Genomic DNA, 576,716 nt, shown 5'->3' on the forward strand with positions numbered 1-576,716 from the left:
GTTGGTATCTCTCGCAAATGACCAACCCCAGTTATATCTCAAAACCCGTCCACATCTCTGTTATATTATTTTGTCTTCCTTACTTCCACCACAATCTCCTTTCTCACTCTTTATGGTAAAAAGGAGTAACTTCACACATTCATTTGACATTAAACATTCTCCTGACTCACAGGTAAACCATCAGCTGCATGGTTGGCTGAGCACCAACTCTTATTTGTCAGTGGTGATCAAAAATCCTTAAAGGGCCCAGCGTTATATCAACATATTCATTTAATTATTGTCAAAATAGACTGTCAGTGGACCTTCTGCAAGGCTTTGAGAGCTAACATGGAACAAGTGACCTTCAAACAAACGTTTTTAGGGAGAAACCAGGTTTAGTTGTACATTGTGCATGTGTTGATAAAATGTTCACAACAAATCACTTGTCAAATATCGGCATTATTGTAATTTGGGGAATGTTGTTGTTTTTTGAGTTCTGGATCATTATTTCGGTCTATATCTTGTTTTTCTAGTTGGTTACTTAACACGGTGGCTCCACACCCAAACTCCTTATAATTAAGATTCACAGTCTAAATAGACAGATTACGCAAAAAAACCCAACATTTTTGAATTTAAGGTTTGTTATTGCTTTATGAATACACATTGCATATCTGGAATGTTTACCTTTCACAAAACTTTATCTTTTATACATACAACGATCAGTAACAGAATAGTCAGCTGAACGTTGTGTTATGGTCTTTGGGTGGTATAGGGCTTGCTCCAAGTTTTGGCACCACACAAATCCCTGCTTGATGTGGTGTTTTGTTTAGATGTTAGTATTACTCTCTCTCTAGCGTGTGGATCAAAGCTGGCTGCCATAGTTCTCCACATTGTAATGGACCTTGTTCTTTGCATAAGTTTCATACCTCGCTGGAAACTTTCAGCAGCTACACTGCTTGTATTATAGAGACATATTGCCTTGTGTGGTCTTACTTCTTGGAATAATAGCTCGGGAGGGGGCATGTTTCCTAGACAATGTGTATTGGAGAAGACAAGGTCCTACCAAGATAATGGCAAAACTTCCTTTTCTTACAAAACACACATTTTAATAACACATCTGATGTCACGCGTGTTCCCCAAAGGCCACCATACTTGAAGAGTATAAACAATTGTGTAATTAAATGAGCATACAACAATGGATGACACTAATGTTTTAAGTATTATGCAGAAAACCTGGTGTTTCTCTGGATTTCAGGCTGAAATTCTACACCCAGTTTTTAAATGGACACCTTATTACCCAGGTAAAGGACATTTTATGCTCCTTTGGATCAGTCTGGCCCATTTGGGATTGCATTATCATCAATTCATGAATATATAATGGCTGCCAAATGCCAGCCAGATGACTCATTTGGCCTCTGTAAAATGTGGTATCCATTTTTACCAGATTAGCATGATTTAAAATATATCAAAAAATAATAATGTTTAATTATACATTACATGGGACCAAGTATAATAAGTTTGAAAACCCTAACAACCAATCTACATGTATACTGGTTTAGTTGATATAGTGATAAGGTAACGTTTTGACTTCCTACCAGAATTGCTTTTTAAATATCAAAATCTTTAAATATTGTTTTTTCTTTTTTGTAAAATCTTTTCCAAAAATAACAAGAACTTACCAGATGTTTAGGTTCATCCTTCCCTAGAGGTTCCTGAAACGCAATATAGAATTTTAAAGTGAATATATTTCTGAAATATGGAGCGCCTCAAAATATACATTTTAAGCTAAAGCATGAATAAAATATAAAGGAATTACTATGGCTACTGAAAATGACTAGTTTATTTTTATTGAACGGGTTCTGTATAATAGTAAATATAAAACAATACAAGGAAGCATTGGACTTTATTTTACAGGGAAATTATTAAAACTACAAACGCCATTCTTATGAATGCAGCTCTGAGAACCCTGCACACTAGTAAATTAATAAGAATTGCTTAGGAAGAAGCTCTGTAGAAAAGTATAAAAAGTTTGAAAACCATAACAACTATAATATTTAATCTTTATTTTCATTTACAAGACGAAACATAACATTTCAAGAAAGAAAATTGCTAATTGGTACTCCAAGAGTTTTACAGGGCTTTTGTCCCAATGAAAACCCAGTGAATCAAAAACTCACCAGCAAGACAGGCCTTATAGACATGATGGTATTGGTGCGTCCTCCCCAGTCTACACAGCTTTTGTACCTGCCTTTTTCCAGGATATGCTGTTCTCCACAGAAGTGCTTATGCTGGTAGGCAACCCAACTGCAAACCACAAAGTGAGATATCCCAAAATCTGGTTAATTTACACTCCCAGCAGAAGCATAACTAGTAGGTATTCTATGGCTATATATTGCTTAGTCTATCACTACATCAAAGTACCCCAATTTTGGTGAGTCCTATGTAACTTTGACTTTTACCACACTTTACTGTTTCAGATCATCCAATTTACTTTACTATTAAACAAAGATAATCCAAGAAATCACTAAATGCAGTTTTTAAATGATGATTTCATGTATAGAAGGAAAAATGCTATATAACCCTACCTGGCCCTATGTGAAAAACTAACGGCCTCTTAGTTACTAAATCAACCAATAAAACAATTTTTATAATTGGGTTCAGTTTCAGTAGACATATCCAGGCATGATTACTACCAATCCTGCTGAATCTAAACATCTATTAAATAGTCTGCAAAAAAGTCTGAAGTAGGCTAGAAAGTCTCAAAAAGAAAAAAGGACTGTTAAGAAACAAAGTCATTGACATCTATCAGTCTTGAAAGTGTTGCAAAGCCATTTGTAAGGCTCTGAGATTTTAGCAAACCCCCGTTAGAGCCATTGGCTACAAATGGAGAAAACTGGGAGCAGTCGGCCTACCAAAATTCCTCCAAGAGAGCATCGACAAATCATCCAGGAGGTCACAAATGAACCCACAGCAAGAAAGACAGCTAAAATGGCATCCATGTGAGAGCTGCAAGGCGAAAACCACTGCTGACCAAAAAGAACACAAAAGCTCGTCTCACATTTGGCAAAAAAACAACTTGATGACCCTTAAGACTTTTGAGATAATATTTAGTGGACTTTTTGGAAGACATGGGTCATGTTAAATCTGATCTGTGAAGCTAAAACAGACGCAAAGAAACATAGAAAGTGACAGCAAATAAGAACCATTTAGCACATCTAGTCTGCCCAACAGCATTCCACAATAAGAACATTTAACCAACAGTCAAACAAGCTGGCGGTAGTGTGATGGTCTGGGGATGCTTTGCTGCTTCACAACCTGGGCAAATTGCCATAATTGATGGAACCACAATTTCTGCTTTCTACCAGGAAATCCTGAAGGAGAATGTCTGGCCATCAGTTTGTGACCAAAAGCGCAAGCACAGTTGGACAAGGATCCAAAGTACACACGTAAGTCCAGTTCTGAGTGGCTCAAATAAAACAGAATTAATGTTTTGGAGGCTGAGTCAAAGTCCTGACTTGAATCCGATTGAGATGCTGTTAAAAAAGCAGTTCATGCTCTTAAGCCCTGTGGCTGCATTAAAACCATTCTGCCAAGAAGAACGGCCAAAATTCCTCCACAGCAATGTAAAAAAGACTCATTGCCAGTTATCGCAAATGTTTTATTGCAGATGTTGCCACCAATGGGACAGATAAGAAACAATCACTGAAACATCCCATTGGTTTGAAGGATAGCTGCTACAAATTCAGAACTCTGCTCCAGACTGTTTCCATTTTTTTATGTATCTATGTCCCATATTTTTAGCTTAACGGAATATACAATTCTACTGCTGATCGCAGTATATAAGATACATTACCCTCTGCCATAAAGAGAAACAGCGACTGAAACAGTTTCAGATCTGATTAACTCCCATTTGTCTGATACAACGTCTCATCATGTTAAATCACGCAAACAAACTCTGCGAGCAACACTTCTAACAGAAGCGGATTTTCAGATAGTCTCTGTTTTTGGCTTTAGGGTTTAATTTATCAATGTTAAAATTTGAATCTACTTTCCCTTAAAAAAAGCAGGGATCAGGGGGGATCAGCAGGGCCAAAACAGTTGACATTCAAGTTACTGAGAACACCAGGCAGGGGCTGCAGTTGAAGGACATCACTGATTTTGCTAGCAGCCAGCTAAAGCGTTTTGTGTCGTCACGAGACCTCAGATATAAATGAGCCAGCCTCAGCCAACATGACATGGAGTGCCAGCCTAAAATCAGGTCAAATAATAGCTTTTGTTTAAGAAAATCAGTCATGTGTCTAGAACAAATGATGTTCCCACACAGCGTGTTTGTTAATTGCTAATTGTGTACGGCCTCATATATACAGAATGTCATTAAAAAACAACTTAGTATTACAAAATGCTGCAAAGAAGATCAGCCGTGTTAAACTTACACATAGATGATAAAAACAGAACTCAAAACAGCTAAAAGGCGCGGCACAAGCCCACGGATGAATAGCGAATAAGGTACACCTCGTACTTCTCTAGCACCCTAGCATTTATACGCACCACCGGTGATGCCCAGATGAGGCACTGGCTCCGCCCACATGTCACCCACTTTTTCCATGCCCCACCCACTAGCTATTCCCTGTCTTCATAGCCTTATATACTTATGCAGCAGGTGAGGCCCGTGGCTAGAGATGCATTAAATATACATCCTGACCGGCACAAAACTGTGACTAAAGCTCCGTCACTCTACTGAAATCAATGCAATCATAGTATATTTTTCTGCTTAGATCCTGTAATATCTGAATGATCTGAATGATCTGATAATATTTTAGATGGTCGGAGCATCTAATAGTCTTTTGTGCATCCCCCACATGTTAAATAATACTTCCCAACTACCTTTGTCCTACTTTTTTTGTAGGACAGTCATGATTTTCAGGCAATGTCCAACTGAGCTGTCCCTATGTCCCACTTTTGCAGGTAGGGGTGATCATGGGCCTGGTCTTCTGATCTCCCTTGAATAGCCCAGTAATATGTAAAATCCATAGATTAAAAGAATACACCTCTATGAGAACTCCTACACGGCCTCCTGCAACTGTTGAGCACCATGAGGTAAGGTAGGCAGGTGGTCGTGCCCTCATTCCAGTCATACCTCCTGTCCTGATTTGGACAGATGAAACGTCAGCTGCAGTGATGGGCGATTAGCTTTGTTACCTGCCTAATGCATTGGGGGTGAGCCACAATTTCCTATAAATTCTGTTGGGACCCTAGCAATGTCTTATTAACAAAATCTGGCCATTACTGTCCATTTAAGATATGTCTATCCAACAAGAAAAACAACATGTTTTGTTAGTAGGACATTCTATATACTTACATTCCTTTCTTGACGTGAATTGACTGTGTTTCTGTGGTGTATCCAGCCACTTCCAAATCAGGAACCGCCTGATTAAATAAATCTATCACTTTTCGATCTCCAGCTTCTGACTCAAACAAGGTGATGGACGTCTCCAAGAAGTCCTTAAAGAGAAAAAAACAAAGTTACTTTGTTCCCTGATATTTGTTCCCTGTGATATTTCACAAGCGAAGCTGATCCTGTGTTTATTGTGCAACAAGCATTTTCAGAGATGTTGTCCAAATAACTTCACCACATATACCATATTTGAGAATTGCTGAGAATAGCTCCAGACCACCAACGGCCTTTCTTGGGCTGTCCACGCTTCACGCTACAAGGATTAAATCATGTGAACTTTTCGGTAATTTTTCTTCCTTTTTGAGATATGTAATTTTGAATTGAGCAGCATCTCTAGTAACTGCATTACAAATGTGGATCCTGCAGCAAATAGCAACTTTCTGTACTCTTTTTGCCCATTCTGCCCATGTTTCCTGATGTTTGGGTGGAAAACAGATATGGTTGGTCTAGAAAGCTGGAGGATGAATGGGTACCCTGAGCAGCCCTGCACCGGCATTCAGACTTTATAATCAGCAAAAGCCTGGAACGGTTATTATGTATCACATACTGTAGAAGAGAATGTCCATGTTTAGAAAGCTTGAAAACGCATAATAACAATTTTGTATGCTTTAGCTTAAATTTTTTTTATAGCTGGTCTGACTGGTTGGACAGCATCTCCTTGATACAGAATCACCATTCTCTTCTAACCTGTGTTTGAAGGCTCAATGATAAGGATCAGAATAAACAACATTTGTTTTTGGCACACATCTATATATCTATATAACACAATAAGATACCACAATTATGTTTGAATTTTTTAACAACATGGGATATCAATCAAGGAAATTTTTTTTCCCCCCTAAAATACATCATCACTTGGATTGTATGTATTGAGGTGTCACGTATGTATGTATTGCGGTGTCACGTTATAAAACATATATAAGTGCACAACAGGCCTGGTGTTTGGGGCACTTATTCCCAGCTCCAAAATGTTAGTTTGAGTGTGAGTTTGATATCTCTTTATTGTATACTGAGCTGTTAACAGCCCCAGAATACTCCGCTGTTTTTAAGGTGTATGGCCTATCATGGGTCACATGAGTCACAAAAATCATTGATTTTCTCGTATTCAGGAAACAGAATATAATCTAGGTTATACACAGTATATGAGTACTAGTAACACACATACAAAAAATTAAGGAGATTAATAATATTGTTTAATCTTGCTTCCATCCATCGAACAATGTGTGTGCCCCTTTACGATATAATGACAGCACTCGGAATTTGAATGATTTTTTTTATATGCTGGAAACAAACAATTCTGACTATAAAACACTGATAAGTACACTCCGTATTGTTTTCTGCCTGATCTATTTGCTAAGCAGGTGGAGGTAGGAAATCAGTATATATGGCCAGGTCTACCTGGGATCTTAATTGGCGTTGCTGAAGCCTGAGTCAGCCCAGAGGGATGTATGCCGCTATTATTACATCAGTGTGTGCATCTCATTCACCTCCCTGCTTATCAGAGTGCTCAAAGTTAATCTTTAACACAATATGCTCCGGCATAACATGCGCCTTGTAACACCAAGGTCACATCGTTTGGATATTTGTTCTTGCCATACATTATCGACTTATTGCCACTGACCTCTGCAGAATTCGGATTCGTAACAAAATCATGGGTGGGTGCAAACTTTTGCCCATTTTCTAAGTGGAAACTTTTGGGCAAAAAAAGTTGTTTTCTCCTTGAGTACCCATAGTCAGTTACACCACGTAGGCCCTGATGCTTACGTAACTTGACATGACATTTAAGTGACAAAAAGTGGCGTAACAAAAATTGCCAGGGGCCACCTGCGGGATGTACAGTTGGGGCCCCCTGCGGGATGTACAGTTGGGGCCCCCTGCGGGATGTACAGTTGGGGCCCCCTGCGGGATGTACAGTTGGGGCCCCCAGGCTCATTCTACACATGTAGACACACACGTACTGTAGGATTGTTTGCAAATAAGGTGTATTTCAATTGACTGACTTCACTCAGAAAAGAGAGGCCTAGCCCCTAGTAAAGTCGACAAAGAACTCTGTTTTGTCAGTCGTAAATCTGACTGATTGGTAAAGATACACTTACAAACAGAAAATAATCTATACAACAAATTACTAAAATTGTCTTCTCCTGTAAAGTACCATAATTAGAAAAAAAACTATATTTATAAAAAAATATTATTTTATTATTTTTATTATTATTATTAACAACTCAAAAAATTGGAGTGGGCCTCGCATTAAGAAGTCCCTAGAATTGGTCTCATGAAAAATCCCAGAGATGGTTCTTCATACCATCATGCTAGAATTAAGACTGGGATCCCTCAACGCTTCCATAAGGGAAAAATAGGAACAATGCCTCACGTTAATGATTAGATTAGTGCACCGTCTCAACGCCAAATAGTGGAAAAAAATCACATTATCATTAAACGTAGAAAAGTGAATATACCAAAGCAGCCCAATGGAAATTTTCCCAAATATACTAACAAAGTAGAAAAGTGAAACGTTGGCATGAACCATTAACGTGTCAATAGAGTTTCTGGCTTGACCATTCATGAATATGTTCATTTGTAAAAATATAATTGTCAAACGCTATTTATTCCGTTAGTACCGAAGGCATTGATACGCTGCGTATGTACAGCAACCAGCTCAATGGTCCCCGGAGCAATCTGTTCATGGGATGGTATTTGTTAAAGTTCTTAGTACACAGCATGGCCTTTGTGGGCTGCTTCATTGCACCGCTTTGTGATTTCAGTAATTAAAGGTAATTATCCAATTAAACATGCCCATTAAGTTTTATCATCCAGTATTTTTTATGCATCTCCTATTTCCATGTCTCATTGGGATAAATGCCAAGTCTATGTTTAGCCAAATAATGAAACATTATCTTCTCCTATTAAACTTAACATGCCTTAGCTAATGGTAAGTTAGTATCGTTTGGTCTAGTTAATGAGTTGTGAACAATAAGGCCTGATAAAACATAATGCTAATACTGGAATTAAAGTAATGGAAAGGGTCAGCGATCTGACAAAATGTTCACTCTTTATTTACAAACACCAGGAGTATCACAGACTTACTTTACCTTAATAACCAAAACGAGCAAAACAATCCACACACACTGCTTATTTATTTCCACATCTCATATAAAAGAAATAATTTCGTCAAACTTATGGGATCAGCTCCCATCACTTCAGCCAGCCCTGCCAACAGCTGCTTTGTTGCTCAAATCTGCTAGAAAAGTACGTATTATTTTAAGCTAATAAGTAAAACATGTACTTACAGCATGTAGATAACGTATTGATTGCAAAGAACCATCAAATCCACCCCACGCCTTCCAATCTTCATAATCCCCCTCTTCTAAGAGATACTGCAGGCCTTTATATCGCTCCTTCTCATAACCGACCCAACTAAAGGTTCAAGTAAAGCGGTCCATAAAATGGGAAAGAAAGTAAAAAGTATTTTGACACCTGTATATCAGGGGCGTCCAACCTGCGGCCCTCCAGCTGCTGCAGGACTACATCTCCCATCCTCCTCAGCCAGCCCCTTAGCTGAAAGAGCATTATGGGAGATGTAGTCCTGCAGCAGCTGGAGGGCCGCAGGTTGGACGCCCCTGCTGTATATAGTTACACGAGACATGTAGTATGCTGACAAGTGATGCCCGTGATCAATACCCTCCCCGGAGCCAATACCCTTTAAACTATTCCGAAACTTAATGATGTGGGTATATAAAAAATAACTCTCTCTTACTTTTTACTCATTAGCATTAATGCATTAGCCTGTGCCTTAATACCCAGCAGCATATTTCTTTTATTAAAGAAAATCCTTTGCAACGTAAAATTTCATAGATATAACACTTGAGGATTGCAATAGTGCAAACATACATTAATAACATGCCTCTTGGCTTCATAAAGGGGAAACACCATTAAATAATTCTTACTTCATTTCAAAATCAACTTAACATTAAATAAATATTACTGATTAGTGCTTTGATATAGCTTCAGGCACTTAGGAGGTACGCTGATACTTTCCCTCACCCAAATTCTCAACTTTTCAATGTTCTAGAAAGCCCGGATTCCATTATTAAAAATTAATAAAAATCAGAAATTGAAATCACTTACATGCCACCAATAACCCTTATTGATCCAATCTCTTGATCCTCGCCCTCGTTAATGAGGGTTTTGATGCTGTAAACATGATCAGTAAGCTCTCTTGACCATCCTTCGAAATGGGGCTTCTCATAAAGAATTATCTGCGAAGAAGGTTCTTATTGAAATTTCTAATACTTATCAGGAATATGTATGAAACAGACCGTAAAACTAGAAGGCAATATGTGTTACTTCGGTGAGTTAATCACTTACCATTGGCTCGCTGGGCAGCTGCACTTGTAATCCTCCCTAAAATACAAGAAAAATAGAATTAATCGGACATGTGTTCCTTCCGCACAATTAGGCATCGCATGATGATGGCACGGTGTGTAAATCTTAGCAACCATCAATGGGGATGAATCTAGGAAAGGAGAGCTTTGCCCTGCGAATTATTTGGACAGCAACATTTTACTTAAGATATCACTTGCCGCTCAATACGATGGGAAGGGACTCATGTGGCGGAGCTTGTCTACACCTCTGTATATCATAGCAATCCTGCACAACATCTCAACACTATAACATTTCATCAAAATCGCTAAATCTGTAAACCAAATTATGAATGGGAAAATCAAATGGCATTATGTAGACACCCATTGTACAGCACTACAGAATTTGATGGCGCTATTTAAAACAATAAATAATAATAATAATGTAGACGTTAATTCAATGGTAACCACTTTATCCCTTTGTATTAGGATGACCATGTCGGTCACGACACATGCGTTTCACCTGTTGCTAACCAGTACCTTTTCTAAGCTATTGTTTTCTATGTGTGAAAAATGGCTGACGAACATAAATTTTACATAAAAATAAATGTCCAAAATTCACAGCTGAAAAGAGAGAAAAAACATTCTTGTGTTCTCACCATTTTCAGTGGTCTCAGAGACTGTACATCGCAGTCCTGTACCGGAGAGAGAACGCATCCTTCTTCTAGCACACTCACGCTGCCGGTGTATTGAGTTTCTGTGTATGCCAGCCAGCTGAGAAGACAGAGTGCGGCTAAATTATGAGAGGATTCAAGCAGATCCACTCCTAGCTTTTCTAGGTAATGACAAAAAGCAGAGGTCTGTGCTGCTCCTCTCTCCTTGTCCGAATGATAAATAGAGCCGCTTATTTATCCCGGTACCCCTAATGTTAGGTTGTTCGTAGGACTACGAGGCAGGGGTATTGTACAGACCCCTGAGGGCAGATGCACAGATCTCTGCTCACACGGACGTAATAGAAGAAAAAAGTCCAGTAAAATAGTACTATATACGGAGTAACCTCCTCAATGGTCTCTAATGAGAAATATGGCTCATGCCTGGCAAGAAACACATAACATCCTAAGAGATTACATATCCAGCAGAAAGGTTCCTTAATCTGTGGTCTGTATACGTCTTAGGCGATGTGCATTATCAATTTCAAACGCTTTCACAGAACAAAGTTTGGGTTGGAAGATGGATTGTGAAGATGGATAAGTTGCTCTATTTAAAGAGCTATTTTAATAGTCCTGCAAGATCGAGGTTAAAATGTAATATTTTAGATCAACAAAAAAATCAATGGATTGGTTAAAAAAAAATCAAAATGTTTGTACTCACACGCCTGACGTCACCGTTAAGGTATGGGGGATTCTGTGAACCAGCAAGTGTAACGAGGGAATCTCTGTTCTCATAGAAATGGAGTTGTCGTCTTCGCCAGCCGCTGGGTTTAATACTACTTCAGGAAGGTGATCCTACAGAAAGCAACGAGAAACTCACTTTTCTAAACATCCAAAGGAAGATCTCCTAATTGGAATCATCCGGAAATTTTAAACCCAAGAATACCTAGCTCTTAGCAATCTTTTTACTATCCAAGACAAGTGTGTTTATCATCTTGAAACTGTATATACATATAAATATATATATAACAACTTATACAAGTAGAAGTAATAATGTAAAGTAGACGTGGAGTATAAAGAATATAATAGAGTTCTGTGAAGTGGATTGGAAGATTATTATTTCATGTAATTCTACAATAAAAACGTAAGCTTAGGTGTCATGCAAAAAAGTCATAGCTTATTTTAAAACATATATTATTATTCAACAACACATGGATGCTTTCTTTCTCTGCCATTAAATAATTTAACCTTTTTGAGTGTAAAAATGGATTTTACATTGTTCTCTTTTCTGGGCAAATATCTGTTATGAAAAGGAAATTATTCTTTGTAAGTTTATACACACAATCATATTTCTGGTGAGTTAACATAAAAGCCGTTCTGCGTACAGGTATTCGCCATCTTTTTATTCTTTCTTTGTTATCATTTCAGATGTGCGGCTTTGATATTCCGAGAAGCAGTTTGATAACATAATATAACATTATGTGATGCCCTGAGTAATCTGCTTGCCGCAGAACACAGGACAATTCCTCTGCTTCAAACTCTTTAGTATTCAAAGTCTGGATATTAAAGTGTTTTCTGTGCTGTGCCTCTAAAAACATCTAGTGGCAGAAAAGATCCCTTTGTTCCCAAAAGCAGGAGTTTTCCCACCAAAGGCAGAAGCTGTCATCTGTTTAAGGGGATCATATTGTCTCCCTCCGCTTCCAATGTGTCAACAACAAGGCTGCACATCTCCAAGGGCCACAAACAGGCCAAGCGTTTTCTGCATCTTTGCCTGAAAACAAGTAGGTTAATAAACTATGACATGCTCAAGATGGGAGATCTAAAAATTGTCCACTGGATGTACATATATTTATATATCGTGATTTTTATTTAAAATTACGGGGATTTTTAGGGTGTTATATTAGTTTATTTGACGTTTAGGCAAAATATTCTTCTTTGTGTCGTTTATATATAATATATAATTTTGTAGTTATGGTTGTTATGGCCATCAGCCTCTTATTGAAGGCAGACGATTCAGCTTAGGAGAAGTCTCTAAGTCAGACTTGGTCAGAGCTGACTTTGCAGAAGTAAATCTGCGGCAGGCACCATCATATTGTCTTACAAAACGTCCATCTCAACTACCATCTACGTCTGGCAGAGCTAAATCTGGAAACACCATAAGGTTGATGTAAATTCACCTTAGAGCATAACAATGTTTATTTTTTAGCTGACTCACAACAGGGTGACAATCCAGTACTCTTTATGGGCCATCTGGCAAGGTTTTGCTGCTTTTGCTTCAGCACAGCTACAGGTTCGCACGTGATCATGCATCAGACCTTACTGTGCATGGGATGGCGTGAGCAAGAGAACCTATGACTACACAATGTTGAGTTTTGAACCAAAATCTGATGTCTTTGTCATTTTTGTTTTAGAACATCGGCACAGGAGCGTACGGCTTTGATTTTGACACATCAAAAAAGAAAAATGACACAACTGTTCCTGGTGTCACAGACATGTGTCACAGATAAACATGTACACTACAGTACATACGTTGGCTATTCTCTTCACGGATCCTATGATGATTTTATCTGGCTTGGAGGTGTTCACAGGACTGTCCCAGAGGTGCTGCAAAACAGCTTCCCCTTCTTCAAGTACATGCGCCTGACCTTGGAAATTTGGTTTCTCGTACAGAATCCAACTGGGATGAACAAATAAACATAAACATAATATTAAAACACAGACAGTCGTGTACAACAAAGCTGCAAAAATAGCACAGATATGGGAACAGTCACCTCATTTTGAGAGACTGAATACAGATTTTCTTTTCAGGAGGACAATGTCAGGATGTTGGAGTTATGAAAACATGTCAACATATAGCCGTGCGAAACCACAATATTATAAAACCGTATTTATCCTGTTTAATCTATTTGTAATCTATTACGTGACCTTTACAGCCAGTAAGCGTTTGCCCAAAACTGACCACACTGACCAATTCATCAACTACGAAAAGCCAAGGCCTGTCTCCTTCTGATATACTCTTATTTTTAGGTGTGTTATATCAAATCTAAACTTTCCTCCTCAAATTGTTTGTTAACTCCTGTCAGAGAAGAGTGAGGACAGACGATAAACTCGAAAGTATGGAATTCTCTGGGGGTGTTCATGAGATTATATCCGATCCCTCTTCCAGACTGACTCCAATAGATAGAGAACCATATTCTAGCCAACCTATACATTGCAGAAAAACTGTTTCCACTTGTTCGGGCCATTGCCATGAATGGGTTAAATGAAAGGACTAAGCGTATCCCATTTCATTGTGTAAGTGCTCTTTTCTCTGGGCTTGGAGTAACTGTAACAGTTGCAGGAATAAAGTAACATCCGGCATCTCATACAGGATCAATAGAAAATGTTTCACGTAATTTGTGCTGGTCCGGGCACCTTGATGGGGACACTATGTATGATGCCTCTAGATCACAATCTTTTGGTGAATCCTTAAGTGGGATGAATAATTAATTTAAGTATTCAGAATGATACATAGAAATAAATATTGCGAACAATGGGATGCATGTTTATAGTCAGACTTGGTCAGTTAGACTGAGAGGTTATAGGAACCTCTGTAACTCTGATTACAATTGGCCTCTGTTATATGTGTTTTACCCACTCGCTGTTTTAATCATTGTCTTTACAAAAGGAAAAATGCACACTACCATTCAAAAGTTTGGGGTAACCTTGAAATGTTCTTGTTGTTTGAAAGAAAAGCACATTTTGTCCATTGAAATAACATGAAATGCATCAGAAATACAGCACAGACGGGGTTAATGTTGTAAATTACTACTGTAGCTTAAAACGGCTGATTTTAATGGAATATCTTCATAGGCGTACAGAGGTCCTTTATCACTCCCAAATTTCCTTATTTTCCATGGAAACAGCTAACAGACCCAAAACTTGTACACTTGGAAGTGTACATATTTGAAGATACATATATTTAAAAAATGGAAAATAGTAAGTAGCGTCTCTAAAAACAAAGACGTACAAACTAACGCATTTTAACCTCATACTCAATGAGTTTCTCAAACCACCATGAGAAAGTAAGTGCTGCAGCTGCCCGGGTCCACATGCACATGACAGAAGTCTGGAGCTGCCCTCAACATTAAAGTACAACATTTACAGCATCCTGGGCTTCTCACAGGAGATCAGAGGATCTCAACATCCAGCCCTTGATCCTGACTGCCCACAAAAGTGGGGCAGCTATGCAGAACGGTTACTGAAGATCAGGACTGCTTTGCAGAAACCAGGACACTTGAAAGGTATGATAGAAAGAGAAATCAAAATGCCCTGGCCCCAAGGTCAAAGTTTTTGTTAATCCAAAAATGCTATAGGGAAGCCTTGCTTAATTCCCTAAGTAAAGGAACAGCATCTACTCCTACATATCTTCTAGGGTCGGTGATTTTGGTACGGACTCTCCTTAGAAGACATGATCCTTATGGTAACGTCCATTACCTTAATAACATTGTAATTAACCCTCTAAATATCCCTCTACAGACGTTATCGCTTCTTACTGCTGTGAAAACGGACAGAAATGATTCCATATTAAAATACCTATATAAAAGAATTAAGATTCTTACCATCCTCTAATGACTCGGATGTTCACTCCATTTGGAAAAATCACAGATGAGGCATCAAGGATGTCACTCTTTAGTTCAATCTTGTTGTCATGATCAATAATATCTGAAATGACCACCTGTATTCAAGAGAACAGAATGTGAGGGCTGGGTAAACGTTCATATAAATGTTACTGCCTGATCTGCACATAAATGCAAATTCACGACGTCCAAACCACTTCTAGAGGGATACCGATCTAGCAAAGTTTTGGGATGTCTGCAACATGTCATGAGTAAAAGAGAAATACTATTAAAGATGCTGCAGTATTAGGTTATTATATGACATCAGCAGAGTCTGCCGTGTGCGACAATGAGTTATACAGACTCAGTGAGGGCTCTGGTTGTAAGAGCTTACAATCTAAAGCAATAACCAAAGTTCTACCTATATAGATGGAGTTGCATATGATGGTGGAGGTGAGTATCCGCAGATGCACTGCTGGGCAAAAGATGTGTTTTGGCCAAATACATCACCTGGGGGCAGCGAAACAGAGCTGGAGCATGGAGAGGATTCTAATGAAACCCTCCATCCATTTGGTTACAAGAACACCCTAAATATAAGGTGACTCTCAGCCGCCATATTCATATTCATTAAAGTTTTATTCAGTTGGTGGACTGTACCTTTAAGGACTGCATTACTATATAAACTTGCCTTGTGGCAAATTTAACCCCTTAATGACAAAGCCCGTACATGTACAGGCTCAAAATGCATTGTTTTCAATTGTTTTGGGGACCACCCATTGTCCTTAAAGGGTTAATCTTATCTCACCTTCTGAAGCTACTAAAGGTTCTGAGATGAGTTGGGTGGAAAATCCAATTATTGACAAATATTCACCTATTCATCAATAATAACTAAGCTGATCCATCTGAATCATATTTGTCTAAATTAACCCATTAATGACAATGCATTGTGAGCTCGGACATGAACGGGCGTTGTCGTGAAGGGGGTTACTTTTTTTTACAAGCTCAAGCTCAAGCTAAAAAGAGATACCATTTTACAACGTTAGCCCAAACTTTACATATTTGACATGCTGTAAAAGCTGCCTACATGCTGTGCGAAAATATTTAAGGATATTTTTAAGAAGTCATTTTATCACTGCTGCTGTGGCGCTCATGTACGCACGTTCTTAAAACGCCTTCCTATTTCCCTTGGTGGCTTTGCAATATATTACAACGTCTTAAACGTATACAATATATTCAAGCTGCCAATTAGCCAGCAGGGGCATGCTGAGAAATACTCTACTGCTCCAATTTTCCAAATGTCCTTGTTTTTGAAACAAAAGAAAATGTTGTCCATTAAAATAAGATGAAATGGATCACATATACAGTGCAGCCCTTTATCAATCCCATCACTCCTGTGTTCAAATAGCACATTGTGTTCGCTAATCCACATTTAAGTTTAAATGGATAATTGATTGTTAGAAAACCCTTTTCAATTATGTTACAGCTACAAATTAATACATTTGGCAGGGGTTATGGCCAAAATTGGAAGGCATTATTCTGGGTTTAGTTTAAATGGGCATCGCTGTGGTAAGGCCTGTTAGATCACCCCCACACTTTACTTACATAGATGGAACATCAAGATTTTACTTAGAACATCATCCAGTAATGGGTTTTAAGGTGATGGAGATTTGAACTTGACATGCATGAGTTAAATTTCCATCATGACAAACTTCCATTGCAAGACAAACAGGTATGGAATCAATCAGCTTTGTCATTATGCAGTAAAACAATTATGTGATGTTAAAAAAATAGTTATTACTAATTATAGTTCTGAAATAGAAAGGTATTTTCAACAACGTTAAAGGGTTAACAATCCATTAGTGTAATGCATATGCAGTCTTAAAAATGAATGGAACTCTGTCCATCTTGTCATAGTTTGAACAGATACAGTATCACGGAGAAATACATTACGGTGTCTAAAATTATCCGTGGATATTACCTTCCCTGGCCTCGGGTTAGATTTTACGGAACCGGAGTCCGTCGGTCTCTGGAAAAAGCAAACAATGGAAAAAATCAATGGGACGCAGGGATAAAAAGGCACAATTTTTTATTGTATCAGAAGACTTATAGCATAATATAGGTTCCCAGAGGTCATCTGACCCAAACCTCTCCAGAAAGGTAATTCAGTATTAGGGCTGAAACAACTAATCGATAAAATCGATAATAATCGATAATGAAAATCGTTGTCAACGATTTTCATTATCGATTAATCGAATAGATTTTTATCGATTAAAAAAAGAGGTTTTTTTTCAGAGCAAATGCTCTGAAAAACTCCTCTCCTTATATAATCCGACCTCAAACAGAGATCTGATTATAACACTAGAATCCAGATCCCCCGCAACGCTGCAGGGGGCCTGGATTCTCCTCACTGTTGGCCGGTCTCTCACTTCCGTCTGAAGTATGGGAGGGGGAGGAGGCAGAGTGGTATATGGGAGGGGGAGGAGGCAAAGTCATGTATGGGAGGGGAGGAGCCAAAGTCATGTATGGGAGGGGGGAGGAGGCAGAGTGGAGTATGAGAGGGGGGAGGAGCCAGAGTGGTGTATGGGAGGGGGAGGAGGCAGTGGTGTATGGGAGGGGGAGGAGCCAGAGTGGTGTATGGGTGAGTTATAGTGGTGTATGGGGAGTATTATGAATTTCAGGGCATATAGGCATATCAGGGGGCATAAACATATCTGGGGGTAAAAGGTATCAGGGGGCTCAGTGGCATATAGGGGGTATAAGGCATATCGATATTAGGCATATCAGGGGGGCATAAAACAAATCTGGGGGTAAAAGGTATATCAGAGGGCTCAGTTGCATATCACTGGCATATAAGGAGTATAAGGCATATCAGGGGCACAGCGGAATCTGGCATATAAGAGGTATAAGGCATATATGGGGGCAGAGTGGCAAGCTGGGGGTCAGATGTGCATAACTGGGGGCAGTTTGGTAAATGAAAAAAATGTAAACAAGGCTTTTTTCTCAGTTTTTATTAAATATGAAAAATAGTTAACATATGAATTAATATTTACTAATAACTTTGTATTAAAACCTAGTTTGAGAAACACTGTGTTTGGGTTCTTGTAGCTTTTATTATTATGTCAGTAAAATAAGAAGGTGAATAGAGAGAGGCCATTGCAATAAAGAGATGAAAGTGTAAATTGTACGTTTTTTATTGCAATTTTTCTTCAATTTAAAATAATGTATTTTTTTATCCGATTAATCGATTAATAGACAAAATAATCGGCCAACTAATCGATTATTAAAATAATCGTTAGTTGCAGCCCTATTCAGTATTACAAACAATCTTAACAAGTAATTATCTGGTTAAACGTATTATAAATCAGATTCAACTTCAAGTAGACTGGTTACATTAAATAAAATGGCACCGATAAATTGCCCACCCACTTACCTAAAAAAAATTATATATATAACCCTTGATTCCTTAAGCCCCCAAAAACCCAGAGACGACCATTGCCACTGCTCAATGTTGAGGTGGTCACACTACCTCTAACTGGGTCTCTAACTTAATTACGTAGGAAGGAACCTTGGAACGCTTTTTAAATTCTGGTTCTAAAGGTGGTTTAGCAGTGAAAATTCTGTTCTATGTACTTGATTTTAAGGGGATTAACAAACTTCCCTCATGTAACTTTCTTTAAGTTAGAATTCCAAAGCACAATCACCTAAAACATACAAAGCGGAGAGAAACATTTGGATCTAAATGAAAGCAACTAGCCATGAAATGTAAAAGCTGTCACACTCACTGCATGCCAACTCATGCTTATATATAAGTCAACACTCTCCCATTGTACAGGGAATAAACTGATTTGCTAAATTGTACAGGTTCCAGGGCTCAAACTAAAACCTTTACCTTCCACGGTGATGGGTATAATTTTATGATCCATTGTTTATCTCATGACAAACAAGGTTTTTTTCAGAGCAAATGCTCCCCTCGTCTTATAATCGGGGTCGTCTTATAATCAGACCTCAAATAGGTATGAGACGACTAAGATCCAGATCCCCCGCAGCTGCAGGGGACCTGGATTCTCCTGTCTCCGCCCCCGCCGCCCCACTTACCGGTACTTCTGAGTCCCCGGTGTGTACCTGGGGCACTGGGGACTCTCATCTCTGATAGTCGGAGAAGGTCTGCGCGATGGAGGCAGACAACCCCCGCTGCTAGCCAAGTCTCCTTCCGGCTGCAGCGTAAGTGCGTGGGATCTACACGCTACCCCGGCTACGTGACAGGGAAGTCAAAAGCACCGGTAAGTTGGGGGGGGGCAGGGGGAGTGTTAAATGGGGGGCATAAAGCATTTTTGGAGGCAGAGTGCTCTGTGAAATGCCTTTTAACCCCCTAAATGCCACTCTGCCTCCAGAAATGCCTTTTTAACTCTCTATACAACACTCTGCCTCCTGAATGCCTTAAACCTCCCTATATGCCACTCTGCCCCATAATATGCCTTTTAACCCTCTAAATGCCAGAGTGGCATATAGGGGTATAAGGCATTTCTGGAGGCAGAGTGGCACATAGGGGGTCAAAAGGCATATCATGGGGCACAGTGGCATATAGGGTTAAAAGGCATATCATGGAGCACAGTGGCATTTAGAGGGTTAAAAGGCATATCATGGGGCACAGTGGCATATAGGGGGTATAAGGCATTTCTGGGGCAGATGTGCATAACTGGGGGGCAGGTTGGAAAATAGAAGGAAATAAAACCAAAACATTTTTCTCAATCATAGCTTTTATTAAAAAAAAATAGTTTAGATGAATTAACATTTAATGGTAAAACTTTTTTCCTATAGGGTCGTCTTATATTCAGGCGTTTTCTTTTTTTCCTAAATTAATATTCAGATTTGGGGGGTCGTCTTATAATCAGGGTCGTCTTATAATTGAGCAAATACGGTATATAAAATTCCAAACAAAAAAAATTAGATCAAAAGGTTTTAGAGCAAATAATTAGTTTTGTAAAAACTTTTAGTATAAACTAATTTTTTTGTAATGTTGTTAGAAATTTAACATTTTAATTGCAGGTAAAGGAACTGAAAAAAGAAAATTTCTACCCACAAGAGTAAAACAGAAAGTAAAATATAACCACAAATATTATTACACGTAATAATAAGTTCTGACGAGAGATGTGATCTTCCATCCTTAACTCCTCTCTCCAATTTATCAATATGAATGACTCCTAATGACTAGTATAACACCATGGTCATTACAATTGCGTCTTTAGAACATTGGATATTTTATTTCTTTCAAAATTATTAGAACTTATTAATGAAGCACCAGCATATCTTGCTGTGCAGGATGATAATTAGCCAAAAGAATAATATTTTCACCTCTAATATAATCTTGTGACAGATTAATAAATACATGACAGATAAAAAAATTTATAGTTTTGTAGTTTAATATATTTCGTATTTTTAAAAATATATTCTGCAACTCACTACAATTTATCAAGTCAACTAATTCAGTTTATTCAATTATTTCCTTAAAAATGGATATCGAGACAAAGATGACCAAATGTAAGAATTAGCCATGTTTTCATTAAAAAAAATAAAATACATGGCAAACCTCTTCTATTCTCGTGTTATTCCAAGAAACCCGTTTTTTCATCATTAAGTAAATCCTAATAGACTTCTTATGAAAATATTTTCACAAACTTTGGTTCAGAACATGGAACCAGCGTGAATACTTTAACTAAAATGCATCGAGACCCAACAGAAAATGTCTTACCGCTAGCGGAGCTTGAGAGTCCTTGCAATCATGTTCCGAAAAACTGGGCAGTTTTTCTTGAATTGGGTTTTCTTTGTTTTCTGTACTTGCTGCGTAGTTTTGAGTGTCGTGAAAGTACTGGTAGTATACACTTTGAGAAGTCAGCCGTGGCTTCAGTTCAGTGTCAGGTTTTTGAGTAGACAGATTTGGTTTTGATGTCACTTGTAATGTGGAAGGTGCCTTCACGGGTACCGAATGGGAAGCAGAGCTGGGGGTAGCATCCGAATCACACACCTTGGAATCTGTTCCCTCACTCGAAGAAGTCTTATTTCTGGAATCTTGAAGCAGTAAGGGTTCTTTGGCTGATTTTGAGGCATATATACCCTTTTGAGATGACATTTGTAAAAGAAAGGATTGGCGTCCTAAACTTGAGGAAGGCCAATTTGGAACAGCGGATTTGGTTATAAACAAACCAGAGCCTAATGATGCCTGAGAGGAGACTGCTGTAGTTTTTTCCTCATTCTCATTGAAGATGCCTGTTTGATGGTTAGATGGATTGGGGTGATTTTCTGTTGCTTCTACCGTAGATTGGTTTAATTGGCTATTGGTAGACGGACAGTCATTGTCAGGTGACAAATCACTTTCTTGTTTTAAACGATCTGAGACTGACTGGAGAAGAGATAGGATGGAAGAGTGATCATTGGCGTTACAGCCATCATCCTTCTTTCTTTCAATCTGCCCAGGTGAGCCATGTTTGGACAAGACATCCTCAGTGGCACTGTCATCCTCATATATGGGAGACAGGGACAATGGATAAATACGCACCCTCCTGCTCTGCACAGCCAAAAATGAACCCGAATTTGTATCTTCCTCGTCGTGATTTAAATAACTGCCTTCGTCCACCATTTCTTCATCACTTTCAGTGATTTCAATGTAATGACCATTATGAACAGAAAAATCAAAAGGAGCAGAAAATTCTTCATGTGTTTTTAAAGATGATTTGCTCTGTTCTCCAACATCAGTATTATGATCTGTAGTTTCCTCATTGAAGGTATTTTCCAGAGGGAGAGGTGGATATCCTCTTTGGTTATTGTAACTGTCATTAAAGATCTGACCGTCAGCTTCCAATTCCTTTATCCCATCAGATTCATTTGCTGTTGCCAAAGATGTCGCCATCGTTACAATCTCCGGGAAGATTTTATTGTCTAGGTCTTCATTTACATGTTCTGACCCAATCTTTCCTTGATCATTCAATACTCTGGTAGAACTCAACTCATTTAATTGGCCGTTTTTTTGTTTAGTGACTGAGTGATTCAAGTCTAATGGAAGCAATACGTTTGAATCTATTCTGCAAAAATGTGGACCATTCAAGTTATTCTCTTTACCTAAATCTGTCAATGCCATGTTTATGTTGCTTAGACTGTTACACAGAGTCAATCCATCCTGTTTAGAAGCTAGGTTTTGCTTAGCAGAGACAATAATTTCATTCACTATTTCTGTGGCCAAAGATTCAAAGGGATCATTATTCTCAGGATACTGAAGTTTCATGGTAGGCTTTATGGCGACCTCTGGGACATTAGGAACTCCATTTTCATTGCCTTCCGCTAATTTTACTTCTACAGCACTCAATGAAACTAAATTGTGATTACATTTGTAATTCTGATGCACATTATTATCATGTGTTTGCTGGACCTCTTTTATAGCTGTATGTAATACAGTATCAATGATCTCATCAGCTTTTTGAATGAATGTTTTATCAGATGACTGCAAATGATCTGCCAAATTCCACTCTTTTTTAGGTGTTGCAGAACGCCGTGTTGAAACTGGACAGTTGCCATTTGCTTCATTTGAGATGTCTTTATCACCTTGTAATGAAGGATAATCTAATACACCACTGGACTTTTCTGGCGCTGTGTGTATCACTCCTAGACTGTGAGGAACATCTGGATAGTCCCTTAATAAATCAAGGTTTTCATATTCCCCTTGCGAACCTATGAGTACTGGTACCCCATCAGCATTTTCATTGAAAGATTTATGTTGCCTGCTCGCAATATTTATGAAATTGTCCTTTAGTGATGTCACATGAGTATCAACATTATTGTTTTTTAAGTTTTCAACATCTGGGGAATTACTTGTGATTACAGGAAGTTCATTATTTAAAACTGGACCTGAATTATTACTGGTATTAGTGTATTCGTTAGGAAAAGTATTAGCAAGCTCTACTGGGATGTCTTTTATTTTGTTTTCCAAATGTGTTTCCCTAACCTCAAAATTCAAAGGTGATCTATCAAGTTTCTCATACATCTGAAATTCAGGTTGAAAACTAAAGTCCTCCGAGTGTATATTTTTACCATGAATAAGATCACATGCAACGCTTGGCTCATGATCAACTTCTGCTTTTTCAGTGCTCAGCACCTGATTTATATTTTCAGGGGTAAACTCGTGGAAAGTGTTGCTTTGATTATTGGCGTTGTTTCCCTCTGTTTTTGAGTCAGCTGAATGTTTCTGAAACGTGCCATGGCTTTCACTTTCAGGAATCTGAAAATCATTTTCATGTGTTGTAACTGCAGGTGGAGGGGATGGGTTCGGTAAACATACATACTCCGGCTCAAACCTAGGTGTTTCAAGCTTACTCACTGATATAACCTCTGACTGGAAACAAGTGGGTGCGAGTTTCACCTCTTCAATGTCTACAGATTTGACCAAGACCTTTGCAACACAAACATCTTTTGAAATAATGGAGCATGTTGGGTTATCGTCTCTATAATTTGTAGTGAATCCTTTGGCCATAGTTAGATCATTGCCTGATTCTTTATCTGCCGTACTCATATGCACATTTGTTAATAAACCTTTGGTAATTGGCATTCTTTCATTTATGCTTAAAACATCATTTTCTTCCAGTGATGGTAAGGTTTCCAGTTTACTTGTGCCACCGAACACAGACACTGCATTCTCCATTCCTTCTGGACCCTTTTTGGCTGCCTCGATAGAACCAGTTACGATGTTTTCTTGGCCCTTTTCACATTCAAGTAGGTCATACCTCGTATTATCATATAGATCAGATGGAGACATTTCCCCCATATTCTCTTCTGGTGTATATGCTTGAGATGAAACTACGCCTGAATCGATTTCATCAGAATGCGTTAAGGGGCTATCATTCCTTAAACCAATGCACGCAGATGGGGTTAGAGGAGAGTCTGACATGGTGGTCAGAGGAGGAGATGGAATATCAATGGAGTTATCAAATGAAAGTGCCAATGCAGTTCTTTTAACGTCACTGTTATTCTCAGATGACATTTGGCTGACAATTGAAAAAGATGAATCAGTGTTAATGTCTAACACTGATTTACTAGAATCCTGAGGGAATGTACCAACTGATGCAGAATCGTCATTACCCCTACCTGAGCATGACTCTACTGAAATATACTTGGTACCATCCTCCTTGACATAATCATCTGAAGAATTGTGCTTCATTTGAGAATAGTCAACAATTGTTTGTGGCAGAATGTGTGTTTTTATAGTAGAACTTTTCTTTTCCTCAAGTTGTTCCTCATCTGTGTTATTAGTTGAATTAACAAGAGTATTTGTGCTGACATTGTTATTTGGTAACAGTGGATTATTATTTAGTTCATTATTTGTCTCTTCCAAGTCTGGCTGAGGCTCCACTGAAATAAAATGTATACAGGTATTTTTTCCTTTGAGATCATCTTTATTCAAGGAATTGTCACTTACATGTGGCTCTACAACCTCAGAAATAGTTGAGCTCTTGCCCACATTTGGTTGAAGATGCTCTATGTTCTGTGGGATCTCATTTACATTTTTTTGTGTGTTATGTGAAATTGCTTCCAAATTTGAGATTTCTGATATAACCTTGGCACTTGACTGAGGTTCCCCAGTATTAATATTAACATTAGCCCCTGTATTGTCATCTACATATGGTTGCTGGTTTGTCACATACTTTAAACCCTCAGTTGCCTCTAGGATTAATCCATCAACAGCTTGTGTTGTAACCGGTTGCTTAGTCAATTCTTGTTGGTGATTATCATTCGTCCTCAAAGTCATCTCTGTATGTAGCTGACCTACCTCAGCAGCTTGTAAACTTCCTTCTTCCTTCAGATGCTTTTCTTTCTTAACCACATTCATTTGAACATCCGCTAATGGCATTTTTTTTTGGTCAGATTGAAAAGAAGACTTTGTTGGGTCTGGTTTCAATTCCTCCATAATTGTTGGGTTTGGAGGAAACTGTCTGTTCTCTGTATCCCTTAATTTTGTGTCTGTGCATGGTTGTTGATTCTCCTTAGTCTCTGAAAACGCCTTCAGATTTGGTTTATGTTCCTCTATAATATTTGAGTAATCCTCTGCATGAGATGGATCTGTTTTTGTGATTTTTGATATTTCCTCTGTACTTGGTTGGTGGTCCCTGTGGGTCTTTTCATGGAGATGGTGGTCCTCAGTATACTGTAAGTGGTCATCTTTGATTGGTTGACAATTCTCTGAAGTCTTTAATGTTTCCTCTGTGTGTGTCTGAAGCTGTCCAGCTAGTTTTATATGAGCATTATCTGAAGCAAACGTTACATTCTCAAATATGCTTGGCCCTGGTTCCTCCCCAAGCCTTGAGTATTGTATTGGAGGATGTTGGTAATGCTCTGTATTAGTTGATATTTCATTTTTATATGGCTGTTTTTCCCCATTAACACCACTGTGTTGGTAAACTATTGTGTTTTTTTCCTCAATTAGTTCTAGAACCTGAGAAGATCCTTGATTGTCCTCTGCACATGTTTTGACATAATCTGTACTTCTTGTGTTTAACACGTTCTCTGCTTCTTCATCTGCAAGTTGTTCGTGTTTCCCTGCATTCCTTGAGATATCCTTTGTTGTTAATTGTTGACTCTTTGTAATCATAGAAGTGTCCTTTTCACATGGTAGCATACTTTCTATGATCTCTGAGGTGCCTCCTTTATGTGGTTCTTGAAGATTTGTTATCTCTGAGCTTTGTTTTTTCTTTGACTGTAAAAGCTCTGTGGTTTTAAAGTCTCCCTCTTTGTTAGGCTCTTGATCCTCTGTGATCTTTACATTAAATTCTGGATTCTCGATAATTTCTACATTCTCTTTTGTTTGTGGTTGCATATCATCTGTTAAACTAGAGTTCTTATTTGTATCTTTATGAGGTGGCATGTCACCTTCAGCATTTTGTTGCAAATCGATGTATGGATCCAATACTAAGTCTGTTTCCCTATCATCTGGTGTTGTACTATTCTCTCTTTCACTGGTTTCTTCTCTCTCAGGTATTGGAGAATTTACATCTGGCCTTCTTTTGAGAAGCTTTCTTATTCTTCTGGATCCTCGATAAGTACCATATGTTATAGCCGGTCCATCTTGGATAATTGGATTTTGCCTGTGAAAATATTTATAGTGTTTGTTAAAAGTTTATATTGTGACAACCCTCGGACAAATAATTAATAATATTTAATTCTTCATTTTAAACATTGCATATTCACAGTCTGTGGTCTATATTTTGTATTTATTGTTGAGGTAATTTTTTGGGGGGTTTCATAAATATGGAGTAAAGCCTTTGTTTTTTCTCTTAGTAGTGAGAAATATATTAACACTTTAATTACTACTCATTACTCTTGCACTTAAAGTAATGCAGTGATTAAAAATAAAACACCTAATTATTACATTTATATTAATATTATAATAGTTTAAATATTACATTTATTTTTTTATATATAAAACTGTAGCCTTAGTGAAAGTGATTTAACCCCTTAACACACAATGACGGCCCAGGCACGGCAGACACAAACGGTCGGATAACAACCAATGACGTGCCTGGTACGTCATTTCATTGGGCGTTAAGGGGTTAAAGTGATTAATTCTTCCACAATGCATTGTGGGATTGCGAACTATGCATTGGTAGTGTTCACCAATCATCACGGTGTTTATTGCTGGATACAAATAGTGTACCGATGTAAAATAAAAACACAAGTTGAACTGCAGAGTTATTCGGCACAAAGTATAGCTCGAACATTTTACTCCATAAATGATTACCTCTATTCTATGATCACAGTTCCTTAAGATGTGTTTTTTTGGCATTTCTCAAATGATTTGTGTTATATTTTCCATTCCCAAATATAACAAATGAATTTATTAATTAAATGTGGTGAGAAATGTTATTAAAAAGGCCATGATATACAGATCTCATATCCATGAATTGTGATTTTGGAAAATGTACAATGTTTTTTCACTGCATGGATACTGAGTCAATAACAATACTCACTGTGCACCTTAGGAAATGCCCTTTTTACACGGTATTACGGAAAGCCTAAAGCATGTCTGTTTTTCAGCTCTATGCATGTTACAAAGGGCAGAAAGGGTCTTTTGAGCCATTTCATGACCTGGATAATAATTCTGCAATAATAAGAATATCCTGGAATTCAATTCAATATTTTCCATCATAAAAGCAGGCTTCCACCCAAGCTTGGAGGGAGACACTTGCTGGCCTATCATGGTTAACAGGGTGATAGTGGGTCCTGTAGACCCTCATTTTCTTATTTGTTTTTTTAATTTTAAGAGGGGGTTTTACAAATTGCAGTAGAAGGCATACAAATGGCAAACATTGAAGATGGAGGCATTGACATTAATATTCATTGATATGAAGTTTGTAAAAATGCATGCAACTTCAAGTTCGGCTTCTATAAAATCACCAATATTAATACACGATTAAAACACAAACATACATATATATATGAAAACTCAGATAAGTATGTTCAATTATTTAAGCGTATCTCACAAGTCAATCTATCACAGGTCAGCTGGTGTAATTTCTCATAGTGAGTGAATACTTTTCTGTAGTACTGGAAGGAAAGATTTATGGACACTGGTAACTATGAATGTTATCTTGGTTCACTTAATAGATTTCTTGCTTATCCATTGTTTGCTAAAAAAAAATAACTTGAGGTATATTTTATAATCCGCTGAATACCTGTGTAGTTAACCTACAACATCGCTAATCTGTGAACCATACAATGAATAAAATGGACAGCACTGTACAAGTGAAGCTACATGAGTCTGTGTATAAATATGATTCACATGGCAGATAGGAGTAAATGTTTACTTTCATAATTAAGTTAAAATTGAAAACATGATTAATATGCTGCAAGAAGGGGTAAGAATAAGTAAGTGCCAAATAATCTGGATTACTATTTTACAGTAAGGCTATGATCTTTGGCATAATGTGGAAGAAATATCATTAAAGCTATCTTCCTGCCCTGCCTTCTACTACCCCTGCTCCAGTCTTTACAAGGGCTGCCAGAATCAGAATCCACCTCTAACCACTGGCGGATCCAGGAGGGCAGGGGATCTCATCAAAGACGAGGTGAGTTGTGTGTTTGTGTCTATGTATGTATCTGTCTGGGTATGTTAGTGCATGTCTGTGTGGGTCAGGGTGTTAGTGTATCTGTCTGTGTATGTTAGTGTGTCAACATGTGTCTTTGGGTATGTTGTTTTGTGTGTCTGTATGTCAGTGTGTGTGCATATGTAAGTGTGTGTCTAGGTATGTAAATGTGTAAACATGGGTCTTTGTGCATGTCACAGCGTGAACGTGTTTTTTGGATATGTTACTGTGTGGTTGTGTTAGTTTGAGTATCTTGGTATGTTTGTGTGGGTGTCTGGGTGTGTTTGTTAGTGTGTGTGCATGTGTGTGTTAGTGTGAGTTTCTGGGTGTGTATATACACACATATACACTGCACTTTACTGCGAGGTCACCAGCATTACATATAAAGCATTAAAACAATGTGAGTTCCTTTTCCTTATGGATTTTTTTAAGTTATTGTCCAAAGGCCAAGACACCGCAAGAAGCTAAAGCAAAGCAGCTCTGTCTAGAAGACAATCAGCTTCTGAGAATCATTCATTTTTTCATGTAAGTTCAATAGCTTCTCTGAGTTGTAATTATCCGTAACAGCTCAATTACATCAGTAAATTACATTTTTGTCAATCATTTGTGAACAATTATTTTCCTATAAAATATCTTCCAATGGATTTGAGATATGCAGTAAGACTGTGTAAAATTCAACCTAATACAGATGATAAAATATTTTTTACCAGTTTTGGAAAATAGACTTCATGATTTGAACATGTTAACACATAAGCCATGAGTTCTCCAAACTAAAGAATTAAACTAGTGAGCAAATTGGTTAATAAGATTAGCTCTGCATCTTAAAAGTTCAGAAATAGAATAGGTAATGTTTTATCTTTAAAGGGGAGCTCCCACAATAAAAAAGTTTTCCAAAATATTTTGCTGCTTACTTTTTTAAGACATCCAGTTTGTGCATTATATAAAGTTTCCTGACAGCTGGATATTAACCACTTGTATGTACTCTAAATCCAATCTACAAGACAAAGGAATGGCTCGTTCTTAAGGTCCCCAACACTGACTAACAGTGGGGCAAGACAGTGGATTAAAATAATGACTGTCCTACAGAAGAGAGGATGCTTGAGATTAAAAACTGTCCTATACCTTAGAAAAGATTAAAAGGAATGGGGGAGAAACTCTGCCTGTTTCAGAATTACTACGCCAGGCCAGAATATTGCAGACAGATCTGCGAAGAAAACGAAGGGTTTCTACAGTTGCCTTTCTCTGCAGATCCATATGAATTATACTCGTCTGGCGTGGTAGTTCGCAGTCTCTCCTCCGATCAGAGGAGAGGGTTGTGCCGAGGCTCCAGCCCTTTTGGAGAAGTACGCAGAAATAGCCCGGATAATGCAGTGGAGAGCTGGGAACAGCGGAGAGAAAGGGAGTAGAAGAAGAACAAGAAGAAAACAAAGAAGAGCTGAAGCGAAGGAGACAGGGATGCGGTTGTCAGATAAGTTATGGAGATATTGAGAGACAGTGAATAAGAGTGAGTGACAACTAATAAGAAAAAACTCCGAATTTTGGGCGTCCAAAATAAATGGATAGAAAATAAAACAAAAAATAACACTATATGCTGAAATGATGTGCTGGAATTGATATTCGAGTGTTTTTACTTCCTTCCTGATATGCAACACTCAATGACTGGGCTTTTTATCAAGCCTTTAAGACAAAACATGCTTCAGCCCTGTGCATTTCATAAAGTGTATTTATAAACTGTATTTATAATGATCTTGATAACGATCTTGATACAATAACTGTAAAAGAACATCAACGTCATTTACAATGAAGACTTGTAATATTTCAAATCATATTTTGGCATTGTATAAGACAAATTATGTTTAATAACTAGCCTCTGTCACCGAAAGGAAGCAAAAACAATAGTTCTGCACACAATGGGGATGCATATTCACACACCCAAAGGAAGAAATTTAGCATCAAGTAACACATAGAAATGTTACATCATCTAAGCATGAATTATACTAAATACCTATATAATTGAAGACTACAGCCAATTTAGGATTCTTATATACCAATATGATAAAAATAAGTTCAGATGGAGAACTAGATCACCTAATACAGCAGTCGTCTCTTCGTAAAGTCTAATAATTAGTGAAGGAGGCTAGTGCCCCATCGGATCGCCACACGCAATAGGTTTTATATACCTTATATTCTATGGACAGATCAAAGTATCGTTATAGTTAGTATTCCACTTTCTGTGATACAAATCTATCAATAGTTTGCCAGATTATGTGGCCCATAAGGACTTGTCTTGTGCAGCTCTGCCTTATACTGTTGGCTAAATGCATGTTTTTAGCAGTAGAGGATTATCTTTATTTCATTTTATTGTTAAGAAAACCTAAAATGATGGCTAATGTTGAATAACAGTGTTTTCTACAAGTACAGAAGCATTTAACATGCTTTGGTTATTTATTATCATTATTATTATTAGTAGTAGTTACTATTATAACCATATAATCTCTCCAAACCATCTTTCTAGATGTAAAGTAAGGGAGTATTATTTTACTGACAGGGTGCTAGATAATTGGATTAGCCTTCCAGAGGAAATGGTATAGGTTAACACAGTAAAGGAATTTGAACATGCTTGGGACAGGCATATGGCTGTGCTGAATATTAGACAAGACCGAGGATCAAGTAAGGTTTGTACAGCAGGAAAAGAAATTTTAAACTACTATTTAAAAAAAAATCCTTTTTTTGAAATTACTTTTTTTTAAATAAAACAAGTTTTTAAACACATATATCTGTAGATTCATATCTGGTTGCTGTACCTGGACTTTGGTGATCCCCACTAAATCACTGTACCAACAGCTCCTTTATTAACCCATTCCAGCTGCTAGCACTTACTTGTATAAATCTGAAGATGGCTGTTCGTGTTCATGCTTTGAGATAGCAGGAGTTGATTCTGTAAAACTAGAAACATCGTCCTTGTCTTCATTAATTGGGACATCTTCCTGCTTTGTAATTTCAGAAGATGTTTCTGTAATACTAGAAACATGGATCGTGTTTTCATTCGTCGGAATGGCTTCTTGCTTTGGAGTTTCAGAAGATGTTTCTGTTATAGAAACATGGTTCTTGTCTTCATTAATTAGGATATCTTCTTGCTTTGCAATTACAGAAGATGTTTCTGTGATACACGAAACATGGTTCTTCTCTTCACTTGTTGTGGCATCTTCTGAAGCTTGTGTGTCAACATCTAATGTAGGTTCCCAATTTAAGGTTTCTGTATCCAAGTTCTGTTTAGTTTGTGCGTCTTCATTCTCTTTAGTAAGTTCTTGGATCCCAAAAGCCTGTGATGAATTTCCCTGTGATGATTTTGAAGACAAATTAAATAGGTTTCCAATAAAATGAAGGAAGTTCTCCTTGGACTGTTTCTCACTATCATGTCCTTTAACATCCTGGAACAAGCCAAACTCAACATCCACCTTGGTTCTTGTGGTATTCTGTGTGGTTGGCAACAAATATGGGTCACTGGTAATCTAAAGAAAAATAAAGAACAAAAAATATTTAGACATTCCCTGTAAATAATAAATCTAATCCATTTGTCACCTTTTTTTTAGTACCAGCTAAGTAGTTATTGGCTGATTATTTTATGTACAATTATCATCGTATTTTACAAAAAAACAGCTCTGATTTTCCCCAAATTAGTTTTTTTCTCAGAACAAGATTATTTGAAATATACAGAATTTATATTTAGAGAAGATATTTATGTGATAATATGAACATGGCTCTTGTCTTCATTCATTTGAGATTTATTTTTGTTTTGTTACAATTAACTCAACGGCTAACACATTCCCAAAATTTATTTTCACAGAAGCGTTCTTGTAATAAAAACATTAAGTATTTTAAAAAGTAGCTACTAAGTCGTTAAGGGGGGTTTGTGTCTGCATGGATCCTGTGCCTAGGGGTGCATGAGCTGTAAATACTGCCCAGTACGGAGCTACGAGTTGTGGACATCTGGAATTCCAGCCTTGAGGTAAAGAAAGAGATTGTGACCAGAAAACACAAAAATCATGTTTTAGGAAAAAACATCAAAACGAGTTCTAATGAGGGGTTACGTTATCCCTTTAAGCATAAATACTTACATATCAGTATGATATATGACTTAGTCGTTATGTAAAATGTATCCTTACTGCTCTATGAAAAGGAGATGTTTACTAATTGTCCAAAATAGATCACATTCACGAACAATTAGTCAACTTGCCTGAACTGTGGCGGTGTTTATTGTATTGTTAAAGTTAACATTTTTAGGCTTTATCCTGTATTAACTTGCAACAAATAGGATTTTCTCTCCTCTGATTCCAATCTCCTCCTATTTCAAAACCACTACTGGCTTGATCATTGAGCATCTACCAAAAGGCTGCCAAGATACACAAAGCACTGGGTGCGTGATCTGATTGCTGAGGGAATTAACACTTAAATTCTCATGTAACAATTTGAGTGTTCTTTTACTATTACATTGGTGCAGACTTACATGTTACATCAGCGCACACCTCAGGTACAAATCTCTCATCTACTTAAGAAATAGTGTTGGCCAAACTAGTTCCAAAAAGGGTTCAAATGGTCTTGTATATTTGGGGTTCCTCTAACTGACGGAACTTTAATGACACATGTCCAGCTCACTGGGGTTAGTTGGACCCTCAAAATACATATGGAAGTCAGGTACTAATCTGTAATCTGCTTTTATGAATTTACCGCTATGCCCTGTAACTCCTTCACAAGCACATTACATGGTACGAAATAAGGATGGTCAGAAAGGTTGGCATGCATCATTGAAAGGTTAAATGTCAAAGCTGTGCACTACTCAGGCATGTTTTGAGCTCACGGATAACAATCTGTGGAAAGCATTCCGGTTTAGGCTTATCCTCTACTGAAAATATTTTTACATTGACTGGCAAGTTACCATACAAAGCATGACATTCACTGCTCTCACTGTTTATGGATCCCAAGAAGTTACATTGTTTTACAATGATATGGCACGCGAATACTGAAGCCTCCTGAATTATTGTGCATAAGGGTAGCACTTTAATATTTAAAACGCTAGAGGTGGCAGAGTCCTATTAGAAGTGGTAGAGGCAAATACAGTGAGGGACCTTAACCATTCATGGGACAGGAATAAAGCTACCCTGAACCTAAGAAAAGACCAAGGACTTCGTAAGGTCTGAGTCTACACAAAAGGAAAAATTGGTAGACTAGATGTGTCAAATGTTCTTATCTGCCATCAGATTCAATCTTTTTCTGTGTTATTTCAAGTTGAATTTCACCGCCCATCTTGGTTCCAGCTCATGAAAAAGGGAGACCCAACCCAACACAAACCCTTCCTTTTGTGATGATTTTGGTCATCCATGCAGACGCTGTTAACATTTGTTTCCCTGTTTCAGGAACACCTCTCCTAGCGAAGCCTTGAGTCTCTTAGTATATAGCAATGGTCATCTCCACCACGTCTACTGGTCCACACAGCTCCAATATATTTCATGTTCATATAGAAAAACACATGTTGAAGTAAAGTATACTTTATCATATAAATGATTCTTTGCACAAAACAATGCGGTTATACCTCTCATAAATGCTGTTATAGGCCAGGTGGATGGTCAAGTCATCTAATATGAGCTTAAAGGACCTTTTAAGAATAATTCAAAACCAAGACCAAGTATTGTAAGTTTTAAAAAACAAGATGAAAAGTACTTCCTCAAAGAACCAGGCATGTTAGTTAAATCATAAAAATCTTGCTATTTCTGCCTGGGGCCTGCCATACCACCAGGCTGATGGGGACGGGGCTGCCTCCATGTTTGCAAGCAAGTGCATGCAGGAGGAGGGCTGCTTCTCTTTATGTCTCGCTTAACACAAGAAAAAAAATCTTGTAGAACCACATTGCATATTAGCACTGATTAGTAGACATGGGTCCTCATTTTAATTGGCATGATGGGTTTTACATGTCATGGAAGCAATGTAGCACACTGTTGACTTATATGTATATGTATATATATATGTAATTATATGAACACAACATTACACTAGCCCTAGGCGATGGTCCTTAAGATGCAGGAATCCCCTAAAAGTACATATACCGGTATTTAAATATATATCTTGCAATGAAATTTGTGGTAACCCAGCAGCCATTAGACGCTATGTTTTTTTGAAATACTATTTTCATTTCTTAAAATGCCACCCACCCCCTTTTCAGAGAAAATAAGATCAATGAAATCAAATCTGTATTAATATATTGCACTGCAATCGCAGCTAGCACTGCGCTCCTCAACAGAGTCTACTGGATTTTTAATTACTGTGATTAATTCATCAGAGGAAGGTAGTTACAGAATCTATATAAAGCTGAAAATCTGAAGTATCCAGCAGATCATTTAATTTGTTCCATTCGCAGTAAAAATACCAATAAATAGGAGAGTGTTCCCTGTTTCTTTAACCTTTACACTGTGTGTTAATATAAGATCAGCTATTGTACATTGGTAGGGACAAATCACCATGGTCACTGTTTTATATACTGTGCTAGTCATCCTCCCAGTCTTGTAACAGTTATTGTGATATATACATATAACCCACGAATGCCAGCGTTGTTCACTAATGAGGTAATAGTTATATGTGGGATACATCCGGTTAATCACATCACATCTCGAAACAATAACTCTGACCTGACTTAACACTGGATTGGAGAGACTCCAACAAGACTATATACTTATACCCCATGAAAAAGATCCAAGCCACGTGAATACTGCCGTCCCAGCTGGGTATAAGATTTCATCCACAGGGCAAGGAAAACCTCTCTATCACATCCAATGTTCAGGAAAATACGATATAAATATTTTTGTTAAAAAATGGCATGTTTAGCATTTCTATTTTCTTTATTTTGCCACACATTAAGTATACTCCTAGCTGAATATATCATGATTACTAATTAAAATGGTATGTACAGATCAGTGATGAATGACAAGTTCCAAGTTTATATAGCCTATTTTAGGCAATAAATGTATAGATGCTGAAGGGCAGGACTGGGACTAGAAATTGGCCAAGACGTAGTAAGCATCCCATTCATGTGTTCATTTCTGGGAGCTCTATGAGTGTTACCCGGAGTCTCTGGGGGAAGCGCTGCTTCCCCTGGGTCTCGGGGTCACTTTTCTCCTTCTCTGGGCAGGATAGCGGTGTTTAGCCACGCCTACTTACCCTCTTACTCCCCACCCACTCAAGGTTGTCTGGAGCTGGCCCCGCCCAACACAGGTTAACCATAGCAACAAGGGCATCCAGTCCCGCCCCACGCGAGGATAGCTCTGCCTACATGGCCAACAAGCCCCACCCCTTTCGAAGGCACTCTCCCAGATTAAATGTTCTCTGCAACTGATTAATAGGACTGCAGACCACTGAGCGTTTGCTATGTGTGCTCTATTGCCAGGCCTGTGTAACGATGCCACAGGCAGGTGTTCTTTCAAAGCATACCTACAACATACAAGAGGAGGGCAGTGGATACATGGAATAGCCTTCAAGCAAAAGTGGTAGAGAATAATACAGTGAAGGAGTTTAAGCAAGCATGGGATAGGCATAAGGCTAAGATAGATATAAAATAAGCCCAGGGACTAAGGAAAGTATCCAGAGGTTGGGCAATCTAGATGGGCTGAATGGTTTTTATCTGCCGTCACTTTCTATGTTTCTATGCAGGTAATATATAAATCACTATTTTGGTATTTAATACAAAATACCAATAAATATGTTCCCTTGGAAAATTAAAAAGCCAGCAAAAACAGTTGCAATATTATATATTACATTTTTTTCTTAATAAAATATTAATAAAAACACAGCACATTGTTTAAATATGATAGAACTCCATTATAAGATTATTCTAAGATGGTATATGACACCAGAGAAATTGGTGAAATTTAATCTTAACGCGGTATCTACGTGTTGGAGGTGTGAATGAGAAAAAGGTACATATATACATATCTGGTGGAAATGCAATGAGCTTCAGCAAATTTGGACTGAGTTATTTAAGATCATATCGGGAATATTAAATAGTCATATAATACCTACTCCAGACAAGGCCCTGCTACATTTGAATTTGATTAACCTCTCCTATAATCAGAAAGCATTGTTTATTCAATGTGTGTTGGCCATGAAAATAATAATAGCAAGACACTGGCTACAAAATAGACCAATAAGTACAGAGCATGTTATCAATCAAATCAACCATCAATGCTTAATGGAGCGTGGATATTATCAAGCGCAATATAAATTATACAAATTTTATAAAGTTTGGAGACCATGGTTGACAAAATACCCTAATTTATCTTCTTCTTAAGGATATGGAGTCTAAGAGACTATAAGCTATATAAGAATGAAAATGCCTGAGGAATGAGTGGTGTGAATGAAGAGTACGAATGTGAGTAAACCCCTTATTTATTTATTTTTTCTTTTTCTTCTCGTTCTTTATCTTTTCTCTTTTATTTTTAGTGTGTTTTTTTTCTTCTATTTGGATGATTTATGACTAGGAGATATCTTATGAATTACCTGGCTTATACATCATCTATTTATTTATTAACAGCTGATCACGAATTAGTAATAGAAAGATAGATCTATAATTTACTTAGGTAAAATGACCTACATAAACATTTGGGAAATGTAAAGCTTAATATTACTTATCAAGACTCAGTATTGTCATGCTAATGACCTATATAAATATCTGGGAAATGTAAAGCTTTATATTTTCAAAAAAAAAAAGAAAGGGGGAAGGGAAAAAAATAATAAAATAAATAAATAATAAAAACACAGCACACACAGTCGGTACTTTACCTGTTGAGGCGAAGATAGATTTTGATTGTTATCTGTCGTTAGGGGAGAGTTCTTTTCATCTGGTCTGAAAAACAAAACATATTGTGTATAAATGGGTGGAAATATCTTTCACTGTGGCCTATGGATACAGGAATTTCAACGAGCATATATTAACGAAGCCTGCACCGCAGGTATTTCATTATAGCAGAGCGCACTTGGCTAATGGGTTCATTTAGATTTTTGAACAGCTGTGTTACTGCAGCGGTTACAAAGTAATTGAGCTTTCAGATTAATATAGTTAGCTGCTTGCCTCTTCAAACAACCGAACTGGTGAGAAATGGCTGGAAAAGAATAGAAAAAAGACTCTTATTGGTATTCGGTTAACCATGTGTGCACAAGAGTGGTGTGCAATCGGTTGCGGATAGTTGGCGGGCCCCAGCTGATCAAATATTGTTTCAATCAAACACAATGTGATAAATAGAGGAATTGAACAATTCAGTTGATATATAAATATATATATATATATATATAAAACACTTTCAAAAAGATGGTCAGCACTCCAGGTCTTTAAATAGACAATTTCATTTTATTCAAAGTCAAGTCGACGTTTCAGTCATTACTGACTTTCATCAGGACATCACATGTCCTGATGAAAGTCAGTAATGACTGAAACGTCGACTTGACTTTGAATAAAATGAAATTGTCTATTTAAAGACCTGGAGTGCTGACCATCTTTTTGAAAGTGTTTTACATGGAAACTGCTGGTTACTAGCACCGGGCTTGGAATATTTGGAATGGTGTGCAATGGACTCTGTGAGTAAATATATATATGTTTATTTACGGATGGTTGCTAAACTACTTTGTTCTAAAATAATTAAGCTTAATTCAAATTACCTTAAAGTTAAAGCTTCAAATCCTTCAAGTTGACTGTATGTATGAGAACAAGAAGACTTATAACATGTTTTATGCTGAGCTACCAAGTTCCCTGCATGCTAGTAAGTGGTCAGATAATATTCCTGCTACAATGGCGCATGTTCATAGCTGGGAACACTATGGGTTTGTCCCAGAGACTCTGGGTGAATTGCTGCCTCCCATGGATCTCCGGGTGACTTCTCTCTTTCTCCTGGTGTTAAGTCATGCCCATTCCCTGCCCACTCCCCGCCCACTCGATACTGTTTGGGGCTGGCTCCACCCCTACGGACAGCTAGCCCAATCAATGCAGGGCTTAAGCTGCCTAACTGACTAGCTACCCATACCCCCTCGTGAACTCACTCTCCTAGAAAAGAAAGTGCTTTGAGTAGCCTGTCCCGGTTCCTAGGTGTGGGCATGTTGCCGATTAAAGCTCTGTTCCTGTTTGGAGAAGTCCTAGTGTCCTAAAAGTTATTCTACAGAAGACCAGCATCACAGCTAATGACTAACCAAACGTTCCACAAGTTTATAATAAGCTCCCATTACAAATATGGAAGTTCCTGGGCTAAGAGGTCAATAGCTACTGTGGCCCCTGGGCAGTCACTGGCTCATGTGATTTACAGTGTGCTTTGGTCAATGGACAACATTACCATTACTGTTACTGTGTATGGCAGAATGTGTCTTCGGCCAGGAGATCATATGTGTTATTGTTTAATTACTAGAGTTAAAAAATGAAACTTCTGTTTTATATAACACCACCCCAGAAGCATACTTAGGTATACCCCTGCTTTCAGTAACGGCAGCTGGGGGAGGAGTTAATTTTCAAACTCCAATAAATAAAGAATGCCTGCACATATTTACATGCAGTAAAATATACCGGGGTTCATGTAAAATGGAAAACATTATGAATTTAACCTGAATTTAGTCCTGGACTCTATAAAATGATTTAAAAAGGCAGATTACTTTTGTTTAGTTTAAATATTTATTATTAACATTGCAGAATAGGTAGTATGGCCAAGAGGCACGTAATCTGTTGATCCAGCCCAGTGATTAATGCGATACACAAATATAAAGTATGGAATCCCAGGTTATGTGCGATGAGTCACATTTTAAATGCTAAATCTTTTGCTTCAGGTATAAGCTTTTCAAGATGCAATGACCTACAATACTGCTCCGTCATTTATGCATTGCTGAATAAGAATAAGTACATCTTGGGAATTCAGGTTACTTGATGCGGCATTAAGTCATTAATGAATTTTGTCTTTAGCTGTATGAGAAAGCATAAAATATCGAAGACATAAGAGACAATAGCATGTGAGGGAGAAGATAAGCTAATAAGGGTAAGGGTGAAAAAGATTAGGGTGGTAAGATGGGCTCTCTATGTTTTAAGGGACTTTTAGGCATTGTCAACACATTTGATCTCATCTCAGATGTGATTTCTCCCTACAGAATGACCTGACAGTGGGAACCACTGATGTGGCCCATAGGCACGCACCCACGTTGAGTATTAGGATTTGCAGGTACCTTGTTGTAAACTGGACTGCCAAGAATCTGACCAATCTGGCCAAGAAAAAAAGGCAATCCTTTCAACTGGACAGATCAGACTTTGGACATGATGGCTTCTTATTATCCTTAGAGATGTCCTGAAACCTGTTATTGCCTGAGGTGTCGAAAATTGTAATGCATTGCAGAAAATATGTTATTTTATTTTTGTCTGTCTACAAAAATATATTTTGTTCACAATGTACCCCAGGGGCGTACCTAGAGTATTTGGCACCCGGGGCAGATCCTGTAAGTGGCACCCCCCACACCAAATGTAAAGACATCTACAAAATTATGTTAAGAATATTTATTGAACCAATTTGTAAACTGTATGTCAACTGTAAACAACAAGAAATCTGAAAAAATAAATTAATAACTTATAAGTAAAATAAATACGTTTAAATAACATTTACTGAACATATAATAGTGCTTTCTTTAATAACCCTCCAAAAAAAACAGCGTCCACATTGCCCACATAGAACCTGACCAGCACCCAAATTACACACATAGGACGTGCCATCTTTGCCCCCAAACAGCCCAGCATAAGTCAGCATTGTTCCCAAACAGCCGAGTGTACGCCATCTTTGTCCCATAAACACGCTACCTGTGCCATCTTTGTCCCATAAACAGCCTGCCTGTGCCATTTTTGTCCCATAAACACCCTGCTTATACCATCTTTGCCTTTTTGACAAATCAACTATACACCTATGATTAACACAAACACTTTTACAGTCACTCACTTTCATTCACACAATTCATTCACACAATCATTTATTCTTTCACACAAATTATTTACACATATTCATTGATGCACTCTCACAAATTCATTAATTCTCTCACTCATTCAAACAATTCATCCACACATTAATCCATTCATTTTCACTCTCTCATTCTGACTCTTTATTTCAATATTCTTGCTACCCTCCTTTCTCCCTATCTACCCATTCTCACCCCCTTCTGCCCTATCTATCCCTTGTCACTCCCTTCTCCCTATCTACCCCCTATCCTCCCGTCTCACTCCCTTCTCCCTATCTACCCTCTCCCCCCTTTCAAGTTCACTTACCTTTCAGGAGTCCTGCGGTGGGGGTGCAAGGCCTCTGTCTCCCAGCTCTGCCACTGTATGGAACAGTATAGAGTGATGGGAGTTATGATGTACTTTAGAGCATAATTATATAATGAAAAAGACACTGGAAATGGTACAGCATAACACCCATTACTCTCACACATTTACCAATCCACATTTACCAATCCACAGATTCCACACATACCAATCCACAGATTCCACACTTACCAATCCACACTTACCAATCCAGTTACCAATCCACAGATTCCACGCATACCAATCCACACATACCAATCCACAGATTCCACGTATACCAATCCACACATACCAATCCACAGATTCCACACATACCAATCCACAGATTCCACACATACCAATCCACAGATTCCACACTTACCAATCCACACTTACCAATCCAGTTACCAATCCACAGATTCCACGCATACCAATCCACACATACCAATCCACAGATTCCACGTATACCAATCCACACATACCAATCCACAGATTCCACACATACCAATCCACAGATTCCACACATACCAATCCACATTTACCAATCCACAGATTCCACACATACCCATCCACAGATTCCACACATACCAATCCACATTTACCAATCCACAGATTCCACACATACCAATCCACACATACCAATCCACAGATTCCACACATACCAATCCACAGATTCCACACATACCAATCCACAGATTCCACACTTACCAATCCACACTTACCAATCCACATTTACCAATCCAGTTACCAATCCACAGATTCCACGCATACCAATCCACACATACTAATCCACAGATTCCACGTATACCAATCCACACATACCAATCCACAGATTCCACACATACCAATCCACAGATTCCACACATACCAATCCACATTTACCAATCCACAGATTCCACACATACCCATCCACAGATTCCACACATACCAATCCACATTTACCAATCCACAGATTCCACACATACCAATCCACAGATTCCACACATACCAATCCACTCTCACTGAATGATTTCCTACCTTTCCTCTTTTCTTCTTACAGCAGTAAGCTCCTTTTCTTCCTCTTCTTCTGTCTTCTTCGCTCCTCTTCTGTCTTCTTCCGGTTCAGAGGGCACGGACGGCGGTGGGCGCGGCTTCAGTGTTGTGAGCCGGGATCTGACAACAAACCCCGGCACACAGCAGCAGTTACCGCATGGATCGCGAGGGAGCGGTATCGGAGGTCTTCAAGGGAACCGGCTTAAAATCACTCAAGGGAGCCGGAGGTCTGTTAACGACCTCCGATACCGCTCCCCTGCGAGCCTTCTCCTCCAGCGGCGGACATTACTGTCTGTCTCTGGAGGGGTGCCGGCAAGTTGGCACCCCCCTGATGAGCGGCACCCGGTGCGGACCGCCCCCCCCACCCCCCGCTAGGTACGCTACTGATGTACCCTACACTCCAGCCATTCTCTATTTTGAATATTCCCAAGGTTTTGAAATGATTTAAATACTCAAATTACTGAACAAATAGCTTTAATATTAAAAATGTACATTAATGGTCATTGTTTATGTATGAAATAAGTGAGAAAGTCAACCTACACCCAAAACATAATAATTTTAACCATAGTGCTTGCATTGACATAAAAAGAAAAATATCTGGATTTACTTTTTGTAGGGGAAGCCAAGTAGTGAAAACATATCCCCATGAGTCAGTTGGCTCTAGGCCATCTTTGTCTTGACCTGGGAAAGTGACTTCAGATAATTATTTAATTCATGTTTTTTCTGTACATGGAATGGGTTCCTCCCTGGCAAATTACATGATCAAACACAATTGCGAGGCAATGACTCATCGCAGAGGTTAATGAAAGAAGGTTTCCTCAAGGAAAAAAGTTAGGAAGGCAAAAAAAAAGGTGCTTACTTGGGTAATGATAACCATATGAGACTATACAGGTGTCCAAAATGGCTATTCCTACCAAAGGTTAAATTACTATCAGTGCTACATTGCTTTATTGAAATCAGTTGGTGCACTTTATGTACATATTAGACGTCTTGGCGCTCTCACACAAGGCAGCTGGCTGGTGGTGAGTATTGCTTGTAAGCTCAATGGCAAGCAGGAGACATGTTTGACCTAACGCTTCTCCAGCAAAGCCAAGAAGCCAGGGGACTGAGAAACAGGGCAAATGCATGGAGGTTCTGTAAAAGGGAAAAACATTAATGTGAAGGGGACACATCTATCAAATGCATCAAAGTGTGTATGATGATGGAGTGTCCCTTTTTAGTAGCCTACTTGACCAAATTGTTGCAGCTGTCCTTATGCAGTCTCAATGACCCCAAATTACATGTACTCAGTCTTTCTACTAACCCTTAAAGCCATCTCTGGCGTACATCACTTAACAACAACATTCCCATCCAGCCTTGGACTAGCTTCAGCTTCTAAGGTATCCTAGCTTAATATAGCCAGTGATATAAAAAAATACCACTACACCACATTACTAGAGATTGTACCGTTCAAGAAAAGAAACATCAAAAATCTAAAAAACCTAACCCCTGTTCCTGCAGTCTGTACAAAAATCTTCAGAATAGTTATTGTAATAACTCTTCAATGGAAACACTTTGGATATTTTTTTAAATTAAATCAACACAACAGGATATATTTATAAATGAGATTTGTTTCACATTCCGCAAAGCAAAGGGACTGCGACTTACCATTTTTAGACAGTGGTGCCACTAGTCGCCGAAAAATGTTTTTTAGAATAACAGACAGAAGTCAGATGAGCTTATCTCAAATATATAAAGGAAAGGGAACAGCTAAGAATGTGTGCTATTCTCACTGGCACACCTAACCTTCGAGGCATTAATCGGAATTTGTAACACTGGAGGCTCTAAAAAACAGAAATCATTTCCTGTTAGTCACAAACTGCAAAATAAACAGTCCAGCATGCAGCGGCAAGCACATTCACAAAAATCTGGAAAATTAATTCTGCATTATGTGGGTCTTTTTTCCCTTCTTGGTGTGTGTGTGTGTGACATCATCAATGCCCCTACGTACACTGCACATGAAAACACAGGGGTGTCTTAAACGGCTCTTCTTAAAAAGAAACTAGATCATCCCCAGGGAACTTCCCGGAGTCAGGTATCCAAAGCGCTCGCTCTTCTGGAGGAGAGGCTTTGCAACGTGGTGGGGCTAGCCCTAGACAACATTAAGCAGGCAGGCATGTGAGGGAGAAGATACATTCATAAGGGTGAGGGTGAAAAAGATTAGTCTGGGCTTTCTATATTTTTAAGGGACTTTTAGGCATTGTCAAACAATAGAATGGCTCAGTCTTAAACATCCAATCAGCCACTTTAAACAATAAAAGTCTATGGAGGAACAAACTTCATTAGCATTGCCATAAGGAATCAGCTCAATGTGTTGTTTAAGCAGGAAGGTCATCTTAAATATGACATGTCTGACAACAATGGCGGCCCCAAGGGAGTTTAAATCACGTAAACCAGGTTCTTGTCAATGCTATCCTACGTTACCGTATATATCACCAGATTTTATGCTGAAGAATGGGACTTCTCCTTTAATTAGCTAGCACAATCTATATATTATTAAGTTTAGCCGTTTAAGGGGACACCAAACAATAATTAAAAGGTGGCACAGCTATGATACGCATTAATGGGCATATATTGGCTGGAGTGTGTCTTTAAGGTGAAGTGAGGGCATTATATTCACAGAGGCATTTTAACATATAGAATAAAAGATAAGCTGAAAGGCAACAAACTTGAAGAAGGGAAATATGAGCATCACTCAATGTTCAGTTCCATAAAAAGAAAAGACAATAGGACGATAAAAATGTTTATTGATCCATGTACGCTCTAAAGAATAGCGAACCACAAGGGGCAAGAAAATATGCCTAATGTATTTTAAGCCTAGTGGAGCTAAACCTCCATGAGGGGGGAGACTACAAATGCACAAACAGCACTTCATCCTTCAACTTGTTTGTTAAGCAGGCAACTTTTTCATTCCTGACAGAAAAGTATGGTGACCAAAATGGACGAAGGTATCCATATTGAAAACATACGTGGACCTTATGAGCACCGCTTTAGAATATGTTGGAACTTTATAAATAAACGCAAATAATTTGAACAAAGTCTCTGTTTTAATATAATAAACCCTGAGGTCAGCTAGAGAGCAAAGCAGTGTAATTTCAATATCTGAACCTCAAAAACACAAAGGGAGAATAGATTTCAGGGTTAAAAACTAAAATTTTCATTTGCGGTCTACAGAAAATGAATAATGACATGAAAATCCTGCTATATTACAACATTCAAGCATTACCACTTCAACAGTTTCCTTGTCTTATTTATCACTTAGTACATCAATTGTCTGAGCACAAGCCCCAAAAATTTTGGACATAAAATAAAAATATTTCAACATTAAACTAACTCACATAAAGGCAGCAAACAGATCCAAGACGCATGAGATAATAAAACCACATCATAAAAACATTAATCTTGTTTATTCCATTCGTTCGCACTTACTGACATGGTGCAGAACCACCACGTTGTGAGAAGAACCAGTCATTTATCACAGCGTTTGCTATTTCTATACTACAAGACGCTTACAAGATAGAGAACCCTAAAACAAAGGCTGCCTTGGCTGAAACACAGATTAGTCTGTTTAGTTTGCTAAACGGCTGCAAGCAGTGATGTATTTATGGTGGGTCAGGTCCATAGCAGCATCTCCAGTACCCCTCTATCCGTGGGAAAAAATGAACCCTAAATTCTATTCATACCCTGCAGCTGTGGGGGGTCTCCATGTAAACGATGGAGCACGATGGAAAGTTCAGTTATGCATAAAGTAAGACGCACAATGACATCTGTCTGTTTTACACAAGTTTGTTTTAAAAATCTATATTATAGTGATATAACATACCCCATCCCTCAGCCTCTGATCAGCCCCCCTAGACCGGCAGTGTTCTAAGTAGCAAGTTCATTAAATTAAATCTCCAGGTGAAGCATCGCTCCTCTGGGTCACGACGGAGAAAATCCAGGACGCGGGAGCAATGTGGCGGCTCTCTGTCCACTCCAACAATGGTGTTTTTCTGTGTGTGGGGCTAGCCTTGCACACAAAGCCAATTGGACAAAGCACTACCCGAATAACCCCATTGTGCTTTATTATTATTATTACTTATTGTTTTCTATAGCACCATCAAATTCCGTAGCGCTGCTTTATGTCAGAACTTATGAAGCCTTATTATAGGAAAAATTTACCTTATTCAGGTAAGAACGAGGCCTTAAAGGGCATGTGCCACTTTAAAACAAGTCTACTTGTAAACAATCCAGTTGTCTTTTAATGCATATGATAGCCAAGAGGTCCCTTTAAACTTACACGCTGTCCCACTTGCAAATGCATGCGAGAATTCTGCAGAATGCCCTATATGCATTAACTCCATTTCCCCAACCTCACTTACTTTATATTGTGTTGAATTCCACGGCAGAAAGGTTAACAGAAAATACAGTATACTAATATCAAAAATGCACTATCCTTCCCGTCCATAAAAGAACAATATTCAAACACAAAAAAACTATATTTTTACAACAAATTGCCATTAGCAATAAAATGCAAATGCTAAAAGACATGTAGGCCTTAGAGCGAAAACAGAACTGGAAACAAAGAAAAGTAAAAAAAAAAAAAAAAAGACAATACACTACGCTCTTTGTATTGTAATTTTCCATCATCCACAAAAACAATTCAGCTACTATCTGCCTCAGCTCAAGTCTAAGAAATCACCCTTTTAACTGTACCACATACCGAGTACGTTTCTTCTCTAAAACTCCTTTTATACTATATTAGCACAAGAAATAATAATTATTATTATTATGTTATTATTATTGTTATTATGTTGAAAATGTATAGGAAAAGTGTTTAGCAGTAACCTCACATTGTTACGTGGGGGGAGTAGCTCACTTAAGCTTTCAAGACCAAACCTGGGTCATACCATTACAAAAGATCTGAGCCGTAATTATCAAAATCAATAATATCTGTTATTTGCTGTGGAACTCTGATTAATAGTATTAATTTTTATAGTTATTCTGCTCCCTTTTGTACGGAAGCTACTAAAGTACAAATTAGCTCATTAATTAACTCTTTGGAAGTTGCTGAACTTATATTAAAGATGCTGTTCCAACACTTTTGTGACTAGATGAAGAATGAAAGACATCAGTCTGAGAATCATTCTCAGAAATAATTACTTTATCAGAAAAAAAAAGTCCTGATGTAAAATGATTGCCGGGAGCACTTGTCATATTGACACAAAAGCAGGCAGTGATGCGTTGTTGCTATAGAAACTGAAAAAGCTTCTTAGCAATTTTTGTGTGATTTCATGTGTTTAAATCTTTACAGAAAATGATATAATTACAGAGGAAGATAGAAGTGAGGGACCTCATCAGAAAAATGAAATAGCAACCCGTGTAAACTCTTTCTTTACATGAAGTGTCTACTTCAATTCTCCAAAGTAAAAACAGATAAATCAATGGGACCTGATAGGATGTACTCAGATATAAAAAGAGCTTTAGAATGTTCTCATAAAATAGAAATATTTAACTTTGACAAAAGTATTTCCATTAGAATGGATGTTGCCAATTGTGGTCCTGCTTCACTAAAAGGGTAGCAGGGAAGACTCAGACAACTCCAGACCGGCAAGTCTTACATCGGTAGTTGGGAAAATAATGAAAATCTTGATAATTGTTTGGTAAATATCTGGATGTAAATGGTTTTCAAGATCAGAAACAGCATGGGTTTAATGTGGAGAGATCTTACCTAACTAACCTGACTTTTTTGGACTTTATAACAAAATAACAGACCAGAAAGGAGCACATATAGCCTTTGTGGATTTCAGTAAGGCATTTGACACCATCCCTCATAAATTGCAGGGTCTAGGCTTGGATGTTAATAGAGTCTTGTTACTAGAAGGGTACCTCTAGGATCAGTACTGGGAGCCATACTGGGAGCTAAATATTTTAATCAGTGATATTACATAAGGTCTCTTCTCACGATACACTAAGATCAGCAACAGGTCAGACATTCCTGGTGGTGACAAAAATAAGGTGGCGCATCTCTATATTTATATTTTATACTCAGCGAATCGCGTAGACATTTACACGCTGCCCCAGCTACACACCGGGGACTCAGAAGTACCGGTAGGTGGGGAGGCGGGGGGGGGAGACAGGAGCATCCAGGACCCTGATTATAAGACGAGGGGTATTTTTCAGAGCATTTGCTCTAAAAAAAACCTCGTCTTATAATCGAGTAAATACGGTACATGCCAAATTACTAATGGTTTAAGTAAACTAGAAGAATGGCTGATAGCGTGACTGCTGCAGTTCATTGCTAATAAATATAAAAAAATGCACTCTTAGCGTAAATCTCTGTTCCTGTGTTGTATAGCTAGAGGCACTAGTAGTGGATTAAGGGAGGTGGTTATGTCACTTTACAGACCTTTGGCCAGACCTCACTCATGTAGAGTATTGTGTACAGATCTGGAGACCCCTATCTCAAGAAGGATAGAGTCATTCTAGAAAGTGTTCATAGAATTGCTACTAAAATGGTGAATATTTTGCAGGCAGGGCCCAATTAACCAAGGAGCACGTGGAGGATTTGCTCCAAGTCCCTGGAGCGGCAGAGGTCCCTGAGTCACCATTCTGTAGCAGACATGATGAGCAGTAACCTGAGCTGCTCCACAGCTGCCATAACCTCAGCTGCCCGTGAGCTCTGGATTAATATGAGAGTCAGACACCGGCAGAGAGGAGCCGCTCTACAGCAGGTATTACCTGATTAGTCCAGTGCGGTGCAGCTCCTCTCCCCCAGTGTCCATCTGCACCCTGGCAGGAAGAGTGGGAGGGTTTTAGGGCACAGAGGACGCTCTAATTAGCTGTTCAGTCCACTTCTTCTTCGCTTTGTTAACTGCCCTCCTTTTCCTTTCCCTCCATGTTACGTATGCTTGCGTGGCCAGTCACAGGCTGCCCGTACCCTGCTGCTAAGGGAACTGCAGTCCCCAGGCAATGGCTGATGACAACTCTGGGTCAGTTGTTCACAGGAAAAGAGGGGCTCTTTTTCTATGAGTGCTCCAGTGACCTAAGTTCCTAAATCTGCATGCAATGCAAGGAGGTTTTATTTTACTGATATGGTATTAAATAAGTGGGGTGGCCTCCCAACATAGGTGGTATAGGGTAATACAGTGAGGAATTGTTAAACATGCATGGGACAGGCATACAGCTATCCTGAATATGAGAAATGATTAAGGACTGACTAAAGTTAAGCCTTTACACAAGAGATAATGGGTAGACTAGATGGCAGAATGGTTCTTAACTGCCATTAAATTCTAAGTTTCCATAAAATGGAAGCTCAAAGGTTTATCTGTTTAGCATATTTAAAAAGGTAATTCATGTTTACATGTTTTCATGATACAGCACATTTTTATTCTTTAAAGATTTAAAAAAAACTATTTTTTTTTATTCCAGTGACAAACTAAAGTGAAAGTTTGTGCAACGCACTCAGATTTGTGAAAGTTTAAATCTGTGTCGTTTTGGGAAAATGTGTTCTTGGAATTAATTTATTTTGCCTTTTCAACCTAATAAAAAATAATTAACAAATAATTAGTGATAGTTATAAATCCATTCACAATACAATTGTACTTGTTTTCATCATGCTTACTATTGTTACAATGGAAGAAATTTAACAGACCCCCTTTCAACAGAACTATTGGGGGGTCTGCTACATTAGCACAGTGAGTACCACTGGATTTGTAAGAAGGTCTGAGTTTAAAAGCACATGGAGAGCTATTGTAAGCGATTTTTTAAGTTCTTGCTATGATGTCACCCTGTAATATGTGTCATGTTTACATATCTTGGGACTGCAGTCACGATAGAGGATTGCTGGTACCATTTTAATCATCTTTGTGTAAGCAAGTGATCCTTAAACTAAGCCGATGCAAATAAGTCTGGCACACTATAGACATAGCATGGATTCCAGAGCATTTTTTTCTAGATCGCATCTAGAATTGAAAACTTAAAGTGTCTTTTTCATGCCAAAAGCCATACTATCATAGACACCATACAATTATTGCATTGCCAAGCTCTTATGAAATGAGGAGACGGTTGGACACTCAATGATAACTTACGAGCATTGAAATTATTTTAAAAACATCACTATTTAAGGTTCGGTATTCCACATCTTATATCCTACTATTGCTGTGCTCAATGTTAGACCCAACCTACACAACATTTAGCTTTGAGATCACCAATCCCTTATATTTGCTGTTCCACCTGTTGAATTTAACTAATTTAATGTAGCTTTAGGAACATGATTCCTGGTATTGTTGAATAGCCAAATTCTTTCCAGAAATAATAATTGAATCATTTTTTTTTTGTTGTGAACACACAATTGTGATATAATTGGTGTTGCCATATAAGCTGAAAAAAACTTCCTAAACATTTTCACAAACACAAGTGATTTTTTTCTCTGATTACACCTCCATAGGAGCGAATAAGGTAGATAGGCTTGTTTTCTCCCTTAACATACTGTAGAGTGAGGATTAATCTTTTATCTAAGCACATGCGATTGATGTGGTTTAATATCTTAGCCGCATGGTGTTTGCTGGTAAGCTTGTTGATAATGTTTGAAGGTTAAGGAACTGTGCATTCTAGGAAGGATCAATAAAGCATATGGTAGCTACTGAAACTGTAGTATCATTAAGCAGTTCTGGGCAACGGTATCAGGAAAAGGCAAGTGCTGATGTCATTTCTCAGTTCATTTCAAATGGTCTTGTTTCCTAGTGGAAGACAGCTGGGAAAGTAGCATTTATGGCAATCGTAGTTACAGGCACGATAAAACTAAGGTCTGAGTCTTATTTTGAAGTATGTTCCTAATTAAAGACAGAAGCATAGACAGACTGAAGATCGGTCCCGCGGGACGATAGAGTGTTCTTTCACTGCTCTTGTTAGGGTCTATATTAAGGTCTCAGATGATATCTAAAGGTAATTTTGATGTTCTGTGAAAAAGGTGGATAATTCAATCATATTGCTACCCAGCCAAGGTGGAGTTACATTACCAGCTGTGGGCAAGTGAAGGATTCTAGAAGACACTTCTTACTGACCCATTTGCAATGTTAAACGATACAGTCCTAAAATCAAAGATTTCCTCAAATAGAAGCCATTTCTATTGAAGCTGGTCATTAATCCTTAGACGGATTAGGATGCCACCTGGCCATAGGCACGGTAGTTAATTAGTGCCTCTCATTATTGCATTATTAGACTTAATTCTAATGTATCACCAGGGCCACAGCTTGCCTATTGTGGCCTCTGGCAAGACCTCCACTTGGCCAGGAGGCTAGGCAGTAGTCCATGTATCTTAACAGTCAGCTGAAAGCCTGTACATATGTTAACAATGTTTACCATCAGTATACTGCTTTCTGAATGCTATCACACGTTTTACAAGGCCAAAGAGATTGGAGCAGCTTTTACCATCTTCAGTCAGGCCCTTAATTGCAGTCTCTTCTTGCCAATGTTGTAAGTTGTTAAAATCGCACTTTTTTGTTGCTAAACAAGCATTTTTCATGTTCCAGTTAAGGGGTAGGGTGAAAATAATATAGAAAGATTGGCTATAAAGTAATTAATTTGTCTACAATGTGTTTGTGAATATCATTCAACAGTATTGTGAGCAAACAATGCAGAACATGTCCAAGTGTCTTTTTTTGCACCATACTTTCTACTTTCCAATTACTAAAGTAGCCAAATTTTAAATAGAAAAGAATGGTTTCTACAAAATGAAGACTTGTTTTATCTGAAAACATTAAAAAAATATAAAAGGAAAGAAGGATTAACGCTGTATGGAAAATGATCCTATATATAACCAGGTAGGAAGACAAATGCAGGCCAGTCATTGGGACAACTCTTGTTTCATAAATCTGCAATCTTATGATGGATCTAGAAGGTACTAATAAAGAAGAAATAGAACTTTGTGAGTGCTCAGGAAAAGCTATACAGCTAGTGGAGAGTATTTCTATCTTATGCAGAAATTGATGGCAAGTCTGGGGCAGCATGTAGACGACCACTTGGACGGTGAAGATTCTGGTGGATCTCAAATGTCCCGTTCAGCTACTCCTCTGCTTTCCTACCTGTGGCCTGTAAGGGTCAGGAGAGGCTGTGCTTAAGTATAATGAACATGTTCGGCTGGATCAACATGGAGAATCACCCTCTGCGGTATAAATGCAAGTAGGGGAGAGGGTGCTGGCCTAAGTCAGGCATATTAGAAGGTGAGGCTTTTTGAACCACATTAATACTAGAAGAAAGTGCTTTCATTCACTCCTGTTAATCAAGAACACAGCATATCACAAAGGTCTAAGGATAGTTGGGCCCACCCTTCCGAAAAAATTACTGCAGTTTTTCTGAAGTAATACTGCTGTTTTTTGGACATGAAAAAACTGCAATACTGCACTTTTACTGCACATTTACTGCAGTTGTACTGCACTTGTACTTCACTGTACTGCAGTTATTTTTGTACGGAAGTACAAATGCAATAAAGCTGCAGTACATTGAAGTACAACTGTAGGTTTGCAGTATAAAAAAAAAGTTCAGGAAATGTGCAGTAAAACTGCAGTACAGTGAAGTACAAATGCAGTAAATGTGCAGTAAAAGTGAAGTATTGCAGTTTTTTCATGTCCAAAAAACAGCAGTATTACTTCAGAAAAACTGCAGTAATTTTTCGTAAGGGCAGGGCAGTTACTCTCTTGTCCTGTGTTTAATATGGTCCTGGATTTAGTATTTAGGACTCTGCATTTATTTCTCGGACACCTTGTGTGACAATGTTTACTTTGTTCCTTTAACTCTTTGTGTGTAATTCATTAAAGCTGGAAATATAATCTTTCTGAAACATCTGTGTTGAGATGGCTGTGGTATGTGCGCTTATTGGCTGCCATGGCAGTGCATTGCTGACTACAGTCCAACAATCACCCACATCAGTCCTTATTGTTCAGATTCCCAGATTTGCGAGAACATGATTTAAGATGTTATTTTTTCCAGCGTAATTAATGAGCTGGACTGCAGTCAATGTTTCCAGGTTCTCACATGATTGCTTACAGCAATCTGGGTGCAGCCTGAAACAGAGAGGCATAATTTCTCATAGATCAGGTTCACACCACTTAGGTGGGCACCTCGATAGCCTTAACCATTTCAGTTACAAAGGGGGGGGGGGTTCAATACACTGCATACCTTTCAGAGCAAAGCTCTTATTTTATCTATGAATTGTATTTAGCAATAACAGCTGTCATAATAATGATTACAAGTCATGGCAGATCCAGTGGCCCTGCGTGGCATTGCCGACAGCACCACACATTCACTCGATCTGCCATGGCTGATCGGGTGCTGCCACATTCAGCCAGCCACTGGATATACCATAACATAGGTGACCACATGTGGCCGCACATATCCAGCCGTTGGCTGCACCTACATCAAGAGATGGTCGCTGGCCTTAAAATGCCAGCGCCGCTCCATCATCACCAGTCTAGCCCTGGTATAAAGTGTGGTGCAGACCATACCACATACATAGTGGTAGATATCCTTGCATTACAAACCCTTCCAAGGCTTCCATGTAGGTGCTGTGTCCCAGAGAAGGTTCCAATCCCAATGAAATTATTTGTGTAAACATTAATAAATTCATAATATGCATTTGGCCAAACACTTAGTAGCAGGTAAAGGTTTTGAATAATTCTTCCATGCTTTCGCAAGAAGGACCAGATGAAAATTTAAAGGCAGAACTCAGCTATCATATGCACTAAAGTGCATATGACGTCTGGAGTGTCCCTTAAATCACGAACACCAAGGTAGATGGGGATGAGGCACAAGTCCTAAGAGTTATGATCAGCCTATCATAGTAATTATAGCTTTTTGGGTGGCTGTTAGGACAAAACCTCAGTTTGGTGAGGTTGCTCCTTCATCTATACTTAACTATTATTAGGCAATGGAAGGCTACATTTAGCAGCAAACACACTGCAGTACGTTAACGGTATTTCTGAGATTTTGGACCACTTAAAGCTACAGCTGTTCTGTTATATTTGACAAGAAAATCTTTCTTGGCCACAATACATTATCGCTCTTTTTTTATGGAGATGAACAGTCATCGGCCAGCTGTTATCTCAATTACAGAATGGTTTGGTAACTGCCGCAAGGTAAGTGTCAGATAACAGTCCTGATACAAATGTGATGGAAGGAGTTTAGATTTAGAGTTTCTTTACTACCAGCGACAAAATACTCCCAAATATCCCAATGTTTTCATATCTTAACAAATTAAGTTACATGATAAATATGTGATGGTGTGAGCATTGAAGGCTCTTTTATAAGCTTGGATAAATCTATCAGATCTAACTCCTCTTTGCTCCACCTGAGCTTGTGAGATCCTATAAAGATACTTTTTGGGGCATTGCAGTTCAGCTTTCCCTGGGTAATCATATTAAATATCCCAGTATCCATTCATTTATTAAATTGTATTGATGTAAGGGATGATTTAGAGGTGGACACTTATGGACACTTTCATGTGGGTCATAACATAATCATAGGCCTTTGTTTACCTCCTATACCACCATACCTCCAAACAATACAGGACTTTTAAGGGACATCCCTGTTTGTCGGGCACTCTCACTTTTTGCGGGCAGTGGGAACCAAAGGCCAGTTGGGTAGATGATAGATCCTCTCATTATAAGAACAGGTGGTCATTAACAGGTATAGGCCTTTTAGATTGGGTCACCTGTGCTTATCTGATGAGATCATAAAAAATTAACTATTGGGATGTTTTGGGAATATGTGGGTATAAGTGTTGGTAAGGTGCACTGCCCCAGAGTGTAGAATCCCCCAGGCTACACCCCAGACCAGGCAAAATTATGGAGTTCTTTTCAAAAGAAAAACATTTCTAAGCAAGGTCTGGAAACCGAAAATGGGAAGTAATATCAGTAAATAAAATAATCACTAATTTCCTTGCCACTCAGAGATCTCTGGAGGCAATTTAGTTCCACAAGCCAGAAAAAGCCAGGCCAGCTTCATCCAGAATTAAATATGGGTGTCTGACCCGGGCTCAGGGTTCAACCCCTTGTTTTAGGAACTGGGCACTGAGCGGCTGTCTGAGGTCCGAGCCAAAAGGGTGTGATATACTTTAGTTTTTGGGGGTTCCAGTTAATAATTTCTTACTAACAACTACTTTGTGATCCATTTGTTATACCTAAGTATGTGTGTGGCCGCAGAAGGTGGGCTTCATCTTAAAGCAGCCATACCAAGACATATAAAGTTTATAAAGTTGCTGACCGCCTTCTTCAATGACATTTATATATTCCCCATGACGCAGGAAAGCACATTACAGGTAGTGGTCAGCAACAAAGATGTGTCTTGCAAAAAATTGCAAAACCACACAACAAAATGCACATGTAGGTAACTGACTGTAAATGTGTCCCAGGAAGATTTATTCTTTTTTTTTTTTACCTTGGTATCTTCTCCATAGTTTACATGGATGGCTCATTTTTGCAATATCTTACTTACTCCCCATTAAAATATACCACCCCTCATATAACCCAAAAGCTCAGGAAACAATAGCAAGTAGAAGAGAGGGTAGCTCTGGACATGTATGTGAACAAGTATTCACCGCTATTCATCAGTTAAAGCAACAAACATCCAAGAGCATGAGGCAGACTATTTTAAAAGATAAATAGCTAACTAGTAACAAGTTGTAAATAATATCTGACAAGATCTCTCCCGCAACTAGTCCCTCAGTCTGGGACATCAAGCCATCACCAAACCCTGATCCCTGCTCCTACCCTAAACATGTATGTAAGGTGTGAGAGGTATGGCTAATAATGGCCAGGTACTCGGAAGTGCTTTTTTCACGGGCCCTTGCTGTGTCTATTTGTACGTGCCATAATTTGAAGTATTGCAAATGACAATTAAAGGTAAAAATATCAAGTTTTTATAAGACACAGCTCTAGCTATTGAACTAAGTTAAGCATTTTTCACTATTACAAAATTCCTCTTCGGTGAGTCACTCATTTGAAACACCCAAACCCACATGTGGTCAGCTGCTTGCTACTTAACATGTCAAGGTATCAATATAGTCAATATAGTCCTAATCGCCACAAACTTTTTTGTTTTGTTGAGTAATAGTCCATAAACAGCTTAAACAAAATATATTCCCAAAGTAACACGTTCCATTCACTTGGACACAAAATCACAACAGAAGAATAGGAAACTACCATTGATGTTCTATCCTCCTAACACCTGTGAAGTATTGGGTGCCGGAAATTTTTTTCGATAAAAACAACAGATATTTTTAATACCTTAATTATGCTCAAATAATTTTAATAAACGTTACAATTTTGGGGGTTTCTTGGGTGCTGTCAGGTGGTCACATTTAGATTCACTATAGGCTATTTCTTTCTTTATTGGTCTTTCAGGGTTGGACAAGCCCTTGCACTGCAGTTGCTGAGACTGATAGGGTAGACATCCGTAAAGTAATACAAAGCGCTAATCTCAGATCTTATTGGGGAATAACATCCAACTTCCCACCACAGATTCAGTGACATTTCAAATAATCTATATTTCAGCTGGCAGCTACATTAATCGCCGCTGTACAAATGCGGTCACCAATTTCTTAGTCATCATTGCCCCTGTGTGAGAATAAAAGCGCGTTCCGGGAAGTGACACATCTGCTCAGTGGGCTCCAAACCCCCTAAAGCTGTAACGTCTGTTTAGAAAAGCTCTGATCTCAACCTGGCCTCTCGTTATTTGGTATGGTATAAAGTTAGGGAGGCTGACTTGCATTACATCCGACACAGACCTGCTCTCAGCTCTGTCTTCAGGGAGCGACAGCACTCACTTACTGGGGAACACTTAAAAGCTCATTTTACAGCCTGGCCTCAGAGTATTGCGTATTGAATCACTTGGTGTATTTTCTCTCCTTCAAAGAAGGTATTTTGGGCGGTTGAAGGATTCTAGCAGTGATTTGTGGAGGATATTCATCCAACATCCAATGTAAACTGCTATATAGAATGTCAGGCATTTAATTGTCCCTGATTTCATTCAGGAAAACATCTGGAAGAAAAGACCCTGAGCAATTAGTAAGTAAAGCAATCCAGTTCTTTCCTTCAGCCCTTTGTCAATATTCTGCTGGAAAGCATTGCACATTAGCCCTTCCTTTCCAAATCTTCAATAGTTTTTACTTTTCCACTAAAATCTCAGAATTTTGCTATGTTATAATAAACAAACAAACAAACAAAAAAAAAAATATATATATAGTGCTGACTATATATTTCATATACACATATCAGCTGAATAAAGGACATGGATAACATGGTGTTACCTGTCGGGGTCTTGGTTTGCCCCTTTGCTCTTAGACTTCTCCTGGTCCTCTTCTTTCTCCTGAGATGATGCTCTTGTAAACAGTCTAGAGAACACTCCACCTTTGTCTGGTTCATCTTTGGTGACCTGGTCACTCTCACCCTTGTTGTCCTGAGATATTTTCCTAAAGAAGAGCCTAGAGGCGCTCTGACCTTTGGCTTGGTCCTCTGCGGGTTCCTTGTCCGTAGATGACTTCTCATTCCCTTCTTTCTTTTCAGTGGACGAGGCTCTTAGGAAGAGTCTAGATATACCCTTCTCAGTTTTCTCTTGCTCATCACCAGAATCTTTACTACTTGTTGTTTTCTCACTTTCTTCCTCCTTTTCCTGCGACGATGCCCTGGAAAAAAACCTGGAGAAGCCCTTGGCTACCTCCTCCTGCCAAGTACCTGGCCTTCTGTGAATGGACATGTCCTGGAGATTGTCAAGGACTTCCCCTAATGAGGCTACCCCCTAAGTAAAGTGGCATGCAGGGTCCTGTAGTGGCAATAACAGATCTGTCATCTGCTGAGGTCCCAGCTGGAAACAAACTTTTCTTGTAAACCAGGAGGTGGCACAGGTTAGATCCAGCCCGAAAGTCATTTACTCCATAATTCTATTTCAGGAAGGGAACAAGTGAGCAGAGACAGCGATCTGACCTGCCAGAGAGGAAAGAGTAACTCACAAGGCACTAAACGCTGCCCCTCTCCCTTCAGGCTGCTCCTTGGCCCTGCCCCTGTGTGAGAGGGGAGGAGGTGCAGCCCGTACATGTGTGCTGGATAGTGTGACCATGGAGGAGGCTGTGCTTAGATCACTTCTAGTAAGCAATGCACCAGTGTCAATCTAAGGGGTTGCTTACAATGCAAGCAGCACTGACACTAGCAGGAGCGATACAACGAATTAGCAACAACAATGACCTTGTCACATTAAGAGGGGGAATAACTCTTGTGTTTAACATGGTTAGTTGTTGAAGGTGGCAAAAGAATCAGCAGTTACAATAACCATGTCTCATATTGTTTCACATTAACAGAATTCTCACGCTTCTACTCAGATCATCTCTTGCAGTTTAAACCCTATCCGGTGACACCTGCAGTTTAGTAAGCGGCTACCGCTGCAGTTTTACCCGTCCTCCATACATGATAAGACCTTATGGGGGCCACAAAGTTACATAATTTTAATTAAAAAAATTGGGGGTATGTTCCAAAGCCGTAACTTCCACGGGGCAAAAGGGGCAGCTTGATTCCAGGGGCTGATGTGACATCATTGCATAATGGGGCAATTATAATTATCATTACTATTATAATACTATATGCCTTGAACTTTTATTTATATGCTGTGTGTTACAGCCTGACACTCAAAGGGTTAAATTTTTAAGGAATTATTTTATTTGAAATTCTTAAGAAAAATAGATATTGACGATGGAAATGGAGCCCTTAGTCTATGTTGATGCCATTTATTGGCCCAGCCTAGAAAAATGTGTAAAGTTACACCGGCATCTGGCGCATGGGGCAAACAACACACACTGACCTGGCGCTCCAGTGGCAGATCGAGTGCCGCAGAGTGTGGCCAGGGTCTGGATATGCTCCGCCATATGCAATGTGAGAATACATACACAGTGAGCAGCCGCACATATCTAGCTGTCGGCCGTCATCAACATTCCGGCCAACGTTTAACTTTTTCAGGGTTCTCTTAAATCCTGATCACATGAAGGAGCACCCGTGGGAGTGCCACGTGTAGTGATAGGCAGCATGCAAATCTTTGGCATTCATACAAGACCCAGAGACGCCATCCACAATGCAGAGTGCTGGGGTATGACATCATATTGTGGTGTGCCGTTTCTTAAATACGTGTTCTGCCATTGAATGTTGACACAGTGCTTCATAGTGTAAATGGGCCGGTTGGGAGATCTTCTGTGGACTGTAACTCCCATAAGACTCTTAATTTTTTGCAGTTGGCTGAACAGGACATGGCCATAGCCCTCAGCGGCTGGACTACCATTTCAGACAGCCATAGATTATAAAATGAATAGTATCTAGAAATCAAGATTCTATACTTCTCTATCATTTGCTTTAATTCACTGAAAAATAAACAGGAGCACTGGGGAAGGTATCATTTCAGTGATACAGAATATGGACAAGAAAAAAACAAAAGCAAGAATATTCAAACATCTTCCTGTTTTAGTTTATGTTTACAGGAAATCAAAATCAAACATGCTGTTGAGACATAGCTATTGAGAAACAGGTTTGTTTTGTTCTATTAAAGTATTTAGTCACATAGAATCTGATGGCAGATAAGAACCATCTAGTCTGCCCATTTTTCCTGATGTGAAGACTCAGACCTTAATCAGTTCTTGATCTTGTCTTAGATTCAGGATAACTTTATGCCTATGTTTACATTTCTTCACTGTATTAGCCTTTACCACTTCTGATGGGAGGCTGTTGCATTTATCTACCACCCTTTCTGTAAAGCCTGACCGCAACTTCTATCATTCTGAGTCAAAAGAGGCCCTTTTTTGTGCACTCCACATATTAAACAAGAAAAATGTCTAACATATAGTGAGAACATGATGTTTTTAAAGTTATATTTCTGTTTTATTTTCCTGTTTTATTGTGTTCAGTAATATGCATTTGCTGTTATTGGACGTGGTGGCTTAGACATGGAATCAGCACACGCTCGGTAAGTGGGTACTTGGCATCTAAGTAGTTAACAATACTTTTGTGGATTTACACCCTGGCAGTTGTATTGCTTACTTGTGAGAATGATTTTAGCTCGTGATTTGCAGGAAAGGATGGATCAACGAATCAAGCCAGGTCCATACAGGTCAAAGCATTATGTTAATCAGGTATCTGTGTCTCATGTCCTGCCCAAGATAGGGTTTTTTCAAGGTATTGCTGAAAAACACAGCGCAAAATCACAGCACATAGGTGAGAGCCATTGAAGTTTATTTATGCCAACATATAAAAATAGAAATGACACGTGTGAACGTGTAGCCTCATTACATTCATACATTGTTAGCCGAGCACGTGAACGAGGACTGGAGAGAGAGCAGAAACAAACACACAAATAAATAAAGTCTTTCCAGAGAAACATCTGTTATCATATCAGTGCCATATAAAGTGACATTATCTTGGCTTTCCTGCCTCTGGTCTACTTGTTCTGCTGCCACGTTCTCTTTCTGAAAGTTTATTCTAGTACAAAGTTGAGGCTAGGGTAATAGAGGTAGAACTAGGTACTTAAAAATATCCAATATGATATTCTGATTATTTATTTTTTGGCCTCAAGCCGAATAGCTTTAAGGAAGCACATAAAGATTACAGGTGGAAGACAGATAGCATACCAGGTTATAGATGGAGAAAGCATTTGCTTACGTCCCTGTGTATTTTGTGTGCGATTTTAGCCCACAATATCATCTTAGAGGAGAGGAGGCACATTTCTGTACACGCCATACAACTTTTGGTCTCAGTGGTATATTCTGGCCTAAGTCTATCTGCTGGGCAGATCTCCCTACTGGGCGACCAGGTTCCCTGGTGCACCACTTACTCAGTAGGCCGATTAGGCATATCAGAGAACTCCCTTGTAAACAGCCCAGTTTCATTATGGAGGTTTGTATCTAGCCATCATATCCTCCATATCACGCTTTATCTGACATCCTAGGTCCTGGGATATCACCTCACTCAGCAGAGTAGCATGAGGGCGAGTGGAAGCTGATGCACTATACTCCTGGTTCAAACCTAAGACAGCTCCTCACCAAAACACACTCTGGTTTGGTATTTCATAGTCATTTGGTTTGCTGCGTACACACTTTTTCTATATGCTATTTTCCAACAGTAACAGTAAAACAGTAATATATATTTGCCCTACTTATTGGTGCCATGTTGTGGGTATATTTATCTGGAATGCCCTGTTTGATTCTGTCATTGACATTCATGTTAATTGTGCCCATTCCATAGTCATATAAAAACATGTTTACGCACCTGCCTAGCCTTAAACACGTAGATTTCCAGTTTTAGTAAAATAACTTGTCTAGGAATGAGTCGGATTGCGGTATGTAATATTAAATACTAAGGTGGTTTTACCAAATATATTCTAGAAGTTACTGTTGCAACATAATTAGAATGTTCTTCATGTAGAGAGAGACGTTGAACAAGTCGGGAGGGTTGTTGAGCATGTTCTGCAATTGGTTGTCAAACATTCCCCTACAAATTATTTTGTCTTCAGAAAGGCCGGATTGTGGTATAACTAGTGCTGCCATGAACTAGATACATGACTGCCGTACATATAGTGACACTTAAAATTCCTTTTCATCTACAGCTGCCTTAAGGCATATAAAGATCTAAGTACAAAGTGCTGGACTCTGGAAATCATCTGTTTTCTACCTTTGGGTGTTCTTGGATCCATCTTTAGGGAAGGCGATTATTCACAAGCCAATGCCTTTTTAGTAAACTAAAACATGACGGAACCCCAAATCTCATTTTGCTAGGACAGAACTTCGTTTAGGAACAAAACTCTGGAAAACACACGTAAAAGAGATTGGTGACAAGACTCCTCCAAGTTACTGAATTGGTGAATACTTCTAATGTTCTTTGCAGTGACCTCTCTGAGGTCAGCTGGGGTTAATGGCCCTGGGAATAGGTTTAGCTGGTTCTGAAATGCCTTTGGTGAGAAAAAAATTAACTCAGGGTTGTCTTAGGGGCCTGTTCACAAAGGTCATGTACACACAATTCAGAATATTAAAATGTAACATTGCAAAATAATGAGTATTCCCAAGAGACTTCACATTCATTGTGTACTTCAAATTACTTAAGAAATCTATTTGAGTGTTGTAAGAATAAAATAAGAAACATGTATTAAACCCATCATATGTGAATACGTGAGATCATCCTAACATCCTAATTCTGTATGCTTATTCCTCCAAGTTATGATTCCCCTTTTGTTAAATTACTGTCCCTTTTTGGAGTGAGGACCTGAGAGTGTTTGTAAGAGAGGGAAGTCTGTAGGACAGGGAAGTCATTATTATGCTGGTTTTGCCACCAAACATAAGGTCTACTTTCACAAATGAGTTTATGTCTTTGTGTAGGAGACAACCCATCTCCAACAATAGTGAGTGCCCATTCTTGTATTTTGCCCATTTATCCAATTTACGCTCTGTGGGTGCACCCACCTATTAGTGCTTCATATTCAACGATATTATCTATACCTGGGAAGAGTCCAGTAGTCTTCTACATGATGGACAAACAGCCCTGATATTATCCCCTACTGTATATGGATATCCACATAGATTACATAGATACTGGTGGATCAGGGGGACCTATGCTAAGATGTTTATGGAAGAATCTATAAGATCAGGGCCCTAGATCAGTGTAGAAAATCATCATTGGTAATCATTATGTTACATTTATAGGCACATTCTGCCTTGGAAAATGCAGTAATGTGATACCAGTAGTATTGTAGGAATATCTCTGGGAATGCCCAGGCTTGGTAATGTCTCCATGGGTCACACAGTTTGGAACGGACTCTTTCTTATTCTACACTGGTATAATCATATCTAGGAATCCCAGTGGGTGCTTTTGCTAGTAGTATGTTATGGTGGCTATCCCTTGTTGAATGCAGGTGAAAGTTTCCATGAGGATCAATTTTAGAGTCATTTGGTTAACACACTTATAATAATGCATAATAATAATAATACAAATAATAACATTTGGGGAGTCACTACATTGAATCCTCACAATGGGCTATTAAAGGGTTAATATTTTACTTTAAGAAAAAAAAAATCACTGAAATCGTATGGTTGGTAGTTGTTGGAATTCCTACATTGTCATAGTCGCAAATTCTCCTATCTTTTACTTTATTGTCCTTAGGACATGCTGCCACCGTGAGTAAACACACAGGTTCTGTACATTCCAAATAACAAGTTCTGCTGGTTAGGCCACTGATGAGTAATATTTACACGGCTGCCTAAAACTTCATACTGATTAATTGAGGAGTAAAGTTCAAGAAGAGGTAACTATCCGATAACTTGTTGATTAAATAAGTATTTCTTTTTCTAGAAGTCAAACAAGGTTTATTGGTAATAGAACAAAATGTATTTAGAAGGATCTCTTATTTACAGTTCTCTTATGGAATAGTTGGGATGTAACAGCTGATCACAGTAATGTAGTAACAATTATTCTCAGCTTGGTAAAATTAGCCTTTTTGGTATATATCATGCAGAGTATACTCGATTTTGGGCAAGAGAGACAAGTTTTACAGAAGAGAGAGACTGGTGGGTATATTGCTTCTGGATTCCATTTCTAGATCAGCTCTCCAATACCACCCAGTTTGATATTTTCATTGTCGGTAACTCAGTTTAAAACTAACCGCAATCTAATGTGTTCCACTGATCAAGCTTCCTGGGGAACAATATAACATCTTATTCTACTCCAATTTAGAAGGTTGCTGTTAACTAAACTGCCCTTAAAGTGTGACAGTAAAGCAGTTACATAAATGTCTGTATGTTTTAACAGTTTGTGTAATATATATATTAAGGCAAAAGGGTTTTGCAGTGCTCTCTGTTGTGACATCACAACTCACTAACACGTGTAAAATGAATCTCCATTGTAGTAATATTTTTCTATATGGATCAGGATACTGATTTTGCAATAGAATAACAGAAACGAAGAGACCAAACATTGGCAGATAGGGTATGTATGTCCAGAGCCGGCCTTAGGCGTTGTGGCGCCCTGTGCGGACTACTCCTCTGGCGCCCCCCCTCACTACCCCCCCTCTCTGCCCCTTCAAACTACCCGCCCTCTCTGCCCCTTCAAACTACCCCCCCATGCCCCTTCAAACTACCCCTCCCCTCTGCCCATTCAAACTACACCCCCCCTCTGCCCCTTCAAACTACACCCCCCCTCTGCCCCTTCAAACTACACCCCCCCTCTGCCCCTTCAAACTACACCCCCCCCTCTGCCCCTTCAAACTACACCCCCCCCTGCCCCTTCAAACTACACCCCCCCTCTGCCCCTTCAAACTACACCCCCCCTCTGCCCCTTCAAACTACCCCCCCCCTCTGCCCCTTCAAACTACACCCCCCCTCTGCCCCTTCAAACTACACCCCCCCTCTGCCCCTTCAAACTACACCCCCCCCTCTGCCCCTTCAAACTACCCCCCCCTGCCCCTTCAAACTACACCCCTCCCCCCCCACTTACCTTGTTGCCGGAGTCCTGCGGTGAGAGCGGGAGGCATCTGTCTTCTCTCTCTGCCGCGGTGCCGGCATTTCATGTTGAGAGCCGGAATAGTCCGGCGCTCAACATGAGATGCCGGCACAGCGACGGAGTCACGGAGAGTAAGGGGCGCCGAGCGGTTGCCGAGAACTTCAGGGACTTAGATTTAAGCATCGTTTTTTTTTTTTAAACTTTATTTAACATGAATGATGTTAAATAAAGTTTTAAAAAAAAACACAAAAAAAAAAACCAGGCGCCCCTGCAACCATGGCGCCCTGTGCGGTCGCACAGGTCGCACACCCCTAAGGCCGGCCCTGTGTATGTCATTTGGCGGCTACTGGCCTTAAAGTGCAAAACATTATGCAAAGAACTAAAACTGTTTTTATAAAAGATAAAATCCCCATATTTTTGAAAACCTTTTTTAATCTGATGCCAGTAATAAAAAATATTTTAGGAGTTGCCCTTTAAGCCCAAGCTGCCATGAAAAATAGTTGTATTTGTCAAAAACATGGTGTATTTTAAGAACCACTCTAACTATGAAGCTTTCAGAAATTAGCTATTTGTAAAAGGGAGGATTCTGCATTAGTGAAGATGTTGAAATCAATAATACTTGGTTTCCTTCCCCTTGGAGTAAATTCTCCTCCTGTAGACAGCTCATTGCTCAGTGATTATTATACACGTGTATGCCAGACAGACAATATTTCATGAGAAATCAATACATGCCCATGAATAAAAAAGCAATAATCTACTGTGGTATCTTCCATGCATTAAAAACAAATAGGCGCTCAAAACTGAGTTATAAAAATATAGTGAATATTACTGAACCCCATCTTATGGTCATAAGTACACTATATGGACAAAATAATTGGGACATCCAACCATGTCTTTATGGACCTTGCTTTGTGGACCACTATATGGAGAAAAGTATTGGGATACATCTCTTAATTACTGAAGTCAGGGTTTGGCCGAGGCCCAGTGATGGAAAATCTTAATGTTTTAGCTTACCAAGACATTCTGGACAATGCTGTGCTTCCAACTTTGTGTGAATAGTTTGAGGAAGGCCCTTTTCTATTCCAGCATGACTGTGTCCCAGGGCACAAAGCAAGGACCATAAAGACGTGGTTGGATGCGTGTACACTCACTGGCCACTTTATTAGGTACACCTGTTCAATTGCTTGTTAACACAAATAGATAATCAGCCAATCACATGGCAGCAACTCAATGGATTTAGGCATGTAGACGTGGTTGAGACAACTTGCTGAAGTTCAAACCGAGCAACAGAATGGTGAAGAAAGGGGATTTAAACGTGGCATGGTTGTTGGTGCCAGACAGGCTGTTCTGAGTATTTCAGAAACTGCTGATCTACTGGGATTTTCAGGCAAAACCATCTCTAGGTTTAACAGAGAATGGTCCGAAAAACAGAAAATATCCAGTGAGCGGCAGTTGTGTGGACGAAAATGCCTTGTTGATGTCAGAGGTCAGAGGAGAATGGGCAGACTGGTTCGAGATGACAGAAAGGCAACAGTAACTCAAATAACCACTCGTTACAACCAAGGTATGCAGAATACCATCTCTGAATGCACAATATGTCGAACCTCAAAGGCTACAGCAGCAGAAGACCACACCGGGTGCCACTCTTGTCAGCTAAGAACAGGAAACTGAGGCAAAATTGGACAACGGAAGACTGGAAGAAGGTTGCCTGGTCTGATGAGTCTTGATTCTAGCTGCGACATTCAGATGGCAGGGTCAGACTTTGGAGTGAAAGCATGGATCCATCCTGCCTTGTATCAATGGTTCAGGCTAGTGGTGGTGGTGTAATTGTTTGGGGGACATTTTCTTGGCACACTTTGGGCCCTTTAGTACCAATTGAGCATCGGTTAAATGCGACAGGCTACCTGAGTATTGTTGCTGACCATGTCTATCCCTACTACAGTGTACCCATCTTCTGATGGCTACTTTCAGCAGGATAATGCACCATGTCACAAAGCTCACATCATCTCAAACTGGTTTCTTGAACCTGACAATGAGTTCACTGAGTTCACTCCAATGGCCTCCACAGTCACCAGATCTCAATCCAATAGAGCAGGGGTGTCCAAGTTTTTTCTGCAGTGGGCCACTTAATCAGAATTGTATACGTGCGAGGGCCGCACTCATTTTTCACTGAGAGAAAATATGGCCTTTATTAAGATATGCAGATTAAAATAAAGTAAATGATACAAAACCTTTACTTTTCCTCTCACTGATTTCTGGGATTTCTGGGCCTACAAATTCAGGATTCTGGATAAGTAAAAAGAAAATAGTTCTATTTATTTTAGGGATGCACTAAAATGAAAATTCTGGACCAAAACCGAAAATTCAGGGTTCACTTACGCGAAACTGAAAGTGACCCCCCACACTTTTAATAAAAGTAAGTTACACAACAAAACTGTACAAAAAAATTATATATTATGATTGTTTACAGCAATTTCAGGCATACCCAGATTCTAGCATGTACTGGTTGGCTGGGCATTGTATTTTTTGTCCAATTTTAGTGTTACCACACTTTTAATAAAAAGTAACACACCACAATTGGACAAAAAAATCAACAATATGACTTGGCATGATAGGAGTGTGATTGCTAACAGCAAACACACTCTTTTTATACCCAGGCAACCAGTGAATGCTGGAACCTAGGCATGATGGGACTGTGATTGCTGTTAGCAGATTGCTGTTAGCTGTTAGCAATCACACTCCTATCATCCCAAGTCAGCCAATACATGCTGGTACAGGGTGGCTGTAAGTGCAGACCCCATACTGCTGGCAGCATCAATACATAAGGGGGGCAGCTAGCCAGGTTTCAGCATGTACTGGCTGACTTGGCATGATAGGAGTGTGATTGCTAACAGCAAACACACTCTTTTTATACCCAGGCAACCAGTGAATGCTGGAACCTAGGCATGATGGGACTGTGATTGCTGTTAGCAGATTGCTGTTAGCTGTTAGCAATCACACTCCTATCGCCCCAAGTCAGCCAATACATGCTGGTACAGGGTGACTGTAAGTGCAGACCCCATACTGCTGGCAGCATCAATACACAAGGGGGGCAGCTAGCCAGGTTTCAGCATGTACTGGCTGACTCGGCATGATAGGAGTGTGATGGCTAACAGCAATCACAGTCCCATCATGCCTAGGTTCCAGCACTTACACATCCATGCTATCACACACAAATTCATTCATTCACAGATTCATTCCCTCAATCAGACATACTCATTCACACAACCTCCCCCAGCCCCTTACCTGCTCTACAGCTCTCGATGCCGCTCACAGACTTCAGAAGGGAGCGCGGCCTCCCTCGTTCTCCCCACAGATGAAGAAGGACGGAAGCAGAGAATAGACCCTCCCTCAAGTAAGCAGCAGGGCTCTTGTGATCCTGGCTGCCGATCTCACGTGGGCCGCATGTTGGACGCCCCTCCAATAGAGCTTCAATTCCTTTGAAGCTCACACAGTCCGTCTTTTCTCTCCACTCTCTCTTCAAATTGCTGTTATATATCGCCCTCCAGGTCCTACCTCGCAGTTCTTTGACCACCTTTCTGCCTGGCTCCCTTTCTTCCTCTCTCCTAATATCCCCTGTCTTATTCTGGGTGACTTTAACATTCCTTTAGATATATCTAACAACTCTGCTAGCTCCAAACTCCTCTCCCGGACATCCTCCTCTGGTCTCTCTCAATGGACTAATTCCCCTACGCACACCGAGGGACAATCACTTGATCTGGTTTTCTCCAGATCATGCTCCCTTTCAGATTTCTCTGTCTACCCGTTCCCTCTGACCACCACCTTCTATCCTTTTCTCCAGTGCTAACCCCTAACAAGACAAACTTACAGCGCTCACCTCATACTTGTAGGCCATTACCAGACAATACCATTACCCAACTGTCAGCCTCACTTGAACCTCTCTTACCTTCCATGTTAACCCTTTCCTGTCCAGACACAGCAACCTCTTTTTATAACAACACACTTGCTTCATCCCTCGACACCATAGCTCCAATTACTACATGTTACCCCTGACAATTTAAACGCCAACCATGGCATACCAAAACCACACGGTTTCTTCAGAAGTGCTGCCGCACGGCTGAGCGTTACTTCGGAAAATCCAAATCCAGCGAAGACTTTACTCACTATAAATTCATGTTCCACACCTACAACTCTGTCCTCTCTCTCGCCAAACAGCTCTACTTCTCCACTCTCATATCCTCTCTTTCTTCCAACCCACGACGCCTTTTTTCTACTTTCAACTCCCTTCTCTGTCCCTCCACACCCACACCACACTCACTGCCCAAGATCTTGCTACCCACTTCAAAGAGAAGATCGAGACTATTAGAAAAGACCTCTCTTCCTTACAACTCCCTCCTACACCACTCAACACCACTCTCTCCACTCCTACTATACTAACTGCCTTTTCCCCTACAACCGAAGAAGAGATAGCCACTCTTCTTTCTTCCTCTCACCCAACAACCTGTCCCCTCGACCCCATCCCTTCACACCTCACAAAGTCTCTATGTCCATCCCTTGGTCCATCACTTACCCACCTATTTAATCTTTCTCTATCATCTGGAACTGTACCATCTGCCTTTAAGCATGCACTAATCACACCAATTCTAAAGAATCCTTCCTCAGATCCCGTCTGTTTGACTAACTACCGCCCTATCTCTCTGCTTCCTTTTACCTCTAAGCTGCTTGAACGGATTGTGTACAATCGCCTCACTAACTTCCTCTCCTCTAATTCCCTCCTTGACCCTCTACAGTCTGGTTTCAAACCCCTTCACTCTACTGAAACAGCTCTAACAAAAGTCTCCAATGACTTGCTCTCTGCCAAAGCAAAAGGTCACTACTCTATTCTAATTCTACTGGATCTCTCTGCTGCTTTCGATACTGTTGATCACCACCTTCTTCTAGACTCATTTGCTTCTATAGGCATTCGAGAAACAACTCTCTCCTGGATCTCCTCATATCTGTCTAACCGTTCCTTCTCTGTCAACTTCTCTGGCAAGACATCATCACCCCTTCCACTTTCGGTTGGTGTCCCCCAAGGTTCAGTCCTTGGCCCTCTGCTGTTCTCTCTTTATACTTCCTCTCTTGGCAAACTAATCAACTCATTTGGCCTCCAGTATCACCTATATGCAGATGATACCCAAATCTACCTGTCTTCTCCTGATCTCTCTCCATCTCTCATGTCCCATATTACCAATTGCTTGTCTGCTATTTCTTCATGGATGTCACAACGCTACCTGAAACTTAATCTTTCTAAAACTGAACTTATTATCTTCCCTCCCTCCATCTCCACTACCTGAATTCTCTATCACCATTAACAACACGACTATCTCTCCTACTAACCAGGCCTGATGCCTTGGGGTCATCCTTGACTCAAACCTCTCCTTCATCCATCACATTCAGTCCCTCGCCAGATCCTGCCGCTTGCACCTAAAAAACATCTCTCGTATCCGCCCATTCCTCACACAAGAATCCACAAAAACCTTGGTTCATTCGCTTATCATTTCCCGTCTTGACTACTGCAACACTCTTCTGGTTGGCACTCCACTGTCTCGACTCTCTCCTCTACACTCTGTCCTAAATGCTGCTGCTAGGCTCATCTTCCTTGCACGTCGCTCCTCTTCTGCTTCCCCCCTCTGTGAAACCCTCCACTGGCTCCCAATTACCTTTAGAATTAAATTTAAGATCCTGGTACTGACATATAAGGCCATCCACAATACTGCTCCTCCGTACATTTCTGACCTCATTAGCAAATACTCTCCTACTCGATCCCTACGTTCCTCCCATGGGCTAAGGCTCTCCTCCTCACTCATCACCTCTTCTCAATCTACAAGATTTCACTCGAGCTGCCCTATATCTCTGGAATCTACTCCCAACGAACCTTCCGCATTCACCCTCCCTCCCGACATTCAAGAAACATCTAAAAACCCACTTTTTCAGAGAAGCCGTACCATCTTAGCTGCTAGAACTTCCTTGTCATCGATACAACCACCACAATACCTCTCACCCTTTCTCTATGCCTTATGTTTGTCACCCCATTTCCCTCTAGATTGTAAGCTTGCGAGCAGGGCTCTCTCCATCAAATGTATCGGTTTGTCTTAGTCTGTCAATTCTCGTCTTGTCATATCCCTTGAATTTATGTATTGTATTAAGCGCTGCGTAAACTGTTAGCGCTATATAAATAAAGGATAATAATAATAAAAATAATAATAATAGAGCACCTTTGGGATGTGGTGGAACGGGAGATTTGTATCATGGATGTGCAGCCGACAAATCTGCAGCAACTGCGTGATGTCATCATGTCCATATGGGCCAAAATCTCTGAGAAATGTTTCCAGCACCTTGTAGAAAGTACGCCACAAAAAATGAAGGCAAAAAGGGGGTCCAACCCAGGTCTAGCAAGGTGTACCTAATAAAGCGTCGAGTTAGTGTATGTGTAAGGTGTTAGAGTGGGTGTGTGTATATACGTATATGGTGGCTGTGTGTATGTATGTTAAGTTAAAGTGAGCACTGGTGGCGTCACTAGGTGGGCTATTGAAGCCTTGAATCTCTGCTCCATAGCTCAAATGGAGACTCTTGGGCTAAAGTATAGTTATAGGTATCCCCTGTAAAATTAAATTTGCACACGCTATAGTAGAGAGACTTAACGGTCAAATAAGCATATGCAACGCTAACTATGTGTGGTACATTTAATGTGTTTATAGAAGGTTAAATAAAAATATGTATCATATAAATTACTTTAAATAGTGTTTGCAATCGTGCCAAGGCTGACTTATGGAAAAGGGTCATTGGACTTAAAAATATGTAATTCATCCATTACTGTCATAGAATGTCCCACCATATCTTTGATGATGGTACTTGCTAAAAACAAGAACATTTGTAGCATTCACTGACGGCTGCCTTTGTAGGCTTAAAACAATATAGAATATGTAATGTCAATGAAACTTACAAAACATAATTTTTCTTTCACTCTGTTGTCTGGTTTCTCAGTGTCATTTGCTACTTATTGATCTAAGCTTTGCCTTTGGAAAACTCCTAGTTGGGGTTGTGAGCTGTCTGTGGGTATCTAGAATGGGTATAGGTATAGAGTTTTAAGTTTTTTTGCCCCCTTAATTAGAATAATAAAACAATCAAGACTTTGTGTGGAAGGTTTAAAATAATTCTTACATCTGACATGAGCAGATAAATCTAAGATCCATTTCCAGCTGTCTCTGGATTGAATGTCAGTAGTTTTGTGTGTCCCCATGGGGAAGACTACTTCATGAAACTATTAACATCTACTGTACCGAGAGGAAATAGGTCCCACCACAGACACATTACCAGTTGCAGTCGAGAGTACCTGGAAATATTACAAAATAACGGTCAGCAGTCAGTGCTGTCAAACGTTTAAAAGCAGAAAAAACATCTTCTGTACAGAAGCATTGAATAATGATCTAGATTTTTAAATGAAAAACATATTTTTCCAGATGCTACCTCTGTCAAGTTCTAGTTATGGTAATCACAGTATCTAAATTCCATACATCACCTGATTTTTGTTCCAGAGGAGGACTGTTTTTAATAAACCTGCAGATTTTCTGATTTGGGATCTCACCCAATGCGTGCATTTTTGTATAGCTAACTAGGCTTCATTTTCCAGGTTTTTGCCTTAGGAGGCGATAATGATAACGACAAAAAGTCAAGAGCTAGATTAGAAAACAGGGAAATCACAGCTGCAAAGATTATGGTTCATGTTTTGTAGGATTTTTCTATTATTTTGAACCCTATGGTAATATCACATACAGGTCCCACAAAAAATGTAACCAGATTATAAAATTGGATTCCTACATCCCAAGACCTATATTTGTCCAACGCTGATACCCAAACTGGTGCCCTTGTGCTCTGTTTTTTCGGATGGCAATAAACAATGTTCTCTTTTAATTTTAAGTGTTTGCAAAAAAAAATAAATTCTAGACCAAACTAGGGTATATAGCCTCCTTCATATGGTGGGTATCTGAGAAACACATTACTAGGACGTTAATTTCAGGGCAGCAGAGACAGAAAGGAATCAAAAATATAAACATATGAGCAGCCAAATACAGACTAAATCAGTGTCTGTCTTCTATTAGTACCATTCAATGTTCTTTCTGGAATACAAATACTACAGACGGATTTTATGCAAAAGTTTTAATTGAATCCTGAAAGCATGCATTCTCCAGGAATAAAAAAAATAATAATTCTTAATTCTTTTTTAAGAAATTGTATTGATTTAACTATAGAATGCAACCCCAACTCAGGTATTCCTGCAGGAAAAGCTCATCAGGGTTAATTTTTCGTAATGAATAGTGGGTTGAATTATTCAGCTCATCTATAACTCATGGTTTAGTGAATATACACTCTTAATTATTGAGTTTAGTTGTTTCAGGTAAAATCAAACACATAGGCAGCCATCTCCTTAGACAAACATTGGCAGTAGAATGGGTCGTGCTGAAGATCTCAGTGACTTTGAATGTGGCAAAGTTTGTGAAATTTCTGCCCTGCTAGACCTGGCCTGGTCCTTTGTAACTGTAGCGGTAGACCATGCACACTCACAGAGAAGGGGTGCCAAGTGCCTTTCCTCTGCAGCTTTACTCACTACTGGGTTCACACTGCAATGGAAGTAACATCACCACAACCCCTGTGTGTCAGAAGCTTCATGAAATGGGTTTCCATAGCCAAACAGCTGTTCACAAGCCGAAGATCACTATGCACTATGCAAAGCGTTGGATGGAGTGGAGTAAAGCAGGTGTACTCTGGAGTGGTGAATCGCACTTCACTATCTGGAAGTCTGAGGGACGAATCTGGATTTGGTGAATGCTGGGAGAACGGTACCTACCCGAATGCATAGTGCCTACTGTAAAGGATATGAGAGACGGATAATGGTCTGGGGGTTGTTTTTCAGGGTTTGGGCCCCTTGTTTCCAGTGAAGGGTAACGTTAATGGTACAGCATACCAAAACACAGACAATTGTATGCTTCCAACTTCGTGCCACCGGTCTGGGGAAGGACCTTTCCTATTCCAGCAATAGATGGGTGTTTTCAAAGTCTCTTCACACATTGAATTATGCATTATATAATGTCATACAGACCTTCTAGGTGGAGAAACTGTGCAGTGCTTCATAATGAATAGTGAACAGGAACCACAACTCTCAAGCAAACTCTCCGTTTAGTGAGTAAACACCAAAGTAAACAAGGACAAGCTCACTGGGGCTTATGCTTCGATGATGCATATTGGTATCAACAGATGGTCTATTGAAATCTCCCGTAAACTCCTGGTTTGGTGCACACTGTGTTGTAATGCACATACAGCAAAAGGTCTCTTGAATATTTGTGTCCTAAATGGGGTATGTGCAGCTATTTTAATGGCACAGTCTGCTGCTCCAAACAGCCTCACCAACTATGACTGCATATAAATCTAAGTAATTTAATGTGTATTCTTTCCTTCAAGAAACATGTTTTCCTGCAGGTCTGTAGTGTACCCAACTCTTCGTGACTCATTTCATGAGATGCATCTGATATACTCAATTGCATGCACGGCTCAAGTATACCTTTAACCTTGTTCCTCAAGATCCTTTTATTGTTCAACCTAATGGACCTTCTTAAAATATCCCCAGATAAGTGCTGCATCAAATAGTGTGATGGTCTCCTTAATGCCCACTGTAACTTAAATAAAAACTTGTTTAAAAAAGTTTTTGAAATACTACTGTTGCCTAGATACAGTCCTATAATTCCTCCAAACTCCTTCCCTATGTATTACATCACAGGAGTCCGCCAACCTACCATTTCAAGGTCATGCAAACCCTAATACATAGTGATGGCAAGAAAGTTATGATGTGTAATAGATGTGAGGTGTTTTGCGCAATAGGTGTGAAGGAATGAGGCGTTTTGTGTGATAGGTGTGAAGGAATGATGTGTTTTATGTAATAGGTATGAGGTCCCATTAAGACCTTAAAGATTATCTTCTGTAATGTCAGACATGGACAGGCTGAGGAGAGCAGATATAGAATATATAGACATAGACATAGAATTAAGAGGCCCTGACAGACAGTTTTCAACAAGAAAATGCAGAAAATGGTAAGTTATTTATAAAAAGATATACATTTAAGATGTATGCCATAGTAGTGCATAATAATATAATGGAACAGACCTTTAAATAGGCAACAGTGAAATGTATTAAACTGTCCCAGGATATAAACAAAATGTGATGGCAAAATAATTAAAATGACACATAAAAACAAGTGGAAGCAATCAGGTTTTATCATCTTATTGACAGAAACACATGAAAGATGCTATAAAAATGAACTACTGTTTAAAATTAACACAATATTTCCTACTAATCAGCCATTCAGCACCCAGTTATTGAAGCTTTGCAGATCTAAAATATAAAATCTTTTTTATGGGCACATTTTGTAATAAAAATGAAAAGTGAATAATTTAATAAATTAAAATGCATATTTAATTATTTACACTTTTAAATTTAAATTTGCAGATCTAACAAAACACGGTAGATAGAGAAAATAAACACTTATAGATAGTTCATAGCCTTCTCTTTTTATAAATATATATGTACAAAATGGTACCTGAGGCTCTAAATAAATCTGAATGACACTCATTTAGCCTGGTAAACTATTGGGGGTTCTGACTGTAAACTAATTAGCACTTATTTTGGTCCTAGTTTTGGGATTATGGTGGTGTTCAATTTGTTACTATCTTGTTAGGTCTTCATTGCTTGGATTTGATCTGTTGGAGAAAATAAAACAGAATTAGTCAAGACATTTACTAAAAAAAAAAAAAGCATCTATACACACATATCTATGTATCATTCTAAATATATATATATATATAATTCAAAAAATAACATGCCTTGTAGACTTCTGTCTATTGTATGTATGGAAACATATATACTTTAAGTGTAGGCTTCAATAAAAGTCCAAAATATCTACTATCCACCCTCCTGGCAGGGGTATTAGGAGTACATGCCCCCCCCCCCCCGCGAGGCTTTTTAATTATTTTGAAATCACCTAAACCCAGTGGGTACTGGCACAGTATAGGGTCCATGCTTCCTACGGGACTATTTTACAAAACTTTAACCCCTATCACCTTGAACAGTTTCCACCCCCTCCAGGCTTATTTTTTATTATACTCCCCTCCCCATACTTGTTGGGGAAGGGTGGGAATTGTCTTCTCCCTCTTGGTTAATAAGTGTTTTTTTTTTATTTTAGATTTTGTTTGCTGCTTTTATTACTAAATTTTATGTGTTTCACATGAGGACATACACATTTGTATTCAACACAACTGTGCTTGCAGGATACCCACAAAAATGTATGTCACAGGTACTTGCAAATAACTTGTATGTGAATGTCAGAGTTGCTTGGCGTGCATTATCATGTGAGGGCCGGAGAGCTCAATGAATTCTTAACAGGACTAACATACCTGTGAGAACGGGACTCTGTTAATTAAAACTCAGTATTTAACGTTCAAGCTGCAGCAAAATGGTTTAAGGGGCTATTTGATTTTTAGGTTCTAGGAAAATCCATCTTTGATGCTGTACAATTTGTCAGGCATTAAACAGGTCCTGATCCAATTAAATTTTACTCCAAACCCTAAACTAGGGCATAAAAAGGCAACAAAAATATCCCGCCCGCATTGTCATTTTGGTAAATTCTCGATATTACCTAATGCAGATGGCTAACTCATAAACAGGACTGCCAAACAAATCAGCCATGTTGCACATTTCTGCTGAAACAGCTCATTTAGACACCCTAACCATGCCAATAGCATTAATTAGATTAAGCAGCTAAAATGTAATGGACATTGTATATCTGTTTACAAAAAAGAAAACCCAATTAAGCCTGTGCGATATGTCTGATACTCATATCATAGTGGACACTGAAGGGGCCGTAACATAAATAGCCTTTTATTAATGTATATTGGAAAGTATTCAGTTTAAGTATTTTGGATTTTCCATTTTATTTCATTTCTTTTTGCATTTGTAGGAAATGGCATTGCTTATACCTGGAAGGAGACTGGGGATTAAAGTGGGCTCAAAATGAAGGAATACTGCATTAACAGTCAAATAACATAAATAAATAGAGGAGGAAATTAAACGATTGAACTGATGGGAAATAAATGAAGAGGAGGAATTCAAAGTTGAAAAATGGAAATAGTAATTGCTTTAACGTTGGCTTCCTTCAATGGAAAAAATCCTGAGGATTCCAGTCAAAATATGGTAAATGTGCATTTTCAATAATGGATTATAATAATATTATGCTAGAAAAAAAGAGTGGAAAATCTAATACTGTATGATGTTAATGGTCTTAAGACCTGGTAATTAATATACACACAGCTGAAGAATAAATGCGTGTTTGATATTTTGCACATATTATCCATATTTATAAATTGCACGTTAATAGTGACATCTGGTGGTCGTTCTGTGTATTGCAGAAATGCAGATGTAAAACACTATTCTATTAGTACTAGCTTTTATATATAGTGCTAACAATTTACACAGCACTTCTCACGATACACATAATGAAAGTGTGTATATATATATTAGACAGACTACAACAAACCCATAGATTAGGTAAAGATGGCCCTGCTCGCAAGCTTACAATATAGAGGGGATGTGGTGTAGGAAGAAACAAGGTATAGAGAACATGAGAGAGACAGTGCCATAGACAAATGTGGGAGCTGTATTAGTGTATTAGGTTTTTCTAGAATTAAATTAAAACAATTAGTGTGATGTAGTTGCATGAAATTAAATTTCATTGGTTCATTGAGACTTACGCAATTACATTTAAAACACAAATATTGGCCTGCTTCCATAAAACTGTATGCGTTTAATATAATTTACTGCTTCGAACTGGTGGTAGGCATTGACAGAAACTAATCATACTAGGTGTAGGTTAAACAAGATGCAGATGTACTTACTGCGTGATTTGGTCTGAAAGCAAAAAAAGTGAAAGCAATAAAAATGAAAAACAAAGAAAAAAACTGAATAAAAGAAAAACGGCAATGAAGTACTATAAAAAACAAACAAAAAGACATAAAATTGGCGTAACTCAGAACATACCTTGAAGCCAATCCACGCCTTCTTGAAGGCCCTCTCCCTTAAGGCCATCACTTGCGCTACAACAGACAGTATTTGTTAAAATAACAATTCAAGTGCGCATTTATTGAAAGTAAAAAGATGCAAAGTTATAAAAAATATTTAACATTATTAAGGCTCCAGTAGCTCTTTGGCTGTTTTTCCACCTGTACCATATCAAAAACAGACATGTAAGTGTTAACAGACTTCAAGGAAACTTTTAGGCTTTATACACTTTTTTTAGTGGGGAAAAAGGCTATTTTGTTAAAGAGGCATTCATGCCCATTTCCTGTGGATCTGTGACGCAATGTGTGATCTTTTAATATAATTAGCTGCATTTCAGTTAAAAAGGCTGAACGTTTAATTTCACGGCATCGGTCGGATAATACCAGCGGGTCTACTATGCCTGTGCTTTAGGGGCTTTATTTAAGAAGAAAAGTCATGACGTATAGTTGGCGTGGCATAAATTTGGGATTATAGGGTCCTTAAAAATTTGGAATATGGTGCCTGAAAGCGAGTAAGTATCTCCTATAACCAGAAAGATACATTTTCTTTGAAAATTTACTGGATCCTAGCAGATAACTAACTTTTTCGGTGCATCTAAAAGTACTGAAGCTTCCAATGCATAATAATCGCAGGGCTCTCGCTGAGATGCAGCATTTACTGTCCATGAGAGAAATAAAAAGGCACCTGTTGCACAGGCTTATAGGGATGATCTGGAACATTCTGCAACTTGTATGCATTGTACTGTAAAACTCTTCTATCTCCAGCTAAAGGGAACATCTTCTGAAGGTAATCCCCTTGGCTTTGTTCTTTCATATCTCAGCTGGAGTGAGGTGTTCAGTTTCAGAGAGACACAGCTCGGTAATGACGAGTGAGAACTAAAATGGGGTATTTGTCAAAATAATATTTTTTTTTGTCGTTCCAGCATCGCACGACGCTGGGACAACTGCCTTGGGTTTACCGGCACTTGTAGCAGATGTAAAAATGACCTTGCTGCGTTCTTACAGACACTTCAAAGTAATGGAAACCTTACCAAATGTGCCATGGCTTGTCTTTTATGCTTTCTAAGCAGAGCATCTGAGAGACTTTTACAGATGATAAGGAGTCTCTGAGATCCATCTTGTTAGCGAAAAACAAAATAGGTATCCGTTTGTGTTTAACATCTAGGGAACGGAGACAAAAAAGATCTAGTTGAACACGATATAGGAAAAATTTTTGTGTAGCACATTTTAAGTGATTTTGGCTTGATCTTCACATTTCCATGAGAACCACTATATTTGCCGATCATATAAATGTGAACTGGGTTACGGAAATTGCTTTATCCACGCCTAAAACAGCTTAGTAACGGTACAGCAATATATTTATTATTCCTGTAATAAAACATTAACACACACAGAGTAGATGTTTATACATTTTTATTATTGATCAAGGCATTGAAAAGGGATAAAGGGATATCTCATTTCATTTTTTTTTTTGTTTCTCTCCCTCTCTCATATGTATATAAATATATATATATATATATTATACCTCTTTATTATTATGCTTAAAATAATCCTAATTATCTTCAATGGCTCTTGTGCTTTCAAACGCTTCCCAATAGATAACACTTACCAACATGAACTCAAACATTTAATAGTTTGTATTTATAAACCCTTGTGATTTGTTCTACGATCACAATGTTTAACGGGTGCCATAGACACCATAAGAATACGTTCCCCCTGCTGTATCACTAATATGGACACAGAAACTGAAAACAGTAATACGCACAGAAACGTGTTTATGCTTATCACAAACTGTTACGTAGAGAACGGGGCAATGTGGTAACCAAATTACACTTTCACCTCTAGTATCAATTGTACACATACCTTGGATGCTTTCGGCACCTACATTAATAAAAAGAACCGCTGTTTATAGCCAAACGCACGGTATGGGATAGGAAAACATTACACTTGTAACAGTGGTGAGATGCTAGCTTAATTACTAAAACTGCTGCGTGTTATTCAGGGCATACACTTCCAAGGGGTGTGTGTTTACATCCTTACCATCCCCAGCTGTGAAAAGTTAATTGCAGGACACGAACGCTCCCAAAGTTATGTTAAGAAGGAAATGCCAAGCACGACGATCATCGCTGCCCTGCACAGGACAATACTAGGAGGAAGCAGAATGCCCTTCAAAGACACGCTTTGATGTTTCTATTGACTCCACTGAGTGGTGGCTTCACTCCAGAGTAGTTTTTTGAGACATTTCCAACACTATCCATGTTTTACATCAGGAATTTATATTTCCTATGAAACCTATGTGACTTTTTTTCTATGTGAAACAACATTTAAGAGTGTCTGTGGGGCCTGAAGGAATGGGGCTCCTAGCTTGGGGATTTTCATATCATGTAAGTCATATTTATTAACAGAACTCCCATTAACATTCTACTTTTTTTGATTCTAATCCCATCCTGTGCACAGAACACTATCCAGCAGCCCCTCAAGCCACTAACACCACATCCCTCAGCCCTTGTCCTCCCAGCACACAATACCATCTGGTGGCCCCTCTCCTCTCTATACATCGCACCCGGCTTGTCTACTCCCCACACGCAATACAAGATCTGGCAGCCCCTCTCCCCTCTGCACACAACATGAGATAGAGAAGCTATGTAAAAGGCAAATGTTTCAAAATAGATTCTGAAACAATCGGTATAAAGGCAATTGATGCTACACTTGAGAATGGATACTGGCCATTAAACAAAATTAATTTTTAAGAAGCAAAACAAGAAGGCTCTTATTATAATGCCAGAAAACTAGCGGGTACTAGGAGAAGAAAATGCTTATGCATGAAAGAAACTGACAGAAACAATTTACTTGATGTTCAAAGTTTTCATCCACCAATGACCATTAAAAGACTGACCTAGAGTGGATTTTTTTCAGGTGGAATGAAGGTAAAAACCAAACTGAGAGTGTATAATAGAAGCCGTCCTGACACGGCACTTTAGAAAATAATGGTGTTTGATAGACAGGAACATCTCAAGTAATGATTATCTACAACACAGGAAAAATATTCTGCCCTGCTTGCTTCCACATAGCTAATTCCACAGCATGCTTTTACTGCTAGGATGATTAAGAAACAGAATCTGGAGAGAACCCCCCCGGCCCTTCACTTCCCTGGAACCTGGAATACGTGTAAAATACTTCTAATACACTTCCAGTACATTGTCAGCCGCAGCAAGCACTGCATTTTCATCATTCGGCTCGGAAACCAAAATAGTTCCAAACATATGCTTGGAGTAAACAAGAAATACCTTGGTTTGTGTATATTCAGTGTGATTCAAACTATGGCCATCTTGGCAAGTTCTGTTTCATAGTGTACAATAATTTTGATTACTAGGGGTAATTGTGCGTACAAATTATATTTAAGAACTGGCGTGTCATAATGTTCTTGTTCTTTCTTCTTTTTCTACCCTCTCTCTATCCTTCTCTTTCATGTCATCTCTTTTTTCTATTCTGCCCCCCTCCTTCTATCACTCCCAACTCTTGTTATTTTCTGTTAACCCCTGCCAAAGACCAAAGTAATATAAACAAAAATTCTGTTAAATAAATGCAAATCTTTAAGGCGACAAGAATCATCATTCTTAGCAAAGACGAAGCAACAAAGCTTAGAGGGGCCAAAGAGCTTCATCTGCTAAACGCTTTGCTGGGTCCGTCCTCACTAAGGTGCATCTGGGATTTCGTTAGATCAGTGCGGAGCTGGATAGCTGATGTATCGCAGTCACAATTTAAAAGGCCCAGATTACAATCAGTCAGGATAGACTTTAGGTATTTGAACTGCTGACATATATCATTTGAGCCAGTGCTCTTCAGTAACATCCGTCAGGAGCAGTAGTCTTGCTGACAAGATGAGTATTTCTTAAAAAAAAAAATGTCTGATGAGGAGAGGGGAGCGTGAGACAGCAATCCTACCTGCGTGATTTAAAAGAGTCTCCAGTTCCTCTTTGGCCACAACCATTCGGAGCTTGTCACTGCTGTCAATAACAAAAATAATAGCCTGGCATTCCCTGCAGTGTGAAGAGAAAGGAAGATTTATAGTAAATGGAAAAAGGTTCAGTGCAAATACTTCTCATCTTTTAACAGACTTACCTTTAAGAGTAACTCTTTCTGTCAGGTCGAAGATGATCATTTTATTATTACATTCACGCCCTGAACATTTTTTTGTGTCCCTCAACCCAACCTGATATAGGCACGATCCGACTCCCTGGCCGTAATTGAACTACAAATCCAAGATTTCTTCCATAAAACTATATATGTAGACACAAATTGGGGCAATAATTCCTAAAAAAAACTTACCGCTGGCACCCAATGTTTGGGAATCATATGTGCATTACTTATTTCTATATTTCTAATTGACAAAAACAAATGAAACCTTTGAATGTTATTCCAAGATAAAAAAATAAATTTACTTCCAGATCATTTTCTATGTCTACATATTTACAAAGATGACAATAGAAGCTGAGCCATTCATTGAGTCTTTAATATAAGCATGACAAACTCAGCGAGACAGCTTTATGATTCAGGAGACATTTCCCCATCACAGAAATAAACAGTTCAAGTGAAACACGGCCTTTTCAGACACTTATAAATACGTCTGATAGCTGCAGATCATTTTGATAAATCCACAAGTAGTTGATTTTGACATTTAGATCAGATAAATCCGAGAGTTCAAAAACAAACATAAGCAGAGCTTTCCCAAGCCTGATCCTGGTAGAGCATCGGTGAACGTGCTGGAAAGTACGCAGCTTCACATCACTAGACTGGAAATGCAATCGACCAAATAATGTGCAAAAAACTAAAAATGTATCAATTTCTCTCAATACAATAAATCCACCATACGCAGGCTCTTGAAGCTCACAGAGCTTCAGCAGAGGTCCAATGTACCCAGCTGCCCCACCACAGACTAAACTCAAGTTGAGGGGGAGATAACAGGGTATACTGATACAACAGCAACCAGCCTTAAAAAAATATCCACCAAAGGTGTGACTGCATTCCATATGAACAAATCTATTAAGGAGGTCATCTAAAACTTAGCATAAGATTAGTCTACCAAAGTCTGAATGAAAGAAGCACTTCCTTTAACATAAATATTTAAGAAAGCTGGTGATTCACATTGAAGATCAACAGTAACCAGAGACAGTATTCCTCCCTTATTGAGAATAATATGTAAGGTATTTTTTAAAAATAGCTTTTAAAAACAGTTGCATGTTGCCCATCATTGCCCAAGAAAAGAGTCAGAACCTCATTCTAGGTTAAAGGGGCAGTAAATGAAGGATACATCTCTGTGAGCCGCCCTATGCATCTGCAACAGCAACACCATGAACGTTTAAAGTTAACAAGCAGACATTGGTAACAAAGTATCTACAGATGCCACATACCACCCTTTTTGCAAAAAGTAATATAACAAGAGAGCAATTTTATGTCGCAACTTACTTGTAATAGTGTTCCCAGAGATTCCTGTATCTGCCCTGGCCGGACATATCAAAAACTGTAAATGACAGGCTGAAAGAAAAGAAAAGAAAAAAAAATCTTAAAATGTTATGTAATATGCATACTACGAGATAAGAATATAGTAATCCTACTGTCTTCACCTGTTTATTTTAATATATATGATAACATTTCACAAGAGGAAGAAAATCTCTTTGTTAAAGGAAGAACACCCACGCATTCTCTAATATGTTGGTAATTCATCATCTTCAAGCTGTACTTATGAGAAGCCTAAGCTCTGTTGTCCACAGCAGGATTTCATGATTTCTTTTCAGTATTTACAGAAAGAAGCTAAGCAGATCAATCAAAAAGAGAAGTTATTTCTCTTCAAGTGACCACGGATAGCCTCAAGAATCGTTTTCAGATATTTAATGGGTCATTGTGCTACTTTTGTTCTTTTCTAATGACCTATACATTTACCAGGGTTTTGCTTAGCTGTGCATAGATATTATGTGGTTAGTGACTTTATGGTCTGTCATATGGCAAGATCCTTTAATCCACTGCTACGGGCTGATTCCATCCATAAAGTAAGCTAAGTAAAGAATGCTCTCAAAAATAGACACGTTAATAGTTTAATTTTTTTTTCATAAAAAAAAAAGCGAGTGAACAGAAGAAAACCGGAAGAAGGAAAACAGAGACCACCCCTTTTCCTATAAAACGGCATTAATTCTTTTAGGTATGCTAGCACACAGTTTAAGGAACGTGGCAGGTAGATTGGTTTCAGGCATCTTGGAGAACTAACCACAAATCATCTGTGGATTTAGGCAGCCTCAGTTGCTTCTCTCCCTTCATGTAATCACAGACAGACTCTGTGATGTTGAGATAAGGGCTCTGTGGGGATTGAGATAAGACTCCATGTTTTTCTTAATGTCAAAGGTAGTTATTAGTGACTTTGGCTGTATGTTTAGGGTCATGTCATGCAGAATACATTTGGGGCATTACATTAGTGTATGATGGATAAGTATCTGACTGTATTTCCCAGCATTGAGGAGATCATTATTCTGACCAAATCCCCAACTCCATTTGCAGAAATGCAGCCCCAAACTTGCAAGGAGCCTCCACCATGCTTCACTGTTGCTCTCAAACACTCATTCTTGTAACTCTCGTCAGCCCTTCAGCAAACAAACTACCTTCCGCCATAGCCAAATATTTCACATTTTCACTCATCAGTCCAGAGCACCAGCTGACATTTTTCTGCGTCCTGGTTCCTGTGTTTTCATGAATAGTTAAGTCACCTGGCTTTGTTTCCATGTCAGAGGTATGACTTTTTCATGAAGACCGCTTCTGACCAGCCTTCTCCAGACAGTAGATGGTGTGTCAGGGTCCCACTGTTTTCTGCCAATGCTGAGCTGATGGCACTTCTGGACATCTTCTGATTACGAAGGGCAGCACAATGTGTCTTATCTACTGCACTAAGTTTCCTTGGCCGACCGCTGCATCTTCGGTCCTTAACACTGCCCATTTATTTGCGCTCCTCCAAAAGAGCTTAGATAGAACATCCGGAAACCCCTGTCTGAGATGAAATTGCTGCCGGGGACAGACCCTGCTAATGCAGTATAACTACCTTGTGTCTTGTTCCTGGTCTTGCCATGGTGTATGACTTATGACATTTAACTCCTTTGGCAACTTCACCTTGTTAGTGAGTTTGGATGTTCCTCAAGCAGTTTTTTCCTCCAAGACAGCTATTTCTGTTAATGATTATGTTTCAACCTATATATTAAATTGATGTTCATCACCACTGGTTTGGTATAATTGTTTAATCATACACCTAACTATATGCCTCCAAAATTGCTGACTTTGTACAAGTATAATGTTTTGAACTGTGTTTTTTTCTGTTCACTCTTAGCATTTGTTAAATGACAAAAATAAACTATTAACATGTCTTTTTGAAACCATTACTTTACAGCATTTTTTCCACACTTACCTAAAACTTTTGTACTGTACTATATATTTGTTCTCAGATTGAGATATTTTTCCACAAAAATATTAATATAAATGTGCCCTATAAATCAGTGGTTAATCATGTTTCCTCAAAAAAGCAAGGAAGCTTTATTTGTTTAGAGAATTCTAATATTTTGCATTCTACTAAGTACCTACATTACAAGGTGTGTTTGTATTTTGTAGTCTATGCAGAAGACTTACATTTATTGCCCTAAAGAAGAAAAAAAAACACAAACGCTTATCCCCTCTATGCTCCCCAAAATTCCGTATAGTTTCGGGAACCAATAAACCGGCAGAAAAACACCCCTTCCCAGATTTCTCTGCATCCATAAAGGGGTTCGAACACCCAGAAATCTTACGCAGGCCAGAACGGGAGCTAACTTGAGAAGACTATGTGCTCTGCTGAGCTGGAAATGCATTTGGTGCAAGAAGGACATGCATTCTTTACATTTATATGCCAAAATATCAAAAAGAATATGAGACTCTGCTGTTGTAAGCATTAAAGTGCATCCTCACATCTAGAAAGCATCTCCACCTGGTTCCTTGGATTTATCCTTCCCTTAGAACTTGCCTTTGAAATGTACTTGGTGCATGAAAACAGCACATTTTATATTGTACACATTTCCCCCAGTTTTATGTATATGGCCGTACTACTATCTAACCACATTTGGGAAGGTGTGCCTTATCGTGCTATTAAAAAGACCAAAGTGGTCTACTGGTATCAAGCAGCATTCTTCTAAGAGGCCATCTAAACCGTATCTTTTATGTTGTTATAAAACGGGCCGTAAATTAATATTTAGAAGATTATGTCTCGAAGGGTCTTAAGCTGCAGTAAAATGTCTTGTTATAACGTTAAGTACATTTGAAACACAAGATAGGAAGACTAATGCTCTCCTGGGGTATTAGTACATTAGAGTACGTAAATTAAAAGAAAAAAGGAAACTATTTAATGTGTAAGAAATTATAGTTACACGATGACATTCCTTAATGAAGCATGTTCTCAAAATATATGTTTGCGCGGAATGGGAAATCACAATTGCAGGAAAAAGTGATAACCATATAAATATAATGAATCCCACAGACATCCATATCATCATTTTACTGTACTAAAGTTTGTTTCTAATTCAGTCACCAGAGGCTTAAAGCGGTTTCACCGCTGCTGGTCCGTAAAGAGTTTTAGCTTTGCTACAATAATATATTAATCTCCTTCATCGCAACATTGTTTTAGCACAAAACTAAGTGGGCAAATTTGATAGCATCAAATAATCAGGCCCTGGGGGATGTATTTAATGGTAATAAAATGCCTGCAATGCTCTGTTGCAAACCAAGTCACGTGTGATAATTACCGTGTTCATACGGGTCTGCAAGTCTAATCAATCCGAAAAAGGGCAGATTTAAAAATATTATTTCATACCAGCATTAGGAAACAGACTAATTAGTATTTGGCTTCTAAAAAGCTTTACTAAATTTGTGAGTCAGGTGGGACAATGGGAAAAGTACGAATCAATTATTTCTGTGGCAGCAAAAGTAAACCATGTTAAACCATGAGTCCCCTTTTCTATATTTGATGAACCCGCACAAATATGCTTCATTTTGTTCAGGAGAAGTACAGCCTTGTTTTAGAATAACAGGAATACATAAAAGATAGTATTTATTAGTGACAATAGAAAAAAAATACTTTTGTAATCTTGCTTACATTTTCTTTTATACTGTAAGCAACACAGCAATATTATTTTAATATTTCTAGGGGGTTTTTTTCACTGTTCCCAATTTTTATTTAATTTATTTATATTTAATTTTTTCCTTTTTTTTGTTGAGGGAGACAGTGTCCTCCTCCTGATCTGCTTGTGCTGATCGCAATGTGATCAGCAAGCAGGGCTCCATTGAATACATGTGTAGAATTGGCACTCATAACCACAGCTTCACATGTAGCTCAGAAGGAAGCTCCTCCCTTGTGATCCAGCAGCCGGTGACAGGTCTGTTCTCCCGCTCCCTCGCGGTCCTCACCCGATGCCTTCATCTGACCGCTAGGAAATGCCATCATTACCGGCGTTCACACTCATGACCCAGCATGGCCGCCAGTAAAACTCTCTATCAACACCCACTCAGTGACAGCATGCTTAGTCTGCGTTCTGGGATATTTCCCGGCGCTCAGACACAGGCTGTGTTATAGCCATGGTCTTAATGTGCAGGTTTTTTTTCCCCAGTTAGGTATAATATATACACACAAATTATGTGTATTATACCCATGATTTCTTAGTAGAGTTAGTTGTGGAATAAATCCATCCGTGTAAAAAATACTAAATCAGTAAAAGCCCAACGCTTGTATGTAGTACCAGGCAGCGCAGTGAAGCTAAAAGGGAAAACATAACGAAAGCCACTTGAGTCTCATTTACCTTGAAGTCTTGAATTTCTCTATACTGAATCCAATAGTTGGGACTATATCCTGGGCTTGAGCCTGTCCAAATACACATACAATAAAAAAGAAAGGAATCATAGAACATTTGTAAAACATAATTATTTGAAGAAAATAATCTAAAGTGGTTTTATTCCCCCCCAAATACAAGTATGTTTATGTGTGTGTATATGTGTACATACATATATACACACATATACATTCTTACACTGTTAAAGGTGAAAAGTGGTTACTGTAACAGTCTTGCGGCTATACTAGTATATACCATCAAAAAATTCTAATAAATTGTACACAAAACAAAACAGTTAATGGATACGGTTAGCAGAAACTGTTTGTTGTATGCGATCCGTAAGTAAATACAATTTAAATCCATGTTCACATCACAAAAAACAGATGACGCACATTTTCAAAAATATATCCTCTTATGGCAAATAATATGTTTATACAATGTGTATTTTGGGTTTAAAACCAATGCGTTGTGTGTTTATTTTGCATTTAGGTTGTGTTTGTCTCACCTGTCTCTACTTAAAAAGGTAATTAGAATGCACTGTTGAGAAGACAGCAGAAAATAGTGACAAGACACTGTTGATGCTCTCCTCCCATGGGAAGCTATGTCTGCAATGTCCGAAAGTTGTCACAGGCTGTGGGCAGGGTTGCGGCGTAGAACTGGCAGACAAAAGCTATCAAAATGTTTTTACCATGTCAAGAATCCCGGGAGGGTTCAGCGCATCACCCTTCCAGAGACGAGAGTCTCCAAGTGGTTCCCTGAGCTATTATCGAAGCGGCTGCCTACACCAGTGTTAAGACCCAGAGGTGGAAGGTACATGAAGGTGAAGAAGAACTTTTGCCTTCATAGCTTCCAGCGTAATGAAATTCACGTATCAAGACTGCTCACAGCTTGTATTACAGAAATACTTAAAGACAGCCGATATGCGGCAAAAGGTGGCAGAACTAGTATGTTGAATGAATTTACTATGCTGAATGTGTCTCCTTCTTTCTCAATCAAGAATAAACAACAGGTAATAATCTAAATCTAGTGGGCCAGAGGCTTAGAGGCAATTTAAGGAAGTTCTACTTTACTGAGAAGGTAGTATATAAATGGAAAGGTCTCCGAGCAGAAGAGGTGGAGGCCAATACAGTAAGAGAATTTCAGCAGGCATGGGATAAGCATAAAACCATTCTCACTATGGGACCAGACCAAGGACTGATAGAAGTTTGAATCCCTTACATGAGCAAAAATGGGCAGACTAGACGGGTCGAATGGTTCTTAATTGCAGTCAAACTCTCAGTTTCTATGTTTACACAGAGCAAGCAGTGATATTCCAAGATTATGCAGATTCCACCTCCTTCGAGTGTAAACCATCAGTGCGACTCTGTGGGATCCAGCGATACCAAGTGCTTAAACTGCTCCCAATTACACCATTGTGGGCCTCTTTACAATAATTCTTATTGTGCCATAATTGGACACCGTTAAAACAATAGGACGTCTCTTCCAAATGGTGGATACTTGTGCTTAACAGCCTATGGACTGAAAACCTAAAAAGCAATGGCTCTTGGGTAAGGATGGGGAATGTTTAACCCTTCCCTGAGCTAGTTATATATATTGCAACAGTGGATGACTGCACATGCCTTATCAGTATATACAACACATAAAATCAAGGCACTTTAGGCATTATTTCCAGATGGATGAAAACACTGTCAGTTTCACACAAAAAAAACCCGACTAAAAGGGTGTACAACCTAAGCGCACTTACGTTAGCAGGTTTCAGTTTGTTGATGATCGTGGTTTTTCCACTGTTGTCTAAGCCGAGACACAATACATGAACCTCCTTCTTCTTCAATCCCAGCCATCCTGCAAGCCTGTCGAATAAACCCATCTTCTTCAAGCCTGGTTAGAACCTGATTTTGAGAACGGAAACATAAAATACATAGTAACGATATTCAAAGGAAAATGCAGGAAGGCTCTGTAGTTAATAAATAATAATAATATCTTTATTTATATAGCGCCAACAGTTTACGCTGTAGTGGCAATTAACAGGTTAACTCAAAGGAAACAGAAGGCACACTCTACATAAGAGGTCTGTAAGCTTCTTAAGGGAACGGGCTATGGCTTCTAATAAGGGATTTGGAGTATCTGGTAGCACAGACTAATGTGGCGTGATATTTCCATTATGACCATCAATACAATAATAACGTTGTAACAGATCCCCCTTCAAACCCGTCGTGATTTATAAATATGGATTTTTTTGGGATACTCTCTCCTGCAGTATGCATTAAATGATTACAAGAGATGAGAGACTTGTTTGGATGTTAGGAAGGACCATACTGACATGCAAAAGTGAGGAGGTGGCCCTGCATAATGCGTTATTCAATAAGTGAGATTATTTTCAGGAACTCCCACTAAATGAGTGATGCATTATAAGGGCTAAAAGAGGCAACTGTCCCGGGCCCGGGCCCAAGCTCAGCTCAGGGCCCCATGGTAGCTGTTGTCCTCCACCTCTCCTAATGTGTCGTACGTCATGTTCTGCGCATGTGTCCGCATAAGACGTTTACATTTATTTTAATATATAGAACTCGCTCAAGTATATGGAGCTCTAAGCAGCTCCATATATGTGCCATGGCGCAAAACAGGTGTGTTAAGTGCAGAAATGGACACTCCAGCCATCACGTGAACTTAAATACATATGTAGCCGAGCGATCCCCCTATATGCATTTGCCCGTCACTATGATTCAGCCGAACCCATCTCATGCCTGGTGATATACTCAGTGCCAGTCAGCTCCAGCGCTGGATTGGCGAGCCAATAAGTGGTGTGAAGCATCAGACCATGGAGTGGGCGATGAGCTGCAGCTTCTCCTAAATGTGATTCCTTATTATTTTCTCCAGCTTAGAGGATGAAAATGAAAGTACTAAGAAAGTACTTTAATACGCATTATTTTTTGGGGGGGAGGCTGCATGGGACACTGGAATGTCCAATTAATTAATTCATTCATTCAATTAATGGAGCGCTGCCTTGTTCCGATCAAATCCCCTGCTTCAAAGTCAAATTTAGAAATAGCATCAAACATTTAATGCTGGATTAGTGTTTTATGTGTTGGGTCATTTTATGTCCCAGTCATGTTTTCGGAATGGGGGAAGCTGGAGCCATCCCAGAAGCCAGGTAGTCATGGCTCCTGCCAACAACATACATACATACACACACATATATATATCAGCCTTTAGATATATAGTTCTCGATCAAGTATACCATTGTACAGCACTGCAGAACATGGTGGAGTTTTATAAATGGAATAGTGCATAGCTGTCATACAGATATGTAAAGACTGTGATCTAGTGTAATATATAACTCCAGGCTTATAAATGGTGCGGTTCACTACAATCTAGCCTATAGCGGTATAATTTACTATAATAGGAGTTTTCCCAACCCAGTCATCAAGGTACACAAAGTGTGCACAATTTTGCAATAACCCCATCATCTGCAATAACTGCAGGTGTGTGTGTGTGTGTGTAATATATATATATATATACACATATATATATATATGTGTAATAACCGCAGCACTGTCACTGCATGGTGGATCTAGTCAATCACCTTCTGTTTGAGTCACGGTTACCAGGCAGCAGAAGCTCCTCCTGATGTTTCTGTTGGCCCTAAGTCTGTGCAGTGTGTATTCTATCGGTGTCCGGTAGTGAGCTCTGGTGCTCAAGATATTCCTTCCCCAGTACCGTATCCGACCCGGCACTCACAGTACGCTTCACGGTGACCCACGGAGACCCTCGCACAGCAACACACAGCTTAGCCTCACGCCCACTGCCTTCTGAGTACGGGTGCGCCGGAGGGACAAACTAGTGAGTTATCGTTTACCGCACGTATAGACCAAGTGATGCAGCAGGAGCAGTCTTACTTTGTACTTACTTTGTACAAAGCCTTACTTTGCCTGCAATGTTTAATATCTGGGCAATGTGATAGCATGTAATGGTTCTTGAGGGTAAACTGTCTTGTAGTTTCGTTTTTGGTGGCATTTAACAGTAATGGGTTAATGTAAGTAAGTAATGAATAATATTGCAGTAGTACACCCTTACGGAAAATTACTGCATTTTTTTTGCCCGGGCATTAAGTGCCCGTTAAAGTGGTTCTCCAAACAGGAATACTAAAGTTTTGACTGACATTCTAGTTTAGCGTTTTTAGTGATTGGCAGTGAACGTACCACGGGAGGTTTGTGATGCTTGCGTTAATAAAGTAGCCATCCCGCCATTGCTGGTAAATAAGCAACTTCTCTTTATGGTATCACAACCCAGACCCAAATGTGTAATATGTTGGGCACCATTGTGCATAGTTTGTATATCCATACCCTCAGTGTGTATACCCGTACGCTCCCCTCAGCGTGTATACCCGTACGCTCCCCTCAGCGTGTATACCCGTACGCTCCCCTCAGCGTGTATACCCATACGCTCCCCTCGGTGTCTATACCCGTACGCTCCCCTTGGTGTGTATATCCGTACGCTCCCCTCAGCGTGTATACCCGTACGCTCCCCTCGGTGTGTATATCCGTACGCTCCCCTCAGCGTGTATACCCGTACGCTCCCCTCGGCGTGTATATCCGTACGCTCCCCTCGGCGTGTATACCCGTACGCTCCCCTCGGCGTGTATACCCGTACGCTCCCCTCAGCGTGTATACCCGTACGCTCCCCTCGGCGTGTATACCCGTACGCTCCCCTCGGCGTGTATACCCGTACGCTCCCCTCGGCGTGTATACCCGTACGCTCCCCTCGGCGTGTATACCCGTACGCTCCCCTCGGCGTGTATACCCGTACGCTCCCCTCGGCGTGTATACCCGTACGCTCCCCTCGGCGTGTATACCCGTACGCTCCCCTCAGCGTGTATACCCGTACGCTCCCCTCAGCGTGTATACCCGTACGCTCCCCTCAGCGCAGGGGCGGGCTGGGCCAAGGGGGCAATTGCCCCCCAGGCCGCCCTGAATCTACATTAAACGGCCGTGCGCCAGCCCAACCCGATTCGGCCACGCCAGGGCCGTATTTAACACCCGCAGCATCCATGGTGAACTGGCCGGCACACCGAAATGCCATCGCAGCCGATGTGGCTGTGACTCTTAAAGCGGTCGTAAGACACGCTGGCCGCTTTAAAATCATTAAGCGGCCGTAAAACACGCTGGCCGCTTTAAAATCATTAAGCGGCCGTAAAACACGCTGGCCGCTTTAAAATCATTAAGCGGCCAGCGTGCCTACACAGTGCCGCCCAGTGTCCTGTGTGACTCCGCCCCCTTGAGCGGCAGGTCACAACGTCAATGTGATGGGATGCTCAAGGGGGCGGAGTCACACGGAACAGCTCCTCGTGACAGCTAGGAGAGCAGGTTGGAGCACAGCAGCAGTGAAGGATGGCAGCAAAAACGTAAGTATTAAAAAAATTAAAATTTTACTTTTTCTAGGGATACAAACTGTTTCCCCACAATATCGGGAATTATTCTGTATCATTTGCATTATTGCAAAAAACACTCTTGCAAGCAAATGGAAAACTGTGGAGATTCCCTCTATTGATATAGTCATTTCCAAACTAAATACTACATATTCCTACGAAAAAATTCTATCTAGAGGTTCAGGCAACACAAAAAAATTCTCTATCAGATGGAAACCATGGTATTCTTCATCCTATTGTATAGATATTTGAGGTTCTTTAGTATATTTAAGGATTCCAGACCTACTCTCTATGCTATCTGTTACTACAGTCATCCATGTCAACTATTAAAACTATTCACTACAAAATACTTGAGCAGATATACACTTTTTTTTAAAAAAAAATCCCTCAGGCATACTGTTCTGTTCCTCTTCCTTTACAGGGAAGTTTTCTTGTTTACTTTTTTATTACCTTATAACGTTACAATGTAACTGAGATACATGCTTATCAAGATGGTTTCAATTTTCAATGTAATGACGGCTGCGACTGTCTTGGTTTGATCACAACTGACAGCTGTGACTGTCTCTCATGTATTAGTATTGGTGTTATTTGTACTTCTTATTTCTTTGAAAATTAATAAAAAACTATTGAAAGTAAAAAAATTAAAAAAATAGTTGGGGTAATAGGCGGAAGGGGAGCCATATTCAAAGGGGGGGGCTGCATTGGGACAACAATTAAATGCAAAATGGGGGTGGCTAGGGGGTATAAGTACACAACAGGGTGGTTGGGGCACCACGTAAATCAATACACAAAGGTGGGGTGTTGGGTTCAATATACATGGGTCAGTCATTAACAATGCAAAGGGGGTATCAATACACAAGGGAGGGGGCTGGCTGGGGACATCACATAAATCAATAGACAAGGGTGTTGGGGCATAATGTACAAAGGGGGCTGGCTGTGGGCACAAATCCACATGGGGCAATACACAATGGGCATAATGTACAAAGGGGTCTGGCTGGGGGCACAAATCCACATGGGGCAATACACAAGGGTGTGGGGGGAAATACATTAAAACCAAAGGGGGGGCTGGCTGGGGCATCAATACACAAGGGGGAAAAACAAACAAACAACAAACCAGTGTGGAAAGCATTTTGGATGTGGGTGTCAGTGTCGCAGAGCCTGTCCTGGTGTGTGTGTGTGTGTGTGTGTGTGTTTGGATATCGGTGTGGCAGAGCCTGTCCTGGTGTCTGTGTGTTTGTCTGTCTGTGTGGCAGAGCCTGTCCTGGTGTGTGTTTGGATGTTGATGTGACAGAGCCTGTCCTGGTGTCTGTGTGTTTGGCTGTCTGTGTGGCAGGGCCTGTCATGGTGTGTGGGTGTTTGGGTGTCAGTGTGGCAGAGCCTGTCCTGGTGTGTGTGTCTGGGTGTCGGTGTTGCAGAGCTTGTACTGGTGTGTGTGTTTGGGTGTCGGTGTTGCAGAGCTTGTACTGGTGTCAGGGCAGGCTGTTTGGGGACAAAATGGGCTCACACTGGGCTGTTTGGGGACAAAGTTGGCTCACTCTGGACTATAATTTGTTAATGTTATCTTGGTGCTGGTCGGGTTCTATGTGGGCAGTGTGGACACCAGGGCTGGCTTTGGGGATGTGCATCCTGTGATCTATGCCTGTAATTTAAGGCGTTTTATCTATACCTTTAATGCTTAGTTGTTATGTGATTTCCAGTTGATCTGTACCTGCAAAGCTGGGTTTGTGTGTTATTCTGCTATGCTATGTTTCCATACATTATTTATGTATACCTGAAATACAGGGTTTGTATTTCTTATTCAGTTGATCTATACATGCACGTGCTGTTTACATGTGTTGTTTATTTGATCTATACCTGAACTACCGGGAGTAAGTAAAACAGAGGTGTGGCATAGTGAATGAGGGACAAAGGGACTCTGGGGATAATTACAGGCAGGGGCCCAAGGAACTGCCTAGGGTCCAGTTTTTCCATATTTTAATTTTATTGGCGTGTATACCCGTACGCTCCCCTCGGCGTGTATACCCGTACGCTCCCCTTGGTGTGTATACCCGTACGCTCCCCTCGGTGTGTATGTCCATAAGCCCCCCTCGGTGTGTATACCCGTACGCGCCCCTCAGTGTGTATACCCCTACGCTCCTCTCAGTGTGTATACCCATACGCTCCCCTCAGTGTGTATACCCATACGCTGCCCTTAGTGTGTATACCCGTACGCTCCACTCAGTGTGTATACCCGTACGCTGCCTTCAATGTGTATACCCGTACGCTGCCCTCAGTGTGTATACCCATACGCTGCCCTCAGTGTGTATACCCATACGCTGCCCTCAGTGTGTATACCCATACACTCCTTTCAGTTTGTATACCCGTACGCTCCCTTCAGTTTGTATACCCATACGCTCCCCTCAGTGTGTATACCCATACGCTCCCCTCAGTGTGTATACCCATACGCTCCCCTCAGTGTGTATACCCATACGCTCCACTCAGTGTGTATACCCGTACGCTGCCCTAAGTGTGTATACCCGTACGCTCCCCTCAGTGTGTATACCCGTACGCTGCCCTCAGTGTGTATACCCATACGCTGCCCTCAGTGTGTATACCCGTACGCTGCCCTTAGTGTGTATACACATACGCTGCCCTCAGTGTGTATACCCGTACGCTGCCCTTAGTGTGTATACCCATACGCTGCCCTTAGTGTGTATATCCATACGCTGCCCTTAGTGTGTATATCCATACGCTCCCCTCAGTGTGTATATCCATACGCTCCCCTCAGTGTGTATATCCATACGCTCCCCTCAGTGTGTATATGCGTACGCTCCCCTTGGTGTGTATACCCATACGCTCCCCTCAGTGTGTATATCCGTACGCTCCCCTCAGTGTGTATATCCGTACGCTCCCCTCAGTGTGTATACCCATACGCTCCCTTCAGTTTGTATACCCGTACGCTCCCTTCAGTTTGTATACCCATACGCTCCCTTCAGTGTGTATACCCGTACGCTCCCCTCAGTATGTGTACCCGTACGCTCCCCTCAGTGTGTATACCCGTACGCTCCCCTCAGTGTGTATACCCGTACGCTCCCTTCAGTTTGTATACCCATACGCTCCCCTCAGTGTGTATACCCGTACGCTCCCTTCAGTGTGTATACCCGTACGCTCTTCTCAGTGTGTATACCCGTGCGCTCCCCTCAGTTAATGTTAATGAATAAAAACATCACAGGATGATAAAGGTAGTGGGTGCGTTTATTATTGTCTGTTTTAAGGAGTATCTAGAAGGGGTTACTCATGAGGGACATCAGTAGCGTTGTCTGCAGCCCAGGTAGACAATCATGTGTGCTCCTCTGGTACATTAGGTATTCTTGAACAAGCATGGAACTACAACCTACTCCATGATGACTGACAGCATAAAACAGACCATCTGTCTATGATGATAAACCTGTTCTGGCAACAAACCACATACGATGGGCCACATTTATAAACATCATTTTTGGAAGACTGTATTTACCATGATAAAATTGGAGCAATTCTGGTGCAAAGTGAAAAAACTGGAGCATCAGTATAGCAACAAATGGAATTTTTCATGATCACTACACCTCATTTAGCTCCAGAATTACTCTTAAGCGTCAAGCAATCAGAAGCAGTGGCGACTCTAGAAACAATATATAGGGGGGGCACACAAGATACCACAGTCAAACTGGGGGGGCATTAATAATTTCCACCATTAAATCATACCACTGAAAAAACACACACATATATATATATATATATATATATATATATATATATATATATTGCCAAAAGTAATGTGCTATGGAATGATACTTTTGTTATTGGCCAATACAATACTTGTTTGTCCTTTAAACAACACAATACCTTAACTTTTGCACTAAATGATTTCAGGGCCTAATATTAGATCCTGCTGCTGATTATATATAAATATTAGATCCTGCTGCTGATATATATATATATATTAGCCCCTGCTGCCCATATATATTAATATTAGCCCCAGTTGCCGATATATATTAATATTAGTCCCTGCTGCCGATATATATATAAATATTAGACCCTGCTGCCGATAGCAGGTATAGATCAACACATTAACACACAAACCTAGCATGTATAGATCAATTGAAATTCACTTGTGATCTCAGCACTGAAGGTATATCAAATAAACAGAATCAGACATACAAATCCTGTATTTGCAGGTATACAATAATAATATATGAAATGTAGCATTGCAGGTATAGATCAAATAAATACATGGAAACAGCATTGCAGGTATTAATCAACTGAACAAGACATACAAACCCTGTATTTGCAGGTATACATAAATAATGTATGGAAACATAGCAAAGCAGATATGGATCTACAGAAGAACACACAAACCCAGCTTTGCAGGTACAGATCAATTGGAATTCACATAAAAACACCGCATTAAAGGTATATTTAAAACCCCTAAATTACAGGGATAGATCACAGGTTGCACACCCCAAACACGCTGCCCACAAAGACCCTGGTCAGCACCCAGATAACACACATAAGATTTGCCATCTTTGTCCCATATACACCCTGCCTGTGCCATCTTGTTCCCCAAGGCTCAAACATCCTGCTAGTGCCATCTTTGCCCTTACACAATTATACATCTATGATACACACAAACACATTAACTCATGCTCTCCCTCATTCAGACAGTTCATCCACATATTAACTCATGCTCTCCCTCATTCAGACAACTCATCCACATATTAACTCATGCTCTCCCTCATTCAGGCAATTCATCCATTTTAAGAAACTACACCCCTTGGAGCTTCAAATGAGGGGCTACATGTATTTCTAGGACAAAAGTTGAGTGCTCAAATAATGATGGAATATGTCGCTTTGGCTAGAAAATATGTTTTTTCTAACCATAGCGACATGTTCATTTTTGTCTTGCGCACTCCAGGTTTGTATTAGAAACACATGCAGCCCCTCATTTGATGCGCCAAGGGATGTCGTTTTTGCAAATGTGTACTTTTTGTGCCATAATTTAACTTCCTACGTGAGCAGTAACGCCACATCAAGGCTTTAACCCTAATTACTGACCATTCACACGCCTTTCATATCTCCATTCACTCACAGTAGCACACACCATTCTTTCCCGTTACAATCCCAAAGAAATGATGGTAAAGGGAGAAAAAAAAAATCACTTTTACAGCAAAAATAAGTTTTGCAGTAAAAATGCAAGGCGCTCCAGGGATTAAATGGTTACTCACGTACCGCACAGGCTAAATGGCTGATTTTAATAATATTTGCAGTTCATCAGGATTTCAAAAATTGCCTCCCTCTACCGTTGGCTAAATTTAACCCCATGATCAAAGGCATAATAGGATTTAAAATTAGTATCGGCCATTTTTAAAAAGGGAATGTAACTTTTTATAGCTATATGATCACTGTGGTAACATTGGCTACCACAGTGATCATTTAGCTAGAATACTTAAACTTTTTTATTTTTTTTTAAAGTTAAACTACTTTATGTTTAAATAATTTAATTTGGGGGTCTCTAGACAATTTTTATCTTTTTTTATCTGCTTTTAGTTATTTTTTTAACGTAATATTTGTTATTCTTTTTTTACAATCTATATACCGTTGGAAAGGTGAGGCGATTACCTTTCCAACGGTATATGTTGGGGGTATGTAGCTGCTTAGATGCCTGAGATACAGGCATCTAAGCAGCATGCCCCCATACCTCTTTAACTGACAATTGTCAGTTGTTAATAAAGTTGCGCGGTGACGTCATCGCGTCATTGCGCGAGACGGCACCGGGCGGATCGGGTGGCCCCGGTGATGCCCTTCAGTTTGAGGGGCAGATCGCCGGGGTAGGTGGTGATGGAGGTCCACAGACCTCCATCAAGGTAAGGTAGTGCTACTGACGGCAAGGTGCTGTCGTTAGCACCTGACTGGGACTGTCCTGGGTGGTTACAAATTCGGCGGGGGGGCAACAGCGACGCCACTGATCAGAAGGAACATTCCATTGCTTACCATAGCGAGTGCTCCAGTTTTAAAACTTTTCTCTGAATTTCTTTATTAATATGCTTCAGTGACTTTTGTTAAATAAGAAAGATATAGGACAATAATTGTTTCAGAAGTGGATAAATGAACTGGGGTGTAATTATAAGCACTCAAATGATCTCAGCTGCACAGTTAACAATAGAGGCTGCAAATTAATTATATAGCTTTTTTTAAAAAAATATGTCTAATGTAATGCATTCAATAATTAGAGATCTTTTTCTTTTCATTAAATAAAATGTATCCATCTAACTGCCTTTTCTTTCATTTTACCCCAAACACTCTGAAGCTTTTTGTGTTTTCACTTAATACAAATCTCACCTTAAATGAATAATTGTTCATGCAGAGCATTTAGCGCAGTAGTTCATTTTCTATACTTGGCTCTGATGGTCGCGGTCCCTCTGTTTCATAATAAGACTAAATTAATAATTTGTGCCCTAACCTTTTGTATGTCTGACAGCTGTGTTACAAATTATTATTGCATTTTTTAGAATTTCCAATCTTTTTCCTATGCGTGGATTAAGAAAGAATACATCCAGCGCTATCTCTGAAAAAAGCATGCTGAACCAAATACAAACTTGAAAGAAGACTTCATCCAAATCAATAAGATGCTCAAAATGATTCAAATGTAATATTAATTCGCTGTAGGAACCAAAATCTAGACACAATCTGTGTGCTTTGTTTCCATAAACGTATGTGACCTTATTTGTTATTAGTTTGGCTTCTCTTTCCACATTGACGTAGCCCTCCCCTGGGTTCCTTACTTTGTAGGCAAAACTATGTAACACATGCTAGAAGCTGGCGATGTTATCATAGCGTGACTGTGCTTCAGTATTAGATAAGAGGTGCCTAGACTATTGCTAAATAAGCGGCCCACCAAATGCTTTTCCTATGTACATGGCTTAGAGTTTGAAAGTATCACTGGCAGTAGGTTCTGTGAAATTATTAGTTGGATCACTAAGACTGGGCTGGTAAGTATGGGCTCAGGTGGAAGGGGCGCATAACAAGCTTCTAAAGCCGTCTTGGAAGGTCAAGTCTACTTGGCTTGTGTATAGGCTCCACAAGATGAAAGCTATCAATAATCTAACTTAAACATCATAGTTACTAAGCAGAAACAAAACATAAAAAGACCCTAATAAGACATACCGGCCGTGTGTACTTGCAGGTGCATAGTTTCAGGTTTGAGACAACCATATGCTACTGGCAGTTTCAACCAGGTCAGATTATTGATAACTTCAAGCTCCAATTTTATTATCCAGGGTATTATCTAGTAAAATTGGAGACTTTAGAAGAACATATCTGTAAGTGTGGATAGGCAGTGGATTTTATTCTGTAGAAGACTTTTCAACAAGACTGTTTAAGGCTACAGGGAGAAGGTCTTTTGTCATTTTTAAATCATTCTAATAAAGGTTTATTTTCAGAATCCCTTTTTCCAGTTTTTTTAAAATTGGTATTCTATGGATTTGGTTCCTCTTTTGTATCCTGTTACTGTGAACAGGAGTAGTGATACTAGTATTTTTCTATGAGAATTTCAAGTCATTTTGTAGCAGCATAGACATTCTAGAAAGAGTTCAAAGAAGAGCTACTAAAAGCATTGATAGTTTTCAGAATAGAAATTAAAAAAAATATGGTAGCTGCAGCTCCTCTTCAGGATCTCCTCATGCTTTTGACGGGGAGCACCATGCTAATTTAAAGAGACCTAACAGCTATCATATGCATTAATGTGCATATGATGCCTGGGATGTCTCTTTAATAAAGTACAAGAGGAAATATATTTCAAAGGAGGAGACATTTTAGGACCACATAAAGGGTGGTAGTTAAGTAAAACATCCTTACAACAGAAGTTCTGCGTCTAAGTGAATACACATTCCTTTCTAAAAAGTACAAATAAAGCAGTGGAGAAATCTGAGCATACAGTTATGTGATATATCTATCACTTCTCTGGAAAACTTTGTTAAGCGACAGAGAGCTATACTGTAATCTACAACAAAAGCTGTCCATAGATCATGTCAGATTTGTATCTCTGGAGCTAGGGTTTGATTTGCTTTCTTCTAGATTCAGACAAAAGAGGCATGACATGTCTTATGGTCAAAACAAGTCCTCTCTTTCGAACAAATGGCTGTGATGATCACACTTTCCTATTAGTCTTGCTGTTTGCTGTTATAACGCATACTAGAAAATCATACAGAATGTCAAGATATCAAGATCAGAGTTTGACCAAAGACATAATGATTCAAGGGATGGAAATGATGGAATGTGTTGTCTGTAATATTTTAAAGATTATTAGCCCTCCCACTGGTTGATCCGAAGTTGTGTGTGGCTTTTTTAATATCTATCCTTGCTTGTGGCTTAACGTGAAAATAAATCATTCAGGGGAATTTTCTGGCTGGTAATAACAGCTCGTTTTCTACAGTTCATAAAACACATATAATTTGTTTTCTTACAGGCTTCAGTTCAGGCTACTGTTGGGCCATATATTGTGTGATCTAATAGCGTTAAGTTTTCTTCTCAAGATAATTCATAATATAAGCTTAGTAAACCAAATTATCTGGCTTTATGAAACATGCAGCTCTGTCTGCTTGCTATGCAAACCCCTCCAGTTGTGAAGTTATTTTAATATAATTTTAATACTTATCTATAAAAGCAGCACACATTATTAACTTTTTTTAATGCAAATACTCACCAAAAAGTGAGTTTTTGTTTCACAAAATGAAAACAAACACTTATAAGAAAGGATCAATGTGAAGAACACTGAAACAAGGATTTGCTGATAGCGGCCCACGTGGTTCAAAATTACATTTGTCAAACAGAATATCTGAAAAAAGTTTTTGTTGATGCTTCCCCAAGATAAGAAATCCATGATGGGCTGCTGTTAAATTCTTCTCATTCATATCTACTATTTTTGTTGGTTTTCTTATGTATTATTTTTGCTGTGTACTAGACTTGCATTCCGATTCATACACATTTTAATTTTAACAAAATTTGCCAATTTTGTTCATTCATACAAATGTCTCAAAATGAGCAAAGACTCCTAATGAAACAAATGAAAACGAAGCAGGGAGTTCCGAATTTTAATTTGCATGTCATTGCTTTCCTTGCTCTCACACATATTCTCTCTCAATATCTACCTACCTTCTCTGCCTTCCACTACCATGTCCCTGTCTCCTTTTCGCAGCTCTGCTTCTTCTCTTGCCTCTTATTGTTCTTCTGTCTTCTTTCTTCGTCCTCTTCTGCCTGGTATCAGCTCTATCATACAGGTATTTCTGCAAAAAGGCAGAGTCTCCTGTTACATGTCTCCCCCTATCGGAGAAACCGGAAAGAGGCTGTCCCCATGGTGCGCGCTGTGGCCTTTCTGCACCTCTCTTTCTCTGCAATATTCTTCTCTTTGTGGTTGCGAGGTGAATGAGAAAAGGTGAGGGGCTGCTTGGGCAAGGATGCTTTTATTGCATCAAATGCAGAAGTTAGTGGCCTGGAGATATGAAAGTTGGGGCATCACATGGTTTATTTATGAAATGCAGGTTGTGTTCACCTAATAAGTGGGTGTTTACTGAGTATAGGGGATATTCTGAAATAATGAGGTAGGGAATTTTGGAGAAAAGGTACAACACAGGTGAAATCCAGGTTTTGCAGATGGGGAGAAGTGGTAACTGTGGAGAGATACAGAGGAATGCAGTGATGTCAAGGGTAAGGGTTGGCAGTTTACATTTTATTTGAGAGGGAATGAGGAGCCAAGAAATTGGTGATGTTGCATAGCAGGTGTAAAGCAATACGATTAGTAAATTACTTTGGTAAAGTTGCTCGGCAGTCAGCACTGCTATTATATGTAGGCAGGCATACCTATATTTCTTTCAGAACGGCCAATTTCTTTTTTTTTGGGGGGGGGGTGTACATGCATATAAACCCAGAACATGTCACAGTCTTGAACATGTCATGCAGCTCAGCTGGAATCTTTGCTTATCACCCTACATTGGTAAATTATATGCATGCCTATGAAATACACTGTTAGTGGAAGACACATCTAAGCATTCAATCATGCTCAAACATGACATTTTTATTTGGAAGGGGAATTTCTACTCCACTGAATTATAATAACCTCTAATAATATACCAAATGTTAGGGAATACAGTCTGGTCTCCAGCCAAGAGATGGCTAGCGATGCATAAGGTTAATGCTTTGGGTTTTATGACTGTATGATCTGCTTGTAAAAGAACAAAGCTTCCACACAGCAGTTTGCTGGTATTTTTTTGTCTAAATAAAATAGGTACTTATGAAAATGATAATTAAGTAGTAAAAAATAAATATTCTAACAAGGAATATACCAAACATAGCAATTTACACTATAGCACAGTTCAAATAGTGGGGTCTGGAGCAAACGTCCCTGAAAAACTGCTCATCAGAACTATCTGATCTCTCTTTGCAAATTCATGTGCTAAATGTCCGATTGTACCTAGGGGCTTAGCAAATAACTGAAGGAGTAGACTTACCTATCCCAGCATATTTTCAGGGCCATATTTATACCTGATAGGACCCTGTGCAAGCTTTTCCCATGTCAGCTTGTATTGGAATCCTAAATATTACACTTCTTAACCCCTTGATGACAATTGCCGGTCCGGGCATGTCACGGAAAAACATGTCGTTAACGACAAATGACGTGCCAGGACCGTCATTTGTTAAAACGGGTAAAAAAAATCGATCCGTGATCGATTTTTTTTACCCAAACGGCGTTGCTGTAATGCCTCGACCTCAAAGCATTCAGCAACGCCATGATCGGAATCAGGGGCCATGTCTGGCCCCTCCCCGGGGCGTCAACATCCGCCATACAATGTAAAAGCATTTAGGAGGCGATCAACGATCACCTCCTAAACTTAAATGGTGTCGCTGGAATGCCTCGATCAGGAGGCATCCAGCGACACCAAACACTTACCTCTTGATGGACTGTAACCGCTCCGGAGAGCGGTCACAGCCGCAGCTGCCGGTGATCTTCGCCATTAGCAAGATGGCGGCGGCCCGGGAAAAAAAAAATAAAGATGAAAAGGTTCGCTAGACGGTCTCCTGACCCTCTAGAGAACTCTGGCTCTACTTGCAGGTTGATTACAGGTACTGCATTCAAACATGCAAGTCAATGGAGCCCAGCTTTCTAATCACAGTGTGATTAGAAAAAATAAATTAAAAATAAAATAAAATTAATAATAATTAGAAAAAAAATAGTAAAAAACCAGTAAAATGTAAAAATAATTTCCCTCTGATGTCACTATCAGGGGAACCTTCAAGTTGAAAAAAAATGTTAAAAATGTTTTAAAAAAAGGCAAAAAAAATTTAAAATATATATATAAAAAATATATTTTTGTGAGCAAGTCCTAAAATTAGCACATTAGCTTAAAAAAAATTCTCGCATGGAAAGAGTTAAAATACTGGCATATTAAATGCCCATGGGGTGTCTACTTTTAAAAAATGTATGATTTGATGGAGTAAATTGAATTGGCCGGATTCAACAATGTCCCAATTAACACGGGGGGGGGAAGGATGGCCACACATCTAATTTCCAATTAGAAAAATGCACACGTACCAAATGTGGCCTTTTAGTTCCCCCCAAAAATGACAAACCCATGCATGTGGGGTATCACTGTACTCAGGAGATGTTGCTGAACACATATTGGGGTGTCGTGACAGCGGCATATACCAGGAGCTGTAAATTCATACATAAAGTAGGTGTGTGTGGGAAAAATACACACACAAAAATACTACTGCAAACTTAGAAAAAATGCTGGTGGTAAAATGTGTGCATGCAAAGAGTTAAAATACCAGCATTTAAAATACCCTATGGTGCCTAGTTTTCAAAAATATATGGTTTTGTTGGGCACACTGAAATGGCCCGGCTCAAAGATGTACCAAATAGGGCATGGGCAGTGGATCCCCAAATGCCAAAGTTCAACATTGAAAAATGTGCATGCCCCAAATGTGGCCCTTTTGCCCCCAAACAGCCAGGCAATATCATTCATGTGGGGTATCACCGCGCTCAGGAGATGTTGCTGAACACATATTGGGGTGTTTTGTGATAGTGACATATACGAGAACTTTTCTAAACTCAGGACAAATAGTAGAATCTATTTAGCAGGTTTTTTCATTACCTTTTATAGATGAGTAAAAGATTTTTCAACTAAAAGTTAGAAACAGTCATTTTTTTCTAAATTTTTCACCATATTTTATACTTTTTTTAATAGTAAATAATATGATACAATCAAAACAATGTCATCTAAAGAAAGCCCTTCTTGTGATGTAATGTTATGTTGATTTGTGACACTGTTAATGTTGTTAATTTCCAAACTCTAAAGTTCTACCTTAAATACTAATATATGGTCTACCTTAAGTCCTGTTATGCAACTAGGAGGGGGCAGCAGAGAGAGAGGAAGAGAGAGCATGGAATAAAGAAGTTTCTGCCTGATCTGTCTGTCTTATTGTACATACAACACACTTCTTGTCCTGAAAAAAACAATATCTAATGTGTGTGGGTTCAGTAAACGGGAAAGAAGAAAATTACAGCTAAACACGAGCAGCGCAGAAATGTTAAAACGGCCATTGTCACGAAGGGTACAAAAAGTAAAATCAGCCTTTGTCACGAAGGGGTTAAACAAAGTATTTGCTGAATAACAAAAACAACACCAGATTTGATTATGTTGAGATCAGGGCTCTGTGAGGGCTCTACCATAACTTCCAGGACCCCTTCATCTTCTTCATGCTAATGACTTAGGCTGTATGTTTGGGCTTGTTGTCATGCTGCAGAATTTGAGATGCTTCCCTAAAGATCATTTGACCAGACTTCTCCAGATAGTAGATGGGCATACCATCTGAGGTGATGACACTGCTAGGCATCTTCTGACTATGAAGGGAAAAAGCATGATGTATCTCATCTGCTGCACTAAGTTTTGGGCGACCACTGTATCTCTGATCTTCAACATTGCCTTTTTCTTATTACTTCTCAAAAAGAGCTTGGACAGAGCATCTGGAAACCCTGTCTGCCTTGTAATTTCTGCCTAGGAGAGAGCCCTTGCTGTTGCAGTTGCTGTGCTCTTCCCATGGTGTATGACTTTTGACATTAAACTGCCTTCAGCAACATCACATTGCTAAGGAGTTTGGCTGTACATCAACTAGTTTTATTCCTACTTCACAGCTGTTTCAATTAATGATTATGTTTTAACCTACATATTAAATTGATTATCATTAGCACCTGTTTGGTATAATTGTTCAATCACCTAACTATATGCCTAGAAATCCCTGGCTTTGTGCAAAATATTGATTTAATTTAGATTGTTCTTGTGTTCACTCTAATTGTTATATGATAAAAATAAACTATGAACATGTCTAATTTTGAACACATTCTTAATTTACAGCATTTTGGACTCCTGCCTAAACTGTTTGAACAGTACTATATATTATATATATGGTGGTATAGCTGCGTATTCAGTAAAATAACTAGTGTCAAATGGGTTAATTTGTTAATCCAGACACACACCCTAACATATCCACACACAGTAAAATACCCAGGCACTCACACTTACATACCCACACACACAAGAAACTCACTTACCCTGTGAAGCCTCAGCCTGTCTTTGATGCGCAATAATGATATGTGACTCCGCTCAACCCTGTCTCCTCCTGGAAATTATGGAGATAAAGAGGTGCACGTATCTCTTTATCCATACTCCGGGAGCTTACAGCCATCTATCTCAGAGGGGGTTGAGTGGTCAATTGCCCGTATTGCATAGCAGCTCACCCTAAAGTGAATTTAGATTTCTATGCACAGGCGCTGTTTGTTAATTTTACCTTTTGAAGGGTGCGATGGTCGAGTTTAGAGCTGTTTGAGATTGGTCATCGACTTATGCTGAATATCTATGAAGATATTACACTTCCTGAGAAACAAAGCAAAGGCTATATGTAGCTTCAATAAATTAAATCAGTGATGCTAACAGCTGCCTGAAAGATCTGTTTAACCCCTATGCTATCTGCAAACCTTCTTATCACCCCCCATTCCCATCATGCTTCCTTGCCGAAACATTTTAATGTATTTACTTATTTGTAATACATTTAATCTCCCTTGGAAATCAATTAATTACTTTCCAGGTGCCTGTGTAGGTTCCATCATTATGTGCCACATGGATAAAGAACAAATCATGGCTTTTTTCTGTTTTTTATTTGGCTCGGTCACAGTGTGCTATTTTAGTGGCATTGTTATGAGATTTATAATTGAAGTCTATCAATAATTTTATGAATATTGAAATTTAATCTAGAACAAAAGGCAAATGAGTCTTACATAAAGGAAAATGATTATGACATGGTTATCTGTGATGCTTATTATGTGTATACACTGATAGATACAATTAGCATCCCCATCACATTGTGATCAGCACTTTGTGGTGTATTATGTTACTCGATTCCTCCTACCATACACAGTGTAATTGTATATTGCTGACACGTACAATTTCATAACTACAGAAGATAACTCTATTTGGGGAATTTAACAGAATTGCATTGAAAACAAACTGTAAATTATTTTGCAGACTTCTTTCTTTATGTAGCAAGAAATTGGTAGTTACCTCTTAGTTTTTATAATTTGTTTTTATAGCTTGCAGGGTTGAGACAGACAACCATATTGGCAAAGAAGGGTGAGCAATGTGACTCTTTGATATTTTCATTTTTCATGCTTTTTGGTTAATTTATCATCTGATGTATCAGTAGAAAATGGAAGAAAGCATCCTGCAGCAGCCAGCAAATGTCAAGGGGAGTTTTTGTACCATGCATTTAGAGGTACACCTAGGGTTAATGTTTCCTGGGTGCAGTATTTCTTCAGAATCCCCTCTCTCCTCTAACTAAAACCCAAGCACTTACCAACATGTAAACTTGCTCTAACACCATACACATACATATACATACTGTATAGACACATTATCTCCCTTGCATCAGTAACGCTAGGCTCAACCCTGACACTCACATTCTAACACACATACTCATGCTAACACCATATACTAACACACTCACATCAAATGCATATTGCCCAATGTCTCTTTTTAAAAGAATGTTCTGTAACGTATTAATTGGAGGGGTAATTAATCTGGAAAGTAATATTGCCTCATCGGTTCGACAGAAGATAAAAAAAAGAGTTTGTTAGGGGTCATAGACATCAGGACAGGACAGGTTTAGCTTGTGCTTTATGAAGAGACAAACATTATTGCACAGTTAGCCTGGGGTAGCATTTGAACATAGAATTGCCAGTGTGGAACAGTTTCATGTTAAGCTAACCCTGTTTTTTGCCTTGTTTCAGTGATGCTTTTCAACAACACCACTGTATGACACACTCAGTGAAGATACCTTTGGCATTAAGGTCATTGTGTCCTCAAGCAATGTTTTATTTCTCAATTGATAGTAGCACTATTCACCTTGTACTGGCTTATACAATGGACAAACATCTAGTGGAAATAGTTGGAAGTGTCCCTGGATAATTATCTGCTATGACTGTATTTTAGTGAAGCTGTCATTCAAACAAAGCAGGGGTTATTTTTAGAGAAACTCTATAAAACCAACCTTTCCAACTTTTTTTTTTTAATCCTGAAATGTTTTTTTCATTCTATTTCAAAGTCAATATATACTGTACGTTCTCCCAAGCTGCATCTTTCTCATCGTAGTGGGGTCCTGATAGGTGGTAGGCGGTATGTATACTCCATTCTAAATCTAGCTATAATTGTGATATTAACCAGCTGGGGATTCTGAAAAAGCCAATGTTGGTACATTTTATATTACAATTCAGTACCATTATTCAGCAAAGGAAAAAAACCTGTCAGAAAGATGGATAGTCGCAAATACAATTTTAGTAATATGGATGTATACTAATAAATGTGGTATGTGTCCGTAATCAGAAAACATTGTAAAACTCCCCTCCCTACAAATAAATCCCCATTTCCTTAAAAACACTAATAATACATACATTCAAGTATGTATATACACTACTGTTCAAAAATTAGGGGTCACAGGAGTAAACAGCTAAGTGACCCCAAACCTTTGAATAGTACTGTATGCATAGTTTTATTTATCAAGCCCAGATGTTCTTGACGCTTTACAGTTTACAGTATAATAAAAGGACTGGTACAATAAGTGCAGCTATATATGAAGTAAAGTGGTCTACAGACTTTGGGGTACAATAGGTGTGAATAAATTTAGGAAAGGAGGTCCTTGCCCTGTGGAGCTTATAATGGGGCCTTAAAGGTTTAGTTGTATGTAACAGTCAATCAGTAGACATTCAAGGGGTTAATTTATTACTGTATTTTTGCCTCTCTGCTGGTTTGGGCTGTTTATTATGGATCCTCTTCAGACGTGCAAGCGAGACCAAATCTGTTTCTAATCTAAAATGTACACGTAACGTCAATGTAACTTGTGCTAATAGTCTTGTATCATTTTTGTTCATTGCGGTGTAGCAATCGGGCTATTTGGGGTTTAGCCGGGGTGTTTATTTACAAATGATTTACAATCACTGTTCATATGAGTTAAGGTAATTGAATTGAGCCCCTTGACTAGTGTTGCTCCAGATGTTGTTGGGTGCCAGGAACCAGGCTACTTGGCAAATTCTCCAGCCTTTGCACATAACGTCTTTTACTAAATAAATGTTAACATTTTAGGACATGTGGCATTACATTATATTTCTAATACATATTTAAGTTCAAATTATTTTATAATTCATAGAAATTTTATTGACAATCATAGGATTCACTTTGTACTTCGGCAAGTTAATTTTGTCTTATGTTAAAAATGAAGCCACCCAACTTAGTTGAGGTGTCAATATCCAAAAGAACACGTTATATACAGTATGTGTCTACAGCAGTTAAAAATACTGCTTAAAGAGTTAGCTCATCCTTCTTCATCAGGGTCATGGTACACCGGCAGCCCGTCACCAATTATTCTCCACCTCTAGAAGATAAGAGAGGGACTCCATGTCTGGTTGGTGTAAATATATTCCGCTTAGTCCTATTGTAAGTATCTCTGATCCTCAGAAAACAAATGCATTAGGTCAGATAAGACTTTTGAGAATACTCAGAGATGAGTGGCTTCCAATGCTAAAGTAGATATTTGTTCTATGGTTTTTTTTTTTTGTCTAGTTATGAAAGATATTGCATGGATTCCAGTGAAGACACGTTCTAAATGGTTTATTGAGGGCATACACTAGATCCATTTACAATAATCAAGTTAAACAATCATCCTGCTTAAATTATACTGTGAAGCACATTTAGGGTTTATATAAAGTGTTGAAATGTGGCAAAACATGTATTTTCTATAAAAAAAATAAAAAATTATACGGTAATAACTGGGTTGTGTTTGTTAGAATATTCAGTATGATTTTCATAGATTGTGTTATTCTGTTTTTTTTTTTCTGTTTTAGTTGAAACACTTATAGGAAGAAAAATATAAACCATTGTAGGGCACAAGAGGTCGAACTAGAGTAAATCACATTTTAAGCTTCCAGAAATCTCTATGGGTTTACTTACTAAACTAGGAGTTTGCAGGTGTGTTGAACACATGCATTATGAAGGGACACCCAATGTGCTCTTCTAAGAAGGGCTGAGCTGGCCCTGCATAATGTATCATTCATATGGGAAAATGTATGAATGTTTAGCTCAGTCTTTCTTCTGATAAGAAAGTTACCAGGGTTGGTTTCAGGCATATATTTTGGTTGGGTGCTATTCTAGGTCTGACCCAGGACAGCCCCCAGCAGCCCTCCAAGACATATTTCTGTACCCACAGTCCTCTCTGCTGAGAGCTAGGTTAAGCATTAGTAGAGTCAGATCTCGTATCTCCCCAACCAACCTACTCCCCGGGGAGCCTGATCGCCCTCATCTATTTCTACACCAGAATACACCACTTCTTTGATCGATAAAATGTATAGCAAATTCTGTGAACCTGAAATATTCAACACATAAACTCATGGTTTAATGAATAAATCATTTTAAAAATTGTTGTGGAATTTCAATTTTTCAATATCATTTGGCTTACTTGTAAAACAGGTTTGTCGAGACATATGTGAACAAGTTAGGTTTCTTTGGGCATTTGTGTTAAGGGAACCTACGCGTTTATCAGTGAATTACATGAAGACTGACACATAAACTAACATCCATGGCTACATTTGTAACCCCATATCATCAACCACTTATATACAGACCCAGTTAAATATACTATTATACTGATGCCCATGTAGTCAGAATGGAACGGAAGGGGCCTTGACAGGGATGCAGAGCAGGGCTAGGTCAGGGGGTCATAGAAAGTTCAGTGGGGAGGGGGAGGAAGTGAAGGGGGTATATAAGGATGGGGCATAAGGGGGTTCGGGGCTTTTTGTTGTGCCAGCATACCCGGTGTGTTTGTCCCACCCTCCCTCCCTTTTATTTTATGATGTGTCCTGTGGTTATGTGACCTTGTTACTAATTTTCTTTGTTTTGTTTCAGGTTTTTGTCACAGCCAAGGGGGCAGTAGCTTGCCAGGTTGCCGGGGGGTGTTATGTGGTTATTGCCACTGGTGTTCAAGTGTCGGTGGGAGGTTCCTGGCTGGGCGGTTGCTGGAACCTCAGGTGGGGGAGGGTCATCATGGTATGCCCTCGCATAAGGTTATGCTTACGGTTCAGCCCCGGTTGGTCCTGGCAAGCTTACGGGTGTTTTATGGTATTTTGGGTCATTGCCGTGTTAATGCATCTTTTTATGTTTACAGGTTGCGTGGCAATGACGTTAATAAATTGTCTGTGGCCTTTATTCATCCCACATTTGGTGTCTGTGTTTTTATTGGGGGGTGGTTATCTGGGATGACCCCTGTCATGTATAATACAATATAAAATTAAAAATGCTGATTGATTTTGTTAGAGAAAAAGGTACAATAATCATATAGGGGATGGTAATCCAAAATTGAAGTCCTAGGTAGAATAATGAAAATACCAGGCCTTATTTATATCACTTAGCAGACTGGTTTGTATGGAATAGTTCCACATTTAGCATTTTGCAGCATAACCAATAATGTAATTGAATGCTAGAAAATGTACCACTATCTTAAATGAAGGGCCAGCAATTATTGCATTCTAATATATGATGCATATCATCCCCTTTGATTCTCAGCTACAATAGTCGTTTGTTGCCATCAATAATGTAACTTGATGTTCTGTCCAGATGACCTCTAACCAATAACCATACGTGGTGAAGCCCTGCTTTCCTGGGTCAGATTCTTCTTTCTCCAGACAGGGGTAGCAGCATTTGCCCGCTCCGCAGATATTTTCCATCCATTTCCCTATCACTACCTATCCACTAAAGGAAGTCTGGGGCTAGCCACACGTGGGATATACTACTCTGAGAAGTTCCCAGGTTTGCCAGTGATGCCACTTGCCTGTACTGTGAAGTATTTACATTATAATAATAGGAGCACCAATCCCTGTTATACCTAATATTTCAGCATGGTGATATCGGTGTAATTTAATATGCAGATATGCATATCAAGCATTTCTGGTGCAGGGTGGGAAAATTAGTTTAATCACCGGGGTTAAAAAAAAAACAAAACAAAAAAATAATGGCATGAGGCAAGCACTGATCAGCACTGATCCTATAATTCTGCTCTATGATTCTCTATCATATATTGTGATCCATCTCGTTAACACATAATAAAGGTACAAGAAAAACTCATCAAACAAAAAAGGGTCATTTCCAAAGCCATCTCTCTGAATTTCTTTTTTATACAATAGCAAATAAGTGTTCATTCCAGTAAGTAGATTATAATGATACACAGCATACCATATTGGCCCTAATATAGCCATAATCTTCAAGGGGAACTGTCACATCTGATAAAGTGCCATATTTTTCTCCTGCACCGAAAAATAATCATCTTGTGTTATTATTGTTTTTATTTTTCCATATATTAATTATTCAGATTTAAATTATCTGCTTCTGCTATCATAATTACATCCACCAAAGGAATAGTACATACATTTTATGCAAATTTCCACTGATTTCCCATGATGCCTCCGGGATGCATTGGGATTAAACTGAAAACCTCCATCTGTATTGTTTTAACATGTTACTAGATATTATTTACAATAATGCAGTTTCTCAATAAAGCTATGATCACAAAAAACGTATGGCGAGGCGCTAATTTATAGGCGATGACAGATCTAGCATACAACACAGCAGAAAAAAGAATCTGAATAATATGTCGTGTATTAGTGTAAGAATTCATATTATGGATAATCTGGAATATCACAGTTGGATTTTAAGATTTTCTGAATGCAGAAATATCTCAATTTACAATAAATTTAGTAAAGTTCAGATTACAGTCCAAATACTAGCTTTATGAGCGATACATTTTGGATAGAAAGTAACACATATTAATGCCAATACAATATTATTTTTGAAGAAATGGTAAATGAGATAATATATTTATTTGTTTACTTGTTCTTTTACTTGTTTACAAAACTAAAGTGCATTTAGTTGACATATATACTGTACAATAAATAAATAAATACATCCATAGAAATTATGCCCAACACCAAGCTCCATGCGTCTTCACACCCCATTAACTAATACAATATCCTACGGAAACAGGTACAATAGACTAATCCCGCGTTCACTTTTTTTTTGTAATTTTTTTGTAATCTATGGTTAGGATTGCACCCAATTCACACTTGAGTTGCTTTTAACCCCTTTTATCCTAGATGGAAGAGCAACATTGGTTGGTTGGTTGATATGATTAAGCGTGTGTGGACGTGTAAGGTGTTTACCCCCCTTTTGTGATGTCAGCGCATTCAGTTTTTTCTATTGTCGGTGGGCTTTCTGGCTGGGCCGAGGAGGTTCACATTTTGTACATGTACTGGCAAGCGTGGCTGGAGCTCCGCCATCTACTCCAGTGCGAGTGCAATGGTGATCTTTATTGGTCGGCTATTGCAACGTTTAATGTACCTCCTTTTAAGTGTGCTTTACCAAACTGGAAATGTCTATTTGTAAATAAACATCCATCTAATTAGCGCAGTTGAAAAATGATGTAATTTTATGGAATAGCAAAAATAAAACTTTGATGTGCTGTTTGGACTAATCTGTGCTTTCATTCAGCTACAAAAAAAAAAAACTTTTCCATTAATGGTGATTTGTCCATTTAATTGATTTATCAGGTCCATTGCTTAAGGGAAATGAACTCTAACACCAAAACAGCCTTCTACCAAGATATTTTTTTTCTTTTTTCTAATCAATGCTAATCATGGATCTAATTAACCTATAATTACTGATCTGCTTTAACTATTGAGAAAAGGCTGATGTAAATCTTTATGAAGCCATTTTGTCTATCGGATGATAGCAGTATTAATGCTTCCGGCTGAATGTGATAAGTGAGAGACAAACTATTTTAGGATCTCCGGATAATTATAATTTAATTATTATGCATTAGTAGGAAGTAAACAATATGTACACATTAAGTACAAAAAATAATGAACCGGTATGCATTCATTGTGCTTACGTTTCGCTTTATTATATATATATTAACTAATAAATCTGGGACCTATTACTGTGTCATTTAAAATCCATTTAATTTGTGTATTTAAAAGGCAAGTGCATTGATTTTGGTTTGACAAATTTTACTTGTATGTTGCAATTGCTGTGGTTATACCTATGACAGGTATAGGCAGCTTTTGGCTTTGTCATTTAATTTATAAAATGCTCCAGGTATCGCTGATCCCTGCGAGAACAATAGTCAAGTGCTCTCCAGACAGTGGGAATTAATGTTTCTCCTATCTACACCGACCTGTAACCAGTCTCACGTCACTCGAGCCTCATCCTGTAGGTACTCAGGTCCATCCGCAGAGGAAGTAAAAAGACACCAATAAAGACCAATTAGAACCTCCATTATCTCCTGTGAGATACCACTGTTGATATTTGATGCATTTTCAAACAAAAGCTGATGGAGGATAATGCTGTAAATTAACTGATGGTGGCTTGAGAAACACAACACCTACCCCTGACTTACTATAATTGCGCTTCTGGGATTGTGTTTTTCCAAATACACATCTGCCAGACTAATTTTCTTAGCCCATCATATTTCATCTGCTGTTCCACCGTTCCTCTGGTTCCTCATAATGTGCAAAAACAAATGTAAAATTCTGGCTCTGATCTACAGAGCCTTTAACAGCACTGTACTCTATTATATCTCTGCTCCAAATATTCCCCTAATCACCCTCTGCCCACAACAAGCTATTCTCCTTATCAGTTCTTCCCACTCACATAGCCAGGTTTTCAACTGTGATCTATTTGTTCCCTGGGATTTTCTACCCTGATCCATCAGACTTATTCTAAGTTTAAGCAATAACTAGAAGCCTACCTGTCCCGATATCTATATCTGCATCCTTCCTCTCCTTTTGTCTTAACATGTGTTAGTTATTTTCATTTTGTATATTGTCAGTTTTAATGTCATTGTTAATATTCACCCTCCTCTATTGTGATAGCGCCAATGAATATGTTGGTGCTCTATAAATATGTACTATATAATATTAAAATGTTTTTATTCTACCTACTAAATAACCCCTTGGTCACATATTTGAATGGTTCCTAGATACCACCTTGTTGTATTAATTTTTTAATTAAATACAGAATCCATGCAAGATAACTGGTAACTGCCACCTCAATGATGAATTACAACGAATAACTGTGACAACAGTTTTGATTGTAGTTAGTATTAGGGGAAGACCAATTTTAAGTTTTTTTGTTTTTTTTTTACAATGAATAAAACATTTCATGATATTGAATTAAATATACAAGCTGCATAGTTAAACAGGGAAATAAAGTAACCCTTTATCAGAGGCAGACATTTATGTTAATACCTGTGACTCTTTCTAAGTGACAAATGTGGTATATATGGAAGCGTAATAATTTTCTAAAAAATAGCAGCTTCTAAAACACCTGTTATACCATGAAGTTAACAAAAAAGCTAAAAATATATTAATCACTGATTTTAACTAAACATCAGTGTCATTGGTCATTTACAACATTGTTGTCATTGTCTTGTTGCATTAACATGTAATTAAACATTTAGCCAGACTGTATTATGATGTAATCTAGAGCATTTAATATAAGACAAAGCCATATTTTGGGGGCAGCATATATAACCTGGCAGTGCTGTCTCTATGGTCTGTCTAAGCACCCTACAAGCAAACTATCTACTGGTTTCCAGCGCCCTTTTTTCTCCACGTGTGGTGCTGCGCTCTCTTCTCTCCAATCTTAGCAGCTTTTACACAGAGTCATGTACACAGATAACCTGATTGTGGCCTATATCACCTATATGGTGTGCTTCTCCTGGTGTTAGTTCATCTAGCCAAGTGAGTCTGCATTGCTTTATTTTTAAAGTGCTACAATTACACATTGTCTGATTTGCCCCAGGGATGAAAATTGCCTGTCACTGGTGTCTCAGAAAAATAAGATGCCAGACTTCTGAGAAACACAAATGCATAGATAGGGAGCTCCGGTTAACCAACTAGTCCAATGGAAGTTATCAACTGCTGTGCTGTACGTCACTTGGTCATTAAAAAGCTTAACTCAAATGCAACTTTCAAATAATCTCTTAGAATATGTATTTTTTATTAAATATACCTTTTTTTTGGGGGGGGGGGTCATTAAACAGTAACCTGTTGAAATAATGAATCTCATAAAACTGAAGAATGTTATTGATAGGGTCTCTTGGAAGCAACAATCAATATTTCATCACGGACCCTGTAAGAAGGCACTGTATGCCGCGATACAGAAAAGCGAAATAAAAATAATGGAGGAGAAATATTAATTAACAATTTGGGCACAGCTAAGAAAAAGATTACCGAAACATTTCTATCGATTCTGTCTGTTAATGAATTCCTCTTTGTGCTTTTATATACTCCTTCACCCTTGGCGTGCTGTAGAGAAAAGCAAACTTACTAATTCAGTCCTTCCCTCAAAGGGTTAAAACTTGAGCATTATCCTATTTGCCTAAAACGTTCTAATGGAAGGTTTCAGAGAGGCATAGCTATAGTATAAACACTAGAAGACAAAGATTTTTCTGATTCTAAATTGTAAAAGTACAAGAATATAGAGTATCGATTACATGGATATTTCCTTCCTGGGCATTGGGAAGTACACTTTTTGTTTTTTCAGTTGAGCCATTGAAACACGCACACACACACATATTCCCCCACAGCAATCCTATGCTTCTGTACAAGGTAACAGTGGGCTCTCCTCCACAATTAAAGGATATTGTCACGCATCCATGTGTAATCGTTGTCACTCCTTGCTATGAGGCAACAGTCTTGGTGTAGAGCCCAGGGTTTAATTTGAAGACCAGAACTATGCAAAGTTTCCAAAAAGCCCAGTCTGGAAGAGTCTTCTCTCTTAGAATAAATGTCCGTTCACCTAGAGAGCGAGAGTCTAAAATGAGGAATAAGAATATCTCCTTTTAAATAAATGCTGAGGCACAAAACAGTTGCTTCTACTAATCTCATACATGAAATCCTTTTTCCTGTATATGTATCATCTGTAGTCGCAAAGTCTGTATACTGCTCACTATTCTTCTCTGGTGTCCGATGAGTGAAACCCCGATTCTCCTGATGTCACTATGGGGGGAAAAGAAGAAGCATGTCCATTACATTTTAACAATCATCTCTTTCCCGACAAGTTGTGCTTCATGGGCTGCGTGAGAGCAATGTGGGCAGAGATTGGCATCATAAGGCCACCACCTAATGTAGCAAGTGCATGATCTATTGTCTACACACAAACACAACTAAATTAAAATGCCCTAGATGATGAGAGTACCCCTTTAATGTGGCTTAAGGCTGTGAGGATCAAGCTCAAAAAGGTAGCTAAGCTTTGTCCTCTAAATATTATTTTGGTGGAGAGATCTAAGAAAAGTATGCTCTATTGGACTTTTTTCCCCCATACATATGCATTTGGTGTTAGACATTCATAACTGTTATTTTGTTGTTTTTTTTGACTATTACTTACTCAATGTTCATTCTAGAAACCATATCCAAAGTTGTGAACCCTGCTGCCATGAAATTATTGGCATACTGGCCCATCTTTATGGATTCGAGCCACTCAGTGACTGTGACGAAAAAATGATAATCAGGTGTGTCACCTGGTGATTCCGGCATTCTGCAAGACACATATACACAATAAAAACAAACTGGTTACTATTTTAATTATTCAGAGGAACTGTTGAAATAAAGCAAATATTATAATGTTCATGGTAAGTAATATATCCATGAAAAATTAGGTAGAACTTGCCAAACTTGGGGTACGTTGACGTAGTGGTGGGCTAAGAAAAACATGGCCATATAATGTGACGAAATCCCCAACATTTAGGCTTTGGATAGGTGTTTTTGCTGGGTGTTCACTGATTTCTTGTTTTGCTGTGTATATTATTATATTTTTCTATATTTTTCTAAGTGAGGTAACAGGAGCCTAACAGTTCAAATAACATATATAAATGAAGATGTATAACCATCATGAACCACAATGCAATACACTGGCTGGCTTGTAGTATTTTTCTTATTTATCAGAAGTATCAACAACTTCAATAAATGTAAATCAGTTAAATAAATGAATAATAAAAGGTCGGTGTACTTGAAATTCTTACAGGAACCCGTGACTCTTCTTCTGACACAGAATAAAAGCTGTAATTTGAACAAATGCTGTTCTCGGCAAATCACCATAAATGAAAACAAAGCGACCTTAATGGGCTATTTATTAAGACTTCTTTCTGTGGTGTGACATGTAATTCCAGTGACGCATTATAGCATTTGATTTAGCCAAAATAGCCATTCTCTTCTAATAAGTATGTTAATAGCAGAACTCTCAGCAATCACCCATAGAACGTGGTTAGGAGTATCAGTTAAGTGGCTTTTTGTGATCAGCTGTTCCCATTTATAAAGTTAATTACACACATTTTAAAAAAGACTGTATTTCTATAACAGATAGCAGTCATTAGCATGATTAAGAGATATTTCAGAATAACAGCATGTTGTAAATGAACAAAGATATTCATGTTTATTGTATCACTAGCAAGAAAGCAGAAGACAAGCTCAACACCCCACATTATCTTCCCCATGGGCTGTTCTATGCATGCCGATTTTTCCTAGGGCATGTAGCGCCATTCATCACGATTCAGCTCTTATAATTAAAATATACGTATGTCTCCTTTCATAGGTCAAAGTATTTTAGTTTTAAATTATCTAGAACATGTAAGTCATTTTCATCCGTTCTTATCTGTGCCACTGCTCCGTTTTCAATCTCCCATATATTGACATGATTAATGTGTGTCAAGAGAGATTTAATCAAACCAAATGATTTAATGTTTACCGTTTTCATGACAAACATGGACTAAACGAAAGGAATGAAAACTCATATTTTACTGTGCACAAACACAAATACCGGGGAATAGAAAAAATACTCTTAAATTTGTAAGAACAATGAACGGGAGAGTAAATGTAACTAGGGACATATAAATACACATAGTACCAAGTAATAAGGTTTGCTTGCGACATAATAACACATAATAACAGTATAAATATAATATAGATTACTTGTTCAAAAAGACAACTGGTCAATAGACGTTTTTACTCAAATTAGGATGAGGCTATCTCATCTGATTTTAGGCAACACAATAATTTGTTCAAAGATAGGTCCCCAATGGGGAAGGGAGCTTTATTTTTGCACAGTTGCACTCATGTTTAACCCTTCCAAGTAATCATATCTTTTATGACAGAAGCCAAAAAATAATTAATCCAATATAGTACAAGGGCATACATCCATGTCTTCCTGACTACATAGGCAGATTTGATATGCTAAAGTTAAATTGTTATAACCTTGAATATGCCTGTGTTGTCTAGAAAGGCATTTAATTTTTTTTATTAAGTATTAATCAAGTCTGTGAAAATCACTTCATTTGGTAGTGCATTCCACATTTTAACTGCCCTGACTGTAAAAACCCCCCCAAAACACAAACAAAAAATAAATATAAAATGATAGCTTAACAAGGACTCTCTTTTCCTCTAACCTAAGTAGGCACCCATGTGACGTCTGTAGATACTCCTACTATATATGCATTCCTTACTGCATAAAACATATTGGCAAATATGAAATGCAGTGTATAAAACATCTAAAGGTGAAATTAAATATATATATACCGATATAGGCCGCACCCGAATATAGGCCGCACCTTAAAAGTTTGGTGCTTTTTTAAAGAAAAAGTTTTGTAATAGATATGCTGCCACTCTGCCCCCCCCCGAGATATGCTGCCACTCTGCCCCCCCGACTTACCAGAGCAGACTCCCGGGTGTCTTGCGGGGCCGGCGGGGGACATCTACGCAATATGCGTATACAACTTCCGGTGCCGGCACTTCCGCTGCTCTGGTAAGTCTTGGGGGCAGAGGTAAAACGCATCGTGCGGACGTTCACCGGCTGCGGCAATGCGCATAAACAACCTCCGCTGCCGCTGCAGGGGATCTGCATCCTAACCCTGCTGCCTGCCCGGCGCCCGGAACTGCATGTCCCGGTCGTCGGGCGCTGGACCCCGAATATAGGCCGCACCCCCACTTTAAAGACTTAAAGTGGGGGGAAAAAGTGCGGCCTATATTTGGGCCAATACGGTATATAGGATAGGGACTTTGTGCTGTCCTCTAAGCCAACGTAAATAACACAAGCCTTACCCCACAATATCTTCCACCAGTATTTGAAGCACACTGGGGTTGCGTATAAGCTTGTCCAGGAAGCTTACAATGTCTGAAAACTTGGGTCGATGGTTCCTTTCTTTTTGCCAACAATGAAGCATAAGCTGATGAAGGGAGACTGGGCAGCCCATGGGTGCAGGAAGCCGATAACCTTCTTCTATCGACAGAATGACCTGTTTAAATAAAAAAGGTCATCAAATTAAACTGTGGTTAGAATTTTTTTTTACATATTTACCAATTACAATTTAAAATGCTTATGATCCTGCTACCTGTCCCTGCCATCATATATCAGTACAGTAAGCCATTTAATCAGACAGTGACTGAAGTCAACAATGAACTTAGATGTGACTTAGTTCTGTGTGATTATTGTGAATTATAAACATAAACTAGTTAAAATGGTAAGTGGTTTGCTGGATAATAATAAGACAGACTAAGGGGTCTTAATATATTTAGCTTGGTGGAAAGAAGAGAGAAGGGAGATGTGATAAAAACATTCAAATACTTAAAGAGATTTAACAAAGTACAGGATGGAGGTTTGTTTCAAAGGAGGAGAACAACAGGTCATAATCTAAAACCAGAGGGTCAGAAAGTTAGATGTAATGTAACCACATTTTACTTTAATGAGAGTGTGGTTGATAAGTGGAACAGCATCCACGCAGAATTGGTATAGGCTAATACAGTCAGGCAAGTCACATATGCATGGGATAGACATATGGCATCTGATATCTAAGGAAAGACCAAGGAATGATTAAGGAGTGAACCTTTACAATAGATAAAAAGGCAGACTGGATGGGCCAAATCCTAATTTGCTATCAAAGATTTCTCTGAAAAACAGCAGTGCTTCTCAGGAGCCAGCAAACAGGTACACAACAAACTCCTTGATGTGCAAAAATATTTATTTATTGTAATCCACCCCATAGCACGCAGCAGTGGTATATTGCCCAGAGAGAAAACATGGAAATAAACGCTTAACGCGTTCGTGCTAAACATAGAGCTTATTCATAGGCATACCTCCTTGTTTCCACTCTGGGTAATATTTTCCTGCTGTGTGCTATGCGTGGATAACAAACCTGTAATAAATAAATATGTTTGCACATCAAGCAGTTTGTACCTTTATTTGCTGACTCCTGTGGAAGTCTACCGCCTCCCTGTTGTTGTGTTGCATGTCAATGTCGATGAGATTCTACGGGAGATCAGCGGAGACCTGAATGCTGCAGTCCTTATTTTATATCTCAACATTTTAACAACATTCCCAAAAACAACCTTTCATCAAACATATACCCCAGCACTGTGTGTGTCTGGTGACAGGCCGGACAGGGTTCAATCATAATGTATCAACTGCACTATGGTTTGGGTGTGTGTTCACTTAGGATGGATTGGTGATCTTGATTAAAGTCCTGTGTAAGGACTGAAACATCAAACTTCTTCTATGTGTTTGTATTTCAATTTTGTATTTCACAGCCTGCCGCCCATCCCATGTGGTCCCTATTAAGGGCTAATAAGTGTGGGGGTTCAGAGACTACCCCTTTCTATCTAATTAGAGATGTTTACCTTTAGCTCAAAGCAGCAAGGTGAGTTGTGTAGTGTAGGACTCACTTAAGAGATTTGTCGTGACGTGGCAGGCGAGCTTCCACTTAAATGGCCATTGGAGTGAAACTATTTTAATTTTAAAATATTTAATAAGAAATGTACAGAAGCGAATCTTTTTTTCAAATGTGATTTAAGCTTGTACTTTTATTGATTAATAATAAAATAAATAATAATAAAATTAATAAAGAAAATGTTTTTTTTAAAAAAGTTAATAGAAGAGAAACATTTATTATTTGAAGAATGCAGGATGCTCATCACAACCCCTGTATTTTTCAAACATTTTTATCTAGTGATACTGCATATATAAAACCATATATGAAAAGAAAAATAAAGTTCCCTGCATCCATTTGTGGTTAAAAACTAAGAGTGTAAAAGATTTTACGTTGCACTAAGTTTTCTTTAAAGGTTTAGGCGGGTGTAAAGAGGTCTGTGGAATTAAATTTAAATAAATCTCTACTACTACTACTACTACTAGACACAGTTGTTTTTATGCCGTCTGCGTGTACAACATCCTGCAATAGTTCCTGTGTGATCGCAGAAGCCCTGCTAATGAGTGTTGTGTTTCATGCATATCAAGGTTTAATATTGATGTGATACATAGAAAGGAGACAATTAGCCATTAGAGGGGATAAAACAAGCTATACAGACGGCTAAAAGGATTTTCTTGGTCTTAATAAGCCTAATGCCACAACATCTACATATAACAATGGCACTGAACAGTGAAACCCTTGGCCTTATACTTGATTTACCAAGTAATTCCATTATCTCTCCATAACTACCCGAATGCCGTGACGCTCTCTCTGGAGGCGTTCATATTAGATTTAACAGAAGGGAAAAAATTGGTTTTGATGAATAAATTGTGTTCAAAGTGTTACATTTGCTTTTTTTTTTTTTAACAAATTGAACAATGCAATGACATTCCCTTTGGATCTGCTCATACTCTTGGGAGACACTGTACTTACAAATAGCCTGCCATGCTTTCTGTTCACTGTTCTCAGGCAATTATATAAGCATTGTTTGAAATCCATTAGCTGTTCCCCCCCCCCTTCTGAAAATCGGTGTGTTCTACCGCTTACGTTAATTTATACATTCGCTTGTAAAGAATTGAAAAGAAGTCTTTTAGAGCTGTTCCGTACCATAAATGCACTTAGCTTCAACTTTTGTTTTTTTTTGCCAATATAATGATTTTGAAAATGTACTACTAAACTAACATCCTCAAGAGTCTTTACATTGCTTAACCCTTCTTCTAAAAACTAGACCCACATTGCTGCCAGCACTTGTACCTCTACTACCCAATGCACCAATCTCAGATTGGCAGAATCAGATCTATTCATTAAAAGGGAGAGTTGACAGGAGAATTTGTAGGAGAGTTGTGTTTTTGTTCACTTAATAATAATGAAGTTGAGACTGCAACTCTCCTACCAACTCTCCCTTTAGTGAATAACCCCCACTGTTCCAATCTGCTCTTTATAAATATGGCCCATTCCTGCAAGATTTAGGCCTATCGTCATTCTTAAAAGGACAACGTAATGCCCCTGACAGCCTCACCAAAGAAGAAGAAAAAATATTAAAGTATTTCAATATGCATTCTTTAAAGGGTCTTTCTAGATCCCTCCCTGAGTGGCGGTTCTGGAGCTGACTGGTGGGACATATACGACGTATCAGGAGATGTGTTCAGCCAAACATATCTCCTGCAAGGAAAATAGCCGAGGGTAAGAAAAGGGGTAAACACATTTAGAAGGATTCTACAGAATCTCTCCATGCATATCCTAAGGGGGAAACCACTTAAATTTAAAGGGACCTCTCAGAAAATATAAGAAGCTAAAACTAAATTACTATGGTATTATGTTACTAAATTAGTATTATTTTTATTCCCACTGGATTATTAAAACCATCTCACAAGCATTCCTTCTGATCTCATTTCTCCTCCCGAATCATTTTGAAGATTAGCCTTATAATTAAGGCCATGCCTAAAAAGCCCAGAACCCAGAGTCTTCTTTTTTATATAGAACTATATAGATGTTACTGTGTTATGGCTCCTATGGAAAATAAAATATGGCCTTATTTAATATTGAGAACCCAAAAGCTTCCATTTCCATAAAAACACCAACTGTAATCTCCTCGTTCTATTCTAAGTGATCTAAAACCCTGGTTTTGTATTCACCAAACATTTTCACTTCCTTCATTTACCTTACGGCATTGTTAATGGCTGCCGTGAGTTCATGGGTCACAGTGACACTGAAAGTCTAACCTGGCGTGCACATTTAAAGATCTTAAACAAAGAGCTTTTATATAGAAATCATTCTTCCTTTTCACTTACTTCCCTGTTTCCATTGTGGCCTGTTATTTATTGAGCCACAAAGTTAGGAAATGTGAGTCAATGCCGTACAGCGGTTGTGATAATATGATCTCTGCAGGATAGTAGTAAAAGCTTTTGTCCGTTGCTAAAACACAGCTTGTGCCCTCTTTATCCAACCCTGTAGTTTTCAAACATTTTTATCTGGTGATACCGCATGGTTCAGTCAGTGGCAAAAAGAACAGCTTTTTTTTATTTTTCTAAGAATTGTCAAAAGTGTCAAAAAAATATAGCTTAATGTTTTGTATTTCTCACATAATGCTATACCAGATCTACAGAGCATAAGAAAGTATAAACGACAATAGAGTAAAAATACAATAAACAAAAAAGTTGTTTTTTTATATGTATATGCTTTTTACCCAATGATTTATTTTCTTTAAATCAAAATAATATCAGAAGCATTGCTCTTTTGATGAGGCAAAAGCACAGCTATGTGGTATTCTGATTACTGCACAATATGAAAATATGAAAAAAAAATATGTCATGATTATATCCAGGACCAAACTGGGGTTAATGAGGCGGCCCTGGCACTTTAAGGCTGGTGGCTGCAGCGGATGAGAGGGCACGACGTTGAGCCGCAGTAGCAGATCGGATGGGGTGCAAATTGCCCAGTGTTCCATATAGCTAGTCCAAACCTGATTATATCTACATTAAAGGAATGACTATTGGGCATCATGTTCTGCCATAAAGCCAGCCTTTGTAGTGCTTAAAGTTGTGAAGAACACACTTAACCTGTAACACATTACTGTGCATATAAGAAAAGGCATCTCACTGTACAAAGTAAACAACGCAATTCATTCAATTATTACTAAAGGTGAAAGACTTACATCCTGATTTGACATCTCCCAGTACGGCCGCTCGCCATACGACATCACCTCCCACATGACGATGCCGTAGCTCCAAGCGTCGCTAGCTGATGAAAACTTTCGGTAAGCTATTGCTTCTGGAGCTGTCCATCTGATTGGAATTTTCCCACCCTAAAAACAGAAAACATTTTGATATTAACCCCTTAAGGACAATGGCCGGTCCCTAAACCCATTGAAAACAATGCATTTTGAGCCCGTACATGTACGGGCTTTGTCATTAAGGGGTTAAACTGTGTTTATAGACATTGCAATGATTTCTCCTTTATGGTAATTTGTAATTAATGCAAAACAATTCCATTTATTTATTTAATGCTCTGTTTGATGATAGAACGATGTTCTTCTAAAGAAGAAGCCTTTCATGTCCCAAAAGCTTAGGTATCTTTACATCTGTTTCTATGTTGGCACGATAAAAGGAATCAACTTCGACTAAAGTTGGGGGGGGGGGCAGACAGATTAGAGTCATAAAGAGGGACACTTGGGAGATTTGTAACATAACCGTAAACTTCCTTGGTTTTCTGGCCCGGAAATCTCCCCTTCATCTCGATATAAGGTTGGGGGCTGTGAAAACGTTGCAGGGCCACACAATAGGCCTGATAATTGGCTGTGATTCCACAATCTTTAGTGCACATCTAGAGTATTCAGAGGTATTAAAATGTTTTTGTTTTTTTTTACTTTTATCCTTTAGCCTGCTATATAGCCTACTAGGAATCCAGTATTTTGTATAGGTGTCCTCATTTACGGTTCTAAAGCTGGAATAAGAATGTGTTTGTTGTAGAACCTAAATATATGTCACTAGTTATGCTAATCCTGAAATGTGGTGAATTCCAGGGGTTTCTTTAGCCTGCGGTAGAATGCCAGGAAAACATGCCGATAATACTCTAAGTGCTTGCTTGCCATTTAGAGATATTTCTAAATCATCTGAGCTCTGATTCATCAACCCTGTCATCTCCCATACTCTAGAAAACATTTACCCATAACAAGCATTTTTCATTTTTTTCCTGTAAGGCATGGTACTTCTGCCCAAACTATAAAACTATAATGAGTTTAGCGAAATGCTAATTTAATTCCAGTGCAATGTGCGGTATTAACTGAGCTATTGAAACGTTTATGAATTAGGCAGCTTACTGCTTTCTGACTCATGCCAATGCTGAATTATTTCTGATATAATTAAATGACATTCTAGAGGGCTGTCAAGGGTCCCTTCTAATGAGGATACAAGCGTCGTGTGAACTGAATTATGCCCAGTGAGGATTTCAGAGGACAGCCATCGAAAAATGGCTTTCATCACGAATGTCACAGATCAAGCAGTGCTGAGTTTGGATGTTTTTTAAGCTTAGGTGCTTTAGAACAAAACATCAACCAAATAATCGCTGCACTAAAAATAGTTTTTAAATTATAGCTTTTCTAAAAGCAGTTCTAGTCTGGTAATGCCTTTGTTACTGTCAATCAAGTATTAAAAGTACCGTGGAAGACACACAACTATAATAAGAATGCTTTCCAATGTAAATTGTCAATCCGTTGGGTTGTTTGGTTATTCTGTTTTTTTTTTCCTATTAATACAGTTCTTTTGTGCGACAAGTGACTTGGCAAACATACATACAATAAATTGCATAATAAATATTTGAAAGGAAAAAAGAGTTGAGTAATGCTTCCTTAAATAGACAGTTATTATTTTTTGATTCTGCACTGAATCTAATGCTAATCTAATTTTATCTGTTTAAAGGCTCATTCCTCGCATCCAAATGGAGATAACCAATCTTTTTTCCAGAACAAGGAAGGGGGATAACTCAGGACGGCTCACCACCAACCAATGTTTCCACCTAGGCTAGCATCACTTTTTGGTTGATGGGCAGTTCCATCAATTAGTCATAGAGTCACTTAAGTCTTGGAAAAGCCTGTCCCTTAACCGCACCGCCTAAAACAAAAGTGGCCCCCATTTGAAATGCTGGGAAGGATGTAGCTTGTAAAAATATCAGAGATTCATTATTGAGAACTTTTTAGCTGTAGATTTTTAGCTGGTGAATAACAAACATTAAAATGCCTAAAATATTTTTAACCCCTTGATTGCGACCTATTGTTCCTTCGCTGGACCTGGACACTTAGGCAAATGCAAACGCTTTTCCATTCCACAATAATAGGGCTATTTAATCAGCGATGTAATTAAAATAAATGTAAACCAAGAATGCCGTTACAGGTTGTGCTAAACAATTATTGTAATAAAAGGAGAGGAGAATGTTTATAGACTTAAATTATCTCATCACTAAAAGGGGGTAATTATCTAAATAGGGGTTTAGTCTTTGTAACCGAACGCCTTCCATTTAATTGAATTTGTGCTTACATTTGGTGCTGAATCGGATTCGTTTTTAGTGTTGTTATTTCATAGTTATTGCAGCTGTACATTACAGAACATTATTTTGCTTATTTTACAGTTACTTAAATTCTACATAACCCATTAGTTACCCAATGGGTGAATGGTTTGGCTCAGTACGTTTCACAATTTTCTGGTGTGTAAAGGGTAAAACAAACACTAGCTTCAGTGATGTATTCCGTCCTAGGCCGCTCCTCATTGGAATCTTTGATATCCCCAACCGGCATATTCACAATACGGAGGTGGTTTTGAACAGGCACAGCCTCCATATGCTGCTTTTAAAGGCGCCATGTCTACGTGCTATGTCTACGTGCTGCCCACTCCTTGAATGGAGGTATGTGGGTGGTAAATGCAAGACATGATTATTTGCAGTAATTAAATTACAGTATTTGGGGGCAAAAATACAGAAAGCGACATCCCATCTAATCTGCTCGGTTCTAACCCTTCTGTAAAGAATATAGAGGAGATTCGTTTAACATTCTTTCCTAAAAACACAATCACTTTTCTATAATATCACTAGCTTTCACTGTATTTAGAGTTTCTTTGGTGTCTTTCACATTTTATGTTACTATTTGTAAAGTGGATGGAAATCCTTATTTATTCCCCTACCACTGGAGCAGCTCTATAAAGTTACGGCAATGGCAGTATCATGGGAATCTGGTTTTATTAAAATGTATTGTTGATTAACGTAGAGTGGCTAGACGCAATCTCTGATTATAGTTAATTGTGTATTTTGCTTAAAGTAACCATTTTTAAACTTATTTTGCGTTGCACAATTTAGTTGCTAGTGATCCATCTCCCTGAGCTTTTGCTGTCTTATTAATAATCATATCTCATCTATCAGCTGCACCGGGCACAAAGATGTCAGTAATATAATGATGCATGGCATTCCTGCCTGTCTTTGTAAAATAAAAAGGAGCTGAGGCACATTGATCCATAAGTATGGATGAATAACTTAACCCCTAAGGAGAAAAGTTAGCAGGTTAACCTAGAAATCAGCCGGTCTTCATTTGGGAAGATCAATGAGGACAGAAAAATGTAACATCTAAGGCATAGAATAAAGTAATAATTCTGACTTTTAGTGCTGAACGCATTGTGCTTCCATTTATCTTAGCGTTGCATTATCTCATTTGTACATTGCTATCCTGATACCTATCTTCCCTTCTTTGTAGTTTTTCCTTTTCTAAATCTTGTTTTTATGTATTTAATTACGTGCTTTCATCAACTAAGGTTATTATTTAACTGTCTCCATTGCTTCTGTGGAATATCTTTAATACCAAAATAGTAAAAAGCTAAATTCAAACCACCACAAATCCCCACAAAATGTAAATTTACAAATGTAAATAGGGGGTCATCTACTTTACAATAATGGGTGGGGATGGCATTGTGACTAATTTTCATCTGTGTGTATTGTATTATTCTTCATTTTATTAATGAATAAAGAGGGTAGAAAAGAAAGACACAGGGACTGGAGTTCAGAATATAGCATGTCTAATCAAAGCATGGCATCCAATGTCCATGGCAAAAATATCACCTAACAGATCCTGCTATTTACAACTGTCCATCTCTAATTTAAAAGTAATCCAAAGGAAACCTACATTCCCAAGGTAAAATGCAAACAATCTGATCTTCCAACAGATTTTATTCGTGGATTTTTTCCCTTTAAACTACTGTTAAAATGTCCTAAAACCAAGTGTTTAATTCACATCTACGTGGAGCAGAACAGACCATAGCAAAACAAGAACAATCGCTTGACGTGCTTCGTCCTTGTATTGACTTGTTCGCGCTTTTGGTGCGTTCTGCTCCACGTGGATGTGAAGAATTAAACGCTTACAAGCATTGGGTTGACACTTTCAAGACTACCCAGACCTCTCAAACATTTGCTTCTTCGGATACAATATTAAAATTTGCACTCAGGAAGATGGTAGGAATTAAGAATCCTTAATAAAATGTTGATGTTGACTGGACCATTCAATAGGTTGCTCTGATAACGGGCTTTATGTTAAGCCACTATTAAAGCCTAGCTTTGTTTTTTGAAGTATTCCATCTTGTCTTGTCCATCTTTATTAAAATCACTTTAGAACTTTAGAAGTAGGTACGTGTGAAAGGTTGAACTTGATGGACTAAAGTCTTTTTTCAACCTACTATACTATATTACTTTATATATAGGCTTCACTGTGTAGAATTATTCAATAGATTTTAACTGGCCTTTGGTAAATTATTTAAATAAATGACACCTGTGACCAATTACATTTTAACTATTATTAATAAACCCAATGAATAACCATTGTATTTGTCCACTAAAATCTACTACAATAGGGTCAGGTCATGAAACATTTTGAGTCTATCCAATATTTTCAGAAATTCTGATATCGGTATGTTTTCAAATAAATGAATTCCATTCTGGTCAGCGTTTTTCACATTTTAGTGCCCTAGTATTGACATATCCGTCTGCTGTGTTGTATTACGCTTGTAAAAGACCATTTGTAACTATTTCCGCTCTTTGTTTAGACCTGTAATACTGTTTAGGGCGTGCGGGTTAAATGGAGGACTTGAACTTTTAAAGAAAAGAGACTTTTAACAGAAATCTTTTGAAAAAGGTCAAGTTGTTGGCTCCCTTAGCATAATTGCTGTTTTTGCCAAACACATTAAAAATTTACATTAATGGCGTACAAAAGTCTATCCCATATAATCACTTTTAAACAGTGTCAATGACCCCTTTCATGATGGGAAAGTAATGATTTTGTGAGTATCTAAACTTCATCTGATCTTTACTTTAATTGTAATGGGAATAAAACATCCGCAAGAGGGGCTATAAAGAGCTACGCTTTGTACGTGCTTAGTAATTTTATTCGTAACATAAAACTTATATTTGTTTTGTTTCAGCAGCAAAACTTTTGTGTCGAACAACTGACCAGACGTAGCTGAAACATCCGGCACCCCTTTTTTCACGAAACAAAGTACAGGAGGGAAGTTTGTTTTAAAAGAGAAGAATGTTGGAACAAGAGGTCATAAGCTAACACTAGAGGGTCGGACTTAGATGTACTGTAAAGTGGTAGATGAGTAGAACAGTTTCTAAGTGGAAGTGGAAGAGATTAATACATATGGCTATCCTTAAGACAAGATCAAAGACTGATTAAGGTTTAAGTCTAGAGCAAAAATAATAGGCAGACAAGATGGACTGAATGGTTCTTCACAATTGTCAAATTGTATGTTTCTGTGTTAATATCAGTAAGTACTTTGAACATGCCATGTAGCTAATTCTGCAATCTGTCTGTTTACTGGGACATCTATCTACAGCCATATTCACTAATCTGACAGGAGGTTTGTCCTAACAAGGCAGGTACATGGTTTCATTGTGCTTGTCACAAGAGATGAGTGAGCCTACCAAGGCTTCTTCCTCATTTTCACACCTGGAAACTCACCAGGTTTCTCCTCAAGGCTCCCAGTAAAGTGCTGATTCTCCGGGTCACTGGCGAGAATCTCCGGGTTGCCGGAGCGGCATTAGGGATCACCCAACTCCCCGTCTACTTTCCTTCCTACCACATAAAATGTTTCTGTGTTTGGAGCTAGCCTCATACGCAACATTGATCTTGGTTTGTTAGGATAGTCAACAAATTCATACAATGTGATTTAAATGGGCAGTGGTGGCTCAGTACCAAAGTGCTTGATTTCAGAAAATGATGTCATGCCCGTAAGGGAGCCATTGGAGGCACATATCTATACCAGGGAGTAGGGCATGTCAGGACCCCGCTCCAAAGGACTTGGGTGTTGACCTGGGGAACCGGTACCTCTCCTGCAGTTCTCCAGGCCAAACCCAGAGAGTTCTCAGGTATGCACATATCTTACTGCTCACTGTCTCTTAAAGTGGAACTGTTATATCTGAAAAAAATCTGGTCAGCATTAATAATAATGTATCTCTTTATTAATGTTAGGCTACTGTTTTAATTTATTTGTGATTTAGATTTGGCAAGCCAAGTCCATGGTCTCTCAGTAAAGACTGCATTGGAATAACCCTCTCCATACAAGCAGGAAGTTGTACGGCATTAGCGCTGCAATGCCTGGTTTTAGCAGACTATGCATGTATTTCTAAGGTCAGAGACATTTTACACATGATTATCAAAGGGTAGGGTGGCCATGATGCCTGTTTACAAAGGAGCTGTCCTGTTTGCCAGATTACGCTACTGCAAGACCACATACCGTATTTGCTCCATTATAAGACGACCCCCCCAAAATCTGAATTTTAATTTATGAAAAAAAAGAAAAAGCCTGAATATAAGACGACCCTATAGGAAAAAAGTTTTACCAGTAAATGTTAATTCATTTAAACTATGTGAACAATTGTTTGTTAATAAAAGCTATGATTGAGAAAAATATTTTGTTTTTATTTCCTTTTTTTCAACCTGCCCCCCCCCCAGTTATGCACATCTGCCCCCAGGCTTGCCACTCTGCCCCAGAAATGCTCAATACCCCCTATATGCCACTGTTCCCCATGATATGCCTTTTAACCCTCTAAATTCCACTGTGCCCCATGATACGCCTTTTAACCCTCTATATGCAGCTGTGCCCCATGAATCGCGTAGAGCTCTACACGCTGCCCGGACTAAGCACCAGGGACTCAGAAGCACCGGTAAGTTGGGGGGGGCATAACACAGGAGGATCCAGGTCCCCTGCATCTGAGTCCCCGGTGCTTAGTCCAGGCAGCATGTAGAGCTCTAGGCGAATCGCGTAGAGCTCTACACGCTGCCCAGACTAAGCACCGGGGACTCAGAAGCACCGGTAAGTTGGGGGGGGCATAACACAGGAGGATCCAGGTCCCCTGCATCGCTGCGGGGGATCGGGATCTTAGTCTCATAGTCAGACCTATTTGCTCTGGAAAAAATCTCGTATTATAATCGAGCAAATACGGTAATTTCCCGGAAAGCCGGTAGAAGCAGCTCATGGAGAGAGAAGGCCGAGTGACTGGCAGTGACACCAGTAAATCCATCCAGTGAAGATTCTATTGTGCAGTGAGCTCTATGGGCAACCGTGTGAGGACATCGCCAAGGGTGTGTTAAATCAATTTATTCTGGTTTAATGTTGTTGGAGGCTTCAAGCTCCCTTTTTGACACTTTCAGCCTTGAGCTTGCTGAAAGCTTAATCCATTACATTTTAGACTAAATTGATAACAAAACACAAGGGGATATGAGTCCAATAGGGCATATAAAAACTATATTATGGCCAATATTGTATTTTTATGTAAGGGAGAGTGTGTGTATGCTTAGGCCTATTTACCTTGGATGCTGCCTATGCCTGATCCCCTCCACAGATCTCGTGCTCACAGCAGAGCGGGGAGATATGACATAGTCACAGCCTGCATTTTATAAATGGGTCAGTTGGGGAGTTCAGAGATCTCCATTATAGCTGCCGAATTTAGTCAACTCTCACACGTTAAAAATACTAACGCAATTATGCATTGATTTGGAAAATCAGTTTTAAGATTCTTCATAAATGTCTTATGAGTTTAAATGTTAGTGCTCCTGCCTCAATAGGAATATATTTAACTAAAACAATGAGTAACACTTTGCTGGCCCTGTGGGCTGTTAGCAGAAAGAAGTAAAACGTGAAAAATATTAGTTTTAAAATAACAGGTTATATGGCTGTACCTCCCACACAATGTTCTTAGCATTTTTCTTTTCATTACTGTCTTGTTGGTCATGGATGGTTTACTTTATAAAAGGAATAAAAAAACATGTTTGTTAAAGCAGAAGATTGAGAGTGTTCACCCTCTGGTAATGTAGAAAAGAGATTTCTGTAATTTTAGTACTTGAGGCAGGATGCAGTTGTCCAAAGATTACTAGAATAGTAGTCACTGTAGTTGTTGCCTTCTCCCGGTGTGGGTAGACAGTAAGGTCCTAGCAGCAACCATGTACCCAGAGTCTCAACTAAATGGGTAAACGGGCTGTCAAAGTTGAAATTTGCAAGATATGGCCGGCTCCTTCTGGCCTTGGGGCAGGTACAGCTATATACCGTGTGTCCCTTGTTCCCTCTAGTAACTAACTTACACTAGCATACACACTATAACACAAACACACACTTTTACATACACACTCCCTCTCACACACTTAAACTAAAATATACCCACCTCACATTATCAATCACACCTGCCACCTCCCACATCACACCCTTACCTTTCCTGATGTCTTCCTTATGGCTGCTCGCACACGACATTACCTCACTCTACTGCACTCCCACCCATATGAGCCAGCCCCGAATACCCTACCCATAGCACTGGGCACCCTTATCTTACCTCATACTCAGTGCACATTTAACGGTAAAGCGCTATCACAACAGCTAAAACTCTATTTTATGATTACTCATATTTCTTACTGCATAAGAGATACAAAAAACAAAGATCTACAAGTGCATGTACTGCCCATTAAACAACATATGACACTTATATGAAACATCATGAACTGCGTTTCTGTCCCTGGTACCAGCATCCCACATGCCGCAGGTTTATTTTTATTGTTTAAAAAAAACTTTTTTTTTTTGTTCCTAATACGTTGTGTAGTTTTGAGCATTAAGCGGTAGGAAAAAAAAATCAAAGGAAAGTAAATGTGACAGATTTGCAAGCAGCCTGGAAGCTATTTCTTTCAAGAACCAGAGGGATTATTAAAACAAAAAAAACAGATTGCTTAAAGCATACAAAACTACATTAAATAACCCATCAGCTAGTTATAGTAACATGATGTACTGATTAATTTTGGAAAGAGGTCATGTGACAAAAGAAATCAGAGATAAAACTAATTTACCTAAAATAAATTTACTTAGTTGTCAGCACAGCTGAGTAAATATTGACCAGCATGGCATAATACCCCTATCTGGGACCATTCCAGATCTGACTCCCCAGAAGCCTCCTACTATTATAAGAGTCATGAAGGCGAGGAGCTGTACTGGAGGAGTTTGTTGCTGAGCTGGTAGAGCTATCATGACTTGGAGAGGTAATGTCAGGAAGTAGGCACAAAAGGTCAGGAGATTCTACTCTACCTATCAACCTATCATTCCTGCAGCCTCCAGATATACTTATAACTACCCGCAGGACCGGACTGGGGGCCAAAAGTGAGCCTGTCACATATGTGCTGCCAACGACTGGATACATGTAGGCACATGTTACGTTTATATGTGTTTATGTATGGGGGGGCTATCAACACTATCAGTGCTAGATTGCCAGTCTGGCCTGCAAGATATGCAGAAATGCTGGAAGATATCCTTCAATCATGTGATTGGTTTTCCTCCATCTGTTAGTCAAAAAAAGTGAGAAGGATAATGGTGAATGAAAGGGACACTATGAAAGTGGGGCAGGATTATTTGTAACAGACCCTAAAATTCAAGATGGCGGCTCATTATATTGCCACCTTTATTCTAACCGCCCCCATATTAAATGCGCATACTGTATGTATAAAAAAAACCACACTTACAGTAGTTGTGTATGCAGCTTCAGGATCATCTTCTAATACCCGAGAAAGGCCAAAGTCAGACACTTTACACACTAAGTTACTGTTGACCAGAATGTTCCTGGCAGCAAGGTCGCGATGCACATAACCCATATCCGAGAGGTACTTCATTCCAGAAGAAATTCCACGTAGCATTCCCACAAGCTGGATGACTGTGAAGTGACCATCATGTTTCTGTAAAAAATGTACATTTGCATTAGAAGGCCCATAAACTGCATCAGGTTGATTATCCACCTTCATCACGTTTCTAGATTTGTGTATTATGTCATTGTGTATTATGTCATTGTTAAAAGGAATAGCTTTATATAGAATGTTCTCATCATCAGATACATAAATTTAGAATATTACAAACTGGCAGTTATGTAAAAAGGTAGCACAAAAAGGTTATGATGAAACAAAGTGAAATTAAGCTTTTAAAAATATCTTTGCATAAAAGCACAATTAAACTACATTCCTTGAAGTGTTTTTCAAATATGAAAAAAGCCTGGTAAAGGTGTATAAAAGGCTTATGGAAATATTTCAGTAGACTGCATTGTAAAGCTACAAAGAATGGGGGTGTAACTGATACAAGCACTCAGTGCCACTAAATAAAGACATTTTAATATTTTTATTATAATTAGTAATCATTATTATTAATATAATAGCAACTTTTAATAACACAATAATAATACATTTAAAAAAAAATAGAACAGGAATTTAGCCCTCAGAAGAATACCTGAAACAGTCCAAGAAAATTGAAAATATACAAAGTGAAGACCTAACATCAAAGAAAATTAAGAAAGAGAAAATAATAATCTGCAATAAAAATATAAAAAGGTATCAAAATCAAGAACTTGAATTTTAATATTCATAGTTTTGCTCCCCATCAGTATTTCTACATAGAAGTTGTATATTGCAACAGGTATAGTGCTGTGAAAGAAGTATTTGCCCCTTTCTGATTTCTTCATGTTATTAAGCTGTTTTTTGGCAAATGAGATGAGCCTTTTGAGTTCTTTTTGGTCATTGGCGGTTTTCACCTTGCGGCTCTTCCATGGATGCCATTTTTGAACAGTCTCCTTCATATTGGGGAATCTTGATCATTGACCTCAATTGACCTCAACAGAGGCAAGTGCGGCTTGCAGTTCTTTACATGTTAGTCTGGGTTCTTTTCTGACCTCCTTGATGAGCTGCCGACGTACTCTTGGAGGAATTATGGTAGGCTGGCCAGTCCTGCGAAGGTTCACCGCTGATCCAAGTTTTCTCCATTTGTAGATAATGGCTCTCACTGTGGTTTACTGGAGTCCCAGGGCCTTAGACATGACATTGTAACACTTCTCATTTCTACTTGAATTCCTTTAGAATGCGACATCTTGTGCTGATGTTTGAGATCTTTTAGCCTACTTCACTTTGAAGACAGTTTCTATTTAACTGATATTTACATTCAACAAGGCTGTCAGTAATCATGCCTGGGTGTGACTAGTGAATATGAAACCAATGATCAATTAAATTTGGTTAATTGGTTGATTTAGTAACTAAAGGGGCAATTACTTTCTCACATGGGTCCAGGCAGAGTTGGAGACCTTTTTTCTTTCTATAAATGAAATCATCATTCAGTTGGATTTTCTGTTTATTCAGGTTATCTTTGTCTTATATTCAAATTAGGTTCATGATCTGAAGTTAAGTGTGACAAATATGCAAAAATAGAAGAGAAGGGGAAGGGGGCAAATACTTTTTTCCCCCAGCACTTTACACCGTGTTCTACATATTTCTACATGAATATGTAACAAGCTTTTAGACAAACCTTTAGCTAGAAGTATTGGTTCAATATAAAGGATCATTTTGTTGCATTAACTTTTTTTTTAGATAAAAAAAAGGCTGAGGATTTTCTATGAAAAGTGAACGATTATGCTTCTACTATTATTTGAATACAGAGTGTGACCGTGTGCTATAAGAGATTCCTATTTAAAAGAGCTGTCTTCACGTAAGAATAAAAGTCACTGAAGTAAGTAATACAAAAATGAAAAGAAATTCCATTACTCCTATATTAATTTTAATTCCGGATCTTTTGAACCATCAATATCACAATGAATTGCCAAATGTAAACCTTTATCGCAATATTATAATACTAGAAATGTAACTTATATCATTAATAGTATTTTAAATTTTTAAATGTTTTTCCTTAAAAGTTTTTTTTAACATTTTATATTGTTGTAAATGTATTAACTTCAGATTTAAAAGTCCTACTTGTCATAGAAAAATCCTGCTTCACTTATTTGCACTAATCACACAGGATCAGAGGTTTAGATGTATTGTAAGAAAATTTTACTTTATCGAGAGGGTGGAAGATAAGTGGAAGAGCCTCAAATCGGAGGTGTTAGCGGCTGATACAGTGTCATAAAACTATTGTAAATCTAAAACAAGAACAAGGACTGATCAGGAAAAACGGGCTGACTAGACGGGCTGAATGGATTTACTGCTGTCAAATTCTATGTTTAACCCCTTCGTGACAAAGGCTGATTCTATTTTTTGTACCCTTCGTGACAATGGCTGTTTTATCGTTTCTGCGGTGTTTGTGTTTAGCTGTAATTTTCTCTTAACCCATTTACTAAACCCACACAAGTTATATATTGTTTTTTTCAGGACAAGAAGGGCTTTCTTCAGACACCATAATTTTTTATATATGATGTAATTTTCTATAATAAAAATAATAAAATATGACGAAAAATTGAAAAAAATAAAAAATTTCTCACTTTTATTTGAAAAATCTTTTATTCATCATAAAAAACTACTGAAAAAACCTGCTAAATAGATTCTACTATTTGTCCCGAGTTTAGAAATACCCAATGTTTTTATGTTTTTTTGCTTTCTTCTACACGTTATGGGGCAATAAGTACAAGTAGCGTTTTGCTATTTCAAAACCATTTTTCTCTGAATCTGGTAATTCTGTCTCCATGTGGTATTTGGGGCATCTTTGAAGCCAGCAAATTAAATTTACCCCACCAAACCATATATTTTTGAAAACTAGACACCCCAGGGTATTTTAGATGCTGATAGTTTAACCCTTTCCATGCACTAATCCTACCACCAACCCTTGTCAAAGTTTGTGATAGTAATTGTTTTTGCTGTTTTTTAAACATACTTTGTACTTCAGGTGTAAAATTACAGCTCCTGGTATGTTGTTGCTGTCACACAACACCCCGATATGTGTTCAGCAACATCTCCTGAGTACATTGATACCCCACATGCATGGGTTTGTCAGATTGTTTGGGGGCAAAAGGGCCAAATTTGGAACATGCCTCCTCAGCCGTATACCGCTGCATGGCAACAATTGCAGCAAAAATAGTGGGGAAGGAAAGGGTTAATGGCTCTAATAAAAATTTTTTCAAAAACCCTTAAAAAAAGTACAAAAAAAAAAAAGTAAAAAAAAATGTAAAAAAAAAGAACCCCAAAAACAATTGCCACTATGCAAGATCACTGTTTATGCAGTGATCAATGGCAATGAAGGGGTTAATATTAAATGGGTGGCTCTTATAAGAGCCTTTGGATTAATATATATATATATATTATTGAGAATACCTAAAAACACACTGATCTGTCTCTCTCCCTCACTAGAAGCAAGTGAAGGAGGGAGGCAGATCCAATACTGATCAAAGGCAATGTTTAGAAAACATTGCCTTTGATTTATCAAATCATGATCACTCTTATGAGTGATCTGACCACTAGGGGTGTTATTCACTGGATGTCAGCAGGCTCCGCCCCCGGCTTGATGGGCGCCGCCATCTTGAAACACCGCATGTGTTTCGAAGACGCCGGCACCGGGAAGGTAAGTTGAGCATTTAGGAAGCGATCGCGAGTCGCTTCCTTTGCTAAACAGGTGTTGCAAAGATGCCTCGATACTGAGGCATCTTAGCAACACCAGCTAAGCAAAGGAAGCGACTCGCGATCGCTTCCTAAACCCGTTTTTCGGCGGCGGGCGCCGCCATGTTTGAAAGACGTGCAGTCTTTCAAACATGTTTTTTTATTTGCTCCTAGGAGCGATCGGGGGGGGCCAGGAATGTTTTTTTTGGTGTTGCTCAATGCCTCGATGTCGAGGCATTAGAGCAACACCGTTTGAGTGAAAAAATCGATCATGGATCGATTTTTTCACCCGTTTAAAGACGTGCCGGTCCTGGCACGTCAATTGTCATAATCGTCATGATTTTCGGTGACGTGCCCGGACCGGCAATTGTCATCAAGGGGTTAAAGGACTATAAAATTAAAATTGAGTAAAATATAGAAAAATCTCAAAAGCCTGGAATAACATATCAGCAGTGTTTATTTACACGACAAACACGGGCATTATTCTTAGTTGGTCCCAGAAGCAAGAACACCTCAGGAGTAAAAAAAATTTTCATACGGGCATGTAAATGAAGACATTGAGCTGTTTTTATTGCCTTTAGGAAGCGCCTCATGGAATAAAATGTTTAACATCGGTTTTGCTTATTCTAACACAGACGTGTTTAACAATGGAAACAGTTTGCCTAATAATTGCATTATTCTTACAGAATTAAAAACTAACGTGGAACAACAAGGGACTGGAAAAAATCCTAGGAGTAATTATACAAGTATTGTGTTTTCCCAGGAGAAGGAATCATTTTCCGCTCAGTGAGAGGCTACTGTTTCACAAGTTCCCTGTCAAATATGATGAAATTACTGTTTTGTTTTTTTTTTAATTAAGGCGTTTTTATGCCCATGCTAATGTAAAAGATAGAGCGTGTCAATGCATACATTTACAATGACTGTTTCCATACAAGTTACCTGTCACTAACGGCGGTTCAGGCTGTGGATCCACGCTGCAGTACAAGGAAAGGCGCCCCCAAGCGGTGATGACGAGCAATGCAGGAACAACAGCTGGTACTAGGAGCAGGCAATCGGATAGTCGGGGTCACGAGCAGAAGTCAGGACAGGCAGCAAACAACGAATAGTCGAGGTCACGAGCAGAGGTCAGGACAGGCAGCAAACAACGGATAGTCGGGGTCACAAGCAGAGGTCAGGACAGGCAGCAAACAACGGATAGTCGGGGTCACGAGCAGAGGTCAGGCAACGAATAGGCAAACAAGGTTCTGGAACACTAGTGAAGGCAATAAAGGCACTATCACAGGCAAGGGATACATGCAGACTGAGGGTTTAAATATCCCTCTTGCTCTAGGATCCTCCTACCCCCTAAATTAGGGGAAGGAGGAAAAACGATAAATACCCCTTTAAGACGCGGCATGAATATTCATGAGATAGCCTGTTCTCTCATGACGTTGAGACGCGCGTCCTGTCTAGATCCTCTGATCCACACGGGGGCGCGCGTCTAGCGGCCGGACGGACCTCACCGCGTCTTCCCGCGAACGGAACGAGCAGGGGGCTGAACGCGCGGGCTGCGTCTCGGCTCCCCTGCTCGAGGCAACACAGGAACCGCCGGCAAGGTAACAGTACCCCCCTGTCTACAAGAGCCATCCTGGCGATCAGGAGCCGGTTTCTGTGGAAATTTCCTATGAAAGGAACGAATCTTGGCTGGAGCATGGACATCAGATGATGGGATCCAGGAACTCTCCTCAGGACCGTATCCCTTCCATCTAATAAAGTATTGCAGTATCCCCTGTTTCTTTCTAGAGTCTAAGATGGTTTGGACTTCATATTTTTCTTCACCTTGGACAACAACGGTGATCAGGAGTACGAACCGTGGAGGAAAATTGATTTCTAATCACTGGTTTTAATAAAGAAATATGAAACGCATTATGAATGCGCAGTGTTTTAGGCAGAACTAGTGAATAAGTAACTTCATTAATCTTTGTTTTAATTTTATATGGACCAATATATTTAGGTCCTAAGGTTCTGGCGGCTTGCTGGAGGTGAAGATATTTCGTGGAAAGCCACACATAGTCTCCCGGGTTGAGCCCTTTGGAACGAGACTTATCAGCGAGACTTCTGCAAAATCATAGTCTGCTTTAACTGTTCCAAAATAAGTGCCCAATGTTCACGTAAAACTTGAAATTGAGCTTCAGCTGCAGGTACCCCCGTAGTACTGGTTTCTTCAGGCCAGAGTGCCGGTTCATAACCTTGAACCGCCTTGAATGGGGACATCTGTAGTGATTCGTGATAAGAGCAGTTGTAGGACCATTCCGCAAGATGCAAAAGCGTAGACCAATCGGACTGATCCTCAGAGACGTACATTCTAAGATATTGCTTAAGTACTTGATTAGTTCTCTCAGCTTGCCCATTAGATTGTGGATGATGGGATGATGAAAAGTGCAACTCAATTCCCATAAGTTTACACACCGCTCTCCAGAATTTCGAGATAAATTGTGAACCTCTGTCCGAAATGATTATTTGCGGAACTCCATGTAGTCTTATGATCTCTCTCATGAAGGTGTCTGCTAAGGTACTAGCAGATGGAAGTTTAGCTAGAGCAATAAAATGTGCTTGTTTCCTGAATAAATCAACCACTACTAAAATAGTCGTATGGCCTTGAGAAGGAGGGAGGTCTGTGACAAAATCCATGGCTACGTGTTGCCATGGCCGATCTGGAACAGGCAATGGACATAATAACCCTGCCGGTCTGGAATGAGGGGTTTTATTATGACCGCAAATAGTGCATGCTTGCACAAATTCAGATATGTCACGTATCATAGTAGGCCACCAGAAATTCTTCTGCAGAAGAAATTTAACGTTCCGAGTTCCCCGGTGCCCCGCTACCGGAGAGGCATGACCCCAGGATAAAACGGCTTTACGGAAACGGGGTTACACATACAGTCTCCCAGGCGGAGGAATTTGTCCTCTGGGACGGGGTGTCTGTGATTTAGAGATGTGCCACAAGAGAGTGCTGTGTATCGTGGCAATTAATTTCGTAGGAGGGATTATCGGTTCGACTGAAGTTTCCACATTAGGCGCCTCATGTCTTCTGGACAGCGCATCAGCCTTCGTATTTTTTTAACCCGGCCGAAAGGAAATGATGAAATTAAACCGTGTAAAGAATAATGCCCAACGAGCCTGCCGTGGATTGAGTCTTTTGGCCTTTTCTATGTACACCAAGTTTTTATGGTCTGTAAGAATGGTAATGGGAATTTCTGTCCCCTCAAGCAGATGTCGCCATTCCTCTAACGCTAATTTAATAGCCAGCAACTCCCGGTTCCCTATATCGTAATTTTGCTCAGCTGACGAGAAAGCCTTAGAAAAATAGGAACAGGGATGTAGACGATTAGAAATTTGGTCTCTCTGAGATAGAATGGCCCCAGCCCCGGTTTCTGACACATCAACTTCCAGGGTAAACGGTAAGTCTGGATTAGGACGTTGTAGGATAGGGGCTGTAGTAAAGGCCAACTTTAAACTTTCAAAAGCATTTCGAGCTTCAGGGGTCCAAGACTTTGGATTCGATCCCTTCCGAGTGAGTGCAATTATGGGAGCGATGATCTGGGAAAAATTCCGAATAAAGCGACGATAATAATTGGCGAACCCTACGAAACGTTGAATGCCCTTAATGTCAGAAGGTTCCTCCCAATCTAGGATGGCCGTTATCTTGCCAGGATCCATCTCCAGCTGCCCAGCAGAAATAATATATCCCAAAAACTTCACCTTGTCGCACTCAAACGCTCACTTTTCGACTTTGGCAAATAGGGAATGTTCTCTTAATCTTTGTAGCACCTGGCTAACATGTTGCCGATGCTCTTCCAAATCTTTAGAATAAATTAGAATGTCATCGAGGTAGACCATAACATGTAATAACAACATGTCGCGGAAAATATCGTTCACGAAGCTCTGGAACAAGGCTGGGCAATTGCATAACAAGATATTCATAATGTCCGTATCTCGTATTGAACGCCGTCTTCCATTCATCCCCCTCTTGGATTCTAATCAGATTGTAGGCCCCTCGCAGATCAAGTTTTGTGAAAATAGTGGCGTCTTTCAGCTGATCATAAAGTTCTGTAATGAGGGGAAGCGGATACTTATTTTTCATGGTTATCTTATTCAAACCCCTGTAATCAATGCATGGACGCAAGGATCCATCTTTCTTGGAAATAAAAAAGAAGCCTGCTCCTGCTGGTGACACGGAAGGTCTGATGAACCCTTTCTGTAAACTTTCTTCTATGTACTGGGCCAAGGCTTGATTCTCCGGGTGAGATAATGGATATGTATGTCCCTTAGGTGGATTGGTGCCAGGTAGCAATTGTATCGTACAGTCATATGCCCGATGAGGAGGTAAGGTTTCTGCTTTTCTTTTTGAAAAAACATCTAAATACTCCCAATACTGAGGGGGTACAAGATGACGTGGATCCTGAGCAGGTACTTCGAGCATTAGATTTAATTTAGTAGGAGTGCTACAACAGTTCTTTAAGCATTCTTTACTCCACGCCAGAATCTGTCCTTCTCTCCAGTCTATGCTGGGATTATGTTGTTGTAACCACGACATTCCTAGGATGATTGGAATATGAGGACTGGATAATACATCAAATCGTATTTCTTCAGAATGGAGTATCCCAATGATGGCACCAATAGTCTCGGTTTGGAGGGACACAATCCCGGTTCCTAGAGGAGATCCGTCTAATGCAGTGATAGAGGTTTTCTGAGTCCTGGGCTGTAAGGGAATTCTATGTTCCAGGGCCCAACCCTTGTCTATAAAATTTCCAGCCGCACCCGAATCAATGAAAGCTTGGGTGGCCACTTGGTGGCCTGTCCACTGCAGCTTGATGGGAACCAAAAGTCTTGGGGACTGAGGAGGTGAAGCAACAGTAGCACTTAGTGAAGCACCTCCAGCCTCCACTAAGCTCTGGTGTTTCCCGATTTTCTAGGGCAAGCAAAAATCAAATGTCCTTTTTGTCCGCAATATAAACATAGTCCCAAAGATCTGCAGCGTTGTTTCTCTCCTACGGATAAATGAAGCACAGGACCGATCTCCATAGGTTCAGCCACAGCAGCCGCAGGTTCAGAAGGTGCAGGAGTTGGATGTCGCGTCCAAGGCCTAAATTGACGTGGCCTACGGTCGCGTTCTCTGTCACGTTCAAATTTTCTCTCCTGACCTCTGGCCTCCAAACGTAGACATAGAGCGATCAGATTCTCCAGCTCGTGGGGTATTTCACGGTAGGTGAGTGCATCCTTTATTGATTCGTTCAAACCCCTGCCAAAGGCAGATTTCAGGGCGCTGACATTCCAGTCTGTCTCATACGCTAAAGTACGAAATTCAACGGCGTACTGGGCCACAGTTCTCCTGCCCTGTTGAAGTTCCATTAGGATGGATTCAGCAGCTTCACGTCTCCCAGGAGCATCAAACACAGCACGAAATGATGCGATGAAGGCGTCCGCGTCTTCCAAAATGGGTGAGCTCTGTTCTAGTAGAGGTGATGCCCACGCCAATGCTTCTCCTTTTAATAAGTTTATAATAAAAGTCACTCTGTTACAATGAGAGGAGAAAGTATGAGGATGTGCCCGGAAATGTAAGGCGCACTGATTTAGGAACCCACGACACTCTTGAGGATCACCAGAAAATTTGTCAGGTAGTGGCATCTTGGGTGCTGGAACAAAAGTACTTGGCCCCGGAACAGGAGGAGCAGAATCAGATGATGCCCCTTGTGAGATGGACGGAGACAAATTCGTGGCCATAGATCTTAGAAGGTCTGCAACATCGTCTAACTTCCGTTCCAAGGATTGGAGTTGAGAAGCATGAGCGGCTAGAACTTGATCCTGTCTGTCTTGTCGGTTGGACATCCTTGCCATGTCTGCAGGATCCATATTGCAGGCCTGTGATACTGTCACTAACGGCGGTTCAGGCTGTGGATCCACGCTGCAGTACAAGAAAAGGCGCCCCCAAGCGGTGATGACGAGCAATGCAGGAACAACAGATGGTACTAGGAGCAGGCAATCGGATAGTCGGGGTCACGAGCAGAAGTCAGGACAGGCAGCAAACAACGGATAGTCGGGATCACGAGCAGAGGTCAGGACAGGCAGCAAACAACGGATAGTCGGGGTCACGAGCAGAGGTCAGGACAGGCAGCAAACAACGGATAGTCGGGGTCACGAGCAGAGGTCAGGCAACGAATAGGCAAACAAGGTTCTGGAACGCTAGTGAAGGCAATAAAGGCACTATCACAGGCAAGGGATACATGCAGACTGAGGGTTTAAATATCCCTCTTGCTCTAGGATCCTCCTACCCCCTAAATTAGGGGAAGGAGGAAAAACGATAAATACCCCTTTAAGACGCGGCATGAATATTCATGAGATAGCCTGTTCTCTCATGACGTTGAGACGCGCGTCCTGTCTAGATCCTCTGATCCACACGGGGGCGCGCGTCTAGCGGCCGGACGGACCTCACCGCGTCTTCCCGCGAACGGAACAAGCAGGGGGCTGAACGCGCGGGCTGCGTCTCGGCTCCCCTGCTCGAGGCAACACAGGAACCGCCGGCAAGGTAACAGTACCCCAGCAGATGACACATAAATAAAAATCCAGAGCCCATGTTTTCAAGCTTATCTACTTTGTTTTGTAATTTAGTTTTTTTGAAAACATGAAGGATATTTATGGAAATTGCTGCTGCACTAAATTGAAAAAACGAATAACCCGCATTTAGACTCTGAAAGCTGCACAAAACAGATTCTGTTCATTTTTTTTTTTACTACTTCATTTAACAATTTAATACAGTTTATCTGCTTCATTTTCAGTAGGTGATACGAAAAACATGTTACTTTGCTAAGTAAAACTGGCTATGGCAACTGAAATTAAAGTCATTTGTGTTGTTGTGGCAGGTCTTAGAAGGTAGAAGAGTTGTTCTACATATTTTCTCACAAAACTTTCATAATGTCTCAAAATTTAACACGTGTAACCAGGTTAGATACATATTAATGGAAATCCAGAGAAAGCAAAAACAGTCTCATTTTAGATAAGCTGAAGAGGCTCCCAGCACCAGTTGTAGCAGCCCAAACAAGGCAGACTAGATGGGCTGAATGGTTCCATGTGTCTTAAAATCACTTTTGGTTTAAAGGTAGTTTGCTGTCACAGCCCCACTGTAAAATCATTCATATTAACGTACTCTGTAATATATATGCATTCTTTCAAAACAAGAAAAAATGGAAGCACTAAACCGAAATTAGAAGTTAGAAACTGCGGCTCTGTAGCTGTCCTCCTCTTCCCCCATAGTGCAACAATGGTTGCCACTGATTAGCTGCTTGAAGCAGCCAATTAGAAACAGGCAAGCACTCCGATTGAAATGCATGGTGTCAGAGCCAACCCCTGTTCACCAATCCACCACTGGAGCTGACCAGAGATAAGTATATCATGTGCACTAGCTAGGGGGTGAGAAAAGGGGCAAATGCATATGATGGGATTATGTAGAATACTCTCAAGCATATACAAAAAAAGGAACACCATGAAAATGTAATCAGACCACACAGCTATGCATTAAAGTACATATGATGGCTCGTTTGTCTCTTTCACTGGTATGGTGGAGCCAGCATAAGTTTTCTTAGGGGTGTTTGCCACCTGGGGAGGGCGGGTTAGTGCTCTCTGAGTGAACCATAAAGAGAGACTCCTTGGCTTCTCCTGTCGTATAAATGAGTTGAAGTGAGATTTTTTTAATATCACTAACTTGGTTATATTTAGAGTAGAATGTTAAGTCATCTTGTATAGCTGACGTGCAATTATTAAGGCAGGAAAAGCTATTGGGAGAATGAATAGGTCACTGAGAAATTCATATACTTGTCTAAAAGAGTAATGTGTGTCTTTTATGCAAGAATTACATACCTTAGCAGGTACTGGAAGTAATTACTTTCCAATGTGACTCTTTTTGACCTTACTTGAACTGAATAAACGTCAAATGATTTTCAATGGTCAGTAGGTTCATATTGAACACATATACTCTGCACTCCTGCTTTGAAGAGGAGACTGATTTAAAAGTTACGACCAATCCCAAGAAAGGGAATTTTATATTACCTAGAACATAAAAACTGCCACAGAGCATAAGCATTTAAAGGACTGATATGTTCTGTCCAACTGCAGAACCTGAGACACACGTTGAATCTTATGTGAAGGCACTTCTACATGTCTTAAAGTTAAATAGATACATAAATGATTGCAACTTAAGAATCTTATGGATCTGCTTGATATCCAGATTGACCAAGCTAAGTAACATGTGACGGAGCCAAGTAACAGTGACAAAGTAACACATGTGTGCTGTATGGTACGTTGTATTAGAATTCAAAGAAATTTCATCTAACATTAAAATAATATACTGTAATATGAATAGAATGTCAAACTATGCCCTCCACATGCCTGTGAACAAAGGGGCTGATCTCTTTTATAAGTGGACATATAAGTGGTGAGTGTGAAAAAGAATAGAATATTGAGGGGGGGATCAATTTTGCCTGCATGGAGATAACAAGGCACTGGCACAGCAACTTAGCAAAACAGATAGATAGATAGATAGATAGATAGATAGATAGATAGATAGATAGATAGATAGATGATGAAAACAGGAAACCCCCAAAAAAGTATTCACATTTCAACTCTTAGCATGGAATGTATTTTGATTCGCTGTTGCTTCTTACAACTATGTGTTGTATTTTAAAATAGTGAACAGAACTATTTGGTATTTTGGTTGGGGCATTTTGTATGTTGGATTCTGCTTAACACTATATTAAGTATATATTAAAAGATTATGGAAATATACTCCCATGGTCATCAGACATCAACGGGGCTATATCTCCAAACACAGATATATAGGATGAGCTCCTTGTTGGGACCCAAATCCCTATTCCCTCCCCTGATGTCCTTCTTTTCTAGGAGATCAAAATTTTGCTGGGTATGCTTGTTCTAACATAGATGTCCTAAGAGTCACACTAATGTGAAACCATGTTGTTTTAATATTAATTGTGTACAAAGAATTCAAAAATATCACATCCACTAAAACAAATGTCCCAATGTAGCCATTTGGAAAGTTGGGAAAATAGATTAAACATACTGTACATGTCACACATATACATACAGACATGCAAATGAAGAAATATAGATAAACTGCAAATAAATCTAATTCGCGCAATCCACCCCTAAATAGAATCTGTAGATGAATGCATATATTACAAAAAATGCGAAATTAAAAAAATCACACAAAAACCCACAATATAAAAATTATCTAGTTCTTAGACTTGATACTTTTATTTGAATACAGTTCTCTATGGTAACTGAGAGCTGAAAAGTAATCAATTATATCCTTAAGTTCAAGTTCTTTTCATTTCCCAGGCATTCTCTAATGTATCACAGTACTAAGGTAATGCTGCCCAAGGGAAAACCTGCTATTCTTCAGTAAAAATCCATGAATAACATTATGTAAAAATTAATTTATAATAAATGATTTAAAACCCTAGCCCAGGATTGTTTCTTATTTAAATGTCACCATGAAACGCCACCTTACCCTCAGGAAGGAGTCGAGGGATCCGTTTTCCATGTATTCTACCACGATCATTACGGGTCTGCCTGCAAAAACAGCACAAGATATTCATTAGGAAGATTAAGGGTGTATTATGGTTTGGTAACGCATTTCCAGCTGTTATGGAAAGATTATCTATATTACTTTAATGAACTTCATAAGTCTTATGCCGCCAGGGAGAAAAGAAAAGGAATCTTCAGGTGAATTATCCTTGTAGCTGTTGCTGAATTCAGACCTTGGGTTTTATTCAATTCTTACCTGCATCTTCAATCCTTAGAAACAATCCTGTTTATAAAGATTGATTTACATCTCTCATCAACACAACACAACAATATGCCTGTTTGTCAAATATTTTCATCAAAACATCTTGAAATGGAACATGTGAAAATAGTCATTACTGAAAAAAAGACAAATGCTTGTGTTTTAAAATAAAAACAACCTCATTAGCACATTATGCAAAAAAAAAAGCATTCCAGATATATCACACATTTAATGATCTGGCACCCTGAACAGTCTTATTCAACATAAACCTGTACAGTATATTGCTATGAGTCCTCATAAACTATCAAGACCTCAGAGACCCCTTTGTTGGATGTAATTCGGTATCCTTTCTTCTGTATATTACTCAGGTTTTTTTTAAATCCTATATCATTATTACTGGGGGTGTCTTAAGTCAGGAGTGGAGTGTGGGGCACTTTTGGCCACATCTGTAGTGTTCCTGTTGCCCGTCTAATGTTAATTACAATGATGTTGATTTGATGTTATGATGTAATTAGGGACGACTGAGTGGTTTTGGATCACATGAACAGAGGGTAGTTTATGGAATGAAAAGAGGAATGGTGGGCACTAAAATAAAAGAGGGAATCTGAAGAAAGGGAGCTATAAAAAAAGCCATGGGTAAATAAGGGATAAAGCAGAGCAAAGGAAACGCTTCATTTTAGTCTCTTATGTTGTGGATAACCATTGTTGTTTCCAGTTGTAAAAAAACTGAGGATTTTGAAGAATTTGAGAATAAATTATTTTTAAACATATTCATTCATCTTTCCTGAAACGTCTATTTTTTTTAGACGGCATACAAATGATTCTGAGAATCACTGTTCTAGTAAGTGTTTTCATTACAGCGCCAGAGGTTTTTTTTAATGAAGGTAACCAGATTTGACACTCACGGTGATGGAAAACAGATTGTACGAGGTAATATTGTTTTATCTGTGGCCCCTATAGCAATCAATATTTTTTATTGCAGCCTTGATGGAGGGGATCACCTTGTGGAAGCCCAAACCTTAGCACACCTAGATCTGACCTCCAGTGGGGTTTACATGGGTTTGTCCCTTTGTTTCACACAATGAAGGGCAAAATGTATATGACTTACTTTGAATACTACAATGGCAGAAGCAAACCATATAGCAGTCCACAAGACAATATTTTAGGAAGCTAATATATTCAATAAAGCTTAAATCGGCACATAAAGTTTAGGTAATCTCACAGTTTGAAGAAGCTTTTACTGGGAATATTAGATGTATGTTGCTTAGAATCACAAAAGTTTGTCGCTAGTCTAAGTATGGCCTCAGGGTCAATAATTAAAGTAGCCTGGAAACATTTTATGTAAACTTTTGTAAATAAGTGTTTAAACCCTGAAGTCAGTCTCTTCAGAAGCAGGCAATTAATGGAAAACCTTCTAAGCAGGTCGAGCCGTTTTGTGCTGATTGCTACTTTTGGGTAATTTGCAGTAATTTAGATGCTCTGGAAGTGAGAGAAATTGTTTCTAATCACTATATATGAAGTAGGCTTCTTGGATCAATGCGTGACTTAAATAACCCACCATTGTATACTTTGGCGGTTATCCGATAGCTGATCACACTGATTAGTAAACCATTTTTAGTTCCCGTGTAATCTAGCAGCCAGCTCTAAACACTTTGTTTTTTTTTATTGAAAACACACTTATCCAATCAAATTCTAGACTGTTCTTCAAGACTTCAGAGAATTTTATGATATCTCTTCACACTGAATTAATTACAAGTGTTAACTATATAGAGTCAGAAATGAAATGTCAAGGGGAAGCCTGAAAAAGAAAAACTAGTAAACATATTTTTATGCGTTACTATTAAGTAGCATACAGATGCTTAAATGCAAGAAATATACATTAAGAAAGAGAAAACAAAACAGCTAAACAATTAAAAAAGATTAATTTTAAATAATAATGCTGTTTCAAAAGTAAATAACTCTATTCAATGACTGCCGTAATTGTTTTCACAAATGAAGACATGCTGATAAGGACACAAGGCATGTCACTATTTGATCTTATATGGGTTATATGGGCTCCATCTTTTGCATATGCCTGCTGGTTTAGGCACAGCTTTAGAGCGCTGGATGAGTTGGAAATGCAAAAGCCTACAGTTTGCTATCACTAGAGCTCATTAATGCAGTGTAAGAATAGCTCTGTCTCTGAGAACAGCATCTGGCCAACAATTCCATACGCTTATACATTCTTATCTGCATGCTTTAGACATGTCCAGGTTGACATAAGTGTATTTGATTTTGCTTGGGGGTGTAATTTTTTGCTTACCAAGAGCATACATGGCTTGTAGCTGCTTCCAGATATATATCTTAAGACAGATTTGTTCATGTGAAATAGTCGTACTGAGGCAGGACTGTCATTGAAAAGTGAGCATGAGGAGGGAACTTGTTGGCATGTCACGTAGAAGCTGGAGCTCCCATGGAAGGTGAGATTGGAACATTAACAAAGAAAATTGTAAAGAAGAAACTGGCATGGGGTAGGGCGCAGAGGGAACCTGGAAAAGTTTTGACTGGGTATCTTTGGCTGAAGTGCTGTTTCCTCTGGGTCACATGGCAGAGGAGGGCCATTTGCTCAAAACTACTTCTGCCCAATTTCCCTCCTACATTTCACCAATGTAATGCTTCCTGGGGCCCTGCCCTTGTCTGTGGCTAGCTCTGCTCATTGCACGGCAAACCATGCTCCTCATGTGGCTAGTTAAACCCTTACAAAGCTACTCCATCAGAAGATGGAGAGCTCAGGGTAGCTTGCCATGGGAAGTTCCCAGGTATGGGCATATGCCTTATCGCTAAAAGGAACATTATTTATTCCTGTTTATATAGGTTAAGGAACCTAGTAAGTGTCTGAATCGACTCTCAATCATTCTGACTGAGATTTGCTTTTGTAACAATGAGGTCATGTATAACTATGTATCCTAAACACTATCCACCTACCTTAGGTGGGACAACTCACATACGTTTGATTTAAGGAATGCTATGCAGCTGTAGGGATCTTTTAATTCCAAAGAGGGAGAGGAGATGACACTCCAGATTACTCCGGTGACACCGGGTTATGTATTAACAAATTGTGTTCTTTCCGGTTCCCTACTCCCAGTGATCTAGTTTTGCCTCTGCACCTACTTAATGTTTTAAAACCTTGCTGAATATGCTTCACCTTTTTCAAGTAACTGGTGCAGAAAAGCTATATTGATGCAATAATTATTTTATAGATAGAGCAAACACTAATTGTCTCACAATGGTACCACTTTAATTTAAGCCAACCTCCCATTGTAAATCAAAGGTACCATCTCTTTACCTTGTCTTTTCCATAAATTATTTGTCTTCCTTTGGATATGTATATGTATGTATGTGTACAGTCCCGGACTGGGACAAAAAACAGGCCCGGGCATTTCAGACTGAGCAGCCCATTTTTATGAAAAAACATATATGTACATACATATACATAATACTTGGTCATTCAACATGGGAAGCCTGAAGCCACAATTTAGTGCGACTAATCCTTGAAATAAATATTATAGAGTAAATAACACAATACCTTATCTTTTCTACTATTTCAGGGTGATTTCAGGGCCTTGAATGTTTTGTCCCCTGAAGTCACTACAAATTCAGGAGGGCATTTTATCGCTGGATAAGTTAAAATGAAATAGTTCCCACTGTAAATTAAGGAAACAGATAACCAAACACACACACCAGGACAGGCTTTTCCCACACCGACGCCCAGACACACACACCAGGACAGGCTCTGTCACACCGACACCCAAACACACACCAGAACAGGCTCTGCCACAACGACATCCAAACACACACACACACCAGGACAGTTAAAGAAAGAAGAAATGTTTCAGCACTCAACTCCCAGGAAGCTGGGAGCTAGCAGGAAAAAGGGCAAAATAAAAACAGAAAGCATAACAAAAATAGCAACGTTTCGGCCAAACAGGGCCGTTTGAGCTTGACAAAGACCCTGTTTGGCCGGAATGTTGCTTTTTTGTTTTGCTTTCTTTAACCCAAACATACGCACACACACTAGGACAGGCTCTGCCACACTGACACCGGAACACACACACACATCAGGACAGGCTTTGCCACACTGACACCCAGACACACACACCAGGACAGGCACACCGACACCCAAACACACACATGCCAGGACAGGCTCTGTCACACCGACACCCAAACACACACACACACAACAGGACAGGCTCTGTCACACAAACACCCATACACAAACACACACCAGGACAGGCTCTGCCACACCGACACCCACACACCCACACACACACCAGGACAGGCTCTGCCACACCGACACACACACATACACACACACACCAGGACAGGCTCTCCCACACCGACACCCACACACACACACAACAGGACAGGCTCTGCCACACTGACACCCAATCACAAACACCAGGACAGGCTTTGCCACACTGACACCCGCATCCGGAGGGTTTCCACAGACTGTTTCACTCAGCCTGCCTGTGGCATCTTTGCCCCCATAACAGCCTGCCTGTGGCAACTTTGCCACCAAAACAGCCTGCCTGTGGCAACTTTGCCACCAAAACAGCCTGCCTGTGGCAACTTTGCCACCAAAACAGCCTGCCTGTGGCAACTTTGCCACCAAAACAGCCTGCCTGTGGCAACTTTGCCACCAAAACAGCCTGCCTGTGGCAACTTTGCCACCAAAACAGCCTGCCTGTGGCAACTTTGCCACCATAACAGCCTGCCTGTGGCATCTTTGCCCCCCCTTACACATCCATGCTATCACACACACATATTCATTCACTTGTTCACAAATATTTATTCACTAATTCACAGATAATCATTCACTCATTCAGATATTCATTCATACATTGATACTCATTAATTCCCTCATTCAGATACTGATTTACATATACTCATTCACAAACATTCATTCACTCACTCCTTCACAGATATTTATTAATTCACTCTTTCATTTCATTCGGTAAGTAGCGGGCCCGGTCGTAGTTGCTGAAGGCTTAAGGGGCAGGTGCCCCTTTTGCCCTGCGTTAAGGACGACCGCGTAGGCCCAGTCAGTCCGGTCCTGACTGGGCCTATTTTAAGGTAGGGGCCTGGAGCTGCAGCTCCATTAGCCCCTAAGTCAATTCGGCCCTGGCTGTTAAACAAACATAAATAAAACAAACAAAAAGAAAAACCTTGCTCTCTGAGCACTTACTGACAAACAACAACTAACTATCGTTGGATGGCTTACCCGCTACCAACAAAAACATTTAGTACAGACCTTTTTGCTTTAGGAACTGTTCAGCAGATTTGTTAGGAGAAAAAGTAGGCCCCGGAGACACCACAAAATAGCAGGAGGGGCCCCATGATCCGGCCTTGATTATTGTAAGGGTCAGGCTTGACCTCAGATTGGCCCTAGGCAAATCAAGTGGGCGTGTGGCCACTTGGCTATTTAAGGAAGGCCAGGGGTCGTGGCCTTCCACTTTTTAAAATTTTGGAAGCAGTGAAGAAGTTTTTCCCTCCCGCCCGCCCTATTGTTGGTGTGTTGTTTCCGGTTTGTGTCCTTGGGGTGGGGGCACGTGGGGCAGCTTGACTTCGTTGGCGGGGAACTGAGGTTCCGGTTGGCTGTTTTTAGGATACTTATTCGTGGTACCTGGTTATAATTGGGTGGTTTCTCATCCGAGGTATGGGAACCGTGTTTATTTGTCACGTTTTGTGGGCGTTTCCCACGGGCACGGTCCCAAGGGAATGAGGGGGCCGTTGTGCTTATGCCACGTGCTGGTGCGGTTTACGGCTCGTGGTAGGGGTGCACGGCAAAAGTTGGTGGCAGCTCCCGGACGGAGGTGGAGCTGTCTGGAAAGGATGTTGGTTTATCCTTAAGGGGTGTGGTAGTAACCTCCATGGGGTGAAGTGTGGTAGTAGGGGTGGAGGGACCCTAAGTCATGGAGGTTACAATGTTACAAAGTTGTGTACGTTTTAAAATTCAAATAAAGTTTTATGTGTCACAGTGCTTTTACAATAAATAAAGCTGTGGCCTTTTCAAAATCCATTTGGTTGTCCGTCTCATTTATTTTATGGTACAATACATTATGTTTTAAACCCGTTAGCATGATCCACAAGCTGTCAAGTGCTCGGATCATGCAGTCTCACTCACCGCTTGTATGTTTCTCACCTGAATAACTCAGAGGGCTCCTTTTTGTAGCAGCCCCCTGTTGCTCATTGGTAACAGATGAGTAACAATCTGAGAGAACCAGAACTCCTGGACTGGCTTCATCACCTGCTGCAAGTAAACTGTGGAGTGGAGCACTGGCCCTCCCTTCTCTCCAAATGCTCCACCCCAGGGACCGAAACATAACTACAACATTACCATTATTTTGTTGGTAACAAACCATTCTCCCTGGGGTTATCAAATACATTGTACTGCAGTATTTTCTGAGAAATATATATGTTATCCACCACCATGCCCGGTTCACTGTCACAATATATACACACATACATACACTACTGTTCAAAATAAAATGTCCATTGACATTTATACTTTGTGTTGAATGTCTAGTTCCCCTTTTAGGGTGGGATCTATAATCATAAAAGTGACAGGTGTCAAAGTGCGATGATTTTAACCCTCAATTAGCTGTTTGCAGACTGGTATACACACCTCTCTAATACAGTTAAAACTGATTGAGATCACAGTTTAGCAATATTAGCAACATAAATAAATATTTTACAATCTTCAGATTTGTAAGATTTAGAACATTGATCACATTTGTATTATCAAAATATATGATCAAAGGCAGGCCCGGACTGGGACAAAAAATAGGCCCGGGCATTTAAGCCAGAGCAGCCCATTTTTATGTTATTTATTGTTAAAGCCCACCCTTCATTCATTAATGCAGTCTCACAAATCATTCAAGCAATTCATCCACACATTTATTCATTAATTCTCATACGCATTCACACTACCCCCTCTCCCCATCTTATCTGCCCCTTCTCACTATGTACCCCCTTTTCACTATCTAACCCCCCTCTGCCCCTTCTCACTGCACCCCCCTCCCTCACCCTACTTACCTTGTTGCCGGAGCAAGCAGCAACTGTGACCGGGCCGCGGGAGGGCCGGATTGATTTAGGGGCTGATGCAGCTGCAGCTGCAGCTCCAGGCCCCTACCTTAAAATAGGCCCAGTCAGGACCGGACTGACTGGGCCTATGCGGCCGCACAGGGCTTAAATTAAAACATTGTGGGGTTTTTTTAACTTTATTTAACATCCTCCATGTTAAATAAAGTTAACAAAACTTTATTTAACATAGAGGATGTTAAATAAAGTAAAAAAAAAACAAACCCCGATGTTTTAAGTTAAACCCTGTGCGGCCGCACACCCGTAAGGCCAGCCCTGGTGGGGGCTTCCCTGCCCGGGTGGCGGACCCGGTCGCAGTTGCGGTGGGCTTATGGGGCAGATGCCCCTTATGCCCTGCGTTAATGCGGCCGTAGAGGCCGCATAGGCCCAGTCAGTCCGGTCCTGACTGGGCCTATTTTAAGGTAGGGGCCTGGAGCTGCAGCTCCATCAACCCCTAAATCAATCCGGCCCTGCCGCGGCCCGGCCCACCGGGTGCCCGATGGCCAGTCCGGGCCTGATCAAAGGAACCATTTGTATGTACTGTAATGTAATATTATATTAAAATACATCCAGTTTAAAGCTTTGCACTGTAGGCTTGACAACGCTAGTCAGGAAAAATCAAGCATTTCATATTTTTACAGTCTTATTAACAAAAATGACATAGAAATACAGAAGGCTTTATCCACCGACTACTTATACTGACTAATGCCTTCTGTAAAAAAATATACAGTTCCGCAGAGAATCCCTGTCGGAGGGTTTCAGAAGTATTGTATGTCATAAAATGAACACGTTCCCTAAACTATGCAAGGGCTGCCAGTGGGTATAATATTTTACTATCTATCCATAAGCAGAGCAGACAAAAAACATAATCCTACACAGTTTGCCAGATTTTTTACTATTTCCAAACAAAGCCTCATGGAAAGAGATTGACTTCTAAGAATAAGCTAATTCTACTACTGATGTAGTGCGCCCTGATTTTTCTATTTGTTGTAAAGCAAAAGACTTTCTTCTAATTCCTCGGTGTGAAGGTGCGTATCAGTGAAGAGTGCACATAGTACACGCTTTAAGGGATTGGATGTACTTTAATGTAGCACAAAGAATTAATGATCAGGCCGATACATATCTTAACTTCCATGGGGCAAAAAGGGCAATTTATAGTTGGGTAACAACCACCACGATCAACAATTTGCCCCATCTTAAGCTGCTCTCCCTGCATGCTAAGGGCCCACAGCTTACAACTCTAGCCCTCGCACAATGTACAGGAGGGAGGCATTACTCATATTTACAGGTCTCTAGCTAGCTTGTTATGAAGAAACGGAAAATTACAGCAATGAGTTCAAAATCCAAAATTTTAAATAAACAAAAATGTAGATTGTAATTTGGTTTGAGCTGGGCCCTCCTTACCTCTTGTTTCTGTAAGTTTACCCATTGTACAGTGCTGTGGATTATGATGGCGCTATACAAAAAAAATAATAACAAATGAAGCCTTATATTTCATCATTAGATGCCAGGTTGCTTTAAGTGGAACAACTTTGCTGGTTTGCAGTAGCTTTAACCACATGTCAGGCACATTACCAAAATGCACACTCTTAACCACAATTGATGTGCCCGGCACGTATAAAAATAAAATATTAAAAATGTAATAACATTTAAAAATAACACCAGTGATGTCAGAGTAACACTATTCCCTATCAAGAAAATGTAAAACTAAATAAATGTAAAAATAAAAAGTAATAAAAGATTTTTCCCTAGGGGTTAATTTTTCTCAAAACTGTTTTAGTATGATGCAGAGCAGGTATAGATTCTGAGGCCCCTGACTCAACATCAAATTTTGATTTTGGGTAATTCACAGATACATCTAGCTGCCTGTGTCTAGTTTTCAAAAATATATGGTTTGATGGAATCTCAATTGAATTGACCAGCATCAAATATGTCTCAAGTAGAGCATGGGTGCAGGGTGACCAGATATTGCAATTCCAAACTGAAGAATGCACACCTTCTAAACCTGGCCTTTTAGCCTCCAAACATCCCGCACCGTGCAAGGTTGGTACTCAGGAGATGTTGCAGAACACATAGTGGGTGTTGTTTGTCAGTGACAGAGAATTTTAAATACCCCGGGGTATTGTTTGATGGCCAGCTTCAAATAGAACATGGGTGGAGGATGGTTTTGAAAAAGCAATATACAACTTGTACTGATTGCCCAATAACTTGCAAAAAACCCCATAAAACAGTGGGTATTTCTAAACTCAGGACACGAACACGAAGAATGTACACGAATATTCGTCTGAACCAAACACACGAATGGGCAAATATTTGTGGAATACGAAGTTTTTTCCCCCCCACGAAGACAAACACGAAGAGTTGGCCGGCGCCCAAGTCTAGTTAAAACAGCTATCTGTCTCAAAGCGTACAACATTTGAAAAACAGTCCTGCCACAAAGGTGTTAAAACCCTTACATAAATGTAGCAGGGCAGCTGTGACCTCCACGATTGGTGGTCAACACCTGAGTCCTCTCATCTTTCTTGCCTGCCTGATGGCCCTGCAGGATGCTGTCTTAACTCAGGGGGATAGCAGCCAAAAATCTGTCAGAACTAATTTAATTATTTAAGTGAAAACTGCTGTCATATAGTGAGACTGTATAAACAGACACAATGCCTAAACTCACCACAAGATAGGAAATTTAGTTCCCAAATAAAAAATGCTCCCCAATTTTCATCTGAACTGAATGGGCAGGGAACGTAATTAATTGGTTAAAAATTTGGCCCGTTGGCACATATCTAATACATACATAATAAAAAGGGGGAGCGGCAAAATCAAGAAATGCAATGATCTATTAACCGTTAAAGGCAAAACCAGCAGCTGTCTTGGACCGAGGCTTACCTTAGGAGCTAAGTCAGGTGTAACAGCTTCAAGCAGTGCAGTTGATTAGAACTATAGGATTTTTAGTTGAGTGGCACAAAGAGTATTGTCTGCATACACTAATACTGGAGGCAAGAAACTCTGGCTACTGGGGACTACACGTCTCATCATACTCAGCTAACAGCTAGCTGAGCATGGTGAGAGTTACTGTGCACATCAGCTAATGAAATAAGGGATAAGATCATAACCCAGGGGTTTCATTTGTGTACTAAGATGCAGTTCTTTAAACAAATAATTAGGCTATAAATATACCCTTTAGCTCTGAAATACATATAATTTCCTAAATAACAACTCACTCTAAGCACAAAGTGATGAAATTACAAGAAATGAAAGACCTAATAAAGCAATTGTTCTCATTAAATGTAGGAAAGTACCGGTAAGATATAAAGCTGTGTGAGCTGGAAGCGGCTCAGTGTGTTCTTTGGGATACAATGTAGCAATATCTGTAGAAAACATTAATTGGGTATTCCTAAGCACTACATTAAATGGCAAGGACAGACAGCAGCCTTGATTTTCAGTATAAACAACATCATTGATTGCAAACACACTTAATAGATTACACATCTCCTGATGAAATGCTTGGGTTTATTCAGTAGTATTAAAGGGGCCGTCTTACGTTTTTTTACCATTTTATTAGCAACTTTAGGTACAGCCTTTAACAGAGATGCATGAAAACGGAAGTTAAGAAATGTAATGTTTCTAAAGCATCACATTTTACTTATGCATTTGTTTATGTGTAAGGTTCTTATCGTGTCCCATTTCGCTAACTTAATCAAACATGATTTTATCCCAGAATAACAGAATATTTGGATTTTTGTCCCTTAATGGGTCTATGCGAAAAGAAGAATAAGGGTAATTCCATATATACTTTACTTGTATACGTATGAGTTATACGCAGTATACAATATTGACATTTTACAAATCCTCCTCTAACAGTTTGTGAAGGAGCATGAAGGAGGCAGGGAGGCTTGCCCTTATTATGTATAAAGACATCCCTGTTCCCATTAATATCCCCTGTAACTTTGAATAGTAAGAAACAACAAAATATTTATGGAAGTAACATGTACTTCCAACAACTTCTAGAGTGTTTGATCAGTTTGAATAACAAAATAAGACTTGCACCTAGGACATGTCCCTCTATCTTGTTGGCCCTCTGTTGGTCTCTCCTCCATATGTCTCACATCTTCTTATTACAGCCCTTTGTTCCACAACCTTCTGCAGTTAATTGAAACTAAACTACATGTAGCTTATAAATATGGATGGATACGCAGATGTTATTTAAATAAAGATTTTTCATATATATATGCTACTGAGACCATTGGGGACTGAGGTCAATAACTCTTTTACATTGGCCTGAGATATAAAAGTTAAGGATTTATGGTCATATAAGGATATGTCATAAAAATATAAACTAGGTTCCATCTCTGTAATGTTAAAAAAAAATTAATATACTAATGTCAAGAAATACAGACTAAATCATAAAAAATTACAAAGTAGCATAAATAATTTCAATACGTAAACAAAAAACGTTGTTAAGTGACCTCTAGTTAACATGACATGAAATTTATGTTGGGTTCTGCTCTAGGCCTGACTTTCAGCTGCCCCAGGACGTATCTCCTCTACCTCACATCCCCATCCTCTTTGGCAAGAGTTCTGGGACATGACATCATAACTTGGTGCTTTACCTCACAAGCTTGTACAGTGAAAGGGAAAGCTACGGTGATCTGTACTGGCTAAGCAGAGACCTCTATAGTGTTAAGTGCTCGGTGCCAAGGGACATCTCTGACCACTAAAAAGTCCATTCAGCAACGTGATCTACTCCTAGTACAGGGGCGTCCAACCTGCGGCCCTCCAGCTGCTGGAGGACAACATCTCCTATTCTCCTCAGCCAGCCCCTTAGCTGAAAGAGCATTATGGAAGATGTAGTCCTGCAGCAGCTCAAGGGCCGCAGGTTGGACACCACTGTCCTAGTAGAGCAGGACAAGGGACAGCTACCCCAGACCACTACACGAAAAGCATTAGGTAATTACCCTGTACTGTTCTTTAAAGAAGTAAACTAACTAGAGAAATAGTGGCAGTGGAAGTTGTAAGGGGCGCAGTGACTGCATCCTGGAGGTGAAGCAATAGTTTAATTAATCTGTCAGCAAAGAATGCTTAAGATGTGTGAATTTCTGCTCATTTTAATGGTAGATACAAGACATCAAACATAAAACGCAGGTGCATGTTCTCCAATGTCTTGAAAAGTGTGACAAAACAATCACCGTGGCATCAGTGATTTATTCTTGGAACCAAAACTATGCTATCATAAGATACGTAACCTTTTAAGGGAAAGGCACACCAGTTTATTGCTCCTTGTCATTTATAAAGAAATAATTTTTCTCTGAACTAAACAAATCCCTCTGAGTGCATAGAAAAATAACCCAGAATACGATATTTGTAACTTAAACTTAGCTTTTCAAACAAGAGATGGAAATGAGTTACTTTGTTTCTCTTCACACAATACAACAGAACGGTCGTAAATTGCTTCATCTCTAATTATAAGGGCTGATTGCCACATTCATCAACGCCATAAAATCTCTTTTGATACTTGTCAATAGAGTAAATGACACCGAGAAACCTTAACAAAGCAGAGATTATTTTCTCTTGTATTTCTCTATATTTAGAAGTCGTAGGTTTATTGACACTCAGATGAATGTATTGTACACACAGTCTTTCATAAGAAAAGCTTTAAACAGTCGATGTAGACATGGTAGATAAAGAGAGAATAATACGTTTATGGGTTTAATCAAAAGAGGGTTTAGCTGACTCTGCACTTTTGTTATTTGAATAACCTACTGTCAGCGCCAGACTGGGGATGATAAAGCAGCCCGGCACTTTAAGGTCAAATGCTGCCACATGACGTCCGTCCGTCCACCTGTCCATTGGCTGTACAATGCAGGACCTGATCTGCCACTGGAGCAGTGGTATTGGTAAGTATGCAGCCCTATCAGCCACCAGCTCACCAGAAATTGCCCGCTGTGCCATATGGCCGGTCCAAGATATCACAAAATAGTTGGATAAACAATATAACTCTGTTCCCAATATTTTATTTCCATTTGTACCGTTAGGGACAGATCTTACTGGTGCAGTGATTACTCCCACAAAATCATGATCTTTTCCATCATTTCAATTTATTGGTGCTGCAAAAATGTTAAGCAAATTATTTGCAGAACAGAAGGTGTTTGTTGATTTTCTGTCTGCTTCTCTTAGTATTAAGTACTTTGATTAAGTATCCTAAAGCTTAAATCCATAAATAGTATCCACATACATTAGTAACAAGGGTAGATGGCTTCAAGCAGAGTGGTTGGTTAGAACTATAGGAATTTTAGATGACGTTACCATGAGTGGCAGAAGGACCCTGTGTGTCTGCATACACTACTACTGGAGACAAGAAACTCTGACTACTGGGTACTACAAGTCTCATCATACTCAGCTAACAGCTAGCTGAGCATGATGAGAGTTACTGTGCAGCTAATGAAGCGAGGGATTAGATCATAACCCAAGATGCAGTTCTTTAAACAAATAATTAGGCTCTAAATATACCCTTTAGCTCTGAAATACATATACTTTCCTAAATAACAACTCACTCTAAGCACAAAGTGATGAAATTACAAGAAATAAAAGTCGACCAAATAAAGCAATTGCTCTCATTAAATGTTGGAAAGTACCGGTAAGATATAAAGCCGTGTGAGCTGGAAGCGGATCAGTGTGTTCTTTGGGTATCCAAAGCGCTACATTAAATGGCAAGGACAGGCAGCAGCCTTGATTTTCAACAACATCATTGATTGCAAACAGACTTAATAGATTACACATCCCCTGATGAAATGCTTCGCTTTAATCGGTAGTATTAAAGGGGCAGTCATGCTTTTATTAGCAAGTTTAGGTACAGCCTTTAACAGAGACGCATGGAAACAGAACTTTTTACTTATGCCTGTGTTTATGTATAATATTGTCCCCTTTTGCTAATTAAATCAAACATGATTTTACACCACCAAAATGTTTGTTTTTTCGTTCCCTAATCGGTCTATGAGAAAAGGAGAAATAGAATAAGGGTAATTCCATTTGTACTTTACTTCTATACATATGAGTTGGCTTTACGCAGTATATAATATTGATACTTTACAAATTCTCCTATAATATATGTGTGCCCAATTTTCATAATATTAAAGCAGAATCATCATCGCTTCTAGCATAAGCTAATTACCAATAGCCCATGCTTTTAGTATCATAATCAGTGTAATTGTTTGATGATATTTAGCTTTTAGCAGATCTGTGACTTTTTCTCAGATTGTACTCCAATTACAGATTATAAAGAAAATGCATTGTCTTATTTAATAAATACCTTATATGTATACATACCGGGAAGTTTCCAGGTTTTGACCAGAGTCTCCTGGTGAAACATTGTCAGTTTCTTCTTATTTAAAGACAAGGGAGCAGTGTTTGTTTCTGACTACTCCCTGCCTAATTTATGCCTACTTAATGTCGACTATTGCCCACTTCTCACCCTTTGCCCACATACTCGAGGCTAATTGGGGCTAGCCCAGAAGAGGGAGAGTTGGTAGTCAACCCTGGATGGTTCCCAGATGTGTATACCATGATGAAAGGTATGTTGACGTCTGTCATATCACTATTGTTACATTGCTGATGTCTCTTGATTACTTTTAATGCTAACATCATGGAAGGTTTTTTTCTCAGAGTGACAGCATTTTCCTTGACTAGCAATTATATTCTTCCTTCTTGTCCATCATTACAATGGCCACCAGAACCAACAGTCAGCAACGCAACAACATGGAAGAAATAACGTAAATAGGGGAATATTAATGCAGATCTCAAATACAATTACGATACATTTCCCATAGTACACATACAGTATATGGAGCTTATTTATTCATGTGCTTTATTTATTGATTTATTGAAGCATAAAAGTATTCTCAATCTAAGACAGGATCAGGTACTGATTAAGGTCTGAGTCTCTACGTCAGGAATAATAGGTTTAGGACAAGATGGGCTGAATAGTTCTTATCTGCAGTCAAATTCTATGTTTCTATGTATGGGCCAGCAGTACCTTAAAGCTCTTTTGTATGTGTCAATATATGTCATAAAAGTGTTTCTTAAACTCTGTTTTAATTTTAACTTTTTAATTAATATCAACTTTCTTAGATTATACATACAAATCATACATGCTTAATACTTTACTTACAATATATATATATATATATATATATATATATATATATATATATATAGTGTTCTTAGTGTTTGGAGAACAAATGTTCATAAACAAATAAATAGAGAAAGATTTGTATGTTTTATTCTACAATCTGTTTTTATTTACTAGCATTAGAAAATATAGTATTGACTATAGAGGGGTTCTATCTCAACATTTTGTGCAGTTGCTATTTTGCCAATATTTCTTTTTTTCTCGGCAGGATCATTAATTGCACTGGTTAACTTTTTCATGGCAGTTTTGTGATTAATGGAGTTAATAATAGTTTCCTCTGAGGGAATGCTTATCTTTACTCGCTGTCTCACAGTACAGCATGGTGGCCAGGCAAATGGTCAATCCCATTATGTAATAATGAGAATTCAGATAAGAAAAGGCTATTCTTGTGATCTACCATGATAAAGGGCTTTTCCTTGGTGGACTTTAGGGATAGACAGCTATACTATTTTTGTATAATGTTTATAAAACCTAAGCAATGCTTTAAGCAAGAACTGGATGTTGATGTACGGTGTATAACTACTCCTTCTAGAAAATATTAATACTGTGTGCCTAAATGATTTGAAAGTGGTCCATACAGCCAGCTGAATCTGTTAATCATGTTTTCTAGACTAAGGACTACACGAAAACATAAAATCTGATGCTGGATAACCACCATTCAGCCCATCTAGTCTGCCCATTTTACTGATGTAAAGACTCAGACCTTAATCAGTCCTCTGTCTTGTCTTAGATTCAGGATAGCTGTATGCCTATCCCATGCACATTTAATTTCTCTCACTGTATAACCCACTACCGCTTCTACTGGAAGGTCCAGCTTGGTAGTAAAAAAAATACATTTTCTGTAACAACTATTTTCTGACTAAGCTCAAACACTATTGGTTTATAAATCATAGGCTACTCTGTGGCTGACTGTATCCAGTAGTTGACCACACACTAAAGGATGATATTGGATGCACAACAATAATGGTGAGTAGGACTGATATACTAAGCAAAACTGCCCAATGGCCAGTCCCTAAAGTCTACCAGGAGGAACAACTACCTGCTCCATCACCTGGCTTCACTCTACTAAATATGGAGGATGGAAGATATGAGGTCCTAAATCAGCGCCCTGGAACAGGAACAGAGATGTGAGCCACTACTGGAGCCATGTAACTTCAGCCAGACACCAAGATGATCCGGAGTTGGTGGGTACCCGTGTCTGGCTGGTTCTCTACCACAATGTTGGCACCCTTGTAGAAATGGATTATAGTATACCATTGTTCCCTTAGGGAAATAATTAGTTTATTTAGAAAGATATCAGCCTTTTAAGCAGATGCTTGTTATATGCACTGCAGTCACTCCTGGTAACTGATTAGGCTCGAATAATTTTATATCCTAATGTAATCCCTCTGCTGTAAACAAGGTATTAGGAAAACATAGTCACTGAGGTCTGAAACTAAGCATTGGGAATTTGATCTCTGAAACAAAATTGAGCATCACAGAGATAGATGGATTAATCATTCATGATTCATGATGCGTGTACTTGGACTAGACTTTACATAACTTAATCTTGCTTTTTTTCTGCATCTTTTCATTGCTTATCATCCAAAAGTAAATCTGCCTAATTTCTCACAGTCTAGACTGTCTTAGTATAAAAGGGATGCTCCTTTAGTATAAAATCCAGCACTGTAAATAATAAACATTGACAAATATCAGGTTTTATGATTTTGTTCCAATAAACCTCATGTACCTGCAGATCCAGAGGCTGCCATTATTGTCAGGCATGATATTTTGGGTTACCACACTGAGCTGATTCTTTATGGCAATGCTAATGAAGTCTGTTTTTCCATAGACTTTCACTTAGAGTGGTCTGCTTACTAAAGAAATAATTGACAGGAGAGTTGGATTTGAGCTCCTGTACATTATGATGGCCACCCGCAATAAGCCTTTGCTGCAGTAGAGACATTTTCACCTGAAAAACCTGCCTGTGTTGGCTCCTTCTAATGAATAGACATGAGAGAGATAAAAACGCAACTCTCCTGCAACTTGCACCATGAGTGAATAGACCCCATAATTTCAGGCTGGGGGATTACCAATGAACTATTCTATTTATGACAGGTAGCATGATAAGGAGTCAGGGTGTTTTTCTAGTAGATTACACAAAGTTAGCAGAGATAACAGAGTCTGAAAACAGGATATTAAATACAAATGAGAACTGTTTTATAAAGAAAATGGCAAAATTTATTTTTAATCTCACAAGAGTTATTAACAAATTGTTGTGTTTTCCCTTAAGTATTTAAGAGCTCACAAGCACCTATATGAGAAAATTTATAGTGTCCTAAATCTTAAAATATTATTGTTGCAATCAAACAGCTACTATTCTATGAGTTTGCAGTGCTATACCTATGGATAATAACTAAGAAGGATTAATGATCCTTTTGATGATTTTATTCCTTTTTTGAATTACACATAATTCACTATTCATCAAGCCCCCATTTTTTCAGTACTGAGTTGTGTAGCTAAATGTTCCCATGTTTATCCCAGCCTAACAGCATTAGCAGAAGATTCACATTTTATGGACTTACACAAACCGGTTCCTCGGAGCAACGTTTTAACTGACCTCTAGTTTTCAGATGAATGATTTATGATTCAAGACAGAAATCAATCTTGTTACCTCAGTAACTCCCTTTAATTGTTCAAGATTATCTCACAGATTCTGTTAGTTGGTGTTGGTGCTTCGTGGTAAGATGAAGTGTTCCATGTCAACTAAACTCATCACTTAGTAAATAATATGTAGTCCTGTTTGTAGTGAACAAGGGAATCAAATCCCTTTAGCTATATTTATCCCGAAACATGTACTCTAGTACTTTTGTCCTGAGGTCAGTTTGCTTGGCTCTTTCTCAGCAGACTGGAAGCAGAAACAGAATGCTTAACAGGCGCAATGAGGGGAAATTTTCCTGTCCAGATATAAATTTAGATTAGAGTTGTGCTACACTCTAGAAAAAAAGAGAGGATATAATAAAGAATTACGGGTAAAGGAAAAACTACAGAACTCAGAGGACGAGAAGAGTCTTGAAATGACCACTATGGTCACCAAAGAATGAATTGCTTGCTTCCTAGCTAAGTTTATTTTTGAATGTACAAAAGATCAAAGGACCAAATCATCACGTTAAAATGAGAGAACAGAATTGACCAATGTAGTGTTCTAGGAATTGGCACATTTCACCTTCCTTACAGTAATGTCTTCCTGCTGGGAACAAGACTTTTAAAGATGCTGAGAATCATTGCAATTTTTTTATCAGTGTTATTTTGATAAAAACATGTGGGAACTAAAATGCAGCTTTAATAACCATGTTTATTTAGAATTCATGTCTCAATTCTGAGGGATATTCAGCACTAATAATTCAAAACAGATACCACACAAGTAGTGAGATTGCTGTAGTCATTTTTTTTATCATTGAATTAGTTAATCTTTAGCCCCTGAATAACAATTCCTGTAAAATTTGGCGCGGTTGTAAAATATTTTAGTTCAATATGCAGTGACAATGTTATGAATAGAAAGGGCTGTAAATGACTTTAGCCAGCACTTGTAATAGCTTTGAGCTGATAAGTAATGACTTCTATTGGAAAGGAATGTGATGAGCCCAGTGTTACAGCTCTATTAATCAAAGGCTTTTTGTTAGAACTCTACATTCACAGCTTCTTACAACTGTGATAGCTATCAAATAAATAACTTTAGCCCTTATCATCAGTGTCTGTGATGGAGAGCACCTTCTAATCACTGGGTTGTCAAACTTTTAAGACCAAAACAAACATGTTGTTAGGTTTGAACTCAGCATTAATTCTATTATATAGAAAAAGGCTCCAGGCACTCAAGGGTTCCATCAGACAGCTTTATTGGAGGAAACGGACAACAACGTTTCGACCTCACAATGATCAACAATTATCAACTTGATAAAGACCTCATTGTGAGGTCGAAACGTTGTTGTCCGTTTCCTCCAATAAAGCTGTCTGATGGAACCCTTGAGTGCCTGGAGCCTTTTTCTATTTTGATTTACTAGGGAGCTGGCCCTTCCCAGCACAGCTAAGCACCTGAGTTCCTGTGGGGAGTGAGTGCTGATTCCTGATTCTGGTTAATTCTATTATATGTCATTATCATAGAAATCTTATAAGATGGATAGCAGGTCATCTATAAAACCACAAAGGTGGTCCAAATATACAGACAGATTCTAGGATACGTTGGTTTGGGATACCTACTTAAGGAGGTAAAGAATCCTAGGAAATGGTGACTACAAGGATGTAAACAATATTCATGTTGATCTCTAAAATTGTTATGATACTGGTGGCTAGAATTAGTGCATGGAAACTGAGTGCATTTGAAATACACTAGGGTGTCTAGTTTTGCAAAATAAATGGTTTGATGGGGGATAAATTTAATTGGCCAGTTTCAAATATGTCCTAAATAGGACAAGAGTGGAAATGTGGCCTTTCAGCCCCCAAACAACCAGACATGGGTTGCACTCAGGAGACGTTGCTGAACACATATTGGGGTGTTGTTTAGCAGTGCCATATACCAGGACCTGTAAACTCATACCTGAAGTACAATGTGTGTGAAAAAAAAAAAAGGACAAGAATCTACAACCAAAAACTTTGGTAAAGGCTGGTAGTAGAATTAAGTGTTAAAAAAACACCGTTTGAAATAGGCACAGGGTGACAAGATGTCAAAATTCAATGTTTTAAAAAGCATACCCGACTTTGTTATTTTAACAGATTTACCAGTTGATTTAAACAGTTGCCAACTATATCATGAAGAAAAAGCTAAAGCCATCTATATGTAAATATTTGTTAACAGTATATAATGCATATGGTACTTGAGTGTCAACTTTGTTTCATTCAAATGTGTAGGGGGATTCACCTCCAGTGAGCTCTAGCACTGACTCACATGAGATTGTCATGGTGTTTAATGAGACACCTGGCAACTTCAAGCAGCCAGAACTGCCAGCTCCAAACTCACTGTAAAATTCTCCAAGATTCCATTTTTCACTCTACTATTTTCATTAGTTCTAACTATTTAGTACACTGTTTGCTGTCCCTTTACTATGCACATGTCATCAGATTAATCAATCTAAACTTGGAACTGTCCTATAACAAAGACGAAAATTGGATTAGTAAAAAAAAGTGTCTCAAAATTCTGATGAGACAACCGAACTACTATTTGGATAATAGCAAAAAATTATCAAACATTTTTTTGTACTGAATATTTCAATCTATTCCACTTTATTATTGCTTTTCTTCATTTGTAAAGGTATTAGAGGTTGATATGATAAAGAGAGTGACATTGTTTTTTCTCAACTTAAAATGAATGTATTAGTCCATACAAATCTTCCAGTTAAAAGTGATTAACTTTACAATTAAGATAGTACTGAAGAAAAGACTGTGGATTATCCACTAAACTCTAGGTGAGGTGAAACAAGCCAAAACATTACCTTTGCGCTAAGAAGGATCCCATGTAAGAAGGCCTGAGCTGACCCTGTAAAATGCTTATTTCTCATTTTTAAGCAGTAACTTTTTTTTTTTGGAGCCTGAGGTGCGTGCTCCTTTGGTGCTGTTCCGTGCTGTAAGGCATCGGAAGCCCAGAATACGATTCTGGGTTCCCTCAAGGGGAACACCAGACAAATCCCCCCCCCCGATCTTCGAGTCTCACCCCGAAGGGTGAGACTCCTTTAGCCTTCAGGGCACCCCCGCAAGGGAGTAACCCCCTTTAGGCTTCACTGCCTCAAAAGAAAAACAGTGATCCAAAACGTGGTACAAAGTCGAAAATCAAAACGTGAACGTGGCCTCGCTGTAAGTCAGAAAAAACGTGAAGACAAAAACAAATTAATAGGCACACGTGTAAAAACATAGTGAATGTATAAATTAAAATAAATAAGGGCAGGCCATTTCTGGCCTAGCCAGATTCAAAAATAAAGTTCGTAACTCCAAGACCAGAAGGTACAAGGAGAAGAAAGTGCAGGAAGGACGCCAGTGGAAAATGTGCGCTCACCGTGTGCAGCGGCGTGCAATACTGCACACGGTGACTCTGGCATTACTGTCAGGGCAATTTAACACCTCGGGCTCCATGCTTTCCCGGCCCCAAGGTCAGAGGATCTAGTGTTTCCCCCCTTCCCATAGGGTACTACACTTGATCTTAGCCAAAAGGCCGAGAAGCGATTTTTAAGCAGTAACTATGCATTTTACAGGTGTCTATACAAGCTTTTTTTTTTTTGCAGCAGAAACTCACCAGGGCTCCACCTTTATAATGCATAGTTAAGTTGGTGTAATAGCTCACAGACCACTATTTAGTGAATAAATCCCATTGCTGGAGTGTTGTCGGGAACTTTTATTGAAAATGCCAGTAGTATAATCAGTAGTTATTCGCTGTGGTTTTCCAGTTCTCATATTACTTATTAATTATGTTGCCTTTATCATACATACTTGTTGACTTTTTGGGAAATTGGCACATTTTCTAAGTCATTTAAATTTGTAGAATAGGTCAAATGCCTTGTCTTACATTATCAGGAAAACCACATTTAGCTATATTTGCTGGAATTGCAATTAAGTGAATATTAAGTGTTTTTGTAATAGTGTAGAGATTTAAGCTTTGGATGTTAATTTACTGAACAATGTAAATAAGTCCAAAATATTCAAAAATAATAGCTAAGCTACTACCATTGTTATTAACAGTAACTTATAGTGGGGTAAATTTAAACTATACACCTTTATTAGTGTGTTCTCTTTTTTGTTATGACTTAGATTTGATGCATTTTGATAAAGATGGTTTAGGAGGGCAAATCTTCTAATTTTGGCACAATCTTCAATGTGGTGCTATAAAAAGCAGCAATCTTGTAGACCATGATCCATTAATGGCCTTTCTTAGCAGGTCACCTTGACAGCAAAAATTCAATAAAGAAAGAAACGTATACTTATCCATGCTCATACACATCCATGTGCATACATTGTAGGGAACAGCTCACGCATGGGGCGGCAATGACAGTATTCACACAGGTTTCAAACGTAAAGCGTGTTTATTTGGATGCTGTAGGCAGAGAGCACCTTGTAAACAAAACAAACTCTAAGCCTGTCCGGCTCTAACTAAACATCCGGATACCTCTCTACAAGCCTAAGGTCTGGCACAAAGCAAAGTAAAAGGTTTTCCATAGGTAAAGCTTCATACCTGGTGGGCTGCAGCGCTGGCTGTAGCTGCTCCTTCACTCAGTTTCTCCTTTCCCTTTCAAACCTAACAGCCCTCTCTTTTAAGGCTTCCTCCCCAGTAATGAGCTTAGGAAGCCTCACCTGAGGGCTCCTGGGTTTGCTACCGTGCCTGGCTGAGGAAACCAGGTGAGATATGTATCCCATCAACCACTCTCCCATACACTTTACCACATATCCCCCCCGTCGACTCCAGACCAGAGGTCTGGACAGCGTCAGCGACCATACAGTACACCCTGGACAATGCATCCGCATTCCCATGTAATTTCCCCGGGCCATGCTCCACTGTAAATCTAAAATTTTGCAAGGAGAGAAACCATCTGGTCACTCTTGCATTTCTCTTCTGTTTCATCCATGCCAGAGGAGCATGGTCTGTCACCAACACGAATTCCCTGCCCAGCAGATAATATCTCAGGGACTCCAACGCCCACTTGATGGCGAGACACTCCCTTTCCACTATGGCATAGTTTTCCTCTGCTGGGGTCAGTTTCCTACTCAGGTACAGCACTGGGTGTTCTTCCCCATTAACCACTTGTGACAAAACTGCTCCCAAACCTGTAGCAGACGCGTCTGTCTGAACCAGAAACGGTTTCCTAAAATCTGGGGAAACGAGCACTGGCTGGTCACACAGGGCAGACTTTAGACTCTGAAAAGCCTTCTCTGCCTCGGGGTTCCACTTCACCATCACTGACTTACCCCCCTTTGTTAAGTCGGTCAATGGTGTTGCCATTGAGGCAAAGTTGGGCACGAACCGACGGTAGTACCCGGTTATGCCAAGGAAAGCCCTCACTTGTTTCTTTGTTAATGGTCTAGGCCAGTTCTGTATCGCCTCAATCTTATTGATCTGGGGTTTAACCAGCCCCCTACCAATGATATAACCCAGGTATCTTGCTTCCTCCAGACCCACTGCGCATTTTTCAGGGTTTATGGTTAGGCCTGCATCACTAATGGAGTCTAACACGCCCTGTACCTTACAGAGGTGACTTTTCCAGTCAGACGAAAAAATTACCACATCGTCCAGGTAAGCAGTGGCATAATCACGATGTGGTCTCAAAATCAGATCCATCAGCCTCTGAAAGGTAGCAGGGGCCCCATGTAACCCGAATGGCATCACAACATATTGGAACAGGCCCTCTGGAGTGGAAAAGGCAGTCTTCTCTTTAGCCTCCTCAGTTAACGGTATCTGCCAATAGCCCTTTGTAAGGTCAAGTGTTGTGATGTACCTTGCCTTCCCAACCCTCTCAACCAGTTCATCCACTCGGGGCATGGGGTACGCATCAAACTTTGAGACCTCATTTAATCTCCTGAAGTCATTACAGAACCTCCACGTCCCATTGGGCTTTGGGATTAGCACAATGGGGCTTGACCATTCACTAGTAGATTCCTCAATCACACCTAATTCAAGCATGCGCCTGACCTCAGAGGAAACGGCCTCTCTACGTGCTTCTGGTATCCTGTATGGCTTCAGGTTCACTTTACTGTGAGGCTCAGTTTTAATATGGTGTTTTATGAGGTGGGTACGGCCAGGTAGGTCCGAAAACCTGCGTCTCTTTTCCTGCAGGAACTCCCTCACCTCCTGCTTCTGGGGCACTGACAGTGCCTCTCCTATTGTTACTGGGGGAACTGGTTGACCCACTTCTTTGACCCCTGCCTGTGTCGCCCCCAAAGACTCCCGATCTTTCCATGGCTTGATCCGGTTTACGTGGTAAACCTGGAAGGGTTTTCTCCTGCCTGGTTGATGGACCTTGTAGTTCACCTCACTCATCTTCTCTACAACCTCATAGGGACCCTGCCACTTGGCTAAAAACTTACTTTCGACGGTGGGCACTAAAACCAGGACCCTGTCCCCAGGATTAAAGGCCCTCAACCTGGCAGATCTGTTATAAATTCTGCTCTGGGCCTCCTGTGCTCTTTGCAGATGCGTTTTTTAGCATATGCTTTAGGGTTTTGTTAAACCTCTCAACTAACCCGTCTGTTTGAGGGTGGTACACTGAGGTACAGAGGTGAGTGATTTTAAACAACTTACATAGGTCTTTCATGACCCGTGACATAAAGGGCGTACCCTGGTCAGTAAGAATTTCTTTAGGGATCCCCGTGCGAGAGAACATGTAAAACAACTCCCTAGCAATATTTTTGGAGGCCATGTTTCTTAAGGGTACCGCCTCTGGGTACCGGGTAGCATAATCCAATACAACCAAAATGTATTGGTGTCCCCTAGCAGATTTGACAATGGGCCCTAGCAAATCCATGGCAACTCTCTCAAACGGTACTTCAATGTCAGACACCACTAGGTGTCTGTGTTCAGTTCAGAGAAGGAGCCCAATATGCAGGACGACCAAAGGAATAGGGACGCAACAACAGGTGTAGTTCAGACTCCCTTTACTAGGTAAAGTCCAGGGTCTGGATCAAGCACAGGTACAGGTGACGGTACAGGCGCAGGCACAGGTGCAGGTGACGGTACAGGCACAGGTATAGGCGCAGGCACAGGTAAAGGCGCAGGGACAGGTGCAGGTAATGATACAGGTGCAGGTATAGGCACAGGCAACGGTACAGGTGCAGGCACAGGCACGGTAGCAATACAGGTGCAGGTGCAGGTATGGTTAACGATACCGGTTCAGGCACAGGCTCAGGCACAGGCACAGGCTCAGGCACAGGCTCAGGCACAGGCTCAGGCACAGGTTCAGGCACAGGTTCAGGCACAGGTTGAGGCACAGGTTCAGGCACAGGTTCCAAATAGGGCAAGGAGCACAGCACTTGGGACGCTATGTAACATACAGAGCGTCTCAGAATATCTGAGCACCGCTGAGAGGGTGCTTGGGGCTTTTATAGGGATCACAGGTGTGCTGTATGACGTCACGCCTGTAGATCCAGCCCTAGTACCGCCTTCTACGTGAACTCTAGAGGGAGACGGCGCTGGAAGCGCCGCCCCTCTAGCAACAGCCTCCTCGGTATCACCTCCCACCCTCTCCTGCACACAGACGGCAGAAGGAGGAGGTGCCGGGGCGGCATGAAGAAGCGCCGCCCCTCTCTTGGCACCCGACGCCGCTCCGTTGCCATCTTCCCCAGCTCCCCACGTGGATGTGGGGAGCGAAGAAGCAGCCGACCGAGACGACGCCGGCACCAGGGATCCGGGAGAAAGCCGCCGCCGACCCTGCGTGCCGGTACGTACGTGACATTCAATGATGGGAAGTGGCACCAAGGGGCTACGGAAGTGTGGTGTTGGGGCACTTTTCTGGCATGTGGGGCATGACTCACAATACCTTTTTACTTCTTCATACACCCCAGGCCAATAAAACCTTTGGAGGACCCTCTCTTGTGTTTTATTAGTCCCCAAGTGCCCCCCAAACACATGGTTATGAGCTATGTCCAGCACCAGGTGTCGGTATGGTTTTGGCACCAGAAGCTGTTCCACAATTTCCTTGTTAACTCTGGTGACCCGGTATACTAGATCCCCATTCATGGCAAAATGTGGAAATTTCTGGTCAGCTTCGGGTTCCTGTGGTACCCCATTTACTACGGTGACATTTGCCCGTGCAGTTCCCAGAGTGGGGTCTCTCACTTGCTCGGTCCCGAAGTTACCCCGAGACATTTCCAAATCTAAGACCTGTTGGCCGGGTAGGGAAGTTTCTTCTTCTTCCTCCCCAGCTAACACCTGCAAGGGGAAAGAATCGGCACTATACATTTCAGGTGGGCCTACATCCTTTTCATCATGCCCCTTACTGGTATCATTGTTTCCAATGGCCGTCTCACATGACCCATTATTTACAGGGAAGGGTACAGACTCTGCCGGAGTTTGTTCCCCAGCTGCAGAAACGTTCCCCCTTTTCCGCAACTCCCAGAACAATGGGAAATCGCGGCCTAATATAACCGCATAAGTCTTTTTACAACTCCGACTTCGTAGGTCACAGTTCCAGATGGGGTCACCAACTTAATGGGGGCCACAGGGTAAGCTACAATATCACCGTGGATGCATAGCACTCTTATGTGCTTGTTCGGCACGTAGTCCATAGCCACAAGGCCGGCCCGAACCAAAGTCACCAGGCTACCCGAGTCCAAAAGAGCCTTCACGGAGCAGTCACTTATCTTCACCATACAAAAATGTGGCTCAGTCTCTGATTCTGGAATGGCTGCACAAACAGGTTCTGCAAATAGGGACTGACACCGACTAGCATCACACACCATGGGCTCTGAGTTAAGAGGGCAATAGGCGGCTATGTGTCCCCACTCATGGCACCTCCAGCACTGGGGGGTCCCTGGCCTCATTAGTAGGGAGCCCTTTCTAGGACTGTGGGGCCCCAGGGGTTCAGGATCAGTCTTTTGCCCTCGCCCAAACTCTAGAGCCCTGCTCTCGCTCACATTTTTCCATACACCTCCATCTGGAACTCTCTTACCCAAAGATGTCGCGGGTCTGACGGTCTTGGAAGGTGTTGGTGTTGCAGGGACCTCACTGAGGGAGTCGTCGGTTGCTATGAACCTTTCTACCATGTTGACAAGCTGCTCAGCAGTTCTGGGGTCTCCATGCCCAACCCACCGTTGTAGCTCCGCCGGGAGGGCGCGGAAGTAGTGGTCCACTACCACCTTTTCCACAATCTGGGCTGGTGTAGTGGATTCTGGTTCCAGCCACTTACGTACAAGATGAATAAGATAATACATCTGGGACCTGGCAGGCTTGTCCATGGTGTATTTCCAACAGTGGACTCTCTTGGCTCGAACAGTGGGCGTAACACCCAGGCAAGCAAGGATCTCCATTTTTAGTTTTGTAAAACCCGGACATCCTGCTCCCTGAGGTCATAGTAGGCCTTTTGCGGTTCACCAGTCAGAAAGGGCGCAATCACTTCTGCCCACTCTGCAACTGGCAGTCTCTCTCTCTCCGCCACTCTCTCAAATACGGTGAGGTAGGCCTCGACGTCGTCGTCGGGCGTCATTTTTTGTAAGCCCCGCTGAACGGCCCTCCTCACATCAACAGTCTCAAGGGGGCTTGCCTCCACTCGTTGGGGCTGAGCCACAACAGTCTCTCTGAGCGCAGAAATCTGCTCCATTAACAGGCGATTCGTTTCCTGTTGTTGGGCCATAGTCTGCTGTTGCACATGTTGCTGGGCTTGAAAAGCCTCTGCATGAAACTTTCATTGCTGTTCCAAGGCCTGCTCATGTCTCAGGTTAGCCTGTATCAGCTGTTTTATCACCTCCTCCATTGTGCCGGATGGGCCTTACAGTGCTGCAGCTTTCACTCAGGACATATGCTTCCGGCCCTTTAAATGTCCACAAAATTCAGTTGCAGTGTTTTGTCATGCCGTTGCTCCTAGCAACACTGTGGCCGCATTCTCCACCAATTGTAGGGAACAGCTCACGCATGGGGCGGCAATGACAGTATTCACACAGGTTTCAAACGTAAAGCTTGTTTATTTGGATGCTGTAGGCACAGAGCACCTTGTAAACAAAACAAACTCTAAGCCTGTCCGGCTCTAACTAAACATCCGGATACCTCTCTACAAGCCTAAGGTCTGGCACAAAGCAAAGTAACAGGTTTTCCATAGGTAAAGCTTCATACCTTGTGGGCTGCAGCGCTGGCTGTAGCTGCTCCTTCACTCAGTTTCTCCTCTCCCCTTCAAACCTAACAGCCCTCTCTTTTAAGGCTTCCCCCCCAGTAATGAGCTTAGGAAGCCTCACCTGAGGGCTCCTGGATTTGCTACCGTGCCTGGGTGAGGAAACCAGGTGAGATATATATCCCATCAACCACTCTCCCATACACTTTACCACAACATGCACATCCATGCGTACACATATACATCCATGCCCACACACATCCACGCACACACATATACACATCCATGCTTGCACAGTCACATAAACATCCATGCTCATACACAAACGCACATCTATGTTGAAATACAAACCCTGGTAACTCATTGCACTGGCACACGTTTTTACACACACTCACATTTGCACACACTCATTCACTTACTCCCTCTCACACACATACACATCCACGCTCACACACTTACACATACACATACACGCTCACAAAATACACATCTATCTTCACACACATTTGCACATCCATGCTCACACACACATCTATGTTCACACACTCACATACACATCCATACACAAACACACATCCACACTCAGAAACAAACCCTGGTGACTCACACACACTGGAACACATTTTTACACACACTTCCACATTTGCACAGGCCTACACATTCACGAACATACTCCCTCCTACACACTTACTCATACACATTTATGCTCACACATACTCATTCATGCTCCTACACAAACACTTACATATACATGCTCATACACAAACATACACATCCATGTTCAGAACTTACATATACACACCCATGCTCACACCTACACATCCATGCTCATCAACATTTACACATACATACTCATACACACATACCCATCGATGCCCACACACAAAAACACATACACATCCATGCTGACATTTACCCATACAGATCTATGCTCACACACACATACACATCCCCATCCATCAATACATGGAGGCCAGAATAATGCAGATGGATTTCGTGGAGAAAAATGCAATCGCCTCTTTCCCTACTCAGATTTGTATCATATATTATAAGCTATATAAACTGATATCATAAACTTTTTTCAATTCCTCTGTCAGCAAAGGCACAAAGGGATTGCACATGATGAATCTTATAGAAACCAATAAAGTATAATTATATGTTACGTATAAGCAAGGAGAGAACAGCATTGGTGGACTATTTCTGGTTATTAGAGAATAGTATTATGGAGCACAGAAACTATAAATACCACAAATTACTTTGGAAATGCCAAGAATGGTAATAGTGGAGATGTTTCTGTGTTATTGTTTCTTTTTAAAAAATGTGTCATTGTATAATATAGCATACACAGACTACCTAAAATGTCACTGGCTACTCCCTTTCAATATACTCTATGGATTTGTGTTGAAAGCCCATGGAGGCACCCACAGTTGAATCAAGCTGGGGTGAAATGATCTAAGCCAGGCCATTTGGTTTACGTGTAGTGCCATTGGCTGTTGCACCTCAGTGCTGTATTTCCAATGAATTGCACTGCAATGTGGTATATCTAGCCATGTTGTGGGGTTAATGAATATCTAAACTAAGTTTATATCATACATCAAACCTGGAGTCACCAACAGGTTGCACACAAGCTGCCTGTAGTTCTGGCTACCGCTCCAATACCTGGCATACTCCACATCTGGAGGAGTTCTAGAACAACTAAACTTCAAATTGAATTTAAATATATATAAAATATATGCATGAAATGTTTAAAATATATCCAAAATTCTTAAAATGCTACTTTTATCTTAATAGTAGTTCGCAAAATAATTTATTAATCATAAAATGTAGGGTTCAACACCCTTGGTTTAATACATATGACAATTGATTTGAGTTTTCTTTCTGTCTGTCCCTCTGCTTGGGCAGACACTACAATGAGTGCATAAAACATTTCGATGGCTAGCGTACAGATAACTTTTTAGATTATGCTCCTACAATGGAGTATTCTGGCCTGGGCCAACTAGACCTAGACTGGCGGATCAAAGCAGGTAGCATCCCCTTTGCCACATAACAGGAAGCCAATCACCCTATTGGCCAATCAGGCTCCTTGTAGCACCACTGCACAATGGGCCAGTTAAAAGGGAGAACACTGATCTCCCCAACCATATTATCACAATGTGCCATGTCTGCACAGACTCCACAATTTACTTGTGCGACATATCCTTAAAAGGTGGAGTGCAAGGATATGACATCATATCTGGGCGCTCAGAGGAAGTACGAAGCGCGGAGAGGCTGGTGTCCTTGCTTAGTGCTAGGGCAAGGCCGCAGATTAATATGCTGCTGCACTCCAGGCATGTGCACAACCTCTTGAGAACGGCTGATTTCTTTGTAACTATAGAACTTACGTTTTTGGTTTATACCTGCTTTGGGAAGGACTGTAGACATAAAGCACAATGATACGTCATAGAAAATCTGCAGTAGGTTAATTGCATCAGGTTGTGTATTTGAAAACATAATAATAATGAATTAAAAAGCTGGACAAGCTGAAACTGAAGTTTTGTCATGTTACATTAATGTAAAATAATCTCATTAGGAGGATTTCAGTACCTTTTGCTTCAACTGGGTCTTGTCAAATTTTCCATATGCCACTTTCTTCTCCCACTGCAATGTGTTACACAGTTTTCCCTAACATTACAGTCGCCAATCTCTCACGACTACAAAACTGAAAACCTAATCATTTACAAGGGAATTAAATGCCAGGCTGCTTTTACGGTGTGCCTTGGTAGCCTATTCCTAAAAGCAATAGTTAAAGTTTGCCTCACTCCACCATTTACTTCCAGTGGCATCATAAGTAAGCTTTTAATGACCATGTATAAAATAGTGACCATTTACAAAGTGGTCAATGAAATTGATATTCTGGCTGGACCATACCATGCTTAGGATCACATCGAAAAAATCCAGAGGAGACGGTAGGCTAGAGGACTGAGTTATAAAGAAATAGCCCTATCAAAAAATCTTGGTGTGTTTGTTGCTTTAATGTATAGATAATTCAAGTTTGCCACATTGACATTGCAACTTGCTAATGTAAAACAAAGGCTTAAAACAAAGAAAACTTAAATTAATTACTGATGAAGTGGAATTGATAATAATGGTTTTGAAACCTAGAAAATACTTTCAGGAAGTTTAATATAATGCTTACAAAGTATTCTGATCTGATCATCGGTATGTCAGAAGCAAAACATAAACCAAGTTGATTGTAATAATTATTTAATTTACATCCTTTGAATCCAAGGAAAAGATGAGTAGACAAGAAAAAGAGGAATTGGAAATAACAGATTGTTCAGGATTATTAGACATTCTCTTTCATCTTGATACACACACACAACGTCTGGATCGTCCAAATGTCTTTACAGACAACAGACTTTGATTATCAAGAACAATAACGAATTTTGAGCTTTTTTGGGGGGAAAAAAACCCAAAATGTGGAATCTGTCACTGCCTTACATACATAATTAACATATCCTAATTAGTTTAGGTAGGTCGAAGCAGTGTTTTACCCTAATTAAATAAACAATGCTTTGAGAAAGGAATCAACATAAAGTTCAAATCACAGATCTCTGCTATTTTAATTTGATGTTGAAATAATTAATATGTTTAAATGTTCCAAAAGATAACAGGGGCTCTTTTGTCAAAAGCCAAAGGATTTGAAGTTTCAGAAAAAAATAAATATGAGATGCATTAGAGCTATTGAAAAAGGCTATTTTAAATAATTTAAATATGGAAAACCACCCTGGGTTATGTTTAAGAATTTAATTAGAGCTAAAATATTTGGAGACATGCTTTTTCCTGCTCCCAAGAAACAATTGTGATATTCAGCAGGGGGTATTGCATTTAGCAAGTTCAAGGCTCCTTTCAAAATGCTCTGTGAAGTTTAAGAAACATTTATTAGTCTTAACACAGAGAAGCAAAAGGCTAAAAGTGCAAGTATTTTTTTTTTAAAGATGAAAAGAGAGCTATTCACATAAATTCAAGAGAGCTAAAATGGGAATATACACTATTCAATAATATATAATGAATGAAAACTAATATTTAGCTCTGTAAAATATTTTATTGCATTATTTAAACAATTGTTTATAAATATGTACAGATTCACATTTTTGTTTTTGATTTTAGGTAATGGATTACCCTAAGCAAAGATGTTGCCAGCACTATGCTCCAAAATATAATTATAGAAACATAATATCTTGTAGCAGAATTAATGAATTTTAATGAAATTTTAACAAATTTTAAAAATGGTGAAGCGTAGCATGCTAGCCTGATGGACAAGCTATTTTGCCACGCATATTTGGGAATATATTTGCGCCGCCGACAACTCTTACTCCTGGGGGAATGGCTTTCTAAGGGGCAGGGCTGTATAATGAGGCAGGGCTAGCCAATGAATAGACGGGCTAGTAAAAAATTCGGTCTAGCAAGCTATGGATATAAGTGGGCTTGCCCCAGGCATCAAGTGGGCTGAGAGTTGGCATGATTGAATGCCAGTTCTCTGCCTTAAGAAAGTGACCCAGAGACCCAAGGACACAGGACTTCAATCAAAGGATCATTTATTATTTTAATGGAATATCACCCAATGTATTGCTACCACTATTATAGTTAGTAACAATGCTTGATTCTGTGCACCTCACTTATTACAAGAAATTCTAACATTTACATTGTAAATTTTACATTTTTTAAGAAATATAGAATTTTTCAGAATGTGTTTCTAGTTTCCCTATTTATATTAAAGAAAATGTACTGTAAAACAAGCTTTAACCCTTCTGCAAACTGTTTAATGTGTCAATGTAGCAATGCTTTTCGACAAAGAAATATGAGAATAAAAATAAAGTCTAGTGATTAACAATGGATTTATGTGGGCATACTTACTTTATTGTTGCAGGCTTTCTGGAGCTCTTAATTTAGATTAACATCAAAGATCAGAGGGGTATATATATATATATATATATAACAGGATGCAAGAAAACCATTACCTTTTATAATGATAACTGCAATAATGTTGACTAAATCCATATATTTTTTTTCTTCATTTTTTTCTATCCATTGTTTTCTTGCAATCTGATATTAAAGATATTATGCAACAGATGAATCCATCCATACTTATTGAACAAATTCTGACACATACATTTATCATATTTGTATGCATAGAGGTTTGGATGAGATAGCCAGTGGAATTTAATTTGTTCTACAACCAGCTCTCAGAAATTATTTTTAGTTATGCATATAATTGATAGCTTTATGATCTGGTGCCATGTCTCATTTTTCATACTAGACTGAGAATGCATATATATAGTATATGTATGTAAATTACATAGCACAGATATGTGATTTATGAGAGATAACCAGATTGTATCCACTGTTTAGGAAAATACACCTCTATAAGGTCACTCAAGCCATTAATGGGTTTTACACATGGCTTTAGATGTTCACGTGTGCTATTGAAGCAACTATGACAAAAAAAAACATTAGTTAATAATTCATTTTTAAATACAATGGAGTTGTACAATGGCTGCATGTTCCTAAAGTATGTTTGGTCTAGTCTAGGTTATTGAGCCCAGTTACGTGTTATTTGTGACCGGCAGAGCCGACAAATGATGTTAAATCTAATGTGTATAGATGTTCCTTATGATTAGGGTCCCCAGTGGGTTTTCACCTTCTTGTGGTTGACTCTTTGGGTTTTCAGTTGTGGCCAGGTCCTTGCTGTCTACCACATTCCAAACACCTAGAACTGAGGATGAGCTCAACAACTATAGGGGCATGTAGTGTGAGATTGTAAAGCTGAAGATAAGCCAGGGTGAAAATATAGTAAGGAAAACCAACTCACCGACCAGAGGAATACGTTTGTGAGAAAGCCACAAATGAGCAATCAAAGTAAAAAGGACACAGCACACCACAGATTTCAGCAAAGCTGGCTGTGTAAAGGATTTCCATGTAACCAGGCCCAATAAGGGAGCAAGCAACAAGTCACAGATTTTAGCTACTAATTTGTCATGAGTGATTGTGGACAGGAGACCCCAGGGTGCCACTACTTACAGGGTTGGCACTGTAGCCCTTTTTGCCAAAATACCAAACACTGAATAACTGTTGTAGATACAAATGTTCCAATGTTTGGGTCCCAGCATAACTCAGACCCTGGGGACTGTGTGTCAACTCCTTGGATACCACAGGAATCACTGAAATGAAAGAGATTTGGCTCATAAAAAGAGTTGCTTGGCTAATGATAAATTGTGTGGTCTCCACTCTAGGTGTCACACTCTAGCCTGCCGTATCAATCATATAACCCAGCAACTAATCTACTAGGGCCAGCAAAGAGCGCCACTGGCAATCAAGGACTAAAAGCAAAGCATTCGGCAGCAAAGGTCAATACTATTTAATAATATTAAACAGCTCACACCTAACCGACTTAAAACCGTGCATCTCTGATTAAGCTTTAAAGACAGCTGAAGAAATCTCATTCAACAATGCAGCAGTTAGAGCAGTAAAGGAATTATAATAAGCGCTCAGCTCATATATCAGCCCAGGCTAGGGGAAAAGGTTGCTGTATCGCAAGTAATTAAGAGATGATTTTGGTCAAGAGAGCTGTTAAATGCATTGTAAAATAGTTTTAGGGCCTCATTAGGTGCTAGACAAGTGAACGCCTGCAGTGGAGGCAGTTATAAAAGTGCTTGTGTAAAGATAGAAGCTCAGTCAAAGGGCCACATTTCCAATAGCAATGGTTTATATAACACCCATAACAGTAAATGAAATGAAAACATAATCAGGTAGAGATTAAATGCAGAACTAAATTATGGATGCATGCCTATAAAACAAATTGAAGGATTTGCTTTGTTTAAGGTTTTAAAAAAGCCTTTTTTGTTTGATAAGATAGAAATCACATGCCTAGTAAAATGGGTATATTTAACCCGAACCAGATCCAAAGCCAGAGGTCAGCACCAATATTATATCCTGAATTATTGGGACACAATGTGAAAGTGATGTTATGAGCGTTATAAGCAGAATTGCTTAAAACTATATATTAGACAGCATTTAAATGTATTTTCTTGAAGAAGCAGGCTAAGACCTACAAAATAAAAACATTTTATTAGTAGTAGAGGAACAATAAAGGATTCCAAGGTAAAGCTATGACCTTGACTTGTGTTCAGAATTTTTGTTCAGAATTGTGAGAAAAATGCTATCTATATTGGTATATGAGTGCTTTCTACTGTTAATTGAATATTGCTTTATAATTTAGTATACTACATACCTGTCACTATTTATTTTAATAATATTGCAAAGCCCTTGTGATGGTTTTGATACCATAAGTGTAATCAGTATATTAATAATACAACAGGGGGCCAAGTTTATCTTTTTAGTATTTTGGAACTCTTTCCGTGAGGTTTTTTTTCTTTTGTATTCTGCACCAATGCAAAATGTGTATTATTACGCATAGGCAGGCTTGTGGTGTAGTTTTATACTTTCCTTAGCGAGATGGGAAACACCACTGTCAGGACTAGATACGTGGAAATATTCAATTTCTGCAAAAATCTACCCATAGAAACTAATTTAAATCCATGTTTAGGACCATAAAAACAGTATCATTTGACAGTGGATAAGAACTATTTGTGCCATTGTGTTTTTCTACTGTAAGTCATTTTTGGCCCTTGGTCTTGTCCTATTTTCCAAATGCCTAGCCTATGCATGTTTAAATAAACTCACTGAATTAACCTCTGCCACTTCTGCTTTACCCTCTCAATAAAACATCCTTACATTACCTTTACTCCTTTTGTTTTAGAATATAGCCCAACAGTTCTCTTATTTTGATATATATATACATATAGTTAAATGATTTTACCAAACAGCAACTTATTTGGGCTACTTCAATATTGGTTTATCATGTTCTTAAACCAAAACTATATATCTGTATATATCTATATGTATTTATGTATTCAGCATATGAGACTATTAACAAATGCAAAGTTATGTAATTTGAGTATGTTAGACTTACATGAAGAAAATATTTGCCTCTGTATAACTCAATGATAAATATCAAATATTGAATATGTAGTGAAAGTTTAGGTATCTGTTTTTAGCAAAGAAGAATATTTAGGGATTCCAATGTTAATAAAGGATATGAATAATTAATTTTAGCTTGTTAATCCAGCAAGAAATCACCAGTGAAACATTTTCTTTTTTAGACTTGAAAATTGCTTCAATGTTGGGATTGTGCTTTTTTCTAGCTCCAAAAAAAGTTGAACTTGATGGACTTATTGCCTTAGTTTTTAACCTTAAACAATTACTAAAATGTACACATGATGTCACCCTTCCTTAGGCATCTCAGGAAAGGGATTTCTCCCTGTGTAAAGTCATAGCATAACTGAGATGATTTTCTATATACATTGTTTTTAAAAGTAGTATTCCACAATTTGGACATGGAGAAAAAAAAAAGTGAGGAGAACCCTACTCAAGCATGTGCAGTGGCGACTCTAGAAACAATATATAGGGGGGGCACACAAGATACCACAGTCAAGGTGGGGGGGCATTAATAATTTCCACCATTAAATCATACCACTGAAAACACACACACATATATATATATATATATATATATATATATATATTGCCAAAAGTAATGTGCTATGGAATGATACTTTTGTTATTGGACAATACAATACTTGATCATTAAACATGGGAAGCCTGAAGCCACAATTTAGTACGACTAATCCTTGAAATCCTTTAAACAAAACCATACCTTAACTTTTGCGCTAAATGATTTCAGGGCCTAATATTAGATCCTGCTGCTGATATATATATATATATATTAGCCCCTGCTGCCCATATATATTAATATTAGCCCCAGTTGCCGATGTATATTAATATTAGTCCCTGCTGACGATATATATATATATAAATATATATATATATATAAATATTAGACTCTGCTGCCGATAGCAGGTATAGATCAACACGTTAACACACAAACCCAGCTTTGCATGTATAGATCAATTTAAATTCACTTGTGATCTCAGCACTGAAGGTATATATCAAATAAACAGAATCAGACATACAAACCCTGTATTTGCAGGTACACATAAATAATGTATGGAAACATAGCATAGCACATATGGATCTACAGAATAACACAAAAACCCAGGTTTGCAGGTACAGATCAATTGGAATTCACATAAAAACACAGCATTAAAGGTATATTTAAAACCCCCTAAATTACAGGCATAGATCACAGGTTGCACACCCCAAAGCAAGCCCTGGCGTCCACACTGTCCACATAGAACCTGGCCAGCACCCAGATAACACACATACGATTTGCCATCTTTGTCCCATATACACCCGGCCTGTGCCATCTCGGTCCCCAAGGCTCAAACATCCTGCTAGTGCCATCTTTGCCCTTCCACAATTATACATCTATGATACACACAAACACATTAACTCATGCTCTCCCTCATTCAGACAATTCATCCACATATTAACTCATGCTCTCCCTCATTCAGACAATTCATCCACATATTAACTCATGCTCTCCCTCATTCAGACAATTCATCCACATATTAACTCATGCTCTCCCTCATTCAGACAATTCATCCATTTTAAGAAACTACACCCCTTGGAGCTTCAAATGAGGGGCTACATGTATTTCTAGGACAAAAGTTGAGTGCACAAATAATCATGGAATATGTCGCTTTGGCTAGAAAATGTTTTTTCTATCCATAGCGACATGTTCATTTGTGTCTAGCACACTCCAGGTTTGTACTAGAAACACATACAGCCCCTCATTTGATGCGCCAAGGGGTGTAGTTCTTGCAAATGTGTACTTTTTGTGCCATAATTTAACTTCCTACATGAGCAGTAATGCCACGTCAAGGCTTCAACCCTAATTACTGATCATTCACATGCCTTTCATATCTCCATTCACTCGCAGAAGCACACACCATAGTTTCCATACATTCACTCACAGAAGCACACACCATTCTTTCCCCTTACAATCCCAAAGAAATGATGGTAAAGGGAGAAAAAAAAAATCACTTTTACAGCAAAAATAAGTTTTGCAGTAAAAATGCAAGGCGCTCCAGGGATGAGATGGTTACTCACGTACCGCACGGGCTAAATGGCTGATTTTAATAATATTTGCAGTTCATCAGGATTTCAAAAATTGCCTCCCTCTACGTTGGCTAAATTTAACCCCATGATCAAAGGGATCATGGGATTAAAAATTAGTATCGGCAATTGTTAAAAAGGGAATGTGACTTTTTATAGCTATATGATCGCTGTGGTAACATTGGCTACCACAGTGATCATTTAGCTAGAATACTTAAACTTTTTTATTTTTTTTAAAGTATAACTACTTTGTTTAAATCATTTTTTTTACATTTTTTTTTAACGTAATTTTTTAAAATTCTTTTACAAGCTATATATATACAGGCATCTAAGCAGCATGCCCCCATACCGCTTTAACTGACAATTGTCAGTTATTAATAAAGTTGCGCGGTGACGTCATCGCGTCATTGCGCGTGCCGTCACCGGCCGGATCGGGTGGCCCCGGTGATGCCCTTCAGTGTGAGGGGCAGATCGCCGGGGTAGGTGGTGATGGAGGTCCACAGACCTCCATCAAGGTAAGATAGTGCTAGCGACGGCATGGTGCCGTCGTTAGCACCCGACTTGGACTGCTAGCGACGGCACCATGCCATTGTTAGCAGTCAAGGGGACTGTCCTGGGTGGCTCCAAATTCGGCGGGGGGGCAATAGGGGGGGCAAGGAATATCCTAGGGGGGGCAATTGCCCCCCCTTGCCCCCCTGTAGCGACGCCACTGAGCATGTGTATTCATCCACCTTATGTTAAAACAACCACATTATTTTATATTATTGGGGCCACTTTTAACCATCTAAACTTATACCAAGCATGAACAAGTGATTTTCTATTGGGTTAATACATTACTCAACCATCTTTCAAAATTAAATATATCATCAAATGAAATCACAGATGAAAGACATGCTCATAGATATGCACAACATACAATTTATTATTTATTTAAACTTACTTTTTGTAACAACACCTTCAAGTCGTATAATGTTCGGATGATCAAATTGTCCCATGATACTTGCTTCTCTAAGGAAATCCTTCCTCTGTCTGTCCATATAGCCTCCTTTTAATGTCTTAATGGCTACTGGGATTTCCTTCTTTGCCGGCGTCTTCAGTCTTCCACTGCATACCTCTCCAAATTCTCCTATAAGACAATATTGTGTAAAATATAATTGTAAAACATTCTTATTGTGATTTTGGTTATAGTAAAGCACATTGACCCTTTGATTTAATGAAAACTCTGTAGTAAACACAGAAATACATTTTATTGAGGATGGATGTTCTGGCATATCTTGGGTTTTGGGTAGCAGATTCAAAGGGGGAGAGGGACCAAACTGTCCTATTGAGGACCTTTTACTGAATGGGTTAGTTGGGGATATCTCCCACGTAACCAGTCCATTCACACTACAGAGCTTTGTGTTTAGCTGGCACAGCCTCTGCAGAACTCTTCTCCTGCTCCACACCTGCTCCATGATGTCCCAATACCCAGAACAGAAGACAAGCATTATTGAGGTAGGACATAGAAGGAGCTGGGGGAGCAGCCATGGGCCATGCCTAGGGCACCCCCTTAAATACTGAGCACGTACTAAAACTTTTGGGCACGGGTGTATCTTTTATTTCATTCATGTTGCTCAGAAGGAACAGTGTTGAATATTTAGCATAAGTGCCTTCCTTACAGCTAACGTTACACAGGTTGCCACGGAGGCATCCAACTTTTGGCTTTGGTGATTTTCTGGTTTCAAAGATATTTTTTCTCATAGAACCAGTAAGTTCCTTTGTCATAATAGTAATAATGTTATTTTTCTATAACCGATTTGTAGAAAAAGTGACTCCTGGCAATGACTCAAAGCACACATCCAAAAGCACACATCCAAAAGAATGGTTGGAAAGGAAAAAACTGACTATTTTAGACTGACTATCAATTCGACTAAAAACCTGTGGACAGAGAAATGTTTATTACAGTAGGCAAGATAGCAGTCTGGCTGTGTTAAGGGGCAGTGCTAGCCATTTATATAGGCGGGCTAGCCCCAGCTAGACTTTGAAGGGCAGGGAGTGAGTGAAACATGGGAGAGGACTGGACAGGAGCAGGCTGTTCCAGGGGGCAAATGGTCCATTGAATGGGAAATAATAGTTAAAATTGTAGCTTTTAACACTAATAAATTCTGGTATTTAAAGGACGGCTTGAAAGGATAACTTGAAATAACAGCTAGAAATAGCAGAGGATAACTTTTGATGCAATGCTTTTTACCCTAAATACTGTCCCAACATGAATGCTAAATGCCAAATTCAAAGCTAGATTATAATACAATTAGTGGAGGTAATTAAAAATGAAACTGTTAAATGAGTGAAACAAGCTGTTAAAACAAACAAGTGAAATATTTAATTGAACAAAATATTGTGTAAGTCAAATGTTGAAACTGAACTCAATATGATCATTATAACCTGCAGAGAAGAAAACTAAGGCTAAGTTTAGCTCTATGAACATTACAGCCTACAGAGAAGAAAACCAAGGCTAAGTTTAGATCTATGGTCATTATCGCCTACAGAGAAGAAAACTAAGGCTAAGTTTAGATCTATGCTATGCTGGGATACCAGCAGGCCTCCTCGCCCAAGAGTGCGATCTGCTCCCCAGAATACGTCACTGTGTATATACACACATACACACATACATACTATATGGACAAACGTATTGGGAAACCAGCAGGGACTTTTATGAATTCTCATTCTAAATACATAGACATTAATATGTAGTTGGCCCTCCCTTTGTAGCTATAACAGCTTCCACTCTTCTGGGTTTTCCACAAGATTTTGGAGTGTTTCTGTGGGAATTTTTGCCAATTCATCCAGTAGAGCATTTATGAGATCAGGCACTGATGTTGGACGAGAAGGCCTGGCTCGCAATCCCTGTTCCAGTTCATCCCAAGGGGTTTGATGGGGTTGAGCTCAAGGCTCTGTGAAGGCCAGTCACCTTCTTCTACAGCACAAAGTGTGTGTATACATTATATGCACACATACACACACAGTATCTATCTAGCTATATAGGGGCTATATAAATCAAAAAAGCTGGTGACGTATTTTAATATGTCTAATGTGCATTCATACTCTGTGTGATTCAGTTTAAAGTCAGTAAATAATATAATCATTTTTTTCTCATAAACTCCGATTGAGCAGGTGACAGACAACATGCTTAGGGGAAACAATAGAATCCTACAGCACGGGAAATGCGAAACCTTAATGCGATTGGGAAATGTTTATCGGGTGCATTCATGTGCTTACCTGCCATTACCATATTATATGTTTCTTTATGCAAGCAAAATATATTCAAATTGAATCATATTCCTAAGCTTCATAAATACCTTTCGGATGAAATGATACATCGAGAAAGCAAATATTCCAACTGTGAAAGATTTAACACTTTACATGCTATGTAGGCTTACAAGGGAAAACTGCATTCACTGATTAAATTCAAATCAGTGGATGTTTTATATATATATATATATATATACATACACACACACACGCAAATAACGCTGGTACAAAGCGTTCTGCTGAATGGACATTCCATTGGTTGCTATGGTGATAGGACCACTTTACAGCTAAACTGATGCCACATTCACATGGTGCTTTTCCTCCTCACATCATGTTGTTATTGTTTTAAAAATACAGAGGCAGTAAAGCTTGTTGAACTAAGGCAGGCTCTGTGTCCATATGTGATCTGTTCCAGTCCTGTTATTGTCTCTCTATGGCTTGAATGCAGCTGGACATAAATGCCATTTTTAGAAAATGGTCAGAAACTACCATTTCCCATTTTGAGAAAACTATTAAGTTTCCTTAGTAGAATTTCCACTAATGTTGACATCATGACATATACTTAATTTGGCTGCATCATGACCTCATAACATTCACAATGTTTCAGGAGACGATGCATGCGATCAGTGGGCAGAAAACGTCTATTTCTGCCTGATTTAAAACATGTTAATTCTTCTGTGGGAGGTGTTGAAGCAGGTGAAAATTGTGCTTTTTGTTCAAAGCATTTTTAAAACGTTCACCCAGCTTCCAGTCCTGCACTTGCCTGTTTACTGTGTTTAGAGTGGTTAACATACAGCAGGTCTGTACTTGATTGTCACCGTCCTTAGTTATAAGAAATAACAAGTACGGTGAGCTCTGTGCTGATCCATCTTTGATCAAGCACTTCTATGGAATGTTGACTGAACAAGATTAAGATAACTCATATATGAATCAAACCATTATGCTAAAGTTAATTACAATCTGTAAAACGCCCCTAGAAAGGCATCCCATCTGTCCAATTGACCCACTTGCATCTTCCTTCTCTCTCCAGTGCTCTTACATCTACCCTAAGCAATATACTGTATTAAGCCTCTCTTATCACTGACATGTTTCCATCCATCACTGCCTTCCCTGTCTGACCCCTACTGGAACACTTAGTCTGCAATCATTTAACCCACTTTTATTTCATCTACTTTGACCTTTCCAATATAAGGAGTGGTATAACATTACTAAATTCCACTGAATGAAGAGTTGGATAGAGTTGAGGCTTCAGCTCCCTTACATCAATTTTTTATACTGGTCAACATTGGCACATTGGGTGAGGGGACTTTGCAGATGATCACTAGGACAAGACCTCCATAATCTATAAAAATTGAGTATTTGAAACCATAACTGTCCTGTCATTATTATTACGACTGGGAAGCATTTATGCTATAGTGATAGACATCTACATGGTATTATTGTGACTGGGAAGCATTTATGCTATAGTGAACAGTTTTATGTGTGTGGTCTATCTCAAGTAACCCCCATAGGACTCCCAGATAGATTTGAATGAAATACTGTACATAATGGCAAATGCTAACCATCAAAGCTGGGGATATATACTATCAGGTACCAGACAGTTTAAAAATGTATTATCATAATTTACTCATGGACATCACTCCCATATATTGTACTCTCCAGTTGAAAACTAGACATTATGCAACTCTAATCCTAGGCAACTGGTTTTATCTGGGGTAATTATTCTTCTCTTCTTTATCTTTTTTTTATGCCTGGCATTAAAGCTCATAGTACTAGCAGTCTAAAAGCTGCGCTATCTATTAAGCATTTCAACTGCCCTTACTCATAGGTTCATTGCATGTGTTTTAGCTTCAGTCATGTATTAGACGTATTCCTTGACATCGTCTTATGCCAACTACTTATTTGACAAAAATAACATGCATTATTGATGAAGTCTAACCATGTCTTCATAACATCTCCAGTAGTAACATATTCATAGCAGCCATAGAACCATAGAATATTATAAGAACCATTCAACCCATCTAGTCAACCCAATTTTCTTGATATAAAGACCCAAACCTTAGGTTTTGTATTAAATTCAGTATAGCTTTATGCCTTTCCCTTACCAATTCCCTCACTTTAAATTTAAATTCCCTCACTGTACTAGCCTCTACCACTTCTAATGAAAGTCTGTTCCGGTTATCTACCACACTCTCTGTAAAGCAAATCTTCCCTACATTACATCTAAATCTCTGACTCATGAGAGTTAATCAGGACATTTGGAAAAATGATGAGATCAGATTTAATTTCTATAAACATGACACAGCATTTGAGGAGGCTGTGCAAATTACAAGGGATGAACTGTTTGATGTGGATGGGGCAATGTGACTATATTAAATAATGCTCATGAAATCACCTAGAATCTACAATACACTCAATTTAATAGATATTCAGATGAGCTAACACATTAGTGTACTGCAATGCAAGTTTTAAGAAACAGCACACAATTGCTATTGCTGCTATTATGGCACATTAGTACAGACCAAATGTATTCCTGTGTGTAGCACCATAATATAATAAGAAATAAGAATTAGTGCTGATACAAATTTATTGCTGGCAGCACTGAAATCCCTAAACATTACCTCTGCTATACTTAAAACCTTAAGATGTACAATTCTGCTTTATTAGTTTTATCTGCGTATCTAGAAAGAACGTTTAGATCCCATGGCCTTTTCAGAAAGAATTTTGAATTTAGTATTCATTTATTTTTTTGTAAAATCTCTGTTTATTGTAATAAAGCAAACCAAAATTATATAATAATTAGACCGAAAGCGATATGTGGCACTATGTTGAACCTAAACAGACACCTGTCAGAGCTGGTGATAATGCCGCAAAACAACTTCACGAGATATGGGACACTCATCAAAAGGAAAATAATTATAGTTAAACCATGAATACAGTCTCCCATACAGCAGAGTTCTCTCTATTGGGAGAGAAGAAGGAAAAAAGTGGGTTGGAGGGAAGAAGTGGGGGTTTTAATCATGATGCTTGGTTATTATATAGCCCTAGGAATTAGAAACGACTTTTTGCCCAGATACGCATCAGCTGAAAGAGCTACAGTGTCTTAAGAAACAAAGTAACAACAAAGTTGGGTATCTGCTGACATTTCATGCTGCGATGTTGCTGTCCATGGTACTGATTGAGAAACTCTTGCACATCAACTGGCTGCCTTTGAGAGCTACGGGGTCCACAGCAAGAAGAATTTGTCATTAGTGTCATTAGAAAGGAACAAGCAGGGTACTGTTTCTCCCTTATGGTCATGGTTGCTGCAGATCATATCTGAGCACTCCACTTCATTCAGACCAGAAAAAGGGGGTAGTAAGCTTGGGTCAGTAGCCCTGCTTGCGTTAACCTACATGGTTCAGTTGTTATCTTATAGTAGTCAGACTATATTATTTACTAAACTAAGAACTATAAACAATTATTTCTAATAACATAGTAACATAGTAACATAGTTCATAAGGTTGAAAAAAGACCAAAGTCCATCAAGTTCAACCTATATACATATTGTGTCCCTACTGTGTTGATCCAGAGGAAGGCAAAAAAACCCTTATGAAGCAGATGCCAATTGCCCCATACCAGGGGGAAAATTCCTTCCCGACTCCAAATATGGCAATCAGAATAAATCCCTGGATCAACGTTCTGTCCCTATTAATCTAATATCCATAACCTGTAATATTATTGCTTTCAAGAAACACGTCCAGGCTCCTTTTGAACTCTTTTATTGAGTTTGCCATAACCACTTCCTCTGGCAGAGAGTTCCATAATCTCACCGCTCTTACTGTAAAGAACCCCCGTCTGTGCTGGTGTAGAAACCTTCTTTCCTCCAACCGTAGAGGATGTCCCCTTGTTATAGATACAGTCCTGGGTATAAATAGGTCCTGGGAGTGATCTCTGTACTGTCCCCTTATATATTTATACATAGTTATTAAATCCCCCCTAAGCCGTCTTTTTTCCAAACTAAATAACCCTAATTCTGATAATCTTTCTGGGTACTGTAGTCCTCCCATTCCCCTTATTACTCTGGTTGCCCGTCTTTGAACCCTCTCCAGCTCCACTATATCTTTCTTGTACACTGGTGCCCAGTACTGTACACAGTATTCCATGTGTGGTCTGACTAGTGACTTGTACAGTGGTAGAATTATTTCCTTGTCGTGGGCATCTATGCCCCTTTTGATGCACCCCATGATTTTATTTGCCTTAGCAGCAGCTGCCTGACACTGGTCGCTACAGGTAAATTTACTGTTAACTAAAACTCCTAAGTCCTTTTCCATGTCAGTCGTCCCCAGTGTTTTCCCATTTAATACATATTCCCAGCCTGGATTTTTCTTCCCCATGTGCATAACCTTACATTTATCTGTGTTGAACCTCATCTGCCACATCCCAGCCCAAGCCTCCAACCTATGCAGATCCATTTGTAATCGTGCACTGTCCTCTATTGTGTTAACCACGTTACAGAGCTTAGTATCGTCTGCAAAGATTGATACTTTACTATACAATCCCTCTACAAGGTCATTAATAAATATATTAAAAAGAATAGGACCCAAAACTGACCCCTGTGGTACCCCACTAGCAACAGTAACCCACTCAGAGTATGTACCATTAATAACCACCCTCTGTTTCCTATCACTGAGCCAGTTACTTACCCACATACACACATTCTCCCCCAGCCCAAGCATTCTCATTTTATGTACCAGCCTTTTATGTGGCACCGTATCAAATGCTTTGGAAAAATCAAGATATACGACATCCAGCGATTCACCCCGATCCAGTCTTGAGCTCACCTCCTCATAAAAGCTGATCAGGTTAGTTTGACAGGACCGATCCCTTGTAAACCCATGCTGATATGGAGTCATACACTTATTTTCATTGAGATACTCCAAAATAGCATCTCTTAGGAAACCCTCAAACAGTTTACACACAACAGAAGACACCAGGCTACAAGATCAGAGCTCTTTACACCCTACAAGATTAGAGCAGAATTTAGACATTGACAAGATGCTGATTGATTCAGTGCTGCATCCAACCACAGAGAGCAAACATACTCCTCTGTGTACAAATCCCCAAAGGATCAATCACTAAGGATGGGCAGGTAACCATGTAACATTCCCCATTGAAATATTGTTGGATTACAGAGAAAAATAGTCATGGTCTACCTTTAAATTAACATCTTTTGGTTGCTGTCATAAGAATATATAGTTTATTCCCTAAAGGGGGAGATTGTAGTTTCCAGTTCCCATTTTCATCATGCATTATAAAGGGTCAATCCAATTCGGCTTCTCCTGCGCCTACAACTGAGTTGGGCATTTATAATGCACTCATATAACGTGGGGTTTGATGAATGCCACCTAAGATTAAACTATGAATGGGAGAAGAAAATCAAAGGTTGGGCCCATCATAATTCATAATTGTCTGCAATTTCCACTGTTTTCCAAATGGGGGAAATTGTTACATACCCTGATTTAGAATGCCACATTCTGAGGTACCTGGTCAGTCTGCACATCTGTTTTACATCTTCATCCACTTTTACAAGTTCATTCAAACATGTTCTGTGATTGTTATAGTCTACTTTTGAGGTTATTTGAAACAATGTAAAATGTAATAGAAAAAATTTAAGAGCATTGTATGAACTCATTAATCATTAATACAGTTTTGTGCCAATATCACCTTTTATGCAGTATTTTTGATACGCAGGCACTGAAAGATTAGAAGAATTGATTTACATTGCGTTGCCCTATTTCATGGCCTACTGCCTATTTTACAGTATTAATTAGAATAATGTGAATAAATGAAGAAAATGAAACACGTATAAGCAGGGCGAACAAAGAGATTAGAATTAGGAATGTTATGGGTTCTAATTCTGAAGCTGAAGTGAAACTGATGAATAGGCTAATAATATTATGCCTTAAGAGCTGCACTGCTACATTAGCACCAAAAGTAAAAGAATTTTGACAAATAATAAATCAAATCTTAATGATACCAGCAGCAAATTATTAACCCAATGTATAGCTGCAAGGTTGTGTACTGTCAGGTGACATTGTGATGCTTACACAAATGTTACGTTCTGTCCAACACTGTATCTGTTTTATGCATTTTCTGATATGGGCACTTCATATAAGAGCTGAGAGCAGTCCTAACATTTGGGAACTTGTCTGGGGCAGCTGATCAATAGTCCATTGGTAAGACTACAAAGGCAGATAGTTGCTGTTGGTAGCTCTGAACTTACTTTTTAATTATTTAGGCATTAATGAAAAAAGGACTAACAACACAGAATACAGATGTGGGTAAGCAGGCTGGTGGCTCATCACCAAGCAGACCCCAAGTTTGTCTCCTTGAACAGTACGAAAACCATTTAAAGCATAAATGTGTAAATTTAAAATGTATAGTATTTAAAGGGAATATTCTGCAATGATCTCCAATATGGCACAGGTATATACTTAGAAGCATAGATAACTGCCCCTGGTGGCAGAATACTGTAACTGCAACAACACTATTAGCACAGTCATTAGATGTAACATTTATAATAATTAGATTTTAATTACAATTTTCCTGTTTATTAACATGGCATATGATCTTCTCAAAACAATCTAGAATACAAATCAGAATGCTAGTGTATCCTAATTATGATTTCCATTTGCTTTTCATTGCAAATTAAGACATTTCTTCCATTTCTTCATTCATTTATTTTGTTTAGTTTTAGAATTAATTTTACATGGGGGAAAACAGATGCCATCTATATACTTGTATTTACATAAAAATAGTCACCATAATGATATTAACTTCTCTGTCATTTTTTTCAAATGGTAAATGAGCAGAGAGATGGAGTCCAACAGTTCAAATAGGAAAGCCAATTATTACAATGGGCATATAATAGAGCAGATTACATATGAAAAATCAATGAACCTTATGGGCATTATCTGGGAGGACAACCCCCAGCAGAGTGTTTTTACACGGCTAATAGAGCAACATAATAGCTAATAAATATGCATAAAAACTGTGATAATATTTGTATTCATTCATTCAAGTATTTATATATTTTGATTTTAATTAAAATATACCAGTCAAAAATAATGTGCACTAAATATACCCTTAGCAAAAATGCAATAAAACCTATATTTTTCCACTGATGAAGAAAATAAAGCAAATTCTATTTTAAATTTGACATGAGTGGCAGGTAAATTGCAGCACTCATGTCAATTGGGAAGCATGCTTCAAAATACAGCAATACTTCAATGTTTTTTCTTTAAATATCAGATGAAATAAAGAGTTGCTGCAGTTTAAAAATGGTGTTATTGTGTACATAGAACACAGATGTTTTGGCAGTTTATACAAAGAACTAGCAATTCATTAACGTGTTTTCAGGGGAAAAAAATCTAACGTGGTAGCTAAGCCTGTGAGTACAAACTTGGTACATTTTCAAGACATCATATCTTTGGATCTGCTGTCAAAACAAGGCAGAATTAAGTGATCCCGTTAGAATCTATATTGGTTTTCATTAATTCATTTTGAGCAAAGCGAAAAAGAAAAAAGTTGCTTATGCAGGTTTTTAAAGCTAAAAATGTTAGCAAAATGTGTTTTGCTAAAACTCATTAAAGGGCAGTTAAAAAAACTGCACAGTGATATAATTATATTCTGTAAAAGGCTTTTAGGATTAGCACATAATTTTATTGTGAGCAGCATGGATGAACATTTTGAAACCTGAAATAAGCCTTGGATTTTCTTGCCCTGGGCATATTTGCTATTGGGACAAACTATCATGTTTTTCATCATGTAAGTTCAGCAACACAGAAATTCCATACACCTTATTTGCACCTAAATGCCTCAGATTTGGATGTTTTCATTAGAATATTGTCTGTAGCTATACTGATTACAACAGAGACATAAAAGGGAGAATGAGAGAATGATAAAATCTTGGTAGTCATAACTGTGACTCCCGGGTAAATATGCATTAGCATACCTGTATTACTGCTGTGATTACATATAAGATTCCCAATTGGTGTATTTGCTATCAGAATGTCATGGTTGTTATCCTTGCTTGAATGCAGGTGACAATTAAGTGCATCTTTAAATAATGGCAAGTCAAGGTTTCCATGAGGACAGGCACTAGAGCCATTTGGTTAACACATTTGGCAAGTCACTATACTTAATCTTCGCAAATGACTAGTAAAGGTTTAATATTTAAAAAGTCTCAGGGTTTACAAAGTTCCCAGGTATGTGCATTAAGCGCAATACTACTGACACCTATGAAACTAAATTACAAGTGCATTTATCCATATATAATGTCCTTATTACCACCTTGAGGAGAGGCCACCTTTGCCTTTCAGTAAAAAGCAAAATTATTTAGGCTGTTCCAAATAGGCAGTGTCATGGGAGTAGGAACCCCTAAAAATCTGGGGGGGACATCATTTTCCCCCATCAGATCTCCACCTTATCCCCATCTCTCACACTAGGAGTCACACTCCTATCATACCCAGGCAGCCAGTACATGCTGGTACAGGGTGGCTGTAAGTGATGTGCAGACCCCATATTGCTGGCAGCATCAATACACAAGGGGGGCAGCTAGCTAGGTTTCAGCATGTACTGGCTGACTTGGCATGATAGGAGTGTGATTGCTAACAGTAATCACAGTCCCATCATGCCTAGGTTCCAGCATTTACTTGTTGGATGTGTAAGTGCTGGAACCTAGGCATGATGGGACTGTGATTACTGTTAGCAATCACACTCCTATCATGCCAAGTCAGCCAGTACATGCTGGTGCAGGGTGGCTGTAAGTGATGTGCAGACCCCATACTGCTGGCAGCATCAATACACAAGGGGGACAGCTAGCTAGGTTTCAGCATAGTAACATAGTTCGTAAGGTTGAAAAAAGACCAAAGTCCATCAAGTTCAACCTATATACATATTGTGTCCCTACTGTGTTGAGCCAGAGGAAGGCAAAAAACCCTTATGAAGTAGATGCCAATTGCCCCATACCAGGGGGAAAATTCCTTCCCGACTCCAAATATGGCAATCAGAATAAATCCCTGGGTAAACGTTCTGTCCCTATTAATCTAATATCCATAACTTGTAATATTATTGCTTTCAAGAAACACATCCAGGCTCCTTTTGAACTCTTTTATTGAGTTTACCATTACCACTTCCTCTGGCAGAGAGTTCCATACTCTCACCGCTCTTACTGTAAAGAACCCCCGTCTGTGCTGGTGTAGAAAACTTCTTTCCTCCAACCGTAGAGGATGTTCCCTTGTTATAGATACAGTCCTGGGTATAAATAGGTCCTGGGAGTGATCTCTGTACTGCCCCCTTATATATTTATACATAGTTATTAAGTCCCCCCATAGCCGTCTTTTTTCCAAACTAAATAACCCTAATTCTGATAATCTTTCTGGGTACTGTAGTCCTCCCATTCCCCTTATTACTCTGGTTGCCCGTCTTTGAACCCTCTCCAGCTCCACTATATCTTTCTTGTACACTGGTGCCCAGTACTGTACACAGTATTCCATGTGTGGTTTGACTAGTGACTTGTACAGTGGTAGAATTATTTCCTTGTCGTGGGCATCTATGCCCCTTTTGATGCACCCCATGATTTTATTTGCTTTAGCAGCAGCTGCCTGACACTGGTTGCTACAGGTAAATTTACTGTTAACTAAAACGCCTAAGTCCTTTTCCATGTCAGTCGTCCCCAGTGTTTTCCCATTTAATACATATTCCCAGCCTGGATTTTTCTTCCCCATGTGCATAACCTTACATTTATCTGTGTTGAACCTCATCTGCCACATCCCAGCCCAAGCCTCCAACCTATGCAGATCCATTTGTAATTGTGCACTGTCCTCTATCTTGTTAACCACGTTACAGAGCTTAGTATCGTCTGCAAAGATTGATACTTTACTATACAATCCCTCTACAAGGTCATTAATAAATATATTAAAATGAGTAGGACCCAAAACTGACCCCTGTGGTACCCCACTAGCAACAGTCACCCACTCAGAGTATGTACCATTAATAACCACCCTCTGTTTCCTTTCACTGAGCCAGTTACTTACCCACATACACACATTCTCCCCCAGCCCAAGCATTCTCATTTTATGTACCAGCCTTTTATGTGGCACCGTATCAAATGCTTTGGAAAAATCAAGATATACGACATCCACCGATTCACCCCGATCCAGTCTTGAGCTCACCTCCTCATAAAAGCTGATCAGGTTAGTTTGACAGGACCGATCCCTTGTAAACCCATGCTGATATGGAGTCATACATTTATTTTTCATTGAGATACTCCAAAATAGCATCTCTTAGGAAACCCTCAAACAGTTTACACACAACAGAAATTAAACTAACAGGCCTATAATTCCCCGGGTCACTTTTTGTCCCCTTTTTGAATATTGGCACAACATTTGCTATGCGCCAGTCCTGGGGAACAGACCCTGTCACTATAGAGTCCTTGAATATTAGAAATAGGGGTCTGTCTATTACATTACTTAACTCCCTTAGAACGCGGGGGTGAATGCCATCTGGACCTGGTGATTTGTCTATTTTGATTTTTTTTAGGCGGCACTGCACTTCTTCCTGGGTTAGACAGGCGACATGTACTGGGGCAGTTATCTCATCCTGCTGTATATTACCTGGCATTTCATTTTCCTCTGTGAATACAGCAGAGAAGAATATATTTAATAGATTAGCTTTTTCCTGATCCCCGTCTATAACTTCTTCCTCATTACTTTTTAAGGGGCCAACGCTTTCATTTTTAACCTTTTTACTATTTATATAGTTAAAGAACATTTTGGGGTTTGTTTTACTCTCTTTGGCAATGAGTCTCCAATTTTGCTGCTTTTATCTGATTTTTACATATTTTTTTTCCCCCCGATAGCTTTTCAGTGCTTCCTCACTGCCTTCCTGTTTTAGTAGCTTAAATGCCTTTTTTTGCCATTTATTGCCCCCTTTACATTTTTATTTATCCACATTGGTTTTCTCTTGTTCCTGACTCTTTTATTCTCATACGGTATGTACCTTTCACAGTGAGAATTTAAGATATTCTTAAAAATCTCCCATTGAGTGTCTGTACTCTTGTACGCATGTACTGGCTGACTTGACATGATAGGAGTGTGATTGCTAACAGCAATCATAGTCCCATCATGCCTAGGTTCCAGCACTTACACATCCATGCTATCACACACACTCATTCATTCATATACTCATTCATTCACAAATTCATTCCCTCAATCACACATACTCATTCAAACACTCTCCCCACCCCCTAACCTGCACTGCAGCTCCTCGATGCCGCTCACAGACTTCAGCAGGGGGCGCGGCCTCCCTCTGCGTTCTCTGGTACTACACAGAGGAAGCAGGATGTCATGGGATGTCACTTGAACTCTGCTGGGTTCCGTTTCCTCTGTGCAGTACAGAAGACCCTCCCACAGGTAAGTAGCAGGGCTTGAGGTGCGAACCGCGTAAAATCGGTTGACCTGGCTGCCGATCTTACGCGGGCCGCACCTCGAGGTCTCGCGGGCCGCATTTGCGGCATTTCTATTGGGGTTCCTACGGCCCTGGGGGGGATTTCTTCATTATCGGTCCCCCCCCGCATGAGTTACTGGGGGGATTTGTCCCCCCTGTCCCCCCGGTTCCTACGCCCATGGGCAGTGTCCATTCTTTGTTAATTTTACCTGCTCCAATAACCCTTTCAATACGAATCCTGGAAGGATCGATCTCCTTTGCAAACTCATGAACCGCTAAGGACGGGTCTTCATAAGTGTCTGGATCAACGTAGGTTTTCACTCCCGGTAAGCGCACTACAAAGAAAAATAAACAGATTTTTGATAGTTAAGGTACCTTTCTTATAATATATATATATATATATATATATATATAGTTTTTATTATATATATATATATATAGTTTTTAATATATATATATATATTAAAAACAATTGTTGTAGTATTTGGGATATCATTACAAATCAGTTGTGATCACACTTTGACCATTATATACACAGAATAATACGGTTCTTTAAACCCTGGTTTGTATGTAAGCGGTTCTGTTTTATGCACAAATTCAAATGTACTACCCTAGGAACAGTAAGGATAGGAGGCATGGGTAGATAATGATATAGCAAAGTGCTCTGAAGAACATACACCCTAGTGAAATAATTGGAGACTTCCAGCACTTGTTGGATTAGAAGTGCATTTATTCTAATGTGCATGACAGGGAGGTCAAGTGGTTGTTGGACTCGGCTTTGTATGAATGAATAATTTAAAGAACTGCTTCCTATAAGGGTGAATTTTCAGAGAGCTTTGCTGTGAAAGTGACCATATATTATAGAGTCTGTGGAGCTATAATAATCTAGCCAATAACATCTTTGTTAGAACCCATCACAAACCTGGGCTAATGACAAGGACCCTCCACACCTTCGGTTTTAATATGTCATTGCCCGAATAACTCATTTTATATTACTGTATAATCTGTTGGCCCTATATAAATATATAGATTATAAAATCATAGGTTAGAGATTAAGTACCACTTTTCTGCTACAGATTTGGGATCTCTCTAACTGATATATAATCATTTCTCTTCATCATTCGGTACTGTTGTTATCTTTATTCCTGCACACATAGAATTTATAAACATCCATTTTTATAAGGACATGTTCAGGGAGCCCTCTACATAAGTGTTCCTAAGAAGTATGATAAGAAATAAGGATAAAAAAAAAACAAAGTTAATGCGTATACTTACAGTTTCCATTCTGCAAATTTGTTCTTCTTTTCTCTTCCGATTTCATTTTGGCTTTGATATACCACTGGCACCTAAAAATAATAAAAAAGAAAAACAATATTGTTAAGGGATCGGTGTCAGATTTGTAAATATAATCTTAACGGGAGTATTTACAACGTTACTAGGGAAACAGCAACATAATACATTATCTAAAAATGAAGGAACTAGCTATTATTTGCATTCACTGACATATCTTTGATATGCTGTTTGTATTCTGCAATATTTACAGGCAGAGGTATTTTTTAGTAGTCTTCATATTTTAATGAGCTGTGTATATTGTAAACCGCTTTCTCTTACTATTTTCCATTTTACCTGTATGTAATGTGAACACTGTACACTCACGTGTTTTAAAAAAGAAATGTAAATTATTGATTAAACATATAATTTGCCTTCTAACAGAAACAATAAATATAATATCACAGTCCAGTAAAGTCACTGTGTCATTCATTCAATTAAATATTAATATTTGAAGCTAGATTGATCATGCTTTAAAACAAAGGGTAATGGATTTAGGTAATTAATAGAAGTTAATGGGGTGGGATTGTGTGGATAACCCGCTTAATCCCTTTCAATTTCCTCCTTACTGGATGGAAAAAAGAAAAACACAAAACACTTGTTTTTTCAGTGTACAGATTATTATGATGAACAAATCCTACTACAATTAATATCACGGGATTACAGTGGTTTCTTAATTATAAGCAAGAAGCCAGGTGACCCAAAGATAGGCTATAGATACGTTAAAATGTTTAGCTGTCATAGCAAAAGATTGGCTTCTTATAGGTTTGTAGCATTTAAAATTTTATTTAAGGTTTCAAGGTTGAATGGAAGGGTAGTGTTAAAAGAAGCTAAAACAGTATCATAACTGTATAAAAATAAAAATGATTTCTTAAAGTAGGTGCAGACTTAGCAAATAATGTAATATACCAGAACACCAACATCCCCAGATTTTAAAAGATCTACAAGGAATAAGAAAATTACACTTTTTCTTCCAACAGTGTTCTCATACATTTCAAATACTGTAAAGAACCAAACACTATAGACACATTCACTACATAACCATAACCAATACGGTCAATAAATAGTCCAAATAGCTCTTCTAAATGTCCCTTTTCTTTGGATTTTGACTTGATCTATACATTTTATGTGCCAAGGACTAATATAATAAGGGAATTCAAAAATCGCTGTGGATTGGTGTGGGGAACATAGCAGTGCTAACAATGTGATACATCTGTTGTTTTACAGTGGAAGGAACTAGGAATGATGGTTTTCATATGTGGTTTTGTAAACGGTGCAAATGGAAAACAATCATTTTGTTAGACAGACTGGACATGTGGTAACTGTTCTTTAGTGGTGCCACAGAAACCAAAGCAGAGAAGCTTAGTTTCCAACTATATCCATCCATTCCCTTTCCATTTGTCATCATAGACACTCATTCCCTGCCTATATCATGTTTACAAATCCTTATTTGTTTTATTTGTGTACTTTCTAGGAGTGTTGGGTGGCATCAGAGGTCTTTTTTGCCTGAACTTCCCAGTGAAGGCTACCTGGAGCTCACTCCTTCTGAGGGGATGACTTCACCAGTGGATAGGGCTAGCCATGCACAAGGGTGGGGATAGCCACATAAGGGATGTGGTTAGCCATTTGTGGGTAGAGCTAGCTGCACACAAGGATGGGGTTAGACTCAAATAGCATGGAATGAACTGGGAGTGGGAGAAAAATTAGGCAGGGAGTGGGCATGACCAAGTGCCCAAGTGACATGTGACCTGGAGACCTCAGGAAGCAGCACTTCACCCAGAGACTCCTGGTCAAACCTTGAGAATTCCTGGGTATGCTGCTAGTACCATGTAACATTACAAGTTGCTGGAAAATTCTGCTTGGTTTGATTTGAGGTGGCGACATGATGAATGCAAGCAATCATGGTATTGAAATGTTTGTACACAATGCATAAAGATTGCTTGAGGAATTTTATGTCACCCTGGGTAGTTTCTATGCAATTTCTGTGCTATACAATGACAGAGCATTAGCTGATGCATCTGATTGTTTGTGGTGGGTCTGACCCAATACACCTGAAGTCAACAATTATGCTGTTCTTCTGGACTTTTATATGAAATAGATGGTATAAACTACACACTAGGGCATTATATCTTGGGAATTATTAAATCCTATTTGGCATATCTATGGCATGACACCTTTCACTGTGTTGTTTGCAATCGTTTGGAAGTGAATTGTGTTTGCGCATGGTGGATAATCATTCAGCGGATAAGCCAGCAGGTGTTTATCTCATTTACCTCTCCTTGGGAGGAGACTCATCAGAAAACTTGTAAAGGGAACTATTCATCAAATTGCTAATTCTGAACGGTGCAGCAGAATACACCTATAAGACACCAATCCAGTTCTCCAAGGTGAAATTTGTTTTAAATTCCCAAATAAATTGAATGTGTATTCCCAATTTCTTCATAGGGTGTTCACAGAATAATTTCCAGTGAATGACACTTATCGGTGCTCTTAAATGATGCTTCAAAATGAATTTATATCTCACAAGCCCACAGGTGAAACTCCACAGCTTGATTCCTCTTCAGCAGCCAGCACGGTGGCTAATGTACTAAATGATGGAGAACACAGGGGGGCAAAGAGTGGTAAGGGGTTTACCATTTTCATGGGTAAACTTTAAAGGACATTTTTACTTGGTGTCAGCTGGATTGATTTAAGTCTAATTTCATCTAAACGTTTGTAAAATGTAACCTTTGTATTCATTTTTTTGAATACACTCTCAAGAGTAGAATTTAAAGAAAAGATGATGCTATATGTACAACATCCCGAAGCCCCACAGTATAGAAATAAAATTAAAAAACAATGCTGCCAACATCCTCAAGGTATAAAACGTAAGGTAAGAAAACTGTTGTAAAGGAGAGTTTTGACCATCCCAAACCTAAAAAATGTATGTGTGGTTTTACTCAATTTTCTGTAGAAGAAATGCTAAACCAAATTACAAAATGCCTTTTTTCAATTTCCCAGTTTTTATATTATAGTCCTAATAAATATTGTTTTATACATAAGAATCACAAACATTATGCATTGATGGAATACTATAAACTTGTTTGTGTTCAAACCATCAAGCCTGAATGCATGCATTGTTTAAGGCATTTAAATAGGGCTTCATAACATCCCATTATTTATTTAAATGCATAGCAGGCAACTGGTAAGATTTTTAATACATGCAGTTATATTAGCTGGTAAAGCTTCAATGTTTCACATTGATAAAGTGTCTTTATGGAAGACTTAATAGCAAGAATACTAAGTAAATATTTAACAAGCAAACAGGTCAATATTTGCTTGGTGTTTGTAAAGGTCTATGCTGCCGAGTGCTGATTTGGGTTGACAACACCGTATTTTAGATAATCAGAGCCAGATATTTTTCATCCAGGAGCTATTCAGGTATATGCAGTTGTGCCAGGCTTGGCAGCACTAATTTCCCAGCTATTGATCTACAAGTAACCCAGTTACCTAGACATGATGCAATGCGAGAGTGAAATGTAACTGGTGCTCCATGACAGGGAACCTCCTGCAGGATCACCTATGTCGAAAACCCTTTGATCAGATGACAATTCATAAATTCCAAAACCCAACAATCTAGAGATAGTGGAACAGCACTCCAATATTCCTGGTGCTGGAACTGGGCTCCACCAATACCCCAAAATATCACAAATAAAGTCGCTCAGCACTCCAGTAGTTAAGCGAGGTGTATTTAATTTAGCAACAAGGGCAACGCTTCGACCTTACAGTCTTTATCGATATGGCTCGGATTCTGGTGAAAAGTTTGAAAAGCTCTCTCATCCCCACAGCACCCAGTGGAATTGCCCAATCAACTGGCATTTTTTTTGCATTAAGACTACTTATTAAAATTTTACAGAAAAATCTTTATAGGTACACTTCAATGTACTGTTTTTTGGCCATTTACCACCAGCTGGGGGTTTAATGAACAGAACACAAGACATACAAATCTGTCGAGGTTTAAGAACTCAACCTCTAGCTTTTTTAAGGGGAACTTCAACCTTTCTTTATAATATTTCTTTAATAAAGCATTAAAGGGACACACTAGTGTCCAGTCAGCCTCCTGAACAGTAAATGCATATTAAAGTAGTTTCTAAGTAGTTTCATATGCGTTGCTTAAACCACGCAAACATTTAAAGAGACCACTCAGCTATCATATACATTAAAATAGGGCTGCCAGGTAACCATGGGGAATAGAAATAACTTCCTGGTGTACTTGTGTATCCGGCCCCCCTGCTTGGCTACAGGGGACATTGATGCACGTGCCAGAGAATCAGGCCTCCCGACGAACTTCCGCAAAAGGGCGTAGCTTCTGTGAGCATCCTCTTGATTGTTTATCCAAAAAACCTTGCTCCTACATGTTTTAGCTGGCTCCTTGATCCAAACTAAATGTGTCGACCCCTGCATTACCGTGCATATGGAGGTTGGAGTTTTCTTTCATTGGAATAACACATAGTTAGACCCCCATTAGCCTAAACCCCATAATTATATTATTTTACTTACATAAGTTCTCGCTTAACTATAATCCTCGTGCACGCTTCAAGTTTGTCCTTGTGACCCGAAAGCCTCCTGAAGATTGGAACGCTGCACCAGCTGAATCACATGCAATGCAGTGTGCAACATAACCTTATAAATATGGGTGCAGCAAATGGTGCCTGATGTCTCATACACAAGATGTGTGTGAAAGGCGACCTTATTTTCAGGAATACGTGGCTTCACATGTAAGGTGTTTGAAGTCAGCGAAACAGACAATGCTGGAGAGCCATTAAGAAGCTTGCATTGCGGGGAACCGGTACTAAGGACACTCATACAAAAGTGCAGGTAAGTATAAGCACCACCATTGAAAAACACGGTAGAAGTTTCCCTATAACCAAAGAAAGGCATGATTTTTCCATCACTGAGGCGATAAAAAAGCTGTCTCTCTTTAAGTGGAAGTCAAATGGGAAGCAGAGATTTAAAGATGCTTAATACAGCCTCATCATATGTGATTAGCTAAGGCATACCACGGGTCCTTCAATCAGCGCTGTGAGGAAAGTGAAGTCATGCGATTGTTCTTGGCTTCCTATAAATATTGAAGGGATTATAGCTAATTGGATTCTGAAGAAATGGTAATGAAACACTGGATGTTATCTGCACTATTAAAGGTGCATTTACTCTTTCAAACATCTGCTAAATTCCTCTTTTAGCTGATAATTATTTATGCTTTTTTTCTGTGTAGTTTTTTTAATACTATAAAATACAGCCTTATTGTCATTCTGTGATCTAATTTCCTTTAATTAAGTAAACTATATTTTTTTCATATATAACAAAATCAAATAATTAACAATAAGTGTAAAGTAAAGTGCAACTTATAACACACCTCGTGAAAAAACCACTTTAAATTTCCACTAAAATAATACAAATAACAATAAACACAAAGGTGTAAGCGCACATGCCCCAATACACAACCTTAGAGTAAATCTGTATATATACTTGCATAAAATGTGGTTTAGACCTCTCTTTTAGCCCTGTAAATTGAGACACAGAGAGATCATAGTGTAACCCATAAATGCAGTAATGATTGTAATGGGGTATAGAATAGACTCACATGGGATAGAGCCGTGAACAGGCTCTATATAAACAGCTCCAGGTGCCCACTTGGGGTGTAAACGAAAGGATGCCTTCCTTCTCAACCCACTCCAGGTAGTAAAAGGATCTACACAGTTCTTTTCCTTTTGGATTCTTTTATTATTAAAATAAGGAGAACTAGGTATAAAAACCTATATTTCCCCAAATATAAAAAGTATATTTAAAAACACTGTTTATATAGAGCTTGTTCACGGCTCTATCCCATGTGAGTCTATTCTATACCCCATTACAATCATTACTGCATTTATGGGTTACACTATGATCTCTCTGTGTCTCAATTTACAGGGCTAAAAGAGAGGTCTATACCACATTTTTTGCAAGTATATATACAGATTTACTCTGAGGTTGTGTATTGGGGCATGTGCGCTTTCACCTTTATGTTTATTGTTATTTATATTTTTTTCATAGGCTACATTTCCCACTGTTCTGCATGCTAAAAGTGGCAGACAAAAATACTACTATGTAATTGTTGACTCCATGGTCTACAAACTTGCACAAAGTAACTAGATTTGTAGCCTAATTATAAATAGGCTTTCTTTTCAAAGTCAGGAGCCTCTTGATATTGACCCAATGTACAATATGAACAGTTTTTTTCAATTGTTCAGGGGTACAGGAAGAAATGGACCTTAAGGTGGAAATTTCTATAAATGCTATGTATGCATCAATTAGTTCTACAAGCCTCATCCCAGACACTGTGGCTGTCCTTACTCTAGATCAATGTTCTTTAGCTAGATCAATGTTATTCAGCTAGATCAATGTTCTTTAGCTAGATCAATGTTATTCAGCTAGATCAATGCTATTCAGGTCATGTCATTTAGGCCTTTTTGTGGCTTATGTACTACCAGAAATTCCAACTGTCCTGTTACATTAGATTATATAAAACATACAGTATATATATATATATATCAAAAAACAGATGGAATAAGTATCTTGTGATAATACCTTTTTTATTTGGACTAACAGAATTTTGGAATGACAAGCTTTCGGGAGCTCTTCTCCCTTTCTCAAGTCTAAAACATTTCTGAGAAATGTTTTAGACTTGAGAAAGGGAGAAGAGCTCCCGAAAGCTTGTCATTCCAAAATTCTGTTAGTCCAAATAAAAAAGGTATTATCACAAGATACTTATTCCATCTGTTTTTTGATATTGACACTACTGGACTAATACGGCTACAACCTCTACTCTACTATATATATATATATATTTTTAGGGAGTTTTAGTTTTAGTTTTAGGGAGGTGTGAATAATGCTGCTTAAAATCAGTCATATTAATAATTAATTTTTATTATATAACAAAATACAAACAGGGCTAGTCCCACTGTTTTCTGCCAATGCTAAGCTGATGGCACTACTGGGCATTTTCTGATTGTGAAAGGAAGTAAGCATGATGCACCTTTCATCTGCTGCACTATTTTCTTGAATGACCTCTGCATCTATGGTCCTTAGAACTGCCCATTTCTTTGTGCTTCTTCAAAAGAGCTTGGAAAGAACATCTGGAAATTGATTTAGATTTTTTCTTGTGTTCACTCACTTTCCATTTTTGTTAAATGTTAAAAAAAAAAATTTAGATTTTTACTTTACGGTATTTTTCATACCTTCTTAGTATTGTATATAGTGTTAGAGTCAGTGTGTATGTTAGTGTTTGTTGCTGGATAATGTGTGCATGTATACAAGTGTTGAGTTGTGTGTGTATGGCATCAGCATTAGTGCAGATATCCTCCAGTTGAGTTGGAGTGTGTGGCTACTGCTGTATGGTGTTAGCACCCCTGTGCATCAGTGTATGGTGTTAGTGTGTGTTACTGTAAGAGCCCCTGCTCTCATAAGGTATGCTTATGGAAAGATCGTAAGGTGGAGTGATGGTTGGAGCAATAGGTGGGACAATGGGATGAGCATGGGGCGGGCTAATGAGAGAGGCATGGGGACCGAGGCATTAATACTGTACTGGACCCAGGTATTAATACTGTACTAGACCCAAGATTTCCTGATGGCGGCCCTGCCTACATTACTGTATATATCACTTTATATTCTGCTCTAGGAGTACTTTTCCTTTGAAATGGCCTAAGAGGGAAAGTTTTGTTTTAAGGGTATGGCTAGGGATAAGCTTTACCAAGCCATCTATGAGAGGCAACATGGAATATATGCACACAATTAAATCTATAAATACATTTTCTAGTTTCTACTCTTGCTGGTATGTCTACTAATTTCTACACAGCAAACATTCTGAGTTCCTAGAAAAGAGGGACACGAGAGGAGGAAAGTCAGAGAGATCTGGAAATTTAAGAAGGCTTTCACTTCTAAAGAAGGACACCTTATTCTACTATTATTAAAGGAAACTAAGCATGATGGTGGTAGAATGGAAAGCATTCTTCTCGGAAAAGTGAAAACAATCGCCAACAAAAAGAAAATCAGTGTAAATGAATGCATAAAAAATGCCTCAGTTTAATTTTCTTTTCTCCAATTGTCACATTCGCACTGTATTAAATAGTTCTCAGCTGATTATTAAGTAATTGCCAATGGTAACACAATAAGTCAGGCTTTTTGCCTGCATTTGTTGTAAGCTGGCATGATGCAAAAGTAGAATTAATATAGGAACTCATTGTAACATTTCTTTAGCATGTACACAAAGGCAGTATAATAAAAAGACCAGGAGATGTACATTATATAGGACAATAGGCCCACTGATTGTAAACATTATTAAATGTCATTCTGTGCACAGCACGCAGATTTGAGCGGTTTAAATTGTTTGGAATGGTGTGGACATTAGCAAGTCCAACGAAATATTGATTTCCTGTGCTGCAGCACATGTAGACATTTTAAATGAATGTATACTACAAACCATAAGCATGTAGAGAATTGTTACACATATTGCCTAGGGCCACAATAATTATTGTTTCACAGGCAGTGTTTTAAAAAAGATATTTCCACAAAGTTGTGACTTAAAGTTTGATAGCCTGGAATATGCATTTTAGATGAGCATCTAGGCCTCTTCCAGGAACAATACTGGTACAAGTAGCTCCTCAAAATAATAATCTAAGAAATCTACCCTTGATATACTGGAGCATTAAGATTTCCCTCCACTGAAAGAAAAGGGTCCAACCCTTGATAAATAGCTTCATATCATTATCCATTCTCCACCATACTTTACAGTTGGCTCACTGCAGTTAGGCAGGTAACGTTCTGCCAAACCCAGACTCCCCCATCAGACTACCAAACAGAGAAGCGTGATTCATCACTCAACACAACAAGTTTCCACTACCCCAGAGACCAACGACGGTGTGCTTAACAACACTCGATCTGACGCTTGGCATTGTACTTGGTGATGTGAGGCTTGCAACACACGAGATGTCTTATCTAGATTGCACCACTCATCAAGGGTGGATCTATGTAAATGCCAAAGGATATATTTTTCATATATAGGTGAAACTCAGTATTCTTTTGCAACCTCAATGTCAAAGGTGTGACTCCTTTCGAACATTCATATATTCCATTTTAAAATGCAATTACCAGATGTGTGTGAAGGATATAACTGCTACCTTTCAAATTTTAATGAGACTTTTGTATCTAAGATATTTTGTAAGAAGATAAAAAATACATATAAATTATTAAGAATCATTGGAACTAGCATCAAACTGATGCCAATTAAGATGATTCAAACAAAAAGTTTGACCTTTTCTACTATAAAACTTGTTGAATGGCCTTTAGCTCGCAGAAAGGAACATAACGGTTGGCAAATCTCCAGTCCATTTCTAGAGAGAATATGTTTCTTTTTCTTTAACAATCACCGTATGACACTTCGTAAAAGAGAAATACTACTTCTTGTAAACGAGTTCCTTGCTAATCATTTCAGGCACTTATTCTTGGTAATTAGTATGCTGAACAAGAAATAACAGTCTCCTAATTAAATCATCATGAAGGCACTTCACCTTTGACAAAAGCAGAATGAATTCATAAAAACGGCCATGAAGTCAAGGCACTGCAGAAGAGAAACTGTAACACTCATCTATAAATGACATATGATATGGCAGAGAAGTTTAATGTTGCACAGCACTGAATACGTATTAAACAGAGAAACAGTTGGGGATAATGTACTAATGTGCAATAAAATTACTCTTCCTATGGAGAATCTGGTTTATAGGTTAATTTAATGTAGACTATGTAGTGTGTTTAAAGTGAGAGGCAGGCCCTGCTATCAAAAACTGACCAGCTGTAGGGCTATATTTGCTAAGCACAATAGAAACGGAGGTTTCATGATATTTGGAAGGCTACCTGGAAGAGTCTTCTGTTCCACTAGCGAACAAGAACCATAGGGCACGACTAATCACATATGTATTACTTACTTATATGAGGAAAGGAAATAAGTGTTATTTGCCCATAAACCTAGGCATGTTTTTTCCATAGTCAAGAAAGGGGAACACCACATATATTTTAATGGACCACTGAGCTATCATATGCGTTTAACAAAAACATTAAAAATGACAATACACACAATTGACAATAACAATGACATACATCGAGTACTACCAGTGTAGTAACTCCACTCTGCTTGTGCTAAACACATGTGTAACTGGTTTCATTAGTATGGGTTCTGTGCGCCTACTGGGCAGCGGTTTGTCATCCACACACATGCATTCACACTTCTACATAAACTATGTGAGGGGTCTGGCCTTGCTTTTGTGGCTTCGTACGCATTGCCGAATTTACCAAAATTGATAAATTGCTGGATACACGAGCGGGTAGGGTAACAGAGGGATGCAAGTCTTGGGCAGCGCAAATAGTGCAGTTAGAGTATTCAGATATAAGAGCAGAGATATAGGGCAGTGTAGAGTTATTAAGGGCTCTGTAGGTCAGGTATAGGCATTTGCATTTTATTCAGGAGGATATGGTAAACCAGTGGAAGGACTGGCTTAAATGGGGAGAACATTAAGAACAATAGAATAAGAAAAAAAAACTAGCAGAGGTGTTCAGATTGGTGAAAGACTGAAGTTAGATAGGGAGATAGGTCTATAATTTATACCATACGTATTACACTATATATTGTTCTTTTTTGTTTCCTTATTTATAAGCATGCTGGATACTCAATGTGTATACTCTCTTCAGAAGGGTATTTATATGTTATTTCCATTTCACTGATTGATTGGTTCACGTATATTTTTATTATTTTTTTGCGCGCAGACACTTTTTGGGTATTTTACATCAAGTAAGAGACCACTAATGATGATAGACTGTTGCTCCGACAAAAATAGTTTGTGTGGAAAGTTGTAAAACAGTTATATTTTAAGCCAGAACTAACCAAAGCTTAACTTTTCTTTTTAGAAACACCAGTGCTAATAATGGCTTCCTTCTACAACTAGGCATGAAACCTGTAGCATATGAAAGAACAGTTACAGTGTGGCGAGATGTTACTTTTGTCCTTGGAATTTTGTCAATTGTCGGTGCATTGGCTGAGTAGTTTTCAGATGACTAGGGCTAGGATTAAAGCTTTTACAGGATCTGTGGGTCACAGGCAAATGCATCCCTGGATTTTGTGAAACGTGCTCATGCATACATTATGCATACACATGCAAGATGGATTTGAAAGATGTTATCTTTTAATTTCTGACACATACATGGTTAACAAGAAAGTTGCTCTTAGCTCCAAAATTACAGTCTAAAGATTTCAGTGTTCAGTTAATACTCATTCAACAGAAAAATGTTTACCTCCCGGTGATAAGGAAGAATAAAGTGAGGATGACCAGTAGAGTAAATCCTCCAACCGCAGCTGTAGCTATTACTAGAATCTGTCCTTGTTCTGCTGCCATATCTGATGCTGTAACAAACAGGAAAGAGAAAATGTTCAGCTACTATGGCAAAAAGGAAGGAATAACAGTGGCAAAATGTATCCATGAAATCTGGATTATAACACCCATTAACTTGCTACCGCCCAACATGGGCTACCCCTTGATTTTCACAGTGCCCTATATAATTTTAGTGATCAGATAAGCCTTGTGTTTCACTTAACACAAAACCATTTGATGCAGGATTTATCCCTTTTATGTAATCTCAAAATCATTTAGGAAAACTCTTAAAACAAAACCATTTGGCTTACTTTGCCTGCTCATTTTCACCGATGTAGAAACTCAGAATTTAATCCCGTGATGCATCCAGGCCTAGGCTGATTTGGTCTGATCCTAGGGTAGGAGGTCTCTTTTTTGCGATAAAGCTTCACTGATGTCCCTTTGTACAATGGACTGCTTATTGCGGAGCTCCCCTCGCAACCTATGTATGCTATAGAGGCTGTGCCAACTCAGTGCAACCTCCATAGACTGACTGCATATCCCAGCGCTCCATGTCTTAAAGGCACACATCACTTTTTTGTTGTTATATAAACTTATTCCTGTAGACCATGGAGCAGCGCAGTTTAGTGGAGTGGGACTTGACAGAGCTAGGAGATAGGCTTAATGGGTTAGTTTGATTTCTTTGGTATAAGGTGTTATGGGTTTTGTCACAGTGGTGGGACTAGATTGGTTAAAACACATGCTAGAGTGGGTTTTTGGTAGGGATAACTAATTTGACTTGGTTCAAGTTGACATGGTAGGTTTCACGCTGGACTGTGGCACTTTGTAAGTGGTAGGGTGGTAACAGTTCTAACATTTATAATATTGGGGGTCACTGTCATTATTTTACTGTTGGGGAAATGTTGTTATTGTTCAATTGTGATGGTCAGTTTGATAATGACTTTGGTAGTTGGAAATCTTCAATAAAGCTATATATTTTCCATCTAACATGTACATGTCTTTATTAGGGAACTGGGGAGTTTGGGTTTTGGTCATGTGCTATGCAAAACTAAGACTTTCAACTTAGTAAAATCAAAAACAAATTAAATAAATTAAATAAATGTTCTTATTCAGGTAAGATCTGAGACTAATTTCACTAATTTCACCCAGAGGCCATGATACTACAGCGGAGGCCTTGTTACAGTACAAAGGACAACCAGAACTAGAACCAGAACAGAATTGTGTGACATAGGTTAAATTTTGTTTTTATTATTATTATCTTTTATTTATATAGCACCAACAATTTACGCAGAGCTTCTTACAATACATATATTCAAGGGGTATGACAAGACTATAATTGACAGACTAAGACAATGCATCCTAAGGGTGATTCGATGTGTCCTTTAATTATGCATACTTATAAAAATGTATCATGTTGGACAGCCCTGTAGTATACACTAGTATACACTTACTATGTTTCCCCATTTAAAGGAACCTCCTAATAAATGGGGTCTGACCACCATGTTGTACTTACAGCACTGTTCAACATCTCGGGCCACAACAATATATTTTACATATTTATGTACAAGTGGGAAAACAGAACACATTAAAAACTCTCAAGATTAACAATGCAAGACTTGAAAGGGTTAATCACTTGACCACTTTTGTAGCCCGTGCCCTTGAATGGGAAATTATCCAATTATATGCTTTACCGGGTTACCAATAATTATTGGGTATTTGTTGCAATACACTGAAGTAGCATTTTATGGGATTTCAATTGGCTCATTATTTGAGCCATATTAATTGACTTTAAATTTTAAATGTAAGTGGGTGTGCTGTGATTAAAAGGGTTAAACAAAGGGTGAAGAATTAGCATAGAAAGTGAAGTACTTTATCTAGTGGAAGAGAACAGCTTTAAAAAATGTATACATTGTACGGTTGATTTAAAATGGCTTTTTGGTGATGCAAGATCAGCCATTTGTGGATCTGCTTTGTAACTTACTATTAATAATAACTTAAAAATGGAATTTGTTGGCTGTATGCGGCTGCTCCTGGTAATGATGCATCTGATTCTATTGTGAATTATTGAGGCGGCACAAATTGCGTTCCGGAAAGAACCTTGAAGTAACTACCCCACACTGCTCATTCCTGCTGTATGTTTTTTTTTGTTTTAATGAGACATATTTTATATAGGCAGCAATATGCAACTCAGCAACCATTATCGGTAGCAGATATTAATCCTTTAAATGTATAATTTCTGAATAAAAGCTATCTCTTATTTTCTCAGAGAGAGAACAATAGCACAATTAAATTGACTCCAAGCATGTTTGGTAGCAGAAAATTGTGCCTATTTTGCATTAATTTTAATTAAGTTGAAAAGGAGTACTTTATAATATATTTTCTAAAAATAGGATTGTTTGCAGAAGTTCTAAAAATAGTACTATTTTAAGTGGGTTCTTATTAACCTTTACTTATTTAATAAATGTCTAGTTTTGGTTATTTTTCGCTATGTTAGATACATACATGGGGACTTCACCCTCAGCTAGTTATGCCCAAGTATAACAAGAAGGTAGTTCCATAATGTACGTTGTTTCCCACGTTTATGGCCAGACTGGAGATAAACAGTCACCATGGGACTTTAAGACCAGCAGCTGATAAATGATGCCCGTGAGGCTACCGCAGGAGGCACACTGGAGGACCAGATCTACAGTGTTAGCGCCAGTATAGGTAACTGTGTTGTACCAACAGTCGCTGGCTCAAGGTTTGCCAAAAGGGCCAGTCCAGTCCTGTTGATGACTACTGGTAGATTTCTGTAAGGAAGTACCATCAGTTGTGCTGTTTACATGTGTGTGATGTGCAAGCGCATGTACTGGAGGAGCTACCAAGGTTCTCTCCCCTAGTAGCTGGGTTTAGAATTGAACCTTGCTGGCATCCATCTTTGCCAAAAGGACAATAAGCTGTTCTGCCAATTGTTTAACGTAGAAACTGATTAAAAAAAAAATATTCAGTATCAGTGATGTTATTATTTTAGGGTAATATACAAACACATAGTCTATTGGGGAATTTTTCTATTTTGTGATCTAATGCCATATTTGGTACAATATAGGTTCAGTTACTCTGTAAAAGAGTTTTTGTATAATATCAATAAAATAATATCTAATACAATGGAATGTTCAAACAGCTCCCAGAAATTATTTTTTAATCATGCAAAATGATGCATTCATATGACATCATTTGTGCTGGGTACACTTAATTGTCATCTGACACAAAAGCAAGCGTTGATGCCATGGAAACTAATATGGTTTTCTAAAGTTTTTGTTGTTTTAACGTGATCAAAACTTCAGAGGAAAGAATAAAATGACTGATCAGTTAAGGTTTATTTACTTAGCACACCAGAACTAATCTTTCAAATAGAACCTCTTTGTATACTGTAGGCCTTTCACGTCAGAGCCATGTTGAGTTAAGGAGTAGTCCTACTTTGGAGTTGTAGTGTCGCAGAATCTGGAGAGGCTGGCCGCCTTTCTATAACCTATATAAATACAGCACCGTGCACAGTAGGTCATTAAACTTACTTTCATCTCCAGTTTCAAATTCAAATTTGTTACTATAGCCACTATATCCAGCAGCGGTCCTGACTCGAATGTGAAATATATACTTTGTAGAAGGCTTGAGACCTGTGATTATAACACTGGGAGCTTTGGATCTTGTGGATGAATAGCTCAGCTGTTCATGTTCCTGGGGGAAAAAAAATAGGTACGATTAAAAGGATTACCCAAGATATTGTCTAATCTAAATTGCAATACTCATTTTCAACTTTTCTTTGTGAAATGCATAATGCGTTTATGCAACAAATGCGCTTCAATATGACTTTTTTTCCACCTTTTTTTAAATTTGAATATTGTGCTTTTGATTCAAGGCGTGAAATGAAGGTGCTTTAGCAGCCCACAGCATATATCGTCATGATAAACTCAGTTTTGCAGTTAGAATGATATATTGGTTAGTAAATCTAAGCAAAATGGTATAGAATACTGAAGCTTTAACACCCTTGGGTGCCATCGAAGTGTGCAAAATTGGGTTTAATCACTAAAATGTGACTGGGTTTGCAGTTTCAACTGACCGCTTAACTTCACATTATAAAGGGTCATCCCAGCCAAGTTTCTACTACAACCAAGGTTGACATTGTTCGGCATAATCAATAGTTCAGACTGCTTGGTTACAGCTAAGAATTTAACTATGCACTATAAAGGGCCGCTAACCAGATCATCCCTAGGTTTGGTCCATTCTAATGCATAGTGAAATTGCAAACCCACGTTTTATTGAATAAATCCCACAGTGGTGTTTATTCACTAAGCTAAGAGTTGCAGGTGAAGAAGAAATCACATAGTTGACTACAGATTAGTTAACCACAGATTATATACGGCCAACTCAGATGAGGTTGACTTTATATAATAGATAGCGAAGTTAGTGATTAACATCATAGTTTAGTGAAAAAACCCCATTCAAATGCAATAAATGACACACACACCGATTTGGCATTTGAAGGGTAAAGGCCAATCGCACAGTGCCATCACAGGGATGAATGACAGAGGTGTGAGCTTTAAGTACCAGTTACTCACTTCTACCCGCAGGTAGTGCCAAAATGCCGGCGCTATCCGGGGGTAGGCCTGTTGGTGAAAAAGAAAGATGCATACCATTTATACAATAGCTAACTGCACTTTAACTCCTGTTTATAAGTGTAACTGAGACATCAGCACTAAGAGAAAAGTGTTTATTTAACAAAAAACATCATCAATAATTCAAACGCAGTAGTATCAAAATGTTATGTGCAACTTTATTCTAGGAAGTGAGAAGTGCTTTGAAATAAAAATGGTTTACTGTCAACATATTCATTAGCCAGGACAGAGGACCACTAGGTATTGTACCATAAAACAGATAAGATACAACCTAATATTTAACTTCTGCTTATATAACTGGTATAATTTACACATATAGGCCACCACAGGGAATATACCGGCTCTAACTACCATTCTGATTTAATCCTAGAGCTACCTATATCAGTAAATTATACCAGTTATATAAATGAAACTAAAACACTACATTGTGTCTAATCTGTTTTATTATTATTATTATTACTTATTGTTTTATATAGCGCCATCAAATTCTGTAGCGCTGTACAATGGGTAGACAGGACATTACAAGTAGCATGTAACATAACAAATCGACTAACAGAGACAACAGGTGAGGAGGGTCCTACTCAAACGAGCTTACAGTCTAGAGATACTCTACTTACCACGCACAGTCTACAAATGACCCCATCCAGCAAGAAAGACTGGATTTGTTAAACTGGTACATTGTTATCCATCTGGATATTGTATTTGCAGGCTATTTTTCTCTGGTGTAAGGACATACACAAAAATATCTTAGAAGGCTTCAGAGATTAGCAAAGCACTGAACCCTCCACCGAGACTGAAATGGTAAAACGATCATTATTATGTAGTTCATACTACAAAAACACATTGCAAAACCAGATGTGGGAAACACCCCCATTTAAAGGAAAAATGGGCGGGGAGCAGGGCTTGTCAAGACCACGCTCCCACGACCTGGAGGATCCGGGGCTTAACCCGGAGAATCGGTGAAGCAGTGCTCACCCAGCAATCTCCAGGTCAAACCCAGAGAGTTCCCAGGTATGCCAAAAAGTCACGAGAACACAGGAACTAGGGTGCAGAATTTTTTTTTATATTTTAATGTAACAGAAAGTAGTTTTTCACTGAAGGGCTGGCTGGAGAGTCTGCCTGTGATTACATGAAGAGAGAGAGAAGCAACTGAGGATGCCTAAATCCACAAAACAACTGTGGTTAGTTCTGCAAGATGTTTGGCACAACCTACATGCTGAGTTTCTTAAAAAAAAACTGTCTGCAAATGTGCCTAGAAGAATTGATGCTGTTATTGACATAATATTGATTTGATTTAGATTTTTCTTCTGTTTACTCACTTTGTATGTCATATTTTTTAAAGCATATATACTTTACAACATTTTTTCTCATTTATATATATATATATATATATATATATATATATATTGTGACAGAAAGCAGGGGATGATAATGGAGGGAGTATACATATCCCCTTATAATTTGCAGGGTGGTTACCCACAATAGTTTCTACTAGCCCCAGGGAGATGTATTGTTAAGAATGGAATTATGTTATTTGTGTATTTTGGGTCCCTGGGGTGGAGCATTTGGAGAGTAGGGCGGGTCAGTGCTCCACTCCACAGTTTATGAGCAGCCGAAGACCAGCAGGTGAGAATCCAGTCCGGAGATTCACGGTTACTCTCCTAATACTCACCTGTTTCTACTAATTAATGGGAGAGGCAGTTAAATAGCCTCCTGATCTGAGGAGAGAGGAGAGAGGAGCAAGGCTTTTTGTTTTGGTTTATTTATTTTCTGTAATGCCTGTGGTGATAAAATAAAACAGGCCCAGCCTTTTATTTTTACCCTCCTCGTGTCTGAGCCGTCTCTGCTGCCTGGTAGACTGTGTGTGAGTGAAGATTCCCGGACAGAGTACCAGAGTGAACGGGTATTGTGTCACAATATATATACTGTCTTGAAGTTTGGGTTTGTAAACATCTCCATTATGCTGACATTAGTAAAAGTCTAACACGTTACAGGCATTGGAGAAGAAACTATACATTTGGTGAAATTAAAACATAAATGCATTCATAATAAAGCAAGTGTCATCTGATGTAAACCTATATCATCTGAATAAGAAACAACTATCATTTTCTGTGTAACTGATGTTATGTCTAAGAGTGGTATTCGATAAAATTAGCTTTTTTTTCTTTACGCTTAAATAGCTTTTTTTCGGTTGCAGAAGGTAATTCAGGGACAAGCAGAAACCAGGGAGAGAAGTCTCCGTCAGAGGTCTGTCTCCTGAAAACACTGACATCTGGTCATTCATACCATGGCATGGAGGCCTAGAGGCCCACAAACAGAACAGATTTCCAAGATGGTATATGAAACACACTGATGCACAGTGTTAATTGTTTGATATCATGATATCCATGTCAGGGATGGAGGCCTTGTTGTCTTTTCTTTCATCTATTCAACACTGAATTCATATCCATAGATCTCATAACAGATGGTACTCCAAACACACATCTGTGACAGAACAGTCAGAACCATTTATTAAAAAGGCACTTGCATGACAACTTTCCAGCATTGTGCCAAATGACAACTACATACATCTTCATATCTGTAAATTCTCAGTGTTTGTCCCGGGGTCTCCAGGAATCAGAGCTCACGCTGGACCACTAGAGCAGTCTTATGCCTAATTTCTTCTCACCTTCATAACTACTGGGGACTTGCCCTCTTTAAAAGGTGACATACATTGACAAAAAGAGCTCTCAGAAGCTCACTTAATGAGCATCTGAATATGGCATCCCCAGTTAAAAAATAAAACTAATTATAGTTTTCTCTAAGATTGTTTAAAAAGTTAATATTTTAGTCCATATTTAAACTGGTGGACATGTACAACATGATCACTTGTAGTCTAATAAGTTCTAGATCCGCTGCTTTTAGAAATGGGTATAAGACCCACTGAATAGGCTCAAATAGATGAGCTCCTGCCTTGACCAGTCATGTTATAAGCAGTGAAAGCAAATAAGACTTAAAGTGCCAGTGCCGCCTCCAGTCCATCCCTGGTTATGGTAAAGAAAATGTGATCCAAGGTGTTCAGATTTGCTATGATAGCCACAATGCTCCTTCTAGCATCTGTTACAATGGAGTTTATGGCTACAGAAAAAATAATAATCAATATAAGAATATAAATGGCAATTTCCCAGTTAAAAATAAGCTTGCTGATCAAGCAATTGATGTTTGGTCAAACTTTAAAAAAGTAAACTTAGCATGTTCATTGTGAAATATATTTCTTTTTGCAATTGTATAATTGGATTCGGTTAGTGCCAAGTGCAGAAATCAGGTTCCATATACATAACCGCGCTGAAATCGGATTCTCTTTGAGCTAGTAAAATATTTTTGCTGGAAAAAAGTTAAAAAACCCACTGAAATATTATTTTTAGCTACTAGAATTAATTTTACTAGCTTGATTTATGTATTAGCCCTAGGTGGCCTAGGTGAGAATTAGCCATGGGTACAAAGAAGTAATAATTACAGAAGGCATATGCAGCAGTGCCAAAATTATTGGTCCCTTCTGCAGGCCGCAAGGTTTGCCCCCATAGGCTTTAGGGGTCTTTGTCTATTTTATCATAAGTATGTTACTTTAGATTGCTAAATAGCAGCTGTCTTATTCTTCAGCCAATATACCTGTTATTTCATGAGATAATTTCCCATGCTGAATCAGAATCATTCCTTTTTATGTTTAGTTTCCTCTGTGAATCTTTAATCAAAAGCTGTCGTTATTCTTCAACTTTATATGGTCTCAATGATGTCTTTTATTACCCTATCAGCTCAAGGCCACCATTAACTTCACAGAAATTTAACTAGTTGTTCTGATTCTCTTTCCAATTGTTATACGAGGAAACCACGTCTATGTGGAGATGGGAAGTGAGATGATTGCTCTAGGTATATGGCGAGTAAAATAAAGGAAAGCACATAAGCCTTAGAGGTAAACAATCTTACTGATATGCAAATGTATTTAATTTGTTCAAAATAATGAGGTTATTTAAAATCATTGATACATTTGCTAATATATATGGTTTCTCATTTGCTTTCCAATATTTGTGCTGAAGGTGCCATTTTGTTACGGAATCAGGCACCGCAGGTGATGGACCCACAATGCAGAAATGGCGAGCAAATCCAATAAACAAGCCGGGATCGAGGCAGGCAGCACAGGAGCGAAGTCAAACAACAATAGCCAAGGTCGGGACGGGCAGCGCAGGATCGTAGTCAAAGAACAATAGCCAAGGTCGGGACGGGCAGCGCAGGATCGTAGTCAAGGAACAATAGCCAAGGTCTGGTACACAAGAATAGCAATCAAAAGGCACAAGCGAAACAAACACCCCGAGAACAATGATTTGGACTCGTTGAACGGGCAAGGAAACACAGGACCAGGAAGTTTAAATAGGACCAATGGCGGGAAAGCAGGTACGATGACGTCATCGCGACCGGCGCAAGAGAAGCGCCGTCGCGATGACAACGAACCAAAACAAACCCTACTGCCTGTGGTACCTCCGCGAAAGACGCGGAAGCGCCACACAGGCAGGGGAGGAAGAGACAGCAACCGTGGACAGGCAGCGGCGATCGAACACTCGATCGCCGCCGGCATGTCCGCGGCGGCTAACCACAATCTCCTCTCTGCCTGTGCTGCCGCCGCGAGCGACGCGGCGGCGCCGCACAGGCAGAAGAGGTACTGGTCGGGCGCCGCGAGCATGTAGCGGCGGATCGTCTCTTCGATCGCCGCTGACATGTAGCGGCAGCCCGATCAGGACTGACAGTGGCAGGAAGGCGTGCCTGCCCGATACACACGCCCCCTCGTGTGCGCGCCGCACGCACGGCAACACACGAGGAGGACGGGCGCGAAGGACGCCGAGGGACCCCAGCCGGCCGGGTAGGTACGACACATTTCCTTTGATCGCAGATGAGTCTGCAGAACTGTATGGGGTCACAGCGACCCAAATAAGAACTGAACACAAGCAACCTTACGTATAATTTTCACTGAAGAAAGCAAATACGTTGGCCCAGGGAGGGACAGAAACAAGCTTCTTCAAAAATGGTAGACAGGTCGGACTAGTTCTTTAAGGCCAGTGGCTGCCCAATGACTCTAGTGTGGCCAATGGCTGGATACGCAAGTATGTTCTTATCAATTTCCCGTCCTCAAGTTCTCTCCCTTCTTTGGATAGTGCAAGCAGTACCTTTTGCTTTTCCAGGAATCATCACATGAAGCAGCCTTTCTAATAACATGTCTTCTATGACAATGTTTAAAATGGGAAACACAGGAAACATAACTAGAACCAGATAATCACCCTGGGTACAATCTGGTTTAGGAAGCACTGATACTGTAGCTGAGGACAGTTATATGGTTACTGTTTGTAATACATTAACTATTTGGATAATAATAGCAGGAGTGTCTCTCTGGTTTTATGATCCTTGCACAAGGCCCTGCTTCTGGGCCCTCACAGGGGTTCTGCTGTAGACTTAAGAGGGTGCAATGGGCAAATGCACCTACTTCCCTTCATTTGAAACGCCTGGATTTTTTTTTTTTTTTATTACATATAAAAATTGACCAATACAAACATATAAAAAGACAAAATCTTCCATTCCCATATCTCAAGGGTAAATTTGCCAAAATAATATATCTAACATACATACAAGTGACGGTAAATTGGGATAGTTATAATCTAATATTGTATCCAGTACGGCGAGAGGGAGGAAGAGAAAAAAATAAAAATAATAATAATGGTAATAATAATAATAATTTGCCAAGGTTATATAGAGTCTCTATTAAACGCCTGGATTTTGTGTGCAAAATGTTGCAAAGGAATAGTTCGTACAAGCCTAAAAATGTTGTATTAATTCTCAATAAATACCTCAAGATAATGGTCATTTTCTTAGTTTATATCTGCCCTTCTCTTGCTTCAAACCAACCTTGACCATTCCCAATTTACCAGTCATACAATTAGCTGAGGAATATTATGGCCTGAGACATGGTATGGCCCTTAAGATAATGAGGCTTCCCCAGGCCGTGGTATTTTAATTCAGCAAGCTACTATGCTAATCATGTATTACATAGCAATAATCATGAGCAAATGCAGGGTAATTTAGTCATATGTGTATAAAGCTATAAAACCAGACAAGTTGGAATAATTATGGTAGTTACTGTTAGGTGGCTAAGCAAATTAGGGAATTGTATATAAACACACACTTCAGCTATTAAAACAAAAGTGGTAGTTTATGAAATAAGAACTAACAGTGATAAAAATAATAGTGATCAGGCTCTAACAAATATACTAATAATTACTATAACAAATGTTGATAAATATATATATAAGTGAAAATAAATAATGCTGCAAACACTAATAGGGTAACCCCAAAATACCTATAATAGACAAAATATAATAAAGTGTTGCGCCTGTTATAACTGTGACAGTGAAGTACTTATCAATATAATGTGCAATATAAATGAACGAAAAACAATACTTATATTGATTTTCCAGTCTCCATTCGTTGTGTCAAAATATGTTTCCGCAAATATATGTGAATCAAGTGTATCTTTTGTATAGTGTTTCACTCACATGGAGATGAGCAATAAGTTTGCTCTGACTTATTGAATTCTATGGTAAAGGAGTTTCAGCTCCGTTCCCGCCGAACAAGTTGTTTCAGGACGCCCTCTCCGAATCATTTCTTCGAGTATTGTACCGTCCACGCAGCAAAAATGCGGGTAGAGTCGATACGAGAGATAAAAAACGCAGGGAGGTGAAATATAAATGTATATGTAATATTAAAAAAAAGTGCAGCATGGTTACATTTAAAATAACAATCTGTAGCGCGTCTGAATTTCTCAATTCCTTTCCAAGGCAAACGACTTTCAGGTATAGCGCGATGACGCAATCCAACGTAATGCGTGTTGGATTGTGTTGAATTACGTTGGATTGCGTCCTTTACCATAGAATTCAATAAGTCAGAGCAAACTTATTGCTCATCTCCATGTGAGTGAAACACTATACAAAAGATACACTTGATTCACATATATTTGCGGAAAGTACTATGATTTTTTAGTTTTCATATATGGAAACATATTTTGACACAACGAATGGAGACTGGAAAATCAATATAAGTATTGTTTTTCATTCATTTATATTGCACATTATATTGATAAGTAATTCACTGTCACAATTATAACAGGCGCAACACTTTATTATATTATGAAATAATAACATTTCAACTACATTGCAGGGCAAAGTAAAAGCTTCCAGCGACTCAAATCAAGATCATGCACACAACAGCTGTCCAACATTACCACTGTATTCTCCATCAAATGTTTCCTACTTTGATGAGGGAGGGCTGGTCTGGGAATGAAACAGTGGTAACCTAGAAATAAAGAACCAATAGTACTGTGCCTTCAAAGACAAACACCTGTCTTCTGTAGCATCATCAGTGGTGTATTTAGGTTTTGTGTTTCCCTAGGCCTGACTAAACTCCCGTGCCCCTTATCTTTATTTTTACATTTATTTTTTTTCCCAACTACACCTCTTTCTTTCTGTATTTTAAGCATGGCTACTGAGTGCCTACTTGTAAATTTTGTTTTTGGCATGTACGATTTCAAATATTTTATCTGATATAATATCATGAAAAGTGTAATTTCAACGATTTCCATCAAGATCAATCATCCTTGTCAACTATACTAGAAGGATCACAGACACTCAAATTGGTTAAGTTAGCACATTGTCAGTCCATGACATGAGCTGTAATGCCATACCAAGGCTTCAACTGCTGTTACTGTATATTCACACACCATTTGTGTCATCCATACAAGAGAGGGTCAGAATACATTTAAACATGTAAATCTTTTATACTAAATGGCTTGCTGAGCATAATGGGAACTGTAGTCACCATAGCCGGCGTGCCAATGTTAGGGTTTAGGGTCAACTTTTCTTAAAAAAAATACTATCCATAGTCACAGGTCATGATCAGTCTGCAGGGGTTAAGCCAAAAAGCGGTATGGTCATTCTACATAAAGATCCCCCTCAAGTTTGAGCTATAGCTGCTCATTTAGAGAGTGTATGTAAACATGCATAGTTTAATCTCAATCCAGTTTGTACATTGTTAGGGATATTAATGAGACAAAATAGGCAAAACCAATATTTCGTCACACACACAAAATAACGATGCTACCAAATATTGTAGTACCACATCCACAATATTAATTTAAGGAGATACCCTATATTTTATCTCCGATCCTAAATTCTTTCAGATCGCCGAAAATTATAATTCAAATTAGATAGATATCGCCACGATAGTCAATAAAAATATTATTTATTGTAAACACAATTTATAAAATATCTATACGAGTCACACAGTGCATAATATAAAACACAAAATTCTTAAAACATGTCAAAAATAAATCAATTCAAATACAGTATATTATCGATAGTTATCAATATGAATTATTTTATGAGTCTAACACACAATTAATTTCCAGTCCACTCAGCAACCAAAAATTCATAATAATCAGGGCAGTAATAAAGATATCACTATTTCTCTTATCTTAGTTCAACTAATATGACAAATTAAAAATAATTTGTTTGTGTCTAAGAGTATTAGTGAAGTTCCTAATAGATGCAAATAATGTATATATTCTTCGTCTATAGGTAAAAATACCTTTTCATTATTGTTATTATCACGGGTTATAAACTGCAGTCTCACAAGCCGTCATATACAATAATGCAATATACTATTTCCCGGAAACAGGGAATTCTATACGAAGAAGACAAAATTCATCTCTATTCAGAATAATAAAACAATTATATTTACCACCACTTGTTGCTGTTGTCCAACTGGTCCTTGTAGAAATTAATCCAGATTCAGTGGCAAGAAATTAAGTGGGAAATTAATTATATAGGTTAGGACTCCCAAGTAACTCTAAGAGTGAAATATGGTGCCAGAATCTTAAGATTCCAATTCTCTGGGGTAAATTTGGTGAATAAGTCCGTCAGGGTCTGTCCATTTCAGGGTGCGATCTTTTTTTCTTTTCCTCCCTTTTTTATTAAAGACATAAGCTTTTAAAGACAGGGCTCATTATCGTAGCCTCCACCTTTTGATTGGAATTCTCCAATCATAACAGTGGGTTTTACCCATTATAATTAGGATTTTTACTCATATTTACACCGTTGTAATTTCTTAATTTACCTGTGAGAGACGCTCTGGTCTAAGAATTAACTTAAAACCATTACATATGTGTTTGGAATTTATCCTTGGTCACCCTAATCGCCAAATGTTACTTCCTCAATAGTAACTCAGGTCTTGGTAGTCTTACCATGTATCCCCCATTCTAAAGACATGCAGTGTCTACTCCTTAACTTTCTCATGGAAGATAACATTAATTGTATCATATATACACTGAAACATCATTATACATGAATACTCCTTTATTCTCAATTATAGAGAGAACAAGGACAAAAAGAAATAATCACTATATGATTAAATTAAATAAAATGGATCTGACTCCATTTTGTGTTCATGTAAAATACAGAATATGTGGAATACATGTTTTCTATCATAAAATATCTGACAACATAGCACTGTGCATGGGTGGTAATAAGTACCATATTTGTGTACATGCAGCTTCATAGTGCCATTGTTGTGGACAAACAGCTTAACACTGGCATCTTTGTTCCCAAAAAGGTTGTCTGTTATGTTTTTACAGAAGCAGCTTATCTCTGCCATGTTTGTCCTCTGCCGTCTTTATCCACAAGAATCTTAACAGTGCCAGATGTGTGCCCAAACAGCTTAACAGTACCCTATTTGTGCCCAAACATCTTAATAGTGCCATCTCTGTGCCAAAACAGCTTGTCTCCTCTGACATTTTTGTTCACAAACCTCTTAACAGTGCCATAATTGTCCCTAGACAGCTTTCCAGTGCCATCTATGTCCTCAGATTCTACCTGCCATATTTGTCCCATGTGTCCCCTAATAGCTTAACAGTTCCGTTATTATGCCCAGTTTAAAAGTGACATTTTTATCTCCAAACACCTTTCCAGTACCATCTTTATCTCCAAACATATTTTTCCGCAAACACTTTGCGTCTGCCATGTTTGTCCCCAAATAGCTGAACAGCGCCATTTTTCAGCCACAAACAGTTGAAAGGTCCAACCTTGTCCCAAAGCAGCTTAAAAGTGCCATCCTTGTCCCTAAACAGCTTATCAGTTCCATATTTGTCCCCAAACAGCTTTCCGGTACCATCTTTGTGCTCAAACAGCTTCTCAGTGCCAACGTTTTCCCAAAACTGCTTCCCAGTGACAACTTGTCCTCAGTTTCCCAGTGCCAAATTTGTCCCCAGTTTGCCAGCTTACCCTGCTGGTGGTTACTGGTTTTGTGAGCTTGCCTGTTCAATAATTCTTCTGAGCCGTCCTAGTCTTAGTGAGCATCATCTTTTGCCTTTGCAGCATTAGTTGCTGTGTCCTAGCAACACAGACATAATCATAGATGCAGAATATAGCTTGCTCCCTCTTTGACCAAACAGTTCACTCTTTTTATACCTTATGATACTATGTGTGAAAGTGCTATACAAATCATGTATGTGGGTCCCTGGGATGGAGTAACTAAACAGCAGGGTGGAAAATGTTCCATTCCCTTCTCTCTTCAGTTTGCTTTGCTTTGTAGACATTCATCTACAGGGACAGCATAAGAATCTCCAACATGAGCTTAGAAAGTATGCAGTGAAGATGTGATAAATCTCAACCAAAACAAAACAAAAATGCAGCTAGTAGGGAATGCCCTGGGCAAACGCCTGGTGCCTGGTTGGTTGAAGACAAATTGGTGATCCATACTCACTAATCTGTTGCTCCAGCAGCCGTAGGCTATGGATATGCCCAGTCTCACATAATGTGAGCATAAACGTAGCATGCCAGGTCAACCTAGGGATCACCAGTCCCACCCTACCCCCTGCCCACCTTATAACCTGTTGGAAAGGGCCACAATTACATTTTGTGAGAAAAACACGCAGAGCTGTCCTGGCACAAATAATGACCATATCGACCTTCTGAGACAAAATAATATTACAGTAGACCATTTTACTCATCCCTCAAACACTTGATGGATTAAAATGAGAGTTATGACCTACCTATGCATATCACAGAAAATCATAATGATCAGAACGGAGAAGCCTTCATTATTTTTGCACCTCTCTAGTCTGTCATTAAATAGTAATGAACACTCTTATTTTCCTTACAGAAGTGAAGTTAACATATGCACACAGTATGATATTTATGCATGTAGACAATTCAAACAGTGAATAACAGTCCCCTTGAACACAGTTTGGGTGCAATGAACGGGAATACAGATTACACAGTGTGATACACTCTATCCATAAACATAGTTGCTGGACTCTTAAAAAAACAGAGGTGCGCCCTTTTTCTACCCGCATTCATTTCCGTGTTTAGTATTAGATCACACCATGCAAAACACAGCTCAGGCAGGAAAGAAATACGCACGGAAAGGAAAATGACATTAATAGGCAGCAGAGCGGGTACACAGTGCTGTTTTAACCATGTGAAAATTTACTAACGCTTTCAGGGACTGTGAATTTGGTCCCCAGAGAGCCGTTTCTAGTTTATTACTGTCACAATTTATGCTTTGTGAGGCGTTCTGCACTCCATCTTGAAATACCAAGCTCCAGCAAATTTTGTTTCGTGTTAAGCTGAAGTAGATTGTATATGATTTCAGCCTTTACCTTACATGAAAAATTGGGCTTTGCCAGTCCTGCAGTTTATAATATAATATTATATGCTCTAGAAAGTTTTGTGCATGAAAGTCATATTTTGCAACATTATTAAAAAAAACCCATATACATTATTCATATATTTAAGACAAAGGATATTATTTAGTTTTTATTTTTTTTCCTCTGGAACAGAAACGTATTTGCTGCAAAAACTATTCTGAATTCATAAATTTCTTTTTAGAAACTAGCTTGGTTTTCTGATCACAATCTCTCACTGAAGCAATGAGCAGTTATAAACTCGGGTGCCACTCCATCAATATTTCACTATTGAGAAGCGATGTTCATTTTTCGGTGTGCAACAAGCTGATTTTCTGGGTTGCTTTATATTCATCAAAAAGAAGAAAACACTATTTTATTCCCTAGGCTAAGTCAGCATATATTTCCTGTTATGCTGTAAATGCTAACCAACATAAACGTGTGAATGCTTCATTCATTTGCGAACAAAGGAACAGCACATTTTAAGAGACAGCAAATTTTGTCCATAAAAAATAGAAAAATGAAACATCCGTAACAAAGTAACAAATGGTTAATACATAACAAAATATGGTATTAAAATATGCATTTTAGTGTTCCCAAAATTCAACAAAACAAAAATCTTAAAACCATCATATTTTCAGGAGGCTTGAAGATACAATATTCTGTTACACTTGCTCTTTCATTCATTTCCTAAAATGAAGGTTTTCAGACATGAGTGGAAAAGTAGTAAGATACATCAGTTCTACTTGCCAATGTCACCCTTGAGGCAATACCTATCTCAGCCTAAAGCCATGATGGTCTAAACAGAGGTTGACCAGCATACCTGGGAACTCTCAGGGTTTCTCAGGTTTTTTGCCCCAATCTCAGGGTGAATGAGGCAGATTCTCAGGGTCACACAGTCTGGAATGTACTTGTTTCTATTCTACACTGCTGTGATCATATATGACCTCCAAATGGTGCTTTTGCTACCAATACATTATGGTTGCTATCCCTGCTTTAACGCAGGTCAAGGTTTCCATGAGAAACGATATTAGAACCACTTAGTTATCCCATCTAGGATGTCTCTACATCAAATGTTCAAGATGGCATGTTAAAGGACTAATATTTCAAGAGTCTTAGGGTCAGCTCATTTAGAAAGATCCCAGGTATGTCGATTAGCTTTTAGTACATCGACATGGACCAAAATAATAAGGGAAGTGATGCATTTACCATCCAACTCAATTAGCTGAAGAAGGTGGCTTTAGGTACCATAATGTCACACTCAATTTCTAAAGATAGCAGTGGTACAGTAACAGAATCTCAGTTTGATTTTTTTTCTTGGGAGAACTTGTTCTGCACAATTTGCAGTTGAGTTGAGGTAATTGGCTTCATATTCTCTTTTTAACACAATATCCTTGCATTACTTTGCTTTATTCAAACTGTTTTTTTAAACCCCCTTCTAACACAGGTTTTATGGACCCATCAATTGTTATAAGCTGATGAAAGAAACTGTGAACAAGGAGACGTGGCATCTCAGACGGCCTTTGTGTTTCCATTATCACCTCTTTTATCTTCCATCGTATGCTCCATGTATACATTTTAAACCCTTTAGTACTCTACAGAGCTGCAATAATCTGCTCTACACAAACTTTTACAACAATTGCTTATCCAATTGAGTTAGATTAGCACAGCAGTGATAGCTGATGGATACATTAACAGCGCACAGTTCCGGAGCTCAGTGTCGTACTGCAGAGATTTGAGAATACAAAGACATCCAAGGCAACTCACTAACTTTACGCTGGAAACACAATGAGATCAGAAGCATATTTACTGGGGCAAGGGAGAGAGTGCTAGATTTGCTTCATTATCGCATACTGAGTGTTACATTTCTTCAATCCTAAAGCTGTTATTGGTAGGCACATTATATCGAATCATTGTGCTTCCATACAGATCAAAGACTGTGTCTTAAAAAAATACTTTGGTGTCAATATCACAGATACACTAACTGGCCACTTTATTAGGTACACCTGTTCAATTGTTTGTTAAAACAAATAGCTAATCAGCCAATCACATGGCAGCAACTCAATGCATTTAGGCAACTTGCTGTACTTCAAACCAAGCATCAGAAAGGGGATTTAAGTGACTTTGAACATGGTATGTTTGTTGGTGCCAGACGGGCTGGTCTGAGTATTTCAGAAACTGCTGATCTACTGGGATTTTTACACACAACCATCTCTAGGGTTTACATAGAATGGTTCAAAAAAGAGAAAATACCCAGTGAGCGGCAGTTGTGTGCAAGAAAATGCCTTGTTGATGTCAGAGGTCAGACGAGAATGGGCAGACAGAAAGGCAACAGTAACTGAAATAACCACTTGTTACAACCAAGGTATGCAGAATACCATCTCTGAATAGGCAATACCTTGAACCTGTAGATGGGCTACAGCAGCAGAAGACCACACCTGTCAGCTAAGGAATCTGGAGGCTACAATTCGCACAGGTTCACCAAAATTGGACAATGGAAGACTGGAAGAATGTTGCCTGGTCTGATGAGTCTCCATTCCAGCTGCAACATTCAAATGGCAGGATCAGACTTTGGTGTAAACAACATGCCTTGAGAATCAACAGTTCAGGCTCTTGTTGGTGGTGTAATGGTTTGGGGGACATTTTCTTGCCACACTTTGGGCCCCTTAGTACCAATTCAGAATCGTTTAAATGCGACCTGAGTATTGTTGCTGACCATGTCCATCTGTTTATGACCACAGTATACCCATCTTCTGATGGCTACTTCCAGCAGTATAATGCACCATGTCACAAAGCTCACTGGTTTCTTGAACATTAAAATGAGGTCACTGTACTCCAATGGCCTCCACAGTCCCAGATCTCAATCCAATAGAGCACCTTTGGGATGTGGTGGAACAAGAGATTCGGATTGTGGATGTGCAGCTGACAAACCTGCAGCAACTGCGTGATGCCATCATGCCCATATCGACCAAAATCCCTGAAGAATGTTTCCCGCACCTTGTAGAAAGTATGCCACGAAGAATGAAGGCAGTTGCGAAGGCAAAAAGGGATCCAACCCGTGTGAAAAATAAAGTGCATCCTCTTAAAATTCTATGGTTTTGCATATCAGGACATAATAACAATCACCTGTTACTTAGTAGATCTAAAATTAGGTAAATACAACTGTCATGCCTCAAGCATCTATATGTACTGTGTAGTGTGCTTAATTACATAGGCACTCCAACTAGTGGCTGAATTTGTCTTTCAGTATTTTGCCCCTCTGCTGTTCCCATCCCTCCTCAGTGAAGTGAGGCATTCATTTTACAGACTGTGCTAAGAAGAGAAAGACTGTGACTTCCATGCTCCCATGTGGCAGCATCACTGGTAAGCTTGTGGACTTACTCCACAGTTATTCTCAGTCACAGCTGCCACCAGTTACACAGACTCTTATATTCAGGAGCAGCAGCTGTATTTGTCTTAAGTTGTGACTAGCAGACCAGTTCTCCACATGTCATCAATGTTATTACATGTTGTGTTTCAGCCATCTTGTATTATGATGACATGTTATGTCACGACCGAGGTACGGGCTGTGGATCCGCGCTGCAGAAAAGGCACCTCCTGGTGGAGAGAGGACGCTCTGCCACCAGGGCAATGGAGATGCGGGCCATTCACCACCGAGGGTGAAACTCAGGAACATAAAAATAAAAAATAATAATAGTATCCGAGGGATCAGGCAATAGAGTAGTCGGGGTCACAAGCAAAGGTCAGGGCAGGCAGCAAAACAACGAAGGTCAGGTTCAAGCAGGAGTCAATACCGGAAAGATAAAGCAGGATTCAAACGCTAGTGTAGGCAAAAAGGCACTAACACAGGCAAGGGTGTATTGCCAAATGAGGGTTTAAATATCCCTCCAACAATACAGATACTCCTACCCTCCTAATTAGGGGGAGGAGGAAAAATGATAAATGTCACTTGAACTCGCCGGGGACGCGCGTCTCGAAGGAGGACGGACCTGGCGGCAGCTCACCGCAATGGAATGAGCAGGGAGCCGACCACGCGGGCTGCGTCTCGGCGCCCCTGCGGGCGGCAACGCGACGGAGGAGGTAACATGTTAGTTGTATATGAACATGTGTTTATTCATGTTTTCTGCTCTATTGTTTTCTAGTTTCACCGCACATTTCCTATAAGTTAATAAATCTACTGACTTCATCATACAGTCTTGTCTATTGAAAAGTAGGGCGGTTTATCTGCATGTCAAACTACACACACGCCACGGGGTAACGTGTAGCGAGGACAGAACAACAACCTCAGAGGAACAAAAACACATGACATTATTCCGTGTCATGGTTTATTCAACAAAAATAAAGCCAAAATGGAGAAACCATGTGTGAGAAACTAAGTACACCCTTTCTGTTTTCATAGGAATTAAGATGTTAAGTAGCAGACAGGTGCTGCTAATCAAATGCCCTTGATTAACTGATCATTAGTCTGACCATTAATTTGCTGGTCTGGAGAATTCAGGTGTGTGTTTACACAATGTCAAGGAAAAAGCATCATCTCTCTAAAAAGAACATGGCAGCCTGGCTTAGGTTTGCAAAGTTGCATCTGAACAAACCACAAGATTTAGGATGCGCCAGCCATCCCTTAGTATCAGGGTCGTAGTGTTTGGTTATCATATTAAATATAGCAGCTGCATACATAATAAATGAAGGTGGCAAATGTTAAGAAGAATTCTAGAGGCTAGCAAATACTAGAAGGAGGACAGATAAGTGAGATTTGAAAAGCCTAAGCTATTAAAGTATATTAGATAACCACTAATTACCAGTTATTGTTTTTGTTTTATTTTTAAGTTTAGTTTTGGTTTAATTGTGGTTATGTGGTTTATTTTTTCTTGGTTTTTAAAAAAGTTTAGAGAAGTTTGTCATTGAATATATTGATAAACATAAAAGTTCAGAATTTGCTTGCGATGCAAAATTGCGAAATGGTCCTTGGACCATGAGCAAACCTTTCTGAAAATGAAAATAAACAATACAGAACATACAGTATAATAATACGGCAAACACCCCTACAGAAAAAATTAACTAATTGAGAGTAGAGAAAAATGTTAAAGGAGGTTCAGAGCAGGATTTTCTTAAATCTATACAAACACAGCTTAGTTTTGCAGAGCAGGAGACATATACAGACCATGCCCAATATAGAGAAGAAGCAGAATGTTATGTATTGAAGTCACTTGTTGATGTAAAACAGACTAATTTGTGGTGTCAGTGAAAACGTTAATGAGAAATCTGCTGACTCCCAGCACAGAATTCTGATAAAGAAAGAGCTGATCTGGGTATAGATAATGATGAATATGAGCCTCGGCAACTGTTAATTGTGTTCCTCATGAGAGAAAAACACAATTTAATGATAATTGCACAAGTAGAAAGGGGTTCATGTTACACAAGACGAGAGTGAAAGTATATTTACATTTTCTGCTTTAACACCCAGTGTCAAAAACCACCACCTGCGGTGACACCATAAATTTCACAACCACCAAACATATATATTGGTGATTGTATTGTTATTTGTATTGTTTGATATTTTGAAATGATCTGGTAAAGTTCATCAGGAGTTCATTATAAGCAGAGCTCTGGAAACATTAATATCTGGTTATTGTTTCCAATATATTCTCTTGAACATTAGATAAATATAAACCAGGGATTGTGTTAATTAATATGCCAGAGAATGCGTCTATTAGTGCATAGATTTTTCTTTAGCTATTGTAGCTAGACAAACACATTAGCCTTGGGGGGATATATCTGAATGCATATCTGGGTTTCTCCTATGTGGGTTTGGATGTATGTATTGTTAGATCAGTTATACGTTTCAAGCACATACCACATTCAGAGCCCCATTATGTTATGTTATGTTGTAAATAAAGCATATATTTGTCTAATCATATTTTTTAAATAATTAATAATTCTTAATCATACATATTGACAAATGCAATCCTTTAAATTTAGCATGGAACAAAATAATTATGATGTGCAGTTTTATAATTGGTCTATGCAATTGACGTAATTAACTGTATTATATACAGTTGATTGTAATAATGAACGGGAAAAAGGAACATCAAGCTATTACAAGGTATTTCCTTCACAGTTTTAGAGCTTTTATTTATCATACTTACTAAGAGGCTTGTAAACCAAGGTCTCTGGCAAGAGAGTGGAAAACTCAGCAGGTCAATTATTTCCCTGGTGTATGATCAATTCATATAACTGGAAATTATGGATAGGGAAACTCATCTTGAGGAGACTTGAAATGAAGAGTTAAGTTGGCTCCCATAGTAAACAGATAAACTGCATTATATATAAAATATATTACTAATTTTTAATCTGTAAACACTATTTTAGCATTTATATAAATCAATTTGGGCATATATTTCAGTGTGAAAAACACCCTTTTTTCTAAATAAGTGACAATAAAGAGCTGAAGATGTTTTTTTTTCTGCCTCCTGATTGAAAATCCATGATCCAAGAAATCCATGATGAAGAAAAGAAATGGTTGAAGCTGAAAAGGCACTCAGCGTTAATAAGTACTAGACATGTGCATTTGGATTCCTACAAATTTCTGAAACCAAGGAGGTACCCCCAATGAAACAAAATTAAATAATTTTGTTGGCTTTTTCACTCTTTTTACATTCTCGCTGTTCCCATAGATCCGCCCTTTTGTGGAAGTACACTGTGATGCCAAAATAATGTGGTTGGGTGGTGATAGGCAGAACTGGGAAGGAAGTGGGTAGGAACAAACACTACTCCTTCCACCTGGAGATCACAGGCTACCATGAAGGCCTGGTCAGCTATCATATGCCATGCCTCGGGTGAGAAACCCACATATGGTTACCATAGACAGTGTCCAAAAGGGTTTTTAAACTTACTGAAACTGCTGCTTGTTTAAAGTAGAACTCATTCAGCGTCATGGGAGCCACAGCAATAGATATGTAACCACGGCCTCTTTCCTTTTGGGCCCAAAAATAGGATTAATGAGGGAAGGCACAGCTTTAGGTAATTTAATGCATGTTGTGTGAGGGGAGGTGTAAAAGGGAGTTCTTTTTGGTGTAGCTGTAAACTGGTGTAAGTTGAAATGTATTGTGAAGGATAACAAATGTTGGTGAGTATTAGGTGGTGACATGCAAGTTTTTATTCAACTCATATATCCTCATTTGAAATTCTAAAAATTAAATGTTGTCGGCATTCAAACATAACTTGCAAATTACTGTATATGGAAGTTGTACCCAAGTGTAGCTTGTGAGACAATTCAACCGCAGTAGAGTCTGGTCAGTTCTGTTTGCCTTAACTCTGCTCCTTGGCAGTGGCATCTCTATGGGGGCAGAGGGGGCCATGGCCCCCTACATAACCTGCCCCATGTGCCTCCCAAACTGAAATGCCATTGGCTTGGTCAAATGCACTGGCTCATGAGCCCTCTCACTGAGGAGCAGGCAGGCGGCCTAACACTGAGATGATGATTGCTCTATGTAAAAGAGGTCCCAGCCAATCAGGAGAAATGTCTCATCTCTCATCATTGGCTGAGAGTTAAGAATAATTTCCTGATTGGTCTCTCTGTGTGTTTGTGTGGCCGTGTCTGTGACTCTGTTTGTAATGTCTGGCAATAGAGAGGTTATTGCCTGAAACTGTTCTTGTCTGGTAATGGTGGGATTAATTGCCTGAAACTGCATATGTCTGATAATGGAAGTGGTTAATTGTCTGAAACTGCTCATGTCTGGTAATGGAGGGGGACATTTTGTGAAACTGCTCATGTCTGGTAATGAAGGGGGTTAATTGTCTGAGACGATTCATGTCTTGTTATGACTGTATGTAAGGTATTTGCTCGATTATAAGATGACACTGATAATAAGATGATCCCCCAAAATTTGAATATTAATTTAGAAAAAAAAAGAAAAAGCCTGAATATAAGACTACCCTGTAGGAAAAAAGTTTTACTAGTAAATATTAATTTGCATGTAAACTATTTTCTCACATTTAATGAAAACTATGAGAAATTTTTTTTGTTTTTTATCTCCTTTTAATTGACAAACTGCCCCCCCCCGCTATGCACATCTGCACCACGGCTTGCTACTCTGCCCCCCAGATATGCCTTATACCCCCCTATATGCCACTCTGCCTCCCTGATATCCCGCTTTGCCCACCTTATGCCACTATGCCCCCTGGTATGCCTTATACCCCCTATATGCCGGTCTGCCCCCCAGATATTCCTTATATCCCTTATTTTCCACTCTGTCCCCCCGACTTACCGATGCATCCCTAGACATGTCCCCCGTTATTATGCTGGGGTCAGGTGAGGAAACCAGTATGCAGGGATAGGGGCGAAGTGTATAGCCGAATGTAGGTAAAGTCCAGTAACACGTACCAGAACCAGAGCAGCCGGATAGCAAGCGAGGTCTGGCAACAGGTATTAAGTCCAGCGTATCCAGGTAGCAGGTGAGAGTAGTCAGGTATCAAGCAAGGTCCGGCAACAGGTATCAGGTGAGAGTAGTCAGGTATCAAGCAAGGTTCGGCAACAGGTATCAGGAGAGAGTAATCAGGTATCAAGCAGGGTCCGGCAACAGGTATCAGGTAAGAATGGTCAAGTATCAAGCAAGGTTCGGCAACAGGTATCAGGAGAGAGTAGTCAGGTATCAAGCAAGGTTCGGCAACAGGTATCAGGTAAGTAGACATCCAGGACAAGGTAATAGGGAGCTCAACCGTTAAAACAACCGAGCACTGAATGAGTGTCAGTGCTCGGCTTTTAAATGTGCCGCTTCCCAAGACCCCGCCTCCTGTCTTGCCGGTGTCCAATGGACATCCCGGCGTCTCCACAGGGGTATGAGAGAGGAAGGGGGGCGTGGCGTGCAGTACCACGCACGTCCTTCTCTCTGTGGCGGTTCGTTGTTACCGTGAGGCATCGGTGCCGCGTCGTCCCGCTGTATCCGGGGGATCGTGGGTGTCGGAGGACCGAGGAGGTAAGTATCGAGTACCCGCTAGTGGCGGGTACTCGGGGGACATGCTCCGTACGGGGCCGTGACACCCGTGCTCCAGACTCCCTTGTGTCAAGTGGGGGCAGCCGGTGTAGGTCTGTGCGATGTGCGCAGACAACCTCTGCTGGTTCCGGGACTTAGGCCGGGGCTTCTGTGGCTGAGCACCGGAAGGCAGCGGCGGAAGTGTCGGGTAGCAGGGGAGGTTGTCTGTGCACATCGAGCAGAACTACACCTGCTGCCCCCACTTGACAGCGCTGCAGCGGACCTGGATCCTCCTCTTTGGCATCCGGTGAAAGCTTGCGCGATGACAACCTCTGCTGCTGCTGCTGCTGCTGCTGCTGCTGCTGCTGCTGGCCGATACTTCGGCCGGGGCTTCTATTGTGGAAGGAACTTAGCCCTGCTATTCTCCACAACCTTCTGTGGAATCTCCTATTTGGACTTGCAGATATTCCTGTACACAATGCCAGCGACTTGGTTTTGCCAATCAGTGTTTGCTGTTCCTGTGAGTATTTTACACCCCGCCACTGTGTGTTGGACAGTCTCAGAAGCCTCTTTACATAGTTTGCACCTTGGGTCCTCTCAGGTGTGGTAGATGCCTCTATGGATCTGGTGCTTAGTGCCTCAGTGGTGTCCTTTAGTCCAGCCCTATACACACAAACCTATATAAAATATAGCAAAGATGTATTCAAAACCAGATTTTAAAGAGGCTAAACTGCTGTTCTCTGCCTTATTGATACATTGCAGATTTTTGTTTTGGATGTTGAAATTATTTTATATCAACATTAAAGGTCATCTATTGCTTCTTTTTTATTTCTCCTATTGCTTTTCTTTTGCTGAATTGAACAAATATTACCAGATTTATGATATCTCTTTCTTAAATGGACACTCCAGGTATCATATGCACTTTAATGCTGAGGGTTCCCTTAAAATGTATGTGGTGTCATCCTAGAAAATGCATATGATATACTAACCTCCAGTCAGCTCCAGCACTAAATGTGGTGAGGAGGTCTAACTCCTCATGTGCATATGCAGTACTGATGCCTTCAGTATTGCTTTTGTGTAACTTATTGGCTATGGCCAGACAAAGCTGAAGTGCAACAAAATCATCCAAAAAGATTTTTGTAATTGTTTTAAAAACTTGTCTTATTGTCCCCTTATTCAGGGAAGTGATACGATAATCTTGGAAAATGAAACGAGGCAAGGGTACGTGAATTTAGAATAAGCAAGTATTTCATACCTACCAAACATGCATTTTAAAGAGGGGCAGTTCCTATTTGGCACCCAAATCCTTCTAACATTTGCCACATAATGTTCAGTTATGTTACTCTGTGGTCCTCTTGTTGGCTTTCTATATCAGTTTGGTCTTAACTCTGCCTAGTCCAGCTTCATTGTATCTATAGCTTTAATGTGTACTAGCTTCAGATGGCCATCACTGCCCAGTAGGTTCTGGACCTGAACTTACTTCCAGAAACATGTACAGGGCTTCCCAATTAACCACTCGATTTTACATTCTCGCTCAACCCCTATTATGCTTCTTTAGCTTTCTACTAGGGTTTTCTTACTGATTGACATATTTAATTGGTATCATCACCTGGGGTGCTATCGGGGGGGGGGGTTTACAACGAGTAAACATGCATGGTTTCTGGCATGCAATGATGCCTCTGCTTCTCAGCTTATATCATTGTTCAATAATACCTGATTTTACAATTTATTAATCTTGCACAGTCAGTCACTTTTAAATGAGATGAATAAAAAACCAGACAAAAGTAAAAGAGAGAAATGTATGATTTTCTGTAATGTTAAATAAAAGGCACCGACTAGAAATGGAACCAGGCAACGACTCACCAGGTTCCAGGCACAATAAAGCCTTGTGTAAGAGCTGAACCTCTAAAGCATACCTTCTCATAACTATTTCTGCACAAAGTGGCACACGCCATGTATTTTCCTGATATGATACCTGCTGTGTTAGTTATTGTCTGCAATCATGAGAAGCAAAGGCAAAAACTGAACATAACTGATATTTCTGATGTCCAAATCATCATGCTCATTGGGCCACTGCAGACCTCCAGCTACTGGACTATGAATGGACTATATCTCCTAAGTGAGAGGAAGATGTTACAGTCCATTAACATTAACAGTTTACTCTGCATGTCACTATATTCTATAACGATGGGAATACAGATCTATAGCATCAGAGAGTTTTGGAGCCCCTGGCTACCAGCAGCCATACAATAAAGTTGGAATTGAAACACATTTCCAATTAATTGCTCCCCTTGTGTGCATTTTTATAGATCCACAGTGCTGAAATCTGCTGCTCTGCATACAAACTAATGTTAAACAGCGACATCTGCTCTTTTCTACAATTGTTTTTTTTCTCTCTAAGAATGAATTTCAACTACAGGTGATAAATATGCAGAGGATACTATGCCTAGGGGTGCACGCGGTGCAAATTCACCTGAAAGCTATGTTCAGTTGCAAGCTCTTGCGTCTGGTCTAGACATCCTCATTATGGAACCCTGAGGGCTGAGAAAAGTAAAGAGATGATGGGGTGAATGGTTGTGTGAGGAATTGACGTTTAATAGTCATGGCTAGATGAGTGGGTGTTTTGTGTAGATTTGGGTGAAAAGTTTCATACATATACAGAAAATGGGGAAAAGACATGTTTCTGCAGCCAAGTGAAACTGTTGAAAAAAGTGAAATGTTACCTGTACTTTCAGTAAACAATGTGATATCCTTACAGACAAATGCACCGTTACATTTAAGATGACTTGTAACCCAGGGTCAATCAGATTTTTAAGTGTAGTCCCATATTAAGGCAATATATTAGACCCCTTTATAACACAGTATTAGTATTGCAGTTATTATTATTATTTATAAAGCACCCATCATACTACAGCTACAAAGAAGAGCACCAAATCATTAAAAATAAAAATACATTACACTAGTTGTGAAAAAGGGTATTAAACCCCTTAAGGACTGGGCTGGGTTTTTTTCCCATTTTGTACCCTTCATGACCAAGGCTGTTTTAACACTTTTGCTGTGCTCTTGTTTTTATCTGTAATTTTATTTCTCCCATTTTGTGTTCCTACACAAGTCATATAATCTTTTTTTCAGGTCAAGAAGGACTTTCTTCATATACCATTTTTATTTTGTTGATTTTCAGCATGAAGGAGTGAGATCAGTCATTTATGTAAATTAAGGTTTTGTGACATTAGTCACCCAAAGGGCTATTTATACATGATGTCTACGTCAGCAATATGGCAGGTAAAGCTGCTTCTTGTTCTGTTACATGTTTTTTTTGCAATGTTTATGTTTTGAACCATCAATCATAACAGAAGGAAAGAGAGTCATATGATGAGCTGAGAAAGGGTCACACATCCAGGCTTGTGCAAAGAGACGAGAAGATATAGCATGTATTGAGGAGGAACACTGAGCTGTACTGCCACTACACTTACCAATGCACAAATCACAAAATGACTAAGAAACTTAGGATCATTTTTAAAAGGAAACCTTGAGTCACAGGTGAGAGGTGGGGTGGATAAACACAATTTATCCTTGTTCGTATAACTAGAAGGAGGTCTTTGTCCGTGATCCAATCATAACTGTCCTATACTTGAAGTAAGGTGTCTTGGAGAAAAGAAATAAGAACTATCTGTGCTTCCAATTGATTAGACACTTCAGGAACAGACACAGCTATTTGCTGATTTGAAAACAGCAGGGGATGAAAATTGGAGTATGTTCTGAGCAAGGTCTTGTTACCAGTGGGGTACCCTAGTGATCTGTAGAGTGCTCTGCTTAGAATGCTTACAGGTATAAGCAGTAGTACAGCGAGACCTCACTTGGTGTATTGTGCCAAGTACTGGAGACTTTATTTTAACCAGAATTTTCTTCACATAACCTAGAAGTCCTTGGTTGTTAGGATGTATATTTCTTGATACCTAAACAAAGTGTACTTGCTGACAAAGAAGTAGTGTTGTTCCCATAACTGTAAAAGTATCTGTGTAATTGCAAAAAGGCTGAAGGTGTGAAGTCGGTCGTCTATATTAATTTTTTTGTCAGATTGGTCATATAAAGTACGTTTGCATGATGTCCATGTCAGTCATAAACGATATGTTGGTTGAACTATTGTGAAAAAGATTCTGTCTGCATGAGCTGTTTTATGTTTTTCTTGAAATAACATCAGCACGATATTCCAGGGTTTGTAGAAGTTGACATAGCTATCCACTATTACCAGCTTTTGGAAGGATCCTAATGGCTGTAGTCTAATTTACAACATGAATATGATTTCCATTCAGTACAGAAATGAAAGCCTCTCCGAATGTCCGATGATGTGGGCCTTTACGCCAGTCAAGGCTTCAGTTGTTTGTATGGGAAGAATGAATATAACTTGCTACTTCCTGCAGCTTGAAAGATGATTTACAAGAGGTTGAAATATCCTAGAACCTTGAGTTGCAGGTTAGAGGGAGATAGCCACACCTTATCCTGAACCTATATCTAGAAGCAGGTCTGTGTCTGTGATCCTCTTGAGAAGCAGCAAGGGATGGAAACTTGATAAAATTTACTACAAAAGTGAGCAAATCAAATGAATCTCTGTATTAGCTTTAACGAGGATAGGGTAGGCTAGTTTATGATAATCCGCCTGAATAGAGAAGAGTGAATTGGCTGTTGGTGTTCTTTTTACACTTGTGTCTAGGAGGACTGGCAGGGCCAGAATACAGGAAGTGACCTCTTTTCCATACAACCAAGAAAATATTTTTAGATCTATGTTTTTAGATCTAAGTAGGCCCAGGTGCTAACCCATTCTGCGTAGGTTCTTACAAGGAAGGATTTGATGCTTCTGAACAGAAGTAAAAGGTGGAAGGTTGGTCCTGACAGATTTCCAGTCAGCATATGGTCAATCTGGACAATTAAGTCAGTTCCTCTAGGGGGTTGTGTACCAATGTGCGAACAACAGAAAATGTAATGGAACTTGAAGTTACCCATGGAAAAAGTTTGATACAGGGGGAGAATTTCTTGCAGACAACGGGGTATTCTGCAGCAGTTGCAATTCTTGGCTAAGATGTAGTTTTCCTCTTTGAATACTCAGAACAGCTAGGGTCAGGGTTGTTAGTTGTTGAGAAAAAAAAGTGTAACACTGAATGCCCCTTTCTGAACATTACACTTCTAATTCAATAATAAAATAAAAATAAAATAAAATAATCTCTTAAAGCCCAGCATAAAGGGCAGATCTTCCTGTCATGGTTCCCCAGAGGTTTCTCTCCAAGGGTTTTATTCCTCTGCTGTGTGCTAAATAATGACTCTTTGTAAGTACCAAGGAATCACATTTTAAGACCTCCAAGGACAATAAGTCCACTTAGCTTCCATCAAGACATTTAATGAAATGATATAAAACATTTTGATTAGTCCACTAAACATTGTTGCCTGTCATTGCTACTTTTTAAAATATTAAAATGCAGTTACATTAAAAGACAAGATTTCAATTATATGAAGAACCGAATATAATTCAGTGAATTTGGTACTGAAAGGGCACTATGTAGACAGTATTTTCCAATGCTAAGAAACTTTTATTCTACATCAATAAAATTGATAAATGGGATCTAAACTAGATACATTCTACATGTCATAGCAGGAGCAGTAGAAAAGATTACTTGGACAGTTTAATAATCTGGAGTTGGTGCTTAAAAAAATAGGGAGTCTTATCCTTGTACCCCTGTGAACAATCCAACACTGACAGATACACAGAAGAACCACATACTTTGTCACAAGTCAAATGATACAATAATCCCTTACCTAATGATAACAATAATTTTCTTATTTGTCAGTCTGAATATTTATTGAAAATATTACTGAAATAAACCAAGGTTTAAAGCATCTGCCACATTGGTATGATTGAAATATAATGTAAAATGCCCCAAACATTATTAAATGCATTGACATAAGTTCTGCTGGTTCAAAGTTTTAACAAACGGTTCTGTATAAAATAAAAAAAAATGCAAAAGCATGTTAATATGGATAGATAAGCAATTTTACATGTAGTCTTTTGACTCATTATCTGCATTATGTAGATGAACAAAGTTTGTACAAGGTCATTATAAAAAAAACAACCTTAAACCTAGTTGCATTTCTGAAGCGGTGTAAATGGTTTTATGAGCAGCAGGTGTATTCCCATAGAAGACACTAAAGCTATTAACAGCACAGTAAGGAGTACACAAGAATAGGTTGTTAACTCAGCCTTTCTGACAAGAGCACTGAGAAAGGACGCTTTGCAACCATTAATAATAAATTATGCATATTTTGTTGAGAAAAAGAAAACACTTTTTCTATGACATCGGAGCTTGTGTCAATTTGCATTTCATCGCTACTATTTGATTTACCTATTCGTTCCTACCTCTCCTACAACAATAGCTGGATTATTGGGGTTTTTAAGTTTTCAATCAATATTTATATAAATTTGTGTGTAATTTATATGTGGACATGTGCCATGATAACCTGTTCATTATTAACCAATACAACAAAAGTCAAATATCAATAAATCAGATAGGTGCTATAGTGTATAATAAAAAATATCCACCTGAAGGCTATAAAATTTTCACCTATTATAAGCTACTGTATGCAACCAACAAAATTAGTTATTATTACACAAGGTGAGCTATTGCATCAGCAGGTGTCCCATCCACTTTCATATCAATAAAATCTGTGTGGAGTAGTTAAATGTCTATTCTCCACATCTGCTGTCTCAGTGGTAGATGAGCCTTTCAGGTCTGCAATCCATTGCTGCCCTGATTGCCGCCATGTGAGGCTGTGACATCAGCATTACAGACACAGAGTGTCAACATATATATACACACACACATACATACATATACATATATAAATATATATATATATATATATATAAATATAATCAGCTGGGCGTCTTACTTCTAGGGAGTGTAGCCACAGTACTAAATGTTCTCCATTTATAAATAAATTGTGGACTGATGAATATGTAAACTCTTTGAAATTACTTTGTAACCCTTTCCAGCTATATGTGAATCAACAATTTTGTAATTGTAATTCTGAAATTGTTTTGTGAGATCACACCTTATACAAAGTTGCAATACACATATATGTATAATCACAAATATCTACATGTAGTCAATATTTTTTTAATTTATTGTGGTTCAATATATTAAAATGCTTCCATGGAAACTAGCAACAATTTAAATAGGTCTTATTTTAGTCTTTGGCACCAGGTACTCTTTTCCCTAATCTCCCCGCTGCAATTAATGTTATTTTGTCCCCGTTATTGTGCTAAACCACCTACAGTTAAGCCTGTTCTATAGAATTGTAAAACGATTCACCCTGGCAGAGAACAATTCTATTTTTATCTCACTTAGCTGTATATGTAGTAGAGGAGTAAATCTATGCACAATAAACTATTTTGTTATGCCATATTTTAGTTTTGTTTATATGGTATGGTTTAATGAACCTGAAATACAATGTGATAGAACCCCTAAGGGTTTATGATATTTTTTTTTCACTTTTTCCTAAAAGAATCACATTACTACAATTAAGGCCTGGGGGGGCAAGTCTAGTCAAGTGGCCCATTGGGCCACCAAAGCGGCTGCGAGCGACATTGAAAGCGGCCGTGGTGCGGCCCAATAGCCGTGCCTCAGCTCTTCACCCCACCCCTTTTAAGACGTGGGACGAAGAGCTGAGGCATGGCAGTTGGGTCTGACTGCCGCATGATGCAGGGGCGTACCTAGAGTATTTGGCACCTGTGGCAGATCCTGTATGTGGCACCCCCCCCCCCACACACACACTTTAAAACTGCATAGTTTCTGTGGTTAGGCAAACATTGACAGGGGTACAGCAAAATTGTTATCATTATATACTGAGGCACACATTGACAGTGGCACAGCATAACTGTTATTATATACTTAGGGATTACGCTGTACCACTGTCAATGTGCGCCTATACATTGAGCCAGACACTGACAATACTGCAGTACAACCCCTATCACTATATACTAAGCCAAACATTGATGTGATGTAGGCCTAACACTTCAGTGACTGGCTTAGTACATAGTAGGGATGCACCGAAATGAAAATTCTGGACCGAAACTGAAAAAAAAAAAAACCTTTTAAAATACTTTATTAAAAGTAACACACCAAAATTAGACAAAAAAAAATCAATAACAATATTAATATATATATACATATATATAATTAACAGCAATCACACTCCTATCATGCCCAGGTTCTAGCATGTACTGGCTGACTTAGCATGATAGGCATGTGATTGCTGTTTGCAATCATATATATCTATTATACTGTTATTTAATTTTTCTGTCCAATTTTGGTATGTAATTTACTTTTAATAAAAGTGTTGTTAACACACCACAGTTGGACAAAAAAAAAATTGATAACAGCAATCACACTCCTATCATGCCTAGACAGCCTCCCTATGTCATGCTATCCCCCCACACTTCCATGCAACCTCAAACCCTCATTCACAAACATTCATCATAAACTACAGCATAACACCCATCACTCTCACACACTTATATTTTCCTACCTTTCCTCTGGCACTGTCACTTTTCCTCCTCCTCTTCATTCTTCCTCTTCTTCTTCTTACTTTTCTTCTTCTGTGTCCCGTCCTTCCGGTGCAGAGAGCGCGGAAGATGGTGGGCGTGGCTTCAGTGTTGTGCGCCGTGATTTGACATCAAGTCCCGAAGCACAGCCACAGTTGCTGCGCACATCGTTTTTGGCGGGCAGTCCTGGTGGCAGCCGCTTAGTTTATAACTTTGCGGCTGCCATGAATGTTTGTCTGCCGGCCGCCCGGCCAGCCCGCCAGCCCAGATTCAGAGCGGCCTGGGGGGCAATTGACCCCCTGCTCCCCAGCCCAGCCCGCCCCTGCTTGTTTGGTTAGGATGAGAAGGGACCACACTTTAGGGAAGGAAATGTCAACTTTATTTTGCCTACTTTTGTCAGTAGTCTCAGCTGCCCTATGGTACAAACGCAAAGTATCAGCAAGACAACTACACTGAAAAAAACAAAAGACTAGTACCATCTACAGATGGCTTTAATAAATGTACTTAATGATTCAAGAAGCTTTGTAGGTTATACTTATTCTTTATATAGTCACAAAAGAAATGATGAAAGTTCTATCACATGAATTCAAACATAATGTAAGATGTAATTCCCCATTTGTGATATAGCTCCTTATGAGGTTGAAAAAATAAGCACCATTCATTGGGTAATTATGCAGCTGCCGATTCAGTTAATTCTGAGAGCTACACTGGTAGAAAGGCACTACATTAATACTGGGTGCTACGTAAAACGTCATGTTCCCAATACTTCATGCGGATGTGAAGACAGTTTAGCCATGTATACCCACTGTGGCATATTAGTTGTGAACTGAGCCTATAAGTGCAAGGATGGGGATCCAAAGTTGGTGCCATCCTTGAAACCCATTAGTATCTTAAGACATTTGCATGGAATGCTCTGGTTGTCGGAGCTGGAGAATATATATCTCAATAGAATAAACATTGTATAAAATATAATAATACAGGACAGGTATTCAGCAATTAATTTGGTTATAGTTTTATCTCACACTTGACGGTCCCCCTTTAATGTTTTTGCCATTGAAGGTAAAGAGAGTTAACCAGTAAGTTAAAGAAGCAAAAAATGGTTAACCTTTCCTTTTTTAAGGGCATATTTGTGTGATTATAGCTGCAGTCTGGATTTGTGTCCCAATCTGAAATAGAAAAGTCTTCATCCTACCTCACAGGATTATTCAGGATCATTACTCACATTTTGATATCCAAGCCTTTCACCTTTTTTTCCATAAATGGTGTAACACATATGGCCTTTTAGTACAGATATTCAGATACACCAGAACTACTGCTTCAAGCTTATAGGATGCGAATCAAAAATATGTTCCCTGTGTGAACAAATGAACTACCTTATCCCTGAAGGGTCATACACTGGTTTAAATCTTTTGCCAGTAATGAATGGCAGGAAAACTCATTTTAAATAGAAAATTGAGAAACAACCCCAGAGCTGCAGGCAGAAGCTTTAAATTCTCTTTTCCCTCTGAGTTAAAACAGTATTCAGAACAAAAGCTGTGTTTCAGGGCAAAATATTAAGTCCACGACAGAAAATTGCAATGTCAAAGAGTTATGGGCCCATTTGTATTATATCCAGGTCTTAGTTGAGAAAAGAGCTGGTAATATATCATTTTGCAATGTTTGGAATTTTTTTCTGCAGGGTTAGTAACTAAACAGGCATACCTTCTATTCAGATCAAAAAGCAGGACACATATGCTAATAAAAGGAATTAGCCAATGCAATCAAACTTTGGTTTCAATAAACAAATACCCATTTTGATTTCTTTTACTGGGAAAATATCTAATAGTTGCTTTGTTGTAAAAATTAAACAGTGCCAAAAATGTCAGGGTATCGCTTTTATTAGAGTGCATTTACGGTGGTGTTTTTTTTGTTTACCACTAAGACTCTTGTAATTTGATTAGGATTAAAAATATGGAGGGTTGCTCATGAAGTTTTCAGCAACTGCTTGGCGCCCCTCAGTCTCCTCCGTAAGGCCTCAACTCGGTTGTGGTGCTGCCATGTCATGCTGAGCACTGGAATATGACATCATATTCCGGCGCGTCATACTCCGACGCTCAGCAGTGAAGCAACACGCACCGCAGCAGAGCAGGGAGATAGAGGTCTCATGCCCCCACCGCAGGACTTCTGGAAGGTAAGTGAACTACAAAGGGGGAGAGGGTAGATTATGAGAAGGGGAGGAGAGGGGGTAGATAGTTAGAAGGAAGGGAGAGGGGTAGATGTCTGGATGAATTGTCTGAATGAAGGAGGGAATTAATTAATTTGTGAGAATGCATTAATGAATATGTGTAAATGATTTGTGTGAATGAGTGAGAGAATAAATGATTGTATGGACAAATTATATAAATGAAAGTGTAAATTAGATAGTGACTGTAAAAGTGTTTGTGTGTATCATAGATGTATAATTGCTTTGTGGAAAGGCAAAGATGGCATACGCAGGGTGTTTGAGCCTTGGGGACCAAGATTTATGGGACAAAGTAGGCACAAGCCAGGCTGTTTGGGGACAAAGTTCACTCATGCTGGGCTTTTTAGGGACAAAGATGGCAAGCCCTATGTGTGTTATCTGGGTGCTGGTCAGGTTCTATGTGGGCAGTGTGGACATCAGGGCTGGCCTTGGGTTGTGCAACCTGTGATCTATGCTTGTAATTTAGGGAGTTTATCTATACCTTTAATGCTGAGTTTTTATGTAAATTCCAATTGATCTATACCTGCAAAGCTGAGTTTCTGTGTTATTCTGTTGATCCATATCTGCTATGCTATTTTTCGATACATTATTTATGTATACCTGCAAATACAGGATTTGCATGTGAATTTTAATTAATCTATACATGCAAAGCGATGCACGCTGCTGCTGCTGCCGGCACTTCTATGAATGAGCACCGGAAGGTCATGTGATGCTGGCGCTCCGTCAAAGAAGCCCCAGCAGCAGCGGAGGTTGTCTGCGTGCATCGCACAGACCTCCACCGGCTGCCAGAAAGGAGGATCCGGGTCCCCTGCAGCGCTGCGGGGGAATCTTAATCTTAGTCTTGTAGTCAGAGCTCTATTTGAGGTCTGATTAGAAGACAACCTTGAATATAAAAACCTCGTCTTATAATCGAGCAAATACAGTAATTTACTTCCTGTAGACATCACATCATGTTTTTCACATGATATATTATATCATCATTTTGTTATGTGTTGGGAAAGCTACAAGAGGGGGAAGAGAGAGATGAATCAGAAAAGTATGGCTGTAGGAGGCCAGAGTGGAGGGGATCAGGAAGAAACAAATGCATATTTGAAAAGGTAAACATCAATATTTGGCCAAAAACATAATTTATATCAGAATTCAAAGCAGAGATTACATTTTAAAAGAATTGGCACATAATCTCCCCAGGCAGAGAATTTGTGTAAGGTAATCTTTTATTTATATTTTTCAAGTCAGCATAATGCAATTACTCAAGTATCAAAATCTAGAATGAATAAGAATGACATTAAAATGAAATAAGAAATGTTAATTCAAAAGATTTTCCCATAAAACATCTTTGCACCAAAAACTATTTTATTACGGTAAATTAAATCTATGTAAACATTTAGTGACCTGTAAATACATCAGCAATACCTAAGGAAAACCATACTGCCCTGGATACAGACACACTTTATGGAGTAAATATGTTAACATTTAACCCTTTGTATTCCAGAGTGGCTGAGTTGTGTGTTGCAAAATTAGTTACTGTGCTACTAAAAACACCTTTAAACAATTGAATTTAATATAAATAAATGGTAAAACATCATATGGCATTTTTTATGCTTTTGTAAGTTAGTTTCATGAAAAGGAAATGCATATGTATCCAATGATAACAAAAGAGGAAAAATAAAATAAAGAATTTAAAGTAATCTGTTAAAAGGAAAACACATTTTACAAATTTATCTGGGGTTTTGAAAGCATTAAAAGTAGATACGAGAGAAGAAAATAACAGACTATACAATACCCCTTGATGTATGGTGACGTTAAAGAAAATAAGTAGAAATTACTGTTATAGAAAGAAGGAAATTATAAAGCGTAAGGTACAAATACTTTCAGAATATTTGGGGTTCTGATTCCGGTGATTTGAAATCATTGTTACAACAGCTTATGCACTGAAATAATCATGTTTTCTTTATTAACCAATGATACTGGCTACTGTGTTAATCACAAAATGTAAATGTGGCATCATTATCTTTTGCTACCCTTTATCAGATTATTGAGTGGTTCATGTACCAGACTGGCCATCTGAGCAGCAGAGCCACAATTAGAAATATTGCTTGCCTATTGCTCCACCAACCCATCAACCCCACCTTAATGATCCTGCCATAACCACATCTTATGAGCCCAGGGTTAGTTCCACCTGGGTGCAGTATTTTTTCGGAGTCACCCCGTAAGTAACACGCATACATAATAACACGCAGATTCACTCTAACCCCCACACACATTCTTTCTCCTGCTCTTTCTCCCCTTCTCCCAGGCGCCCTCAACCCCAGGCTCTCCCCTGACACTCCAATCACATACAGTATAATACATACACTCACAATGTGATGGTGGCCCTGTGTGTCAATGTTTTTTTTTTAAATTGCATTATTCAAAAGACCAATATTGTCCCACAGGCAGAAAATTCACAATGTTATCTCTAATTTAGATTTTTCAAGAAAGAGTTATAGAATGAAATTACTCAAATATCAAAACCTACAATGAATAAGAATTCTATTAAGCTGAAATAAGAAATGCCTTTTCCATAAAATTCCTCAGCACCAGAAGCAATTTGTTTACGATAAATTTAATCAAAGGAAAACATATAGTGACCTCTGAGTATGTTATGTACACTTAAAGAAAAGCATACTGTTTTCTCACTAAATATTACATTACTGTGTGTACTGAATATGAATATGGACACAATTTATGGAGTGAGTACTTGAGAGCTTTCTGCACATGAGTTGTGAATTCGCTATTAAAGATCATTTAAACTTCTCAAAATATTCATTTTAACATTAAGTAATTTTTTAACATCCAATGTCATTGCAAGACAGAAAAACAGCATTGCTGAAACACCACAAGCCCTCTGAAAGCTGCCATCCTAAACCAGCCTCCTTGCAAGAAAAAAAGGTATTCAACCTCACTTGCACTACTTTGGCAAGCACATTTATTAATTCATTTTTTGTCTAATTATGCATGTTTTACTGTTTAAAAACAGTAAAACATGTATAACAATGGGATATTGTTTCTTTTTGGCCAGATGTCGATGTTTACCTTTTCAAATGCCCATTCCTTTCCTCCTGATCTCCTCTTCCTCTGAGCCCCTACAGCCATAACTTGACCCCTTTTTACTTTAAAATGTATCTTATTCATCTCTATCTTTTGTAGCTTTCCCGAAACACCACAAACCCTCTGAAAGCCACCATCCTGACACAAGCATCTGACAAGTTCCCACAAGCAAATCTAGATTTATTGCACATTACTCTTTTTTGCATTATAAAGGTGAACCACAGATACCAACGTTGATCATGAATAATAAATATTAAAAGGAAATTTTAATTTTCATGCAAAAGAAATGAAGATCATTTTCATGTAACTCAATAAAAGACTGGCATTTGGGATTTTTTAAAGGCATTTTTAGCACAAAGTTTGGCTTGGAACATTTACATTTTTTAAGGTTAAGGTGTACTTTTATGAACATAATCCACTGACAACTGTTCAACAATAAAATGTGTAAATTTAATAGTGCAAATAAAATTTTATTACTGTTACCCATATGCGCAAACTTTATATATATGACACATGGTGCAATAAAGGTAAGTTACTATAGATGTCACTTTATAACTTTATGTCTTTATGATCTCAAGGTATCTGCATACCAACAGTTATCGTATGATAAGTAATGATTCTATACATATAAGGATACTCTTTTAAGCATATTTTTAGCGACAATAGATACATCTCAAGGGAGGGGTTAAAAAAACTTTTTAGTTTTCCCTCCAGAATACATTAAGGTTATATGTATGGCTGCTTCACTGAACATTATGCTTAATATCTCTATCTCCAAGGTTCTTTTTAGATTCTAGAACCATCACTGATGTTGCCCAAATGTGCTGTACTTCCCCTGATCAATTCACAGTATCAAACTAGATGTTTACATAGCACTTCATACTTGCCAAAAACAATAAGAATCAATGGTATTTTAAAATATGGCAGAAATGGGTAATGTAAAGGCAGCAGAAAATAAAACCGAATAATGAAATATGTATAAGTGTTTATTTTAAAAAACTGTCTGAGTATTAACTTTAAAAATTGTATAACATACTTGGCAACTCCTCCGTGTATGCTGCTCAGAGCTCCTCCACTTTTGGGGAAGTATTTTTGTGAAGGGGCAGAGCTAAATGCAAATAGGGGTATGGCTATGCATATGTCCAGATAGATTATCGGGAAGCCATGTTGATTTCAGATTTAATAATATATTTATATTATAACATGCCTACAGTCATTGCTTTAGAGTATTAACCCCTCTGTTACCACACATGAGCAGTTCTAGAGAATCAACACCTCTATTACCAAACATGAGCACTTTAAGAGAATTAACTCCTCTATCACCAGACATGAGCAGTTTGAGAGAATTAACCCCTCTATTCAAGACATGCGGAATTCTTGAGAATTAACTCCTCTGTCACCAGACATGAACAGTTTCAAAGAATAAACCCCTCTATTAAAACACATTAAACATACACAGTTGTTCGTTATCATACATGTGTGCTCAAAAATATCTGTAAATAACTCCATTAAGGCTGTGTGCACAAAACATGCTATAAAATACATAATTTGATTCTAGCTTTCTCACTGTGTCTAAGGGAATTAGCTGAGCCTCAATAAGGATGGTGATAATGGCTAGTTCTCATAGAGTTATTTAGAGGGCCTTTTCAGATTAATTTTAATTTGATGCCTTGAGTAAGTTTAGGATAAATGCTCAGTGGCAGGCCAGAACTTTACATTCTAGTTGCAACTAGATTGAATGATCTATACCCCCCTATGATCCTGAATGAGCGGTAGTGGGCTTTAAATTATATATTTTATTTGGATGGCTCAGCAGGAAAAGTACTTGAATGCCCATGAGGATGCATACAGGACTGTTTAATGGATGTAATATTTAATACCATGGCTTTAAAACAATCTACATATTAATGCTACCAGTGGGTAATGTAAGCTTCCTTTAAATGTTATTAATGACATCACAATTGCATTTATAGTCATTATAACATATCCCAGCACATAGCAGAGACAGATCTTATTACTAATGAATGTACATGAGTGGGGCTGCTTCGTATTTGAATGGGAATTTAAAACTCTAACCACTTAGTGGTTATACAGGGTAATCTGTTCATTGTTGCTTCTTGAAAAGCATGTTCTTGGTTTTTTCCACTGCAGATGAAGCATTCAAAGCACCAGATTATAGTTTATATTCTTAGTCTATGAACCTTTATAATTCAGACTTCCCTCAATTAAGCATATTTTCACAATAACAAACCATTTTCTTGGCAATAACTGCTCTCATCTTAAACTTGTTTTAGAAAAAGGCTCCTACAGGTGGTGTGGGTTGACTTAAAGTAGCTTTGCCAGTGACAAAAAATAAGATGACTGAGATGAAAAACGTAAGCTATTTAATAGTAATTATAGTTTTGTTTTGTACCGGAACTTGTCCTGTATGTCTTTCAAGGGTTAAGGGGGACTCCGTTGTGTCCTGTACAATCTAGATATAACAGTTTATAACTACACCATATGGAAAGCACCTAAACCTTTTGTTTGTGGAGTACGATCTACTTGCACCCATTTTGGGTCATGGAGTTCCCAATTTACAAAATGTTTTCCAAGGTATGTAGGTGTTATTGACATCACAACTGTTTTAAATAAGATACACAGATTTATTTTTCATGCTCAGTGGATGAGTTGCCCAATATAAGGAAAACATTATTATAATTTGGATAACTGAAACCCTTGAATAGGAATCCTAATGTGGCAAACATATCAAGAGTAGTGATATTAATGAAAAAATACAATAAACAAAAGCATTTGAACAGATAGTCAGAAATAAAGCACTACTTGCATCTTAAGCGTTTTTCCAGGAATGCTGAGCAAGACCTACTTTCTCATAATACTTGATCTCGTAGTCCAAAATGATCCCATTCGGATAGTCAGGTTCTTGCCATGAGAGTGCGATGCTGTTTTGAGATGCCCAGTCTTTTCTCACCATGCCAATTAACGTGGGAGCTGAACAAGGAAAAAAAACCATAAACAATATAAACAGATGCACATTCATACTTTATTTAGGTACAAAAAATATTAATTGATACAATTTTAGTAATTCAGCAATGTCCTTTTAACCCATGCAATGCCAGTAGGACATGCTGCTATTTCTCATATAGTAAAACAGGGAAATATATAACAGACAATTTAATAGAATTCCGCAGGCCTGTAGATTGTAAATGAATATGGGTTCCGAAGAGCTCAAATTAACACTGCTTATATAAGCTTTAAAAATGATATTAATTATACACACACATATAAAACATAACTGCCCTTCTGTATGCTAATGGAATACTTTTTTACTCCTATTTTGCCTGGATCCTCACTGTATCATATTAAATTCTATTTTCCTACAAAGTCTATTGTCTTCTTTTTTTATTCTACGCCACCCACTACAATGAATAGAAACAAGGGGCGTATTCAACACTCAGAAGACATTTCTTACTTTACTTTACATGAAGGGCCAACTCTAGTGACCTACTCGTGCAGGAAACAATGAGGACAATATTTAAGGCCGAGTGAATCTGAGAGATTATTAGATGTCCGTGTCACAACTGCTTTGGTCCCAGGGCGGCTAGGAGTAGCTCTCGTTCTTCTGGTGGGGTGGCTTTGTGAAGGAGTGGGGCTAGCCATGATTTGAGGTTGGGAGAGCTAGCCACATAAGCCTTTTTATGGAAAGTGGAGTGGGCGAAAGGTGGCCATGACCAAACACCACTCCTCTGCCTGGCGTAAGAAGATGCTGACCCACAGGACTTTCATGAGTCTAAAGGTTATGCAACCTTGTTCTTATGATGGCACTCTAAAAAGGTACCATCAGCTTCTGCAAAGTTCGGCGTCTTCTACTATTTTATAATTAACCAATATCAACACATTTGAGGTTTTGATAGAATGCCGTCATAAAACTCACACAGCATTGCTTGAATATTTTATTTTGGTTAAACAAGTACTGTGGTCTGCTTCTTGACTTATTGTGGTTTCTTGCCATTGTAAAAACAGATACTATAATTTTTATCTTCCATTCTTTTTGTGTTAAGAGTGACCCTTACTTTCCCACTGTCAAACATACTTTTGTCTTATAATAAATAATCTATTGTCTAAACTAGAAATCAAGGCAATAAATCCTGTTGTTTAAAATGAGTAGGAATTGATTTAATATGTCAGTTCAAATGACATGTCAAAACCCAAAAAGGAAACCACAAGGAATGATTGTGTCAGGCTGAGTAATTGTTTTTTACATGTCTTGAATAATAGCTCCCGTATACTTTTACCTGTTGCATCAGTGATTTGTTGAAAGGCAGTCAGCATTTGCTGATATATGTGTGCCCATGAACAATTTCACCATTGATCTCTGCATCTCTAATAAATGACCTGAGGTATAATACATTTGTTTTACCTCTGTTTTTCCGAGATAAAATGACTCTTTGTATGAATAGAATAATTCATGCTTTAGTTCAGAGAAAAACAATTTGAAGCTGAAGACGCCACGGAACTCTGGAGGAAATGTAAACAAAGAGAACAAGAGAACTTGTTTGATATGTCTAATCAACTTTGGATTCCCGTGGCTTAGAACAGTATGTTCACTGCACTGACTAATAAGGAATATTCTCTTATTAGTATTGCTTTTATTATTTTATGTATAATGATTATTAATTTGATTTTTTTTATTAACACATTGATTTTTATTGAAAACACATATGACAACAATTATTTGGAATAATGATATAGTGGTTTCCACTCTTTGTTAATTAAACTGGATTTTCCCAAATCCTACGTTCTATGCATTGTAAAAAAAAATGCATAAAGGTGTTTACGAGGTGAAAAACCTACTTTATGTGTACACCATGAGAGCAGCCATCTTAACTTCCCTTCCCCAGGACCTGGATGTTTATTCCACCCCATTAAGTTTTCTATCCCCTGTTAGGTTGCTGGATGCTTTAGAAGTTCTAAAGAGTTACTATGCCATTATTTATATTGGGTCAAAAGTGTTCTTTGTAAAATTCAAACCTTGGGGACTGTGATTTGTATCTAAAAGCTGGTTCATGATAATGTCTGGGCTATCTCAATAAGGCTGTGGCCCAGAGAGAGGAATCAAAACCCTAATGACCTTTTCTGAAGATAAGCAAGGCTTTAACCTGAATGTGACAGGTTCAGGAGAAAGTGGAGACCCAGACTCCATTGAAGCAGGATCTTTTCAAAGATCTTATACCCCGTTACCGTGGAGGAAGCATCCATTTTACTCTGAAAGCATGCTAACAGAGAGGTGATTTGCATAAAAATCAATTGTATGAATCCAAATTTTCCTTGTTAATTCTCCTGAATCTCTAAAACCATGAGCACGTTAAAGCATTATATCTAAAACCTGTGGTGGCTCTCTCTGACATATATCAGAATGTTTTTTTGTTTTGCTTTGTTTGTTTATTTGTCTGCAGGTCAAAGACTCCTTCCTTTATATGTTCTGCTATGTATGTAAATCTAATAGTATTTTCTCAATAGCATTATAGCAGTATAAGAACGTCACCGAAAAACAGGGGGAAAGCTTTGTTAAATCCCCACATACAGTACTAGCAATTTGAAACACCTTCCCACTTAAAATACAGGTCATAATTGTTAACTGGATTTAGAACTCCATTGCTTATTGTAAGGCGGCTTGATATTTAAAAATGAAATTTGTGCATAACTTAAATATTTACATTTTTCAATATTCCATAACAGTGCTTTTTCAGCGAGATACTTAATAAATTACATAGTCTAGTGTGGGTTTTTTAATGGCTAACTTTAGTAAATATAATTTCTCATGTCTTACAGCAAAATGCCAAGTTACTTTATGGCATATGGTTGACCTTGAGGCTTAAAGGTACACTCCAGCCATTAAATGCACTTTAATATATATGATAGTTGCATGGTCCCTATGTTTTTGTGGTGTTGGTTTTGCAAATGTATGCATTTGTCGCTTCCCCAACCACCCAGCTACCTCATCTAAACACATCGACCTGCACGTGATCTACTTGCCACCAGTGAGCTCCAGCTCCGGCTCAGTCTTTTCAGACCCATATGAATACGCTTGATTTCAGGCAGCCAATCAGGGCAAGAAATGCCAAAGTATGGAGGAGGAAAGCAACTGCATCAACAGGTCTTTAACTTCTAGGTCAGGTAAGTCTTTTCTTTTTTTCCTTTTTAAGATTGCATATACTCACACAGTACCTTAATGACCATTCCTCTTTAATAAATTAAAGGGACATTACACTGTCCCTTTAACGGTAGTTCAAGAAACACTTCTGTCCATAGATTGTAACCTTGACAGAAGTCCAAACAGAATTTGACCCTTTTGAACTCCCTCAGGGCCTATTCACCTGAACACATCTCCTGCCACATGATACATAGTGACATATATGTGTGTGTATATATATATATATATATATATATATATATACACACACACATATATGTCACATATATACCTCATGAGGCTGTCAGGGACATTAAACTATCCCTTTAATAGTCCAATGGACCATGAGAATGATGAAATTGACTTTGAGGAACTCAAATTCATTAATCTTATAGTCAATTTCTATTTTATTGCTCTACTGAATAACCTGGTGTTTTGTAAATAATAAGATAAATAATAGTAACATAACAGTTGTCTACAACCCCTTGGTTATTGTATCCGCTAAGGGTAACATTACTTTTGCCTTGTACTTTTGTACCTTTATAAATAATTCATTTGATATTTATGTCTGCAAACTAAAAACATAAAATTAGCAATTGTCTTAATTTAAGAAAAAGCCAAAACTGTAGTATGCAGCACATTTAATTTTATTGTAAATACAAGGTTCCCACAGGTTAGTAATAAAGGTTGCAGCAAAACAATGCCAGCTGTCAGGAAAACCACTTAAAATCTGCTTTCTTCTTTTCTTTAATACATAAAATTATGCAGTGTTTATTTTGGACTAAGTTGGTAAAATTGCAGATGTGGCTGCTTATTTCTAAATACAGTATGAATTACACTTCATTTAGTGCAATGCTGTTGCAATTAGAAAAAAACAATGGCAGAATAGAGTGTAAAATTGTTTGTTTTTGTAAAATTTTAAGGAAATCTTGACCTGTTCCACCCAAGTTTAGCCCGCAACAACCAATTCTATGTCCACTCCTGCCTACCCTCTGCCCTCGTTCCTCTTTTAAACTCTCATTTGGACTAGCCCCGCCCCTCATTACAGCCACACCCACAATAAAGGGGAGCTATGGACAGCCATCGCTTAGAATGCCCATGTTGTTATTCGCTAAGTCTTAGGGTTTTTAATTCAATCTCATTGCTATTGAGGAAATTATCGGGTTCCCACAATCTACAACCAACTTTGTGATATTCTAATGATTTGTTGACACTTCTACATTCTGATTGGTGCTTTTCTCATATAAAAATATTAAAATTCCCATAGCTGAAAATCACTGCTTGAATGCACCATCTGTAAAACTGTTTGTTTGCCATGGAGACTGGAAACCACTTGTTGGTGCCCAAGTTTTTGTGGGGCAAGGGGGTAAAAACTGGTCAGGGCTGCCATTGTGAATCCAGCACTCCACGCTTTCCTGCAGAGGTGCGTTGAAGTGGTTGCAGTGAGGCACTTAGTGGGGGTCATATAATGCACTTTACATAACCCTGCTGGATGCCTCACTCCACCGGCCCCTCCCCTGCAGGAAAGCGTAGGGTGCCAGATTTATGACGTTAGAAGATGTGTGTGTGTATATCTATAATGCTGGAGTCAGTCTGTGACTTTGTGTGTGCATACTGTATACTATAGTGTCACAGTCAGCAATGATGTGTGTATAGTGCTGGAGTCAGTCTGTGGGTGTGTATATACTCAGTTCTATAATGTCAGAGTCAGTGTGGATGTGTGTCAGTCTGTGTGTAAATGTATAGTGTCAGAGTCTGTATCTCCACTGTATTGTAGTGTCATATTCAGTGTGTATGTGTGCACAGTGTTAGAGTGTGTATACACACTTACACCTTACAGTAAAACACACGCTAACACTCTATACTGTAACATAAACAACCAAAAGCAAATTTGTTGAGCCCTGTGTTAGAGAACTTGAAGAGTCTCAATGTTAGGGCAGGGCTGTCACCATTTGGCGCAGGTGGGGAGACAAGTCCAGCCATGTGGCATATTCATTAAGCAGCAGAATACAATACATTTTTGACATGTATAGTGTTTGCATTAAAAGAACACAGAAATGACCCACATATTGTGTAAATAAATACTACTTCAAGTACCTGGTACTATGAAAGCTAAAGTGTAACACACATAAAAAAACTTCGGGTAGTGACATATCATTTATCAAGTTCATAGGAATTCTAAACTACAAACACCAATGTATCCTAATTTACATTTCAATATAAAATATTCTGTTAGGTAAAATTCTATATCATTACCTGGGGCATTCACTGACAAACAATAAGTACACGTAGTATTCATTAATCTGCTAAGGGCTGTGACAAATCCCCTTTTAAATGTACAATGTTTTTATTACATCCATTGCCGGTACTCGATTTTTAACTTCTAAACCTCAGATATGTTTAACCTTTATTTATAGACACTGTTTTCCCATAATGACTTACTATCACGGGATCACATTGCTGTAAGAGGACGGGGGTTTGAAACCATTAAATCAGGGGCGTCCAACGTGCGGCCCTCCAGCTGCTGCAGGACTACATCTCCCATAATGCTCTTTCAGCTAAGGGGCTTGCTGAGGAGTATGGGAGATGTAGTCCTGCAGCAGCTGGAGGGCCGCACGTTGGACGCCCCTGAATTAAATGTTTGACACATTCTTCAAAAGAAAAAAAAAAAAGTACCAGCACTAGATCGGCTACACAGTAATTGCAAAATTGTATCATTAATGCTGAGTGCTATTGAGATGTGTAATGAAAGCTAAGAGCTGTAATACAAACCTAAAGGGGATACCTAGACAATTTAAAACATGCATTAATATTATTAAACCTCTTGTTAGTTACATGCTGGATATTGGATAATGTCTGGATATGTATCATCTTTCCTGTGTCTTTGCTTGTTTTGTAATGACCTTCTTTTTGTAATTGAGATACATAAGCAATATTTCTTATTTGACAAGTCTTTTCTTAAAAAAATGATAATTTCAAAACATAAAATACAAAAAAGGTTTTTTTAACCATCCAGGTTATTTCATCATATCTTCCTTATCAATCCTTATCAATCCTTAGCAACTGAATTGAACTTTTATTGAGGAAACATTCAGAAAAGTTGGGGCAAATTTGTAGGTTGGCTTAAAATCCAGCTCAATGTGCAAATCAACTCCTCAAGTACTAGCCCACTGTTCCCCATGTAATAAAATAAAAAATAGGACAGAATTGAAAAAGAAAGTAGTTCTTACTTTGACCATTTATTAACCAGCGGACAACTTTCTCCTCCTGGTGTGTATCAGAGGAGACTAGTTATCAACCAGGGATCTCCGATATCTTATTTGGAGTGTTCACTAAGGTAAGAGTTTGCAGAGGCATTATTAATCCACATCCACCAGGCAAGCCAGAAAGACCTGCTTTTTTACCATAGCATTCTTGCAGGGCTACCATCACTCCAAGGGACCCTGGGTAGTTATATGTAAATAAGGCCAACAATGATCACCTTTTTCCTCTATATCCATTTTAAACATGGACCCCTTGGAGCAAATGTATGCTGTACTAGACACCCTTTAAGCAAAGCCTGGGACAGAGGTGTAGGAGCCAGACAACCACTCATCTACACCCGATGCCATCATACCCCTTGCATCAGTATTAATACATTGGCAAACTGCAATGTTTCAGCTATGTAACAATTAAATTAATCAAACACAATTGCTTGTTGGAAAACTGCAATTTAAATGATTCCAGCAATAACCACAGAACTGTTTATATTGCAATCTATTATCAGATCCTTCAACAATAATGAATAAATAGTAGCCGTTTTGTTGTGCATATGCTATAACAATCAACATGTTTGCTCTGGGAATTTGTGGGAAGTGGCAACATCTACAATAATTATTCCTCAGTTTTATCATTACATTATTTATGAACATAACAAATGGCATGAACAAATACGAACAACACAACATGCATAAAACGAACAAATAAAACATATCAGCCTTTACTATAATAGTATTTCTTACTGAATATGTTACACATTCTAGAAAGTAATTTATTCTAAAATAATTATGTTTAATATGGATGTCCACTTGAAATGAACTTGGCCTCTCTCACAAAAAACAAATTATTATAAAATGCCATAGTGGTATCAACAGAGGAACGCTGGTTAGGGACCAGTTTGAGTGGTGTCATTGTCCTAGGCATAATAGATGACCACAAAAACCTGGAAGTTTAAAATAATGATATTTTCATATCACTTCAGTGCTGGATTATGGGCTTTGTGGCCCTGGAGCTGAAAAAAAATTGACCTGATTATGGAATTATGAAGATAGAAAACCCATTTTTAAAACAAAGTATTTATTATCTTTAATTATCTAGGGAGCCCCTAATATTAGCACAGAAGGCAGCCTGATAATTCCTGCTTAGCTAAAGGAAAGGCATGCATTTTGTCGTTGCTCACTTATGTGGATTGTTTTGAGGGAGACTTCTGTTTCTCAATCAAATTTGCTGCCTGCCACCAAGGGTCGCCTGGTTCACTGCACCTTTGTGGTCCCTACTGATGGGCCGATTAAAGAGACACAGGCTGCAAGCTTTACCTTCATCATCACCAATGTTTATCCAGCCCTGGTTCATTCTGGGTATTTGGGTCACATATTATGCATGCACACAGCATCAAGTGATACAGTGTGAAGCTATGATGTTCGAAATCCAAGCAAGAACGCCGGACACTAGCATACCCATACACATTTCAGATGTCCAAACTACAACACATTTGTTGGGGTGTGCTATAGGCAGGTTTATAGCTGTGGCCAGGGCAACTACCTTACTCCTCATAAGGAGTGAAGGTGAAGATCGGGATATGACATCATCAGGCCACAAAGATCAATCAAAGAATTAGGAACATCAGGTAGAGTGCAAAGAACAACTAGTTACTGGAGGAAGGTTGTTGTTTTCACATACACATGATTGTAGCAACATTGAAACCTGCATGAACCACGCATAAAGTCATGTCAAAGCCAAATGGCTACATACACTAAAGGAAAGTCAGCTATGACTGCGAGCGAGAACACAAAGATAATGTCCATGGAGAAGCCCGCCGCCTGGACACAGGATCCTGTTGTTGCTACAGTAGGCCATGGTATTCTAATATGTAGGCAACATACCATCATTTCTATTGCTAACTTTACTATTGATATTTTTTAATAAAATTATTTTACGGCTTTGTTAACATGTACGAAAAGTCTTAAGTCAATGTGCTCTCCTGTTTGTATGTGATTCTGATGCATTATGTATTATGCAAATGCACTTTGCTATTTAGCTGTTGAGATTTGAATATCATTAGCATCTGGTTCAAAATACTGCCATGAGAATTCTTACATCCAGCTTTCTGCATGATACCTAACAAAAAAAAAAATCAGCAATTCTCTCAGAAACAGGATCCAATAAAACAGTATGCAAGTAACTTAAAAGTGCTATTTGTTAAGTAATGGACTTATTTGTTCCTGATAGATCTCTTGAGTCTCCATTCTCATTTTAAGAACATTGAGCTTCTGCTAAGTGGATTTCAGCACAGAGTGAAAAGTCATATTTGTTCTACAACTCTCCTTGACTTTTCTTATTTCTGGTTACTGATATGACCAACTCTGGTACGTATGAGTTTCTTACTGGAATTAGGAGGGAAAAAACATTTAAGGTTCTCATTCAAAACGAGTCTAAGAATATTGGATTGTTAATTTCAAATACCAAATGTCTACCCAATAGCAACTAAACACATGCTGGAGAAGCTGTGCTTAAATGAGAAAAAAAAATACCTGCTAATTTCAGCTTTAGAACATAATTATACAATCATGTGAGCGTTGAAATGTTCTGACATTGTATTAAAGTTTTGATAAATTAATTTCCAAATCTCAAAACCCACTTCTTCAGAGAAGCATACTATCTTAGTTGCTAGAACTTTCCTGTCTGATACAACCTTGACACAACCTCTCACCTTTCTCTGTTCCTTATGTTTGTCCTGTATGTTTTGACCATTCTCTCAAGATTGTAAGCTTGTGAGCAAGGCTCTCTCCACCTAATGTATCGGTTTGTCTTAGTCAATTCTAGTCTTGTCATACCCCTTGAATATTTGTCTTGTAAAAAGTGCTTTATAAAATGTTGGCACTATATAAATAAAAGATAATTTCTAAATATCAATGATGTGAATATCCATTGTTTTTCAGTTGCCTTCTCATCATTTTTATTAAGACTATGATCCTTAACCATGGTACTATACAAAGAAGTTGCCACTTTATGACAGAAGGATCCTTGTTCTGTTGACGTGGGAGGGCTTGCACTTTCTGACCTGAAGATCAAATAACACAAACCTACACTTATACACACCTTAAGGCTAGGTTTCCACTTGGGTTTTTGTCCTGCGTTTTTTTTCTTGATGAAAAACGCCAAGAAAACTGCCACTGCATTTTCCTGCGTTTTGGCGTTTTTTTCTGGAGTTTTTTCTGGCGTTTTAGCCTTTCTGTGGAAATTGCTTTTTTGACCTTAGGCAGTTTTTCCAGCCTTTACAAGTTAGAGGTTTCACCCAGCTAAAAGGGATTCGGATAAATGGCAAGTATCTGCCCCCTGCTGATGTCATTTACTTGGTAGAGTTCTACTTAAACGCCCCGGCGGACCCTTTTGTCACTTTTCTGTGGTTTGTAAGGCATGCTTTATTTGGCCCCAAATGATGGTGCAAATTGTTTGCTGTTGCTTTTGGCACGCAGGATCCAGTTGATGTGTCGCGTATGTTTGTTTGTAATGGCATGTTTGGTCCAAATGGTGTAAAATTCAATATGAACTTTGTTTTGTGTGAAACTGTTTGTTTCCAGCCTATTTCTCGTAGGACACACAGATACTGGGTCCATCCTCTGCATTGTAACTGTGGAAAAAACGCCATAAAAAACGCCAAGGCAATAAACCCACATGGCTTTTTCATGGCGTTTTTTCTCTCCCATAGACTTCTATTGGAGAAAAACGCCAAGATTTCCTTGCAAAAAACGCCAGAGTGTCAACATGCTGCGATTTTGAAAAACTGCCACAGAGCCCAAAAAAGCAGAAAAACGCCAAAGAGGACTGAAAAAACGCCAAACAAAAAAACGCCAAGTGGATATGGCATTCTGCGATTTCCTATTGAAGAACAGCTAACATCTGGCTGCTGCGTTTTTTCACAAAAAAAACGCCAGGTGGCTATTGGCGTTTTTATAGGCGTTTTTAGCTAAAAAAAACCAAGTGGAAACCTAGCCTAATACAGACTCACTCTAGAACGCACGCACCAACACACACTGTCATATGCACAACCACTCTATCACACACTAACACACATTCACTTTCAAAATTACCTTGCCTGGGGCCTGTGACTGTGTGGGCTCCCGTGCTATTACTGAAGGGTTGCTTAACATTGAATTATGTGACTCCGCTGAGCTCTTGCCTCTCTGATCAAGTCAGCTCAAGTTGGACTAGCTTAAGGTCAATTGTCTCCCTTCCCTCTGAGCCATTCTGCACCTGATTGTAGGTTTAAGATATTTAAGGAAGCAGTCTAATCTACATAAAGTAAATACCTTAACTGTTTCAAGTTTGTAACTGTATTCTACTAATACAATTCCTTGTAAAAAAAACTGCCGATCATCAGCCGCATGTAGGTATAGCTGGGAGCAGAGGGTCTTCAAAATCTTTCACTGCAAATACTGTCTAACATGTAACTATTTTTACATATTCACAAGATGCTGGAAAAGGAGGCCTGGCTCACACTCAACATTCCAATTAATCCCAAAGATGTTCAGTGGGGGCTAAAGTCAGGGTTCTGTGCAGGCCACTTGAGTTCCTCCACGCAATATGTCTGTGGGTCTTGCTTTTTGCACATATGTGCAGTCCTCCTGGAAAGGGCCATCCTTAAACTGGTGCCCCAAAGTTAGAAGCATACAACTGTCTAAAATTTGCTTCTAAGCTGTAGATTTAACATTATTCTCGACCCGAACTAAGGAACATAGCCCAAACAGCCCCAGACCATTATCCATCCTCCAATAATCTTTACAGTAGGCACTATTGATTCCAGTAGAGGTGTTTTCCTGGCATCCACCAAAACCCACTTTCATCCATCGGAGTCCAGTGACACTCTGTGGCTGAGCGGTTGTTACACCTAGATGCTTCCACCTAGTAACACTTACAGTGGACCGGGACAGATCTAGCAGGGACAAATGGACTTGTGGTAAAGGTGGCTCTTCAGTACAATCAATTCTACCGCCAATATTTGTCAATGGAGATTGCTGCCTATGTGCTCATATTATACACCTGTTGGCAATAGGTGTGACTTTAACAACTAAAGCCAATAATTAGGAGTGATGTCCACATACTTTTGTTCATATAGTGTATAATTATGACCAAGTGAAGGCTGAGATGGGTGACTTATTTATATGATGATTGGAAAACATTTAGTCTTCATTTTAGGGGCTTTTCAAACAGACCTTTTTAATGAATGTTTATTGGGCATGCCCCACAGTATATTGGAAAATGATAATTTCTACCATGGTATATTATAGAACCACTTGACTGATCTTTCCCTTATGGAGATGTAGGTTGCCAGCCCATGTCTGATCTAAGCAATACCCCATCTCTTTTTCTTGTGATTACCTTAGCTATAGCACTGCAAGATGAAGTAGTGAAGTAGTTTTGTACTGAATCCTATGGTGCTGATATTTAGGAAGCCTAGTATAGTATGATGCTGATATCAAGGTGCAATGTATGTATGTTGAGTCAGCATTTTTGGTCATTACCCCTTTCCGTTCGATGTCTGAACATGAGCTGTCTGTCATTCCGATAAAAATTTAAATCAACATTTAGTTAAAATATATTGGCCTACAATAGGAAACCTAATGTTAATCTTTTAAGTTTTGAGATTCATTCAAAAAAGTGTTATTTATGATCATGTGACTAGTATGGATCTTGCATATACAAAAAAGTTAATTTTATTTAAAACAGTGCATTTTATTTGTCAATAAATGCATCCTTGGTTTAAAATGGTGTGTTTTTAATATGTAAGGTATACTTCATTGTTTGCTGTATGAGTGGGAAGTCATTAATACTTTTTCCTTTTCAGTATAAAACTAATATGCATTAAAATGAAATACATACTACATGCTTAAGATATGAAACATCTTACCAAGAACATAAACCATCAGATCTGAGTCTGACCCAAAGCTCTTAGTATTTTGGAGGTAGTAATATTACATAAATAAGTGATCCTCATATTTCAAAAATCTATTTTCATTTTTTTTTCAACAAACGCTGTCCAAAATATATGATTATAAGTAACAGATAACTGTATGTGTACCTTGGTGGATAACACAAATCAAGATCAAGCTAAAGCTTACATTTAACTGCTGTCAAAACATCGTATTCTGCAAATGAAGAAATTATATGAAAAACATCTTTCATCTCAAGGTAGAAATACATAGAAAATTTGTTACATAATTTGTTTCCCTTTTTCTCCTGTTTTACTGTAGTTTCCCTCAGTTCTAAGAAATGTATGAAGTGACCTACTTAGAAAAACAAGAGATCAAGAAGACATGAACGAGAGAACAAAGAACAGACAATTTGCAATTTTAATGATGTAAAGTGTCTTCTTTATTGTAATGTGAGACTTGCAAAGATTTTGTCATTATTGAAGTCCACTGGTAGTCACTTTTATATGTCTATTCTCTTTTTACACAATTAGCACAAAGATGATCGCTTACTTTTGCATACGTCTATATAATACTTTTTTAAAAAGTCCCAAATTTAGAAATAATTCACACTTTCACCAAACATGCTTCTTTGTTCTTTGGAAAAATGTTAAATTCTGAAAATGAAATAAATGTAACAATTAACAGTTTGTAACTTGATAATAAGTGATCATGTGGCGCTGGAAGATTAGGACAAAGTTGTAAAAAGAATAAGGTGTTATGTGCTAAAAAAAAAACCTTTTTCTATAACTCAGTATTTTATGTTCAATGGTTCTTCAAACTTGCATTTTAAGAAAGTTTGTATTTTTTTACTTTCATATTGACAAAAATGTATTTTGTGTCGGCCTTTACATAGTAACTTGTGTACAAGCACTTTGCTGTCTAGTGACTAAACTGTGAGTGCATGCAAGGTGGCTAAAATGCAACTCGTATTAGAACTCACAATACATTACTCCCAACTTGCATTCACTCCACAGCTTGTGAGTCTACCTGAAAAAGCAAGAAATTCTAGGGTTAAAAGACTGAAGATAACCAGATAAAATCACAAAATGGGAGGAGATGGAATAAAGAAGCAGAGGCTCAGCACTTCAATGGTGAGGTGAGTTTACTTCACACAGGCAACGTTTCGACACACAGGTCTTTCTCAAGCATTGAAGTTCTGAGCCTCTGCTTCTTTATTTCATATATTTGAGGGACTGGTGGTACCCTGGCTCGTGCACCATCTCATAACTGAGTGCCGTATTCTCACCTTTCATTTTTGAAAATGGGAGGAGAGGCACCTTATTATTATTATCATCATCTTTTATTTATTAACCCCTTCAATCCCAGGGGTTTTTGGTACCTCAAAGCCCAGAGCAATTTTGCCATTTTTGGGGTATGTCGGTTTAGCGATGATTCTCTTTTCCTGTGAATAGTGTACCCATGTAAACTATATATTGTTTTTTCAATAGAAATAGATAGAAAAATAAACTAATTTTTTTTTACATTTTCCCTCTGAATCCTCACAAAATTAGGTAAAGTGATGGAAAATCCCCTCCAAGTTTATCAATTCAGGTGTCCTGATTTCAGAAATACCTAGTTTATATAGATTTTCCAGACTTTCCCAGCACCAGGGAGCATACTATTAGTTGTACAATTTTGTATAATTTTTATGCCTATGGCTTAATGGGTTTGGGGGTTGTGAACGGGGGCAGGAGGGTTATACTGGCTAGATGTTATGCTAGGGCAATGGGAAGTAAGGTTTTTTTAAGAATTTTTTTATTATCTTTTTTTATATATTTATTTTTAATTTTTTTATTTAAATTTTTTTGTATTTTTTATATATATATATTTATATATATATATTTTTTTTTTTACACAGTAATGGTTAGAGGTCCTCCTAGGGACCTCCTGAACATGCCAGTGATGTCACAATGACATCACAGCTCACATTATAATTTTTTTTAGTATTATTTATATCATTATTTTGATTTATTTAATATTATTTTTTAAATGGTTTAACTTTTTTTTTTTCAGCTTTTCCGTTTCAGGATGGGAGGGGGAGTGAGAGACATGGTTTCTCACTCCCCTCCCCGCGATCACCCTGCACCGATCACACTGTGATCTCCATGCAGGTCCTCACAGACCTGCATAGAGATCGCAGCGTCGCGCGATCGGGCACTTTCAAATGTAACAGCTTACCGGCTTTCATGCTGGAAGCTGTTACAGGAGATCGGGCAGCAGAAAGCCGGCAGGGGGGAGTCCAGGCTGTCAGGCTGTCATGTGTCCATGACGCTGCACGAAGGGCTGGACGTACCGGGACGTCCATTGGGGTTTCTTTTTGGACGTCCCGGTACGTCTATAGGGGATTGAAGGGGTTAAGAGCAAACAATTTACGCAGCGTTATGGATGGCCTTATATGTTAGTACCAGGATTTAAATTTAATTCTAAACGCAATAGGGAGCCAGTGGAGGATTTCACAGAGTGGGGAAGAAGAGGAACCTTGTGCAAGGAAGATAAGTCTAGCAGCAGCATTTAGGACAGACTACGGAGAGTCGAGACAGTGGAATGCCAACCTTAGTGTTGCAGTAATCACGATGGGAAATCTTAAGTGAATAAACCAGAGTTTTGTGGATTGGGTAAGGAATGGGCAGATGCAAGAGATGTTTTTTTAGGTGCATGGGGGAGGATCTGGTGAGGGACTGAATGTGATGGATAAAGGAGAGGTTTGAGTCAAGGATGACCCCCAAGGCATCGGGCCTGGTTAGTAGGAGAGATAGTCGTGTTGTTAATGGGGATAGAGAATTCATGTAGTGGGGTGGAGACGGAAGGAGAAAAGATAATGAGCTCAGTTTAAGTTTCAGGTAGCATTGTGACATCCATGAAGAAATAGCAGGTGGTAATACGGGACATGAGAGACAGAGGGAGATTAGGAGAAGACAGGTAGATTATTAAAGGGGCATTCCATTCATTATATGCACTTTAATGCTTATGCCTAGTTCCCCATTTAAATTATCTTTTTTGTCCATTTGCAAATGCGTGGAGGGATTTAGGCGAATCACCCCTACGCATTTGCCATCTTTACCCCCAGCTCCTTAGCAAGCAGGAATGCAGGAGATGCAAATGCATGCTATACTGACCACCAGCTAGCTCAAGAGTTCCAGTGTCACACATATGGATGCAAAACATTTGTAACGTACATTTGATAACATGTATGGTTTAAATATCAAGGGGGTCTGGACACATATTCACAACTAGCTAAATTGAACCAAAACTTATTGTTCAATTGCGTTGATCTTAATTGACTGCCTAGACTGCTTATGCATCTAATTCAGAGGTATGCTTTGATCTAATTTGACAAGCAGTAATTTTTAATTGACAAAGTGACAAGTGTTAAAGATGTATGTTGAATGATTAGCGCTACCAAGTGACTTGTATTGGGTCTCTAACTTTGTAACAATTTAGTGTTTGTTCTTTTTTTTTTTCTTCAAGGAATAGTCTAGAAAGTGGATGGATCATTGAACTGGGCTTATTGTTCCTGTATTTAAAATGCACATGATTTATGAGGCACTTGTCTACCCCTTATTCTCTGGTCACATTAGGCTTTCTAAATAAGGATGAAATTCCTGTGATTATTTCTTGGCTGCAGCTGAGCTCTTTCTCGCTTGATCACCAATGAGCTATTATTAGCAGGCTGCACTGATATAAGCAATATTCATTATAGCTGCCTTAGATATTTCACTTCCTTTTTTACTCCAATTAAAATAGCATATACAGTACAAATCACAGTTTGATGGCAAAGCTGTCTCATGCCTCTTCTGGCATTTCTCTCTATGTGCTTAAGTTGTCAAACTGAGCGTGCAAGAAAATGTATTTTGTGCTGCGTTTTGTATACTTAACAATTCCTGTGGAAAAAGAATCAGCAGTAAGAATTTGACTTTTAATGGATGGAAACATACAGCAGGTGTTATTAAAAATGACAAAGGGATATTTTCACATGCGCAAAGCTCTATTGGTGACAACTACTCTTTGTTACCCAAAGGTTATGCTTATACAGTCTATACACATGATTATGCCCCAAATTATACTTCCAGCATTCTTTTATTTTGTTTGAAGACATGATATAAAATGGATCATGTGATGATGTAGTTGTTCTTACTAGAGCATCGGTGGCAGGAAAGAACTCCCACTGAAATGTACAAAGTATATCATGTGCATGAAGATGTGTTTCGAATACATCTCCCGCAACGAAAAAAGCTGGGGATACATATGGGGATTCTGCAGATGGGGGAGCATGGAGTGCATCTGGTGGGTTAAGTGTCCCTTTAAAAAATGTGTGGTCTTGTTTTAAATTATTTAACTTATACACAAATATAGATATTTGTTTTACCATTTGAAGTATTGTATCATATCATCATGCATGCTTGTTTCCAACTTTGTTTAAAAGAGCAAGATATGCTGGGTATGCTACTGATATCTGTGATGTCTACTGAAATGGTGCCAGCTAGACAACATTAGCCGGTGATGATTTCAGGAGGATTAAGTCTGGTTGATGACCATATTCTTTTCAGAGACAGATCATCTTGAAGGAACCATAGGCAAACCAGTGAATCCATAGAACATCACTAATATAAGCAGGGAACATCAAGTGACAGCTCTGACCGGTTACATTTTCTTCTAGGAAGAATAGTTTAAGTTTTTGAGGAATGTGGCACTTGGGCTTTATTTTAATGGGCAGTCGTTTGAATGTTTTTTCGCCTAGGTATAATAATATTGACTGATTAATGGACACTTTCCCCAGAAATTGTACATTACTACATTTTTCTTGACGTTAACTTTTTAAAAATGTACAGAATGCAAAAGTCTCGGCAGTTTCTAAAAGCTTCATCATAAATCTCTCACTGAAAAGATTTATAAAGTGTAATTTCAATTGATTTTGGATTCAATAGAAAATTAGAATTTGATTTATTAGATGTCTGTTTCATAGCACAATGATTGGCTCACTGAAATGTGGCTATGAACACTACATTGTTTTAAATCCAGTCTCCAAGCAGCACCATTGTTGTTTCTGTGGCTACTACTGAACAGAAATGTACGGCAATGTTCTACCAGGAAATGTTCCAGAAAACATAAGACAGTAAAGTAGTAGAGGATTATTTTAACTATTTTATATCAACATCAATACTTTGGGAACAGTGGGGAAAACAGCTGAAGGGAGAATAGGTAGAAAAAAAGTTGATAGAAGGAAGCCAGTTAGCAGTTCTGAGCTTCATCGTCAACGTTGTTGACAAACTGGTTACTTTTTCAGACAACCTGGTAAAGTTTGCATCAGTATACATCAGACCTTAATGAGCAAGCGAGCTCCATGTAGATAGTTCTGAACACCTGAAAGCATAATTGGTCATTTCCTTCTGACAATGTCTATACTGATGCTGAGGAGGGGCATCTCTGGCCTTCCCTGGCCCTGCTCACATATTACCAAAAACTGCATCAATAATAAATAGCAAATAGTTATATTTAAAAATCGGATGTTATTAACAACCAAAGCGCCAACCAGGTATTTCATAAGGTTTTCTTCATCAAGATATATGTGTGATTCACGGCAAGATATTTTTACCATTTCCATGAAGTACAATACATAACAAGATCATTTTACTTATTTTTTTTAAGTAGTAAAGGACTTCTGAGCGTGTCTACTCCAATTAGTTTGGCATCCTCTTTAGACACCTCTAATTCCAGTGGAGCTGGTACCCACTGCAGCTGAAAGCCATGCAACTTGCTATTAAAATGAATGCTGGCCATTAAAGAATTAATTGCATTGCTTGCATTTTGAATTCTGTGAGCAACACTATTTTCTTCCCACACACAGCTATGATGTTACACGAAGGCTGATGACACCTGGTCCATATAGATATATATTGTCTTCAGACTTCAACTTTGTGGGTTGAAGTGCTATCTGAATCACATTTAAACAAATGGATTGAGAGACTTTGGGAAGCACAGTTTGCAATACAGTTCCAAATCAGTCTTTTAATGTAGGAGGCTCTTCAACGCACATATAATTCAAGGGCATCCTTGTAGTCACCAGCATGTCCTGTGGTTTTTCTAACAATATACAAAGCCATACCTAGTCAACATTTCACTCTTGATTGGCATTTATCGCTGAGATGTATTTTATTTTAACATCAATACAGTCTTTATAAAAGGCCTGATTTTGTCTTTTTGTTTGTTATCAGCAAACAAGAGGAATTCACATCGTTAGATGCACAGATGTGTGTGTCCTTGTGGTGTAGCATGCTAATGATGAAGTTCATTTGCATGTGCAATCCTGGAAGAATAACACAAATCTTTAATGAGTCAATGTAAGTCGTTTATAGCAAGGGTACTAAAAAGGTTTTTTCCCTAAACAGCAGTTCTGTGCATTCTGCACCTGTAATAGGCCCCTCTTTAATAGCACATTCGAAACATCATATCCACAAATGATAGACGAATGTCACCTTTTTGAAAAAAGTGAGATGCAGTATATCCTAACCATAGAGACCTTTAATATCAAATTTGGTCAACCACAAATGGGACAAAGGCTTCAAACGATACTCTTTCATTTTACAAGTATTTGTATTCTTACATCATACATATAGAAATTTCTCTCTTGAAGTGAAAATTATACCTATACATTGTGCCAGCAATTTTGCTAGCAAATGTGTAGATGAAGGATAAAGCAGGCGGCATGGTGCTAAAGACTTCAAATATTGCCACTTGGTAGGCGATGAGTGTGCACCCATAGTCCTATCTACAGAATAGAGAGAACTCTCATGAGTACACTCATGACGTCCATCGCCACAGAGATTAAGTATGACATATATATATATATATATATATACTTCGTGCGGTTATTTGTAAATATACACATGTATATGTTACTCATCCACATCAGCCCAGGCTTTCCCCATTGGGTGCACATTTTTCTTAATTGGAAATCTTCTGATAAGTAAACCAATTTCATTTCATTGAATCCATGTAAACAGCAGTAAACTTGTGCGTCCACACTAAGCAAAAACTAAACCATTGACTTGGGGCACTCATCTTAAAAATGATATATGGATGACACAGTAACGACTTAAAACGGGCTTGTTAAAGAAAATGAAAAGTAACAGACCTTATTTTTCAATCAATATTTAATTTGCATATTTAGTAAAAGGTCTAAAATTAAGATTTAATTCTAGGAGATTCAAAGACAACAATACCATTAATTCAACACACAAAATGAAAATAATTTTTGCTCGCCCAGGGCACAAATATTTTTTGATCAAGGTTAGTAATAAATGGCTGTTGAGTTCAGGAGAGAGATTTATGTTATTATGAGATGATTTAACAATTGGTAAAAATGTACTGTAGGTTCAGATTTATTCTGAGCAGTAAGAGTGTGTGTCATGAAAGTAATGTACCACAGAAAAATGGAAGAAAAAGACAAAAGACCCTCACCCGTGCAGAGACATTTTCAAATGGAATGAGAATTCACAGACTAGAAGTGAGGCAGCGAGAGTGAATTTTGTATTCTCCCCTACTGTAATAGCACTACAGATCCTACCGGCACTCTATAAATAAAATGTAATGTAATATACCAGCAGAGAAAAAAAAGACATAATGAAATATTAACAGCATAGGAAAAGATATTTACAAAAAAATACTGGATTAATAAACAAAGGGCCACAAGTGAGTGCCAACTCAGCTCTGATTTCTAAAGCCTCCATTTGAAATCCGCAGCGTTCCCAGGTATGCGCATGATGTCAACCTGGATCATGGCTAAAATAGGTGACACACCCAGTAAATAGGGTTATCTTAATGACATGCCAAGCCATCATTGTCCATATTATGTATTTTTGGGCAAATAGAATGGCCAAAGCAGTACAACTCATGGTGCAGGGCTGCCCTCAGGAGTTGCAGGGCCTGGGGCAAGGAAATGTTTTGGGGCCTTTTTGTTCTTAAGAAAGGGCACGCAGGGCTCCCACTCATGGTCTATTCATGTCAAGGAGCAGAGCATTGGGATAGGCCATTTGATGTGTGGGAGAGAGATGCACTGCGCTGCAAGGTGGTACAAGATCCCTGCTCGCGTGCATTTTAGGACGTGATGCCACAACTTATTTAATATTTTAAGAAATTGTCTATGGTTTCTCCCACTCATTAAATCTCATCAGTGCTTCTACAGAAACACATCAAAAATCATTGTGTAGAAACTTCCATGGAACTTAGAAGCGTTATCTGTTTAAGGACTTTCCCAGGTAAACCAAGAGCTTTGGCACCATTAACCCTCCACACCTTTGTGATAAATATCCTTTTACTGTATTATAAATATTACCATATTTGATGCACTATAAATCCTAGAGCAATAAAAGAACACCTAGAGTCATATTACTAAAGAACATCCAATTCCAGTTCTGCAGGCTTCCCAGCAAGAGAAGCACTGACATTAGATGTTACTCACTCCAGAGGGAGACGCATTGTTATTCCTGATTACTGATGCTGAAGTGTGTCTCGGCTTTCATTTGCAACACCAGGCCCCGAGAGGGTTGCAAAAGGAAATTTCTTCGTTTTAAGTCTGTGCTCGCACTATACTTGACCTTTTTAATAATGCATACAAGGTATCCTTCATATAAATACCAGTCTGAACATTTACAGTATATGTATATATTGCAGTAGTATCCTATATAAAGTTAGTATAATGTAACAGTAGTAATTCTTCCGTTAAGTGAGAGGAAAAACAAACATTAATTAGGTATTCGATTCAGGGTTATGCTTTAATTTTAACCCCTTCTTTACTGAGGGTACTTTGCACTCCAAAACCAAGAGCTTTTTTTTTTGTATTTTTATGATGTGTTTGTTTAGCTATGATTCCCTTTTTTCCAGTTTTTTCATCATAAAAACTCTACATGGATTTTTTGAGAACAGATACCACTGTAAAGTCTAACATTTAGTATGATTAATATATTAAAAATGGTTAAATTTTTTTTTAAAAAACACGTTTCTTTGGTTTTGGTATGATAATTGTAACTAAAGTAGGTAACAATACCCCCAAATATATTCATCTTGAGTTTGGAAATACTTTAGATGTAAGAACTAAGTGCTGCGTAATTGTTGCCGCGATATAAATGAAAGTTCCACTTCTGTGTCTCGTATCAATTTGCACATGTGTAGTAATCAGGAAAAACAAACAATCAATAACGAATAATACTATGTATTACACATTTCTTGAAATTAGACAACCCTGTGTTTTTCACTGGCAGCTTTTAGGCTCTTGTAATACAACCCATTTGGCCAACACACAAACACTAACACATACACATACATGTTAACATACAAACACTAACAAATACGCATCCATGCTAACACACAGACTTAAACATACACATCCATGCTAACACACATACAAGTCCATGCCAACACACAAACACATCCATGCTAACATACATTTACACATGCACATTCATGTTGACACACTTATATATACATTCTCATTCTTACATACATACATACATACATACATACTCCTAATACCCTCTCAGTCGCTCCCTCATCTTATCTCATTGGCAGCTTTCCTTTTGGCTGTGGTTCCTGCTCTGGTCCTACTCGCTGGAGTACTAATGGCTGGTACCCCAGGGGCAAGCTTGATGCAGTGATGCATGATAGGGCTTGCTCTTACCTTTATTGTCGGTCTGCTGGTACACAGCAGGAATCCTCAGTGGAACCACACAGCATAGAAGCACACATTTAAAGGGGCCACACCTGCTCCATACTTTAAGGAGGAACATACACCCAATTTTAATTGATGGGTATGTACTGTCTTCCCCATAAACAACCTCACTGTCCTTGTAGCCCTTGGCCATGCAAGAGATCTCCATAGTGTGACATTATCTTGTTCTGAGTCCTGCACCGGTTAGCATTTTTTGCCTTGACTTGACCATAAGTTTGCCTTAACATATCCTACTGTTGGACTGCTATACACATTGTACAAGCAGCCTTGCTTTCACTGTGGGGTCACGTAACCTTGCGTTATGTGACTCCACTGCTTTCCTGCCTCCCCTATGCTGGTCCAAAATTGTTCACAAAGGGCCAGCCTAACCCTGGTTAAATGACAAAATACACTATACAACCACAGTTTAGATAAAAATATTAATTTTAACAAGTATCACTTTTTGCTGTTCTGGTGTAACCATTTTTGTGACAACTGATGCAATTGGTGTTAGCGCCACATGCCATTTTTGTGTAGTACAACTGCCATCACTCTTACCATCGTCAGTCCAGTTGAGGATGGTGGGAGTTGTAATCCACAGATGGTCATCAGCTAATATCTAAACAAAAAATAAATGTTTAGAAACTGTTCGTGGAGTAATTTTTTGTATTTATTTTGTTATTACTTTTGTGAACTGCAGGTGTCTATGGCATAGTGGCTGATCCATTGCATAAAGTCATGGTAGCAGACAGCCATTGGGCAGCAATAACTTTTAAATATCTATTTTATCAATATTTTTTAAGTTGATGACCAATTAGCATCACTAACTCCCCGTGATTGAATCATGACATTCCATGTCACCTTCATGACATTGAAAACCTCATGAAGGTCTTAACACATAAATTGCTCCCCTTTCATTGGAAAAAAAACCCCCTTCCTTCATACGCATGTGCTAGTAGCTAGTGCTCCTTATCTCAGCAACACCCAGGGCCAGATTAACCAACTGGCACATCGAGGAATTGCTTCAGGGCTCTGGAGCGGCAGATACCATATACTAATGTGATAGTCAGATACCAGCAGAGAAGAGCTACTCTAAACCACGTATTACCTGGTTAGTCCCATGTAGAGCCGGCTCTTCTCTCCCAGTGTCTATCTGCCCCCAGGCAGCAAGAATTTGGGAGGGGGGGTGTTTTTCTGTTCTTCAATGCCCTTCCTTTTCCTCCATGTTACATTCGCTTGAGTGTCTAGTAACTTTGTGGGTGGGGCTTCACTCACAACAAATTAGCCCCAGACAGCCTTTTGTGGGTGGGGTGCGTATGGAAATGGGTGTGGCCAAACACTGCTCCGGTGCCCAAAAGAACAAGAAATTTACCCAGAAACCAAGGCTTCACCCAGAGTCTCTGGGTCACACCCAGGGAGTTTTTACATATTCATACATACATAGAAATTGTACAACTAGAAGACCTGCTTTAATGGGATTCTGACATGCTTTGTCATCTTTTTCTGAACATCTCCATATATCTTCAACTTGGAGTTTATAGCACAAGAACACATTACTGTCCCTATTAAATTTGGCTGGAAAAAAGTGTTAACTGTGAATAGCTCAACCATAACAAAATTAAAATATGAACATAGGTACATATTGTGACTGTTAAAAAAAAAAAAAAGCAGCCATATAGCAGTAAATATTAATATTATAGCACAAATTGAAGAGTCTTACATGGATGACATTCATTTGCAAAGCAACACAGCCCAAATCCTTATCGAATCCTATCAAATACGGTTCTTAACAGGGAAAGATGGATTTCTTTGTTGGGGGCTTAAAATGCTGAACAAAATGAATAACATTTTACGAGCTACTACACTTTTGAAAGCAAAAAATGACTCTTTTGGGAGTGCTACCTTTTTGAGTTAGACAACATATTTATTTCTTTTTTTTATTGCTACTTTAAGGTGAAAACATATAAAATGAGTGATATATGACGAACGCAAGTATGTCTCATCTCAGGCATTTTTTCCATACTTTATTTACAGCTAAAAAAAAAGTGACATTTCTTACTTTCAGATGGTAACACTATCAGTGCCACAGGGCACCCACCCATAACCTCCTTGTGTCAAAGAAAAAGGTGGCCGGCTTAATGCTGAATGACTGGCAAGAGGACACATGGAGAGAATGACAAGTTAATGTTTTGTCCATTACTGTCATAACTCTGCCTTTGATCAATAGCTGCAGATGTCATGGATCACACTAAATCTGGGATTTATATTTCAGTTTTTGGGAGTTTGTACAGACCGTGTTAAATCAAGTGTAGTTATCATAAAAGATAGCTAGAAAGAAAAAAGTGACTGCTAACTAAAAAAAAAAAAAAAAGAAAAGTTAAGATGCTTTCAACTGAACTCATGTGTTATATAGCACACTGCCAATATCTAACACAAAACAATTGTGGTGCTGTTTGTATACTGTAGTTAAGGCAATTGTCTAGTTATTTGTCTTGTGCATTCGGATACGTACAAATTGTAAATTTACCACATTTTGGCAATTCATACTGTCATGCCACGGCATGAGTAACTGGAGCTTGGCACTGAATGGGTTAAGGCATTTGACTGATGCTAAGTCCAGTAACATTTGTTCACACCTTTCCTTTTGGAGCCAGAACCCAAAATAAAACTTGATTACCCCATGCTGGGTATTGTCACCTTGGACAGGAAGGGATTCCTGTGGAAGAGTGAAAGGCCAGACATCCTGGCAACATCTCCCTGGGGTGTGGAGACAGGGTATCAATAGACACAGGGTACAATTATTAAATGTATAATGTCCAAAATATGATGGGTACATAACTTTTGGGCCCCATCGTACATTGCATCCTTATGCCTGCGACGTGCTGGTTTCAGGGAGACCAAACACGCCATGCAGGCATGACCATAACAAGTGTTATGCGAACGTGTCCTTGTGCCAACTGATACAGGTGTGGAGTTTGGTATGAAAATGATCACTAGGACCAGAGAATTATGATGATCCTGGTGTCATAATTATGCCAAGCTCAGCCAGCGTCATATTACATATTTTGTGATCCCAGACCAAAGATGAGAAGGTATAACCCCGCCTTCAGAAGGTCATAGTTCTGAACCCCCTACTCCCATCCCCTTGCTCAGGTAACAGGAAAAGGGCGGTCTTGGGGGGGGATAAAAAGGTGGGCAATTGGTAATGGAGGGAGAGCCTGTTTTTACCATCACAGAGACAACATCAAGGCTCCAAGGAAGTATGGTATGATACTCTGTTTTATCCCTTTTATTTTACACTGTTTTGTACTATCTAAGTCTATGTCTCTTTTTATATGCATTTTTATGTAACAGCACTGTGACCCATTTTATACTCAGATTAGACATTTTTAATCAGTTCTGTCTTTGTTCTCTAATCGAATTCAGCCTGGAGATAGCCTTTTGTATACATATAAATACGTCACGTTACTAAGCGGTTAACTATATAGATATCAGTTTGGGGATTGTGTAGTTATCGCGGTCTGATTGTTTTTGGGTAACCTAAGACGCCCGGTTTTAAAGTTCTTGGTGGTGGCAGCGTGGTTTACACTGGGAGTTTTGGGGTGACTGGTTGGGGTTGGTGGTGGTTGCTTGGTGCCCTGCGGGGAAAGTGACCAAACGCGTCTGGTTGGCGTTTAACCCTTGGTACACCCATACTCCCACGTCGCGGCTCGGCCGATAGCCCTGCCCGTGACACATACAAAGCCATGAAAACAAGGGCAGCCCCCAACACACACAAATCAGACAAAAATGAAGCAAAACCCCTCATTCAACCACATTTACTCATAAGAGTTGAAGGATTGGGGAAAGAATGTCACCGTAAACAGTGCCGGTTTACGCCCGTGGAGATGTGAATGAAGATAGAAGATTGAAGACAGCAGATTAAAGAGAAGAGAGAAGAGAAGGGAGAAGATGCAAGAAGATGAAGAAGATGCAGAAGCGGTCGACAGAGAAAGTAGGGAAATATTTAGTGAGTGTGATAGAGAGAACGAGAGTGAGAAAGAGTGAATGTGGGCAACAGGCAAAAAAATTTCTTCCCAAATTAAAAATGCCCCTGAATTTTTGATCAAACCAAATGGGCAGGGAACTTAATTTGTTGCCTGAAAACGAATGGGCCAAAAACCGATCCAGAAAATTTGTCCGAATTGTTTTTAGCCCATTTACACATGTCTACTTACCTATATGAAAATTTAGGCTGCTGCCTTGGGACACTGGTGTTATCCTGTCCTTAAACAGTAGTAGCCAGAACGTGCACCCTCTCCACTGATTGGAAAAATGAAAAAGAGTATGTTCCTGTGGTGTGTGCGTTCTTGTATTTCTCTGTACCACTGTCTGTATTAGTCTGGCCTGGTGTCGTACTTCCACAACAGGGCGGATCCTCTGACTCTCCCTCATTCCTCCAATCGGGAGAGAGAGTGTGCACAGAGGCTCTACCCCAATAGGGAACAGAATAACACTGCAGAAAGCTAGAACAAGTGAAACACTAGAGTAGGACTGGTTCGTAGAATTGCACCGCATATTCAAGATGAGGTTTTACCATTCACTTGGTATGTTATCCTCCTCCTGTGAATCAATATCCCATTTCATACATGCTAATATCCTATTGGGCTTTGCAGCTGCTGACTGGTATTGCACACTGTTGCTAAGTCTTTCATCTACAATTATTGCTAATTCTCTCTTAGTAGTTTTTCCCAGGGAGATACAATTTACAGTATAAGATGCATTGTTATTATTTTCCACAAAATGCATAACTTTACATTTGTCTGTATTGAACCTCATATGTCACTTGGGTGCCCAGTCCTTCGTGTGCCTGCCAGTCCCCACTGTGTCTAAATCATCCTGCATAGAAGCAAGATCAAGTTTAGACTGCATTACCCTACCTAATTTTGTATCAGCAGCAAATACTGACACATGGCTCTTAATACAATATGCAAGATCATGAATAAACACATTAAAAAGAAGAGAACCCCTGAGGTACTCCACTTAATACATGTTTGCATTCTATCTTTTAGCCAATGTGTACACACATTTGCCCCTAAGCCTATTTCTGACAATTTGTACAGTAACTTTTTGCGTGTAACAGTCTCAAATGTCTAAGCAAAGTCCAAATACATCACATCTACTGCCATTCCTCGATCTATATTTTTACTGACTTCTTCATAGAATGCTGCCTTTCACAAAACCATGCTGATTTCTACTAATTATATTCTGATTCAAGATGTATTTTTGAATGTATGCCTTTAGCAACCCTTCAAATACTTTCCCTACTAGGGATGTCCTGTACCTGTTCATGATGACTGCCCTCCCATTGCTGACCATTGGTTTGTTTTGACCATGGATTGTTGAGAACTTGTCTGATACTCACTAGGTATGCCTAGAGGGGTAAATGACATCAGGGCAGCCTTTAATCTTCTTCAGATAAAGTATTGTGTCTTGTTCTGTGCACTCCTTCACCCACTCTCTAATTTCATCTGGGGGCTTGCTTAACCTCTAAGATGCAGTCCAGACCCTCCAACAAACAGGAGGAAAAGGCCACTCCTGGTATGTTTCCGATAATGGCCGAGAGATGCACACATTTAATCACAGTAGTACCTAGAAAAGCTGTGGGGTTTGCATTTCTGGTACAAAAAATGTTAATAGTTTTTGCTGAGAATGAAGCTAATACAATTATCATGAGAATTGCACACGTAGACAGTATGCCTGTGGCACTGCGACAAGCCAAGATGACACTCTCTTAACTTCTAGGTTTCTGGATAAAAGTTATTAGTATCTGGCATTTAAATATCAGATATACCAGAGGCAGAGACCGCATACTGTATTTTATGTCTATTATCTGAAAAAAAAAATTGCACTGAAAACGTAAGATAATATCCCTGGGGGGTGATAAATAAGAAATCGATACAAAAACTTAATTATACCAAACAATATTTTTTTTCTTATAATTGGAAATAAAGAGAAATAGCTTTACTTCCCATAGTTACCGTGCCTTTGGGCTACATGGCTTACAGACAATGCTCTATTAAGTTAATACAAGGATTGAAGCAATAGGATATATTTGTCTCAACCTAAGCATTTGAAGATAGGCTACACTATTATAGCCTCTTGTTAATGTTAGACATTATGGGCAGGTAGGGATTTTTGTGGTTTCAGCGGGTGAAAAGGTTTTTTTTTTTTAAATTTAATATAATGCTAGGGCACTCATTTCACCAGCTTGAGTATACATTGCAGGATAAGGCATGGAGGATAGCCCTTCATAATACACAATGAAGCCGGTGAGTTAAAATGTTCTAGCTCACCAACAAACTCACAGTTTAGTGAATAAACCATCTGGCACTATAGGACTAATATGTAATATATTGTATATATTATAATATACAATAATATATATATATATATATAAATATATATATATGTGTGTGTGTGGGTGTGTGTGTGTGTGGGACATGTAATTTATCCTTTTTGCCCAAACCCCTGTAAATAGTAACCTAATTACTTTGCATGATCTTCTGCTACTTGTAAAGTTGGTCCTCGCTACCTGGAAACCTCCTGAAGATCGGAAAACTGGACCAAATACACCCTACTCGATTTAGCATACAACAATTCTCATAAATATGGAAGTCTGATAATAAGTCTGATAAGGGGTACCCATGAAAATTGTTATGTAGGCTTTCTTGCTGTTCTACTTTAGGTGATAATTACTAGACTTGGGCACCAGGGGGCTCTTCGTGTTCGTCTTCGGGGAAAAAAAACAACTTCGTATTCCGCGAATATTCGCCAGTTCCTGTCTTCTTTTCGGGGCGAATATTTGTGGCCATTCTTCGTGCTCCTTTCATCTTCGTTTTCTCCCGGCTGCATAGCAGGGGTTAATACGGGGTTAAGAACACATCGGAGCAGCAGCAGCAGATGCGTTCGCGCCGTGAAGGTACGTGTGTGCGACTCTATTGGTCACCGGAAGGGGGCTGGTCTGGCATCAACAAATGAATTGCAGAACTGCAGAATGCACCTCATTCGTTGATGGCAGGCGAGCCCCCTGCCGAAACGACCAATAGAGTTGCACACACGTACCGAGGTGTACTGTACACAAAATGACCTAGACAAATGCTCCAAGGAACTTGGCCTCCTTTTTATCATACACAGTCACACATCCATAGATGTTTAATAAAAGAATAGGGATTATTTTACATTTTTAAATTGATTTTGGACCACTTGTAATACATGCCTAACATTTGCTACCTATTTATAATGGCATACTTTGCAACAACCCAACTTTTACTGGACAGGACTGGAAAAAAGCAGGACTGTCCACAAAAATGTTGGGTGTGTTGGCAGGTATGCGAATTGAAAATGTTGGACAAGAACTAAAAAATAGCTTAGGGTTAATGTACGGTTATTTTTAAGATTATTAGCAGTGCACTGTTTTGGTTAAAGATGTATTATGTCTAAATAATAATTTAATTTTAATTTTAATGGGTTTATTTAATTTTATTTTAAAGTTATATTTATTATTATTATTATACCTATGTGCACTAGCATACCTACCTGCTGCTGCTGGTGATGGTGATGATCGTAGCGGAGAAGGTGGAGGCTCAGGGGAAAATTGTGCACTAGTCATTTGGACACTGCTCCCTGAGGAATCTGATTCCTGACCACTCATCTCCTCTACTTCCTCTGGCTCATAGTCTAGTTCTTCATTAGCCAGATCGAATGGAATTCCTGCTAGGCTGGAGCTAAGACTGATATCGTCGTGAGACTCGTGACTAGTAGTAGTGCGAGCAGGAAGAACAGACTCTGCACTTGGCCTCTCAGTCTCAGGCTCCTCCGCTACCTCGCTAGGTGGAGTTCCACTATGTGTAGCCCTCTCTCTAACTGTCTTTACAAAAATTTTGTAAGGTCTTGGTGGCTTGCTAGAGGTACTAGGAGGACATGGCGTGGCGGTACCGGTGGGAACAGTAGGCGCAGCACTAGTGGTGGTAGAGGTGGGGGTGGTGGTTTTCCCTACAAAGGAATGAGATCGCTTTGGTTTGGGACCCCTCTGAGTCTTGCTGCTAATTTGGCTCTGCTTGGTACCTTGCATGCTGCTCGTGGATGGGGAAGATGCTGCTTGGGGCAAAAAGCACTTCTTTTTACTCACTGGGCTAGTAGAAGTACTAGTTGTGCTACCCTTTAACTTTGAACGTGCTTCTGGTGCTTTAGGCTTTCTGTAAAAATCCATAGAGCTTGTGGGCCTAGCCGCACTACTACTGCCTGCTTTTGGTGCCTTTCCTTTACTTGATGATCCTTCAAGCAATGCGTCCCCAAATGATAAGCGAGAGCTTGGCCTACTTGGCCGACGAGACTGACGCAAAGGCTGCATCTTAGAACTGGTGGTGGTGCTGGTGGTGGTAGTAGATGGAGCTTGTCCCTCCTTAGTCCCAAAAGGAGGATCCATTTCAAATTTTGTGTTGTGTGTGTAGTGTAGTGTTTAAAAAAAACTTAAAAAAAATGAAAAGAAAAAAAAGGGGGATAAAAAAAATTAAAGACTTTGAATTTACACGGGCCTAAGAGCCTATCCTACTAGTATGCTAAACCTAAAACTATATTAGTATTCTAGTCTAACTCTAGGCAGACACTCTCAAGCCCACTAAGCTAAAGTGAGGTTAAGTTATATATAATATAATATTAATAGATTAGAATTACTTATATTATGCATTATAGATTATGAATTAGAATTTATATTATATATTATAGATTAAGAAGATTAAAGATTAGAATTATTTTAGTACTACAGCTAGTAGCTTGAAGCTTTGCTTAGTACAGTTGTTGTCGTCACACAGTCAATTTTTCTTGAAAAGAAATTAGAAATAAAATAAAATGTAAGAGCAAAACAGTTAGCTTCACTGCTTGCTGAAACACACAGCACTTATGCGGCTGCACTCACTAGCCCAACAAGTTCACTTCACTGATGGACTGAGGTGAGCAAAACTAATGAAATAAAATGAAATATTATTAATTAAGAAAAATTGACTTGGTCTCTTGCTGTTGCTAAAACAAAGCACAAACTATAGAGCTGCAGCACCAGTACTAATAAGATTAGCTGAACTATAAGCTAGTAGTAATTATTAATTATTAATTTTATTTATAGCTAATTTAATTAACTATTAAGATAAGAATTATAGAATTATTGATATTAATGATTTTAGATTAGACACTAGTAGATGTCTTGAATGTCTACAGTACACTCTACACTAGTATACTATTACTAACTATAGTATATATAACTGACAAATATATATATAATTTTATAATGTATTCAATTATTAATTATTAATATTACTGATTTTAGATTAGACACTAATAGATGTCTTGAATGTCTACAGTACACTCTACAATAGTATACTATTACTAATACTATACTAACTATAGTATATATAAATGACAAATATATATATAATTTTATATGTATTCAATTATTAATAATATATTCTATTAAATTATTTATAAATTCTATTTAATTTATTTAAGCAGGACTAGCAGTAGGCACTAGTGCCAGCCCAGGGCAAGGGCACCCCAGTGCCAGTGAGGCACTGAGTGCACTGTCAACTCAACAGCACTACACGGTTGATGACAGACAAATTAAATTAAAAAAATGATTAAATTAATAAAATTATTATTATTAAATATTATTAATTAAGTAGAACTGAAGTGAGGATGAAGTACACTGTGAGAAATGGCAGGCTGAGGCTTACCAGTCTCACACAGAACAGAACAATCTCTCTGTAACGCTCGGATGCAGCACAGCAGTGTTGCCAAAGCAGTCACAGCGAAAAATGAATGGATCCCTCAGGCAAGCTCTGGTCTTATAAAGGCGGTTTCAGAAATTCAAAAAACGCAGCACAGGCATTGGACGAGACCCTTAGCGTGACGTCACAAGAGTGAGCTGATTGGAGAGACGAGGATCAGCTCACTCCTGTTTGAAATCTTGGCGGCTGCGCGGCAAAAACGAAGACGATCACGAAGAATCTTCGATTCTTCGTGGTTGCGAGTCTTTGTCTTCTCCTACGTTTTGCCGGCACTGTATTCTCTTCGGCGTGTCTTCGGAACGAACAAAAAAACGGCCTCTTCGTGCTCGTTTACATGTTCGCCCGAAGACGAATGCGCAATTCTAATAATTACCTAATTACCCTACATACAATATAACCATGCTTCAACAGGAAAACAATCAACAAATAAACGATGGAAATGTCCCTTTAATGATAAATACAACTAACTACTTATAGCATGGCTGCTTTTCCAATATTGGACTATGCTTAACAAAGTTACTGGGGCACTGGAGAGTCTCTTTAAGTGGCATGATGCCATCTTTATATTAAAAGATGGCTAAACTTGATGGAATTAGAGGTCTGGCTGCTAAGTTAAAGTACATCCAGCCTTGTTAGTGCTGATGTAGTCCACAAAGTTCAACTCTACTTTCATTTTGCCTGCCTGCAATTAATTGGAAGAATCTAGTAGGTCAAAGATAATCTGTAAGAAGTACCACTGCTGGTATTTTCTGTATATCTTCTCGGATCTGAAAATTCACATTGGTGACTTGACCCAAAAGATTGCAGTTAAGAAGAAAACAAGTTTGTCTGAGTTTGAAAGAGAAAAGGGTTGCAGGGCCATTTCTCCGCAGGGAGGCCTGCTGAGACTTAACATTCTCCTGTGGTAATCATTCTGCCTTCAGCATGGATCAGAAGACTCCAACAGCCTGTGAAAGAGATCTGAATAAAGCACGAAGACGGTGGAACTGTTCATAGAGGTTCTTATACCTCACCTGGTGACTTTCGTGCAGAGATGCACAAAAATGGCTTACAATGTTGTGTGGGTGCAAAAAAATAATTAAGATTTTTTTATGCAGGGCAATTAAGTTAATGTAGCAGTCACTATTTGATGGCAACTGGCTAAGTCAGCTACAGGGTATTGAATTCTAAACATGAATTGTGTGTTTATTGTAGGCATCTGATTTAGGATATTTTGACATTAAAGAAATGTTCCCCAATGGATAATTTAAACTTTGGATGAAAAAGAAGAAAAAAAAAAGAAAAGAAAAAGAAATGGCCAGAATATAGGACGACCCTACTGAGAACAAAAATCAAAACCACTGGTTTTGCTTTTGTTGCTCTCACAAACTCAATCACTCTCTAACATTCTCCCGCACACTTTACTTTTCTGAAAAAAACCTTGTTTCATAATTGAGCAAATACGGTACTTAACCACCCTATGCCCATTAGCAATAGGACTGGGGTATAAAGGGACCCTCTGAGTGTTATTTATTTACCCCCTACTGCACACAAAGTGGGAGAGGTGGTGGGAATAGTCTGCCCCCTCTTGGTCAATAGGGGGCCCTAGGGACCCCTGTTTAATTTTGTTTATTTTAAAATACTTTCCTTTAGTATATTGTAGGGGGTTAATTTTGCAAGTTACAGGCAAGGACATGCAAGTTCACATGCGAAAAGTGATATTACAAAATGCCTTAATGTTAAGGTTATGGGTTTTTTTTTGACACTTTACAGATCTCTGATCAGACCTCACCTAGGAGAATGTTAACATTTTGGGGGAGAGTTCAGAGGAGGGCTATTAAAATGGTAAGTGGTTTGCAGGATAGCATTTTATCAGGAAAGAAGACATAGTCTAAAACTGTCAGGTCAGATATTTAGATGTAATGTAAGGAAGTTTTACTTTCCCAAGTGGGTGGTAGATAAATGGTACAGCCACCCAACAGAATTGGTAGAGGCTAATACAGGGAATACAAAAATTCATGTGATAGGCACAAAACTATCCTGAAAGACAAAACCAAGGACTGAGGTCTGAGTCTTTACTACAGGACAGGCTAGAAGGGCCAATGGGTTCATATCTGCTTTCAAAAGTTTGTGTTTCTATGAATGTATAAAATTAATTACAAACAAATAACTGTATCAAGCCAACCTAAAAAATAATGTTTGCCACAAATTAGTTAAGGCCTAATATCTATCTATCTATCCATCTATCTATCCATCTATCTATCCATCTATCACATTCTACTCAAATTAATCATATTCGTGCCTGATCCAATTTAAAATATGTATTTACTTTATTTAAGATGAGTGGTTAAGGTGTTTCTGTGTTTCAACTATGCAAGCAGGACCTAGAAAACAGATCTTGTGGCTTAAAAGATTAGGTGTGACAACCAGCTGAGAAAAATAGCTGAAGCTAACAAAAAAGTCTGGAGCGACAAAAAGTCCCATAAAAGTATACAGTAATGGGCTATGTTATAAACAATTTGACTTAAATCCCTTAAATAAGTCATGAGCCTCTCTGTTTTTGCTGTACTCAGCTGTTCCTCTAAAATTAGTGAACCTCTAGAATTATTTATATACATATATATCCATGTGCCATTTTTTACCAAGCTAAGGCAGGCTGAGACCAAAAAAAATCAGTTTGTAATATATTCTGAGATAATGCATATGGAAATGCATTTAAATATTGATTTGTAACATGAGAATATACTGAGCAGGAAGAGAAGGAAGAGAGTTACATTGAGAAAAGGGGGAGAGAGCTAAAGACAGTTTAACACGATAGGGGGATGTATTAAGAGAGAGAGAGACAGGTATGTATTAATTAAACCCAGAGTTTAGTGTATGCTATCCTCAGGGTTAACACGCAGAACACTCCTGGAAACGTGGGGGCACAGAGTATACAAACCCACCCTTGTTCTTTCACATTACTTCTCACTTGCGCATCCTACAATTTTACAAGGGTAAATGAAGCCATCTAAATTTAATTAAAACTATCTATAACTTATGCTTCTTGCCTGGGAGCTGCGATTAATGACAGTCTGGCAGAGCCAGCATTATCTAATTTCTAGTATGATGTTCCCTTTCTTCTTCTCATTCCACCCTTACGAAAGCTGATTGAACCAATCACCAATAATCAACAACTCAACAACAGTAGATAATCCACAAATGGATGATATAGACAAAAAATGAAAAGAAAACAAATAGCATAACAGTAGAGCAGAGATAACATCATTTTAAAGGGGCAGTTTAATGTCCCAGACACTACACCATTGAAAAATGTACATTAAAGTACTCTGTGTGTACTTTCATATTGTTATGGTCTAGCTGCTTTTCTGCTGCATTGCTGGAGGCTTACAGCCTGGCTGGGTTGCCATGGCTACACTCCTGTCACTCCTGTGACTCAGCCCATTGTCCAGCCCACAGCCAACCCCTTTTGGCTATTTAAGCAGCTAAACTTCACTTCCTCCTGGCCCTTGTGTTGTTTCCGGCTGCAAGTGCTATTGCTGTGTTCCTGAATTCCTGTGTATGACCTGGCTTTCTCTGACGTCCATCCCAGCTCCTGATTCCTGGCTTGTTCCTGACTTCGCTGATCTCTGTATTCCTGACCCCGGCTTGTCTGAGTACCCGTCTTGGTTCCTGACCCTGGCTTGTCTTTTGGTATATGCTTTTGGATCACGATTTGGCTTTGTTCACTATTGTCATTACAATAAAGGTGATTGCATTTTACGTTTTGTGTCCGTCTGGTTCCTGGTCCCTAACACATATGCATTCTTCCAAAACAAAAAAAGGAGAGTACTGACACAGAAGAGACAGCCCTGCTGCAGCAGCTGCCCTCCTCCTCCTCTATGGTCTCACTATTCTTGTCACTTAACTGGAGTTTCACAGTATACATATAGGTTTGATTTTTATTTTTTTTTCCGTTCCTTTTCACCTTCCAAATAGATTTCAAGCTCACAATAGCCGAGACCCCTTTTGCTCCTGGACCAATATGTTTTAATGTATATTAATGTTGTCAATTTCTATATTGTCAGTTTTAATGCTATTGTTGATTGTCACTCTCCCTTACAATAGTGCTGCCAAAAGTGCTGGTGTGCTAGAACTACAAACGAATGTTATTTAACAAGTGCATAGAAAAGTGCACAAGGTTAAGTAAGAAATGGTACAGATGATGTTTGTTGTAAAACTTTGCTGTATCTTGTGTATTGGACATTGGTGGGGTGTATATGTCAACCTTGTCACTATGTTTTAAACATTGTTTCAATAAAAACTATTTGGGAGAAAAAAGAAAAAGGTTAGAGATCCGTAGATATAACTGAACCCAGGCGACTATTACATGTATTTCCATAATCAGTAGAAGATCTATATTTGAAGAACAGTTTCAAAGTAATACCTTAGTTAATTCATTGTTTCAATAATTTAGTAATTGTAATCTACAAATACAAAATCCAAAATTACATTTCTGCGGTGCTACAGTATAAACATATGTCAGATTTATAATGTATTTGTGAGTCATAGAAATCAGATTTATAATTTCTTACAGTCGGTGTTTGACTTTGTTACTACCAGTTGTGACTAAATCATTATGTTGTGTTAATACCAATATTCCTCTGTCTTTAATAACGTTTACAGTAGAATTGGTTAACACGTACAATTAAAGCCGGATTTTCAAAATTCCAGTTTTTATTATTCTCGAGTGAAATGGATTATAGATAACTTACTCTTTTTTTAATTTTCTGTCTGTCGATAAAACATGGAGGTTAATGCATGCAAAAAAATCATACATATATTGCTTACAGAATAAATGACCTTTTTGTCTCTCCTATGGTGACCTAATGATGCAAAGGCTGATAGTGTGTCTCCTAATCTCTTCATTTGAGGTTCATGCTATCTTGCTATGTAATCCCATCTCTTTATGCATTGCTGATTTATACCGTCCCTCTGGCCCTGCTAACCTATTTCTTGACATTCTCCTCATGGTTTCCCCACTTTATCTCCTCTGGTGTCCCCTCTATCATTCTTGGAGACTTTAGCATCCCAGTAGACAGCCCTTTGAATATGGTGGCTTTAAAAACTCCCTCCATTGCCTCCTCTTTTGATCTTACACAGAATACTAACACCCCAACTCATGATGATCAGACCCTGGACCTTATTTTTCTGCTCAAACACACTTCCTATCCATCTCTCTCACCTTGCCTCCTACTCATTCCCTTTCCTCCCAACAACCTTGCCTAACCAGAGACCTTAGCTCTCTCAATCAGAAATTCTCAATCGATTTACTCCCTCTCCTCTCTCCCATGTCATGCCTTAACCTAGCTATATAACTCTATAACCCCACCCTCACATCTGCTCATGGGGATGTATCCCCAACCATTACTCGCCACTGCTGAACATGGTTGGCGGAAGTCTGATTTCCTGCTATGCTCTTAATATTCTGCTCTCGCCCTTGCTGAGAAAACCTACTCTACCCCTCTCATATCTTCCCTGTCTCATAACCTTCTTCAGTATTTTCAATTCCCTATTTCACCCTAACCATACTGCCTCTGACTTTGCCACACACTTCAATAATAAAATTAAACCTATAAACTGAGAAATATTTGCAGTCCCCCCTGCTGCCTTTCCCCTCCATCTGACTCTGTACCCTCCCTTACACTGAAGTCTCCTTCCTCTTCTAGAGTATACCAATTCCCTCTAGTCACTGAAGACGAGACATGTGCTCTTTTTCTTTCTTCTTGTCTGACAACATGTCCCCTCAATCCTTACCCAGTCTTTCATATACACTTGTCCCTAAATTAACTCATATCTAAAATCTCTCTACTGGATTTTTACCAAGGGTTCCACTGCCTTTCAACCCATTGATACTCTCCTGCCATTTAAAACCCCCTCTGAACACCATTAATGAGGCACCTGTGTGGCAGGTGGGGTGCTCAAGCAATATATGGGCATTTAGTGTGACGGAATCACCAATAATTATGCTCCAGATAGGATTTTTTAAATAGTATCTGCGCTGATCTCTTGCTTTGTTGTATGTACATGTTGGTCATTTTAGCAGCACTCCGGAATATGAATGTGCATGCTTTTTAGGGTGTGCTCCCCTTTCTGTATATTTTTTTGTAGAATGATAAGACCAGTAAAAATATTGTAAAGAATTCTGAGCCCTGCTAAACGATAAAAAAACAAAACATGTTATAAAAATATACTACATTAATTCTTTTTACAACATACACTCACCGCAGGGTAATTCTTTCCAGCTACGCCAAATTGATACTTTCTTTTCTAGTGCCTTTTTAAACATTCAATATCTGCAGACACATAATGCGAGGTGGCTGCATCTTTTGTGTTTTCAAAAGCCAATGGAACAAAGCAGACAGATGATCTTTGGCTTGACCAGCTGCTACATAATATCACCTACTGGCTCAGTAAGTGGAGATGGAAATCTTGAGGAAAGAGCTAAGCATGTTAACATTTAACGATTAGACTAAAAATAAAGCATTCTTCACGTTGCATTTTTGAAGTAGAAAAGATTAAAATGAGCAATATGCATTGATTAGATACAGTGTGCACTTTTTCTTTAAAATAGCACCAAACTATAAAGGTGCGGCCTATAATTGGGCCAATACAGTAATATCTGTGTGAGTGATGAGTCCATTTATATGTATAAACATCTGTACCCTGTTAGTTTTTAACTTTCTATGCATATGTATGTGTGTATGTATATTTTTATGATGTGCGAAATGCGTCAAGCTATTTTTTTTAATTGATTCTTTTATATAATCTACTCCATGTGGATTCAAAAATAAATACTCAACAATATTGGACCGACACTTGACGCTTTGTAGCTCTGTTTCCTTATTTGTATATTTTTACTTATTTAGCGCTAACAGATGTACATAGCACTTGATTTATACCGAGGAATTACAATAAGTACAGTGAGTATAGTACATACAGTAGTCATACATTTTCATCAGGGAACATCAGGTATGAGGGTAAAGAGAGTCCTGATCGGAAGCTTACAATCTATCTATCCAAACCAAAATAGAGCATATTCACTATTTCACTGATCATTAAAAACTGTAGTTTCATTCATGTCCATGTTCCTTACCAATGTAGCCATTCAAAAGGCACAACATCAATTATTTATCGCTAATTGCAGCAAATGAATGATACGGTGAACTGACCCAGTCTGTATCATGTATTGAAGTAAATTAGATCTACACGTGTCTCTCGCAGGTAACTGAATTCACAAACCTCCCTAAGTAAGATTTTTTGGACTGAAAGCTAAAACGGAACTGAGCCAGAATATAAGAAAGAAATATTGATTGCGTCCTACCTGACAACGGGCACCATACATTGCCACGAATAGCAAACAGAATGTACTTTAATAAGTATTTGCCGTAGAAACACATAATATTGGCGTTATGAATTCACTCAGAGTTCTTGCTATTAAGCCCATTTTTATAAATAATCTATATTTATAACAGTAAATCTGTGTTTTCTTTCCTAAGTCACATGGCATGAAGAAGTCTGTGGTTATCATATGTCACGTTGCAGATATTATTTGTTCGGAGCAGTCTGCTTGCACCCGTAATAATGATGTATTACTGTACTTTAAGTAGAGTCTGGATTTCCTGTTGTAACGTGATAAATAATTCACTATTTCTATAATCACAGAGGGAATATTTACACTGAAAAACCATGTGCAAAACTGTTTGGCTGTTAAAGCCAGACTGTGCAGTCTGTAATATATTGTTCCAAATAGTGTAAAATACCATAAATCAAAGCCAAGTATGGAGTTAAAAAAATAAATGGGTGAACCGAATACTGGCCACTTGTATCTGTGTGTTTGTGGTGGACATAAACTAAAATTAATGAGGGTCTAGGTAGAGGGACACGTGATTTACAGCTCCTTGTGAACTATAAGGTCACATTCCCTTAAAACACAATTGTTCTTTTTGGCATGCGATGCTAAGAAAACAGCTGACAGTGGCTGTAATATCTGGCTAGACATGATAGAGATATATATACGGTTTTTGTGACATTCCGTAACAGTAGCTGTAAAGGCAGAAATTCATCATTCTTTTCAGATTCTGGTTTTAGAACGCAATTCATCAGAGGAAAGTCACCTTCATGAGATTATATCAACATTCATGCTACACACATATTATAAAAGCAATATACTTTTTATGACTGTTTTGCTCTGCAGATTAGGCCCACGAAAAAAGCATTAATATTATAAAATATAATTTGTGTAGAAAAAAACTAATTTCAAATATTACAAGAAATAGAAAATTGGATTTATTCTTATGTATGTAAACATAGCTGTGCTTTTTAAATTAAATAATATTGAAAAAGTCAGATCTGACATTATAAATGAAAAAAAAAAAAATGACTAGTCCATGTGTATGTAGAAACCCTAGATTTGAGCACAGATAAGAACCATTTTCTTCAAACTGTTACCCAGTGCAGTGAAATAACATACACTTACACCCCTATTTGTGTGTCACCATATGACAATAAAAGATTCCCTGAAAAAGTAGGAGTGAAGCAAAACTGTATTTAATAAAGGCTACATAATTATTTCTGGGAAGTGTTAAGGCAGATAGGCATTACATTAACTCGGAGTAAGAGGGGAAGTAGACGAGGAATGGGCACGGCCAACTGCAACTCCCCTGCTAGGAGAAAGAAGGGAAGGGGGCCAAGAGACCCAGGGAGCAGCACCTCACCTGGAGACTGAGTCAAACCTGGAGAGTTTCCAGATATTAATATCCGGTGGCGATGTCACATCATGGTGATCACGGATATATAATTGGTTCTGTATAAGACTATTTGCATTTTTTTCAGTATTTTTTATATTTTTTCTACCACCAAATGTGTGTTTAAAGTAAATCCCAGTAAGTAGTTGGTCTGTTGGGTCACATATCTAAATACAGTTGAAGCAGCCTGTAATTCATTTTCTGTATTCATTCTTTGAATCCAACCCTGGTTATTAATACACAATGCTTGTTAAGAAGAACATTGCTCTGCTCATGCCTTCAAATCAGACAGTGTCTTGTCCAAGAGAATCACATAGCCCCTTCCATTCACTGCAGTTGCACAATGTAGGTGCTTCTTTGAAAGCTCAATGGAGTAATGTTACACTGGAATACAGCAGCTCAGCATCATCTAGGTTTAAATTACGTAGTCACGTTGTGGATAATCAGCCCTGATGTTTTGCTTTTGCTTAATGCTAAATCTGCAAAGTGCTGAATTGGTTTTGCTATATAATTACATTTAGGCAATAAAGTTCCTTGATTTAGCATTAAGGAGCTGGTGTGTGTTCAGAATAGCTCAATACGCCATGCTTGCCTTTGACTCATGGTTGCACGGTGGATATTAATGGGAGTTTTTTTCTACTTCACTCCCCTAACTTATCTTAAAACATTCACTTGCCATTGATGATGTGGGGTAGAAACACAGTTGAGAGTTGGTCTTAACAATCCAAACATGGTTGTTTATGTTGCGGCTGGAAGAAGGGAGGTTTAACCTTTATACTTACCTCCACATAGTCTTCATTAGTACCCCCAAGAAACATTAGGGTTTGCAATAATATGTCCACCAACCCTGGATTAGACTATGAGAGCTTTGGGTGCTATACTGTGTAAGAATTGACCCTGACCTTAATTATTGAGATGTTTCTATTGATCACACTGGCAGAAAAGATGGCTGCTGATTCTTGGGCTGGATGCCTTGCAAAAATATATGTGATATGGTTAGGCATGGTGCGTATGGATAGCCTGATTAACACAATAATAGGTTTATTATGTGGTGTTTGCCAATGAGTCACTTGTTGTGGCTATCAATCTGTCATGTTTGTTTGTGTGACAGAAGGTGGTATGACTAACCTGCACTATAACAGGCTATTCAGTATGTAGCGGCTAGTGGTAAATCATCAGGCTCTACCACTGAGCTGGTGTATCTGGTGGATGGTGGTATAATGACTCCTGTACAATACAAGATAATGTGTGGAACATCTCAAAGAGCCCTTGTCTCAAAATAGGGGTAAGGTTATACCATCTGCTGTGGAGCAGAACCTCAAACAGGCAAGTAGTCCACTGTTGTTGAGTGCTATGGGGAGGGACCCATAATATTGTAATTGGCTGGCAGAGTGCGCCGGATTCACCATGCTGTTTGTTTTTTTTTTGCGGCCGTTGGTATGTAGTGGGATGGAGAAGATGGGGGCCTTCTGTCAAAAACAGTTTACAATGTTGTGGATGGTAGGAAAATTGGTGGGGAAGGGATCCATTGTAGATTTCCAATGGCCTCCTTGTGACTGTAAGACCTTGCCAGAAAATGGGAAGACCAGTTTAGCAAAGATTCATACACTCATAGTTCACTTTAGTTAATGTTTTACTAATTATTTCATACTAGAGATGGTAGGGGATACATCAGTTGGTCATACAGATAGTTAAATTATCTTCCCTGCCTATACCATAGAATTTTCAGGTTAAAGAAAAGCAGTGACTGAAAACCCATGAGCCAATATCAACAAGAGTGGAAAGCATGTACTTCACTGCGAACATGGTCCCTAAAGTTTTACACAAAGATCCTTACATCTATGAACAGATTTCAGATTGACTAACTATGATTAAGGATTTCCCTTACTATACTTAACCCAACTTCTCATTTGATCCTTAAAATACCACAGATAGAAAGCAAAAAAGGTTTTTTTCTCATTATCTACTTTTGCTAAACCTAGACACTTAGCATGGCATTTACTGTGTTGAATATGATGAACATTTCCTAACGCTTCTAGTTCCAGAAGGGGGAAATTTTTAGAACATTTGAATGTTAAAGAGGTGTCTTGCAAAGGGTTAAAGGTTAACCAACTTTTACATTCACCCCAGAGACCTAATTACTAAAGTCCCAAAAGTAATTATCAAGCTGTGTATTGTAAGACATATTACCCTAGCAATTAAGCTCATAAACATTGCATACTAACGCCTTGGAAGAATAATCAATGCAGGTAATGACAATAAAGGTGCCAAACGGCCCCAGCTAATTGAAATGTGTTTGATTTTTACATTTCAATTTATCAGTGATCAGTGCACAAACAGTGCAAAAACAGACTTCTGTACCAGATTTCAATTAAACTGTCCTAAAGCTTGGCAAAGAAATAATTACTGAAATCTGGAAATGTTTGCTCAGGAAAATCCATTTACCATGACCTGTTTAGTTTGTACGGTTTATTTCATCAAATCCAATAAACAAATAAAACAAAGCACTTTCATTTTGATTATATATCTGAAAACCAAATCATAATGATAATTGAAAATTGTATTGGGTGCCTAAAAACAAAACTAAAATAATAATAATAATAATAATAATAATAATGAAGCAGCAGATGTTTTTCCTTTTCTCAGCATATATCCAGCACACTCACCTCGATCTGACTAAGGAGCCATATTTCAACTAATACTCATCTTTTAACCTTCACTTGTGTTTAAAACACTCCTGTTCCCGAGCTGGGAAAGGGACCGACTTTATTGAAATTGATGGCGCTAATCTTTTCGCCACCAATGAGTAAACTGACTACCTATTAAATCAAATTAAATCAGCTAGGTTGTTTTACTTAGTGTCTGTGTCAGTTAGCTAAGCAGCACACTTTTAATATCTGGGTGTCAGAGTGTTTTTATAGCTTCAAGGTTATTTGTTTCTGGCTTGGCAATAATGTCAAGTGGACTGTTTTAATTGTGTACCGTGGTAAATGGTGGACGGAAACTAATTTGGTTGAAAGAGAAGTGCGAGAAATTTGTCAAACGTATTTGTATGAGCAGAAGAGAATACACTAAAAGGATATATTTAATTTCTTCAGGGAGTATATTTAGAGAAGTATGTAAAAAACGAGTTTAGAACATATAGTAGATAAGGTTACACACTTACACATATACACTCATGCTAATATGCACACACACATACGCAGTCATGCTCACACTCCCTTTAACACACACATACACATGCTAACACACACAAACTGTATACACTAATGCTACCTCATGAATACTGTGAGTTATAAACATACATGCATACATACCTCTCTAACTCCCTTATAATCGTTTTCAAACTCTCTCACTCCCTCCCTTACCCTTTCTCTCACTCCCTCATCCCCTCACTGTCTCCCTACCTCTCTCCCCTCACGCTCTTACCATCGTAGAGGCTTCTTTGTCGTATCCCCCCCGTCGGCTTAGACTAGCCCCGAGCCAGCCCCCCTGATTCTGCAGTAAGCACAAAAAAGAGCGCAAATTTTGTCACATGGTCAAACAGCAAGAGGTACCATACCCTTCTCTCCCAAATGATGATCATAACAAATACATGTAGGTGGCTGGATGACAATCGGCTTCTAAACGCTTTGGTACCAAAAAGTCTTTGGACCACAACATATTAAAGCATTAATTAACTTTTACTTTTTAATAAAAAATTGTGTTTACCAGAGTTTGGCTGTATAAAACTCTATTAGTAACTTTAACCTTTCCTAAAATCATGCTTTATTTCCGAAGCACTCCATTTTATTTAGATGCTGGGGGCACAATCTGATAACCAAAATCGCTGGTCCAGCCAGATCAATTACTTTCTATAAGTTGGTTTCAGACCAAGTGATCAATATGTGACCCAAATGAACTCAATGGATTTAGCTGGAGGTCTGATTTCAGTTATCACATCATGTCGTTAACGCCAACGAAGGAGAACACAAAAGTAAATACAGTCATATGGTATCACTGATGGGGCATTAAGACGGAGAGAACCCTTATGATTTTCACACACAGGTTGGGGAAGAAATCAAGAGTTTTGCAGACTGTCTGCTTTCCTGGTTACCAAGGAAATAGGTAGATCCATAAAAAAATGCCAGTGAATCTGAGAATTAGCTGAAGCATAACAGATAAGTATTAGTTCCACATAATAGCTGTCATTACTCCAAGGAATATATCTGCAACCAACGAGTCGCAAGAGAGGTCATTAGCTATCCAAAGAAAACTTCTGATAAACCCAAGCATTCTTAAAAAAAGGAATATAAATTCATTTAAAGTGAAACCAGTATTTAAAATCCAACTTTCTTTCTCTTTCAAATGCACTTTGCAGTTGTCATATGAAACTACGTTTCCCATCATAATAAAGAGATCCTCTCCTTTTTTATGTATTCTTTTCAAGGATGAAACAGAAAGATCGCATGCTTATCCGTCTCTCTCTCCTGAAGGCAAAGATATTGATTCTTTAAGAATGATCAAGTTCTGAGGAACACTAACCACTGAGCACTCCACAACAATCACAGCTGGATTTTCACTTTTTCATAGGCTTTGGGTATGAAATAATCCCCATCAAGGGGATTTGTTTTGAAGCAAATTGCAGCCCTGCCAAAGTGGGCAAGTGAAGAAACATCCTTCTGCCCAGACAAAGCCCACATCAATCTTTGGACACTGTCCCACTGTGGGGATCACAACCCACTGGGAGCTAAATAATCAGTCGTTCCCACTGTAACAAGTTAATAGGTTTAACAATACATTTTTCTTTTTTCTTTTTAATAGTATGTATTGGCTGGTTTGCATTTCACTAAAAGGCAAACATACACAAAATGTAAGTAAATACAATAATCTTCTTGTCAAAGACCCACACATTTTTTTTATTTTTTTTTTTTTTACAGAGGGAGAGAAAATTATGAGGAATATACAAAAAAACAACTAACCAAGAATCAGAAAAAGCAGGGTATCCAGGAGAAACCGTAGCCGTGCAATACTCCAGTAACCGACAATAATCCCTTTAACCTTTTAACAGCCATGTGCAAACACTCGAACAATACATAAAATCCATTTTACATCTCTTAAAACTGCTGGTTACAGTTAATCCTTCATATACATGGAAATCTTTCTCCCATCGTTTCGTTTCTAGTGAGAGTTAATTTGTCTCATACACTAATGAGATTTTGGAGAAAAAATATAATTGTATTGGTAAAATATATTCCATTGATGGTAATTCAATAAATATATTCGATACTATAAATATATTTATAGCGGTTAGAAGAGCATAAATCCAAATTATGCGGATCTGTTTTTGAAGAGCATTAGAATGTTCTTGTTCCTACATTAACATTTTTGCCAAAGATATGGAATGACAGGGATAATATGAGTGCCTACCTTCTTGATCAGTGGTGATTGTGATAGAAGTATACTGCTTGGGAGAGAAGCTGAGGTCAGATACTCCATTCACGGCCTCGATTTCAAAGGTGTAGTTGACGTGGGAAAGAAAGTCCAGCACGGTGACAGATGCATTTTGCAAGCCGGAATGTCGAGGTACAAAACGAATCCCACCACCACAGAGTTCACAATCGTTGGGATCTGAACCACATTTCTTGCAGAGCACATTGTATATAATGTCTTTCCTCCCCCCAGTATCAAATGGTGGACTCCACTCCAAATATAAGGCTGTTTCGTTCATGTTGAAGTTAACATTCCTCGGAGCAGAAGGTGGCTCTGGAAACCAAAACAAAAGAGACAAAACACAAATTAAGACAACTTGTGCAACTTTCCACTCTTGAGCTCTCATGTTTCTGGAGCATAACTTGATTTCCCAGTAGTGTTTTGGAGAGCAATCATTCCTCCGATAATCAAGTCTTAGTTAGTAATCAACCTCCTACCGGGATGTTACTAGAACTGCCAAGACTCTCACTTCGGGTCCTTAAGAACTTGCACTTAGCTCTACAGATCTAACAATTTAATTTACAATGTGTTACAAATCCATGCCTTCACAATTTTACAGTATATTACAATACAAAAGTAGCCAAAAAGAAGCAAATAAAATAATCTTGAACCCGCAAAGGCAGCCCATGAATTGCAGCTTCTGACACGTGTGTTTCTTTTGAATAATACATTTTAAATAGTATTGCACATGACATATTTGTAGCTGACTAGCTTTATCTCAGTTGCCACTCAAATCATTAAACTTTCTATTCAATTATAAAGAAACTTACTATATAAAAATGTATACACATAAAGCAAAAAAAGAAAAGAACACAAAAGCTGCTCTTTTTTAATTCAGAATTAGTCTATAAACCCACACATGTATGCCTCATTGCTAAACAACTGTTCGTGGCATATGGAATATACAGAAATGATCCAGGTCTGAATGTTCCATATGTCACCTATATTTCTTTGCTCGCAATGTTCTCACCCAGTTCTCCGCTATGTCTGGCCCATAAACTCTTCAGTTTAAGGATTTTATTTTATTAATGTTCTTATTTTAAGGTGTAAAAAATGGGTCTCACCTAAATGCTTTTGCTTAACGCTCCAAAAAACCTAGATACATCACTTTGATGGACAAAAAGAATTGGTATGGTAAGTGAAATTGATGAGATCACCAATGTATGGACCAGAAAGCATTCTGATTGGAGTTATGTTTAAGGTTTTTTTTGTGGGGGGGGGGGGGTTCTTGTGTTATTAAAAATAATAGAAGACGAAGACCACACAGATAAAGAAGATGATGATGAAGAATAAGAAAATAGTTTCACACATTGCTGTGCCTTCATTTTCATGCATCTGCCTTTCAAAAAATACACTATTTAAGCCCAACTCAGCCTCTTTTGCAAAAGAAGCGTTCATGGGAGAGTTAGCAACCCAGAGCTCCCCTTCTCATGGTGGTGTGGCTTTGTTTGGTGGTGGGACTAGCCACACATAGAGGAAGGGCTTCCGACACAAAGGGACAGTGAGTGTAGGGAATGTTTGTGGGGGTAATAAGTAGAGCTTGGATGGGAAGTCGGCAGAGCCTGCGCAGGGAGTGTGCTTGACTGTAGAAACTTCAGTCTCACGATGCAGCACTTCACCTCGGGCCTACGTGTTTTACTCAGCAAGTTTCCACGTGTGTTACAGGAGGATGAGTGTTCATATTGTATAGTGTAGTCAGTGAGTTGTTCGATTCCTAGGTTAGTAAATCAAGCCAATTTTTTTTAATTACAAATGCCACTAACCAGGTATCCAATTTAAAAGATAACCCCCAATTAAGAAATGCATGTTTTTTGCACATTATGGCAGATTTTTATTATCATCTACTTTCATGGTAATATTATAAAATACATTTTGTTATAGAATATGACCAGATATTTTTGAAAAATACCAAAAGAGTAACAAGATAATACGATTTCATCTTTACAACAGAATGCTTATTTCCAGCCAACACTTCATAAGAACAGGTAGAAACTGTCTATTAAGCAAGCGTTATGGAGGCGTTAAGTTTGTCTACTTTGCTCTCTCATAGTCGTTCAAGCAAGAATAGAAAAAAAAGTCTAATGAATATAAAACTCAGACACTATTATTCATGCTGGCTGCACTATAAAGTGTTTTTATGTTAGTATTAAATATAGTGTAATTTTTGTTTAAACATTTGTACTGTTAAAACAACACAATATCAAAACATGGCATTATATTCATAATTAGACTTTTTTTAAAAAAATCAATTAGTGTGAACAAATAAAAAATAATCTATCCTGTAATTTAATTTATTTTGTGTTGTTTTTATATTTTTACACTTTCTGTGTTATTTTTTTATTATGTAAGTGCATTAAAAATTAAACAGTCTAACTACATAAACAATAAATTAACACAAAAGCAAAAAGCCAATACTATAGTGCTGTGTTTCAGACTTTTTGTCCTATCTGTTATAGTGATAATAAAGAGAAACTGAAATCCGAAAATGATTTTTTATTTCCCAGTGGCTAACACCTTGTTTTGTGCAACACAAAATATGTGTCAAAATATTTTCATCTTCTGGCACTGTGAAATCTATAATCATATTCCCCTACATATTTATTGTGCCGTCTTGTATTTTGTGAAACAAAAACCTTGATTATAGATGTGAATTTCTTCCAGACAGGGTCACTCCAGTTCTGTCACTTCAGGGAAAAAGAATATAGCTTTTTTTCTACACAGATATAAAAACTATACAACAGCATTAATCGCTCGACAAGTGCTATAGCTCTTTTACAGGTATGGTAGGGTTTATGGTCATTTGAGGGCTATGTTACTATTAAATCAAAGTTGTTAAATATAAAGTGTGTATTGCTGTACAGGCCCCAATGACGATTGTCCCTCCAGAAGGACATCTGAAGAAAAGTCCTCTGAGGTCTTGAAAGCTTATGTGACTTGATAACTTAGTCTATCATCATCTAACCAGTTCTTGTAATGGTGGTTTAACAGTGGTAGGGACTAGTAGTACAATTACCATAACTACAAACTGTCGAGAAAATCGTTGATTATGTGTTTCCCCTCCAAATTTTGGAGAGGAATTTGGTCACACTCAGGTTCTGCCCACTATGTAAAAAGGTTTCACAAAGTCCTCACCCCTTTCAGGTCTGTTCATAGCTAGACCGACAGCTTCTCTAAGCCACACACACCCTTCCTGCCCCCTATACGGAGCACTACACTCTTTGCTAGCCCCCTGGTTTTCTCATTCACTAAACAGGGAGCTATGTGCTTCATCATCTGTTTGGGTCAGATTACTAGAGAACCAAGGAAAGCTGACTAAAGATATGGGTGTACATAGCCGATTGGCTTTTCTTTAATGTCACTCTGTTTAGTTAACGTTATTGCCCCTAGAATAATATTACACAAAATACACCCCACTCTAGTGGTACCATTCCCCATAAGAAGTCCTTATTGCTTATTCTTGCCTTATTGCTTAAGTTAGTAAAGCACTGAAACCAATATAGAGGTAACCAAGCCAAAGACCAGCCCTAGAACAAAATGAGTCCAAAAGGGATACACATTAGGAAGTTTTATCAGTTGTATCTCTCATGTTAATTTTAAGGGCAGTATTTAATAAATATTATGGCCATACTATACTGGAAATACCTTACTGGTTTTTAGGGGACAATGCCAGGGGACTGTACCCTTGTATCTGGCCACCCTATTATGTTACCCCTGCGAGTAGTAATTTTGGTGATAAAAATGAAAAACTGTTTTGTGTATTTTTAAATATTATCTTTATGAGCAAAATGTATGTAAAAATCATATTTCTACAAATCACCAGTATAATATAGATTATAATATGGGTGCTTGCACATAAAAAAAGATTCCCAACTATAGTTCTGAAAAAAATATACCCTCTTTAGTGAAGGGCTCTTATGCCAATTTGCATGACGATTAAATAGCTTTTTAATTGCCATTAAATTATGCTGGCTAAACTGTGATTTCATGCAAATATTAAGATGTAATGACATACAGTGAATCATTTAGTAAGATTTAGAAGTTGGAACAAAGAGGGACAATTAATTCTAATCCCCAGATTTAACAATATAATGTGTCATTGGGCTGTTTATGAATATGGCCTGATTGCTCTGTTATCACTTATAAATTATGCACGGATGAAGTAGCACATAGAAAATGTGTGACACCAATAACCCGAGTGCAAACATTTCTGCAAGGCTGTCTATAATTTCTTATTGTACCATTATATCCCAGTGTACCTCATCAATCATCTAACATCCATATTGCTTTTAATTAGATAATGGACTTTGGAGAAACATCCATTTGCTGACTAGTTGCTAATGATAACTCATTCATGGTGTAACATAATTCCTCCCAAGATTCATGTGGAAGTGGCTTTGGAGTCAACTATTGCTCCAGTTCAGAAGAACTTTACACACGTGTTCTTATGGCAATGTACAAAAAGTGATTTTAGTGCAATGCTTGGAAAGTGGTCTCAATCATCAGAGACATTCCTATAACGATAATGCTCATTTTCAAACTTTGCACAAGAAATAGTTTTCAGGAGCAAAAGGAGAGAGAAAGTTTGACATTTTGTACACTGTCAGCACATAGGAATTGGTGAATGTGTTCACAAACGATCAGGTCAGTATGCTGTCTCATTTCCAAAGGCAATAAGCCCGCAAGGAACAAAGTGGTCTCTCCATACTCAGCATTAATCCAAGGAGACTATATAATTACCTGTAATTACTGTGGTTATTGGAGCAGATCGGAAGCGTTCCTATATATGGATATTCAATCAGCACAGATCTAGATGTAGATTCATTCATCGGAGACCAGATGATTACATGCAATCATTATAATCTCTGATGCATATATGACCACTGTCATGTTCCATATGCCACGAGTTTTGTATAAGCACCTACCTTTGTGATAGCATTATTCCTACAATAATATAGAACTTGGGAAGACCTAGACTGTAAGCTCATTTGAGCAGCGCCATCATCACCTGTTCCTATAAGTCAAATTGTTATGTTATATACTACTTGTTATGTCCTGTCTACCCATTGTACAGCGCTACGGAATATGAAGGTGCTACAAAAAACAATAATAAAGTTCCCATGTCTCTGAAATAAAACCTGGAATGGCTAAAATCCGTTTAAAGTTGGAGCCTTCGTGGGAAAACTTCAAGGTCTCAAAACATGATAAAGCCAGGCAGTGAATGAATATTCCAGACTTGACTTACTTGTACAGGGCATGGCAGGTGGATCTTTTTCAGCTCTGAAGTAACCTTTTTCACACTGGCATACAGTTGTTGCCTCGACATAGGTGAAACTGTGTGGAGGGCATTTCGAACATTTGATATTCCCAGCAAACGCCTTGTAGAACCCTGGCCTGCATGCTGAAAAACAAGACAAGACAATCAATGCTTCCTTTCAGTTCTCCGTTGCATTAAATCTGTCACTCTGTGCCAACAGCGAGAAATCCTGGTTATACACTCTGTGGAAGTCTCTACTGACCTTAGGCAAGTCACTTTATCTCCCTGAACCTCAGACAGCACTATTAGATTGTAAATCCTTCCAGGCAGAACTTCATTACATCTGTTTTTTCTACAGTGACAGTAAATAATTGTTAAAATTATAATTCTGGATTCTGGCCAGCTCCAATCTGAAATCAGAGACATTCTTACATGCCTCTCTACATTATTGTATTTCTTCACAGAAAACAATGCATTACTGTGTATTAAAGTACTTTAATAGAAGATGTATTGATAGTAGGATAGTAGAGCCATACTAGGTCAAATTAAATTGCGTTTGTGATCATCTGTGATCATATATAATACACACACACACACACATATATATATATATATATATATATTAGATGACTTATAAGGCTGAACAAACTATGTTATACTACTTGACTAGCAATCAATTCTGGCCATATTCTGGCTTACTTGTAAAATGCCTGACCTTAGTAAAGACTGCATCCAATACAGGCATACCCCACGATAATGTACACAATGGGGTTCAGAGCGTGTATGTAAAAGGAAAATGTAGAAAATAGGTGAAGCACTAACAAGCACTGCGGTCATCAGGTCATATCCAACACAAAGCACGAAACGCACAAAAGGCACTCAAAAGACGAACTGAAATGCTGGCATTGAACACATTAAAAAGTTTAATGTGTACTATATGTATTGAAATGATATTGTTGCTGCCAAAAAATATGGTTCATACTACTAAACATAATCAGGTCTATATAGATAGTTTGAATTTTGGGACCATCCACATTTGTATAAACATCTGATAAATTTTGCAATTTTAATCATATTTTTCTAGGTGATTATGGGTGATTATGCACCTAGGTCAATCATTTAAATTATATCCTGCCAATTACAGTTAATAATTATTCATAGGATAGTCTAGTTCAACTGCTGCTCATTTCTCTAATTAGGGATTTGCTTTTCCAGTGATGGACACATGTGTTATCTTACCCTGTCCTAAGATTATTACACAATTTGCAGTTTTCAAATGGTAATGCTATAATAACTGTAAGCCCGTAGGTCGCCATTGTAGGCAGTCATGATATTTTAAGTTACTCTGGCTCATGTGCCACGTTGTGCTGAATCTTTACGGCAATCCTAACAATGTCCCTTCCTTTATAGACTTTCAGTATGTTTTCCTATTAGACCAGGCTAAAATAACAGAGCTTGATCGAATACAAATTCATTTAACCAAATAACATCATAAACAAAATAATAATAATAATAATAAAAAAGCCAATCAAAATCATTCAGAAGCCTTGAAGAGTTGAACCCTATCATTTAGTACATCTTACTACTAATGGCTATTTTATCTGATATTATCTTATATCAAAATACTACTACTACAAATGTCTCCCTGAAAACCTGGGAAGTCTCATTGTTTGACCTTGAGCCTTAGGGTAAATGAGCAGATTCTTAGTTACACAGTCTAGTGTTATGATACATAAATATCCCAACTGGTGCTCCTCTTGTCACTATAGCAAAAATTATATTCATGACTGAATAAAGGTAACTAAATTGAGAATCTTTACCTCCTAACAAGTAGTGGTTTTCATGAGGATGTTTATTAGCCACCTTAAGCTAGAAACCACAGTAGAAGCTTTGTGATGGAGTATTAAAACTTTGATATTTAAATGTTTCAGGATAAGCGGGTTGGTAAGTTTTGCTGGATTCAGCTAATACTTAAGAAAAACCTTTCATGCTTTCTAGTGAACATAGAAATTCAAGGTTATATCGATTTAAGTTTAATTTGATCCACAGGAAGTCGGTTTGTCTAAGGATTTCTTTGTACCTTTGAGACAAAATATGGTACTAGGTAGGGTTGAACTTGAATGGCATTATACCTTTTTTTAACCTATTAATGTAACTACATATAAGTTATTGGTGTTTGCTAGTATGGGAAGAGAACATGACCCCCTTAATTCACCTACTTGAATAAATCATATAACTTAAATCTACTTCAGTAATTCTTACATTTCTACAAACCCTTATCAACACTCCACAATGTCTCCTTAACTGCTTTACAATAAACCTTTTTTTTGTTAAGTCTAGATTCTAGATCATCAACCCTTAGTGACACCATCTAGGTGTCCAGTTCTTCACCCAAGTACCTCTTGACCAGTGTTCCCTCTAAGCTGTGCGCTTGTGCGAGCGCACACGTCCTAACATTGTGCGCACAGTACCTAACGGGGAGCTGGGGGGGCGGGCAGTCCGTCCAGGGTGCCGTCCAGGGTGACGCTGGCACTCCTCCAGAGACGGACAGTAATGTCCGCCGCTGGAGGAGCAAGCTCGGTTGGGGAGATCAAAAATCTCACCCCAACCGGCTTAAAATCAATCAATGTTAATGCAGACCTCCGATCCTGCTCCCTTGCGATGCGTGCGGCGGGATTTGATGTCAGATCCTGGCGCACAGCACTGAAGCCACGCCCACCTTCTTCACTGCACCGGAAGGACAGGACACAGAAGAAGAAGAGGCAAGAGGAAGAACGAAGAGGAGGAGGAAAAGTAACAGAGGAAAGGTAGGAAAACATTAAGTGAGATTAGTAAGTGTGTGAGAGTGATGGGTGTTATGCTGTAGTTTATGCTGAATGTTTGTGAATGAGTGTGTGTGTGATAGCATGGATGTGTAAGTGAGGGGGGGATGGCATAGGGAGGCTGTAATCACATTAATATGATGCCCAGGTTCCAGCATGTACTGGCTGCCTGGGCATGGTAGGAGTGTGATTGCTGTTAGCAATTGTGTATATATATATATATATATATATATATATATATATATAAATAAATAATATTGTTGTTGTTGTTTTTTTGTCCAATTTTGGTGTGTTATTTTTAATAAAGTGGGGGGTCATTTCAATACTGAATTTTCGGTCCAGAATTTTCATTGCGATGCACCCCTATATACTAAGCCAGACACTGAAGCGGTAGGCCTACACCACATCAATGTTTGGCTTAGTATATAGTGATAGGGGTTATGCTACATTATTGGCAATGTCTGGCTCAATGTATAGTGATAGGTGTTGTGCTGTGCCTCAGTATGTAGTGATACGTGTTATGCTGTACCCCTGTCAATGGTTGCCTAACGACAGAAGCTATGCAGTTTTTCCCAATAAACAAAAATTATATATATATATATATATCTATATATAGATATATATATATATATTGATCCTTTATGCAGCCCGGAGCCCCCGCTCGTGATTCACTCATAATTAACTTTTGCGGTGAGAATTTCACCTTTAAAATAGACCATGGAGTCAAAAGGGTTGGAAGTATATAGCTCCCCCCCTTGCAATGTGATTTTTTTTTCAGTTCCACCAACTTCGCTTTATATGGACTGTAGAAGCGTTAGTTGCCAAATATAATACATTTTGTTTTCTACTGGTCTCATTGTTTTAACTAAATAAAGGCACTTTGCAGCAGAACACAGCTATGTATTTTTTAGGAGTTATTATTGTACACTCTTATTACAAGTGTCAACCTCTGAGGAGCTGATCTTTCATCTTGTAACAATCCAAGATTGGATTTTCCACACACACATTTCATCCTTTAAGGATTACTTATTTTTGGTTCTAGCTTCTACTAAAAGGCAATTATGACAACATAGTTTCTTTCCTTTATACAAAAGGTCAAAATATATCCTGTATTGTTTTTTTCCAACTTTACAGGTTTTTTTAAAAAAAAATATTGCCTTAAACATCTCTTAAAGAAGCATTGCTTAAATGAATTATAATAAAAACAAATTAACCTTACTCAGTTGGCTGCCTAAGCGTTGCTATTGGCCGTGGGGTTACTCTATGCCATCAAAAGAAGATTTATTGCATGTTTTATTGTTGAATATATTATTTTTTTTCTCTTCCTCCAAATGATTTTTTGTTTAAATGTTTAGATTTATGTTACAGCTAAATATCCCTGTATTATTTCCTGTTTGAAACATTATGAAAAGCAATACAAAAACAACATCTCAAACACTGTAAAGGAAAGATAACATTTAGATAAAGTGCACTATTCAGTAATAATAGAGCCACCTGGTATAAGCAGGTTAGATAACACATCCCCAGTAGTGTCATATCTCCCGCTGACCTATGGCTTCCTTTCCAGAAGCTGTCACTTTTATCTCTAGCTGTTCTGATGGGTCTATTGTTTGTACACATCTGATTTATATCTTTCACAGCTGTAAGAGTTTTTTCTTTTAGCTCTGCACAATGCCAACACTAATATATATATATATATATATACGATGTCAAAAAATAGAGTATTGCAGAGTATGCGGAATGAGAATTGGAAAATCTTGTGCCTTCAAATCCTCAAATAGGGACTTTCTACATGCTGCCCAAAATCCACAAGCCAGGCAACCCAGGACGGCCCATTATTACAGGTATGGGAACTCTCACTGAATCTATATCTGGCCTTATAGAAAACATTCTTAAGCCCCTAGTTATCAGCACTGAGAGCTTTATACAGGACACCACTGATTTTCTCAATAAACTGAGCCAAGTTAGTAACCTTCCTGCCAATACTATACTTGCAACCATGGATGTGGAGTCTTTATATAGCAACATCCCCCATAAAGATGGTATTGAGGCCTGCATTAAATTCCACTCCTCCAGCAATGCCACACAAAAATATGATAATGAAACCATCGCCAAGCTCATATAATTTATACTGACACACAACTATTTCAGGTTCTATGACACTAACTACCTACAAATGACCAGGACAGCCATGGGCACCAAAACGTCACCGCAATATGCCAATCTTTTCATGGCTGACTTGGAACAGACTCCTAGCCACTCACCCCCACAAACCGCATTATTATTACCGTTACATCGACGACATCTTCATAATATGGACAGAAGGAGAAGAAAACTTTTTAAAATTCCACAAATCTTTCAATTCATTCCACCCATCTATAAAACTCAAAATGAATTTCTCAAAACACAGTGTGAGCTTCCTGGACTGCGCCATAACCGTCACCTCTGGCTTTCTTCACTCTTCCGTGTATAGAAAACCCACAGACAGGTACAGCTACCTTCACAATTCAAGCTTTCATCCCAAACACACTAAACAAGGTGTCATTTACAGCCAAGCCATCAGATACCACCGTATTTGCTCTGACACTCAGGACAGAGACAAACACCTGGGCGCGCTGGCAGAGTCATTTCAGAAGAAGGGCTACAAGGAAAAAACTATATCCAAAAAAATTAAATCTGCTGTAAGAACACCACGGGAAAGGCTTCTAGAATACAAAAAAAAGGATAACACAAGCAAGATCCCTCTGGTAGTTATCTACAACCCAACTCTTGAAGAAACATGCAAAATGTTTAAAGACCTACAGCCGATATTCTCAGAAGACCCCATACTGAAAAAAATATTCCCTCAGCCCCCAATACTGGCATTCAAACAACCACCAAACCTGAGGAAAAGATTAGTGTGCAGCAAACTGGCCCCAGAACAGGAGCATACACAGAATGGCACTGTACCATGCAACAAATCCCGCTGCAAACTTTGCCAACATATATGTGACAGCAACACAGCCAGTCACAACAACAAAACATACAGCATCAAAGATTCTTACTCATGTACATCGACAAACGTGGTGTACATGATACAATGCTCTGCATGTGACAAAGGGTGCTACATTGGAGAAACGGGGCTTAAGCTGCACCTTAGAATGAACCTGCACCGAAGCTCCATCAAAAACCATGAGGAAGAAAAATATTGCACCCCGGTAGGACATCATTTCACACAGAACAATCACTCCATCGAAAACCTAAAAATGAAAGTACTCAAAGGAAATTTCAGAGACTCTCAAGAAAAACATTTGAGATAAAAATGATTACACATTTTAACACCATAAAAGAGGGACTTAATGTGGATTCTGGTTTCCTTACACACTACCAGAACTTCATATGAACTTCATCTAAACATCCAATGTGTGTCTAATTGCTGTTATTATCTTTGATGTTTTACTGTGGTTATTGGTTTCCCTAAGTTTTTTTGTTCTGTCCCTGGGTTATCTCTCTACCTCTCTGCATTTCTCACCTCCAGACCTATTATTTACAACACCCCACTCGACCCCCCCCTTCTTATACCATCACTTGTTTTAAGTTGTAACCTCTATCATGTTGATTAGTATTGCTTCGGACCTGATGAAGGGAGGATAACTCTCGAAAGCTTGTCTTTTTAATATTATGTTAGTCCAAAAAAAAAAGGTATCACCGCATACTCTGCAATACTCTATACTTTGGTGGTGCACTAAAAGGTACTCCTAGTAAAGATATCACTACCAATCTGTGCAGCTTTGGGTTTGATACAAAGTCTGCAATATACGATACACCATAATTTTTTCACCCCCCCCAAAAAAGTAATTAATTAAAAGATTTATCTGTCCACCTAATGTATCAGTTTGTCTTAGTCTGTCAATTCTCGTCTTGTCATACCCCTTGAATATATGTATTGTATTAAGTGCTGCCTAGATTGTTGGCGCTATATAAATAAAAGATGATAGTAATAATAATAATCTGTAATGCTGGTACTGGAATGGGAAGTCCTTCATTGTTACAGGTCCCAAAACCTACCTCTTTTATGAAATCTCGCAAACTCGATAAATGAGTTTAAACTTTAAAGAGATACCGGTAAAGAAGTTAGTTTTAGTGTAAAAGTTGGAGAACCATTTATGTGACTCACGGAACATTGATGTAGCAGTTTTCTGTATATCATTTTAGATATGTGGATAAAACATATCCTTTAACCAGAAGAAGATGGAAAAAAGCAAATAAACATCTCAAGTTATCACATATACATCTATATGCAAAGCACTCCTGCAAAAACATCATTTACTTTTCCTCTTCTCTCATAACAAAATTGTCCATAAACCTGGATCCATCTATGAATGAAGTTATCTAAATGAAATATGTTCTGGAGGAAATGAGAGGAAGACAGATAACAGCTTGTGGATGTTCTGTGTAAGTGAATCGACTCTTGTTTGCATAAATCTACTAGAATCCACAATTAAATCTAGATGAACAGATACACTGCGTGCTGGTGAAATGTCCAGACGTTTCATTTACTTAAACTTTTTTAAGGCTATAAAGTCAGCACCATGATATGGGAAAACTATTTATTTGTATCAAATCTCTCTATATATATATAATTAGAGGAGGGTGTCCAGGAAAGCCCACTTGTCATCTCAACTAAGACAGCTTGTTAAAGTACAAGTTGGCAGTGGCTGCAGATATTCTTGTAGATAGACGTTCAATATGTAAACTCAAAAGTCAATGGTAATATAAAATCAATTATGTTGGTGTATACGAGAGGGCTGTCCCACTGTATGAACCCCCAAGATCTTAAATATCTTAAGTAATAGCTACAAACCCTATGTCTGTGATCCTTTGCTCAATTACTTATTTTGCAAATTATTAAATGCACGTAAATATATTTTTATATACATTAGTGTCCATTAATAGTGCCATTGGAAGGAAAGGTATAGATCCTTTGAGAAGCAAGCCATGTTCTGCTCCTGTAGAAGAATGACTTAAACATCCTGACTCTAAATATCTAAAAACACAGATGCTATTAATTTTAAGTGAATCAGTCCCCAAGCCACAGAAAACATGTGACTTACAGACTATATCTTAAAAATTGTAAATCGGTGCTTATATGCAAGAAGTGGGAGTACCGGTTTCATAGCCTTCTTAATGGGAATTACCTGGACCCATAGAAATAACGGAGTGGTTTTGTGGCGTGCAAGTGGTGTTACATTTCCTAATTTATTTAAATTTACCTGGGTTTCAAGAAATGCCAACAGAAATAGTACCGCGCATGTGAAATTCTGAATACGAGAGGAGGTGATAACGGTGCAGGTCACTGGAGAAAAGAAAAGAGCGGTTTGGATATCTGAGCAGAGATACAGAGGGTTGCACTTGTTGAGGGCTCTATAGGATAGTGTAAGGCATCTGAATTTAATTCTGGAGTGTATAGGGAGCCAATGGATTAACTGGCACAGTAGAGCAGCAGATGAAGAACGGTGGAGAAGGAAAATTAGTCTGGTACCAGTATTCAATATGGATTATAGCGGTGGAAGGTGAAAGAGGGGAAAACCAGTAAATAGGGAGTTCCAGTAATCCAGACAGAATATCACAATGGAGTGGATTACAACCTGAGAAATCTTAAGTATTATATATTGGATGTCATGGACTGCTGTACTAAAGATTGAGGCATACGTCCATTAACAAGATCATCTCTGGGAGTTATTAAAAAAAGCAGGTGTGTTTACTGAGAGCTTCAGTTGTGATAAGCAATATGCATTATTAAAAGACAACTTCAGTAAGCTTTTTAGCGAAGATGCTAGCTTTTTTATGTTTAGTAGACTTGTGCTTTCAGATTTATACGGACTGCAAATTTACAGAGGTCAGACCCCTCCTGAAGCAGACAGAAGCAAAGTAAAAATCTCGAAATTTGTGGGCCCTTTCACCCACTCTCACTCACTCTCTCATTCTGGTTCACTCCCTCTCACGCTCTCTAAATATTCCCTGCCTTCTTTGCCGACCTCTTCCGCATCTTCTTGTTCTTAATCTTCTATCTTCTCTATTTGATCTTCTCACTTTTACCTTCTATCTTCGTCCTCATCTCTGCGGACAAAACCTGGGATGAACTCCCGCCAAAATGGGGGCATTTCCATTGACAACCTCTCCCCCATCCTCCAATCTGGGGGGAAGACGTCACCAAAAATTTGGCCATTTTGCCCTAAGGTGAATTTCCGCCAAAATTGCGGTGCTTTTGCTGACATCCTCTCCAATGCTTGAAGGATCGAGGGAGAGGACGTCAGCGGAAACGCGGTCATTTTGTCTGACGTTCGGGCCAAATTATATCCCCAGAGAAAGATAGAAGATAAAAGTTAAAGAAGATGAAATACAGGCGGCAGAAGAGGAAGAAGATGTGGAAGTGGTCGGTAGAAGCAGAAGTGGTCGAATGAAAATGAGAGTATGAAAGAGTGAGTGACAGTGCGAGAGTGACAGTGAGTGTGGGCATCAGGCAATGAATTTCATTCACAAATTAATGTTTTGTCTGAACCGAATAGGTATGGAACAAAATTAATTGCCTGAAAACTAATGGGCCAAAGGCAAACTGAAAAATGAATCCAAATCTTTTTTGCACATGTCTAATGTTTAATTTATATGATTATTTTAAGAAATTGTGCACTACTTGATTAGAAAATGTAGCTGAGTAAAGTGTGAGAGCAACATATGTGAGCATCTCGTCTCTGCACATTATCATGCAGCAAACACCTACTTCTACTTCGGTGCTACTCGGTATATGCTGTAGAATATTAGCTTGTTTAAATCTTTGGTTAATGGATAAGTTGCACATATAGGATGTTACTAACAGTTTTATCCTTAAGGGCACAAATCTTTGCCATAAGTGTCACATATATACCACATAATATTTGGGTACATTCATGAACTCGTATTACATGGCAATACTCATGCCCATTATGCTAAGTTGTTTCCCATGTAGACACTATTAAACTAATGAAATTATGATTTATTTTTTTGGTCACTAAAATATTGCAAGACTGTTCATATGCTGTAATTGTAGGTGACATCTAATATATTTTATCTTGCAGTTACAGTAAACTGGTATTAAAAAATCTAATAAATGTCTGATAATGCAAAGCTCGCAAAGTAATGACAGGTGACAATGTCTTCATCATTCTTAAGCATCGGGCAAATCTCTCTATAAGCAATCAAGGAGAAAATCCCTAAATCCATGGGCTTATTAAGGAAAATGCTCACTTGAAATCGGATTGAGGATGAATAACCTGCAGATATGTCTAAATTTAACCTCTTCGCTTTTCAATAAAATAATTTCTGACATACAGTAACGTTATTATTTTGCTGATTAAGCATGAAATCTGATGCATGGATAAGCCATGTTAAAAACAGTGCTCACCCTTGTTAAAATTTTAAAATATTAACAGTAGAAAGTTCACTTTATCCTGCAGCAAAGTGAACCTGGGTCGTGGGTCAACTCACCAAGCCTTTAAACCCTTAGGTCCAGCAACCCCTTTTGGTTCTAGGCACTAGGCAGTTGCCTATATACTGTACATACATGCATATACCTGTTAAGGAAGAATATAACTTTTTTACTCAAAGTTATGTTTATTGTAAGATTTGTGAATTCAGATTTGTACTTTATTTTTAATACAAATTTGCCAAATTTGTGCATTAGGAATCTCCAATAACGAGGAAACATAAAAAAAATGGCAACATCTCTGAAATTTCATTAAGAACTGATAGGTACAGTAGAGGCAGACAAAAATTGTTAAGGCTGTGATTGATGTGTCCAACAACCTGTAGGGTTACTTTTTTCACTGTGGCCAATCAGCATGTACAAAGTGAAGGAACAAGCATTAGATATATAAGTGTCCTTAGCAGTTACAGACTGATGAGATTTGGAGTGTGAGACAATCAGTGAAAGTCAGTGTTGAGATTGAGGCTCAACTACCGCACTTCAACGGTACTAGTGTAGATGCAAGGGAGTTGGAAATGGAAAACCAGCAGCAGTCTCAGTAGCGCCACCCACATGTCCAATTCCCAATCCCTTGTCCCCAAGCAATTAGATCCACTAGAGCAGCAGCTATTTGGACAGAGGCCCTCAATAAGTCAGACAAGCACCTCTGAAATGGTCAAAACCTCCTTGAAGAACTGCCACTACTACCTGCTACTAATGGCTCTCTAAATTATTGGGAGCAAAAAGCTGTAATCTAGCCAGGCCCAGCTGCTGCTTTCATGCCCACCCACCAGTGTGGCAGGCAACATACTGAACCCCCAGAGAAAGCAACTCTCCCCATACCTGGTGGAGCATATGGCGTTCAGCACTCAGTATTCTAAGTAAATGATGTTCTGATGCTGCTGCTCTCTCTCTTTCCTTCCTCTGGGGGATCAGTTCTTAGATTTTTCCAATATTGGGGAAAATCAGTCCTGCATCATTTATTTGCCAGTGCCTGCCCTGGCCCAGTGCTCTCCTTGGTCTCCTTTCTTACTCTGGGGGATTATTTTTTTTATTTTTCAAATACTGAGGAAATTCAATCCTATACCAAGTGGCTCGATGTGTTTGTCTGCCAGTGCCTGCCCAGGCCCAATGCCCTATTGCTGCAGTTCCTCTGTCCCCTTACTCTGTGGGATTCTGTTAACCTTTCCAAAAATTCATTCCTATACCAAGTGGCTGCTTCTATGTCTCCTTCATTAATCTGGAGTATCGGTTCTTTTAATTTTCTTCTATATTAGGGAAATTCAGTCCTGCAACAAGGGTCTGCCCATGCCACATGCCTTACTAGTGCTTCTCCTCTATTTCCTTCCTGACTATATGATGGTCAGTTCTTGTTTTTTTCTAATATCGGGGGAAATTTTGTCTTGTACCTGATGGCAGCATGTGTCTGCCCAGTGCCCTGCCTCTGTGGCTGCTGTGACTCTTCCTTATTTACGCTAAGAAATGAATTACTTCAATATTGTTTCTATTTTGGGGGGTAATTCAGTGTCCTGTACTCTGGGAAAGTGAAGGTGAATCCAGACCTTCCCCTTTAACCCCCCGAATTTCCAGAAAGAAACGCAGCAAGAAGAAAAAACAGATTGTGTCCCAATCAATTTTGCTTGCCGTTCACAAGTCTATTAATTATTGGCTGTTTAATTGCTATAATTAGATTTAATGTGTTAGCACTAAGGTGGGGTGCAGTATCAGCATATTGCAGTTTGAGCAGTTTTACAAAGGGACAAATGAAAGAGGACACACGTCTGAATGAGCAGTGATCTATATACCACATGTAGACCACAAAAGCTGCCGATAGCTCAAAAGTCCTAATATTTTGCCTGACTAAACGATTGGTATGGGATACATAGAAATAGTCCTTTATTCATTGCATTTTAAGGTCGTGACCACAATGTCTTTCTCATTGTCAAGAACCCCATGACTGTGATGCCACTGTAAAGCCACATTGCCTTTTAACTTGCTCTAAACTTTTCATGCCTTTAGTAAAAAAAGGAAATACATCTTGTGCTTGTAGTTTACTTATAACGTATCACTGTTTAATAGCCATAAACCTGGAATTTCTACAGATTATTATCTCAAGCAATGATTAAAGTTTTTGAAGAGCCAACCTAGAGGATCTCTGAGGAGAGCCCCAGAGTCTCATTGAAACTTAATTTTCAGTTTATGGCAACTCAATGAATACTCAGCGGGAAAATGAGTGGACGCTGGGAAATGTGAATCGCAGCAAGTTACATACACCCGTATGAAGCATTAAGTGTCCATATTGTTATCAAAAAAACGCTTACGAGGGTCTGAAAAATAAATCAAAAGCGTTTAATATATTATGTAGGAAGCAGCACACAGGGATAGGTTGCTATGGACCCATACCCATGACTCTCAGCCAAGACATAACAGAAATTAACACCATCTAATGTCTGGGTACTAGACATACTAGACTCAAACCAATTCAAGAGCACCAAACATCTAAAGAACTAAAAGTCATAATTATTGTTAATAAATTATTAAATTATTAGTGAAGTCTATGTTTGAATGCAGTAAGGTTTATCATCACAAGTGGATAATTCATTGGGTGTGCATTGATGTATGTTCTCATTTCTCCTCCACGTGTTCCCTGGTAGATTTCAAGAGGCAGCCTTGAGTTGTGTAGCCAAATAGTGATTCTGGGTGTAACACTTTGGATTGCAGATATCATAAAAAACAATGCTTACTTCACTAATTCTCTAAAAATAATTGGAGTGACTCTCCCTTTAAGTAACGTAGGTGGGAATTTCCGGTGTGATTCCTTTTCTAGCCAAACAGAGAAAATATATATTTTAGTTCTTTAGCAGTAGGTTATCTTATATCACCTTGAGCTCCATTATATTGGAAATAGCTTTTTTCATTTCATGGCTCTCCTTTTAGACAGGGATAATCATATTTTTGCTCTGTGGGTTAAATGTATTATTAAAGTTTCCACTTTATTGGAATAAACATATTTGTTATATGATAATAAAATAAAGCACTTTCTACATTTCTTGACAATGTTTTGTCTTTTGTATTTACAGAATAGTTTGTTCCTAAGCATAGTCTTGCTTATCGATCTCTCTCCTTTCTGTGACCGGGCATGTACCAGACTCAATCACCGATATCATTTTGACAATGTGGAAAACACTGTTGTGCACAATGACAGCCAAGTAATGCTTACAACAATATATTCAGCATTCTCTGCCCTCACTGTACTAACATTTAAACACTTTTTTTGGAATGAAATTGAAAAAGTATGTGGAACAGACAACTCAAGATATTTTAATTCACTTTATGGACAGCACAGTATTAAGTAATTATATACAGTATAAATAAAAAAAATAGGTAGTTAAATAGAAACTTACATCATATGCATTATTAAAATACTTAAATGTAAAATTCTTAGTAGAATTGTCATTAAAAATCTTTACTCTTGAGGTTTAATTAAAAAAACAACACAATTCTTGTACAAATTTATATTCAGTTTTAATGCCAACAACCTATAGGTGCCTGATTTTTTCAAATTAATCATTCCCTGAAAAATCAAATTGTACTCTTCTGTGCTGAGTACTAGGAAGTGCTGTCATATTCTGGTGCTCTGCCTCTAAGGGGCATGTGGTTCTGGGTTGTCGTGGCACCTGGGGCTGTATCCGTTCCAGTATCCAGGACCGGCCCTTACCTTCACCCCTACGGTTCGGTCCTCGGGTGTCCCTCTGCCTCCCCAGAGCCAGGATCTGTCCAGGCGCCATAGATCACCCCCTTACCATTGCCCTCGCATAGGGCCAGATAGGGTGCCTACTCATGCCAACAGGGCACAATCCGCACTCTTAACAGTGCACAATCTGACAAGGACACCCGGGTCTATGGGGGGCGTGGCTGGGGAGACACTCCGACAGCTCCAGGATCTTCAATAATGCATAGGGAAGCCCCGCCATTGTTTCCCCAGCAACAGGGGCAGTCCCATGCAGCTGGGGATATAAATCCCCAGAATGCTTGCAGCTCAGAGCCAGACTATTCTGAAGCTCAGTGTTGAGTAGTCCAGCAGCTCTTCTGATTACTGCGATCCTGCACCCCTGTGTTGATTCCTGGTTTACTCTCTAAACCTGTGATATTGTGCTGCCTGCCCTGACCCTGTAGGAATAGCAAGGCGGCTTATTTTATGTTACAGATTGTATGGGCATCGGGAGGATTACATTGTAAGTGGTATATTTTTTTTTCCCTGGCTGCTCGTATGCAGAGTTTTTTTCAGCTTTCTGTGGCATATAAAAGTTCTTTAGACATGTCTTGTGGATTCTAGGAAAAAAATGTTAATGGTCTGGGATGTATATGTACAGTAACAATATATTTATGCTGCGCTAATACTCTGTAAACGCCATTGAATCACTTATTTGAAGTTGTTTTGTATTGATTGCAAGGTAGCTTTTTGGCAGTCAGTCTAGAATCGCAAACCATGCATTTTCAACAACCGTTAACACCAATTAAGGCTTAGAAAGGTCGCTGAATTGGGCCCAAAGTTAGGTGGAAGTGCTGTGCTGTTATGTTGGGAGAAAGGGAGAAGGTTTATGCCTATAAATGTCCTAAAATAGCAGGTCATGTGCATAAAATAAAGTATTTTAGCAAATAAACTGAATACATAATAAAGCCAAATTAAATTGATAAATCAATAATATATTATTTATGATGGTATCGGCCCTTTATATAGGTTATACAATTATTGTAATGAAAAATGTATAGTTCTTATGCATACACAATGCCACCTAGATGTCCAGCTTTGTGGGAAGTGGTGATCATGGACCATTTGGGGCGATCTGAGGATTCTACTGTGTTCAACTTTTAAAGTTAAAGCCTTTCCCTTTCATATGTTCAAGGGTTATTTTTTTTTAATAAATCCAATTGAAAAATATCTTTAAATTACAGAAGTCCGAAGTTTACAAGGCATAATTAGTAAAATAAAGAAGCACAAGCACTGTAATTGAAAGGCCTGTAATTCTTGGCTATTTGTAAAATGAAATAATATCTATACGACCCGTGGTTTACTGTGCAATTAATTATACTTTTAATTCAGATAGGGAGCATGATCTTATTTTTATTAAAATACTGCTATTAATGAAGTTGTTTTTTTTCACGTATAACATAATGCTTAATAAAAACACACACAAAAAACAAACTTACACACAACTAAAAAAAATATAACACAGTAAAAATTCTGCAATGAAGGATATACAGATTCTAATGAAAATACAAATACATTGATAAATAGAGGAAGAAAACACCTTAGCACAAAAAGTATTTTTGCCTTTTGTGGTAAGGTGTTTTTTCATATATGTATTGACTTCTTTATATTTTCATTAGGATTTTTATAACTTCCATTGCAGAATTTATACCGTGTTATCAATTTTTTATAGTTTTGTGTAATATTTTTTGTGTAGGTTTATTTGTATTTATTGGTAAACAATATTTAATTTATAATTAAGTGCTGTCCAATGAGTTATTGATTTATCTGGTTTTTTTTTTATTCTCTATTTTATAGGGGTCCTTTCGTCCAGGATAATGTCCTGATTTTTAGCCAGGATTCTAGTTAATCCTCCTCTGGTTGGTAAATGACACTAATTGGTTGGTGGATTACTCTTGATTTAAATTATATGTTATATTTCAGACTGTGGTTGTAGAAATATATTTTAAGAGCTCTATCATGACTTATATCAGAAACTATGATATTAAATATCTCACATGTTCTGTAAATGGGTAAATTTTTTTTACAATTACATTAAGTTTTCTTTTGTAATCTTTTGTCTTCCATTTCCAAGATGTTTCCACTTTTATTAGTAAAGTAGATTAATATTATGAGATTCTTTCTTTCTACTTTAAAGCAGTTCTGCAAGGGAGATTTGTGTCCCGGAATTAATCTATATAACTAGGTAATTAATTAATATTACTTTACTGTGCAAATTATATGACCATGTGTTTTTATCTACTTTTTATGTAACTTTTGTACAAATGTAATAATTTTAAAGAATTTGAAACAAAGCAAATGTTCTACATCTCAATGTTAAAGCTAATACAATGTTTCTGCTTATACCATGAGAGCATTTTTAAGGATTTCCTTTTCATTGAAACCAAAAACAATGATGAATATGCAATATATATATATATATATATATATTTATTTTTTTTTTATTTTTTTTTTTTTAAATAGCAAATACACACTGACATTTAAATACCGTACATCAAGAAAATGAAACTACTGAGAAACGAGAATTGTATAAAGATTAGTTAAAATGCTACAGGCTTTTTAACTAAAGAACAATATGTTCTGAATTTGGCCACCCATTATATGAGTATATGAACTATACATAAGCATATAAAGAAATTGGGTGTGTAAAACATGAATATAATATTTAAGACTTCAGAGAAGGAAGAGAAGTATATGAGAGCATGGGTTTGTTCGGGGGGGGTCCTCCCCATCTTTCCCCTCTCCCATCCCAATACCTCCTTACCTCCTCCCCATTGCTTAGCTCTGTTGGCTTAGGAGAGGGGTTTCCTGGTGGTAGGCAATTGTTACTTACCCATTCATAGGAAACCTCCAAAGCCCAACAGACAGTTACTAGCTACTGTTTCAAAAATTATCAAGTAACAATGTTGGTGCTCAACGTCTTGGAAGTTGGAGTCAAAAATAGTTAATGTTGTGTGGTGTAGTGTAGCTCTGTAATGCATAGCAAACATTCTTGGGTATTACAAGAGAAGAGATCTTTGCCGTTGTGAGATTAAAATATACAATCTAGCGGCTGCCAAGCTAAGTAAGCATAAAAACGTAGTGGGCAGCCAACATATCCAGCCTCGGCAGCACTTATGTCATTGGGCGGCCGTTGGCTTTAGAGTGTAAGAGGTATTAAGAATGGATTGAGGTGATGAAAGGTTGAAGGCAGAAAGAGCAATTTGTTGGGAGTTAAAAAAAAAAAAAAAAAATTATAATCTGGATGGGCTATATAACAGAATAAGTATTTCAGTAGTGTCTTGTGTGAGGAAAGGACAGACTTGAGAGATAATTCACAGGTGAAAGCAGCAGGATTTTGTTAGTGACTGGATGTGTGGGATGAGGAGGAGAGTGCAGTAAAGTGTAGCATTAAGGCAGCAAACGTTGGCTGTTGGGTAGATGTGGAATTCTCAACAGCGATGGACATATCAGGAATTAGGTATACAGGAGATTGGAAATTACTAGTATGAGATGTGGAGCTTCATGTTGTAGGACGCCATCTGTTTAGTTTATGAGGTAAGATAAAAGAGAGGTGAGGAGGGAAAGAGTAGTTTAGTGTTTTAGCATAGAGATGGATATTAATCTTCATTTTAAGCACACAAAGTAATCATACGATTTCATATGGGCTTTTTGGGCCAGTACTGGAAGCTTTATTGGTTTCATGTGGAATTCCACATACAGTTGTGTGAAAGAGTACACCCTCTTTGAGTTTGTTCATTCTTGAAAGTTGGTGTGAGGCGTTTGTCCGAATGACATTGTTCCAGAAGTCTTGTAATTTGTTCAGATGCAACTTTGCAACCTCAAGGCGTGCTGCTATGTACTTTTTAGATTGAAGAGGCTCTCCTGGCCCTTCCAAACTAACCATAATTATCCTGTCTTTTTCTAATTGTATTGTCATGAACTTTAACATTTAACATGGTAACTGAGGCCTGCTGTCACGGGGTCAGGTAGCAGGGGAGGATCCAACTATGCAGATATATGGACGTAGCGTAGTCCGGTCAAAAGTGCAACGGCAAACAGCGAGGTCAAAAACGTATCCGAGGTCGAGGCAGGCAGATAAGAGGCAACACGGTATAACAGGTCCGAGGTCGAGGCAGGCAGATAAGAGGCAAAACGGTATAACAGGTCCGAGGTCGAGGCAGGCAGATCAGAATCGTAGTCAAAGAGCAGGCAAGGGTCGGTATACAAGGCAAGGTAATATCATAAAGAACAGCACACCCCAAAAAGCAATAAACTTTGAACGGGTAAAGCAGATAAAACAAATGGCCTTTAAATAGGAAACCGTCTACTCACAATGAGGCCGCGGCGTGCGTGACGTGCGCCGCGTGACGTCATCGCGGCCGTGGTCCGATCCGCGATCCCGGTGGGGGAAGGTGGTGACGCGCCTGCTCGTCCCTGGCGAGCAGGCGCAAGCCCGAGTGAGGCCGTGGAGGCAGGACTTCCCTGCCGGCGTCCGGTTGCGGCGGCGGTGAAGCCGCGACCTCGCTGCGACCGTACGGCGTCGGCGGCATTGACGGGCGCGCCGCCGGGAGCCCCTGGCGTGCGCGCCGCGGCGGCGCGCGTGACGCCCAGCCGACATCGGGTCGTGGCGGGAGCGGAGCCGCGACCCCGACGTGACCGCACGGCGCCAGCGGCAGGATGGAGGGAGTTGCCGCGAGCACGCGAGGTAAGTGCCGCGGCGGCTCCCGTGACACCTGCAAGGTCTGAGATGTAACTCTTGGGTGTTTTTGCAGTTCCTCTAAGTATGCCCTTTTCTAAGAAGATTGGCAACTGTCTTCAATGTTTCCCACTTTTGAATAATCTTTCTCAGGGTTGAGTGATGGACTTTAAATTGTTTGGAAATTGCCTTATTACTCTTCCCAGATTGATGAGCAGCAACAAATGGCTCTCTAAGATCATTGCTAATGTCTTTCCTCCTTGGTATTGTGTTAACATACCCCCGAAAGCTGCAGACCAGCAAACTGCTAAAACTTTGTCTTTTATGGAGGTGGCCATGCTTGCTGGTGACCAATTAATCAAGGGCATTTGATTAGGAGCACCTGTCTGCTACTTAGCATCTTCATTTCTAAGGAAGCAGTAAGGGTCTACTTAGTTTTTCACACATGACTTCTCCATTTTGGCATTACTTTTGTTGCATAAATCATGACACAGTGTAATACGTCATGTATTTTTGTTCATCTGAGGTTGTACTTACCTAAATTTTTAGACCTGATAAGCAACAGATGACTGTTATTATGTCCTGATATGTAAAACCACAAAATTCAAGGTGTGCACTTTCACAATTGTACTAATTTCACATGTGCATTAATTTTATGATTTGCAGCTCATTTTCTATGTTTTATATTATTTGCCTACATCTAATCGGATGCAAAAACCAGAAAGAAAATGGTTAATTGTATGCCCTTAATGTCCCTAAGTATTCTAAAAAGGAGGTTGAGATATAAATTACCTTAACAGCAACAAAACACGTTCGTAATAAAAATACCAGGAAACTACCCATGTGTCAGATGACAGGTCCACTTTTATAATTTTCAAGGCCTCATTTACAACTGCGGCAGTCATTAAATAGAACTAGCAATGTAAGCATTTTATTAATATCAAGGCAAGTTGGTGTTCTCATAAATAAATGTTGAGATGTCTCATTATTAAACACACAAATACACCTATAAAACGCATCCAAGCAAAACACTAGAAGGCATTCCAAAACTGGAATTACAGAATACTTACAAAATTATAACTTTTTTACAAGAAAACCTGGTGAGTGTATTAGCAACTGCTCAGTATCAGATGCTTTGGGCTTTGTTGTAGATACAGCCCTGGTAATCTATATTAGTGCAAAATTACAGTGTGAAAGAAATATAAACATAGGATTGAGCAAGAAGACAGAAATTGTTCATTGACTCAGTGGTTAAGGCACACGTCAGTACTTATAGGCCCTGTAGTCCTTTGTAATAAATGGCTTTCTTCCGTTCACAGGTATAGAGGGATTCATCAGTTTCTTCCCTATACAACTCACAAAGCCACCTTTGTTTTGCAGGAATACATCTCCTGCTCACCAATATGCACACACAAGGTACTGACCTTCAACCAGCTCCAAAGCTGCGTCCTTCCAGTGGGCCTGGGAGAGCCCACTCCATGTGGATGAACACTTGGTGCTCCCATTGAGCAGCCAAAACTGGCGGGCATTACAGAAAGCAAATGGGGCTTTTCAGCTGAAGCTCTTGAGCTCATCTCAAAATCCAGAAGAAATTGATGATAAATTGTTTTTTGTTTCTAATATAAGCAATTTGAATCTGGAGTAGTAATTGACAGGCGCCTCGAACCAACACAATACCAAACTTTCAGACTGGCTCGTCCAACTATAGTACTAAGGAGAACTTGTTCAGAGCACCCTCAAACTATGCACGGCCTACCATACAGGCAAAATAGTTGGCTGTTTAGGGTGCCAAGCTGATAGGGGGCTTTGCTGTAAAGTTCCCAACCTTGAAACAATATGGCTTGCCCTGTCCTCAATTAAATATTTTATAGCCATTAAAAGAGTTTCAAAATATGACTTTGGTTCTAATATTTGATTTCATTGTCCTGACCTTTTTGTCAATTAAATTATGTGACTCATGATATGAAGAAGATGTGTGTGCATTGTGAAGTGTTTATATTCAATTTATAGATGACATCTGCTTTAGGTCAGGATATATAAGTAATCAATCTAAAAAATCATTTAATTTACCTTATAGGTCAAGTTACATAACAGGATTATATGGTAAAAAACCTTGCATGGAACAAGATTAAACTACTTTAACTGTAAAAACAATGAAAATCCTTCTTATGCTTCCCAGATATACCATAATGACTGTGATCTATTACTAGGATCAATATTATTCACACAATTAAATGTAATATTTTAAACCCTGGCTGACCTACTGCCGACAATAAAAGGTAAAAAATTTAAGCAAAGAACACAGTGAGCAGACACTCAGTCACCCATATCCATATGCTTGCCTATAAAAATACACAAATATATAATATTACACAGTCCGTCAATTATACAAACTGGGTAGGGCATGAGAAGATAAAATAAGTCAAATTGGGTCAAAAGTATTTGGACATTTTTTTTGTAAATGGCACTAACATTAAGCCTTTTCCACCTTCTGCCATCCTAAATATTTTACACAATGAGTAGTGTTTGTATCAATAGGGGGAATCTTAACTACATCATCTCTACTGATTTTGTGTAAATACAAGTGTTTATCACTGCAGGAATAGTGAGAGAAAATCTATTTGTTTGATTATTGTCACAACATCAGCATAAGCATCATCAGCACCACCCGCCAGCTGAACATATGTTAAAAAGGGCAAGTAAAGAGAAGGTTTTGCGACTCAGTAGATATACCACTTTTTCCTAAACTCAGCTGGTATTTAAAAATAATTCCATATTTTTTTTTGAGAAGTTAAATTTATTTTTTTGAGCATTGTGAGCTTAGGATACCCATAATATAACCTTGACTAACTGTTTAAGAATCATTAGGAAAAGGCTCAAAAGCATAGAAACATAGAATTTCATGGCAGATAATCAGATATTGTCATGTACATGGCTCATAGAGGACATTTTGACAGCTGCTGAATTCAGTATTGAGCCCAAGGATATGACACTGCATGCATCGCAAGGGAGCAGTGAAACAGAGGTCTGTAGGAACATACCTCACACTCCCATTTGTGGGCCACTTTGAGGCAGATCCATGATCTCCCCAACTAGCTCCGGAGAAAGCAAGAATTGTGGCGGACGCCATAAATTGTGGTGGACACCAATGTCCCTGTACGGACGCTTTGCTAACCTCTGCAGATAAGGACCATTAGGCCTATCTAGTCTGCCCACGTTGGATGATGTAATTGAAATAAAACAGTATGTCAATAATTTCTAAAGTAATCTTTGGATGTGCATTAACTAAATTCTAAAAATATGTAGGTAATTAACTGAACTCATAGTGAACATCGAGAGTCACTGTTGTGTGAGATGGAAAGTAGATCTTGGTTTTGAAAAGAGTGTTAGTTTGTAATAAGAATGAATCTGTAAAAACATGATCCATTTTGTTCTTAACCCTCTAAATGCCATTGTGCCCCATGATATGCCTTTCGACCCCCTATGTGCCACTCTGCCTCCAGAATTGCCTTATACCCCTATATGCCACTCTGGCATTTAGGGGGTTAAAAAGCATATTATGGGGCAGAGTGGCATATAGGGAGGAATAAGGCATTTCAGGAGGCAGAGTGGCGTATAGAGGGTTAAAAGGCATTTCTGGAGGCAGAGTGGCATTAAGGGGGTTAAAAGGCATTTCACAGAGCACTCTGCCTCTAGAAATGCCTTATGCCCCCCATTTAACACTCCCTCCCCCTCCCTCCTCCAAACTTACCGGTGCTTCTGAGTCCCCGGTGCTTAGTCCGGGCAGCGTGTAGACTAAGCACCTGGAACTCAGAAGCACCAGTAAGTGGGGGGGGGGGGGTTCATAACACAGAAGGATCCAGGTTCCCTTCATCGCTGGGTCTGAGGTCTGATTATAAGATGACTCCGATTATAAGACGAGGGGTATTTTTCAGAGCATTTGCTCTGGAAAAAGCCTTGTCTTATAATTGGGCAAATACGGTAGTTATAGTTAGAATAGATTGTATGTCCTGCAAATGATACAGAGTTTTATTTATAATAATGCAAACTTACATACATTGGTTGAGGAGATCTCATCTTGTTCTATTCAGCAGTGAAATGTGTGATTAATATCCAACATCTATATCCCAACATAGATCAAACTGAACATTTGTTTTTGAGCCTAGGTGAAGGTTGGTAAACCTTCCTGAGCTAATAGATGTATAACTTTACAAAGGACTGACTTATAAATCATCTGTTATAGAGCTTATTATCTGTTTAGAAGCGATTAATGTAGCGTCTGAAACCTGCACATACAGTACAAATAATTAATGGAATCAAATAGGTAGAACTGGTTGCACATAACTGATTTTTGGTCACTAAAAGGATGTATCAGTAACACTGTTTATATCCAAAACAATGTATTTAACCAGTGCTGATCAGTCTTGTTAATTTTGTACTTACAGTGATGTGAAAAAGAAAGTACACTCTCTTTGAATTCTAAGGTTTTACACATCAGGACATAATACTATGATAAAGTTTGTTACTTAGCAGGTCCAAAAATTAGGTAAATATAACCTCAGATGAACAGCAACACATGACGTATTACACCGTGTCATGATTTATTCAACAAAAATAAAGCCAAAGTGGAGGTTATTTTTTGTTTAAAAATAAAAGCTTACAAGTTTGCAATGGAACTTTGCTTATTTTAAAAATTATTAATTTTGATTTTTAATTCCCATTTCTGAATTCCAGTCTTTAACGCAAAGTAAATGAGCTTATCATTTAGTAAAGATGATACCTTTATTGACTGAATAAAATATTTTCAGACTACTTAGGTCTCATACTTATTATAGGAATAATAAAAAGTGGTTTAGCTGAATGGCTGACAAAGGTACCGATGTATTTAGACATCATGTGGCAGTTCTTTAATATGCATTCTTCTTTAGTAAGGCTGTCAGGGACAGTAAACTGTCTCTTTAAACCATCACCCCCATCAGGTTGTCGTAGAAAGGAAGCAGGTCAATAACTTGGAGCGACCCTGTGAAAACCTACCCTGCCTGGTACTGATCGTCACCGTTCTGTCTGTAGATAGCCCTTTGCATGTAAGACAAATTAAGATGCAATCAGCTTACTCATTGACTTCAGAGGTTCCAAGGAGCACAGATTGGTGAAGACCATCTATGTAGACTGTGCTAAAAGTCTCTGAAAGCAGACAATAACATCACTCACTTTAGCCCTGGAGCCAGTAGTAATGTTTTTACTGCTCTGACATTTACTGGGAAAGTTACATCCTTCAGCGGGTTTATAATTTAAAACATTTGTGTCGCAAGTGCTCAGAAAACAAATTGTTAAACAGTTAAGAGAATGCACAGAAGCCATAACTAGCCATACAGTTTTAAATGTTCCGAATCAACATTTTTTTTTTTTTTTAATATTTTGGTATATGTGCAAAAAAAAGAATAGTAATGTATTTTTTTGCAAAATCATTAGAACTTTCTTTGTACTGTAAAGTGGTGGTGAAAAATAGCTTTCGGGATGATATTTAACAGCAAGCCATGTTGGCTTTGTGCTATTCACAGACGATGCTGTCTATATAGACAATAGAAACATATGTACAATAAATAGAGGCTTTTATAAAAACATGGCCAATAAACACTTTTGTAAAAATGTGAGAGACAGAGAAGTAAGAGTTTAATACCAATGTTATTTCTGTACATCAAGACACTTGGTATGCATAAACATGCTTAAAAGAAAAGTTTTTGGTGCATTTTGGAAAAAATGCCAAATAAGGTGCTGTGGGAACTAACCTAAAATATACTAAATACCATGCTATGTTTAGTGTATTAATGTATATTGCAGGTAGATTTACTGTAACATTTGGTGTATAATACACACCTGTGTATATTATGCAAGTAGAATGTTAGATTTTATTTTGTAAGAAAAAAATAACTGTGTATAATACTTAACTCCACCTTCGCAGGTTACTTCTACAATCTTAAACATACACACATTCACATGTACTCACACTCACACATACTGACACTTATTCATGAACACACTTACACAAGAGAAGTATAGGGATCAATAATTAACATAACTCACACTATTCGTACATTATTTTATTATTTTCACTGGCATCTGACCAAAGCACCATAAACAGACACTTTTTGTTAGGAAAATTTTACTAGAACTCTTTGTGAGTAATCATTTAACTAATCGTTCTATTTTACTATCATCCTAATACCATCTTTCTACAAAAAGCAAGGCACCAGTCAGTTAGCAATGCAGTCATCTTCTTTCTTCTATCCTATTCTATTATAGTTAGAGTGTTCTGTGTTCATTAGCCTGCTGGGTCAGACTGGGATAGCCCCGATTTCCAAAAGATGGCCCTGACAGTTTGATGTCTATTTGGGAGTCTGAAGGTTTTTAGGGTTTGATTTGCTACTGTTCTGTGTGATTATGTTTTCATATAAAAGTTGATTTCTTTATCTGGAAAAAAGAACACCCCTATGTTGGGAAGTATTATTTAGCTAGGGTAACAGAGTTATCCTTGCAAGAAGAAAGAAGTTGACCATGTATACAGGATGTTTAAATCTCACAAATTTAACTATGCATTAAACATGCTATGTCTCACCTGGTTAATAAAACCAACTGGATATAATCCATGTATTACGTAACAATGAGGAATAAGGTAATATTTTCTTTGAAGGGAAATCTATACATTTGATAACAGCAGTTGAATAAATAAATGTGCTTTCTAGTTAACAGATTCACAGATTATAGCAGTTTTTTTTAATATTCATAGGCCATTTAGCTTTCTAATTATTTTTAGGTTTGCAAGTATTCTTTTCGCCTTTTGTGCTTGCTTCAGTATACGCCAACAGGGATGCGGAGAAATACATTACGTTGCTGATTCAGGATTCTCATTAATATTTCATTTGCATTTCTCTTAATGGACATATTTTGAATTCACAATAAACAATATGTTTTAACAACAACTTCTATAAACACAAGATGTGTCCTTCAAGTAGCCAATCAGTGGCAAGTATAGTCTGACCACAAAGGAGAAGGATTTCTGGAAGAAGGCATGCTAAAGGGCACACAGGGTACTTTAATACGCATTCTGCTATAATGGGGGTCTCATAGCCATTAAACAGTCCCTTTAAGGAATCTTTCTGTTTCAAAAGTATACAATTGAAGTATGGTTTTTATGTTAAAGAGTTACAAGTAAGAGCTTATAGTGGGTTTGTTGATTATATCAGCAATCATCTATATTTATTTTAGAAAAGAAGAATAAGTTTTCATATCAGAACACGTAGAGAGTAAATCTCCGTGTGCATGATTGCCAAAGGCTTTGCTACCTTTACAATCAGCTAGGTAAAAACCTCATTAAATTTTTAAGCTTCTTTCTAATGATGGTGTAAGATAAAAGCATCTTTATTGACCAAAGTGTTATAATGATTCAAAATATACATATATTGGTCCACACTGGGTCAAATTCAGAGAGGGGAAAAATATTTCAGAAGGTTTAAATATGACAATGAAAATATATTTTTACTGTGTTGCTCATTTGAAAAACTTTATGACAAGCCTTGTTTTTCAGCCAGTTTTAATATACAAGAAATGGATTAAATATAAGACATGTATCTGCCAATCTGATTTTCCAAAATCACAATAATGTATTCTCTGTTTTACTGTTTAGTGTATTATTATTCACTATGCAACAGAAACGGAAACAACTGACTGTGCATGCAAATATACTCATCATTTGTATCGTTTATTAAAATATCAATACTGATGTAGAAACCACATATACATATACCATAGAAATTAATATATGGGGAACTCAACAAAAATCTGTGATTTTAGAACCCTGTCAATTGTGGGAAGAGGTGAAACAAATAATTTTCTCTTATTGATCCTGCAGCAAGATGCCCTCATTTTCACACCAAATGCATAGTGGGGATCTAGTTAAGATCCCCTAACTTGAGCTAGGAAAAAATACATTTGGCTTCCAATTGTTTTGAAGTTTGGGGACATTTTAAGCTAAACCAATGTTGACTCCAATATATAGAGCATTTCATTGATGTAGGTATAAGCCCAGCTATTCATCTGCAATTGTAAGAAAGCTCTGCCCACACTACCAAACTTTATTTGATGGTAACGCATGAATGTTTGGAATCTTATATTCCTTTCCTATGTATGAAGACACCAAGTGCCACTGACACCTATGACAGTCCCATTTCCCCTTTAGTTGAATCGCATGGTGCTCAGCTGCCATCAGGACGTCCTCCCCTACCGCGCATGGGTAACCTAGCACTGAGGAGGTTCTAGAGCAGGAACTGTTGGTAGTCATGGTCAGAAATAGACAAAAGCTTACTACTATTCACACCAAAGGTCGATAGATCCTGAAAATATATTGGCACTAAGAATGTAGCTAAACTGACTTCTTGAATGGGCACTAGGATACAGGAACCAAGGCTGTTTAAACGAATATACATGTGACGAGTAAATTAAATAGGACAGCAGGATGCTAGCGTACAAGAAAACAAAACAAAACTATTAGGAGCAACTTGAATGTCATGTATGTAAATGTAGACCAAACTCATGTTAAGAAGGGTGAGATCTCATTCTCCATCTATTACAGGACCTACAGCACCTAAACTCAATGGTCTTGTTACTACCATCTTTTATCAATTAGTGCTGAATTCATACTATTTTGGTCTTAGAAATAAACCATAAATCTAAAATACATAGATATTGTGATTTTGTCTTAACTTTGGTCACAGAGACATTTAGATATTTAGTCCATACAAATATCTAACACAGGGCCAGCTCAGCCCTTCTTGTTGTAGATAGTTGCTAAGGATGGCATTTTATAAGAAATTGTGAATTGAAGGAGTTAAAACATAAATCTCCTGCAAACTCTCCTTTCAGTGAACAGACTCATTTTAGTAAAGCTTGGTATTGTACTCAGAAGACCATCTCACAGCTCAAATGCACATTTTATTCCTTGCAAAATTACTAACTAGTCAGATGCCTTGAAGAACAGTGAGAAAAGGGATTTTGATCTTTTCTGTTTTGCTAGAACTTTTCATTTTTTTTCTTGCAGAAAAAGCTGCACGACTTATACATCCTGTTTTAAAACATCACTACTTAAATGTGTTTGAATAGAAAATATTACCCTTTGGCATTCAGTGAACTCAGAAAAAATAGCTTGATTGATGCAGTACTGCTAATTGTTCCCAATGTGGCTCGAGTTTACTACATCAATCTGCATTGTGCATCCCATCTCAGTTTTCTGGAAAATGTTTGCCCCTTATATTCTTTTTTATTTTGAGTTATGCTTTTGAGTCAGTGAAGACAAAATAGAAAGTTAATATGTGACATGAATGTGAATGTATATGCCATACAGCTCCAGCCCTAGGGTTTTTGTCATTCTAAGTGCCCCCCAATCACCACCACAGTTGTTCTGGATACAGAGGCGGTGCTACTATATAAGTAGACACCCTAGAGAACATGTGTATCAATATCTATTGTGTATTCTTAAGCTTGTGACCATAGATACTGTGTTCCTCAGCATACACCATATGACCAAAATTATGTGGACACCTGACCATCACACGTATATCACACCTATATGAACTTGTTGGACATCTCATTCCAAAATCATCAGCATATGGGCTCCTTCCTCTGCAGCTTTAACGCCCTCCATGAAAATAAAATTTTGGGTATGTCTGTGGGAATGTGTGCCCAACCGAGCATTCACTTCCAGATGGTGAAGTGTGATAAATCACTGCAGAGTCCAGTGATGGTGTGCTTTACACTACTCCAGCCAACGCTTTGCATCGCACATAGTGATCTGAAAGACCTAAACTCAATAATTAGGAGCGAGTACACATACCTTTAGTCATATAGTGTATGTATGGTCATGCATTGCATCACTTTTATTAGCAATGGGACCTTCTCTACATATTTTCTCCATAGTCAAGCCCATCTGTAGATATAAACAATAAATAAGACTACCCAATCCCTCTGCAGGCATCCGCGATATACTACGTGCATAATACAGAGTATACATAGTATATTCTATTTGTACAATATGTATAATATTTATAATATTCCTTTAATCAAGGCAAAAAGGCAACTGTCCAAAGACCAGGCATTTCAGAAAGGTCATAGCAGCCGTACCCAAGTAAAGTGAAGGCTAAGGGATTGTGACTGATAAAGTGTAAAGAAAGAATATCTCCTATGTGCCTCTGTGTAGAAGAGACCGTCCCTGTAAAAAAAAAAACAAATAACACATTGTGGGGTTTATTCATAAAAAATGAAATGGTCAGTACTACTTATAGATAAATTTGTGTATTCATTAATATAGTTGCTTGCTAGGAGATACAAGTGCATGCAATTTATTTTACATGCTGTAGGCAATTGAAACATTAAAGAAATGAAATGTCTAATGCAAATAAATAAATTCAAATTATAAAGGGCGGCATGGGATGCTGAAATGGCTCCTGGTTGTCAGGGGTCAGCACCAACAATGCAACATTTACTATGGTCTGTGGAGGACAATTTAATGATGTTTTATGGACCTTCACAAACCTTGCCATGAACACTTGTGTCCTTGTACAGACACTTTGCCTATCGCCCCCCCATGTACGTCTATAATGGCTCCATAATGGATTTTTAGGCACCCTAAATGGAAAACTTTCTATCATGTTTTACTCCAAGCAAAAACATTTCATTTCAGTGTTAATCCAGAACACTACATTCCTTCAAAAAGGAACAGCGAAATGCGTTACATCTGTAGTTGTGAAAAAGTAAATTACAATCAAAAGATAGTGTTCAGTTACCAGGCTTATCCTGTTGCGATGTGCCTGTTTTAATGGCTAATTTGTACAAAACAAGACCATAAAGAAATGTCATGAATTTGGCAGTTAAAAGTAATACAATTTTGAACACATTATAAGCAAAGACAGACAGAATCGAACCCATAAAGAAATTACTTTAGAAAATAAAGCGTAAGCCCAATTCTTTTGCATTCAGTCATAAAAATAAAGCTGTTAACCCTTTGTGTACCAAATAAATCAATGACATCTTGCTGAACAATTTAAAAAAATACATCAACAGAGTCAAGTATATTACTTATTGAAATAGCTCTTGCATTGTGTTTATATACAGTAACATAAACTAATTAAATTGTAGGTTTGCAAGCAAATTGTAGTGAGTTGAAACTATTTACTATAAAGTGTATTCATGAACTAGGGAGTTTTGTGGATTTTGTAAGAGTTTTAAACAGTTCAGCATCCTGAGAATTGCACAGTTAAACTTTCAGTAAATCATCTTGCATTAAAGGGAGGCACTAACCAAGCACTATAAACCACATGAGAGCTGAGCATTCCTTTCATTTTTTTGTGGTCCATCTGGCAAATGTACTTAGGGATTCTGCAGAAACAAGAATTCACCCTAAATTTGCATGACACTTGCACATTCCCTTTGAAGACCCCCCCCATTCAAATACCTGAAATATATGCGTGCAAAGTTGGAATGAAACGGCCACAACGTTATTAAGAAAAGTTAAACACAAGGTAATGAAACATCAACCAGGGTCCCCCTCCCTGGGACCCATCCTTTCTTAAACTAGGACATCATAAAACCACCTAGGCCTGAGTGAATGCCTGAAGCACCAGCAGACAATCACAGGCACTGCAAGCTAACTCCCAGCCACCTAGCCACTACCACAACAGCTAGGTGGCGCCGTCATCATCCACCATAATAGAACCGATGTTCTATACACCTTAACATCCCGTAGGATGTCTACCAAAGCACTCCAGGGTGAGCAAATCCAAGGGGGCCAAATTTAACTGCCCCAAAATGTATATTCTTTCCTAGCCTACCTATAATCTCCTGAACCTATGCCAACCAGCTTCTCATACCGCCCCTCCAACCCCCACATCCTGACTAATTATCCCCTGTGCTTATATTCAGACTTGCACTGTCATACTGCCCATGGCAGAATGCATATTAAAGAACTTACTCAGGACCAATTCTGCCAACTCTAAGAAACATTAACTCCTCTGTCCCTTTTTTCCCTTCTCTGGGTATTTGGTGCTGAGGCAGCCTGAAAAGTCACTATAATGTTTACCTAAACTGCAGAAAAATAGCTTGTTAATTAAATAGTGTAAAAATAAAAAAAAATGTATTGTCTCATAAGTATAAGTAACAGCTAAAAATAGATCACAAAATCACATGACCTAACTCACACCTCTAACTGCAGCACCTAACACAGAAGTGTCCACTTGGCCATTGCAAATGTTGGTAGATACTTGCTCAACACAGTATATCAAACTAATTACTAAGCGCCTAAAACGTAAACTAAAAACTAATTTCCTTACGTATTTAACCCCTTCATGACAAAGGCTGATTCTATTTTTTGTACCCTTCGTGACAATGGCTGTTTTATCGTTTCTGCGGTGTTTGTGTTTAGCTGTAATTTTCTCTTAACCCATTTACTAAACCCACACAAGTTATATATTGTTTTTTTCAGGACAAGAAGGGCTTTCTTCAGACACCATAATTTTTTATATATGATGTAATTTTCTATAATAAAAATAATAAAATATGACGAAAAATTGAAAAAAAAAAAAAATTTCTCACTTTTATTTGAAAAATCTTTTATTCATCATAAAAAACTACTGAAAAAACCTGCTAAATAGATTCTACTATTTGTCCCGAGTTTAGAAATACCCAATGTTTTTATGTTTTTTTGCTTTCTTCTACACGTTATGGGGCAATAAGTACAAGTAGCGTTTTGCTATTTCAAAACCATTTTTCTCTGAATCTGGTAATTCTGTCTCCATGTGGTATTTGGGGCATCTTTGAAGCCAGCAAATTAAATTTACCCCACCAAACCATATATTTTTGAAAACTAGACACCCCAGGGTATTTTAGATGCTGATAGTTTAACCCTTTCCATGCACTAATCCTACCACCAACCCTTGTCAAAGTTTGTGATAGTAATTGTTTTTGCTGTTTTTTAAACATACTTTGTACTTCAGGTGTAAAATTACAGCTCCTGGTATGTTGTTGCTGTCACACAACACCCCGATATGTGTTCAGCAACATCTCCTGAGTACATTGATACCCCACATGCATGGGTTTGTCAGATTGTTTGGGGGCAAAAAGGCCAAATTTGGAACATGCCTCCTCAGCCGTATACCGCTGCATGGCAACAATTGCAGCAAAAATAGTGGGGAAGGAAAGGGTTAATGGCTCTAATAAAAAAAATTAAAAAAACCCTAAAAAAAAAGTACAAAAAAAAAATAAAAAAGTAAAAAAAATGTAAAAAAAAAAGAACCCCAAAAACAATTGCCACTATGCAAGATCACTGTTTATGCAGTGATCAATGGCAATGAAGGGGTTAATATTAAATGGGTGGCTCTTATAAGAGCCTTTGGATCAATATATATATATATTATTGAGAATACCTGAAAACACACTGATCTGTCTCTCTCCCTCACTAGAAGCAAGTGAAGGAGGGAGGCAGATCCAATACTGATCAAAGGCAATGTTTAGAAAACATTGCCTTTGATTTAGCAAATCATGATCACTCTTATGAGTGATCTGACCACTAGGGGTGTTATTCACTGGATGTCCATGACATCCAGCAACACCCCCCCCCGATGATGACAGCAGGCTCCGCCCCCGGCTTGATGGGCGCCGCCATCTTGAAACACCGCATGTGTTTCGAAGACGCCGGCACCGGGAAGGTAAGTTGAGCATTTAGGAAGCGATCGCGAGTCGCTTCCTTTGCTAAACAGGTGTTGCAAAGATGCCTCGATACTGAGGCATCTTAGCAACACCAGCTAAGCAAAGGAAGCGACTCGCGATCGCTTCCTAAACCTGTTTTTCGGCGGCGGGCGCCGCCATGTTTGAAAGACGTGCAGTCTTTCAAACATGTTTTTTTATTTGCTCCTAGGAGCGATCGGGGGGGGCCGGGAATGTTTTTTTTGGTGTTGCTCAATGCCTCGATGTCGAGGCATTAGAGCAACACCGTTTGAGTGAAAAAATCGATCACGGATCGATTTTTTCACCCGTTTAAAGACGTGCCGGTCCTGGCACGTCAATTGTCATAATCGTCACGATTTTCGGTGACGTGCCCGGACCGGCAATTGTCATCAAGGGGTTAAGAAGAATATAAAATGGTAGATATTTTCTTCCTCTCCTCCATCAAATTCTCACAAACACAATTTTCATTTAACTAACTATACTAAGCCAAGGTTCTACATTGAGTTTATTACACGAACAAATGATTATTAATGTACTTTGCTTCTACAAAATTGTGCATTGATCAGATATATAACCCTTATCTGTTAAACTATTCCACAGCAGAGATCATAGGATAAATCTACATTATGATTTTGTGCATGAATTGGTCCACCTGCTCCCATCACGTAATGTAATTGTAAGAAGTAATTCTAATTTTCTGCTAACACTCCCCCCCCCCCCCCCCAGTCGACAGCTATGTTAACCTTTTTTTCCACTGGGATATAATTCGCATCACCCTCACCTTGCTCAATATTTAAATCAAGGTGTCTATTTTATTATTTTTGTTTTTATCTTGTGAAAGAGTCAAACCCCCAAAGGCTGTTAAAATGTATTAATAATTGTATATTTTTTTACATTAAATTATTTTGGTGATATTTGATTAAAAAGCCTATTTCACCTAAGCAGAGTTGAGCTCCAAGGCTGACTATGACTCATAAGCAGGAAGTAAAGATGACTGCTCTAATGATAAAAACATAAGGTTGGTGTTCCATAAGTGTTGCTTATTCTAAATAAGTTGTCAATAAATTGTCATATGATTATCCTGGCTGTTTTAACAGGACTTAGAGGATTGTTCCTCTAGGTGTAACATATCACGTCCTTCCACTCCATTTTCATATCCAGAGCCCAATCTCCGAAGAGGCACTTGGGTCATGTGCCATTACAAAACATGTCTACTTGTGCAAGATCACCGCAGATATCAGCGGCACTGCCATATGTAAATATGGGAAGTAACATACATAGGGTTACTTCATTATCCAAACCTTTATTATTTGGTAGGTAGTGAACCTTGCATAATGTATAACACATTATGCAAGGTTCACTACCTACCAAATAATAAAGGTTATCAGCATAGTGCTTCTGAAGGGATACCATAATTGGAGGAACTATAGGGGTCCCCGGCAATGGGGCCTGCCTCTCGAGGGGGCCCCGGCGACTCCTGCAAGCACTTGTTCCTGTCTCCTTGTGCCGGTTCAAAATTGTTCCGAATAGGTTCTTCCATCCTGCAGCGGGCCAATTATGTTACATGACGCAGCAGTGAAACCGAGGCTGCTCACAGTGTGCAAGCACCAGACTGCAAGCCGCAGGTTTGTACGTGTAAGTGAGCATTAATGTGTGTGTATAAGCGAGTGTTAACATGAATCTGTATGTGAACACGTTTGTATGTACGAGCATGAATGTTTGTGTGTTAACATAAGTGTGAGCACAGATCTGTGTGACCATAGATGTGTGTGAGCATGTATGTGTAAGTGATGTGAATTGTAGTGTGTGTGAGGAGTTTTTAAGTATCTTGTGTGTGAGCATGAATGTGTGTATATAAGTGGTGCGAGAGGGAGTGTATGTGTGATAGAACGAGAGACAAAGAAAAAACATATGTCCATTCTTTTCCAAAGTAAAAATATTTTGCACGTATGCAACTAAAGGCCCACATTTCCAATGAACTACTTTCCAAGTCTAATTTTATTTGTAACCTTTAAAGAGCATATTTAATATGCTACTTGAAACATCAGTTTTTGATATTTTTCACCATGTTCTAGAAATTATGAGGATTAGAGATAAAATTCAAGACTATTAGATATGTCAGGATTTTCATTTACGACAAGCAAGTACTGAACTGTTTATTACAGATCCAGTTTTAATGAAAACTTGTCAAATCCGTTTTATGATCAGATGAAGCCTGATAAAAACATACAGGAATATATATTTTTATTAATATTGAGTAGGACACTAATTTAATTCCAACATCTTAGCTTGTTCATTTTCATCATAAAATACGCACAAAATACAATTTTATAAATCAGACGAAAAGTACAGCTATCAAACAAATATCTCAAATAATACAGGTGGAATGTTTAAAGATTCACTTTCTGTTAGAGGTAAAGCACAATTAAAACATTATCTGAATGTCTACTGCATTTTAAGGAACACCTGGGGATGGTGGGAGGGGGGAGAGTTGGAGGCAGGGAAGCAACTGTCCTGTAGGCTGCTGTAAACATTTTGGGCCACTTCCCAAAGCTTGTTTTGTGATCCCGAGTTGATCATTTCTGTTATTCTTTTCACTGGGTGTTGTGCTCTTGGAGATGACTGGATAGTGTACATTGAGTGTGTTCAGGGGCGTGCTGGGCCGGGGGGCAATTGCCCCCCAGGCCGCCCGAAATCTAATCTAAACGGCCGCTGGGTGCTGATGCCGCCGGCCGGCGCTACTATAATATTTTTTTATTTTTATTTAATATGGCAAGCCGATTCGGTGCGATGGCTGCCTGGTGATGGGAGCAGCGTGAGGGGTGAAAGGCGAGCTTTCACCCCTCACACTGCTCCCATCACTATGCGGCCATCAGATTGCTGGAAAACTGATCTAAATGGCAGATGCGTGCTGATGCCGCCGGCCGGAGCTACTATAATACTTTTGTTTTAAATTTACGATGGAAAGCCGATCCGGCAAATTAAATAAAAAAATTAAGTATTAAAGTAGCTCGGCTGGCGGCATCAGCACGCATCTGCCGTTAAGATCAGTTTTTCAGCAATCTAATGGCCGCATAGTGATGGGAGGAGCATGAGGGGTGAAAGCTCCGCCCCCTCGCACTCAGACTGCTGGAGCACCGGATGTCGTGTCACTGGCATCCTGTTCACGTAGAAAACAGTCTGCTGCTATCAGAGGACGGAGGCCTAGACGAACCCCCCCCCCCCAAGTAGAAGAAGTAGAAGGTTAGTAAACCAATTAATTTTTTTTTTACAAACTATATATTTTTTTGTATTCGTTAAAAACAAAAAAAATAGGTATGCGTGTGTATGTAAGTGTGTCCGTGGGGGACAAACAACATAGTTCAGCTCCCCAGTGTCACCTCTGTCCCCAATCAGCCCCTCCCAGTGTCACCTCTGTCCCCAATAAGCCCCAATGTCATTGCTGTCCCCATTCACCTCCCCAGTGTCACCTCTGTCCCCAATCAGCCCCTCCCAGTGTTACCTCTGTCCCCTTTCAGCCCCCCCATGTCATTGCTGTCCCCATTCAGCTCTTCAGTGTCAGCTCTGTCCCCAATCAGCCCACTTTAGGGTATGATCCTGGTAGGGTACTAATATTAGCCTTTACAATTTTCCTGCTGCTGTGTACTATACTTCCCATAATCCTCAGCCAGTATCATGGGGGGCATTTAACTGGCTGAGCATCAGGGGGACATTAGGTTTTGATTTTTTTTTTACCATCTTTTGTTGCTATTACATTTACTTATGTTAAACCACATTTGAATCATCTTTGTATTTTTATAATCAATATGTGTTAGAAAATCAGGAAAAGATGGGCATGTATTGTGGGCTGATTCGGTGGCACAATGGGCCACTTGACTTGACTTGCCCCCCAGGCCTTAGGCTGCCAGCCCTCCCCTGAGTGTGTTATATTTCTTAGGCTCCATTATTACTGAGCCACTTGGTTGGATTTGGCCTCTTGGCGGAATCCTGCCGGCCCTTTTTCTGATCACACTACATTTCAAATGGTAGGTTAAAGGGTGTTTTTTTAGTAAGAGCCAAACAGAGATAATTTCTTGAGTGTCTATTCATTAAATAATATTAGATCACTCAACTATAAAAATAGTTTTCACTGATAAAATCAGCTGCAAACAGAATAAACACAATTTTCCAAATCTAGTCTTTTATTCAGAGCATAACAAATGAAACCTATTTTGCATTATACTGTTATCATACAAGACTTAACCAAATATACTGTCTCAGGAGTTTTGCGTTACTCTCTCTCTATATATATGGGGGTAGATGGGGTAGGCCTGTTAACCAGATTAGCTGTGCCACTGTGACATTGTGGCATCTCGCAGTGAGAAGAAAAAAGGATGACGAGTGTATGGGACAGAGCAGAGAAATGGTGTTTTTATATTAAACACAGCTTTATAAAAACACCAAGTATAGCAAGTGACTTTGAGTGCGATAGGTGTGACTGAATGTGATCTATGTGGCTGAAAGTAGTGTGTGTTGTTGAGTGTGATGTGCTTGCTAAAATGCTATATGTGGGTAAAAAAGGTGTCTGTGGTTAAGTATGATATATATAGGGATAAGAGTAGTGTATGTGATAGTGTTGTGTGTGTCACAAATACTTACCTCTTTTGGTTGCCAGCTACCAGGAATTAATTCTGTTGTCATTCTCTTATGGGGTCATGTGGCCCTGCTGATTGACTGCCCCTCTATTTCCTCTAATTACTATCTTAGACAGACTTTCTTTTTGGGATGATTGGCTACCCTACACTGGGGTGAGAGGTAAAGGTGTTACTTGAGTGTCCCAAATGGGATGCAAAGAAGAAAAATATACCCCCTTTAATTATAAACGTCAAGTAAACAGTGATATAAACAGCTATTGTAGAGTATGTACATGAATTAATACCGAGGGGACACTGAGGTAAATGGAAACACCAGGGTCATACCTCTATCATATTCTTTCACATTTTATGTTTCTAATAAATCAGATTATAAAGAGTGAGTTGGTAAAGGTGTGAGGTGTGTTCAACTGATTATTGGTTACGGTCATTAAAATGATCATTTACTGTTAAGAAACAAAGTTATTGTACTGTGTCAAACAATACGACACCCTTTTAATAAAGCACATAAAAAAACCCAGTATAAACTAAATGTCCATGTGATCTTATAGGAGAGCATCAAATAAGTAATAAACCACATTTTGAGCAAGTTGCAGTAAAATGTATTTGACTTCTGGGGTGATTGTTCCATTTAGCACCAGAACTAGCCTTGCTCTCCCCTGATACATTTGGCTGATAACACACTACAACAGAGGAACTGATTGACTTTTCATAATCGCTAATTTTTGGTTTCCCAAATGTCTAGTTTGTCATAAAGGGTGATGCTGATCTACACATATAAAAAGACACCTGGATAATAAAACTCTAATCAAACTATAATTTTGGCGCATAAATATGGATGTAGTAACTTATAGAATGTTCCTACATGGTAACATGGTAACATGCCTCATTTCTCAGCAGTTCATTTGTAAATGCGATTATGAGATAATTTAACCATAAAATGACACTATGGTTTTAATGATGAGAATATTTTCCCAGAAGGATCATCACAGAAAGAATACATTGCTATTCATGCACAAATAGAAATGTGATTAATGACCAGTTTTCATTGCTACATGTGATGACATTCAAAAAAATGTTGTATGTTTTATCTTTACACTCAGTATCGGATTTTTACCCTTGTATAATGCTATATATTTTTAGGTTTTTTATTTTTTATTTCTAAAATAAAGCTGCACAGATTGTAACACATGAAACTGCCAATTTGATTTTTTAGTTCTACTGTATAGCTTTGGAATATACTCTCCATATCTGACTCCTCTTGTCTGCAGTTGCTCAAAGAATCCCTTAAGTCCAACTCCTTCAGTTAAACTCTATGATGAGAACAAGCCATGAGCAATGGACAATGGAGGATTAAAGAGAAACTCTGACACTAGTACGCATTATGAGCGCATCTGCGCATTTAGTGTAGTCTTGCTTTCCCAGTTAGGGTCTCCAGTCTCCAGGCAAGAGAATTAATTTGGGGCTAATGCTGCCCCTATGTACAACTAGCCATGCACCTCCATAGAACCTTTACCCCAGGAGAAGGGAAACTCTGGGAGCTGACCCTCGACAAAGCTAGATTAAGGAGTTTGGGGCCATGGAGCAATTACACAGGAAGGGTCCCTTCTCTGGAATTTGCTGCTTTAAGCAAGGACATTTGCCCCCCTCGTCTCTGGTTTTGTCTCTTGTGGTCTTTTTTTCATTCTGCTCTTTTTGTCACATATTTTTATTTAAACCTCACTTGCTGTCATCTTTTCCTCACTTTTTTCTATAGTCTTTCCCCTTTTTCTAGTTTTTATCCTGGCCCATTTACATACAGACACACACGCACATATATCATATACACATAGATATACACATACAACCACACATATACATAAACATATATACATATACATATACACAGATATACACACACATATACATATATATGTATACATACACACTTAAACACACACATTGCCACGTGTGGTGCGACTTGGCCAGATCGCTGCTTAATGGGACAGATGAGAGAGAGAGAACATTTGCTCGTCAAACCAGTTTTAGGTATACAATGTAATCACTAAAAAATAAAAAAAAGATAATTTGCAGGCAAATCCATGTAGTTGAGAATTAGATCTTACTGTAATTATTTTGAACCCAGGGATTGTGGGGCTGCTGTCTCTGGGTTGTTGCCTTTTTAAAAACGAGCTTGAGACAGAGGGAGTGTATAAAGGTGTATGATTGCGAAATGTATAAACTGTTTTTGCCATTTTCTTTCCCAAAAATCCACATTTAACATTATGTTTATTTAAATAGCACCAGGGTTAAGCATGCTAAGATATACTGAAGCAGGAGTTGAAGATGGCACTGTCCTTGAGAGCTTACAGCTTTCTTGCCAAAAAGTACATCTGTGAGAGGCGCACAATTACATCATAAAAATGTGATAATGCTATCCTTTCAGTGATTTCCATGATTAAACCTTTTATGTTTAAAACATCTTAACTGAGGCTTTAGATGTTATTGGTTAAAAAACAAAGCAAACTAGCCACTCAAAATCTGTTTTTAATCTGAAACCTATGTATCAAATAAGTAGGTCTCCAATCACCCACCATTGCATCTCATCACACCTGTAGGTAGAACGTATTGGTCAGAATGAGCTTCAAAACCAAAAATAGTCTCTAATTCGTGAAACATATTAAAAGAGCAGATGGACTCATACATATGCCATATTTTTTTTCTGCTAAAGTAGACCACTTTTGATCCAACTGAGCTATCTAAATCTTTCCTGAGAAACACTTTTGCCAAATCAACCCTTGCTTGTCTTCCTACAAAAATTGGCCGGCAGAACTAAAGCTTGAATAATATACAGATACTGAACAACAAGCCAAATTTCAATTAGGAACGTTATGAAAGAATGGTTTTATTTTTCAACATGTTCTAGTTAAAGTTGGAGAGAGACGAAAAAAGGGGAAAATTTAAAGAATGCAAAAATGTGCTCATCTAAGAATAATTTTATACTTGTTTATTAAAATATCACAGAAGGTCCTACCCTTACCTTAGTCACCAAAAGGCCTCTAAAAACAACACGTCTACTGAATATAGAGTGACATTCTCCGAAGGTCGTTGTGTAAAACCCGCAACCCTACATAGTCTATACCATCTACAATGTTATCACACTTTGGCATATGGCAGCACATTAGGTTATTCACATCAAAACCTAACTGAGAAACTGTTTAAAAGGAGGGAACTAGTTGGTTCTTGTGTTTAGATTTATTTTAAATATTTAGAATTAAATACCCATTAATGGTGTATATTGATGGAATGAGTGCAATACATAGCTAAATGAAACCGGGAACAAACAAAAATGATTAGTCTAGACTCCTGTTTTTTTTATTTTTCTTCCATCTCAGATGAATAAGCCAACTATTGATCAGACGCCAATGTAGCTCTTGCACCTGGCATATTATGATAACCATGTCTACATCAGTAACAAGATCTATTATATACTATATTACAGTAAAGCTGCAAAGTTACATATGAAAGCCTTTGTCCTGAGAAGAAACACTGTAATTAAGCCTTGTGCCGTGAACACCTGCAAAATCCTACAGGTCATACTAAAAGCTCTGAGCAAACCTACTGAATTCCAGAGGGTCTCCAACACGATAATGTTACATGGTTTTATTTTACTTTTTTACATTAAGGTTTCATGGAACTACATTTACGGGAGTGAAAAACAACAGCTTCATTGGAGTTTCATTCATATAACTTTTTATTTAATGTATTACTTTTTTAGATTTGTAAATTAAGGTTGAAACATCAGCACGGCATGGAGAATGTTGGCAAGTTAGGTCATTAATGGAATTTATTACCTGGAAACAGCAGTATCACATTATATGTGTCCAGTCAAAATTGTTTATATATCTGATTTCACTGGATTACAATGCATTTTACTGCATGGAAATCAATCTAGACATTCTTTAGTAACTAGTGTTAGAAAATGAGACTGGGTCTTATTTAAGGCTGCTTCTACTGAAATTAGGAACAGTAATCAAGAATCATAATTCCTATGCATGCTTGGTAGCTCTCCCATTAAGTCAAAGGTAGCTAAGCTCCCGTTGAAATCAGTAGAAGTAGCACAGATAAATCAGTGTTATTTCTTGAAAGTCCTCACCAGTTGAACTATACATTATGCATGGCCTGCTCAACCCTTCTTGCAGGGGTTACTTAGGGTTGGCCCTTCACAATGCAGTAACTGGAAACTGAAATTCTCCTGCACTTCCACATTAATGAATAAACTCTGATGTGTTGCATGTTTAATGTTCTTGCACTACTTATTATTTCTCAGATGTGCTAAAGCTTACAATTTTGTTTTTAGAGTCTGATAAAATAATGTTGCCGAAGGTCACAATCAGCTTTCGTTTTCACGTTGCTCAGAAAATGTGCATTAAAACATCACATTGCATAATTACACTATCAGACCTAGAGGTGAGGTTATTTTTGTAGTCATCCTTTTCCTTACTTTTCAGCTGCCGAGTGGTCTAAATGAAATGTGAGGCTCTTAATATAAATTTTGTATTCATCATTACATTAAGCAATCTGTTGATGATCGTCTGTTATCAGAAGAAGCTCACTAACGTCTCAGCAGGACAAATACATGCTGAGTTTTTATAGCTCTCTTGTTTTCGATGGCTTCTCTAAGGGCATACACTTAACTCCGACAAAAACTTTTTAAAGGCAAAAGGACAGGTACTAATACAGCAAAACAAAGAACTTTCTAAAATGTGAATTTTCTGCATCTATGTCTTTCCTTACATACACAAAATGCACATGGGTGTTTAACCCCTTCCACCCTTCATGACTTACCATGCTGCCATGAAAATAGTGGGATTTAAACCAGCATGTCACATCATGGAAAAAAAGAAAAATTAATCATCTTAGGGCAGTGATGGGCAACCTTTTTGGCGTGGTGTGTGAAAAAAAATCGGCAAAAAATCGAGCATAACTCGCGTGGTGTGTCACTTCGACAAAAAAACATGCACCTCTGCCCCCAGGCTTGCCACTCTGCCCCCTGATATGCCTTCTAACCCCTATATGCCACTCTGCCTCCAGAAATGCCTTATACCCCCTATATGCCACTCTGTCCCATGATATGCCTTCTAACCCCCTATATGACACAAACACACACATGCCGATTTTTTTTGTTTTTAACAAATACAAAAAACATTATACAGTACAAAAAATACATTATTTTACTCACCTTCTACTTGTCTTGACTTCCTGGTAGCTGCACACTGTTCTCCTCTATGCTGACAGGATGCCACTGACCTGACATCCGGTGCTGCAGCAGTCTGAGTGCGAGGGGGCGGAGCTTCCACCTCACGCTGCTCCCATCACTATGCAGCCATCAGACTGCTGGGAATGTAATCTAAACGACCGGTGCGTGCTGATGCCGCCGGCCGGAGCTACTTTAACCCCTTAAGGACCGGGCTCATTTTTCGTTTTCTACCCTGTGGGACCGAGGCTGTTTTGACACTTTTGTGGTGCTTGTGTTCAGGTGTAATTTTCTCCTCACCCATTTAGTGTACCCACATAAGTTATATGTTGTTTTTTTCAGGACAAGATGGGCTTTCTTCAGATACCATTATTTTGATCGTATCATCTTATTTACTATAAAAAAAATAAAAAAAACATGGTGAAAAATTGAAAAAAAAGACATTTTATGACTTTTATTTGAAAAATCTTTTACTCACCTAAAAAAGCAAGTAAAAAAACTAGCTAAATAGATTCTACTACTTGTCCTGAGTTTAGAGATACCCAATGTTTTTATGTTTTTTTGCTGTTTTTTGTACGTTATAGGGCAATAAGTACAAGCAGCATTTTATGATTTCCAAATCTTTTTTAACAAATCTGGTCAGTCTGCCTCCATCTCCTCTTTGGAACATCTTTGAAGCCGGTTAACTCAATTTAACCCATTTAAACCATATATTTTTGAAAACTAGACACCCCAGGGTATTCCAAATGCTGTTATTTTAACCCTTTCCATGCACCAATTATACAACTACACTTTGTCAAACTTTGTAATAGTAATTTTTTTTATTTTTTTTTCCACACAAATTGTACTTTAGTTACAGATATACAGGTTCTGGTATATGTCACTGTCAAACAACACCCCAATATGTGTTCAGCAACATCTCCTGAGTGCAGCGATACCCCACATGCATGGGTTTGTCAGATTGTTTGGCTGGTAAAAGGCTACTTTTGGGGCATGCGTAATTCAGGTGGTCATTTGGTCATTCTGCCTCCATCTCCTCTTTGGAATATCTTTGAAGCCGGTTAACTCAATTTAACCCATTCAAACCATATATTTTGGAAAACTAGACACCCCAGGGTATTCCGAATGCTGTTATTTTAACCCTTTCCATGCACCAATTATAGAACTACACTTTGTCAAACTTTGTAATAGTAATTTTTTTTTATTTTTTTTTCACACAAATTGTACTTTAGTTATAGATATACAGGTTCTGGTATATGTCACTATCAAACAACACCCCAATGTGTGTTCAGGAACATCTCCTGAGTACAGCGATACCCCACATGCATGGGTTTGTCGGGTTGTTTCAGATTTAAAATGCCACATTTGGGAAGTGCGCTTTTTTTCTCCATTTTGGTCAGTCTGTACCTATGCCCTATCTGTGAGCTAGGCCACTCCAATTTACCCCATCAGCAATTTTTTTTATATATTAGACACCCCTTGGGTATTTGAAGTGCTTTTATTTTAACTCTTTGAGATTTTTGAGAAATTTTAGCACTTGCTCAAAATAATAAACTTTATTTTTTTATTTTTTTTATTTTTTTAATACTTTTTTTATATTTTTTTTACACATTTTGCTGGTACTGGATGGTTCATCTAGTGACATCACTGCATAATTATTTTTAAATGTTAGCACATTTTTTTTTTCCATTTTTTTTTTTTTATTTTTTTTTTTAATATTTTACTAATCACATAGTGATTAGAAAGCTGGGCTCCATTGACTTGCATGGTTGAATGCAGTACCTGTATTCAACCAGCAAGTGGAGCCAGTTCTCTAGAGGGTCTGGAGACCCTCTAGCAAACTTTTTCTTGTTTGTTTTTTTTTACAGAGCGGCGGCCATCTTACTTGATGGCGAAGATCACCGGCAGCTGCGGCTGTGACCGCTCTCCGGAGCGGTCACAGCCCACCTAAAGGTAAGTGTTTGGTGTCGCTGGATGCCTCCTGATCGAGGCATTCCAGCGACACCATTTAAGTTTAGGAGGCGATCGTTGATCGCCTCCTAAACGCTTTTAAAACGGGCGTCCGCCGCCATACAATGTATGGCGGCTGTTGACGCCCCGGGGAGGGGCCAGACATGGCCCCCGATGCCGATCTCGGCCTTGCTGAATGCCTCGACATCGAGGCATTGCAGCAAGGCCGTTTAAGCGAAGAAAGTGATCCTTGATCACTTTCTAAGCTTATTTAACTTTTTGACGGTTCAGGACCGTCAAAGGTCATTTAGTGACCTTCTTGTCATGACGGTCCTGAACCGGCAAAGGTCGCGAAGGGGTTAACACTTTTTTTTTTATTTATATGGTAAGCTGGATCGGCTTGCCATATAAAGTAAAAAAAAAAGTATTGAAGCAGAGGCGGCCGGCGGCTTCAGCACGCATCGGCCGTTCAGATTACATTCCCAGCAATCTGATGGCCGCATAGTGATGGGAGCAGCGTGAGGGGTGAAAGGTCAGTGCGAGGGGGCGGAGCTTTCACCCCTCACACTGCTCCCATCACTAGACGGCCATCGCACACGGCTGCTGGGTGCACAGATTCTTTCATCCTCGGCGGCCGTGCAGGAGCCGAGGATGAATCGCATGAAATCCTGCGCGTGTCACCCCAAATGGACACGCGTGTCATAGGTTCGCCATCACTGTCTTAGGGTATAGCCCTACTGGTACTTGAATTTTTTTTATAAATTGTGGGAGTAAACTAAAATGAAAAAGGGAGAATCATAGTTGAACAAGCATTTGGTAAAAAGGTAACAAAAAAAGTCAGGTAATAGGAATCCGAATAGAGTTTAATGAATGGACTACAGATAATAAAGAATAAAAAACAGAGGACATACTGAATACTCATATTTTATGTGCATATGATAGATTATAATGAAGCAAATCTGTTTACAAATTTGGGGAATTTAAATGGGAAATTAAGTTGGTTACTATTTATTGCATCTACATATGTAATATGCTATGTGACAGTTTAATAAAACAGTCTCAGTAATAATATATGCGATCATTCAAGGCCTTTCACAGAACTAGTTCATTAACAGCTCATTACCTTCACCCGATATAGTAAACAGCAACTGGGAATATTATTTTATAAAATTATTATTTATTAATATTATTAATATTATTATAGTGTTCAGCAGAATGTTCCTCCTGCAGCTAACTTAGTCTGGGTGACATAGATGCTTTGCTTTTGAATGGAAAAAATGCAATTCCCAGGTAATACTCAGCTATCACATGCATTAAAGTTCATATGAGGGCTGGGTGTACCTTTTAACTCAGGGCTGGTGTCACCTCAGGGCTGACACTGAGTGTTGGCTATGACTTCAATGTTAAGAATCAAGGTGCTTAAAGAGATCGCCACATTAGTTTGGAATCCTCACAATTAGAGGATTTTTCAAAATGTTGTCCAATGCCATTTTTAGATACAGTATGGAGATCCAGGATGTTCTCAATGTTTCTATGATGAGTTCTATGGCACCCTGACCTAGACCTAGGCACATATGAGGGCATCCATAAACATTTTTTTTTTCATCTCAGCATCTCAGGAAGCATAAAAAAATCTGAATTTTATGTAACTCTGTTTCATTATACAAATTAGAAGCCAAATTAACTTTATCATTAACAAAATATGAAAATCATATACGTGACATTCTTTAAACTGCAACATTAGAAAATAAAAGTTACATAAAGGCCTGTCTTTTTTTGGATATGTAGAAATTAGTATTGCAATATCATTTGTTGGATTCTACTTCATTATGGAATATCTTAACATTTCCAAGTGTCTATAGCATGAAACTATTTAAGCCTTAAATCCAGGATTCTGGGCTGTCCCGGGTGACGGGTAATTAATAAACCACCAAACATTACCTAAAACAAACCGTAATACTGTCACTACGGTACATGACACGGCCGATTAGAATGACATTATTTTCATAGAGGTGATGGCTTCAGGGAAAAGTCTCACAGCTGGATCAACCCTGACAGGTAAAAATCAATTAGAATCGATCGCAAAAGGGTTGTTGCAGAATTTACAAATGGAACTCTGGAAAAACTGTAATTGGTCACGGCATTTAAAACCCTATGTGTGACTCTCCTGTTAGAAAACAAAACATAAGATAGCCAGCAACAAAAATGTATCTTTGTTGCTTATTAAGTTGTTTCCAGATGCCAGTTGCTATGCACTGTAATTTTTTTAGGACACCTCCATGTAATGAGAGAAGTGGCAAAATACGCCTGAACCAGTTATGAGCATATCATACCCATATACAAATAGACTGTGGATAATTCTAGTAATTTTGTGAATAATTCTGTGATAATCTTGCTTTATTACAAAATGTGTTTCCTTTTCATTTTACATTTGACTGTGCCAAAATACACTATTTATACCTACCATTCACTAAGCCAAATAAGGCTTGATGTACATATATTGTTAATGGAATGGAGACCACTGGGCTGTCTGTATTCCCTCTGGTGTCCACTCCACAAAGAAGATTTGGGCTGATTTAAAGATTAGGGGCCACTACCTGAATACTTTGTGCTTTTATTTGCATTTCCACTTATAGCAACCAGTATGTCTACAGTAATGGCTCTAGGTGGTATTACCATGACCGGATCCTTTCGATTCTCTATGTGGGTAATTCTATTCAATCTCCCAATCCTTATTCATACTCGGAAACTTTCCAGAGCTGTCCCTTCAGAGCTCTTCTTCTCATGCACATAGGCTCTGGGCTAGCTTTAAATAGGTGTGGGGAGTGGGTAAAACCTAGATAGGGAGTGGATGTGACCAACGATGCCCCTTTAGAAGTTAAACACACTGACCCAGAAGGCCTGTACTCAGCTTTGATTTAGAGAGGATCTGGGTAAAATTGACTAAGCTCCCATGTACGGTAAATTGCCTCCAAGTCAATAGCCTCATCCTTGACGTTCAGTCAGTAACAATCTTAGGTGGAACTGGGGCTAATAATTAAAATGTTTGTTCCAAACACCCAAGGTCCCAAAATGATGTCATAAGGTATATTGTTGTGTCAGGGCTATCTTTGTAATATTGAGTTAGGGATAAACATCATCAATGTGTTAAGCGAAATAGCAGAATAATATTAAAGTCATCAACACATGTCAAGCGTATAGTGCAGCGATGATTTTAATGTAGTGAGAGAGCATTCACTTAGCAGGGCCACCTACACTTAGCCTAAATATGCAATTACAGTTTTAGAATCTCTATTTTTTTTATTACTACATATATATTATATAAACATTTATACATATAAAGAGTGGCTTGATGTGCATACAAGTCACATAACTTAATGGGGAAGTCCCATGTAAGCTGAAGACCTAGTAGGTTTAGCTAAGAAAACAGATCTAATAACACGCTGCTGTTAAATCATTATATTATACAAAAAGCAAACAGCACAATATTTTTAAAGGCTACATTTTAATGGGATATTAGTAATAATAAAAATCAAAATAGAGGTGTGCCAGGTGAGGAAAAGAACAAAGGGAGTTTTAGGACCAAAGATTTACCCTCCATCCTAAAGAAGGATATTTGGGAGGTATGTTCTGGGCATTGGATTAGTCACTAAATTATTAGTTTGCAAAAAGTGGAAGTTTACAGGGGGGCAAACTCAGGCTTGATTAGTATTGCCAACTCACATTTGCACTCCCAAACATTACTATTCTTGAAGTCAATCAAGTTGTAACTTGAAAGAGCAAGTCGATTTATTATTAGAAGTTACTAGCTAGTAAAAGTGAATAATATGTGAATCAAACCCCCAAAAGGTATATGGTTAAATGTAAAAACAAAAAAAAATGAAACATACTTTAGAAATGTCCATCCAATGTCTCTCCCTATACCCCTTGTGGGATGGAGGTTTATAAGTATGATATTTCCTACCCTCTATCAACTGCCAATAAAAGGTTGGTGGGTTAAATTTAATTGAACTCTTTAGTTAAGGAGCCTGGGGAGGGCTGGCACTTTCTGGCTTGGGGGAAATGTAAAGCCAAGTGGACCACCCACTGCCATATATTCTGTGCTACATAATTACCCCAGGTAGGGGAGATCAGGCGCATCCAATGCACCCTTTGGATGCAAGGAGGATGGAAGTGAAACTCACTTATCTACAGGGGCCGTTCAGCGTTGACAATGGATGCTTTAAGTCCTCATCTTTGGCTCCGAAAAATAAATGTAAAAAGTAATAATTTGTAGAAAAATAGATTGATGCAAACTTAAAAATAATGTCAGAAAAAGGGCTTTTTTCCTTAATCTATTTTATATCACAATCATCAAACTTTGCAATATAACTAATTAAATGTTAATAGAAACAAAAAAAATTATAAAGAGATATTTTCATTTAACAGCCAAAACAAAAAGTGCATTAAATGCATTTCTACAAACAAATTAGAAAGCTTCAACCTTTATCCCAATAATGAAAGAACGTGCCAATGCAAATACCTTTATTGGCCTGAGATTTGTGAATATTGCCTGTATTTGGATAATTACTACAGGACTATAATTGTGTTTATTAATAATGTAACTTGATTTTAAAATAATTTATACATTTTCAATACGTAAATACAAATGTCAGCCTTACCAAATTGTTTTGTATATCTGAACACTTTATCCTTGATAACAAAATCAATATTTGTAATTGTTTGGAATAACTTGAACAATTATATTACACTGAAATAGCTTTGTTGCCCAGATGCCTTTAGCCACACAATGCAGAGGAACGCAGAGAAAAGACAACACAATCATGCGTCTTTTTGCTCCCAAAAAAACATTTATTGTAGCAATCAACATTTCAACTTAACGTAATATGTATGCACACACTGACTGCATAGTATTGCGCGGTGTTCAATGAATATAATATTATCGTGCAGCTATGTTATGTCCATGACTACTTTGGAGAATAAATTACTTGGGACATTTAGTACACTTGGCTATGAAAAGGTTTTGTGGAATTACAGGAATGAAATCATATGTATCGGAGAAAAGTCATTCCAACTGTGGAATTATCTTACAGCAAGCTCCTTGCAAGAAACAAAGGTACTCAATGATCATTATTATTCATTAATGATCTTTTCATGTATACACACACACTACATTAGTATTTATTGGAATTTTTCTTGAAAAATGCATGCAATCTAATTCATCTTTGTCTTCACATCTTTGGTTGTGGATCTGCCACAGTACGGTGTACAGACTTACTGATTTTAGTTTCCCTTCGTCAGAAAACCCAGCATGGTGTCACCAAGATGTGGCTCTGCTCAACAGCTTATGTACATACATATGATTTAGTAACATCCCATCATCCTTCGGCCGTCTAACTTACATGCCAGTTCTTTGTTATTTGGAGACGCAGATGCACATGGTTCCTAAATCTAGAACACTAGCTTGGCACAGATGCCAGCAGAACTGTGGATATCTCATTCACCAAGGCAAATGAATCATGTGAAAGTAAGCCAAAAAAAAGAAACAATACTAACACAGGGAGGGAGGCTGCAGTCTATGGGGATAGGGAGGAACCTGGGCTGGCTAAGAATTTGTCGTGAAGAAACCCCATTCTATATGGACGTTCTCCTAACAACTTTGTTGCCCTGCAATGTGTATGATGTAGGTGTTCTTATTTGTAAAATAATCATGTAACTGTTGTACTTTTCACTGACACACATCTCAATGTACACTTTCATAGTCTAATCTATACTGTCAGCTAGAGATGATTTGGAATCCTGCCTTGCTGTGCAGCAGATGAGAAAACCGGAAACATCAGAAATGTCACTATGAGGCTTCAGTTGTAATCCACGACAGTAAATATCCATCGATGGTAACTCATTATATGTATTAAAAATACATCAATAGTATACATGTGTCACTGTTATGTGTGAATAGATTCTAAAACGGTTACCTCTTTTATGTTTAATTTCTTTAGATACTACATGCACTGTACATATCAAACACCTAAATACAACTGTAATTCCACTGAATTATTTCAAAGCAGCAAACAGAGAGAAAGATAGATCCTAATTCCACCCTCGTTGTGATCCTCCATCTTATTACAGGTCAAGATGTAGCTGGGAGAGTGCGATAATGTTTGTTCTACATGAGAACACCTCTGCAAAAATGGATTATTTATTGATTCTCTACTACGGAGTACTGGTGACAAGAGACCTGGAACTGGTATATTTTCCTGTTATCTTTCATTAACAGTATGCTATTTTTAAAAATTCTTATTAAAAATAGATTTTTGGGTTCACAGCTTGAACGCAGGTCTAATGGACAGGCTAGTTTGTGGTCAGGGTTGGAGAATCAATGCCTACTTGGAGTAAGCAAAAACTGTGAGAAGTACTTGTATCTTCTGAGTTAAAGTGTTGGCAAATATGATGTCATATCCAGAGAGGTCAGAGACCGAAGAGGTAGATCCTGTAGGGCCAGCTGAGGGCATTGTCCTAGCATAAGTACATTGCCACTGCTATTGGCCAATTCAACAGAATTCATTCTTACATGAAAGTAGGATTATATACCAAACATTTCATAAAGGTAACAATGGTTAATTAATGTATTGTCTAATATTAGTTTTATTTATCACAATCCAACAAGACCAAACATTTATCATTTGGGACCTCATTCTGTATTTTATCGGCATTTAACGCCTTTTTTTCTCTCCAAAAGAGGCATTCTAGGTATTGTACCTATAATTTGTGTGTTTACAAATGGGTCATAAATAATTATGTAAAAGACACTTATCTCTAAACAACAAAGAACAGTTGTGTGTCTTTTGTGTTGTATCTGTCAGAACTGCAATAGCCTCACGAGGATTAACTAGCACACTATAATTGTTTAAAGAGCGATTTAGCTGTTTCAGACACTTTAAGACTGCATAATATATAGTTTTAATCAAATAATCGCAAAATGCTGCATAAAATTAGAATAAAAAAGTTTAGCAACCATTTAAGCATCTGCCCAACTGGACAGTTACAAATCTATTTAATTTTATTTCCCCTGTGGTCCTTACCATGCTGTTATCTTAGCCATGCATTATTTAATTAAATCTAGCACTTTTATCTTTTTTTTTTTCTCGCAAAATGTGCCAGACATACTATACTTTGAAAAATGTAAAAATCGTCAGCACAGCCAAACTGTCACGCTTAAATTAAGACATTTCACAAGCGTAATATGGTATTATATAACATCCAGATAGCAAATAACTAAACATTCATTGTTAGCAGTGGGAGAAATGTCCCTCACTGCATATATCTGGGTGTCCTCAGAGAATTTTTGTAGACTTTGATCACGCTGTCTTTGAAGTTACCGTCTTTTAAAGGCACGCATTTCAAGTGCAGCCCTTGACTCCGTTAGATGTTTTAATGTAAGGTATGATTCTTACTTTGCATAATTATTCCACCGTTAGCAGCGGATCCTTGGAATAGTGAAGGAGAAGCTTGCTTTCAAAGTTCACCTTTCTCTGTGAAGTGTATTTACTTTGTAGGTTCTATACCACTAATGTCAATTCAGAAAGACAGAATGTATAACACAATTATTCTGCAAATAATTGGTTATATTCTGCGATTTTAGAATAATCCAGCAATAATTGATATCGTGTGCAGCCTGTCAAAGAGACATGTTATAGATGATCTCAGAATAAGTGGATCAACTACATGCAACAGCCGATTATACATAAAAAGATACGCGATGTCAGCCCTTCATTTGTGGCTTGTTTTCAAGGTTTTTTGTTTTTTTTAACAAGTTGGTTACTAATATATTTAACTTATTGTCAGGAAAATGATTAGGTTTGTCTGCAGTACAGAAACTAAGAAACATCCTCATCATGAGTAAGTAGTACTATAGTCTTTTGCATCGTGTTGTCCATATGGCTAAGGCTAAGGATTTATATATATAATTAAATCTTTGTTTAATTGAAAAATGTATATTTAATGTTGATCTACATAATTACTGTTTATAGTCGCCAATGTAATAACCTGATTTCTTTAAAAAATATAATTAGTTTTAGGTACGCTACATGGGATGCAATGGTGGAAGGTGGCTAGAAGCAGAAGGGTTTGTGAACATGAAGGCATAGACACACCACTGATTCAGAACATAGCTTTCGGTGCAGTTTGGAGACGGTCTCATATCCTCAAAGGGGGACTCCTACCAAGTATTATTGTTACTAATATTAGATTAAAAATATATTTACATAATTTTGTGCTTTTCTGCTTTTTAGAAACATTAAAAAATCATATAATCAAGCTACCTCTTAAGATTTTTTCTACACACTAGAAACATTGAAACCTAGAATTTGGACCATCTAGCCTGGCTGCTTTTCCAGTTATAAAGTCTTAAACCACAAACAGTCCTTGGTCTCACCTTAGATTTAGGATAATTATATTTCATACACATACACATAAAAAAATGCCTTACTTTATTAACCTCTACAATGTCTGTCGGGAGGGTGTTCTCATCTACTACCCTCTCAGTACAGTCCAACGTCCTTACATTATATCTCTTTCATAACTACACTTCTAAATGATCCCAGAAATTTCCTTTTTAAACTTGCTTTTAAGTATCTGTTAGATATTCTTTGTCTTGAATATCTAAACTTTTCTAGCAATCAAGACCACAGCTTCTAAGTTTTCCTAAGCAGGTTTATTTAGTAACAAAGTAATATACATACAGTACTGATTGATGAACAGATGGTGGTCACAGGTACTGTAGGTTCAATATTCTTGGTGAGATGAAAGTGAAAGACTTTGCCCTTGGAGCCATGAGTATTTATACCCTTTTGCATACAGGTACAAGTTCCTTACTATATTTAGGCGATGTATGCATTAAAGAAATCCTATTGGTGCAGTCATAGGATACACTAACATTCTACAAAAGACCCTCTAATAGCTACATTACGTGTTTAAGAACATATGTTCCTAGCACTCAAGTTGCATTCAAGCCTAAAGTGTGTTGAACAGTATATAAATGATTTAAAAATAAAATTATAAAAATGATTTCTTACAGTATCAGTAACCAAATACCCAATGCGATAATTGTTGGAGAAGATACCCACTTAAGCTGGCAACTAACAGCTTTAGAGTCAACTGCACATCTTCAATAATAGAACCGTAAAATGGTGTGGATTTACTATTTTCCTTCAGGCAGCTCTTCAACAGCTTTTTGCATCGTTCTTCTATAAGTTCTGACTGTTAGATAAGCAGTTTGCATAAATACACCTTATATTAACCCAAAATATTTTTACACATGATGATGAGGTTATGAAAGCAGCCTTTTTTTAAATTGTATTCTAGTAAATTACTGATCAGATGTTGACTTTCACACAGTGAATAGTAGACATTGATCAAGTTGATCTGGGGCAGATATAGTTTTTGGGTTCAACTCATAAAACTGGGCCCAATCTTAGTTTAACCCAATTCTGACTCAACCAACTTTAGTAAAAAGATATGTAAAGGCACTCAACCACACTAAACCAGTGTCATTCTATAGCACATAATAGTTTACACCAATGCTTTTTGAAGACATGCCGATAGCAAGGGCAAGTGGTTGACATATTGGTCCTACATTATCATTCATTCCTTGATCCGTGAAAAAATGGATAGTTTACTTTGAAACTTCCAACATTGTTCATGTCTAGAAGACTAATGACCGTCTTTATGTATTATACAGACTCATTTTAAAAAGTTATAGAAAGCAGATTCCCAAATATTGGTTTATGCCAGGTACTTTACTATTAAAATGAACTGGCATGTATAATCATATAAATCAGATATGAAATTAAAGTGCATTGTATCATGACTCAATAGGAAGCTTCTGCCAAAGCACTGTGTGCTAATACTAATAACACAGATTAAATCTAGATGGCTATTTCTTTCATTATTAAGATATCATATGAAAATCAGAACAGCAAGGATAGCATTGACTAAATTATTCCTACATATGCATCCTAACTAAAATGTAAAAACAATATCTGTTTTTCCATCTATGTAGCCAATTAATTATTTTAAACATAATGTGCTTAGACCTTAATATCCCCCAGCATGCGCCTATTCGCCCTGTTTATGTTGTATTGTATAGAATATGTGCTGGTTGTTCAGATGTAAGTCTTTTTGCACCTCACAAAATTGAGCTGTTAAAATATCAATGCTATTGAGGTACATTACAATTTGTTAGATATGAACAAACTTACCCCGATGAGGGTTTAAAAGGTTGCAGATACATCCCCGTCTGATCATGGCAATTAAAGCTATTAGCTTAATTGATGACGTACTAGTAAATGTTGATTCTCCGGTTCCTACTAAGTTCTAGAACACTTTTTTAATGCCCATTTTGCACGTCGTCACCACCAAATTTCAAGATATGGATCACCTTGCAGCCTGGACAATGCCATGAAGACCTTTCATAAGAATTGACATCCACATTTGCTCTTACAATGTCTTTCCCTTTAATCTATTGCTTCTATGGACCTTTTACCTTCACCTTTCCTCTCTCTCCTACTACTACACAGCATGGACAGGTTAGATACTCTTATTTATTTTACATTTATAGCTTCCCATTTTCTTTCTATTGCTAGTCTCTTTAACTTTTTTTTATGTATCCAAAAATAATCAGCCAAAAAATATTCCCTTTGATATGTCAGATGAATTATGGCATTGTTAGCAATTGGCTCCTGTAAAGATGCAAATGTCACTTACAGTACTGTGCAAAAGGCAGGTGTGAAAAATGCTGTAAAGTAAGAATACTTTAAAAAAAAAATGACATGTTCATAGTTTTTTATCATTTAACAAATCAATATTTGGTGTCACCACCCTTTGCCTTCAAAATAGCTCTTCTTGATACATTTCTATAGTCAAATGCTTAGGTGTATAATTAAACAATTATACCAGACAGGTGCTAATGATCATCAATTTAATATGTAGGAAATACAACCATTAACTGAAATAGTGTAGAAGGAATAAAACTGGGGTGAAGAACAGCCAAACTAACAAGGTACGGTTGCTTAAGACAGTTTAATGTCAATAGCATGGCAAGACTGAGCAACAAGACACAAGGTCTCTTCAAGGTGGAAATTTCAAGACAGACAGGGGTTTCCAGGTGTTCTGTCAAAGATCTTTTGAAGAAGCACAAAGAAATAGGCAATGTGAAGCCTGTAGACGCAGCACTTCGCATAGGAAACAGTGCATCAGATTAAAGATACATCATGCTTACTTCCCTTCACAATCAAGATATCCAGCAGTGCCATTAACTGAGCATTGGCAGAAAGCAGTGAGACCCTGAGTACACCCATCTACTATTCAGAGAAGTCAGAAGAAGTCTTCGTGGAAGATTTGCAGCCAAAGTAACTATACCTCTGATGTGGAAACAAAGTGAAGGGACTTAACTATTCATGAAAATGCAGGAACTGGGATACAAGTGGAACACATTTGCAAAAAAACAGTTTGTACACTGAAGGGCTGGAGAGCGGTACAAAGATGAGTGTTTGCAGGCAACAGTGAAGCATGGTGGAGGCTCCTGGCAGGGTATTTGATCAAAATTAATATTCTCTTCTATACAGAGAAGTACAGGCGAATATTGTGGTTAGTTCTCCAAGATGTTTGGAACAACCTACCTGCTGCTTTCCTTAAAACTTAAAAATGATGTGCAAGTGCACTTAGAAGAACTGATGCTATTTTTATGGCTAAGGGCAGTCATACCAAATATTGATTTGATTTTGATTTTTCTTCTGTTTCACTCACCTTGCATTTCGTTAAATAACAAAAGTAAATGTGTATTTTTGAAAGTACTCTTACTTTACAGCTTTCTTAACACCTGTTATGTTAGAACGTGACCATTATACATTGCTACCTATTTAAAAAAATGTTTATATTTATTTTCTCTGTCCACCAGTGTCAAGATTTTTAAAGGGAAGTTTCATGGAATAGTAAAGTATTTAAGTTATAAACAGAGTGTTCTATACAGCAATATAAATTAACATTACAGAGAACCTGGTGTTATTTAATTTCGTTCCAATAAACAATTTATGTGCAGACCTGGAGGCTGCCATTGTTGTCAGTTGTGTTGTTTTGGATGACTTTCCCAGCACAAACACCATGATGAGCTGATTCTTTATGACAAAGCTAATGAAGTCCTTCTTATCTAATAAAATCATTCATTAGTCAACAGGTGTCCACTGGTTGAATGAGACTGATCCATTTTATAGTTTTCCACAAGCGGTATATCAGAGTGTTTTCCTAGTATATAGGACTAATACAGCACAGCTAACACACATACAAATGACTAATATGAAGAGATTTGAAAAAATGTCATGTAAAAACTGGAACTAGGATGAGATAATAGAGATAATAAAAATTCCTTGACAGTTCCCCTTTAAACATGTCTAAAAATGTAAAAGGATAATTTCATATATTAAGTATTTGAATACGTATAGCTCCCAAAAGTGACACAATGAATGGTTCCTCTGTTCTGGTATTCAAATTATTAAGAACCACAGAATTTAGAAACATTTTCCATAAGACCTTACCCATTTTTCGACTTGGAGTTATAATTATGTGTACTGCCATTCTCCACAGATAGGCATTGTCTCTTTGGATATACTCTGTACTACTGTTATTGAAGCTCTCTCCCTGCATCCGTTTACACTTTATTGTTCAATCTTTTCTATAATGTTAAAATGAATAAAACACTTCAAATATTCATGTTCACCCAGAGGCAAACAAAATCCCAAGCAACGTCTGCTAAAATGATTTATACAAGTCTAAAAATGCATTTCCTACATAAGCAATAAGCAAACCAAGTACCTCTTTCTCTTGATCAATAATATGCTAACGTTTTAGTATGTAAAGTAAAACTCACGCAGCTTTTAGCATAATTAAAAGTATTTGTTCAACCCAACACTTATGATTAGTTTTTGAGTCATTCTACATGTTCTGGAGATTCTGGACTTGGTGAATGTTTTACCGCAGAATAGCTGTGAAATGCGGCATACGGAGCAAAATGTGCAGAACTACCGTATTTGCTCGATTATAAGACGAGGTTTTTTCCAGAGCAAATGCTCTGAAAAATACCCCTCGTCTTATAATCGGGGTCGTCTTATAATCAGACCTCAAATAGGTCTGACTATGAGACGACTAAGATCCAGATCCCCCGCAGCTGCAGGGGACCTGGATCCTCCTGAAAATAAATACAACTGAAACTGAGTGAGCTTACTATAGGTAGATCCTGTAGTATATTGAGTATTATATAGAGAGAGAGTAAACTATTTGGACAAAAGTATTGGGACACCGGATCATTATACCAACAGGGACGTTGATGACATTTAATTCTAAATACATAGACATTTATATGTAGTTGGTCCTCCCTTTTTGCAGCTATAACAGCTTCCACTCTTCTGGAAAGACTTCCACACGATTGCACTGGGGCACAGCTGTAAGCATAGCATTGTCCAAAATGCTATGAACACAGCAAGGTCCATAAAGACATGGTTGGATGAGTTTGGTGTGGAAGAACTTCACTAGCCTGCACAGAGCCTGACCTCACCCCCATCGAAGACCTTTGGGATGAACTGGAATGGAGATCCCGAGCCAGTCCTTGTCCAACATCAGTGCCTGACCTCACACATGCTCTATTGGATGAATGGGCAAAAATTCCCACAGAAACTCTCCAAAATCTAGTGGAAAGCCTTCCCAAAACAGTGGAAGTTGTTATAGCTACAAATGGGGGGGGGGGGGGGAGCAACTACATATTGTCATAAAAGTCCCTGTTGGTATAATGGTGCCTCACTACTTGTGTCATATATATATATATATATATATATATATATATATATATATATATATATATATATATATATATATATATATATATATATATATATATAGCTACTAAATTTCAATAAGCCAGGTGACAATGTTAGAAGATTCATAAACAAACAGCAGTGTTTAGGTTTACAAAGATCAGCCAGTGTCAGAACAAACAGTGCATCGCAGTTAGTTGAGTATGGCGCTGCATAGCCGCAGACCAGTCAGGGTGTCCACTGCCGAAAGCACCTACAAGGGACATGTCAGCATAAGAACTGGACCACGGAGCAATCGATGAGGTGGCCTTGTCTGATGAATCATATTTTTTTTTTTTTACATCCACCTACCTAAGCATTTTTGCAGACCCTGTATGTACACCCTTTTGGCAGGACAATGCGCCCTGCCACAAAGCAAAAATGGTTTAGGGATGGTTTGAGGAACACAACAATAAGGTCAAGGTGTTGACTTGGCCTTTAAATTCCCTAGATCTCAATCCATTCGAGCAAGAAGTCCAATTTGCAACTTACAGGACTTAAAGGATCAGCTGCTAACGTCTTGGTGGGAATGCAAAATGCCCAAATAACTATTGAAACGTTAAATGTATTTTAATAATGCGCAAAGAAAATAATAGTCTGTTAAGTTTTTATGAGTATTAACACGGAATGTCCACAAAAACAGGTATTATTACAAATAAGCAAATGGCTTTTAAAACACTAAGCAAGACAATAATGCCAATTTTTATATCCCTTAATATGCACATTGACGGAAGCCTCAGCGTTGAATCTGGTGCATGAGACTGCATCAAAGGAGAACGATATTTCTCTTTCACTCTCTTGGCAGAGCTAGAGCTTTATTTCATTTTAATTGGAACAAAATGAAGGTCGCAAAAAAAAAAAAAGTGTAAAATAGAGACAACAGAACCTAGGCGCTTACCTGTAGCAGGTAAGAAAGACATAAGGCAACAGGGTGGGACAGATTAAATACAGGGAACAGAGAACCACAGAACAAGTGACAATTAAATGCTGCCTTAGTTTATCCCTGGTGATTATTTTCTTGAAATCTCTAAGGCTCAGACATTACCATTTCTAATTTTTGACATTCAAACTGTGCAAACTGAACAGAGTTCATGCACAATATCACGGCTGTGGCACTATATATTCTATACTATGATAACATATTGACGTAGATGTGGGGCCAATCTTCTGCATATAATAAATTGATTACCTCCCTGATGTCTAAGAGGTATAGTTTTTTTTTAACATGACAAATAGGCACAGTGTATAATTGGCCTGCTACATGAATTGAAATGGCTTCTAAGCTGGGATGAATGTTAAAAAGGTTAACTTGGAAATGCTTGGTATTGAAGAATGAATATTGATTTAGAACCAGTGTTCTGAAAAACACAATTTAAAAAAAAAAAATCATATTAAAAAAACTTTCACAGCACATTTAAACAGTTCATGGCTTCTTGTTCAGCAATTTATCATAAACTTGTCCAGCACCGAAAGAAATAACAGAAATCAATACGCAGTGTGTAAAATATCAGAATAATTATTTAATCGTATACATCATGGAGTGAAAATAAATGGAACTGTGGAAATCCCGACAAAAAATTCTACACTTACAACAGATGCCAGAGGTTTAAGGGAGCAGTGGACAGGGACCACCACTCCTTCACTTTTTTCCAAGACAGTTTACCATAGATATATTTGATTTATTCAACTGGCCACGCAGCACACAGGCATCACAAGAGGTGGTATGCAACATCCATATGAAACCCTTGGAGCCCTTTGGCGTTTAGTACCCAAGGCCACTGATTAAGGGAGGGGAGGGGTGGAACCATTCATCCCATGGAACACATTCATTAGACAACCCACTCAATCTTTGTTGCCCAGTCTTGGGCCAATACCAAATGCTTTTTGTGTGTTTCACTCATAGACACTGGGCAGTTTACTGTAACAGGACAGCATTAACAACAACTGAATTAATTCAGCATTTTTTATTATGGGTTTTTGGCAGCACTTGGTAACAAACTACTTACTCCACCAATCCACTATTATCTCTAATAATTTTTAGACAAAAATCTGTCTAAAGTTACTTGGAACCTCAAGTATATATAGCTCCTTTCTTATATTATCTCGTACTACAATTACCAATCTACTTATTTAAAGTGGATATTTTAGGTAGGGTGTAGAATGGTACACAGACAACATAGGCATTGGCATATTTGGCCACACAATCCTCTCTTGATGCCCTAAATTATGGTATAATTGTGTGTACAGTTGGCCTTTGGATAATTAATCGTATTTTGTAAACCAATTTCCTGCTGTTTCTATACACATTCTTATGATATTCAGTTGTAGAACACTGTGATGCACTCAGGGCCGGCCTTACGGGTGTGCGACCTGAGCGGCCGCACAGGGCGCCATGGCATCAGGGGCGCCATGGCATCAGGGGCGCCGTCCGCGACTAAAATTATAACATTGTTTTTTTTGTAACTTTATTTAACATCCTCCATGTTAAAGTTTTTTTTAACTTTATTTAACATGGAGGATGTTAAATAAAGTTAAACAAAAAAAACCCAGTGTTTTCATTTAAGTCCCGTGCAGGGGCGCCGAGCAGTTGCTCGTTAAGTTTTCAGCAACTGCTCTGCGCCCCTCACTCTCCGAGACGCCGTCGCGGTGCAGACGAAGCTTGCACCGCAGCAGAGCGGGAAGACGGACGCCTCCCGCTCCCACCACAGGACTCCGGCAACAAGGTAAGTAAGGAGGGGGTAGATATAGTGATAAGGGGCAGGGGGTAGATATAGTGATAAGGGGCAGGGGGGGTGGATATAGTGATAAGGAGCAGGGGGGGGAGATTTTATTCCTCTTTTTTTTGGGATGGGGGGGCACCAGAGGAGTAGTCCTCACAGGGCGCCTGAACACTTAAGGCCGGCTCTGGATGCACTCATACTTGCCAAACATTATGAGCTCCTAGAAATTAGATTGAATGACAAAGGATTCAGGTTCCAAGGTGGGATGGCCCATGAACATTTGGACATATGCTTTAATAACATAAAACATGATATTAAATGTGTGGCCTCCTTTAGGGCTTTAATTGACTCAAAAAAATAAGATGCCCTGAAAAAACATGCAGTTGAAACCAACACTGTCAACAACTATACTGCTGTGAAAAGGTATTTGCTATATGTAAATGTTTCAGAACATCCAACTAATGAATTTAAATGATCATTCATCCATTGAAGGTAAGGAGTTAATTCAAGCCAATATCACTCATGTAAAAGATTAATTGTCCCCTAAACCTAATAGCTGGTTGTACTACTTTCAACTGCAACAACTTCAATCAAACATTTGCTGGCAATGAGTCTTTTATATCGCTGAGAAGGAATGTTGTCCCACTCTTCTTGGCAGAATCGTTTTAATTCAGTCACATTGGAGGGTTTTCAAGTAAGAACAGTCTTTTTTAAGGCCATGCCACAGCATGACAGGACTGTGACTAGTCTGCGCCAACGGCTTTATTTTGTTGTTGTTTTTTAGCCATTCAGAAACATTTTGTCTAATATTAAAATTACTTACTTGCTGATCTGAAACATTTAATTGTGACACATATGCAAAAATAGAAGAAATTGGGAAGGGGCAAATATTTTTTCACAGCACTGTACAGAAAGATATTAATGCACTATTATTTATCTAATGTTAAAGTATTTTTATTTTATAACTTCCCTTCAATTTCTGAAGCTACTTTGTGGATAATATACTAATTGCACTATATAATGCTCTCCAATAAACTTAGAGGAACTCAATAAAGGAAACTATGGAGCAATAAAACTATACTCTCAAAACACCTCTTGACTTCAAATCGTAATGAATACTTTTAGAACAGAATCAATAATTAGTGCTTTAATGATAAGTGAGCAACGAGCTTCTTTCCATAATATAAAAACAATGAATAGGCAACATCTGCAATCCATGACTTGAGGGAGTAATATACAACCTGTTTAACTTCCCACTTGTGTTAATCATCAACATGATATGACAGGGTTCTGTTCTATCATGCTTCCGAGGGCCACTCCATGCATTAATATATGCAAATAGAATTGTCATGTTAAGCTGTCAAAAATATCATTTTTTTTTCCATTGCAAACCTTGCAATTTCATTGATATATACTCAATTTGCGCAATGTCAGCTACGTCCTAATTAGCATATGCAAAATAAAATAATATTTTTTGGATTTTTTGGACAGAAATAAAAAACAGAAAAAAGTTGAGTCACAACCATACTAAATGCTAGCAAAATTGTGAATTTAGTGAACATCTGCCTTCATGAACTGCTCTGATATAACCAATTATTTCCCAGTGCCTTGAAACGTTTAATAATAAAAAGCAAAAGCAGAAAATACATATAGTATAATAATGTTATTTTTGAAACGTGCCTTTTTTCCCCCTTATGTTCTCCACTCAGATTTCATTGGAGTGGTGTAGGTTCTTCAAACAAACATCATGGGTCCTTATTGCAAATCTTCATGGCAACCAATAAGCTCAAAAGGAATGAAACTATTTCATCAGAAGATAGAAAAATATACAAAATTGACAAAATATCCTTACATTCGAATTTGCAGTCTTCTGTGTAGCTTTCTCATGCATATACAGGGTTAAAACAATAGTTCAGTTACGTTGCAGATAATTTTCCTATTCTATAAAATATTCCATTAATACCAGGTAATTTTTAAAAATAACTTCCTAATAAATGTATGCACTGTATTCAGGTAGGTTGGGGTGGAATACTTAACTTATTCTGCTTTTAATAATGTGTTATGATGGGCAACCCTTTAGATTGTCACCTGCAAGAAGAGCTGAGATGAGCTGAGCCTTCATAACTCATAATCATTACTATGGCCCTTCCTAAATCATAGCTGATAGGGGCAGGTCCACCTAGTCAGAATACTTCATGCAGGGTTAGCCCAGCATGAGGTTGGAGGACAAATGCCTTCTCCATGTCCTTTAACACTGGGCCATTGGTGGCCTGCTCAGTCTAGAAATGAGTGTTCTGCAGAGTCAAGTAATGTAATGGTATGTGTCCCTGCACTAGTGGCACAGGAACACGAGTGGAGCCTTACACCTGCGCAAGGTAAGCTTATCTTAGGGTGCCCTGATTGTTTCATCTATGGTGGGGATGATGTTCTCCTTCCCATCCTTCTAACCAATGTACTCATCACTCTCAATTGCTTTCTCTATACAGCTGTTTGCATGCTATGTATCTTACTTCCTCTACAGAATGTACTTGGTAAGCTTTTATCAAGGCTAAGGGGGTTGCTCATTAGTCTTTAAACTTAGAAGAGTGGTTGGCAGAACATATTGAATTGAAATGTCACACATCCTCTCTTGTTTTAAACAAATAGTAAAAATATTTGCACCTGCATGTCCTTTGCTGCAGACCATCACAACAGTGTGTGTGTGTGTGTGTGTGTGTGTGTGTGTGTGTAGGCATACCTTTTAGTGAGCTAGACACACTAGGAAAGGTTGTCAGAGTGGATTTGGGGGATTAAGTGATTTTAGTTAAACTGCTCTCGGTTGCTGTACATAAATGCAGCTGGGGCGGGCCAGGCTACTAGCACAGAAATTGGATACTTGGCCAAAAGGTGGCAATATTAATATATTATTTATTTGTAAACATATATTATTTATTTTTAATCTGTAAACACCATATATATGCATGACAGAATCCCTAATATTTATGCCATAGATGTGTGGTTTTGTGAATAGTATCCGCTGGGTATGCGCTGAATTCTTGCTTTATTTTGTGTATGTATTATCATTCTAGCAGCAACCCAGGTATCTGCATTTTTATGCCTTTTGTGCTGTGTGTTCTCCTTTTTGTATATTGTTTTTGTGCTGTGTATATTTGCAGGTTCTGACCAAACCTTAAGGTTGAGCAGCCTCTCCTGCCACACAGGAGCCTCATTAATGTTGTCCAGAGAAGGCTTTAAATAGCTTGAGAGTCTATTTTGCGTTAAAATGAAGTGCAGTCCCACTGATTCAGCTCCTTGGTAAGTAGTATAGCCATGAAAAATGAGATGGGACTAGCTGAACCTGAGGTACTCTGACGTAGTTGTGGGTTAAGCAATATTTGGCCGTAGATTTTTCAATTGTATTCACTGGGTATAAGCTGAATTCTTGCTTTGTTTTGTAAAAACATTACAAAAATGTATGGCTTTGAAACACAACGAAGTCTGCATTAAACCTGTATACTTATTGTGGAAAATTAGATCAATGTTTTGGCTAATTTGCTAAATCCATTTCCATAGCAATGACACAGCTCTACATTTTGCCCCAGTTCTGCATACACAACTGCAATAATGTGCAATGCGTTGCGAGTAATTCCCTCGTAAAATATATTGTTACATTGTTTATTGGTAACCCCTAAACTATAAATACTGAGGTCTTTTTACTTGTATATGGCAGCCCGGCAGAAAATAGCATGTATCACGGCTCAAGAATATACCTTCCAGGAGGGAAGATACTCTTTAAGTCATTAACCCTTTACAAGGTTTGGTGAGTTAAGTAAATGTATACTTGTCTAAATAGCCATGAACAGTGTATGAATCCACGTAGAAATGGTCAGTTACTAGCCTTTTCGTTAAATAACTGTTACTAATTAGCAATGTTTTACATTGGCTACTGGACTTTAACCCTTTTGGTGCTCTGTTGGTCACTATGTACATTCTACAGCTATGTTCCACAGATGCAAAACCTCCACAGCTATCTACCATCAAAAGGGTTAACTTTTCTCCCTGTTTCCCCTTAATAATGTAGTGACTTTTCCCATCACATTGATTGATTTTTTTTTTTCTTTTAAACAGAATACTTTATAGCTATACGGTTCTTTAAAAAAAAAAGAAAAAACATAGGCTCCCGGGCTGCAGAATGAAAGTGTTGCAGACATCAATACATGGCAGAAATGCTGAGCACAGTAGCCAGCCAAGTGGTGATCTGAAATCCTATAACTGCTAAATGTTGTATACGAGAAAGCCAGTGAATGCAACCACAGCTCATATATTTTAGAGCAGAAGTGTTAACTCTTGTTGGAGTAACGAGAATAGATGCTTGTATTTTATGTTTTATGTATGTTTTAACCAATCTTTATCATATTTAATTTCAGTGGCACCTGCAGGTGAAGCATGTTAAATGTTACATAGTCCATTCTACAATAAGGTGTTTTATTGGGGCTTTAGCAACTTAACATGTGAATGTTTTTAATTACAGAAAATCAGTATATATATATATATATATATATTAATGTTTTTCAATCACAAATATTTATTTACAATATCTGCCATTTAAAGTTGGAGTTCTTTTGGCAGGTGGAAAAATATGGTCAGAATAGATGGGCCCTCAGCTTTCCTTATTTATAGACTTCTAAACAATTCTCTGCTCAAGAGTTTTTACAAAAATAACATTCCAGACTGTTGTCTCCACTCTTCTTGTGGAACCACTTTGAAGACCTTTTCACACACCGCTTCATATCTTTAGTTTATCATTTAGAAATCATATCCACATAACCACTTTCGCTCTTCCATCATTTTAAGATACTTTTAAAAGGAAGCTTATAATGTATTTGAGTAGAGTTAATCCTTTCTTCCCAAGATGCCACCAGTCTAGTTGGTTGACTCTCGTTTTCACATTTTTGCTAGCTATCCACTGTTCTTACCAATGTTTTTTCAATGCCTCATATCCTCATCATTATCAAGATTGTAAGGCTTATGAGCACAACCTTTGTTACCGTTGTATTGATTTGCCTTTGCTTGAATATGTCATACTCTAAGGAGTGGTATAAATATGATATTAAAAATAATTTTTCAGAAATCATTTTATTAGTAGGACACAGTCTTGGTTTTAGGAAGACATGTTAAAATCCCAGCAAAGTATCAGCAAAACACAAAGCTTTAAATTACGAATGTAATGCTTAGTCTCAAATGCACTGATTTATTGTTGTGACTTTTCCAACCTAACTTACAATCTAAATAATATGTTTGTGCATTATGTTTGATTAATTGAAAGCGAAACAGGAAAGACGAACGTGTAAATGAAGAAAACAAATTATTGTGGATTTTGGGAACAATGCCAACAGCAGCATATGTAAATTGTTAAAGGTTTTCAGTCTAATGGGCATAGCATAAAAGGGAACATGCTTTAGAATTGCAGGTGCAGAATACTGATTCAACACTGGTATTGAAAATTCAGTAACTGGACTGCAGTATTGGCACACATAAGTAAAATAATTTACGTGCACCCCATCAACATATAGGATGTATTATTATGTACTCAATAACAAGCTCTAGGTGACCTAGGATGTAACGGTATGTCCTATGGTGTCTGTACCAGCGGGGACGTTTAACCCACCGTGACCAGTCTTTATACCTGCGCAGAAACTGACCCAAGTATCATGATATTAAAAAAAATAGCAAAAAAACATTTCTGCAAAAACTGTATTTCCCGTTCAAGATGCAAAAGTAACAATCTGCTATAGTTTCTGAACTTGGAAATAAAATACAAAATGTGGGTTTAATATATACCGGAATACATTCACAAGGCAAACATTTACAAGGACACTTAAAAGACAAATTGGTAGTTATTATACATTCTAAAACTTTCTAGCGATAATAACTATCCCAGTGAACAGATAACATACAGCACAAAAGCATTCTGGTATTAATGTATAATAGTATGCCACCCTGTGTTGCCTCTGCACCCTCTCCTTGGATAGGGCTAATATTTTGCCATCCTCCCCTCCCCCGTTCATCATTATGGTACAGAACACACATTTTTTTGGTATCACTCAGAGTTTCATATGATCTAATGTCCCATGCGCAGTAAGGACCTCCTGCAAGGTAGCAGGAACAGCTAGGGATGCCCTTCAGCCCGGAAAGGTACTGGACTGCAATGATAGAATTCAAAAGCGCAAGTGAAGTAATTTACCAATAGCAAGTGATAACCTACATCATGAGCCAACAGATTTGAGTCATGGAAATCAAAGATAGCCTTTCGGTATAATGAACAAGCTTTCTTATATAAAGACCTCCAACAGGCAGACACACACATAAAAATGGAAGCCCTGTGGGGAATCTATATTTGTTATTGTGATGAATGTGCAGCTTCTGGAAAGCATCATTTTACTGATTTAGAGTAATGAAAATAAAGTATGAAAATCTTTAGCAGTGCTGTGAAAGATTTTTTTTCCTTTTCAGATGTATTTATCAATAAAGAAATGCATTAACCCTAAAATATTCTTTGAAGCAAATTAGCTTTTTCACCAATAAGCATAATTCTAATGCTAGAACAGATTAATGCATGTGCTGTAAGTATACATAAAACAGTATAATATAATGTTGTTCATTCAGTGGAATAAGTGATGAGCAAAAAAACCATAAAAAATAGAATCTAGCAGTAGATAAGAACCATGTTTAAACGAAAAATGCTTATGTTTCTAAAAATATTACATTATTATAAATTATTATTTTCTCTTTTATAACAATTTCACATAGCTTTCACATAATGTTTTTGTTTTGTAGTTTGTCATGTGTGTTCTAGCTCTGTTACCTTAGCCCAATGTACTAGACAAACACAAAGACTCCTTATCATACCGCCTATGGGAAAAATAAAATGTATTACCCAGACTAACTCTCTAACTCATCAAAATGTATAGAGGAACGGACTTCATCGGTATGGCTGTACACAGTCAGCTTAATGTGGTGTTTGAGCACTTAAAATATCACATGAAAATTTAAAATATATCAATGGCCAAATCCACAGATAAAATGGTGTTTATTGGACTCATTATCATACTGCCTCATGGGAGAAATAGAATGACCGTGTCTTAATTACTAAGAGTTTTATGGAGGAACTGCAAATAAAGGAAGCTTAATTGAACAAAGTCAAATACAACTCACTTTAATGCTAAACTACATTATTCTACACAGCACTGATAAAAGAAAAATACTTAATTTTCCTTGGGGAACTCCTTGTTTGGTGCTTGAAATTATTTTATGACCTGGAAGGCCTTATTTATGTCATAATCACATGACTCAGTAATTCATGATATCATATGCTATTGGGAATCGAGAAACATATAAACTCTGGTTATTACCCCCACCGCTTACCCCAGGTGACTGCTGCTCCCGCAGCGCTGTAAACCACTAGTTCATTTCTTTAGCGCATTGCCTGTTATAGGTTCTATTACTTGAGCTCCCGTGCCTTGTTTCCTGGCCAGATATTTCTTGTATATCATTGGCTTGTTCCCGACTCTGAATATCATCTATATTGCCTTTCCTGTGTATGACCCTTGGCTTGTTTCAGACTCCAAAATAAAGCATCTATTTCTAGGTCCGGTATTGCATTCCTGTATACATCTGCTGGGTTGCGTTGCTATGGGTTCAACCTGCTATTGGGCTTTGAGGTCCTACACTGTAGATCCTTACCAAGAATGTAACAATTACTGTAAAATCTCATATATTATATCATGTATCTAATTCAGAACGTGGATATACAATATTTTTTTTAATTAAATTATATTACTGTGGATAGTCTGAAATCATTAAGAAAAATGTTAGGTGGTTGCATGCATTTTAGTAGCAAGCATAAAGTCTGTTTTGCTTTTTTGCTGAGAAATATATTCGAGTTTTTTTATTTCTTAAATGATATGGAAGATTCATTTTATTTTCACTAATAAAAAGTTAAGCAGCATAGTAAATGATACAGAGACTATGTTTAAACAAATATGGATTTGCTATAATTCTAAATATAAAGTTAAGATTTAACCATAAGAGTTGCATTTATATACCATTAAGATGTTTTTTTTTTAATGTATTTCACCTAGAATTCATATTCTAATTTATAGCCTAGAATTCTTATTTTAAAATCCACTTTAAAAATAGAACATGCTTATGGTTTCTAAATATAGCTTTAACGTAATAACACAATTATACAATTAATGCACATGCATTTGTTTAATTACATAGATTTATAGGAAATTGATTGAAGTGAAGCAGGTGGACACTTAATTAAGCAAATGCTGCACTGGTAAATATTTTAGCTACGACAGCAGGACTTTGGAGATCATGAGATATCCTACAGAACGCCTGGTCACAATATCTAGTTCAGGACCTTGGATAGCTACACACATTGACTGCAGTACCTTGGAGAGGACAGGTATGCAGAACAATCAAAAAGGCAAAATGCATTTTATCAGAAGTGAAAAGACATCGATATATTTTACAGAACACAGATCTGACTGCATTAGCATACCATGAAGAGAGCGGTCAACAGTGAATATAGAAAAGGGATGTCACAGTACTATTTAATGCTATTTTTGTGAATTAAAGTGCAGCATTTGGTATATAGCAAGGCTATCAATTCTAAAATAGCACTTTTAAGAAATGATCACGTGTTTTTCAAGCTGTTACTCCACCACTGTTTTAGTTATAAACACAGCCGTGTAGTCATTTACACAGATGCTCCGAATTCATTTAAAATGCAGCACTGTTTCATTTAACGCATTAAAGACCCTATCTACACACTTTTATGTCGACCGTAAAGGTGCATTTTGAACTCTCCCCTGTCCGCAGGAACCAGCATCGGTGGCTCTGACAGTTTATGTGTAATGAAGCTCAGTGTGAGAGCAAGTACATTTACACTTTATGGAGTCAGACCCTGATGGGAATCCTGACGGCACCCACCGCTGGCTGACCACACATAAAAAATATGAATCAATAAACTAAATGCCCCCTCTATAGATCTAGAGCGTTCAATATAGGAATCACTAGATGCAAACAGAAAAACAATAGAAATGAACAAATGAAAAAACTGAAAAAGTGCCCCAAAAGCTCACTCCCAACTACTAGTGATTTAACATAAAAAACAATCCTTTACTGCGGCAAGAGTACAAAATATTAAACAGCGTAGCATGCCGTGACGCATACTCGCCTAGGCTGACTACACCCAGGCCTAAAGCCAGCAGTCTCTGGACAAGTTTTCTAATCCCAGAGTCTTCATAAATGTCTCTTAGTGAAAGTGAAATGTCAATTTATGTGTGAATAAACTACTGGATATTTTTGATAAATCCTGTGAGTACAGGATAATATATACTTTTTATATTTTTTTCTGAAAATGCACATTTTTAAATATATATCTGCATACTTCTATTATTTTGTTACTGAATTATGTTACTGCACAATTTTATAATGTTAAGCTTTGCTTAACTTAATAATACATGACTGAGCTATAGTTCAAATACAGTTGGAAAAATGTACTTATATAATTGTTGCCATGGTGATTTTGGAGAAAATATACTTTTTTAAATCAACTCTCTTTTGGAATATTTTGCTAGAATAATGGAGCAGCATTATCCAAACAATGATTATAAGAAACCAAGGCTAAAACTTACAACATTGATGCCTGTCTTTTTATAGATAATCATGATTTACTGTAATATTATATATATATATCTATATTATATACACACACACAAATACAAAAAGGAAGCACTCATCTGAACTAGCATTAATTAAAGGGGGTTCTGCTGAAGACCAAAGTCATACACAATCTCTAAATCAGCGCACTCACATCAAATAGGTTATAAACTCTCATGACTGTAGTTAAAGCTACTTAAAAACACCTTTCTAAGATGACAAAATTGGAGTTTTAGTCACATTATATGGCCATATTATGCTAAGCCCACCACTACACCAAAGTACTCCAATGTAGGTGGGTCCTAACCTAAATACTGTTGCTTATATGGAGCTATTTAGGACCCACCTACATTGGAGTACTTTGGTGTAGTGGTGGGCTTAGCATAATATGGCCATATAATGTGACTAAAACTCTTAGAAAGGTGTTTTGAAGTAGCTTTAACTACAGTCATGAGAATTTATAACCTATTTGATGTGAGTGCGCTGATTTAGAGATTGTGTATATATACCATATTTGCTCGATTATAAGACGACCCTGATTATAAGACGACCCCCCAAAATCTGAATATTAACTTAGGAAAAAAAGAAAAAGCCTGAATATAAGACGACCCTAAAGGAAAAAAGTTTTACCAGTAAATGTTAATTCATGTAAACTATTTTTTTTAATAAAAGCTATGATTGAGAAAAATATTTTTTTTGTTTTTATTTCTTGTATTTTCCAACCTGTCCCCCAGTTACGCACATCTGCCCCCAGGCTTGCCACTCCAATATGGCACTGTGGCCCATGATATGCCTTTTAACCCTCTATATGCCACTGTGCCCCATGGTATGCCTTTTGACCCCCTATGTGCCACTCTGCCTCCAGAAATGCCTTATACCCCTATATGCCACTCTGCCTCCAGAAATGCCTTATACCCCTATATCCCATTCTGGCATTTAGGGGGTTAAAATGCATATTATGGGGCAGAGTGGCATATAGGGAGGTATAAGGCATTTCAGGAGGCAGAGTGGCATTAAGGGAGTTAAAAGGCATTGTATAGAGCACTCTGCCTCCAGAAATGCCTTATACCCCTATATGCCACTCTGGCATTTAGGGGGTTAAAATGCATATTATGGGGCAGAGTGGCATATAGGTGTATAAGGCATTTCAGGAGGCAGAGTGCTCTATTAAATGCCCCCTTAACGCCACTCCAGAAATGCCCTATGCCCCCATTTAACACACACACACACACCCTATACCCCCATTTAACTAACACACACACACACACACACTCTCCCCTCCCCTCCCCTCTCAGCCCTCTCTTACCGGTGCTTCCAGCCGGGGCAGCGGGTTGACGTCGCCTTCTGCTGCAGCCGGAAGGAGGTGGAGTTGGCAGCGGGGGTTTGTATCCGTCCGTCACGTATACTTTCCCCGGCTGTCAGAGATCAGAGTTCCCCGCACCGGTGCGGGGAACTCTGATCTCTGACAGTCGGGGAAGGTTTGCGCGACGGACGCAGACAACCCCCGCTGCTAGCCACACCTCCTTCCGGCTGCAGCGGACGTTGTCTACGCGGATCGCGTAGACGTCAACCCGCTGCCCCGGCAATACAGCAGGAAGCACCGGTAAGTGTGTGTATGATGGGGGGGGGGGTGAGACAGGAGGATCCAGGTCCCCTGCAGCGGTGCGGGGGATCTGGATCTTAGTCTCCTAATCAGACTCTATTTGAGGTCTGATAAGAAGACGACCCCGATTAGAAGACGAGGGGTATTTTTCAGAGCATTTGCTCTGAAAAAAACCTCGTCTTATAATCGAGCAAATACGGTATATATATATATATGCTTAGCCACGTTCTGCCACTCATGTGCAAGCAAATAACATGCATTAGGCTTCCAAGTCTTTCGGAAGACGTTTCCTACAATGTAGTTAGATTGTTTTAAATAATATTTTTTGTAGCTACAGCACACTAAATGACCCAAAGTTCTTGGTTCCAGCTAAAGGCATTTTCTCATGTCCATTATCCATCGCCCCGGCACATGTTTAAGTGTTTGCTCCAGAATATCTCCCTAAATAAGATGCAGCACAGAGTACACCATGGAATTAGAATGGAACGACCTGTCATTACAAATCCTGACATGGAGTTACGTCCAAAGAAGAACAAGATTCTGTCATCGGACATCATCATTTTTATTCTGCAGATGTTGTGGATAGCATCCATTGATCTTAAAGGCAAAGTGTGTTCCAAACCTTTACAAAGAAGAGCAATGCATACTGATTCATGTGCCATATTAATGCGTGAAGGTTAAAAAGAATGACAGACATAGGCAACATTCTGGAGAATGAAATCTAACAAGAATCAGCTTTCATTTTAGTTCTTTAGAGCATATCGTAACTAGTGCCCCCCAATATGTGTTTTTTTCTTTTTCAAATTAACAATCCTTTAGTATTTTGAAATATACAACCAACCATCCGCAACTTAATTTATCATAATATTAAAATGCCCAATGATGGGAAATTGCATGTATGGTGCAATGGAAGACCAAAAAGCACAGTGTATGACTGAAGTTATTTGCTTGATTTTCAAGTGTTGTCAAAATCTTTTGGTAGGGTCCACGTGACTTAATTAAAAGGAAGTTTTATGCAGGTGGCATCATTTACATAGGGTTAAACCCTAGGCTTTCTAGGTAAATTGCATATAGGGTGCGCACTCTTGCAAGCACATGCTTAAGAACATAGGAAAGAGCCTGGCGATGGCACCATCTATCAGCATAGCTTGCTGGTCATCCACCTAAGTTGCCTATGTGGTAGGAGCAATCCTGAATGTATATTTCTTAATGTACGTGCCACGGAGCCGCCACATTATATTTTTGCTGACTTCATAAGGGGTGAAGAAATCTGGACACCATTGGAAATTTTCAACATTCCTATGTTAACAATTCCTCAGAAATATTAAAACTCACAGTATTTGTTATCTAGTTTTGTTTTGTACTCCAATAATATTAAGCACTGAGGATTAAAAACTTGGGTATACACTGTCAGTGCTGAAGGTGACCAAAGCTTTTCCAACACAATGGAGAGTAATGTCTTTTTAACTAAGGATCAATAAAAATGTACATCTGTTATTCATGGCGTTGAGACATAGAGCTGCCATCTGGCTAGAGAATGACATTTTAAAATTCTGATCTGTCGTAGCGCAATAATGGTAATAATTTTACCCAACTTCCGTAGGGTAAAATAGGAGTGCTGGGGGTGTGGCTTCAGTTGATGTGTCCAATGACTGGCTGACATGCAATTTGCCATCAAGCTCGCCACCCATGTGACGTTCACCTTTAAATTATTAAAATACGTGTTCAAAACCAGATTTGTATCTCAGACAAGGTCAAATAAAACCAAGCTGCTCGATAAACAAAAATAAAATCAGGAAAAATAGTTGTAATATACATCTAACGTTAGAAATCGCTGACAGCTGGATCCTCTATAACATTGTTGAATTACACTCCGAAGGAAAACACTGGAGTACATGATTAAAAAGCTGGCCTGTTTGCTTTTTTCCTGTTTTGTTGGCACATAGGCCGAAAATCTCAAATAGACAACTACGCAGCGGATCTGTTCAGATTTATTATCTCATAACTTACTGTATTTTGCATTTGTTGGCAATTTAAAAAAAAAAGCCAGCATAATAATCATTTGGATTTGAAGGTGGCTCGTTTAATAATTCTTTTGGCATTTACATGTGTTTTCAACAGCTGGATGGTGACTGGAGTGCTTTATACTTTAAAAGAGGCCACAAAGCTTACGGCTTTTCCCATCATAGGCACAAATAAACACAACTAAAATTAAAAGATAATCGGAGCGGGTAAAAGATTGACCATAGTGTGAGCCCGCTCAGCAATCGTGAAAATTCAAAATCCACCGCGGTCAGATTCTAACTATACCCCTAAATGCCGGTACAAATACAAACACATATACATTGCAGACGATAACAATTAGACGCACTGCTTGAGAAGTCGGACATCTTTCCAACAACATACGGCACATCCTGAGTACCAAACGCAGTGTGAATACAGTTTAATGAGCCACTATAATCACAAAAAAACCCATTGTTGCACTGAAATATATAGACGATATTGTTCTTCCTAGTTTACGACAGAAGCGATTGAAAAGTCTTTTGCTTTAGTTCAACATATCTGATGGAGAACACTTGCTTCTAACCATTTAGAGCTTAGCAAAGTGTTGGGATCACTGCCAGATGCACCCAGTTGCACCTCTTACCATTCATAAAAGAAAAACAGCTGCTTAAGGGTATAGTCAGAAAAATACCGAAAATTGTGCACCTGTTAAAACAATTACACTATTTTCCTTTTTTTTTTTTTTTATCATCGCTCGAAATGAATCTGAGCAGAATTGCACAATTTTAAAGTTCTCTCGGTAAATGACATTTGTAAGTCACCAGGGGGCCAGGTGTACAATGTTCAGACAATTAGAATCAATATGTTTATGTCTGTGACATAGGAAAACCAACATTGATATCCCCTCTGGAAATTATTCTGAGTGAGTAACTAGCCTTTTCCAAAAGCAGTGTCAAATAAACTTTGCCCTTTCTAGAACAGAGAAAACAATTAAGCCACACTGTCAGGATAATCAGTACACGGTGGCTCTTAAAGTATTTGACACTTACAATCGACTATATAACAAATGCCGTCATAATATAAAGAAACTTTAGATCAGAAACTTTAATATGTCATTAGGCAAGTTTCTGTCTCTTAAAAAAATATATATATTATGTTCTATTTACTATATTTACCATATAAACGCATATTTGTTTTTAATAACTCAACATAAATAACAATTCATGTAAGATGCATGAGGTGCCTCAAATAAGCTACATTGCTATATGACACTAGGTTAGAGTTGATTGACCATAATTAATTAAAAATATTCCAAAAATATATACCACCTTGTTATGCCGAATCTGGCCATGAAGTTAAGTGTCCTTTATTGGCATCTATAATATTATAGAAACAGTAGATTCCTTACCATGGCAGGATCCATCCACTTCCTCGTACCCAATACTGCAGACACAACGTCCAAGAGGTACAAGCCAATCACCATCTGCCCCACAATATAATTTCGGAGTGTCCCGTTCCTCTGCATATTTTATACAGGAGCCACGTACTTCCACAAGCGAAGAGGAGTCAACTCTTGGAATAGTATCTGGAAACATTGCCAAATTTCTTACCATGTATGGGCACTTTTTGTAGTACACTCTTACCGACACAAGAGCAATGCATGCCCCTATATCTTGAAATGCAAGATAAAATCCCTTTTTAGTAATTGGACCCACTTCACGAACTTCAGTGTTGAGTTTTAGAATGCGGTCTCCCAAATCCATTTGTGTAAAACTCTCATCAGCAGCAATTGTATCAATTTTAGAGTACTGACTTGGCTTGAACTTTATTCCATGAGCCTCTTCGGACTCCATGTAGTAGAGATTAAATGTCTCCTTGCAGGTCCCCACCACCCAAGGGATGCTGTTACAGTCCCTGAGAGTGAACTTCATTTCTACAAACACTTTCTGTGCTGCGTCGCGAGAGATCCAGTTTGTCCGCAGCCAATTGTTTTGGTTTGCCTCCATCACGTTACACACTTGGTAAGTATGAATAGGTCTGTTGTACTCATCCATTTCTGTGATGGCGTCCCACTAAAAAGAAAAAAAAAAATATATGTTTTTTGAAAAGGCGTTATTGAGGGATGATTAACATATCTAGTAACCTTGTTGAGCTACTCTATTATAACTCCATTCTTCCAACCCAGAAATTAAACGCAGACACAATGCTTGATAATGAACTGTGATTTACAGTGCCTTCATGTGAAATACGGACATATTCTAGCTATCCGTATGAAGATAAAAAATGTAACATTTTCATTTTTATGCTGAAATCTATATATATTTTTAAAATACTACTGTCTATTCAAAAATGGGAACATGGTACAAATTGGATTTACTTTACATTGGTTTACTTCAGTCATATACTTACAATAAACGCACAGATACCATTTATAACCCTTAACCCCTATTACAAGTAATAACATTTTTATTTACAAGCTGCAGACCCGAAGGAACTGGAGGTCTCAGTTTCTGAAACATCAGGCATTTTTATTTACTTAGGCTTATACGAATAAAAACCTTTGTTTAACTTCTAGAATTTAGCCAAGTGGAAGTTGTACTTTGTGGCCAATTTTGCAATGGAAATATATTAAGAAAAAAGGCTGTATGAGAGCTATGTGTGAAAGGGAGCTCTCACCATTCTTTATAAAATAGTATAAATGTGTTTTCTTTTTTTTAAATCATTTTTAATTTTTGCATACTATAATGTTTCCAGGCAGCTGATCATTATCCATATGTATGGGTTCTTGTGCTGTTATTTTAGCCCAATCTACTAGATATACACCCATACTTGATTGTTTACATCTGTACAAAGCATTTTCATTTCATCTTTTTTCCACCTTTTTTTTCCCATATATTCGTAAGTATAATGCAGCATGACTAGAGATCCCCTTGAGGTCTCCGTACACCTACGGATCTCTCATTAGCTGGTTGTTTTGGCATACCCGGTGTCTTACTGATCATAGAGCGGATAGGCAGCTTTAAACTAATCTAGTAATATAATGATCCATAACAACTTGGCCGAACCTGTGTCCAATACACACCAAGGTATAAACTTGTACAGTGTCAGTCATACAAAAAGGAGAGAACAAATTTGGCAAAAATGATACCTATATTGGCTAACAGTATAATAGATTGCATGATTTCTAGACTATCTAGGTCTCTTCTTCAGGCACATTATGATAATATTCCCGAAAAGGAGACGTAGATAGTCACAAAAGCTTGCAATCTATTATACTTCAGTTAGCCAATATGGCTATTATCTTTACCGAACTTGCTCTTTATACAACCAAATAAGCCAATTTGAATATCAATTAAGTAATATAATTGATTATTTACATTTGCTAGAATTTAACCACAATGGACTTGACATACATTCTAGGGCAACTATATGTACCTGATATTACATTGATATTGGCAATTCCAGGTGTTGAATTTATCTGTTAAGCATCGAAGCTGATATAATCATTTATCAGAGATGGACAATATGGTAGAGTATGTGACAAGTAATAAGTAGTGTAATAAAACTGGATCGATACTAGATCACTTTGTGGCATGTATCTTTGAAAAACATAAAAGAAACAAATCAAAGTCAAAACAAAAAAAAACTATGTAACACAAGTGAAATGATGAAGACGGTTACTTAAATTTGTCAGGACGGCCAGCGGTATCATAAAAAGTCATTCAAACAAATTCTGTAAACAAGGAAACCAAGAACTGAAAAATGTGAAATGATCAATAAATATCAATTAAAAAAAAACAGAGAAGCTATAACAGATCCGTCACATTCCCAAACCCTACGTGTTCTATACACTAAAGAAGTCCATATAATGTAATTTACAGATTAAAACAAGTAATATATATGCATTATAAACAGTATGGTGGCGGTCACCTTGAAGCATTTACAGCCTTTAGCAGAACTATATTCGTTTTTTAAAGATATCTACAGCTTGTGCATTTTTGTGACAGTCAGTGTCATTCTTTTGGAAATATTTCGTTTAAATTTAGATTATGAAAGCTGAGATCTGCTGAGAAGTCTTCCATCTCCACACTCAACCCTTACAAAGGCTGTCTGGACCCATCAACAACAACCAGCAATTTAACAAAAGGAGTGATCAAGATAACAAGGAGAAATAATTGTGCACAGCTTTTCTCCGTGGTATACACAAAAGGTGTGTTTTTATTACATATACATTTATTATTATTATTTTAATCTGTAATAAAATATGAGGTTTTGCAAAAGTGACAAATTCACTTTTAATTCTTGGGGCCAGATTATTATTATTATTATTACTACAATTTAATAATTATTTATTATTGCTAATAATAATAATAATGAATTCACTTATATTATTTTTGACAGAGACGCTGACAATCAATCACTAGCCAGTCAGCAGCATTCTCTCCCCCCAGAAGTAGCCTCAGCCTTTAAGTGTAAATGAGGGACATCCTTCTTTAATGGAAGTCTTGCATGTAAACAAGCGAGCTCTTTGCCTTAGCAACAAATCAGCTGCTCCATCGAACTATAGAAATTAATTTCTAGCTTTGCTTCTGGCAACTGCTCTCTGAGCGCCTAGAGTGCTACTGTGTATAATACAATCCCACAATGTGCTACTTGGCCATTTTTATGGAAAAGATATCAGTTGCACAATGTTTTAACCCCTTCAGGACCGGCGGTTGCGTACTGCGTCTTCCCTTGAAGACCGCAGTTTTTGAAAATATTTTAATTCCGTGCTCGTGATTCACTTCAAAGCGATCACGTGCACGGAATTGTGTGGGGGAGTGGCTGCTACGGATCGCTGGGGACACACGTTCATTGCAACGCTGGATCGCGCATCATCGATGACGTACAATGGTACGTCCCGGTCTGGCGGTGACCTATGACCAGGAAGTACCAGGTACACCCCGGTCTTGAAAGGGTTAATATAAGAGAAATGTCCTTAATCACTTTCCTAAGGATTGGAAACAAAGTTTATGGACTCTTTAAATATAATAAACTACAGTAAAGTAGATGATATCTGAAAGTTATTTGATTATAGAATACACAGGGGCTGATTAAACAATGGATTATTTGCCCCAATGTCCCTCAGAATCCATCTTGTATACATGTTTGCTAAAACTCTGAAGATAAACATTTGTTTGATCTAGCAAAGATTATTACAGGACATGCATGATTTCCTTGTACTTGCATAAATAAATAGCAAAAGAAGTTCTTAGTTCCCCATGTAATGTTTTCTGGTGTTTTTTTTTTTTACTTAACTAAACAGTTTCTTGGATGAGCCACATCAGAAAAACCTGTTTACCTACAGTCAGAGCAGACAAAACAGTATACATGTTGGAGTCAGTGAGAAAGCAAGCCGCGCTGATCCCTGCAAGGCAAGACCCGAGTCACTGTGTCATTCTCCCGCAGCCAGCAGTCACAGGAGCAGAGATAATCTACGTAGGTAGGAGCTTTGATGTATTTGGATATGAATGCATATGGTTGTACACCTACGGCTGTGTGTATGCATGGATGTGCATTATGCCTTTCTGTGTCTATGTACATTTGTGAAGCACCGCAAGGAAAGAGGCGCTAACTCCGATTCCATGAAATATTTCATTCACATTGTCTGATACATATTTGGTTATGTCTAAGTATTCCGATAGCTTAAAAAGGAAATGCAGACAAACATAGAAAAGCAATTCAAGAAATCTTGGGATGTGAATAATTAACAAAGTGAGACTTCATGGAGAGAAAATACATGCACAAGTTACACTTCAATAACAACTTTTACTGTAGATATATTTATATTTACACCTCCGTTTTCCTGTTTGCCTTTTAATGCGCAAAGGTGTTTTTCCACCCATTGAATTTAACCCTTTTGTAACTAAATGCAACATTCGAAACATAATTATTGGTATTGATGGATGCTACACCTTTCCCACAAATAATTATGTAATCACTTAACATTTTTGCTCATTCATAATTTTTGCAGGGATCACATTATTTTCGTGTGACAAAAAACTCAGGTTTGCACTTTTTTAAATTAAGACTATGGGTGCTAAAGAAAATGGCTACATGGAGATCAAACAAAGCATTAACAGGTCTTAAACTGTTACTTTTTTAGTCAGATTTTAGTCAACAGGTCTTGAAATTTGAAATTGCCTGATGAAATTTAATATGTGTCAGCGCTGCAATAAAACATAGAATAGCACAATAAAGAAGAATCCTGGATTTAATGGATATTAAAAAGAAATACATCTCAGAATTAGTTAAAAAGAGGACATTAGGGCAAAAAACTTTTTTTTACCTTGTCTTCATATAAATTCATGTGAATGAATGACATCAAAACATGTTTGTTGCACAATACGGTACAGTGTATCAATGTTACCTGCTAAATAAGACTGACTTAAGAATTCTGGCTGGAAACTCGTGACAAGTGAATCTTCATAGTTGGTGAAAACCCTTTTGTTTTTACATTTATTACATTGCACACCTGCCAAATTTCCTGTTTTTTGGGTGCTGTCCCGGCATAAAAATACTGCCTATAAACAGCGCATTACATTGTGCACAGGCAGCATTGCATTTTTAACTGTTTATATCTAAGATGAACACAGCCTTAACGGTTGTATACGAACACCAAATTACCCAGTATCTGTACTGGGTAGCCTAGAGCTCAATGCTGCAGGATCCCTGCAGAATATGCTTTCAAATGAAACTCTTACTTGTCCTAAAAAAACATATATAATTTCATGGTTGCACAAGGTTGTAGTAAAAGTGCTATGAATGCTTTGGGCAGATAAGTATAAAACTAACTAGAAGCAGATTTAACCCTTTACATGTTAATAATGAACAGGGGGCTATTGCCATTAATCAATCAGTGGGGAAAACAGGAGAGGCATACTTTTTTATCTGTTTATCTGTGAGATGACTGCTACTGGTATTGCTGATGAACTTATCTCAAGTAACTGAGTAGATGTCACACCTGCTTAGGAAGTTATGTTAGCAGTTTGTTGATATTCCAATTAAAGTGACCTTAGCAGTAACGGACACTGATTCAGCGATAGTTTAAAAGCCATCTGGGTGCATTTATCTGATCATGGTCTCAGTGGAGCAACTTCAGATGCAAAGAACCATTATCCGAAAACTGATTTGAAGAAACATCAAGCTGCCCAGCTGTCAGTTAACTTATTGTATGTGGATGGGAGCCACCTGCTTCATTAGTGACTGGAAATGATTCCCCCGGATTTGGTTAAATATACAGAAGTGCTGTACACAAAAATGTGCAAGCTCATCACATTCAGACAGAATGTCAAAGCTGCATCAAATATCCACCAACTGGAAATATATATATATTCTGTATGATGAGAATGAGATATATATAACCCCCGAAGCCTGTGAAATGTAGCCTGGGCCATGGCTAATACAAGGGAAATGTTTGATCTCCCCAACTGGCCTATTAACACTATAGAGACTGTGCCGACTCAGCACAGCCTTCATTAAAAGGTGCCGTGTCCCTTTAAGGCACTTAGGACACTGACAAGAGGTGGAGGAGGCTAGGGGCATTGCCTCTTATGAAGTCTAGGGTGGCCCTGAAAGTAAATACATCACTGCTGAAGATAACACACAGCCAAGCAAGGTCTAAGCTAGAAAAACACCTCAAATTGAAACAGAATTATAAATTGGATGAGTTATGTTTATTTGTCCTTTTTTGTATTTGTTTTGCCCATTCATACAGTATTGTACAAAACAATCATTCATTTAATCTTACATCTCACCATAAAATATAAATCAATGGAGGTCCCCGAGTATACAGCTAAGATAAAGTTAAGGTGCCGATTTCTACATCATGGTAGACAAAGCATTTCCCTCACTAATACTGTTTTCTCACCATAAAAGAATTATAAAGATTGACTCATGAATGAATTAGGTCTTTAGTTCCAATTTCCATGTAAATTTACAATAATGGCAAAGAAAAGGAAGAAAAGTCTTAATCGTATTTCCTCTCTCTTTGGAATATCCACTAGGTGCCAGCAGGGCATGTCCCTGGAAGCCAGTATAAAGTATACTATTCTACGGCTCTGTAGAAGATGTAAGTACTTTATAATAATTAACAGTACACAATTGTAAAAGTAAATTCATGTAACTTTTATGATTCCACAAATATTTAATATAGACACACACTTGTTACACACACCTACAGTACATGGCCTTGGATAGAGAGCGCAAGTGGCACCAGGTAATACCATTAATCACTTTGCTAAGTAGGTATATTAGTCACTTTCTCAGTAAGTGTCTGAAAACGGGGGCCCCTTATGACTCATTTAAGTAAATGGGCTGTAAAGTGTTTGATCGCATGGAAGGTGCCATATGGATTAATACAGATCACTAATTCTAGCCTCACAAGGCCCATTTGATCAAACAGATTGTTGGATATTTTCCAGGTGGAAACAAATGTGAGAAGGAACATTTAAAGTAGTGAATAAAGTAGGAAGATCAGGACCTTCTCCTTAACCTGAAGACGATGGTCATATATGAATCCTGCTGGGCTAATAAGACCGGAACTTCCTAATTGTGTAAGTAACTGGAACTCATACAGAACCATTCCCAGCATTTCTGCTAATGTTACAAATCATTTTTATGATAATTGATTTTTAAGTAATGCATAATGAAGCACAAGATTGCCAAGTGAAGTGGGTGGGTGGCCATGCCTGTGGCCTCACCCACTTCTGGCACTGGCCCAGCACCTCTTGCTTAACCCCCTAACAGATAAGGACATTTGAAATGTCAGGGGTATGCAATCCTCATAGTGCCCAGCCAACCTCCACAAAGTCACCTGGTTTATAAAAGTAAATAATATTAATTTACCAAAATTCAGATCAAAATATATTAATCATTTTATCATTTTCAGCTGAATGTTAAGCTTTTTTCCTAAAAAAGAGCAGTACCAGGAGTAAAGGGCATGATTAAAGGGTGAAAGACTGAAGGTCAAAGTGAGAAAATTGTGGTTTCTAAAAAATTGTAATATATACCTTGAATTGACTTCCATTGGAAGTATTACAGGCAAACACATAAGTGAAATTCAGTGAAGCCTGGGATGTGCATAAATATATCCTACATAATGAGTTAAACGGTAATTTAAAAAAAGGCAGACTTGATGTGCTACTTTTTCCTACACATGTTTTCAAGTTGCTGCAGCTTTGACTCTAGACCATTAGTCGACACCACTATTTATGAGTCATTTCAATAGACTCTCTGTGATGGGCTATTATAGGGTTAATCTTTAAAGAGTTCCCAGGTAAGAGTTGGCCATGTCTAATGCACAGATACATCAGGGAAATGCCTTCTAATATTAAACATGCCTTTTTCACAAAAGAAGCTTATTGGAGTTGACCCTAATTGTTTGGTTTCATGCAACTACAAATCATACTGTACAGATCATTGTAATGGAGGCTCCCGCAGCCCCTGCATTATGGAAGGCCCTTTGTCCATGAAGGGGCCAGCATCGCCAAACCAGCCAATGGAAATGTGCTTATAAATAATATTCTGCAAATGAATTACTCTCCTTCTACATGCCTTACTCATTTACATATACCTATCAAAAGGTCAAAGTCACATCAATGCCACATCCCAAATAAGTGCCCCTCTCTGGCCACTAGAAATGTTGATATGTTGGCAAGTATGTTGCTCTTGTTCAGTTTATTTTTACCTTTTTTTCTTATTTAATCTTTTCATATAACAAATATTATTTGTGGTGCCCCCCCTTGCAAATACCTCCTCACACCCCAGCTATTTTCCATGCAGGAGTTGTGTTCAGCCAAAGAAAATCGCCCTGCATCATCTCCAACAACACTAAACTGTCCCTTTAAGTATAAAGGACCAGTGTTAACCCACTTAAATGAACATATCATGAGACTTTCCAGGGTAGGCTTCCCTCTTTCTTCTGAATGAGTGTATTAATAAAGGAGTGAGGGTAACCACACATTTATTGTGGGTGCTAGTTGAATGTAGGGCAAGGCTAGGTGTGAGTAGGTGTGCGGCTAGCCCCAGCCTTTAGTGGGTAGCCTGTAGGAGATCAGTGGACAGGGAGTGGACATGGCCTGACACCTCTCCTCTGACTGGAGAAAGAAGAGACTGACCTGAAAACCAGATAAAGCACTGAGACTACGGGTCAAACATGGAGAGTTCTCAGGTATAGCGATAAGGCCTTTGGAGGAACCAAAACTTGCAACTGTGCAAGCTTTTCCAAGCTGAAAAGGGAATCATCAGTCATGTTCCCGGGACATGTTAGAGACATACATGTAACTGTTCCATGCTTAAACACATTGGTTGTCAACAAGCTTCAGTGATGACTCCTTGCAAGTCTTCATATAGATGGTACCATATTTGCTTGATTATAAGACAAGGTTTTTTTCAGAGCAAATGCTCTGAAAAATACCCCTCGTCTTATAATCGGGGTCATCTTATAATCAGACCTCAAATAGGTCTGACTATGAGATGACTAAGATCCAGATCCCCCGCAGCTGCAGGAGACCTGGATCCTCCTGTCTCCCATGCCCCACTTACCGTAACTTCTGAGTCCCCGGTGTGTAGCTGGGGAAGCGTGTAGATGTCTACACGATTCGCCTAGACAACTTCCGCTGCAGCAGGAACGAGGTGTGGCTAGCAGCGGGGGTTGTCTGCGTCCATCGCGCAGACCTTCCCCGGCTGTCAGAGATCAGAGTTCCCCGCACCGGTGCAGGGAACTCTGATCTCTGACAGCCGGGGAAGGTCTGCGCGATAGACGCAGACAACCCCCGCTGCTAGCCACGCCTTCTTCGGGCTGCAGCGTAAGTGCGTGGGATTTACACGCTGCCCCGGCTACATGACAGGGAAGTTAGAAGCACCGGTAAGTTTGGGGGGGGGGGGAGTGTTAAATGGGGGGCATAAGGCATTTCTGGAGGCAGAGTGAAATGCCTTTTAACCCCCTTAATGCCACTCTGCCTCCAGAAATGCCTTTTTAACCCTCTATACGCCACTCTGCCTCCTGAATGCCTTAAACCTCCCTAGATGCCACTCTTCCCCATAATATGCCTTTTAACCCTCTAAATGCCAGAGTGGCATATAGGGGTATAAGGCATTTCTGGAGGCAGAGTGGCACATAGGTAGTCAAAAGGCATATCATGGGGCACAGTGGCATATAGGGTTAAAAGGCATATCATGGGGCACAGTGGCATATAGGGGGTATAAGGCATTTCTGGGGCAGATGTGTATAACTGGGGGGCAGGTTGGAAAATAGAAGGAAATAAAACCAAAATATTTTTCTCAATCATAGCTTTTATTAAAAAAAATAGTTTACATGAATTAACATTTACTGGAAAAACTTTTCCTCTCTTTTTTTTCCTAAATTAATATTCAGATTTGGAGGGTCGTCTTATAATCAGGGTCGTCTTATAATCGAGCAGATACGGTATATACAAACCAAAAAGGTTATTGCTGCCTGCTAATAAGTTTCTAGGTAAATTAAATCATGGTGTTCATGGTCTATCAACGCTGTATGTTTGGATGTTTAAGACACAGCTTGGAGTTGTCTGTTCCGTATTTATTTAATAACCTATTTAACCTGTGCTGTTTTTTTCTGGCTTATACACACAACTTGCTACATCTCTAGATTCCTATTTCCTTCTCAGCCTAAAGACTGTCAAAACCACTACCCCATATGGAAATATCAGAATTGAAGCATTATTTAGGAACATAATTTATTTTCAAATTAAGAGGGCGTAAACACAATTTGCTTTCATACTAAGCTACGACATTGCTGCTGCCCAAACTATAAACAATTCTCATTTTACTGAGATGAATATGTAATTATGAGTCCCCTAGAACCAGCAAGCTTCCAGTTACCTCAGAAAAATGTCACTGCAGAAGTAATTTGTGTTTTTATCAGAAGGACATTTTATTTTTTAGAAAAACTCTGAGCCCCTCCTATAATAAAGGCACTTAATGTTAAAGAGAATAAGTGATCCATTGGTGAGCTCTATTAAAACAGGGGGTCACCTGAAAGAATCTTTACCTGCATAATCTATTTATCTATCTGTACTTCTGATCAGGCCTAGACTGGCCATCTGAAAAATGTACGGTGGGCTTCTGGCCAACAGAGCCACACACACCTATACGATATGTGTCTCTAGCTGTAGTGTGCGACTAGTGGGTGGATATGCCCAAATGCAAAAAACTGATTTTCTTAGTTTTGTAGTTAACCAATGATTTAGGTTTGGCCGGTAACAGACAACTAGGTCTAGGTTAATTTTTTGGTGTTTAACCTAAACACAGGCACCAGAGTTTGCTGAGAATAGGAAGAATTTACACCCTGGTTGCATCCTTAATTTAATCCTTCAATGAGTTCTAATTGGTGAATTCATTTTAGACATGAATAGAAAGAGAGCACACGGCATTTTGTCAAATATGTCCTATCTGCAGTATACAATGTGTATGCATTTATGTCTATAAATTAAATAATATCTGAATGAGACTGAAGTCTTTCAATTTGAAATTAACTAAAGTCTGGGTAAAATAGCACATTGTAAAGGCAATTACTCTTTTTTGGTGGTATCGAGAGTCAAATACTTATACAACCTATGTTTCCTACATTGTATTTAGAAGCAAGCAATGGGCCACTCCACTGGTCACAAATGGCTAAGCAGAATATGAATTTCCAGAAATAATTGCTATACACACTTTCAAGCACATTTATTTCTGGTTGGCACCCGTTAACACAGTCTGTGCCAGACAGATGTTTGGTATTGCATTAGAGCCATACCTATAAACCAGACCACCAGGCTAGGGTCTGGGTCCCTTACCACTCCAGAGTCCTGGAGCAATAGCTCCATGTGCTCTTTGGTTAATCTGGCTCTGGAAACAACACTTCACCCAAACCTGGGTCAAACCTGTAGAGTTTCCAGATTAGAGCATCGCAACAAGGGTTATGCCATTTGGAATTTACCAAAACTACAGTCAGTCTATACATGTCACACATTCCAACCATTTCCATCTACAACAGATCCATTCTTTGCCTCAATATAGCAGCCATAATTATATTGGGAGTTTTTGAAAGCTGGAAGTTTTGCCTTTGCTATGAAGGTATTTTTATATTTCCTTATTTTATTGTCAATCACGAAACAAATAGCTATATAAATTAAGCCTGTGGCGCTACATTTTGTTCGGCCTTTTCAAAGTGTTCTTGTGCATTTAATTGCCAATGCAGAATGATATCATAATAAGGAAAACATCTGCTCTGGTGCACAACTTAAAGTTCCATATTGCTTAAGTTCAGTGCTGTAAACTCCATGGATAATATTACTAGTTTTTTGTACTGGATAATATTAGCTTTATTGGGGATACCTGATTAATTTATAGTCATACATCTTAATTTATCCTTGTAATAAGAATAATACATAACTCTAAGAACATTTTAATGAATACACTAATCTCCTTACAAGACGCTATACTCCCAATTACTTTGGTGGCATTTTAAGATTTTAATGTTACTTTTTTTGGAGAATATAAAGCACTTTAATGTCAAAATTTGCATGTGTATGATATTTAATGTGCATACACTTTAATTTACAACCACGACTTTATAAAGATGGTTTCTTTTATATGGTAGTTAAAAAAAACCTCATTAACATTGTAAATTTGTCTTTGACATAAATTTAACAAGAAGCAATCTGAGCTATGGTTTCCCAAAAATGTGAATCCCTGATCAGAATGAAATCCGACTACCAAATAGCCCTGGAATTTTTGATCTGACATTCAAACACATGGCAAGAATTTTCTAAACCAGATTTGTAAATTGAAAAATGATAAACGAACACTTATTTATGATGTTGCACCTGTATGTATTCAGTATAACCATATATGCAGAGATCCCACGACAAAGCCATCATCTGTGTATATTTGAAAAATAGTTACTTGAAGGGACATATGACTTTATGAGTTAGACAACATGAGACCATGTTATCAACAGTAAGGTTGACCTCCTAGACTAGATCTTCTATTTTCCACATGGCAGACTGTAATTTTTCTATGTCTCGGCCATTTTATTTGAGCTTTTACATGATTCATGGTGACCTGGGCACAAACACTACCCACATAATGACCCTGACCAAAGCCAACCGCATTATGAGATGTAGAGCTTTACTCGGATGTACACTTGAAAGGATGTGTTATATAAATTAGGGGGAAATTAGCCCTTATTTGAAACCCCCCCTATATAATTTCCATTTGTTCTTCCTTTAGGTTTTGATGTAACCAAAAAAAATTAGCCCCTACTTAACCCTATCAAACTAAACCCCCAGTTTTAGCTTTAGCCATCCCATGGAGACTGGTCTGAAGTGGTGGCAGTTTCTGGGCAAAATTCGCATGGACAGGTCACCCTGTTGGGGCAAAAATCTCTGTCCCTTTTGCTACAACAATGTTCAGATTAAAAAGGCAACGTAGAAAATGTGTTTTAAATTAAACTGTGTACACAGAGTAATTTTAATTTTACAAAAACAATGTTAATAAAAATATGAGGTTTCCATAATAATATAATGTGACCTATTGATTGGTATGTATATCACAATGTGATGTATGCATATATGAAAAGTTTTATACACAAATTATGACTTTTAGGGCTGTAGAACACTTTGATACACCAAATATTATGAGCGCCTGGAAACCAGAGACATCAGGGGAGAAATAAGGGACAGATCCCAAAAATGGGCTATCCTACGTAAAGAGGGACACTTGGGGTTCTGATGAAGATTATTAGTAAACTACTGAAATGATTATTACAGACCACTCAAATTATTAGTACATTACTAAAATGATTAGGTAGTACACAGCTTCAACATGCAATAAAATAACTAATTATAAACTAGCACTACTCAGCACTATTAAGCAAAGCCGTGTGCGAATTCAGCTAGCGACATTCTATAATCTATGTTATAGCTTTTTGATGGCTTAGTTATTACGCTTTTAGCTTTCTACATCAAATTTCCCTTGACAACCCACGTGAATGCAAACATAAGCTAACAGCACACTGCAGTACAGCAAAAAGATGATTTGTGCCAGTCTACACCCAGCAAAAAGCCACCAACACGTTTGTATCATTACTGCATTCTTTCCTTCAGTATCTTTGTATGAAACACATTCGGCTCTTGCAGATGGTAAATCTAACAGAAATATGATATTTGTTTAATTGATTTTAAAATGTTACAATAAAGCTTCTTGAACTTTTTATTTAATTGTATTTTGGCTACAGTATATGGATATGCTTTGCACTTGGATTGATAGCTCACAGCTGAATTTTCAACTATTCACTTTTATTTCCTGATAAATTAATTAAAGCAAAAACAAAAGAAAAAAATATAATAATAATAAAAAAATCTAAAAAAAAAAAAAAAAAAGTTTGTGTGACAGTAACGGGTTTTACCGGATCATTTTGGGGCTGTTGGTTCCTGAACCGTTGCAGCTGCTATCCCTCTTCTGACCTGGCTGGAGATTGCGTTCTCTTCTTTTTTTCTGGAGCAGCTGAAATCACCCAGTAATAAACCTATTTTGTAGGCAGTGTAATCCACACAAAAGCTTGCCAATACTTAGCTAAAGGCATAACACTCAGGAATGTACTTTATTTACTAAAATGCACAGTATATAAATACATACATGGTTTAGAAAAATTATCTTGATCGGGGCTTTTTCCATTCGGAAATTAAATTCGTTGTCGCTCACCCTCACGCACTCACTCGCTCTCATTTACCTTATCTTACGCGCACATTAATTCTCTAACACTCTCTCTCAATGTCTCCCTACCTTCTCCGCCGACTTCTTCCCTGCCTTTCGGCTGCCTTTCAAGCGTACTTGTGGTTCCCTCTTCATATCAAAGGGGTGTCAGGGGAGCCTTCAGGTGGACCCAGGGGTCCCTCTCTCTATGCAGCTTGAGGGGGGTGGGGTCAGAGATATATGCATTCTTCACTACAGATTACTGTTCTTAGTTCCCCTATACAGTATGGTCAACCGGCTGGGTTCAGGTTACTCACTCCAGCACCATATTCAAATAAACACTCATGCTAACACTACGTGCAAAAACATACATACACTCAAATCATGCTAACCACAACTTGTTTGCACCATGATCTAACTGACCACAAATGGACATGTACTGCATTCTTATGCACATTATTTTAGATAGACAGATTTGTAGGACAATACAATTCCAAGATTTTTACAGCATAGCATAGGTGTGTAGAGAAGAAGAAAACACATCCTGATTAGGTGACAGGATCACAGAACAGCTGAATGTTCAAAGTTAAAAAAACATTACAAAACAAATCATGAAAGCTTCCTTTTAATTTGCTGCGTGCTTTGAACTTCACAATTGTTCAAAAACACTGCTGACAACGCTTGACAAGCATTGTGAAATTGTCAGCACAAACGTACTTATTGACAATAAGATACTGTTCTGCAATTAAGTTCAGACAGCAGAAGGGTGATATGAATTCAATGTGACAAAAGATCCTTTTCCAAGTACAATTATATAGTAAAATTTGGATTTTTGTTTTATTTTTAAGAACATAAATACCAATATTCCATTCCCATTTAAATAAATTCAACTAGCTTACCAAACTACTAATAGACCTTTATGTGACACTAAAGACAACTCAGAGATTCAATGAATTCAGAATATACGTCAAACATTATGAGCTCCAAGAACCGAGAGACATTAGGGGAGAAATAAGAGATGGGGCTGGTCTTAGCACCACTTGAGTCAGGCAGCTGGACCGGTCAGGTGGGTGCCTTTACTAGAGGGCGCAGATGGCCACTATAGAAACTCCCCAATATATAGACATCTACGACATCTATGCCATCATTGTAAACAGCACAATTTTAATAAATTCCACTAACTTACCAAAGTACTATTAAGGCCTTATATTACACTGAAGATGAATCAAGGATTGGCTAAAAACTGTGAGCAGTTTATATCACTTGGTATACACAAAATGTTGTAAATAATTAAAAAAAACTCCCACAAAAATGTCCTTTTTAAAACATTACCTTGTTATCTGTGCTTTACACTGGCACCTGTAAGATCAATGGATGTGTGTTTGCGGTTGGCGCTCATCCCTGCACTCCCCTAGGACTAGATGACAATAGGAGCCTGACTGAAAGGGATACACTGATATATAACAATTCATCCTATTTACTATCTAGACCCTTTTTTCATATCTAAAACAGGATGGAAACGAGAAGAGAGGGTGTTAGATAAGGTTACATTTCTATTTTTATTTCTAACTACCTTGGTTAATTAAATAAAAAATACAGCCAAACATTTATAACATATGTTTAAATTAAACCCTTCAAACTGCTCTTGGGCACTCAACAGTTTGCATTGTGAATCCATGTCTAAATAGACCCCATGATACTTTGTTTTAGTGTGCTTTATTAATTTAACTATAGTATATCTCTGTTAGTTGCACACGCTTCAGCCGTTGCAAATTTATTTTTGCATGATAAATTCCCAGTGATATACAATATTAACAGCTGCATTAAAACACTATTTCATAATAAACTAAACATGTTCTTTAATGTATGAGTTCAAGTAAAAAAAACCTATGTCCCAGAAGAGTGAGCAAATCATCACATTGGCCCCATTATCCACACTAAAATGGTTTAGTCTTCTTTAGTGATGGATATTGTTTCCATGTTGCTACATTCAGTATATTTAAAGGAGTATGACTCTTCACATGAGGTGACCTGCTCTTCAGTGGAGCGGATAAATAAATAGGTCTATATCTAGAATAACATGGAGGAGTGGGAGAAAGATCTGGCTTTGTAAATCTGTTGTGTTTCTTGTCCCACCACATCTCCCCAGTTTTCATGACACCGGCTAACAGTTCACCCTAATATTCATGAAGTATATGTGAGTGGAGATCTGCCCGCATTCAAGTGATTGAGGGAACTAGAATATAAATCCACTTCCCAGAACTCATGGTAAGCACTGAGCAGAGTATCTCATGAAAATGTGTTGCATGATAATATCAATTTATTCCATCAGAGCTAAAGATATTGTAGGGAACAGCTCACGCATGGGGCGGCAATGACTGTATTCACACAGGTTTCAAACGTAAAGCTTGTTTATTTGGATGCTGTAGGCACAGAGCACCTTGTAAACAAAACAAACTCTAAGCCTGTCCGGCTCTAACTAAACATCCGGATACCTCTCTACAAGCCTAAGGTCTGGCACAAAGCAAAGTAACAGGTTTTCCATAGGTAAAGCTTCATACCTGGTGGGCTGCAGCGCTGGCTGTAGCTGCTCCTTCACTCAGTTTCTCCTCCTCCCCTCCTCAAACCTAACAGCCCTCTCTTTTAAGGCTTCCTCCCCAGTAATGAGCTTAGGAAGCCTCACCTGAGGGCTCCTGGGTTTGCTACCGTGCCTGGGTGTGGAAACCAGATATATATCCCATCCACCACTCTCCCATACACTTTACCTACCACAATATATATATGCTTATTGCTGTGGTAGAATAAACTTTAAAGGATTGTGTTGACATGGTTAATAATTAATTATGCATGGACTGCAGCATCTTAACCGGAGAGTTTTTATTGTTTTCACAGTTTGCATTATGATAGGTTCTAAATAACAGCTGCTCCTCTCGCACAGTGTATAAACTTGTAATTCAGGCCAATAATTATAGCTGCACAAGCCTACCACTAACCTTAGAAGTCTATAACCTTGTCCAGATACAAATATAGAATCTCTCTAGTGTGGAACGGCTCCCCTGTGTGTGATTACTGTGAGGTAGGGAAAAGTGGGTCAGGCACAAGAGTAAAATGAAAAAGAAAAAAAAAAAACAAGACAGAACCATGATAGAGATGATTTTATTGTATTGTAAATTAATTTTAGATTGCGGGTGGGATATGCTTTTTTCCCCCTCAGCATTAAGCCAACTAACAAAATGCGTACCCTACAGCAACATAGTCACTAGAGTTCAAATTTCCTTTTTTTAATTTCACTCATGTTGGATATCACATTAATTATAGCAGTATGTAACTATGAACACATACATGTGTTTTGCACTCGAATACACGAATAGATAACAAATAGTAGATTTCGCTAGATATCCCATAGTAACGATGGAGAGGCAATCCAAAAGCATGTTGCATGCCAGGCAGGATGAATTGGTCCCATCAGCCTCTAAAACAAATGTGCTGAGAAATATGCAAGCACTTTGGCAAAATAATCAGCACGAAAAAAAACAAACAAGGAGAGGTATTAAGCTCTGCGAGATGGGCTTAAATAAGAGCTCACAGCTAACCAATTCAAAGTGTACAGGTACAGGATTATCCTTGGCAGTGTTTTGCTTGTCATATTATCTGGTGTCTCCCAGTCTGGATTTAATCCAGAAATATAGACTGAAGTTCGTGTCAGACTAATATAATACATCCCAGCACAAGATACACTATTTGACCAAAAGTATGTGGACACCCCTCCTAAGTATTGAGTTTAGGTGTTTCACACACACAAATTCCTAACATTCCTAATTTGTAGTCCTGCTAGGTCTGCCCCGGGCCACTGTAAGTGCTATTACTGTGAAGTAGCATCTAGGAGTAACCGTTCAGCCATATAGTTGTAGAGCACGCACACTCACAGAGCAGGGTTACCAAGTGCTGAAGCATGTAGCTCGTAGGGATCGTAGGGATGTCCAACAAGCTCAGATAAGTGTGATGGTCAGGTGTCCACATACTTTTGCTCATATAGTATAGAAGAATCATATGGTGATAGAGATATCTCCAAATAGAAGTCTTGATAATAAGGTACCCTTCAATGTAAAAACCTTCCCTATCCTACCACCTCTATGTACCTTGGGGAAGATGAGGTCTACGTAATGCACCTTTTAGTAGCCACTAGGTTTTACAAGCCAGTTAAGAAGTCTAACGTGGCATCTATTTGTTTTTAGGCGGTGACATGACAACAGTTATGAGAAAGGGGTGGAAACAAATGTATTTAGTTGGAAAACACTGAAGGATTATTGAAAATGACCATGCAATAAGCCTATAAAACAGCTGATAATGTCACTATAATTCCTTAAGTTGAACAAATTGCTATTTCCACAAGGGTATGCTCCACCATAGTCAAAAGGCACTGCTTTAAATCCTTATATGACTACCAATTCTGCTACTTCCACATGAAAAATCTGGATACATAAGATCCAGTTGGTACCTTACTCCTCCAACACTGACTAATAACTTTACCTTGCTTCTCTGTGTGTTTCGTTCCAATAGAAAGATCGCTTCTCATTTTAATCACTGGCACCACTGCATCTTTGACTTAATATCTAAAGTAATTGCTTGGTTGGTGGTATTATTAGAACACTTTTCTGCTAGATCCTGACTGTGATAACATTTTTTTTTTAATTCCCTAATGTTGACATACTAAAATAAAAAATCCTTGATCATAAAACTGTGACAATGTGATACGATGCACAATTATTCAGACTTAAGGATGAATAGCTGGAAGAAATTATAGGAAGGAATGCTCGTGCAAATTGCACGATGAAAACACAGGACTATGGCATATTTTTTTACATTTTTTTTTTAATTTTAGGATTTAGGAAAGCAACAGGGGCCATGTTCATAGTATAACCCAGAGTATACATATAATCATTGGATTATGATTGCATTACATTTTTTTTAATGTATGTAAAAAAAAGTAGTGCCACCCAATTATCCCTCTTTTTTCCCTACAAATGAAGTTTCTTTTTTCTAATTGTGTCAATATGAAAGGTAAATATTACTTTGTTTTATTCACTTAGACTCATGTTACCTACCTTCAGCTTCTTGGCAAACCCACTTGAATATTCCACTGAGAAGGGATACTCTGCAATGTTTTGGTTTCTTCAAGTGCAAGTGCAGAAGGTTAACTGAGGACAGCGAGAACTTCCTGATAGCCGAGTCCAGGGGGAGAATACGTTGAAATTGATTTTTTTTTTATAGTGTGATAGCAGCAACAGATGACAGTATATGCTCTGAGCGCTATGTAAAATCTCCACCCTAATCAAAGGCAAATTAGAGAAATTCCTACCTGGTTGGTATAAAGAATTGATCCACGTCATATGTATTTAGGTTGTTACAATATTGCTGTCATTGTGTTTCGTTAGCTATTCGAACATTTACCGTGAAAGAATTCTCTATGCCTTGTAACTAGTCGGATTTTAGAGGAAGGAAAAAATGGACCCTGACACATTTTAGCATCATTTCTGCATCAGCGAAAAACCAAAACAAAAATATCATCAATATTTTAAAGCAATCCTGCAAAACCTGATCCTTATTTTATCTACAAATGAGACATAGGGAGCCTTTAGGGGGCATCCCATATAGATCCACACATAGCCAACCCTAGGCATTATTGCAAGACGAAATACATTTCCAGTGTCTTTATATATATATATATATATATATATATATATATATATATATATATATATATATATATATATATATATATATACACTTGCTGGCTAACATTAAGCTGAAAAAAACCTTATTGTGACATTCCCTACCACCTCCTAAATTGGGTTTGTGTATATGTGGGGGTGACCCTAACTGTATGCATATATATATATATATATATATATATATATATATATATGAGAGGGGGGGTGAGAGAGATGTGGGTAGGGAGGGAGATAAAGAGAGAGAGAGATTGTATTGTGTGTGTATATATATATATATATAAAATATGTAGTATATATATATATATATATATATATATATATATGTGTAGAGCAGGGCTCGAGAAATCCCAGGCGCCATGACTCACCACGGGGGGCGCTGCTGCTGCTGTCTGCCCAGGAGTCTGGGCAGACAGCACAGCCACTCAGAGCCCGCCCCCGAGCCTGAGATCACTCCCACGGAGTGATCCTGTAGGCTGAAACCAGCGTTTTCAGCTGTCACAGGCAGCTTCAGAAAAGGGGGTTCAGTGTTGATTGGGTCCCCACACAAGTGTGGGGACCTGACACAACATCCCCCTGCTGCCTGATCGCTCCATGAGAGCGACAGGGCAGCGTTAACCACTTCAATGCTTAGGGTTAATTCCCGTTTTGTAAGGGGCTCTGCTGCTGGTGGTCTGCTTGGAAGCCCAGGCAGACCAGCAACAGCAAAAACGAGCCCCCACAAGCCCTTTGACTCCTGTAGGCATGGAAGCCTACAGCAGTCATCAGAGATTCCCCCCTGCCATGGCTGGTCTATAGACCAGCAATTGCTTCCCAGCTGCCAGAGGCAGCTTCAGGGACAGGGGAGAGGGTTCTTTGGTCTCCACATGAGTGTGGACACCAGCCCCGACACCCCCCTGCTGCCTGATCGCTCCATGAGAGCGACAGTGCAGCGTTAACCCCTTCAATTCCACAATTGTCTATAACACATTTGTGGCATTGCAGGGGTTAACATTTGTCCCCACAAGCTTGTGGGGACTAAATATCAGTCAATGCTGTGCTCCAATGGAACACCAGCATTGAAAAAGTTAAAATATATATATATATATATATATATATATATATATATATATATATAAAAAATAAAAAAATAAACCAGCACTGACCTAAAAGTCCAGGGTGCTTCCAGGTCAAATGCTGTGAGTTTAGTAAGTGGGCTGATGATGATCCGATCACTCCTAACCAACAATTAGTGTAAAAAAAATTCCTGGCTCCTAACTTTTTTAGCTGGCGCCTAGATTTACAACAAATTTGTCAAGCCCTGGTGTAGAGAGAGAGTCTATACATATATATATAGAGAGAGAGAGAGTCTTTACATTTTTTTTATCAGTCACTTTGCCCTACTCTGCAAAAACCATGGTGAAAATCAAAGGTTAGTACAACTTACTTTTCTGCTTTATTATATGTTTAAAAAGCTTTATTGCAATATCTAGTAAAAAGATCTGATTTTAGAACAATATTACATTTAGTATGTTGCTAAAGTTGTAAGAAAAAAAAGTGAGATTTACTATTAAGAGGGTCCAGGTTCTCTTTAAGAATAAAAGAGGCCATATACGACCATATACTGTAGGGAATAAACAAGACATATTACTGCAGTATATCTGTGCTTTATGCCAAAAGCAGATGTGGAGGCATAGGATTGATAAACAGCCCACTGATCAAATTCTAGGAAGCTCACATTGATTATTGTATTTTTACTCTGCTCAGAATCACGGTATATTTTTAATCAAGTATTATTCCAATTCCGAGATCAGAGGTAAGTATAAATTTTAGATGGTAATCAGTTTCCCCACACAGTGATATCTATTGGCTTTTTTTTACAATTATCTAGCTAGAATATGTTACAGACATTAGGTCAAATTGTAGTATATTCTGTAAATGTGCATTTACCTCTCTATATGTTACCATAAGGTATTTGTATGTAAATTTAACAGGCACTAAGTGTCAGAGGAGATGATTTTTTTTAAGAGTGTTCAATTAAAAAAATAAACAAAAAACTATATCATCAACATATAAAGTCATATTACCAACTAATCTAACATTTTCTGGAAATTAACACTTAAATCAAAACATCTCATACAGCCTGAAATATGACTATAGCATATAACGGGTACGTGGGTAATAAATAAATGTATAGGTTTACAAACATAAACTGCAAATTGGTAACAGCGCACGACAGCCTTTAGCTTCTAAGATTTTTTTTTTTAATCCAAAATGCATAATGCATGTTATAATCTGGCAGAAGCATATATGTTTTGTAAGTAGACATTTGATAAAATCAAAGATAGGTAATATGTAAGTAAGTAATTATATTTATCATGCAACTTTCCTTTTAATTAAAATATGAATATTTACTTAATGTATCTTTCTGTACTGAATTATATATATATATATATATATATATATATATATATATATATATATATATATATATATATATATATATATATATATATATATAGTGTTACATATTACATATATTACAAAGACTATAAAAGTTGAAGCAAAAACAAGGTACTTTTTCTTTTACCAAAATGTGGCATCTTTGTAAAGATAAGTAGCACTAACACATAAGCAGCTTAACAAATGCCTAGTGACTACATAAACCATGGACTTTTTTTTTTTTTTTATAATGTTATAGTGAAAATATAATGTTATAATGTTACATTTTTCGAAAAGTTTAAAATTTCAGACAAACGAACACATACATGTAACAAACACATATATGTAAATCCACCTTTAAAATTAACAAATGGATTAGAGTTCAATTATCAAGCTTATATAGCACTTATCTATGAATGAATGCTTCATAGAACCTAAGAAGTTTACGCTTTATCTATTTATAAACCACCCCTTGATCCAAAGTCATCTAAGAACTGACCAGCATTTGTGAAATATTATTCTGTATGTTTATTATTCAAGCACATTTTCAAATTTTAACCTATACTGAGCACTCGTATCTGGAATAAGTAGAAAACGTTATAAACGCTCACTACTTTAAACACACAATTAATAGTACGTTGTTTTAAAATCATTCATATTTATGACAAAACAAGAAGGGTAAGACAATTAAAATATAGCATACATCTAAACAGAACACATCCCTGCTGCGATTCTTTTATTAATTGGACACATAAGAAGAAAAAAAAGTCTTATTATGGAGTAACACAGGCAACCGATTTGAGAAGTTCGCAAATTACATTTTCACATGGAACATTGAGAGTCTAAAATAATTGCTGCCTGTTCTTATTTTGTTTGAGGTGAAATGATGGTGGAATAGAATTCTGAAATCTTTAAGTTAATCAATGCATTAATGGTGCCACTTTTAAGATTCTTTTGACAGTCTAGTTAGAAAAGTTTAGTGGGTGTAGAGAAAAGCAAAACAATGGGGATATGAGTGCAAACGAAAACTCTTCATTCGATATCTTTTAATATTTGCCTACATGGGAACACTCCAGATGTGGCATAGCGTCTCCAGGTTAAGCCCTCCTTCCACAGGTCTCCAGGGGAATTTCTACTGTGTCTGGACGGGAGGGTGGTGTTTGGCCATGCCCACTCCCTGCCATTTCCCTCCCATTCCTCTCCCCTCTGTCAGTCGCTTCACTGGCTGCCTGTGTGATTCTGGATTAATTTCAAGATCCTTTCAAAGCCCTTCACAGCGGTTCCCCTACCTACATCTCATAATACACTCCTCACCAGTCTCTTAACTCATCCGATGATCTCCTTCTATCCTCTCCTCTGATTCCTAGCTCTCATGCACGCTTACAAGATTTCTCAAGGGCTGCCCCTATCCTCTGGAACGCCCTACCCTGGCTTATCCATCTTTGGCGGGGGGCCTTCATTCCTTCAAAAAATCCCTCAACACTCACTTCTTTAAGGACGCTTACAACATTACACATTAATGCCCTCCCATATTCCTTTAGCTAGTGTGGCTGGTCCATCCCCAACAATGGCACTTTTACTTTTTACCTATTGTGTAATACACCCTAGTAGTTACATACTACTTGTTATGTTCTGTTTACCCATTGTACAACGCTATGGAATTTGATGGTGCTATATAAAACACTAAATAATAATAATTCCACAATCCACTAAACGTTGTGTGCGTCCAGCCCCACCCATAAATGTGGATAGCCCCACCCATACCTTAAGTCACTTCCTTGAAGAGGAAGAGCTCCAGGTAGCACACCCCAGGAAGTTCCCTGGCATTAGTAAACATGCAGTGGTGATGTTCAGGGGCCCACACCTTTTAGGTACAGGTTGTCAAGAGTTGTAGCTGTAGGATGTCTCGGGTTTCCAAGGAGCCTAGTCAGTCATACAACTCATTATCAGCAAACTATAGTGTGCAAACGGTTTCTGAAAGGTAGGGTTACCACTTTACCTGAAAGTAAAAGTAAAACTAATACCAATGCAAATTCAGCATATGCAGTTTACTATAAGGCATGCATTGAGGAGGATTTATATATTTCTGTAGCAGATGTGTGAAAACAGGGGAATTTCTATGTCTCTGCTTCCCCATCTTCCTTCTTCACTCTTCCTCCTCCGCTTCTCCATTCCTCCTTGTTCGTTGCTCTGTCTCTGATTCTGATCCTGCTCCTCCTCATCTTCTGCTCTGTCTCCTATTCTGTTCTGCCTTCGCTTCCCTTCTGCATTCTTCTTTCCTCTTTAAAGTACTTCGCAACAGTGCAAAGCCCCCATGGAGAAATGGGGTGAGAGGTTGTAAGGTTGTCCCTGTGGTGTGCACGTGTTGCGGAAGTCCTCTGAGGAAAGAATGCACTTGGGAAGGCAAAGATGGAGCAGTGGAGATGGAGAAGAAGAATCAGAGAAGGAGCAACGGATGAGGTGAAGCAGAATCGGAGACAGAGCAGTGGATATGGAGAAGCAGAAGTAGGGGAGCAGTTGTTGGAGAAGGAAGGAGAGAGTGCGTGAAAGAGAGCAAGAGAAAGTAAGTGAGTAAAAACAATAATTTCCATTTCCCCCCCAAAAAGCCCTCTGAATTTCATCAGAACCAGAAAGGCAAGAGACAAAATTCACTGTTCAAAAACAAATGGACTGAAAAAGAAACAAAAAATGTGTCCAGTTTTTGGTCCATGTGCACATGTCTACCAAGGACTTCAAACTAGTGCCACACTAGACCTTGCGGAGAATCAAGCTCTGTGTATGGTGTCTTACTCCATCTAAAGATAAGACCTAATAGGTACCAACAGCATATATAACTTTACATTTTTTTCTATGTTGGCCCAATACAAAAGACTCCAGTTTTTCTTGGGCTAATACAGCTATATACATTTTTCTTTTGCAGGCTCTAAAGCATCCAACAAAGCATCTTGTTACTAAATGTGAATAGTTTCTTAAGAACTTATTACTTTGTAGTTTGACTGTAGATAAATAATCGCTCCTGATGCTAATACTTGCTTGCTACTTCTTTTTTCACATCCACCATTATTCAATAAAGATCTATTTAAATATGAATTTCATTGGAAAGCTGCTGTTTAGACAATATTTACTGTACTGGGCTTCTCACGACCAAGTGAACAACTGGCAAGGTAACTCAATAACCTTATTTATCAGATTTTTAAAGTGTATTTACCGTTAAGATGAAAGTAAAATAAGGATTGATTTTTTTACGCATAGATCTCATAACATTAGATAAGGCATAACTTTATGCTTTAAAACCATGACCATAAACACTGATTAAGCAACTTCCATGACATTGACAGATGCTAGTAGAAAACCCTCTAATTTTTTGTTTTAATCGGATGTCTCCTTTATTGATCGAGAGATGTAGCAAAGTAATAAGAACAGGAACTGCGAAAATATGTAATTCTGCATGGGAAGTTTGAAAGAATCCACAATCAATACTTATGTATACATATTTTTGCATAGCTAATCTAATGATTTGGAATATATAACAACTGAATGCTAGGAATACTTTTCACCTCTAAATGTATGCATCCCTTTAAATACATTTACTAAGAACAATAATATTTGAATTTCTGGGAATGTCCCAGGGTAGGCTCCCTGGAGCTCTCCTTCTCCTGTGGAAGTGACTTCATGGTGTGGCAGGGCTAGCTGTGTGTGAGACAATGCTCTCCATACATTGGGGTGAGACTAGCCCCAGACTGTATAAAATGGGCTGGGGATAGGAGGGGGAGTGGGCAGAGTATGGGAGCGGCTAAACCGGAGAAAGAGTAATAGTAACCTGGAGATTCTGGGCCTGAGAGTTTCCAGGCATGGTTGTTATAATTCATACATGACATACAGCAATATCACAATGGCAAAATGAATGCCATAGTCATTTTGACTTAAGTCTCTTTATCATTAGAATATTTCAAATTGGCAGAAAAATAATTTCTTGAATTAAGGTAAAAAGGGTTTAGACTACTAACAGCTATATAGGGGATGATTTAAAAACGGTTCCCAGGGATGAACATAAAATGACCAAGAAAAAATAAAAAGCAATAAAATATTAATCTGGGGGCTCCACTAATGGCTTGCTGTTCATCTGAAAAATAAGACTAGATTCATTCTGTCATGTGAGCTACAGCAAAATGGTATGTCGAACAAAGGGTCAATTCACAAAAGATCAATTTATTTAATATAAATTCATTAAAAAGTCCAAAGTGTATAGGTCAAAATCACTTATAAGTAAATAATTCTGTATGCATAAAACATGTCAGCCAGCCTTTTTTGTAGTGGAATACCTGGATAATGCCTTGTAGCTCACATTATTTGTGGGGCACTTTTTCATTTTATTCCTTTTGAATAAAAGGATAATCATATAATTTTACGTGATTGTGGACTTCTTTTACTTTTTCAATATTTTTAGTGAATTTATCATAAATTAACTGATCTTTATGAATTTTGATTGGGTATACCATTTTGGTGTAGCCTGCAGAACTTGAAGCATAAAGTAAAAATTATTTTACATCAACATTTTCCAGAGTACGTCAGGGTCAAAAACATTATCTCACTACAAAAAAAATCACACACAGATGCCATACAGGATGGCATCTCTCATATACAAAGCTGCTCTAAGGCAGGTAGGGCTCATGCCACGATTTACAGCACCTCTCCCTTGCACTTATGGACTTTGCACTTCTGAGATCATATCCCAGTGCTCCACTTTCACAGCAATGCAGAGGATACAAGCATGAGGAAGAACAGGACCCCTCGTTCCCTGGGACTAGAGCCCAGCGGGACTGCTTTTTTAATCCTGCTCCCGCAGATTTTTTGCCCAATCCTGCCTGCTCCCGCAATGTGGCTGTTCCACTCCTGCCACATTTGTGGCCAATTCCGCACGCTCCTGCCACATTTGTGGCCAATCAAGCCCACCTCCTTACCTGAACTGCAGATTTCCCGCGCAGTCCCTCAAGGCTGCCATCAAGTTGCTCCCTCACAGCGTCTCTTCTCTTGCTCCACCCAGGAACAAGGCGGAGTCATGGGAAGTGACGTCACATCACGTGACTCCGTTTTGTTCCTGGGCGGAGCAAGAGAAGAGACGCTGTGAGGGAGAAACTTGAGGGCAGCCTTGCTGGACTGCACGGGATTACCGGGACCCGCAGGTACAGTGCCTGACCGCCTGCTCCCGCCCGCAACCCCGGCAAGACCGCCCACGCCCGCAAGTTTTTTGGGACCCGCCTCCCAATGCAGTCCTCTACCTGGGACCTACAAACCCCGAGGACAACCCTTCTCTTATATAAATAGTTGCTCGGGTTTTGGCATAAATAACCTCAACAATATTAACTACTCCATCTCATGTGGCAGTATCATATCTGCAAAATTAGACTCTATGAAGACTTCTAAATCCACATAAGTGCAATCATGATAGCTAGCGTTGTACACCTCCATGCATCACCCCAGTTCATAGTCTGTAATGTATGTATTACACATCACAGTGACCACAATGATCAAACTAACTTGTTGAGGACCCTTAGATATGCGAACATATTAGTATTTTTTTTACCTGCAACAAGCATTTAGTTCACAATATGATTATATCTTCTCTGACAACGCTTTGCTGATAAAAATGTAAATTTAGTGCTTGGTTGGGCTCAAATGGACCATAATTGAGTTTACAATTTGTGACATGCTGTAAATCATCCCTAAGCCTTATTCCATATTTAAATTTTAGTGTTTCAAAATCATCGGCCTCATTTGTTAAACGTGATTCATCAGACCACCTTCTTCCATTGCTCCGTGGTTCAGTTCTTATGCCCATTGTAGGCGCTTTCGGCAGTGGACAGGGGTCTGCATGGGCACCGTGACTGGTCTGCGGCCACACAGCCCCATACGCAACAAACTGCGATGCACTGCGTGTTCTGACACCTTTCTATCAGAACCATCATTAACTTTTACAGCGATTTGAGCTACAGTAGCTTGTCGGTTGTTTGACCACACCGGCCAGTCTTTGCGCCCCCCTACTGTTAAAAAGTTTGTGGTCACTCAGCTGTTTTCATGTAAAACAAGAACATTTCTAACTGTGCTAACATAATTACAAAATGGTTTTATGATGATAAATTAGCCTTTTAAATTGGACTAGTTAATACAATGTGCCATTTGAGCACAGGAGTGATGGTTGCTGATAAAGGGCCTCTGTACGCCTATGAAGTTATTCCATTAAAGATCAGCCATTTCCAGTTACAGTAGTCATTTACAACATTAACAATGTTTACACTGTATTTCTGATCCATTTGATGTTATTTTAATGGGCACAATTAGCTTTTCTTTTAAAAGCAAGAACTCTTTCTTTCTTTTAAAAGCAAGAACTAGTTACTAGCACCAGGCTTGGAATATTTGGAATGGTGTGCAATGGACTTTGTGAGTAAATATATATATATATATATATATATACTATTAGAGTCAGTGTGTGTGGGTGTACATTAGTGTATGTATATAAAATTGTGGTATTATTGTGTGTATATAATGTTGTGTGTAAGTGGAGTGTAACAGTGGGTGTTAAAGCGAGGTTAACATTAGGCAGAAGATGTCCATGTAATGAACTGTGATTGTGCGGGCATAAAATTACCGTGACATTACCATGACAAATAGTGGTAGAAGGAGTATAAGTATTCAAGAATTCATGTAGTACATCATTCACAGAACACACTCCAGCCTTGCTACAAACTGTATAATGTACTACTAGTATTTCAATAGGATTTACCAGGGATTCAATTATTGGGGAAGTCTCTGAGATTCTCTACATAAAAATCTCAGTAACTTCTAACTCAAGACTACAAAACCATTAAATCTGAAACTTAATAAGGAATAAAACTTGGCTGATTCAGTGGTATGTAGGTGGAAAGTAGGTAAAAAACAATGCCTTATGGAGCAAAGAATGAAGAAAGTGGACATCCATTTACCTATCAACTACGCCTTGTCTGTCTTATTCTCTTGCTGAGAAAAATCATGGGTGAAGGAATTAAGAATACAATAGTAATTCCTCCAAAGTACAGAAACTGATGTCCATGATACAGGACAAGAAGTATGTTGAAAAACTGTGATCCACTTTCATTGAGCCGGTAAATAATTAGATCTGAAGAGCAGAAAATACAGTTTGAGATGCAATCAGCATGTCTAAAGTTGACAATTAAGTACTCTATAACCACATGTTTCACTGTCTGGTTGTAATAACACTTCTGCTAATTCTTAAAACATTTATTATGTTCATGCACATAAAGCTGTGTTTCTGATGCACTTCCTCTATTAATAATAAGTTGGGCAGGCCTTTTATAATGGCTTAACTTTTAATTAAGAGAAAGATCAATATAAAGATTCTGATTAATTCTGGGAAAAGTATGGGTACTACCCATAATCTATTGCATAATAGATCACGGCCGCATAAATCATGCAGGATGTGCATATTTCTTTTACCCCAAAGATCATAAATTATAAATTAAACTTTAGTGATGTTTTCGTTTTGAAACAATGATGTCTGCACAAAGGGAAATATCTTTCTTAGGATAGCAGATGTCTGGATATAGTGTCCAGATTTATATATCTGGCAACCAAAAATAAAATGTACTAGAAGTATTATTCCATGGCAGGCAAGAAGATGACTGTTCCTGTCATACTGCACTTATATTGCCACTGCTATTAGCAGATTTCTCTGAAAATGGAAAAGGGAGATGTAGAACCACATTAAAGGGGAAATAACAATATTTTACTACTAGTATCACTTTAAAATGTGTTTTTCAGTAATGTTTTCAGGCGTCTGCATATTAGCCATTTATGTTCTAGTAGTGTTCACTCTACTAAACAATAACGCCTTGTGGTCACAATAGGGTAGCTCAGTCTAAGTTACCCATGCAATGGCACACTGACTAGTGACAGTCAAAAGAGGAAAGCATTTCATTGTGCAAGAGCATATTTTTTTAGCTTTGCCATTAAGAATCATCTCAGTATGATGTTTGGGAAGGGATCATCTCACAAATTCAATGAAAATTATTGCTATTTAGTGTTTGTGACCATATGAATGCTTGTGGTTTGCTCCTGTCAAAAACTTAAGAGACCACCAATATTCTAGCTTAGCTCTGCAGATACACAACTAACCAATGGGCCAATATGGGACATCTGAGATCTGTATTATCACTAGACCATTTACACATAGGATGTCATATTCTGGAGCGGGATATAGAAAACGCACAGCACTAATTAGTGGGGATGCTTCTTGTAGGTAGTATGGTGCTTAGGATGTACCTGTACACTAGGTAGGGTATAGGGCTATGCTTGCTGATCACAGTGGGATCAGTACATGGAAGATCAGAGAGACTTGAAATACTTTACAATTTTTTATAAAATAAACTATATAGGCAGCTCAGTAATGTCACCATGGCAAAATATAGTCCTGACATCCTTTTGCCTTAGCAAAAAAAAGTTTTTTTACATTGCCACTCATAATTATTAGATTTTGTTCATTTCTATGTTTTTTTATGTATTTCCATTAAAAGCCATACTTGTCCTTATTTGTGTGGGAAACCAACATATGGTAAAAATGACAAAAAAAAAAGTATACTAAAAGATCATTGGTTAGGAAGCATCTTTCAGCAGAAAAAAGTTTTTCCATATGTTGGTGTACTGTGAAGAATCCTTTCACTATATTCAGACTATATGTTCATGAATATCCAGGGTTGACATTCTTGGGGTTTTTAGAAATATTGTTCTTAGTTATAAAAATCTCTGTAATCAAACAATTATGATGATTATTCTGATGGAGTATATTGACATAATTGGCATTGCTTATTTTCAGCACAGTCTCACTGGCTACTTCCTTTTTGCTCAGCGACATGTATTGCTGCTTAAAGAGCATGGGACATCTGCAATCAGGCAGTGTGATTATAGTCTGTTTCTAGAACAGTGAGACTCAGGGATTTGCAGTTACTGAGAGGCCACTAGCCAATCCATTGGGCAACATGTAGCATCCCATACTTTTTCACTTCTGTTAACTATTCATGTTGTGTACGATCAATAAAGTGGCAATCATATGATTTAATTTCCAAAATATTATTTCATATTCATCTCTACATTATACTGAGTCTTTCCATCATGCATGGTTTTGACATGATCCCTTTTATTCTGATTAAGAGTAAGAATCTTGTAATTGCTTGTTTTGGTAACATTTTTCTTCTCTGCCACAAATGTCCTATATCTAAAGGACAGGGTGATGTAAATAAACCACACAATTCAGAATAATTAGAAATAGGTATTACTAGGAAAAAAATGCATCATATTGGCAAATGACATTGGCAGTAACTAAAATATAACATTTATTAATCCACCTAAAACTACAAAGAAAAAAAATTGAAAAATTTAGAAATTGGTAAAAAATTGACAACTGGGCGGTGAGAAAATTTAGAGATATGTTTTTCTTTTCGTTTTTTTCTATGTGGTTGTAGGCAAATTAATAAAAGTTATGTTTTAGTTCTTTACTATTTTATGCTGAATAGAATGTATTTATTTGGGGTTTTTTTCCCATGTAGTAACAGTTAATAATGCTAAAAATGCAATAACAATAAATGTAATAATACACAATAAAAAGACAGCTAAGTTTTAATAATGTTTTATGAAAAAAAATGTTAAAACTTATAGTGGTTTCAGCTGCCTTTTCTTGAAGCAGCTCAAGGTGAGGAGGAAAAGCAAAAACAATTACAATACAATTTTTCACTAAGGCAACACATATGGTTAGGATTATTTCAAATTATGCAGGATTTGAGTTTTATTAAATTTAACTTAGCATCTGCTAAATTGTGAGAATAGCCTTTTTCTTGCCATCTCTGAATGTTTTGACAGAGTGCTCAGGTTGCCAAATCCTTGAAAGGCCATCTGCCTGAGCGGAGGTAAAATACTCAGTTATTTCATACAAAAACAGAGATGGCTTCTATAGAAAACTGTTTGAGCAGAATACACAATGCCATGATTTTATTTCTTTTTTTGCTTCTCTGCATATTTTTTTCTTAATTTATCAACAGAGCACCTAGTATTTCTCCTACAGATGAGAATTTTAACTGGTTGTCAATACCCTAAAAAAGCAATTAAATTGGGGGTGTTATCTGTTAAAATGTGCATGACATAGAATATGAAATAAAACATTAAGCCTCAAAGCCAAAAGAGTTTAAAAAACACACTTTGCCAACACTTTTTATACAAAACAGTTGGCTTGCCTTGTAAGTTTGATGACCATGTGTGGGGGTTTTAGGCATCTTGTGTTAGCATTGAGCAAATAAGTAGCTGGTTATCATGGTTACAGTAAAACCCTTAAAAGGGGCAAATTGGTAAAATGTAAAACTTTTTTAATAGCATATAAAATACAGGAGACCCCAAAGATACTTTTTGTCAGGGCCCCATGCTGTAGGTTCTCCATGCATTTCCCCCGCCATCATTTGTATACATATACCACTCTCTCAACTCCTATATATGTCACTGTGTCACCAAAAGAAAAGCTATGTATTGGTGTTCAAAGATTATAAAGTGCATATGGATTAAAATTCTCCATTGTGTGGATACCACTGGAAAGACCTAACTTAATTTTCTGTTATTAAAATAAGTATCACAATTAACCCCATCAACTTTGTTCTCTCCTTTTTTATATTAGGTTATATACTGCTATTTTTTCTCATTAGACACTTTAATTTCAAACCAAATATTTCCAAAACAATACAGTGAAAAATGAAAGAAAATAGCACAAGCTATGAGAAGTTTAAACAGAATAATTTGATGATGCTAAAAGTTGGGTTGGATGAATATCTTTCTTTTAAGCTTTTATTGCAGTCATGAATACCCAAGTGGAAGCGAATTATAATTATCTATGAACATGACAAGGATTATGTAGAGTATTTAGTTCTCTGCAAATGTCATAAATCTGTAATTCACTGCCTTAAAGCCAACTTTTCAGACAAAAGTCATTGTTGGCTACAAAGTTTTCAGATTTGCTTTTCATTTTGCCCTTTTCGTTACCAGAACTAATGGGATTAAACACTCTGACATTCACGTTTTATGTGGCATGACCTCTTCATATTACTTTCATATGCAGATTAAACCAAAAATTAAAATAATACACAGACGGTGTGGTTTATAAATAATTTACGAGGGATTGGACAGTGTCCTAGTGACTATGATAATGACTGTTGTGAAGAAATTCTTAATTATGAAAGAACGCCGTCCTTTGGCTCCTGGCTGTAAATAATGTGTGGATTTACCCTAACGTTTAGGTAAAATGAATGCCACATATTCACAAATATATTGATGTGTAATACAACAATTATTATGTGATTCTCTAGAGAATGCAGTTATCCATTGACTGTCAAATCCCAATATGTTTTTTATCATTTGATAAGGGTGTAGAGAACTATCAGGGAGTAAAAGCAATGGTAAGGCCTGAAAAAATATTATATACAGTATGATAGTCAGTATTAGCAGACAAGTATTGTCAAATTGTGAACAATAATAATAATAAAAATAATAATACATTTAGAATAAGAACACGAGACTAACATAGGATAAATGAGGTTGTTGGTAACTTGGGGCCTGAGCTTCAGAAGAATGACTCTAGCCATTCACACATGGACGATACACACGCTAAACAAACACAATAAGAAATTTCTTATTTTTTCCCCCCAAAATAACTTGAACTACAGCTTCTCGAAACAATGCTGTATGTGATTCTGTAGGTAAAGAGAAGAGAAAATACAAACTTTTTACAGGAATTTTCAGAGTGCAAGCGAGAAACAGAAAATGTCTTATGCTCTATAGAAAGAAAACCATTAAGAAACAAAATGGTCATTAACACAAAATAGAAAATGACTACAGTGGTAAGGAAATACACCCATGGTTATGTTATATACCCTAAAGTACAGATCTTTTGAGAGCATCATCTGGCTTTTATTAAATCTGAAGCAATACTTGAAAAACGGGCTGATACTCTGGAAAGCTTGTCTTAAACCGAGAGGTTACTGCAATAAAGCGCAATAAAGTTTTTCTATTTATAGAGCCTGATAATCTTCAACATCAAAAAAATACTGTGAAAAAAACAGTAAGGTCTCCAGAGAATTCCTCCTAATAAAATATTTCTGATTTTGCATTAGACTTTAACACACCACTGATCCATATATACAGTACATGAAACCAAATTATAATACATCCAGCCCCATTAGGAACCTTAAATAAAACCTTAATAAAATGGAGGAGAAATTGTACTTCCACTTTTTTCTTGCTTACAGATGTTATTTCATAGGGATGGATACTCACCTATTAAGCAATTCAGACTGAGTGAGCTCTACATGTGAAAGTGCACAAAGTTTATCAAAAACATTATTGAGAAAATATAGCTTCAAATGAAGAAATGCCAGATGAATTTTCAGAAAGTGTTTTTTTTTTTTGCTGACTCGCTATATGTTAATAACTTTGAATCCTAACAGGTGCCTTGGAGTGTTCATTATTTTTACATTCTAGAGATGGCTGATATGGCTTCTATTGTGATCTCCGAGACACCGGAGACATCTATGCTAAAAAACATAAACAACTAAAAAAAATAATGGTACATACTGGAGTATTGCTATCAATATTCTCTGCATTTTTTCTCACAGTTTTGCTTAGTTTGTGTAAGCTCTCTTTATGTTTTGTTCTCTTTTATGGACCCTTTGGATGACTGGAGGTGTGAAAAAAAGAGACAATTGTATGGTATTGTCCTTCTTGGTCATCTAGAGTTAAACAAGTGGTCCACCATTTGCAATACCAATTGTTTTAAACTTACATGTTGTCATTTTATTATACCTCACAAATCTTAGTGCAGACCAATTCAAGACAATAGAAAGTATCAAAATGTAATGGGTCCAGACAGGGCCGGCTGCGGTCATTCATTAGAAGCCGCGCAGGCAGTGCAGGCTGCAGCCGCGAGCCACGGTCATTCAGTAAGCGCGGCTCGCAGTCACTGTGGGGAGGAGTGGGACTCGTATAAGTGGGTATGGGAAAGGGGAGGGGCTTGTGGGGGTGGAGCCAGGGGACAGCAAAATTATGTTTTGCCTAGGGTGGCAGAAATCCTTGCACCAGATCTGGGTTCAGAGGGTGGACAGAAAATTGGTTTGTGTTCATAGTATTTTCTAAAAATGAGTGTATGGTATGGTACAGGCTAGACGATAATTAATGGTATAGAGGAAACATTGATTTGCAACATACCTAGCCTTTCTACTAGAATTGTGGAAAATCAATATGTACACATTTTTTCAAGGCCCCTTTTTTAAATTATGCAAAATTCATTAAATTAAGTTTGTACAATTGCAACTTCCTTCAGAATTTATATGTAGCCACTCTTGGCTAGTAACAGCTTGCTTTGGGTGGTATTGCACATTGTAGATTGAGGGTGGTCTTTGAAAATGTGTTCTCTTTTAGTAATGAGAAGAGACAATTGCATAAACTGCTCCTCTGAAGCAATCACCAGTGCTCAACACACAACATAAGACCCAGGAAATTATGCACCTCTTCTTCGCGTGGGAGCTGTGCTAAGAAAGCAGGTCCAGACAAGGGCCAGTCACATGTGGGTGGGAAAAGTGGCTGAAATCATTTAGAATTCGCTAGGAAAGCTGAGAGCAACAGAACTAACCTTTCCCCACCTGGAGAGCAAAAGGTTTGCCTCTGAGGCTCAGCAATACTCTACTATATGCATAATTCCCAAGTGTCCTATTTTGGGATGGCAGACCCTCTTTTGGACCCAAATTCCAATGTCTCTCTTTCTGCACCTAATGTCCATCTTTTTTTAGGAACTCAAAGTGTTCTACAGCTCTAAAGGTTACAATAGTGATGATGATCAGAAACATCAACAAATCTCATTACATTTTATTTAAACAGTATAATATTTAGATTGTTATCAATGGGTCACAAAGTCACATAAAAAGCCTAGCTCCCAGCCATACCGCTAACCATGTCTCCTGAAACAAAAGTGTCCCTTTTTGGCTTTGTGCGATGTTGCTTGGTATGCTTCTGCAGGCCTTTGGCAAGATCCGTGGTAAATTTGTATTATATCGCATGTATACACCATGGGATGCCCAAAACAAAAATGGTTTTAGAAGTAAAACCTCTTATTTTTTTATCCCATTCCCACTACATTCTAAGCTAAAGTATATATGGAGAGTAAAGCGTTACTTCTGTGTCCCATTGCACAACAGATTGTAGGTATTTTGTCATTTTTGACACGTCTCTGAAACCAATGTGAGATCTTTAAAAATGTATAAGTACTGTATTTTGTGATGAAAAGAAACTTTCTTTCATACATAATTATATCCGAACATCTTGCAGCCTAATGGAGCAAAAGCTATTATAATTCATATTACAAAGCCTTAATGCCATACTAGGACTGGGAAGGCACATCTTATTCTGTTATTGTACTGCAACTACTGTATATGGTAAAGCATGACTTAATTACATGGTGTCACAAAAATATGATATATTCTCAGTGGCAACACACAGGTTTTTAATTTAATTATTCTTAATATTCCTAATAGCTTATAGAAGTGTGCATTTCAGGCAAATGTTGGGTCTACCACTTTTTCCAGCAAACAGCAAGTGAGAAACTGTTTTGTTTCTGCTAGCAGTCTGTCCTTTGTTAATTTTTTTTCTTATTATCTTTCATTTATTTAGCGCTTCTTACTATACAGTATATTCAAAGGGTATAACAAAACTAGAACTGACAGACCAAGGCAAACCAATAGATTAGGTAAAGAGGGTCTTGCTTGCAAGCTTACTAGACACCCAGATAGATATATTGACCTGGGTGCAAACCAAAATACCATACAAAAAACAGCACCCACAGGAATTAAAGCAAATGATATATAAAAGTTTCACTCACATATTGTTAAAGTAACAAATATCCACATATCATTTTACACATGCCTATGTGCAATTACACAACAGACCTGTTTGTACAGTATAACCTTTATGCCTTTACACTCTTCCCTAACTTGGTCCTCAACAGTATTCAAAGGAGAATACTGATGGAAGTCTTTCATGACCACTAGAAGCAGGAGTGGGATGGTCTGGAGGTGGGGAAGCATAACCGTAGCTACCTTACCTGAAGAACCACCTTGTGATGTTCAGCTGCAAAGCATTGCATGAAAGTCACGTAGGATCTACAATGGACGCCCGTGCTGCAACAGCATATTATTCCATTGATCTCCCCAACTGGCCCATGAACCAACCTTTCCCGTGGCAGCTATGGGAGACAGCGTTAGGACTTATTTGAGATCCAAAAAACGTGTGGCTGCATCCTCAGCTCCCCTTTGGCGGCCAGCGAGAGTGGACCTGCTGTTTCCTTCCCTAAATAATGTTTGTGACATCTTCAGGCTGCACCCTGGAGCCTAGATTAACCCTGCTCACTCACTGGATGAGTTTTGTTTTTTTTACTACTTTTACTACTTGGATTTATTTCACTAATGGTCTGTCCAGTCTCCTAGTTTTTTCACCTTCTTTGTCTTTACTTTGTTTGCTCTCTAGTATCCTGACCTGGTTTGTCCTGACCTCACTGCCTTCTGGTATCCTCATGTGGCTTGTCCTAACCTTGCTACTCTCTGGTATCCTGACATGGCTTGTCCTAACCTTGCTACTTTCTGGTATCCTGACCTTGCTGTGTACTGGTCTTGTGACCTTGCTCATCCTGACCTCACTGCTCACTGGTCTCATGACCAGCCTGGTCCTGACCTCATGATCACTAATCTCTTGACCTGGCTTGTCCTGATCTTGCTGCTTGTTAGTCTTGTGACCTGGCTTGTCCTGATCTCTCTGCTTGCTGGTCTTGTGACCTGGCTTGTCCTGACCTCGCTGGTCCCTGGTCTCATAACCTGGCTTGTCCTGACCTAGCTGCCCTCTGTTATCCTGACCTGGCTTGTCCTGACCTCACCGCTCTCGGGAATCCTGACCTGGCTTGTCTTGATTCAGTATGTTTTGACCATGTGTACCAATATCCTGCTGTGGTGGTCTACACTGCCATCTGCTCCTTGTCTAACTATGCTCATAGGCTCCATTCCTGAATACAGTGTGGCTGTACTGTGAAACATAGGACAATCTATTTTGGGTTTAGTCAGCTAGGTGAAGCACAAACAATGCATTTTCAATCACCATTAAAACCACTAAAGGTTAAAACTGTCTCTGGATCAAGCCCTTTGTGCCGTATAAATCTATTATCATACACTTTCTTTATGATAAGTTGTTGACATATATCTGTAAATCCTACTATCCATACTGCAGTCAGTTGCTTTAAGAAAAATGCATAGGCTGTTGGAAAACATATTGGCAAAACGCTATTATGTTGCTAATTTGAATGAAAAAGCTTAGGTGAAATATAACAAATCATTTTTGTTTTTCCCCACCGGAGACATTATCTGAAATATTTCACTCACATAATGGAATTATATGAGCACAACTATTCTTGTGTAGTCATGGATATAATATGAGTATATTTAAAATGCTTTGGGCTAAGTAGGATAGTTGCCAGTCAATTCTATAATATAAAACCAAATCATTTTGTACAGAGTTATAGGACAAAAAAAAGAAGTAGTGTTAACAATGCAGTTCTCAGTCAACCTTATGCATGCTCACAGATCTGCTGTAGACAAATTATGTGTACTGGGAGATATTGCCATAAATATTAATGCAAGACACTCAATCTACCTCCCAACACTTCAGAAATAAGGCAGCAGCTGGAGGCCCTGCGCGTTTAATCAGACAGTGATCTCCAAAATTATGCTTACATTAAAAATCAAGTGCGTGAAAAAGTGTCTTATTGCAATCAGAATGATAACAGGAAATGCTGATTTGTCCAACAAGAGACATAAACAGTTGCATTGAAACCATGCAGAGAATTAAAGTATCTAAAGGGCCATACAACATTTTTTGCTTACACTTATAAACTGTAAGCAAATGCCCAGTGGGCAGCTGGCTATTGGCACTCCACACCCGATCTGCCAATCCATGCGCCCAGCAGCTGGGTATGCCCGGTCGCACACGACGTGAGCATAAAAACTTAGCGGGAGGTTGCAGGTTCATCACCAGTCCGGCCCTCATTGTAAATGACAGTAAGATGGCATCTTTCATCACTTAAAGATGCTGTTCCACCTACTCTGTTGAATTTAACACCTTTACAACTAAGTTAAGCATTTTAAATATTATTCTAAACCTTTTCCAAAAAAATATTCTTTAGTCAAGGGAACTGTTGCCATAGTTTTTTGCTAGGAACACTCGTTGCCATTAAAAAACTGAAAAAGTTTGTTAAAAGTTTGTTCAAAGGGAAGGATAAAATGATAGCTAAGTTTTATTTTTTTTATATATCTTAATGCGGAATAGCACCATTAAGTAGACTTTATCTCTTTATCTCTTACTTTAACTTTAAACGGGATAGTATACCCATTCTAGGACCTCCACTTTACTCTTCATAATGGGGAAATCGTATAAGCAAAAAACAAAATTGCATAGCCGGTCTCTAAATAGAAATACAACATTAAGAGGAACGTTTCCTTGGTTGGCAAATACAATGAATGGACGATTTATACAGTGTGAAACCAAGTGCCTTTTTCCATGAGAAGAACTTTTGCTGAACGTTCCACATACATTAAAAAAAATTCAATTCAGATGAATACGTGTTCATTTTGGTTTTTTTTTATGTTTTATCATGGCAAGATGTGTTACTAATTGAAGAAATATAAATTTTCCCATGGGTTATTGGGCAATGTCAAGATGGTCAGTCGTTATGATCCATGTAGCTTTTTTGTTAATGTTTTGCTTTTAAGACTTCAAGATCTTCTCATGCATAAAAGAGTTAATTTTCTTACGCTTTCAGCTGGAAGTACCTTTTGTACTAGATTTACCCTGATTATCATAGCAATTTGCGATATGTTTTCCAATTAATAATAATCAATATATGATGCAAAATGTTTAAAAAAAAATCTTGGATAAAAAAATCTTGCAGAATGCTAAGAACTTTCAAACCCTATCATACACTGCACAAGTTTATAAATGTAAATCTCTTGACTTAATTGCCTGGTGCATGACAGCTTGGAAAAAGTAAAATGTATGATTCTTAATTCAGCTCAGTTTACCTTGGCAGCACATTATATGTCCTTAAAAGACCAGAAATGTTCCTTATGAAAACAGCAGACTGTATTAAATACACACAGGTGCTACATATAATTACTTAACATTAATCAATTTATACTTGCATTATAGTAATCCAACAATAAGCTCTCACCAGAGGCAATGGAAAAACAATACAATAACATTTCCTTGTAAATAGTATGCCGGGTGATACATTATTTGGTGCATACAATGTCTGCATACATTCACAGAAACATAGAAAGAATACCTGTCCACTTAATTTAGTCTGTCCCAGTTTGTTCTTGCTGTATTGTCTCATTGAGACAATATACCCATTTCATGCATATACACATTCTCTCACCGTATTATTAACTTCTGCCTTCTCGGTTAAGTACAATTTCCTTGCATTACATCTAAGTCTCTCACTTAGACGTTTTAGACTATGATCTACCGTTCTAACATGACTCCTCATTTGAAATATACTTCCTTCTTGTACTTTGTTGAATCTCTTTATACATTGAAATGGTTCTACCACATCCCTCCTCTCCGCCAACCCGCCAAGCTATACATGTTAAGTTACTTAATCTTTTCTGACATCTCACTCCAAAATGTTTATTCTGGGGTCTACAGAATACTCCCTTATTAAATAACTGAGAAGCAAAGGATACATGTGCGAAAGATAGATAGATAGATATATAGATAGATAGATAGATAGATAGATAGATAGATAGATAGATAGATAGATAGATATTCAAATATATGCGTAGAAAGCAGAAGGAGAAGGACTGTCCCAAAGACAAATGATATCATTAAATTACACTGATTGTTAATCAAAGCATTCTTTAAATGTTGCTGTACCTCTTGGTGGGAAAAAAATCAAGCTTCCTAGTTAACATTGTTCTTTTATCTGACATCACAACAACTATGCGAAGGCAGTTAATATAAAGTGTTAAAAGTGTAATTTATCAGTTCAGATCCAGCTGTTGACTCATTATCAGCCTTTTCCCAATCATTACGTTTTTGGGTGTTGAATTAATTGGTAGCGAAATCAACATGTTTAAAATTGTAGATTTCAATGAAATTGCCTTGTTCCATAAAGAAGAAATAGCACTCCCAACAAATAGTTCATTTCAATGTCCAACCTTCAGCATAAAAACTCATCTGTAATATAATCTGTGGTTTAAGTCTGAAGACCAACAGGATTTATGTTAATAACGTTATAAAAACGAGGGCATTTTTAGCTAAAAAAGAGACTGTACTTGGGGCATACATGCACGCCTGTAGTCCTTCTCTGGCACTTGGTTGAATGAAGCCCATGGAGCAGTGCAGCTTAGTGGAGTGGGCCTTGACAGAGCGACTAGCGGGTACCCGGCACTTACCTCCTCGGTCCTCCTACGTCCCCGATCCCCCTGGCGAGCCGGATCGCTACGGCACCGATGCCTCACGGTGTCCGAGCACGGCGGTTCGTAACAACGAACCGCCACAGAAAGAAGGACGTGCATGGTGCTGCACGCCACGCCCCCCTTCCTCTTTCATTCCTCCATGGAGACGCAGGAATGTCCATTGGACACCGGCACTGCAGGGGGCGGGGTCTGGGGAAGCGGCACATTTAAAAACCGAGCACTGACACTCATTCAGTGCTCGGTTGTTTTAACGGTTGAGCTCCCTGTGTTACCTTGTCCTTGATTACTTACTTGATACCTGTTGCCGGACCCTGCTTGTTACCTGATTACTCTTACCTGATACCTGTTGCCGAACCTTGCTTGCTACCTGACTACGCTTACCTGATACCTGTTGCCGAACCTTGCTTGCTACCTGACTACGCTTACCTGATACCTGTTGGCGAACCTTGCTTGCTACCTGACTACGCTTACCTGATACCTGTTGCTGAACCTTTCTTGCTACCTGACTACGATTACTTGATACCTGTTGCCGTACCCTGCCTGATACCTGGATACTCTGGACTTGATACCTGTTGCCAGACCTCGCTTGCTACCTGGCTGCTCTCGTTCTAGTACATGTTGTTGGACTTTGCCTACATTAGACTATACACCTCACCCCTATCCCTGCGTACTGGTTTCCTCACCTGACCCCATCATAATACAGAGCTAATGGGTGTGCATGAAGAAGTGATTTAATTGGTGCAATCTTGTTATGGGTGGGTTTAACACTAAGGGTATATATTTGTAAAAGGCTAATTTAACTGTTTTTCCAAATCTGGTTTGTCCCACTCTCCCTCCCTTTACTAGTGGATTGTAGAGGTGTCTACCCCATTATTTCACAGCGGCGGGGATTGTTGGGGATAATTGTTTTGGTACAGTGGGTTTTGGTTTGGTTTTAATAATTTGACTTGGCTCAAGTTAGTTTGGTAGGTTTCGAGCTGGCCTGTGGCTCAGAACCTGGGGTGGTATAGGGGTGTCTCGTATGCCCTTGCATCGGTTATTTGGTTAATTTGGTAGTGTAGGGGTGTCTCGGTATGCCCCTACATTGGTTATTTGGTGGTGTATGGGTTTCTTGGTATGCCCCTACATGGGTTATTATTTTGTTAAACGGTGTGGTGTGGGGTGTCTTGGTATGCCCCTACAGTGGTCAATGGGTTAAGGTGGAGGCACCTGGTATGTGGTGGTACCAATGTTATACGGTTAATATGTTTATAATGGAGGGTCATTGTCATTGTTTACGAAGGGGAAATATGTTATCTCTGTTTAATTGTGATGGTCTGTTTTGACAATGACCTTTAAATAGTGTAAATGTTAATAAAGCTGTGGAAATTTCATTTGCACTCAATAAAGGTGTGCGTGTCTTTTTTGGGGAAGAGGTTGGAGTTTGTGGGTAAGGTCATCCGGGGGTCACATTCGACTATGCGCCTGTCAAGAGAAAATAACTCTATAATAGCTAATGAAATATTTTAAAAAGCTAACTGAAAAAGTTTAATTTCTATTATTTAATGGTAATTCATGTGGAAAAAAATATTTTAACTGAACAAAAGTGTCAGTGTTAAGAAACAATCTCTTTGCAGACAAATATATTAATATACAGGTGGGCAAACATAGTATTGTTTTTCCATTCAGCTATTTCTTGACGTAAAGTATGCAAAAGGGTCCTGGTTGTTCCTAGGGTATAGGGAATAAAAAAATCCAAGGTTTATGGAGTTCACGATTGGATCATTGTGCCAGACTTTGACAACACTATTATGCCATAACGTTTGTGGAATTAATTCAATTAACATATAGCCAAACTAGGTACATATAGTGCGGAAACAGCAACACATCAAGAACCGTCATGGAAATGTGCTGTGTTTTTGCATCGCCCAAGAAAAGGAATTCTATTTCATGGTGTCTAAAGATGTCTTTAGAGACACAAGGGAAGCTAAGAATAGGTTCCCTTGAAGAAATCAGAAAAAAACAGAAGACAAATAATGTTTACCCCATCTTGAAACTTGATAGATTACTATTGCCTGTAATTTCCCTTTTCCCCATCAAAGGCTTTTTATTGGTAATAAACCAAAGGTCCCTTATCAAAGACATAAATGAAAAAGGACCTGTTTTGGGACGAGAACTAGACCAGGTCTAAGTCTTCAAAGGAGGCAACCTGTGTCCCAACAAACTTATTGCTTGCCGACATCAGAGATGATGCAAATAGAGATAGAATGAATGATATTTGTCCAACAAAAAAAGTTTTTTTAAAAATAGTTGATGAGAGAGGGAAGTGTTTATTCCTGTATGTGTCTGGAATCAGCTGCCCTATGGGGAGTCTTTTGATTGTGTACTTTACTAATACACCTGATTAAAATAAAACAAATGATCAGTCTAACACTAAACAAAGATCTATGATAATTGCCACTTAATCACATATGACCTTGCCAGGGGGAAAAAACTTTAGGTAGCTACAGGGAATGCCTAAAAGTAGTTTGATTTTAATAAAGTGCTATCATTTGAGTTTGAATTTCTTTAGCAATATGTCAGAGTTTCCTTGGCTCTGCCGCACATAATTTCATTAAGCTGTCCAGTCATCTAGGCAGAGTTGAAAGTTATGCTAAATTAAATTGATGGCTTTGATCACAGAGGCTTCTTATGTCATAAATAACTCCTTTTTACCTTTCATTTTAAAGAACGTTATTTATATATCTCATTCAAATACGGGTATATGACATATAGAGTTATCTAGAAATACATCTAGATAGATAGATAGATAGATAGATAGATAGATAGATAGATAGATAGATAGATAGATAGATAGATAGATAGCAAAAAACATATGCACAACTGATCTTGTAACTATTAGTGGAGGTTTAAAAACATAGAACTTTAATAATGTCATTACTCAAACGATTCACTTACTATATTACATCCATCTTTAATAATCCCAATAATCAGTGGGATAATTTAAAGTCAAACACAACAACCAATCACTGCCTGATTCCATGTCACCTAACAATGAAGTTTACCCTGAGCAAATTCTTGCCTCCATCCTGCCAGAACAAATCAGCTGCCATCAAAATGGGTCTGTAACTTAAGGCATAAAGAAGAATTTAATGATGAGGAATACTTAAGCAGATCCTAAAAAATGAAACATTAAGAAAACAACTGTGTAGTTTATACACATTGTGGGTTTTTTTTACCTAGCAGGCAGGACATAATAACATCTGTTCCTTAATCATCTGTTCCTTAGCAGGTATAAAAATGAGGTAAATACAACCTCAGATGAACAATAACACATGGCATATTACAACGTGTCATGATTTATTCAACAAAAATAAAGCCAAAATGGAGAAGCCATGTTTAAAAAACTAAGTAGACCCTTACTGCTTTCATAGGAATTAAGATGCTAAGTAGCAGGCAGGTGCTGCTAACTTGATTAATTGATCATCTGCAAGTGTGACCACCTCTATAAAAAAACAAAGTTTTAGCAGTTTTCTGGTTTGGAGCATTCAGGTGTGTGTTAACACAATGCCAAGCAGGAAAGACATTAGCAATGATCTTAGAGAAGCAATTGTTGCTGCCCATCAATCTAGGAAGGGTTATAAGGCCAGTTCCAAACAATTTAAAGTCCATCATTCTACAGAGAGAAATAGTATTCAAAAGTAGAAAACATTTAAGTCAGTTGAGAATTTTCCCAGTAGTGGACGTCCTAGCAAATTCACCCCAAGGACAGATTGTATATTTACGGTATATTAATATATAAAAACAGACACAGACCACTATTTTTCCTCCTCCAAACTTTACAGTAGGCACAATGCATTTTAGTAGGCAACGTTCTTTTGGCATCCATCAAACCCAGATTTGTCCATTAGACTTCTAGATAGTAAAGTGTGATTCGTCACTATAGCGAGCACGTTTAGTGTGTCTGAAACACCTAAACTCAATAATTAGGAGGGGAGTCCAGGCACTTTTGGTCATGAGCTGTGCTTGTTCACCAATTCTCTGGCTTGATATTAAAGAACCAGGTCTTTAAGAAAATCTGGTCAACATGCATAACTGAATAATACAATCATGCATATAAAATATTATATTTTTAAAGGTGATACACATCACATTGTTTCATGTCGCATAAATATCCCCTTTTTTACTACAAGAAATCATATGTTTTGGGGGGTTTTCTGGAGACTTTTTGGATATCTCCAAGTGTTTTAACTGCATGCAAATCTCAAGACTTGTCATTTGGGGTTTAACCGAGTGTTACATTAAGAAAGATAAATAAGGTACTTTCATGGGGTATGTTATAATCATTGTGCTGCAACGTTATTTTGTTCTTTAATTTCATTGTTATTATTGCTGTAGCTTAATTATTTAGCACATTTATAAATATGAGCTGCAAATGGATGCAAATGTGCCATATGTTTAAAAAGGCATTAGTATCAATGGCCAGATGTTACATTTACTTATTAAAGCACAATAGGAAACATTTTTTCTAATCTGGTTAGCTCAGTCAAGCATGAAAAACAGTCTGAACATTTGAAAATGGAGGTTTTTGGGGAGTATATTTTAATGAATCACACATTTTGTTTTAATTTAAAAAGATTATATAGTGGTAGCAAAATGTTTGAAACTGGTCTTTTGCGAGATGTAATTGCATTTTTAATGATAAATATTGGCATTAAATTTCCCTTTAACCACAAGCTCACTAAATTGGCCTCCAGATAATCAAAAACTCAAAACTGACCAGATACTCATCCTTTGCCGAATATTTTTTTTATTAAGCTAGAGAGTAAGGCACCACATAGCCCCAGGAATGGAGGAGTAAGAGGACGTACTTGGTTAGAATCTTCTTGATTACTGTCCCCAAGCTGTCCCCAAGGATGAGAATACAGGATAGTCCTCATATTTAATATCCCGGCTATCCCACCAAAGGCTCTCTACTTGCTATATACCTCTAACACCACAAACTGGGTAAGAGGAGAGGAATTACAACCCTCTGAGTTGTTCTTCTCAGAGATACAGTAAGTATAATCAGCGTTTAGGGATTTTTGAACATAATAGGTTTTATAAGTATGAGCACACAGGGAGGGAAACTGGTGTTATAGCCCCTTTGTATAAACATACAATAATGCACGATAAAACTGAAAGCTTACACTGGTATTTTATGTAAACATTCCATGCCCAAAAGGAATAAAACACAAACATATTTAGACTTACCCCATTTACAGGATATGTTTTCCATTCTAATTCCCCAATTGCTGTTGTAGTATCAAGAAGAACAACTAAAAAGAAACAAATCAGAGAAGGCTGAAATTAGTTTAACACTTAAGTATGTATCATATGAAGCTCGAGTGAAGGCATTAAAAACTGCATACATTATGTGCACAAGTAGGCAACAACCTTTGTCCATATTCTAAATATGGTGGGAAATGCCCACAGAACCTTTCATTTTTTCTTTTTAACCCCTTAAGTACAATGGGCGGTACCTAAACCCATTGAAAACAATGCATTTTGAGCCCGTACATGTACGGGCTTTGTCATTAAGGGGTTAATATACTGTAAAATATTTTAGGCAGCAGCTTTGCTTTACTTTTGTCAACTATTGAGAGTTTAATATGTGACAAGGGTGACTTGTACATTGTACTGTATATAGTATATTCTATTTAACAGCATGAAAATAGACATTGTTTATATCCAAGGATAGACCTGCTTTTGTTGAGAAAAGAATACTTCATTCTAGAGCCCAACGATAATTTAAATCTCAGCAGACATGCGCAAGTCTTGTTTTGGGCAATCTTAAATGTAACAACGTAAGCCTAAAAGCTAAAGATCACATCCACTGAAAAAGGTTCCCGTGTTCAACCCCAGATTGTGTTTACTGGCACATAGAAAATGAGTGGTTAAAAGTAAATAATGAGAACATCTCATGAACTCATACACTTATTGAATACACGATAAAGCAGGACCATGACACACATCTCTTTTTTTTATTATTTAGATGTGTTCGGCCTACTTGATCACTTTTTGCTTGTAATGCCCATTTTCTTATTTTCAGTTGATGTCCTCCTTTCAATGAAACAGGTGTTGTATTACTTTACCAGAGACTGCCAACACTACATCTACTACAGAAGCATGCATAAGGGCCGTCCCATCTGTCTTTTCTTGCTACTTTATTAAAAGTGCTGATTTTTTCACAAAAGAAATATGTTGATCAATTGATCATTATTTATTTTATGTTATAAAAATATGTACATTTCCGTTTCCCAAATTTCACCTGCTTCATTGCAGGTTTCACGGTACTGTGAACATAATGGATACAAATGTAGTCTTGTAGTATAGTTAAGGGCATATATGCCTGGCCCATATTAATTTGAAAGGTTTTGCTTTTATATAATTATCTGAGCCTTCTAATTTTAAAACATATTTGTAACCGGAATTTAATTCATACTATAAGGAATTTTATTTCCCAAATACAACACCGGCAATGTCTCTGCATACCATCCAAGTCTAATCGTGAGTTATGTTACAACATAAACTGATATTTAAACTGAAGCTATGATGCTGAACATTTTCAACTAATATTTCATCACCTACTGAAATAATGCTAATTTATTGCATCTGCTGCTTGCTTTTTATGCGTACAATGTCTGTAATTACTGTGTAGCTGCAGTAACAATGCACTAGGTACTCATGAATTGGTTGAAACATATTGGAAGTACTATGAAGCGTGACTGATATCAAGCTTTATCTGAATGTCTGAAACCAAGTAACAGGCAAATTATATTTTTCTTTGTCAAAAAATATAAATCAAACTTCGTGACAATTTTGCAATCAATGTTAGAAATAATACGGGAATAGCTTCTTAAAATATCCTCACCTGCAGAAACATGGCACGTGCTAATAGCGGTGACAGCTAATGGGTTTTCAGATTAGTAGGGGGTCATGTCAAATTCTGTTAACAGAAACAGGACCTTTCTCATCAAGAGATGTATATAATAGAACGACAGTGATGTCAGCATATATATGGGTAATTGGAGAGGTACAGCTATACCGGGTTCCGGAGTGCCCTGCACTGGACACCATATCACACTCTCAATCATTTCTACAGAACAGCTCTTGGAGTTACAGTGCAGTGAACTGTAGTATTTGTGAAGTATTTGTCCCTTCCCAATTTCTTTACTTTTGCATATTTGTCCCCTTTAAATGTTCCAGATTATCAAACTAATTTTTTAATAGGCAAGGATAACCAAAGGAAACACAAAATGTAATTTTCAAGTTATATCATGTATAGAAAAAAAGGATATCCAACCTTATCTGGCTCTGTGTGAAAAATTAATTTTCCACTTAATTACTAAATCAACTGATTAACCTTATTTAATTGATAATGAGTTTCAATTTTACTAGACACACCACATAAAAATTAAATAAAATTTGGAAAAGTGGTGAACCTGCGAGGAGTTGCCGGCCTACCAAAATTTCTTCGAGAGAGTATCAACAAGGATGTCACTAGAGAACAGACTAACATGTAAAGAACTGCACTAAGAACTGAACTTCACTAAGTTTAGGTCAGTGTTCACGATAAGAAAGTGACTGGGCAGAAATTTCATCCATGGGTGAGTTGCAAGGCCAAAAATAAAATCTTGATGACCCCCAAGACTTTTGAGATAATATTCTGTGGACTGATACGTTAAAAGTCTAACTTGGATCCTGGCAAAGCATTCCACATTAAGAACATCATACATGGTGGTAGTGTTATAGTATGATGCTGCTTTTCTGCTTCAGAATATGAGGAACTTGCCATAATTGAGGGAACCATGAATTCCACTCTCTATCAGAAAGTTGTGAAGGAGAATTTCTGGCCATCACTTTTAGACCTAAAGCTCAAGCTCGGTTGGGTTATACACCAGGATAATGATCCAAAGCACATAAGCAAGTCCACCTCTGAATGGCTCAAAAGAAAGAAAATGGAGGTTTTGGAGCTGCCAAGTCAAAGCCCTGACTTGAATCCAATTGAGATGCTATGGCATGAACCATAAAATGCAGTTCATATTCGAAAACCCTCCAATGTGGGTGAATTAAGACAATTCTACCTAGAAGATTGGGACATAATTCTTCCAAAGCCTGTAAAAGTTATCCCAAACATTGTATTGCAGTTTGTGCTGCCAAGGGTGGCACAACCAGTTATTATGTTTAGGGGCAATTACTTTTTCATATGAGTGATATAGGTTTTAATTAACTCTTTACATAACAGAGACATTAAAATTAATTAAAATGAAAATTCTAAGTTCAACCATCATCTCTACTTAATTTTCAATGTAAGAAATACAAATGGAAAACTAGTCATTTATTAACCAGTTTGTAAGAATTTCTTAATAATGATCATTTTTTATTAAACAAAATTACAATATGGACTACAGTGTAATTTATAAAATTTACAGTTAAACATTTACACAATACGCATCCTGTAGGTAATGTTCCATCTTTGAAAAGGTCAATTGCGTACCATCAAATCATTTGTAGATCATTTCTGGTAGAAGTAGAAGCTGCAAGGCATTTGTGTAGTGTGGATTTACACAAGGCTATCGAACCTTTAAGTTATATTTGACAATCTTATCTGTGACAGTTTACTTGTCGCAGGAACAGATTGAATATGTCAGCTCACCATTCTCTCGCTAAAATATTATAAACCTGACCATAATGCAAAACAGAGATAAAATACTTATTTTTCTTCTTTTTTTCCCCCTATATTTACTATTTCCCTTAAGTAAGGTCATCTGGCAATCCGGCTTTAACTAAAGTGACCTGCATCGTGCAAAATTCTACAGTAAGCAACGAACCGACAAGAGCTGCAGCCCTTATGATGCATCAGATGTGTCACGTCCCATCTTGTCAGCTTAAAAGTAGCACTCTTCAGTGCCGCCACAGTGTAAGTGGAAGAAAGGGGCTATTTTTTTTCTTCTTGTTTCTCAAGTGGAAAACATAAGAATCCTTACAAAAGCAAAATTGAAAAGTAACAACACATCAGTAACCCCATACTTTGTGTTTCTAGGATGAGCCTGATATACTCGGCCAAGAAGAGGTAACATGAAGTACGGCTGCTCACTTAGAGAAGACTTTCAAGAGGATCTCCCAGAGGCATAGCTGCTACCCGTTGATTGTCTGTACACTTCCTTACACATCTTGAGTATATAGACCACACAGGATTTGCAATGACTAATGGGGTATTGCAATTTCTTGACATTATTGGTGCCGTCAAGCTATGTATGTCAAGTCAAGGGGTATAGAAGCCGTAGATAATTATGTAGCACAGTTAAAAAAATAAATAAACCTCATGATATCACCTGGCACTGTAAAGCTGAAGTCTTTACTCCCTCTCCTTCTCTCTATAATCAAGTGCTGTTTCACTTAAACTGACACCCACTAAATGAATGCATAATTAAGTATGAGTACGCATCCTTTAAAAAATAATTAAAAAAAACTGCAACCTCCTTGAAGCACCCAATCAGTGGCAGAAAAGCAATAACATAGTACTTTCCGCACATCCCTGGACCTGACTGGTGGCAAGTTTAGCACATGTATGGAAAGTAACTGGGGTCAGGCAAAGGGGCAAATGCATATGAGGGGGGGGGGGATTTTGCAGAATCCCGCCATCTGTTTGCAAGATGAACACTATGGAAATGTAAAGGGACCTCTCAGCTATCATATGCATTAAAGCTTAGCAATGGCTGTGGACCAACACCTGGCAGGCAGCACCCACAGTTGTACTGTGCATGAATCATATCCAAATGCTCACAATCCTATCTCCTCTAGCAGGGGTTTATTGCACAGTGACCATTGATCTATCCATCTCTTTAATGTTTGGATTTCTGTGAAGGTCCTGGCATTCTATTGATCATTAAGAGTTTAAAAATATACATTCATCTGAAAATCTAGATAAAAAAAACACATTCAAAGAACTGTGAAAAATGACTTAATACTGCAAGAAAGAAATGTTTTGGTAGACAAAGGGTTTTATAAACAAATTATGTATTTACCAGAATTCTATCAAATTGTCAAATATTTCCAGACATTTCCTATTGAAATATACCTTGGTATATATTACAAGTAAAGTAGGCTGTGGGGTTTTGTTTTGCATTTTAAGATTATAGTTTCAGTAGAACACAATAACACATAATAACACTTGGCATTTACAAAGGTAACAAAAGAAAAGGAATTTAAATCAGAAGTGTAAAGAACAAAAAACTATATTCATGTTTTAAAACCTTCATTCTGATATAATACACCATATTTTCAAAATAATCAGAAGGCCATATACAAAGATCTGGTCTTAAAATACCCCAAGTTTAATCTGTGGTAATCAGGGCCAGAGAAATAACAAGAGCAAAAAACATTAACGGAAATACCATCATACACTAAGCATATGAGGAAAAGATTATGCCTGAGTAAGAGATGCCCACTCACGTCCCATTGCACTGCTTCAGTTTTAGGCAATAAAACCATTAGCATCTATAATCTTTACATCGTAATCTTATGTTACCACACAACATATACATCTGAATTATCCACAGAGAGCTTTGATACATATGAGGGTTCTATTCACTAAATGAGTTTGCAGGAAAGTTTAAATTTTCAGCTGCTTGACATCATTGTCATTTTTTTTCGGTGAATAGAGCTGTTTGTCTATGTTACTTTGTCTGTGCTGCCCCCACCCTGGAATTGCCGCCCTAGGCATGGTCAGCCTGAGCCAGAATACGTCACTGAATACTGAAATACTGTCACCTTCTCCTTCATAAACTTCACTCTAATCACTTACTGCATTTTTCGATTTAGGTTCTCATTTGCACAGCATGGATTTTGTACCTTGTACGTGCCCTTTGTCTTCATTAGGCAACTGTGAGAAATGCACTGTAACTAATACCTATTAGAGCCCTGCACGGGACTGCTTTTTTAATCCAGCTCCCGCCCGCTCCCGCTGATTTTTTGCCCAATCCCGCAATGTGGGTGTTCCACTCCCGCCACATTTGTGGTCAATCCCGCCCGCTCCCGCCACATTTGTGGCCAATTAAGCCCACCTCCTTACCTGAACTGCAGATTTCCTGCACAGTCCCGCAAGGCTGCCCTCGAGTTGCTCCCTCACAGCATCTCTTCTCTTGGTCCGCCCAGGAACAAGGCGGAGTCACGGGAAGTGACGTCACATCACGTGACTCTGTTTTGTTCCTGGGCGGAGCAAGAGGGGAGACACTGTAAGGGAGCAGGGAGAAGGCAGCCTTGCGGGACTGCGCAGGGTTACCGGGACCCGCATGTACAGTGCCTGACCGCCCGCTCCCGCGCGCAACCCACTACTTTCTTGGCGGGTGCCACAGGACCCGCCTCCCAATGCAGTCCTCTAATACCTATCCTTTCATAGAGCAAGGAAAATTCATGCAATTTTATACTAACATATTGTTAGTATATATATATATATATATATATATATATATATATATATATACTACATTGAAAAATGTATTGGGACACCAACAGGGACATTGATGATCTAGCATGCTAAATACATAGACATTAATATGAGGTTGGTCCTCCCTTTGCAGCTTCCGCTCTTCTGAGCTCTCCACAAGATTTTGGAGTGTTTCTGTGGGAATTTTTGCCCATTCATCCCGTAGAGCATTTGTGAGGCCAGACACTGATGTTGAATGAGAAGGACTGGCTCGCAATCCCCGTTCCAGTTCATCCCAAAGGTGTCCGAGGGGGTATATCAATTATTAGTGTAGATAGATGGATAACAAGGAACGCTCTTCTAAAGATATTATGTTACAAAGCCCTGTTTCTGTCTGAGATATCAATGTATATGTTATACACACAAAAAAAAAATCTTCCAACCTTGTGTTATTTTTTACGTTCTCATATGTATCTAACAAAATACCCTGCATGCCTACAACTGAATATTTCCTTAGTTGACCCCCCCAATCCTGTTCATTGTTTAATCTTTTTATCATCCCAGGATTTGGTGTTTTTAATATCTTTAGCTCTTAAAACACATTTACATGAGGACACTTCTAGATTTATACGGGAAGACAGTAATATTCCACAGCCCTGCCATTTTTCTGTGAGCCGAGCAGCCTGTCACTGTTTTTCTCTTCATTTATAATTTACAATTTTAAGTACGGCCTTTGCAGTATGAGCTATTTGTTGGTAATGCCTGGGTTAGGCTGCCAAGCTAGCATTCAAGTTTATAAATGCTAATGATCAAATACCTGTAAGCTTCACTTTCATCAATTTAACGTTACATGCTGATTTCACTCAAGCTGTTTTACCATAAATGTTTTTTTTCTCTCTCCATCAACATTCTGTCACGGACATGTCAACGGGAAAAAGAGTGGAAAGGTTTTCTAGAAATATAGAATCCTTGTTATTTCAGTTTTAGAAAAAAAAGTAAAAAAAAATATAAATTATGACACTGATGTCAAAAAATAGCAAAAGGTATAAAGCAAACCTCACATAAAGACATCAGACATTAATTTATAAGCAGATATCTACAGAGTAGTCTGGTCTAGGCCAACTACCATATAACAGGGACCTAATTCTCCTATTGGGCGATCAGGCTATATGTAGCATCAATGATCAATGGGCCAGTTGGAGAATACTGATCTTATCAATTAGTCCATTAATACTTTGTACTACTACTACTCTCTGTTGGCCATTATTCACTTTTCCCCAGCACAGCACATGCTTAAAAGGCTGCGCGGAGGGGTTAGCTGATGGTGCTGCCCTGTGTTTGTCCTACGGCATGTCAAGGGCAAATACGGCACAGCATATTCACCCACATAGCTGGCTGGTATAGGACATCATATCCCAGCACTTTTTAAAGGTGCACAGTGCCTTTTAATGAATTCAGGTTGCCAATGTGGAGGGGCAGCACCCAAGGTAAATACACCACTGCTCACAGCTCATACTCATCCTCTAGATGGCGGTTAACATATAATAAAATATGCCTTCAGGAGAAACAGAACCCCTCGGAGTGAGCAACCACCCGCTCCCCACGGTTGATATTATGCTCTCTACGGCATCACACACATGGTGAGGAAAGACGCAGGGTAATTGTGATCCCCATTGGTTAACAGCTCTTGGGTGCACTCACGCGTCACCTTGAATCCGCAACTTTTATGAACGCCACCTCCTGCAGTTAAGTGTATGCAAGTTAAGAGTGAGTTTGTGTGAGTGCTTATTTGACTTTTGTCCAACTCGTTCCAACTTGCTGCTGCAAACCTGCCTTTATAACCAATTTACAGCTTAGTAAGTACTTGTGATTTTGAATATTTTGAGAATGACTGAGAAATTAGATTAATTTACAAGAATACCCAAAACAACTCAATTGTATATAGCAGTATGCTTAATTTGGGGGCATGTGCGGCTATGGCTTTAAAAAACTAAAATTAGCTCCACTAGTCTAATGAAGCTCTGAGATATGATGTAATAACCTGGTCTACTCCTTCAAAGGGTTGAAATGTGTCACTTGATGAGCTGAGAGTGTGGAGATCTTCATCACTTTTACAGCATGGTAGACCCATCATCACCCGGTACAAAGCAGTACAGCTGAGTGACTCATCTTTGCAGAAAAATTGGGACTGCCGTGCTCAAAACAGGATGATTGGGAGTTATGATAGTTCAGTTCGTGAGATACATTTCCCACTATAACCTTGCAACAGGCAGGGTCAGCTCTTTTTCATAATCCATATAGCAACTTCAAATCCCAAACAAACTAAAAAAAATCCCTGTGTTTTACATTTTGTAAATGGTTTGTACTGTTTAACAAAGATCTCAATTCTTCTTATAGTTCATTCATATGCAGGGGGCAAATTTGTCTAGCTACCAGCTAAAATTGTGCGTACTTTGTCTGAGCAATGTTATACATGTCAGAAAAGTACTTAGTGCAGAGGATAATGGCATCGGTGCTGCTGGAGGTGCATGTACCCTCTACGGATTCTGGCGCCTCCTGGTCTCTTGAAAAGTCTCTCAATACAACATTCTAGGAGACAGGAAGGACTGCGAGGAAGTAAGTGAAGTCACTGTAGAGAATTAAGCTCTGTTATTATTGTAAAGTACTATTTAAGTTCTATGTTATTTTACTAATCTTAAATTTCAAGAGGCATGCCGCATGTGAAAATATAAATTGTATTCTTTATAACGATCCCATACTTTTGCAATTATTTGTGCTTATTATTAAATAATAGAATACTCAATGTTTGAATGAAATAAATAATCCATTATTAGTGGAAATTTGAGCATTAAATCCAGTTATGATTACAAATGGTCATAGCTGCTCAATCTGGACAGATTATAATCAAGGATGATTAATGATGCAATGAAGGATTTTATTTATGCTGAAATCAACTGGTGATTAGAAACAGGGATGGACATGTATTTTGGGGCATTTAGAAAGATAACTATATGTCTCCAGTAGTGACGGAGCAAACCAGTCTAAGCCCTTACCAAGTATTGTGATTTTCAATAATGTTAAGGTTATATTTAAGTAGGAAGACAATTTAGGGAGCAGTGTTCATAGTATTAACCCCCTCAATTGTCCCATTTTCAGAGGCATAGTTTAAGGTTTGTGTACACTTGTGATCATCATCTAGATCAGACCCTGACCTTCTATTGAGCTCTAAAATCAATCACCTTACAGCATATTGAAGTACAGCTCCAAGATATCATCATATCCTGGTATTCAGTTCCAATACCCAGTGAAGTAGATAGACATGTAAGGTTGGATGATGCTCCTGCATAACCACAGACCCCCAACACGCCTCCCACTTTGTACACCCGAAAGGTTGAGAGGTCCTCATGTTTTCCAAAGAACAGTCAAGATTTATGGACACTGTCCAGCTGGGCTGCTCCACTGTCCTGGTTTTTTTTGGCACTGGGGATCATGGGCTGGGTGGAAGTTCTTTTGGTCTACCCTGACCAGCTTGGGAAGCTTTGCAATTGATGGCAGTCTGTGCTGTTGTTATCACAGTTCCCTCGGGTGCCACCTTGCAATGCCCTGAAGCAAACTACAAGGTTGCTATTCAGGTTAGGTAGACAGGCAGTTCTGACATGGTTGCAGTTCCACTCACGCTCCTCTCTTCCTCCAGCCCTACCGCTCCTACCTCTAGCCACACCCTCCAACAAAGGTGGACCAAGGAAAGTATTTGGCTGGATAGGCCAAATGGTTCTTATCTGCCTACACATGTATATATAAATTTTTTATCAGAATGGTTCTAATATTGTCCAAAAAATTAGTGCCATTTAGTTTGCAGGTTTTTAGATGTAACATTAGAAGTTTTGCTTTACTGAGAGGGTGGTAGATAAGCGGAACAAAGCTAAAGAGGTTGAGGGTGATATACTGAGGGAATTTAAACATAAAGCTTAATAGACTATTCTGAATCTAAGAAGAGACCATGGACTGATTAAGATTTGAGTCCTTTACGTCAGGAATAAAAGGCAGAAATGAGGTAAATAGTTCTCATCTGCTGTTGAACTATATGTTTCTATATCTATAATAGAGTTTTACGGATTACCTTGATAGGTTGTTAAATCTGAGTTGGAGTACTGCTAGCAGGAAATGTGTTAAAGTTTAGAGTGTCCTTTCACCGTACATATGTCTATGCAGGGGTTTAAATTGAAACCACAAGCCCTGATACGAAAATTCCCCCGGGGGCCCACCAACGTCACCACCTTTGCCTGTCTGTGCAATCTTTGCCCTAGCTTGTCAGTGCCCCAAAACACTTATCTGTGCTATATTTGCCCCAAACAGCTGGTCTGTGCCATTATTGCCCTCAAAAAGGTTGTCTGTGCTATTATTTCCCCAAAACATGTCTGTGCCTTCTTTGCCTTTTGTCCCCCCTCCAACATACACTCTGACATACATATGCCAATACAACTAAATGCAAAATCAACTAGTTTGATGGAAGTTGATTAATAGATAATAATATAATAATAATAATAATAATAATAAGAAGAAGAAGAACATTCTTAGCTCTCAGAATGATTGACATCTACTTAGTCCTTGTGTTTTTACACATAATGGAGCAAGAAGCAGCAGGAAATAAGATGGGAAAAGAGTAATAAGGGATATAAAGTAGATAATGTCTCTGTGATAGATTATAGCTTCCTAATTGATGGTGAGATTAATATTTAAACATATCTTGTCATTATTTATTAAAAAGTTTAACTAAATATGGCAGCAAATTCATGTGCTTATGTCTGTGCAATTCATTATCAGCTTTGTCAATAATTGCTATTACAGTAAATCTTCTCATCTCTTCATTATGAAAAAATATAAAACCATTATGGAACAGATTGGATCACAACAAAAAAATACTCATTTGTAAATAATTAAACCTTGCAACTCTAATATACCATTCGGGCATCATTACGTGAAATTGGAGACAGAATATATGTCAGATTATGTTGTTATAATGGGTGGAACCAACTTCTGAAATTCGACAGAAATGTCAGACTGTAAAGAGAACTGTTCATAGATTTTATCATTAGTAGGTTCATTTCCTGAAACTACTCATGCATACCCCTTAACATTTCAGGCTCTGAAATCCAGACACATGTGTTAGTGAGCATGGCATAAGGGCTGGAGCAGACATAGCCAGGGCAGGAGAATGACCACCCACACCCAGCTTACCCTACGAGCCAACTCAGGAGCTCAGCTGCCGAGCATCATAAGATGGCCACGTGGGACCTCCAGTGGGTTCATTGATTTCACGGATCCCTGGACCAGCCTGGGGAGATCAGAGGATCTCTTAAACTGGCTCATGAACTACACTACCTTGCTCTTGAAGCTATGTGCATCATTTTATTGTCAGCTATCCAGTAAGAAATGAGATTGCTATTTCGGAGTCAAAAAGGAATTCACCCTTTTTAAAGGCACAAGTGAAATTTGCTTAAATATGCTTTATTCTTGCTTCTGGATCAACAGTAAGGTTGAACTTGCTATATGCGTATCTTTTTTCAAGCTAAATAACTATGTTACTATTCACAAAAGTAGGCAAGACAGCTGACCATGCATCTGCATGAAATTGCTGACTTAAGTGTTAACGTTAGAAAGACTGCAGAGTTCATTTCTCTGTTCAGTCCCCAGTGCTGGCAAAAAGTTTTAGATATAACCACTGTGAACTTGGCAGAACTCTAGAGTAACTGACAAAACGTGTTAACTGAAACCAGCCATTGGACAATATATCTCATTGTACTTTAGGTATTTCTTTAAAACAGATTATCATTTTCTAGCGCTTTTTCTCAAAGCACGGAGAGTCTTTACAATAGCATCAGAGCCGGCCCTACCATGGTTCCCTGTGATTCCATGGGACCCAGGGGGCACCTTGACAGGGGTGGCAATTGGGAAAGGTGACAGCATGTTTCACATGTAGTGATCAAGAGGTAAGTCTGTGAGTCCAGGACTTACCTCTTTATCTCCCTAGTTTCAAGAAGGAGGCAAGGTTGAGCGAGGTCACATGATTGCATTGCATGACCCTGCAGGAGTAGGGGACAACAAACTGTATGGAAAGCAAGCTGAAGACAGGGTAAGTTAGTTGCATGGGTTTGTCTGGATTTGTGTGTCTGCCTGGGTATGTTAACCTGTGTGTCTGGATATGTGTATATGTGTCTGTCTGGTATATGTATGCCTGGGTTAGCATGTTTATCTGGGTATGTGTGTCTGCCTGGATATGTGTGTCTGTATGGGTATGTGTGGGTACATGTGTGTCTGGTTATGTGTGTGTGTTTATGTCTGGGTTTGTGTGCGTGTCTGGGTATGACAGCATGAGTGTCCTTAATCTGTTAATTTGGACTATTAATACAATAAGAATTATTTTATTCTATGGATATTGTTTGGGTATGCACAAAACATCAAAGACTAAACTCTATCATAGATATACAAGATGTTCATTGTCTTATTTTAAATAATTTTTTTCTTAAACAACACAGAGGAAATTTCTGCAGGGGCTTTGAGGGTTTAGGAATAAGTTGTCCAATGATCAATGCATAATGTAAAGCTATACAATGCATGAGAACAAATATTTCCTTCGTGAGCATCTTATATGTCTAGGGAAATATTTTGACAGGTTTTAGAAAAGAAGAGAGTTTAGAAATCATGGATAATCCAGGTGAAATTATAAAAAAATAGGTATTTGTAGGGGTTTTCCTAAACCTTTCATATGGATCTGAAATAAGGGTTTAATGTCTCTTACAAAAGGAAACTCCTCCTATAAAGCTAGATTTAGTATGGTAGTCCACGGTCCACAATACTTCACAATTTATAAAGATGTCCTTTACGGCATTGGTTTTTTTCTCTTCTGGTTTGACCATACTCGACATAAGCATACCCTTTGGGTCTCCAAATCAGTTTCTTCTTTCTCTCTTAGTAAGTCACCAGTTCCAACATCATACTTCAATGATACAGATAATGTAGCAGTCAAGGATGTGTTAGGTTCCTGAATACTTGTTCCTAGCACCTACAGTCCTCTGCTTCTTCACTCGCAATCTCTGTTTGATTTAGCATTGCAACAGCTTGGTTCACACTTGGCAGTAAAACATGCTTGTTTTTCTTCCAATATTGTTTGATAGACTCCGAATTATCCAATTGTAACAAAGACGCGTGACAGACAAGCGTATCCTTGTTAAAAACAACAGCAAAGCTAATTACAATGAAAGAAATCAAATGCAATGTTAAGCTAGTTCCCATTATCACGCGCTAGCTACAAATGAGAAAAAAAATGAAAAGATTTATAAGTCAGGGAAGATGATTTGATCTGGATTAAAGAACATACTATTTTATCCTGAACTTCAATAAATACAGTGGTAATCAGAGGCGTATCTACTGAAAATAGCGCCTATGGCAAGCACTAAAATTGCGCCCCTGTCCAAATATCTAAAACCCATTTAATAGCCCCTGCTGCCCATATATATATAAATATTAGTCCCTGCTGCCGATAGCAGGTATAGATCAACACACAAACCCAGATCAACTGAAATTCACTTGTGATCTCAGCACTGAAGGTATATATCAAATAAACATAAAATCAGACATACAAATCCTGTATCTGCAGCTATACAATAATAATATATGAAACGTAGCATCGCAGGTATAGATCAAATAAATACATGGAAACAGCATTGCAGGTATTAATCAACTGAATAAGACATATTAACCCTGTATTTGCAGGTATACACAAATAATGTATGGAAACAGCATAGCAGATATGGATCTACAGAATAACACAAAAACCCAGCTTTGCAGGTACAGATCAATTGGAATTCACATAAAAACACGGCATTAAAGGTATATTTTAAACCCCCTAAATTACAGGCATAGATCACAGGTTGTACACCCCAAAGTCAGCCCTGGTGCCCACATAGAACCTGGCCAGCACCCAGATAACACACATAAGATTTGCAATCCCCAAATAGCCCAGCACAAGTCAACTTTGTCCCCAAACAGTCCAGCCTGTGCCATCTTTGTCCCATATACACCCTGCCTGTGCCATCTTTGCCCTTCCACAATTATAAATCTATGATACACAAACACTTTTACAGTCACTAATTCACACTTTAATTCAGACATCTCATCCACACATTAACTCATGCTCTCCCTCATTCAGACAATTCATCCACACATTAACTCATGCTCTCCCTCATTCAGACAACTCATGCTCTCCCTCATTCAGACAATTCATCCACATATTAACTCATGCTCTCCCTCATTCAGACAACTCATCCACATATTAACTCATGCTCTCCCTCATTCAGACAACTAATGCTCTCCCTCATTCAGACAATACATTCACATATTAACTCATGCTCTCCCTCATTCACTCAATGCATCCACATTAATTCCCAATCTTTACTTATATCTACCCCCTCTTCTTCTCTTATTACTTTATAATCCCTCTCCCTCCCTTATCACTTTCTAACCCCTCTCCCTCCCTTATCACTTTCTAACCCCTCTCCCTCCCTTATCACTGTCTAACCCCTCTCCCTCCCTTATCATTGTCTAACCCCTCTCACCTTGAGGTCCAGCGAAGGGAGCATGAGGCTTCTGTCTTCCTGCACTGCCCACTGCTGAGCGCCGAAATATGACGTCGTATTTCGGCTCTCAGCAGTGAAGCAGCGGCCACCAGCGAGCGACTTATAAACTGTCTTTTTTTTTTTTTGGGATGCGGGGGAGAACGAGGGGCGCCGAGCGGTTGCTAGGCGTCCCTCTCTCTTCTCTGTTTCAGAAAAAAAAAGACAGCGTTTAAAAGCCGCTCGCTGGTGCCCTCTGCTTCACTGCTGAGCGTCATATTACGGCGCTCAGCATGAAATGGGACGGAGGTAGAGGCCTCGTGGAGGAGAATAAGGGGCGCCGAGCGGTTGCTAGGCGCCCCTCTCTCTCCTCCGCATCAAAAAAAATAAAAAATGAGGGCGTTTGAAAGCCGCTCACTGGCGCCCCCTTCAAATGGCGCCAATGGCAGGAGCCATAGGTGCCATACCCTAGATATGCCTCTGGTGGTAATGTAGGATGGCGCTATTAAGCATTATAAAAATGCTGTACCTATTGTTTCAGGTTATGTAACTTTGTGTTTTGTATGTAAACTACTGTTTTGGAATTTTATTTGTATTATTTGGAGTTATATACATAGTAGAGAGTATACATTGATTATATAGGCTACTCGCGATGAATATGTTTTAGTATCTGTGTTGTAGAGTGAATGTGTGAATGTGTATGTTAGTGAGTGTATTTGTTATAGTTACTGTACTAATGAATAGGTTAATTACTGGGGGACAAGGTGCCAGTCCCACTGCTTAAGAGGTTATTTTATAATGCTTTTGAAGCATGCATTGATTAAACATAGAAGCAAGGTTTTCCCAGGACAAAAAGTTCTTTATTTTTGGGGATGACCAAATTTCTTAATTTTTTGTTAAAAATAATGGCCATGGTAGTCTTTTTTTGGCAAATAATAAAAACAGAATTATTGCGCTATAAAAGCAAAACAATACTGTATAACATAAGTTATAGACCATATGTATAAAAAATAGATTTTGGACGTAGACAGTGACCCTTAATTTTAAAAGGGTAAATCTATCTCAGCCGGTCTGTGGCTTAACCAGATCTTGTCCGTGCAGCCAGCTCAACCACCTATAGCTACCATGTTAGACATATCAATTAATATTCTAATTTGACTGAAACAAATAAATCCAGCAATATTTCAGTAATGAAATAGGTTAACAATGTCCCTTATGCCATTAAGAATTCAATAATGAAACTGACAAACCGCTAAAGGCTGCATAGCCCCCAGAGGCGTTCTACATGTCATTTTAATAAGGGGATTAGAGTGAACTTTAGTGAGGTGTTGGTGTTAAAATTAAAATTCTTCATACGGGTAAATAAAAAAGGTAAATATTTTTCATTATTTGTATTGCTATCATAATATGTATTTTCTTTACAAATTAACATGATAATCCTATTACACTACCTTCTTGACTGTAAACCTGTTTTAGCCGGGGCATTACTATGTCTTGTTTGCCCATTATACAACGCAGCAGAATATGATGGTGCTATAAAAATCAATAAATAATATTAATAAACATCACACACAGTAAAACATAATAATATTTCTTCTGCCTTCTCCCAAACAACATTTTAAATTCTATATCTATAACATGCAGGCTGCAGTTTTTTTTCCTACTAATGCCTGCTCGGAATAAAATAGCAAACTTTTCTTTATCTGCTGCAGTGTAATAATTTCCTTATTGTCATTTTAGTGCCTGTATGGTTCATTTCACAATATAGATAACTAAAGCACATTAGGAGAAATTGAATACTCTGAATCACAGGCAAATAGGCTAATCTTTTCTGTGTTGTACGATAGCCTAATATTTCCACTCTGATGGCACACTACACGGAGCTGGCATCAATGACTTCATCTACAATTATTACAACTGTAAAATGAAATTGCAAGTATCGTATACATTTAGAATATTTATGTTGTGGTCGATTTTGTCCACATTAAACTTAAGGTAAAGAGGCATGCAATGTGATAGAGCAGCATACCTATTTTATTAGACGGTCCACAGAAAGGGTACTGGCCATGCATTTGTCTTAAAAAGTGATTCCTCCTTGGATACAATAGCCTGGAAGGATTGGCAAGCGAAGGTGCTATAAATTACTGACAAACAATGGTCAGTAATGTTGGGCATTGCAAAAAGTTATTATGTGTGAAGATGAGAGAAAGGGCTGATGACCAGAAGAGGCGGAAAGAAAGACTAGGGGAAATATAGAAGGAAGGAAATTTGGCTAAAGCACTATTAATAAGGAAATTATATTGAGGGTCGTGGATGGGGGTAAGGTTTTATGGTCCCAAGAGGAGAAACTAAATTGAAAGAGAGAAGGGTTAGGTAAAGAGGACAGTTACTTAGAAGAAAGTAAATGTGAGGGGAAATAAGCAAATTATTATTATTTATTGTTTTATATAGCGCCATCAAATTCCCTAGTGCTGTAAAATGGGTGGAAAGGACATAACAAGTAGTATGTAATATAACATATTTGACTAACAGAGACAACAGGTGAGGAGGGCCCTGCTCAAACGAGCGTACAATCAATAACTGTTCTGCAGTAAAAAAAAATAAAAAAATTAAAAACTAGACTTGTGCACATGGATCACATGGACACATGTTGGTTTCATTTTAGGTCCATTCCTTTTCAGACAAAAAAATAGTTTCGTGCCCTTTCAGTTCGCATGAAATATGTAGGGTTTTTTCAATTCAGAAATGAAATTTGTTGTCACTTAGCCTCACTCACTCTCTCACATGCTCTCATTCACTCGCAGTCTCTGTTAATGTCTCCTACCTTGTCCATATGTTATAAAGCTAATTGTCACAGATTCACTCTCAAACTATAGCTGCTGCCAGCTGAGTTTTGTTTTGTTGTGTTTTTATTCATTACCTTATCCACCAACCTTTTCCATGTCCCTGTCTCCTTTTCTGTCATTCCGATTATTGTCTTGCTTCCTCTTGTCCCTCCCTTCTGCTTTATTCTTTCTTCTTTCTTGGTCTGCTTTTCCTGCTATCCACTGCGTTATCCAGGACTCCCGGGATGCTTCCACAAAAGGGTGGAGCTTCCATTCACATCTTCTACCCTGATTGGGGTAATGGGTGAGAGGTGTCCCCATTGAGTGCGCCGAGTGCGTCCCTTTTCGGGGAAGTACTCCAAGAGGCCAGAATAATGCAGACAGAGACGTGGAGAAAGAAAGGTGAAAAATTGCTTCTCTTTCTGTATCGGTCTGCATTATTTGGAATCCAAGTGCACTTAAAAATGGTTTAAATACAACATACAAAAATGTTTTCATTATTTCCCAAATACATTTTGGTATTATAGAAAATCTTATACAGCAAGTATAGAAAACTTGAGAAACGGCGTGTCATGCGTGTAACTGTCATTCTAAAAATTCAGCAGACATTAATCATTGCTTACAACATATATGTTTGTTGTTTTGTGCATTTGTCAGCTCATTTTCGATATTATTTAAAGATGGACATTACTGATTTGGTTGAAAACCCTGTCCTCAGACAACCACTCCCAGTGTGACTAGGTCTAAGGAGGCAGGTTCAGTAGGGCAACAGTCCATCTGCCAAGAAAACAGAGAGAAGATCGTCCCCCTGTTGTCTTGATGCTCATTGGCACAGTTAAAAGGGAGAGCTACCCAACCAGTCCATATATGTTTATATATACATTATGTTGGTACACAGTACCTAGTTGTGAGCCTTTAAGAGATGGAGCATGTATTACACCATATCCTGGCGCTCAGCACGGCCAAAGTAAATATGTTGCTTGCTGCACTCATAACAAACTTTCCATTATCATGATCTGTAACTTTGTAAATTAAAAGTGCCAGCCTTCACCCGACTAGGTTCCAATTCTAAAGCAGTTTCCAAACAACTTTTCTGATGACAAAATTATTGTGACAACATACATTCACTTGTGGTTGGCAATGCTTTCAAAATGCACAAGGAGCCTATGATTCCCTAAACCTTACACTACTCTAAACCCTGGAGTAGTTTTCTTTGTGCTTGGTGGAACCCCTAAATATTATATACACTCCTACTTAAACAATGCCTTTTGCGATCTCCAGGAATAGGCTAACGCCTGCAAATGGGCCATTGAACTATAAACATAAGTTCCTTGTGTTATTAGTGTCTGCAGTGATCAGTTTCAGAAGGTTACTCCAGGGTGACTACCTAGTTTCTTTTAGGAATAGGTTGGCAAAACTAAAAAATATTTTCCTTGTCCACCATAATTGGTACTTGGCTTATGCAACCAAGTTAGAAGTTATGCGGGCTTACCAATGGTCAATGGATGCCAGTAATCTCACACACACATCTTATGACACCAATTGTCAGATGATATCGAGGTGACCTGGTACTTTTATTTTTAAAAACAAATCAGCCCTGCTCTCTGCTCGGTTGGTTTTTTGATCAGTGAAATGTTAGAATCTCTTTAAATCAACATTCTATGTTTAGCTTCTATTGCAGCTTAACTAAAAAAATAACCCGTTGTTATGGTGGCTATGCCATGACCTTCTCTAAACAACATCCATAATATGTTCAGCAGTTTTCATGTAAAATAGTTACATTTTAGGAAAATTCAACAGAGATCCTACTGTGAGTATAAAAAAAAATAGTGCTGTTTTAATAGACAAGTACGTTAAGGATGGAGTATTTGCAGAGGCACCAATCTATAAGTATAAAAGTTATATATATATAAAAGTTATTACTGACAGCTTTATGTTATCTCTGTAGTTGGAGACAACTTTAAAAGTCTCCTTTTATTGTCTGTCTAGAACACTGTTTTTAAGCACATTCCCTCGTAATTCTTTACAGAGTGTTTTGTAAGTTGTGATACCTTTTAATGAGCTGGCGTATCAGTAAATCAAGGTATTGTGCAGCATAAGCTTTCATAGCTACAGAGGTTTCCTCATTTGCAGATAAATCAGTTTCCTACCCATGGTCCTTAAATCTATGCCTGTTTATGTGCTGTGTTTTAGCCCGTTTGTAAAAGAGGAACAGCTTGCAGTCAAAGCCTCACCTCCACAAAGCAACAGGATGTCATTGTGACGATAAAGCACGATATGGCAAAATGCTACATCTTGCAGTTTACTGTATATATATATATATATATATATATATATATACATATATTCATATATACATATATATATATATATATATATATATATATACACGCACATACATACACACACACATGTACTATTCTCTGTTATTTAAAAACAATTTCTTCCTTTGGGGACAGTTGATTTAAACTCTGTGTTATTCTGTTAAAAGAATGTCACATAAACCCCATGCTATGACTATATCTACCCTGTAATCAGTTGTGTGTTTTCTCCTGTCTGGGTTCCGGGGGCCATCAGCATGAATGCAAGGCTACCAAGGGGCCAAGGAGTTTTTAAAAATATTTAGTCGTCATTACTTTTATAATTAGTTTTTACATATGGGAAAATAATGGGGATAATGCAGTCTATGAATTTCTACCATTATATTATGTCATTTGATAAACAATATGCCTTAAACTAGGCATTTACAAATCGCTCAATTTGTCCTGCAAATGCAACTATGTATGCTTTCCTAAATAAAGCCGTTTATAAGGTTTCGACCTCCCAAATATGTATCTGCACCCACTGGCCCATAAATGGTTAATGCTTTAAAGCAGAATACTTGTCATCAAAGGTCAGTTCTTTCCACATTATGAAATAATTATGTGGGATAAAGCATTTACAAGCAAGAGGTGTCAACGAAGCCACTATACCAGGGAAAGAGCTTATGATTGAAAGAATGATTTCCGTGTTTAAGAAATAGCAGCTGGAGAAGGAGCAATGAAGGGAAAATGAGAGAAACTATTTATGCGAGATAAGAGGAGAAAAGAGAGATTACAGAAGAAATGGAACCATACTTAGAAGGTTAGGGGATCGAAGTATAGTTCTTTACCGTGCATCATGTGCATGTTTAGTGTCGCAATAACATGTTTCTAGAAGTTGGTACCTTTCTATATAACATTTCCACTTCAAATAATTCAACTCCAATAGTAAACAGATGTCCAAGTATCACCCTGCACCAAGATAACATCTGTGACCTCTTTTACAAAGCTGAAATGAATAATATATATATTCTATAGAGTATGGAAAAGAAACATTGCATGAAAACCAAATGTTCTTCACAGAACGGGAGTTCTGGAAATGAAGATTTAATATTTATATTTAAAGATTCACTGGTAGATGGGAAAAAATTTGGTTTATATTACTTATAAAACATCGATCAGTAACCTTTAAAAATGTAAACAACATTAAAGTATTCAATTGACAGAATAACATCTTAGTCATTGAAAAGTCAAATATTGCTCATTTTTTGACATTCTGACATTTAAGATATAGGGTGCTAAATGTCAGAATTTAATAAAGCTTATTTGTTATTGATTTCACTTTTGTTTTCAAAATATATATTCCTACCATGTTATTAAATCAAAATTGTATCTAAGGGCAGATCCACTGACACCGCACCTGTCACAGAGACATATAGCGGCTGTAATTCATTTAATATGGAAAGTTACACGAGGGCCATAAAATTCCAATGCAAAGCTATTGTTATAAGTGTATGGTTAGAATCAAATCACAATAATCTCCTCTTTTCACACAGGTTACTATATTACATTTTAATATTGGTTTAACTTGTACCCACGTGCACATAATGTGTTTCTCTTTACTTTGGGGTCACTCGAAAAACAAATGTAAAAACACACAGCCATGCATTCTTAGTGTTTTAGGTGCAGAAGGGTTAAAACAGATTTGAGATAAAAACGGCTATAAAGTATTAAGGGCACTAACCAGATGCTTCAAAATATTAGTACAAATATACAAATACCTATAGTTGCCATGTTGCAGTAATATAAACAACCCAAGGTAAACACTTGTTTAAAGGAATTGTTAAAAAAAAACGTTATACATATTTAAATTGCCTCACTGTATTAGCCTCTACCACTTCTGCTGGGAGGATGTTCCACCCATTTACCACCCTTTCAGCATAATAGATATTTACTAAATTGATGTCTCTTTTACCTCTTAACAGTAAGTATGTTGATTCTGTCCAAAATTCCTTAACAAACATGAAGGACCCAGTCTACCACATGTAATTGTTTTACAAGGGATTACAGAAATTCTAGAGTTCTTATAGGGAATGTTCAATACACAGCTCATCACAGCTGCCATATAACTTGTTTTCAAATAATTGGGCATAGTATGATTTTGAAAAACTATTTTTACTCAAACAGAACAGAGAAATGGGCAAAAAACAGCTAACATATTATTCTGTATCTTTGGTAAATGAAATCTTGAAAATATGATATCTAGGGGGGGTGAATCATTAAGTATTCTGGTCATGGAATGCTATTTATCAATGTCTTTGATTAATAATACTCACGCTTTAGATTACATGTTAACATTCTCATTTGCTTATTAACGGCTTTATTTTTTCTAATGAACTAGGGCCAGAATTACCCCTCAACAATTAAACATAGTGGCAGATGCAAAGTGCATTGGATTGGATTGTCAAACATATACACCCTGCACAATCCATATAGGTCAAAGGTATACACCTGTGGTTCACTAGTATTATTGATAAAATAATCTGATCATGAGTTCATTAAATAAATCCTAGTCCTTAAATAAATCCTGACACTGTGTCACTGTTCAAACACCAAACTTGTCGCCACTGTTGTAGGTACATGATTCGATATTTATGTTAATGCACCAAAATTAAAAACCTACTTAGATTAGGTTTGGCTAGCCTGTAGCTTTCTAGCTATTGTTTACTTCCAACTCTCATAAACCTCAGCCAGCCATCATATGGACTTTTAAAATATAATTTGGCATCAGCGATTCTCTATGCTTTGGGGCCTATGGCAAAATATTCATATACAATAAGTCTCCACCATATCACAATTGTCATATTGTAAGGCGTATCAGTGCCCTACATGAACATGCTTTGATAGCTCAAACAGGCATCGAGTGTGGCCTGGATATTAAGATGACAGTGAAGGGGTTAACATAGCCCTGTGATTGATATAAGTGTAGAAGTCAGAATACATTTCACATTGAAGGTCCAGCTCCTAACTTTAATATGTGTATAGCAGATCCGATATATTCTTTAATTAACCCTTCCATTAATAACATTAAGCCCACTTTTGGCTGGGATTCATGGTAGTGGCAATTTAAAAAATCAATAGCAGAAACAAAAAAAAACATATATACTATGTACTGTATGTGTGTGTGTTTCAAACACCTCTAACAGGTTCAACATATATATTCAGATCAGATGTAGGTTTCCTTTTTCTTTGACATGAATCCAAGATCTTTTTTTCCCCGTGTTTGCTTCTTTTTCATTATAATGTGTAAACAAAAAGATACACAGCTATATCTAAATATAGGTATCTAGATCTGTTAACATGTGCATGTAGATAGAAACATTTTTGGGAAATTAAAAACTTAAGCATAATACATGTCTGGAATGTAACACCTACTGCACCTACAATGTTATATTTGTATACCAGGTTTTTTTTAAAAAATATCATGATTCTAAGTCAAAGCTATAAAAAGATAGCTGTATTTACTATGTTTTGCTTCAATGTTTGTAATTATTATTCATTTGTGTCATCTGTGAAGGCTTAAAACATTCAATAATTACATACCTAAATATGTACTTAAAATACATGCTTATTGACTTTATATATATATATATATATATATATATATATATTTGAACACTTTAAACAATTAGATGAACAAATATTGAGCTTACAGATATTAAATTAAAAAAGTTTGGAAGGAACCCTGCATTTTTGTTTAGGGACAGCTCTGTGAACTTGACATCTGTCTTAGTAAATATATTAGATTTACTCCATAAGTGGCTTCAGGAGTTACGTTTTTTTTTAAATGATTCAATAACATTGTTGGTAGTTTGATATATACATTTAATTTAAATGTATTATTCTGTAAGGCATCTTAAAACTTTTTACATAGGGTTATTTTGTTACATCTCATTGATCTCATGGGCCCACTAGTAAAATATAGGTGGCTGGAATTGTATTCAAGATATGGGTTTACTTTTTATTTATAGGAAGATAGTGAAAGTGGTGGCATCAAAATGAGTCTCATGAACTGAGATATGGAACCTATAATAACAATAAGGTTAATTCAACAGTCACACTTAGACATGCCTCCATCTCTGTCCCTTGAATACCTGGGTTAATCTATGACGCAATTTATATTTTGCTCACAATTTACAAGATAGCATAGAATAGGAACCCCACATAGTACAACACGCTTACATCACGGACCAGCAGATTACTTTATTACCTTGGTTGTCTGATAGATGGCTGGAGCTTGCCAGGAACTTGCTGAGCACAGGCAGTAGAAGAGCAACTCTCAGCAGGGCAGCCCTCCCATGAGGCAACCCCATGGCTACCCGGCTCCCTCTGCAGGCAGCTCCAGCTCTTCCCCAATGAGATGAACTCTATCCACTGACACTTAATCACTGACTGAGGCTCCTAGGGGGCGTGGTCAACGGACCTCTCCTTCTTGCAAAGTCACCCAGCCACTGAGTTTAAACTCCGCGTTCCAAAAGTATCACAAAAATAAATTACACCGCGTTTTTCATTCCTGGGGTAAGATTACCCCTCTTATCCAGCAAGATCCAGAACATAGTTGTCCACATAAATAAAACTTGGCTTAGGGGGACTAACGATCTGAAAAACAACAGCAGGTCCAGAAGTCCGAATATGAAGCTGGCCTCTGGTGCAGTCATACAGGTGACAAGTGTTGGCCACTCACTCTACACGGAGAATAAGCCCTCAAAGCAGGAAGGATGGACCCATATAGGACGGATCCTAAAGCACAGTTGGACCCACCAACTTGCACGATAGCCGATACCTGAGCTTGTAGGTCCTTCTTGTCCATGTCGGTGCCATCACGTCCGGAGTATCGTGGCGGTGCCTGGAGGTTAATGAGTCTACCCTGAGTCTTGGTGGATGAATGTCTAACGCGTCGGGGACTGATAGGCGCATGGACTGCTGTGTGGGACCCCGGGACCAGGTGCTAATCCCAGCGCAGACACTGCATAGAATGCATTAGACAAGCAAAGAAATCCACTCCGATGTGGACGCTGCCGGGAGGAATATATCGGTGCGTCGCTGGGCATGGACTCCAAAGTCAGCACTGCACCCTGGTTCTCAGACGTGTAATTTGTGCAAATGTGCTATACCAGCCTCCAGGTGTGCGCACACTGCTTGAGCAACTGCACGGTGAGCATGGTGTGTGAGTTGAGGATTAGTTGTGGAGTGGGTGTACTGACGACCCCCCTGCGATCAGACAGTGGAAGTACACAAAGTCTTGTTCCCTGGCCGTGCCCCTCCTTGGGGTTGCAGGTGGGAAGTTTGAAGGCTCCTTGCAGGAGCCTCCCTTTACATAACAGTACCCCCATCCCCCTCTGCCATTAGAAGCAGATCTCCTTCCTCCCAAATCTTACAGCAAAGTCATTTGCAGGGAAATTCCATATCTTTCAGCATTCTCCAGGGACTCAGTCCTCAAGGTTGTCCTCAGGACATCATACAACGGTGTCCATGGAGCATTCCTCTTCAGATGAAACTTGAAGATCTCCTGACCATCTAATCTTAGCTGACATGTGCCTGCTTATCCACTGATGCCTGTAACACAGATAATGTGCGAGTCCTTCTTCCAATGAAGCACAGGATGAAATAATCCGGTTTAAATCAATGTGCCCTGTGCAAGAACAGCTTCCAACCCAGACATACAGCAGCAGAAGAGAGACATCAGAATCCAGCGGTGGAGGTAGAATCTCACTGCTTAGGGAGAAAGATGCAGAGAGTTGAGAGATTCCAGCTGCTCTGCTGTATGTTTCCACTGGAGGAGAATGGAAGCTGGGCTCAGAGAGGGGTAGAAGAGCTTCCCTGGCTGTTATCTGCAGGTCACAAGCAGTGCTCAGCACTAGGGGGGGTTAGTTGACTAGACAAGAGCTCTCTCTGTTTGCAAGCATTAAGACAGACCGTGGGAAAAGCAGGTGCTTTCTTTTAAGACTGCATAGGTTCAGATGCTTAAAAGCTGCATTCACTTAACCACTTCGCAGAGGGTTTTGAAGGACCAGAGAAAATAAGGGGTGGGGGCTTTATTTAAACCACATACCCTACTGACTGCATTTCCCTTTTCTTTTCTTCCACCTGCACCTTGCTGGAAATTGCTCTTTTTTGATCAAGAAGAATACATTTGTTTTTCAACAAACCCATTTAAGGATCCCTTTCCGTCTGCCTCTTTTTTTAATCATATCCTAATGAAAGGCTACAGAAAGAGAGACTTTTATGTGCATTTATCTGCCCATACATACATACATACACTGCATGTAAGAATGAATGTCTTTGTGAAATCACATGCCAATCCATAGCAGCATGTATTATTCTGTGAAAGAGAGAGAATGGGATTTTTACCCCCTAGAAGGTTAAAGAATTGGCAATATATTTATGCCAGAATCACTTTATTCACCAGCAGGGCTTTTCATATAAATTACTAGATAAAATAAAACACTAAATTCACAACTGGGTGTCAACACAGAACATATTTGCTCTTCATCGATAACTGCATGTTGTCAGAGATATTATAGTGCGTTTCTGCTCTGACATTAAAATAGATGTCTATAGCATCATGTGTGTTGTATTAAGTTGTGTTTATTCAACCTGGATAATGTTTATTATGTATGGGTTTTTTTTGGGGGGGTATGATGACATTTGAATAGGGCACTGTGACTTCACCACTGTGAAGCCTATACTGTCTATACACAGAAATTTGCGGTTCCACCTAGACAATACATCTGCAACTAATCCTCCAATATGTTACGCAAATAAACCTTATTGTTTACTCCCTCTAAAGGGTTAATCAATTGACATAAATCATTTTCAGTTTATATCTCAACAAACAGTGGCTGTTTAGGCCACATGACAGTAAACCATTTCCTGAAAAAAATGTGAATGAGGCAATTTTAAATGAATTTTTGGGAAGATTTGTGGAATTCACCAGTACTAGGAATCACGATTCTAATACTACATCTATTTATGAAATAGTTGCATTTAGGAAAGCATATGTTAATTGTACCTGCTTTGATATTTATGTAAATAGAGTTAGGATTAGACAGGAGGAGACTGAAAATATGTGCGGTGATGAGCTCTATTTTTGTTAGGAATTTGTAAACAAAATTACAAAATAAAAATCTTGACTGTCACAGATTGTTTTGATTTTTTTTACTGGAGCATAGCATTACAACCAGTAAAATATCATAACGCATGTCTTACACATTGGCAGGGAAAGGAATGGAAACAGAAACCAACATAAGCATTCCATCACCCTCCAGCACTGGGTCCTTGCAGGGTCTCCAAAATGTCTGCAGAGGGTGATTTGGCTCAGCTTTTGTGCTCGCCCAGCTGATATATAGCCACCCACTCCAAATCACCAGAAACTCTGTGCTTAATTACTTTATGAATTGATATATGCATGTATGCCTCCTTTGCCCACAGCTTTTCAGCGCTATCTTAGCCCTCAAACAGTTTAGCAGTGTCATCCTAGCCCACAAACAACCTGCTTGTGCCATCTTTCCCCCCAAACAGCATGTCAAAGCTACCAGTCTCCCTGTGCCATGTTTACCCCTAAACGGCCCATATGTGCCTTCTTTACAACAAAACAGCTCATCTGTGCTGCTAGACAGGCTGCCTATACCATCTTTGCTCACAAACAGTCTGCTTTTGTCATATTTGCCACCAAACAGTTTGTCAGTGCCCCTAAACAGTACCTTCTTTGCACCAACCAGCTTTTCGCACTCATACCAACACACACTCCCTCTCACACCAGTTACACATACATGCTCACACAGAATTAGACATACACATCCATGTTAACATGCACTTTCACATTCATGTTCTAGCACACAAACACTTACACATATACATTTGTGATCATATATACTTAAACACTCATGCTCAGACACAGTTCCTCTCACATGACTTACACATACACACCCATGCTAACACACAAACATTTGCACATGCATGCTAACATACAAACACATACATGCAAACACATAAAACATTTACAAGTGTATGTGCACACACACACACACACACAAATGCTTGCACATACATATTCATGCTCACATACACTTATCCATACAAATTCATGTAAATACACGTATACATACATTCTCATTCTAATATATATACATACATATATACGTAAAAACCCAACAGACCTAAATGGTCTTGGGAGAAATTATTTCTGAGGACTTAAAGGTAAGCAAGCAATTCAACAATGAGATGGAAAAAGCAAGCAGGGTGCTGGGTTGCATAGGGAGAGGCATTAGTAGCAGGAAGAGGGAGTTGCTTCTGCCGCTTTACAAATGTCTGGTCAGACCTCACCTCTAGAAGGTTATTTACATCCCGGACAAAGTTCAGTGGAGGGCTACGAAAATGGTGAGTGGTTTGCCAGATGAAAAATTATCAGGAAAGAGTAATGGAGGTCAATATGTACAGCGTGGAGGACAAATGGAGGGTGGATGTGATGGAAACATTTAAAAACAAAGTGATTTACCAAAATACAGTAGAGACATTTATTTCAAAGGAGAAGACATGATAGAACAAGGGGCTATAATGTAAAACTAGAAGGTCAGAGCCTTAGATGTAATAAGGAATTTTGCTTTACCAAAAAGGTGTTAAATAAGAGAACGTAAACATGAATTATGTAGTCTGAGTCTGTGCAACAGAGAAACTGAACAGACTAGACAGCCCGAATGGTTCTTACTGGTGCCAGGTTGACTAAAGAGTTTGTTTTTGGGTTCACAGTGGTTACATCTAAAGGACCAGTTGTTCCCTCCCTTTAACATGTTTTGCTTCATTTTGTGTTTTATTGTTAAGTTACACATATTGGACCCCTAGTTAACAGTTGGGAACCTGGTTCATTTTTAAAAGGGCTTTCATTTCTTTATTTTAATATTTCATTGTTTATGCTATCTGGGCCCCAAGAAGCAGAAATCGGGTGGTATTCACGGTTGATCAGTGTGTTGCCCGTATGTGCTGGGTCAAAGTCAACATGCATAAGACAAGACTGTCCACTGAGTCCTCCTAAAATAACTGTGACTCACTTTTGTTTTTCTTTGATTTTTATTTTCTTACGTAAGGGATATTCCCTTCAAGATTTATTTTTTCAGTTTTATTTTTATTACTTGTGCTGGGCCCCACATCCAAAGACATGCATTACAATGCTTCAATCACTCGTCTCTATTATTATTTTTCAACTCACTAGGCATTTGCCCTATATGTCTGATGGCTGGTCCAGGGCATGCTCAAAATATTTGATTTCAAAATATTACCCATGTTCTACCCAGGTACTCTATATCTTTGTTGGAGAGTTTGTTTTTGGGCTTCTGTTGTGGACTAAATGATACCTTGGGTTAGAATTAAGGACTCGGATTTTAAAAGGTTAATGCTTTATTGGCACAGGTGCTGATAATATTCTAGCAAATGATTCTGCAATGATTTACAAATATATAGCTGGTATCATCAAACATTTATGGCTGCTTACCGTCAGGGTTAGGAACTAGTCCAACATTTATGGCTGATAAAAAAAAAAAAGATAATAATAAACCTGATTACTCATCAATTAATTCTCTGGTCATAGAAATGTATTTTCAATTAAATGTATACTAAATTCTTAAAGAGATGTTTCCATACTCTGATTTTCAGAGTACTGACCATACTGTCTAATTTCAAAAGCTGTCAAAAATCAATGTTTTATTACATTAATGAAAAATTTAAAAACAATAATCCCAAACACCTTTATAATGCTCTTTGTGTCATCGTATAACAAACAGTTTATGGTTTAATGTTAAAACACATTTTAAAGTACACGTCGCTGATAACATCATTTCTTACACAGAGCCTTCCTTGACATAAATGCATTTTTGTATATTTCACTTTCAAATCTAGGATTGAGAACATGGTGGTCATCGTTTCCTTAGTTGAGGCAAAATTTGGACCCCCAGCCCTTAAATTAGAGGACAAAACAATTAGAGGACAAAATGAAAAGCAACATGGCAGAGAAACTATTTACTGTTGTCAGCTGTTCTGCTGCTGCTTATTATGTGAGCTGGGGGTTGCTAATAATAGTAGATATTTAAGAGAACTATATTGTTCTTGAAGAGTTAATAATCTGTGAGTACTGTTAACATCAATATTGAACGAATGTAGAAAATCTGATAGTTTGGCAGTAGGAGTTATTAATGGGAACATCCAGGAATGGTTTATAATGCATATGATCTGTCATAGCCTGGGTAATGAGATACTCTGCAGAGTTTCTTAATACAGTATGTATTGATCAGCGCTGATTGTAATGAAGCACAACACCGTCGTCTCTGGGAAGGACTGGGTTATGAATTGTAGAAATAAGTGCATTTCTGCGAATTGGAGCCATGAATCTTTTTGTTACATTTCAGACTCACGAGTTCTTAAACTAACAGTGCCATATAGTAGAAACCAGCTTTTTACAGAATTCTAGAGGCTGTGTATAAACTCTTTAAGAAATACTGCAAGGTTGTCATCATAAGGGTGTGTACTTAATCTTGTTCAAGTTTTCCATGAGCTTCAATGGAATTTGGGGGGTCTGAGGATGTGCATTGCTCTCCCTGATGCTCATGGTCCCTGCATGCCTCAGAGGAGTGGGGCGCTGGAATATCATATCATATCTCAGCTGGAAAGACCACAAGCAGGAAGGGAAGCGTTGGAATATGATATCATACCTCAGCTGGAAAGACCACAAGCATGAATGGAAGCAGTAATCAGTGACACTGCAGGGCCCAAGCTGAAAGCCTGTCCAAATTCTACAAACTGGACCAGTCCGACCTGAGCTGGCATACTCGTAGAAGCAGTACTCAGTGGCAACATGTAACTAGACTCAAGTTCTGCACACGGTAAGTGTGTGTTAGTGTGTAAGTGTATTAGTGTTTATGTTTGTGTTAGGTCCCCTGAGAAAGTCGTCTACATACAGCCCTGTGGATGCTGATGGCACTATATAAATCAATAAACAATAATAATAAGAATAATAATAAAGCTATGAACATTTTGGTCAGAGAGCAGCCTCTAACACGTGTGTAAACCTTTTATTTTACATATAATATCTTGCTTTGATTGCCTTCCACCGTGAGTTATTATTGGGGATTACACTACAAGGATCCCTAAATTGTTTAAATGATAATAATAATAGAAAATAAATCCAAATGATTGTATCCATGTTTAATATTGGATACAGTGGATATGGTAATTTATAATATAGTAAATAGGTTTGCAAAAAAACCTGACTAGTAGAGGGTGGCACTTACAACCTGTAGAGTTCTACAGGGTAGAATGAGGCTTCCCAAGGGTCTATGGAGGGGGCGAAAGGCACAACCAGATTTAAATTTGAGGATTCTGTGGGGCGTTACTCCACATTTAAACTGAGTGTAGTTCATTGTAACACCACAATAGCAGACCTGTTCTACAATATTATGATTTGTACATAGTTCAGAAAATAGGCATTGATCAGGCAAAACAACTTGCACAACTTCCCTCTACTTACACCTAAGATCCATATTTATCTTGACTCAATAATGACAGATCACCTTACTTTCCAAACTCTGTCCAAAGGTGGTTTAAATGATTTAAACACGCTGTCTTTTAAGTGCTATTTACCTTGCTCAATAATTGGCCTTTTATTGATATCTTGTCCAATCTGTGATCTGAGCTCCTGTTTTACTATTTTCATTTTTGTTTTGCTCCTTTTTAACTCCCTTGACTGTCCTTGCTGTTGTCCTTATACAAATATTTTGTAGAAAGTCTCCCTCGTGCCTTTACATTCACTTTTCAAACTCCAACTCCTATGTCTCTGAATGTTCTTTGCCCTTTCTTTATTGTTGTGGCATTTATTATCTCCTTCTCTTCCTATCTCGTTTGATCAACACAGTGTAATGTTTGCAAAAACACTTTTAGAAAATCCACTTAAACAGAGAACCTGATTATTCTAATTTTGCCCCACTTAACATCTGGTTCCCAATTTTTCCAAGATCCTTGAGAACTGTCTGGGAATGAGCTGACCCTGAGATACTTCAAACATTAACACTATAATGGCCCATTACAGAAATTAGCTACTCTGGACAAAAAAATGGTTCTAATAGTAGCTCTTTTGGAAATCATTACTTATCATGAGATAATGCTATTTTGAATGCACCTGTATTTAAGCAGAAATTTTTGTTTTGAGAAATGGTTGGGATGCTCCACACAATAGTTTCCCCTCCTCCATGATGTTTCTCCCGATATTTTTTTCTAAAATTAACTAATTTAAGTCTGCAGACCACACTTACTAGTATTACAATGTCTATGTCTGCCATTGTGTAATTTAACTGGGAGGACAGCATACATGAAATCATTCGACTGAATAATTGTCCATTGTATTGTATCAGTAACCCCTTCACAGGTGCCATATGCAATAGAGTGGGTGAATCTCTGTCCAACTAAGTATTGTTTGGACTGCAACTCCAATCATTTCCAACCATTCATAGGTGGTGCTACTCAAAGGTGGGACCATTGAGCCCAAATACAATGTAGAAGAGACATAACTATCCAAATAATGTACATTTAACACAAATTATATGTGTTTTGCTTTACTTGGTTCCTGTAAAAATGTGTTAATTTAAGTGTTATAACCTCTAAAAACTAGTTCCACGAGTGCATGAACCAAAAGTCATAGGAGTGAATGGTTGGATTATTGTAGATTTCCTATTACTGTCTGAAATTAGGGTAGCAACACACACATATATATATATATATATATATATATATATATATATATATATATATATATATATATTATATATAAAAGATTATATATATATATATTTCTTTATGTTGCTGCCACTGTATCTGATGTTAAAAGTAGAGAATAAATACTGCAGACTTTCTGACCTCTATTAGAGCAGGGATTTAAACTGCCGATTTTTTATTGCTCTGATTCTATCATAAAATGCTTTGCTGGAGTTTTATTTCTCATACTGAGTAATTTTTTTGAACGGCTTATTATTGTTATGTAGTATGTATAATAGGTATAAATAATATGTATGTATGCGCTATAAAAATATAATACAATGTTATTGTCAGGGTCCGTCCAGGCTGCGGAGCTGCATATCTCTGTTTTTCCCTGCCTTGCCTCAGTTCCCATGTTTTGCTGTGGTCCACTCCTGGATTTCCGTATGCTCTGTCTTGAACCTCTGATTCCTTGATTCCAGTCTGCTCTTAGCATCAGCTCTGTTTCCTTTATAAGGTGTGTCCCACCCGTCTGTTCTGTTTGTCTCAGTCTGCAGTCTAAAGGTATGTCCTTCTCGGTTCTGTGTTTGGATTCAATGTTTAGTTTATCAGTACTTTCGTATGCAGGGCTTAGCGTTAGGACCCTCCGTCATTGGAGTACTTTGGCGTAGTGGTGGGCTAAGCATACTATGGCCATATTCTACATTCTACACCAGCACAGACGGGGGTTCTTTACAGTAAGAGCGGTGAGATTATGGAACTCTCTGCCAGAGGAAGTGGTGGTGGTAAACTCAATAAAAGAGTTCAAAAGGAGCCTGGACGTGTTTCTTGAAAGCAATAATATTACAAGTTATGGATATTAGATTAATAGGGACAGAACGTTGATCCAGGGATTTATTCTGATTGCCATATTTGGAGTCGGGAAGGAATTTTCCCCCTGGTATGGGGCAATTGGCATCTGCTTCATAAGGGTTTTTTGCCTTCCTCTGGATCAACACAGTAGGGACACAATATGTATATAGGTTGAACTTGATGGACTTTGGTCTTTTTTCAACCTTATGAACTATGTTACTATGTTACTATGATGTGACGGAATCTCCAATTGTTATCTTATAGTCCTAGGCTAGTTCCTGTATTTGTTTGTTTGTCTCTTATGTACCTTTGCCCTTCTTCCCTGAATCATCTGAGGATTTCGGTTCCTCTCTCCTCTCCCCATGTCCCAGTTAATATGTCCTATCCTTGCTTAAAGGAGAAGCGTCCGAGGATTCCGGCTCCTCACTCCTTCCCCTGTGTTCCTTGCCTTGTTCCCTGTCCTTTGTTGTGCCCTGTATCATGTATGTCTTGTATGGTTATGTTCTTTGCTCGGTCTCCCTGTTCCTTGCTCTGTCCTCCTTGCTCTGTCCTTGCTCGCTACGTTTCTGTTGATACTCTGCTTAGCTTCCATACTCCCTGCCTGCAGCATCCTGCGCATGATTCCAGTGCTACGTTTCATGCCTGCTCCAGGGTGCCTGCAGGATATCTCCAAGTTCTGTTCGTTTTGTCAGATCCAAGTTTTGTTCGGATTTCCACATCCAGCCAAGTTTCGTTCTGATCTGTTCTGGACTACATCCGCTGCTATGTCAGGGCGCTGGTATGTGGCTGCACAACCCTAGGTGCTCAACACCCGGGTGTGTGTGGTCGCCCTGTACCAGGCCCTGTCCAACTCCACTACTGCTCAATACCTCCTGAACTCCATCTTTGGGCGCTCTGGGTCTTTACAGTCGTCTGTATGGACCCAGTTCCTGACAGTTATGAATTCTTGAATGGAAGATGTAAAAATGTACAAGCTGCACAAACAGTACACATTGCGTACAAACCAACATACAGACAGACCTATGTACAATCTGGTATACGGGAGTATACTATGTCTAAAGATACTATAATACGTCTTACTGGCCATAGATATTCTATAGCTAAACCATGTTGAGTCCAGGCAGAACTCGGCAGAACTCAGGAACAGATTTTGTGGTTTAATAACTAAGTATGAGTTTGTAACGAAGTTCCCATATCTATTTCTAAACCTCTATATAAATTATGAATAGCAGACAACAGTGAGCTTCATCTACAAGAAAAGCTTGGTTGGTCCTACATAATGCATAGTTTAATCTGTGAGATGGTAAAAGCCAGATTGCTGGTTGAACTATGCACTATGTAGGTTCCTCGCTTGACCATGAATGACCCATGTGCAGTAAGGTTTGATGCATACCGGGGAGCAGACATAAGATGGACAATAATATTCTTCAACTGCAATCCTTTCAAGTCTGTCTATAATGAAGGAATGAGGTTGTCATTCTAGCACAACTCTCCGTCCAACCCTATTTTCTTACCATTTTCCAGAATGAATGCTAACTTTTTAATGGCAATTTAAGAGCATGCACCTAGTTCAATTTATTTATTAGTTGAAAATCTGTACAAAAAAGCAAGCAGCACCTGTTTTCCATTATGTGTTATCACTACACAGTCACAGTTCCACATCTTTCTTAGTTGAAGATAATAAAGGAGTAGTATGGACTAGCACAACAAAACAGCAATTCTTCATGTTCAAATGACGTGATAAGAAAGACCTTACAACTTTGTGTAAAGAAGTTGTCCAAGGGGATGGCACTAATGCATCTTGTAGGTAATTGCTTTAGTTAACTGCCTGAGAGCCAGAAAAAGTAGTACTCAATATGCCTTCCGCTCTTAAAAGAAAGACAGCAACCTTTTTTTATTTGTTAACGTCTTCTGGAAGAAGTTGCGGAATGCTACGAGGAATCAGAACACACAGACTGCATATACATCGTCATCATCATGAATAATGAATATAACACAGCTGCTGTCATCATGTAAGGTTCTGTAATGCTAGCTGTAGTTCCTGACAGGGTCCCCCATTTAGACATTGCCACAGTCAGTATACTGCGTTGCCTTGTGGTGGTAACATAACCCTCTAAGTGATGGCATGCAAAATCATCACCCCATAAAAGGTACTGCGGGAGTATATTGAGGGGTTATGATTTACATTTATTATTATTGCATTTATTATCCTGGAAAAGCAGGATATATAAATCTGCTTCCTTTGTCACCATGTTTGTTTTTTCCCCTTGACGAAGCTGGCTTGTTGCTTGCGAAACACTTGTCAGGTTTTCTGTAATTTTTTGGGGTTAAAATGGGAGTTTAATATATAGTTTCTCCGACCCCAATATATTTATCTTTTCATACTGCATGGCTGCAAATCCTGTGTTAGGTAAGTGCTTTATTTTTCCTATTTTTTTGTTTTGAAAGAATGCATATTAAATACTCAGAGGGTTGGTGTTACTCACAGAGTACTTTAATATGCATTCTCCTATAGTGGAGGTGTGAGGGTGCATTAAACTGTCCCTTTCATTTCTCAGTTTCTGTTATGAGAACCTATCATTGCCCGATTTTGTGTGACATGACAAATGTTCATAGAAAAAAATTTGAATGGGACAAAGGTTTTTATGATTAAATAATTATTTCTGGGAAAGTTAAGGCATTCAACAGTACTAAGAATGATGTGTCTATGGTTGCATTTAGGTACAACTTCACTATGCATTATGAAGGGGCCAAACCCAGTGATGTACAGTTATCTATGGAACTCAATATATCTTCCTATATTAACTATTCATTATTCAGGGTCAGCTCACTTGCAAAAAAAGCTCACCCTTTATAATGTAATGTTGATTCCATGAGGTAAAGTTCTCCACTCTCCTGATAAGAAAAAGAATATAGCCATATCAACTCTTCTGTAAACTAATGATTTAGTGAATAAACCCTAGGGCCACCTCAAACACATGGATTCTATATGGGTGGAGAGCCAATGAGACACGCTATCTGTCATGTAAGGCTTTATATCTAATGATATTATGTCAGTAGACATAAGGAATGAAACTATTGATAGAGAGATTTTTAATGAAGTTAGTAATACAAAGATCCTGTGACACATGGTTTAACGTGTACTCTAATATCCTACTGAATGCATTTGGGAAAGAGAGTTCTAGAGATTAATTGCTTTAGCTTCATTTGTTCTCATTGACAGAAAGAACCCTGCAAGGTAGTGATCTTTAGAGAATATTTTTATGAAGTTCTGCCACTCACTGCAATGTCACAAGTTTGCTGTTACCCTGTCTAATGGCATATGGCACGGAGTGTGAAAAATGTCCCAAATTCCTGGCTATACCCATGAGGCTTTTATGCTTTTAGATATGTTTTTATATATTGATTATATTAGTCGAGCTTAGTGTCAAAGTCTGGTTTTAATAGTAACATTTGAAATGACTGAAATAGAATGTGTGATTGATTTTTAATTAAATGGCATTTTGGGGACTTAAATATATTCCCCTTATTTGCATAGAACAAGGAACAAGGAACCCTTCCATGAAGGTGTAGTCCTGACAATTTTATGGGTTTTTTTTTACATGCATTTTCCTAATGTTGGATAATTTAAGGCCCCATCCTCATGGACTTATAGAGGGTTTCCGCGTGAAACTCTCTGCAGAGTTTGATAGTAATCTATTGGTATGGACAGGATAGGACTAAGGTCAAACCTTAAAATTGGGGTTTATTCACTAAAGGCAGAGTTGACAGGAGAGTTGTAGTTTCAACTCTCTCAACTCACTATTCATTATGAAGGGCCAACACTTGCAAGTTTCTCCAGCAAAAGGAGCAGAGCTGGTCCTGTATAATGTATAGTTCAATGGGTGAGGAATCTCAATTATTTAACTATACATTATACAGGACCTGCCCAGTTGTTCTTGCAGCAGACGTTCACTGGGCCTGGATCTTCATAATGTATAGCAAAATCAACCACAACTTTCCTGCAAACTCTTCGGTCAGTTCTCCTTTTAGCGAATAAACCCCGTTTGGGTAAAAAGCATCACTATAAAAACCACTGGCTACACACTGGAACAGCATGATGTGTTAATATTTTGCAAGAAAGTATTTCCATTTTATTCGACTGTCCACTTTTTTTTTTGTAAATTCTTGTAACTGGACAAAAACTAGTAAAATGAGGAAGTTCCAATGGATGCTCAGTGTGCCCAAACCTCACATAATGTAGGATGGAATTTGTTTCACATTTCTTAAAAATTGCCATAAACTGTGTTAAAAATGTTAACACAACATATTGACTCCATTGATTTAATTTGATTAAAAAAGCCACAACTACTCTATACCTAAAAAGTAAAATCTAAAATTTTTTTTTAAAGAAAATGGAAAAATGTGATATTACTTCCTTATTTACAACTGTATAGATATATAATAATATGTATATAGCATCAAACTGGATCAAAATGTTTAACATTCCAAATATTAAATACAATTATTTCTTTAGAATACTTTAATGAATTTACAACATAATCTTGTCTAAAGACAAATAAATATATAAAAAAATTAAAATAAAAAAAGGCTTTTCTTTAATCCTGTTAGAGACAACAATCTATTTTCTCTCTCCTTTGTTTATACTAACTAATTGAAATGTCCACAACGCTGTGATTATCTGATGAAATTGTCTGATAGCACTGACATAAATAAAACAAAGCACTGTTTACCTTTCATCCATGTGTTTATTTGATACAATGGAATGCTATTTGAGTTTGTTTCACGAAACTACAAATAGTCGCGAATGAAAAACAAAATGAAGGAAAAGGCAACAGCAAATAACCCCAAAAAAACAAACTAAAGAAAAATCTGTGTCATAGTGTCAATGAAAAGGTAATGTGACTATTAGTTTTTGTTGTGGATTTAACTACCAAAACAGAGAATGATGCATTTGAGTCCTACGTTTTGCAAATGGATTGACAAAGCATTTTAAAACCCTAGATCCTGATATGTGTTCTCCTAACGCAGCAATTGGGGCTGGTGTATTGGAATCAGGGCCAGATTAATGCTCTATCTGGTCTCCTTTACAAAAATATTCTTAATCCATCTTTTGCTTTTACATTTAACTAGGCATTGGAGGAGGCACTCATCTCCCTCCTACTGCATTGATCTCTATACACTGCTTCTTCTCACGTTCTCAGGTGCTGCTGGATAATGTTGAATGCTATGGCACGATGTCATATCTTTGTACTTCCAGAAGCCCAATGGGGGTGATAAGAGATGTTTGTGCTGTAGAAGCGACAGACCTCACACCATACTAATCTGGTCTCTCCAACCTATAACTCTGATTAATGGTTTAATTTGCTATAAGTGAATTCTACATCAAGGTTCATGATAACAGAAATATGTGCAGTTTTAGCAGAACATTACATCAGCATGTCAAGAAAAAAGAGAGAGAAAAAAAAAGCAATTGTAACTAATATTTTTTTTCCCAAGAGAAGAGTACTTATTCATTGTAACCTGACCTATAGAGTCTTGTAACTACACGTGCCTTTCGTCAGTAAGCCGATTCAATTTCATCTTTTATACCCTAATGAATTAACAGTCACTGCTTGCTCAGATAGCAAGTTGGGTTGTCTTATTAGTCACAGAAACAAGCAGCTCTTGCTGGTCTTAATGTTTTATTGACAGCATTTGGAATGATGCTGTTGTTCTCTCATGTTACCATATGAGTCTAAGCAGCAGAGCTGACACCTAGTCAAGATTTAGATTTTTGATATAAAGCACTGAAAACATTGTATCAAGTAGACTTGGGCACCGGCCAGGTCTTTGTGTTAGTCTTCATGGTTGTCTTCGGAGTAAAATTATTCCATGAATATTTGCCAGTTCTCGTGTTAGTTTCAGGCGAATATTCGTGTATATTCTTCGTGTTCTTTTTTCTCTTCGTTTTCTGGCGGTTTTCTAGCAGGGGTTAATCCGGGGTTAATGCGGTAACAGTTAGCAGCAGCTGTGGCCCCAGGATTTGAAAGGTCCGCAAGAGCAACTCTATTGGTCGCTGGCAGGGGCCTCCTCAGATTTGAGTCCCCCTGACAAAGGACAGGGAAAGGTACACCTCGGAGCAACTTGGCTTTGGGAGACCAATGGATTCGGCGCCTTGATTTAAACTTTAAAGGTCCTCTGGCAATAACTAATAGTCACTTACGGATCTTTAATTCATTACACCATTGGTGAGACCAATGGCTCCGGCATCAGGAGTTAAAGTTGCTCAGAGCAGTTGTCTCAGACTCAGATATACCCCTGTACTTCCACTCTGGTAACACAGAGAAGTCCAAGTAAGAGATACTTGTGCTGGATACAGACCTTTGGCTCCTGGCGTGATCCTAGGGATTCCCATCCCCATTAACAACTACTTTGCTCCGAATTTAAGATTCTTTGTGTTGTGCTTCTTCGTCTTCGTGTGCGTTTACCCGCCACCATATTTGTTAATTTGTTATTCAGTTTGAACAATGAAAATGCAACATTTATGTTCATTTTCATGTTCTCACAAATACGAATGGACAAATCCAGTATCAAATGTCTAGTGTAAACAATTTTGCAGCTGTGCTGGTGTACACTCTGTATGTCACATAACACTCTTCAATACTGTAGTGCCATAAAATAGATTAGACTTGTGCCTTTAGATCAAATGAATTATTAACAAAGGACCACCAATGAGAAATCTCTGAATATTCATTATCCATTAATTTCTCAGTTTCGGTGCCATTACAACCGTTTCTCCTTAACATAATCACTTGGAACCTGACCCAGGCTTTCCTTGGTATTATCCAACAAAGTCAATATACTCTTGATACACTTTCTTGGATGTCATACAATAGTCAACTAACTCTTGTTACTTTTTTGGAGTGAAACGTCTCACTGCCAGATGCCTTACAGAACAGAGGCAGAGGCACAGCTGTGTCAGAAAATCTTAAGCAATAGATGCAGATAATAAGTCGTGTGTCTTTTTGTCTTCTCTCTTTCTTTATTCTCTCTCTCTCTATAAATATTTCCCCTTTCTCTCTCTCTCTCTCTCTCTCTCTCTATAACTTTCACTCTCTCTGTTTCTAACCTCTTGTTTTGCATTGTTCTATCTTTATCCCTCTTTCTCTTTCTCTCCCTTCCTCTCACACACTTTCTTTCTCTCTCTCCCTCTTTTTTCTACTCTCCTCCCCCTCTCTCGTTCCCTGTTCTTTCTTAATCCTCTTTTTTCCTCTGTCTCTCTCTCTTTCTACATTTACTCAATTTCTTCTATCTCCCTCATTCTGTCTCCCTCTTTGTTTTTTCTCTCTACTCTCTAACTTTCTTCTCTCCTCTCTCTCCATTCCTCTCTTTTATTTCCCTTTGTTTACTCAATTTCTTTTTTACTTCTCTGGCTTTTTTCTCTCTCCCTTCTCTCCATGACTCCTTATTTCCACTCTTTTCTCTCTCTATCACACCTTCTTCTTTCCTATCTCCATTACTTTCTCACTCTCTTTATTCCTTCTTACCCTCCCTCTCTTCTCTTCCCTTCTCTTTCACTCCCATGACTGATGGAGCAGATGGCTTTCTTGAAATTCAGTCCCATACCATGCTGCTGGATGTGTATATCCATTGGTGTAGTGCTGATGTTGCTCAACAATGCAAAATCTAGTCTGGATATCTTTTAAGCTTTTGTTTCAAGTAAATCTTGTTGACGTGTGAGTCCAGAAGGTTGCAGGGACTTCCCTTATTGAAAATAGTTTACCGAATTTAATTTAGAAAGAAAAAAACACTCAAAATATCATGCAAACCAAAAGATCAGGAAACAAATTTTGTTGTTTAAAAATAGTTTAAATGGATTTTGTTTGCAGCGAGCAGCGTATAGATGTAAATCTATACTTTGTTACACCATATTGTGACCTGTTTTATAGGGAAAACATTGGCATTTGATAACTTACATTGGAAATATAATGAGATATCTTGCAGCAGAAAACACAGAGCTTCTGATGGACTACTATGGAATAATAATTATTATTATAATAGCCAAAATGAGATTCCAGACATTTCCAACCATATTAAGTGAAAGAAAGGTTAACAATACTCCCCTAGATAAATTCCTGACAGTTGTCACTAATAGAAACATAGAAATATGCAATATGTACATCTTTATGATACAGTAGAACCTAAACAGATGTTATGGAAAGCTTTGCTCAGTAGGATTTACATTATGATTAGAACCAACTAAACAAAGACTGTATGGTTTCAATACATTATGGTGAGGATTTTCAACCATCCCTTTGATAGTAAACTTACATTTCTGTGATGCTCAGCCAGCCACCTGACTAGCACCACTTTATGGGAGTTCAACAGTTAGACATCCTGGGTGGGTTAGAATCACACATTCAATTGTGAGCTTCATAGCGCTGTTATCTGAGACGTAGGGCCAATAGTACTGTACAGAGACACTCTGCGGTACTCCACTATACGCCTACCTTGAATACCAATGGATTGTTTTTAAAGAACACGGAAGCTTGTTGGGAGCTGTACTAGTAACATAAATGAAGCAGAAGGAAGCACGTGAAAGGCTAAGTTAGCATTGAGCCCAAAATCTTCTGATGACCATACTTAGTAACTTCCAGGTTTGAGCCAGAGTCTCCAGGCATGGACATGTTTTACTTGGTCTCTGCGACAGTTTCTTCTTTCTCCAGGCAGGGGAGTCTCTATGCAATGCTTGCACCACCCCTTCATGAATCCACTTCCTTGGGGAGCTCCAAGCAGTCTACCTTTAGGTTTATGTTGATAGCTGCTCTTGGCCCCTTTGCTGTATGACCAGTACATTTCCAGATTTCTGTGCCCCTCACTCCCACTCAGTGATTTGATAAAGAACCAGCAAACAATTAACCTCGTGAATCTAGAGAAATCAGATCCATCAGCAGTAGAAACATAGGAATGGAAAGCAAGGCAAAGCATTTTTTCTTCCCTGTATTATGATGCCTTTCTTTTATTCAAAGAACAAATTATTTTCATAGCGTGAATACTCTTACACAGTACAGACTGCTCCATTTCCTATAACGTGGGCTGCATTGTTTAGTGTGAGATAACTTCTTCTTTTTGTAAGATATTCAGAAAGCTTGTATCTCAATTTCATTGCCTTTTAACCCCTTGTCTGTCTTTGGGCACAGCAATGCATTGCTTTGGAAAACAGCGTATTGCTGCCCTCTCCAGCACTAAACAGTTTAAAGCAGTCTAAGATCTGCTCTTTCCTCTGAGCTTTGGCCTTTTGATGCGAAACACAAATACTCTGATATTAAGGTAACTTAAGTGCCAACCAGTTTATATATTCAGATAGATGAATTCAAGTAACATGCTGATTTGAGCTATGAATTCTGTCATGCCCCTGCATAAGCAAATCAAATTCAAAGAAAGGGATAGACGCACTTCTATTTTAGGGCAACTGTGGCTGCTAACCAGTTGTTGTTGCCTGGGACAGTCCTGCAGTGGGACTTCATATCCCAACACATTGTCCCGCAATGAAAAGCTCACATCTCAGGGCGGCACTTAAAGAAAGCTGCCCTGGTCCGTGGGAAAAATTGAGCCAGCCTGCACACTGATTGGGTGTAAAGATGGCACTGTTTAACTGTGTAGGTGTAAAGATAGCACTGTTTAGCTGTTTGGTGGGCAACATGGCACCGTTTAGCTGGTTGGAGGGCAATGTGGCACTGTTTAGCTGTTTAGGGAGCAACATGGCACTATTAGCTGTTTTAGTCCTGTTTGGGGCCAAGATGACACAGGTTAGCTGTTTTGGTCCGGTTTGGGGACCAAGATGGCACTGATTAGCTGTTTGGGTATAAAGATTGCACTGTTTAGCTGTGTGGATGTAAATATGGCACTGATAAGCTGTTTGTAGACAACAATGGTACTGGCAAGTGACAAGCTGTTCGGGGACGAATATGGACAGTGCAACATATTTGGGAAGCTATATGGGGACAGAGATTGCCTTTTTTGGGATCAAATTGTACTTTTAGTATACCTGCCAAATGACCTGTGTTTATAATTGATTACATAAAATATATTTTCTTCCTCTAAATGTTGCACTCAGATGCATAAATAGTTATATCAGCAGGCCACATAAAAGTCTTGGTAAAGCCACACCAAAACCTCCTAATATTGTTGTCTAGATTTTTTGGGAATGTCCTGCTCCGTTGTCAGCAATTTGGCCCAGGGAGATTAAACATCAATGGAGGTTTGCACTGTTGCAGCACAGACCTCCACTGATGCTATCTTCAGGAGGTGACTGTTCAGGTAAGACAGGTGTATGCTACACCCCCAGCCGGCCCCACTTCTGGAGCCAGTCCCTCCCTGCCTCTTTCCTCACCTCCAACATGATGTCTCAATCTGGACACCTACAAAGTTGGAGGTATGCACACTTCCTAGAACAAAAATGCCCCCTTTGGCCTTTTTTAATGCCTGCTGTGAACCAGGAGTTTTAATATGAGTTGATCATTATACATATATGATGGGTAAGCCTTATTACCCTGCCCTGCAAATGGGCTTAGCTGGCCCTGCACAATTTATCATTACTATGCAACATTTCACTGATTTATTAATACTTAATCCATTTCAGCTTTTCTTACAACAGAAGCTCAAAAGGGCGGCTCCTCGTATCGTGAACATGTGAGCTGTAAACTTCTCGTTTAAGGATGCAAAGGTGGGGATACATTCACTTTGTAACCTACCTAACACATTATGGAAAGTTAATGTGGTTTTGGCTGGGAGCCTGTGGGTGCTACTAAATATCATATAATCTCACCTTTTTATTCTACAGAGTTCCTTTTCTGCAGAATAAGAATGTTCATTTAGCAATTAGAAGCTAACAAGACACCAGCACTGCTCTATATCAAAGTAAATTCCCTATTTTACTTGGGTTTAAATCACAAAATAGCCTACCGGGTCAGGAAAGTGTTTTTTTACTTAACATAAAATAATATTTAATATTTTTAAATAAAGAGCTGTTGTTGAAGTATTTAGCAGGTCAAAGTCTTTTGTTACTGCTCCAAATTGGACATTTTGCTCTAGAAGTTCTCTGCTCCATTCTGTCCTTTGGGTCAACGTAACATTGGTTCACCATCATAATTTTACATTATACTAAGGTAACATACTATTTTACTGTATAATAGCCTGGAAACCTGATTTTGCTGGTGACACCTTGCCCTTAAAAAAGCTCAAGATTCTCCTTAATAAGGGTTAAATAAGACATTACAGTATTAAAATGGAAAGCATTATGATTAATGACTGAAGCATATGAAGGACATATTTGGACTGCTTGGTTCATTAGGCAGATAGGGATGGTTTCAACAACAATTCAAATGTGTTCTATGCTCACCATAAGGTATTAATTCCACCTGCAGGCTCAACCAGAACCTAATAGGTAAAAGCTGCAATAAATGCCGCTGTCCCAAACTAATTAAAACTTGGCTATGTAAGAAAGTCCAAGGATGTTCATTGACAAGTAATGTACGTTGTAAGTGAATATCTGTCATCACTAGGAGTCTGCAGATGATTTATATGTCCCCTGTGTGTGTTTCATAATATACTCAGCAGTTATCAGTGGGTCATAAGAATTTCACAGAAGCTATTCAGCTCTGTGTTTTGAATGTTAAAATACTTTATATATATATATATATATATATATATATATATATATATATATATATATATATATATATATATATATATATATATATATATATATAATGTGTGTATATATATATATAATATATATTGCATGCAAATAAAGTTGATGCACTCAGCGGGTCTTCTTTTTAGAAAGTTCATTGGCTTAGTAAAGGTCCACACGCACTATATGGACAAAAGTATTGGGACACCTAACCATTACACCAACAGGGGCTTTTATGACATCCCAATATAAATACTTAGACATTAATATGAAGTTGGTCCCCCTTTGCAGCTATAGCAGCTTCCACTCTTCTGGGTTTTCCACAAGATTTTGGAGTGTTACTGTGGGAATTTTTGCCCATTCATTCAGTAGAGCATTTGTGAGGACTGGCTCACAATTTCCGTCCCAGGTCATCCCAAAGGTGTTCGATTGGATTGTGGTCAGGGCTCTGTGGGGCTAGTCAAGTTCTTTCACACCAAACTTATCCAACCATGTCTTTATGGACCTTGCTTTGTGCGCTGGGGCACAGTCATGCTGGAATAGAAAAGGGCCTTCACCAAACTGTTCCCACAAAGTTGGAAGCATAGCATTGTCTTAAGTGTCTTGGTATACTGAAGGGGACATACAAAGCTGTTAAGCCGGCTCAGACAACAAATGTAATACTTCAGGGTGAGGCTACCTGCCACATGCTACACTTCAACAGCTAGTAAAGGCTGATGTATTAATGTGTAGTATCCTTCCAAGTGGTAGGCTCTTGTGATTTATTAGTCACTGACCAGTTTTTATTCCCAGTCTGCTCCTGCTTCACATTAGCACAGTCCTTTTGGTCAGTCACTCAATCTTCCTTCCAATTGACATATATGCTAATTAAAGAGCAACCTGAGCTCTTTGAAAGGTTATCCAGAAAAAAATCTGCACAGTGTGAATCTTAGCAATAAAAGCTGAGGACCTCTGAACTAGGCAAATGTCACTGTCATCAATTACTGGGAAATCCAATCCACATCTCTTAGAATCCAAGTAAAGGAAACATAGCATTAGAAGGTTTATAATATACAAGTCAAAGATCACTTTTACCCTTAGAGCTCTATGTCAAGTCCTGTGCACTGTGATAACACTGGAGCAACCTACAATTTAGAAGTATGCAAAGAAGTATGTATTTGCACAACATGAAGACAGTTATTTCAAGGAAAGTACTCTGTGGTAGCCCAGTGGGATACTTTATACATGTATAGAGTACAATATAGTTAAAAAATACTTTTGCTTTTTGAATATAGTTTTGTTGTATACATTTTAAATATCATTCTCTATATGTTTTAGATGTTTGGTTTTAAATGTATGACTTTACAGCTTAAACCAAAAAAAGGAACATGTATTAGAATTGAGAGGTTATTATTGTAATTATGGACTGTAATATACTTTTTTTAAGTCCACATCGACTCAAGCATGTGCATGTTCATGAAAGAAAAACTCAACTTTAATTTTCAGGATATTTGTTTAATGTGATTTATTTTAAGTTTTCTTGCCAGAGTTAATCTGTCACATGAGTGGGATGTATTGTTCTATACAAAGAGATGAGGCGTGCAGGATTACTACTTGAACTGCTCTTTTACATTAATATACAGTTCCAAAATAACTTATGTGCTGACTTTAAAAGCTCCAGAGTGTGCTTTAAATGTTATAGATTCTCCAAGTCTCTCTGGTAAAGCTCAACTTTTGGAGTCTCCAAGTAAGTTCTTCTTTAGCCATGCTCACTCCATTTTCCTCTTACTCAATACCCCCTAAAGGGTCTCAGGCTACCCCACCCCTATACATAATTTGCCCCACTGCTACATTTGGCTAGCCTTGCACTTTTAGGAAGCCACTCAACCAGAAGATTTCGAGCTCCTGATAACCTACAATGGGAAATTCCCAGGTATGGTTATAGAATATGACATATTCAAAATATAATGTCCATGGGCAAAAAAAGAAATTCTTCCATTTAGAAATACCATTGGAGATGTACCAATTTCTGGGACATGTGAAAACCGTTAGCTCCTAAAAATATTCTCTCCGACATCTTTAAAGCTTATGTGACTGTTATTCTATGAATGTTGGTCTATTTTTATATTAAACTATCCATTTTTGTGTTGTTCTGATGTTTTTACTGGGCTTGGTAAGTTTTAATAATTATTGCACATGCCTATACATTACACACCAATGCTTTTTGATAAAAAACAATATCACATGTGTGGATAAATGTTTTTGTGGTTATGAATATATGCTTTTTGTGTTTCAGCTTTAAATAATATTTCAATGTAAATAATATTTCACTAGAACTGTTGGCACTTGAAACACAAAAATACATTTTGGACTGTTTTTTTTTAGCACTTATGAAATGCATATTTTTGAGGAGAGAAAAACTTGGTCGTATGAATAAGACTAGCACTTTCAGGGATATGAAATCAAAGCATAAATTATAAGGTGATTGATTCTACTTAATACCGGAATGCACCTGTCTGAGATAACAGCCAGGAAAAATTACTGTAATGGTTTATTCGCACCTATTAGTCAAAAGATTAGTAAAAAAGATAGAAGTGGGTATCTTACTATACATATTCTAATGCAGGACTGTATTAAATTACTGTTACCCAGCATACATGTGTAAGAAGTATAAAGTCAGGTCAGTGGAACATAATCCAATTTCATTTGGAAGAAAAGTAGTGTAGTACCACTGCACAAAAAATATAGTAGGGAAGACTTGGCCAACTATAGACCAGTAAGACTTATGTCAGTAGCTGGCAAATAGAAATCATGCTAAGGATAGGATTGTTAAATATCTGGTAAAGTTTGCATGATCAGAAACAGGCATACCTGGGAACTTCTGGGCTCCGGGTACCCAGAGCCTTCCCTTGGGGGACGTGGCCAGGACTGCGGTCCCACTGACGTTGGTGGGCGGTCCCACTGACGTTGGTGGGCGGTCCCACTGACGTTGGTGGGCGGTGCCGCTGACGTCGGCGGCATTCCTGCTGACATTGGGGGAGTTCCCGCTGGCGTCGGGGGTGTTGGTAAATGCAAATGAATGCACTTGTGACGTAAAATAGCACTGGGGCACTGCTCTGTCAGTTTGCATCTCATAAAGCAAGCAGGGCTCTGGGTTGCATAGGGAGAGGCATTAGTAGCAGGAAGAGGGAGGTGATTCTGCCCCTTTACAGATCTCTTGTCAGGCCTCACCTAGAGTATTGTATTGCAGTTTTGAGGACCCCATCTCCACAAGGATATTGACACGTTGGAAAGCTACAAAAATGGTAAGTGGTTTGCAGGACATAAGTTACCAGGAAAGATTAAAGAATCTTAATATGTATAGCTTGGAGGAAAGAAGAGCAAGAGGTGGGATGCAATAGAAACATTTAAATACTTAAAATGATTTAAGAAAGTACAGGAGGCAAGCGTAGAGGTTACATAAGGAAGTTCTACTTAACTCAGAGGGTGGAGGAGAACAGTCTCCCAGTAGAAGCAGTGTAGGCTAATACAGTGAGGTAGACATAAAGCTTCCCCACTATAGGACCAAAGACTGATAGGGGTTTAAACCCTTACATCAGGAAAAATAGAAAGACTACATCGGTCGAATGTGCCGTAAAATTTTATGTAAGAGGAGACATAATAAATTGATTCATAAGATCCTTTAGCAGAATTAGCAACTCTGTTATTGAAGCTAAATGCTTTAGTCCTTGAGCTGTGTGTTTGGTTTATTAAGGTTACAATGATCTTTTCAATCAACCCATGCAAGCGAGTGTGTAAATATCTAAAGCCACTAGAGGGACTTGTATAATCAAGAGTTTTCCTCTTTGCTGCTTCCCTGTGTAAGGAGATTTAGACAGTACGTGGCCACGATTACATTCTTTCAGACAGGTCAGATCACCCCTGTGCTCCTTCAGTCTTTCTCCGTTATGTATCTTTTATTTTATGTTTCAGTAAAGGAAAATACGTGCCATGATGTTTATTCCAACCTGAATGTTATGAGATTTGCTGTCAGACGGTGGATGTGATATGAATTATTACCAAAAAATCTCATTACAAAAATTTGGAAAATGAATTACTGCAGAAGGTTTACTGTCACAACATGCCTTTAAATGAATAACTTAAAAATATTTTTGCTATTTGAATAATATAATGATCGGATGTAAAAACATAATAGTTCTTTTATATAGGTTTGAGAATGAACGTTCTATGTCACAATGCAAATATATGGACTTTGGAGAAGAAGTAAGATTTGGGGATGCCAGTGCTTCAGTTATTTTGCAGCACAAGACTAATTAACACTATAAGTGTGTATTATCAATGCTGTCTTATGCATACACTGCACAGAAAACCCATAGAAATGTTAAGATCCAGTTAGGGTATAGATGCTGTTTGTACCCTGGTTACTTAAGAAGCCCTGATGGCTATATTAGGAACTGCAAGTAAAATAAGCAAACAAAAGTACCCCAAAATGTTCAATCCGGGGCTGTAATCTTAAATGATGGACCATGAACAAAAACTGGTTTGGAAAATTGGGTATCTTATGAGAATATGAATATAATATCAGTGGCTGGTGGTTTTCACTCATTAGTATATAGTATATATAGGAAAATAATGAGATTAAGCTGTGATACCTTTTGCCTGGGATTTTTTTTGCGTGACCCATATCCAGAACAATAATTATGCTATTCTCAGAATCTCCACGCAGCTATGTACATTGCGGGTGCTGCACACGTATCGATATCTGGTGTTACCCTTTCAAAGAAATCTAGCCATGCCAAGTAAAATGTGCATTATCAGAATAAAAGTGGAGTTGTAGGTGGTGGCTTTGTATGAAAAAAATAGGTATATTACCTATTAACAATGAAAGGCAGTGAGGGACTCCATCCTTGGTAGTAAAACTTTACCTTTATTGCTGAAATAAAAAAATAAGTATATATTCCTCAATAACACAGGACTAAAACAAAAGAAAACAAAACCTCTAGAGCAGTGGTCATCCATATTGTTGGACTTATTTTTAGGTAGTACCTATGACTACTTAGTGCATGATTCTGAGAAAATGATGGCGCAACTTTTGACCGTTTAGAAAATCTAACTGTATAAAAGGTTTGTTGCATAATTTGTACATACCGTTTAACCTATGCATCTACATTACAAACAATTTGTATGTAACATAGCCCCTTTAAGCTGCTTGAATAATTAGGTAGATTAGAGTTACACAACCCCTCAGATATATATAGGTATATGCCTTGCTACGTTCTCTGGTGTGGATGCTGCCATTTTTAGGATGGTTGGGAATACTATACATTGTCTGTGTACACACTGTCTCAGAATGCAAGCACAAACATCGGACTACAGAGATCTCCGTTGGAAAATATGTATCCTAACAAGAAGAAGAAGTGGAACACCTTGGCAGGCCGTCTAGATGTTACATTATCTGAATTAATTAAAAAGCAGGCATCTTATATGGAATGTGTCCTTATTTTTACGATAAAGTAACATGAGGCTAATAATAAGAAATACAACTATACATGCTTTCTTAGATATTAAATGTGGAAAATGTTTCACTCATATCCACGTGCACATAACAGATTACATGCCCAGTGTCCATTGCTAATGTTTTTTAAAGGCAGTTAGCATTGTGCTGCATCAATCATGCACTGCAAAGAAGGTTGCAGAAGGTCAACCAGCTCTGGAAATGCACGATGTCTGACACGTTTTCCTTAACCTTGCAAATCTCAACACATTTGTCTTTTGCCAGCACTAAAGTAGACTCACAGGACACTGTTGCCTCAGTATTCAGTTCCCAGAAGGCAAAGGCAACTGTACAATAAATAAAATACTTATCAGTAGTGTTCTGTTTAACCTCTGTTCACCATCTCTTATAATATCGTAATTATATAATTCTCAAAATATTATAACTGGGTAAGTGGAAATTGTAATGACTTATATAATATAGCAGTTATATTTATGGGACAAAACATTAATTTTATAGCCATATATGGTACTACATACACGTTTTACTTCATTTAGAGTCAGCTTTAAAGGCTATAAGTGTCTTCAATGATGACCAGTCTTAAATTGACTGATGATTTTAACAAAACCCATATTTTATAGTTCGGTTCAATTGTTATACTTATCTAATGATCAGAGCTGTAACTAGGGCTCTTGGTGTCTGGGGCAAGGATAGAGGTTCTGTCCCACACTGTCATCACATCTGCTGGAACCAGAAGAGGGTTTAGAGGTATTGCCACGGGACAGCACAAACGCGTCTCTCAGCTTGCAGCACCTGGGGCACCTGCGCCTCCTGCCCAGTACTGTTGGTCTCTGGATAGGAGGCAGACAGGCATCTGGGGTATAAAGTCAAATGGTCTTTGTTATGTATTGGGGTAGTATACAGTCTGTTTTGCCAGTAGGTGGCAGCATAATGGAAATGTGCACTTGTTCTGTTGTGTTAGGTCTCTTGTGTATATATCTTTATGTGTTGCAAGTGGTTGCTGAAGTAAAGAGAATAAGTTACGTTCTACTGCTTGTCTGTGTTTGTGAGCAACATCTACCTAACATTCAAATACACAAAACGGGTGACGAGGATGGGATTTCATTTAATGGACACTGCAGAAAAAATATAAAAACTCAGCCAGAGTGAGGAAGTGGAACTTTTTTTTTTTGTTGGAATTACACATATACAAATATATCCAGCATGGCTTCTCTGGGGCACATGGAAGAATTTGATCTGGCTAATCCATCTTCATGGGACTCATATGCTGACAGGTTAGTGTTTTTCCTGGAGGCTAATAAGGTGGTTGATGCTATTCAGAAAAGAGCTGCGTTACTGAGTGTTATTGGATCTAAGACTTTTGATACTGTCCGCTCATTGATAATTCCTGCGACACCAAAAGACTGCTCATTTGAAGAAATACTGGCACTATTAAAAAATCATTTTGCACCCACCTCATCTGAAACAGTGAGGCGTTTCCATTTCAACACAAGAAATCAGCAACCAGGGGAAAGTATTGCAGCATACATTGCAGAACTGCGCAGGCTGTCTGAAAATTGCAATTTTTGTGCCAGTTTAGAATCCTTGCTTAGGGACAGGCTGGTGTGTGGAGTGCATGATGAAGCATTACAGGGGAGACTTCTTGCAAGACAAAACTTAACTTTTATTACTGCACAAGAAGAAGCGCTTGCATATGAGGCTGCATATTTACACTCCAAAGAGATACAATCCTCCAGCAAAGATAACCCACCTGGAGTAAATCTAGTGAGGAAAATGGATGTTAAATCAAAGGATTTTTCACCACACACTAATGTCACAGCTCCATTTAAAGGGACTTGTTATAGTTGCGGCGGAAAACACAGACGTAATACATGTAATTTCCGAAATGCAGTTTGCCACAAATGTAAATGTACAGGTCATATACAGAGAGTTTGCCAAAGTAAAGCCAGCGGGACACAAAACCAATATAAAAATGCAAGTACAATGCAAACCGCAGCGCACTCTGTTAATATTCCACATGCTGTTTGGGGTAGTGAAATGACTACAGAGGTTTACTCAAATGACTATGTAAATACAGTGGAAAATTCGCCATCAGGCCTTAAGATTTACACTGAGATTGTGCTCCAAGATGTTCCTTGGAAAATGGAAGTAGATTCCGGGTGTGCATATTCTTTGATTTCAGAAGAGACATTTGCCTTGTTATGGCCTCATAATGGCCCTTCAATTGTACCTTGTGATATTCATATGGTAGATTACAACAGGCAAGTTGTGGATGTCAAGGGTGCTTGCTTTATACCAGTCAAATTTGGTAAATACAGAGGACACTTACGTTTAATAATTACTAAGGGACAAAGAGCAAGCTTGCTGGGTAGAGAGTCGTTTGAACCCCTAGGAATCACATTAACTGGAGTTCATATTTTATCCACAAATACACTACAGAATGTGGTTGATGACTTTAGTGCAGTTTTTGAGGAAGGTCTTGGCATGTATAAAGGTCCTCCTGTTTATTTTGTATTAGATCCTACAGTACCTCCAGTTCGTATGAAGCCTTGCAAAGTTCCATTAGCTCTCAGACCCAAAATTGATGCTGAGATTACACGTCTTGTAGAACAAGGTATTCTTGAACCTGTGACACATCCTAGGTGGTGTACACCCATAGTTCCAGTGATGAAACCAAATGGTGATGTCAGAATCTGTGCGGATTACAAATGTACAATCAACAAAGCATTGCAGGAGCATCCTTATCAAATTCCAGCTGTTAATCAAATTCTTACTACTTTGGCAAAAGGGAAGGTATTTGCCAAATTAGATATGGCTCAAGCCTACCAGCAGTTACCTGTGGATGATGAGGCTGCTGATGCACAAACAGTCATAACACACAAAGGAGCTTTCCGATTTGCAGTTTGCAGTTTGGAGTTTCCATTGCTCCTGGCATATTTCAGAAACTAATGGAGGACCTCTTATCTGGACTTCCGGGTGTAATTCCTTATTTTGATGACGTTCTTATTGGAGCAGATTGTCTACAGTCATTGGCCGCACAGCTACAACTTGTTTTGAAACGTTTCCTTGACACTGGTCTAAAACGTAAAAAAGAAAAGTGTGTTTAGTGTAAGCAGTGTGGATTTCCTTGGTTACAGAATTGATGCACATGGCATTCATCCAACTGATAATAAGGTTGAAGATATCCATAGAGCTCCAGTTCCAACCAACAAACAAGAACTGCAAGCATTCCTAGGGTTGCTTAATTTTTACCATGCTTTCCTGCCTGACAAAGCCACTGTTGCTGAACCTCTGCATCGTCTACTGGATAAAGACGCTCCATGGAGGTGGACTGACGTTCATACTAAAGCGTTCAATGCTGCAAAGAAGCTGTTGTCTTCTGACAGTGTCCTTGTACACTATGATTTAGAGAAACCGCTCAACCTTACCTGTGATGCTTCTCCTTACGGCATTGGAGCTGTTTTGAGTCACACTTTGAGAAATGGTGTTGAGGCTCCTATTGCATTTTATTCACGGACCTTATCTACAACAGAGAGGAATTATGCCCAAATTGACAAGGAGGCGTTAGCTATTGTGTCCAGGGTAAAAAAGTTTCATGACTATTTGTATGGGCGGAGGTTTACTATTGTAACAGATAATAAACCTTTACTGGGTCTGTTCACCAGCAATACTCCCACTCCTCAAATTATTTCCCCACGCATGCTCAGGTGGTCCCTTATGATGAATGCTTATGATTGTGAGTTCAAGTATCGTCCTGGTAAGGATATCACACATGATGATGGGTTAAACCGGTTGCCTTCTCCTGATTTCCTTGTTCCTCCTATGTCTGAGGTTCTCATGTTGGAGTGTGTTTCAAACCCTCCTTTACATGCAAATGATATTGCTCGTATGTCGGCCAAGGTTCCATTGCTCTCCCGTGTGCTCTACTGGGTTTGGAGGGGGTGGCCAAAAGCAAAAGTTGAAGACAAGTTCAAGCCATTTGTAGTGCGCCAACATGAACTATCTGCCTATAAAGGTTGTCTTTTATGGGGGAACAGAGTGGTAATTCCAAATGCAGGACAAGCTAAAGTTTTACATGCCCTCCATGAGGGACATCCTGGAATAGTTTGCATGAAAGCTTTAGCCAGAAGTTATGTTTGGTGGCCTAAAATGGATGAAGTTATTGGAAAGTGGGTAAAGAACTGTGCACCATGTCAATCCACACGTCATGCTCCACCTAAAGCCCCGGTACACCCATGGGAAGTGACTAGGTCACCTTGGTCCCATTTACATATAGATTTTGCTGGCCCTTTTCATGGACAAATGCTTTTTTTAGTTGTTGACTCCTTTTCAAAATGGTTAGAAGTTGTTCCAGTTACATCTGCTACCTCGGTCACTGTCATAAAGATTCTAAGGAATCTGTTTGCTACACATGGGTTGCCGGATACAATTGTGTCTGATAATGGCACACAATTTACCTCATCAGAATTCCAAATCTTTATGGAAAGTATTCTTATTTGACATGTCACAATTGCACCATTTCATCCATCCTCAAATGGTCAAGCTGAGCGTATGCTTCAGACCACAAAAGACTCACTCAAGAGAATTATTGAGGGAGACTGGAATCGTAGGCTTGCAAATTTCCTTCTACAACAATATGTGACACCATGCTCAAGCACCGGTAGGAGTCCAGCAGAGCTCCTCATGAACCGCTGTCTAAAAACTTGTCTGGATAGTTTACATCATGATTTGACGTGTGAGCTGCAAGAGAAGCAAGAATTGCAATTGAATGAGCGCTATAATGTTTCGACTGTGAGAGTATTTGTACCTGACTGCTGATGGTAGAATATTACGAAGGCACGTAGATCAGATTCGGGAACGAAGTAACGAGATTGTGCCTGCTGCGGTCCCAGTCGTACTGGGTCTCCTGTGATGCCAGATGTTGGAGAACCACTAGATGATGCAGGTGTCAGTTCTCCAGGAGTAGTTGTTGTAGAGCCAGTTCCTTGTAGTCCACAGGACAGAGCACAGGACAACGGCCAAGCAGATGGTCCAGGCGAAACTGCTCCGACCTTGGGGCGGCCAAGAAGAAATATTAACCCTCCCAGTTATCTGAAAGACTTTGAGGTCTAGGGGGGGAGGAGTGTTATGTATTGGGGTATTATACAGTCTGTTTTGCCAGTAGGTGGCAGCATAATGGAAATGTGCACTTGTTCTGTTGTGTTAGGTCTCTTGTGTATATATCTTTATGTGTTGCATGTGGTTGCTGAAGTAAAGAGAATAAGTTATGTTCCACTGCTTGTCTGTGTTTGTGAGCAACATCTACATAACATTCAAATAAACAAAAGTCTTCTTAATCCATACTTATTCCAAGGATGAATTGCATGGAAGATAAACATTTAACCATGGCTGGAGAGGAGCAGGAATTAGTTGGGTTCTCATGTAGACAGCATCAATTTCTGTCAAATATAAAGGGGTACAGTGCCGATCCATATACCTATTGCTTGGGATATTGCTAATTTGCTCAAGAGGAGGTAAAATATTGAGACCAGGGAGTAAATGCACATTAACTGCTAAGGTGATATAACATTAAGTGTGCGAACACATGAAAACACAAGCTTATTTTGCTTGTCATCCAGGAGAAGGTAGCAAGGCAGATTTCTACATTTTATTCTAAATCCTATATATACATGTAGCTAATGTGATCTAAATCTTTTTGAACTAGTATTACGAAACTGTGCATACAATACTTTGCCTGTTGGGTAAAAGTGAATGCATACACCCTTCTTCCTAATGGCCCTAAATCAATAAGAATGCCATTAAACACAGCTTTGTTAAAATAAATGATTGCTGTCTTCCTCTTCAGCAAGCTTGGCATTAAAACTAAAGCAGGGGACTGACCATACTGCCTTCTGTGTGCCAGTTGTATCAAATATCATGCCAGCTTTGTGTAGGCATCTTGGTATTCCATCTGGTCAGTCTTATTTAATCCTAACAGGTGCTACTTATGATTGTATGAGGACATGCCAAAGTATTATGTACTGTGAAAACCTGTAAATGCTTTTTTTTATAAGGGTGAAGAATATATTTTTTTAAATAACTAATTTTGACAACAGAACTGTTATGGACGCATTGGAGTGGAAAAAGACACAAAGACACTGGTATGTCAAAATTTGCAAACATGGAAAATACATTGATGAGCACAAAAAATATCAATGCAGATGTCTTTTCATATTCTCTAAGTGAGATCATCACATATTCATCATTCAGATTACTCACTAATTGCAGTCCATCTGGTTGATTAATTAATTCTAGCTTTTTTTAATGTAGCCATTTAGGTAAGAATTTATTGACAAAACCAAATACTGCTTCCACAGTCATGGAAAAGCATAGAAACAAATATTGCTTTTTAGTACCTATTTGCAAAAACTTACAACGACCAGTCATCACAATATTATAAACCTTGGCTTTAGAGACATTAGCTTTATGAGCAACAGGAGAGCATAGACTCAGATGTTGGGGCAGCCTGAGCTTGCCTGGACTGGCCTGGATTAGCCTTCTTGCACACCGGGTAAGTGCCGCTGCCTGACATCACTCCATGAGCACTCGATCTGCCGCTACGGTGCTTCAGTGTGCGGCCACATGCTGGATATACCCAGCTGCATGCTACATCAGCAGAAAAACATAGCATGTAGCCAGTCATATTCAGCTGTTGGACACGCTTATAGTCTTCTCTTTATCCCCATTCTGGCCATGAGGCTGAAGTAGGGCACCTTAATGAGAGGTACTGCACTAACATATCCCCTTTTTTTAGGGATGATTCCCTATTGCAAAACAAACTGTATTGTATTAGTAAGAAGAAATTAACGTTTTGTTGTATTTTGACGTACTCACTGAATATTTCAGAGACAAATGTATTCTGAGGGCTACACCTCAACATCAAACCAAACAAATGTAAACATGTGTATTGAGCATTGCCGGAATATGACCCAACTTGTTATATTGACAACATCTTTTTTGGTATGGTACCCCTGATGATCTCCAAAACGTTCAGACCGATTTAGGCCACAGACTTGTTTTGGTCGACTTCACTTTTTTATTTTTTACATGCAGACTTCTTCTTCTCCATGGCTTCTAAAACCGTCCATATTAACCAGTTAGAAAAGGCCAAGTGAGATGATGGTAACTTTATTTAATTTTATTTATGTTATTAGACTTTAAAAAAAAAATGGGCATATAGTAAAACTGTTCTGGACTATTGTAAAGTTGCTGTAAAAAAGAAAGACTTTAGGTGTCTCTGTATCGCCACATATTCTATACATTGTAGCAAAGTTAGGCTCACTATACACCATGCATGCGCCTACCCAGAATCCCTTGTGGGTTTTGGCAGCACCATGAGATTTCTGAGGGAAAAACAAGCCTTCTGGCTTGTCTGGTGTCTGTAGATGAGTGTTTAATAATGTTTCTACTACCCCCTTAATTTTAAGTGGAAGGGTTTTCCATCACCTTTACCCACCATAACTTATGTAATGGTATTCCTCGTGCTACCCCAAGCCTCAAGTATTAACCCAGCATCACAGCCTCATGTTGATGAGTCCCATTAAGGACAAAACAGCTGTCAATGAGTGTTGATCGCTTCTCAGCCCTTTGGCTAAGATCAAGTGAGTACCTGTGAGAGAGGGAAAGCTTGGTCCAAGCCTTAAGGCTTGAGATGACGTCAGAGAGCCTGGGGTGTTATAGTGTCCACTAGCATGGATCCGCTGGGGCACTCGGCACTGTGAGGTGTGTGGTGGGGCACACATTTTTTTCTCGCTTTGCACGGGTTGGTAAGCACGTTGTATACACTGTTAAAAAGAATAATACACTGCAAACACTATACCCATTGTGTCTTATTAACCCCTTAAGGACAATGGGCGGTCCCTAAACCCATTGAAAACAATACATTTTGAGCCCGTACATGTACGGGCTTTGTCATTAAGGGGTTAAATAAAGGGATTTTTCTTTATGTTTATACATACCATATCATATTTTTAAGAATGGTATTGGTATTGTTTTTTTTAGTCTTCATGCTCATCCACTATTCAATTGATCCTTCACCTTTCTGAGGTGTAATTCCTGATGTATGTCTTCCACTTTGGTTTGATTAAGTATTTAGGCAAGTTCACTTTTTTGGACAGATTTAGCATAATTTCAGCTAATTTAGGTTTTGGTCTCATTCATGATGCATTTATGAATTTATATATCTACCTCAATGCATGTTGCCTCATGTATACATCAGCCTCCAGGCTTTGATTCTATGCTACATTAACTTTTTGTGCTGTACTCAGTTAACAGCTGGGATAACTTGTAAGATATAATTGCTTTCAACCGGCACTCCCTGAGAGGGAGAAGGTGTTAATCATCTACTGGTATTTCCTCATACTACTTGTATCCTTTTGCTGTACAGCGCAATGTCTGATGCTGCGGTTCTCCCTCCGCTTATTTGCTAGATCCTATTTTATCTGTTTTAATTTTAGGACGTATTCATATTTTCCTTTGATTGGCTCTTTTAGGTGTCTGGTTTCATTAGTTTCTCAGTAACATACAGTGGAAAGAATTCCAGGATACTTGCCATCGGGTTACATGATAGAATATCAGTTTCATGGAAAGGATTATATCTCCATTGAAAAAATGTCACTCCAGTGCTCTGGGTAGCCTCCTCATTAAACAACATTGTATAATAAATGTTTTGTAAGTATTTAACGTGCATTCATTGAAATCAATGGGATAGTTTTGTAAGCATTCGCACAGGGAGTGTTGACTCCCATGGAGCCAGCACTGGAGCTACCTGGCAGTGAGTATATCACGTGGCAGGAGATGCCTTCAGCCAAACAACTCTCCTACAAGATAAATAGCTGGAGGGCATGGAAAGGGGCAAATGTATATAGGGCGATTCTGCAGAACCCCTCCTCACAAAGAGGACCACATGAAAAGTTAAAGGGACCACTCAACCAACATACGCAGTCAGGTGCATATGATGGCTGCATTGACTCTTTTGATTGAACTAGACAGTAATGTATTGACATTAATGTAGCTACTGTACCTTGATACCAATGGATACCATTAAAATTAATTGCTAAGACATCGATCAGCATTGATGTTTACTTGACATCAGTGGATATTACTATATTTCAATAGAATATATTCACTGGAACTTTTGGGGATCACTGAAATGTGTGGCTTCTATAAAGGGAACTTGATTTAGCCTTTGTGCTATATGTTCATATACTCTGTAAATTTCATGGACATCTGTGATCTTTATGTGCGGTGGTCTCCAATCTTACTGTGCTTGCTATACAGTACTTACTGCTGCCATCTGACAATGTTTCTCTGTATGTGTAACACACATCTATAATTGTTTATTTTAATGCTGCTTTTACTAGTTATGGTGTGCTAAAGACTGTGGATAGTAGCCATCACTGTGCCCATTTTCCCGGTCTATATGTCATGGCACTGCCTGAATGTGGAGACCCACAGTCTGTCCATCACTGCTATGTACTTTTTTTTTTTTATGTCTGATTTTTAAAGAATTTATTTGCAAATGATGGTGGAAAATAAGTATTTGGTCAATAACAAATGTTCATATCAATACTTTGTTATATACCCTTTGTTGGCAAACGTTTTCTGTAAGTCTTCAGAAGGTTTTCACACACTGTTGCTGGTATTTTGGACCATTCCTCCATGCAGATCTCCTCTAGAGCAGTGATGTTCCGGGGCTGTCGCTGGACAACACGGACTTTCAACTCCCTCCAAAGGTTTTCTATGGGGTTGAGATATGGAGACTGGCTAGGCCACTCCAGGACCTTGAAATGCTTCTTAGGAAGCCACTCCTTCGTTGCCCGGGCGGTGTGTTTGGGATCATTGTCATGCTGAAAGACCCAGCCACGTTTTATCTTCAATGCCCTTGCTAATGGAAGGAGGTTTTCACTCAAAATCTCACGATAAATGGCCCCATTCATTCTTTCCTTTACAAGGATCAGTCGTCCTGGTCCCAAAGCATGATGTTTCCACTCCCATGCTTCACCGTAAGTATGGTGCTCTTTGGATGTAACTCAGCATTCTTTCTCCTCCAAACACGACGAGTTGAGTTTCTACCAAAAAGTTCTACCTTGGTTTCATCTGACCATATGACATTCGCCCAATCCTCTTCTGGATCATCCAAATGCAAACTTCAGACGGGCCCGGACATGTACTGGCTTAAGCAGGGGGACACGTCTGGCACTGCATGATTTCAGTCCCTGGCGGCGTAGTGTGTTACTGATGGTAACCTTTGTTACTTTGGTCCCAGCTCTCTGCAGGTCATTCACTAAGTCCCCCCGTGTGGTTCTGGGATTTTTGCTCACCGTTTTTGTGATCATTTTGACACCACGGGGTGAGATCTAGCATGGAGCCCCAGATCGAGGGAAATTATCAGTGGTCCTGTATGTCTTCCATTTTCGAATAATTGCTCCCACAGTTGATTTCTTCACACCAAGCTGCTTGCCTATTGCAGATTCGGTCTTCCCAGCCTGGTGCAGGTCTACAATTTTGTTTCTGGTGTCCTTCGACAGCTTTTTGGTCTTGGCCATAATGGGGTTTGGAGTGTGACTGTTTGAGGTTGTGGACAGGTGTCTTTTATACTGATAACAAGTTCAAACAAGTGCCATTAATACAGGTAATGAGTGGAGAACCAAGGAGACTCTTAAAGAAGATGTTACAGGTCTGTGAGAGCCAGATATCTTGCTTGTTTGTAAGTGACCAAATACTTATTTTACCGAGGAATTTACCAATGAATTCATTAGAAATCCTACAATGTGATTTCCTGTACTCTTTCCCCCCATTCTGTCTCTCATAGTTGAAGTGTACCTATAGTGAAAATTACAGGCCTCTCTCATCTTTGTAAGTGGGAGAACTTGCACCATTGGTGGCTGACTAAATACTTTTTTGCCCCACTGTATATGCCACTCTGCCTCCCTGACATGCATTTTAACCCCCTCTTTGCCACTCCCCCAGATATGCCTTATACACCCCTATATGCCACTCTGCCTACCTGGTATGCCTTTTAACCCCCTATATATCACTCTGCCTCCCTGATATGGCTCAAAAATTTAATTGTAAGGCACATCCACAGTGGTTGTTCTCTGGGGTGTGGCCTCAGGACACACACAGGGGCATAACTAGAAACCACCGTCCCTGGTGTGAAAATTGCCCTGGGGCCCCCCACAACTTATCTGTGCCTTCTTTGCCCCTTGCCCCCTACATATAACATGTAAACACGCTTACACAAATTACACATACTTACGCATACTCACTAACACACACTTCATATTACCCTACTTACACATACATGCTCACAAATATGCATCCATGCTCACACACGCACACACAATTATGCATCCATTATCACACACTTAGAGATTCATGCTCACATTCATACATATAAACAAAAAAACAAACATACATCCCACCCCCGCTTACCTCTTACCGCTTATGCAGCTTGTTGTCCGGCTGCTTACACACTGTGCGAGCAGCCTCGGTTTCAGTGCGGGGTCACGTGAGGGTTCAAAGTAGTTTAGAAAGGCCCTTTCTAAACTATTTTGAACCGGTAAGAGGAGACAGGTACAAGGCGTCACACCCGGCCCCTTAGAGTAACGGCCCCCCACTGCGACCCCTGTAGTTACGCCAGTGGACACTGGATACATACTGCATAAACTATAGCATACGTAAACTATAGCACAATGCAGACTCTGCAGCCCCTATTTATTTTGAGACATTATATAAAGACATATTCCTAGGTATGTAGATAAGGGATTGGGTGCTTGCCAGTGGCCAACAGGGATTTGTGGGGTTTGTTTTGTGTTATATAGCAGAATGGGAATTGAAAAATATGAAGCATTAACATACCACCCTACATTGTTTTTAATTAAAAAAAACAAAAACAAAAAAAAACCAAATGAAAAATAAATACAAATGACAGTTTCTCACTATTGTAAATTACCTGCTTCCAGTTCTAATTCTAAAATTAAATTAAAAAAAACATTCTACCAGTTGGAATTCATAAAGTGGCATTATATAATGTAAATTCACCACTGAGAATTAAGTGCTTTTTCTGACAAATCAACATCATTTTCTAGAACAACTTTTTTTTCTTTAATGAACAATGATTTGTTTAATACAAAATGATTAAGTATTCATCTCACCATCATATTTCATGTTTCCCATTAAGCGCTTGCCCATTGCACGGTTTCTAGGCAATAAATAATTTAAGCAAGTTGTACATGCATTCCTGAATAATTTAATTCTGACAAAATGTAAATTATAATATCATGTCAATGTCTCTCTTTTAACAATAGTTTATCTAAAGGTACATTATCGTAATGATTAGCATAACTGTTTCTTGTGAGTGCTAATACAATACTATGTTAACTACCTGCCCTTTAGAACCTCTTATTGTGCAATTTGCAACTGATCAAAAAGGGCAGAGTTAAGTGAAAAATTGATTGTTCTATCATGCTGTCAGGTTTTTAAAAAGGGAGTAGTAATATGCCTATTAAAGTAACTTATTGTGGGTTATTTTACGGGAAAACCAGGTTTAAACCAAATTAATTTAACCTTTTTAAATCCTATATTTAAAAAAGAAAAAATGGGAAAGCAGTGCTTCACCTGAAAAGCTCCCAGGTACGTTATTATGTAAAAACCATTAATTCAGGGGATAGCTGCGAGGGGTGGGCTAAGGGGTCTGAAGCCCCAGGTGTTTTGTCAGGCAGCCTTAAATGGGGACCTGATTCCCTGTGGATTCCACCTACTTCAACACCCTTCACAGCCCCATGCTCCCATGACTCGGGCACTATATATGTTAACATACAGCGAAAACGACATGAAATAAAAACACAAGAGACATGAGGTCGTTGGAAAAAGTGTAAGGCCACAGTGCTTTATTAACTGTGACAAGTTCAAGAGAATATATTAAATATTAATAAAACAAGAGATAGGTTATGCATTAATAACATGTAAAAACCATAACCAAACAACATCTTGTAGGGATATCCCGCCAAATTCCAAACGGAGACCGTTGGGTCGGAACACCCTACCCTTCGAAAGTTCCCCCAGGGACTGAACCCGTGGAGAAAACCAGTTAAACATGAATGTTGGCATAACAACCAATCGTAAATTCAGCATACCTATCTCAAAATACTGCCGTACACCACATACAGGTAGAACAGAAAAAATTGGGGAGGGAGGGCGGGAAATACTTTGGTTTGTCACTCTGATTAACAGAATTTCTGATCAGTGGCGGGAAAAAGGGTCCCCTAAATAGCCACCAAAAAACCCCACCCCTAAGAGGATATGGGACCCCATAGGATGTCCCTTACATGACCCTTAAAAACCTGGCCAGCACGCTTCTAGTTAAATATAGGCCCAGTCATGCAGCCCTTCCTCTTATTATCCAGGGCTTGTCTGTTCCACTTGTCCTGCAAGTCACCCCTGTTGCTTAATGCACTGGGTTAAGCATGAAGAATGAGGGCTGCACTGAGGATGCTAGGATTGTGAGCGAGTGTGTGTATATGTAACTGTATGTTTTTTAGAGTGAGTGTATACACGTGTATGTGTAAGAGTATATGTCAGTGTAGGTTATTAGCATATGTTACTGTATGCTGTTAGTGTGTGTATGTTACTTTATGATGTTAGAGTGTGTGTTGGTGTATGATCTAAGTGTTAATGTGTGTCAACATATGGTTTTACCGTGTGTGTTAGTGTATAGCAGGAATGTGTCAATGTATCATAGTACAGTGTCAGGAGTGAGGGTAGTGGCGAATGGAAAGATGGAGAGAGGGATAAGAGAGGGAGAGTGGTTGTTTATGTATACATTTTTAGTGACAGTGTTTCTGTCAGTGTATGATGTGTGAGTTTAAGCTGTAAACTAGACTTGGGCACCAGGGGGCTCTTCGTGTTCATCTTCGTGTTCGTCTTCAGGGGGAAAAAAATCTTCGTATTCCGCGAATATTCGCCTGTTCCTGTCTTCTCTTCGGGCGAATATTCGTGGACATTCTTCGTGTTCGGTTTTTCTTCGTTTTTTTCCGGTTAAGGGGTTAATACAGGGTTAACTCAGCTCTGGCGCCAGGAGTTTAAATGTCCGTATGAGCAACTCTATTGGTCGTCAGCAGGGGGCTCGTCTGCCAATGGTTGATGGCAGACGAGCCCCCTGCTGGCGACCAATAGGGTCGTTAAACTCCTGGTGCCGTAACGTAATCTGCAGATCCCACTGGCCTCCCTGTTCTATCAGTTAAATGTCCGTACGAGCGACCAATAAAGTCGCTCGTACGGACATTTAACTAATTGAACAGGGAGGGAGACCAGTGGCATCTGCAGGGTAAGTTGCAGCATTGGGGTTTTAAAAGTCTGTACGAGCGACCAACAGAGTCGCTCTTGCAGGAATGATGACTCATAGAGTCAGAGAGTCATTCAAATGATTCATATGATTCAATGATTCAAATGATTAGAATCTTACAAGGATCCAGATCTTACAGGGATCCGAATCTTACAGAGATTCGAATCATTCAGAGAATATCACCATACTTTCAATTAAATTAACCCATAACACCCCCTCAACCACGACTGCCCCTAAAATTAACTCTTAACACCCCATTAAGCATAACTGCCCCTAAATTAACCCTAGACACCCCATCAACCATAACTGCCCCTAAATTAACCCTAAACACCCCATTAAGCATAACTGCCCCTAACTTAACCCTAAACACCCCATCAACCATAACTGCCCCTAAATTAACCCTAAACACGCCATTAACCATCATGGTTGATGGGGTGTTAAGGGTTAATTTAATGCTAAGGGTTAATTTAATTAATTTAATAAAGTTAACTTACGGTGCAGTTGGGGGTAAAGGGGAATGTAAATCCTGGGGGCAGTGATTATTAATGTATTTATTTATAAAAGTATGGTGATATTCTCTGATGTTTCGAATCCCAGTGAATCCCTGTAAGATCCGAATCTTTGAACGACTCTCTGCCTTCATTGACATCGCTCGAGTAGGCAGGCAGGAGGGTTCATTGACTAATGAAAGGGGCGGGGCCAATCGTTAGTGTGCCTGCACGGAGGGACTGGGTGATCCGAAGATTCGGATCATGAATCGATCATTTCAGTGAACGAGTCGAAATGATCCGATTCACTTTAATGATCCGAACTTCCCATCACTACTGCGCAAACAAGTGATATAAGTTGAAAACCAGTAAAGTAACGCTATACCGGGTGGTGGAGTTGTGTGTGTGTGTGTGTGCGTGCGCGCGTGTGTGTGTGTGTGTGTGTGGGGCAGGTAGTCCTTCTACTTTTATTTTTGTAATCATTTTTACATGTAAATTATGAAAACAATATTTATACATAAAATGTACTATTCCATGTATGTATGCATATAAATATATAAAGGAAACACAAAACAGTAGGTAATGTGGGAATGATGATAGATAATGAGAGGGTGGTCGATAAATGGAACACCCCCCCCCCCCCCAGCAGATGTGCTAGAGGGATTTCAACATGCATGGGATAGAATCCTGAATCTAACATCAGACCAAGGACTAATTAAAGTCTTTACAGCAGGAAAAACAGGCACACTAGATAACCCGAATGGTTCTTATCTGCTATCAAATTGTGTTTCTATTGAGCTTTATAGTATAATTATATTTATATTTATATTGTACAATTTATTGGGCTTTAATCGCAGATCCTTTTGGAACCTAGCAACTCCACTGCATTACATAGTAGTGTTTATTGTATATAATTGTAAAATGTAAAATATACTAACACTTACTATACTAACACGCACTCTCACACAGGCACATGGAATTACTCTCAATATCTGCCCACTTTCTATAAAAAGTGTTTCTTAAAGTCAGGTAAAATACTCATATAATCAAAATACAGTCATTTTCACACAAAAAAATAGCAAATGTTTGTATTTTTTAATTTTGGGGGGGGGTTCTTATTCCTGGGGCTCAGAAACCCTTTCCCTTGAAATCTCTCACTCGTACACACACTCTAACACCACAGACATCATTAACTTTAACACCACACACATGTACACATGTTCTCATGTTTTCCGAGTACTTCCGAGCAGCTCACACACACTGTGCGACCTGCCCTGTGTACAATTCTCAAATGAAAACAGTAAGTGCAACAAAGAGTGATAGAAGGATAGAAAGAATTGAATGGGGGCATCTAATCTATGAGTGGCTGTATGAGGATAAGTAATCAAATAAACTATAGGTGATAATAAGTTTAGCTAGGGAGACCTTCCCCTAGCACAGGGGCGTCCAACATGCGGCCCGTGGGACCTCGAGGTGTGGCCCGCATGAGATCGGCAGCCAGGGCAACAGAGATTACAAGGGCCCTGCTTACCTGTGGGAGGGTCTTTTGTACTGGACAGATGAAGCGGAACCCAGCAAAGTCACGTGAATGTACGTGACATCACATGACTCTGCTCCAGTCCTGCCTGATTGAGGGAATGAATCTGTGAATGAATGAGTATATGAATGAATGAGTGTGTGTGTGATAGCATGGATGTGTAAGTGGGGGGCATGGTACAGGGTAGCTGTAAGTTATGTGCAGACCCCATACTGCGGGCAGCATCAATACACAAGGGGGGCAGCTAGCCAGGTTTCAGTATGTACTGGCTGACTTGGCATGATAGGAGTGTGATTGCTAATATGCCAAGTCATATTGTTGAATTTTTTGTCCAGTTTTGGTGTGTTACTTACTTTTAATAAAAGTGTGGTTAACACATCAAAATTGGACAAAAAAATACAATAACAATATTAATTTATATATGATTGGTGACAGCAATCACATTCCTATCATGCCCAGCCAACTAGTACATGCTGGAATCTGGGTATTCCTGAGATTGCTGTTAACAATCATAATTGTAACCCTGAATTTTCGGTTTCAGTCCAGAATTTTCATTTTGGTGCATCCCTAGAATAAAACAGAATTATTTCATTTTTACTTATCCAGAATCCTGAATTTGTTGTCACAAAACTTTCTAGGCCCAGAAATCAGTGAGAGGAAAAGTAAAGGTTTTGTGTCATTTACTTTATTTTAATCTGCATAATTTATTAAAGGCTAAAAATTACTGTGAAAAATGAGTGCTGCCCTCACACGTATACAATTCTGTTTTGAACCATAAGCAAACAAATGCTTTAGCTGCATTGTCAAGCCCATGAAAAAACACAGTTTGGGAAGCTAAAGTTAAATAAACTTTTGGGTTTTTTTTGTTTTTTTTAAGTAATTTCTCTAGGAATATTGCACCTTCTCTTGCTGTTCCAGGAAATGTGTGTAGGTTACTATTATTAAAATCCCTTTGTGTCACTGAGCCAGGACCCTAGAGGCATTTCTGGGATTAAAGAAATATTTTGTTGCATTTATTCTCTGGAAAAACATTGAGGTGAGAGTGAGGGGTTGCTCGCTCCATGGTATCGGTAAACACATGAGGAGGTGGGTGGTATGTGACAAGTGTGAATGGTATTCATTGTGTATACACTGAACTCTTGCTTTGTTTTCTGTAACTATTTATATAAGTTTTTGCTTATACAGGATCAAACTAGGCGTTTTTTCCAGGACACCTGCAGATTTCACATTTTGCTAAACAGCACAAATACAGTTGTTCTGACGTCTGGTCATCAACAAGTTAAATGTATATTGGAAACAGGTCTGTTGGGGTAACTCTGCTCTTTTATAAAGTAGGGTGAGCAGAGTTTTCCTTTAGCTGGGGAAGCATATACATATGCATCATGCACAGAGATAACATGCATTGTTAGAGGTTCAAAGGGAAATATTTATCACCCTGCTGCAAAGGTTCGATCCGTAATTGTCGTCTGCGGGAGAAGCTGTTGGGTCAAGCCGTTTGTGTCTGTTAGGTCTTATGGACCTTTAGTCTAGAACCTTTCCTAGTAAAATAACATTTAACATATTTGATGATAGATATTTGTGTGCTGTACGTAAACCACTTTAATATAAGCCAGCTAATGTCGGTATTTAGTTCCAAAATGCTCAATATTCAGGTCTTTGGTGTATCTGCTTGATTACCCTTAAGAGTCTTAATCGTGGTTGCACTTCTAATGAGCCGATGCAGAATCATTAAAGAGTAATTGTGTGCAAGTTTCACAGATAAGGCTTTACATCGGGACAAAGCAATCCTGGCAGAATGTAATATTTCTTTGGAAAAAATGTACTCCTCCTCTTATATTTAATGAGCCATAGATTTTTAATCTAAGATGTTTTAAATCCAGACAAAAATAATGCACAATGGGTTTTATGATTTGAGTTTCTGCGTACCCATAGCGAATGCTCGACAGAGCTGTAATCATTCCAAGAATAGCCGAGATCTTAATAGAGCGCTTTATAACCTTGATGGATAGAACAAGTTGGCAGGAATCAGTTTAATCTTTTGTTCTTTACAATGTGAAGGCTGTGATTTAGATGATGTGTTCTGTTAACAAAAAAAAGGAAAGAAAAGAAAGAACCTAAAAGCATTTATAGTGCCAAAGAGAGTTTATATTGCTGGATTTAACAGGAGATATATTAAAATGCATTTGGCATAGAGCTAAAACATGTAACTGGTGTCTATGACGAGTAATAAATATGGATAGCCCTATAAATTATGATAGACCTGTAACATCAAAGAGTACCTTATTATGTATTCTCCAAAAACAGCCAATCAGCGACAGGGAAGCACTCTCATTGAAGTGCTTTCCGCGCATGCGCTCTTCAGTCTGAATAGACCACCGTCCATGGCGTGGGCAGAGCCAGCACTAGAGAAGTAGGCATATTACATGCATAGCAAAAAGCTGGGAGGACACTATGAAAATTTAAAGGGACCATGCATCTATTTTGTGGATTAAAGTGCGTGTGATAGCTGGATTTCCCCTTTATAGTCAGAATACACAAAAATAAAAATACATTTTGTAAAATTATTACAGCACACGTTCAGATTTTAATTTCATTTGTTATTTGCAATAATGGAATTGTGTAAACTTTTTAAAGGAAGAAAGATAAAAATTACTATTTTTTTTTTTTTTGCTGAGACCTAATTATTTGAAGCTATATCCCATTTCAGGAAAAAAGAAATATTACATAACGCACAAGTGCAATGTGTACAGGTTTCCTTTTAAAACAGGGAGGACACAGCATGTCTAGAGGACAGGATCCTGGATCTCCTTTTAAAAGTGATGCCAACTTTTTCTAAATGAAGTTATCACAATTAGGAAAAATCTTTAATTGATTTGAATTGTTTTTTGTTTGCTGCTCATAGAAATGTTGAGAAAAAAGGAAAAATAATTTATAGTAGGCATGGCTGTATCTGTACCTTGACATACAATCCTTATGCACTGTTAAAAGGCTAAACTATGATTTGGGAGACATTTTTAAACTATTAGAAATATAAAAAACATCTATGAACTCATAGACTGCAGTAGCTCAACAGTGCCGGACTGAGGAAGAAAAGCTGCCCTGGTGCTTTAAGGCCAACGGCTGCTCAGGGATGTGCTAAGGCAGTTGCTGCAAATACAGTAGAGTACGGTGGCAGCAATTGGAACATAGAGTGGGAGCTGCAGTGAAGATATAACTCCAGGCAAGGTAAGCAGGGGGTGGTGGTGATGGGAGAGGATGTGTGTTGTGTTAGTGTGTACATGTGTGTATATATATATATATATATATATGTTTGTATGTATGTTAGTATGCATGTATACGTAAGTATATTAGGTTAGTGTGTGTTTATGTGTAAGTGTATGGTAAGCGTGTGTGTATGGTGTTAGTGTGTGTTACTGTATACTGGTAGAGTATGTGTTGCTGTATGGTATTAGAGTCTACATATGTCAGTGTATAGTGAATAGTGTAAGTGTATGCTGTATAGTATTACATTATTGCCGCTGCTAAAGGACATATGGATGTTTTTATACTCTCGCAGATCCATTTTTCATGTGTAATCTGTAGTGTTTTGGATCAATATTTACAAAGTAATCCAGATCTACAAAGACTTTTGTAAAGATATATATATATATATTTAGTTACATTTCAATTTGTGTGACGGGGAACAAAATGAGTTTTCTATGTTTGTGCAGTAGTATTTGTATAGGTTGCAAGCTCGTTTTGGGATGCGCTACTTAATGGCTAATTTACATTAAATAAAGATAATTAATATGAGGCACCTTTTTCCAGCAGACAAGGGAAGCACACATCTTATGTGTTTGGACACATTCGGAGCAGTAGCCAGCTATATTACCCATTAGGCCATATTTTGGGTCATATTCTTTAATGTGGAACAAACAGCAAGGATACTTGGGGTTGTTCAAAATGTATAACCTTGTCCTAGAACCTGTTTTCCAGAAGTGTGGCCACTGCCTAATCCAGCCTGTACATACACAGAGACAAGGTCAGTGCGGATCAAACAACAAAAATACATCTTTTTTTTTAAAATGTGTCATTTCACTTTAAATCATAGGTGAGACGGAGTTGTAGAACCCAGATGACACAGCTATCATTTAGATGCATTATTAATCATCCTGATGTCTGTAACTGAATATTCTAGGTATAAACTTCCATCTGCATTGTGGCGTTTGCTTTAAATCGGTTACAGAAGACACCACTCTTGTAGTTGTGGTTTCACAGTGTAGCATATGATCACTGGTCAAACTACTTAACTCATTAAGGACCAAGGCTGGTTTATGTTTTATTTGAAACCATATGCATGTAAACAATATAAATAACATATATGTGGGTGAAAATAATAAAACATTTTTTATTGATTTTGCTTAGGATCAGGGCCGGCCCGATAATGGAGCCGCGTGGGGCAACCGCTCCAGGCGGCACTCTTGAAGGGCGGCACTTCGCCCCAAGCCCTTTTTTTTTTTTTAAAGCGAAAGAGAGAGAAAGGGGTGCCGCTGTCAGTACCCGCTCGGCGCCCCTCGCTCTCTCCTCTGCGGCGAGTCTCCCTGTTCCGGCGCTCAGCATTACAAGCCGGCACCGAGACTCGCCGCAGGACTGCTGAAGTGCAAGAAGGGGGGGGGGGGGCGGCAGGGACGGAGGGAGAGGAAGGGTAGATAAGGGGGGGGCGGCAGGGACGGAGGGAGAGGAAGGGTACATAAGGGGGGCGGCATTTTAAAATTCGCCCCAGGCGGCATTTTGCCTTGGGCCGGCCCTGCTTAGGATTTCTGATGACGTAAGTGCGAACGAAGGCTGGACAAGCACAGTCGCATGCTTAGTTTATATGGAGCGGCAGTTCGTGTTAGCATGTGGCGGTTACAGCCAGCGACCCACAGGGCATTTGCCCGGCGTGCCAGTCTGTGCCTGGCAATATCTCACATGCATTTGTTGTATTAATGATGTGGAGGGCTTAAAAGCTCCTTTAAACACAACAATATTTGGTGGGACTTTATTCAAATCTGAAGTGATGTGTCAAAACTGGATCTTTGTTATATATCAAAATCTAGCTTTATACATCATGGTAAATTTTATATATATATATATATATATATATATATATATATATATATATATATATATATAGTAGATGCACAATATGGAACACACAAAAAAAGGAATATGTTGGCACTTTGCAACCCGCAGCAGTACCCATCAAAAGGCTGTTGACAAGACAAACTGAACACTTGCTAACTGCACATATTTTAAGAATGCATATGTTAATCCCAGAAATTGAATAATCTATTTTAGTATAATTTCAAAGTATTTTATGCGGCAATATTTTTAATATATGACTGAGGCTGTATTCTGGGTGATGAATTTCGTCTGGAAGCAGTATCAGGAAAACAAGTAATGAAGTGACTACAATCTTTTAAGATCTCATTTATGACTGTGTGCATTATAGTTTAACTACCTGTGTTACAGCATGGGCAAGGTTGAATGAAACATCTTAAAATCGGAAGATGGGTTTTATTGAACATCCTGATTACTTAAACTAATTGTAAAGTTTGGTTATTAATCTTATGAACATTTGGAGTGCATATACAAAGGGTTACCTGTACTCAAAGGAGTAACATATTCACAGAAACAGAGATTTGATGACAGATATGAGGTGTTTGGATCAAACAGTCATTCTATTTTCCACCTACTATTAAAAAAAACACCAAAAAACCCAAAACAATTCTCTTAAGTATCCACTCCAAATACGTCCAGTAACAATATAACCTATTGGTAAAAAAATAATCAATTTCCAACTTCAGTCATTCATATGCCATGGCATATGACTATGCATTTCAAATTACAGTAAAAGAAAATAATCACTAATTATATCAGAGAGAGACTGCTTAGGCATGATATTGAATTGCTCACATGGTCCGCAAGATTCACTAAACCTAGCCTAGACCAGAAATTAAGGCCATAAAGACATAAAGTGTCCTTCTCCATGCACCACATAATGATATTTCTGAATACATCCTGGTACTGAATTCCACCATTAAAACCTTGAAAAAAATCAGAATGGAAATCTTCTTTTATACAATCCTAATTTTTAACAAGGCAATGCCCACTATCCCTTTACCCAGTGGCATAAACAAATTACATCCTTGGCACATTTCATAGCTAAACAAATTACCAACAATAAAGAAAAATGTCCCGGGCGTATTGTGTCTTAATTTGCTTACTGCTAACTATAGAACTGTGTCATTTAAGTTATTGGGCACTTCTCTGACAACAATATGGATAAAAAAATGGATACATAAACGATTAAGGACAAAGTCCAGTCTCACCATCCAAGCATAAAGTACACATAATTACTGTGTCTATGAACACTACCTTCCCCAAACCCTATATGTCACCCAAAATATACGTTGCCTATTTCAGTTGGACTTGGTAGATGCATCCCAGTTAAAAGGATTCTGTATGAAAAACTTCTACCGACATACATTTCCATACATATATATCATTGATAAACTCTTAAAGACAACCTTAAACATTATACGTCCTTCAAGCAAGAGACATGCTAGAGATTTTTATTGTTAAAAAAGGGGTAAAGATTGTCAGGTTGCTCCTAGAATAATAATGACCAATAAATACAAAGCTAGACTTCAGCTAATTCCATTCAGAAAACAACTATCTACGCCATTAATATTGGGGATTCCATCACTATATGGCCATGTCTTTCTTAGACCGCCACTGTGTCAAAGTACCCCAAGTAGGCTAGATTGCCTACTAAGGAGCTGAATCACTGGGACTCCACTGCGTTTGGACACAAATTAGACTCTCAAGCAATTTAAAGCCTTCTCTAGACACCATTAATGAGGCTCCTGTATGGCAGGAGGAGCTGCTCAACCCTAAAGTTTGGTGAGAGCCTGCAAAAATGTACAGTAGTTAACAGGGTTAAAATGTAGGGCAGTTGCAGCGCTGTGCTTGTGTCCCATTACTTGATGTTTTATCCATCCCATTTTACCTATTGCAGTAACATGTCCATTATGTATAAATCCTATGTCACCGCTATGACCGGTATTCGTATTTGTTGGCTGAAGTGTGAAGACAATTTAAGTCTGTAATAATTCTGGGATGAAAGAAGTCAGTAATCCTGGTAATAAAGTATAGAAAAATGGTTAAGGAAATAATGCTGAAAAGATTTAAAGGAAAGAATTGTCAGAGGCTGTGTATTGTTCATTTGATGAAAAAAAAAAAAAAAAGAAAAAATGGAATGGGTGATAAAACGAAACAGAATTACCAATTCTTGGAGCAATGCTCAAGTGGAAAACTACACACTTATAATTTCCCTTAGAAGCTGAATGATTCTCCAAAACGCTTACAGACAACAAATAGAGACTTGAAACAGACTATATGCTTTCAGAAATCGTGTTCAAATTTCAATCTTCATCTTCACCCCCAGAGAATTTAAGAAACAGTTTTTAAAAGACATGAAGTATGACTCCGACTGCACTTATTGCAAGAGAGAGAGGTTTAAATAAAAAAACCTTGAAAACACAAGCACATTACTAAAGAAGACATAAAGGATTACTCAGAAGCAGTCGTACCCATCACATAACTATGAAAATGATGGATTCACTTTTTTTTTAATTAAATAATAGTCTTGTGCATTCAGATTCAACCGAATCCTTGACTAATTTGTGAATTTGTATGAATCTCAAGAAAACATTTTGGCACCATTACAACCCATTATGGTCCTCTTTCAGCAGTAGTAGAAGGATCTTGAGTGTGCGTGGTATTTCTCTATTAAATACAGGGATGGTTGTCCAGAACCATCCCTGCTTAGTTGGATAGACAAATTAAGTTTTCTAAATGTTTCTGTCTTTTTTTTTTACCCCCTGTGGATGCACAATTGACTGAGGTGGGGTGGACTGTAGCAGCAAGTGCTAATTTTGGGGAAATTCAGGCCCATACCATGTGGCTGGATGTGTCTGTCTACACAGGGGATCAATCAATATGAACTGTCTATTTTTTGGAGAAACTTAGTCCCATGTTTGTCCGGATGTGCCTGTCTACCAGTGGCTGTCCAGTACCCTAGTTCCACCACTGTTGAGGATCTGTTTTTTCCTTACCCTGAGGGAACGATTCATACAAATTGTATAATGTGGTTGTATGTGTCTATCTGCCAGCACATGTCCAGTGCTCCGCTGCTACTGCTTTATCACCTGACTCAGGTTTTTTTTTGAGTCCGAAAATCATTAATGGGTTCATTGTTCGTCAATTTTTGCTTTAAGCTTTTGATTATTTGAGCATACTTGTTAGGCAGCACCAAAGTGTATGGTCACACAATTTTTGAAGATGGTTTGTCCTGCATGCATACTCTGGCATTTCACAAGGGATCCGCACCAGAGAAATAATATTTGTGTTGTTGTGTCATTCGGTGTGTTATGTTTGCTGTAAACCTAGTCTTCGAGGTCCTAACCAGCTAAGGTGTTGAAATTATCCCAACCACTAACCGCTGGTGCTACCAAGCTAAGTATAGAACCTTATAACAGCCTGTCAGGTCCTGTTTTTGAAGTCTTTATGTATGCTATGGATTATGTCAAGGTTCAGAAGCATGATATTGGCACTTTGAATACAATGTAATACTATCTGGGCAGTTGTATTATTTCCAATACTAAGATAGGATTTCTGGCTGGTGTGTGTAAATTAGTGTTTAATAATGCCTCTGCTACCCCATTAATTTTAAGTAGAGGGGTTTTCCATCACCTTTACCCACCATAGCTTATGTTATATTGGTTGTATAACACACCAGCAACCTTTCAATGTTTTTTGAGTGACATATTTCATGACACCAAATTAGCGGTTAAAACATTGTCTTTACACAATATTACAAAATGTAAAAAAAAAAATACAATAAATGTGTAATGCACAAATTTTTTTGTTCTCCACAAAAAGTGCAAGTGTATCCACAAAAAGTAAAAAGCTATACACCAATGGCACCGATCTAGTGATATATAAAGCTCCATGCATAAAATCAATATCAATAGTTCATGCCCTATACTCCAGTAAAAATACGGCTAAACATATACCAGAGGGTTTTTTTTCCTGGTGCTGATAGGACTCAAGTAACAAAGGTAATCAAACAGTGACTATAATGTATCCAGGGTACTTATCTTGAGTCTTCTATTGTGTGTTAGTCAATGTACAGCTTCAGCAATATTCATGTTGTAGGGTTCCCAGCAGGGCCGGTCCTACCATGGAGCAGAGTGGGACAATTTCCCCAGGCGGCACTTTTGAAGGGGCAGCACTTTGCCTCCCCAAGCCCTTTTTTATTATTTTTTTTATTTTTTTTTTTAAAGCGGAGGAGAGAGAGGTGCAGTCTCCCTGTTCGGTCTCGGTGCCGGCTTGTAATGCTGAGAGCTGGAAGATGACGTCATTTCCGGCGCTCAGCATTACAAGCGATCAAGCAGAAAGTCTCGCCGCAGGGCTGTTGAAAGGTAAGTACAAAGGGGGGGGGTAGATAATAGGGAGGGAGGGGAAGGGTAGATAATGGGGGGTGCATGTTAAACGTTCTAGTTGTTTTTGGTAAAACCAGATATAAATGCAGGTAATTAGTATTTTACACAATCTTAAAAGGAATCATGCTATAGTTTCACTAATGGTTGTTTTGTATGTCAAAAATGAATTTATTTTAGAAATGTCTGTTATGTTAGCATAGTATACTATATGCTTGTGAAAATTTGTCACTAGAAGGGCCCTGGTACAATAACGTCCACAGTCTCTCGTAAGGTTTTCAAATATGACAGCTTTCTTTCCCCCTTCGTTGGAGCATCTGTGTACTCAGGTGCAGCTGGGACTTAGCTACCTACAGGATAGTCTAGATGTGACAACGTTCCAAATGTAAGATGGAAACAGTTTTTGAAGGCCTTGTATACTAGCTAGAGTAGTAAGAAGATTTGTGTTTAAGCTACTGTTTATAGACATGGTTAGATGGCTTAATATCTGTCACAAGAACATCAGTGCAGAACACCTTTCCACGCACACACATGCTACTCTGCCATGCATGAACGGAAACAGCAACTGACAGACACATCATATTCTACCTTTGAAAAGAAACTGCTTAAGCAGTATGTTTACATTTCTATACAAGAGATCAAGACCCCTTAGTGGGCTTCCTAATAAAACATGATGTTATTCAGTTAACCATAATATATCCCTAATCTAGCCTATAGAATGGACCTTTCACTTGTTATTACTTGTTTTATGAAATAATCCCACTGTCTTCCTATTTTAGGTTAAAGTCACCTGACTGCGTCTTTACTAAATGTAATACAGGTGAAATTAGATGCAGATTTAATAAAACAAGATATAAACATTCCTAAGAAAATGAATGGAAAAAGAGCACACTAATATGTTACATTAATCTAATATCTTTGTTTTTGCTGTTGGCATATTTGAATGTATTTTAAAGTTTCTGAAGAATGCTGTATTTATGAAGATATGGATAATAATATATTCCTCTTCTTGAGAAGGGAAATAATCAAAATTCTAATAAACTGATTTCAGATTTTATAACAGTTGAAAAAAACGAATGTAAACTTTTTTTTGTTTCTGCTGGTGGGCCAAATTTTAAACTACTTGGTACAATAAAGATATTGATGTTTTTGACTCATCTGAAAACATTACCTTTTTTGTTTAGTCTGAATAGTGGTTCATCTTTTTGTTTAGCGCCAAAGTGGCTCATTTTATATCATATAGCCAGGGATCCTTTATGCAGTGGGACTAATGCTTGGAAGCAAATAGCCGGCGGAAGGTGTGTATGGACACTGCCGGTACCCGTACTGTCGTAGGTAGAAAGCAGACAGCTGGAAGTCATTACCAGTATGGAAATGTATACAATTTTTACTCCAGTGCTTAAGTGACTGTGCAAACCTTATTTTTCAATATAAATAAGATTTGCTTAAGTGTGGAAAAGAAAGTTTAATAAGCTGGTTCCTGCCCAAGTTCACATTGTATATTACAATAAATGATTTGACTGAGAATTTTCTACACAACCCTATTCGTTTACAGAAGTAAGCCTAAAAGTTAATGTTTGCTAGTACTTACATTCCTGCTGATATTATTAAAGAAGAGCTAAACTTTCACAGGCGGTAGGGTTGCAAAGATATTGCAGGCATGAACACCAGAAAATAACATTGGCACTCAAATCTGCGATGGTGCCAAAGTATACTGTAAACTGCTGTGACAACATTTTCTGCAATGCATTAGTCAAGCCAAAATGTAGGTCTGTAAATGAAAATGAAAACAAAAAAACACAAACAAGTGGCGGATCTCACATATAAAAGAAACATTCACCTCTGCATCTGAAATGGTGCTATTGCATCCCCAACATAGTGTATATATATATATATATATATATATATATATATATAAAGATTGCTAACTTTATTCATATCTATCAATCAATATTTAGATATTGAGCCTATCATTCACTTGCAGCATTTTTATGCATCATCCCCATTGTGATCCAAAAAGTCCCAAAAAGATTTAGTATGATATTTTCAGCAGCCAAACAAACAGGAATGTTGCCTTTTGTCTCTCTGTGTTGGCATCGCTTCTTAGGGAAGAAACTTGAAATCAAAATAAATTAGAAACCTGCCTGTACATGGCAATCGATATCAGAGCTATGGTCAGGTAGCCTAAGTTCAGGGTAGTAGTATTACAGCAAAAACAGCAAGAAGGAAACAAAAGTGTCAATCCAATGCTTGTGAGCATTTCATTAATTTTCTCTGGCACCAAAATTCAAAAGAAGTGGCAGCTGGAAAAGGATCTCTTGCTGATGATGCTGATGGACATCTACGACCTCAAGGCACATGTGGGTGGCCTACCATGACAGTGGACCAGTCTGTAGGTGAAAAGGACTCGCCAAAATTGAGGTACTTTGACGTAATGCCGAGCTAAGCAATATATGGCCGTATAGTGTGGTGGAATCTCCAATATTTATTCCTCAGATTCCAAGATAAGATTTGTTGTGCTCTTCTATACCAAGTCTCTAGGCCAGTTCCCTTTTTCTCTTGGCTGTAGAGCAGTGTTTGGCCACACTCCCCACAAATATTCCAACCTGTTTTTCCCTACCCCTAACATGGTTCCCTCCTATGAAAGGCTGTCTGAGAAAATCCCACACCTATGCATGGCTAGCTCCAGGTAGCATAATGTGGGAAACTACCAGGTATGATTCGATTGCAGAATCTTAAGGGAAACAATGGAACAGAAGACCTGTATTTTTCAGGATACAGTTGTCAAATTACCCTATGTTCTAATGGGTGAAAGTGTGAGAAATAATTAAACACTGCCCATTTCAGGGAACAATACAGAATAGTATGCTTTGTTCTTTTTGTTAGCACTACTTCATATACCCCCTATACTGAAATTGGGGTCTATATGTCCTCCTTAAGCGCCTTAAGTGGTTTTAAGAGGGTTAGTCCCTTTTGACCCAAATAGATGTGTTTAGTAAGTACATTATACAAATGCCATTTCATCTATATATGGAGTGGACTACTTCTCTAGATATCACCAGCCAGTATTCATTTTGTAAATACCACTTTCATCAGGCATGCACCTTATAGCTGAATAAAAAATAAAGGGAATAGATATTGAAATATTAATTAAAATAACACCCTAACCTAACCCTATAGTTTCATGCACTGTGGTTCTCTATAGAATCTGGCTATGAAATATATATGTCAAATTCATAAATATCCATAACGTGCCAACTCTTATAAAACCTTACAAATGCTCCTCTCTAGCCTCCTTAGGGAATGATATTTTATAATAATTCATCCATATGAATAAGCGATTGCTCTATGTAGAATACGATCACTTCCTGTGGTCTGGTTTCATGCATACCAAGATTTCCTACAGTTGTTCCTCTTTAATCCCTCTTTGCTAAAGGGCTCATCCATTTCATGTCTTTTCTGTAGCACAGCATGGGTTAAAGAGTATTTCTCATTTTCCAATTGATCTATTTTCCAAGAAGTATAGATGATGGCAGAAAGGATTGCTTCTATCAGAGTCAAATAAAATCTGTATTGAACTACATTAATATTGTGGAGGTTAAAGCTGAAGGGCAATTTATTATAAGCCAAGAAAATGAAAGTAGAGATATATCAAATTATAATATGGGAATCGTCGTTACCTGGAGTGATTCCCTATAGCATAACCTAAATAGGAATCTGCATTCAAACTTCAAACTAGGATCTTGCTTTCATTACCAGGTAGCCAAGCAGCTAAGTTAGCTTTATTGCTTGGTAAAATACTATAATTTCTAGTATAGAAAATTGCTTTTTTTTTGAGAAAAAGTGCATTGGAATTGGTCCATATCTCATCTTCCAAATACAAAATATTAATCTCCTTAAAGTTTTGTTCTCAAAAGTTTAGGGAGTCTCGTTAACGGCATCTTCTGTTCTGATATATATAAGGTTACATTGATAAATATGTATGTATATGTCTGGAAGTTACAAAATATCTTCCACAGATTACTTACTGTATACAGCGAAAAGCAGTTTTCAGTTACACTTCAATGTGTCACATAGTTTGATATTTTTTGACATGGAGGGGGGCAGTGGAATCCTTTCTATGTATTTGGCTCTTTTCCCTGCCCTCATTCCTTAGCTTGCGGGAGATACACAACTGTTATGTCAAAGCAGTACAGAGTACAAGATGTCTAATGTGCTCGAACAAGATTTACAGTAACTGTGTTAGTTATAGGCAAGTTAGAGATAGGCAAGTCTAAAAGGTAACTTGTGTCTCTGCTACTAACCTTCAACAACACATCACAAATGTCTAACGTCATATTCGGTTATGTCAAATCTTAATTGCTTATCTTGAACTTGAAGCATGCAATAAAATTACAAAACACTATTTGTTCCTCCAAAGGAATGAAAGGCACTAGGTTCTGTGGTGCCCACTATGATTTAACTCATTCAAACATATATACATATTAAACAGTTTAAGGCGAGTTGATGTGTTTGGGTGTGAGCATCTACAAGGTGTCCATATGTGGTTCAAATAGTTTGTTTCACTATTGAAGCTTGCCTTTTTTGTCTATTTGCCAGGGAAACACTTTTAAGTGTTCCTTGTACACCATAATTTGGCTTTAAACGTATTATCAGGTAGAATGGAAGGACACACATCTTGGGAGAACTCATACCATTAACACCAACACAATGAAACGAGTTCTTGTGTTACCCCTGAAATACATTGAAACCCAACACATATTGAATAGGCTGAAACTTCAAAATGGGTCTTTGCCTTTAGTGTGAATTACAAAATACACTTCAAAGGTAAAAATAAGTAAATAGTAATTTACATAGCTCAGAACCATGCTAGACTTTGGCCTCCTCATTGATCTAACCAATGGCTTTGGAAGCCTAAACCAATACTGCACTAGTGGTTTTATCAATTCAAAGGAACATGTTGAAAACTCCATTGAATTTAAATCAACAATACCACATTCATATTTTTTAGTCAATATAAAATGTGGAACCAGTCGTTATTCAGCTGGATGTAGCCAGCACATTTACCCCCTAAGTGCACTTTGTCACCTTAGCACTTTATGTAGAGAAAACTATTTCATATACTAAAATAAAATAACTACAACCAAAGACACAACACGCCATCAAGATGGGCAAAAACTATTTTAATCACAACAAAATAACTGAAATGTTAACATCGATTGTTGGTTTAAATTATACATTTTTGTTAATCAAAATAATAATGGTTGCATCACTAAATATCCTAAAGTATATTACAGAACTTATAGACGCGATTCAGCACTAGCAATATTATGTCTATTTTTGATAACTTTTACATTTACACTATCAATATTGAGTCTGCCATGTACTGTTTCATAAGAACTCTCCTTTGGGAAAAAAAACAATTAAGCCTTTTTAATTTGGTACACCAATTTATCATACTCATATCAACATCACTTACTCAGACAGTTGTGTTCAACACAATCTCTGCTCATCTCTTGGTAATTTTGGGGTTTTGCAGTCATTTTCCACTTCATTGCCATAATTACGTGACCTTGTCCAAGAAAGATTAAACATATTCTCATGAGTATAATCTCATTTCGCTGAAAGGGAGATGCTAGTTTCATCGTATCATTAATTATGTTGGAACAGCTGGTGACTGGTTACTTTTTATGTATTACCATCCCATTGCATGAACTAGGTCTTTGTCATTACTTCAAGTAATGTAAGGGGTCAAAGCCATTCATAAACCGAATGAAGTCAGCAGTTAATCATAACAAAGTCTAATTGTATACTTTTATTATTTTGAATAATTATGTTTTCATTACACATTAGTAGTCATTATCTTGGTCATAAAATATGGAGATGCCACCGACAACAACAATATAATTAAATCTCTGAGGTCTTTTATTTTTATCACATTAACACTCCACCGAATCTAATGTCATCATCGATTTAAATAACTAGCATACAGAATGTTTTGCTTGTAGAAATAGCAGCTGCAGTTTTTTTTTTCTTTCTAAACTGCAAGTAAGTGTTAATGTTTAAAACCTGCACGGCTAAAGGCTTGTTCTTCTTTGGCATCAAAAACTTGGAGGCACTGACTTACTTAGGGGGATTGGGCACCCCTGGTGCCACCCATCAGGAGAGTGCCCAGAAGCCCCAAGTTTCCTTGAAAATCCCTTTCTCTCAATGTCTCCCTACCTTTTCCGCCGACCATTTCCGTGTCCCTGTCTCCTTTCTTGCAGCTCGACTTCTTATCAGGGAATTAAAACCAGCCCTGGAAATGATTGAATACCAGACACATATTTCATGGTGCTATTTTTGGGCACATTGCATATAGTTCCTAATATCAGTGTGGCCTATGACATCATGTAATGGGCCAATGCCAACTGAGAGCACCAGTATAGTACCTATAATACTAAAAATGAAATTAACATTTTTCAAATGTAGTTAAGTACATTACTGAAAACAATGTTATTTTACACAGAGAAATTACTTCCACAATAGGTAATAAACTGAGGGAGGGGGGAGGCTGTGGGAAGGACATGTGTGAGCTGCATGGATTATCAGAGAGAGTGAATGGTTGTATGTATATATGTGCATATATTGTTAGAATGGCTGTGTATGTATTGTGTGTAAGTATTTGGTGATAGAGTGTGTGTGCATGTATGTGTAGGTGTATGGTGTTAGAGTGTGCATGCCTGTATGCATGTATGTTTATATGTGCATGGTATTAGAGTGGCTACTGTATGCTTATGTATGTATAAGTGTGTATAAGTGTATGGTGTTGGAGGGGCTGTGGGGATGTATGCGTGTTTGATGTTAGAGTGGTGTGCGTATCGATATGTAAGTGTATGGTGTTACGAGTGTTTTTTTGTATGTATGTGTAATTGTATGTGTTTGTTGTAAGGGTATATGTGTGCATGTATGTGTAAAGTGTTTGTGAGTATGTGTATATATATATGTATGTTTATAGTGTTAGAATGGCTATATGTGTACATGTGTTAGTATAGAGCTGCCCCTGGCCATCATCATACCCCAAACATTCTAATCAATACTAATACCTTTAATATTCAACAATAGTTTTAATTGATTCATACAATTTAACACAGGGGTGTAATTAGAATCCAACAGGTTTGTTTGTGCCATGTTTTTCCCCTAAACAGCCTGCCAGTGTCATCTTTTGTCCCCAAACAGACAGGTTGCCTTTGCCATCTTTGCAACCAAACAGCCTGTGCCATTTATGCCACCAGCTTGTTAGTCCTCCCAAACAGCCTTCCTATGGCATCTTTGCCCTCAAACAGCCTACATGTGGCGTCTTTGCCACCCAAACACATCCATGCTTACATACACATTCATGTTAACACACACAGTTACACTGTACATACATTCTCATTCTACCATACATTCATACATACTTCCACCCCCCAGTAGCTGACTCCCTCCCTATCTCACCGCCTCACCCTCAGCTTTCTCTCTTGTGCGTGTACACTGTGTACGCAGCCTCGCTTTTACCGCCTCATGTCATATCTGCCAATCAGTGTCACGCTGACTAGCCATTGCTGTGTGCCTGTGGCTGCCAATGCAGCTTCAGCTTCATGGGGAGGCGGTAAGGAGATATTGGGGTGGGAGAGGGGAAAGGTGAGGAAGATGCCCCCCCCCTCAGAAAACATCCTGCGAATGCCAATGATTCCCTTTGCTCTTTTGTAGCTCTAGTTGTGATCTTGAAGGTGAGCCATGAATTTCGGTAGGTAATTGGACTTCAATTGCTGTTCATATTATACCTTTTTCATAGAGAGGGTTTAGTTTTTAAGTGGTTTCATTTTTGTGCCACTTGATGACCCGTTTTTATTGAATTAGAGAGAGTATTTGATTGTCCTTGGCCTTGATATTAGTGAGATAATTCATCTCCATGTAATTTATCACTTCAGTATAAATCAAGTAGCAAAGCTTCTCCTTCGGAATGCATCCTTGCTGGTCAGTAACTCAGTGGATCAGTGACTGCTAGTTATGGAATTTTACATGATTTTATACATTTTAAACCACCAAAGAAGCTGGACTATTAAATAAGCACTAAGTTTGGTTTACCATGTATCAACTAGTTTATAATTTACTGCACTATCCCCAAGCTGTTATCTGTTTGTTTGGAAATATGCATGTATGATATAATGTGATGCTACTCCTAATCTGAGCATTATGTATCCACTCTGCATTGGACCTTTTAATGTATATCTCTGTTTGACCTTTCCAAGCAATTTATACTAATTGACCCATTATTATTATATTGTGACAAAGCTCTTGTATATACTTATGCTTATATATATATATATTCTTGAGAAAGTAAATACAATGAACTAAGCCTGCAAAAAGGGCAAATAATTCAATACAATGATCTTTGAAATAAAAAAAAAAACAAATTAATGTTCCTCCTTATACAGTAATAAACATTAAATCAACCCCAATAAATGAAGTATAGGTTTTGAGCATATAAACAAAAAAAAATAACTAAACAGTTGGCAGATCTTGAGTACTGGAATTAGACCAAAAAATTGCTTTCAAATGAGGGCATATCACTATTGCCTACAAGAAGGTAGCAAAAAAGATAGACATCTATGGTACTTACAGGTAAGTGAACCAACATTAGTTGAATAAAATGAGTCATGAAAGCTTTTTTTCTAGATTTCAGCAATTAAACCTATATCTTAATCTATGTGTGTCCAGTAAAGTGTATCTCAAACTTGTTCTGCAATTGTCAATGCGTTTGACTGTTTTTGTGTGTCTATCAGATTCAGAATATGCTTATAAAGAAAGAGGGACCTTGTCTGCAGAGGGGAAAGGCCTGTTTTCAGTTATATATACTGTATATATATATATATGTATATATATATATATATATATATATAATATTTATATTACTTAAACTATTAGTTATGAATAGAATGTAATAGAATGCAGAATGTAATACATTTGTCAGGCTTCTCCATAAATTCTAAAGGTGTTTCTTTTCACCTGTTTAACAAGAAATATGCTGGGATAATGAGCTATTTAAAATAATTTACTCACAATCTTTGAGATAAATGTCAGTGCAACCCTGATCTATTTTAATTACAACATTTTCAGATTTCTGATACCTAAAATATACAAAGCACAACCACACAGCTGGGTACAATTAGAACCAAAAAGAGTACTTCTTTGCATTAAAATTATCATGCTCAGCAAAATGTATAGAGGATTTTTGAAAGGAGGTTCAAACAATGTATTTTTCTTTATTCTACATGAAGGGCTTTTGACCAGTACTTCTTTTGCTTTTATTTCCTTGGTCTATGTGAAATATCTCCTGATATTCAATAAAAACATAGACAAAGGGAGGGATAAAATACAATTTTAAATTAAATTAGGATAAATAATGTACAGGTTTAAAATTCCAATTATATAGGATTTTCAGTATACATTAAATTATATTTCACATGCGTTTGTGCACAAATTTCAACAAGTTTTGAAATTTTGAATATGATATTAATTTTGAACATGATCTTAATCATGTTTTGAATTAAGTCATAATCTTATGTGAATTTCAGCACAGCTTAAGTGTATCCAGAGTTTTACTTCCACAGCACATTAATTGAGCTCTGCTAAGAAAATAAACCATAACAGATCTGCCATTTTATTCTTTGCCCTGAATATTTCATACAACGCAACAAAAAAACAAACTATCAAAAGCCTGCTTCTGTGTCATATGACAATTAAGCATTTCCTAAAAAAATAATAATGAGGCAACATTTAATATAGCTAATTAAATAATAATTTCTGAGAAAGGTGTCTTTAAAAAAGCACGCTTAGAGAGACTACCCATGTAATTTCTAATGTATACAAGCGTGTTTTTTATTACATTACAGAGATGTTTGCTTGAAATTATAAGCAATTTGAATTTTATTGCAGTCACGTTTTGCCACTTCCTATGCGAGAGTATAGTATTTCATCAAGTATTGCTTGATGAAATGCCTTGCATCCATGGCCCATTTTCACACACCTAATGAAAATTGTTTATTGATCTCTAACAGGCTAAATAGTGAGATCCCAACTAACTTTTATATGCAAAGTAAGGTAAAGAACACAGCAACTGAGATGCATGGATAATGGAAAGACTTTGGGGAAATAATACTTTTCAATTAAATTATTAAACAAAACAAAAAATTGTCACAAATGTTCACAAAAGAGTTAAACATGTATAGTAAACTGTATTGATGCATTACTAAAGCTGCTTCTCAAAGTAAATGGAATACTAACCCAAGTTACCCAAGTGAGCCTCTTCTGCAAGCTGCATAATGCAGAGTTTGATTGGTGAAACATTTTCCCAAATCAATTAGTGAAACATTTTCCCACGTTGTGGTTAATGGGGTGTTTAGGCTTAATTTAGGGGTCATATGGTTAATGGGGTGTTTAGGGTTAATTTAATGATGAGGACTGAGGGTTAATTTAATTGATTTAATAAGGTTAACTTAAGGTGCAGTTAGAGGTAAAGGGGGGCAAACTAAGGGGAATCTTAATCCTGGGGGGAGTGAAGATTAACCCAGTACTTATTTATAAAAGTATGGTGTCAGTGTGATGCGAACATGTCTGTGACTCTATGAGGGGACTATGAGATATCTGGGGGGTATACGGCATATCTGGGGAGGATGGAGTGACATATCTGGGGGTATAAGGCATATAGTGTTATGCGGGACCTAGGACAACACGGATTATGCACCCACAATGCAGAGACGGTAGCGTAGCACAGCACAACGGGTATTGGAAGTTCCACAGTCGAGGCAGGCAGCACAGGAGCAAGGTCAATATACAAGCCGAAGTCGGGGCAGGCAGCACAGGATCAAGGTTAATATACAAGCCAAAGTCGGGGCAGGCAGCACAGAATCGAAGTCAGAAAACAAAGCCAAGGTCAGGAACACGTAGATCAATCAGAATAACTCACGATAACCCAGAGATACACAACAGTGACTCTTTGAACGGGCAATGAACTAATGGGACAGGGGGTTTAAATAGGAAGAATGGCGGGAAACACCATAGCAACCAAAGGGAAACAACAAAGGAAGACGTCATCGCGACCGGCGCACATTAATGGCGTCGGCGCGAACAATAAATAAACAAACCGGCATCTGCGTGTGCTACACCCGCGAGCGCCGCGGGTGTGCCACATCGGCAGATGCCGCCGAAGTCGAGCCCCGCGAACGAGTCGCGGCAACCCGCTCATAACCCTGCGAGTGCCGCCGACTCGTCGCGGCGGCTCGCTCATGACCACTGGCGCGTCGTGGGTGTGCCACGGCGGCTCGCATGTTATCATGCGTCCGCCGTGGGCGCGCCGCATCGACGTGCCCCTCCGTCCGTGCCGCGCGCACAGTACACCGAGAAGACGTGCCCGCGGCACGTCCTCTCAGTGTACGTGCCGCTGGCACGTCACACTGAGGGGACGGGAGCGCGTCAGCGCGCAAGCGCCGCCCACCAGCGGCAGACCGGCGAGGGACCGCGGCGGACACGGCAGGTATGACATATAGGGTATATAAGGCATATGTGGAGAGGGCAGTGTGGCATGTCTGGGGAGCACGGAGTGGTGTATCAGGGGGTATAAGGCATATCAGGGGCCACAGTGGCATATGTGGGGGTAGAGTAGAATGGCATGTCTGGGAGGCAGCGTGGCATGTCTGGGAGGCAGCGTGGCAAGCTCAAATGTGCATAAGGGGGGGGCTGGTTGGGAAATAAAGACAAGAAATGCGTTTTATCAAAGTTTTTTTTATTCTACTGTTTGTATTTAACATCATTTGTTTATTAAATTATTTTAAATAAATGAAAAATTTACATTCTTTTTTTTATCCGATTAATCGAAAAAATAATCGTTAGTTGCAGCCCTAGCTAAAAGGTCCAATGTAGTTTTCTGGCCCCCAAGTATAATTATTGCAATGACACAGTATCTCACACAATGCACGGGATTTCTAATATCTAATAAGGCACAGTGATAAGTTAAAACGATGCAGTTGCCGTTTGTGTTACAGTATAGCTACATCCAAAACAGCATGCAGTGTAAAACGCTTTTCACTCACTTTTCACTTACTAAAAAGTAAGGAAAGTGCTCTAATTCACCGGGACTGATCCACATTTGTTATTGTGACTATATATTACACAAAGGATTTAACATTTTTAATGAAGAAGTCATGAAGCGTTTTAATATTTCATTTTTTTAGAAAAGCTTGCTCATGCACTACACATTCCTGCTTGCAGTTTGTTATAGTTACCGGCCCTCAAGGCAATGTGCTACGTAGACATTTATAGATATGAGCCTTTCTCATCTCAGTAAATTACACACTGTTCCTTCTCTGTACCACATGAAATTTCACCCTACTGTTATTAATCTCAAGTGTGAAAAAGCAGTCTCTACTTCTGTTGGGTTAAACTCATGTACATAAAGGTTACTGAAATGTCAGGGCTGCATTATATGGCACATAAATGAAATGTGGATCAAAATAGATCTCTACAGTTGTCTTGTTTTCAGCAGGTATTTTATTAATGTAAATAGTAATTTGTTTTCTTCATTCCCAAATATTAGCATTAAGACTCAATGCAAAATTGTTATTGTTATTGCAAAAGCTGTCTCCAAGCATGATCGGAATTTTTCAATAACAAATGTATGGTTGCTGCCATTCCAAAATATATTTAACATCATGGGATGAAAGGATCAAAGCAAAGATCTTTCATTAAGGTTCTTTCATTATTTATATATATATATTTCTTCTCCCAAAAATCCCTTTCTCCCATGCTACATCCCTTTAGTGGTGCAAAAAAAGAGGACAATGTTGGCACAGGTGTCTGCTTTAATGCCTTATGGCAAGTCAGCTAGCTGAGGGCACCAGGAGATTTTTTAATGTCATTTTTATGTCACAGACATATTTTTAAAGCCTAGCCTTGGCACTTTATAAATTGTATATGGGTTACACCAAAATACAGTTTCTGTTAAGTTGACCACAATTAACAAGATGTTGTGGGGCACAGATTGTCGATAGCAGGTACAAAAATTGCTTATTGTTTGTATGAATCTTCTATAATGACACAAACAGAAACGAATAGCAAAACTACTGTAATTTCTTTTGTTTTTAAGTTTGGTTCATTCGTCTAACTGCAATAAATGAGTCATCTCTCCCTCCCACACATTTTCTGGGACAGTTGTCAGTAATTAAAAGATGTTACATTTTCTGAAGTCAGGCAGCTAATCATAGCTTAAATAAGTTATGATTAGCATTTGTGTCAGTGTTCCCCAATAGTGGTTGAAAGTGGGTACACATGTTAAGCATTCAGTCCAATAAATCTAACAGGTGCTGCATATTAAGTATTAGGAAATGAAAACTCACCAGGAAAAAAAGCTATAGTTAAGCATTACATTACCATACTTAAAATCCTACCTCAGATCCCTCTTAAACTAATACATAATAGAGAGGTGCAAATACAAGAAAAATACAAATCTCAGGGGTTCTATGGACCTCAAGTTACTTCTACTGGGAGGCTGTTCCTTAATGACTTTCTGGATTTTTTTTTTAGCTTAGCGCAGTAAACAAGACTGGTAATATAAACATAACTGGATGCTTCAGATTTCAAGCTTCAGATCCAGTATTCTTGCATATGCTGCTTCTCTACTCGCATCTGCTTTTTATAGGGCGTATATTGGTTGGAGGAAGTTCATCGGGAGGCCAGAATAATGAAGACTGATTTGTGAAGAAACAGAAGCATTTCTGCACCTTTCTCCACAAATCTACCGGCATTATTCTGGCCTCTCGGTGCACTTCCACAAAGGGTTGGACAAAGAATGAAGATGAAAAACAAAAAGAGAGAAGAACAAGAAAACAAAGAACAAGAAGATGATGCTAGAAAAAAAGCTGAGCTGAGAGACATGGAAGCTGAAGTGGTAGCGGAGAAAGTAGAGAGACATCAGCTTTCTACAGCCTTTTCAGATCCTAGTAGCCAGGGCCGGCCGAAGACTTAACGCCGCCTGGGGCGAAGTTTAAAATGCCGCCCCCCGCCGACGCCGGGGGGGGCGGCATTATCTACCCCCACCGGTACTTACCCTTAAACAGTCCTGCGGCGAGTCTCCCTGTGCTGCCACGGTGCCGGCTTGTAATGCCGCCCCTTCTGAAGTGCCGCCTGGGGCAATTGCCCCAGTCGGCTCCATTGTAGGGCCGGCCCTGCTAGTAGCGCTCCGTGATTGCGGAGAAGGTCAAAACCGCAGTCTGAAATATTGAAGGCATGTTAAAGAAATCTTCTAGGACCTCATCCTGTGCTGCTTTGATTGCTGACACTTGTGGGAGTCTGGAAAACCTCTCCTCTATGCAGTCTGATCCTCCAATAAAGGAAAGCATTCACAACATACCCCATTTTCCACCAATCCAGTGAGGAGTTGGTCCACCAAGCGGGAGAGACACAGATGAAACCCTTCCAGAGCTACAGTGTTTCTTGCCTGCCACCCTTCTCTCCCTTATCACCCCCTGCACCTTTGCTTCAACTCCAAACCTGACATTCAGAGTGTATGAGAAAGTGAAAGTGAATGTGGACATCAGACAACAAAATTATTTTACAAATCAAAAATCCCCCAATTTTCATATTTCAAGAAACCATACCCATACCTATATGCAGGGCCATCCCAAGACATAATGGCGTCTGGGGTGACCCATTTTGCCTGCTCCCACCTCCATTCAGCAATGTATGGGGGGGCACTTTGGATGGCTGAACTTGGGGCCTCCACCATAGGCCTTGCAGGGGAGCTCCAGCATTTTTTATTAGACCACTGATATGCTTCTAGCATGAAGATAAGTACCTCATTGCCTGCTGCACATACCTGTTAACAACTACCTATCTACTACTCATTTATGTAGAAATTATATTATATATTTATAAAATTGGTTGGTTGATAGGGAACAATAATGTATTGGATATGTTCTAGAAAACACATAACTGTTTTTGCATAAGGCAGATAAAATAAGGTAAAAGTAGAAGAAGGGAAGAGAGATAAGAGAGAGTTTCTGGTGCATAAAAAATAATAGATGGGACCTAAAGAAAAACAGTCATAAAGGGCCTACTCCAACATATTACTGTATACAAACATATGTAAATTTAGGTTTGCTCCTCCATATTCTACTCTGATCTGATTATCATGTTCTGTCTTTTCTGCTGCATTAGAGATGATTTTTTTCAGAATATTCTTACTCTCCTGCCAAGTAATGTTTTTTATAAGAACCCTTATTAGAATCATTTGGTTGCCACCATTTCTCAATAGGCCATAATAGAATCTTTGTGATGGGTTATTATGGGCTTAGGATTCTCAGGGTCCATTCATTTCTAAAGGTTCCATGTGAGTAACTAGAAGTTAGCAAATCCATGTTGTATTTACTGAGGATATTCCATTATAAAAAGTTTTCACATTACTAAATTTACTTTACCTAATAGTATCAAAATTATAATTTAAAATTGAGGCAAAAAAGTTAATTTTGTAGATAAGTAATAATGGTAGTCTGTTTTCCTGTTTGATCCTGGCCCTCCTTGTCACTTGTCTGCATTGTTATGTCCTATTATACAACACCGCAGAACATGATGGTGCTATATAAACCAATAAATGATAAAAAATATTGACTATAATATTTTCATCATGCATTTTATCATAATATATACATATATATATATATATATATATATATATATATATATATATATATATATATATATATATCTTTGAGAACAAAAGTTTAATTTGACAGTGATACAAATAATAATATCTTAGGAAAATCTCCCACTTTCAAATGCTAAAATTAGACTTTAGGAAATAAGCCGCAGTTTTTTTTCGGGTTTTTTTCACATGGATTATCTGTCAATCATATAAATAGACCCTTGGCAGGTTTGGCTGTACAGACTACATTAATGTCACCAAAGCAGACATTGACCTTGGATGAAATACTTTTTACAACCTTTACATAAGGATAAAATGTACCCAGAAAGTAATTATTTTGATAAAATGCTTATAAAATGTATATTATTCTCAAATAATTCCTCTATCCATTTGTAATCTAATTTTATTGTATTTCAAGGATTTTAGACATTTTGACAGGTGATTTTAACGAATAGTACAAAAGCTCTAGCTAATGTCATGTTGCTAATTTTGCATTGTAACACAGGTTGTACCTGAAAGCCCTTTAAGTGTGTCTTTAGAAAGTGCAGTGAAAGTGAAATTAAGCAAAAAAAACAACAAAAAGTCTGAAAGGCCTGAAAACCTTTTTGGACAAAATAATGAAGTTTACAGAAATGCTGTTTGGTACTACACAATTTAAAAACTGTGTGTAATCAGAGTAAACCAGATCATTGGAGGGGTAGGATCTTTAACAATTTAAGCATGATTCATTTCCCTACTTATTTTGACCTGATAGTGTAGTTGATATATATATATATATATATATATATATATCTATATATATATATATACTAAACCTGTGTCTGATTGGAATCCCTGTGCATGGACACTAGAAGCCCAACCAGGACTGCTGAACATCTGGTTGGAGAATGCCTTCAAGAACCCATCAAGGTTAGTATTAACTTTATAGACAGAATCAAGAAGATAGAAGACTTTGGCTGTGACCATAAGTAGACCTCTGTGCAGACCATGGCAAGACTGGTGGCAAGAACACAGGTTTGATGACTGTGGTAGGAGCTGAGCACAGGCACCAGGGTAACAGTTTGAGGAGTAATTAAGGTCAAGCAGTTATACTGCACAATATCACTAGTAAAAGGCCGCACTAATCAGTAGGCTTTTGCTGAGTTATGGATGCTATCTTATTGTCATAGTTGTGAAGATTTTTCCCTAGTTCAGAGCTTATTGCATGGCATTGTGCAAATGCAAAGTTGGGGAGGCATGTCGGTTGGGTATGTATATCAATGAAGCTGTGGCCAATGCCCTACCCACAATGCATTGTCAGTATAGTTGTTTAGGGTTGGGACATTGGCATGACATAATAGTGTTTCCTACATATCAAAAATATTTTGCTTGAGGGTACCAAACAACCCCAAGTGAACGTATGATGAATTTTCACCTTGAGTGCCTTTTCAATTGTAGTGCTAGAAAAACTGATACAATTGTCCCGGACTAAATATGGGTTGAGACAAATATATTCCAACCTTACTTAAAGTCTGACCCTGACTGTTGTTCGTGTTCATTTCAAAACTTAATGTACTGGAAATTACCTTTGGTTCAAAATGAAAGGAAAATCATTATCTGGGGGACAACAGTTTCGCTGGCCACAGGTTCTGTATCATTTAGATGACCCGACATTTGTAACAATGCCCGGTATGTACTCACAACCAAACACTTTTTGTAGCCTAAAGGGCTAATCGCGGTATAATACCAGCAAACTGGAGGAAAGGCAAAATACCATAAAAATTGGCTTTAGGACATGACACTGTTTATATATGCAGTGTATTTTGCTTTGCAGGTAAGTGGTAAGTTTTGCTATTAATTTAGCTTTTTGTCCTTGCTCCTTTCTTGGCTCTGCCTTGAGTTACTCAGTTACCCAAGTCTGTTTTATTATAAAGACAAAATTATATCTTAAGCCTGAAAATAGGGGAGACTAAAAGTTGAGGTTTGGTTATTAATCATATTGTAGTATGAATTCTGGGGATGTTATAAATCATTTCAGTTTAGTAGGAAGGTGCTTTATTGCTTTTATATACTTTTGTAATAATCATAAAAAAACATTTTAATGTGAATCTACAGCTGTAAACTATCCTGGTGGAATTGATTGAAACAGAACAGATAAACAGTATACAGCCATTCAGATGTAAATCAGTTTGTAAATAAATTTATATCTATTTTTAATCCCCAACAGGTGAAAGTTAAAAGCAAATTTGAAATGGTGAAAGCTGCAGATGAGATTATGCCAGCCTTTTCAAGTCACGGGAAGTAAACAACCGCTTTATACAAAAGATAAAACGGTATAAAGTTAAAAATATTCCCTTTGGGAATATATTTACACTATAATTTTACACGTGGCTCGTTATTTTGTAGGTTCAGTTTAAATGTGAGTTTCATAGAAATGCAAAATATGCGCAAACTGCAAGTTTATAAAGTTAAAGGAGATGAAACCGCATTTGAAAGATTGGATTTGCAATGAAGTATATTTAATGTAAAAGAAATGTTATTGATGTGTATTTTTTTCTTTTCTTGCCTTGTTCAAAATAAATATTAAAGTGCATTGACTCATGTGGATGTGGCAGTGACAATATTTCTCGGAGGGGATATACTCATGGACCCTGTAATAGTTTGTCAGCTTGTATTTTGAGATAAAAAGAGAGCTAGGCATTCATAGTAGACTTGGGCACCAGGGGGCTCTTCGTGTTCGTCTTCGTGCTCGTCTTCGGGGGGGAAAAAACCTTCGTATTCCGCGAATATTCGCCCGTTCCTGTCTTCTCTTCGGGCGAATATTCGCGGACATTCTTCGTGCTCGTTTAATCTTCGTTTCCTTCCCGGTTGCCTTGCAGGGGTTAATACGGGGTTAACAACACATCGGAGCAGCAGCAGCTGCCGTGAAGGAACGTGTGTGCAACTCTATTGGTCGTTTCGGCAGGGGGCTGGTCTGGCATCAACTAGTGAATTGCAGAACGCACTTCATTCGTTGATGGCAGGCCAGCCCCCTGCCGAAACGACCAATAGAGTTGCACACACGTACTGAGGTGTACTGTACACAAAATGACCTAGAGACAAATGCTCCAAGGAACTTGGCCTCCGTTTATCATACACAATCACACATCCATAGATGTTTAATAAAAGAATAGGGATTATTTTACATTTTTAAATTGATTTTGGACCACTTGTAATACATGCCTAACATTTGCTACCTATTTACAATGGCATACTTTGCAACAACCCAACTTTTACTGGACAGGACTGGAAAAAAGCAGGACTGTCCACCAAAATCTTGGGTGTGTTGGCAGGTATGCGGATGGAAAAATGTTGGACAAGAACTAAAAAATAGCTTAGGGTTAATGTACGGTTATGTTTAAGATTAGTAGCAGTGCACTGCTTTGGTTAAAGATGTATTATGTCTAAATAATAATTTAATTTTAATGGGTTTTAAAAAAAAATTAGGGGTTTATTTAAATGTATTTTAAAGTTAGATTTATTATTTAGTACTTTATTATATTTATTTAATGTTTATACTAGTGCTACCTACCGAGCTATAACTACCAACGTGTATTTGCATACCTAGTTTAGCTAAATTAGATGGGACAGGACTGGAAAAAAGCAGGACTGTCCCTGAAAAAGTTGGGTCTGTTGGCAGGTATGTGGATGGAAAAATTTTATAGTATGAAGTGTGAGTTATAGCGTTAATGCTAGTGAGTGTAGAAATGAAGGCCAGGACAAATAACAAGAGGAAAGGTCCTTGTGATTTTTGCATTGTACGTGTATGTGTTATGTGTGTTATGTGTGTTGTCACTTGTCACTGTGTTATATGTGTTATGTGTGTTATGTGTTATGTCACTGTGTTATTTGTGTTATTGTGTGTGTTATGTTTGGTTGGTTGTGTATCAGAAGGAAAATAATGAAATGGAAATGGAAAAGGAAATGGGAAAGGCGAATGAGTGGGCAATTGACGACCCGCTCACCTGTTTCACCCCAGGGCAAAGCATCCAAACACTGTCAGTCCTAGACGTTTGGCAGCGGACTTCCAGAGCTCAGACACAAGGCCCTAGCGTAAGCTGGCCACTCAGGCGGAGGTAGCAGGCGTTGCCACACCGCAAACAGACGCAGCCAGGGGGGAGAAACTGCCCTTACCATTAGGGACATTTGAGGCATGACACTAGCCAGGAAGCGAACTGGCATCGAAGAGACGCTGGCATCACCACCAGCAGCAGCAGCAGAATTGGGAAAGGCGAATGAGTGGGCAATTGGCGACCCACTCACCTGTTTCACCCCAGGGCAAAGCACCCAAACACTGTCAGTCCTAGACGTTTGGCAGCGGACTTCCAGAGCTCAGACACAAGGCCCTAGCGTAAGCTGGCCACTCCGGCGGAGGTAGCAGGCGTTGCCACACCGCAGCAAGTGCAACCAGGGGGGGAGAAACTACCCTTTCCATTAGGGACATTTAAGGCATGACACTAGCCAGAAAGCGAACTGGCAGAGAAGAGACGCTGGCACCACCAGCAGCAGCAGCAGCAGCATTGGAAAAGGCGAATGAGTGGGCAATTGACGACCCGCTCACCTGTTTCACCCCAGGGCAAAGCATCCAAAGACTGTCAGTCCTTGGCGTTTGGGAGCAGACTTTCAGAACTCAGACACTAGGCCCTAGGGTAAATTGGCTACACCGGCGGAGGTAGCAGGCATTGCCACACCGCAGCAAGTCCAACCAGGGGGAGAAACTACCCTCTCCATTAGGGACATTTGAGGCATGATTTCAGCCAGGAAGCGAACTGGCAAAAGATGCTGGCACCACCACCAGCAGCACCGTTGGAAAAGGAAAAAGGTGAATGAGTGGGCAATTGACGACCCGCTCACCTGTTTCACCCCAGGGCAAAGCATGAAAGTCTGTCAGTCCATGGCGTTTGGGAGCGGACTTCCAGAACTCAGACACTAGGCCCTAGCGTAAATTGGCTACACCGGCGGAGGTAGCAGACGTTGCCACACCGCAAACACGTGCAACCAGGGGGAGAAACTACCTTAAACATTACAGATAAAAAAAATTAACTTTCCAAGCTAAGAGCTGGGTAACCCAACTTGGGCAGATTGAATTTAAGGAAGGCAATCTGCTCCATCAGATGAGGTGCCATGCGTGAGCGCTGTGGACTCAGTATGTTTCCAGTCATAGAAAACACGCGCTCACTTTGAACAGTGGTTGGCGGACATGATAGTAGCTGTTGCGCAACCCATGAGAGTGCAGGCCACACACTCTTCTTTTCATCCCAGTAGCTAAGAGGATCAACATTAGGCGCAGAAGGAACTTCACAGAGGTAAAGTTTGACCATTTCAGCAGCACTACTCTCCTTTCTGCTGCTAGCTCTGTCAGATGGTCCAACTATACTCCCAAGTGCCTCTTCCCAAAACGCAGCTGCTCCACTCAGCTGTGTTGTGCTGCTTGTGGCACTGCTGCTGATGCTGCTGCTAGGAGTAGCAGACCACATCATCTCTTCCTCCTCCTGCACCTCTCCCTCCTCGGACAGCATTCCCATTTTACGCTGCCAGTCACGCACCTTGTTGACCAATTGCTCCCGGTAGCTACTGAGAACATTAAATTTCAAAGCTAGCTTTCCCTTAATTCTTGGATCGCAAAGGCACGCTAGCATCATTTCGGGACTCTCTTCCATTCGTTTGCGAAGGTGTACTTTTAGCAGATCCTTCAGCTTCCTGACTATGGCTGCTATGTCAGGATGTAGAGTGCCACCTTGAACAGCCTCACGGTTTCCAAGGAACACATCCATCTTGCTGCCTAGATGGGAGAACACTGGGATTACCTGGGCCAGACTGGCAGTGTTTGATCTTAAATTTTCTGTGGCATCCCTGAATGGTTTAAGGACTGCCACTAGCTGGGCGATCACTGTCCAATCCTCCCTATTCAATGGAGAGGTAATCCCAATATTGTGCTCTGAGGCAAGATTATGGATTGCCCTCTGCTGCTCCAAAATCCTCTCGAGCATGTCTAACGTGGAGTTCCACCGTGTACTGACATCCTGACGTAGGCAGTGTACGGGAAGACCTGACCTCTCTTGCTCTTCCCTCAAAAGTTGGCTAGCCTTAACACTAGGTGAAAGTGCCCAGCGATCTTTCAGCAGCGGGACAGAACTACTGCTGCCACATTAGTTCCTTCTGACATTGCTGCCTTCACTACAAGATGGATGATGTGGGCTGCACAGCGCACACCAACAATATGACCATCTCGCAGCGCTTTCACCATATTGGCACCTCCGTCAGTTACCACAAAACCAACTTCAACATTGGTGCCCGCCTCTGCTCCCACCCAAAGGCTAAACATTTTCCTCATCGCATGCAGAATGTTTTGGGAAGTGTGCTTTTCATCCATCACTTCTGCATGGAGAAGGAAAGATCGGTAGCCTGCTGCAGCAGCTTCCTTAGACACACCGGGCTGCCACCAGTGTGCTGTCAAAGAAAGAAAGGCATGCTGGCCGCTAGGTGCACTCCACAAATCTGTAGTGAAATGAACAGACTGACCAGCAGCCTTGGAAAGCTCCTCTTTCACTGCTGCAACACAGGACCGATACAATGAGGGGACAATGTTCCTGCTGAAAGTGGAACGTGACGGAACTGTATATTGTGGAGCCACAGCCGCCATCAATTGTTTGAAAGGCTCCCCTTCGATCATAGAGAAGGATGCCCCTCCAACAGCAATGAACTGACCAATCAGTCGCGTTACTTTATTGGCCTGCTGTTTGGGCATTGACCTTTTGGATTGGAATGCCACAAATTGTTCCAGGGTGGGCTGGACATGCAGTGCTCCAACCTGCCTTGGTCTCTGGCTGCCAGCACTAGTTGCTGCTGCTGCTGCTGCTGCTGCTGCTATTGGCTCAGAAGAAGAAGCTGTTGGGGTTTTTCCACGGCCACCAGCTATGCTGCCTGCACTAAGTTTTCCCTCTGCATCTTTCCCCAATAGCACAGCGTTGTGTTGAGTGCTGAGGTGATGCTTCATGCTAGCACTGGTAAAATGGCCAGACACTTTCCCTCTGCTTATTAGCTTCCCACAATGTTTGCACTTTCCATAGCGCCCTTCTTCAACATTTTCAAAGTGCTCCCAAATTGGGGCGCGCATAGCCTTGGAGTGTGCCTTGGGTGCTGCTCCTACTGCTCGGGGTGGATGAACAGAGGCAGAACTAGTGGTGGTGGGACTGGTGGTAACAGTACTGGCCATAGTGGGACTGCTAATTGCTTTAGATTTGCTAGGTTTTGCTGCTGCTGCTGCTGGTGGTGGTGGTGGTGATGATCGTAGCGGAGAAGGTGGAGGCTCAGGGGAAAATTGTGCACTAGTCATTTGGACACTGCTCCCTGAGGAATCTGATTCCTGACCACTCATCTCCTCTACTTCCTCTGGCTCATAGTCTAGCTCTTCATTAGCCAGATCGAATGGAATTCCTGCTAGGCTGGAGCTAAGACTGATATCGTCGTGAGACTCGTGACTAGTAGTAGTGCGAGCAGGAAGAATAGACTCTGCACTTGGCCTCTCAGTCTCAGGCTCCTCTGCTACCTCGCTAGGTGGAGTTCCACTATGTGTAGCCCTCTCTCTAACTGTCTTTACAAAAATTTTGTAAGGACTTGGTGGCTTGCTAGAGGTACTAGGAGGACATGGCGTGGCGGTACCAGTGGGAACAGTAGGCGCAGCACTAGTGGTGGTAGAGGCGGTAGAGGTGGGGGTGGTGGTGGTGGTGGTTTTCCCTACAAAGGAATGAGATCGCTTTGGTTTGGGACCCCTCTGAGTCTTGCTGCTAATTTGGCTCTGCTTGGTACCTTGCATGCTGCTGGTGGATGGGGAAGATGCTGCTTGGGGCAAAAGGCACTTCTTTTTAGTCACTGGGCTGGTACTACTTGTGCTACCCTTTAACTTTGAACGTGCTTCTGGTGCTTTAGGCTTTCCGTAAAAAACCATAGAGCTTGTGGGCCTAGCCGCACTACTACTGCCTGCTTTTGGTGCCTTTCCTTTACTTGATGATCCTTCAAGCAATGCTTCCCCAAATGATAAGTGAGAGCTTGGCCTACTTGGCCGACTAGACTGACGCAAAAGCTGCATCTTAGAACTGGTGGTGGTGCTGGTGGTGGTGCTGGTGGTGGCGGTGGTAGATGGAGCTTGTCCCTCCTTAGTCCCAAAAGGAGGATCCATTTCAAATTTTGTGTTGTGTGTGTAGTGTAGTGTAGTGTTTAAAAAACTATAAAAAAAATAAAAAAAAAAAAAAATAAAAAAAAAGGAAAAACGAATTAAAGACAAAAAATTAGAGGAAGTTCTCTTCAGTGCTACTGCTTAAAAAGTAAAACTATGCACTACTGCACTGTGCTGTGTGCAATCTGCCAAAGTGCTAAAGTTATTTAAATTATTAACTCAAGATTAACTATTTAATAACTAGCAGTATTTTATTTTTAATTTGAATTTACACGGGCCTAAGAGCTTAGCCTACTACTATGCTAGCCTAAAGCTATATTTCCTTACTATAAGTCTACCTCTAGGCAGACGCTCTCAAACCCACTAAGCTAAAGTGAGGTTAAATCAGATTCAGTATATGATTTATTAATTAATATTAAGTTATATAATATTAATAGATTAGAAATAATTTACTTATATATTATGTATTATAGATAGAAGAATATAGATTATGAATTAGAATTTAGAATTAGAATTACTTATATTATAGATTATGAATTAGAATTTATATTGTTATATATTATTTATAATATATTATAGATTAAGATTAAAGAAGATTAGAATTATTTTAGTACTACAGCTAGTAGCTTGAAGCTTTGTTTAGTACAGCTCGTCACAGTCAATTTTTCTTGAAAAGAATTAGAAATAAAATAAAATGTCACAGCAAAACAGTTAGCTTCACTGCTGGCTGCACTCACTAGCCCAACAAGTTCACTTCACTGATGGACTGAGGTGAGCAAAACACTAAGGGTACTTTTAATAAAATTGAAATAAAATGTAAAATAAATGAGAAAATCTTTGCAAAACAGTTAACGTCACTGCTTGCTGATCAAAAAAAAACACAGCACTTATGCGGCTGCACTCACTAGCCCAACAAGTTCACTTCACTGATGGACTGAGGTGAGCAAAACAAATGAAATAAAATGAAAGATTAATTAAGAAAAATTGACTTGGTCTCTTGCTGTTGCTAAAACAAAGCACAAACTATAGAGCTGCAGCACCAGTACTAATAAGATTAGCTGAACTATACGCTAGTAGTAATTATTTAATATTATTACTTTTATTTATAGCTAATTTAATTAACTATTAAGACAAGAAAGAATTATAGAATTATTGATATTACTGATTTTAGATTAGACACTAGTAGATGTCTTGAATGTCTACAGTACACTCTACACTAGTATACTATTACTAACTATAACTGACAAATATATATATAATTTTATAATGAATTCAATTATTAATTATATTAATTAATATTACTGATTTTAAATTAGACACTAGTAGATGAATGTCTACAGTACACTCTACACTAGTATACTATAGAATATATATATATATATGACTGACAAATATATATATATAATAATGAACTATTAAATTATAGATTCTATTAAATTATTATTTATAAATTCTATTTAATTTATTTAAGCAGGACAGGCAATAGGCACTAGTGCCAGCCCAGGGCAAGGGCACCCCAGTGCCACTGAGGCACTGGGTGCACTGTCAACTCAACAGCACTTACACTACAGTTGATGACAAATTAAATAAAAAAAATTAAATTAATCAAATTATTATTATTAATTATATTAAGTAGCACTGAAGTGAGGATGAAGTACACTGTGAGAAATGGCAGGCTAAGGCTTACCAGTCTCACACAGAACAGAACAATCTCTCTCTGTAACGCTCGGATGCAGCACAGCAGTGTTGCCAAAGCAGTCACAGCGAAAAATGAATGGATCTCTCAGGCAAGCTCTGGTCTTATAAAGGCGCCTTCAGAATTCAAAAAACAGCAGCACAGGCATTGGACGAGACCCTTAGCGTGACGTCACAAGAGTGAGCTGATTGGACAGACGAGGATCAGCTCACTCCTGTTTGAAATTTTGGCGGCTGCGCGGCAAAAACGAAGACGATCTTCGTGGTTGTGAGTCTTCGTCTTCTCCTACGTTTTGCCGGCACTGTATTCTCTTCGGCGTGTCTTCGGAACGAACAAAAAAACGGCCTCTTCGTGCTCGTTTTCATGTTCGCCCGAAGACGAATGCGCAAGTCTAATTCATAGTATGAGTTTGAGTTTACAGACAATGTGTTTCCAACTCCCGTACCCTACACACTAACACAAGGGGACATTCCGACCATCATAAGCCCTTCAATGCAAATGATAGATGAGAGGTTGCCTTACATGTTTGATGCATTCCGTGCACATGTGCAGAAAGCACTCCCATTGATTTTGATAGGAGAGCTTTTCTTAACAATGATTGGCTGCTTCAATCTGCTTTCCTTCCACTGATTGGCTGCTTTATTTCTGCTTTTGAGGACCAACTATTTATTAGACTTGTGCAAATGGAGCAAAAACAACAACATGTTATGTTTTGTTTTTTTGGTCCATTGGTTTTCCGACAACAAATTTAATTCCCTGCTATTTGGAACAAATTTGGAGGGCTTTTTCAGTTTGGAAAGGAAATTCATTGTCACTGACCCCATTCACTTTCTCTCACAACTTTACACTCTCTCTTACACGCTGTCTCATGCTTTCTGTCAATGTCTCCCTACCGTCTTCTTTTCCACAGCTCGGCCCTTTTTGGCTTATGTCTCTTTTTTCTTGTTTTGTCTCTTCCATCTTCTTTTTTTGGTCCGCTTCTTCCCACTATCTGTCAGATATCACCTCTATCACGGTGTGGAAGACTATAGGATGACCTTTGCCCCATATTCTGTTCTCCTGAACAGTACATTTCCACTAACTACTGATAACACCAGTTTATTTGGATACTAAGTACAAGTGGTCAGCCTGACCCTCTTTGCTATTAGTTGTATAAACATGTTTACTAATAAGGGCATAGTACTATTTTATGCATTATGTTTGGTTAAGGATAGGGCGGTATTATGATCATATAAATATATCCATAATGCGTCATAATAAACAGGAATCTTATTATACAAACACTCTTGTCTGTGTGTCTGATTTCTCTCAAACTGGTTGATCAGGATAGCTATACAATTTGGAATCCCAAGGTATAGAAGTACTGGGAAGTTCTCCGACAGTAAATTGGTGCCGAAATCCAGGTCCTGGCGACATCCACGGCATCCGGACCTCGAGGTGGGATGACCAGCCAGTGACAGGCAAACAAACCAGCTGCAGCATGGTAAGGAGATTTATTCTTACTTTACCTCGTTTCGCCCTCACTGTGAGGTCATCTTCAGTCCGGGTGAGTGTTTGGTTAAAAAGGCAGGGTCCTGTGAACTAGATGAATACCTATAACTTGTGGGCACTCTTGGTATGAGTGGTATAGATGATAACAGATAGACACTGGTCTTTTCTGTACCAATGAAAGGAGGCTGGAGCAGGGTGCACTAACATTCAGTTTTTCCGTAAAATATTAAGTTGAAAGAGAAAATATGCCTTATTTGGCTTTTTTTTTGTTTATTGGAAAAACAAATATTATCAAAACAATCTCTAAGCGTATGACAGGTGCAATATTCTTGAGGTGAGCAGCTCATTAAAACTGGACACAAAAATAGCTCAGCAGTCAAGTTAATTATACATTTTTAATTAGATACAATTTACCTAATTCTGCATGCATTTATTATTTCAAATGAGAAATATGAGCAAATTCAGATTTATATCAGTGTTTGGCAAAAAAATAGCAAAAATCTAAAAGAAAACAAAAAGCTAAATGCACATTGAGCAGCGTAAAAACACCACATCAAATGTTTATGTCATGATAACCTAAACTATCCCAAACTTTCTCTTGGAATTTATACCAGAAATCACCTTCTTTAGTGTATTTTAATCTATTAACACGATTCACTAGTTGTCTGCGAGGTGAATCTCAAAGTGATGGGAAATATGTTACAAAGTGTGTATTAGTGTACATACACGATACAAACCAAACGTATGTGGACACCTGACCATCACAACTATATGACCTTGTTAGATATCCAATTTTAAAACCATTGGCATAAAAATGAAGTAGCCCCCCCTGCAAATATAACCACTTTCACTCCTCTGGGAAGGCTTTCCACAATAATTTGGAGCGGGTCAGTGGAAATTTGCACCCATTCAGCCAAAATGTGAGGTCAGGCACTGATATTGGGCGAGAAGACCTGACTTGCATCGATGTTCCAATCTATCCCAAATGTGTTCAGTGGGATTAAGGTCTGGGCTCTGTGTTGGCCACTCATATTCCTTTACTCAAACTCATCAACCCATGTCCTAATGGACATTGCTTTGGAACATGCTGAAACAGAAAAGGACTTTCCCCAACTTGGCACCACAAAGTTGGAGTCCAGTTGTCTAAATTGTCTTTGTATACTGTAGCATTAGCATTACCCTCCACTGGTACTAAAGGGCCTAGCCAAAACCCTAAAAAAACAGCCCCAGACCATTATCCACCAAACTTTACACTAAGCACTATGCATCTCCTGGCATCCACCAAACCCAGATTAGTCCATCAGACTTCAAGATATGAGATGTCATTCATCACTCCATAGAACATATTTGTTGAGGGTGTTTTACACCACTCCAGCCAACATGGAGCATTGTGCAAAGTGATCTTTGGCTTGTGTGCAGCTGCTTGGCCATGGAAACCCATTTCCTCTACGCACAGTACTTCCAAAGGCAGTTTGGAAACTCTGCGCTACACCCTTCAGCACATAGATGGCTTAAACACCTAAACTCAATAAAATAGTAGTGGTGTCCACATACTTTTGGTCATATAGTGTATAAATAGTGCAGTAAATGGGTACATAAGGCACCTGCCCCTTAAGCCCGCCGCAACTGCGACCGGGTCCGACATCGGGGGTTTTTTTGTTGCTTTTTTTAAAAAAACTTTATTTAACATCAAGTCAATCCGGCCCTGCCGCGAGCCCGGTCGCAGTTGCTGCTTGCTCCGGCAACAAGGTAAGTAGGGTGAGGGAGAGGGGTGCAGTGAGAAGGGGCAGAGGGGGGGTTAGATAGTGAGAAATGGGGAGAGGGGATAGATAGTGAGAGGGGGTAAATATTGAGAAGTGAGGAAGGGGGTACATAGTGAAAAGGGGGAACATAGTGAGAAGGGGCAGATAAGATGGGGAGAGGGGGTAGTGTGAATGCGTATGAGAATGAATGAATAAATGTGTGGATGAATTGTGTGAATGCGTATGACAATTAATGAATTCATGTGTGGATGAATTGCTTGAATGATTTGTGAGACTGCATTAATGAATGTGTTAATGATTTGTGTGAATGAGTAAATGCAAAGATGGTACAATAAATTAACAATAAATAAATAAATAAAAATGGGCTGCTCAGGCTTAAATGCCCAGGCCTATTTTTTGTCCCAGTCCGGGCCTGTCTCCAACCATTGCCAAGATCATAAAGTGTACAATGAGACACATACGCAAAGCTTAGAGAATGTACATGAGACTGTCCAGTAAAAACACTTGGGAGATATGACTACATATCTTATATTTTTGGCTCTTTAGTCTCTCTTTCTTTGTCCTTTATTCACACGTTCTTGCTAATACAGAAAAAAAATAATACAAAAAAAGTCAGTTCCCCTACCAGCTCAGCTTTTATGTGCTATATGTGTTGTTTTTTTACTTACTTTTAGATCTAAGTCTCATAGCATATCTTTTTAATGCAGTTTTTAATATTTGCTCATTGCATTGAGTAGGGAGGTGTTTCTTGTCTCAGTTGCACAGTTATCATTATGTCAATAATACATTCAGATATATTTTGAAAACTGCCTTGATCCTCTTCCAATGAAGCAAAGCAAAGGACATGTTATTGTCCATCTTAACTAGGTATTCAACGTATTCTGCATGAGACCTGCCACACAAAGAAAAAGCAACATTTCCATAACCTATTTAATGTGCATATAAATCTTATTCATTCCATGGCTATCTATAAAATGATTTCCAAAATGTTTGCTTCGTTTAAACCTGACCTTATCAAAAGAAGCAGTGATCCTTACCCAAAGGTCATTTCTCACATTTAATTCTACTGGATTTTTTGACTGTCATTATTACTGTTGACTGGCTTCTCTCCATTCAGATTAAGCTGTCTCTTGGAATACATCATTAAAGCTGTTTGCATTTCTAGTAAAAAATATATATTTTTTTAAACTTGCTTCTTCACCATATTTGAGTTTTTTTGTATAAAGTTTACTACTTAGTACTGAAATTTTTTGTGTTTGAAAAATAATTATAGCAGGAAATGTTTAATATTGTTATTAGAATAGGTTTTATTAAAATTGTATTATATGTGCTGCTATTTTATCAAGCATCGTCTGTGATGACACTGTAATAATTTAGTAACTTAAGGTTCCGTTTTATTTATTTATCATATCCACCAAAGACATCAAATTGGAGCTAATTTATGTTCATTTATTTTTGTTCCTTCCAAAATAATCACAAATATTCTACACTATATTGTGTTCCTTTGTCTTCTTATCATTACATATTTTTTCACCACTACCGGCATTTCAGTATTTCTTCAAGACTCTTCCTATCTCTGCTACTACTTACGGCCAGAAAGGAGAGACTGTGGTTTGGGTTGTCCTTCCTACATTAATTGTAGGAATGTAGCACTTAGAAACCTGATATTTTGTATTATTACGTTTTATTTAGTAATAACTAGACTTGTGCATTCGTCTTCGGGCGAACATGAAAACGAACACGAAGAGTGCGTTTTCGTGTTCGTTCCGAAGACACGCAGAAGAGAAGACAGCGGCGGTAAAACATAGGCGAATACGAAGACACACACCACGAAGATCTTCGTGATCGTCTTCGTCTTCGTCTACCATTCTTTCCTCCCCACCTTCTAACTTACCTTGTCTTCGCGGCATCGCGGCAGTTCCCGGAAGAGGAAATCCGCAGGTCCGCCGTCACGGGTTACAGGGCAGTGCTTTATTGGTCGCTCGTACGGACATTTAACTAATTGAACAGGGAGGGAGACCAGTGGGATGTGCCGGGTAAGTTGCAGCATTGAGGTTTTAAAACCCCAATGGTGCAACTTACCCTGCAGATGCCACTGGTCTCCCTCCCTGTTCAATTAGTTAAGTGTCCGTATGAGTGACTTTATTGGTCACTCGTACCGACATTTAACTAATTGAACAGGGAGGGAGACCAGTGGGATGTGCCGGGTAAGTTACGGCACCAGGAGCTTAGCAGTCTGTACGAGCGACCCTATTGGTCGCCAGCAGGGGGCTCGTCTGCCATCAACCAATGGCAGACGAGCCCTCTGCTGACGACCAATAGAGTTGCTCATACGTACATTTAAACTCCTGGCGCCAGAGCTGCGTTAACCCCGTATTAACCCCTTAACAGGGAAAACGAAGAAAAACCGAACACGAAGAATGTCCACGAATATTCGCCCGAAGAGAAGACAGGAACAGGCGAATATTCGCGGAATACGAAGATTTTTTCCCCCCCGAAGACGAGCACGAAGACGAACACGAAGAGCCCCCTAGTAATAACTAGTTATATAGCATTTATGATAATCGGTCACTGGTCATGGTTTTGTCCAACAGATTGTAGGCCTGCAAGAGCAGGGCCCTCTTCTTCTTCTTCTTCTTCGGTACCAGCATGTCTTAATGTGTGTTATTCTCGTTGTAGGTTCTGTATATTGTCAGTTTTAATTAATGTAATGTCTGCCATCAACAAATGTATTATAAAATTTTATTAGCAAAGGTAATACTACTACACAAATCATATGCTAACATACTAAATACTCAGAACATGAATTTCGGATATAATCCTTTACACATATTTAAATAAAAACATGTTTTAATTGATCATTGATTTAACCACTCATTAGGCAATGGCAAGTTGACCTCTCTCACAGGGGAAATGTGTTGGGGGCTTCAAAATGCATGAGTAAATTTGTCATATTAAAGGTTTTATGTCACCCAACCGAACAGCAACTCGAGAAATCAGTGTCTGCAGAAGCAACGACATAACTGTTCCTCAGAAGATCATACGAAGATCAGCACATGGAGCGCACTCTATGCGGTACTAAGAAAACATGCAAGGTGATAGTAGGTGGCAGTGGAGTCTAAGCAGTACAAAATATGGCCCCATGCTAAAGATAGGTGGGTGCCACTTTTGGGAATAAGCCTGATGGTCCTTGATATGGGTTTGTAGGGAATTGAGACCTCCTAGGTATCTGGCAAAAACTATTTCTTTCTTTTTTGCTTATCAAAGCCATTGTTGCCATGTTTCCAATAATTTGGGAGCTGCTCTAGAGCAAAGACCAATGCATAGCTATAATTTATCTGCTCTGAATTAATTGGTGTTCAAGTTTCTAATTACAGACTCTGTCAAATAGATCTATTCTGATTATTTTGCTTTATTAGTACTGTCACTCCCCTTAAGTCCTAACAGAATATTTAAATAAACCTGTCTCTACTCATTTAGATGATTTACATAATTACACAAGTAATTATAATGGCTAAGGCGTCATGAAAAAAGAGGATAAAATATATAGACTTGAATATTTATTCATTAGCAAACAATTTCTGAAATCTGAAACCTAATAGTTCCCTGGACAAATAATGTAAAGTTTGACTTCTGCAAATCTTAGGACATGTTTTTTTCTGTATAGAACTTTCCTAATAGAATTTGTTAAATTGCAATGTTTCTTACATTATCTTGCAAGAAGGCATAATTATTTTTAATGATTATGTGTTACCAAAGGAAACTACTTGTCTTTTATACTAGGTTAAGTCCCCCGGGTGCCTTTCCCATTTAATACATTGTCTTCTAAAATTACTACAGGCGGTCTTTCTTTAAACATTAATTACATGATGGTGGCATGATTGCTTTTCCACAGCAAAAAGTACCAAGTCAACTAACCAACAAGAGAACTCCTAGATTTCCTGATGTCCCATGTCCGTCTTGGTCTGACCAAGGCTAAGTTGCACACATACAGTGGCGTATTCTGCCCTAGGGCGACAGGTCCAGGGGTCTGGCAGCCTCTTTGTAACTCCCTGTAACACTACTAGTCAATAAGTTGGTTAAAAGGGAGATTACTGATCTCCCCAATTGGCCCAGTAACACTATGTATAGCTGTGTCCAGTCCCCCATAGGTTGTTGCCTGGGGTTAGGCCTAGGGCAGCACCTTAAGTAAATACACCACTGTACATATGGCCATAAAAAGAGCAGCTCAATATTGATGGAAGTATCAGTACTGGAAGAAGTTTTGGTGGAAACTGAGTTTCTAGTAGTAACTAAATACACACGGTTAAACATAATGTCCCTTGCAGGCAGGGCTGGCCCAAGACATAGTGCCACCTGGGAAGAAGTTTGAAATGCCGCCCCCCCCTGCTGATGCCACTGCTCATTATCTACCCTTCCTCTCCCTACCTTCTCATTATCTACCCTCCTCCCTCCCTATTATTTACCCTATCTCCCCATTGTACTTCACTTACCTTCCAGCAGTCCTGCGGCAAGTCTCCCTGCTCTGCCGCGGTGCGCGCTGCTTCACTGCTGAGCGCCGGAAATGACGTCACTTGATAAGTACTGACAACTTGATAAGCGAAAACCCCTCTCTCGCCTCCGCTTAAAAAAACTAAAAGGCGCTTGGACCGGCAAAATGCCGCCTCTTCAAAAGTGGAGAACATCATCTCACGAAGCAGCACAGGGTTGTAAAATCTTTAAATACTCAATCTCAGTTGCACCTTTCACGTCCCCTACATTTATGAATCTGCCCTTTTGCTTTCAAATGTATAAGGGGAATTTAATAAGTTACTACGTCAAAGCACAAGTAGCTGCATCTGATCTGGAGTTTAGTATGTTTCTGTTGCGTTAGGGTATCATCTCTCCAGAAACGAAAGGGGGAATAACGGGGAATTGACAACAATTAATAGAACTTTTCTCTTTTTTCATTGATCTATAAATGAGTTTCCCTTCTCTTTTTCAATTGCATCCTTCTGCTTGTTTTTTTGTCTGTGCAATAACTCAGAGTATAATGAAAATACAGAGCCTCTTTCGCAAAAAACAAACATGTAATTTCATAGAACAAGCATCCATAAATAGAGTTTAATTCCATTTAGTGATTCACTATTTATCTTTCTGCTTTGTTAAGTTCAAAGAAAGTATTATTTTGGTGCTTCAGCAATTAGGATCCTTTTAAACTTGAAAAGGAAAGTATCAAAAACAAGACACTCAGGGAGTAAAGGGGAAAAGGGAGTATGAAATTTCAAATTACTCTGAAAGATTTGTGGTCCCTAAGTGCAATACTTGTCTGACAAACTATTTGCGGTGGGTATTTATTTTGTTAGCTGCTGAATTAGACCGGTTTGCAATGGCTGTATTTTTTTCTACAGCTGTGGAATCTAAAGAATACAGGAAAAATTGCAATAAAAATATGAAGTTAACATTCAGCCAAGCTTTTAAAAAAAAAGACAATTGCATCAGGAAAATGAAGGAGAAAATATAACAACACTACTTGGGAAGCATACTAATATTATTTTAAAATTATATTATTACTAACTGATAAAATAGATATTATTTGACAAACTTCTATCTTGGAGTTTTCTTGAAGAAAATTATCTTTAATAAAATGTTTATTTTTAATTAGTGTTTAAATTACAAAAAATATCGATGCACAAGATGCATTGCATACGAGCAAAATACATATAGGATTATTTTAAGCGCTGCGTAAACTGTTGGCGCTATATAAATAAAAGATAATAATAATAATGAAAGAGTTGTGTTGAATGGGACGAATTCTACTGTTCTGACAGTTCTGCTCTGGCACCAGTGTTTACCATTCATAGATCTCTTACGTGAACATAATGGTACATTCATCATTTATATGGCGTCATCTGAGCTTCATCTATTTACTAGAACCTTAAGTATACAATAAATGGACTTTCTCTGCCATAGAAGAAGCACAGTAGCCGCCCTGCATGGCTTGCCTGGAGGCTATACTTTGTATTAAAATTTATTGTCGAACAAAATGCCAAGAACACGACAAAGAGATTATTTTGGTTTGTATCCGGATGTTATTTTACCAATTTTAAATCCTCAATCTGGTGGTAGTAAATTGATGGATAACTCCAGCTGTCAGACTGTGCAATCACCAGCAACAAATGCTTGCAGGCAAGTTCTTCTATATCTATAGCTTATTGTACCCCTAGGGTTATTAATTTAAATCCAGATTAGTAGCCTTCTGTTGCTTGGCCTACAGAGGTTGAGCTTGTCAGAAATGAAGATTGGATACCGCTTCTGCGATCCCTGTATAGACTCTGGTAATTCTGTATCATACTTTATTTCCTTTGACACTTTTTTATTTTTTAGAAAAGGGAAAATGTTATACGTTGGACTAATGGCAAATGCAATAATACCTTTATTTTTTATTTATCACCTGTCTCCCAATGGGGCTGAGAGTGCTCTGCTTCCTGCAGAATACCTTATATTACGCTATTTGCTATGATTTTTTTTTACATATTCTCCCCTAATGGCTGAAAACCATGGGTCTTTTTACTAAGAATTCGAGTGGTAGGTCAAGTAAAAGGTTAACACTACTGACCAAACTCAACCGAGGATGTATGCCTTTACATGCTGACATTGCATATTCCCAATCCAAGTTGATTGCAAGTGCCACTTGAAACTCCCACCAAATGTGTTTATTAATAGAATCTGGATAAAAATAAATTTTCAAGATATTGTGCTGTATTCTTTTTTAAATAATTCTTGTTTTTGCATAATATAATGTTTTTCTTAGATAGCTTCATATTAGCCATTTGTATGTGTTCTAGTTTTGTTATCTTTGCTCAATCTCCTAGACAAACCCCCCTGTAGTTATCATACTGCCTATGGTAAACAATAAAATGGCTCAGTCTTAATCGCCCATTTAAACACTCTGACTAATGAAAGTAAATGGAATGAATTGGAATTATCATAAATAATCGATTCCGTGTGGTGGTTGTGCAGAGAAATCCATCCATAATATCACATGACTAACAACTATGGCAGCCTCCAGGTCTGCAGATAAAAGAAGTTTATTGGAACACAAATACTGTATTTTTTGCCCATGGACAAGAATATTTTTCAATTGAGTTTTCCTTTCACATGTATATTCAGACTGGACTGCAAATGTTTTTTGTCTTATAATTATTTCAGCAAAACATTATTAAGAGAATATCCAATGACATTTTTCTTGCAACGACGACAGACAAATCATATTGTGGAAAATATTCCACAAGACTATTTCTTAGTCTGATTTTAATTTAAGGCCACATAGGGTCAGTCCTATAGCCGGACAGGAATACAAATCTATTTGTTGAAAAAATCCTTATTAATGAATTGTAGCTTGGAATAGCCGTTTTAGTCCAGTAGTTTCCTTAAAATGGAATGTTAGTCCAATAAAGATGTATTATTTCATATTGCAGTTCTTTTTTGTTAATGAATTGCAAATATATAGTGCACAATAAATTATTTCTATGTAACAGGCAAACATTTAATGGAATGCAATGTTAGATTGATTAACCAATCTGTTTTAACTGCCTGTGTCAAATGATTACAAAGTTTAATAAGGTTGACATGGGTTTTGTTGGCAAGGCATAGCAGATTTATGGCAGCATAGCTCTGGCATTTGCTGACATTCAAAGGGGGAAAAGACAAGTTTCAATTTAAAGATAGCCATGATATTTGTGTCTCGGTATTCTATCCTAAGACATTCCTCTGTTCATCTGTCACATAATTCCTTTACAGCAACTGCTAGGGCAAACTTTACAGCTCAACCTTCTATTGTTCAAGCACAGGCCGTGTCTCACAATTGTAAATGTTTATCCTGTGTAGCAAATGTAAACAGTTTCTTTCAAGAACATTTATTTCTACATAAGTAAAGATTTATAAATGCTCATTGATATTATTACATATCGTATATGTCCCATTTTATTATAGAGATCTAAAACAGCTATAAAACATAGAACCCTAAAAATCATTTACATTGTGTCTCTATTGCTGGGAGACATGTCTATTCAAGGGCCCATTGGCAAAAGCCAAAAAACATTTGGCCAGCAACATACTCAGTGAGCACCATCCACAAACTGTCACAAAACACTTTTAAGGGAATGGAATTAATAGAAATCCCATAAAAGGAGCATCAAAAGGGTCCAGCCATTATCCAAATACTGCTTACGCTCATGGCTACATTTCCCTGGCTGTATGCAGAATTACCATTAATGGACAGCAATAAGGGTTCAGGAAGTGGCTCAAAATCTATCAATTAGAGCAGCCAAGGGACAAATTTCACCTTAAGCCTTAATCTGCTAGTTACTCCAAAAGTGCAAGCATTTTGCATTAGAAGGTTGTGACATTGTTTTTATTTCTTCTTGAATATAATAATAATAACTAATAATAATTTGAAACTTTGTTTAGTAGAGGCAGAAGAGTCAGCCAACACTCAAGCTCCTTGAGCCTTGCTAGACATTGGGCATGGCCAGTTGAGTTGTGCATGAAAAGATCTAGAGCTACTTGCTATATATGTACAGTTAGGGCGCACACAAGGACCTGACAAGCCACATCTCTTTACCTTGGTTCTATATGTTGATAAGGTTGTGCACAGTATCTTGTTGTATGTAGTGTCTAGCTGTCAAAGATACTTACAACTAACCTCATACTAACTAATTGCCAATGTTTTTCATGAATACTTTTAGTGCAGGTCCCATAAAGAATTTTGATAGAATTATTTGATAAAGCCTCGAAATGTTCATGGATCAGTGTATCCCAATCTTTCTGCAAACTGTTCTACTACTACTATGACTAATATACAAAAAAAACTTCTTTTTTTCTGGAACTTCTGGCCAGCCCTTCTTCCTTCAAACTAGACCCCCCCCTCAATTTAAGAGAGGAGTATGAAATACTATCTTAATTAAATAATTTGAAATAGTTTTATGAACAAGTGATAAGTATATTAAAAGTGACAATATACTATAGTTCTGATTATGCAATAGGCGCATACATGATTAATGGGTTAATACAAAATAATGTTCTAGTTTGTAGTTTTCTGAATCAATTTTGAAGTGCTTTTTTCATCTTGTCTATGGAATAATTACTTAGAGTTTGATTATAAAAAGCTGTCAATACTTCCATAATTCATTTAAATTCCTCATTCCAACTTTCTGACCAAGTAGGTTGCGGAAAATCATCAAGCATGACAGGCCAGTATGACTGGTTTTAATTAGGAACTTAATTTCGTAAAGAGAAGAGTACTAATGACAGCATACTTGAACAGCATGTAAAATGAGTCTTTTAAATGCAAGCTATTCATGGTTTCAATAAATATACTTTATGCTGCCACTAATCAGTTTTCACCATCTTAGATTAAAAGGATTTACCATAACTATGTTATTTATTGGAATATTTGATTATGTACTGCTCATAATTACCTAAAATATATATACTGTCTTATCTTTCAATTTCATTTAAGTATATATCATATTGTACATGGAAATCAATACTTGGGAGTGATTGATAACATTAGAGATAACCTTCACGTTTGAGAAATTACAAAAAAACCCAGGGGCTGGACCTCTGGATGATAACAAATGTCACAGGTGAAGGCTTTCACTGTAGTGCTTTTAATTAGACTTGGGCACCAGGGGGCTCTTCGTCTTCATCTTCGTGGTCGTCTTCGTCAAAAAAAAAATCTTCGTAATTCCGCGAATATTCGCCCATTCCTGTCTTCTCTTCGGGCGAATATTCGTTTTTTTCTTCTTCGTTTTTTCCGGTTAAGGGGTTAATAAGGGGTTAACGCGTACTGCAGCAGCTCTGGTGCCAGTAGTTTAAATGTGCGTATCAGCAACTCTATTGGTCGCCAGCAGGGGGCCTCCTGCTGGTGACCAATGAGCTCACTACCATATATATAGCTAATATATTCTCGGGCAGAATATTATGCTACTCAGTGTAAAACCAACAGAGGGCAGCATTCTGTCCGAAGATATATTAGTCATATGTGGCAGTGTTCATTTTCATTTATTAATTATTTAAATAAAATATAGTCCCATGATCCGCTGGTCTCCCCGCTGCAACAGTTAAATGTCCACATTCGCGGACATTAACCCCTTAACGTCCATTGCCGCGTCATGCAAAAGGGTGACTTAACGACCTATGACGTGCCTGACACGTCATCAGACTTAAACAAGCTTAGAAAGTGATCAACGATCACTTTCTAAGCTTAAACGGTGTTGCTGTAATGCCTCGATGTCGAGGCATTCAGCAACACCGAGATAGGCATGATGGGCCATCTCTAGCCCCTCCCTGGGGCGTCAACATCCGCCATACATTGTATGTCGGCGGACGCCCGTTTTAAAAGCGTTTAAGAGGCGATCAACGATCACCTCCTAAACTTCAATGGTGTCGCTGGAATGCCTCGATCAGGAGGCATCCAGCGACACCAAATACTTACCCCACGGCTGCACACTGCCACATATGGCTAATATATGTTCGGACAGAATGCTGCCTTCTGTTGGTTTTACATTAAGCAGCATTGTTCCATATACTTGAAATCCAGTTATTTATTATGCTACTTAATGTAAAACCAACAGAGGGCAGCATTCTGTCCGAACACATATGGCTAATATATGTTCGGACAGAATGCTGCCCTCTGTTGGTTTTACATTAAGTAGCATAATAACTGGATTTCTTTCAAGCATATGGAACAATGCTACTTAATGTAAAACCAACAGAGGGCAGCATTCAGTCCGAACATATATTAGCCATATATGTTCGGACAGAATGCTGCCCTCTGTTGGTTTTACATTAAGTAGCATTGTTCCATATGCTTGAAATCCAGTTATTTATTATGCTACTTAATGTAAAACCAACAGAGGGCAGCATTCTGTCCGAACATATATGGCTAATATATGTTCAGACTGAATGCTGCCCTCTGTTGGTTTTACATTAAGTAGCATTGTTCCATATGCTTGAAAGAAATCCAAAGTTATTATGCAACTTAATGTAAAACCAACAGAGGGCAGCATTCTGTCCGAACATATATTAGCCATATGTGGCAGTGTGCTCATTTGCATTTATTCAAATAAAATATATTCCCATGATCCTTCTGTGTAAAAACCCAAAATAAATAGAAAAAAAGAGTTTGCAAGTTCGACAGAATTAATGTCCGCGAGTGCGGACATTTAACTGTTGCAGCGGGGAGACCAGCGGATCATGGGAATATATTTTATTGAAATAATTAATAAATGAAAATGAACACTGCCACATATGGCTTATATCTTCGGACAGAATGCTGCCCTCTGTTGGTTTTACATTGAGTAGCATAATAACTTATTAAGCTACTCAATGTATCTAACCAACAGAGGGCAGCATTGTGTTCGAAGTTATAATAAGTTATTATGCTAAGTTAAATGTCCGTACCAGCGACTTTGTTGGTCGCTGGCACGGACATTTAACTGACACAGCGGGGAGACTGTCACGAGCAGCGCTATCGGCCGAGCTGTGACGTGGGAGTACGGGTGTAACAAGGGTCAAACACCAACCAGACTTGGTCACTTTCCCCGCAGGGCACCAAGCAACCACCACCAACCCCAACCAGTCACCCCAAAACTCCCAGTGTAAAACACGCTGCCACCACCAAGAACTTTAAAACCGGGCGTCTTAGGTTACCCAAAAACAATCAGACTGCGATAACTACACAATCCCCAAACTGATATTTATATAGTTAACCGCTTAGTAAGGTGACATATCTATATGTATACAAAAGGCTATCTCTAGGCTGAATTCAGTTAGAGAACAAAGACAGAACTGATTAAAAATGTTTAATCTGAGCATAAAATGGGTCACAGTGCTGTTACACAAAAATGCATGTAAAAAGAGACATAGACTTAAATAGTACAAAAACAGTGTAAAATAAAAGGGATAAAACAGAGTATCATACCGTACTTCCTTGGAGCCTTTGTTGTCTCTGTGATGGTAAAAACAGGCTCTTTTTCACTACCAATCACCCACCTTTTTATCCCCCCCAAGACCGCCCTTTTCCTGTTACCTGAGCAAGGGAATGGGAGTAGGGGGTTCAGAACTATGACCTTCTGAAGGCGGGGTTATATCTGTTCCACTTTGGTCTGGGATCACAAAATATGTAATATGACGCCGGCCGAGCTTGGCATAATTATGACACCAGGATCATCATAATTCTCTGGTCCTAGTGATCATTTTCATATCAAACACCACACCTGTATCAGTTGGCACAAGGGCACGTTCGCATAACACTTGTTATGATCATGCCTGCATGGCGTGTTTGGTCTCCCTGAAACCAGCACATCACAGGCATAAGGATGCAATGTACGATAGGGCCCAAAAGTTATGTACCCATCATATTTTGGACATTATGTATTTAATAATTTAACCCTGTGTACCTTGATACTCTGTCTCCATACTCCAGGGGGATGTAGCCAGGATGTCTGCCCCTTCACTCTTCCACAGGAATCCCTTCCTGTCCAAGGTGACAATACCCAGCATGGGGTAATCAAGTTTTATTTTGAGTTCTGGCTCCAAAAGGAAAGGTGTGAACAAATGTTACTGGAGTTAGCCTCAAATCCCTTAACCCATTCAGTGCCAAGCTCCAGTTACTCATGGTTACTCACTTTGATGGTCGCTGGCACGGACTTTTAACTGTTGCAGCAGAGTCCCAGTTTTTTCTTTTTCTTTATTCTACATAGCTTGCACTGCTCTTTACTCTACGGATTTCTGCTCCTGTTATCCAACGCAGCATCGCAGGGGTTAACGGGAGCGGAAATCAGGAGTTAAAAAAGCCGTGCAAGTGAGCCTTTTGGTCACCTGCAGGGTCTTCCTCTGGCATCAACCATTGGCTGATGCCAGAGGAAGACCCTGCAGGTGACCAATAGGCTCACTCGCACTGCCCTGTAACCAGGGCCGGCCCGACAATGGAGCCGAGTGGGGCAACCGCTTTTTTTTTTTTAAAGCGAAAGAGAGAGAAAGGGGCGCCGAGTGGTTTTCGCTTACCAAGCTGTCAGTACCCGCTCGGCGCCCCTCTCTCTCTCCTCTGCAGCGAGTCTTCCTGTTCGGTCTCGGTGCCTGCTCATAATGCTGAGTGCCGGAAGATTTCCGGCGCTTAAAGGTAAGTACAAGGGGGGGGAGGGTAGATAATGGGGGGGCGGCAGGGACGGAGGGAGAGGAAGGGTAGATAAGGGGGGGGGCGGCATTTTAAAATTCGCCCCAGGCGGCATTTTGCCTTGGGCCGGCCCTGCCTGTAACCCCTGACGACGAACCTGCGGATTTCCGCTTCAGTCAACTCCCGCGATGCCATGAAGATAAGGTAGGGACCGGAGTGATTAGTAGACGAAGGCGAAGATTCTTCGTGTGTGAGTCTTCGTCTTCGCCTACGTTTTACCGGCACTGTCTTCTCTTCTACGTGTCTTCGGAACGAACACGAAAACGCACTCTTCGTGTTTGTTTTCATGTTCGCCCGAAGACGAATGCACAAGTCTACTTTTAATAGGACTTCTGAATTGTGGCCTAGCCTACAACTGTTATCATCTTATTGTGTAAGCCTTGTGATGCCAAAACATATGTAACTCACACTTACTAATTATTTCAGGAAATCTTGCATCTTGCATATCAGGAACATTTGCTTTGAAGGCAATACAGAGGATGGTGTATTTGGGTAATTAGCTTGGGGTCTGCCATAGGTCCTACCCATGGCCGTTCCACATTGGAACTCAAATGACCCACCTCTGTGGCTGCTGTCTTTTCTGTTGAGTGCCCAGATATGACAACTCTCCATTGTGTAGCTGGGCTGGTTACAAAGAAGATACCTGAGCTCACCAAAGGCCTAGTGAGCAGTAATGTACCAGGGAGCCTCATGGCACAAGGGTGGCCTCAGTTTTACAGCAAAGAGGCTGCTGGTCCTGGGTGAATCCCGCTGCATAAAATGGAACAATTTGTCCCATCTAGTCTTTACATTTTTCCTTCTATAAAGACTCAAACCTTAATTCCCACTTTCAAATGACACACAGTTGGGAGTCATGCAACTCTGTAAATCAAAATACTTTAATTAAAATACAACTATAACTAGCATACTCTTGGTATAAATTGCCCTTTTACTGAACTAAATGAATCACAGCCTAGTCAACTGCCTTGACAATTCCCTATGACAAGTATGTTAGGGACTCTTTAAACATCCAACATTTGTTATTTTAATCAATGCTTTTATGTGTATAAGATTAAATAAATGATGGCATATCATTATATTGAATTCGAATAGCACATTTCAAATCTACTAAAATGCTCTTGTAAAGTTATCCTTAAGCTTTCCTTATGTAAAAAATATAAATTATACTGAAAAAAATGTTGACATTATTCAAATAGAACAACAATACATTAATTTCCATGGGACATAGCAGATGCTAATTTCTCAGCAGATTATTAAGATGTGCTTGAATGCTTAGTAATTGGCATACAAACTCAAGCACTGTTGTAATATTTCAAGTCCCCATTCGATGCTCTTTTTGTTCTGTTATTTTGTTATTTAATGTCTCCTTTTTTAACACTTGTTAATACTATAGTATAGTATTGGAAGATCCCTGAAAAATCTGGGTCTTTAATCAAAGAATGAATGCAAGTTGGCACAAAATGTCCAGTTCGTATTCAGTACTTCCAGATGGCCAATACTTGATTAAAACTGTATGCATCTCGCATTAACTAGACTGCAGGAGTGGGATGGGGGGTGGGGGGAAAGGGGGCAGTATTGTTTGCTTGCCTCCATGGCACTTGATGTGTATTAGCATCCCAGGACACCGCAAGGAAAGGGAGAGGCACTTATCAACCCTCTTTGTTAATTGGGGTTCTAGTTTTGAAAATATACTTATTTTATTACTTTTTTAGTGGGTGGTATTTTGCAAGTTGCAAAGTCAAGGTCAACTCACAAGTTGCATGCGTTTGCATCAATTGAACAGCAACGTGTATGTTAATGAGTATATGCGTTGCTTTTTCAAGTTATAGCATGCATGTTTATGTGACACAACTCATTTCTCCTCTTCTGAATCCTTCTTGTAAAGTTTTTAGACTTAATTGTCTTCAACTATGGGGAGGAATAACTTATGTGATATACCAATTGAGCATCGTTGCTGACCATGTCCATCCCTTTATGACCACAGTGTACCCACCTTCTGATGGCTATTTCCAGCAGGATAATGCACCATGTCACAAAGCTCACATCATCTCAAACTGGTTTCCTCACTGAACTCCAATGGCCTCCACAGTCACCTTTGGCATGTGGTGGAACGGGAGATTCTCATCATGGATGTGTAGCCGACAAATCTGCAGCAACTGCGTGATGCCATCATGTCCGTATGGACCTCAACATCGGAGGAATGTTTCCAGCAACTTGTAGAAAGTATGTCATGAAGAATGAAGGCAGTTCTAAAAAAGGGGGTCCAACCCATTACTAGCAAAGTGTACCTAATAAAGTGGCCAGTCAGTGCCATAGAGGCAGGCATCTACTGCACTAGACAGGACTCAAGGTACAGACCATGGAGCAATGTTAACACATTCACTCCTGTGATGTGAGGTCTTGCTTTAGGATAAATTGAATTTATCTCAGTTTAGAAAATTGTGAATTATATGCAGATAAGTGCTTGAGAACAAAATTATTGTATAGGTAAATCCCCAAAAGGGATAAAAAATTTAAAACGCAACTCACACTTTTGAAGGATAAATGTAGGGTAGAATACTTTATTATTCAGTGATGTAAAAGTACATAATAAAATATAAACTATAAACTGCCTGTTTCTTTGTCTATAATGCATACTTGCTTTCTTACAGAGCTGAAACTGCTTTTTTTTTTTGGAGCTTTAACCTGTTTTGCCAAATTTTTTTTTGTATGCTAGCTACCATTGCGTGTCCCAGTTCACCTCTTTCGTGACAACAGCCTGGAATCTGGGCTGACGCTAATCTAGACAGACAGTCGAAGCTCATAAAAGAATTATCACTGCTAATCAAATCAGAGCGGAAACCTACCACACTGCATCGTTGGAGACATTTCACATCCTGAATATTTCATAGGATGAGCACCGCGGACAAAGGCGGCTTTATCCACAGCTTCATGTTGCGTGCAAATATTTACTCGTGCGGTCTGACTGATGTGTAGAAATACTATTAAGCTCAGAGTGATCCTTATAAATAATGGTAATTACATTTGGCACCACTTTTACCGGGTCAAAATGGCTTTAAGTCAACCCCATTGAATCGTCAGCGCTCTCCTTTCCTGCATGATTAAGTGAGCAATGTGCCACAGGAAATTTGATGCATACGAGATGACAAATGTCTGTTTTGGCTGCTGAGAATTGAACTGAATTGTAGATCTGCAGAAACATCAAAACACAATCAAGGACTGACATCAAACCCGCGAGCCAGGAGAATTCCTCCGGCAAAGGGCTGAACTTGAAAGCACAATAAACAAGTTCGCCACTTCCTCAGATGCTGTTACACCGATTTATTTCTACTGGCTCAGAAAAATTGTTTGCCTCTTCTTTTTACATTTAATTTTCGCTCATTTCTTTACAGTTTATCCCTCAGCTTTTAACTACCTTGTACAAAAAAAAAAAAAAAAAAAAAAAAAAAAAAAGCAATAATGCTCAACCAAGAAAATTAAGAATTTTACCACAGGGAGTTTTAGCAACGAGTCCAAATTAAATCAGTAATATCTGTTTTTTTGAAGTAATGTATGCATAAGCAATTATATGTTAACACATAACAATTATTAGAATACCAGAATGATATGTGGCCAGTCTAACAAAATCTGCTATTTTTTAATGGAAACAAGGAAAATACTAACATGTTTTATAACTTTCAATGACAAATATTAAAGTAGAATTTTCATGTCCTATGGCATCTTGAAAGTCCGGCAACACAACCAAAATATTGATAAAATTTATTTTTATTTATTTAGGTGATCCAGTCACTTTACACTTTACAATAGGTTGTGACAAATTTCAACTGACGCAAAAAGGTAGAAAGGCCCAGCTTACAATTAGTTTATTTCTAAGAGATCCACTAAAAAAGCATCGGATCCTCCTTAAGGGTCTCAGATTTTCTGTCCACAGAGAACAAAGAAAAGCATTTTCAGCTGTTTAAAGTGTTGATTTTCACCAGGCCAGATAGGGTAACTTGGTTTGTTTTAGGAATTACTTACCAGGGTGTATAGATGAAGCATGCCACTGCCACCCCTGAAACCCTGCCACCGATCCATGTCATTAGATGATCAGGATGGGAATCTTAGATCAGACAATGATGAATCACAAATAACTTTTATTCTCAGTACTTTTCGTTTCACAAAATTCTGGATGCACAGTCTAAGAAACCAGAGACAACTGTCGCATCCTATCAATCCTGATCTACCTTTTGAGATAACTGCTATTTTTGGGTGGCATTTTTATGCACAAAAAGTTATTTACTGAAGTGAGAAAGATCCTCTTGTGGTGAAGAAAAATGCCAGAATGACATCAACTCCTGTAACTGTACCAGTTATGCCAAGAAGGTTTTATGAAGAAAGGAAAGACAAAATACTTTCTACAAGGTGCCATGAATCACTGTGTACCCCAAAAGCTTTCTACATTAGGAGAAAACAAAATCCTGTTAGCATAACTTCAAACAAGTTTATTTTCAGCTTCTGATTGCAAGAAGGGTACTTGGTAAAGTGGAGCTACACCTCTGCAACAGGTGAAGAATAAGGGGTCAGAGGTTCCCCATTGATGAAATAATGCAACTCTGACACCCTCCTCTGTAACGCAGGAGATTTTATTCTTTTAGTTCATTTTTTAAGATGATTGAAGACAAGAATTCTCGTTAAGGAACATCTTCTTTTTTTATTTATTTAAGAAATGGGAAAAGATGGTTGGTGTGGGATACTGGTGGTAGTGGGGCATGAGGATGATGAGGCTCTCTATGTTAATTCAAAGATATGGTGTTTTTGGCTGTTGTTTGATGTGCATATTTAAGTAAGTGGTTGAGAATACTGTGTATCTTAGTTATTTAGTATTTAAATACACAAATCTTAATAAAGACATCTGAAAACTTGGAAGTCAGGATTCATAAAAAAAAAACAAACAATAATTGAGTACTGCACCTTAATGCTAAATGAGGCAGGGATGAGGTTACAGAACAGAATCGTTATTTTTTATAGCTGTGCTTTAGGGATGTGCAAAGTTAGATATGATTTTACATTTCTTTAATGAAATATGTATTTAAAATGTTTGGCAATGTGAGAAAAGAAAATCAGTCTTTCTCTTACTTTGTCACAGACATGGATGTACACATAGTTTGTAAAAAAAAAATCAAAAAAAAAATAAATAAAAAAAAAATCAAAAATATATATATATATATTGTTAATACTGGTAAAATGTGTACAAGACAAGAAAATCATACTAATGGTTATGGTTTAATGGGTTTGGGTGTAGTGAAAAGGGTGGGGGGTGTAGCGCTAGGGCAATGGGATGTAAGTTGTTGTCCCTCTAGAACATAAAACATTTGAATGTCTAAAATCATGGGATGTTGCTGAACATAACATTGTTCTACAGTGGCACCTAAAATGTGGAAGAAATTCTAAGAAAATTGCAAACAAACTTTATTTGTTTTAGTTTTTTAGTTGTTTTTTAAGTACTGAAAAAAGGATGTGTAATTTGTGTGTGTGTGTGCATCAAGCACTCTGGGACTGAATGGGTTAATTAGTTATAGGCAAGGGGTAGATGCTGTGGAAGTCCCCGACCTTGGGTCTTAAGGTCTTAAGTACCAGCCATCAAGTACCTCTTTCTAAAAACTCTGTCACATTATACGTTGTGCTTATAGATATATATTATACTTGTGCAAATAAGCCAAAAACGATTTGGACAAATTTGTCGGTTCATTTTTGGCCCATTCGTTGTCGGGCAAAGAATTTAGTTCCTTGCCCATTCGGTCCGGCCGAATCTGGTGGCATTTTTATTCGGGAACAAAATGTTTTACTCTGTGCCCACAGTCACTCTCATTTACTGTCACTTATTCATTTTCGTTCACTCTCTCTCACGCTCTCTAAATGTTTCCCTACTTTCTCTTCCGACCACTTCCGCTTCCACTTTCACTTCGGCATCTTCTTCTGCATCTTCTTCATCGTTTTTTCTTCTATCTTCTCCATTCTCTTCTCCCTTCTCTATTCAATCTTCAATCCTTAATCTGGTATCTTCTCCGCTGATATATCCCAGCAATTTCCACTAAAATGGAGAAGAGGACGTCCTCTCCCAATCCTTAAAATCGAAGGATGTCACTGCAAGCGCTGTCATTTTGCCCTTAGGTGAACTTGGTGTATGTGGAGCTTTTTGCTTAATTTTCGTCCAATTCGTGGGAGGTCTTGCACCGTTTTCAAGGCTTCATACAAATTGCCGAATTTACCAAAATTTGGTTAATTTGCAATTTGTAGAAATTTCAATACACAAGTTTAATTGAAATATAGAAAATATATAATAGAAATAATAATAAAAGAAATAGGTATGCATATATGCAGCTTAACTTCCCCACCAAGGAAGTATTTCTTCCTTTTTATTTTAGATTTAACCAGTAGTTGTTTTGCCTGGCAAAAATACAACATAGCTCTTTCTAAAAAATAACATTATATTTGACTTCAAATTGATTTCTCAATAAAGCAAAAAAGGTTTGTTTCTGTGTTTTTCTTTTGACCTGCAACCCGAGGTTCCATTAGGACATTGGGCTAGAAAGGTGTAGACACTTCAGCTACAAAGCAATAGAATGAAGATGACACTGTCTCTGGCTCAGGCTACGTTAATAGTCCTAAATTCATCCAAAAGGAAAGTCAATTTTTTTCCTGCTGGGAAGTACCGTCCTCGAGAGAATCCTTCTAGAATGAAGAATATGATATGAAAATCAATAAAGGCCATATTGTGCTACTGATGTGTCCGGGAAGTGTCATTTTATATCTTTACAGTGTGTATCTCAAGAAAGTTTAGGCTTTCACACTTGCAATAATTGAATAAGCCCTATTTCATCAATGATCTTTTATTACACTCTTCAAAGAAGAAAATATATTCTATGTGACTAGTGAAATATGATATTCTGAAATGAATTGGATGAATTATGTTTCTTTTTATGCTAACAAAATAGCACTGACTTGTGGAGGAATGATTTTCTTTTAAGAGATTTAAAAAGAAGAGTAGATTTAATAGATTTTTCTTTAAGTAAAAAAAAATTGATAATATTGCATTATATTGTCTTCTTATAAAATAAGCAGTTTAATGAATAAAAATAATATTAAGTAAAATACTTTAAATTGCTTGATTAAAATTTACAGAGATCTTCTGCTTAATTACATAAAAATGGAAATTCATGTAAAACTCAAATGTCCATACACACACATGGTACAAACTTATAGGTATTTATGTTGCCTAATTTAAAATGTTTGTAACCAAATGAAGCATCAGAAGCATAATTCCTATTGCAATTGTTCTTGAAAAACTGTTTTAATGACAAGTTTTGTGAGAACACTTGATTATCATGTGATACATAAGAAGGCAATTATAGGTTGTTGCTATAAAAGTAAAAACATTTCTTAAAAGACTATGCGTTTTTTAAATCTTCATGAGAATAAATAGATTTCAATTACTACTTTAAGCAGACCACAAATTCCTTATACCCATATATGCCACTCTGGCATATAGGGGGTTAAAAGGCATATCATGGCACAGAGTGGCATACAGGGGGGTATAAGGCATTTCTGGAGGCAGAGTGGCATATAGGGGGTTAAATGGCTTTTTTAGAGGCAGGGTGGCATATAGGGGGGTTAAAAGGCATTTCTGCCTCCAGAAAAGCCTTATGCCCCCCATATAACACTCCCCCCGACTTACCACTGCTTCTGACTCCCTGGTGTCTGGTGGGGGCAGCGGGTGGAGGCCGGCGTTCATGAAATTAAAGGGGCCAGCGTGCACGCACCGCGCTGCCCAGTGGGCTTGGCTCAGTTCTTCGTCCCACCTCTTTTAAGACGTGGGAAGAAGTGCTGAGGCTCCGCCATTGGCCCGTGTGGTCCGTGCACGCCTGCCCCTTTAATTTCATTAGTCGCAGCCGGCCGGAGGAGGATCTCAATCTCGCTCGCAGCCGCAGTCTGCTGGCCGCCTGACCCACCGGGACCGCCAGTCCAGCCCTGTGTATTAATGTGTGTTTGTATTTATGTGTGTATATGTGTGTGTTTGTGTGTGTATGACATAATCAGTACAGATATTCTATGGCTTCGGCCACACAACTTTTCGATGGCTGGCCTCAAGTCTGGTCTCAGGTAACACAGCCTGTCAGCGACAGCTCACATTGCTATGGGTTGGATTTGGCCTGCAGGCTGTAGTTTGGAGACCCCTGTTTTAATCCCGGAGTCTTCAGATTTAGGGCTGTGGTCTTGAGATTTGGGGCTTTAGCCCCAGTAGCACCCCTAGCAACACCACTGTATTGCTGTAAACAAAGGTTTAGTTCTGTGACATTAATATCATGAATATTTCACCCATATGGCTTTAGATCTCTCATCTGACTATTGCACATTTCTGATATAAATAAAAACCATTGTTCTACACACATCTTCACATTCAAATAATAATAATAAAAATAATACACAAGTTGTGGCCATACATTACTTGTATACATACATGAAAGCATGCTGCTAACAAAGCAAAATATTGCAATGAGAACTATGAAGAACTAAAGTAGTGCATTGAGACATCTCACTATGAGGATTCGCCTGCCGTCCGAGGTCATGTACAGCTGTCAGTACCAAATACATTCTACTGTTAAATGTGCCAATTACTTCAAGGGGAATGGAGAATGGAAAGAAGACATACTCTGTAATACATATTGGGGGCTTGACCTTAGGGAGAAAAACCAGGCTATGGTATTGAATATAGCATTAGCCTTCCCTTTATAACAGAGGAATGAAAAAAGCAGGAATGTGTTACTTTTAAAGCATTCAACAGTTTTTTTTCTTAAATATTATACTGTTTATTGGCTGTAAAGTCATATTGACACGAGGACAAAAAGCAGTAGAGCCAGATATACTCACAAGGCAGTGAATATGATAACATGGGTAGCATATGAATACAATGTGTGATGTTTGGTTGAAACATGCCCATACTGTGTAAATTAAATCCCTCCCATTTTTAGGAATAAAATGTGTTGGGAATGCTTAAAAAAGGCCATAGTATGTGGGCAGGACAGGATGGAGCTACTATTAAGTCTCTCCCATTTTATCTCTTGCACTGTACTCTAAAAGTTGGAGCTTGAGTCCATTTTTTTCACTATATAGGACATCAATAATATATTTAATAGGGGACCCCTTTCTTGAGAAAAAAAACATTTTCATAATTCACTGGAGTCAAGACAATATGTTCAATAGTTAGTCAATTTAAAAATAAGAAAATATTGAAAGGCTTAGCCATGCCATATTAGCTGTACCTTAAGCATCTTAAGGTCACCATTGACCGAGAAACATTGTCATCATTAAGCAGTGGGTTTTTTTGTAAAAAAAATAACAATTATATTTCTCTGCCGACCACTTCTGCTTCCATGTCTTGCATCTTCTTGATCTGCATCTTCTTTTACTACTTTATCTTCTTTTCTATCTTCTCTCTTCGTCTGCATCTCCGCAAACAAATTTCTGCCAAGAATTTGCGGTGATGTCCTCTCCCAAGGATCCTTGTATCTGAGCTACCACCTATAATAAATCTAAAAAAAGCTCCAGTGTTTGGGGATTGCATGTGCAAAATATCAGGAATATCAGAAAGGCAAGGAGTTACTTTCAAGGTTTTAATGTGAAAAATATACAAAACAGAGCATTTTTTTATTGAATAATGTGTAAATATGTTAAAAAGATAAGTTGTCTATGTTCTGTAGAATACTTTGTAAACATTGATACAACCACTGTAGTGTACTAATAGTAACACTGCAAGCATTTGTCTAAATAGCCATCAGCATTTTTTGATTACTAGTAGAAATCTTGTTTAGGGGTTATACATGTAAAAGTCAGTTTCTTTTATAGAATATTATTTAGTAGATTGGATAAACATAATGTTCGCATTTAAAAAAATGTGTACCTCTGTTTCACCTCTGTGGATAGCACAGAACTGTACTGGCAAATAGTAAAAAGTATTAATATAAATATTGACAAGTATGAGTGTAACATATGGCAAACTTCTGTGACTGGGTTGTATAAAATATGTCTATGAACAAAGCAACTACCTGTTTCATAAACCAGAAATAATGTGCTGTAAAAAGGATTGTTTGATAAAGACAAAAGACATAAAAAAATTGAGAAAAAGGGATAAAAGACCCATTATAGTAGCCAGTATAACATAAGAATAATTTGATTCTTAGATACATTTTCAGAACGCCAAAAGAAAAATAAATAAAACACTTTTAGATTTACAGAGAACTATAGAAGAAAACTCAAAAATCTATTAGGTGGTAAGATGACACAAAAGAAAGACCCTATTTTCCAAGCTTCCACTTCAATGACTTCATAAAAAGAAGATATTATTATATAAACTTGGAATAGAATAGAAGGCATTGAAGATCAGTCCCTTAAAATGAAAAAGCAACTATGAAAAGCAAGATATTTCTATTTAATGACATCAGAGAAAAACCTAAAGTGTGTTCAATATCAAAAAAGACATAAAAATTGTACTTTAAACCTTTGAATCTATTTCTTTAAATCATTACAAATAGAAAAGATTAGATATTGGCATTACAACAATTCTGATAGAAAGACCACTAAACTTCCATCTTATTAAAGAACCTTCTATGCAAGCAAAAATAATACAACTATAACAATGTGAATGGTTTAAAATAGCATCGTCCTACATTTCAAGTACAAAAATGTTATTTCTTTTGAATTTGGTAATGCTAAAGGCATTCAGTGGTGTAAGCCACCCGTATTGCAAACCACATGCAAATAAATGAAATATAGACATATTGTTCTCTAGAAAACAAACTGAGTCTTTTCATTGCATTCAATAACATAAACAAATGTGGCAAATCCATGTAAAAGCCAGCTGAATATATGAGGGATCTTGAAGATAAATGCCATGGGCTCTCTCCGATTTGTTTGGGTTAAGAATAATTGAGCTGCCCCGGTAGGTATAGATAAAAATGTCCTAAAATACACTGGGTAAGAGACCTGCGTTTAATGATCAGAAATTCTAGATTTTGTGTTTTTAGTTGATTCTGTAGATGAGGAAGCCCACATGTTGCTCTTTTTTTTAACTAAAAGCAGAAGGATATTACACATGTGTTTAAATGTATCTTCTGGTAACACAAATGAAGTCTCTTTGTTGGAAAGAATATTACAAACTGTAATGAAATCACCAGATTACTAGTGTTAGCATTTTACATCAGACTATACCAGTTGATATATGTCAAATTGTTAAATCAATATACTCAGTTGTATTAAATGTTTGATATCTGAATGCATGTTTGTTGTTTTTCTAAATAATTGGTAGCGTTGGTAGAGCCAGAATTAAATATATGACATATCAAAATTAGAACAAAGACAAAAACCAATAAAAATTAATTTTAAGAAGTAGTAATTAATCTGATATATGAAGCAGGTTAAGTTTTAAGCCAAGCAAGTTAGGCTAAGAGTATTTAGATGTTGCTTATCCTTTTTAAAATAACAACCTTCTTTGTTTTATATATTCTTCTAATAATTACTTCTTGAGATTCATTCTCATTGTTTTTCGTCTTTGTTTTAATTTTGATGTAAAATAAAAGTGAAATATTCATTTTAACCATAATCTGGATGTGGCTCTAACAACAGTTTCAATTGTTCAGTAACTAAAGGGTCACCCCCTTAGGTATAGCCCTAATATTTAATAGGTCCTTTTTCAATTATCTCATTAGCATAATCTAATAAACTGAATTTATAATATTTACTTTTAGAACAATAGTAGAGTTCTGAACACTTTTCTGCACATTGTTATTTATGTTATCTATTTAAAAATTTGGTACAAAGGTACTTGTATTCAGCTTCATTGTTTTTGTTATATGCTGTAAATGAATGTATGCATAGGTTTGTGTGTGGTGTGTGTATATACTGTATATATATATATATATATATATATATATATATATATATAGTTATGTTATATGTGTTTTGGAAGCATGCTGTATTATGCTTTATATGCATCTTCCATATTGTTCCAACAGTTTTAACTTCACATATATATATGATGTACGTATATTTACTTTCAGGTCTAGTTCACAAAGGGCATTATACTCAATTTGCTATATTCTATTTTTATCATAATATAACAGTACATTCCAAACAAAAAGCAAATAAAAAGAGGAAAACAGCTCCTCTTTATAAGCGCATTTGAGAATAAACATGTTTCAATTGTGTTACATTTCATTTCTAGCACAAGTGATTTTCATCGAAGTCGACGCTTGCATTCTTGCTCTGCGTCTCATTCATGATGTTAGAATATAAGCACAATTTACGCAACCTATCTCATTTTGATTTCTTTTGTGTATTCCCCATTGCATCAATTCATTTTTCATACATATCAAAATAAATAGAAATCTAATTAGACTTTATTTCAAACATAATATATTTTTTGTAACTGTTTTGCATTAGATGTGTCATAAATTTTAAAAAACGCCAGTAAAATATACTTTTTTTTTTTTACCCAGAATAGACAAGATTAGACATTTCCATTGTCATGTATTCTACAAGATAACAGTGTACCTTAACCCTTTTGTTGTCTGATATAGGAGCAAATTCATTTTTTTTGGGGTGTATTGCAAAAAAAAAAAAATTGTGTTAGTTTTGGGTGTAGTGACTATGCCCCCCTGTCCCCCTGGGCACTGTATTGGCATAAGCAGGAGGCATGTGTGGACTCCACACGGTTATATATATGTTTTAACCCCTTAATTCCACTCTATAGAGGATGAGGGGCATAGTTTTAATGCTACCTTTCACCCTACCTTTCGAGAGAGCGTCTGTCACTTGTTGCAATATTATTATTATTAATATTATTGTTATTACATTTTTGCAAATTTAATATGTATTTATAACTCACATTCAATTCAGGGAGCTAATAAATCACGAGTTGTTTTTCATCTCTGTGCTGCAGTCATGTTAATGTGAGTTGAGCTCAAGATGAGTGTGCATGCGCGTTTAGATTTTGTAAGTGGGACATTGTAGTCATGAAGCAAGATATTATGAATGAGTATGATATATTTTTCACTATGCTATTAAGTTTGCATGAGTTACCGCAACTGAAGTTTGTATGATGCGTATTCATTATCTTGTACCTGGAGAAGCAGGTTGAGCGTAGTCAGGCAGACTGTAGTCTAAATGCATAGGCTCGATGGTTTGACCAAAGATATAACTGCAGGTTGTCACGATGACAGAAATGGAAAAGTTGTGCGCCAGACTATTCATTATCTTTTGACCTAACAGACAATAAACCATAGTGATAAAAATCTTTGTCTTTACTTGGAAGGATAGATTTATTTCCAAATAATGTGTGTTAACCTACACCCCACTTATGAGAAGTTGGAGTTCCAGTGGCGATTTCTGTGAACACAGGGAAATTCAGTGGTTCTTTTCAGGGGTTTTCAAGAACACAATTTTCCTCCAGGATTAATTTTAATAAATGTATTGGCCACTCTAAATTATTTCAAATTCACTTTTTCTGTGATAGAATCTATCTATAATAATGCAAAAATTGTACTAAATATTTCAATTTATTTTTATAACCATAAAACAAATATCTAAAAAAGAATTATCTATATAAAAGGCTACATTCACATTGTGTTCACCCAGGGCGATTTACTAGAACCTGTATCATGTAGTGTACAGTAACGATCTTCTGTCTCTAATCAATTTATTGTAGTACTGTGCCAGATAGCACAAGGTCAATTTTTTTTTTATATTGGCCAGATTTATTGATGCTGCTATATAATTCCTATTATATTACATGATATAAATTACATTTTCTGATAAACACAGTTTTCTGACTTTTAGTATTTTAAAATACTAGTAATATCTAAAAAAGTATACAAGCAAGAGGTGCGGCATATATTTAAACATTATGGGACTCGTTTGGAATATTACAACAAAATAAACTAAAAATGTACATAATTGAGGCTTCATTGAGTGTTCAGACTCTAAAAACACAGCCAGAAGTCAGGTGGTGGCACAAAATATTGTGGCCGGGCCTCTTCAGATAAGGAGGTTGCATTGGCCATATGCCCATACCTGGGAACTTTCTAAATGAGTTGACCCTGAGATTTGTCAAACCTTTTAATAGTCCGTCATGAAGATTCTATGTAGTGATTCACCATGTGTTAACCAAGTGGGTCTAATATCCTTACAGAAATGTTGACTTTATGTAAGGATACACTTAATAGAGTCACCAGCATCCAAGCAGGGACATCAACCATAACATAATGGTAGTAAAAGGACCAATTGGGAGTCTCATATATAATCACTAGACTTGGGCGCGTGTTCGTCTTTATGTTCATGTTCGTGGGGAAAAAAATCTTCGTATTGCACTAATATTCGACCGTTTGTGTGTTCGGTTCGGGGCGAATATACGTGTACATTCTTCGCGTTCATTTTTTTTTTTTTTTGCTGTTTTTTGTAGAAGGGGTATTTCATTACTCAAAAACAAAAAACAAAAAAAATTATTCTTAAGGTAATTTTAGTCCATTTCCAAAGGTGACTATGATAATAAAACACTTAGAAACATTAGACAGTTTTGAATTCTGCAGTTTTATTTCCTTTTGTTGCTTTTGCTCATGCATGGTCCTACTGCAGGAAATTGACAGACTCAGTGTCAGTCGCTCTCGGATATGTTCAGACCGCCAGGACCACTCCTCACTGTTGGTATTGTCCCTGTCCTCTTAGCTTGGTGCTCAAATGGAGGCAGGACAGAGAGGTAGTAGTCCTAAATGTTATTACATTTCCAGAGCTGTTAACCATTAACCCATCTTGGCACTTGGTGAATAGACACCAAGAAGATCTATGTCTATCTAAAAGCTTTTTTCATTTGCTGTCCTTTTCTGAGGCTATTTCCTGTAAAAATCAGAGTGCTATGGATTTCAATTTTAACAAAATCTGCCAATTTCATTAATTGAGGGGCCCCAACTAAACAAACAAAAAAAGCAGAGCGCTCAGAATTTTTGTTTGCATTTTGTTGTTTTGCGTTTTGTTTCACTCACTCTTACACTCTTTCACGCTCTCTCTCAATGTCTCCCTACCGTATCTGCCAGCTACTTCTGTGTCCCGTCTCCTTTTGCGAAGCTCCACTTCTTGTCATCTCTCTTCTCGTTCTTCTGTCTTCTGTTATCGCTTTTGACCGCATTATTCTGGCATATTGGAGTACTTCCTCAAAAGGGCGGAGCCACGGTGCACACCACAGGGACAGCCTCTCCTTCATTTCTCCAATCAGAGGAAAGGGTATGTACAAATGAGCAGACAAGAAAGAACATAGATGACAGAAGAAACAAAGAACAGGAAGAGGCAATATAAGAATTTCATCCGAACAGCAAGAGCTGGAAACAAAATGGACCAAAAGACGAAACGAAAAATTTGCCCGAAACGTTTTAGTCTAATTTGCAGTCTAATTTTACCTTCTTCGGCTGTTTCCAATTTTATTTGACATAGGACTGCATTGAGTAGTAAGGAAACTCCACTATGAATCCTTCAAATTGATTTTGTATTCTTAGGGTGGAATTTAAATGAACACTATTTTAAACAATAATTTGCTCTTTCCACAATCCATTCCATACTCATCATGAAAAACATTTACAGTGGCATTGCCTTTACAGGCCTGAGGCCATTTAAAAAAATGCATATTAGTGTGCAAGAGGGAGCTATATCTCCTTGCTCTGCAGTACCTGCTACATGTTTGGATAAACATTTGCATATAAAATAAATTTTTATAGCTGCTGGGTTGTCAGATTCATTTAATATATATTTTTTTTAATATTACAATGCATGAGAAATTCTTTCAGACCCCGGTTTCTTTACACATTACCATTTAGGTCTCCTTAGTAATGTTTCAAAATTGAAATTACAAAGTTATGTGTGCCACTGAAATTCAACAGTATTTTTCCTTCTTTCCTCCTTAACTTTTGTTTTTTGTTATTTCCTGTTTATACATAAATTAAATTATATATGGAACCAATACTTTACTCAAATTAATATAAATATAGAATTTTAACAAAGATGAATATATAATTTAAAACAATACAATATAATTTGGTACGTGTAGTTTGAGCTAGTGTTGGGCGAGTGGACAAACCCATCCATACCTGGGAACTTCCTTTTCTTCTGGACGAGTAGCATTGCATATTTGTGCAGCTAACCCCAGTTAGAGTCTAGTGGTTGGAAAGTGGTTAAACATAGGTAAGGAGGGGGATAGGTGGTCATGAGTGGGACCAGACAGGGAGTAGATGTGCCCAATTGGAACTCCTCTGTCCGTTGACTGACGAAAACTGACCTGGAGAAACTTGCACACAGTGCTTCACCCAGACACTCCAGATCAGCTTCATCGGCATGCAGCATATGTATTGTATTGGCCGCCAAAGTATCAAGACAGCTACATAATCTGCAATGAAGTTACATGAGAGGCATCGTCGGGCACTTTTCACATGTGCCTGATGCCCAATTTGAATATAAATTAACAAGGTACATTTCATGGGTATTGTTGGAGACTAAGGAAAATTTTAAATTGGGGCAACAAATTTGTAAATCATGTAGCTAAACCTAGAACCACAATTTAAATTTTTTTAAAAAGTAACCCATACAAATATATTTTTCCAGTAAAGACAACTTAAATATCATCTGATGCAGCCACAAATAAATGCTTCTACTATATAGCCTATACAATTTTAGTAGCCTAGCAATCTCTTTCAGATAAGTATGAAACGAAATACGTCTTCATTTTGTAAACAATATATGAGGCCAATTCATCTTTCACGTTTAACAAGCATCATAAGGTGATTCTTCATACCTGTCAAAGGTATCAAAAAAAATCTAGCACTATCAGGACCAAATGACTTTTCCTGCAACTGATGTGCGCAATCTATAGATAATCTCTCCGCAGGAACACTGGAATCAATGTCTTTATGGGGTAATGACATTTCTTAGAATAGCATGAGATTTCAAGTGAGTTATGTGTGATAATCCTTAAACAAGGCTCAGGAGTTATAAGGGTACTTGAGGGCATAGAATAACACATTTATAATAAAAGAACAGAACCTTATGGTTTTTTAAAAGAACATTTCCCTTTAAAACATGTAGCGCTCACATATATAGTATTATACTTATATTCTGACAAATAGAAGAGCATTGAATTCCAAAGCAATTAAACATTAAAAGCACTATTTATTCAGACAAGCTTCTGTCGAGAGCTGTCAGATTTAAGAAGACTGATACATCATTCTGAACTTGTAATGGAACTGCAGCCTAATTGATTTTCCATCAACAATTTTATAACCACTGAACAAAACTTGCAATTTTATACTAATCATCCTCCTTTTTTGTATCTTCCTATTTAGTTAGCGTCAGGAAACCAATGTATTACTTTTCTCATTTTGTTCTCACTAGAGCCACTTTTCATGCCATATCCTCTTTCTTGCTGTAATACATAATACTGTTATCGCATTGATCTCGATGTGAGTTAATCCTCCTTGAGAACTTCAAATGGATTGATCACAATATCTAAAAAGCATTTGTTACTCAGATAAATGTAGAATTACTTTTCATCCATTTCTATTTTCTTTTAGCCAACATTGGCCTGCCTCCCATGCCAAAAAGTATAACATGTAATGAATCACTTGGAATCCTGCCTTTTTTAAATGCTGACACACATAAATGTTTAATGCAATCTATTATAATACTCTGAGTTTTTATCTTCTTCATTTGAAGAAGCAAATGCTACAATAGCATTCTTTTTCCCAAAACACATGAATTTTTACACTTTTGAACCCTTATATTCATCCTTATTATTCTAATGTGTCTGATCATCAGATGGCCCTTACTGACCTCCTTTGTAATCTTGAATCATTTTGCAAATGACTGCTCTGTAATTAAAGTAAAAATATTATTCAGGGGCAAAATGTATTTAAAATGAGGATTAATTAGTGATCAAGCAGTCACTACATTTATACATTACAATCTCAATATACTGCACTCATTAACAATACACTGCTATTCGCTTGAGAGAATAATATTTATTATATTAGAACCGATATCGAATATACTATAATAAAATCCTCTTTAAGCTGTTGATGGCATAACACTCTACACAATGTCAAGGGCCTGGGTGCTGGTGTAGGTTGAAGTCCCTGTGCAGGGGCAGGCTTTAAACTCGGCTGGAAGCAGATGAGAGTTACTGTGTTAAGTTGCAGATGACTGTGTGCTTTTGGCTCTCTCATTGGCGCTGTCTGTTGGCACAACTGGAAAACACCAGACATTTAATAACAAGCTCACAGCAACAGGTTCTATAGAGTAGGTAGGTATGGGCAGAAGGCAAGCGGGTCTGTAGGATGGGCAGATGGCAAGGGGTTTGTAGAACAAGCAGACAGCAAGAAAATCTGTAGGACAAGGGGGTCTGTAGCAGGTACTGTGACAGAATGACCTGTCATACAGGGCTCCAAGGTACTCAAAGATGGCTCCAGCCTGGCTGCCAAACAGGCAGGAACTCCATTGTGTAAAATAATACCATTAACAGGATGGCTGCCAGGGGGGAGATTCAGTAGCTAAAGGGGATTAAAGGTTGGGTTGTCTACATGTACCTGTTTATCAATGTTGATTTATGTTAATTAAGTTCTGTGGATACATGAGACTATGTTTTACAACAATAAACTGTTCATTCCTGCTGTACTCAATTCAAGGTAGTTGTGTCTACTTACTGGGTACACATAGCAGGGTTCCAAGGTGTGCATGCTGACTGGTGCTGGAAGTAATTTCGGGGACAACAGGAGGATACATGTGGGTGATCTCTGGGAGTTACTACAGCTCTCTTGGTGAACCCTTTACAGGTACCAAAGGATAATGTGGAAGAAAAGTCAATGTCCACACCAAAGGTCAAAGTCCAGATGATCCAACTTAATTGCAGCACAAAGGGTTAAACTAGGTTCAATGTCAAAATCCAAATAACAAATAGTGATACAGCAGTCCTCAGGATGCAAACAAGGCCTTGAACGCAATGCTCTAGCACTAAGGTAGGAGCATGCCTAGGTATTTATAGGCCCTTGTTTGCCATAATGAGCCATAGTCAGAAGCAGGCAGGTATCCTATGTCCATGGGGAGATAGAGAGACTAACAGCCCAAAAGCCACCAGGTGGAGTAATGGTTACATGTACTAACTACCAGAGGCAGTGTAGCTAGTTGAAACACCCATCTCTTCTGACAGGCCAATAATGCATAGGAATATCTGTAGTCGGGACATTAATGGAAACTATGTTAAAGGAAAGGATTGTTGAACATCTGAAGTCACATGGGTTTCAAGATCAAAAACAACATGGGTTTTCCTCAGGAAGATCATGCCAAACAAATCTTATTGATTTTTTTGATTGGGTGACTAAAGTAATTGATCGCGGTGGTGCAGCAGACATTGCGTATCTGGATTTCAGTAAGGCCTTTGACACTGTCCCACATAGAAGACTTATAAATAAACTGCAATCTCTGGGTTTAGATCCCAATGTTGTTCAATGGATTAAGGAGTGGCTGAGTGACAGACAACAGAGGGTTGTAGTCAATGGCGTATATTCAGAACAACGTCTTGTTACCAGTGGGATACCTCAGGGATCTGTACTTGGACCCATTCTCTTTAATATTTTTATTAGTGATATTGCAGATGGTCTTGATGGAAAGGTATGTTTATTTGCTGACGATACAAAAATATGCAACAGGGTTGATGTTCCTGGAGGAAGAAGCCAACTGGCAAACGATCTAGGTAAACTGGAAAAATGGTCAGAGCTGCGACAATTGGCATTTAATGTAGATAAATGCAAAGTAATGCACCTGGGGCATAAAAACCCAAGGGCAGAGTATAGAATATTTGATAGTGTCCTAACCTCAACGTGTGAGGAAAGGGATTTAGGGGTAATTATTTCTGAGAATTTAAAGGTAGGCAGACAATGCAGTAGAGCAGCAGGTAATGCTAGCAGAATGCTTGGTTGTATAGCAAAAGGTATTAGCAGTAGAAAGAGGGAAGTGCTCATGCCGTTGTACAGATCACTGGTGAGACCTCACTTGGAGTATTGTGTACAGTACTGGAGACCGTATCTCCAGAAGACTATAGTAATGTTTACAAGATTACAAGATAAACCCTACCAGGACAGGTTAAAGGATCTTAACCTATATAGCCTGGAAAAAAAACGTGACAGGGGGGATATGATAGAAACATTTAAATACTTAAAGGGAATCAACAAGGTAAAGGAAGATAGTTTATTTAAAATACTACCACAACCATAAACTAGAGGGGCAAAGGTTTAATGGCAACATCAGAAAATATTACTTTACGGAAAGGGTAGTGGACGCATGGAATAGCCTTCCAGCAGAAGTGGTAGATGTTAATACAGTAAAGTCATTTAAGCAAGCATGGTGCCCCGGACTGGCCATCGGGCAAACCGGGCGTTTGCTCGGTGGCCGGGCCGCGGCAGGGCCGGATTGACTTAGGGGCTGATGGAGCTGCAGCTCCAGGCCCCTACTTTAAAATAGGCCCAGACAGGACCGAACTGACTGGGCCTATGCGGCCTCTATGGCCGCATTAACGCAGGGTATAAGGGGCACCTGCCCCTGAAGCCCGCCGCAACTGCGACTGGGTCCGCCACTCTAGGGGGACGGGAAGCCCCCACCAGGGCCGGCCTTACAGGTGTGCGGCCGCACAGGGTTTAAATTAAAACATTGGGGTTTTTTTTAACTTTATTTAACATCCTCCATGTTAAATAAAGTTTTTGTTAACTTTATTTAATATGGAGGATGTTAAATAAAGTTAAAAAAACCCCAATGTTTTAATGTAAGCCCTGTGCGGCCGCAGACCCCTAAGGCCGGCCCTGGTGGGGGCTTCCCGGCCCCTTAGAGTGGCGGACCCGGTCGCAGTTGCGGCGGGCTTAAGGGGCAGGTGCCCCTTATACCCTGCGTTAATGCGGCCGTAGAGGCCGCATAGGCCCAGTCAGTTCGGTCCTGACTGGGCCTATTTTAAAGTAGGGGCCTGGAGCTGCAGCTCCATCACCCCCTAAGTCAATCCGGCCCTGCCGCGGCCCGGCCACCGAGCAAACGCCCGGTTTGCCCGATGGCCAGTCCGGGGCACCATGCTTGCTTAAACGTTAATGCGGCCGTAGAGGCCGCATAGGCCCAGTCAGTCCGGTCCTGCCGCGGGCCCGGCCGCAGTTGCTGCTTGCTCCGGCAACAAGGTAAGTAGGGTGAGGGAGGGGGGTGCAGTGAGAAGGGGCAGAGGGGGGTTAGATAGTGAGAAATGGGGAGAGGGGATAGATAGTGAGAGGGGGTACATAGTGAAAAGGGGGAACATAGTGAGAAGGGGCAGATAAGATGGGGAGAGGGGGTAGTGTGAATGCATATGAGAATGAATGAATGAATAGATGTGTGGATGAATTGTGTGAATGCGTATGACAATTAACGAATTCATGTGTGGATAAATTGCTTGAATGATTTGTGAGACTGCATTAATGAATGTGTTAATGATTTGTGTGAATGAGTAAATGCAAAGATGGTACATGAAGGGTGTATTAACAATAAATAAATAAAAATGGGCTGCTCTGGCTTAAATGCCCGGGCCTATTTTTTGTCACAGTCCGAGCCTGGATAGGCATAAGGCCAAGCTAGATATAGGATAAGGGCAAGTACTAAAGGAAAGTACTCAAAGGTTGGGCAGAATGGATGGGCCTACTGGTTCTTATCTGCCGTCACTTTCTATGTTTCTAATAACAAACAAAAACAAAATACATAAAAATAAAACTAGGCCCATTGGATCCTTCACCAGCTTTTAGTTTGGTGGTTCTGATTCAGCAGTCTAGATGCCTAAACAACTACATTTAGTCTCCCTGCAAGACCCATTTGAACTAGACTGGAATATCTCCTCAAGACAGTATTGTCTTACCCATTCTGTGCATTCAGGGGATTTGAGCCTGCTTCTTACTAGACAAATAAGACCATTTACTGTGCAAATGAGCCATAGACCATTCAGGCACATTTTTGGGCCGTTTTTTAACTCCTTGCCCATTCAGTTCGGATGAAAATCAGGGGAATTTTTACGTTGAGAACTAAATTCAATGCCCGGTGCCCACATTCACGCTCATTCATTTTCACTCTCTTATATTCTCGTTCACTCCTTTCTACCTTCTCTGCAGACCACTGCTGCTTCTGCTTCCATTTCAGTTCTGCATTTTCTTGTTCTTCATCTTCTTTCTTTTATCTTCTCTCTTCGGCTTTATCTCCATAGACATAACCTGGCGTCACCATCCGGGACAGACGTCACTGAAAGTGATTTTGACAGAAGTTTACCTCAGTGCAAAATGGCAGTCCTTCCAATGGCGTTTTCCCCTAATCCTCCAATTTGGTTATTAGGACGTTACTGAAAGCACCTCAATTTTGGCAGATGTTCACAGGAGAGGATGCCACTGGAAGCCACCTTTTTGCCCTAAGGTGAACTTCCGTCCAAACTACTTTCGGTGACGTCCTGTCCCCTAATGGTAATGCCAGGTTCCTCTTCTGTTTTTTATCTTCTCTCTTTGTCTGCGGACACAAACTGGCTTAAACGTCTAAGTTCACATTACTTTCAGTGTCATCCTCTCCCCCTATTGGAGAATTGGAGGAAAGGACATCACAGGAAGCACTGCTATTTTGGCAGACGTTCAAGCCAGGTTATGTCCTCGAAGATATGGATAGAAGATGAAGAACAAGAAGATGCAGAAGTGGAACCAGAAACCGAAGTGGTAGGCACAGAAGGTATGAAAACATTTAGACAGAGTAAAACAGAGAGTGAACGAGAATGAGAGTGTGAGAGCATGAGTAAAAGGGCCCACTTATTTCAGACGAATATTCTGAGCTTTTTCTGATTCATTTTCATCTGCTTCATAGTTGATCGTGGTTGATCCATCACATCCCTTTCCAAATATGTTATTGTACAGTTCAGTAGAATAAATGAATCTATTTAATGTTCGTTTGTGATATATATACCCTAAATAGCATGATGGCATTCTCCATGTTACTGCCCATCTTTGGTGAAGTGTTTATTTGGGTAACATTTACAAGACATGAACATTCATTACATGAAAATGTGCACCTTACAAATATAGACTACTTTGCCTGTGCATATCCACTATAAATGTAATCAATATTTCAGTTATTTTAAAGTATATTTTTCTTTAAATACCGTGAAACATTTTCTGTTTTAGCTCAGTAAACTTTAACTATCCAAATACACTATAAAGGTTAACAGAATGTATGGTTCACTGAACTCTCACAGAGAGCACAAGGTAATAAAGAAACATATTTCTCTTGGGGGTGGAAAGGGAAGAGAGCTTTTTTTGTCACTTACTATCTTAGAAGCAGCAAAGAAAACTTCAAAGAATATAATGATCAAATGAGAGCATGGATGAATATGCTTTTTTTTTTTTTTAACATTATTCCAGCTCTCTCTTTTTTCTTTAAAATCATTATAAAATATTGTTGAGATGGTTTTTTCATATTAAAGTGGAACAGGCATTTAATATGTGTCACAACCTACCTTCGTTGGGGCAGAGCACTTTGCTGATCATATGATTATACAGTCCACATGTTCACGAGATCTGGTAGGGACATGTGTGCTGACATCACCACCTTTAAAAGGGAACATGCTCCGGAAAGAAGACTTTTTGAAGTTATGCTAGAAACAGGGACAAAAATGTCTACACTTAATTCCAATTTTCTTGGAAAATGAAAGAACAAATTACAAGCACTTACAACAAGGTGTCACATGGGAGGAATGTCTTAAATAAAAAGAGTTAGCAAAACATGACTGGGCTACTAGACCAAGCAAAAGACTGTAATAAGAAATAGGGTAGGCATACCTGGGAACCTCTTCTGGGGGGACAGAAATTCATCATAGGGCATGGCTAGCTGAACATAGGAGTATGAATAGCCCCAATTAGCCTTTATTAAGTGGGGAGTGAAGGGGTGGGCTTGACCAAATGCAGCCCCACCGCCAGAGAGAAAGAAGAAACTGACCTGGAGCCACAGGGAAGCAGGGCTTCAACCAGAGGCTCCAAGTCAATACCTGGAGTTTATAGGTATGAACATATGGGTTATATGCTTTACCCATTTCATCCTGAATAGGGTGCGCCAAAAAAAATGTTAGAAATTACCATTGGTTTCTGTACAAAGCAGAATATGTCATTGAAACACAGGTTTTGTAACATTTTGTTCAACCTCGATTTAAATATATCACTCTCCAGGATTGCAGCACATATTATACAAGCATTATCCTAGCAGCTGAGATGAGGTTACAACTGAGCAAGTTGGATAAAACATACAAATCACATATTTAGTAGTGAAAACCCAACTGTATGCTGCACAGCAAGTATTTTAACATCTGTGCTACCTAGACTTGTGTAGAAATAAGAAGTAGCCTCTAGAGTTGTATATAGACTTAGAAAGATGGATAAATCGATATATAGATAGATAGATCATATAAACTTAAATCCAAATATAACGACAGATAGATCATAAAAACTTAAATCCAAATATAAAGTGCTCACTGAGAACCCTTTCACAAGAGGGTAAATTAGCATGTATTCATACATATATTCATTATGATCTGTTTTGTAATAAATATTCAATGGGAAATTGTTCTCCTTGCCCCTAGAACACATAGAAAAGCAGTTATCTAAAATATAATACATCTAAATAGACCATAATGGCTATGAGCAATTTAATTGTTTGAGTTTAGGATTGACAATAAAGTCTTCTGGCTTGTCTGGTTGGTGTAGATTTGTGTTTAATAATGTCTCTGCTACCGCCCTTAGTTTTAGGGGATGGGCTTTCCATCAACTTTACCCCACCATAACATTTGTTATGTGTGCTTCTCATATAGCTTCCTCAAGCAGTAACCCAGTTTCACAACATCATGCTGATGAATCCCATAAAGAATGAAACAGCTTTCCATGAGTGGTGATCTGACTTCTGCACCTCAGTCCCAGGCATTGTTTAAAGGCTACCTTTTTTGGCCGATTCATTTTCAGAGAACGAATTATGTTTCCTGCCCATTTGAGACATCACCGAGGAGAACTTAGGGCAATATGATGATGGTGAAATCCTCTTCCCGATTCTCCAATCTTAGGATCCTCCAATTGTCTTAGGGCAAAATGACGGCTCTTTTGGTGACGTCTTCTACCCTGATTGGAGGATCAGGGAGAGGATCCCACCAGGTTAAGTTCATAGAGATGCAGACAAATATAAAAGATTGAGGGTAGCAGAAGAGAAGAGAAGGGAAAAGATAAAATATAAAATATAGAATAAAAAGAAGAAGATGTGGAAGGGGAAGTGGTAGGAAGAGGCTGAAGAAATCGGCAGAGACGGTAGGGAAACATTAGATCATGTGAGAGGGTGTGAATGAAAATGTGTGAATGAGAGTGTGAGTGAATATGGGCCCATGTATTCCGGACGAATATACAGAGCTTTTTGCTTAGTCTGAGGTAAATTTGCAATTTGTACAAATCTGAGTGCACAAGTCTACTAAATAAATATAAAACTCATAAATAATAGTATAAATTGCCTTTTATTTTAAAAGTGAGGAGATCATTTTGGAGTAGATTTTGTGGGATGTAGTATCTAGGGGACTTTAAAATGGGAGTGATGACAGCCGGTTTGATGAGGGAAAAACATGTTAATGACAAGTAAATGGTTAAATAGACCGGTTAAGATAGTTGTGAGGACAAAGAAAATAAAAGGTAGGAGATGCAAGTTAATAGTGACCCGATTCCCTTGCATCTCCTACTTTCTCCTTCTAGCATCCAAGTAGTGAGATGTGAGGACAAGAGGATATTGAAACCTGGTCGAGGGTGACAAGACCAAAGCAGTTGAGTGTGGCTGTTGGAAGAGTGGAACTGGGGTAAATCGGTAAGCAACAATAAGCAATAACATCCCAAACAGTCCAAATCCTGAGAAGTTCCACAGCCCCAAAAAACAACAAATTTCAATATCTTTATTCAGTATGTAGCAAATATTTAATCTAAAAACATTGAATTCATGTTTAACAAACCAACAAACTATTAGGAAAACATGCAGCATTTGAACTCACTGTATGTGGGAGAATCTATCATAATAAAGAAGAATATGATTCTCTAAAGCCTTAATGGCCGCAAATAATGTATACATTTCATTGTGAAGAATGATACTTACACACAAACAAAATAAATTGCAGTCATTATTTCAAAGCATAATATTGTTTTAAACAGTGTTCTCTCTTACATATTCGGTATCATTACCACTGTTTATAAGAATTACCTCTTCAGGGTAATGTGCAATTGTGCCTTTAAAATGCCTGAGTCTTTCATGATACAATCATATTTAAATGTGTTATTGTCCTACCTTCTAAATGTTATACTCTCAGTCATTTACTGCATTTATTTTCTGAAAATTACAGGTAATTTGAAAATGCCTCTGCTCCACTAGAACTGGTAATGATTAATTGTTGAGAAGTATAAATTACAAATACTCATTTCCAAACTTGCAAGTATACACATTTAATGAGACTTTAGTATTGTATTTTGGCCATAGCACGCAAGCAGACAAGCCAAGGCACCCCATGGGTGATAAGCCCTAATTAACAAAAACAGTGCTACGTAGCTAGCATAAAATAGCTTTGAGGCCAATGTTTAAGTGCTTACACTGTGGAAAACAATTAAGAAGTCTTCAGTGTGATTCACTGGTGCTATTACAGGAGGAATAAAATACATTAATGTATCAGGCTG

General features: G+C 38.4%; 2 protein-coding genes and 1 pseudogene across 2 annotated transcripts; all 3 read right to left on the bottom strand.

Annotated features, from left to right (window-relative positions):
• Window positions 1-74,820: 74,820 nt before the first annotated feature.
• Window positions 74,821-88,952, bottom strand: LOC149285295 (ADP-ribosylation factor-like protein 6). Its single transcript, XM_089495522.1, has 7 exons — window positions 88,830-88,952; window positions 87,056-87,117; window positions 82,665-82,733; window positions 81,144-81,238; window positions 78,230-78,359; window positions 77,179-77,234; window positions 74,821-74,846 (listed from the first exon to the last, which is right to left on the bottom strand). Exons 1-7 carry the CDS (start codon window positions 88,950-88,952, stop codon window positions 74,821-74,823), a joined length of 561 nt encoding a protein of 186 aa, XP_089351648.1.
• A 28,101-nt stretch (window positions 88,953-117,053) lies between these two features.
• LOC149285296 (ephrin type-A receptor 6-like) lies at window positions 117,054-431,145 on the bottom strand. Its single transcript, XM_089495515.1, has 16 exons — window positions 431,089-431,145; window positions 383,764-384,427; window positions 308,066-308,221; window positions 302,761-303,096; window positions 256,509-256,633; window positions 217,911-218,073; window positions 214,283-214,391; window positions 202,871-202,941; window positions 201,805-201,930; window positions 187,751-187,940; window positions 148,355-148,412; window positions 134,923-135,132; window positions 125,056-125,205; window positions 120,262-120,455; window positions 117,557-117,706; window positions 117,054-117,168 (listed from the first exon to the last, which is right to left on the bottom strand). Exons 2-16 carry the CDS (start codon window positions 384,407-384,409, stop codon window positions 117,054-117,056), a joined length of 2,799 nt encoding a protein of 932 aa, XP_089351641.1. The 5' UTR covers window positions 384,410-384,427; window positions 431,089-431,145.
• Window positions 169,940-170,118, bottom strand: LOC149285297 (U2 spliceosomal RNA; annotated as a pseudogene).
• Window positions 431,146-576,716: the final 145,571 nt, after the last annotated feature.

The sequence above is a fragment of the Sceloporus occidentalis genome, unplaced genomic scaffold (genome assembly GCF_023333645.1).
Source record: "Sceloporus occidentalis isolate IW3139 unplaced genomic scaffold, rSceOcc1.0.p SCAF_81, whole genome shotgun sequence".
Classification (NCBI taxonomy): Eukaryota; Metazoa; Chordata; class Lepidosauria; order Squamata; family Phrynosomatidae; genus Sceloporus; species Sceloporus occidentalis.

Excerpts from the sequence above, each read along its gene's own strand:
- LOC149285295 (XM_089495522.1), bottom strand. The coding sequence starts at position 88,952 with ATGGGTTTATTCGACAGGCTTGCAGGATGGCTGGGATTGAAGAAGAAG. Across the intron at positions 87,118-88,829 it reads ACAAACTGAAACCTGCTAAC|GCTCAAGCCCAGGATATAGT; the intron begins GTAAGTGCGCTT and ends GTATTTGGACAG. Across the intron at positions 77,235-78,229 it reads GACAAGCCATGGCACATTTG|CGCAAGTGATGGCCTTAAGG; the intron begins GTAAGGTTTCCA and ends TGTCTGTTGTAG.
- LOC149285296 (XM_089495515.1), bottom strand. The coding sequence starts at position 384,409 with ATGGATGAGTACAACAGACCTATTCATACTTACCAAGTGTGTAACGTG. Across the intron at positions 256,634-302,760 it reads AATCACCACTGATCAAGAAG|CTCCCACGTTAATTGGCATG; the intron begins GTAGGCACTCAT and ends TTCCTTGTTCAG. Across the intron at positions 201,931-202,870 it reads AAATTTGCAGAATGGAAACT|TGCGCTTACCGGGAGTGAAA; the intron begins GTAAGTATACGC and ends TTTTCTTTGTAG.